At 43.1% G+C, this 576,716-nt stretch overlaps 4 protein-coding genes, 3 long non-coding RNA genes and 1 other non-coding gene across 15 annotated transcripts; 3 read left to right on the top strand and 5 right to left on the bottom strand.

Annotated features, from left to right (window-relative positions):
• Window positions 1–20,537: 20,537 nt before the first annotated feature.
• On the bottom strand, window positions 20,538–33,466 carry SPARC (secreted protein acidic and cysteine rich). The gene is made up of 10 exons (XM_026118615.2): window positions 33,308–33,466; window positions 26,060–26,129; window positions 25,715–25,765; window positions 25,221–25,305; window positions 24,664–24,785; window positions 24,278–24,398; window positions 23,458–23,591; window positions 22,961–23,109; window positions 22,092–22,240; window positions 20,538–21,855 (listed from the first exon to the last, which is right to left on the bottom strand). Exons 2-10 carry the CDS (start codon window positions 26,114–26,116, stop codon window positions 21,827–21,829), a joined length of 897 nt encoding a protein of 298 aa, XP_025974400.1. The 5' UTR covers window positions 26,117–26,129; window positions 33,308–33,466; the 3' UTR covers window positions 20,538–21,826.
• Window positions 33,467–45,543: 12,077 nt separating this feature from the next.
• On the bottom strand, window positions 45,544–54,003 carry LOC112994374 (uncharacterized). The gene is made up of 3 exons (XR_010391733.1): window positions 53,988–54,003; window positions 50,577–52,144; window positions 45,544–46,048 (listed from the first exon to the last, which is right to left on the bottom strand). It is a non-coding gene; the product is annotated as an uncharacterized LOC112994374 (transcript).
• A 6,825-nt stretch (window positions 54,004–60,828) lies between these two features.
• G3BP1 (G3BP stress granule assembly factor 1) lies at window positions 60,829–87,379 on the top strand. 4 transcript variants are annotated; one of them, XM_026118622.2, is made up of 12 exons: window positions 60,829–60,979; window positions 77,128–77,241; window positions 78,540–78,621; window positions 78,970–79,143; window positions 80,927–81,017; window positions 81,559–81,652; window positions 82,036–82,243; window positions 83,058–83,159; window positions 83,811–83,922; window positions 84,269–84,394; window positions 84,484–84,614; window positions 86,307–87,379. In XM_026118622.2, the coding sequence occupies exons 2-12, from the start codon at window positions 77,147–77,149 to the stop codon at window positions 86,511–86,513; spliced, it is 1,422 nt and encodes a 473-aa protein (XP_025974407.1). In that variant the 5' UTR covers window positions 60,829–60,979; window positions 77,128–77,146; the 3' UTR covers window positions 86,514–87,379. The 4 variants fall into 4 exon arrangements, with proteins under 4 accessions (XP_025974407.1, XP_025974409.1, XP_025974408.1 ...); XM_026118624.2 differs by having other exon boundaries at window positions 84,505–84,614; XM_026118623.2 differs by having other exon boundaries at window positions 82,039–82,243.
• Window positions 87,380–92,621: 5,242 nt separating this feature from the next.
• On the bottom strand, window positions 92,622–153,213 carry GLRA1 (glycine receptor alpha 1). 5 transcript variants are annotated; one of them, XM_064520898.1, is made up of 11 exons: window positions 152,333–153,212; window positions 132,500–132,630; window positions 127,170–127,237; window positions 116,101–116,324; window positions 112,130–112,212; window positions 111,026–111,163; window positions 110,202–110,416; window positions 109,372–109,518; window positions 103,806–104,092; window positions 103,060–103,193; window positions 92,622–94,234 (listed from the first exon to the last, which is right to left on the bottom strand). In XM_064520898.1, the coding sequence occupies exons 1-11, from the start codon at window positions 152,386–152,388 to the stop codon at window positions 94,179–94,181; spliced, it is 1,539 nt and encodes a 512-aa protein (XP_064376968.1). In that variant the 5' UTR covers window positions 152,389–153,212; the 3' UTR covers window positions 92,622–94,178. The 5 variants fall into 5 exon arrangements, with proteins under 5 accessions (XP_064376968.1, XP_025974329.1, XP_025974328.1 ...); XM_026118544.2 differs by lacking the exon at window positions 92,622–94,234 and adding an exon at window positions 98,852–100,358; XM_026118543.2 differs by lacking the exon at window positions 92,622–94,234 and adding an exon at window positions 100,274–101,438 and having other exon boundaries at window positions 152,333–153,213.
• A 341-nt stretch (window positions 153,214–153,554) lies between these two features.
• Window positions 153,555–305,006, top strand: LOC112994303 (uncharacterized). The gene is made up of 4 exons (XR_003261921.2): window positions 153,555–153,660; window positions 278,776–278,853; window positions 304,387–304,620; window positions 304,887–305,006. It is a non-coding gene; the product is annotated as an uncharacterized LOC112994303 (long non-coding RNA).
• LOC112994304 (uncharacterized) lies at window positions 226,939–252,326 on the bottom strand. Its single transcript, XR_003261922.1, has 3 exons — window positions 252,171–252,326; window positions 250,106–250,187; window positions 226,939–227,058 (listed from the first exon to the last, which is right to left on the bottom strand). It is a non-coding gene; the product is annotated as an uncharacterized LOC112994304 (long non-coding RNA).
• Window positions 305,007–323,716: 18,710 nt separating the features above from the next.
• LOC112994293 (uncharacterized) lies at window positions 323,717–345,102 on the top strand. Its single transcript, XR_003261918.2, has 5 exons — window positions 323,717–323,984; window positions 325,999–326,111; window positions 326,305–326,367; window positions 326,977–327,159; window positions 345,068–345,102. It is a non-coding gene; the product is annotated as an uncharacterized LOC112994293 (long non-coding RNA).
• On the bottom strand, window positions 331,096–342,631 carry NMUR2 (neuromedin U receptor 2). The gene is made up of 4 exons (XM_026118556.2): window positions 341,915–342,631; window positions 336,589–336,673; window positions 334,958–335,083; window positions 331,096–333,537 (listed from the first exon to the last, which is right to left on the bottom strand). Exons 1-4 carry the CDS (start codon window positions 342,629–342,631, stop codon window positions 333,278–333,280), a joined length of 1,188 nt encoding a protein of 395 aa, XP_025974341.1. The 3' UTR covers window positions 331,096–333,277.
• Window positions 345,103–576,716: the final 231,614 nt, after the last annotated feature.

Consider the following 576,716-nt stretch of genomic DNA (forward strand, 5'->3'; position numbering starts at 1 on the left):
ATAGCCAGGTAGGAAGAAGGGACAGACAACAAAACTTGTCTGAGTCAGTCTCGGTCCTGTAGAGCTGGGACCAAGGCAGAGCCCCCGGCCTCCACTGTGCTGCAGCAGCTGGGTCCAAGCAGCCGCATGCCCGGGACATAGCTAGTGCTGGCAGAACAGGTACCCTCACTGGCAGATTAAACACAAAGGCTGTTTGAAGAGTCTCAGAGTCTGAATAGTCCTGTTTCCTCCACAAGGAAGAAGAGACAATATGATAATGCTTTCTGGGGCTGTTTGCACTGCTGCTGCTCGGATTACGAGGGGGTTGCGCAGAGATTTAATTTCAGGAGTTGTCAGCCAATCTTGTTCACTGAGGAGTGTTTCTTTTTTTCTTTTTTTTTTCCCTCCTCCAAGAAAAGATTGTGCTGTTTTGGATGCAATATTCATTGTTTGAAATGCTCTCCTGGAGTTTTTCCCCTACCAACTTTATCTGTCTCTGCCATCATAAATATCATCTCATTTTCTCCCTTTCAAATAGATCCTGGAATGAATGCTGTAGGCTGTATCGTACCCCAGCCTGGGGAATTTAGATTTTACTTGCAGCATGCCAGGGAATTTTATTTTCCAGTAATAACTTGTGCAGTAATTGTGAACTTCCTCTTACAACAACGATCTATCTCCCTGCTTCCCTGGTGAATATTGGCCTTGGGAATGGAGGTGGGGGGGGGTAGGTTTTTTCAGTGGGTCTTCTAAAGACCCCCGAAATGCCCAGACTTTTAGCAGGGATGCAAGAGATTCAGACTCCTTTTGCTGGACAACGTGTGGAGGGGAGACCTAGGAAAGGCCATAGCAGCTGAGCCTGTCCTGCAGGGAGGATGGAGCTAGAGTCCCCTCTTACCCCTGCCATCCATTCCCTTTCTTCCCCCAGCTGGGCACCTCACTCCTGTTTTTCTTTCCCTTTCCCTCCTCTCATCAAGCTCTGCCCCACAGCCTAGCCCAGGGCCACCTCCTCTGAATTAGGGATCAAAGCCAACCTCACACCTATAGCTGCTGGAGAGGAGGAGGGCCGGCGGCCCACTCCCTCCTGTCGCCTGCCCTGCACGCTGCCTGCTTAACTCGTGCCTGCCAGTGTTGTCTGATGGCTGCAATTAGGGCAGGAGAGAAGAGTTTACTTAGCCTGTTCCTGCCAGAGCCCAGGGTGATGAAAGTTGGTTTTTAAAGGCAATGAGATAGGGCTGGGGAGGGGATCAAAGGCATCTTGCCTGCCTTCCAAAGCAGTTGGTGCTATAAAACGCAGGGCTGTGTTCTCCAGCTCTACGCTCAGCCCGCAAAGTAGGGCGTGCCTGGCCTTCCCTCCCCTGTTTGCGGTTATCCCCGAACCACAGAGCCGTCTCCAAAGCTGCTTTTCCCAGCTCCTGTGCCTCTGTGGGGGCAGCTCTGGGCTGTGCAGAGCAAAGGCCTCCCTTCACAGCAAGCCCCTTCTCCTGCGCCAGGGCCTGCGGGGGAGTTGCTGCGTCCCCGGGCACTGCTGTCCCTTCTGCCCCTCCAGGGGAGCATGCAGCACCCTCATTCACTGCTTCCATGGGCAGAGCTGCAGAAAGCGTATTACTGTGCAAATGCAGCTTGCACTGCCTGGCAAGCATGGAACAGCCTCTGTTCCCACGGACTCATTTACCTGCTTGGAAGTGGAAAGTGTTCAGTACCTGGCGGGCTCTGCTGAGCTAATTAATTTATTTAATAACAATGCTTAGCTGCTCTCCAGGCCTGACTGCTTTGCATCCCAAAGGGTGATGAATTTTAGAAATTCCCAGTGGAGATGCGCCTGGTTTATTTTTTTTGTTCTCCATTTTGCACAGCCTCTTGCACAATAAGGGCTCTGGCTCCGTACCCTGGCTCTGATGTGCTGCTGCCATACAAATGAGCACTCCCACTGGTCAGGGGAGATTCCTGCTTGACTGCTCTGCAAGCATGACAGGCTCTGTCCTCTGTTAGAACAGGGCCTAGAGCTCCAGGAACTTGGGGAGTCACAACTTGAGCTAATGAAGCAGCCCAATAACCTGAAAGCAGTAAGGAGACTCCTGGGGTTGCAGTCGCTAGAGGGAGACAGGAGAGCCCTTGCTGTTAGCCTGGGTGTGAATCATTAATGGGCACCCTGTTTCCCTTCCTCTACAGTCCCTGGGAAGAAATCCAGCTGGCTCAGAAGGGAGTGGGAGGAAGCCCTGCCAGCTTTCCTCATGACTGTTGTCATCTCAGCATCAGTGCTTCCAGCTGAAACCTTCCCCTCAGCTGCAGCCAGCTGGAAGCTGGGACCAGGCAGTGCCCTGGACTAGGGACACAGGATGCAGTTTGCAGTAGGGCTCAGGAAAGCCCTGGTAGCTTATGGGGAACCTCTGCCCATTTTCCCCTGCCTCTTCTGGCAAAGCTGTTGGGACAGTTGACTTCAGGGAGATTGTATCTTGTTGCAACACAAAATGGAAATGCTGTTCAAGGCTGCCTTGCCTTCAGGGACAAGCGAAAAGAACATGGGTGTGAGAAAAAGCCTGTTATCCTGTGGGGTAGATGCAGTGCAGGAGCCTGGCATTACCCAAAGCAGTGCCCACGGAGGCACCTGGGCATGGGGGATGCTCAGTCCCTCCTGGGCACGGGTGCAGCTCCTGCCGCAGCAGCTGTGGAGGGGAAAGGGCAGGAAGGTGCAGGCAACCTGTTTGCCTGCAGCCCCACTAGCACTGCCGATTGCTGTCACCACCATGGCCCCATTTGGCGTGGGCGCACCTCTCTGCCACAGTCTGGCTCTGTGGCACCAGGTGGGTTTAGCAAGAGGCACCCTGGCATTACCAGCCACAGCCTTAGGTGAACATCCTGTTTGCATGGGGATTTATGTGGGTAGATCCCATTCTGAAAGAGAAGCAGAAAATTCCCCACATGCTCCTGGCACTCTGATGGGAGGAGGATCTTTTCCAGTTGAACTCAGCAGGGACTGCAACACACGCCCTCATGGTGCACCAGCTTCGTCTGTGTGACGAGTATCTCAGGGCACGTCATTCCCGGGGCAGGCTCGCTTTCTGAATGCCATTCCCCAAGCTTTCTCATTGCTCTGCAGAAGTTTCCTTTCCCCTTCACCTAGGTGATCTAGGTGTTTCCATGACTTGCACCCCCAGTCCATGCCCTGGCAGGTTGCTCTCCTCCTTGCATTCCCGATTCCTACCCAAAATTGCATTTTTCTCTGCTGGCGAGTCACACGTTATACTGTTGCAACAGTCACCTTACCACGACCTCTGTTGGAGCTGTGTCCGTACTTGCAGGAGCTCATTCAGGGTGCAGTGATTCAGCTCGGATCACAGGCCTTATGCCTCTTTCCTGTGCCCAGCTGTGTGTATCCAAGAAAGCATTTCTACCTAGTGGGGAATGAATCACCCAGGAGTGGCTTACCCAGCCCTGCCAACTGAGAGCAGGAAGGGGAACAGGAGTGGAGGAGAGGGGGAATGCCACCTGGGAATTTGTACTAACAGTGAAAACTTCCTCCAGCACTTGGCCTCTGGGCTATGTTGCAATGCAATGGTCAGGACTCAGGGTGCAGAGAAAGAAGAGCCAAACGGAGATTTAGCATTTGGCTGCTGCTATGTAGGCTTGCAGGCCACACCAGGCCTCCTGGCGTATGGTGTAGAAGGCAGCCAGCACCTTCCCGCATCTGACTGCCTGGGTTACTAGCTTGTCTCCAGCCTGGTGGCATGTGCTCTGGTAATGCTTCAGTGGGCTGGGACAGGGCCACCTCAGAGGGGACATCTGTTCTGCTCTTTGTTGAGCTGATGCTGAGCTCTCTACTGATTCCCACAGCTGATCTCTGGAGCTAGAGGCAAGAGATTTTCCAGGCAGGGAGAGTGGTATGGGGCCTTTCTGCCTGCCCAGTTGTCATCTCTGGGAGGTGTGTGGGTGGCTTGGCTTCCATTACAATTTTGAGTGGAGGGAGCAAGCTTTCATTGTATTCTCTCTCAGCTGTATTCTCTAATTTGCTATGGTTTTAATCCATTGTAAGCTGACTGAGAGTGGTTAAGAGTACCTAATTTCAGAACTCTCAGAATAAGAATAAGTTGTTGCAGTGATATCAGTTTTGAAAGAAAGCCACTTGGTGAGTCTCCCGCTTTGACCTCTCTGTTTTGCTGCACTCTGTACCACAGGGAGCATTACTCACGTGCAGAAAAATTGCTTTTGCGCTACTGGGCCCTGGCAGAAGGGGTCTGAAAGCTGAGAGTAAGGCTGCTTTGGACTACCCATAGAAGTTGGTTGGATGGCCAAGTCCAGTGAATATGTGTTCAGCTGGGAGTTGGAAGGTAGAGGCTGAGAAAAGATTCTGCACTTGGCAGTTTGCAGCTAAGGACATAAAGATGTCCTTGTCAGGTCAGAGTAGCCTTATGGCCAGTCACCAAATAAGGTAAACAAATGGTGAATGAATTGGGCAAGCAAATATTGATTTTTTCCCATTAGTGTCACGTGGATCAGTATAGTCCCTTCTTGAATCCCACAGACTTCAGGCATCCTTGGTGTCCTGTGGCAAGGCACTCCCCAGCATAACTGTCATGTGGGGACTGTACCTCCCCCTGAACCAGCCACGTGGTAATTTTATTCCACATCCCACTGCTTCCCTGGGCTCCTCTTTGATGTGGTCAAGATTTTGTGGCCTCTCGTTATTTCCCTGCTCAGTGTCACTTTTCCAGACATCTTCCTTCCATTTAGCAGATCCTGTGAAGTGCAGGGCACAAACACTTTCTCCTCCTCTCCACCCAGGCAAGGCTTTTCCAGGGCTGTTCATTGTGTGCATCGCTGTTTCCTGCCATGGGAAGCAGTCATGGGCACCTGGGAGCACTCAGAGAAAGGGCAGCACTAGCAGCTATGTATGTGGCCATGCACCAGAGGTAACCAGCCCACTCTCACTTGGCATGGGCAATGTGTTACCCCACCCAGACCCACACTCTGAGGTGCCACCCAGGCTCTGGGTTTGGCTGAGTGTGACTTGTTTTTTGCAGTGGGAATATTTGCCAGGATTGCTTGGCCTCACTGCTGGCTCGACTATGGTTGCCCAAGGAGTGAACTGAACAACAACAGCAAAGCTGCATCTGATTTAGAAACAGATCTTCAAAGTACAGCATTGATACGGTCACCTTTCTGTCCTCTGTTATGTGTCACATCAGACACAGCTCATTACCTTCACTGCCAAGGGCCATCATGGCCTATCTCATCCATCCTTTATTCAATACCGAGCAGTAGGCTGTTGCCTCTTGGAGCCAGGAAGAGAGCCCATAATCTCCACTCATGCTGTGTCACATCCTCCTTCAAGCACCTTCTTACTGCTTTTACCCCTCTGTCACATGCATGTAGGTACATGCATGCAATAGGTACTAAGGCATCCTCACCCAGGACAAGGGCATGATGAATAATAACAGAGGATGAATCTCAGATACTCATCTCTGGAGAAAGGCAATGGATTCACACTTCATGTATTTCCAGCACAAGAATCAAGCGTCCTAATAAAAGCACAGCTGCCAAACCCCCTTAAAGTTAAGCGACCAATTTGACATTTATAGATGTGGGTAGGGAATTTCCTGCAAACTGTTGACTATAAAGACTGCCATTAATCGTATTTTGAGGAGGATCTTGTTTGTGATTTACGAGACCTGTGTGCGACAGGCCCCTAGAAGACATACGGAATAAATCAGATGAAACCCTGAAAAGCCCTTGAGTTGGGCTTGACCTTTGCTGCCTAAGTGAGGGGCAGCAGGAGCATACCAGCCCACAGGAAGGCTCTTCATGGGCACACTGCAGTGCTGACCTGGATGGGGTCTGCGCTCTGCAGATAGGATCTGGCCTTAAGACTGGATGTGAGCAAGGAGATGGAGGCAAGTCACATGAGGTGGAGGCTGCAGTGGGTGCCAGCTCCTTCCCTCTGCCACTGACCACATCCCTGTTGGAATTGTGCGTGAAGAGCTGGCACACAGCGTGCTCAGCCCTCCCGGGGACCTGAAACAACCAAGGTGCACGCTGCAGGGGCACCACTCACCGGGCCGTGGTGGTGTACAGCCTCGTGTGCTGCATTGCTGACAGAGGATGGGGAGTAGGAGGGAGGCATGTTGCTACAGTTCTGCCGTTACCACATCCAAAATTACCGTTCGCATAAACAAGACGAGCAGAACAAACCTCAGGACAAACCGGGACTCGTCTGGGGGAAGCGGGAGAAGGCAGGAGCCATGAGGTGAGGGGGGAGCGCAGTTGTTTGGGGGACTGCTCCTTCAGGCTCCCAATATTGGCACTGAAATTTAACCCCTCTGATCCCTCTGTATGCTGAGGCTGTTGGATGCTCTTGCATCAGTTATAAGATGTGTTCGACTCAGTGCAGCTTGGAGAAGGGAGAGGAGAATTTGAAGGAGCCTGGGGTACCTCTGCAGTGCTGATGTAGGCATGTCTCCTTAGCCCCAGGCAATTAATCCAGCAGCAATTATCTCCTGTGGATGCCACCCAGAGCGAAGCTCTCGCTAGGTCTTATTTCTCAGACATCTAAAGACTTGTCTGAAGAAAGCTCCATGGTAAAGCCTGCATCACCCCGCTCTGTGTGTTAGTACAAAGGTTTGCATCTGGCTGACTTGCACTTGGACACATACCAGCAAATGGACTTTGCAGAGGGCACCGAACCAGCAAAGGGGCTGTCTGCCTGGGCTCTGGATTGTCCCAGGTTGGAGGCAGAGGTTTAAGGGAGCATGTGTGGCCTGTACGTTGCCATAAATTGTCTTCTTATTCAACAACCTGGGGCTCTTCATGGCTTCCTCACCTCCTCCAGCCTCTGGTGGGCTTTTTTCATCCATGTTTGGACAGGGAAGGGCTAGCTCCATGGGGCCCCATGATGCGCTACAAAAAATGAATGTCATGCCCCATCTCTGCTCCAGTCCATCTGAGCGTGGAGATCTGCAATTGAGATTTAGGACAGGTCATCATGTAGTAGGCAGCTTTGTCACAGGGAGTTAACCTAAGAGCTTCATGCTAATGGATGGCCAAGTTGGCAACTGAGGTCAGTCTGCTTCTGAAGGGATCCCCCTGGTGCCTAGGGACTTCAACTGCATTTTCTTTCCTTTTTTTTTTTTTTTTTTTTTTTTTTTAATGCATCATAAGTTAATTCTGGGAAGACACTGAATTCAGAATAGTTTCTGAGAACAGGAAAGTAGGACAAAAGCTGGGGTTTGTTCTCTTGATACATCAGGTACCGTATTGGGTTACATTCATCCTCAAAGCATGAGATTATTCCTCACCAAATGTCTGAACCTGTCTTGTCTTTGGTAAGCAGGTAGATGACATCTCCCTCATTAAAATTGTGTCTGTGCTGCAGGCAAACAGTTCAAACATCCTGAATATTGAATCAGAAAGGTAAAGTCCTTGAAATGAGGACTCCAAGCACCGCTAGAGCAGGAATCAAGAAATAACCAATTCATTGACCAATCATGGGAAATCCTTCAGTCTGGTTAGCTTTGACACAAACCATGCAGGCATGTAGGCAGGCAGAAAGGTGTTTGTGATCTTCTAACATATATTGGCCAATAACAAGACAGAGATTCAGCATGTATGAATATAACACGACAGTGAATATCCTAAATATAATTGTTGGTCAATAGTTTGCTGTTATGCAAATCACAGACACAAGCAATGTGCAGGGAGCTGCACAACCAGGAAAGGGTAATTCTTCAGGTGTCCCAATGCCTTGCCCATGGCTCTGCTCAGCTGAGAGAGGCCCTGTTGAGTGCAATCCAGTGGGAGCATATGGCAGGGCACATGATGCTTCTTAATGCCATTTCTTGCTCTAGGTCTGGAGGACAGGTCCTGAACCCTATCTCCTTCGCACTGCTATGGCAGACAGAAGAGAAAGGTGTTCCTGGCAATCGCTTGGGGAAACATTGCTGGTGGAGCTGCTTGTCCCTTTGTCCCTCAGCCAGCCACCCCTTGTCCCTGCATTTGGCATCTGTCAGAGCTGGGCAAGGGTGCAGGAGCCGTGACTGTCACACTCAGACACCAGGAACAGACACAGGACTGCTCTCAGTTAAGCTTGGGGCCAGGTTTTGCAGCCAGGTATAAGTTAGAAGAACCTCACGCTGCAGCCCCAGGTTGCAGGAAGCACAGCCTGGCTGCATCTGAGAAGACATCCCATGGTGTCAATCCACGTTCTCTCTGCTGCTCTGTGCCACTAGGTAATCTGGCTACATGATGTGTTCAGATGTGGATCAGTGCTGACTGATCCTTAAACAGGCCTTTGCACAGTGCCCGGATTGCTATTATTGTCCTCTTAATACTCCCTAAGCTGGTTATGGAGGAAATTTTATTTTAGACACTACTGTATGCTCCCTGCCAGTCCTTAGCACATCTCATTGAAGTACCGATTTCAGCAATGTGAAGGATTCCCAAAGAATAGAAAATGATGCAGCACCATTTGAAATGATGTTAAAGGGAGACATTATAAAGGGATTAGAAGTGAATGCAGCTTCATGGCAGAAATGACATCAGAGAGGTATGTGTGAATATAGTGGGAGTTGGACTCAGTGTGTGTCCGGCATGCCTGGACATAGCGTGGGCACATGGATGCAGGCGATCAAGCACACAAACCCCCCAGTGCAGAGGGGAATGTTTGTTTCTCAGTCACAACGCTGAGGATTTGAAATTATTCTTCTCTTTTGTTTGTTGGCAGAACAGGAGACTATGTAGATCCTGAGGAGCTCTGATATCTCTGATTTATCTCCTTCCTCTAAATACCTGAGATCATTAAGGACAGGGAAAATAAAGCCTCTTATCTGACTGCCAGCAGCACTGAAAGGGCCCTCTATATTACACTGTGGTTTGTAATTTCCAAGGTATTTTTCTCCAAATTTATCAGAGGACAGAATGGCTGTAGGGAACATGGAAACAACAACAGCATGAACACAGCTTGCTCTTCTATATGGGAACAGACCAACATTTGCAAGACAATTAGATTATGGGTTTTCAGGGAACACATGAGCACCAGATGGATAAATATCCTGTAAACTCTTAATATGGATGTATCCCCCAAGTCTGCTTCTCCCATGAGTTTATGCATGTATCGACCACATAAACATAGTGTAAGGGCAAAGTGGTAGCAGGTGGTGGTGTTACACAGAAGTGACTACTTTTTTCGAGTGCGCAAACAAGTTTTTAATCTTAGGGAAATATGCTATACAGCTAGCGTGAACCTGTGTGAAGGTCAGGATATAGTAAACTTTGAAGGTGGGGGAAAGTCTGCTTTCTTCCAGTGGCTTTGACGAAACTCAATTATGAAGGCAGAGTTAATTCCAATGACTAGAACATTTATGTTTGGGTGGTTTCAGGATCACAGGATTGCTTTCAAAGCTGGTTGGGCATCTTATGTTAACCTGGGGTAGGTGGTGTAAATAAAAGAAGTAGCCTTGAGAACATACAGGATTTCACATCACTGTTTGTTCTTCTGCTAGGTAGCCAGCATAGAGAGACTCTGAGTTCTGCTATCTGTTGGCAGAGGAACAGTACTGATTTTAGTATATGACACCAATGATAAAAAAGCAGCACTGGAGCTGTGCATATAAAGAAATGAGTGGTTTTAGATACATACAATAAATGCACATACACATATATATGTCAAAACATCTTTTTAAGGTGCTCAAGCAGAAGTGCATGCAGTACATATTTCTGTGGAACTGTATGTGGAGTTAGTAAACACCAGTTTATGCTGTTTTCCATATATGTGCACAGATGCCTTTTATAACACAGGATGAACATGGCTAAGGGTAAGTATTCCTGCTAATTGAGATGAGTTAAGAGAGAGATGACATGTTCTTGTAAAGCCTTCAAAGATGAACTCATGCACTGGTATACAAATCTACAGGGGGGAAGAGGGTACCTGAACACACCAACAGGGAATTCTACCCTTGGAGAGATCAGCAGTCACCATCTCTTTTTGGATGGACATTTAATGCCTTTACAATGATAGTTAAAGCCCCGTTTGGGTAACACTTCTTGCGATTTGCTACAGTCTTACAAATCTTTTAATGATTCAAAATCTGCAGTGAGCAAACTTGCAAAGGGTTGCAGCAGAAACAGAGAGAACAAGCTGCATGACATTCAATAGAGGGTGGATTGAGCTCTTTGGAGAGAGTGGATGATAGGCAGGGAAAGTGGGAGGTCCCAGAGGACTTTCCAGCCCAGGAGCCAAAAAGCCATTGCCTTTGGACCCCAATTCCTCCCACCTAAGGGAGACACTCATCTTAAGTACCTCACCCATCCAGCTGGCTTTTGCAGTCACAGGAAGGGGATCTTGGGCAGGCTGATCTTTCTCTGAAGGGGCAGACCTTTTTTGGTGGCTCCATGCCTCTCTGCAGTGTCTGAGTGCTTGAAGATAGGAGGGATGAGCATTGGCCTTGAAAGCCACCTTTGAGGTAGGCAGTGTTTTCAGAAGCTGTGGGTGGAGCTGAGAGTACAGATGAGAGCAGACAGAAGGGAGTTGGGGCTATTTCTTTCAGTGGAAATGGAAATAGAAATGGAGCCAGAGGAGAGAGATAGCTGTGAGTGAGAAAGAACTGGAGCAAAAAGGATGAGATTGGACATATGAAATGTGTGGCTGTGGCAAAAGGCAGTGGAATAGGGAAGAGAAAGAGAATGTGGACAATCTAGAAGAAAGGGCCAGAGGTCCAGAGCACTAAATGGAGACACAGAGAGAAGGGGAAAAAAAAGATGAAAATGTCATAAGGAGGCAGAAGAATGAAACAGAAATGTGTGGATGAGTAAGTATGTGAGAGAGGAGCAAGAAAGGTTGTATGGAGGGATAAAGGGAACAAGCCGAAACAGAGGCACTGCAAGTCAGCCAGGTGGGCCAGAGCCAGGAACGCTCTACTCCACTCTGGAGCGTCCCTGCTGCAGGATGCATCCAGGTGGCTGATCCGGGAGGGACCCTGAGGAGCGATCTCTTCCCAACTAGTCTCACCCTCTGACCTGCTGGCAGTGAGAGCATTGCAACAGGTGTTTTCAGGCCTGTACAAAACCGCATCTCTTCCCTACCCTCTCCTTGACCCAGACACTCTGCTCACTGCTTTCAGCACAGTCCTTTGACAAGGTCAGGAGGCTGTGTCAGCAAGCGAAACATTAAGGGATCAGTCTAAGGCAGAATGGAAGTTGCTGTATGACGGAGGCTGAGTAACCATCATAAGACCTTGGTGGCTCCTAAGTTTCAAAGAACAGAATTAAAGCTACTCTTTGGAAAACACAGCTGTGAGGCAGAGCCATGGGCTTGAGGGCAGGATGGGACTCTGGTGAGAAATTAGAACAGTGCATGGTGAGCAGGGAAGATCAGTCATAGCATTTTTGGCCTCCTGCCAAAGGGCTGAGAAAGGGCATCTTGAGGACAGTCGACATCACAAGAGAGATGCCAGTGATACACTATAGGCTGAGCAGGCAACAGGAAAGCCTATTCGCAGTCCCACTGCTAAGGAAAGAAGGGGTGACCGGCACAAAGCTTGGGGTGCAGATCAGCACCCTGCTTTATGGGTGATGGCCAGGCCACCTCCCACCGTAAGGGAAGAAGTGTGGGGAAGGGACAGCATGGAGTGGGGACCCTTGGAGAAAGATGTGTCCTGCCTCTAACCCAGTAGTAGCTATCACATCACACGAGCCAATCCAGCCCTTGTCAGTCAGATTGCTTGTGCCGCCACTTTTGAAAAAGTAGGTTTGTTTTGAGTTTGTTTCATTACCTTAACACTGAACTGGTTTTCTTTTACTTCTCAGGCCAGGTTGCCTGATGTCCAGTCCATGTCTGGTGGTGCAGTGGGTCTGATAATAGCTTAGCAAAGCACACTGGTAACGGCAGTCCTGACTGCTCCTGCCAAGAAATGGAGGGTGGAAAATGTGGAGGTGGAGGTGCTGGTGGGACTGAGGTGTGGAGAGGGACCACAGGCCATCTGCAGAGGGCAAGGGGCCATCCTTGCAGTCGGTAGCACTGTGAACTCCACAATCTGCCCGGTAGAGATGGTGATTTCTGGCGTCCTTTCTAGGATGAGATCATTTGTTGGATTCCCACCAAGAAATCAGCACTCCCTCCTGCAAACAGTTCAACCCTGCTGAGGGCATCTGTGCTGATTATCTCTGTAGATGAGCCTCCAAGAACGCCTAGGGGCTGATCCTTCAGAGAATTGGAGCCTGACCACTTGTGGGTGGATAAGAACGTAAATAACAGACCCATAAATAACAGGTCAATTAGCCCCTCCCTGTGCTGGAATGGTTCTCCTCTTCACCAGGGTCGGGAGCAATGGGAGACACTGGAAATGAGCAACGTGAGCAAAACTGGAAGTGAGTAAAAGTCAGTGGGAGGTTTTGAATTTTTTTCTTTGCAAATGATCACCTGTTTGGTCAATATTTTGCCACTTCCTGATCAGTGTATGACTTGATTCTGGGTTCTGCAAGAAAAAAAAAGTTTTGCTCCTAGAGTATTTCTGATCCTATAAATATTCTACAAGAAATCCACCCATCTTTTCTTGTGAAGCAACTCAAGATCAAACTTAAAGTGCTTGGATGAAAGCTCTGAGCCCACAGCTAATCCTATCCTTGGGGTGCCTGCATGTAAATTAACTCAGGCAGGTAGCTGACAGCCTTCAATCTGTGTTCAGTGCTTCATACCCTTGCTCCTCCCCAGGTCTTTAGAGAGGGGCAGAGAGAGATCACAGCCAGGCGCCTGGTAGCAGAAAGCCCACCGAGATATCAGAGCCTGCTCCTTCACAGCACTTATGACTTAGAGGGGAAGGACAGATTGATAGACCCAGCCTGTGGGTGAGTAAAGGGCTTGCCAAAGAGGTGGGAAGCAGAGCCTCCTGTTTACCTCTGGGGGAAGGTTGACTTTGCTCCAGAGAGATGGTGTTAGAGCTGTTGTTCTGTGGTGGCTACTAGCCATGACATCTCTGGTGATTTAGATCTGGAGATATAGGGGAGGCTGTTCTGGCTCCCAGAAACCCCAACAGAGAAGGGCAGAAAATCCCTTCCAACATTTCTTGGGAAGCCTCGTGGGCTCCAGAGCAGACAGGTTGGGAAATGGGCAGCAGAGATAGGTGTCCACCTCCCCAAAGCCCTAGGCACTCCAAGGAGGTCTCCAGCCCTGTGCAGACAGCAGACCTGGGCCCTCTGTCCAGTGCAGCTCCCTCCTCAAGTTCCTTGCTCTGGAGAGAGCCAACATCAGGCTTAGCTGGGAAAAGAGACTGAAGGCAGACAGACAAGCGAGGAGGTGGAGGGAAGGTCAGGTATGCAGAAATGGGCATCAGTTTTGGCTGGCAGCAGGATTTGAACAGATGACTTCCAGGCAGAGGCACAACATGGTTATGGCTTGGGTTAACAAGCCAGGCTCATGTTTTCTGTGGGTCTGGCAGGGATGGAAGGGCACACGGGCTGCCATGAGGCTGGCATGGGAGCCAGGCAGATTTGCTGCCGCCTGAACCCAGCTTTACTCTGGTGTAACAGTGCAGGGGATGATAAGGGCTGAGCCACGGATGCACTGAGCCCAGAGAGAAGCAAGAGAGGGAGTAGGACAAGGAAAGAGAAGAGAGAAGACTTGTCAGATAATCTGGGAAACTTTGTGCATGTATGTGTGTGTGTGCGTGCCCGTTCAGCACTGCTCTGCAGGGCAGGCTCTGTTCTGTCTGACTGAAAAGGGAAGATCTTTGCTCTCCCACTTAGGAGGAAGGAGTAGATGTTTTAAAAAGCAGCAGCTCAAGCGACACTGGGGGTTTCATTCACTCTTTTGCAGATGCTTTGGCACCCTCTTAGAAGGAGCCTTTTGCAGCAGGGAGCCTTGCTTCAATACCACCTCATTCCCTCTGCCCTGTGCCTGCCTGGCAGAGCGGATCCCTTCCCTCTCTGGCTCCTCCCTAGCTCCTCTTACAGACCTCCCCAAAAGGAGCCAGATTGGGGCGCCAAGCCTCTCCCAGTTTTGGCAGCCTAAGGCTGGCCTTTCCCCAGCAATTCAACCATTCCTCCTCTCCTGAACGGAACATGCCCCAACATCTTTGCCTTGAACCGAATTGCATTCAAGAGCCTGAGTTTGCCCACACATGTTAAAGTGACGGCTAGAGGCGAAAAGCAGGGGAAGCCAGCCGCAGCTCTAATGGGGAGGAAAAAGAGCCATTAGCACAGCCCAGAGCTCAGAGCCTGCACCCAGTGATGCCTATGGAAGATGGCCTGGCTGCCAGCAGACCTGGAGCAGCAAGAGGAACCCCTGCTCTCAGTCCGACCCGGCTCCTTTCTGCAGGAGTTCCTCCTCATCCAAACTTGGCTTTTCAGGCCAGAACCAAGCAACTTTGAGGTGAAGCATCCAGAGGATGAGGGCTTGATCTGCCAGGGGTTCATTGCCATGGCACAGCAGCTGCTCAGGCTGGTGCTGATGGGCATCCAGAGACAGGGGGTGGAGGAAGCTGAGCACAGAGGCCGTGGGAGCAGAGAGCTGAGCCCAGCAGCTCTGGGGGCTGCAGAGGCTGCTTGGCACTCATCAGCATGTGCTTCCCCAGAGGGCTTGCTTGTGTGGGCAGCAGGGAGGGCAGGGGTTTGCAGGTGTGAGCAATGTGCAGAGCATTTCCATCCATGCCAGATTTTAGGCAAATAGGCAGTCAAGGAGAGGAATATGGGCTTCTCCTCCCCTTCTCATTTGCTCTTTGCACATGGAGGGGGAATATGAACTTCATGCTCCTTCTAGCCTGTCCTCTGTGTGCCAGAATCTCCAGGGGAAGTTAGCTTCCACAGCAGGAGGCTGAAGTTTGCTAGCACTGGCTTGAGGACATCTGTGATGTGCAGGCCTTGTATTATGGTTAATGTGCTAGGGATGTGGGCATCTTTGCCTCTGAGGAGGAGCTGAACCAGAGCACTCTGGATTTACTCTCTGATTATTACAGCAAATTTCTTCCTGCCACAGGTAGTTTGACGGGTGCCATCTGCTGGGATAAGGAGGGGGGATGCAAACAAGACATAAGTTAAATACTCCAACATCCAGCATGTGCTGGATGGAAAAGAAAATTGTTCCCACAGAGCAGGGTGAAAGCTCACCATACAGACTGCATGTGGGCAGTGCCCAGAACAGGGGAACAGCTCTTTGAAGGTCTTTAAAGGGAAAGTTGGCGCTGGAGCTAATACCTGAAGCTGGGTCCCAAGTGATGGGGGAATCATCTGATAGATAAGATGAGGATTTCATTAGGAACAGCATGACCGTGAAAAGCAACAGGAATCCTGCAGGATGCATCCCACTAGTCAAGCCCAGGCATACATTGCATGATTGCAGATTCAATTAGTACAGGAGAGCAGCAGGACTGGGTCAGACCAAAGGTCTGTCTTGACCTGTATCCTGCCTCTAGTAGCATCCAACAGCAGATGATTCAGGATGAGGTAGCATACCAAACATGCAGTGATACTTGCCCCAGACATTATCCTGGTTTTCAACCAGTGTCCAGCTCAGGCTTTTCCAAGTGGCCGTGCAGACAATGACCATTGTGCTGCAGTCAGGCTTTGTCTTTGTGCATAGGGAATTTCAGTCCTGTACTTGATGGCAGCAAAGCCTCCAGGATCCAGGCAATAAAAGCAATCGGTAAGGAGTTTGGACAAGAAATAACAAGAGACCTGGATAGTCACTTGGATCTGACTGAAGCAGCGATCAAAAAGAATATGAAATTAAGAAAAATGTAGGGAATTCACATAAAAATGTGACCTGAGGCAAGTTATTTCCCAAGATTCAGAGAAACTGATACACAGCACTGAGGCTCAGAGGAACTGGGGTTAATCTGGGGAGTGGCCATAGGTTCTGTGGTGTCCCATGAAATAGAGAAGTAATGTAACATTTCTGTCGCCATTGCAGAAACTGGATAGTGCCGTACACAATTATCTACCAGCCAATTACCTTGGAACCAGAGCATCCGGGACGCAGGCCTGGCCCAGGTGCTATTAGACCACAGCGTCACTGAACAGTGGGGACATTTTTCCATGTAGGGGAGTCCACTCTATTCTGTCTGTATGAACGCTACTTGGATAATGCAGTGTCTTTGAGATGTTATGTCCCATTGAGTCAAGTTGAAACTAGCCAGTAGGTTCAAAAATTGAAGGAGATGGGGTGAGACAGACAGACTGATAAACAAAACACAAAGCATATGATCATATAAGTCATGTTTCCTTTAGATTATAAGGCTAAAATGTGGTCCTTGCTCCAGAAAGGCTGGGAGGGCTAGGGCTTCCTTGGGTGGGCCTGGAAGGTCCTGGCATGGCAGGGACATACGTGCTGCATGGAGACCTGAAATGGAAAAGGGCTGCATTATGTGGAGGCCACGTCTTGCCAGCTCTCCCAGGTAGTGCTACAGGGGTGCCACCAGCTATTCGTCCCAGAAAGATAACACGGAAAGGTAAACCTCTCTGAGAGACTCAGGTATGAGGGGCAAGGCCCCAAGATTAGAGAGGTGCCCAAGGGAGCAGGGCCATCCATTTGCCCTGGCTTTGGACAGCAGCTAGAGATCCTGCCCAGGAATGTGATTTCTGTCTGGGTTATCATCTGTCTACGTGAAAGTGAGATGTCCCAAGGCTGCCCATACCTCATTCCCCCCTTGACGCCATACTGCGGCCAGATACCTGCTCCATGCACTGTGCGGCCCAGAGCATCTCCCCTTGCCTCGGTGCCGCTTCCCTCCTTTCCTTGGCCTGTCGCTCCCCCCGCTGGACGGTCTCCACCATTGCCTTAATGCAACCTGCAGGGTTGACACTACTTCAGGAGAGAGAAGTCGGCAAGGAAAGGGGAGAGGAGGTTGATCTTGCAACCTGGGAATCCCTCTGAGGGCAGAAGATGGTCTTAAGTCTCTGTCCCCTTTCTGGCCTCCCTCCAGCCCAGCGGTCCTAGGAGATAATTCATCCCCCCCAGGGCTCTCTTATTTTCATTGAGTTTATCTCTTTTTGATATAAAGCCTGATTTAAACCAAAAGAAGACTCCACAAGTTCCTTCTGTATGCATGTAACAAAATCAATTTAAAAGCGCTCCTTAAGGGCCCTGACTCCAAAGCCAGGACAACCGATCGTGGGACAGTCGCCATGGTCCCTCCTGCCCTTCGCTCAGCGCTTCCTGTCCCTGCTGCAGGGAGAGCTGGGCTGTTGGGAACCATCCCAACCCAGAAGCTGGCATGTTCAACAGCAGCGATGCCCGTGGATACAGACAGCTCAGAGGCTGCCCGAGCATGGCAAAAGGATGGAGGCCATCCGAGCAGGTTCCCCAATCAGCACCATGGGACATCTCCGTGCTGGACCCAGCAGACTACAGGAGACCCCCCCATCAGCAGCAAGTCTGGATCTGCATTTGAACTGCTACTAGAGATACCAAACCGCTGGAAACAATAACTCCAACAAACGGCTGGGAGCAATAACTCCATCAACCCTACAATCACGGGCTAGAGAGTCTGAACGAGAGTCAAAGCCCTTGGTTATACTGGCCTGACCTTCCTATGCAGAACTGATTTTAGATAATGAGGAGTGAGCCTGATTTAAACACCAGCCTCCACACACCCTGCAGAGTGGCTTTGAACTAGCAGATTTCCAGCAGCACCGTTAGCTAAAGCAGATGCATCTCCAGGTGTAGCTAAACTTTGCAAACCGTGAGCCTTTGTAGTCAGTGCAGGGGTACCAAACCGGGGAAGCCACGCTGATCCTGGCTTGTTACCTTTTTGTATCACCTGCATTTTGAATATTTAAACCACAAAGCTTAATGCAGCATTTGTGCCACAATTGGCTTCTTTTATAAAAATGAGGATCAGGAAAACAGACAGGGAAACACTAATCTCTACACAACCCTGTCAGCCTCCTCTTTTCCCTGCTGAGTGCAGGTAGGAAAATGTTCAGTGAACTACTCTGGGTGGAATTGCCTGGAGTAATTAGCAGTAAAATTAACCAACTCTGCTAATTGTGAGCCCTGCAAGTATAATACAGCACTCAGGTCAGATTGTGCTTGTATCGGGCTGGTTTTGGACCCAAATCTCTCCATTATTTTACTATCTTCTTTTTTCAAGTTTGCAATCCGTGTCCTCAGTCAGCATTAACCACAGGGAGACTTTCCACTTGGAACATACAGTCAAGTTCCTTTTACTTCTGTGCATGCACTGTAAGGCTCACTTTTGGCTGTAACAGGGAAACAGCTGTTCTGTTCCACCCTTGCTGACGGTATAGGTCTGAATGCTTAAAAAGGGCAGCTTATTCCTCAAGTCCTGATGTAACCCCCTGTATGGCATTTGCCCCAAGGCAGTGAAATTCCAGCAACTTGATCGCTTAGGCTGTGAGGTTTTCAGGGTTAAGAGAAGCCCAGATGCAATTTACTGAGATTGCTTTGATGCTCTGTTAAAGCCAGGGCAGCTGCACTTGTGCTAACACTGAGTTGGGTCCTTTGGGCTCTGCGAGACTGCCAGGGATTAAATATCGTCCCCTCCTATGGGCCATGCTCCAGAGTAGATCCCTTTGCCTGCCTGAGCAGTGCTAATTGCCTCTCCTGGTGGAGCCTGCCGCCTTTGCTGAGCTTGCTGTAATTTCAAGCTGATTCCTGCACGGGAGGGGAAGGGAGTGGGGAGGAGGGCTTGAAAGCCTTCCCTTGCAGGCTGCGAGGTTTGTCCCGCAGGCGCTGCTTGCTGGCTGGGAGGGCTGGAGCATGCAGTGCTCAGCTGGAAGGAATGCGGCTGCGTCCTGGCGGAGGAGCCCACGCCGGCGTTTCTGGCTGAGAGGGAGCAACTGGAAAGCAGGTTTGTGCAGAGCGGCCGATCTGCTCTGATCTCCACGTGTCTTCCTGTCCTCCCTCCTGCCAAACCCCCCTCTCATGCGCAGAACTCTCCTGGCAGCAGTGAGCAAGGGTCCTGCAGGGAGGCAGAAGGCTGGTATGGCGGTTGACCCTTCACTGCAGCCAGCTGGGTCTCACAGATATGGGCAGAGCCCTTCCCCAGTGGGAATAGTGAGCCAGCAGTACTCACTTGCTGTGCCAGGCCTGGCAAGTCGCAAAGGCAGCCACCAAGGCAGAGGAGGCATTTGCCATGTCACCATAGAGAAACCCTCCTCTGGAGAGCCCTGGACGGGGATTTCAGGCAGGACCACTGCTGTCTCCACCTGGCAAGTAACCTCCACCTGGCCCCTCTGGGCCTCAGCTTTCCCATCGGAGTACAATCACCTCTGTAAAGCACCTGCAAAGTGATTGCCTGTTGGATGGGTGGGTCCTGCCACACCAGATGATGACAACCCCCCCCCCCCCCCCCCAAGATGTTGCTCGGTGGCCAGGCCTGGCCACGGGCTCCTTGCCCACATTAGAAATAGCTGATGGTGCACAAAGATGGGCCAAGCCCGCTGCAGGCCCTGGGGATGGGACACACTGCCCTGGCTAGGACATGGGTTGTGCAGGCCTGGTGGGGCATTAGGCACCAGTTATTTGGAGCCATGGGCTCTGAAGCCAGGAACAGCCCTGCCTGCATGATCCATCCCTGCAACATCAGTCTGGGGCACTGCACATCCAGCAAGAGGCTGCTGCACAGGGGAACATCACAGCTTAACCAGAGCTCTTGCAATGTGGATATTTTTGGCCTGGCAAATGGCTGTGTTTATTTTTTTTACTCTTGTGCCTATTCATCCTTCCCAGGGATTTTATTGCTCATGAAAGCAAGGGCCTTAGAGCCACAAAGAGCATCCATGCTGGCTGCCACAAAGGCCCCATCTGCCCAGGGCGTTCTCCGGCCAATGTTCCCCAGCAAGCTTGTCTGTGATGCAGTGACCATCAGAAATGCCTCAGCTTGCCTTGGGCAGGATCCTCCCCTGGGGCCAGCAGGCCTGTGTCCACCTTGAACACACATACAGTGGTTGGCAGTACAGGCACTTAGACACCTGCCTGTACCGATGTCCACGTTGCCATGAGCAAGGTAGAAAGTATATATACTCTGCAAGGATGTATAGGGGGATGGACTATTTATTTCCAGCAGGATCTTCTACCTTAGTTTCCCCATCATTATATATATTGCTAGAAGGTCTGTAAAACATATTCTAACCTAAGCTGTTCAGCAGTGTCCTCACTTATCATCTCTTAATTTCTTCTACTGCTGCTATACTCAGCAAAGCTGCTTCTCTGATGGGGCAACCAGGCAAGAGAACACAGTATGGCCATGCAGCTCCTGGGGTCCTACACAGTGGCACCGGACCAAGGCGCCAGGTTGCCCAGGGTTCCCAGCCTCTCGCCTCTCCACACACCCGTGCTCGGCCTCCGGTGCAAAACACCTCACTGAACTCATCTTCCCTCTTGACCTGCATTTTTCATACTAATGCCCTTGTGGCAATGATTGGATTGGATGAACTCAGCATCCTTCACAGGTGTGGATAATCCTGATGAAGACCCTCAATGTTTGGTGACTGTAGGGTCATGGAGGTCAGACTTGAGATTCGAGTCTAATGTGCGGAGCGTTGTCTCTGTGGGGCTCGTTTGCTATCCCCCTCATTGGGATGGGAAGAAACAGAGGAACATTGGAAGCTCATTTAGTGTCAGTGTTTCAAATCAGTATTTTTTATTACAGAGACTCATCAGGTTGCTCACACTGTGGCAGGAATTTAATAATATAAGGCACAGGGAACATTCAGAGGTAAAAACAAACAAACAAAAAAAGAGTTCTCAGCCTGTGAGACGTAACCATCCCTTCGCTCCTGTCAGGACCTTCTCTACAAAGGAAAATCCAAATACCCTCTCCCTTCCCTCCCTCTCATCCCTTAAACCCCCAAATCCACAACAGGAAAAAATATTACAGGGCATGTGTTGCAAGCATGCCTCTTTCTGAGCAGAAATGTCCCTTCCAAACCTAACACAGCTTCACTGGGAGAACAGGGCTGGAATTTAAGAACGACTAAGGGAGAAGTGGAAGTGCTCAAGGGCAACACGATTTCAGGAAGCCAAGAGCTTTATCTCAGCTACAGCAGAATCGCAATAGCAAGGCCAGCCACGAACACCCAGGAGGAACATGTGTCAACACTGAATCTCCCTTTACAGCACAGAAAACACAACAGCAGTACAATCATGGAGTAATGGTAAAGCACATAGCATTTTCAAACCTTTATTTTTAGAGGGGCTTTTACAGGATGATATGTGTTTCATTTTATTTATCTGATTTTTTTGTGCGTTCTCCTGTTCATCTGTTTGGTTAGACAGGTTTTTTTTGTGCCCAATGATTGTTAAATTCAAGCCCTGGGAATTAAAAAAAATAAGTAACCCAAAATCCTGCCACTGGCTCTCCTCTACCTGTCTCACCCCCTCTCCATCCCCCCTACCACACGCTGAAATCCAGCACTCCACAATGTCACCGGCAGCCGCTCTGCTCGAAAAGCCCAATCTTCCAACATCCTCGAGGCCTGCCTTCCCTCGCCTGCATTCTGTAACTCAGGGCGGTAAATCAGCTGCGATGTCTTTGTGCCTACGCTGAAGTGTCCGAAGAACATGCTGTTAGTAAGAAGTTAGCAGAAGTCTATCCAAGAGTGGATACGGAGACGGAGCGGATATTTAGGACAGGAATAGGGTCAGTCAATTGTAAAGATGTTGGAGAGAGAGAGCAGATAAGAGCATGTGGAAACAGCCGAGTGAGTAATCTAGTGGTAACAGATTAGGCTATTAAGGAGGACTGTTATTTCTCTTAGTACCGTTACTATATATGTTTAGATCTATATTAGCACCTTGTTCCCAGGGTAAAACAAAATGAAACAAAAGAGGTTTAAAAACCGTAGGAAGTGGGAAGGTTAAAACAAGACAAAGTTGGCAGCAGGGAGGGAAGCTGAGGCTTTAGATCACAAGATCCTTGTCTATATCCTCTGTGGAAGGAAGAGAGAGATGAAGTTAGGAGCCAGATTTGGCCTGGGAGCCAGACACAAGTGCGGGATCTGTCTCCTCTGGGATCCCACAGCTCCCACAGTCCCCCCCGGTCTCCCCTGCTCTTCCCTCCCCAGGAGCAGCTGTAACACACCGTTTCAGCCCAGTCAGGAGCTTCAGGGTGTTCTGGGGTGTCTCCTCCATCCCCGTTCCCTCCCTGGGGCTGGCAGGTACTTACGCTCCTTGATGCCGAAGCAGCTGGCCCACTCCTCCAGGGCAATGTACTTGTCGTTGTCCAGGTCGCAGGCCTCAAAGAAGCGGGTGGTGCAGTGCTCCATGGGGATGAGGGGGGCACGGAGAGGGGCCAGCTCGGTGTGGGACAGGTACCTGCCACAGCAACCAGCACCGTCAGTGCACGCTCCACAACCACCTCCCCATGGGGGGAGATGCTCTGCTGGCCTCAGGAGCCAGCACAGGGCAAGCTGTGTGCCCCAGCCCCACGCCAGGGTGCCTACGCTCTCCCTCCCTTCAACGTGAGCTGCTCTCCCAGTGCCCTCCCAGTGTCCACCACTGGATGCAATGAAGGCTGGAGACTGATGTTTCCTTTTGCATCTGTCCACGTGGCAATGGAGCCAGCAGCCAAGGGTCCTCACTGCTGCCTCCACTCTGCTGGCCAGTGTGTGGTCACTCAGGCACCCACATCCACCACATGGCTAGGCCAACAGCTGCTATTTCAGCTGTCAAAGTCATCCTGGTGCCTTTGGAGTAAGATATTTTAGGGAACTATCATGCGACAGTAAATCTGAGAAGACAGGAACTCCACTCAAGGGTGATGGAAGCAGCTGGGGCCAGCAGGGTCCCCTCTTTCTGCAGAAGAACTTTTGCCAGAAGTCAAAACTGCCCCCACCCCACGCAGGTTCACCCTGGCCCCAGCCAGCTGCGTGCAGGTGTTATCCCTCAATGGGGCTTTGCCTGCACCTCTGCCATCAGCCACCACCTCTGTCTTATCTCTGGCCTGCCTTGACATCTTCCATGACTGAATCATCCTTGTCCTCAGGTAGGAAGGGGTCCCACCAGCTGCCCCTGTCCTGCTCTGCAGACACTCACCCATCAATGGGGTGCTGGTCCAGTTGGCCAAACTGCCAGTGCACAGGGAAGATGTACATGTTGTAGTTCTTCTCAAAGTCACGGGCCAGCAGCTCCACAGTGTGGTCACCAGCTTCCAAGCGCTTCTCGTTCTCATGGATCTTTTTCACCTGTCGTAGGAGATGCCGAGGAGACTTTGTCAGCTGGGGTTAGGTGGGTCATGGGGGAACCCAGGAAGGGCTTTACGTGGGGTACCCAGGGGTGGTTCTGGATGGATGTGAGGGAGAGCTTTCTGGGAGGATGGAGGGAGCCTGTAGGAATGGGGCTGGTTTGGCTTTTGTGGGCAACATTGGATTCTCTCTGCAAGAGCTGCACAAGTGCGCGTGGACATGGGCTCCCCAGGAGGTTTGGACTAGGTGATCTCCAGAGGGCCCTTCCAACCTCAACCATTCTGTGATTCTGTGTGCTGGGGTCTGTTGGGGTGAGTTCCCAGGCTCTCTCCCACCCCGGCCCCTCACCTTGAGCTTCTGCTTCTCAGTCAGAAGGTTGTTGTCCTCATCACGTTCATACAGGGTGATCAGCACGTTCTTGAGCCAGTCCCGCATGCGCAGGGGGAACTCAGTCAGCTCTGTGTCCAGGCAGGCAGGGATGACTGAAGCCAGCACACAGCGGTCAGCACAGCACCCGGACACACAGACCCAGCGCCCTCCCACCTCAGCCCTGAACCTGCCTGAACCTTTACTATCTCTTTATCTTTAGCTACTTGTTTCTCACTCTCAAGTTAAATCCTCTCTGTTCCCCAAAACACAAGCACTTGGAAATGAGTTTGTGTCTCAGCTGACTTGGAGCATCATCAAGGACATTGGCTGCAAGCTGGGTGCTCAAATACAAGATAAGAAGAGGTCTCTGTGACTCATCTAAAACCTGCTGGCCTCCTTCCCTGGTGCGAAGTCAGATGGTTGAGTCCTTGAGGCTGGCCCCATGGCCTGGGGGGGAGGGCTGCGGTGCCTCCAGAAGCTGCTTATGGGGCAGGCATGGACAGTGGGAACCAGAGCAAACAGCCAGCTCTGGGACCATGCTTCACCCTTCTTCAAAGCCTGTTCCCTGGGAACAAGTGATCCCTGTGGCCTTTCTGTGACTTTGGGTCTGAGTCTCAGTTGTGTTCCTGAGCCTTCCCTGAGGATTCACTTAGTTGCAATGCGGGCATGGGGCCAGCCTGGAAAACCTGGCTGAGGCTTAGGGTATCGCTCAGCCCATGGGCAAGGTCCAGGCCATGGCTCTGAAAGCGGATGTGCTTGGGTTAGGGGCACCCTTGTCTAAGGGAGTATCTGCACTTACATTTGCAAGGCCCAATGTAGTCCAGGTGCAGTTTGTGTCCCTTCTTGGTTCCCTCCAAGGTGCACTTGGTGGCAAAGAAATGGCAGGAGGAGTCGTAGGTCTTATTGTCTGTACCACAAACCTGCACAGGATGGGGGGACACAGCATGAGAGGGAGCAAAGCCCAGCCCTGCTTGGGGGTCAGTGGGGAGAGCTTCCAAACAGGACAGCTACCTCAGCTCCTGAGGGTCACCAAGTGGACAACAGCTCTTTGGGCATCACTGGCAGAGACTAGATGGGGACCTGCCACCCCAACCCAAACCATTTCCCCTGCCTTGTCTGGAGCTAGCAGTGCCTTGCATGGGGGTCCCTGCCTGCTCCTGTCCATCATGTGGCCTCTCCCCTCACCTTCTCAAACATGCCGGCGGTGGCTGGGCAGCTGGAGGGGTCCTGGCACACGCACATGGGCGAGTTGTTGTCGTCCACCTCGCACACCTTGCCATGCTTGCAGTGGTGGTTCTGGCAGGGATCTAGAAGAGGGCAGGAAGCGCAGTCAGAGCCTGCCCTGTCCTCACCTCCCGCCAGCTGGCCTGACCCCACAGGGACAGAAAATATTCAGCAGGGACTACCCCAAGAGCCTCTTCCTGCACTGGGAAGATGTGAAGGTTTCTGAAGCCCCCCAGTAGCCCCTGGGCTATTCCTGGTCTCCTTTCTGTAGCCACAAAAAGTAATGGCTTTTCAGTTGCAAAAAAGTGTTTTGGAGAATCTAGTGCAGGAAGAGGTCATGCGCCTTCCTGTCTTTTAAACATACTTGTAGTTTGGCATCATCCTTGTGCTGCAGCCCTTCTTGAGGGAGTCCCTCATGGTTTGGGGTGGCTAAAGGCCCCCAGCTGGGAGTGGGGGACAGTGTCTCTGCCTCTCAGAGGGGTGAAAGCTGGGGGTGCAGGGGGAGGGAAATGACTCACTCTCTGCGATGATCTCCTCTACATCCTCCGTGGGTTCCTCAAACTCTCCCACCTCCACCTGAACAGGGTTCACCCCCACGGGCTCCTGTAGGAGAAGACAGAGTGTCCAGCAGGGCACGTGGGAGGCTCAGCCCCAGCAGCCCCCTTCCCTGGGGCAGCGCAGCCCAATGCTTCCTCTCCTCCCCGGCACTTCAGGGCTGCTTTGGGAGAGTGGTCGGGAAGCATGTGTGGGGGTTCCCAGCAGGCACCAATGCTTGGAGAAAGATACTCATGAAATAATGCAGTTTGTCCCCATGGGGACTTTCTGTAGCACAGCGGTGAGCAACCAAATGAGAGGCTTCCAAGCCCTTCAGGTTTATTTAATCAGTTTGCACACAGGGCAGCCTCATGGCCCATCTGGGGATGGAGGGACTGCTCAGGTGGGGATGTGGGGAGACCCGCTGGGGCCCCGTTCTTCCAGCCAGGGACGGGCAGTGAGGAACAGAGCTGCCTACCTCTGTGGTGGGATCTTCGATGACCTCCGTCTCATCAGGCAGAGCCTCCTGCTGCAGGGAAAAAGGGCTGTGAGCTCGGCTTGCGGGGAGCATGGTCCCGAGGCGGACAATGCGTCAGCACAGGAGAGGTGGCAGGACACCCTCGAGTTTCCTCTCCCCCTCCGCGCCCTGTTCCTAACAGCGCTTGGGGTCGCGGCAGCTGTTTTGTCCTTGGGGAGCCTGCAAGACGGTGAAACCCTCCCACGAGGGCTCCCAGTTTTACTCGTTGCAAAAGAAAATCCCCACCAGAAATGGCCAATGGGCAACCTGACAGCAGAGAGCCATCCCGTTAACTCCCACACTTACCGGCGCTGCCAGGGCTTTGCCTCCCAGGCAGAGCAGGAAGAAAATCCAGGACCTCATCTTTCAGCAAACCCTGAATAAAGGAGAGGAAAAGGAGAGATGAGGAATGAGGTCTTTGGACTGCCATATGCTGCTCGGCTCCAGGCTGAGTTCACAGCTGGCAATGAGACGCATAGAAAAGGGTGTTTTCTTCATTTCCTGCCTTGTCCGTTTGATATTACAGCCTCACATGCTGACTTTTCTAATCAAAACATTAAGCCAAATATTGCTTTCAGTACAAATTCATTTGTTTTCTGCAAAATGGGAATGTGGGGGCTTAAATTCCTTGATGTACTGGAAAAATTACAGTCAAAAAGGCAATTCACCTTTCCTGCATGTATGTTTGGACAAAAAAGTACTTTGCACTTTAAAAACCTCTGATACCAGTGCTGGGTACAGGAAATAAAGCTCTCTATTTTATTTGTCAATCAGAAGAAAAAGTAAAGTGTGGGAAGGAAAGGGAGAGAACACAGAGACTGGGAGCACTTCAGAATTATTTCCTTTAATAAGTGCCCAGAAAAACCCATCCCACACGGACACACGCAGAACCATCACTAGAGGTGGCAGGGCCCAGTCACCCATCCCCAGCACCCCCAAATATTGAGATCTCTACTGTAATTTTTCCCTTTCCTGCTTGCGCCTAAGGGCCCCCAAACTGGCATCAAGGGAGTCAGGATGCCTCTGGTTTGTCTTGCCGGGAGGTACTGCGCAGAAGATGGGCCCCAGGAGGGACTTTGCACCCTCCAGACCTGCAGCTGTTTCAGGAGCGAAAATGCTCCCTAGGATGAGTAAGAGAGGCAGCGTGGGGAGCCCAGCTAACACCGGCTGCGATTTGAGCCGGAAGCAGAGTCCCAGCTGGTGAAATAACCCTGCCCTTGTTCCACTCAGTTCCTGTTTGGCAGGATTGAGCCCCTCTGTGTGAGGGGAGAGAAGAGCTCAGCTGGCCGCTTAATATGCCAGTGGCATCCCATGCCTGACAGCAAAAGGAGGGCTCCTTCTGTTCTCTTCCGCCCGCAAAACCTCCCTGGCTGTCTCATGCCTCCAAGGGCATCTCTTTGCCTGCCAAGGCTTTTGCTACCCTGCCCTTTCCGCTCACCCTCCTCCCATCCACCTGCCTCAGCTCCTCGAGCAGGAGTGAGGAGATGGAAGGGGCATCAGAGCCCGCTTGGTCCCTCCTAGCTGGGCTGCAAGGGGAAATGGGCAGACAGACAGACAGATGGATGGATAGCTTCACTGGGACAGAAAAAATTTCTTATGTCTTCCCTGACCAGAATTAGAGAATGTGCCTTGTTCTTCCAGCAAACACAGGTGAATATCTCCTTTGCTAGTGCCTCTTTTCTCTTCCTCCCTGTGCAAGGCTGCTGTTTCTGCACATAAAGCTGTGACAAGGCTGTCCTGCCAGGGCATGAACCAGGCTGACCTGGCTCCAGCTTCATGCTAATTTAGCATGGTCGGGCCACATGGAGGCTGAAATCCTCCTGCAAATCTCAGCGCTTCACTCGGAGCCCAGCTCACCATGTAAGCAGCGGGGTGCCCTCCTCTCCACCCGGCAGAGCCCGTACAAAATAGGCACACAGGTGTGGAGGGCAGCTTCCCAAGGCCATTGGAGAGCAGGGACCATGGGGATGGAGGCAACAGCTGCTTTGCTGGGATAGAGGCCCCGTGCTCAGAGGGGCCCACGGGTGGGGGCGGAGAAGCCCATTTCCTCTGGCCAGCCGCAGCTGTCCGCTCCCAGTTGGTACACACCGTCCCTTCTCCTCTCCTTTATTTGCTCTGGAGGCTGCCGAGAGCGCTCCTTGCATTTGCCAGGACCTGAAACTGAGGTCACTAGCTCTTCCCTTCTGGAGGGACGTTTTCGGGGGGGAGAGGGTGGAAAAGTACTGGTGAATCTGTCCATTTCCTCCCTTGCTGCCATCCCTGGCTTTTCCTGGGCTTCTCCCAAGGGTCTTGTTTGCCTTGGAAGATGCTCTGATGTTCAGTGATATTCAGTGTGCAGAAACACAGCAGAGTCCAGCCCAGGGGAGAGGGCAGTGAGTGTACACATGGAAGACGGCATTAAGAAGAACCCAATGCCTTATCAAGGCCTTCTAAGATCATGCCCCCAAGCCGAGAAAACCCTGAGTTTCAAAGCCTGGGCATGCAGTGAGCTGGGGTCAGGGAATTACATGCTTGCTAGGAGCCAGCAGACACTCTGAGCTGCCAGTGTTGTGTTTGGAGGAAGAGGGAGCATGAAAGAGCATGAGCAAACAAGCTTTGCAGAGCTGTCTCGCACCGGAGAGGGGAAAACAAGTTTATTTGAAAAACAACATCCTCCTCGAGGCAGAGGCTGTGCACAGAGGACATTGCAGTGTCTGTAAGACCCTGGCTGCTTTGCGAGGGCTTGGTCTTTCCTGAATGCCTGGTGTCCAAAGGTCCTGATGGCTCAGGCGTTCTGCACTCAGTGCTGCTCAGGCAGAATAAGCAAGCTTGGCCCACAGCGTGAGTCACTGGGGACAAACTCCCTCCCTGTGGACCTGCCGTGGTCCTGCTGACCAAGAGGATGCTCTTTGGAGCTGGAAGCTGGGACATGGCATGAGCTCAGCATCCACCCTCCTGCCAGAGGGGCTCAGGTGGGGATCCCTGTGTGGGACCCTGCCCCAGCCATGCCTAGCACCACTTTGCAGGTGCCCCATGGCATGCATAGGGCAGCATGAGGAGCAGACCAGCACCATACAGCAGAGGGTCATTTTGGACAGAGGAAAACAAGATTGGGGAAGACATCTGAGCAAGCAGGGGCTTATATACCCTGCCATACCCTAGAGGAATCAACCGAAGCCAATGCTTTAACAAGACACACCAGAAACCAGTACATCTTGGGCTCAGAGAGGGCTGTTGAACATACCAGGCTCTCAGTACTGCCAGTGATGCCCAATGGCTAACACAGGTGTGGTGTTTACACAGGGCTAAGCTGCTCCCTGGTAGCCACAACCACGACAAACTCAAAGCTGTTTGTAGGGCTATGGAGCAGCATTCCTCCTGCACTGGTCAAATTCCTGGGTAGAACTCTGGGAAATCTAGGTGTGCACACGCCAAACTCCAAGCCAAAAATGAGAGAAGCCTCCATGGCTGGTTGCCACCACCCCTCCTCAGACCTGCCCTACCAACTGCTGACAATACAGAAGAGGGTCCTGGCACCTCCACTGAGCAGAGCTCAACTTCTGGTGCTCACAGGAGTGCAGCTCAGTGCTGCACAGATGGCTTACAGATGTTGGCCTTCAGCTGTCCTCCGGGCTGCAAGACCTACGGGATGGTCGGTTTCCTAAGGCCTCCATGCACCAGAAAAAAGGGACAGGAGGTTTAGGTGGGGGAACCTAGCCTGCCCCACCGATGGTGAAGATTTACAATTTGCTGCAGCTTGTCCTCTGCCTGTCTGCACTGCGGAGTACTGGTGCCATTGGGTCTGGCGTGGCAATCTGCCATCTTCCCAGCACCCGGTGGTATCTCCAATGACAGCCTCAGTTTCAGCCTTCCTCTGACACTGCTGCTTCTCTCTGCACTTCTCAGAAGCTTTTCTCCATGCACCTGGACATCTCTGACTACATCCAAACAATGCCATGTTCCCTGTGGCCCCTGGCCACCCCCACTGTTCTGGGAGACATCCCATGTGTTGCTGAAGCCGAGGGTGCTGGGACCTGCTGGTCAGAGCAGGGGGAGCACCGACAGCACTGCGTCTCCTCAGCCAAGCCCTGCTGCACTGTGGTGTCAGCCATGGGAGCTCACACACTGCCTCCGCTCACCCTGGGGATCGCTTCCCTCCTGAAACTGCCCCAGTTGCCAGTGGGCAAAGTGCCCTGCATGGTCCTCTGTACAGCAGTCTTGGGGCATGCATGGGGAGGGAGCCGGCCCCGCAGCCCAGGCAACACTTGACCCCACTTGTGTCCTAAGTGGGGACTTTGGCTCCCAGTTGCTGTGTAAACACATTCTCGTGGCTCCCATAAATCCCTCTCAGCAGTTTGTCTTCTAGCACAGCCACCAAGGCTGACCTGCCACTTGCTGCATTTTACAGACATTGGCCTAATAAGAGAGCTGTGGGGCGCAGAGAGATTTGAGCCTCAACCCCAGCTCCTCCGTAAATTCGAAGCAGACCACGCTGGCAAGCTCTTTACCACCTTCCCCCCATCCTGCAGCACTATTATAAGCTTCTCCTGCTGGTCAAAATGCCCTGCAACGATGCACAGAGGAGTGTTTGTGCCACTTGGGTCCGTTCGGTCTCTGTGCCTCCCCCTCCAGACTGCGTGCTTCTGTGGGCCATGGGGAGGAAGCCCAGATGACACAGGAGGAGGCTCCGTGGATGGCCAGAGCATGGTCCATGTGGCACTGGCCCTGGCCAGCGTTGCATAAGCCCTATGGGATGCCACGTTAGCGCAGGGAGGAGTCTCTGCCTGGCCCGTTTGACAGCTCCTCCCAGAGGCCGCAACCAAATACAGGATAACCCCCAGCTGCCTTCATCGCTAACCAGGGCGAGAGGCCTCGCTATCCCGGACTGCGATCTCCTGTCTCCTGGAAGCCAAGGAGCAGGAGGGGGTAATCGTGGGGCAAACACCCTCCTCACGTCTCGGCTCCCCACCTGCACCACGGCCGTCGCAGTACCCCACCACGGCCACGCAGGATGCAGCCAGCAGCAGTTGCGCGTATTCACCAGCAATTTGCTCGTTCCTGCTGCAAGGCTCTGCAGAGCCTGAAATATATCCCAGCACCTCAGACTGAATGAAAAGGCAGGACAGGCCCAGAAAAGACTGTTGCCCACTGTAGGCCACGGTTTTCAAGGTGCAGACAGGTGAAGAAACTGGCCATTACAGAAACCCAGTGCAACCCACTGGCTGGCCCCAACATAGCTATGTAAACAAGACCCCGTTGAGCTGTATTTAGCCAATCACTCCCAGTCTAAAATTCAGTTTGAAGACAAAGCTGTTTGTGTGAGCCCCCATAGAGCTCCCGGCTGAACAGGTCCCTGCTTGTCCAGTTGTGTTCCTGGGGATGTCAGCACGCCCCGCCGCCCTGCAGCTGTGCAGCCACTTCATTGCGCCAGGTCTCAAGAGAGCAGGGCAGGAAATGAGGATTGGGCAGACGCCAGCCTGGCTCCTGCCACCTGTGCAGTCCTCTAAAGCTCATACATGGCTTAGAGGCTTGCATATCCAAGAGAGATTTAGATGGCAGTGAAATGAATTTCCCTTTCACGCATGCACACACACCCGTTAAAACACAGGAAAACAAATCTATCCACTGCATCTTTCCTTTCAGAGTTGCTAACTACACATCTACACACCACTGTGCTGTATTAACCCATTCCACTTCCAGGGAGATGGTAGAGCAGCCGTGATTGCACTTACGAGTGTGCCAGGTCTTTGCAGGACTCAGACAGGACAGGGTAAATGCCCATTTACCAGTACAGTTATGTGCTAGCTTGGAGCTATCGCAATTTAACTATCTAGGTTGTACATTGCATCCGTAAAGGGAAACAATTAAGTCAATACCAAGAAAAGTGCATGGATGAGACCTGAGCTGCAAACAGCAGAGAGCAGCTGAGCCTTTCACAGACCCCAGTCAGAAGGGGAATTGATACAGCATTATGCTGTCCTGCCTGAGGTTTGGTTTTGGGTTTGGGGGGTTTCGTTTTTGTTTTTTTCTTGAACTGGACATGGAGCCATGCCAAAAGCAGCCCTGCTTTCTGTGAAGTGCTGTAAGTAAGGATCTTGCTGTGCCAGGTGCAAGTGGGTCCCTCTGGCTCCTGGAGGAATTAGAAAGCTGATCTCTCACTGATGCACAGCCCCGCAAAAAAACAGAGAGAAAGAGCCAGCTGTTAAATATCCTGCACAAATGCGAACCATCTTCAAAGCATTCCCTGGACTCGCCCTGCCATGGCAGCTCCAGCGATAACAGCCCCAACATCCTCGACCAGAGGACCCAGAAGGGGTTTCCATGGAAGCCGACATTCCTCCGCGGCTGAGTCACGGCAGAGAAGAGGATTGGGGAAGGAGGGGCTTGAAAAAAGTTTGAAAAGTTTATTTCTCCTCACCCCCCTCCCAGCACCGCCCACATCCCTGCTCCTGCCTATGTGGCAGACAATAGCTCGGGTTTAGCCGCTTCTCACAGCGCCGCAGACTTTGATTCCGCTTAAAACTCGGCTGGTGCAGCCCACCCAGCCGCTGCGAGCTACTCTGTCCTTTTGGTGGGGGCTGAGGTTGGGGGCTGTTTCACGTCTGTGGTAACCAAGTGCTCGGAGTGCAGGCGACCTTCCCGGTGCCCCCGATCTCACTCCAGCTTGCAACTGTCGCCGGTCAGTTTGGATGGGAATTAAGCCACCATCCTGCTAAGTTTCCTTTTTCCTGGCTGTACGCAACACAGCGGAGCTTTTTTAGAAGAAGGATCCAAAGAGCAGAATTAGGCTGCTATGCACGTCTAGGCAGGGAAAAGACAGCTACTGCCTTTAAAGGAAACAAGCCGCTGGACCTAAAATTGTGTCTGGCTGATCCTTATTTTTAGTATCTTTAAACACACAAAAGAAGAGCTCGATTCTTCAGTTTTTCTCCTGCAACCTCTGTCTCTCTCTCGAACAGCTGATCAGCTGGATTTATGCAAAATAGGGCAGGAGGACCTGAAATGATTTCAAAGTCTGCTTGGAACAAAAAGCCAAGAGTCTTTCTTTGCAGGAGAAATAAGAGCAGGGGGGAAAAAAGGACTCTAAGAGATAAAGTCGACAATGCTTTTGTTCTTCCTGTAGATATTCTGGTGAGTAAAACATCAAATGCCCAAACACTTCAGACTGTGCATAATGCGCGCTGTTTTATAACTAAATCTGATTTGCCGTGCAGGGTGGTTTGATGTGCCCAGACATCGATCTAGCACCTCTCCCCAGGACAATATCCCACAATTTAAAACCCAGAGAGGAAAAAGGGAGAAGAGAGAAAAATTAGGTCAGGTTAAAGCTTTAAAGTCAGCTGTCACCAAAATGCTAGCACCAGTAATGCGGCAGTGAAATGCAGTAACAGACTCAGTTGAGGAGCTGCAAAGAGGAGAAAGAGAAGAAGTTGGGCAAGCTGCTTGGGTGTGTGGTGGGGTGGCGAGGCGCAGAGCCAGGCACCCATGTTGGGGGGCCTGCGTGAGTGGGCTGGGGAGCCACCAGGCCAGGAGAAAGAGCACCGGGAAGGAAAAGAAGAAGGTTTCGGGCCATACCTGACAGTGCCGGCAGCAGGGCTGAGGAAACTTCAGGCTCTTGGAAGGGCTGGGGGAATCTGCAGGTTTTAGGAGGAGGCAGCAGGAAGCCAAACTGTGGGCTGGGTTTCCTGCTGCCTCTCCTCCTCCTCCTCGTTATCTTTCCAAATCTGTCTCTTCCCCTGTCTCGCTCCCCAGTGGGCTGTCCCACCCCCTCTCACCGCCCTGCTCCCGAAATACAGTCCATGGCACAGCTTCCGTTCAGATGATAGACTAGAGAAATCAAGAGGTGCTGGAGACTGGCAGGGTCTCTCGCAGGGACAAATCAGTTCCCAGTGCACTTTTGTAACCGAGGCTTTGTCACAGTAGCTGCTTGTACTCCTGCAACAAGTTTGTAGATTCTCGATCTCTCTTGGACTAACAGTATCAGAGGAGTGGGGAGGAATACCATGTCCATGCTTTCTTTGTACAGCTCCTACCACCTTCACCTACCACAATAAAAACTTTAAATACTGTCATTTCACAAAAGACCAGTTCAGTCCCCGGGCTGGTGTTTTCCATCTTTAGGGCATGCAGAGGGAGCTAGGAGAAGAGTCTGCACTCATCCGTCCTTTCTCCTGACACATTTGCCATATGAAACTGCCTTGCGGGGAGGGAGGGGAAAGAATGATCCCCTTTTTCCAGACTGTGGAGAGTTATTACATGTCTGAAATATGCTCTCAAGAGCCAGAGAAATGCTCAGCTGGGAGAAGTAACCCCCGGCATGCTGGTCTCTCTGCTGTGGTTATCATCCAACAGATCCAGTCAGCTGGTTCTGACTGAGCAAAACTGGTGGCCTGGAAATTGCCAGTCTGTTGAATCTGAGGATCTCTTAAGGTATGGCCCAGTATTTTGACCTTATAGATTTTAACCCAGCTGAAGCAGCTCACCAGCCGGAGGCAGCCAAACAGCAAAGCCATTTGGGGTTGACTTTTCCCATCTGTTCCTCTCTGTGCTAAGGAGGAAAACCCAGCTTCCAGCTCCTTGCATTTCACCATGGCAGAGGAGACTCAAAGTTCACCTGGCCTCTGGCAGAACCACACAACACATCCTTATGCCCCAGTGTGGCTATGGTGCCACATTATAAGGGAAAAGCAGCAGCCAAGTAGCGAGGTTGTTAAATTGCTGGAATTAGGGTGTCCCTGAGGGACCTGACTCTATAACCTGTAGGGCTTTCCTGAGCGCTGTAGGCAGTCCAGCTCATTAGCAGCTTTTTGCAGCTCATTGTGTGCCTATGGCACCATCCATCCCTCACTAAGCCTGGGTGGCTCAGGCAGGGTCACTCAGCCAGGGCAATGCGAGGTTGCTCTCCCAGGGGCTGCTGGAGGGACAGTGGCTCATATTGCAGGCAGGGCTGAGGACAAGTCGTCTGGGCACTAGGACTGTGATCCTGGATGCTGGGTGAAGAGGACACAAGACTCATAATAAAATCTAACACCATGTGTTTGTCTTGTCTGCCTGGGGTCATTCCTCTGAGTGATTACATGCTACCTTCAAGAGGCAAGTGGGCACTTAACCCTTCCCACTGCAGTTTCTGGGGATTTAAATGTCAACATAGGAACAGACCTGTCAGGATTTGCCAAGCTCTGACGACTCTTTGCTCTGCTGGAGGCCTGTTACTTTGTGATTTAGGATTTCTCATCAGCACACGTCTTGTCCTGCCTCGCAGCACTTCTGCTGCACGTGAAAGAGACAGATGTAAGAATAAACATCAATAGGGCCAAAAAGAAACAAAAAATAAACAAAACCAAAATAGAAAGGGGATAGGAAAGAAAAAGATAGTGGAGGGAGCCATGAAGAACCCATCATCACTTCCTAATGGGACTGTGGATCTCTGTGATCAGGCAGGCCAGGATTCTGGGGTTGAAGAGCAAGAGAAGAAAAGTCTTGACAGGTCACTGGTTTAAATCCTGTGTCCTGAAGGATTTGTTTTAGGCAAAAGGCAGTAGCGAACATACCAGAAGGTGGGACCCTGTGGTGCTGTATCCTCCCACTCTGCACTCTGTGGGTTGCTCTTGATGTGGCACCTGGGATTTGGTTTGCAATGGAGGTGGTTATGCTGGAGGCACAGAGGAGCAGAGAGATTTCTCTGTTTGCTTTGAGAGCTGGGGTTGAGAAGCTGAGATTCACATTGTCAAAAGGCTTGGGAGCCTCAGGTTGCCTGGAGATGCCCAAGAGGATTTTGCTATCCAAGAGGGTCTTGCTCCTGCTGAAAAGCTACCAGGAACCTGGCTGTTTCTTTACACACCATTCAAAAGCTATCCCTGAGTTATAATACGTGGATGTTGATATCACCCACACAGGCATCCAAAAAAGACCCCATGCTACCATCTAGGGTCTGTGTGGAGGTCAGCTTTGTGATGGTTGCTAAAAACATGTCTGTCCTTCTAACTCAGCTGGTCACCTGTGGCATGTGGGTGTCTTCTCTTTCTGCCATGGGTGTCCACAGCTCCCATGTGTAGCCCACACATATGTACTGCTCAGCTCCAGAGGTCACACACTCCCTAGGTCTGAGTTCATTTGCTTGATTCACACGCCAAGGAGTTGAATGCTTTCTGCACTGGATTAGTCATGGCTCACATTGAAATCATACAGCTGCTGGTACTTCTCCTAAGAGAAAAAAAAAAGACATCTGGAAAAAATTTTAAGGGGGAAAAAAAGAAAAAAGAAACCACATCTTTTCTAACTGACAACGTGGCAATTGCTCAGTGCTCTTTAGTCTAGCCTGAAGCTAAGCCCTCTTCTAAGGAGAAGTAAATGACAGTGCCAGGAAGATAATTATAACAGGGATTTCTTTATATACGTGGCGGCTTAAACCCTGGTCTTGAGTGAAAGCAAAAAGCAGCCTGCTGCAGTAGTGCAGTCATGTCTAGAGATGGCTCCTGAACTCTCAGCTATAAGTCTCAGGCATGTGTAGAGTGAGGGGTCCTCCCAGCCCTCCTGCCTGTGGGGGGTTAACCCAAACAGGAAAGGGGCCTTAAGCTGCTGCACACATTGCGGGGGAGAGACCAGCTCCTGCTGCTCCCTGTGCGATGGGCACGTTGCCAGGCTTGGGTTCATGTTGCCAGCTGCAGGGTGAAGGGGGATTGCATGGAGAGGGAAGCAAGAGCCTGGAGCAACTGGCAGCCTCTTTAATTTCTGCAGCTTTAAGAAGCCTCCGAAATGACTGAGAGCTTGAGAAAAACTGGAAATTCCTCTCCACGCTTATAAGGCTTAGACATCAAAGAAGAGACTTTGATGTCAGGCTGCCAGGAGAAAAACTGGACCTTGCACATGCTAGAGGTTCCTCTTATGGCATCAAAAGCTCAGGGATCTGGACAGGCAAAAGATGGCCCAAGAGGGCCTTATCAGCCCTGGGACCCTACACAACAGGGGCTGTGCTTTGCCATGCAAACTTGCCTCACAGGTCCAGATTGGGGTCTCTATAAGCAGTGCCAATATGAGTTTCACACACAGCTCCTGAGCCCCAAGTCCCCTTTCTCTTGCTCCCAGCTCAAGTGACCTCACAAACTCAGATGGAAAAAGGAAATAGGACCAGACCCTTGAGACTTCAACTGAATTTACAGCAAAGCCAAAATGTTTCAAAGGCTGAGCGCTTTGAACTCAAGCTAACCTCAATTCAAAATCCGAATTCCTTCATCCCATTTTAAGCCCAGTTTGGAGATCTGGGCTGGCACAGTTAAGAAAACCCTGGTACTCTCCAAGATGGGAGAAATTCTGCTGTAAGAGAAGGACAGAAATGCAAGTGAGAAGTTTGATGGAAGTGATACAAGTGGGGATTAATAATGCTGCTGTATCCTACTCACAGATCCTTCAGTCTAAGCAGCCCTTCCTCCTTTATGCGCTGGGAAGGATTTTTCTAATGAGTTTTTCTGGAGAGGATGATGTTCCCGCATTAATCGCTGGTGGATGTTACAGCAAAACAATGAACCCAAAGTGCATATAGATAAATAGGATGCCCTGGAACCACTGTAGGAATGTCATTTAATAAGTCTTCATTGATTAGGGTGTGGCTGAAGGCTGTGCTCCTCACAGACACAGGCTGCTGTGTGAGCAGGATCCCTTTAGTGCAGTGTGGGAAAGGCAACAACTGTCAGTAAGGCAGCCCGGCACCCGGCTCGGGAAAAGGTAATTGAAATGAGTAAAAGTGCAGAACAGCCAGGCATCATGCTTATCCTAGGAATGTTCCAGCTTTCCAGCTATCTCCAAAACCCAGGAGTATGTCATCAGGTATCAGAGGAGGATTTCTTGGTTTTTTCCATTTCAGAAGGAGATCAGAGGACTGGGCAAAAGACCATGGCCTCTGGATTTGCATTAAAGTAGATGCATGGCCACCATTCAGGACTGGAAGTGCCATCTGCACAGGGCAGGATGAAGCTAAACTATGCCAGGAACTTGCTCTGGGCTGGCTGTCTGGGTCTTACATGGGGCAGGAACTTCTCCCTGGTGGGATGGGACTGTATCTTCAGGCTTGGTGGTAGGGTGGATTGCCCATACAGATGCAGCAGACTAACACACCACCACTTCCAGAGGCCTCTGCCCCTGCAGGGTCACTTTGAGTGCTTAGCCCAGGAAAGCCTGAGTGAATGTCTCATGGCATGGGGAATGGGGCATTGGAATGGACCTGGGGCAACCTGGTTCAAGGGGGTGATGCAGGCAAATGAGGTTCTGGCTGTCTCAGAAGCAGATGGAGAAAGAGGAGGGGATGACATTGTGAATTTTCAGCTGCAAGCCAGAGGCCTGCAGGACAGGAGGGAGGAAGCCAGCTGTGCATGGCTCTGCTGTGAGTCACGATCTGGGAGCAGGCTTCGCTCTGGAGCCCAGAGGCAGGACATGCACTGTGGTGGGATGGCTCGCTGTTTCCGTGGTGTGTGCAGGATCTCAGAGCTGTCCCCTGAGATATCCAGTGGAAGACACTTCCCAAACCTTATGGGGAGGGCTGTCTCCCCCACCTCCTTCAAACTACCCCTGCAACGTGCACTCGCTTGCTTGGACATCTGTGGGGTAGCAAGCTGGGAGGGCATATCAAGCCTGGCTGAACCTCACTGTACTTGGACCCGTCCAATATCCCAAAGGCCTTGTTGATGTTGCTGAAAGGACTTCTTCCTTGCAGCAGGGGACTGTTCTATATTTCCTTCAGCTCATGGGGCATGTTATGTGCCTGAATTACAGACATGAGGCAGCTCTGTCAAATCCAGCACTAGGGACTGAAAGTACCCAGGCGTGGGGCTTAGCATCTCAGCCCAACTTCTCCTTTGCTCAGAACCTTGTGATGGAGGTATGCCTATGCCTTGCAGAACATGCAATAAAGCTCCCAAGGGAGAAACGCAGCAAACACTGCTAACTGGGCAGTCCCCTCGTGCTTCCGCTGTTTACCTAAGACGCACTTTCAAGTCCTCTCCGGTCTGATAGAGGCGGCTTGGCAGCTTTTGAAGACTATGAATAGAACTGCCTAAGGAAATAAACAGGAATCCACCTTCTAGCCCCTGGGACATGTAAGGAGAGGGAAGTACTCTGGTTGCACAGGGCTGCAGTGGCAGCTCTTTTGCATGGATAAACACAGCCTGGCTCTCCTAAAAGGCAGCCTTGATAGAAGGACCTGGGTGAGGCTATCTCCTCTAGGACGTCGAACACTGGCCTCCTCTGGAAAGAGCAGCAGCAACCACGGACAAGAAAGGGACAGCATGGGCCCAGATCTGAGGGATGTGGCATTTTCAAGGGGCTGAGCCCACCCTGACACTGATGGGGGCGAGGCTCCTCGAAGAACCAATGCACAAGTGTCCTGGCCTCCTGCTGCCTCCTCACAGGCATCCAGATGGTTGTCAGCACAAGGATGAAAATTAGCAGCTGATGGAAGCTGTGCTTTTTGGAGGACAGCAACCTTAAGGTAAGGTTGCCACCTTGCCCTGAGAAAGCCAGAAAGGCCTCCACATCCATTTAGCAGGACCAAATTTCCTTCAATTCATTGCAGCATCCCTGGGCTCTTCACTTCCAGAAAGGCAATGGCCTCAGGGGGGGATCTCTGGGGCCAGCTGACTCTGCTTTTTTGGGTCCTGACTGTGAGATCCTTTGAGAAAAGTCTGATTCTCAAGTGAGCTGACTACTTACTCCACAACTGCTAATAATCAGACCTGCTTTAGTTTAGCTAGATCCACCCCACACCGCTACATCTGTGGAGTCAGAACAGCAGTTTTGCTTGGCCTCATCTTCCCTGTCACTTTTCCTGGGAATCCTTCAGTAATTTACTGGACTTTCAAATGGCTCCCCAACATACATGGAAAGAACCTTATGTGAACCCTATGTGTGCAGGGATCTCTGCCCGTGTGAGACGGGCAACAGAAAAATTAAGATCTGTCTGAATTAAGTCTGATCAGAAAGGTCTGTGTCTGAAAGCACCATGGGAAACACTGGAGCCATGTTTCAGGAATGGCCTGTACTGATAACCAGGGACACAATGCCACAGGCCAGCAGAGAAATGCACAGTGGTGCCAAACAGGGATGGGGCAGTGCTGGCATGGATCAGGATCGCAGCTGAGGCAAAGCAGGCAGCAGGGCTACATTTTGTCACCTGGCGTAATTCACCAGCCCCAGGAGCCCAGCAGCAGCAAACGGGCTTTAAATGACAGCCTTTTTCACAGCAGGCTTGCACACTGCCAGAGGCAAAGAAGAGCAGGGAAAGACGATCTAGGGGCGGGCAAGACATGCTGGTGACAGGGAGGCTGCACCATTCATTAAATGAAAGGGAAGCCTGGAAAGTTTAGCAGTTCCCCATGGAGGCTGAAGAACAGGACTTTATTGTCCTCCTACTAACCATCAGAGCTGGCAAAACCCTATCAAAATATTCCCCGCCGCCCCTGTCCTGGGCAGCCCTGTCCCACAGTGATTCAGTCTGTACATGGTTCTGTGCCCTGAGCGTCACTGCTGGCTCCTGCCAGCTGTGCAGTGACCACTGTCCTGCCACTGTAGCACAGCCAGGAGCCCCGGCGGGGCTGCCAGGCCATTGCATAAGTCAGGAAACGTAGCTTTGCTCCAAGCAGAGGGATCCCAAGAGGACAGATCTCCGCTAGCACCACTCATGGACGAGCGAGAGCGGGCTGCACCGGAGTGGCAGCTGCAGCCACTCTGCAGCACTGCTGCCACGGTCAGGGTAGCAGCAAAGGGGTGCCAGAGTGCATGGTGTGGGCAGGTTATCCTCAGGCTGTGCGTGTAGGTAACCCTGTAGAGGGCTCCAAGAAATCTGCATTTTTCAAACTATCGTTCCGACATTTTCTGCTCGAGTTGAAGTTGCTCAGAACAAGCCCTGGCTTGAGATGTACCAGACAAATGAGCCAGGCTGCCCGATGCAGCAGGCTCCATAAACAGGGTGTCCCCTAAAGGAGAAGACAAAATGAGACTGATTTTGGCAAAACATACCTGGGAGGATCCCATACAGAAAAAAAAGCCAGTAATAGGCCCAGAAGTAGGCAAAGAAGATACAGAGGAGGCAGTACGAAATGCTTTCTAACAGCAAAGCTTTGGTCCGGGGAGGCTGAGAAGTCTCTGCTGTGAAACAGTGAGACAAATGGCTGCTGGGACAGTGTAGAGGCAGAGCTGACAATCTCTTGAGGTCTTTAGCTTCCAGTGGCTCTGCGACCTACAAACACAGTCCTGGGAATGGCTAAGCCAGATTAAGCGTATGTGGAAAGCCAGCAAATGCCTGGCTTGGAGTAGTTTTCTCCAAAGGAGAAAGCAGTAGGATGGGTGCAGCCAGCTCTGCGCTTTCACTGCTGCTATTGAGCAGAGGATTTGCAGCAGCTCTCAGGAGCAGGCCAAAACCAACAGCGAAAGTGCCAACCTCTCTGTCATGTCTATTCGCCGGCTCCCTCCAAATTGTCTCCAATGCACTGCTCAGCCACGATAAACTTCCCTGTCCAGACTGGATTTTATTCTGGGGAGTTCAAATCCCTTAAAATCTTCCTACCTTGAGCAAGATCTTCATAATATTCAGGTCTTTGTAAATATTCTGTTCCTTGCAAGGACCCATCAGTAGAGAAATCATTTGCTTCATCTGTCTGTATTTGATTTAACAAGCTTTCACTGATAGAAGGATTAAGGAAACCAGAGAGGACACAACCCCCTCAAATCTCAGCTGGATAAAAATGCAGCATCTTGCCGTCATAAGATGGCACATGCAGAAAAGGCCTCAGCAGTGACTGCTTCAGTGTGATGAGTTCTGAGATCTCAATTTAGGCCCTGAAACTTGTTTACTGCCCTTCAAAAACCACTGTCCTTTATGGCCAGGGTTTGGCAGGAGCTGACGTTGCAGGCAGCGGAGGCTCAAGGCAGGAATAGCTGGGCTGCGGGAGGGCCTGAGGTCTGGGCCGTACCGTGTTTGTGTGCTTGAGGCAAGGTGGGATGTAGCCAGCTCCAAAATAGCAAGGTCGTGCAGGGCCCTGAGTGAGTGCTGTGACTTTCCACCCTGTGCCTGGCCCAGAACTAGGTCCTTCTCTTGGGACCTCCTCCTAAAATTAGCAGTGTTTCCCCATGCCCTAAGCCCTGTGTCTATCTGTATCTGCAGCTGTTTAAGGAGAAGGGGAGACCAGGAACAATTTAAAAACCACCAGATTTGCAGAACACCCTTTTAAGTTTCTCTTTTATGGGAAAAACGTATGAAAAAAAAAAAATCCTTTTCTGCAATGGGAGCAATGGACTCTTTCCTGTGTAATGCTATGGCTGTCAATGAACATTAACTGCATCAGGTAACTGCAGAGAGTAATCAGAAATTTAGGGAGCGGAGATGAGAGCGTCAGCGATGTCACCCCACGTCTGGCCCCTTAATTTCAGATTTGCCCAAAGGTACCTGCCACCTCCTCTCTTCTGCATTAACCTGCCTGCCCACACTACCCGGGGGAGAGAGCTCGGCCAGGATTTATTGATGGGAAGAATGGAGAAGATTCTCCATGGAATGAAATTCCCAAATAACTCTGATGTTCAGTCACTTGGGGGGAAAAGGTGGGAACTGGGAAATGAGGGAAATAGCAGCATTTTTGCCAAGTGGGATGGTGCAGGGGATCGTCTGGGCCTGTCCAGAGGTACACAGCGGCACACCAGGCAGGAGCCCACACCATACTGTGCGTGCTGGCGGCCGCCCCGCCGCAGCCAGGCAGCTTAAGCCCGTATCCACTGCGGGGATGTCACCTCTTCCCTTCCCTAATGCATGCGCAGAAGCAGCTGCAGCCACAGCGGGTGAGGAAGTCCCTGCAGCAGGCAAGGGTGGCTGCGCGCCCCGGCTCCCACACGCACCCCAGCGCTCTTGCCATGCTCCTCTTCCCCAAGTCAACGCCAAAGAGCGAAGGTCCTCGCTCCCTGGCGTGTGTCTGGATTGACACTGATGTACTCTCACTCAAGGTTTTGCCACTTGTGCTTTTCTTCTTCCAAGGAATTAAAAATAGAGAGTGTTACTAAGGGAATCTTGTGGCTTCTGGATGGAAAGCATGTGTAAGAGGAGGCTGGATGGGAAGGGACATCTCTTTCTCTGTCCCCTCCCTAAATCCCTCCTTGTTCAAAGTATTTCAGTGGCATTAGAAAGCACATCCCTCCCCCTCACTTTGCTGTAGCTCTGGGTGGAAGAAAGGCAGGGAGGGACTAACTGGGAGAGAGATTTCCTCTCCCAGCCCCCTTCCCCGGCCAGATACACTTACTGATAAACCGCGTCTGCAGCACGATCCCAGACTGACGTGTCAGGGAGATGGCTCCCAGACGCTCGCCCCTCCAGCCCGGGGAGCAAGCTCTGCTCTGCAAGTTTTTGAGGGTGTGTATCACTGGAAACTTTCCCTGCCTGGCTCCTGCCCCCGTGCTGCGGCACTGAGCTGAGGCCCAGCTGGACGCCAGCGAGACAATGCCAGGCCTGGGGAGGAACTTCTGGCTTTCATTTTTACGTATACCCACAAACAAATGTCCTTCTTTGCCAGAAACTGGCAACTCCTCTGTTGGGATCGTCAGTCTGGAAAGAACAGCTGGAGGTTTTCTGTGTTATCTCCAACTAGGGATAGATTTGAAAACCCTGCTGGATTGGGATGGGTTGGGTTGGGTTGGGTTGCCATTGTTTTCCACAGCAGAGAACAGTGCTGGTTTGTGCCCATTTCCCTTTGTCTGAAAGCCACTCTTCCAACATCTGTCCTGATTGCAGTTCCTGCTGTTTGCTCTCTCTCTCAGCAACTCGCAAAGAAGGTTTGCTGGCTTCTTGCTAATGCAGCCTCTCTGCTGAGCTGCCTCGCTTGCACTTGGACTGAGCATCCACCCCTCAGTTGGCACTTGGAGCATCTGCTTAGAGGAGTCTTGGCCAGACCCACTCTGCCAGCGAGGAGGGAATCAAGCAGACACAGGAGGGCTTTGGAGACACTCCACTGGGATGGGGGTCGTGGGGCAATGGTGGGGTTTGCCACCTATCTGGTTTTCCTCTGGACACACCAGGAACTGCAGGTCCAGCTGTGCCCAGCAAGTTCATGGTGCAGGTGTCCCAGCAATAGTGGTGGCAAAGGGTGGCAGTCCTTACCTTGGGACACATGTCCCTGTCTTCAGCACATGGACCCTCGGGGAGGGGCGAGCCAAAGGCTCAATGTAGAGTCTTTGAAGGGTCAGAGCTGGCCTCTTGGCTTCCTGAGGTCTTATTTTGACCACACTTTGACACATTTTGAACTCAGGGCCAGCCAAGCTTAAAGGGCTGCTCTTGAGACTGTAAAGCTAAGAATCCCCTGGCAGTAGTAGGGCCCACAGGGAGGACCCTGGATGTGTCACATATCTGCTCTTTTGGCTTCTCATCTGGCAAAAGGCAAGCTGAATTAAGAAAGCAAATGCAGAGGAAACTGTGGAGAAATAACAGTGGCACTGTGTGTCGAAGACAGCTCTGGACTAAGTCATGTCCCGGTTGCCCTGGAAATTGGATTATTCCCACCGAGCTGCCTGCTTTGTCAGCCTCTGGCTGCTCTTGGGAGGGCACAGGCATTTAGCACCGGTCATAGCCAGGGGAAGAGGGAGAGGAAAAAATAAAGGAAATATGAATGCAAATTTCAGTATCAGGCTTTTCTCCATCAAAGGGAAACCCCAAGCTCTTTGTCCTATGCCTTTACAGAGACAATACGAAGAACTAATCCCCTGCCAGCTCAGCAAAGCACACAAAGGCGAGGAGTGAGCCAGAGGACCTCAGGCTCTCTCTGGAGGTTGGCAGCACCGCACAAGCCCACAGCATGGCTCGTCTGCCAAGCCCAGGACAGCCAGCCCCAGGGACACCACAGGGTGCTACCTCTGCTGTTTTGCCACAGACAAAGCCCGATTGAGACATAGCGTGATGAAAACTAGATAGAGCACTAACGACTACAGCTGTAAAGGGAAGGGCTGGGAAAGGCTCTGGGCTGGTCCACTGTTAGCACTATCAGAAAAGTCACCCCAAAAGGGCTAAAAGCCTAAAAGCCCTAGAAGGCTGTCAAAAGCACAGTTTCAGGGTCAGTGGCTGCTACAAGACTGGGGTAGTCCTGCTGCAAACCTAGAAGAGAAAGAAGCAGAACAGATGCCACAGCATCCCTGGGATCAATCATCTGGGACAATGGTTCAACACAGCCTTGCCTGGCATCCAGGCAGGACAATGGCCCCAGCAATCTGCACCCAAAAAGCTGCCTCAGTCCTCCCTGATGGAAGCAAAGGGCTGGGAGCACAGGGCACTCCCCACTCAGCATGGCATGGAGAGAGGCCAGGCCTGACGTGTGCATGTCCTGGGTTCCCAAGGGGGTCAGGAGGACCACAAATGCTTCTACACTTCCTTAACAAAGACCTAGTTTTCCTTGCAAGGTGGACACTGACAAGAGGCTGGTGTTTTTCAGAGCTCCTGGATGCTCTCTACAACACTGTCTGGAGCATCATGCACGCCAGGCGCCCATCCTCTGAGCACTGCCTGCCCTCGAGGCAACATCGCGTCCCATGCACATTTCTGATGCAGTCAGTGGGATCATTCCGACAATAGCTGTGTGGGGGGGAGGTTAAAGCTGTGCGTGCCAGATTAAGCCAGCAACCCCTGTTATGATTGCTGGGCATTGTGCACCGTGCTGACACTGGGCTCTGTGGGCCAAGCTCTGCCCTTGGACGCCTGCGCAAGCCTAAGCGGGAGCTTCTGGGGAGGGATTTGACTCAGCTCAGACAGGGCAGGAGCATATTTGGACACAACAAATTGCTGCTGCATTCAAGCATCTCCTTATGCTCACAGGGGAATGAGCATTTGTTGTTTCAACTTTTTCTCATCTATCTATCTGTTGAAAATTCGTGAGCAGGCCTCAGACAGGCTCAGAGAGATGGTCCTGCCTTGGGAGTTTCACAGCAGCTGGGAAGTGGATACTGTGGGAAAGTGAAATGCTGCAGCAACTCTCTTCTGGCTGTGCTGTGCCCCAGTGACACCACAGCAATCCCACTGGCTCATACTGGTGGAAAAAAGCCCTGAACATAGCTCTGTAGCGCTCAGCAGCGTTTTGGGAGGTTCTCCAGGAACAGGCGTGATGTGTGGCGGGACAATAACAGGAAGGGCCAGGCTGAAGGCTCTTGCCTACGTAGACCAGTTTCCCTTGTCCTCTCCAGGTTGCCTGGGACAGGTCCATGTAGTAGAACAGTCACAGAGATCTGCTGTCCCCAGAGCAGCCAGGGACCTTGCATCATGCTCGATGTGTCCCACACCACCTCAGAGGGAGCTGAAATTCCTTCCTGCAAACGAGAAAGGGTCAGGCTGTTGGCAAAGCATCTCGGCAGTGCCACTCACACTGACTGCTCATGAGAGGTGGCTCCCATCCCATTCCCCATCACTGCCCCAAAATGCCACTGCCTTCAGCAGCTGTGGGGCTGTGAAAGCCTAGCTCTCCAGAGTCAGATAAATCACACCCTCGTCCAGAGAGCAACGGCACATAGGGCTTGGGCTGACTTTTGCAAACACATGCAACACAAAAGCTGCCTTTCTGCCTCTTACTTGACTTTGTTTTCTCTCCCTGCCCATCTGCTTTTAGACAAATGGCTGAATAGCTTCAGTATATACTGTGGGAGCCTAAAGCCAAAGGCTGGAGCACCAGAGAAAGATGCTGCACAACAGCAGTGCCCTGTGGCTGCTCTGCCTTCCGGAGGGGCTGGGAAATGCTTGCCACTCTCTCTTTTTAATCCAGCCTAGACTACTTTGCTGAACCCTTTTAGAAGGCAGCTCTGAAAGAAAATATTTGCACTCTGACCAGCGCATGTGCACATTTCCTGCTTTTGAAGTCCTTAATTAAGCCTGTTTTTTCATTTGTTTGGTTTTTTTTTCTATTTATGCTGCCAGTCTTGGGGGGGGGGGGGGTCTGTCAGGTGCCTGTGTGTTTTTCTATTCTGGAAATTGCAGCATGAAAAGCTGCCCACAGTGGTCACACAAAGCGTCTATGTGCATCACTGGGGAGTGGGAACCAGCAAGGGCCTTTAGGGTTGGTCTGCACCTCAGTGCAGAAAACATGGGAACAGATCAGTGCATCACCCATCGCAGCGTGGACTCAGCCTGGCTGTGTCCTCATGAGGGTCCTTGTGGACTTTGTAGAAAAAACCAATCTTCTAAGACCAGCACATTTAGTTCAGAGAGGCTCCCAAGCTTTTTCCAGCCTGTTTGTGAACCTGAGCTCCTCAGAGGGGCTGTGACATCTGCCCGTCTCATCACGCTTGGCCTCCACTGGACGGAGAAGTACAACCACTTCAGCAGATGTTCATAACTGCGGGCACCCAGCCCCATGCGGGGGCCTCCAGGCCTGGCTGGCTGGCTCTGGATCAGAGAGCAGCTGGTCAGGGCAGCATCGCGCATGGGAGCCTTGAAACCGAGTGCGTGGGGGCACGAGCCCGCCTGCAAGCAGGACATCAGGCACGGGGCTTTTCCAGCCCACAGTTCTGCTATGGCAGCGCCTGCACTGCGAGTGGGGAGGTGAGGAAGCCTCAGGCAGATTTTTCTTCTCACATTTAAAAGCAGAATTGAGCAACCAAAGACTAGAAACATCCCTTCTTTGAGTAATGAGTCCCCTGCTGTAAAAGTTTTCACACCCTAGACACACCATACCTGTGGAAATCCTGCAACTGTTGCCAGTCAAACCCTTTTCTCCCACCTTGAAATTTCATGGCAATTTCTTTCTCCAAGTCATCAGGGATCACCATCTGAGAGCACCGAGGGGGATCACCCATCCCACGTCTGCTTTCTGCAGCCTGTGGTGCTATTTTGGAAATTCTCTCATTTACTGGGCAGTTCAGCTGAATGCAAGTGCTTCTTTGGCTAAAATCATACCCTGCCCGTCATCTGGTAATTAGAAAGTGCTGAAAAGCCAGTGGTGCTTAAGGCAGCTCTGGCATAACCAATGCAGCTTTTTCTTTTGTATCTAAAGGACTGAGCTTTGGAGGCTGTAGACATTTCCACTGAAATCACTTTTTGGTTTAAAAAGTGGGGGGAAGGTAGCACTGGGTGAAAAATGACTCCCCGGAGCACAGCAGCACCGCAAGAACAGGAACACTGGAAACCCAGCGTTTCAGATGGGCAAGAAAAGCAAATGCTTTCTGTTGGAAACACCAGAGTGCAGGGGGAGGAAGGGGGCGCAGAGAGGAAAGACAATTTTGAGGCAGGAAAAAAACAGAACTTTTAAAGCCTGTCCCTCTGGGGTTGCCCAGTTCTTACTAGTGCCTTAGCTGGAGACAGGTTGTGGATGACCCTCCCGCAGCCCTGCCATGGCCCTGCCTGGAGTGACTTACTTCTGCTGGGTGCAGAAATAGGGCTTGCAACAGGAGCTGGTGCTGAGGACCTTTAAAGGAAACCTGGACTGAACTGCTCCATCTTTTGTGGAGGGGAAGGCACTAATTTGCACCTCACTGACCACTCCGCCTGCAGCCAGCGGGGCTGACACGTCACTTTTCTAGCAGGCCACCCGCAAGGTCCTGCAGAGTCAGGGTGTCTATGGTACAGGAAGGAAAGCTCCTCTTCCAAGTGCCACCCCTACCTGTTTGCATTGCATACAGAGCATTTCCTTGTCTGAAAATGGCCTCACAGCCTCCCCACCTGGCATACTGAGCCCTGTTTCCTGAGAAAATTATTGCAATCACATTTTCTGGGCATGCCTGTTGGGTTCATTCTGTTCATGATGTTTCAGACCAATCTGGTGAATAAAGATTTCAAAGATCTTGAAGATGGACAAGAACAGATCAGAGAGACTTTGCTTAGGTACTCTCTTGTCCTTTTAGACTCTGTAAAGGAGCTAGTTTTCTTCTAAAGTTTTTCCATAAGCATCGCGGGGAGCCGGCTCAGAGTCTGCTGTTCTGTTCATACTTAGCCATCCTTCCTTAACTTGCTTAGCCCAGCTGCAGCCAGCCCACACACCAAAGCAAGGACAGTCACAGGGTATCATTACTCAGCCCTGTGTGGTCCTTTTGGGGCGCATGCTGGGCCACTGCAGAGCCACTGCTTTAGGAGCACTGATGTATAACCTGCTGAACGCGGCGTGTCCTGGGGCAGGATGCCAGCAGGTCAGCTTCCCACAAACACCTTATCTTATCCCAAAGAAAGGAAGGAAGGCAGGGAGAAAGAGAGTGTTCTGCAGATTGCATGGCTTGGTTGAAACACCCTGTTCCCTTGATAAGCCTGCAAGGTTGATCCAAGGAGCAGGCGTGATGCTGTCCTGCTGGGCTTTTGGTGAGAAAAGAAGCAGCATCTTGGACTTCATCCACCAGCCCTGGTCTAACATGAATCCTCCTGACGCCTTGATATTTTCACTAATGTGCCTGGAGTGTTGGGATTAACAGCCATCACAGCCCTTCCTGCTTCACAGCTGGAGAAGAAACCCTAGCAGCTCCCTTCCCTTTCCCACAGGGTCAGGAGAAAGTAACAGGGACATGAGGGGAGGGTCAGAGCACTGGGGGCCACTGAGGGACGGGGGGAGCAGGGCTCATGGGAGCCCCTGGTGCTTTCCCAACTATTCACCCTCATCAGCGTGCTCAGGGCGCAGCACTGCAGAGAGGTGGCATATGCAGACTTACCACCCATCTGTCCCCTCCACTCTAGGACACTGCCTGAGTGGAAGTGAGGAGCAGGCCAGCCAGGCCCAATGCAGCAGGGACAATCAGCACCATGAGCCATCAGCTATGAAAGCCCACAAACCGTGCACATATTCAGTCTTCACAACAAAGTTGGTAGGGACACCACAGGCAAGCGGCTGTGGCTGGACCCTGCCATGCTGAGCGTACAGGGAAATTACAGAGGCCATAAATGACAGGAGTTTGTTGTCATTAGGAGCTAATGGCAGGGAAAGAGCACAGCAGCCTAGTATAATGTGCCTGCTGTTAGGGACAGTTAGAGGCATTTATCAAACCCCAAGGCAGAGGGTGGGAGGGGAAGAGCCTCAGGCCTGGCCATCACTCTGCTCTGGCGGATGGAGACCAATTCCAGGCAGGCTTTGGAAAGAGTCAGCGCTCTCCCCTCCAGGGCACTCCGGGCAGCACGTATTCCCACTGCCGCTCTGCAGCCAGCTCGTGGGACCATTGCTCTCCTCGGTGGCTGATTTCCACCCACAGCTGCAACATTCTATTTGCAGCAGGCAAGAGCTTAAAGTAGTGTCTGCCCCCTCCATCTGCGCTGAAGGCAAATGGCTGAGGGAAGGTCTGGATGAGAGCAACCCTGTGGATGGGTGCTGAAACTTTAGGCATCTGTACGACCCTCCTGGGCTGGTTGTGGGTAGACACTGCTGCTTGTCTGCTCAGAGATAAGCATGCTTTAACCAAAACAGCCAGTTCAGCAGAGTGGGGAGAGGGGAACAAAAGAGACGGGGAAATGTGGACAACACAAGCTGCAACCCAGACATCAAGGACGAGTAGCCTGATTTACAGCAAGCCAGACTGGGAGTTATTCCTGCGCAGGCGCAGCATTGCCACTCTCGCCTGATGGTTTGGCAGAAAGCAAGCCCCACAAGGACTGCTGGCTCCACTTAGTTGCCACTGAGGCAGAGCCAGCCAACTGTGCCACAGCATGTCATTCACCTCCATGCCAAACTGACAGCATACTTCTCCCCCAAGACCCACTGCCACAAGGAAAACAGAGTCACTGGGCAATTGGCTGCCAGTGGATGCACTGGCTATGCTTGGGAGGAAGCCGAAAGCAATAAATAATAATTAACAGTGGTGGACATCAGCTCAAACCAGCAATGGAGAGGATCAAGGGTGAAGGATTCATGCAGGGGCAGTTTCACTCACTCACCCGGGAGTCTGGAGATGTCATGCCCTGCATCTGACTGCACAGGCACAAAGCAGAAGTGGGTCAAGATTCTAGGCCTTGGTTCAGGAAACTGCCTGCCACTGGGAGATCTTAATGCAAGAAAGTAATGCACTAACATTAGGCTTTTATCATTTGGCTCCCCTTAAATTAAAAAAGTAAGAGAAAGGAAAATGTCTACAATATGTTCCTTGAAGTGCCTCCAGCCCCTGCAAGTGTATCCACAGCAGCTCACTCTGCTTTAGATCAGGAGTGAAAAGGGACTTTGGACTGCTAAACCTCTCTAGAAAGGAGTAAGTTACAACTATGTCAAAAGTGATCTCAACGCACAAGTGTGAAAAATTCCCTAAATTTAAGTAACCATTTCTTTCAAACTTTAGTTGATTTTTCTTCCTGGAGAGAACATACAGAACAAGTCACATGCAACTGGTGGACATGGCAGATACATCCCCGAGGTGAAATGAGAGACAACGTGCTGAGACAGACACACACATGGCCCTTATGCTGGTCTGAGAAACCTGAATTAAATGGATGGGACTGAACTAAGCAATAGTATAATCCTCCGGAGTGAATGCTGGGCTGAGAATTAAGAGACCTTGGAGAGATTCCCACAGCCCTCTGCTTCCTCCATTCCTTCTGTGTTTCTTACCAGCACAGTTCTCCTACTGTGTTGTGTGTGTACACAGCACTTGGGGATCCCTCCTGGGATCACAGCCCCATGATGCTATTACCTGTTTAGCCGAAATTTTATAAGTGGGCTGGGAAGGGAGCAAGAGGAACACTTGCTAGGGGAAGGGACTGATCCAGATGTCTTGAGCTGGGGCCAGAATCTGGAATGATACCTCACATGCATATGGTTATGCAGTGCCCTAAAAAGCACTGCACTAAACCTAAGCTGAGTCTGCGTTTCCTGCTCCTACCTGCAATTTGGTTAGGCTGTCAGCTGAACCACGTTGCTGGAGACCAGAGAATTCTGCTTTGATGGACTCATCTGGCCCCAAAGAACATTTGGCTGTCCCTGACCTACAGCACCCTCTCTGCAGAAGTCCCTCCTTCCCAGGATTTGCAACCCAAATGGCAAGTTTGTCTGTTCTGTGATGAAAACAAGCATCTGCTGAGACACTGATTCCCTCAATCTAAGCAACATTCAAACTCAGTTCTCCTGAGACAAGTCTCTCAGGCAGATGCTGCAGCCAGCTTCTAAAGATAGGTGCAATTTCCTTTGAGACTTGTCTTGTGTGTAATGGGTAGTATCCCATCCCTAAGAGCCATCTCTTCTACAGAAAGCCATCTTAAAGCAGTACAAAGACACACAAGACACACGGACATGCATTGAAATATAGAAGCAGCGCCTTGATTTACTGAGGGACCAGAAACAGTATATAACCTTCTTCTCTAGATTTCTCCACTTCTAAAGACAGGATGCAGCTGTCTCTTCCTGGCAGCCCTCTGCTTTCTGACATCTGGCAGGGTAGCAGAGGTCTAATGACGGAGCAAGCTGGGAGATATGTTAACAGTTAAGCCGTCTTTTTGATGAAGTCATATCTGAGTTCCTATGAAAAAGATTAAATAAATAAAGGGAAGAAAAAACAAGGAACAGAGGCAATAAAGTTATACAAAGATGCCCTCTGCCGGTCACAGCTCAAAGGAAAGCCACTGACCTGAGCTCTGTGTCAGTGATTTGCCACTCCCCCACCTCCTCCCCTTACAGGTGAACCCCTAAAAATATTCCCTGTGGAAGCAAACATGCTGTAAAACTTAAAATTGAGTGACTTTTCACATGACAGCTACAGTAATCTAACAGTAAACTACTAGAAGGGGCAACCCAGCCTCCCCTCTCCTTTGTTATGGATTCAGAAATCCTTGGGTAAGTCAACTCCAATTAAAATCCAATGGGAAAAAAAGCATTTAGAGAAGTATTAGTTTTCTTCTAGGCCATCCAGCTGAACTGGCTCTCCTAGCTGCCTTAATCTAATATAAGGGAAGTGATGAGAAGACAGGGTTAGTGACATAGGAATGGGAAAAAGGGATACCTCAACATTACTCAAGACTGGCTTAGCAGCTGTAATGGGAAACTTGATTAACTTTTGCAGACCTTTGAGACATAGTCCACAGTCTCTGGAAGTTGAAAACAGCTCTTGTAGTCAATACGGACTAGGAGCTGAAAATCATTCAGGCCCTATTCAATCTAGAGTATGTTTCTCTCTCTATTTTAAATACCAATTATATTTGATTAGAAAATTAGGATTGTAAACAACTTCTCCGAAGTACTGTGAACTTGTTCACATGAAACAAATTGCACAGATTTTAAATCTGTTAAGTCAGGCTTGCATAGGCACACTGGTATCAGTTCGAGCCTTTCTTGTATCAGCTTAATTCCTGCTGGTGTAAATTACCAGTTTAAACTACAGTTATCGACTGGAAATTAAATCAGCATGAAATGGTTTCAGTGCATCCATGCTGGGCATTTGTAGTGTTCAAATTAGATCATTTTAAAAGTGTTGCTAGGTTGGAAAGCTACACTGACAGAAAGAGGCTTTCCAGAGTTGCAGTATAATAATCTTGGACAAAAAGGACAATACATGCAATGCATGGGCAACCCTCTCCTCCCACTTCATCCTTTTCAAGTGAAACTGAACCCTGTCTGCAAAAACATTTCACAGTTAGGTGAGAGTTCGGTATATGTCAGCTTAGTGCTGGGGCTCTAGGGAAATCCACAGGCTGCAACAATCAGGTTGTCAGTGGGACAGATGTCTGGCTGGCTGGGGGCTGAAGGCACTGGAAACTAATCTGAAAGCCATCATTTTATGTCCGTGAGGGCGGCTCCTTTCCATTTCATGTTTAGTGGAGGATGTAACAGCAACAGCAACAAAAGCTTTGCTAATGAACAACCCCCTGCATGCCCATCCACATGGGGCCTTCTGCCCCACCACCCTCCCTGATTATGTTGGAGGCCACTACTCCTTCTGTGCAGCTGGTGAAGGTCTTTGGGATTTGTTTTCATGGGTGATGTGCTCTAGCAAAACTCTAGGTTCCCCTGGGAATGGCACATAGCATGTATTCTTCTACTTCTCTACTCAATCACACCAGCTAATAAAAAACATCAGTCAAAACCTCTCAGACTATCAGATTCGAGCCTCCTTTGGCTGCAGACACTACAACCATGGTCACATAGGCTTTGCAGAATAACTAAGGCATGTGAAACAGAAAGGGAGCTGCCTGCATGTGGTCCAGGCACTTCTCCAACATGAGGGGCTTGCTGAAGGTGGGCTGGCAAGTCTTTCCTCCTTTGTGCCTCCCAAGAAGCAGCCTGGTTTACTGGGAGAGCCGGAACAAGCTCAGATCTCTTTCTTCAGCGTTTCATATGCCCAGTATATATACCGAACCTCATCATACCAGGGAAGTCTACTGCGCAGACTTCTCCCCCAGGTAAGACGCATTCTTTCCGGTCTTCTTCAGGGTTTCCAAGAGCGTGTCAACGCTGTGCTCTGAGTCGACGCACACCTTCTTGTTGGGCAGGTCAATATCAAACTGGACACCTATGAGGAGAGGAAAAGCATGCTCCACAGCTGAGAGTGGCCAAATGGTCTGGAAGCGAAGGAAAGCTCACCTTACACTAATCTGAGCTCTCAAGGCTGTCAGTCAAATGCACATGTGCCTCCTCCCAGCAAACCCTGATACTGCCACCAGCCAGCAAAACCAAACCAGTGTCCTACCAGCACTGGTGCAAAGGAAGACAGGCTTCCTACAGATCTGTATCTGGCACCAAAGTTTCTTGACTGCTTCAGTCCGCTTGCTCTCCCTCATACCAGCACAATCATTCATGCAATAACTAGAATGAGCTGAGTTTAAACCAGCCATCATAATCTCCAGCCAGCTCAGTCTGTGCTGTGGTTCAGCGTGTGATGGGCACTAAGGAGTGACTAGCATAGGGATTGGGACAGGGTCAGGACAGGTTCTTTCAGGGGCAGTGCCAGCTAGCAGGTGCGAGTAGGAGGAAGCACAAGGCACTTTCCCATGTAGATCTCCCAGTGACTAATAAGGGTCAGCCACTTTCAACCCAGTGAGAGGAACTGGACATGAGGTCTGTATCCAGCCACCTATTTTCACAAAACTTGTAGGAGTGTACCAGCTTTGAGAGCTCTGTCACTTTATCACACTTGGCAGGAACTGGTCAGCATGTTCAAGAGGGGAGGAAGGAAGTGCTGACAAACACACACAGAGAAAGTGGAAATGCTACTGTCAGGTAATGGGGTCCTAGAGAAATCCCAGAGCCTTTGGCTTGGTGACTGAAAGCCATTCTCCCTTGGTGGAGAAAGGGAGCAGGATGACAGATCCTCATGACTGATGAGTGTAGACTTGCTCCTCTCTTAGTAATCTCAGCACAAAGGAGGCACAGGTTATAATTTTCCCAGTGGTAAAAAAGCAGGCTGTGGAGAGAATCCCTGAGCTCTCTGCTCAGCAACTTTTCAGAGTGACTACTCTGTGCTTGGAAGCTGGTGACACATCTAGGGAACCACTTCAGATATCTTGGGCCTCCTTGAGGACAATGCCTGGCAGGGCATCCACCTCCCTTCCTTCTGACCAGACAGTCTGAGCAGGGCTCTACCACTGTGACTCCCAGAAGGTCCAGGATATGGCCTTGGTGATTCACAGAGTCACCTGGTGACTGGAGCCTCCTGCAGCCACAGGGCAGCTCCTCCCTCCTTCACCATTTCTCCAGGGATCACAAGAGTCCTGCTAATAATCAGTGATTCGTTACTGACTAACCAGCACGCTCAGAGCAGAACTGTGAGAAGAGGTTTCCAACCAGCTGCTTTCAGCTTTTACCCACAGCGCTAACCTTGCAAAACAGAGGACCCCAGGGGAGTGACATCCAGCCCCAGAGCTGGCTGCCACACACTCAGCACTGGTAGCTCAACTCACCTCCCAGTCTGTGCAGGACACGGGTGACTGCATTGGAGCAGCCTTCGCAGGTCATGTCCACAAAGAACTCGTGTTTCTGAAAAGAGGCAGACAAGCAATAAGGGATTGCGCAGCCAGCAGCGCACCGGCAGTTTTGTGAGCGCTCGTTCCCCACACTTGCCTCTTAGCCCCCAAAATGTGGGTTCATACCCTCCCCAATGAAAAGGTCAACACATGCCACAAAGAGATCCTCAGCAAAACCTAAAGCTCTCGGTACCCCTCTGCATGATGTCCTTGTGGTGTCCCTCACAGAATACCTGTGAGGGCCCTCGAGGCTATCTGATACAACCCCCTCCTCAAAGCATGGCCAACTTCAAGGTTAGGTCCGGTTTCTCAGGGCTTTGTCAAGTCTTCAGTTAAAATCCTCACAGACGATTCAAAATGGAAAGGGATTAAGGGACAGCAGTTCCTATTAGCATTTTCAAGTGCAATTAGCATTTTATTGATTTCTTTATAATTGAACACTTTGGGGGAGGGTGTGCAGGAAGGAGAGGACCTTCCCAGAGCCAAACAGAGAATGCTAGAGGAAGGAGGTGTTTTCAGGGTGCAAATGACTGTCAAACCCAAGTGGGATGAGAGCCCTGTAGCCGGGTGGCCCCGCATCCTGCAACATGGCCATGGGGCAGCAGGGCTCCCAGTGCAGGACCCTGGACTGCAGCCGTCTCACAGCCGGAGGATCAGCGGATGCGGCCAAATTCCTGGCGCTCCGGTGTGACCCCCACCAACCAGCGCTGTGGGGTGACTCCCACCAACCCCAACCAGCGCTATGGGGTGACTCCCACCAACCGGCTTTTCCGCTGTCAGGGCTGGCAGTGCCTTCCCGTCCCCGGCATCCCTGCTGGGGCAGGGCCCAGACGGCACAAAGACCTCGGCCCCACACAGCCCCCAGCCCACACGGATCCCCCCTCCCCCCACACACCCCCCAGCCCGCATGGATCCCAGCCCACACGGATCCCCCCTCGCCCCACACACCCCAGCCCACACGGATCCCCCCCGGGCCCCACCCCCCCGCCTCGCCTCCAGCCCCGATGCCGATCCGGGCCAGGCCCAGGTCCGGGCCCGCCGCGGGCTCGGCAGGCGGCCCCCCCGGGGAGGCCCGGCCCGGCCCGGCACCCACCGGCATGGCCGAGCGCGGCAGCGGCAGCGGCGGCTCCGGGGCGGTGCGGCTCGAGAGGAGGAAGGGGCGGGGCGGGTCCGGCCCGGCCCTGCTCGCCGGCCCCCCGGGGCCTTCCGCGGCCTCCCCCGGGCCTGCATCGCCCTCCCCGGCCCCACACGGGCCTCCCGCAGCCCCGCACGGGCCCGCAGGGCCCTCCGGCCCCACGCAGACCTCCCCCAGCCCCACACGACGGCAGCCCCGAACGGCCCCACACAGACCTCAGCCCCACATAGGCCCCCCCAGCCCTCTCCCTCCGTACAGGCCTCCCCCAGCCCCCTAAAGACCCCTTGCTCCATACGGGCCTCCCAGCCTTACACAGACCCCTCACATCCTATAGGGATATATATAGCAGAGTGATATATACACTGATATACATAATATATATAATATATAAAATATATATTTCATATATTTATATATTTTGTATATATATGTATATAAATATATAAAATATAAAATATATATATCCCAGCCCCCCCGCCCCAGCCTGCCTGCATCTCTCCCAGGCAGCAGGCAGGCTGGGAGCCAGGTTTGCCTCTGTTACACAGAAGCAGAGCAGTTATTAGGGACCCGATGGGCTCTGGGTTGATGTGTGGAGCAGCACCGGCGACATCCCCAAGCAAGGATGAGCCAGGCCTTGCCGTAGCTCGACTTAACGTTAACATTGCACCGGCAAAATCATACCCACTGTATTAATCTCTAGTTAGTTGCCTCCCAGTGTCTGGCATAGCTCCACAGAAAGAGTGGCTTTCAAAAGATTTTGCAAAGTCATCCATGGGCCAGTAACTGGGGTTAAGTAAACAGAAATACAGGGACAGCAGCGTGATTGAAGAGAGAGACAGTTGCTACCGCACAGAGAAAAGGCTACAGGAAAGCAGGAGTAGCAGAGCTAATGCCTTTTTTTGCGCTGGTATGAACTGTTTCAGGCCAAACTGCCCTGTCTGTAGCAAGCCTTACACAAACTGCACTTGATCCAGGTGTTCATATACCATTTGGCCTGTTCTCATACTGACCACAAACTGCTTTTAGTAGCATTTTAGGGACAGCTATTTAATTCTTAGCACAATTGTTTTTCTCTGACAGCACTGCAGCTTAACTACAGCCCTGCTCCTTCGGTTATGTTTTTCTTTCTGTTTTTCTTATACTAAAATATCTTCACTCCTTGTTAGGAGATGCAGTGGAGCTGATGTTGGATGAACTCTGCTTGGGGTCATGATGCAGCAGAATTTCTCTCAGCTGAACAAACTTGCTCAGTTTGCCTGAGGTGGGAGTAAAACTGAGGCAATCTGAAGGCATGAGGTGCTAGAAAGGGTTAAAGAGAAAGCAGTTGAGAAAGTTTGTAGTCAATAGGGATCCATAACAGCTGCTGGGGAATTTCAACACTCTTAGCATAGCGGGATGCCTGTTTGTGATTAAAAGCTAATGATCAGCACAGAGACAAAGTGGCTGCAGGAGGGAGATGGGCAGTCATAAAGATGGGGCAGTAGGGGTGAGCTTGGCTGCTTCACAAAGCTCTGTCTGAGGTTTGAGATGTACTGGAATAGAAGAGCTCTGATAGACTGGATTATTGAATAAAATTAGAGGTTTGGGGGGGGGGGTCTCTACTTTAAAGTAGGTAGAGTGAAAGGATACTGTTCCCTGGGGGTATCTGTTTGTCTGCTTCATCTTTTCCTGGCTGTTTGGCCCTTTGAAAGGAGAATGGGTTTTTTTCTTAAAAATCTGAGTCAAGGTGTAGAAGGGTGGGACTGAAGCAAGTGAGGTGAAGCCTATGGTGGGGAACAGGGGCTGGGATCAGGGTTATTGCAGTTAAGGTGCATTGGCAGGGTGTGGGTTACCAAGAAAGGAGACCGTGCAACAGGTCAGAGCTGAGAAAAGGTGGTACCTGGGGGGTGGGGGGGGTGACACTTGCTAACTGTGTGCTGTGCTTCAGTATCTCCCTATTAAGAGGCCTAACTTGTAGCTGAAAAAAATAACTGGGGTAGGGAGTGTATCTGGTTATCTATTAAGACACCAACTGTAGCTGCATTTTGGGACTTCATTTGGCCCTGGCTAACTTTTCTCCTTGCAATGAATTTATAGTGGATATGCTGTGCCTCTGCCAGGAAGACTGGGTGCAAGGTGATACAAATGTCTTCCTTGCAAACTTTAGCTGAATGAGAGGAAAGAGGACACTCATTTCTAATGTGTGTAGGACTCTGCTGTTGCATCAACCTTCTTAGAAGAGAAATGGAATTGTCTGAGAGCCTGTTCCTCAGTTGTGTTGCTGCTGTTTCCAGAGGGATGTCTGGGCTCTGACCGGCAGAGAGGTTTTATTTTGGATGGCTGTTGTGCTGGGTCATTGGTCTCATGTTAAGCTTTCCAAAAATTTCTGCTACTGATTTATGAACTCGCAGATTGCAACGTGGCTTAGTCTATAAATAGCAGGGGTGTGTGTGTTGGGGGCGGGGGGGGGGGGAGGATATTAATGCTGAGCATGGCCCAGTGCCAGCCTGCTGATTGTATCTCTGCAAGGCATGCAAGGAAGGGTTTAGGCAATGTTCAGGGATATGGGGGGGGGGGGAAGGGGAGTTACGATTATAGGGTCAAATACATCTGACTGTTTCATGTCAGAGGTATAGTGAGGATAGGAGATGATATAAACAATGGGGAAAAATTTGGCCTTCTGTGAGTTGGCTTGTTCAGGCTGAGTGTCTGCTCCCTTTCCACCCTTCTCTCCTCAGGCTCCCTGGACCAGCATCTGCTACTCCCCAAGCATATCCTGGGAGTGACAAAGCAGCTGTGAACTTTGAGAGCTTGCTGCTCCTTTGCAGGATTGCTTGGGCCTTGCATAGCTTGACTTGTCATTCTTCTGGGACAGATGAGTCATCTGCTTTGGTCAAAGCTTTTGAAGGAGGAGCAGCTGAATGAATCTCTCTGCTCTATCTGGGGTCTCTTGGGTGGGCAGGGAAAGTCAGCCCATGTTTTTCTATCTCGGAGGTGGTGACTGCTATCTTCAGCTTTGTTATGTGAGTGGATGTGCTGGTTGGGAACCTGTTTCTGCTGGCCTTGGTTGTATTCCTGTGCGGAAAGCTGAAGAAAAGCTCCTTTTACCTGAACCCCGGTGGTTTCTAAGTGGGTTAGTGCTGCAGGGACTGTTGGTGGGGGCTACTCTCAGAGCTGGTAAGCCTGTATAGCGCTGATGAGGCTGTTGTCATGCCACAGTGACATGTAACAGCACCCTAGACAGGAGCAGTAACCTGGGGAGCCCGTAGCCTGCCCAGGACAGGGCAAGGCACAGCTGCAGGTCGGTGCCAACCCCGAGCCAGCATGGAGCAGGTGGCCCCAAAGTGGAGGAGCAGCTCACTGCCACAGGAGCAGCCCTGGGAGATGGAGAGGGCGACAGGGGGAGAAATGGGCGCTGTGAGTCTATGGTGCTGAGTGCGGGGATGGGGATGGAGGCAGGTGGCACAGCATGGCGTGTGCAGGCCGTGGGGTGGCCCTGACGGCTGGCTGCACTGGGGGGCCTCGGGACTGCCCGGGGTGATGGGGCTGCTGGTGCGACGGGTGCAGAGCCAAGGGGCTGGCAGGGGGAGGCAGAGGAGGTCTGGGCGCCTTTGGGCCTGCCCCTCTCCGCCGCCGCCATGTTGGGTGCCGGCCCCGTCCCTCCAGCAGGGGGTAGTGCTGGGTGCGGAACGCCGCCCTCGCGGCGGGCTGCCTGCCCCTTTAAGAACGTCCGGGAGCCGGCCTGTCCGTCAGGGCCCGCCGCGCTCTCCCATTGGCCGCCGCGCTCCGTGCCGCATGGGATGCCGCCCCTATCTATAACGGGGTTTACCAGCACTTTCTCAAGGGCGCTGCCGTGCGGCTCAACCACACTACCGCGTCAGGCCAGTGCCGCCCCTCGCGCCTAGCAGTCGGGGAGCGTCGTTCTATTGGCTACCTTGGAAATCCATCAGGCCTCGCCCCACCCTAGCAGCGGGCCCTCCACTTCCCATTGGCTCAGTTAGGTGTCGGTCACTCTTACCGCTCTGCGGAGCTAAGCCGCGTGGTTTGCGGAGCGGGCTGCCGCTCAATTTCTCGCCCTCCTTCTTTCCCCAGGGTGGGCCAACCAGCATCCGAGTGAGGGCGCCTGCCGCTCTCTGATTGGCTGCACCGCCTGCCGCCGAGCTAGGCTGCGCGCCGGATATATGTAGCCGGCGGCTGAGCACGCCGTTGCGTGAGGTGCTTCTTGTCCGCCGGGCCGGCCTGTGGTGAAGCGACGCCTCCCGCTCCCGTCCCGCTCCGCTTGCAGGTGAGGGGAAGGCCGAGGGCTTGCGGCCGTCCCGGGGAACGGCCGGCGGAGGGGTTGAGTCCTTCCGGGGACGGTTGCGGGCGGCGCGCGTCGGGCCTGGCTCGAGCCGCCCCCTCGGCGGTAGGCCGCGCGCTGTGGGGGGAGGGGAGCGGAGGGGGTTCCCCCCCGCCCCCGCGGGCCCCGGCCCCGCGCGCAGAGGCCGCCCCAGCCCGGTGGAGCTGTGCGGCGGGCGCCTTTTCCACCTGCCCCGCGGACGGGCTTCGGCAGCGCCTTTGGGGCCTCAGCGAGCCCCCCTGCCCTCGGCGGCAGCGCCAGGCAGGGTCCTGGCGGCAGCGGGGTACAGTGGTGCGCCCGCTCGGAAAGGAAATACTTAAAGAGGAGCGTTATTTGGGGGAGGGCTCCCCGAGGAGGCACACAGCCGAGGGAGGGCGGCCTCGTTGTGCGAGTGGAGATGCGGAGCCGCGAGCTTTGTCCGCGGTTTGCAGAGTCTGCTCTTCCCCCCCCTCCCCCCCCCCGCTGGATTGGGGGGGACCCCTCAGGCCCGGCGTTTAGCTGGGGTAGGCCCTTTCCACGGTAGGTTAGCTGTAGGTTGAGGAGTAATACTCGGTATTTACACGAGTGTGTCAGTATATTAGATTGTAGGTATGTATTTCCCTTGTTCCAACTTTATAGATGGAGAAGGGGGTCATAATTCAAGTAGAAAGTGAGTGTATATCTTATTCCTGATACACTGCATGACCTTGGCTGGATCTGGGATTAAGCCAAGACTTAAATGCAAAGTAGTGTGTTTATGAAGACTTTCCAGTCACTCGTAAGGCCCTAGATGTATTTGTCTGGAGAAGGCCAGAAATGAGGTTTCCAAGCATCTCTTTCATGTCCATTTAGTCTTGGTCTGTATGATATAATGTGTTATTAATTCTTAATGGGCTTACCTGGTGACCTTTTATGTTATGGGTTGCATGTAGTGAGTGTGCCTTACAAAGAAACTCACAATTCCTTACAAAGAATTTTCACAATTGGTTGAAAGCAGCATTTGCAGCAAGCCACCATGTTTCCAGTGTATGCTATTTTTGTCTAGCCTGTGCTCTCACAAGCAGAAGTGACAGCTTTAGGAAATGTGGACACTGCTATCAAGCTCTGAAAGCTAACACTTCCAGGTGCTGTAAATCAAACTTGATGTGCATGTTGGATTGTTTTCAACTACCAAGACTTTTTAGAATGGCATCCCAAAGAAAAGTGAGTGCAGAGGTTGACATGAAAACTGCATTTCAGTTCTTTTCTGAAATCTTTCTTTTGACCAAGTTTTCTATTTTCTTAATTCTTCTCTGTAAAGAATAAACCTAATAAATTTCCTAGTGAGGTAGTTCCATAATACTTGGTGATAAAATGGTCGCATCTTGTGAACCGAACTCACCTTTTCCAGAGATGTTTTGATTGGTATGCTTAATGTAGTGGAACTATTCTTGCTAAAGGACACTTTAGCAGAATGTACAGCTTAGAACATACTAAAAAGTCCAATTGTACAAAATTGCTTAGAAAAAGAACCATACCAACCTGGGGACCTCTGCAAATCTGCATCTTATTTTTAAGTGTAAATTTTTCTTAAAAAGAGTCCTGTATATGTCAAATCTAATTAATCAGTTTGCCAGTTCTTGGCTTTTGGGAAATGGGCAACTGCCTTTTTTTATGCCTTGGTTATATTCTTTTACGTGTGAGTTAATCACTTGAAGGCTAGAAATCATAAGCAAACTAAGGAAGACATGGCAGACAAGTCTTCATGCATATGAGCCAAGTGTAAGTTCCAGGCTCTTCTGTTGGAATTCTGTGGTGGTGGTGGGGATTTGACTGGGGACTGGGCTTGCTTTTTCCCTTTGGTGGCTTTGCAGCCTCAGAAACAGCAATGTACAATAAGTAGGTAGTGGGAAAACTTTTTTTTCCTCACTGTGACTATAAAATCTTGTTCTCTTGCTCTTCTGTCCATTTGTTACTGCCACAATAGCATCAATTTGAGTTCATCATGCAACTGATAATGCTTCAAATTTGAAGCTCTTGATTTTAAATATGAAATCTTTAGGCACTTGACCAAACAGCAAGCTCTTCCTTGCAGTTTTAATTTTTGTGTACTTACATGCGATCTTCTTGGAATATACTCCAAAGATTTGTAGATTTGCTATTGCAATTCACACTTTAAAAAGTTACTCTTGTAAGAGCCAAAGTGTATTTACATTTTTGAAAAGATGCATCTTGGTTTTGATATACCACTCATGTTCTGAAGTGTCTAAGGACGTATCTATTGGGAGATTGGTTCAGAAAAATCAAGCTTTTCTTTCTCCTTGGAAATAGTTACAATTGCGTACAGAGCAATACTTTTTAATGAAAGTACATTAAAGAAAATAAAGATGGTGTTACTGTATGTACACACTGATATTTTTGCTCATAACAGTAGATACTTCTGGGACAGCATTCACAAAGTTAACAGAAATGGCCTTTTGGATGAGTTAGAATATACTTGACTATTGCAGTTTTTAATATTAGAACCTGAACATTTTTGTCTGACTTTAAGTAACATAACGGATGGAAAATGAAAGAGAGGAAATCAAAGTAGAGCATGTCTCAGAGTGGTGCTAGCTGTTAAGCTGGCTTTAGTCTGTTGTGCTTGAACTAAACCAAAGGTGAAAGTGATAGCTTTTTCTAGAAGACTGATACTTGTTACAGCTGACTACCTGAAGTCTCTGGAGTTGGTTTGAAGTAATTGATAACTTCTGCTTGCAAGAACTGCTAGTAGACTTGATAGTCTTCAGCTACTTCATTGGGGTAACAAAATCTGATCTTAAGCTATTCTTAAAGAATGCCTAATAATTTTTGTAGGCAATGAATGTTACACTTCTTGGAGGTCCTAGTTTTGCTATATAAAGTCTTGGCCTATTCCAGAAAGGCATAGCTGGTGGAGTGCAGCGTTGATAGCTAGAAGTTTGTAAGCTGTCAGTTACATACAAATAATCTGTTAGGAGCCTCATTCCTTACTGAGGCAAGTCTGAAATATTGAATTCTAAAGTCTTTTTGTGCTGATAGCCATCTTGTCTTTTCTTCTCTTTTGCCCTGTACTGTTTTCAATTTAACTTACGACTAGTATTATGCTGACTTTTTTTTTTAACCTGTAAGAATGTCATGACGGATCAGTCTGAACTGTTAAGATCTATGTATCTGAGGGTAAAGAATTTTCTGTGCTAAAGTCATGCCTCTGTGAATGTGAGGAGAGAGGTGAAATAACTGACTCTTTAGAAATATCTGTTGCTTGGCATGCAGAAAATATTTTGTAAAATCTTAGTCCTCGTGATTTTAACCCAAGTGGGAGCAAACTTGAATTTCACTATAACATCTGTGTAGCTAGGTGTTCTAGCTCATGATTGCTTATGGGTAACTTTTTTTGCTTTTTAACTTCAAGAAGCAGCAGTGGAGCCAAATGGAAAAATTGTAGGCCCAAGATAAGATAACTGGACCTGCTGCCAGCTTTGAGTTTTTAGAGCAGCTCTTGGATGTCAAAACAAAATCTGTTCTAGTGGTGGAGTCATAGGGTCTAAGTAACTATTCTTCTTTTGAGTTAAGTGGTTTGGAGAGTAGTATAGGCATAAAGCTAAGTTTGTGAGTCTTTTAAAGCAAAAAAAAAATCAGTAAACAAACTTCATTCAGACTGATACTACCCTGTGAGATGAAATTTGCAGGCTTAAAATGCAACTTTACAGAGAAACAGTATTTCTAATCGCAGGGTAAGTTAGGTTGGAATAAGTCCAGTTAGAGATACTGAAGTTCTTCTCCCTAGTATAGGAGAAACCATCTTTGGGAGGATCTGATTTAGGATTTTTATAAAACAAATGTAGGAATATTTCTGTGAATTCCAAAGGCTTTGAGTTTTATCCTCTCTGAAACTTGGGAGAACTCAAATTTTCAAGTGTGAAGTTGGCTTTGGCTTTCTGTCAAATCAGAAGCATCAGTTGTTTTTTCTGTAATGATCAGTGCAACGTACCTGTCTTCCTTGCTCTGATGGTTGAAATGTACTGGTCAAGCTAGAATGAGCTGCTCTGAGTACATCTTACAGCAGGTCCCTCTACAACAACCTCACTTAACTTTCTTTTTTTTTTCCTCAGTGACAAAATGATTGCCAGCTTTTCTCTATCAAACCTGAGCTAAGGATACAAGCAGCCACCAGAACTATTTTAGTACAAAACAGAGAGAGGGAAGGAAGGATATTCCTTTTGTTTTAGAGCTGTTTGTCTAACATGCCCAGTCCCATCTTTTCAGCAGTTGAGGGCTATACTTCTGGAAGTGCAGAAAGGAACTCAAATTATCACAGGAATCAGTGCATATGCAGGCTATTCTGACTGTTTTGGGGGCAGCTGTTTTCAGAGGATTACAAAAAAGCCTTTGTGTTCTTTTAAAAATAAAAGTAGTGGCTGACCCTGCGTGGTGAGACCCATGGCAGGTTACAAGTGGCTTACAAAGTTTTGTCATGAAAATCCCCAAATGCTGATTGAGCTTCAGTTTGCACTTCTGAGCCTGTGAGAAAGTCAGTTTTCAATGGCAGAGTGCTTCAACAGGAGGAAGTCGGCAAAGTAGCCATCAGGTCAGGCCTCTCTTCTTTTTTTTTCTTTCTTTCTTTCTTTTATCCCTCCTGCTGCCCCAGGCATCTCAAAAGACCATAAATTAAGATATGTGTTCTCATCTGGTACTTCAGTATTTATTAGGCAATAAAGCTTAAGTAATATGAACTTTAAATTGGTGTTTTCTACAGCTTCCTCCTCTCTATTCCATATCTCTTTTGTGTAATGAGTGGGACACAACTTGTGATGACTTAAGAGATGCAAAGCTAGGCTGAGAAAGCTGAGAACAGAGGAGAAACATTTCTCATTCCTGTATTATACATCTGTATCATACATTATTTAAACAAAAATAAATAATATGCTGCCTGTGAAACTCAGTGTTTTGATCTGTTTGTAATGTAAGAAATAACTTAGGTATGTTCCTTCTAAGTCTGTGGTATTTGTCTCATGTGACACAGAACAGTAAAACTTTACAAAAAGTAATGTTAAATACCCTAGCTGCGGTCTGAAGGGGAGCAACTGAGGATATTTGGCTGCTGAAAGGTGACCCTTGCCAGGTCACAGGCATAGAGCAGCTGTTACAAGTGTGACCTATAATAAAACCTGTTCCTTGGTGCTAATTCTAAGAACTCAAATGCTTATGCTACTCTTGCAGAGATATTATCATCTCTCTCTCCTTGCGTCCCTGGTTTCTCAGCATTGCTGAATAGAAGTGGTGATCAGACCAAAAAATAGAAAACCAGAAGCCAGCTGAGATAGCTTTAAAAAAAGCAAAGTAGGCCCTGCACTCAGAGAAGGCAAGGTGTGGAGGGGAGAATCTGAGGAAAGTAACTTGGTGAGAGACCCTTGTAATATCACACTCCTGTGATACCAAAACTCTTAGGTTCTTCTGAGCTATGCATTTTGGGTGTTTTTTGTCTTTCTTTTGCTTTTAAGCAGAACTTAACTTGCTGTTTATCTTTGGACAGTAATTGGGCCTTTATGCTCCTTCCCACAGGAAGTGTCTCTTTTTGCTTCCCCCAATCACCACTCCTTGGTGTACAAGTATATATGCTGGTCTCAACGCAGCTGAACTCATGCTTTAGGTTAGTCCTCTCTGTGTTCTTTCTATACTTTTGAACATAGTGCTTTTGAAGTTACTCCTCTTAAATGGTCACTGTTCATTTAGATGCTGACTAATAGCAGTAAAAAAATCTTCAGTTTGTTTCTTATCATTCAGCTCTGCCAAGCAGCAAAAGAGGCACTGAATTTTGTCTACAAACTGATAGACTCCATTGCATCCATTTACTTGTGGTTCACACTTAGGTTTGTTAGCAAAAACACAGGCTGACTTCTAGAATGATAGCTCTTCTGCAGCAATGCATGGTTTGTTTATTTGTATTCTTACAGTGTTTAAAGGGTTGTGCCTTGCTGCTGGGTAAGGCTTCCCATCTGCTGTTGGGAAGCAGAGGGTTTTTTCAGTATGAGCATGGGCACTGTTGAATGTAATTCTGAACTTTTTTTATCTTGTAATAAAAAAAATTAATTACACTTAAAATTAGATGCTTTCTTATCTTGATCATTTTGATACTTTAATTAGAAAGTGGTTAAGCTTCTAATTCAATTTTCTTCTCTTTGTCCATCTGTCTCCTAACTGGTATGGTGCCTAGCTTTTCTACTGTGCCCCTCATCAGTATACCTAAATGAGCTTTTAAAAAAATTCAAGTATGGGCTCTGCCCTTCTGCAGGATCAGGATAATAAGGCACAGAGAAAGTCATTTGCCCAAAGGTACAGCATTCCAGTCACTGACTGATTTATAGGATCTAGGTCTTCGGAATGTCTCTAGTGCTCTGTGAACTGCCTCCCTCTGTAAGTTGCATGGTTGGCTTACAGCAGGCACTAGTTGCTGTAGTGAGTGAAGAAATGACTGTTTTAAGTTTGAGGATCCAGATCCATGTTTTATTAGGTGTTGGTTTTAAAGAAGATTACTAATAAAGCCTACTCTGTCTGCATGTTGTGTTTCGCACTTGACAGTGCTCTGGTCTTGGTTGAGGAGCTCCTGCTTCTATAAGTTCCTAGCAAATAGTGAAGTCTTATGGACTACATCAATGTTTCCAGGAGATGCTAGTAAAAGTTAAGTGCTGGTAACCTCCCAGCTTATGGCAAATTAGATCTTTAAATGTTTCATTATTGATTGGATGAGTTATCCTATTGCTTAGCTTTCAGCCTCTGGCTTCCAAAGAGATTAGATGTAATGAACTAGTGTGTGCAATTTCAGTCTCTTGCCTCTGTTGTAAAATAATGCTACCTTTAAGATCACTTCCCTCCGGCAGAACTCTTTCCTTCTGAATCTGTCAAAATACAAAAAAGTAGAACCAGTTGCAGGCAGGTAACTGTCTGTAATGGCTTTTGCTTTATGTTCATCTTTTAGTTTGGAGTCTTTGCTTTTTTTCTGTATCAGGATTTAATGTATACTGTATTGCTGTGGTGCTGTTCCTTGTGACATTGGCTAGTTCTTCCCCATTGTGTGAGAGACCAGTAATGAGACTATGATTTTAAAAGCAGTGAGCATTTTGGGACTTCTGTTGCTCACCTACTTTGGTTGCTTTTTCAGCACTTCATAATTCAGGCTCGAGGTCAACAGCTAGGGTTCTCCCCGCCAACGCTCACTTGCTCACTCTTGAGGCTGTATTAAAATAAGGGCATCTCACATCTCAATGCATCTGGTATCTTGTGGTGTTTTAAATATACATTTCCTTGAAAAGGTTTATATTACTCTTCCTACTTCAGAACAAGCTGGTGTAATGATATAAATCCCCAGTTGAGACAGGAGCTCTGGAATTTGCCTAGTGATACAAGTTTACCTTGCTTGTATTTCATTGTTTGCTCTGTAATGGTTTTGTTTCATGGCTTACACAGGTATCAACTTCCTCTTTTTTGCTTAGTCAGCAGCAGTAGCAGACAGTAGCCATAAAAATATATATGGAGAGTGGGAATTAATTGGAATTGTTTCACTTTTGTTGTTGATTAACTTATATATCGTATATCATGCCACTTGGGAGGAGTATTAGGGAATCTTCTTTGTGATTTTTATTTGTGCTGACTTTTTTTCTTGTCCAAAGCAACAGCAGTAACTGCTTTTAATGCTGGCTACTCCATATGGATAAATGGTTTGTGGCTAAGCAACCTGAAGAAATCCCAAATGACACTTCATGTATGCAATCCTATTAACTATTGACCAGATGTTTAACTTTCAGTGAAACTGCAGATTTGACAGCTGTGTAATGTGCTTACATATAGATACCCCTATTCTGTGTGAGCTTCTCCGGGTGTTTCTTTATTTTCAAAAAACTCTTTATATTAAGGAATTACTTGGTATCAAAATGAGGGTGTAGAGTTGCATGAGAAGTTTGACCTTCAGGTTTAGAGGGGAAAAAGATCTTCATTTAGGGAGCATATAAATTGTACAGTTGCCTATGAATAGTTGCCTTTGTATAATTAAAGTAAGGTTGTAGAAATGAAAGATCTGAACTGTAATTTATAGAAGTTGATTTGGATGTTGGAAGTAGTGTAACAGCTCTGTGAGAATATATGAGTGAGTTAAACCTGTAGTTAAAAAGGAGAGGCAAAAACTGTTTCAGTACTAAAACTGCACCAGTTTGTGGAGATCAGGCAGGAATGTAATATCAAATGAGTCAGCTTACAGCATACTAACAGCCAAAAGAAAGTGTGGACTGCTGTGTAATATTCCTGTCAAAAAGAACTGTAATGCATTGCAGTAACTTTATTTTTTGATTTACTTGCATTTCAGGACAAAAAATAGTCTAAGGAGTATGGAAGTGAAGAAGATGGTGAATGATGGTACAAGGATGGTATTAAACCATGGCATACTTAATAAATGCTTGTACTTAAATTTTCATTTGTCTTTCTGCTGGCACTGTCACTTTTGCTCACCTTTTTCGAAGGTTTTTAAAATAGCCACGCTCTTTAAGAAATGAAGTTTGGAATTTTCTGACTTCAAATTTTATTTCAATAGAGTCTGTCCTTTGGATCACTATACTGGAGTGTGTTCTGCAATGACTGAGAGCTTTAACGCTGTATATAATGTACATGAGAGATTTTTTTTGTTATACATAGGAAGTCCAGTAGAAACAAGATTCAAACTTCACTGAGATTTTAAAATAATGAGACAGCTAATGGTTAGTTCACTTTCATTATATAGCACTTTTGATCCTCAAAAAATGCTAATCAGTACTAGCTGTTAGGTGTTCTTAGAGCCTATTCTTTGTCTGAATACTAATATGCTAATAGGTTTTGTGAACCTAAATACAAATTTGCTAATACAGAATTTACATCAGCGGTTAGTGACTAGCACTGATTTTCTGCTAACTAGGAGCATTGTAACAGGTGGTTGAATTTGTCACTAGCCAGGTGACAACCAATATAAAGGAGGTATGTCTTTCATTAAGTCTCTTGCCTTAAGAAAAGGGCTGGGTTTTGCTGCAGAAATGTTGTAATGTCTATGTTAGCTACAACTTGAGTTACTCCGTTTGTCTTACATATGTGGCGTGATATGGATATATGTTTCTGAATGAATCTTAAATCATGTGGTCTTCAGCTTTTCCTGTCAACTCTTCCCCTTTCATTGCTATCTCAACTGACAGAAAAATGTGTGGATAAACTGCTCAAAGGATTAAAGAGGTGATAGTTCAATCACTTTGTACTATTCTGCTCTGTGTAGCAGAAATATGGTCTGAAATGTTTGCAGTTATTCCTAGGTCAAGGAACAGGGGAGTAGTAACAAATTGCTCACGAGTGGTAGGGAGCAAGTATTTGCTCTGGAAATGTGTGGCTCATATCATTCAGGTTGTGCTGGCTAGAGAACAAGAACAGATGGTAACTGGCAGAATAGCAGCAGGTGCAGCAAGGTTAAAAACAGATTGTTGTCCTCTGATTTGGTCACATAAAGGTTTTTCCCATTTCTTCTCAGATCTACTTAATGAGAACTGGGCACTATGGTATTCCTCTTCCATGCTAAGTATGAGTTCTGACAGATTTTTTTCACCCTAACAGTAGGGAGGACTCTTTTTTTATCATGTAAATATGTCTAGTTCAATCAGCACAAGGCAAGTTACCTTCAGCATGTCTTCAGTACAATATTAGGATGATATAGTAGAACAGCGTGGAAGATGACATGACTGCTGTTTGGCTAGTATGGTGAGGACTCCTTCACCTGAGAGAGAAAATTTGAAAGGTGTAGTAAGCTGTTGAGATCCGAGAGCTACAGGTAATGGTTTATCAATATGCATGAAGGTCAAGCTTAATATGTTTTGTTCTGGAAGCAGTTGAAAATAATTCTCAGCCTGATTCAGCACTTGACAGAATTGAGTAGAAAATCTGCCTACTGGCATCATTAAACATGAGCCTGGATTTCAGAGGAAGCTAGTTTTTCTAAAGAAAAGAAGTAGAAGTGTTTTTCTAATTGTGAGCATACAGCACAGAGGCAGGATTTTTAACTTTTGTGGAGCAGTTAGGCTTGTATTGTCTCTTAAGCCAACTGGATGGAAGAGTGAAGGTTTTCACGTCTGTCTGCCATTCTTACTCCCACTGCTTTAGTGTCATACTGCCTTCTTTGTAAAGATGGTGTTTCACAAGGGCTTTACAGGAAATAGAATGTCAAATAAGGAAATTGGCAGTGGCACCCACAGTTTATCCGTGTTTTCCCTGTGGTGTTACTTTCCTTACTGCCTGATTATTTTGTGGGGAGTCTGATGTAACATGCCGCAGAAGGTAACACAGGGTTCATAACTGGGTTCTTGCCACTTCAGACTGTGTTCAGTCTTGGACATCTGTATATTTGATGCATTGCACTTCTTCAAAACCACAGATACTAGCAACTTCCTACAGTGAAAGTGGTCTGCAGAATTGGAATGTTTTCTGCAGGCCAGACCCAACCATGGTGTATCATTTTTCTTTCTGTGTAGTTAGCTCTTAAAATATTATGAAATAACTGAAAGCTTCTTAATATAGCGAAGCCTTTTTCCGTGCCAGTTCACTTTTGGTCTTATATTTTCTGCACTCTATCAAGTAAGTAGTATTTCCTGTATGGAGTTGGTACATGGACCTTGTACATGTGCTCCTGCTCTCCCAGTATATGTTCCTCTGGAGCCTGTCAGATCTTTTTCCCATGTATTTTATCTTAGAATTAAAAAAAATGACATTTCTGAGATAAAATAAGTGGAGTTTGAAATTGTTTATTTGTTTTTAAATTTATGAACTGAAAAAAGTGATGTGAATAACCCTGTAGTCATTTGTTGTGTTAAAAGCAGAGCAAAGCCCATCAATGTGTGTAAAACTGGACCAATTTTTGTCATATTAATAGCATTCTAGTTGTATCTTGTTTTCAACCTTAAACTGTGTACTTCCAAGGTAGAAATTTGTGTCCTGTATGTCCAGTTAAATTGGATGCTGTGCATACTGACCATTGCTAGGAGCTTGGGTGTGAACTCATCCTCAAATATGTTATCTGTAATCTATGCCAAGAGGGTTAAACATTAGTTCTTCTTTTGCTTACAGTGTGTGGGGCACTAGACTACAGTTGTCTGAGATGGAAGGAATTTGGCAGGTTGATTTGGGCTTAGCATTCTGTGTATGCAAAATGTGAACTTTCATGTCTTTTTTTTTTTTAATGTTCTTCTCTTTGGAGTTTGGAACTTCTGTTTTGCATTCCTGGTACGAGCTGCAGTGTGGTTATAACTTCCTTTGCAGGCCTACATGAGATGTGCATTTGAAACCACCAGTGTAATATACTAAGCCAGTATGCCATCTTTGTTTTGAAGCTAGTCTGTCATGCATTCTCAGCTTTACAGGACTTCTGAAATGTTACCAAATGTAAGGAAAGCATAAAACAAGATCCTTGAGTGAGCTAGAACAGAGCTTAGAGTATGTATACAAGAGAGTCTGTGTGTGTGTGTTTTATCCCCCCCCTGCCCCTTGCTTTCATAGAATAGTTGGGGTTGGCAGGGACCTCTGGAGATATCTGGCCCAACCTCCCAGCTCGAGCAAGGTGAGCTGGAACAGGTTGCCTCTGACCATGTCCAGTGAATGTCTCCAAGGATGGATGCTCCATGTCATCTGTGGACAACTTCTTCCAATGTTCAACCATCCTCACAGTAAAGAAGTGTTTTCTTATGTTCAGATGGCATTTCATGTGTTCCAGTTTATGCCCATTGCCTCTTGTCCTGTCACTGGGCACTACTTAAGAGTCTGGCTCTGTCCTCTTTACACCCACCCTTCAGATATTTATACATTGATAATGTTCACCTCCCTATCCTCCCACCTTCCCCCCCCCCCCTCCGCCCCCCTGGTGCCTTCTCTTCTCTAGGCTGAACATTTCCAACTCTCTCAGCCTTTCCTTGTATGAGATGCTCCAGTCCTTGAATCATCTTTGTGGCCCTTTGCTGGACTCGCTCCAGTAGCCCCATGTCATTCTTGTACAGGGGAGCCCAGACCTGGATGCAGCACCCCAGATGTGGCCTCATTGGTGCTGAGGAGAGGGTAAGGATCACTTCCCTTGACCTGCAGGCAACACTCTGCCTAATGCAGCCCAGGATACCATTGGCCTTCTTTGCCACAAAGGCACAGTGCTAGCCCACATCCACCTTGTTGTCCATCAGGACTCCCAGGTCCTTTTCTGCAGAGCTGCTTTCCGGCAGGTCATCCCCCAGCTTATAGTGGTGCCTGGGGTGGTTCCTCCCCAGGTGCAGGACTCTGCACTTCCCTCTGTTGAACTTTGAGGTTCCCCTCTGCCCATCTCTCCAGCCTGTTGAGGTCCCTCTGAATGGCAGCATGGCACTCTGGTGTATGAGCTGCTACTCCGTTTTGTCTCACCAGTGAATTTGCCGAGTGCTTTCAGTCCTATCATCCAGGTCATTAATTAAGTATTAAACAGTATGGGCCCCAAGATCAACCCCTGGGGGATACCACTAGTGACTGGCCTCCAGCTGCATTTTGTGCTACTGATCACAACCCTCTAAGCCTGGCAGCCCAGCCAGTTATCAATCCACCTTACTGTCTACTACCTAGCCTGTACTTTCTCAGCTTGTCTATGAGGATGTTATGGGAGATGGTGTCAAAAACATTACTAAAGTCAAGGTAGACAACATTCACTGCTCTCCCCTCATCTCCAAAGCCAGTCATCTTATCACAGAAGCTATGAGGTGATTAAGCACAATTTCCCCATTGCAAATCCATGCTGACTACTCCCCATCTCCTTCCTGTCCTTCACATGTCTGGAAATGATAGCCAAGATTATTTGCTCCATGACCTTTCCAGGGATTATGATGATGCTGACCTACCTGTAGTTCTCTAGATCATCGTTCTTTCCCTTCTTAAGACAGGAATGGTATTTGACTTCTTCCAGTTGTCAGGACCCTCTCCCAATCACCATGACCTTTCAAAGGTAATTCAGTGGCCTAACAATGACATCAGCCAGTTCCCTCAGCACTCAATGGGTGCATTCCATCAGGGCCCATGGACTTGTGTATGTCCAACTTGTTTAAGTGTTCCCTAACCTGATGCTCCTCCACCAAGGGAAAGTTTTCATTGCTCCAGACTTCCCCTTTGGTCTTACGGGCATGGGATTCCCGAGGGCAAGCCCTACCAGTAAAGACCAAGGGAAAGAAGGCATTTGGCACTTTTGCCTTTTGTGTCCTTTGCCACCAGGGCCTCTGGCCTATTTATAGCAGGGCCATGGTTTCCTTTGCCTTTCCTTTGCTGCTTACCCACTTGTAGAAGCCTTTCTTGTTGCCCTCTATGTTCCTTGCCAGTTTCAACTCCCACTGGGCATTAGCTCTCCTAACCCCATCCCTGCATGCTTGGACAGTGTCTCTGTTATTCTTCTTGGGTCACCTGTCCCTGTTTCCACATCTTGGATTATCCCTTTTTATATTTGAGTTTAGTCAGGAGCTCTTTGTTCATCCATGCAGGCCTCCCGCTGCCTTTGCTTCATTTCCTTGGTATGGTATGATCAATTGTTGAGCTTGGAGGTGATCCCTGAATATCAACCAGCTTTCTTGGACCCTTCTTTCCTCCAGGGCCATATCCCATGGGATTCTTCTAAGCAGGTCCCTGAACAGGCTCTCCTGAAGTCTGGGACTCATTCTGCTTTTTGTCTTGCTCCCTGTGACAGAATGCCACACTCTCTCCTTGGAGAGTCCTAAACTCCATCTCATGGTTGCTATAGCTGAGACTGTCACCAACTCGTACATCTCTGACCAGTTCTTTCTTTTTGTAAGTATGAGGTCCAGGAGAGCTCCCCTCCTCCTCAGCTCCTCGATCCCGTATTAGGAAACTATCAAAGCACTCCAGAAACCTGGATTGCTTGTATCCTGCTTTATTGTGCCTCCAGCAGATACCAGCATGGTTGAAGTGCCCCCATGAGGACCAAGGCCTGTGAACATGAGGCTTCTTCCAATTATCCGAAGGAGGCTTAATCTATTTCTTCTTCCTGATTAGTCTATAGCAGACACCCACTGCAGTGTCACCCATGTTGGTCTGCCCACTAACCCTGACCCATAAGCACTCAGCTGGCCCCTCACCTGTCACCAGGCAGAGCTTTATGTATTCCAGATACTCTCTCACATGAAGGGCAGCTTCCTTTCTTCATCTTCCTGGACTGTCCATCACAGGAAGCCTGTATCCATGCATCGTGGCACTCCAGTCCTGTGAGCTATCCTACCATGTCTCCATGATACCAATGAGGTTGTAGCCCTGTAAATGTATACAGATTTCTAATTCATTTCATTTATTTCCTGTGCTGTGTGTGTCAGTGTACAGGTGCTTCAGAGAGGGACTTCGGTGTGCTGACTTCCCAGAAGGGGGGATGAGAGCTTTCACCATGATGTGGTCCCATAGATACTTCCTTATTTACATGCATACAGTTGGGGCAATTCTACTTTGGCCCATTTTTGTTGATTAAGAGGTCCGTTCTGTTTATATCACCTCAGACCCTTTGGTTGCCAACCCCATCCACCACTTTCTTACCTGATTATTGATCATTCTCTTTGTCTATAGGTTAGTTGTGTGCAAGCCTCTTTACCCAGGATGTAAAATGCTGTTCTGTGCAGTGACAAGAGAAAGCTCATCCCGGCATAACTGTCAAGGCATGCACTTTGCAGTCTCCCTCTGGATTAGTCTGCACTAAAGAATGACTTAGTTTGATTTCCATTGTTTTTTTTTTTTCTGCTGACGCTGCCACTTCTTGGAGCTGTTTCTTGTTGCACGGTCTTAAATAAAAACAGACAGATGGATGATGACTCCTGAGTTGCTTTTTAGAGGGCTCAAGTTAGGAGTGTGTTGGTTTCGACTTGTGAGACATACCTAAAGTTTGTGCATATTGAATTTTCATACTATGTATTTGGGAAAGCATTGTGTAGGAGAAGGGGGTTAGAATGTCAGTAATATGAAGAAAGTTCTTTTTCACGTTTTACACCTGGTCTTTTAACTCCCTTTTGGATAACGTCTGCTTGACTTACTGCAGATATCTTTACTAGCTTTTCTTTATTTTCAGCACTACAGGCCAGAAAAATCAGCTAATGTATAGTCTGTAGCACGTCAGCAGCAAAACTGCCAGCTAAGCTCCCATTCTGCTACCTGCCAGTATAATTGGCAATGGCATATGAAGCCAGAAAAACTACTTTTGTTTCTATATTGGGCAACAAGAATATGATCTGGTATTGATATTTTTCTCCTAGTCTGAACTTCTTTTTGAGTGTTTGAAAGGAAGGAAACACATGAATGTGCTTGAACGACCTGCACTGAAGATATACGTATTCTGTAATCCAGCTGTAAAGACTTTTTTTGTAATTTACAGATCCATTGAAATTAGGCACATGATAAATAGATTGATGTGTCCCTGGCCTTAGGTATGGTACTGTTAATTTGACTGATCTGTTGAATTTAAGTGATATGACTTGCTGAGTTTGGGGAAGTAAGAGAAGAGCAGTATTCATTTATGTCCATAGCATAGTTATTTTAATATAATCCGATATTCCTTTTTAATATGACTGATAAACACTGTAGGAATGCTGTGCTTTTGTCAAAAATAGATTGGACTTGGTTTGACCTTTTTAAAATGCTCTTAATACAGTAGTACAGGCTTTGCTTTAGAACATCTGACTTCTAATTCTGATTGTGAAGTCAAGTGAGGTAAGTAGAACTTGGATCGACTGTACATGACTTAGCCACTTAGGAAATCCTCTTGAAGAACCATACTTGCTTGCCACCTGCTTTTTACTAGGGTACATAGGATAATTAAATGCTTGCATGTTGAATTAAACTCCCTCACCCACGCAGCCTCTCCCACCACTGATTCTCTACCCAGCAGTCCTCTCCTTTTCCTCAGCACCAGCAATTGATGACTTTGAAAGCAGATCAGTTGAACTAATTACTATGGTGAAACTGCTAACAGGTTTTGTGTGCTTTACACTGTGATTATGTGGCTTATGTTATCAGTATGTGTACAGCAATGTGAAATATCAGTGTTTTATGGAGCTTTTTATTTTTCTTAGTTTTCAGTTGACCAAAGAAATGGTGATGGAGAAGCCAAGTCCCCTGCTGGTCGGGCGGGAATTCGTGAGGCAGTACTATACTCTACTGAACCAAGCACCTGACTATTTACACAGGTAAAGCTCTGCTTTACTTCATGATTTGTTTTTTGGGGAGAGGAATGTTAAAAGCGGTGAATAAAATCATTCTCCTTGGCTACCTGGATTTAAGGTTTGGGCATTTAAAAGTCTGATTTATCCAAGACAAACTCAAGAGTGTAACTTCCTCCCAGTTTTGATCAACTGGATTAAAGTATGGATAATAAAGTTTACAAGAGCTAGAAAAATGATAGGAACATTGGAAAATACTGTTTTTTATCTTACTAAAAATTTACTCTAGTTGCTGTTGAAATGCTGTTATATGTGCTTTATAAGCTTAGAAAAAATAACTTTGTAAGCCAGAAGTGTCACTTTCATTTATACTGACTGCATCTAGACGTGTTAAGTTGGGTAAACGCTATGTTTAGTTAAACAGTTTTGTGGCCCATCTTGATATAATACCTCCTGACTAGGGGAAAAATGTTGAAAACTGTATTCTTGTATGTTTCTCTGTGTCAGTAGTCATATCAGTAGCTGTTTCTTAAAGGAAAATTACTGAAACTATGATTATACAATAAACTACAATCTCTTGTCTAAATAAACTGTTCTTGTTCAACTTAATTGTTAATCCTGCATTGCTAGAGTTAACCTAGACTTTTGAAGATATGCTTTATTTTGCTGTGCTTTGAGTTGCTAGATAAGTGATTCCTGAAATCCTCCTTCCAGTTTTTGGAACATTTAGAGACTTTTCAAAGTTATGCTCTACTTTGAACAGCTAACCTTCTCTGTCCGGGTTGCAGGAAAGTTTAGGCACGCCATGGATTTCAGTTCTAGCCTTGTATCTGCCGTCAGTCTGGAGTACCATGATGCTTATGACATCTTACTTTCTAATTCCTCTGCGTTTATAAAGGAAGGTTTACTTGCAGTGCTTTCATTACTCTAGATGAACAAAACTTGCTTGTTGCTCAAACTTTAAACCAGAGCTTGAGAGAAGCCTTCAGCATCCTGCATGTTCAGAATACTATGTTGATTTAGAGCTCTCATATAGAGAGAATGAGGCTAAATTATCTAGGTCACATATGAGGCTTTACTCTTGGTTGTTAGTGCTTGGGCGTCTGATATATCAGAATGCTATAGCTTATACAGAAGAACTGTGTGTGTGGTTTGTGGTGTTTTTTGTTTGTTTGTTTGAAACATGCAAAAGAGGATTATGGAACTGTAAGGATGTATTGCAATAATTCAGACGGAAAACTTGATGAAAGTATTTGTAGTGCACTCTTAGAGGCTCTGTGTTCTCAGCAAAGCATAATGTTGTTTAAAATATTTCCTTTCAACAGGTTTTATGGAAAGAACTCTTCCTATGTCCATGGCGGCTTGGATTCCAATGGAAAACCAGCTGATGCTGTCTACGGGCAATCTGTAAGTACTTGAAAAACTTACTGTCCTTGTTTTTTGTCTCCCTTGTGGTTGAGATGCATACCCACATGTGATTCATCACCTTTGCCTAAATGCCTCCTGTTGGAAAATCAGGAGAAACAACTGCCTAATAGTAAACAGCAATAGTTAGTCAGGATACGTCTCCTTTCTAGAAGTTCATAATGTGAAAATGCTTGTGAAGCAAATTTAAAAGCTTGGCGGTATGCTCTTTCTCTCGAGGGTTTTGGAATGCAGTCTAAAACTGAATGTTTTATGTTCTTTTCTTTGGAAACCACTAACTTAGCAGAAGTAGCTCTTGCAGTGTAACCTATATTCCCTTCTTTTTTCTAGGATATCCACAAGAAAGTGCTGTCATTAAACTTCAAGGATTGCCACACAAAGATCCGTCATGTGGATGCTCATGCTACTCTCAACGATGGTGTTGTAGTCCAGGTGATGGGAGAGCTCTCCAATAACATGCAGCCAGTGCGCAGATTCATGCAAACATTTGTACTTGCACCTGAGGTATGCTATATAGAATGTTAATATTACTATAAGCCTGCTTTCATGTCAGGATTAATATAGGGCCTGTTTGGTTCAGTGTTGGAATCTGGAGGATTAGACCAGGAAGATAGTTTACCACGAAGTTCGGTGGTAATACCCTTCAGATTCCTTAGGAAACTGCATTATTTCCATATGTTAATATATTAACCATGGGTATCATCATTACAGTTGTAAATATCCTGACTTGTGTCTACTAAGTATCTGTAATGCTTGTGTGTTCTAAAGTTGTTTTTATCTTTAATTTGCCCTCTTAAAAACTGGTATGAGAAAGGGCTAGTGAAAGAGAAGAATACTTTCTGCCATTCTAAGATGTGGAATCCAAACTTTCTGATTCCATAAAGCTTTGACTTGGAGTTTGAGGTTGCTTTCAACATACAGTTCACATAACTGTAAATGATAGTGATAAGTTGGAAGATCGTTTCATTTTTCAGTTTGACTCTTTCTCCTTTGGAGCTAAGAATTGATACCTCAGACCCCAGAAGCTCTGGCTTCCACTCTTTTGTTGTTATAAACTAGCAGAATTAAAAGCACTATATGAATTTCTTTCAATTGATCCATCTTTTTGTTGTGCGCATTTACAGTTTTGAGCATGACTGCAGCGCATTCTTGACTTGCTGGTATAATGCTGTCTTGCCCCCCCCCCCCCCCCCCCCCCCCCCCGAATAGCTCAGATTTTCTTGAAAGAGGCAAGTTTGGGTTTACCTCTTAAGATGTGGGAAGGACAACTTGCTCAAGCTGTCCTTGTTTCCTTATTACTTAAATATTAACATAATGAATTGTAACTGCAGCAAACTGTTATAAAGTAACTCCGCGCTAGTTAGTCTGCTTCCAGTTGTGTCTTTGTACCAAGCTGTTAGTAATCAAGATAGCCTACAGAAGACTAAAGTTTTTGCTCAGCTTTAGCTGTCAATCTTCTAGGATTTAACTAGGTCTTACTGAGCCTGTCAGTCATAAGGAAGTGACTTAGCTCCTTTCTGTGCTGGACTGAGCAGAATTTCTGCTGAGAGCTCTCTTTCTCACAGTGGTCATTGTACAGACTTTTTATCTTCTCTGCAGTCTTAAAGATTATCCCAGTCTTTCCATCCCAAATGCTCTGTTGCTTTTATGGTGGGTTGGTAACTTGTTGTAACAGCACTTTTATCTTGGCAGAGAACTTGTATCCTTTTATTTTAACAAAACAGTGTTTTGCTTTTTACCACATCTGTGAGGGTGTTATTGATAAATCAGTCATTGAGCACTTTGTGGATTTTCTCCTCAATCAGACTGTGAGATTTGTCTGTACTTCTTGGTCCAGTGCATGGAACAGAGGCATAAATGGCTCAAAGCAGGCTGTTCTGCTTTCTCAGCCTTAATTTGCTGCCAGTCAGAATTTTGCCTGAGTGATCAGTGACTGGAGTTGCTCTAAATAATATTAATTACCTTGATGTCAAGGGATATCATCTGAACTGTGATTATAGTATAGCACTCTTCCCTAACTTTTGTGGAGTGAGAAATACTTCCTGTGTTTGGCAACAGGCTGCAGAGGCAGTTAAACTCACTTAGGTTGGCTGTCTTCCCACTTGGGGATCCTTTGTAGGAATCACTGACTGTCCTGTTTGTATTCCTTTGTACTGTCAAAGTGTCATGGGAGACAGACCAGTGCCAGCCTTTGCCACTGATTGTAAACTTTGTAATGTTGGGGATGGGGGAGGGATTTGCAACTGCTGTAATTGAATCAGTTCCTCCCTTTGTTTTTTTTTTCAAGGGTTCTGTTGCAAACAAGTTTTATGTCCATAATGACATCTTCCGCTACCAGGATGAGGTTTTTGGTGATTCTGATACGGAGCCTCCAGAGGGTGAGTACCAGGAATTTTTGGATAGTTCTGCTAATATTTGTTCCTTGGTCTATATCAATGCTCCATTCCCAGAGCAGAGGAAATCCCTTTGTTTTGAGAAGGCAGATCAGCACTAAGCTTGGTGATCTCTTGGGTTTTTTCCTGGCGTGTAGTCCTACCTTTCTTTCACTATGCTGTCTGCACTTCAGCAAAGAGTTGTGCCAGAGAGACAGCAGTCACCTGAATGTCATAGCCCTCTTCTAACAACGTTACTAAAAAAAGCTGTAAGACTTTTTTTGAGTAGTAGCAATCTACAGTGTAGGCTACAAATCTGCTTTTTTGAAGTAATTTGAAAAATGCCGTTTTACTTTGGTCAAAACTGAGTAACCGAAGTGACAGCAGAAATATAAGGAAGTTTCTATTTTTTGTCATGTCTTAATAGTGCTTCCTATGTGTGCTTTCCAGCAGAGACTTCATCTGCATGTTGTGGAAGATGCCTTAGGTTAGCACTGAGTACTAAAGATGTCTATGGTGTATTTTTTCCTTTTCTGACTTCATTTAGAATCGGAAGAAGAGGGGGAGGAACCCGAGGAAAGACAGCAGACACCTGAGGCTGTTCCTGATGATAGTGGTGCTTATTATGAGCAGACTGTCAGGTAATAATATCTCATTAGGTGAAGTCAGATGTTGTCTAATACAGTTTGTTTGTAGAACAGATCTGTGGTCAAATGAATTTAGTGCTAGTCATGATTTTCTTCTTTGACAATCCAAGATTTCTGTTAGTAGGGCAGCTGAAACCTGTGGCTGTTAAGCTGAACGCAGATTTTTCAATTGACGTAATGCTTTTGCCATTCTGTAGTATAACAGTGTGGAACTTGCATCCCTGTGCAGTGTAGCCTTATTCAGACAAATTACCTGTTTCGCTATCTTGAATATGATGTGATTAACTTCCGAATTTAAAAACCAGCATTCCTTACCACCTGCTAATGGAATGAAATACAGTATCACCTTTTTGCTTGCTTTTTGTGGTGCTCTCTAGTAGCAATGACTTGGAAGAACATGTGGAAGAGCCAGCTGTAGATGCAGAGCCTGAACCAGAGCCAGAACCTGAACAGGAACCTGAACCAGAGGTGCAAGAAGAAAAATCTGAGCCAGCATTGGAGGAGTCAGTTCCAGAAGAGGCTGCGGAGAAGAGTCCTTCTCCAGTTCCTGCTGATCCAGCCCCTGCAGTGCAGGAGGACTCCAGGGTAATGAAAATCAGTAGCTCTTTTCTATGATGTGATGGTTTCATCAGTATGTTTGACTCTTCCGTTGTTTGAGTGTGATTTCCCCCCCCACACACACACACACACTAGCAAGAGGAGAGGAGATATCTGGGATCAGAAGTGTTTACATGCTTTAACTTTTTCCCCTGCCCAAATTACTCTTTTCATGACCAGTTGGTTCCTTCCCAGTGGCTGCTCTCCAATAAGTAGTTGAAATTGTCTAGTAACTGCTTGGTCAAAATATGAAGACCTAAACGCTGCATATATTTGGTAATGTGGGAACTGTGACAATAGTTAGGTTTAAATACTTAATTAAAAAAAAATCAGGCATTTATTTGTAAAGAGAGCTTCTGAAACTTTGAACAGACCACAATGACATACTGAATGAAGAAAATGGATGAAATGTGACTTTATTCCTAGCTGGGGATACTTGTCACTTGTTAATGTTAAGGAAGGTGAAAGACAAATGGGGAGTCAGTCAGGAAGGCAGTACTTTGGTTAGCCTTGATCTGATGCTTGGTTTTAGGCTACTGCTGTGGCATGTCAACTCTACACAGGATATAGAAATTGGATGGAAGTGTGACTGCATTATTACTGTACTAACTCTTTTGAATTGGAATGATTCTAAGAAAGTTGTGAGGAAACTGCTAGTGGCTGGATCCAAAATTTCAAAGTCTCAAAAACAGCTTAAAACTTTGTTACTGTTATTCTGTGTCTATTAGCTTACACCATCAAGAATGTATTTCAGAAGGATAAAGTCATCTCAAGTTATGAGTAACAATCTTTATTTCTTCAGACATTTTCATGGGCATCGGTAACCAGTAAGAACCTTCCTCCTAGTGGAGCTGTTCCAGTATCAGGAATACCACCTCATGTCGTGAAAGTACCCGTCTCACAGGTAGGAATCCTGCACCAAGAGCCATTTACTGGCAAACTGGCTGACAGTAAGCTGAGGTGGGGGGAATATGGTGAAACCTACTTGCTTATGATCTGAATTTTCAGAGAGGCTGCATAGGCTTTCAAACACTTTCAAAAAGTGTTATTCCTTTGCTTTTTGGTTGAGAAGGAATCTTACTCCTTACAGAGGAAAAAAGGAATATTCATGTGAATACAGACTGTATCTGCTATCTAAAATGAATGCACCCTTTTTTAAAGGAGAGGCAGTTTCTGTAGCTTTTTTCCCTGGGCCTGTTTGAGTGTGGTTTTGTCCTGTAAGTTTGTTGTAATAAATTTTATCTGCTTAATTGCCACGGTACTTTGGGCAGAGGTACTTTATTGTACGTAATTGTGAATGAGGCGACTTGGAAATTTTAACTTTGCATAGTGGAGTGTCGTGTTTGCTTTGAGCATACAAGCCACAAGCAATGCAAGCTTACGTGACCTAATGACCTAATTTTATAGCCACTGGTGAAAAAGAACTGTGAATTTAGACTTTTTCCCCTGTAATTTCCAGTTTTTTTTATTAATAAAACTTGTTAGTGGTTTGATTCAGCTTTTCAGAGCTTACTAGATCTGATTCTTGCCTGTTAACTTCTGTGAATCTATGCAGCCTCGCCCTGAGACAAAGCCTGAATCTCAAACTCCACCACAGAGACCTCAGAGAGATCAGAGAGTGAGGGAGCAGCGAACAAGCATCCCACCACAGAGGGGTCCTAGACCAAGTAAGAAAAGCTAGGAAGAATAAACTGTTTTGTGCCTATTTAATGGTTTCAGGAAACAATGTCATGGCTGATTAAGGTTTGGAAGTGTCACCAACTGTGCTAATAATTGAAAAATTTGTAGAAAAAGATATTTTAGTTGATCTCGCCCTGAATATCTACTCCATTTTAGAGCTGAATTTCACTAGTGTTCTGTGAAATACCTAGGTGTCTCTATGTAAAAATAGTTTGAAATCTGGATCTTTGGCAATGTGCCAATTCTGACTATGACTGACTTTTTTTTATTTATATTTATTGCGGAGACTTGCTTTTCTCAAACAAATTCTATGGTTTTTTATTATTATTTAAGTTCGTGATGGTGATCAAGGTGATGTGGAAACTAGACGGATTGTGAGATACCCAGACAGTCACCAGCTGTTTGTTGGGAACCTTCCCCATGATGTGGATAAAAGTGAACTAAAAGACTTTTTCCAAAGTAAGTTACTTGCTTTGTTGTACTTCTCATGGGGTTGGGGGTTGCAGCCATAAGCGTGGTCAGCAGAACATTCTAATGTATGACCCAAGAACTTGGCTCTTCTCTTGCAGGCTATGGAAATGTTGTTGAACTCCGCATCAACAGCGGTGGAAAACTTCCCAATTTTGGGTTTGTGGTTTTTGATGATCCTGAACCAGTTCAGAAGATCCTTAGCAGCAGGGTAAATAAACTTTTAGTCAGTAGGTTTGTTGGTTTGTTACTAATAGGTAATGTTTTCTTGTATCCCTCTAACGAGAAAAGATATTCCAGCCAATCCCCTCCTAATTCCATATGCATCTTAAAGTAAGGATATTTCTTTCCCTTCTATCCTAAGGCTTGTAGAGCATTTCTGCAGGCCGAGAGTCTTTTGCTGTTAGAGTTGCTTATAGCAACTTAAGCAAACGTGAACTTATTTGTTACAGACTGATTTCAGTATCTTTTGAGCCATTTCCAATGGGAAATTGCTGAGCTGTGCAGAAACAGGTAAACAGCTTCCAGGGAGACAAGATGGAGAGAGTCTGAGCCTACGAACAAGTAGGATCTTGTGAAAGTAGAAGAGGTTGAAAAGGAGAAACTATACTAGTGTTTAGATTGAAAAAAAAAAAATTCTCCTAATAAAGGCAGGAGGCACCTGCTCAGCTTGTCAGGCATGATTGCTAATGAAAAATTTTCGTCCTGTGACTGTATGGAGTGGTAGTAGGCAGTGAATCCAGACGCAGCATAACAGCTCTGCAGTGTGCTCCCTTACAGCCTAGCTTTTCACCAGACAGGGACTTCCTTTCTTGCTTACCTCCTTACTGTACTGCATTAATGCCACTGCATTTCTGGCCTTACATTAAAGGGGGGGGGGGATACAGTGTGGATTTACTGCTTTGCAGATAGGCCCAGTGTTTTGTGCAAACATATGTCCTTAAACAGTAGGACTTCTTTGAGGGTAAGCTTTGCTATAAATGAGTTTTAAAGGCTTTGGTAGACTGTTAGCCAAAGAAATTCAACCTGTTGGCTTATATGGAATGTGGAAGTTTGCACTGGAGTCAATAATGAGGCTGTAATGAGGTGCTTTCACCTTTCTGTCCAGCACAGCTGATGGCTAGAGAAGGGCAATACTGCTTCATCCTTGGACCTGTGCTACTTCCGTAATCAGTTCAGCAGAAATAAATGACTAGCCTTTCCATTTGATGAAAAAACATTCTCCTTGTGGCAATGATGAGATCACATTTTTATATTCTTGTGCGTTACGCAAGCGTTGAAATTTATTTGAAATGAGTGAGTCTTTATTCTTGAAATTCTTTAGATTTTTTGCAAACTTCAGCTCTTTGTTTGTAATGAGGTTTATGCTGAATGTTGCAGTTCCGCTCTTCTCTGCTCTCAGTTCAGTGAGGTGTCTTAATCAAATCACCAGTTATCACTGCAATTCTAAATGTTGAGCTTGACATAAGTGGAAGGCTTCATTGGCCTGTTTACCACGGTGGCATATGGAATCTGGTATCTTTCATGCCAAAAGAAAAATCAACTGGGACTCTGCCTGGTGGTGAACTGTGAATTGCCACATACTGATGAAAGTGGCGTACTGTTAATAGCTTAATTCCTTTTAGAAGAGGTGTCAAAATGTTTAGTGTTATGCCTGAGATCACTTTTGAAAAGTCTCAGACTTCTTCACATGTGGGTGTTTTAATATATGTATCTTCTCCAGGAAAGCGTGAGACTGGATGCATAGTTTGACTCTAGCCATTCTGTGTCTATTAGCCATTCATAAAATGTTTTAATTTGGATTGGAGAGACTGATACGCAACAGGGCTGCAGAAGTCAGCTTGAGATTGGAGAGTTACAGATGAATCATTAATGAAAGTATCTGTTCTGCTTTCTTTTGCAGCCCATCATGTTCAGGGGAGAGGTGCGCTTGAATGTGGAGGAGAAGAAAACACGAGCTGCCAGGGAGGGTGACCGCAGAGATAACAGACCACGTGGACCTGGAGGCACTCGTGGGGGGCTGGGAGGTGGGATTCGAGGGCCTCCACGTGGAGGAATGTCCCAGAAACCAGGATTTGGAGCTGGAAGGGGGATCGGGCAACGCCAGTGAATGCATCATGGATGTTGACGTGGTGGCGCAACCCCTTTTTCCTGCAGATTTATGAATTTCAGCCTTGGGTATCTTGGAATGTGGCCCTAGCCTGTTATAGACTGCTACGTTTGATACTATTTTGGCCCCTTTTTGTTTGTGTTATGGTTTTGTGATTTTTTTTTTCTAGTCCTTGTCCCAGATTCCAGCTTTGTGGAACAACGTTTTAGGAAAAGTGGATTTTAAAAAACTGAATTTCTTTGCTCACTTCAAGCTTATGGACTGGATTTTTTTGGTACCAGTGGTCTTTCCTAAAGGAATGTTTTCTTTTTTTTTTTTTTTTTTTTTTTCCATCCCCCCCCTCTACTGAATTTGGGTGCATTTCAGTCAGTGGAATAATATTTCACGTGCGTGTGTTCGAGAGCCTGTAGGAAAACATAGTACTTGGCAAGTATTTCAAGGGCAGGAAAAAACTATCGATTTATCCCTTGAGGGTCATACAAACATCCTCTGGTCCGGAGATATTGCCACTTGAAAAATTGACATTCATCTTTCTCTTTGTGGCGCTGTAAAAGTGGAATAATGGGTATCCGTAGAATCTTTTTTTTTTTCTTTTGATACATGATCACGGAAAGGAATTCTAACTACTGTTTTACCACTTTGAAATTTTGGATTGTGGGATAGGTTTTAAATGTCTAGAACTTGACTCTTAAAACACTTTTCCTGAACTTGTGAAATTTTTTATTGAAATAGGGAGTTTTTTCATGTTTAGTTTGTATTTGTATAAAAAAAAGCAAAATTGTTGTGCCTTCTATTTATCTCTCATTCCAGTCTTGGCAAATTGTTAAAAAAATAAAAATAAAAAAGGTCTAGATTTGCTTTATCAAGTCAAGAGTATGTTGGAGTTCTTCCAAGGGGAGGAGGTTCCCCCATCTGTCACCAGCTTCAGTAAGTAGAGGTGGTGTAGGTGAAGATTTTAATACCTTCTGTTCATCAGTTTGGTTGCATTTAAGTAACCATTTCTTCTGAAAATAAGTACTTTTTGGGTGCAGAATTTCATAACAACTTTGATTTGAGGCTGGATAGGTTCCATTATAAATGTTCAATAGAAGTACTTTTTTTGCATTCTTTTGCTTCTCTCTGCTGTATGTGATAAGGAGTTACTTTTGCAGTTTAGGCATCAATTTAATCCCCTGCTTCTGCCAGACCTGAAATAGATGGCATTTTTTGTTGGAGGTGCAGCAGGTGCTCATCTGTTCAATAACTTAATCAATTCCAGGACACTCTCCACCTCTGAAAGAAGATTAAACTGAAAATACAAAACTGTAATTTCACTTGAAGAGATCTTGTAAGATTGTACTGCACAGAACAGCATTATTATTTCTTATTTTTGTAATGTGTGGCATTCAAAACATCTGAATGAAAATGTCAGACCTGAGCTTCTGGTAATAGTTGAAAGCTGCTTACTAAGGTTGTTTTGGTTGTTTTTTTTTTTTTTTTTTTTTTTTTTTTTTTTTTTTTTTTTTTGTTTAACCTGTGTCAGGGTTCAGCATTTCCATGGTTTTTAACATATAATCTCTGTGCAGATGCAGTATATATCTCTTGACCTTTGCTTGTTCTAAAGCTAGAGCAGAATTGCCCTGCCCCACAGGGCAGATATGTGTTACCTGTACCAGAACAATAACTTGTTGCCATTTACTTGCCAAAGTTAGTGATTGAGTGTGGTCTGACTACATGTCAGTAGAGTTTTGCGTTTTTGTTGTGTTTTAACTACATCTTCATTGTTGTATTGTGTTACAATATTTGTCCCTTCCCTGCTTATGAACGTTTCTCAGTTTAACTTGTTTACAGTCTGTTCCTGAAAACTTAAAACAAGTCTCTTGGTAAATTGGAGGAGAGCTAAATGTGACAGCAATAGCTGTGGAGTGCTGTCTCACAGTCAGCACACTGGAAATACTGCTTCCCCTTGTGGTCGTAACTGGTATTGTCTTTTTAAAAAGCTTGCTGCATTTTTACATCAGGATTACACGATGATCATCATGTGAGGCTGTACAACAGAAGTCTTTCACTAAAGTCTGTCCTTGTTGCTTGCAATTTCTCCTTGTTTGTTGCATTTCCAGTGCTTTTGATGTTAAATCCAAAACAACAGTAACAGATTACACTTTGGACTATCAAAGTGCTATTAATGGAAGCTTCTATAGCTCTTAACCAAATTGGTGAAAACATCCATAAACCTGAAACAACATTTCTGTAATGGGAGTTCTGGGTTATTGTTATCTGGGTTGACAAAAGCAGAGGAATGTCAGTGAAGAATTAAAACCCGTAAGGTAAAGTGTATGCTTGTTTTCATATGAACCATAATATATGTTAATAAAAGACCCAGAAAGTGATGTTCTTACTTGTCCAAAATGATGACAGGCAAAATAAAATATTTACATAAGTTTTTTTTTTTTTGTAATGTCTTGTAAGAAGAAACACTTCTAAAAAGCAAATTATGGTGACAGCATCTTAAAATGAAGTGATGTGCTCATCTGCATTTTGGTTGATCTGTGACTAGGTAGTAACAAACTATACTGAAAAGGTCTGTTGTAAAATGTGATCATGTTGGCTTTTTTGTTTAAGCTTTAATAGCCTCAAGTCCTGCTGATTTATGCATTAACTGTGCTGTTAGAACGTCAATCTTTTGTCTCAAAGTCTTCAATACTTTACATGTTTTAATGATGAAGATACATGATTTGATTTGCCTCAGCTGGCTGCAGTGAGCTAGAGTAGTTATGGGAAAGCTAGCCTCTAGTAACAAAAAAAAAAAAAAAAAAAAAAAAAAAAAAAAAAAAACTGATAAATCTTTTTGGAAAGAAAATGCTATGGGGAAGTCTTTAGTGAACTTAAAGACCATGTCTCCCTGCAAGCCCCTCCAATTAAATTGAAGCAGTGAGGGCTTGTTCTTGGCTGAAGTATTCACAGTATCCCAGTGCTCTACAGAGTAGGAAGTTGAGAGAAGTTGGTCAGGCCTGTTTTAGACTGCTTTCCCACCCACACAAGTCCCATGTACAGTGTAAGGACCATCAATGCATAGTCTGCCTTTCTGAGAGCATGGTGGGTTATGTTTATGGTTAGTGTGATCTGGCAGCTTCTGCTGATATTAATCATGTAAGGCAAATAGGAGGAAGGGGTTTTTTTTTTTATGTAAAGCCGTATTTGATACTCCCCAAAACAGAACTGGAAGGCATGCTGCCACTGATGCATTTTCATTAGTTAATTGTGCAAGGCTCCTACCAGGTTGAGTTTGAATCCCCTTTACTGTTGCAGGGAGAAACTCCTGAAGCACTTTTAAGCAGCAGATGACTTGCATGGGGCCACTGTGCGAAGCTGAAAGAAACTGATGTCCCTCCTTGTCTGGAACTGTGGGCATTGGTTCTGGAGTGAGGAGTCAGGCAAGGATCACTTGGTTGTTGGTCTGCCTGGCCCGCTTCAGTGTGTGTGGTGTGTGTTTTGGGTGGGAGGGTTGTTGAGAGTTTGCTCGGAGCTGATGTTCTAGGGATCCTTTCTGGGTAGAGTAAGCAGTGCCATATGGAAGGGCTGTCCTGCAGACCTGGGAGTTCCCTTTCCGTGGTCGAAAGGATGGTTCTCATGCAAATATGAAGATTTTGAGCTGGTCTTTGCAGCTACTGATTCTGCACCTCTCATACAGAATCAAGACAGATCTATTTTTATTAAGAAGTTTTTTAGTTGTTTGTTGTTCTTTATGTGCTGCTGCTTGGGGCTAAGGGCAAATGGCCTGTGGTGGTTTCCCTGATTACTTTCTGCTAAAGCATGCACAACTTGCATTATTTCATTTCTCAGCAGTACCATTCTTAGCCTGGCTGATAACTTGAAAAGCTGCTCTCCTGAGTTCTTACGAGAAGCTTGTTGGCATATTGTGTGGAAGATGGCAGTTTTATAGATTATCTTTTTAAGACATGAAACAACTTAGTTAAATGCTTTCAAGCTCCACTGTTCCTTAAAGATAGTGGATTCTAGAGCAATGGTATGTTCTACAAATAAGTTTAAAGGACAGGATGTTGCCCCTTTTTTTTCCTGTCACAAAGTTCCACTTGCCAAGCCAAAATGGGATCTACTGCTCAAATGATATTCCAGACTTGGACAAGACAAAATAATTTTTTCTTAAGTAGTCAGGTGCTTTGTCATCTCCAGGACTCCACTTAGGTGGCAGTCCTTTGAATAAACTCGGAAATTTCCTTTTTGGTGTCTGCACTGAGGTTTGTCTTTCTTCCTAAGAATCTTAATGCTCTACACAAATAATACCATGCCCTTGTATGCAAAAAAGTAAGTGAAGAACTGTGTGTGGTGTGTGTTTGGGGGGGGGGGGGGGGGTTGTTGTTAGGTTTTTTGTTGTTTTTGGTTTTGTTTTTTCTGGAATGGACCATAGGTCCAAACAGCTAACCTTGCCAATAGAGCATGTTTCACTTGTGTAAGATTTCAAGGCATAGCTTGGCTCTGCAGGAAATACTAGTGTTCTTATCAGACTGCTTCTAAAACTAGTTTTAAAATCCAGGATATTCTAAAGATGACAAAACCAGAACTTTCTATTTGGCCACCTGTTAGTGCTGTTTGAAAAATCGGAGCTACTTTGATGCTTTCTACTAACTGGGGATGTGATACACTCTTCTTGATCATAACTGGTGAAAGACCTGCTTCTGCTGCCCAGATTTCATCTTGAATGCTGGGAAAGGAAAGCTAACTGTGTGTGTGAACTCTGCAGCTTTGCAAGAGTCTGAAACAATAAAAAGTTCAGGAGCATGAATGGTTTGGCTTTTTCCATGCTGCAGTGCAGCGGCTGCTGCTTTTGTTGGAATTCCTATGTGAGGTGGAGCTCGGAAGGTCACAGATGGGAGAGATTAGTCTTGAAAATATAAGGTCTAACAGTAAAACTGTTGTTTTGCTCTATTTCCGTGAAACACTACACCAGCACAAATGCACCAGTGGTTAGCATGGTCTGTAAAATGGCATCTCTGGCACTAAAAGTCCATGGAGAGAATTTCAGAAAAATCTTTATTTTTTTTTAATTGGAGTCAGCATGAATGTATGACTCAAATGTATACACTTAACAGCAAAAACTTTACATTCCATCTTCAAACTTCTGAAATAGACCTTCTGTTTTAAAATTTTTTTACTAGCCAAAAAAAGCTTCTGTGTGGTCATGCAAATTGTGTAAGTTACAGGTTTATTTCATCATGATATAAAAATGTTGCTTTTAAGGAAGCAGTTGCCTTGCGCTCTGTGACCAATATAGCAAAAACATACCCTTAAATGGAGTGTAAGGCCATACCAATTGTGTGTGTGTATATATATATAGCGTATATTTAACAAATTTACATAGAAAAGACAGGGACATCCCTTTTTAAAGTGGGTAGGGAGATGACATGCAAGCACTTCATGATTAAGCTAGCTTATTTTATTCTTTTTGGAATTTAAGTCCTAAGATTTAAGTATTAGTACCACGCTTTTTCTGTATTTCTGTAATGCTGCCTCAGTTCTTGAGGATAGAAGCATGAAAATTAATAGGCTTTGACTTTCTCCATTATTTTCTTTCAGATTTGTTTTGAGTCAGTTATGCTAGAGCTGAGATGAGCTGTGCAATTGCTGTCCTACTTCAGTAGAACCTGTAACAGCAAAACTTCTGTTAATGGTCCAGCACAGGTACTTAGAGAGCACCTGAGAATTGCCCAGTTCTCTCTTCCTGCTTACCTACACTCCAGGGTGATTAGTTCTTCCTCTGTACATTTGTCTGAAAATCCTCTGTGACAATATTTTAGTACCCACCTCACAAAGAAGCAAACTAAAACAGGAACAGGTGAATTTGAAGTATTTCCACACCTGTTTTGTAGAAGCTTAGTTGAACTTAAAGGGAGATGAGTTTTATCCCCTGAAGAGCCAGCTTCCTCTTTTTCTTCTGCTTAAAAGAGTTGGTTAAAGTATGGTGGTTTTAATGTCACTGCTGCCTTCTGAGGTTTCAATAAGATTGAAAAATGGAAAATTATGTGGCCTTGTTGCCAATCCTATCTTGCTTATGAGCAAGCTAGAGGAAATACCTGCATCCTGATTTTTAAATGTGTGGGTTTTTTTAAAAAAAAAAAGAGAGGGCAGGGGGGAGAAGTAGTTCAAATGAGGATTTAGTATTTAGGAATTCTGTTTAGGTCATTGGGGTCTGGATGAGAGGGTGCAGTTCTTAGCTGTCTGGTCTGCCCCACAGCTGCCGTAGGTCCCTCTCTTGGTCTGTGTTGGTAGCCCCCTGTTTACCTTGAGCAGCCACTTTAGCAGACTTTGATTCCACTACAAAGTGAAAGGTGAATGAGAGAGTTGCCCCCACTGCCCTCTCTGGGGCACAGTGACTCTGGGCAAAGGGATGGGGCAGCCAGTAACATCTTACACTGTGGCTGCTAAATCCAGCCCAGCTCATCTGTCAGAGCCCTTTGCTGTCCCTGGTATAAACAGTATCAAGGCTCTGTTGTATTTTGGAACAAATAAGCTTTAGTAAGTCAAGCTGTTGAAACAAAGATTTTCTTCATAGAAATGGCTTACAGATGGGAGAGATACAGAAAATAGGGCAAAACAATGCCACTATTTAATAGGGTTTTTTTAAGTTTTGGGGAGGTATCCTTTTTAAATACCAGAGTCGTTGGGGTTTGAGTAGTGAGGTGGATGCTTCTGGGAAACTCTGAAATGCTGTTTCTCAAGGATACAATGAAAACCTGCTTTCTATGTGCTGAACTGTTCCCACTTCTATCTATTTAATGTGCTTTCAATTATAAAGTATTCCTGCTGTGTGTTTGTATCTCTCCCCCCGCCCCACAAGTAAAATCAAGTGTGCAATAGTTGTCTTGAACATAAATATCTTAATTTTTAAGTATTTTTATTTTTCTTCTAAAGATAAATTCATTTACAAAATCATGTAAATGGGAGGTGTGCGTCTGTAGTTGGAAGGGAGAAATTCCTGGGTCCTCCCCTCCTTTTTTTGTATCACTTTTGTGTTACTTCTCATCTCAATTTTAATACAATAACCATGATATGCTGCACATTGTGGTTGAATGTGAGTAGACAACACAGTCCATAAAATGCCACTGTCCACAATAATGTTATGCCTGCTTTTGGCTGCTGTTTGATCTCAGGTTGATGGTTACAAACAGCTGCTTAGGACAGGGTTTGTGCATCTTCAGGATTCAAAGGCTGCTTCCATAATAGTGTTCACCAATGCTGCAGGGATGGTAGACTGCAATGAAATACACTGTGACCTTTGCATATCAGGCCATTTTCGAGTGAAGTCCTTAGTCTGTTGCTTCATCTTAAGATCTCTTTATAGATCTCGATTCACTGAAGTTTGACTGCATCTCAAACACGTGTGATAATGGCTTGTAGCAGTTGCCTTCTGTTTCAGTTCTATTGAAACATAGTCACTCTTTTTCCTGCAATTCTGAAGTCCATGAAAAGCGGTGAGCTCTGGCTGTGACTGACACTGTCCATAACATCATAGCCAGGCTCAGGAACCACACAAACTTATCTTTTGCATATGAATTCCATTTCTCATTAGGATTGAGATGCTCCAGGTGGTGCGTTTCAGGGTAACTTATTCCATGTGCATGTGGTGAGTTAAGACATTTGGCCTCTGTGCCTCAATGTCCATGTCTGTCACTTCATAAACTTCTCTGGACTTGCCTGTCTTTCCTGACTTACGGTGCCAACTGCTGGGAGTGCAACATTGATTGTACAGCGAGACACAGTTGCAGTGAGCAGCAGGATGGAGCTTAAAGGTGTAGTGTTCAAGCACAACAGATCATTCTTCCCACTAAGGGGAAGGTAGATTATGTACCCACCATTCAAATTCTCACAGAGCATCACTGTTCGGACCTTGGTATTTTTACTTCTAAAAAATTCTAGTTTGGACACATCCAAAGCTGATAGGTCCCCAAATTAACCTGCTGTCTTAAACTGATTTAAGGGAGGGAGTTATCAATCAAGGAGTTGACATGCATGTGTTTTTCAATGGCCCTGTCAAGTCTGACCTTGATCAGTGCTGGAGGACTCTAAGGGAAGTAGCAACCTGGGGAGAGAGGTGCTGTTTTAAATTTCTCCCCTTGAAGTAAGCTAATTTAGGGATTTGTCAGATTGGACTGTGATGCTTTTGAACTTGCTTATCCTGCCTATTCCTGACCTAACCCTGCTATTGTTCTGGATTGAAACATAGGTGGATTTGGGAAGAGCAGGACAGAAAGGAAACAAAAGTTCAGTGCAGGCAGAGAGCAGTGTTTCAAAGCCCTTGTTTGGGCAAACACAAGGTAAAGGAAACTGCTCCCTTCTGCTAAGGCTGTGTTGGGCCAGCCTGTAGCAAAGAATTTCCCCTAGAGCTAAGCTTTACTACTCAGGTTGTGGCTATGGCCAAAGTTACTTTTACTAAGATGACAGATAAGCGAGCATAGTTGTAGTCTAATTCACTGGAATTTTTTTCTTTTTCCTGGTGAAAAGTGGGACTGATGGCAAGTAGAGGCATGCTTCTGAGCAAGAACTTCCCAGGAGAGTTCATTATACTCCTGCCTGTGAAGGGTGTGCCAGTGTCCCTCGCCTTAGTGTGCAGTTGTTCAGCGAGATGCACTTCCAGCACCACTCTTGTATTATGGCAATTGCCCCTTCTCCTTCACCTCCTTTCTCTTTTTGCTGGTTTCTTGAGGTTTGGTATCAGAGGTGTCACTATTTGTGGTCTCGGTCTCTGCTCATCCCTCTTTTGGGAATCCATATGTTGTACCTCACTCCTTCCCCCACAGGGCAAGTCAAGCCTCTTGAGTTCTCCCACCAGCCCACCAAGGAGCAAGCAGTGGCATTTCAATGCCCTGGCCCCCAGATGGGGACTATGCGGGATGAGATTTCAAGCATGGCTGTGCTTACTACAGCGAGGAGGAGGATACAAGCTCCTGTCCCTTGCATCAATTCTTATGTTCTTCCTTGTTTCCCTGTGATTCTTGGGTAGGGAACTGAGCTTAGAACTCCTGCTTCTAATACTGCAGCCTCGCAAAAACAAAGCTGGCCTAGAAGCAGTGGTCACAACACAGCTATGTCTTAGTGGCACATCCCAAACCCCAGAGCTGGCCCTGCTCCTTTGGGGTTGTGTTGATTCTTTACCCCATTAGAAGTAAATTCTGATGAGGATTTTAAAATACAAGTGCATATCCAGGAGAGGTGGCTAAGGCACCACCCTTGACACAATCTGTTTAATATTGCATAGTTTTAGTTCAATAAAGGTCACCTGTTGGGATACCTGTAGGTATCAAGCAAGAAACCCTGAAGCCCAAGCCCTGATTCTCCTCTTGTGAGAAGTCATGGCTTGTCGATCTCAGCAGGGCTATGATAGAGCAGTGCTGATTTGAGCAAGACCGCTAGCAGGCCTCAATATAACTGTGCCTGTGAGGATGTCTTCACTGCAAAATAAATTCAGGCTCTTACCTGCTGTGTATCTGGAGCTGTAATCTAGTACCCAAATTCTGTGATATGTTCAACCTGGGCTATCTGGCTCAGCTGGTCTGCAGACTAAAACTTGATTTATGCTTCTGTCAGACAGGTAACCCAGTGAGGTGAGGGTGCAAGCTAAACCACTAGAGAACAAACAGGCCTCTAGTATCTCCCTGTGCCTAAATAAGGTGTCTAAATAAGCCAGACATCTCTTCTCACAGACCCACTGGAGAAGATAATTTCAGCCTGCTACAGTGCTACCAATCTTGGGACTAGCTCCACAGAAGGCCTACCACAAAAAAAAAAGACAGCTCTAGCTGTCCCTGCTTGTGCCAAGCTTGACTCACCTGGACTGGCAATGATATGCTTGCTTGCAGCTCTGAGGCAGAGCCTGTAGTTAATTACTATGCCTCATGCCCTAGCCAGGCTCAGCCAAGTTCCCTCTGTAAGTGAAGAGGGAATCCCTGTTTGGCTTAAGGTACTTAATTCAAGTGGCAAATCTATAAGTAAAAGCTAGTTTTAAACTGGACTTATGTTTTTTCATGGTGGTATCATATTCTGTAAAAAAAAAAAAAAAAAAAAAAAAAAAAAAGAAAAAAACCCGATTATTTTACATGGGAGGTACTAATGTATTCCAACCTGAAGCTGCTAACTGGTGATAAGATTTTGCATCCTCTCTGCCCTCTGAGAGCTTCCACTATTGGGAAGTTGTTGAGGTCTCTATGCATTGTGCTTTTTGTGACTGGCTTCTTACTGTTGATAGGAGCAGTGACAGCACTAAGCATAGCCTGCAAGCCCCAGTAGCAATGCTTTGTGTGCTGATGAGATCATCAAGCCAGTGTGAAGCCATCCCTGCCTGCCTCCTCTGAAAATAGCAACACCCCCTTGTGCTAAATCTGTTCCCAAACCATGCGCTTTCCATGTGCTTGTTCTGGGTCAAACCCTGGCTTCCCTGTCTCCAGCACTGCTAGGAGCTGCCCCTGTCCTGTGACTGGCTTTGCTGCCCTGTCTACAAGAGACCTGGAGAGCAGGAATAAGACAAAAATATAACAGCATGGCAGTTTCTACATGGAAGCCTGCCAATGAAGTGCATGAGGACTACCACCCAGGTTTGCTAGACAGTCATTATGATTTAAAGCAGTCTGGTTATTCCTACTGACAGCTTTGACCCTTAGGCTGTACCTGTTGGCACTTGGTTCTTCTGTCTGCCTTGAATGCTAGGAAAAGACAGAATAATGTGGCATGCAAACACATCTCTCCTTTGGGTTTTCTCTTCTGACAGGATCCTTGCTTGACAACTAAAGCAGCAGTTTACTAGATGCTGAAATCCTCCCTCTCTTTGTAGCCTGCTATGTGGGTCATAACTTCTGCTCAGCCTACATTAAGGTACCTAGAGCTTTGGTTTGGACTGGAGGACCTTCACTAGTGGCACGACAATGGGATATGATAAATTAAGGTAGAGGTGAACTGAGAAAATGGCAGGCCCTGCAAGTCAGGAGGCCAACCTTCCTGTGCAAGGGAAGTCTGCTGGAAATGAGATCAGAGGTGGTGATTTCTCACCTGGCTCAGCCTGAGCTTTGCATTACCAAGCTAACTCCAGTATCTGTAGTCCAGGCTGTGCACTTCACAGTGTAGATGTCTTCTTAGTGTGGGATTGCCTGACAGCATAACCTGAGGGCTGTTCATCCCTGTACTCCTCAGAGGCAACTGCCTCACCTAATGGAAGCACCAGCATCTCCCCATCAGCTGCGGGTCATGTACAATGTGCAATATGTACAACAGTTCTTACATGTTGCCTGGTTCATGGCTGCCTCTTTCTTCCGGGTCCCTCTGCTGCCCACCATAGTGGAGGAAGAGCAAGAATATGAGAGCCTGATTTCCAATAAGCAGCTGCCCTGTAGCTGGATCACTGAAAAAAGTGGAGCCATACAGGGATAGCAGCTAAAAATGTTTGTCTTCTCTCTAACTTCTATGCTGCTTTGTGTTCACGCAGAATGTGGTTATAAATGACCTCACTGGCCCATCCTCACGTTTCCTGTGTGTCCTTTCTGTGCATGCTTTGCTATGGGAGTGCTTCCCTGGTAACTCCGTAACACTGTCTACTTTGGAGGAATGGTCAATGTATTTTTTCCTTTATTTCCCAAGGTACCTAACCATACCAGGCCCATCAAAGGTTGCAGCGCTGATGAACTTTTCCCCATAGAAATGAAAGTTCAGATGGAGGGAGAAGGGAGATAAACACAGAAAAATGCAATATCCTTAAATAAGGTAGCAGACTCATGGTATAGATTCATTTCTGCAAAAGAGATGTGCAACTGCCATAAGGAAATAATTATTAAAGAGAGGGAGAGAGGGGCTGAGAAGACTTAAAGGACCTGAAGAAATTTTGACAATGCTAGAATTAATGAACATTGATTTCTACTTTGGTGCTCATCCAGCATACTGAAGAACAATTAAGTATCTCGATTTTTTTACTTAAATACTGTCTCCATACAAATGATGGAAACCAATTGAGAAGCCTGAGCAGTGTAAGATACCCTTTATCTCTCCCTTAGAGAAGATGACAGGAATGTTCTGGGGGCTTTCTAGTAGAGAAGGGATCAAATCCTTCTTTCACTGAACTCAGCTTTGTGTGGTACCGCAGCAGGGCAGGATCAGGCCTGTTGCTTGCAGTCAGCCAGACAGAGGAGATGCGTGATGTCCAGCCAGCAGGGAGTGACGTAGCCCTGCAGCCATGCTGGTAGGATTGTGTTTTGGGCAACGAGGACTTCATACTGTGTTATTCATTGCTGCCTATAGCAAGGTTTTAGAGTAGGAATGGGGTATTGAAAGAGATTAACCTCTCTTTTTTGGCACAGGGATAAGAACTATATTTTATTAAAGAATGGTAGTACAGTACAAAAATATGATTGTATAAAATCTGTGAAATATGACACCATTTAAAATAGCCTTTTCTCCTTTCAAATGTTTCTCTCTTTTTTAAAAATATATATCATAAATGCTTATAATCCTTTTCTGATAGCACTAGGAAACCAATCAAGGTTCTCAAATTACAGCCAAGATAAAGGACAACCAATAATGTAATTTGAATTGACTTGGCTTTGCCTTAAATTAAGGATCTTCAGAAGTAGCAGAATCAAAAAAACAAAAAACAAAAACACTCCAGAAAAGTCTGGAAAAAGAAGTAGTTTCTATTCAGAGGACATGAGAATTTCCAGCATTTGAAACTGTTTAATGCTTCCAGGAACAAAGTGACCCAGTCCTGATCCAGGAAAGGTTTCTAGGACAGGAGGAATGGGGGTGCTATGAGACCTACAAATGAATGGCCCTGCCCATGTATTTAAAGGTAAGCTGGTCCTTTCCTAGGGTGAAGACAAAGCCTTGCAGTCTACAGGAGACCACACACCTACTGCTCTATCCTGGACCCTCCACAGGCCTGGCAGAAGTGTGGTTCCAGCTCTCTTGTCACAGGGAGGCAGCTGAGATGAAAGTAGTGGAGCTGGGGACACCGGCTGTCCAAGTTCAGAGCATCCCACACTGGAAATGGGATGTGGACTCATCTCTAGGGCAGGAAGGTGTAACATCTGCACCACTCACAGATTTCTCTGTTACTGGGATGCCAACAGGAAAGCCACTTTAATCAGAAGTTAAAGTGTGAAAATCCTATCTACCTGGCCAAAAAATAGTAAGTTTATCCTACCTTTGTTTTCTTTTCCACCAGTTAAATTTACACATAAGGAAAAATAATTCCTGCTCATGAAGCAATACATTTTTAGTAACATCTGGAAATAATACTGTTTGCAAAAGGTTATGTTTTTCCAAAGAGCCCAAGTGAATTAGGACCCTATTGAATTAGGACCCTATTTTCTCTCTTTACTGCCACACCATTGCTTATTTTGTTCAGAAGTTTTTCCTTCTGAGACTGGTTTTTATAGCAGACTAACTAACTAACTATTGAGTTAAATTCTATATGTCAATATTTCTGGAAGCTACCCTGCAATATCAAATCTTGTACATTTTTACTAATAAATATAATTGCTGGTACTATTAAAGCAGCCTATTTTGAAAAAGAGATAGATTATCAAAGCAATTTCTGTTGTAATACAGAAACTAAACACGTCAAAGTACAGATGGAGAAAAATAGTTTATTGTGAATACTCCACAGATTTGCCATGGGCTCTTAGTTCAGTCTAAAGTCTTGTATATGTGGTAAAACTGTCTGACAGAATATCTGTGGGACAGATACCTCAATACCGTTAGGCCTTTGCCAAAACCACGAGACATTTCATGTTAGGATATGAATGCTGTTCATCGTGACTGTGCAGGCAGCCTTTGGGCTGAAAGATGGCCTGAACGGAAAATGGATGCCTAAAGGAGAAGAAATAACACTGCTTATAGTGAGCATCAAATTCATCCAGAGGTTGGCAGAATTGAACTGGATGCACAGGCAGAGCTGTGCTCCCAGAGGCAGGTAAGTATGTAATTTTTATTTCAGTCCCTAAACTCTCATGGGCTTAAATATGAGCAGGAAGTGCAAGTATCTTTCTGATGATTTCTATTCCCTAAATTGCCTTCCTTTGGCCTTCTCCAGTATCAAGAAGTGACACTGGAACTTCTGTGAAGTAGTAACTATTATTATATCTGCATCTTCAAGTAGCAGGTCTGGGGCTAGCATGGGATTCCCCTTTGGTCTTAAGGCCCTTTTCTAAGCCAGAGCAGAAAGAAATGGCGCAGGAATGTATTCCTTTTCCTTGCTCCGGTCTTGCCCTTGGGATGCTTCAATGTAGGATCAAAACTTGATTGGTTGGGAGGACAGTGCATGGGATTTGTTAACTATTTACTGCTAACTTTTTAGAGCAGCTCCAGTTAGACAGCAGGATGGGGTAAAGAAACTTGCTGGGGCAAACTCTCCCTAAAAGACAATACAGAGCCCTGAAGCTGGCAGTGGCCTAGCTCAGCTGAACATCTCATGAGCCATCTCAGTGAAGCTGGGGAGACTGAGAAGTTGCATGAAGCACTGCTGAATTTTCTGACTCTGAGGTGCTAGGCCTGATCATAAAAAGAGGACCTCTTTGGCCCAAGCGAAAGTGGTTTGCAGTGGCTCCCCTGGGTGGGCAAGGAGCCCCAGTGCATTGGCTGTGATGCCTCTGTCCTGCTGGGCAGGTAGGGGAATTCCCTGGTTTTGCGTGTTAGGCTGCAGCAAAGACAAGTCATTTAAAGCGATTACACAAACCGCAGTTGGCACGACCAGCCCTCGTGGATGCAGGGAGAGTTCAACAATTCAGCAAGCAAAACCAGAGCCAGCAGCAGATTTGGTCTCAAGCCAAGGCTCAGAAGGTTGTCCTAGCAGCACATAATGGCTCTGCTCAACAGCTTGCATTCTGCCACCTTGGGAAAGCACTGTTTGCCAGGGCCAGGGAAAGAGATCCTCAACCCACAGGTTTGCTGCTGCCGGAATAGAAAAAAGAGGGAAAGGGTGTAACATACTGGTTCACACTGATGTCTCATGATCTTTCCCTGTCTTGGCAGTACCAAGGGAGTCAGAAAGCTAGGTAGCCTCTGCCAAAGCATTAGGAAATACTGCCATTTGCCCTAGTCCATGCAGTGAATATCACATTTTTTTCTTTTTTAGTTCTTTTCCCTTGTTGTTCTTATATATATATTTATATATATATTTATATATATATTTAAATAAAGTGTATTTAGTGCTGGTGAAAGGTGCTGAATTAGCGGCCTTGGAGATGGGTGTCCTTTTGCCCACCCTAGGGAGCCCTGGTGGGAGGTAATGCACTTTCTCTGGTCCTCTTTCTCTCCCTGCTGTTGACATGGATCCCGTGTTAAGGCAGCTTGCAAGTCCCTGCACTCCACCTCCTTCTTCAATAGCTGCCCATAGCTGTGCTGGTTGAGACACTGGCAGCTGAGAATAAATTCCCACCTCCTGTCAGGCTTAGATGCAGCTGACCAGAGCCAGACCTGCCCTGACTGTTCCAGAGGGACTGGCTCCATCCCACTGCTGGGATGTCACATCTATGGTGTGAAACTTGGCTCTGAGCTGCCTCCAGCTGCAAGAGGGGATGCAGTTTCTGAAATCAGGAGCCTGTCTGCTCCTTGGAAAAGTGTCAGATCTGCATCTCTAGTCAGCAGCTGTCCAGTCCTGAGTGCAAGGTGGCGGTGGGTGTAGAAAACAGAGAGTAGAAGCATCAGTGGGTGCTGCTCCTCTCACTGCCTTCATTTAGTGTCATTTAATGCCTAATCCAGACCTGACCCCAAGTGCTTCAGTGCAGACTGATTGTCTCTTCCTTCCCACTTGCTTCTACCCCACTCACTAAAGTGCAAATGAACAAGACTGAATTAACACAGGTGCTGCAGCCTGGGTCACATACAAGGTCCCACAGAGAAAAATCGGGTATCAAGCCCTTGACTTGCCCAGGCCAGCCCTGAGTCATGCTTTCAAATAACACCACAGAGATATTTGGCGCAGCTAGCCACCACTCAGCTGAAGGGAGAGCCCCTCGCTCACTCCTCTGAAAGCACCCGCCTTCCCCCATCCCTCACACCCTCCCACCCTTCCCCACCTGCAGGAAGCTGTGCTAGCCTACCCTGGGGCTCTGCCAGATGGCAGAGAAGGGCAAAGCAGCCTGCTTCATCTCCCCATCCATGTTAAAGCTAAATGCAGCACCAAAATAGTTACAAAAATAGAATTTTGGGTCCATTGGCCCAGCTTTGCTATTAATATTACTGCTATGAAATGTCTGAAAATAACAGCTGCTCTCTCTGTACACTGGCCGCCTTACCCCCACCCCACCCCTGACTGAGAATATAGCCGTTTGCCCATTCCTGTCACAATGAGGCATGAATATGCCTGGATTCTCTATTTTTTTTAAATATAGTTTATGCTTTAACTAAATTCACCCTGTACTCCCATCCCCTCATTGTAAACAAACATGGCAGAAGAGGTTGGAAAAAGAGGGCTGTTTTTAAAATCCTTCATCATTTCTAGTTATCTGAATAGTATTTCTGACTCCTGGGACTCTAATTCTATAGGGTCATTTACAAGGACAGAAGGTACCTGCAATTTCCGATGGAGGCCCTGATGTCCTTTTCAGGTTTCTCATTGGATGCTCTCTGATGGGGATGAGAGAGACAATACATTTGCGTTCCTCTATCCAAAAGTCACAAAGTGTTTGATCAGCACAACCGAGACTAAAAAAAGCAAACATATAAAATAAACAACAACCTACAGCTTCTTTCTTAAGTTTCCCCATCTATTCAGTTTTCAAAGTGCAAAATCTAGAGAAGCATAGAATGATTTTCTTGCTTTTTTTCTTTTTTTAGGGTTTTTCTCCCCCCCCCCCCCGCCACGTGCTTGACTAGTATGGCCTTTCTATAGCAAAAGTCAGATAAAGTGTAATTGCAGTCGTTTCTGCATATGGAATTATGAATCATTCCAGTGACTCTAGAATCTAAGCTGTTAATAGGCTAAAAAAGGGGTTTTTGGTTTTTTTTGTTTGCTTTTTCTTTGCATTATAATTAAGCATGAATATATATTAATATATTACACTGTTTGGATTGCAGCTGGAGCAATCCAAACCTTCCTATGCTGTAAAACTAACCCCCACCCTGCAATCCCCAAATCAAGAGCTTCTTTTCTCCTCCCTGCTCCAGTTATCCTCAGTTCATATGATTAAAAGTCCCTCCCATCCCCCCCCCTTTTTAGTAGATATTGCCACATTCTTAAATTCATGCATTGCTGCATTGCTATTGCACATATATAAAGGATTGCTCTCTCCCTCCCGCTTGCTCCCCTTCCCTCACTGGTTGTGCACATCCTCTCTGCGAACGATCTTGTAGATGATCCAGTAGAAAATGTTGAAGATGAGGAATGCCATTGGGAAGCCGATGCGTGAGATCTTGTCAATCTTCTTGGCTCGCTGGATGAAGAGCTTTCGCATCTCTTCAGGGGAGCGGGAAGGCGGGGGGACGGGGTTGGCTGTGTTGTTGTTGTTGGCACCCTTGACAGAGATGCCGTCCTTGGCTTGTAGGCAAGCCGGCCCCATCCCGTAGGCAGTGAAGTTGAACCTGCCTTCACCAGCTTCATCCTCCTGAAACAGATTCAGCATGGGACTCTACTTAAAATGAGATATGGGCAATGCACCCTTGCTATAAGGCTCTCCACTGACAGCTTCCTGTTCTGCAGGGAGAAGACACCTCACTCATGCCCCAGCCTTTGCTCTATCAAACAAACCCTCTGCTCTTAGGAGATCAGCCTTATAGAGGGGTGCTAGCTGTGTGATGAACAGATGCAAATCAGGGGATCCAGGCACCCATGGAGAACAGCACTGACTTCCACCCTGTTGGTGTCTTTGACATACTTGAATGGTTTATGGTATTGCATTTATTTTTCTAAAAGCATCCCCTGTTTTGCTTCTGCCTCTCCCTCCCCCCAGCTCCTATCATCACCTTCTTTGCTTTGCCTGTATTGTATTTAGCTTGCCCAGAAGGAGTGGGCTCCATGTAACTCATGTAGTTGAAGCTGCAGCATGAGACTCCCTACAGAGTTACATGGATGCGCAGGCATCAAGACCTATCCAGCAAAAGACCTCTGCAGGCAGCATGCAGCCAGCCATCAGCTCACCTTGCCTGGCCTCACCTGCCCATGGGAACTCTCCTGACCCTGACAGCCTCTTTCCCATAAGCCATCCTCCTATGTAAGGAACAGAACTGGCCCTTCTGTGTGTCAATGGTAAGACACAGGTATTTGTGCTAATCCCAGTTACTGAGCATGAGAAATCCTTTATTTGCCTCTCTAAAGGCAAATGCTATTGCTGTATTTTGGTGGAGGCCCTGCAGGCTTCTCAGAGTAATTTAGCCTTATTTTATTGAACATGGGGATGTAATCACAGGAAAAAAAGAGGTTTGGCCCAGATAATATGACCAGTCAGTTGCAGAGTCAGGATTAGAAAACTGTCTTGTGACTACAGGCTGCTTAGGCTAATTGTTAGAGCAATGGCACTAATTAATTGTCAGAGGGGCTGATCCCCTCTGTGTTCCCTGACACTGATCTAACAGCATCCACCTGCATGCCCAACCTGCCCTGTTGCCCCTTTTAATCTTCTTTGCAGAGTGTCTTTTCTGGATGGCCCCTACACTGAGCAGGTAGCTGCATGGGATGAATGTACTGTGCCCTGGGGTCTGGGGCAGTGAAGCAGAGGGAAGAGCATGCTGGCATATTGAAGCAAAACAAAACAACCCAAACAAAATCAAGTCATCTTTTTTTTTCTTTTTTTTTGGCAGCGTGGCAAGCTGGTGAGTTGTACAGCTTACCAGCAAATCTATTTGTTTCAAGGTCCTGGCTGAGACAATTTCTGAAGGCCCTTGGGTAGTTCTTCCCTGCTCTTGTTGTGTCTGCTTAGTGTATCTCTGGCCCACACCATCTGAGACCTGACAACACTTACTGTCTTTGCCTCCTGACAATATCTCTGCAAGAGGGGAGTGAAATGGTCAGGGAAATGGAGGCATCAGAACTTAGGACCCAGCTTCACAAGTGAATTTAGATGCTAAACTCCCCAGATGAGACCTAAATAACTCAAAACAAGGTTATCCAGGAAATCTGTCGCCTGGATGGGAACTGGACTTGGCAGACCCAAAGTCCAGTAAGGGGCTTTAAGCACAGGGTCAGCTTTTCTCAGCAGTCAGACCTGGCACCACCTCTCTGTAGTAACACTGCCTGTTATCTCTCCAGGGCCAGCCCAAGTCCTTAGCAGCAACTTTCATCTCCCCAGCCCTTCTCTATCATCTTGAAAGGCATTTCTGTAGTGATACCAGCTTGCTCTTGAGGAGTGCAATATCTTGTACTGAAAGGACCTGAGATACATAGCCCCTACTAGGTAGAAGCAATTGAGGACAAAAGCAAGGAAATGTCATGGCTTCTGGGCTCACACTCCAGAAACTCACCCTGTATTCAAGTACCTGCTGCCAACAGTGAAATCCTGGCAGGTGGGTGATGCTGTCAACTCAGGGCCCAGGAACATACGGTTTTAGCTGCATGTTACTAGGGCAAACCCTTTGCTCTCTGATGAGAGATTTCTTGTCAAAATCAAGCTGGGAGCAGGGTCTTGATTGTGATCTGGCCTGCTGTTTTTATGCCAATAGCACTTAGAGGGTCCAGCTACACCCAGGACTGAGTGATGCTAGTTGTTCAATATCTATTAAGAAATCATCTTGTTAGCTGGGAGACAAGGTTCACAGAAACTCTTCTTTTGGCTCTCTTGGAGATATTTTTGAGCGAAGAGGCCAATTTTCTGATGACAGGAGATGCAGACTTTGTGCTTATCATGTGGCTATAACCTGCACCATGGACAAGACACTAGGAATAAAAGTGGATTGGGACCTGGAGGAGCTGGGGTAAAAATAGCAGGGGCCACTTCTGACCTTCATACTGCCATGAGGGCTTGGAGAGGCCTCCAGCCAGTGCTGCACAGTTTATTTCAGCCCCTGAGGTTTCTGTGCTTGCCAGCAGGTGGCACAGAATGGACGCGAGAGGCCCAGTGCTGCGATTCCGACTCTCTGCCATGCAGATGGGCTGAGATTGGAGGACTGTGGGGACCAGCATCATTCAGTTCTGGGACATCAGGGAGAATTTTGCACAGGCCTTTCTCATCCCTGACCCAACCCCCTTTCCTTTACTGGAGACCTTCATGCAGCTAATAAAGTGTGCACCAGCTGCAAAGGGCTGACTTTCTGAGATGGTGAGAGCCTATAGACCTTCTCTTAATAATCACATATATATTACGAGGATTTATGTAAGACTTGACCCAGCTGTTCCCTGGTTGCACAGACACACGAGCGCTGAGATGCAAATGATTTAGCCTGAGTCACTTAATTCTCTAATTCACTCAATTCCCTTTCTCTTCTCTGTGCTGAGGCACCACTTGCTGTTTTCTGTGGCTGATTTGTTATGTGTGAGTGACATACCCAGGATAGAGAAGCTAACGGTGCCTTATTAATGATGAGATATCAAAGGAGAATGGCAAAATGTACAAATCAATAGCCAGGCCAGGCTTATGTGCTTGGGCTGGGTCTCCAAACAAATTCCAAGTGGGTCTGATGATGGTGTCATACTAACCAGAACCACTCATACCTCAAAGGGACAGTAACTATTCCTAGCCATCACAGTTCCTACAGCTTCCCATGCTAGGAGCTGTATCTGCCGCAGTAAATATGAGTAGAATAACGGGTTCAGACAGTGCTTTCTAGTCAAGTATTTCTAGTCTAGTCTTTCCCATCCTTCCAGAGGGAAGGAGGTAAGAGGTGGCTGAGAAACAGGAAGGGCCAATTGGAATGTGGCTATTTAGTTATTTGATTTTTATTTTTTAGAGAGAAGAAAGACTTTTTATGACAAGAATGACCTAGTAACCCTAACTCTGAGGAAAGTGAGAAACTGATGTGTCCGGATTCACTTGTGTTAATGCCAGACTGTGGCACATTGTCCTGGGGATTGGGCTGTGAAGAATAGCTAGGAGATTTTGATTTGGGCACACCTAATAAATGTGGGCCTGGTCTTCTCCCCAGCTGCCTCCATCAGCATGGATCACTGCAACATCTCACTTGTTTTTAGCCTGGCATGTCATGCCTGAGCCAGGCAGAGCAACCGAGACATGTCAGGACATCGGGACAGAGCAATTGCCTTCTCCAGCAGCTGTGCTAGTCTGTTTGCATACTTGCAGTCAGCCCCCTAGTTTTCTGATGAGCCTGCAAACCTTGTTCATTTTGCTTTTGCATGTATTTTTGTTTATGCTTTGTTCCAATTAAAACTGCTGTGAGATTAGGCAGGGATTGTCATAACAGCCTTGTGTTCAATGGAACATCTCTGGCATATATATGTCAAACTCATCTCTAAACTAGTGTTTTTTCTCTCCTTATTATTTTATCAACAGTAGTCCAGAGTGATCTGCATACAATGGCATGACTCCAGAAAGGATGCTTCAATCTGGATTAAGAGATAAAAGTGCTATGAAGCACCCATGCTAGGTGTTTTTAGCTTTGGCTTTATTAAGCATCTTCTGAACCAGAATGCCCTCAGTTGATTTTTGAAGTGGCAGGGTCTTGCCCTGGACTGACAAAATTAATGGTTGCTAATCATCCCATCTGTTACTTCTTTTCCCTTACATTTGTGAAACACACTTCATCCTGAGCCCTGGATGGGCTGGGACAAATGTACAATTATGTCCTATTTTGCAGATGGGATAGCTGAAGCAGGGAGAGGCAATGAGCTATGTTAAAAGAGGCAGGGACTCAGGCCTCCTGATACCCTGTCCCTAAGACCATGCTGCCTCCTGGAATGATGGCACGCATTGTGAATTACTGTATGACAGGTTAGATGCAGGGAAAGACTCTTTTAATGGCTAGGATAGTGAAGCACTGTAACAGATGGTGTCTGGACAGGATGAATCACTGGGGACTTTCTAAAACCTAGGGTAGACAAATATCTATGAGGAATATTTTAGGCAAAGCAGATCCAGCCTTGGTAGTCTCCTAATGGCTCTCCTGAGATGCATTTTTCTTGAAGAAAGCCACTGTTTTTTGATGCTGCTTGAGGACGGTGCCTCAGGCCTGGTGTTGAAAATTTGATACTGCCTGCCTGATTCTACTAGTTAGCTGAGGACAATTTTTAAGTGCCTTTAGTCCTTATGATCACAGTCACCTTTCTATTTCTCTCTAGTACATCCTGTGAGGTGATATCTTTGCTGTCCATACCTTGGCCTAAAAACTAGTAGATTCCAAGCTGCAGGGGATGTGTATCTATGTAATGCGTGCATGCTCGGGTTGGTGTCAGTCATGGCAAATGAGCATGGAGCAAGGCTAAGGCTGTGAAAAATGCTCTTTTCATTCCAAGAGGAAATTCGCAGCTGGTCTGAGCAGCAGATGCTTTTCAACACAGAGGTGACAGAAACAAAAGAGGTGTCACTTACCTCCAGGCTAATGTAAGCTGACTTGTTGGGAGATGCCACTTGCTGATAGTTGTCCCTCACACCTCCCTGCCTGCCTCCCACCCAGCCCTCATTGTGTCTACTGAAGAGGAGAACTTAAACCAGAACATTTCTCTGTATGAAAACTGTTCTGATGAAAACAATCCTTTTGTTTTAGATAGCTTAGCCTAATGAAAAACTGGCTCACTAGATCCCTGGAATGAGCTGACTATTAGAAGAGAAGCCACAATCCATTGAGTTAGCCCTGTGTTTTGATACATGGCCCTCCTTACTATCTGACCATATGCCAAGGACTTCCCTGGGAGCTAGTGGCTTGGTCCAGCTGACCATGCAGTGATGTTCTGGCCTGCTGGGGCAGATTCCTCTCGTCTCCTTTCTGCCTTGTGTATTACCTTATGATGCCTCCTCTTCCTTCTGAACCTGAGCAGCTCTTTGTGCTGTCGGGACACAAAGTTGACAGCAGCATACTCTAGAAGTGCAGAGAACACAAACAGCAAGCACACAGCCATCCAGATGTCTATGGCCTTCACGTAGGACACCTGGGAGTGAGAGTGAGAGACTGGGATGGGATTATTCACCCAAATGCCTTTTTGCTTGCTATTTTTCATGTTATTCTCAAGCTCTCTGGAAGGAGCTGGTCAAGCCATGATACGGCTGACAGCTGTTCTTGGATACCCAAATCTAGTTCATTTAACATGAATGTATTATCAGGCCACTGAAACGACTCCTGGGATCTTTAGTAGCAGTAATTCCACAGTTTTAAGTTTATCCAGGTCCTATTTGTGATGGTTTGTATGGAAGGAAAACAGTAGTCTAAACTAACCAAACCAGAAGCCTTTTGTAACAGGGACATTCAGTATTCTTATGAAAGTATGGTGACTAAGTGAGTAAATGCTAGAATGTAGAGTGCATATGCATATATGCTTGTTGCAGATGCTTGTGAGGTGCAGAGCTTCTGCCTGCTGGGAGCTGTGCTGGATCTTGGGGTGAATGCTAGGTCTTAGGGGAAGTTTTACTGCTAGTCAGAGAAGCTCTGCTAAAATTTTTGCAGGGTGGGACTAGAATTTGTTCTGCTTGCCCTTAAACTGGAACAGGGCAATGGTAGCAGAATGCCTCTTGTGTTGAGCTGGTTGCCTGGAGGATCTCTATGGTGCGTTACACATGTGCAGTTCCTAAAAAGTGCACAATTTGCCCTGTTTGTGAAGACAAGTGTGTTTTATACCTTGGGCAGTGATGCTCGGGAACCAGAGCTCTGCGTGGTCATAGTGAGCACTGTGGTGATCCCCAGGCCAACACGAGCAGGTGCAGCATCCATGTTGATCCAGAAGGAGATCCAGGACAGAATGACAATGAGGAGACTGGGGATGTACATCTGGATCAAGTAATAGCCCATCTGCCGCTCCAGGTGGAAACGAGCTTCTATGCAGGTGAACTTGCCTGAGGATGATGGGGGATACATGGAAGGTTACTGGTAAGACATGATGAACCTCCTGGTTTCAACTACGGTTGTCTGGGGACTTTCCTTTTACTGCCCAGAACCAGAGTCATGTTAGGCAGAGGACAAAATAAGCAATAAGCAGCTGTCACCCAGTTCTGAAATATGTATGCAGGGCATCAACATAGCAAAGAAAGCTCTCAGCAGCATGTCCTTTGCACTTAAAATTCACCTGCTCCCTTGCATCAAAGACAAAAAAGTATGTTGGGAAAGAAGGTCCAAACCAAAACACCCTTGAACTAATGCAGATATTACTGAGGACAAGAGGTTTCCACACATTTGTGTCTATTAGCTCTTTCCTGACTATATATATTTACTGGCAGCATATGTATGTATATATATGTGTGTGTGTATATATATATGTATGTATATGTGTACACACACACACATATATGTATATATGTATATTTAGATATATGTTGTCCCTAGGTATCTAGGACAAGGCTTGTAACACCAGAGTGCCATCATATATACTAAAAGATCTCTGGCAACTGCATGATCCTGAATTCCTGCTCTGATGACCCCAGGTGCTAAGGGTTAACAGCACTGACCTGTGTTGTAGTGCTTCGTGCAGTATCTCAAGTCCTTTTCTTCTTTGAGGATAAACTGAGGCAATGTCAGTCCATCAGCAACTTGCACGGCTCCTTTTTCTTGCCACTCAAATATGAGATCATTCATTGTGTAACCAACTGTTGATAGGAGGGAACAAATGGCATGTGAAATGCATATTAAATATGGATTGGAAAGGGTCAGTCTAGTAGAAGAGAGCTATGCTTGGAGGCAGTGGCTTAACCTGGCTTTTCTTGAAAATGCCGTCGTGAGTGGGATTTGGGGTTTAGGCAGAACTGCTTATGCACATGGTAAAAGCTAGGTTAATGACCTGCACTGGAACTGTGATGGTGTGCAAAGAACTGTCTGTAATAAACCACATTTTTCTTGAATTTTGTTCATTGAGCTGGTTGTTATTTTTTCAAATGTGACCTCTTTCTCTGTATAAAGTTACATATTGGTTTTCACTCCTTTGGGATAAGCAACATGTACAAGGGGGCAAATGTTCATATAGAGAGAAAAAACGCCATTTGCAGCTAAAAGAACTTTCACCTTTCTCCTTCAAAGCAAAAGGCTAGTGTAAATACAAGCAAGTCAGGGCTCCTCTCATGGGACCTGCTGAGGTTTGGCTTCTCTAGGAAATGTCATATGCGGTAAATGAACGGAAAACCCTTAGCAAGTGCTTCTGGGATGTGAGGGAGAGCAAAGAACCCCTCAGAGGGAGCTCTGATAACACTCACTTGAGGCAGCTTGCAGGTTGTGTTCTTGCTTTGGTGGCTTCTGAACTTAATTTACCCTCATCCTTTCCAAGAGTTTTCCGTCTCCAGTAAGAAACCTTATTGCCCCATTGGCATCTGATGTAGATGCAGATGATAGTGGGGGGGTTGTGAAGGAGATGCTAGCAGGGAAGAATGAAAGATGAAAGGCTGTGAGAGAGCAGCCCCAGGCACACACAATAGAGCAAGTCTCTCCTGGCTGTTCATCCACCTTTCTCTTCTGTAATGGGACAGTCCAGTGAAGGCTGAACCAGGATGGAAATGGCAGGGGAGACAGACAGGGAAAACACACTGTCTCCTTTCCAAAAGGGAGACGTGCACAGGACTCACAGCTTTCTAACTGCATGATACACGTCTGTACATCCATGGGGAAGTTCTTCAAGTCCATAGGGCAGGCCAGAGTCAGCGTGATCCTGAGGAGAGAAGACAGCACGGGGAAATGTCAAATATTTTTGGGTACTGTTGAGGAAGTGAATCCTCTCAGAAAACCAGTACCTCGCCATGGCACACTAGTCTGCTGGGGAATGACTGATTATTCACCTCTTCCCTGACTGCACTTTCACATACAGTATTGAAAAGCATCAGAAATGCTGAGCAGTTGAGTCCTGTGATAAAATTCCCAGTAGAGTCAGCTGCTGCAGGTTGTGTTTCATTGTGATGTTGTTTGGGACTGTGTAGAACAGAGAACTCCTGCACCAAGCACTTCTGCTGCTTCTATCTTCTTTTCTTGCCTCAGGCTCGCAATGGTCTGGATTAGTGGCAAGCCCAAACTCGTCTCATGGACACCTCAGATACAGTTCTAGACACTGGGGCTGTTTGGAAATCTTTGAACAGAACATTTCTGTGTCAAAAAAATCCAAAACCAAAAACCAAAAACCAAAAAACAAGAGGTTTAGTCAAAATCATAAATTGCTGGGGAGGAAAAGAGAGACTTTGGTGAGATTTTCTGCAGGGAAAATGCCCTGTGTTAGATCAGTATGAATCTGTATCATCTGGAATTCCTAGTGTGCCTCTTGAGCCTTTAGTTTTGTCTCTCAAGCTCTATTTTTCACTAGAGGTGGTGCTGGCTGTATAACCCATGATGTGTCGCTGTGCTGCCCTATATCATGATCTATGCTCAAAATGTTCGTTTGGTTCAACAAGCTGATACTAACTGATTTGATTCAGATAACTAGACTTGTGTTGTTTGATTTGATAATGCTGAAAATGCTGCTTCCCAAAGTGTTCAGATTTTTCAGCTTTTTGCCTTAATGTAGAAATAGCAGAATTTCCTGGGGGACAGGCATTGCATTTTTCTATGAAGCTTACAAGAGACTTATCAGAGGAGAAAGCAATTTTAAACCAAATCCTTATGTTAGAAGAAATTCTCTGCTTGTGTTTACAAGCATTTTGTGACAGAAGATGTTGTCATAGAAGAAGGAAGAAGTGACCTGTTGAAGTTCACATTTTATGAAAATAAATGCATTTTCTGTATCAAAATAAACATCTGAGTAGAGCTAGTGTTTGCCCACTTTCTTTCTCTCATTGCCTCTCTGGCAGGGGACTCCATCTCTGACCAGCAGAGAGATAAGCCTTCAGTTACATCTTCAGCCAAGTCCCTTGGGTAGAATTCACTGCAAATATCTCCCAGATGTGGAACAGGGGTGACTGTGGCTCCAATGAGATCATGAGGTCATGAGATACTGAGCACACATTGGACAAGTGTGTGCTGAGAAGGGCATGGGGAATGAAATCCTCAGCAGTGATTTTGGGGGAACCCACTGCCAAGCATGCTGAGCTTTTTTGGTTCCTTGGGACAAAGTCCACCTTCCTGTGACAGCTTTGACTACAGTCTGACTATTGCAAATGCTAGCAGTAAAGAGCCAGTTAGAAAATGGCAAGGTACTTTAAATGGAAACTTTTTTTAAAAAGTAAAAAAGTATTTCTCTTTTTGGAAACTCTTTGCATTTACATTATGGTCCTCCATCACCTTCTTTCCTCTCCATCCTCTTCTTTCTTTTTGGTTGCTATAGAAAACTGTATTTGAAAAGGAACCAAAAATTTAATTTGGAGAGGACAGAGGTAGAAAGGTTCTTTTTTGTAAATAGCAAAGGTTTTTGCCTTGGAAACAGCAATCAGCTCAATTGTATTGCTCTGTGTCCCCTGTCATTCCACTGTTTTGCAGAGTAACCTCAGAACTAGCATGACTCAGTATTTCCCCTCTGTGCTCCTTAAAACCCACCTGGAACAGGACTTCATGCCATGCTAACTGCCAGGTCACTGGAGAGACATACTTGGTAGCAGTTTTATTATCTTCCATCATTGTTAAAAATGAAGAAGTGTGAGCTTTCCACCTACAGCCCACATGCTTGGCAATTCTTCTATTACTTTGGCTGTCAGGGAGCTGCTCTTTGGACTGGAACCACCCTGGTGTTTGATGGAGGATGTCTACATTGTAGCAGTGGGCTGTTTATTTTCCATTTTACAGCTCCATGCTGCTTTTTCTTCTCCATGGCTGACACTCAAAATTGTAGTGGGCAGTGGGGTGCACATACCTTCGGTGAATTTACAATATACATACGGTGAAAAAGTCTTCAAGATATAGTTTAACTTTCTTTCCCCCTTTATGCTCGTGAGGTATGTTTTTAATTTCATTGCTTCAAAATAAAGGGTGAATGGGATTGAAAGTGAACTCAAGGTGGGGGATTGGATGGTTTTTGGGGGGAAAGTTAGTGCAATTAGTTTCGCTTCACTGATGGATTCTCAGATCTAGTCATAAATGGATAAGTGGCATGAATTATGCGGAGACAAAGCCATGGAGCTCTGCTTTGCAGTTCCCTTAATTTTTTGTCAGGAAATGCTGTAGTTTTCAGACCACAGGTTTTCATGGGCTTCTACCAGTTTTGATGCAGTACAGCTGGTTAAACCTTTCAGGCTTATGTTAGTATACTTTCTCCAGTAATTGTACATTAGGGATATTAAGGAATCTATTAGTGATGAGCAGAAGTCCTTGGACTGAGAAAGGTAGAGAGGAGCTAGATTCCTTCCCAGACCACCGCTCTGTCTCTAAATGCTTTGGCTAATGCTGTCTTTTCTCTCTATTGTAGAAATAGCAGTAAGTGGTGATCATCTGGCCAAAGTACCTACATCCTCCTGTTCCAACATGGATTCAGTTACTGAGGTAAGGAGGCATTTCCCATACTCTTTTTACATTGTTGTTTTTCCCCTCCCTTCTCCAAATAAAACTGAAATGAAAATAAATGAAAATAAAAATTCTCAGAAACAGCTGCATCTTTGCAAGTCTTGAGGACAGAGCAGTCTGGGGATGTGGGAGTAACCCAGCAATACAGTGCCCTTCGCTACCACAGAGGAAGCCCAGTTCATGGTATATGGTCTCCATTCCTTTCAAAAGCAGCATCCTTCTCAGGGATCTGGAAGGAGGCATGAGGCACAGAAAAATTTATCCCTGTCTGAAGCTGTTGTTCACTGGTGTGGGGAAGAAGTCTAATGTGTATGGTAGAGTACTGCCTGGCTGCCCAATCCTTTTGGATTGGTGCCTTTTTATTTAATCATGAAGAAAAACAATGGTGTTTCTTATGTTTTCTTTCAAACAGAAGCTACTAATGCAATTGAGACTTGAAGCTCAGGCAGCTGACGGCACTTTCCCAGATTGTTTCCACCCTTTTGCCAAACTCTTCTGTTTTGAGTGGCTGTAGAGAAATCTCTTCCCTTATATCACATTACTGTGCTCCCACAAAGACTTGTTTAGACATGTAAATGGGGACCAGTACACCCCACTGCTCCTAGGCACAGGTTAATACAGGATATAAAGGTACAGGATATAAAGATGAGGAGCTGGTTAATGATCTTTCCTTTCTTTTTCCTTGTATAGACGTAATTAATTAAAAATTCTAAAACAACATCGATCAAGAAAATGAGAATATGTTTCATTTCTCAGTGATTCTCCTGTGAAGGAATCTGCCCCAGAAGCATAATGCAACACTGGCACATGCCACAAAGGTTGTGGGATATCCATCCATGGGAGGGTTCAAGACTTGACCAGACAAAGCTGCAGCCAACCTGATCTAGTGTTGGCAATAGTCATGTTCTGAGCAAGAGGTTGGATGGGAGACTTCCAAAGGTCCCTTCCCACCACATTTCTATGACTGTGAATTGGATGCCCTCCCACTTAAAAAATAATCAATTCCTTTTATCCAAAGGTAAGCTTGATGTGTCCAGTTTCTCACTTTAGGCTTGAACAGTGGGTATTTAGCTCTGCCCTCCCCCACCTCAGTGGGGCTCTCCCCATTCAGTCACCTCACCTGATGCTGTAGAGGACATTGCCATTTCTGGAGATCCTGAGGAGCTTGTTGTCTGTGGTGATCTCATGGAAATGGGCCCCTTTCTCATTAGCAAAGAACAAATCGGGCTTCCAGATGGAGTCTAGCATGGAGGGGTCCAGATCCAGGGAGTCATCTGGGTATTCATTGTATGCCAGCCGTGGGTCGTTCCATTGCTGTCGCAAAAAGATGTTCACCCTGTAATCCTGCATAGTGTGAGGGAAGAGTGGAGAAATGCAGTCAGAGAGTGCTCAGAGCAAGCCAAAAGTATTGAGAACTGGACAGTGTATGCTGAAATGTCTCTCAGAAGTGAACCGTGTCTAGGCTTATACTCCTAATCTATGGCAAGCCTTCTTGGCATTATTTCTCAAGGAGCTGCTGTTATTTTTAGCTCTGTAGCTTAGAGCTATCTCACAGGGTGAACAGCTATCTGTCCTTACATCCCTCCTTCATAGCAATTGTCAGCTGTGTGTGAAGTGCCAAGACCTCTGGTCCAAACTCTGGGGCTGGAGAAGCACTGTTCAGTTGCAGAGGTCAAAGAGGGCTGGTATCTGCAAGTTGACTGTTGCAGAGGATTAAGGGGGAAAAGGCACCAAAGTCAACTTCCCCGTATTGTGACTATCTATGGGTCCTTTTGGCACTTGTAAAAGGAGAAGGCTTGATGAGACATGCAGCCCATGGAAGGGAGATGTCTTGCAGGTACACTAATATATAGTGCACCTCAGCTGAACTGACAGCAGCAGCTGCCCTTGATGAGAGTATGTGAACACAGGAGGGATGTGCATGGAATCTCTTCTCCTGTTCCTAAGCTGGTGTTCTTGGTTCTTCTTTCTAACATCCAAACACTATAAGCACTACAGATTTTATAGGTTGGCCATCTTCTTTAATTGAAGCTAGTCCCCCAGCACTACAGAAATGATATCTGCCTCATAACTTTGTGTCTTACAGCTCTCCTGAGCTCCCTAGGCCAAGGCTAGCTGCTGAGGTCTAGCTCAGACATCCCAGCTGCTCTCGTGGACAATTAAAGGCAGTTTCTCTTCTCCTTGCCTGACCAATAGCTTCCCAGGGCCATCTGCCTGTCCCTTTTCTGCTGAATTTTACAGAAGAAAGTAAGCTAACAAACTGAAATGGGGAGAGGATGAGCCAGCTATCAGGAGAGGGGTAAAAAAGCTCCATGTCCATAAATTAATTGACATTTTCTAAGTACAGAGGCAGACTGCATCTGAACAGCAACATATCATACGCCAATTTCACTGCCCTAGCCCAAACTAATAGTTGTTATCATGTTTAGTGATTTGATGCCTTTCTAATTCTGATGCACCTTGAAGCCCCTTAGTAAGAGACAGGCAATAGAGGGACTCTGATGTGCTTCCCAGTATCTAATACTTGCTGCAGGCACTAGGACCTTCCCTTCAGTGGGAGACTATCTGGCAGATCTGAGGGGCTACCTCTGATGCTCCACCAGATCTGTTCTTTCCATCTGGAGAACATAAGGCTCTGAAGTTGAAGGATACATTTGGAGGAGAGTCTGACATTGGTGCCTCAAGTGGCTCACCTGACTGTGAACCTACAGCCTCTTGTCCTGGAGGTAAGAACATTACCAAATGAACCAAACTTGCTGAGCTGATATGCTCCTATTTCCACAATGATGAGGCCTTAGAGAGTCCAGTCACATTGGAGGGCTGGGAGAGAACTGTCTCTTGGACATTTTGTGGTTTTGGAGGGGGCAGTTCATAGTCAAACCCATGTTCTAGAAATGCATTTCAGGCCACTTTGTGACCATCTGCATCCTTGGAGCTAATGACCTTAATAATTGTGACAATAGCAAATGGACCAAAGACTTGATGCTGAAAGGAGTAGACTTCTGAACATCAAAAAAAAGTCACAACACTCTCTCCTGCTGATATCTCAAATGTCACCTCCACAAGTCCTAGTGGGTCCCTCCGACTTAATTATCCATATCTGTCTCCCCCAGATAATGTGTCTTGAGAAAATGTGAATAACTGTGGAGAGCTAGCAGCAAGGATCTTAGCGTAGGACTAGCCAATCATGCAAATCTGAAAGAGAAAAATAACCCTGAATCTCCACTTTCCACGGCGCACAGCAGCTCCCTGAACAAGCCCTATACTTCGAATTCTCCCTTTTCCATGTATAAAGATCTGCAACCATCGTAGTCAGGGGAAATCAGTGTCACCAACCTAACAGGTAGCAAGTAAAAGGTTGTTTTGCTTATTCAGCTGCAAATAAGCTGGATACCAGCAGGTCAGTTTCAGCTGGAGGTTTATTTCATGTACAACACAAATTAAACTCATATTTGGAATAAACTTCAGTGGTAGCTGCCCAGAAGTGTTCTTAGCCTGATGGATTGCTGGAAGGGGGAGGGGGATAATATGAAGCCAATCCTTCCACAAGGGTCTGTGTTACTGCGGATAAGCTTTGAAGCTTTGTTACTGGAGTAAATTCACTGCTTTAGCTGCAAAATTTTCCAATAGGAAAGGAAGTGGTGAGAAGAGTGGCATAGTGTGGCTCACGTTGGTACCACAGCAGACATAAGAGACTATTAAGAGAATGACTGCCATAGTCGTAATGACCATGATGATGGACATTAACCACATGCCTGTGAGCCAAATGAAAATGAACTTCTCATAGTAGATGGCTGTGGGAAGGCCCCTCCTAACTCATCTCCAGAGAACAAGTGCCTTGTACTCATATTCTACATGGGAACAGTCCAGAGGCATGCTGTGAATAACTAGTGTATGTGACTGCATTCCCTCCTTCCAGAGTACGTTCAGCAGCGTGGTAAGTAACTCTGGTATACGTTATTCTTTGTCCTCCTCCTTTGGAGACAAGTGTATGCAGTGGATATTTGGTTTTCAAGTATAGATACCTGAACATTTATGTTATGATACAGAAAAGGCAAGGCCAAAGAAATGTAATACATGCGCTGGATTCAGTTTGCTGGCTTTACCGTTTAATAGCATTAGTATTGTAGGTAATTCTGTCTGTGTGTTTGTTTGTGTGTGTGTGTGTGTGTGTGTGTGCGTGTTTATGAAGATCTTCATTCTCAGTGTGTTCATTCTACAGTTCTGGGCTGACCACTAGAAATAGTTGTCTCCACCCAGATGATTTTTCCCTTATGATAGACAGCTGCATTGCACTATAATAGTGATGGTGTTATGCAGCCTTTCAGATTTCTTGTGTCCAGGGTTATTTGAACACATATATGAAAATAAGCACTGTGACTGCAAACTGGACATGAATGCCTGAGAAGCCAGCATAAGGCATGGAGAGCAAGTATGGTATGTCTGCAGCTGTGACATAGCCAAAGATATGGGTTGCAGTATTCGGTACCAACTGAAGAATTGTGTGTTGAAAGCTTTGTGCCTAGGCATTGCAGTCAAGCTGAGAGATGACAAGCTGAATAACATTCATTCTTTAGCTAACTGGAGGTGTACAGTGTTTCTCCTGGATGCTGTTGTGTGATCTTAATTGACATCACCAAGAAGTCCACAGTTACTACTAAACAATGGACTGAGTGGATCAATTTCTGATGTGAACTTTCAAGCACAAAAATATTTTACGGGGGCTGCAAACTCCACAAAAAACTTCTCTCTTTCTTTCTGCATCAACTTTGTATCAATTGCACTCACATCTGTGTGCTGATCACATCTAGGCATAGATTATCTTGAGTAGCCTGCTCCCCTGTCTGGCTTGGGAGTGGAGAATCACAGAATCACAGAATAGTTGAGGTTGGAAGGGACCTCTGGAGATCATCTAGTCCAAGCTCCCTGCTCAGGCAGGGTCACCTAGAGCACGTTGCCCAGGATTGTGTCCAGACAGCTTTGGAATATCTCCAAGAAAGGAGACTCCACAATCTCTCTGGGCAACCTGTTCCAGTACTCAGTCACCCCCACAGTAAAGAAGTTTTTCGTCACATTGAGAATGGTAAGTCTGTGTTGTGAAGGCATTCACAAACCGTTTTGTGGTTTGGCACAAAGGCCTTTTGTTCTCCAAGGGGAATGACACAAGGCAAGAAGGAAAATAATCAAAGTGATTGAAGTAGTTCAATTTGACAATGCTGAAATGAAATTTGCTTAGTGGCTTTGTAAAGATCCAAGGAAATGGAAGATCATTTGAGATCATTCCTTCTTAAGGTACTAGGGTCTTGACATCTGATGATGAGTGAGCTGATGAACAAAGTGGCAGGCTGGCTTGGAGCTGTGAAGAAAGGGGGTGGAGGCTGTCAGAAAACTGAGTAGGTTTCAGTCCCACTCTCTTTGGTTCTGTCAGACCAGCCTCTACATAGAACAGCTCTGGTGAAAGACTCCACTTTGACAAATTTACATTTTGCTGATGGGAAAAAAAAGGGAGAGACTGAATTCCCCCAGGAGGAGATTCTGTTATCCTACCTGAATGGCATAATATGAGCAACTTTACTTGCGCTGAGTTCATTCTGTGGAAAGGGATGAACAAGTATTTAATTAGCTACTTACTCTTCACAAGAGCACTACAACAGGCTGATTACATAAACCCACCAGAAACAGATCTGAAGGTGTTAATAAGGGACCTCATTACCTCCCCCAGCTGTAGCCAAGCAGTCAGTTTGAAACATACTGTGAAAGGCTGCACCTGGGCCAAGTGGTGGTAATGGTGGATAACAGTTGTATGGAGGTACTGGCAATGAGAGAGTCTGCTGATCCAGGGAGGCAGGTACATGGTGAGGGATGGGAGCGGTGCTCTGGTGCTTAACAGGTATTCTTTGTGCTGGAGCTCTAAGGATAAACTTTTCCTGGGCCTCCCTACAAAAGAAGGGGGAAAATCAGATCTCTTTGGCCTAAGAATGGAGCATCAGGTCAGGGAGCGATCTGTGCTTGGGTGTATAGCCCTCTGCTCTTCTGGGGAGCTGAAGATGGGAGGTGAGCTATTGCTCTAGACTGGTGAAAGGAGCAAGGGTTTATGACAAAGCTATTGTGATAAAGATGATGGAAAAACAGTGAGAGATCTGGCCCTCAAGAGATGGCTGCAATTGCTGAGAAAATTCTTTCACATCTTCTGGTTATGAACCTGCTAAATGCTGCTTTATAGTAAAGCTCTGCTTGGGAAGGGAGTGTTTAATGTTCTTAAATAACTGTAGGATCTGAAGGTGAGAGGTAATGCTTACTATAAGTAGACTGGCTTTTTACCTTGGGGAGCTCAAAAGGAGCTGGCAAGTACTACCTGAAGCTATATGGATGATACTGCCACACAGCCATTTCTTGAAGTACCTGTGCTAGTGTTACTTTCTGCCACTAATGATGTGAAATTCTGGGAACAGCAGCAATAGATTCAGTATGAGAAACTAAAGCACTGCAGACTGAACCAATGCAAAGATGTATGAGCATCTAGGCCTGTACTAAATGCTCTTTCTGAGTCCTGCCCCAGTTGTAAATGGATAAGTTGCAGAGAAGCTAGGGCTGAACTGGTCTGTCTTGTCTGGAGCTGCAAAGAAGGAAGCCTTAAAGTCACTTTTTTGCCTGCCATTTGCAGGGAACATACTAGGCCTGTGTATTGGCTGTCCTGCTTCTAAGGTGTTTGATTCTCCTGGGAATGGCACTTGCAATGAACTAGCTGAAAGCATCTGTTTCAATTTCCCTGCAAACTGAGCACTGCTGTAATCCACTTGGGTTGTTTGATCCCAAATGCTGTCCTGTGAATTCCTCCAGGCGTTTTCCCTGTCCAAAAATACCTGCTTTTCACCCTGGCACTGCTTTTCATTAGTCAGTTTGCAGTGTTACTCTCATAATCTTGGCTGCTAGTACAGCCTCTGCTTCTAGGGCACGTGTATGTACGTGCTATGTCTCAGCCTATATAAGAGTTGGTATACAGAGAATGGAGAACCCTTGGGCTGCCCTCCATGATTTATCTCATGGGGTTTTTTTTTTTTTTTTTTTTTTTTTACGTGTTTAGCTTTCATCTTCTGTTTCCCACATTTGTAACAACAACCTCTTATGCATTTGCAGCACAGTACTGCAGAATTCACTAGGTCAAGTTGTAGCTGATGGATTCATGTTATGCCTCAAATAGGCACTCTGCAGCCTGCTTCTTGAGTAAAAGAACATTGGAAGAAAGAGCAATGGCTGGAAAGCCACAGAAAGGTCTTGTGATCATTTCAAAGGCTAGGGAAGTTGTGGGTGAGTGGGTTGTGTCCCCCCCACGCACACACTCCTTTCTTCTCAAGTTGCTCTGCCTATAAGCTGAGACTGCCTGTGGTTAGCCCTGTAAAGCTTTCCTGTCACTTGCAACAGACTCATCCTAAGTTCTACGTGTTTGTTAATAAGTCATCTTTACTAGAAGAAATCCCAGCTGCATACCATAATGATATTTCCCTGTAAAAGAACCATAAATAAAGAGCTGGGGAAACTGCCTACTATGAAAAACTAGCTGAAATTCCAGGATGTAAAACATAGAAGTTTATTGGAAAAAGATATGGAAATGCCCACTGAACTCCCCCATCTCAGCTGTGCATATCATACCTGTGGAATTTGCAGAGCCTTTGGCATTTTGAGAGGTTTGCAGTGCATTGAGATTTTCAAGAACTAAGCTAGTATTTGGGTGCCTGTGGGAAAACCTTTGTGATTTGTGTGTGTGGGTTTTTTTGGTTTTTTTTTTGTTTTTTTTGTTTTGTTTTTTTGGCGCCATCATCTCCCAAACAAAAATGATACTACTTTCCAAATTAAAACCCCTTTCCTTGATGCACTGGCTGCCATTCTGAATTTCAAATCTAAGACATTTATTATGAAGTCTTGCTCCTCACCTTTTTTTCTGTTCCTGTATTTGAAGCCATTTTGTGGCTATTTTTTTTTCACTCTCCTTTCTCTGTCCACTGCAAAGACTAACTCCAACCAAAGAGATTGCCAAAACACTGCAGGCCTAATCCTGAAACTGCAGCAGGCTGTAAAATCCTGTGAAAATCTTTCTATTTTACATTGCCTGACTTGTTACTTGCCCATCATCTCTGTGGAGCTGATGGTTGGTTTCAAGAACAACTGATTGCAAAAAATTAAGGTCAAAACTAAGCATTTTCTACAGGTTTTGTGTGATGATACTTATGCTTCCTGCTGACCTTGGGGTGAGTGGATCCAGTATTAAATGCATGACCTGTACACTTTATCAATCACATTTGCTGTGCTGGAGACTGTGAGACTGGAGTGAGTTGCTCAGTCCAGTCTGCAGAAATGGTTCATTATCTGGCTGGAAAGCTCATGTACAGATGTCTCCAAACAAGTATTTTACAGTTGGACAATTGCAACCTTCAGTTTATTCTGTCTTTGTTAGATGTTCAGAGAGCAAATATGGTCATGTTGTTGCTGGCTAGAAGATTACATCAGGTTTGCCCTTTTCAGATGGAATGACTATGGCATGAAATCAGCAAAAAGATGATAGATTTGCATATACAAACTGTGCCTGAGACCCTGTACTGGTTGTCTTATGCATTTTCTTTCTTCCAGATTGTTGTCTGTGGCATGGTGGCCCTTAAAAATAGGATTGGGAAGGGTCATCTTGGGCACTGAGTCCAGCTCCTGACAATTCTAGGTGATCAGATCCAAAAATACTTTGTTCTCTGTATGCCTCTATTGTACACAAAACACTCCCAGCTGCTTAAGCCACCTAGAGATCCATAAACAAAACAGCAGCTTCCACAGAAAGAGAGATCAAGGGCATGACTTCACTCTAAGTTTGCTATTATAGCTCTTATAGCAGGAAATTTATCAGATGAAGTGCTTAGATAATCTTAGCAGTTGTCTTGCACTACAAAGAAAAGCCAAAGCTAGTATAGTTCATTCACTTTGAAATAAGACCCTCTTCCCTAGGTGCTTGATTTCTGTTTTATCTTGAATGAGAAATCTGTAGCTTTGCTTTAGGTTCCCTACCCTGGTAAGGCTAGGGAGAAATGTTTTTGTTGCTGTTATAAAGATAGGACAAGCTGTTAATAAAAATAAGCTGGTAGAATGACTGCATCTTGTATTCGTTGTCTGGAATCCCCTGCTGTTGGATGCATTATTGTAGTAATGCTTTGGGACAGAAGGAGGCTGTCTAGACCCATCCACCCATCTGTCTGGCTTTTGTAGTTGGTAATGTCTTTCTCTTTGAAGCGCTTGCTGGATTTGAAGGAATATGTTCCCTTGCTGTCCTTAGAGCTGATCACAGGCAAGGTTGATGGATATATGTTATGAGCCACAATCTAGCATAAATGGCCCATCAATTATGGGCCCCACCAGAGGCTTTTATATTGGTCTCTAGCTCTGCAAGATGCTGAAAGGGGTTTAATTCCCTCCCTTTAATTGGACTATGCCCTGGGGAATTCACTGTGGTGGATGAACTTCTATTTCTGATTTTTCTTATCATTACTTAGGGTTTTCAGGACTGTTCTCTGCCTTGTTCTTTTTGAACCTTTGTGGGGCAGATATCAGCTTTCTGTCTGTTCTGGAAGTCCTTCTTTCACCTTTCTTCTGAGGTATGCAGATCTCAATTCCCAAGTGACTGCACTGAACCCCTGTTTTGTTCTCTTTTCCTGTCTCCTTCCCCCCTCCCGCTTTCTTCCTCTGCCTTTCACGGTCCCTCAAACTGAGAGCAAGCCTTCACTTCCAATCTCTCTAATCCTCTGCATGGTGACCTCATGATTTATGCTGTCTGTGAGATTTGGCCAGTGTAAGCTTAAATGCCAACAGTACTGTTTTCTGCAGGAACTAACAGTCCCACTACAGGTATATTTTAAAGGTTCCTCTAATTACATGTGTGATATCTATAAATGAAAAATCTGTGATTCTTTTCCTGCAAGTACCAGTGAAATAGCTACTGGTTACAGCATAATGTAGTATTCCAGGATCTGGAGCTGAACCTAGCCATGCTTAGGGAGCCTAAAGATTGATATATATATATATATATATATATATCAATTTTTTTTTCTCTTAACCACCACATTTTCTTTTCTCTTGTGGCTAGTGAAGCAGCTGGTAGGCTGTTACTATAACTAGCTGTGCTGGGGCCAGTGATGGACTGTGGCCTTCTTTATGGTGAGAAGGTTGAATTGTTTCTCTTTTACCATTTCATATATAACTTGATCACTTGTTGTGATTCAAAGTAGTCATATCTTAGTCTCAAAAACCCTCCGTGAAAGACCTTCTGCCCTTCCCATGAGCTGTGGTGGGGAGCTGGTGCTGTCTGTTGTAATATGCCACATCCTCAAACAGTGGGGAAAGACTGCCTGGCTTCTCTGCAAGGGTAAATCCAAAGTCAGAAAATCCCAAAGACTGCTCTCATTTCCTGGGCGCTCTTTTCTTTTTTATTTTTCTTTTTTTTGATGCTTCAGTACCTGTGTCACGTGTGTTCTTTGGGGACAGTGATTCTGCTTGTAAATGCTGACAAGCAGTGCAGTATATTAGGTTGTGTGTAATGCTGTGTCAGCCTGGCATCTGGACTAGCTTGTCAGAGCTGGCTTTGGTATTTCTAGACAAAGCAATATGCCAAGAGGGTGTTCTTAAGTTCCCAGGAGAGTCTTTTTTTCCACAGAAAATAGAATACAAAATGGTGGGCATCTGGGGAGGATAGTCCCTGCGGCATGTCTCTGAAGTGAACTGTACCTCCCTCTCTCATGCACTACTACAGTAGTTCTATGGAATATCCTGCTTACTGAGATCCTGTGGCTTTTTGTATGACTGCTCCAATGTATCTCATAATGTAGATAATGAAAAACATGCAATTATATAATCTGCTCTGTATATTGCACAAAGATCTCTTGTGGCCCTGCCCATTTCCTTCACAATCTGTGGATCTTCTCTGCTGAACCATGTAGGAATAGAATAATTATCACCTGTAACTCTGAGGGAGGTATCCAATAAAATGTACATTGGGAACAAATCCACATTTCAATTCCAGTTCTTTCTCTTTTGCTTTATATACAAACGAATCCATGAATACACTTTTCTTCTATAAACTCTGACAAATTCTGCAGTCCAACTATGTCGAATGACAATTTTCTTTCTTCTGTTGAAAAAGAATGTTTTTCTCCCTCCCCCCAACCTTGGAAGAAGAATGGTATGAATAGTGGTGTTAGAAGAAACTTACAACCCTAGGTATCTAGAAGTTGTTCTCCACTGACAATGCGTGTGTTACAAGTAACTCACTTTGGTCAAAGGATGACCAAATATGTATGAAACATCCTGTAACATCCTGTCTAAATGCACAAAACGAATGGACCTGGAGTTTTATATACTTCATTCAACAACATTCTAGAAAAAGAACTACCAAAGAGTTACGTAAACATCATATTTCTGGATTATCTTTAACTGGTGCGGGGGGAAGGCACTGCATCTCCAGAGCTTTGGTTGTGACATAATCAGTGAACAGCAAATCAATCTTTAATTGTTCCATCTGAAAATTATCATCTCCTGTTCTCATGAACAGTGCCTTGTAAATTGGATCCAGTCTTTAGCCATGTTCACTAATTTCACCTGAAGCTGGCCTGGACTTGCAAATACTGATTTGGGGTTTTCTTAAATTAAGAAAATTGTTTAACAGAAATACGGCTCCAAGAAAATCCATATCTGATGATTCTCTTAATATTTGGGATATATGAAATCTAGTGCAGACTGGATTTGAATTTGGCTGCTGTCACTTCACTTCAAAGTGTTGAATTAAACCTCTGGAATTAAATGCCCTTAAACACAGAGCACCTGCAACTGTGTCTCTGAGCTTTGAGCCTTGCTCAAGTCAAGTTAACCAGAACACATTTTACTTGTTTCTTTTTCTGACCCACATACTTTGTCTGTACAGTATCTTCCTAGAGATGCAGATGGATAGAGACTACATGTGGTCTTAGTCATTGTACAGTGTGAGTGACTGTTAATTTACTCAAACCTGAGGTAAAGTAAGGAACATACAGGCACCACTTTCCCCTGGCCACATTAAAGTGGAGCATCTTGCTGCATTCATGGTAAAGGAAATGAGACTGAACTAGTAACTGAACAGCTGTGCTGTGATTTCTTTTTTTTCTTTTTTTTTTTTAAACTTACCATAGTTGTTTCTGCAATTGAACCAAAGCTGTTGATGAAAATGTTGCAGCTGACATTCACTGGTGGGCCTGCATGACAAATACAGATTGGATCAGTAGTTCAGCCTGTGTTTATGAGACCAAGTATTCCCACCCTGCAATATTAAATCTTGCTGTGAGAACAGCGTGACTGAGGGGAAGTACTGGCATAAGGTCTGGACCCGAGGCTTAGTCTAGTCTTAGCTCTAATGCCAGTTTGATGTACTGTACTCACCATTGTCTGACTTCTGCTTTCACCTTCGTTTCCCCGTTTGGGAGAGTGTTTGCATACTTTTTTTTTTTTTTTTTTTTTTTTTTATGAAAAGAGAGAGATCAGAGCTAGGCAGGACAGGTCAGCTTCCTAGACATCTCAACATTGCTGTATGGATGCTAAGTTCACCTTGAACCCAATAGCACCAGGAAAGAGCCAAGGGGCTATTGAAAAGGCTCTCAGGGTTTAGAGTTCTGTAACTTTTCAAATACTGTATATTTTTTTTTTCCTAAGCATCTAACAGGTGTGTCTGAATTGGGGCCCTACGCTCCATAGGGAGCCTGTGCAAGGCTATTTAGAGTGTACTGTAGGGATCAGGCTGGGTAATGGAGCGAATACCCCATGTGATAACAATTGTTTGCTGTGACTTGCACCTGTACAGGAGACTTCAGGGCTCTGCTAGTAGAAATTCTTCGCTGTTGTGTTTTGGGAGAACTTATTCCTAGATTTGGGGCCATACTTCTCTTCTTGGGCTCTGTTTGTTTGTGGACTGAAGCTTTGCTTAGTGTGCTCTTATTAGAAAAGACAAGGGGCCACCAAAGGAGGAGAAAAAGGGATTAAAGGAAGAATGTGGTTAGATGGGGCGTTTGAGGTTCAGTCTGTTCATGGGGTACTAGTTCTCAGTCATATTGGTAGAACTGATTGTGAACCACAATATTGACTGGTAAATTTGAGGTGGTGCAAATGCTGCATTTGGAACTAGGAAGATACTGGAAGCTGCAGATCACAACACAAAAAGCTGGAGAACAGTTTGGAACCAGAGGTATATCTCTTCTTCTGTGCCTGGAAAAAAAGAGTTGCTTGTCTACTTTTAACAAAAGGATTTCTCTAGAACTTTAGCAAGAGAAGCAGAGAAGCAAAAGGGACTCTTGCTCTGGAGCTGTTAGAGCTGCCCAGTGTGTGGTGGGGAAGGGGAGTCCTGGCAGAGAAAATGGGTCTATGGGAGGAGAGAGCAGATGCCTCTGCACAGAGGATACTGCCCTAGGAACCAAGGTCCCCTTTAACATTGGGGAATTAGTCTTGTAAAACCCCTGTGACAGATGTGTTTTGGAAGAAATAGATCTGTGGAAATGGAAACTTCTAGATTATTCCTTCATCCTTTATGGGGACTAGGATGATGTATCTGCATTTTAAGCACTGTCTGATGGCTCAGCCTCACTCAGGGGAGGTGATGGTTGCCTGTTGAGGCCACATGTGCAGTCTGGCAGCTGCTGTGAGATGAAATGCTTATTTGGGGGCCAATGGCTTTAACGAGAGACTTGTCTGCAATCAGTGCAAATTTCCTCCTGTGTGGAAATTAATAGAATTTCCTGATTACAAAGTAACACTTGGAGCCTGCTTTGTTCCTCTTGGATTTGCTTCCATTCTCTCTCACTTTAGTCTCTTTTGAAACTTTGTACCTGTCCACTGTGGGAATAAGATCACAGCCACATAACAGCTGTGTAATGGCCTGGGATTTTATTGGTACAAGTCCTAGGCAATCCAAGCAGATTTTTGTCTAACCAGCTTCCAGACAGCCCTCTGCCAACTTAGCAGCAGTTCAGACTGTCCAATCTGCACAGCTCCCTCTTCAGACTATTAGATGCAGACACGAGCTAAAATATCGGATATAAAGTGGTGTATACTCAATCCCTCCACCTTCACCTACTCTTCTTATCCAACAGGCTTATGGCTGGTAGGCCTTGTTTTAATCAGCCTACATAATACAGATCCAGAGTTAATCAACCTCTCAGCTGCTGGGTAAACTTGCAGCATGAAGCAGGCTTTAGCACTTGCTTTACCCCTTCTGTAATATTCCTGTTGAGCTGATGAGGAAGAAGTTGCTTCTCTGGCAACAGAAGACCACGTGCATGCAATCTCTCCTCTCAAAGGGCACAGCATAAGGAATGCTGAACTAACATCCTAAATGACCACACATGCTCATGCCTCTGACATAAGTGTAAGATTTTTGGCCCTGCGCTGCCTGATCCTGTGTTGATGTGCACTAGTGAAGCTGACTATGGGATGGGCTTGGCCCAGTGCATACAAGGAAAGCTCTCTCCTCAGTGCTGCCTGGCTTTTGTACAGGTGCTGTGATTTTCCTGTAATTGTCTTAAGAGAAGCTGTGAGAACTCTATAGCTTTTAAAAGCTCTTTTAAGAGCTTGTGTGAGGCTCTAGAAACTTCCTTGCCTACTGCTGAGTTGTGCCCCCTCTGCAGTGGGATGAACATGTGAAAGAATGTAGTTTTCCAGCAGCAGGGGTTAAGAGCACAGCCAGGGTGCAGAGGCCGCTTGTCCCACACCTACTGGGTCCAGCCAGCTCCATCTCTGCCTGAGTTACTAACTTCATCCTCCAATTTAAGCCAAAGCTTAGATGCCCCTTCCTGGTTCTCAAAATGTGAATCCACAGCTAAGTCCAACCTTGACAGCATTTATGGAAGACCTGCAGTCCTCTCTTTGTTAATCTTTTCCTACCCAAAAATCAATCTGGTACAGAACTTTGGTATTATTTTCATTTAGATCTAAGTCATTAAAATGCCTTTATGAGTTACTGCCAGTTAATTTAAATGATGTGCTCTGAGGGCTACAACCCCAAGCTCTGTAAAACATCTCCTATGCCTCCCATATAAATTGAAGCCTGATTTATGTGTGGGAGGCTAAGCCAGCAAAACTGCCCTGTGGGGAAGGTGCAGTTCATTGAAATAAAACTGAAATTAAATTATCTTGAATAGAATTGCAATACAGCTGCCTTCAGCAGGAAGATAATGTATACATTTCATTAAATATTAAAGTTTAATTTCTTTTCTGTGTGTGCATAACTTAGTGGTAGGAAGGTCTATGGGGCATTTCTTTAACCATTTTGTGTTTTGGATAAAATAGCAGAGTTTGCTGTTATCTAGCTGATTACTAGGAGATAAGCTTCCCAGCTGTCTTTGGGTGTAAAACCCCAGGACAGAGTTTAGTACTTGCCATTCAGCTTCAAGAAGCATCACCATGATTAATGAGTTCTGAGAGCCCTACGTTACCATTGCCCTGTGATTCCTGGAGGGAGGGGGAACTAGTGGTAGGAAAAAAAGTAGTAAATGAAATTAGTATCTAAGAGGGACAATACAGCTGGACAGTGGCTGAGAGGAGGACAAGTCCCGCTGTCACTGGGTGCCAGTCAAGGGCAAATCACTCTGGGAAGGGGAGCTCATAAGTGTGTGGGGTTTTTTTGTTTGTTTTTTGTTTGTTTGTTTTTATAGCCCTTGCTAGAAGAGTTTTCTAAGAGCACAAAAAACAGTTCCAGATAGAACTGTTCAAGATGGAATACAGCTGCCCTGGCATCTGCTCTGGTTCCTCTGGAGCTAATGGCAGAGACTCCTGTTGGCTTTAGTGAGTGTAAGGAGGGAGTGTCACCTGCTAATTTGCAAGTGGTTCAGCTTCCTACTGGTCACTGCTTGGTCTGGCAGGATCCCCTTGATCCCTCTCATTGGTGGTGGTATGTAAATGTTTAGCTAGATGTAAAGGTTCTAACAAGGTTGTTTCCATTCTGAGTGGAAATCGGATATCTTTACAGATCTTGTTAGAGGGATTTGGTAAGATGATTTTCTGTGTGCTGAGCTTCCATAGGGAGCGTGGTGCTCTACGGATAAAAGCACGTTAATCCAGTTGAACAGAAAGGGAAGCATTAGCTGTCCAGGATGTACAGTGAGGTCTCCAGGGCTCAGGCCCTTTGGAAGAAGCGAAGAATCTGACCACACACCAGGCAGTGAAAAGGAGATAACGGAGCAGGTTGCAATTTGGGCCGTACAGGATGCAAGTAAGTGATTTAAGCTCTGGGTGATGCCGCTCCCTCGAAACCTTGTGGAACGAAGTGACGTGAGTGAATCAGTTGCTGCAGCATAGTGAGAGTCCAGCTGTCAGGGGAGCAAAGCAAATTGCTAAGTCTGATCACTTCAAACTGCTCCAAGGGCTGAGGTGTTTTTGCCCATATGCATACACATGCATGTGCTGTCCCTCGGCATATACTGCACATGGACATCATATGGTGCTCCTGGGATGACACTTGGTACTTTAAATTGTGCAAGTATCAAGATCTCTCTTTTTTTACTCTCACTTCACTGTCTTGCTCTTCCTCTGTCTGTTAATCCAACAGGGACTTTTGCTCCCCTAGCAACTTCAAATAGATTCAAAAATCACTACAGACCTGTTAGATGCTTCCCTACTCTTTTGCCAAAGAAACTGAGCCCTCTTTCATAGGGAGGATAGCCTGGCTCTGGTACTGGCTTCTTGTTAGTGTTGAGGTTGGTTGGTTTGTTTGTTTAAAGAAATTTGGCACCCTGCTTTGTCTTGAAGAAAGATTCTTCAGCTTTACAAGAGGAGGGATAAGAAATATAATCTATGTGTTCACTGGCTACCCTCTGTAGAGGGTTCCTAAAATTTCTATAGCATGTGGCCTATACACTGTTGATGATGATATACAGACTTTCTAATCAAAACTCATTTGGGATGAATGGTTTACTTCATACAACTTTGGAATAATGTGGTTATTTCCTACTTATGCATCCTACATTCCAAAGGTATCCAAGTGCCTTAGTTCACATTTAGTCATTTTCATTCACCTAGCTGAGTTAGAGCCAGGTCTCTCTCTACCACATAACAGTAGAGCTGATCTCAAGCCTTAATCTAGGTTGATCACAGACTTTCTTCCCAAATCTTGTCTGTAGCTTTGACAGAGGGAAGTACCATCCTATTGGTGCCTGTTGCTCCAGGCTGCTCTATTAAGAAGCCGACATAGCCAGTTCCTCTGCATGCAGAGCAGTAGGAATGGAAATTGTGAAAGCCAAAATGTTTGAGATCTGTATATGTGTATGGGCGTTAAACTAACAGTCAACCCAGACTTCACAATAATATCATCTCTGTAAGGCACCTATGTGCCAAGTCTCTAATGATCATGTATGTTTCATATAAATGTAAATATTTTTCATATTTCATATACAACTAGGGGAGGAATTAATTAGGATTGCATGCAGTCTCTGTCCCAAAATAAAGTCAAAAAAGCTGCATTTTTTTTACAATACCTTTAAAATTTGGTCTGATCCTGGCATCATATCCTGAAGTTCGCCCCATCAACTTATCCAGGAAATCAGAAGGAGACATGGGTTTGGGGGCAGATCGTGCTGCTGCTTCAGCTTCTTTGGAGGCTGCCAAGCTGTGTGAGTGAAGAAGAAGAAAGAAAGAAAGGGAGGGGGGGAAAGGTTTTAATGCACTTCCCATACTGGGGAGAGCTTGGGCTCCAGAAAAGGAGCAGTCAGCATCTCATTCCCACTATGAGGCAGTATGGGTACCCATGTGGATTCTTAATGAGGTTGGTTTGTGCTAATTTGTTTGCCCAGCCCAAACATCTCTGAATATAGAATGCCAGCTGCCACCGAAGTAGAAGAGAGATGATGAGTGGAGAAAATCCTTTTGTGAATTTAGGTAGAGCTTCCTGGCATGCCACTAAATCACAAGTGTGAACTCTGGCACTGAGCTCCAGAGGAAAAATACACTCGGAGATTAGCCTTGGGCAGAAATTACTGCTTAATTACATGGCAAATAGCAGGGAGCATATCCTGTACTCTGTCAGTTTAATTTTCCAAAAGGTGGGTAGAATCAGATCAGTCTGCAATGTGAGGCTTAAATGGGCATAAGTGATTGTACAGCTCTTGCAGAGCCTTTGGGACTATAATGTGATAGACATACGTTTGCTTCCTGCAACCAGTCAGTGCAGTGTTTCCTATTGGTACCTGCAATGCAGGGTTCTGAGTTCAATACAGCAATGCAGTCTCTGGACTGGAAGGTGTCTGGAGTGTAATCCTGAAATGATGCTTGTGTTGGAATGGGGAATGAAGGGAAATAAAATATGCTGGGGACATGTATCGCCCCTGGGACGGAAAGAGTGAAATTACTGATTTATCTGTACAAGATGGAAACTCTCCCCTGCAGAAGCCTGACTAAGGCTGACGAAGTCTCTTCTGACTCAGTGGCAGTCCATGAGATCTGCAGGATGATGACTTTGGCTTAGTAAGTCTCTGTTGTTGCCATCTGCACAGAAACAAGTGACTCTTGGTACTAAGTGCTCATTCTCAATTTTACAGAAAAGGTCAATTTCTAAAATGACGGCTTACTACACAGTTCCTGCCACATGCTTCTACTCAAGGACAAGTCTGTTCTCTTGCTGAAACTGTGGTGTAAAGTAGTCTAGATAAGCAAAAAGGCATAGGTGACTTGCAAGGTGATTAGGGCAAGAGCTGTCTCTGCCTGTCGGTTCAGATGCCTGATGCTGGCTGAAGCCTACAGACAATATTGTAATGCAAACATATAATAAAGCTGTTCAGGAAGAAGTGAGATTCATGGCTTCACCCTTTGCAAAGCTTCTGATTTATAAGCACAGCAGCTGTGTGTGAACTGGGAGGAGCCACTGGTCTCAAAAAAAAAAATTATGCCCCTGTTGTCCATGTACCATGGAGCTGAGAGGTTCTTTACAATAGGTGCAAGGTATTTAGCTATGTATGCTCTCACAAATGACACTATAGAGTCCTCTTACGGCATGAAGACCTCATCTGGGGAAATTTCTCATTTTTTTCCTTCACTAAAGAGACTCTTTAGAAGTCAACCCCCCATCTTTCAGAAGTGTAGAGCTAAGTACTGACACAAAATCTATCAGGAGGAATTTAGGGTTAGTTACCACATACGGCATTAATGTGATCCAACACTCAAAGGCCTATTGTTCATACAGTATTAGTCCAAGCTAAGACTCCAGTGGCACAAATGTTGCATCGACAAGGCCTTGACGAGGGCATTTTGAACCACCAAACTCCTAAGGACTTTAGAAATGGATGGGGTTCAAAAGGACTTACAAGCCCACTTCTAATGGGTACCATAACTTCAAAGTCAGGAGTCAGTGGGGACATGCACATTATATTGATTCATGTCTCTACTGCTAGCAGATGATGATGTGCAAATCCTTGGTTTCCATTCCTGCAACCTCACAAATGCAGCCTGGCTTTTTCTCCAAGCTGCATCTGTATTAGCGATGACTGATTGCTAGCTTTTTCATTGTTCAAAATTTGTTTAATTTCTGCAATAAAGGTGGGAGATAAATTCCAGATCATTTATAATAAGATAATCTAAAACTAGGATTTAATTCATCCTTTCTGCCTTTGCAGTCCATTCTCAGGCTAAACTTTATCTGAACTAGTTGATGCCCAGAGCTGATCTGACAAAGCGTGGATCTGGCTTTTACTGTTGCCAAATCCCCTGTCTTGACTTGTCCCCATCTCTGCTTTAGGAAACTATGCAAAGCTAAACCAGTGTGTTTCACAGGTAACTGGAGTTGTGGAGTGGGTGATTTTTAAAAAAGGAAAACAACATGGTGCAATTAACTCACAAACTTGGAGGAAGAAGGCTGGGAGGGGGAGGACAATCAATACTGGGCTGTAATACTGCATTCCAATAGAGTGTCTGCATGGCAATGAGTCTAGAGAAAAGATTTCAATTAAACAGCAAATGACTTGGTAACCAAAGACTCCTGCCACTTCAGCAGTGAGATGCCAAATAGTGCAATACACTGATTTCTTCTCATTAACTATAGACTGGAGGTAGATATGGAACTGGAAAAATGTGGGGGGAGAGATATAGGAAGAAGCAATACAAATCTCATAACCTTTAAGTGCAAAAAGATAATTAAAAACTGCAAATCCCCTGGAAATCTTTTTTTTTTTTTTTTTAATAAGGTGAAAGAGCACAGAAGTTGGTGTTCAGCTTTACTGTAAATTCAGTTCAAGAGCCCATCTGAGTATGCAGTCACACTATCGCAAATGAGCAAGTCTGCTAGTGTTTCTTGGGGACTGTTTTCTGATTCTTTCTGCTTCTAAGTTGCAAGTGGAATGAATTTCATGGTCTCAGTTCCTACAAGGAAGTAAATATTTAAGAAAATGATGGCTTGTGTTCTCAGTAATCTACTTCTATATGCAAAATCTAACAAGCATTTGTTTAACTGTCCAAAAATACCCAGCAAGGACTTAGGCAGGGGTCATATTTCCCCCAGTGCTTTCATACAAAATGCTTTACAAATATTTCTCAGCTCTTGCAGAGACTGGCAGAGCGGGTTGGGCAAGAAGGAACATGTTAGAGTTGGGATTCCCTAAAGGGAAGGGAATTAAACACATGCTATAGAATGTTTCAATGGCAGCCAGGCATTTTGTTCTACTGGGCTTCTCTCAAAATCTGCAAACAGCTCAGGTAGAAGGAAAGCCAACCAGTGAGTCGAGGATACTCCACATCTACCTATCCATCCACTAATCTAGCTATTGTAAGATCTATTTTCCAGATCTTCTTAACTGGGCAATTTGCACAGGACTTAGCATGCACTGTGGCCTGAGAAGTTTCACATCCATGTGAAAAGCGGGTGATCTGCTGGAATCCTGAGCTGAGCAGAGAGGAGGGAAAGAGCAAGGGGGAAAAGACTATTGCCTTCATTGTCACTGTAAAGAGCCATAGTGAAGTGGGACAGTGGGATGAGAGCCTAGGCCTGTGCCTCCAGAGGAGAGGATAAACGCTGCTTGGCAGACATGCCTGTGTGACTTGGTGTACTCTTGGGGAAGACAGATACTAACAAACCAGAGGCTTTCTGTTGGTTCAAATGTGTAAACTTGTATACACAACTTTCTCTGTGGTGCTGGAAATGCAAAGGGTCAGATGTCTGGAAACACAGAGGGGCTGACACGCATTGGCACAGCATCACCAGCTTCCTTGGCATTCCTAGCTCTCTGCCCTTATGCTTGCTATACTGGAACACAGCTGATGAGCACCTGGGAGAGAGAACACCCTCTCACAGCCTTGCTGCTTTTTGGCATTTCATACCCATCCCTATGAACAGTTTCTGTAAGTACTTTTAGGGATGTGTCAACACTACCAGACATGGATGGCTTCAGGCCTCCTGATGGGTGTTCTAGGAGTTCTATTTGACTGCTGCGTGTTGTATCCAAGTGATTTACGAATGCTAACTTCTGAGTTTATGCCCGTTTGCCTTTGGTTACTAAATGTTCCCCTAAAACTAGTGGCTTGCAACAATTTCCTTGTGGACTTGCACAGGGCCAGAAAACGGGATGAGGGAACAGCAAAGCCTTTCCAACAGTAGGCTATCTGGGCACCAGGCAGATGTACCTACCTTCTAGCTCAGAGGTAATAATAGAAAACAGCAGTGGAAGTTACACAGAGAGGCTGGCCTAACCATACCATGCTTTGAAGGGACAGACTGTACCTGACACAACCCTGAAATGTTTGTGCTGGGTGTGACAAGCAAGCTTTGCTATAGCCATTCGCTCAGATAGCACACCAAAAGCCATCAGCTTGAGCTCTGTTCCAAGTCTCTCTTGGCTAGTGCCAAATGTGCTGCCTCGGGATCTTTCTCGGACTTTCTCCATTCATTAGTTCCTACAGAAGAATCCTTGGAAGACCTTTAGGACTGCTCCTCCACTGGCCCAGCACAGACAAGGAGGGAGAAATCAGTAAGCAATCTGAATGTTATTTAAGACTAAAGCAATTGGAACTTCAGAGTGGGTTATTATGTCGATCATAGAGAAAATCCATTCTCTAAATAAACAAGAGGCAAAAGGTGTAAACTACAAACTGTTTTTTCTAGATTAGCCCAAGAGGGATGTCGAGCAGAAAGCCTCTTGGTGCATTTTAATAGCAGCCAGAGAATGGCTTATCTTATTTAAACTGGTGCAATCCCTAGTGAATCTGCCTGAAAATGTACATCAGGCAATCATTGTGGCGTCAATGGAAAGGATTGCTTCAAATGGTCAACAAACTAGCATAATCATTTGATATGAATGCTGGTGTATAAGCACTGAGCTCCTAGAATGTCCAGCTTGCCAGTAGGCATGTAAAGGCAAAAGTCAGTGCAGAAGAATAGTCAAGGTGCTTGGGGCACCTAAGAACCATATTCCTTACAATGGAACAGTTTAACTTTGCAGGACACCTCCTACTGGCTTCTCCCCAGCCTATATAGACACTGCCTCCTCTGTCTCTGCATTAGTTTTGAATAAATGGGTGAAATACTCTTATTAAAAAGGTGGATTAGAAAGTGGCTTTCTCCAATGGTGTAGACATGTCCGCTTGCTTTATTCCCAGCTTCCCAACTGGCTTTCCTGTTCTTCCATTTTGTATGGCCTGGGTGCTGTGTTTCATGATTGTTTGCGCCTTTTTCTGCGGCTTCATATCTAATTAAGTCTGACATTGCAAACTGCCCAGTTCTGGTGCAGTGCTGATACTGAGAACTATCAATTCTCTTCTACACAAAGAGGAGAGGCCTAGGAACTTAATTAGCACTGAGCCTCTATTGTCTTGTCAAATAATTTAATTGTTAATCTTTAATTCTGAGAGGAAAAATAATGGCTGGCAGCAGAAGCACAAACTGTTGCAAAACAAGTGTTTGCAGAGGAATGTATCTCTGCAAGGGGTGGAAGCATTAGGTCCCTGTGAAAGTAAACTGGTGCAACATCAGTAGTTCAAGAGAATGGCACTGAATTTATCCCCACAGTTGAGCTCTGTGCAGTTTGGGTGAAATAGAAGATACCTGATCAGTTACTCACTCTGAATATATGTGAGGTTCAGTGCCACTCAGCAATGGTTTCCCAAATGGTCCCCCCGCCCCCCCCCCAAAAAAAAAAAAAAAAAGCAAGAAGCAGGCTACTGAACTTGGCAGGGATGTGTGGGGAGTTGTGTTCAGGTGAGGTGGTTCACACCTTTGTCCTTCAAATGTCATGTTTTCTGTAGGTAGGTGTCACAAAGGAGAAGAATATTGGACGTAGTCTTTAGGGCAGGCTGAGGTGTCCAGCATAAATGTTTGCGCCATCATCTTCAAAGCTGGGCCTCACCAGAGCAGTGCGTGATCTTGGGGACGCAAGAAGGGGAACTCCAGTTTGTTTCTTGCACCCTGCACTTGCCCCTATTTCTAGGACCTGCAGAGGACCACACAACTGTCTCATTAGGGATTCTTCTTGACTCCAGTCACTGCAACTAGATTTTGGGTCTAGATGCCACTGAAATAGTGTTCTGCAGCGAAGCTGACCTAGAATACTTGCTCAATAATGCAAGTTTTATGGCAAATCTCATTCCCATAGATGGACAGGTTTGGGAGGCAGCAGATGGAAATGGCTCCCTGCGCATGTGTTATTTCATGCACAATAGCACCAGTGATACAGCTGTGTAGCTTTGGGACTGGAGCTAGCCCTTGCCTCATGAGCTTGGGCATGCAAGGAGATTGCAGCTGTTTTGGCCTGCAGTATTGACATCCCCACTAACCCCTCTTCAGGCAGGGGACTGTGAGTATCTGTTTGTCCCTGGAGAGATTATCCGATTTGAGATCCTGTGGTTTGATGTTAAACACAGCTCTGCTAGGGTGCATAGACCAAGCCTCAAGGAATAGCCTGCTCTCACTGTCAGCATGTCTGAAATGCATATTTCTTACTCAAATTTCTGCTTTCAAGTAGCATCTACAACTTTTCTGCAACTACTGTCTTCTCTGAAGAGTGGTGTGACCGATTTCTGGTCTTGGCTACCTTTGTGTGATTCCCAGGCAGCAATGCTGCTGCCTGCTCTAAAGTCAGCCAGGGCAGTAATGGTGGCAGGGCCTGACAGAAATGGGGGGACATTCCATGGCACTGCTTTTATGCTGCTCCCAATGCGATGCTCTTCACGCCCTCCCCCGTGCTTCTGGTACGAGGGGAAAGGAATGCGCTATGGATAGCTCGGGGGGAGCCCGTGGTAATTGGGGATGGTTACAAGAACCAGAGTGGTCAATCCAGGGTGAACGACCTCTCTGGCAGTGCGGGAGCGCTGGAGAACCTTCCAGAAAGGCAGGTGGGGAGTGCCACGGCGTGACAGCCAATGGCTGGGCGCCGCGGAAACCTGAATGAGCCAATCGGAACCGGCTAGTCCCTATCCACACCTATAAGAGTTGGTGCGGGGTGAGACGCGCGGGCTGGCTGCGGGCTAACGGCCGCTGGCGGGCGCTAACGGCTGCGCCGGGCTGTGTGTGGGGGTGTCCGCTGCGCGGAGGCGGCCACAGCGCCGACCCGCCCGGCTTTTCCGGGATGTGTCGTGCCCCTGCGGCTCGGGGACGCGGTGTGAGGAAATCGCAGCACCGACCCGCCCGACTTCGCTCCTGCACCGCCACGTCTCTCCGGCCGAAGGGGGAGGTCGTGTCACTCTTTAACACTACGCACATCTCTGACTAAAAGTGTTCTGGTTGGTCCCCACGCTGGCAGCTCGGTCCCAAACCGCGACCGTTAACTCCGGTGTCGGACGGGGGATACCGTTGCACGAATGGCAGATACCGGCGGCGGGGGCGGGCGGGCGCTAGGACCCAGCGTGGAGTGCTCGGCGGGGCCGCATGCCGGCGGGGCGGCGCGGTCGGTGCCCCCGGGCCCCGCCGTGCCTGCCGTTGTGGTCTGCTAAGTCTGAAAGCCCAAAGCGTGAGTGTCATGTATGGCTGTGTTTGAACGAGGCTCGGTCAAACGTTTGAGCAAGGAAAAATGAGGGAAAGCAGGGAAATAAGAACGCCTGATCCCTGGATGGGAGGGCAAATAGGACCCTCTTAGTGTGATGTTTGACCCAAGTGTGTGCCCTGGTTGCCTAGGCTTATGGGAAAGTTTTAGGGGACCAACTTCAGAGAGGGTTCAACAGGGGAAGAGGTGCGGTCTTAATGAGGTGTTGGGAGGAAGAAGTGCCTCTTAGTGTGGAGTTGTGCCTTTGCATACTGGGTTTTGGTGGAAATAGTAAGAAAGTATAGTATGAATGAAGGGAGGATGATTTGGAAAACAAAACTGAGTGTGTCAGAAGATGGAACTTCTCTTAACAACCCGTGACTAAGAACAATTGTTATACAGTTGTCTAAAATCAACACTACAGTGTTGGTGGCCAGTACCCTATTGCCTGCTGTACCAGGTTTCTCTGCTCAGGCCACCCTCGAAATAAGTATCACTGTTACTTGAGTAGGGTGTCAGATTGCTCAGAGAAACAATGCTTTGGTGTAGCAGAGGATATAGTTAAATCCCATCCCATAGCACCAGCCTCATGAGAGCTAATGTTTTGGAATGGTGGGTAGGAGGGAGTTGCTTGGGATTTTCCCAGATCTTCCCCTTGTTTCTGCAGAGCAGGTGTCTCACGTCACCATACTGCTTGCTGGAGTCTGGAGCAGTATCCTCTGGGGCAAAACTTTGGGACAGTTTTCCATGATGGTCTTTGGTTTGCTGCTTCCTGAAACCCTTGGACCTTTTGTCCTGAGGAACAAACCCCAGGTTCTCTCTGAGGCTGCTTGGATCACGGCACTGGACAAGCAGGGAGAGCACAAGGTCTTTTGCACTGGTCAAGGACCTCTCTGAGAGGCTTCAGGGGGAAAAGCAAGCTGTACTCTGCTACTTCAGGGAGGAAATGTGGAGGGGAAGAAGTGTGTTGATGACTTATTTTGGAGGCATTTAGCCTTTAAAAGAAAACTTAGCCCTGTGACCATCTGATGACAATTGAAAATACTAGACGCTAGGACCTGGTGTTGCAGAGGTGCTGACAACTTCTGTATCAGCAACCCGGGCCTGGAATTCAACAGCATAATTTCATCGACTCTAGCAGATTCTGATAAGAGGCATAGTTACAAAGAGAGCATGAGACAGTTGGGCACAGAAATGCATCGTGTTGTCCATGATTAACTAGCGAGAGCTGCGTTACCCATGGCAACTCTCCCCGTGGGAAGGGTCTGTGTGGAAACACAGCAAGGCCAGATGCAAGCCTGGCCACTGGTGCTTCTGATCCCACTCCCTTTTTTCACCATAGCTTCTTGAGCCGTCTCCTTGGACCCTGAGATGGTGCCTGTCAGGCACTGAGGCCTCTGAGCAGAGACTTGAGCTCAACAGCGCTCAGCCTGTCTTCAGTCCTGTGCTTACTCTGAGGCTGCCGTCTCCATCTTGTTCTCGGTAGAGGGAGGGAGGGGAGGACAAGAGCTGTCTCAGTGAGGAGGAAATGGGGCAGCCCTAAACCCTGCACCCAGACCATTTCCATAGAACATGCTATCTTGAGGGATATGCTGCCAGATGCTGGCCTGGGAATGCTTGGCAGAGATTGCAAGCAGAGATTTTTTTTTTTTTTATGATTAGATTTACTATCAAAATGAATAGCACAATCAATATTGATAAACAATTCAATTAAAATGAATGAAATTCATTTTCTACATGTTTTTCTCTGCCACATTGTCTCAGAATTTCTGGCCTATAGCTTAGAGATGGATGGGATAAAAGGAGTGGAGGTATGGGGAGAGAAGGGAACCATGGTACTAATTTTTGGTCTGGTATGGTGCAGAGTAAAAGGAGCTGTGAGTGTTACAGATGTGCTGGTCACATAGTGCTGATTGCAATCCATGTGGCTGCACTCAATAGGTGAAGGTTTCAATGCATCCAGTATGGATGTAGGGTGTGCTACAGGGGTAAATTTACAAAGCTGATTTTCATGATGGGGGAGGGGAAGAATTGGGAGTTGGTTATTTTCTTGGTTTATCTGATAGCATATGCAATAGAGGCAGGGAGCAGACCTGGATCTTGGACAGGATAGGAAAGCAGTCATGTACAGCAAGACTGATGAAATACGGGATTCAGGACACTGAGAAAGGAGGTTTTGTCCTAAGAAACAGGCAATAAGTTATGGAGGGATCCACTTTTTTTTTTTTTTTAATTCCTTCCTTGTTCAGAGGGAAAAAAAGAAAAGGTAGGTTTGTGAAATATTTCTCTCTGTCCTATACTGTTGTGCTTTGTGGCTGTGAGCTGTTTAAACCAATTCTGGCTTTTGCACTAGAAGTAGCTGCATTGCAGTAGCCGCAGGGTGTGTTCAGTTAAAGTTTCGAGACCATTTTGGGATCCTTTGGGTGAAAGGTCCTCCACAATACGTTACCACTGGTCCCTGTGCCTGCACAGGAGGGCAGGAGCTGGGAGATGCTATTCCAGAGCCCTTGGGAATTAACCCTCTCTGAACAGTTCTAGCCAGGGAAAGCAGCAAAGATTTTACTGAATTGAAAAAAATCTCTTTTTTCAGACTGCAGCATTTAGATGGCTCAGTGCTTCGCTGCCGTATTTCTGCAGCCCATGGCTCCTACCCCATATGGCAAAACACCCTGTCTAGAGCTATAAAACATCCCAGTTACATTGATTAACTCTATGGAAAGCCACCAGGCTTGGAGCAATCACTGACTCTGCCTGGACAGAACACTAAGAAAATAATAAATGACTAGAATACCAGTGGGGGGCATGGGAGAGTTTAAAAGAAGTCTGCATATTATATATAATTGAGATAGAAATAGTGCAATGAGACCAACAAACTGCATGAAAACAGTGCTCTGTCACACCCAAGATCCCTGCTCTTAAAAGCACCGATGTTCAAACCCTCTTTCATACATTGCATGGTTACTCTTGCCTTTCAAAGTGTCTTCGGCCAGTGAACATGCACCCTGACACTGCTAGCACTATGCACCCTCTCACTGTTGGCTTCCAAACATGCCATAACAAACCAGGAGGGAGTGCTTATTCCAGCCTTTGATTTCTTTTCATTTGCTACAGATAAAGCTTTCAGTGGCTGGTATTTCAAATGGAGGCAAGTTGTTTCTATACGCTACCTCATGGAGTTACGTTTTCTTCCCCCCACATGAGTGTATTAAATTCACAGTTAGGAAGCCACAGATGATCTCCCTGTTCACATTCCTGTCTACGCCCTCCTCCAGAAGGGAGTACAGCTCTTGGAGCATGAGTGACTTTCTCAGGACATATGATCCTAAGCCACTTAGTTTCAAAAGCATATAAAGAAAATATGAGAAATCACATTAAGAAAACTATTAAGAAAAACAATGGAGAATTGCAAGTCAAAGCTGAAATCTTAACCATTTGTGAAGTAAATCCAGTGAACACCAGCATAGAATCTTATATGTGCATATAGTCAAGGTTTTTTTTTTTTTAAAAAAAGTGTATAATTGCATTCTTTTAGAGAAACAAAAGAAAAAAACCCTGCAAAGACAAAAGCATGTGTCTAGCTTCACATGCACTGAATATTCCCTTTAAAGTCAAGGGGACTAGTCAGATGTTTAAAGCTATGCATAAACTACCTTCCTGAATACAGTAAATAAAGGGAAAAATGTCTTTATAAGATGAGGCTTCACATTCTAGATAAGAATATTCTGTTCAGTGATGTGTTCTTGATTTAGTACTTGGATGGAGAGCTGCGGTGGGAACCTCTATTGACGTCAGGTTTTAGATCACAGACCCGCGATTTCTTGTAATTCTCTGACACTTGTCTGATGTTCTTCTGTCTATAGCTCTGCAGTCGCACTATCAGTTGCAATTTCAACAGTTCAAATAGTTTGTTACAGCTGTTTTTTAAAAATTACTTTAGTTTAAAGGTTTCTGCTGCTTGTAAAGACTGGATAAGAATATTGCAACTGCTTTTTTCTTTTTTGATAAATCAGAAATAGTATGAATAGAATTGCTTTAAAAATAATATATCATCGAGTGCACAGTGGTGGTGTTTTTTATCTTCTGAAACTTTTCCACAAATCCTCTGAGAAGGCTTCCTGAGGTAACACATACAATCTACCTACAAAATTGTAGGTCCCACAGTAAAACTGGGGCTCTCTTTGTCAGTTGTATTTTATACTCTGTAAAATGAGTTGACCAATAGAGAACTTAATTCAATCAGAAAATGTTAAAATAATCCTAGTCATTGCAATGCTGTTGGACACATGCAAAGTGCAGTCAAATTGGCATAGGTTTGGGGAAATGTACATAAAGCAAATACCCTGCTTTGTAAAGGCAGCTGGAGGTGAATGTTCCCCTGTGATGTCTGTGATTGCTTGTGTAATTTATCAGTTTATTCATGAACTATAATGAAATACAACTTTTGGAATGAATGGCTAAGCTCTGCCTAGGAGGGCTTTTCTCCCCACTGTGGCTGCCCTCTGACTTCATTCTCTTCAGGTCCCTGACAAAAAAAAAAAAAAATGTCTTCAATTCTGGCAGCACTGCAGGGCCCGTATTGGTGCAGGAGAGCAAGCCATACTTGATGGGGCTTGTACTTTGTCAGCCATGCTGTTGGTAGATGATTCCTAAGCGCACAGCTCTGTGTTGGGGCACAATGAACAGGACTGGAAGTTGGGGATGCTTGTGATTCTCAGGCACACAGGGGTGGCAGGAGGGATGGGATGCACATATTTTGATTTGTAAGCCAGATCTTGCGAGCTCTGTTGCAGGGGAAAAACATCTGTGTATATGTCAAGAACCATTGCCCAGCTCCCAGCGGTATTTCTGGAGGGTAAAAGCAGTGGGAGTGAACAGAGAGAAGAGATTGTAATGACACCACATGAAAAGTCACTTTCTTGTCCACAATCTGTCTTTGCAGTACTTACAACATGAGAAAAGGCTGTCTCGCCCAGGAATCTGGAGTATCTTGCTTCCCTGCCCCCAACTGCAATCATACATGATCCTACAGATCCTGCTGTAATTGTGGGCTTTATCCATTTTACGCAGGGGTTCTTGGCACCGACAAAGCCACTTGGAGTTAATTACCCTTTAAAGGATGCTGACAGCAGCTGACCCTTGTATGCTTTCAGGTTTTATACCTTGCCTATGAGAGGTGGAAGAAGGAGGAGCCTGTGCTCCTTGGGGCTTTGTCTGAAGCATCTTTTTACTTGCATTTTTCTAAAAAGAAAGAATTAAAAAAAAAAAAGGAAATCCAGCAAAGGTGAGAAGCAATGAATTTTGCTGGACTTTCTGCACAATTCTTGACTCAGCTGTGTTTTGCTGCTGAAACAGATGCATGTGATAGTGATTCAGTCCACCATTGATCACATTTTTGGTTGCTATTTATTGATTTGTGTGTTTGCTCCAGCCTTGCATGGGCTGGGGTTGGGGGACAGAATCTGCATCCTGGGCAAGCAATCATAGGGGCAGAAATTGCTCATAGATCAGGAGCGTGGGGGGAGCTGCTTTCAGCAGCTTTCATCTGAAGGCAATGCATGCAATGATTGATTGCACTGCAAGCCCTGTTGTTCTATACATGCGACACTCCTTGTCTTGGCAACCTCTTGGCAGTTTTTCCTTTCTTTACTCACCCCACAATGAGGCACTGATAAAAACAATGGAGTTCCCTGGAGGCTGTCTGCTGAGGCATTTGGGTTTTGATCGTCTTTTTCTCCAGACGGCTGTAAGCCACAGTGGAAGGGTGAAGAGGGAGGAAATGAAAGGAAAGCAGATGCAAGTGTGTGGTGGTGGTGTCGTTCCCCCCCTCCCCTTTCCCTCCCCAATCCAGATTTTGTGGAGCTTGGTAAATTAAGATTTCTCCTGCTTTTCTCAGCTGGCACTTAGATCCAGCAGAGATGTATTTACAGGATGCCAACTGTGTCTATATACCAGCTAGATGTGGTGCAGTCCCCAAATCAGCAGCTTACTGTGGTGCATTATATGGATGGAATAATTGTCTGTATAATAGGGTGTGCTCAGTGCGTGTACATGACAGGTGCATCTGTCTCCATCTATTTTTGTTCTCTGCAAGCCCTGTCTGTGCTTTGGCCTTTCTGAGGGGTACAGAGATCAGGTCTATGTTTCTTCAGTCTCTGAGCATCTGTACCCTGAAGTATGAGCAGAGATTTAGCAGCAGCTTGGAAATGTTGTACTTAATCTATAGCATCACTGGGATCAAAGCATGCAGACCTCCAGGACCAGATGAGCTGGAGTAAATCAGCAGGTTCCCAAGAGTTTAAGGGGGCTATGTTATTTTGCACCAGCTAAGTATCATGGCTAAGAAATACCAATGTAAGCCTCCTTCCTGCGTGGGAGATGGTCTCTGTTGTCTGTCTCTATAAAAGCAAATATAAATTGTTTGGATCTCTTGGGGGAGAGGGAGAGGGAAAGAGAGAAGATGTGAACTTGCTTTGTTTCTTTAAGGGAAAATAACCTGCTGAATCAGCAATATCTTATTAATGTCAAGTACGATGCAAAAGTTGCTTTTTCTGGGGCTCTACAAGCAGGTCTAGCAGGCAGCAGCCAGCTAGTGAGGTATCTGGTCATGGCTGCTAACAATCCTTTCAGTGCAACGCACTGGAGCCGCAGGAAGAATTCCTGCTTTTCTCACCTCTTCATTTTTCCTCCATTCATCCTGAAACCCTGGTGTTAGCAGCTCTTTTTCTAAACTAAAATTATCAAAAGCACTTGGGATGAATTATTTGTCAAAACTGGTGAATCAAACCATGGTGGGGAGGGTATGCTGGATTTATTTATTTATTTACTTATTTTTATATTATGTGACAGAATTTGATGAGCCCTTTTTCTTGGAAAATGTGGAGTGCATGACTGTAACTGTACTACGTAAGAATAGAAATTATTCTGCTGTTGCCAGTAGACAAAGTCCAATAGAAAGTATGCAAAGTAATAATAGCAAATCAAAAGGGTAATTTTCTGGAAACAGTGAAACCCTAATTTAATGTGCCACAACAGCAAGAGCTGATACAGACAAATAAAATGGATAGAAATCAAAATGCATTATCAACCTATCTGTTGTCTTAATATTAGTCACTTTGAGATTCTCAGAAAAGCTGAAGGGTTTCAGAAAATGAGCAAGTGAAACTCAGTGAACAGATTTAGATGATTAGACATACTTAGGTGCGGTTTTGATATAGCTAAAGAAAGCATGATTTATTTTTCTAAAAACCTTATCTTTCATAAGTGCCTAAATAACAATTATATTTCAAAGGTGGTCTGACATTTTTCTCTTAATGCTGAAATTTTGAGAGCCTTTAGCCTGCATACTAGGATGAAATGAGAGCAGGCTTCTCTGCTGGTTTTCTGTCACCAGTGAGTGATCATTGGTCAGTGTTGGAATAATAAAGTAATTTAATTCTAGACATTGATTCAAATCCTAGTTTGGGATCCCTCTCTGTCCAAGTCAACTCACCAAGTCTGGTGAGATAAATTCCATAAGCTAACATCGAAAGTGTTTGCTGAAGAGCAGTGCAATTGTAGCATGCTGCTGTTTGCTTTTAACTGCTTTCCTTTTTGACTTGAGTCACTCAGTGGTAGTGGAATGAGGTTCTTAGCCTTTAGACTGTGCTGTTAAATCCAGGACTTAAAACACTGAGTCAGAAGGCACTTTGCTGCTAATTTGCTTCATACATAAGGCTCTCTAGTACCTCTTTCATAGGAAAACAGGAATGAGGAGGGACCAGACTGCCATGCCTAAATTCTTGTTCTTGAAGAAAATCTTCATTGGCGATTCATATGATGTAACACTCTCATATGAAAGGGCAAGATCCTCCCATATAATTAATCTGATTTCTTTCCAGAAACAGCTCACTTTCAGTGTCTCAGCAGTAAATGTATGTTTTGCCAGTGGGACTTGCTACAGAATAAGATAACACTTAGTGGGAATAGAGGTGGACAGCCAGTCTGTATTATGCAAAATCTGTGCAGCACCAGTGCCTCAGAAACAAAGGATATTTTGTTAGTGCGTGTGAGATACAGCAGTATTTTTGGCAATGTTTTTGTCAATCATCTTGCGCATATACTGTTCTCTTGCCCTTTGCATTTACTATAAGGAAGGAGATGGAAATGGTTTCTGTCCAGATGTCTCTGGAGCCTTTCTTTTGCTCTGATCTATCCAGAGAGCAGGTCTGGAGTTGTTGTGAGGCAGCTGATCAGAGAGGAAGGTTAAGATTAGACTGTGTATTAGGAAATGTTCTTTGTACTCTATGTTAATTTGTTTTAAATGCCTAAAATGTGAGTGAAATGTTATAATTTGTGCGGATGGAAGTGTGTATAAAGTCTGTGCAGCAAGCAGGGTCCCAAACATTTTGCCCTCCTAATGGTAAGAAAACAAATTAATCTCTTTATGGAATGATTCATAAGGGCTTCTTGGTAGAATTGTCTACCTTATCACATTTTCAAACCTTGCATATGTAACCCTTTTAGCCGGATTTCTAATTGAGCTATTATAGGTTGCAGACCACAGAAACTAAAGAGCAACTTTAGCAAAGCCTTAGACTTTATGGCTCCAAATCATTTTTTCTTTCATGGAGGAGCTGACAGTCTTGGAGCAGAGGTACAGCTAGTCATGAGGCACAACTTCTGGTAGATTTTTAGTTAGCATGAGGAAAACACTCTTTACTACAGGAAATATCTGCTACATTGCTCAGCTTGTGGCTCTGGAAGTCTTTGGTTAATGCTTTGTTCACAGTTATCTCTGCAAGGCTATCTAGCACTGCAGAGGTACAGCAGAAGGTTTGGAGATGCATACGTTCTTACTCCCCTTTTCCTTCTTCAGCCTTCCCTTTTACTGTATTTTCAAGGGGTTGGAATCAGCAGCTCTCCAATCATCTGTTTTAGTTAAGTCTATTTTAGAAAAGAATATGTTTTGCTTTCCACAAATTTAATAGAGGCATCACATTCAAGATGGCATCTTTTTATTGCTTTAACAGCTGGATTTGGAAAGGAGGTCTATTATTGAGGGGCGGGAATAGGAAAATGCTAATTAGAGCAATCCAGCAGGATCTGAGGCTGGCAGCAACTTTCAGCCTGGGAATCTCTCAGAGCAGTAGCATTGAACCACTCCTGCTAGCTGACAGATCGCTATTCAAAGGGGGCCCACTCTGATCTCCATTCAGTGGACTTTGTGATGCTGATACATTATTTACAGAAGTGCAGATAGGATAAGAAACAGGCCCAGATCACTTCAAAGACTCACAGGACATTGTCTGCTCAGTTAAACTGCCGATTCTAGGTTATCATTATTTCCTAACCCATACAAGGGGCATTCCCACCCTTGGTCTTCTGCTGCGTATTTCTGCATTGCTACAGTTAATAAAATGCTACAGTGTAACACGAAGTCCAGGCAAGGTTATGACAAGGCAGATGTAGGTTTTTGCTCTACTTCAGGGAATTAACAACTGAACTGGGATATGAATATACTGTGTACGTACTTTGGGAGAACATCATGTATGTCTCCACAGATATAAGCAGGGCATCTGGAAGTCCCTTCCCAAGTAATGTCCAGTCCATCATTATTCTCAAGAAATAGTGTTTCTTCTTGTGGAGATCTGTTGATTAAGTGGCCTGTCTGTCAGAATAACCATTTCATCTCCCACTCCCAACCCTCTTCCCATCTCTGCGTCTAGCCAGATTTTTGGTAAATGTCTTAGTCACAGATAAGTGACTGCAGTCTGGGAAGGCAGGTAACAAAATAGGAAACACTTTTCCATAAAGAAAGGCAAGTCAGAATAAGTTGCTCATGGCAAATTCCTTCTAAAATACCCCAACTGTCACAGAAACAAATACTATATTGGCAATATCGTAATGTTTGCATTCACACACCAGCTGTTATTCTTCCCCACAGGGTCTTGTTTTTAAAGGCTGGCAAAGGACGTTCTGGTTAAATAACAGATCTAGTTTTGTTTCCTATATTGGCTGTATCTATTTTTTCCTCTTGGACCTTGGCTTTTTCTTTATTATTATTTTGCAGTGTATATGCTAGCACAACATGGATACCCTTTCCAGAATATTTTTGACAGGCTGACAGTAAAGTATGGTACATCTTGTAATTTAAAGCAGTGCATACTTATATTATGGATTATTTGATTATCTTTTTTTTTACCATTATGTATGACTGAGTGCCTGAGTAATTGGCACACTAAATTTATGAATGGCTGTTAATGAATAAACTTCCTCTTACTGAAACAGCAAAGCTATTCCTGGACTAGAAAGGCTGATAGACTTTTGGCATCTAATAAATTGAACATAAAACAACACACAGAAGGAGGGGAAAAAAAACATCGCTTGGAGTCAGTTCTGGGTAGGAATTATTGAATTGTTCCTTGTTTGAGAAATGATTGCAGCTCATAGAACAGTTTGGTTTTGACATCTCCCAATAATTCAATTAAGTTTTAAGAAAATTTGAAAATGCCTTATGTATTCAAGGAAACTCAGACTTCCAGAAGTACTTTTGTATCCAGTATGGCCTATATGTATAATATATATATGTACACATGCACATAAATAACATATATGTCATGTATAATGGTATAAACATTAGAACCTGAGGGGTATGATTTATCAAGGTTTTGAATACTCAGGATTCTGATGTGCCTGGAATCTGTAGGTCCTCACATGTGTTGTGTGATACATAACAGGGTGCGTTTTAGAACAGGATGGGCAAGATAAGTATATATCAACTTCAGTTGTTCAGGCAGTTTAGAAGAAAGCCTGTCAGACTCTTAAATGCCAGGGCCATAGGAAACTCAAGTTTGGAGATGCTTCTTTTCTTTTTCTTGCCATCTGTATTTCTGGACAGCACTCCAGAGTGTTTATGATGTTATGAAGGGATGCACCATGTCTCATTTACTATTGACTTTTATCTCTTTGCTTGCTAAATTAAAGGGTTTATTGTGCATACATATGCTTCCTTTTAGTCCACCGCACTATACCATGGAGTGCTGCTATATGCTTGCGGCTGAATAAGGCTTGAAAGGATGGTTCTGAGGTACTGCATGTTCATTGTTCTTTGAATTTTGGTGATTTTTAGTTAGTTCCAGAACTACTCTTAGTTTTCCTAACAAATACTGTGTGTTTGTGTTCAGTTAAGTGTGTTCAGTTCATCCTGCAATCTTGCTTTCTTTGTTTTTCTATGGAATTACAGAAGGAGGAAGTGGAGATGCCCCAATTCTTATGCTTGGGAAGACAAGTGTTCATAGGGAAAAAGATCACTAGCTAGAAAAGTCTTGATAGTGTCAGCAAGTATGCTACTGTGATTTATAAAGTACTCTGGTAATGTATGCTGTATATGTAAATAATTTCTTTCTTTTCACGTTAAACTGTAAGATGAGGCTTTGTGAGATGCAGGGAAATCCATGCAACTGAAATGAGGTCTAAGACTGAGCACTTCAAGTCATGAAAGAAGGTTTTTTTCTTTCTTTCTTTCTTTTCTTTTTTCCCCCTCAATTGCATGTATCTGATATCTGTCACTACTGCAAACTTCATTATTCATGTAGATACAGAAGATCTTCTACCTTCCACCTTTTGATATTTTCCTTTGTCTGTCTAATAAAAGCATTACAAGGAGACATGGACAAGAAACACTTCTTTTAGATTAAAAAAACCCTGTGCCTTCTCTTTCCTTAGCCCTTAATGGAAGCTGAATGCATCTAAAGAGTCAAAATCCAGCTACTCAATAATGGATATAATCACAAGAATGGTCCTGCCATCCCCTTTGGTTTTTGTTTAGGTTTAGCAAGGGAAGAGTTTTGAAAACTGCAGGAAAGAGAAACAAAGTTGGGAAGGAAGGTGACTCTTTCTGTGCTTTCAGTGTTTGTAGACATAGCAGGCTGGCGAGATGGGGTGAGCTCTCCTTAAAAAGGAAGCCCACGATTTTTCGGGATAACAAAATCGAGCAGCGAAAGCATCCCACAGAGCTCACCTTAACCTGCAATCTGAGGATGGGGAGGCGGTGAGGAGGGGATATTTACCCGGGCAAATTCAAGTGCAGCGTTCCCAGCCGCCACTAGTTGTCACTTTGCAACCAGCCGGGGTCGGTGTTTTCAGCACTGCGGTTAGCAAGATTGCAGTGCTAATTAAACAGAGTAACTCCTAAAGCTGCGGAAAGTCCCGAGCCTGAGGCTCTGTAATAGTCAGTCTTGGGCAACCAAGAAGAGATGAAAAGGCAGCTCAGGAAAGGCGGAATGCCGCCGCGCTAACGCTGAAGCCATACCTGCGGGCTGTACCCTGAGTGGCCAGGGCGGTTCAGCCAGGCAGTGCCCGGTGCGCACACACTTCTCCCGCAAATTCGAGCCTTACCTGAAGAAAACGATCGTCTCCCACACATAGACTCCGAGCGCGTTGATGTTGCACATTTTTCCAGCTCTCTTCTCTTTTTGTACTCCGCAAGGGGTGGGCCGGTGGGGCTGGCCAATAAAGTAAATGGCACTTGGGGAGAAATGGTAGGGGAAGTGAGCCACCCTTCTCAAGGCAGGCTGGGGCGGTGGGCAGCGCCGAGGCAGGCGGCTCCGGCCAGCACCCTGGGCAGCGCCGAGGCAGGCGGCTCCGGTCAGCACCCTGGGCAGCGGAGCGGCTGGCGGCTCCGCTCCGGCGCTGTCTTGACTCGTCCCTCCTCTCTGTCTGTGCCACCACCACTGCAGTAGTGCTCGGGGCAGGAGGATCAGGCTTCTCGCACCGAAATCTCCTTTCAGCAGGATCCTGCTCCGGACATCAGGCTGGCGACCGGGGGAGATGCAGGGAGTGTAGGTTTGCCATCAGTGTGGCGGGAGTAGGTGGTGTAGGGGGCCCCTCAGCAACCCAGGACTGCTGCTAGCCGGGGTGTCTTCCTAATTACATCCACAGGAATTTGTCAATGTGGAGCTGTGCTGCAGTCCCGGTTGTGTTGCTTTTCTGCCCGCTGTTTGGCTGCTGTTGATTCCTGCTTCCTGGGCTATTTTCCTTCTGAATAAGTTATTGCTGCTGTAGGGAAGGTGTCCCATTGCTCAGGGCTAAAGCAGAGGGGAATGAAGGGGAAGTTTCTTGGGAAGCACTCCCATTGCGCTCAAAAAGAAAGTGTCTCTGTGTCCTCCTAATGCATTTCATTTCCCCACTGCCCTCTCTCCCCTGTCAGGGCTCGCCAGATCTTGGGAGTTTCTTGCTGCATTAATTTACTAAACTAAAAAAAAAAAAAACAACCCTAAAAAAAAAGGTGGGGGGGAGGGGAAAGTCGAAGAGAGGGAAGGAGAGGGGAGGGGGGTAGCCTAGTCTCTCCGGCATCCCAAGGCCCTCCTCTTAGCTGTGCTCATTGGTCTTAGGGCTGAAAAAAGTACTCGAGAACGTGGTTGGATAAAGGCATGTTGTTCAGCAGAGGCTGTTAACCTTTAAAGTGCTGATACATTTTTGGCTTATTTTAGGTTTTTTAACCCAAGTCACTGTCTTTTTAAGAAGTCTCCGAAATTGTCTCCCTTGACATGGCAAGCCTAACATGCCTTAAGTCTCCATCTCTTGGAAGATTTGCTTGGCTAGCAGTTGCTGTGTGCTGCTGTTGGTTTATAAGGATTTCTTTTTTAATTCATTTTATTTTACTTTTTTAAATTTGTTTTTGCAAAGAGATTTGGCAAACACCAGAGCTTCCAAGGCTGGAGCAGGTAAGGAGCATTTAGCAGTTTCCTATTGCAGCCCCAGCACCTCACAGGGTGCTGAGTGTGGAGGGCTCCGGGGAAGGAATGTGCTCTATAGCCACAGTGTTGGTTAGCAGGGCTCTTTCACTCTGCTTGGCTTCTGATTGATTTCTGAAAATTGAAATAAAAATTTAACTTTCCTAAATCATCTAGGGTTTCTTTCTTCTCTCTTGTCCCAATGTAATGGGATTTTTCTTCCTTAAGTTGTATATTGTTTACTTGTCACCTGCTCTGTAAATCTGCCCCAGGGCAAAGAAAAAGTCTTTTAACCCCTTTTTAGCTGTTTTCCCATGTTTGAGGGAAGGGACTGCTTGCTGCACCGCTGCAATAGCACTCCAGACTAGCAATTAGCCAAGCTTTTCTTTTCAGTTTGAGCTGTATCTCAGAAGACCTTACTGTGGTGCCAAAATTGACCTGATGCTTTTGATTCTGTATGCATTCATTTTAAAGCAGTATGTTTGTTTAGCATAGTAATGGGACAGAACTATTGTTTGGATTGTATCATTCAAAAGAAAGGGGTAAGAAAGACCTGCTTGGCTTCTAGCCATTTTTAGAGAAGGAGACTAATCTGACTTGCTGCAGGTACTGAGTGTCAGTGTCCAGGTAGATTAATAATAGGCTCTGATTTGAACTCGTGGTGACTCTTGGGGATGTGGCTCCATGCAGGGTGTACTGCGTGCTGGCTCCTCACTGTACTTTCTGTCCTCATATTTATCCCCACATGGATGAGCTGCTGTCACTGTATCCACCCCCCACCCCCGGTGCTGACAGCCCCGAGGAAGAGCTCCAGATGGGGAATGCTAGCAGGATCTGCACAGCAGGAGGGAAATGGTATTTCCCTGCATTTGTACCAAGAAAAGAGACCAAGGGCAGGAGGTAGAATCATCTCTTGGCATCTGTAGGTTAAATCTAGATGCTAGTTAACCCACTGGCTCGCTTAGAAATGAGCTTTGTGAGAGATCTGTCTCATGCAGTTTCTGCCTTGGTTTCTGATGTTCTTCATATCAAAAGAATTTGGACTTGTTTCCTTTTCTCCCCATGTGGTCTCTTTGTATTGCCTTGTGTTTAGGGGAGGGTGGTGACTGTGTGTATGATCAAGGAAGCAGGTGGCTCTCTGTGTAGCACAATGATGCTTCACAGTCATTCCCACTGAAGGATCTCAAAACTGCTTTTCTCAGGGGAGGAATTTACCTGCTTTGCTGTTTTCTCTGCTGTTGATGACAATGCCACAGCTAGTGATTTGTATGGGCTTGGGAACTTTTGTCTGCTGGTCTTTGAATGCTTACTGTTACTGGAGAGAAATAAGAGCATTATTGGTTTTGTTTGGCATGTAGGGAAGCTGAGGCAAAGACGGCTTGCAGCACTTGTTCAGACCAGGTCTAGGCATCAAAGACAATTAACATCCGGGAGTAAAACCAAAACAGATGTGAATTTAAAGGATGCAAGTTTTGCATGTCTAATCAGGAAAGCCATAAAAGTACCTGCACCTTCTGTGTTTTGCTGTGTCTGGGAGAGGAACATGTTCTGGATAAAAGCTTTCTGTGTCTGTTTCCCTGTTCTGACTGGGTTCATTTGCCTCTGGACCATACACTCTTGTATCTCCACCTGGTGACAGGGTAGTTGTTGCCTGCTCATCTTGGTATAGTGCCATGTATGTGCTTCTTGAATGTGTGGGACCTTGGTTAGCGGTGGCTCTGGATCCCTGGAGTTCCCATCCTCTGATTAAACCAGGTGATTCAAGAAACAGCCAGCCAGCCAAGCAACTAGTACTGAAACCCATCTACAGGGAGGTCCATGGTGCAATTACACAAACTGGCTCTGGGCAATGCCTGGTTTTGTTCTTTTCTGCCCTCCCAGAAGGTAAGGGCAGATAGATTGGAAACCTGGTCTGGAGAAGATCTAATAACGGCTAGAATTCAGTTTTCTCAACACTAGTGTAAGTAACCTTTGTCATCAGGAACTGGTTGGCAGCACTTTTCTCTCTTGATCTGTTCTTCCTTACTCTTAGGTTCAGTTTTAGCACTTTGGTTTTGCTGCAGTGTTTTGTGATTTTGGGAGTGTTTACTTGCCACATCTCTTATTTTTCTGGCAGACTCCAAATGGTTTTAAAAGGCATTTATAAAACATCTTTCCCTGGTGGCACTTGTGCAAATAGCAGAATTCAAGATAATTCATCATAATGTCAAATGAAGCTCTAATAGTTAGAATTATCTGCTGCGTGTTCACTTTTGTTGCTGTTTTTGTTAGCTTGATTCAAGGTGGACAAGTGTTGTAAACTCAATGTGGGCAAAGTTGTCTGCGAAGCTTCTGTGTCGTTATTTTCTTTCCTGGCTGTGACTCGTGGGTTCTTTTCATTAGTCTTCAGAGGATGTATAAGATACCACAGAGACAGTCATTTTGGGGTACCTAGGATAGGATAAAATGCCTTCTGGTGGCTCATTTAAGAGGACAGTGTTTACATCTACACTTTCCGGAGCCAGTCAACATTTTAAATGTTTCAGTCAACAGTGACATCTCACTCGCACAATAGTCAATAGATGTGACCAAATTCTGTGTAGTTGTAGGCTTACCTCAATGTAATGAATGTCTCTGGGGCTGCAGGATTTGGACTGAGGATGTTTGTTGTATGAGAAGGAGTAGATCTTGACTTTGTCTTACTGTAATAATCTCATGACTGTCTTCTCTGCAGGTGATTTTTTTTTTTTTTTTTTTTTTGTCCTTCTTTATGGTCATGAGAACTTTTCAGTTAGTACTGCTGATCTGAGACTCCATAATTACTCAGTGCACTTGGTAGGGTTTTTGTTTCTCTCCGCTTGTTCTTTAGTGTTTTAGATGGATGGACAACTGGCTTCCTGTTGTTTCAGAGATAGCTGGCTTCTGTTGCGTGTTTCCTATCTGTAATCTTCCATGATATTCTGTAATGTTCTGTGATATTGTGGATGGCTGTTCTGCATATGGGGATTGTCAGAAATAGGATATGACTGCAATCAAAAATGGGCCATTTGGTGGCTGGCGGGATGAGTTGCAGCTGTGGAGGGAGATGAGGACAGGGACACAATAAGGAATTTGTGGAATACCCCTTTTTGCCATGGGTTTTTTGGGCATGAGAACTAACAGAGTTAGAAATGTAACTTACCAGAGTAGTACTGGTTATGACCTTGAAGGTACCTGCAAGCTACCACTATGGCCCTTCAAGGAGAAGGAACTGCTGACATGTGTTGCTGGCTGGGGGGTCAGGGAGGTCATGGTACGCCCAAGACTGGAGTGTGGAACTGCCACAAGGTCCTCTAAAGGCTAAAGGCGCATAGAGTTAATAAAAGGATGAGATAAAATCATGGTGATTAGATCTAGTTCAACACCATGCCAACTGCTGGCTCAGGAAGCCCCATAGTTTTTGATTTGTGGAGACTGGAACAGTATAAGATGGGAAAGGATTGGTCTGTAGCCATTCTGTCATCTGATACTTCTACCTGAATACCTATTATTGTTGACCTCCAAGGACCTTCAGTCTGCTTTATATTTGCAGTGGCAAGGATACTTGCTACTTAAGGTCTTCTGATGCCTTATATCTACAGTGCTGTACAAGAGATCATCTGCCAGCCTATCTTCTTTCCCAACAGCCTAGTTTCCACCCCTGTGGCTTTCACAGAATTTCATCCTTGATAGAGGAGTAGGTGATGAATAAACAACACTAGATTCTTATTTGCTATTATTTAAATACCAGTGAAAGGCTGTGTCTGACCCAAAAGGAGTTACTAAAATGTGCCCAGGAGTCATGAATCTCTATTTTTTTCTCTCTCTTCTCTTGATTCCTTGTATTTGCTCAGACTGCACTAAGAAAAGGTAGGTCTTTTCTGGTAGGAAGGATCAGATTGGGGCCTTTTCAAGGTATGCAGCATGAGCCATGGGAAGCATGCAGAGTGCTTCCAGCTTCTATTTCTCACTTAGCTAAAATTTGGGAACACTTTATGAAAAAGGTGTGCATGCGGAGTCACGTATATTCAGGTGATACATCTGTCAGTGGAAGTCTAAGTTCTTTGTGGCTGAAAAAGCCCACTTTCTAACTATATTCTTTTCTTTCTTCATTTTTCTAGCTATAACAGGGAATATGTTTTCCCAGTCCTGTTCAGAGTTTTATTCTTCCTTCATGAAGTTCCTGCCTGATCCCTTCCCCTCAGAGTATACAAGTGAATTTCTTGTCCTCTCTGTGAAAAAAATGAATCTTTAGATATTTCTTGTGGTCTGCACATTCATTTTATTTTTGATAGCTGATCTTAAGTATCTCCTGAAGACATGAGGAACTTGGAAGGCCTTTGGGTCACTTTGTGGCTGAATGAATATGCCCCTCTTGAGATTTCACCTAAAGCTTTATTCACAATTGCAGGCTGATTCCATTCTTGATCTGTTTTTCACCTCTGGATTTTATAGCTGGTAGGACCATTTTCAGTTTTTTTGCTTGCTTTTTTAAAACAAAAATTCTGATAATAAATATATATATGTAGTGAACAGTCCCCCAAGCTGAAAATAAAACATGCACACACACTACCTTCTTTTCCCAAATAAATTACAGGATTTTCAGAGAACATGTGGCTAGCACAGCAGTGAAGTGGACTTAGCATGTCTTGGGAATACTAAATCCATTATTGTCAGTTTGTTCTTTGGAGAATGGCTAATGAGGAAATAGTGCCCCGAGAACTTGAATTGTGCTTCCCACGATAGAGATTCAAACTGCTATAGCATCTGCTTACCTTTTTGATACTGAACAAAAGAAATCCAGATTTGAAATTAAAGTTGCACTGGGAATTTTAGAAAAGGGTTCAGTAAAGTAAATTCCTATTCAGTTAACTTCTATCCGTAATAAACTATTTTTGGGTAAGATAGTTCAACTAAATACAATTTTTCTAGCAACTCAAGAGCCTGGGACATAATTTTTCTCATATTATTGGTAAAATAACACTGGAAAATGTTCCTGCAATACTTTCTAAAGTAAATGTTTGGTTAAGAATTCTGTAAAGACATACGCGGGAAAGAGAATTCATTGGCTGTAATCTAAAGGTTCATGATATTCTTCTTTTCAAAATATATATTTAAAACTGAATGCTGGTGAAATGTTTGATAAATGCTGTTTCTATATGTGGCAGATCCATAGAAAACAACCAGTGGAGATCTTTGCATAAGAAGTTCAGCAGAACTTGCAGAGTAAGGTTAGAAGGCCACCAGGAGTGGAGGTGAGGGATTTGTGTTGTGGGTAATTGATGATTTTGGCTTAAGGTCAGACCAGATATTGGTGTTGACACAGTCTTTTGCCCCATTTGTTTAGAAGCAGAGCTTAGCTTAAGAAAAGTAAAAAAGCTGAACAAGTCCTTAATTCAGTCAATACACTGGAGCTTATTGGTTATGAAGTAGTACATTTTGCATGGTGTATTCCTGTGAAATTATCTCTGGTTTCATGTGTACTCTATGTTAAGAGCTGCACCCAGGATGAAAAGGCTGAGAAGCCCCAAAACTCTGAGGTATGTTACTGGCAATCTGAGCTCTTAAAGTGGTCACCCAAATCTGAAGACAGACAGAGCAGATGAAAAATAGTTTGTAGGAACTAGGGGCCAGACAACTGAAAACTACTTTTTGTTTGTTTGTTTGTTAAGCTGGAGGAAAATGACAATGTCATGCTGTCACATAACCTTCCTTGAGACGCTAATGAGCCAGGGAATATTTTTACAGCCATGCATGCATGCATACACACAAGATGTTATTGCTATATATAATGCGTGCTCTCATAAAGTGTGTGTAATGGTCAGATAGAAGCATCCTGTACAGAAATGCCTACGCTTCCATGTCCTCCTCCTCCACAGAACGTGCAAGTGGCCATCTGAAGTGTCCGTATGGTGCATCTACATCTACTGTCCTGTTCCTACCAGTGTTCTCTCCTGTAAGGGCATATATATATACTGTATGCTGAATATGTTAAATCTGAAGATTCCTATCTGATATCATTCTCTGAAAAAAGAGCAGTTATATAGGTTGTTCTTGATCTTCACACTCCTGGGCAATAGATTTCTTTGTGAGTAGATTAGGGGCTGTATTGATTTCTCAGAGGTGGAAACACAGCACCCCTAAGTATAGTGATAACCAATCTGTGATGGTAGACTCTTTGGCAAGTAGTGTTAAGCCCTCTGCTAGAATGAGTTCATGACAAACTACATGTTAGCAGAAGGTCGGGTGAAGAGTTTACTGAGAGCAGCATTCAGGTCTTCCGGTGAGTGCCTTTGTTCCTTGTGTCAGGTGCATGAATCAGGTCAAGGTAGTCCATGAATGGATGGTCATTTTTCCCCATAGCAGTGCTGATTTATTAATATTTTTCAATGTCTCATATTTCGTGTAATGACACTTGACTTGAGCTGTGAGTAGTCTTGCTGCATATCATGTACTTGTCACTGTTTTAATTTATGTAGTGTTGGGAGGGTAACTAGTAAGAAAGCAGGCACACACCATGTAGCTCTAGAGAAAATACACTGCTATTTCCATTAGAAGCTTCAGCTGCAGGTCACAGGTTAATTATTTTCTGACCTGTACAGCATAATTACCAGGCAACCCCAAAGAACCCAGAAGTACTGTTTCTTTCCAAGGTCTTGGCCAATAAAACCTTCACAGCCACTATCATGCAAATGAAAAATAAGCTGAAGTTGCCCTTACAGCCAGTCTTGCTGGGACTTTTTGGGTGCTGAAGATCAAGTATGTGTTGGGGAAACAGTGTCTTAGCTTTTGGCTGTGTGAAGCCCATAGCTCCTGCCTCAGCAAGACTCGCATGCTGCAGGGAACTGAGCTCTTCTAAAATGTGCCTTGCTGCTTTAAAACAAAAAAACCCAAAGCCTTCTATTTATTTTGGGGTGATCAGGCACCAAATTAAGAGACACACAGAGACAGAAGCATACAGGGCAAACCAAGAGGAATTCACATTTCCCTCCACATTTCTGTTGCTTTTTTTTAAGGGCCGGGAGGGAGGGAGGCATACCTCCCTTACTTCATTCTTCTGGAAGATTCAGTAGAGTGTGTGTGGAAGACACCAAGAAGTGGAACCCTTTTAGAGGAAAATTCTGACCGCAAGCAGCAGATTCATGAAGCAAATCAGATAACAGGCAGTGATGTTGAAGTGACCTCTCAGTGTGCAGGTATTCAGATGCTGAAACATCCTCTCACATGGCCCAGTTCACTCATACGATCAAGTAGCATAATTTATCTTCTGGAGTGAAAGAAACAACTACAGGTTTTTTTGTTTGTTTGTTTTTTGTTTTTTTTTAGGCTTTTGGCAATGGAAATATTTGCATTTCAGACATCTGAAGGATAAAAAGAAGCCCTTTAGGATCCCTGTCCTTTTAGCAAATCTAAAAGGTCTGGTCGTCCATCCTCTTTAACATGTTTTTTTGACTCTGAAGGGATCTGTGGAGCTGCCCTTGCTAACGGTCTCAGTTTCCAGTGCACCAAAAAGTGCTGCTTAATAGAGTGAGTTTTCACATTGCATTAGCAGAAGCTACAGTCTTTTCCCCATCTGAGGTACAGCCAAGTTTGATGGCACCGCTGAGATGCAATGTATCGGTAGGGGCCTCTCTCTGGTTGAGTGCTTCAGTATTGCTGTTCCCTTGACTTGTTCAATTTAGTGGATGCACTTCAAGGTTATTGCATTTGTAGGGTGGCAGATCTGGCTGCTGCATTGTCAGCCAAAGTAACCATTCCCCAGCGGGGCCAGCAAGGAATCTGAGATGTAGTTAACCAAAATATTTATTATGCAGCCATATTTTATTGTACTGCTTGAAACTGTGGTCTTATGAACTTGCAGAGATTCACTTGATCATTCATTGACTTAAGCTACTTGTCTGACCTTATAAAAACATCTTGCTTTTATCCCTCTGTTTCAGGGGGAGAGCTGATGCAGGACTGGGTTACTAATGGCATTTCTGTAATCTGTTTTACGTTTTTTTTTTTTGTGTGTGTGTGATATTGATTCAACAGTTGGAGGAAGGGTAATAGACAGTGTGGACTGTTCATTGGATTCAACAAAGGGAATTTGGCATAGTCATCTTTGCCCATTTGTCCATTGCTAAATCTGCACAAAGGGAACGTTCGTCTTTTGACACAAGCCTGTACACACGCAACTTGATCATAGCACTTGGTAAGACTTCCTAGTGATAACCAAATGACTCCCATCTTTAATGAATGGAATCACTTGACACTCGTAATACAGTAGTGATTAGTATCAATCATTTTGCATGAGGAGTGTTCCTAAAGGCATACGTTGGAGAAGGACACCAGTTGTCCTATATCACAGTCTTTTTTGCCTTAACTGCAAGATTACTTTTACTATCAGAATCAAAATTCTCTTTCCTCTTTAAAGCATCCAAATATTAGTTGGGTTCTAATGCCTCTCAAGGCATATAGCTTCTGCATCCGCAGTTAGCCAAGACAAAGGCACTAAAGTGCTATTGGTTACAAGTTTTGCAGTGTTTTTCCATTGCTGCCTTTACCTGTTGCATGCCTTGAAAAGAGCTAAAATTGCAAAGCCTGTGTAAATTTGTACCAAGTGTCAGTAGCTTGTAGTTATTGAAAAGAATGGAAGCCTAAAAAACATCAGCAGCAGTGGGTTTGGAAAAACTAGGCTAGCGCTGATTTTTTTAAGCGTCAATATAGTTCTTCATGGTAAAAACTGGAATGTTAACATGCATTTCCTTTGGACAAGTCAAGAAAAGAAATTGCAGCCCATTCATGATATCGCACAGTTTGAGCGTTTTTCTTCTATATAGCTTTCCCTCCCCCATGAAAATAGTTCATTACCAAGGCAATTGATTTAGACAAAGTGATTTATAAAGGCTGTGCTGTAAGGAAAGGCTTTGTTAAGTTACAGCGAAGACTTGGAACACTGAGGGTGAGAAACAGCTTGGCTGAGACACAGAGCATCACAGTCCTCTCATTAAATCTCCATGCGTATGACCAGACATGGCTTCACTTTGCATTTGCTGCTTGACTACAGAATCTTTGAAGCTGTTGTCTGGAAATAAAAGGCAGTAAATCAAATCAATGGGTAGCTCTTCAATGGGAACCAAAGAAACTTGTGATGCTATACCTCTTTTGGCTCATTGTCTGAATGTAACAGATGCGGAAATGTATCTATGCACACTGCTGCTTGCACATGGAAGTGCAAATAGAACTCAGCTTCTTAGCTCTTCATGTAATGTCATGGGCTAGGAGAGACATGAAAATAATCTCCCCCTCTCCTCCCAGATAACTTATCCACAGGAAAATAACCCCTTGAGTGCTGGGGAGTTTTATTTGAAAGCATCCTTGACTAAGCTGTCTTGGGCTGCGATGAGGAGAGTAAAGCAGGGGATATTGCTCTTTGGAAGCAGTCTGATTCACTGTTGGGTAAAAACATCAAGAGATGTTTCTGATGATGATAAAGATCAGGAGATGCTCCTGATGTCCCACTTTTTGCATTCATATTGTCTGAAGTGGAAGAACTCTGCCAAAGGGTCAGAGCTTAGGTACTGAATTCAGTTTTTAAGAGAGCTCTATGTTGTGGACACAGGCTGTTCCAATACGCTTTTCTTGGTATCTGGGAGGTGGTTAAATTGTCTATGAAGGAATAACCAAAGTATTATAACAGCTGCATGGGCTTTCATATACTGAACTATGCAGTTTCAGTTCATCTTAAGGCTCTTCCAAAATGACACAGGTACCTGAAGAAATGCACTATTTTCTGGTCTGAGTGGGTCCATCAGAGGTGCTACACTGGTGTGACTAAAGTGGTTTAAATTTACATTTCCATTTATACAACACTAGGCCAGAGCATATTATGTTAATTTGCTGTACTCTACAATGTTACAGTTGCCACTGGAAAGTATGTATTAATCTTCATTGCTAAAAGAAGTTACAAAAATCTTTTTAAGTGTTGTCTGCTGTCTCACAAGGGCAAGTGGTGCTGTCGTTTACACCTCTGCAGAATCAACCTAAGGCATGCTACATCAGAATTTACGCCTCTTTCACTCGGCAGTTTTTTTTCCCCATTCATGTTTCACAAGTGTAAATGATGGCACCGGGCAGAGAGAAAGCAGGAACCGGGTGTAAATCATTCTCTCATTCTCTTTGTATTTTCTGTTATGCAAAGATGGATGCCTTTTGCCCCAAATGGAACTGGGAACTCCTTAGGGTATCTTCTTTTGTTTCAGCAAAGTAACTCCTGACTTACTAGCCTAACCGAAGCCTCCCCAAGATTCCTTGCCTTCCTCTCTGCTTCTCTACAAATATTAATTCCCAGAGATATTCAAGAATTTCAAAGTGGCTTTTAACAGAAAAGGGCCAGCGTATGGAGCCCTAGACAAGCCCCGTTTGTAACTAGTGTTCTGGAGGGCAACATTTAACATCCTTTGATCTTGTCTGTGCCAATCCAGATAGCAGAGAGCAATATACAGATATTTGATGAAAACTCTATGACATGTTGGATAAGAATACAATCTCCAAAGTGAGCATTGAAGCATAGTCAGTGTTACACCCGGCATTTTGTATTGTTCATGGTGGCTCTGGCTGATTTTTCCCTGAGGCTTGAGACTTGTGAAGTAGTGGTCATTTCAGTCTTTAGCACTTGCCTGTGTTTGAGCTGTTCCTGTCAGGAATGGGTCATTAGAGGTTCAGGTTTGCTACACAGTAGGAATGGAAGTGGGCTTGAGTCTGTTACCTGATCAGTGAACTCCTGAGGGCCGGCTGCAATTGTAACAGAGTAGGTTTGTGTGACCCTCAGCCCTGCTCCCATTGCATCAGCTGGAGCATGTACTATCCTGGGCAGAGCTAATCGAGAGAGACATGGCCGTTCCCAAGTCTTTCTCCTCCGTTTAGGTCCCTCCCATCTCCTCAGAAGACCTTCACTGCTTCTGTTTTTTCCAGCTAGAAAACAGTCCTATTGTAAAGTCTGTGTCTGCTGCTAGATTGCACCTGTCCTAGTTGTTGAACTCCTCTGGGCATCTATTGGGATGATGAGTCAGGCATTCCCAAACCATTTCATGGGTTCCTAAGGTGAGCTGTCAAAGTATTTTATCTTCATTCCATGTGCAGATAGTCTTCAGCTTCTGGAGATGGGCTGCTTCTCAGTTAAGAGAGTTTCTTGGCTAATCAGGAAATGCTGGAAAAGTCTCTTGCAAGTCTCAGCATTTAAGGAAGCCCAAGAAGTCTTGGATATGTGAACTTCAAGAGCCTGCAGGACTAACCCCTTCTGGGTGCATCTCCACTGCCTTAAGAAATGGTGTGGGAACATCTGTTTGTGTCCAAGCAGCAGTCCAATTCCAGTTAGGCAGATGTTTGTGAGAACTATGAGCCTATAGGAACTGAGATTTTCCAGAGCATTATAACTTAGCTGAGGTTAGACAGGTCTCCCTGGGAAGTGCAAGAGGCACCACTGAATCCAAATTCTCAGTCTGAATTACTGAAAACAGATTAGCACCTATATAAATTATATAGAGGGATGCTTTTTTAGCATCAGTGGAACAAGCTATTTTCCTCTAAACTTCTGCACTGTTTTGGTGGAAAGTTGAGGAGAAACCTAGCATGGAAAATGCTGGCAAAAACAGCAGGAGGTGGAGGAAGTAATAGATGAATGAAACAATGTCTTACAGTGGACTTAAAGCAGTCTGAAGGATAGGCTGTGCTCCTGGCACTGTGTAATATGATGTATTGTCTTGTTAATCCCAGTTAACATTACATCAGCTATTGATAGAGGGTATCTCTATGTCTTGTGTAAAAAAATTTGAGGCCTCCGGGACCTTGTCTGTTAAACAGTTTGTTGGCCCAATAAAATAACTCATGTGGCAGAGGTGTGTGTTAGAAATCAATCCAAGTCCACTTCCCTTGCCCTAGAAGAAGGGGAAGCTCCAGGGACTGATTCATTTCTCTTTGCTGAAAAAAAGCTGCTACATCCTGACACATTTTAAAAAAATACAGTGCAATGCGATGTGTCTGCATTTAATTCAAATTGTATAAGGGGCTTGTTGTATGCTAAATAAAGTTATCTTGATTATAAATAGCTAAATCACTTTAAACATGCATCCTATTTCATAGATGTTAGATCTTGTGATAGTCAATTGGTTTTTAATTAGTATGATGAACTGCTATAGTGAATTCTCGTTGGCCAGATTTTCTTGGTGATGTTAGGAGTGTCTAAACCCATAATTATCCATTTACCATCACAGCCCCAGAAACAGTAATTTACTTACAGAATATTCTTACAAACCAGTTAGTGTACATAGTCCTTTTCACTTGGCTCAGCAGACTCAAAATTATTTTACATTCTAGCGAAAGCCCTCAACAGTACCAGGTGGTCAGAGTCTCCCCTGGGGTTGATGTTTTAGGAAGGAGGATCTTGGTTTTCTCCCAGTTGTCTCTGGGAAAGTGCAAGTGATGCAGCTATGGGGTATATTTCACAGATTACCAAATTTGTAGGTGTCCAAAGGTTTCGGTGGTGACTGGGGGTTTGTAACAGGGTCCAAGACTACTTGCTCTTTCAGACTAGTGGTACCTTTGGACTCTACTGTCAACAGCGAATGTGTTACAGCAAGTACTATGAGAAGTTTGTAAGCTATGGTGGTGCACAGGTTTTTGCATAGCTGTGTGCTTGCTGATGGTGGAAGTATGGGTACCGTCTGTGGATGAGCCAACCTTTGTGACACTGAATGCAGGTGGCACATACCTGATGAGTCACATCTGTACCTAAATATTTCTTAAGAATTCAGGCCTAGAATATCACTAAGGACATAGCTGGGAAGAGAACTAGAGCCTCAGGGCCAATATGTGTTTTTCTTTTGTGTTAGAGGAGCCAAACTGGAAGGATCATGAGAAGGGGAATGCATGTGCACCCACACACATGCCTATACACTTAATTATTTTATGTGCATGTATTTCTCACTGAGCAAAAAATTCCAAAGGAAATGAGGAGAGAGAGAAAGAGTCTGTTGATTAAAGATGCTCAGTAAATTGCTTAAGTGAAACTTTGTGCACACGATTTGTGTGATTTCCAATTACCATTCATATGGGAGGAGGAGAAAGGAGAAGAAAAGGAGAACCTGCCTTTTTGGTAAGAGGGGAGTTAATCATCAGTTTAATTCACAATCTCTGGCTCTTCAAAGGAGTTGCTAATAAGTGTTTGTCTTTTTCCCTCCCACTCCTTTTCCCTAGGAGCTAGTGAGAGACACAGACAGCACTGATCACAGAAGCAAAACTGTAAAGGAGAGGAGAAATCCCCAGTGGAAACTCTTTAATCTGCCTCTGGAAAGGGCAATTTGTGTTAATAGGACAAAACTGTAACATTTAATATTAATTATAGGGATTTGGGGAGGAGCATGTGAAGGATGGAGGCAGAGAATAGACTGGAGGGAAGGAGAGATCTGACTGCAACTCTCTTATTGCAGTAGGAAGTAGAGGAGTCAGATAAGCTCCTTTTTTGCTGGCTGAAGAGGCAGGGCTCATCAGGACCTCATACCGGTTGAATTCTGGCAACAGAGAAGCTTCATATGTTGCAGACAAACCCAGTTCCTGTGTATTTTCTTGATGGGGATGTCAGAGATTGCTGATTTTAGTTAGCAAAGCACAGTGCGCATAAAAATGAGGAAAACCATTTGGATTGGATTTCATAGCATGGAAGACCCTGTGTGCTTGGGATGTAATAGCTCAACATGTACAACCTTAGTACATTGGAAGGATTGTAATAGGTCAGACCAGAAGTCCATAAAGCCTAATTTTATGTCTGAAGCAGGTACCAGTAGTGGATGCCTAGGCAGGAATGTATGAAGAGGGCAAGCAATTAGCACTGCTTGGTTTGCCCTCCCAGCTTCCAGTGGTGTGTGACTCAGGACTCCTGGGGAACACAGAATGTGATAAGCCAAAGAGTGAAAGGCAAAAATTCCTGTGCTTGGAGGGCACTGCTGCTTTTCATTTACATGAGAGTGCTTTGAATTGGAAGGCATCAAATCGCAGCTACTATTCCTTTTCTTTGTGATCATATTTATGGTTTGCCTGTTGAGCAGATGCCTGAATGCTTCCAAAAATCCTAAGTACATTTAGGTGCAATTCCCACACAAACACACCGAAGTAGATTTAATTGCTATTAGCCATTCAAACCTTTGCATGACAGTTGAGGATTTTCTTGGATTATATTCAACAGGTAGTGTTCAATTACTATGCACTGGGGTGAGATGAGCACACAGGAACCTGACTGGCTTTTAGATGAAGGAAAGAAAGAAATTAATTCCCTGATGGAATAAAGGGGCTCAGCTGGCTTATTGTCCAGATGGCCAAACACCCAGCAGCATCTGGGAATCTAGCATTGCACACTGGCTGCCTCCAGATCTTCAGGGAACTCTAAATGGTAGGAGCAAAGCCAGGTTCAACAACACATGTAGAATTCAGGATACCTAGACATGGCTGCATTGCCATCCTTCTGAGTGGAGGTAGTTTCCTGTAGCACATAACTCCCTCAAGGCTGCAATAGGCTATTTGATAACGACAGAGGTGGCAGTCTTCCAAAAGCCATGTCTTTCAGTTCTGATCTGAAAATGGGATGCTTTTGGGCAAACACTTTGGTCCAGTTTATTCAGTACCCTTGAGTTTCTTTGAATTTAGATCCCATGGTGGCATCAGATCATATGCTGTGCTTTGATATAGCTTACTTATCCCATTGTGAAAAGGGAGAAGTACTACATTACCAAATGAAAAAAAAAAATACATGTAGGCAAAGTTTTAGCACTGGTTTAGTGTAAAAAGGCTTGATATTTGATTCCAAGGCCAAGATTCCAGCTATGTGGGCTTGTGGGCCCAATGGCAAACAAAGGGATGGAGCAGGCAGCTGGACTGGGATAGCAATGAGTGTCAGAAGCGCAGAGCGAAGGGGGAGGAGTGTGGCTGAGTGTAGCAGGAACTTGTTTCATGATAGTCTCTTACGTGCTTGAATTAAAGCAATCCTATCAGTTTAAGTTCTTACTTCAGTTGCTTGTGTGAACATTGCATTTGGTTCCCATTTCTCTCCAATGTGTGATAAAGAGATGATAGGAGATTTAATTTCCAGAAAGGGACACTCGGGCAGGCAGCAGGATACCAACTGCTGGGTAGATAAATGCAGGAAGGTTTCCCATCAGACATTCAGTATCTCTGTTGCAGCTAAGCAATTTTTCTTAAAAATATGTATAAATGCTCCTTTGCCGATGAAGCGTCTTGGTAATGTTCCATTATAAAGCAGGATGAATATGAGCTGGATTTCATCTGACCTTTAAATTACCTCCATCTTATCAGTCCCATTTTATCAGTAGCTCTTTAGAGAATGAGCCTTTACTTGGAATTAATAGATTCCTTCTTTGCAGGAATCTGGCATAGCCGTGTGAATAGCCCTGCTAGAGCGTGCGTTTACAGCAAAGATCACAAGCAGAGGGAAAGAGTACACTGGCATTTATGAATTTATGAAGTTAGTGGGGTTTTTTTGGCCCCTATCCTGCCTGCATTCCTTACAGAACAAAGTTTGTCACAGGCGAACAGGTCACAGTGGGGTAGAAGCCCAGTTCTTCCTGCTGTCTGTGCTGCGGACTTGTGAGGATAGGAAATGGATTATCTGCTTAGCATCCAAGAATGAACGAAAATCACTTCCTAAGCTCTGGAGATAGAAATCAAATAACTAGGTGTGTGAAGAGATTATTGGTTCTGGGGGCTGTTGGGAAATGATACTGGATTTATTTATTTTTACTGTGCTGCCCAGTGCTGCATTATTTTGTTATGCCTTACCAAGGCTGACTGTAGCAGTAAAGGTGGTTGGATGTGGGAGTAAGTGAGAGCAGCTCAGCATAGTCCTTGCAGTCATACTGTTTCCTGGAGGAGGAGCATGAGGTGCACATGGCCTTTCTGCCTCTCAGGCTTTGATCTTGCCACCAATTCTGCAGCTAGGCATAAACAGGCCCCAGGAAAGGCTGAGGCTTTGTCACTGCCCTCACAGACCCAAGCCATTGTGGTAAATGCAATCTCCATTTTACAAATGGAGAGAATGTGGCCAGAGAATGAAAGTATGCAGAAAAGCTCACAAGCAGCAAACCTACTTTCCTAGCTACGGTAGAGTCAAGGATGCATTCTGTACTCATGCTGGTGTTAACTTTAAGTGCATTCATAAGGGACAGCTCTTGGGACCTGCATGATGCAAAGAGGATATGAGAGGCTGACGCGGGTTTCCAGCAGAAAGCTGCTTTGTGTTTAGTTGGATGCTTTTCCTGGTCAAACTTTTATTTTGTGATTAACCACTAGCATATGTGTGGAGTCGTGGTTTTTATTACCTAGACTGTGCATTGTCATGTCAGTTCCTGGTAGCCTCATCTATATATGTTATACGTGTTTTTTTACTGTGCCGTTAGAAGACTGAAGAGTGCACCACAGCCAATAATGCCATATGTTTTCTTTTGCAGTCATTTTTTAGATTGATCCATATATTTGTATAGCAGGACGTCACCTCTCCAGTTGTCCCTCCCACCTTGGCTCATCTTAGAACTGCTTTAAACAATGCTACTTCTGCATTTGGTGGGGAATATGGAGTTTTATAATGGAGAAATATTCTGTTGATAGTATTTAATCTCCTATTTAGAAAAAAAAAAGACCCATTTCATCATCTAATTTAATGATAAATTGCAGTCATTCATCAGGGAAGGAAGGTTTATTAATAGAGAGGATAACAAATGGGCTGCAGACAGATATGAGAAAATAGTGCCATCAAATAAGGGGCTTAGGGGAAGGAAAAACTGCAGATCATGAAGGTAGAACTGAAATCTCCAGAATCATTGGTATCTCTCTGTACCTCACACATCAGCACAATGACCTTCTTGCCTTGTTTCAGACTTACTACTTTAGATTTACACTCTAAATGATCCAAGAAGAGAAATAGCTAGGGATACAGTGTATGCTCTTCAGGTCAGTAGACGTGTCTCCATACCCAGAACAGGCATGAGAATATTCTGAATGAAGAGAACTAAAACTATCTGTAAATTTGGTTTGAATTTGTGGAATTGTTTTTCACAAAATATGAAACAATTAAAAAATACCAAGTGCTTCATTTTTCATCTGAAATGTTTGATGGTGTTTCAAAACGGAGTTTTCATTAAGAAACAACATCAGGAGGAAAAAAAAGTGATAAAATATTAGAAAGTAAGTACAAAAATCAAAAAAGGGTGAGAAGGGTGTATATAACCTAGAAAATGAAAGTCATCAGAATTTTTTTGGTTAAAGGGAATGTTTTACTTAGAATTACAAAGACTTTTGTAAGGTCAGCTGCAGGTAGGTTGATTTGAATTTTTTTTCCCCGTTTTTTTTGCCTTGGCCACTGAACCAAAAAATATATACTTTTAACATATCGTGATTGTGTTTGCATTGAACAAATGGTTCGTGATCTTGATCCCTGAGGAAACCCTAGGGAAACAATCCCAAATCTGACCTCATTTCTTCATCCAAGCAGATTCATTGGAGTTGTACATCTGCTCATATTTCTACTCCTACTAGAGAATGGGGCAGGAGTTTGTTCTTACTGGCTCCAGCCCAGAGATGGGGAAAAAAAAATCCTGATGGATAGTACCAGTCTACTCAGTTTTGCTTTTCATGCTAATGTTAGCTTAGAATGGCTTCATCAGTAATTTTTGCATCTCTGGAGGTTATTCTGGATTTACGCTGTTGTAACCCAAATCAGAATCTGGCCCAAGAAACTCAGCCTGATCAGAGAAACACTTCAGAGTTTCAGCACCAAAATATACTGACATGAGGTACATTGTCCTACTTGTTCTCATCTGCAAGCCCATCTTGGTCTGTGTTTTTCCCCTACACTTGCACTGATCACATGTGGAATTCCAAGGTCTGTCGTCTACTTTGTAGAGATAATGCAGGCAAGGTCACCCATCCAGGGATTATCCTCTAGTGCCTCAAAGCAGGGTTCTTCTTAGAGATGGTTGAAAAGTAAATTGACTAAAAAATGCAATTTTAGTAAAGTTTATTGTTTGGCTTTGGAAATACTGGTTAAATTTGCTGGGGACAGAAACTGGGAAGTGAGATTTTTCACAAAACCTCTGACAAAGGCCTTATTGTTAGGAAATTTTCCTTAGTGGTGAAGATACGGTTCTTATTTCTTCATATGGAGGGGGGAAATGAACCCATATCTTCCCTTTTCTGGGAGTGCTTTTATTGAATAAGGTTAGGAGGGAGTTAAGCTCTCCATGGGAGTGTTCATCTTGAGTATATCTACCCTTTCAATTCCTTTGCTTCTCTCAGGAGTGACTGACTAGAACATTTTCCCTCTAGGCTACCTGAAATATTTCATTTGACAGATAAATGGGGTGCTCTAGAGTTTTATTTTGGTGAATGCAAAACTGTGTTTTGAGATGAACTACGTACTGTATTTTTCTGTTTAGGCTAGAGTGCTCTGAACTGTTTTCCAAACTCTAATGCTGGTTCTGACCTGGCAGGCATTTCAGTCTGCCACATTTGTGAACTGATGATTGATCCTCCTCATGCTAGTTACCAAACAGTTATTAATCATGCTTGCATGATTAATCTTGGAAGCATCTCCACTGACAGAAGGAAAAGGTTAAGAGGTGTGTTACTATGCCCCTCTCTCTGTCAGAGGAGGAGAGAAGATGGGGCAGAGAGGGGCATCACCTGCTGTGGTGTAGGAAAGCTACCCACGTGTTTAATGCTGTTTAAAGAAACATGGATTTCGATGGAGGAGGGAGAAGGAAAATCCTTCTATTAATGAACTCATTAGTGCTGTGAGAAAAGTCAGACCAAATTGCTGTCTGGAAAAGCAGTTTCTGTCTGGATTTATCTTTCTCTTTAATTAGGGATGGAGTGATACAAGTAGGGCTTGAGAGAGAGAATGTGGTCTATTCACAGCCGAGTTACTTAAGTAGAGAAGTGACATTTGCACCAAAGAGAGAGTAGCATCTTGACACCACTGCCTCACCTGTTGAGCCTGTGCTTTCCTTGCAAGCTCTTGATCAGAAACACTGGGATGTGGGGGAGAGGGCGGAAGTTCAAAGGGATTTGAGCAGGACAGACATGAGTTAGGATGCCTGGATGCATTTGTCCACTGACACTTAGACTGCATCTGGACCCAAGCTGGTGAGGTCCATATAAACCTGCGCTGTGTCATATGGACCTGGCAGCAACATTCACTCTGGGAGCCATTTACAGGCTGGGAGAGGTCAGAGTTAGACATCTTCACCCCAAAAAGGGAGCCTTGTGTGGAAGTGCTCTCAAGCCTCAGCTGCAGCTGCTGTTGGGTATCACATTGCTTTCCAGGAAGGCCCTTCTCTGCAGGACTTAAATCCTCCTCAAGTGCTCAGTGCCCTATGGGCACTGCCCTGGTATGGAGCAGCATGGAGAGTAGCAAAGCCTCCTACGGTGGGGGGCATGCATTTGGGCTTCATTTGCCCAAGTGAAGGTCCTGGCTCGGCTGCCAACAAAGCTGCCTTTTGTAGTAAGTGGTACAAAAGGGAGAGGAAATGCGTTCCCCAGGGAAAATTGCCATTCAGTCGTATGCTCAGGAGAATCTACAAAGACTACACTAGTTGCAAGAGCTTTTGTCTGTGTCTCTTCAAATACAGCTGCCTAGAGGGTTTTCTTTGAAAGAGGCTTTTTGGTGTGTTTCTTTCAAGTGGCAGGAATTGTGTGTTCCAGCTGCAGGTGGCCAGTTTGGAGTCTGAGTCTGTCTGTAGGGGCCAGGGGATTTGAGGCCCAGTGAGTAGGGAGGAAACATCAGAAACATTTAAGGCTTATCTGTGCCAGGATGTGGCCCAGACTTTGAAACTACAGTGCAAATTTAAACAGTTCGTGTCAAAGGAGTACAAGCCTCTCTGTGGAGGTTCACAGTTGGCTTTAAAAGTGACTTTTTTTTTTTTTTTTTTTTTTTTTTTATTGATCACAGTATAATCGGCTTAGTTTAGTTTAGTTTAAGTCTTCTTGAGTTTAGTGGTGTCTGTTTAAAATGGATTTAAAGTAAATGAGGGAATAAAAACTTAAGCTGGTATTACTCCTTTTCTGCTACCCCTCCCATCAGTATGCAATTGCACCCTGCACTTTGGAAATCTACCTCACAACATCCTTCCATGGAAATTTCTAACCAGTCTTTCATTGTTTGCAAGGGACAAAGCCTGTCTCTCTGTCATCCATGGGGAAGGGTTACACAGGGAGTCAAAACAGCCTGCTTTGACCCTTCATCAGCCCTTTCTTCATCACTGAGACCACACACCACCTTCTCCACAGAGCCTCAACCCAATGGCCAGCTAGGGTTACCATGGTTTGAAAGCTCTGCAACCTCTCCTGACTTGTTTGAATGTCAGTAGCTGCCCTGAGATTAGTTTGAAATCTCCTGTGGAGCACTAGTAAGTTCTGTTCTGCTGCTGATCCTACAGAAGCTGTTCTGAGCCAGAGAAAGGTCCAGCTGTGAAATGGCAGTCTCCAGCAATATCACAAATGCATGCCTGTGAGGCAGTTGGAAGAAAAGGGCAAGGATTTCCAGCAGTTCGCTGCTCAGCAGCTGCTTGAGCCAGACATACTGGTTTTGTCTTGATGACATTTTTCTTCCTTGAACTCCTCCAGCCACTTTGTGAATCCTTCTAAAAAGTTGGCATCCAAACTCCTGTGGCAAGGAGTGCTGTTTGAAGCTTTTCCTTTGGTTTCTTTTGAACCTTCCACTTGCTAGTCTGTTTGGTGCCACTTCATTTGTGCACTGGGAGCAAAAGTAAATAATTTTCCTCTTTGTGTTACTCATAACATTATAGACCTTTCCTACATCCCTGCTCAGCTGTCTCTTTTCCACTCTGAAGAATGCTAGGCTACTTAGCTATTTCTTGTGCAGAGGCTTGTGCTAGCCACTGCCAGTGGACATGATGCTGTACATGGTGGCTGGCAATTTATTTTACATTCCCTTCCCTTCCTGGGCCCCCTCACCAAGAGACAGCTGCTGTTTCAGCCACAGAGGGCCTGTGTGGCAGTAACAGGCCTTGATGGAGTAGTCAGAAGAGATAGGCATAATTTTTGTCCAGATGTCACATTGATCTGCATGGAGGGGAGGGAAGAGAATGTCCCCTTACAGCAAGATGAACTGAGTTCCTAACTTATTAAAGCTCAGTTTCCCATAAAGTGGCAGACACACATACACACTTATTCAATCACTTGCTTTTGTTAGATGTCTGGAAAGGGGCAAAGTCCTCATGCTGCTCTCTCTGGCACTGTGACCTGATCTGACGCTGTTGCTAAGGCTTGTGGGCCTTTATGGATAGCAAATAACCCTAAAGCTACTCGGTTAGCTCTTCTGCTTCTGCAGATCCCATTGCTGTGATAGCTGGATGTCTTTCACAGTATCTCACAGCAGCATCTGACACAGCCCCCTGCTTTATCCACATCTTTCAGAGGAGGCCCAGGGGGGCTTGGAGCCTGTGGCTAACAGAGTGGCTGGTACTGCTAGAGGTATGGCAGAGTTCAGCAGAGGTAGTCTTCTTTGTGCAGTGTTTTTCCAGGGGTGGGGAATACGTCTGTGGTATAGAAGATGCATTGTCTTCTGGCTCACTACTTTTTTGGAGCATCAAGCCTCCCAAACCTTGGCTTGGTAACTGGAGGACGCTTTGGACTCCTCTGCACGATGGAGGTGCTGTGCCGTGCTGTTTGTATAGGCAAAGAACATCATGGTGGCTAGTGTCAACAGCAACAGAGATGTTGGTATGCAGCTGGGCGCTCTCAGGGCTATTGAAATGCCCAGATTTCCTCAGGCGACAAATGTCAGTCAGATTCTGCTGAAGAGGGGGGCATTGCTTCAAACTGATTGACAAAAACCCTTTTTAACCAGGCAATACATGTAACAGGGGAATAAGGAATTCATGAGCCTTCTTCTCTTTTTGCTAAAGTTAGCTTCCTGGTGTCACTGAACGTGACTGAGTGAAGCAGCTTGTTCTTGCATGTACTGTACAAGGAAATGCTAGCTTTTGCCCTGTCCTGTCTCCATGGAAGTCAAATTTGGAGGAAGTTGCTTTGGCAGTTAAACTTGAATGTGAATTGAATTTGCTGTAGATATGGCCTCTCAGCAGAACTGTAAAGAAGTGAATGTATATGTAGATTTCTCATATATACCTCACCTGTTGTCCTGAGCTGTGACTGTGGTGGGTTTCAGAAAGCAATAGAGGTTTAGTGTTATTTCCTACAGTAACCTTGCTGAACTCCCATGTTCAAGAGCATGCTTTTTCCACTGTGCTTAACAGCGTGTATGTTCATGGCATCTGGGCAGCTAGACCTTTATAGAGGATTTGGGACACCTAGTCTACTCTTTTTCCCCTTTTTCCTGCCATGGATAAATCTGGAATGGTGAGAAGGACATGCAGTCCCACGCTTTGCTGCCCTCCTTTCACACTGTGTGTGAATTACATTTTTGAGGCTCAGTGCTGCGCAGAAATGGGGAAGCCGTTTCACCCTAGCCCACTGTTCTGCTACGTAGTGTGACCAGTGTATGCATTTCCCTGTGGTATTGCTTCTGGGGAAATGTCTGTGCTGCAGTGTAGACAGCTTTAAACTAATTTGCCTGAGTCTTGGTAGCTGTTACATGTTTTGCAGAAGTTTGGCACTGCTGTCTGTGCTTCTGCCTTAACAGGACTACTGAACCTCAACTTGGAAGTTTTGCCTTTCTAAGTGCCTCTGCCCTATGGCAGACTATGGGACTGTAGCACAGATTCACTGGCTGCCAGAGGAGAGTCTTGATGTGGGACTGCACAAAACTATGCAGACATTACCTAAGTTCTTGTGGGTCAACCTGGCCAACATGGGTAACCATACCAATGAAGACTGCACAGGCAGCATGAATAGATAGACCAGAGTCCTTTGAGAGTCCCTTGCTGGGTACTAGCACATGCTCCAAACTATTCCTTCATTGTCTCCAGATGAGTCTAACCCTCTGGTGCCTCGGACAGAGAGAAGGTTGTACCAGCAGCTTGGATGCTTCCTGGTGAAGTATTGCACACTCAAGGATACAATTCTGTGGAGCAGTCTGTATGCTAACAGTGTGGCAGATGGTGCTAAGATGGTTACAGTCTCTCATTTTGCACATCCATGGTATTTTTAGGCCTGAGAGTTGGGTGCCCTTTCCTGGTGTATTGGTTAATCCTATTGTTAGTCTGGCATCTTGGACCTGCTGTTCAGTCCTTTTCTTTCTCTGGATATCTTGCACCTCAGGGCAGGTGTAAGCAAGGAAATGCTTTCTGTCTCTAACTTTCAGCCCTTTAACATTGGGAGGACTTGGTGAGATCTAGTGTGCATGGGAGTGAACATGCCTTTCCATTTGTAGATGTGCCTGTGCATCAGGGAACTGCTGGGGAGGAAGCTTGGCAGGGTGGATTACTGCATTATGGAACTCACTTGGTGCTTTGCAGAGGCACCGGCTGCAGGGGTTGGGTGCAGCACTAATGCTGATTTCCCCCTGCCTGGTCGCAGAAGAATTCTGCAACTGCCTCTAGCCTCTCCCTGCCCCTCCTCACCAGCCTTAAATTAACACAAAAAATCCTTCTACATCTAATCAATTCGTTCTCTGAAATCAGGTCTCTCTGCAGCACTGAGCTGTTTCCAGAGATGCTCTGAGTCCAGTGAGGGGGAAGGGAGACAAGTTTCTTATTCAAAATAGCTGTTTTTAATTCTAAATATCCCAAACTCTGTGGATGCGTCCATGGTGACGGAAGGATGGTTTTTGTTGGTCCAGTTCCTCTGCAACACCTGGAAAGTGACAGGAGAGTAAAGCAACAAATACCTTCCTTCTCTAGGAACAGAGTATGACTCAGTGCTTTCTTATGTTTCTGTCAGAGGGAAGGGGTTTAAGAGCTGATTTACGTAAGGAGAAAGGAGGAGGAAGAAGAAAAGACAAGACCAATGCAACACAAACAAGGCTAAAGTCCTCAAGTTATGAAACAGTTGTACAAATTAGTGGGGCTGAGGACAACAGAAATAAGGTACTGACTTTCTATAGAGCTGAATGTCTGTAAGGCATCTGCAGTTTTTGATCTTGCCCTCTACTGAGCCAGACATCCGAAGAAAGCACATCACAGTAGTCAAGGCGGGCTGGTTCATCCTTCAGAAAGCATAGTGCTTGCAGCTCAAGGCAGCAAATGAGATATGAGAGAGAGTGCACCAACATCTGGAGACCTGCAGTAATAAAGGCTACGTTTTGCATGGTGGCTCCATGGCAGGCACTGTAAGGGTCGGGGGGAAAAGGGAAGGGTAGGAGATTTATAGCAATGATGAGATACTGTAGAGAGGGAGAAGTGGGTTAAGATCTCAACATTTTGGTTTTCAGTGGGACTTTATATATCTCATCTGCTTTGGCTGTCAGACAGGATCTTGAGTTAGGAAATTCTGTTGAATGTAATGTGACAACTACTATTTTCTAATCCAGTTCCTATTGCAACCAGTCAGAGATTAATAAGAACAAATTTCTTTGGTCTCCATGCATATATGGGCCCTTTTCTTCTATTTCTGTAAATTCAATAGCTAGCTAAGTGCTTCTTGTGGGAAGAGAACACTTGCGCATAATCAAAGTAGGAAGAAAATGGGTACGTAGAGGTAAATCATGGAACATCCTAGCTGTTACAACCTGAAGAATTAATTTAGTTCTCTTTCAAGTTTTTAGAGATAAGCACTTTTTTTACTTTAGTGCATGTATAAAATTATTATGATATGCCCTGAAGTTAGACACAGATCCCCAGATTGTTTGCAAACTGCTCTCTTTCTCTAGGTCTTCTGCTCTCCATTATTCTTGGAGTTTGAGGGGCCTTTTAAAGTCCATGGCATCATTAGTGAGTCTGAACTGGAATATATCAAGACACAATAATGCCTGGACTATTATGAAAATGGGGAGAGAAAATAGGGGTTTCAGGTAATTGCACAAGCATTCTTAGTGTGAAGCCATCTTTCCGTTTGCGCATTTGTGAGATCCTTGCTGACTGTGACTGTGAACAAGATAGCAATCCTGTGCGCATTTGTGGATGCTGTTGAATAGTACAATACTTTTAGACAAGTCCCTGCTTTCATTCTTGTTTGAATTTTTTTTTTGGCTTGAACTTTTAATTTCAAGGGTTGCTTGCTGCACATGTGCTAAAAGCTTCTTCCCCACTCCCTCACAGTGGAAACAGACTCATTAATGGACTCATTAATAATCTCCAGCTGGATGCTATCCAGAGAGATCTATGTGTTCTAAGTTAACATGTCTGTGGCTACCTCTGCCAAGTGGAGATCTATTGTTTTCTCACCTCAGCCACAGAAATGGCTCCCCTGATGGAGGCACTTTGCTGTACCACAATACCCAGAGATTGCTGAATATTCATTATATCTGACTCCTGAAAGTGCCTAGCTAGCATATGGTCATGGAGCCAAGATGTTTTACTACCTCTTGCCTTTTGCTTTCTTCAGAGAAAGTGATGTGGCTTATATCGTCAGTTCAGTTAACTTGCTTGTCTGAGCACCTTCTTGTTATGCTTTATTTTGAGAAGGGGAATAGAGGGAAATATTCTGATTTAGCCTTACTGCTTCAGTTCCATGCGAGTGTGATTTACTGCTTCATGAGTCTGTTGGAAGATTAATTAAAGAAGACAAGCCTCTGAACTTTGTTTCAAACATGAGTTTGTTGTAATAAATATAAAGCAGAGGATTACATTTCCCAGTGTGAGGGAGTGAAGAACTCTGTTTATCTTTCTGTTACAGGGGAAAAATGGGACATGTAGGTGGTCTATATTTAAATCATAGGAGCTATGGATCTTCCTTGTACTTCTTAAAATTACATATGGCCATTTTATGTTGTTTATTGAGATTTAGAAATGGCCCACATTGCATTGTGTGCTTCTAACCTGTTTAAAGGTGAGTGGCAGAAATGACTGCATGACTGTGTTGAAACATCTTGGGTTATGAACACCATCTTCCAGGTGAAGTGAATGTTAATTCTCTGGTGTTTCCCATGCTAGCATGCTTGCTGCTTATTCAAGAATATCGAAATGTCTATATAGAGATAGACTGAAGATCCATCCACACAGGGTATTGTCTGTGACAGTGGTCAATAGCAGACAATTAAAAAAAAAGTATATGAAATTGGATATATGGATATATACACACACACATACACGCATGCATATAGAAAGAGCTTTTTTCCATTATGTCCTCTCAGCTCCTAGTGATGGGTGACTTAAGGACTTTCTGAACTGACTGTTGTATCCAGACTGTTCTGTTTAATATGCTGTCCTTTGTGGATTTGTCTAATCCCCTTTTAAATCCATTTATAACTCTGGCCTTCTGAACCTCCTGTGGCAGGGAGCTCCACAATTTGTTTGCGTTTTACATTAAGCATGTCTACAGTGAATGTCATACATCTCAGGGAAGATCACAAACCTGCTTTTGCATCATGTGCTCTATAGGTTTTCATTGGTGTATGCAGGTATATTGGTTTATTTGAAGTGGCTGTATGTATGCCAAGTAGAAAGGATGGGGAAAGAAATTTGGAAGAGTAGGAGTACCAGTATGAAACCTTCATCCATCCAGTTCTGTACACCATTTAATGCCACCTTCAGAAGCACATCAGGTCCAAGCTGTATGTCTGTATGGAGGGGAATCTGCTCGCAAGAGTTAGTAGCTAAGTAGCAGCCCTTCCTTCAGACAGAGCTGTGCCCCTCTTTACCAGGGGCAAGTAAGTGCTATTACATTTGTGGCCAGATAGCTGTGTGCTCTGATAAGGCTTATGCAAATCTACAAAATCCTTTTGTACTTGCTATTGTAGTTTAAAAGAAAAAAAAAAAATTGTTGGAAATGCATTTTTGATCACTACATAATTATTTGGGAGTCTACCTTACTGGTTTTGGGAGATATTTTTAAACTGGATTTACAAATCTGGAAGTGGTATCATCTGTCTGTTCCTTAGATTTCCCTTGCCCATTGTTTGAGAGGTTTGTGTTCAATCCTTTCCTGTGACTGTGTGAGTTTGAGCCTACTTTTATTGTTTCATGGGAGGCTTCCTTAACAGTGAAGTTGTAGACGGGGTATGTTTGTGTATGAACGAGAGCAAGAACTCCTGCTTCAGTTTGTGTACTTCATATGCAATACTTGAATATTCAGCAAGAGGGTAAGGGGAAAGTATGGCTCTCTACTCTGTGTGAGGGTATTGCTCCATGTTCTGAGAAGCTTGGGTGCCAGGTTTGGTGAACAAGAGTATTTTCCCTGGGGTATTTGAGGACTGCTTTGTTGGTTTGATCATATTCTTGAGAAACGTGGATTCAAGTACCATTAGGTAGAAGAGGGAACTAAATCCCAGTTCTTTGTTTGCAGTCTACAGTATGAAAGGAAACAACGTTATTGTCTTGTTGTATGATGTATGCAGTCTTTAATGCCTGCCTAAAGCGTATGGCTAGAATCACTATTAACCTGACTGTTTGTGTCCGCTGTTGTGTTAATTCTTATGTATTCCGTGCATTCTTTCTAAATTCAAAGGCACACCCAATGAGTTTAATATTTACATTTGCTGAGATGCTGAAAAGTCTCTAACTTTGTGCATTTGTAAAGGCTCCACTGCATTGATCAAAGCATTTTTCACTGATTGCATAGTGAGATTTGACATTCTGCTTTCCCTGGTTCTTCAATTAATACTTTCCCTTCTCAAAAATCAATTTAGAGAAACAAGGAACACAGGAATATGGTGACAAATATGTCTTATTCCTTAGCTACTCTGCAGAGATCTTGTCATACAAGATTTCATATGCAAGCAACACTGGCAAGAAGACGTACAGAGAAAATAATGCCAGTGGTAGTAATTGATGGAGTTGTATAGTACTTGGAGAATTTCTGTGCAAAACCTCTGCTGGTGCAGATCAGTGTATTCTTATGAAAATCAAATGTCACCTGTGGAACTATTCCTGTTTTATACTAACTTGGTTTGGGGCTCTCTATTCAAACTGTCTTGGCATTACCTTTGTGAGAAGTTACTTCAGAACAGTTATGCTGTATTTTACTCTCTGTAGACCAAGACCAGCTATATCCCATAGTTTTCAGCTCTGCCGGTTTGCCTTCACAATTGGAAACAAAAGCTATCAGCATTTTAAAAATGTATTTTAGACACGCTACAAGCTGCCCGCCAGGTTGTTTATGGAAAATTTGTTCCAGTTGCTAGAAGCACAACAGAATACATTATCTGCATGTTTGGCTACAGGCACCAGAACTAGCAGTTAAAAAACTGACTTTTCTAGTTACTTATTTAATGTTTGTTGTGAATATATTTAGCCATGCTTTGCAAAAGAGTAGGTTCGTGTATTCTCTTTACCAACAATAATGATATTTCAATAATAAATATAGATACTGGTTTTATAGATAGGTTGTTCACTGTCTAAAATAGTCTTCCTTATTCATTTCAGTATTAATTCTTCGTAAGGAGGTAATTATTATCCTTAGCTTTGTGGTGCTGTGCAGAGTGCACGTATTTTGGCTTCGTTCAGACTGAATCTCAGCTGGTCTGTGGAGGGGTTTTATGTTTCTGCTTTTTTATCATAGACACATCATGATCACTCCTTGGTTTACAAGCAAACTAGGAACTAGAGACATGTCAGGTGGACAACGTGATGCTTAAGTTCACCTAAAATTAGATGGAGGGATTATAAGTGGAATCTATAACGCACAAATCTTTGCATAACATGCTCTTCAGAGTAAGTCTGGTGTTTTTGCACTCCTGATGACTAAAAAATATACCGAGATTTCTCTCCTCACCTCTAGTTTATCTGGATATTTTGCTTTCTGTGCAAACCTGTGATGTGTGGATGTGCTGAGTAGTTATTTTAAAGGCTTACACTTCTGATAGCATCAATCTTTCCCGGAAGTTTCCAAAGCTGTCTTTTAAAACAGTTGAATATATGTGCTAAATCCTATAGATGTGCATAAAGCAGGGCTGTGAATGGGCTATCTCAGGGCATTGCAAGACCATGCCATTTTCCTTGGTTCCTGTGAAGCATCAGTCATAGCATTCTGCTCATTTTAACCTTGCTTTCTGTTCTGCCAACCATTGAGTTTCTGTGCCAACTTGTTGGTGCTCCCCTTCCCTCCCAAGGAACTCAGCTTGATCATGATGTTTTTGATGCCTTCTCCACCTCAGGTCTCAGTGTGTTATTCAGGTATGTCTAATTCAGCACCTACAATGCAGATTCAAGAAACTGTGTGAATGCTCAAAATGGTGCAGCAGTCTTGAATAGTAGTGGAGCTCATGAAACAAAGGAGAGTCCTGCCCCTTATTGAAGCATGGGGACAAGATTACTCTGTTAAGTTAGATGTAGCGTATCCAGATGGAGCTCTTTTCTGTCAGTCGTTAGTGGCAGTGTGGAAAGTAGAGCTTGCAGAGCAGCCAGAGGCATCTGTGAATTTGGTAGGTAGTTGGTTGCACTTGTACATCAGGAGATGGATGCTGTGGATTTGCATTTACTGCCCCTTCCACAGTGTACTGGGAGAGTTTACCATGTTAATTTTTTTTAATGAAAAAACCTCCATTTCCTTTGATGCAAGAAGCCACTGGTGAAGAGTACTCTGTAAATTAAAAGGTTCTTTCTGTTTCCCTGACCATCCTGCCTCTGTTCCTATTGCAATGCACATCAGTAAAGGACAGGACATAGGTCTGGTGTAAGGAGAAGCGAAGCACCTGCTGTCCCAGATTCTTGCAGGCATGGCTACTGGCACCACTAAATAGGTCTCCCATGTGAACCAAGATGCAAGGAAACAGAGCAATGTTGCGTGAAGGCAGAAATATGTTCTTCATTACTGGACCAGAGTGAGCATGGAATGGGCATGTGTGATAGAGGCAGGTAAGCCATGCTGTCAGAAAGAAGGAATGTGTCTGGACTGGCTGTGGTCAGGTGTTAGGAAATATAGTTGTATTTCAAGTTTCCATTTCAGACACTTTCTGGCCATTGGAAATATACTGCCATTATCTGACTCTTCAATTCCAAAATCAACAATCAGTTAGTGGGGCGTTTTGGTTACCACTGTACCAGCCTCCTCGGCTTTGGCACAACACTACTGATACCAATGCTGGTACCAGGCTTTGGACCTACCTATTGAAAAAGGAGGACCTTCAAGCTTGCAAATCTCTTTGGTATGGAGCTCTGAAAGGGGCTCTTGCATGGCAGAGTCTAACTTTTGGGCCAGCTCTATAGCTGTGCGATTGGCACATCACTAATAGAAGATTATGACTTCAAAATGAGAATAAGCAGTGGGAGCAGATCAGCATTTAAATAACAAAGAGCCTCTTTTTGTGCAAACATCCCAAGCAATAAAGAACAAAGAGAGAGGATCTCGTTCCTCTTCCACCCTCTTGTGAGTCTGAGAAGTGTAAGCAAATTGCTCCTGCACAGAAGGAGGAGGGTTTTTTTCTTTTCCCCAGCAGTCATTGTCCGCTCTGCAAGAAAAGCAGAGGCGGGATGGTTTTCCCTGGGATCTAGTTTGGAGGGAGAAGTAGAGAGGTAGGCAAGGTTGGGTTGGGCAGTCTGGTTCTTTCCACATGAGCCCTCTCTCTATTGCCCTCCTCACTCATCTTTCTTCTTAGCAGTGCTTTATTTATTCACCTGCTGTTCCTGGAGAAGGCTTTCTTGCCTTCAGTATCAGAGGACTGTGTAACTGCAGCAAGAAGCTGCCGAAATGCATAACAATATTGAAAGAATAGCAAACAAAAATTGGATTAAGAGCTGTCTTCTGTTGTGGGAGAGCTCTTTTCCTCTCCAGTGAAATGAAATGATAGTACAAAAGGAGAGCGAAGGCATATGAGCATCAGAATCCAGCACAAAACTCCATCAGCCTTTGTGTCTTTGACAAAGACTTTCCTGAATAGTGAGATTGGCTTGAGCCCATATTCAGGGCACAGGGTTAATTACACCTGATATAGCATTCAGGGCATCTTGAGTGTGAGGGTCTGTGATGGAAGAGAAACAAAAGCTGTCTGCAATCAAATTGGTTTATAAACCCAGAGCCCTTTTTCATTCTCTGAATGAAATTCTCTGCACTGCCTTCATCATTTGTTTTACAGCTGGTAGGAAATGAGTCTCTGAGCTAGCTAAAGGCTGGGTCATTGTGGGAGACCTGAGCCAGGATCCACCTGTGTGAAAAGGGAACTGGAATCATCTCCTCACTTGGAAATGTGCTGCTGACCCCGCTCTCCTCCTCAACATCCCTTCCAGCTGGGTTTCTGCAGCATCAGTAGTACCCATCACTGCTGTGATTCACTCTGCACCTCCAGCAAGAGGAATTCACTTCTGAAAGTCTTGACTGTACTCTGTCTACAGCCTCTGGGTTTGGGGGAAGAGGGCGGAAGGCAGCCAACAAGGCTTTCTCCACCTGACCTGTGGCCTTCACTAGTTTCATCCTGTGTTTTCTCAAGCATACTTCTATTACAGCAAAGCATGGTGCTGCGTGTTACCTCCCATCCCACACTGCTGCTCTTCATCAGAAAACTCTCTGTCTCCACCTGGTAGAAAAGCTTATCTGACTTGCCAACAGTTGATTTATTTACTGGCTACAAAACTAACATCAACAGTTCTATTGGTGGGGGAGGATAAGATTCTGCACAAGGAAAGTGATAACCTGGAAAGGTGTTTTTTCTGCATTGGGAGTTTCAATTGATTGCAATCCGATTTTGGAAAGGAGAAGAAAAGTTATTTTCATGGCTGCAGAGCAAGATCCTGTGAAAATGGGCTTTTAGAAATAGGCATGACTCTTTAATTGCTCCCAAACTGCAAATTTTCTGTACTGTGGTGAAAAAAATGTTTTTAGGTGTATATCAGAACTGAAATAACACTCTTTGGAGTAGACACTCTTATTTACTGTCTGCTTGCAAAGCCACAATGCACAATTGCATTGTGCAAAAGCACAATGGGATTCTCTGCCTAGCCAACATGCAGATCTTATCCATGTAAATATTCTTGCTGTTCTGCATGTGTGCGCTTGAAATGTTGCCAGTGGAAAAAAATAAATCAATCAGATGTTCAGTAAAATCCATAGGCGGAGAGCTTCAGTACTGCCAGTTCCCATGGGCATCCAAAGCCCTTAGGCATTTTTGATAATCTCAGCCTTAATTATTATCAATAAACATTTTGCTGTTGGGAGCAGGTGAGCATGGCTAGAGGGAACTGGCAGGTATCCAGTGAATTTATATGCCATCTTATTATCATAATAACTATGTATCACAGAATAGAGTGTGTGTTTATTTACTACATTTCACAACTTTGATGACTGAGACATAGAAAGGCCAATAGTCTAGCCAGAAATCTCTAGCCAGCTGGGAGTTTGAAATATCCCAAATTCCAGGCTAGTACCCTAACAAACATCTTTCCTCTCTGATTGTTGCCATGCCTGATGATTTCAGTGGGTCTTTTTTCATGGGGAATATTGACATTTTGCCATTGTTCTCTCCAAACTCATGTGAAACAATTTCTAAAATATTTACTTGTAGAAAATCAGGCATTTTGGAGTTTCGTTCTTATTATCAGGGTTTTTTTGCTCTTTTTATGTTAGCCTGTAGTATTTCCAGATGTGAAGTTGCTTGATGATAATTTTTTATTTACAGCAAAACAATGATGTTTTGTTTCAACCTCACAATTTGTCTCAAATGACTATCTTTAATTAAACATCAGTTTTATTTGTTGCTTGATTTCATGATATGTCAGTGTGAAAATGAGAAAGTGGAAGTAGTATAAATACAAAATGTCAATGTTCCAAAATAAAACAAAGGAATCCCAAACCACAAGTACAAAAAAGAGATTTTTCAAAAATGGGATTCTTTTTCAATCACATTGATATAATATCACTGAAATATAGAAGTTGTTTTTGTACAAATAGCTTTTCCAAAGAGAATTTATTGAGATGAAGAGGTTGTGGACCATTCTGTCTGAGACCAGTTAAAACTAAACTCCCGCCACGCAGATCTAAACAATGTATCAGTAATGTTTTTATAGAAATAACTAGAAATTCTCATACAAAGCTGTAAGTATGCACTAGTTTTGAAATAGCAAGGATAAATTTAAACAACAAAACTCTTGTACTAGTATGTTTCTTTACCTTGTTCTGCCATCCTTTCATCTTTAATCATGTAAAGCACTTTCATTGAAACCTCATCCCTTCTACTTTTGCAGCAGTGAACCTGGTAGGAAAACAGAGTGAAAATTAATTTTCACTCTAACACTGGTAATTCTGGTGTGTCTCATCTCAATTCCTCTACTGTTCTCAGCATTGCAGTGTCTGACTGCCTTCCAGGTGTGCACTGAACAGTGCAACTGACATCTGGCACGTGTTTGTTCTTTTGTTCACTCCCTGGAGGAGAATCATTTGCAGTTGAGTGATTTGTTCAGAATTTTTTAAAAAACATGCACATATACACTCATGATGCTAAATATTTGTTAGAAAAAAAGGCCAGGCCAAATGAATTCATCCTAGCAGGGAGGATGATGAAGTTTGTGAGGATTACTGCATCTCATGAGAGTTGATAATGTGCTGTGTAGATAATCCTGTGGAAAGTTGTTTCCTCCACACGAGAGAATTAGGATTGCTGACCACAGCTGCAGTGATTGCTTCAGTAGATTGTCATGTACCATGGGTCCACTTCATTGATCATGAAGGTAAGGACTAAGGCTAAGGGGATTGACCTGGTGCCACCACAGCTGCAGTGATTGCTTCAGTAGATTGTCAGGTACCATGGGTCCACTTCATTGGTCATGAAGGTAAGGACTAAGGCTAAGGGGACTGACCTGGTGCCACCCGAGAGAGAATTTTGATATGCTTGTGGTGACCCAGCACTGCTGAAGGGAATTGCTGTAGCCGGCTGTACCGATTGGACCTATTCATGCCTGTGCGTATCCATGTTGCTCAGAATCAGCTGCGTAACTGTGGCCAAAGTGTCATTCCCCAAAATGGGTTGCATTCCTCAGCATATCTCTGAAAGGCTAGTGGTTAATACAATAGAAATCCAATCTACCTTGCCCTGTGTGTAAAGGCTTGGTCTGCATTTTATGGTTTGATATGATGACCAGTTTCTTGAGTGCTTTTCTGTGGAAGAAAATTTACATGGAGCACAGGCTACAAGTCTCTCCATAACCAGTGCATTTCCCTCAGTGAGCATGCTCTGGTTTACCATGGTATTCTGATAGAACCAGCTGACAAGTTAACCCCCCTGACGGTCTTGACAAACTTGAGGTCACTCTTAATGCTTGCGTTCTTCTGATCTCTTCCTCTTTGTTGAGTATCTTGACAGAAGAGTATGCTGCTAAGTCTGGGTCTGCATCCCCTGCATCCTTGTATTGATGTGCAGGTCCTGGTAATCATGCATATCATACCAGAGCCTCTGTTGTTCTTGGCTGTGCTATGGCTGCTGTATTGACTCATGCTCAGTGAGATGCTTCATTTGGGATTGCAACCGAGGCCAATCCACCTGGCCTGCTGCTGTCCTTGCTCTTTAAGCCTCATCCAGCTTTGCTCAAGTCCTGGTGTTCCCTGTGCCCTGTCTCACTGCATCATTACTTCTCAGCAGCATCTTGCTGGCAGGGAGAATGGCTTAGAGCAAGCAATTAGCAACTTTTATGTTAAAAGCCTTTTGTTCAGCATCTGTAGTTTGAGCTACTCCAGTGTTTGAGTCTTTTGTGAATCATTTCTACAGTGGGCCAAGCAAATGCACTGCCAGCAGATACAGGTGTTTTTTAGGGTAATCCAAATGCCAGAATGAATGAGGTGCAGATGTTAGAACTTACTCATTGGTTTAAACTCCACTTACCTCTATTAGCCTAGTGGTGCCTCTTGAATGGCTCTAGTTACTGAAACTGTGTTTAGCCAGTAGGAAACACTGGGCTTGAGGACTTGGAGGAAAATTAGGCTGGTTTTAAATGGTTTTAGTAAGATTCATGTTATAACAAAACAATCCTGTAACCAGATCAGGTGAATTACAGTTGTCCTATAATTATTCAATGTTCTTTTGTAATGTCAAACAGGCCTGATTCTCACTGAACTAAGTTCATCCATTTGCGAAGAGCTTTATACCTGTTCAAAAAAAAAAAAAAAAAGTTCCATCCTGAGATTTTGATGATAAGTTTCCAAAAACTGGATGAAAAAATAATAAAATATTTTTTAATATAAAGGATGTTTTAATGTAATGTGTGTAAATGCAAATGTTTGCCCCCATGCTTAACATAAATGGAGAAACTTTGAAGTGGTGCCTTGTCTAGGAGGCAAATTTCACCAGATGATTCTAGCAGTGGGGTCAGGTTCCAGATAATTATGTCCGCAAACTGTTCCCAAGATAGCTGGCAGCCCAAAGCTGAGATGTGAAGTGGAAACAGAAGTCCTTCTATTCCTCCTGGAACACTGTATCTCAAGCGTGTTCCACAGTAATGATCAGGGTGTGTTTATTGCCCTGTGCAGATTTTTTCTTGTGTTACCATATGTAGAGCTTTGTTCCTGGCAGCTGTTGCCAACTGTCTCCCTTTCAGGCTGCAGGAGAAGTCCTCTGCTCTCCTGTGGGACTTCTTGTTGTGTTTAGTGCATAATCTCTCTGCCTCACTTAATCTGTGTTTATCCAGAGGCACAGCCTGACTGGGAAGAGTTTTGCTGTCTCCTTTACGTTCTTAGGTAGAGAGGAAGGAAGGAAGCGGGGAGACACATGTGTGCACGGGGAGGCATACAGATGTCAGACGTGATCGTGAGTTTTTCACTGCTCTGTGCCTCAGTATCCCTAGCTGTAAAATGAGAATGTCTCTGCACTTGGTGGGGTTAAATTTGTGACTGGTCACAAAGACAGAAGTTGCTGTAGAAATGGAATTTTTTTTGTATTCAGTTAATTCTTCACTTTAAGAACTATTGCTCTGGACTGAGCTCTGCTCCACACCCAGTTTTTTGTTCCTTATTCATAAGATGATTCCCCATCAGCAAAGCATTTCCAGACAGCATAAGCACTGGTTCCTTACCCTGTCTACCCTTGTCTTGAGGGTAGAAATTGAGAGGGTTATTTCTGGCAAAATAAATACTTTGATCTATTATAAGAAATATGGGTTGATTTAGTTAAACATTCACATGAGAGATTTTTGTTGCTTGGATAATGTGGTCATCATTGCTTATTTGGGTTAAAAAGATTGGGGTGATAATTTTTATTGGGATCTAAATAAATTAATATATAGTTGATCCTTCTGGCAGTGCAGGGTCTTCTCTGGGAAGCTTGTAGCTGGACAGTGCATTCTTCTGTAATACAACACACGTAAATAGATTCAGCAACTATGGATGTAAAAATATGAACAAAATGAAGAAAGTGAGCTCTTTCATATGAATCTCTCTTGCCTTGCTTTATTTACCATCTGTTAGCTGCTGTCGTACTGAGTGTCTGTTTGGCTCTTTGTACCATCCTACCTCTGGGGCAGAGAGTTGCCCTCAGTTCCCATGAGGGCTGTTGACTCTGAAGCATTACTTGAAACTGCTGTGCTCGTCGAGTTGCCGTTTGTTTATTGCACTGCTAAAATGAGGCTTCCTTGGAGGCGAATGAAAGGTCACAGGGAAGAGATGAGTGGCGTGAAAGGGTAGTACCGCTCTCCTTGATGGGTTTCATGAAATGTTGGATACTTGACTTAAAACTGATCTTGATGACTTCTGGGGCTAGCCCTGAAATAGGCTTTATTCCCAGCAGAGATACTAGGTGGACAAATCATGGTAAAATGCAGTATTCTGGCAAGGGTTGTTTCTTTGTAAAGCTGAGTGGTTTCCATGTCCTGGAGAAAATGTTAGTCCCTTTCTCTTGCTCTGCGGCTTCCATGCATTCACGCAGACACCTCTGTTTGTTATGAAGTTTTCCCAACTATTGGAAATAGGATAGAGGGGAAACCAAAATCAGGAGCTTAACCTCAAATACCCTGTTGATGTGACACTTTTGATTAAAAACTCTTGTAGAATTTAGGAAAAATGATCCATCTTTCTTCAGGCTATTGACTTTCCTATAAGGAGCAATGCAGAGCAGTGTCTTTCATTTAGAAATCTCAGAGGCAGTTTAAACATTACCCCCTGGGAGGACTTGTTCTCATCCAAGTGTGATGGTTTTCTGACTAATTTAAATTTACCCTTATTCATCTTTATTGCTGTCAGTGCTGTTACTCAAAATAGAACTTTTCCATAGGTGAAAGTCTAAATGCTGAACTGGCAAGGGGAAGACTCATGCCAGATTTTTAAAAATTATGACTCTATTTAAAATTCCACTTTAAAAAACAATATAAGTTAATTTCAAGATGATATTTCTGTATGAGGTGCCTTTTAGGCGAGCAGTTTCTTTTCTCCTTATGACTCTTCCCCCTCCTTCTGGATCACCCAGTGCAGACACACTCCTAAATTCAGTGCGTCTGGATAATACACAGTGATTAGCACTACTTTGAGGTTCATGGATGTGTCCATTGCTGAGGTCATGGTACCTCTCTGTAAGGGTTCTAAAAGTCATTTATGATAGTTTAATGTGATTCATTTTCTGCTGTTAGCTATTTTTAAAGGCTGATTTCACAATTCTCTGATTTTTTTTCTCCGTAGAGATTTCTAGGTTTTTCTTCCTTTTGTCCTCCATGAAGTCTATGACTTGCTATGTTAGAAAATGTGGTGTTTTGCAGAGGCTGATTCAGTTAGATCCTAAAGGTTTTTCTGCTTTTATTAACTTTCGTAAAAGATGGAACAAAAAGTTTTGGGGTGTTAGAAGAAGAAAGATTACTTTCCTTACACAACAAAGTTGTGCACATCTTGAGTGAATTCTGGCATCCACTGTGAGCCCTCTTTGAGGCCACAGCCCTGTGGCTTTCCTAGCCGTGTTGCTGTCCTTATGGTTTGCTACCACTTTCCAGCTATTGCTCAGCTTGTCACACTGGTGACATCATATCCAGTTGCTGGGGAGCTGAGCATGAAATCAAGGGAAAAAGAGTATGACTTGAGTAAGTTGTGTGAACAGGTTAAGCTGTCCCCAGACAGCAAAGCTCTTGTTTTCCTCCCTGTTAAAAAGAAGGGAGATGGAATACAAGAAGAAGCAATGATGGCTGCAAAGCAGAGTGGTTCTGCAAAGGTTCCTGTGAGAGACAGCTGCTCGGAGTAAAGAAAGCAGAAGGCCAGAAGAACCTTGAGATCACTTTGGAGTAAAATTGACATAGTTTTGAGCACTACCATGCATACAAAATTGCATTCTCAGTGTGCTTGTCTAGTAATGCACCATGTCTGTCTAGCCTTCGTTAGCTTTGGTTTTTTTTGCATTATTCTTCCTTTGTTATGTAAATGATCGATGTCATTCATAATATTTTCCTGAAATAAACTGGGGATTAGCTTAGCTCAGGGAAGGCAAAGGAGCATCTGGACCAGTGCTGATGTGCACTCTGGAGTGAATATTTCTGTGAAAATAGGAGCTGACTGAAGCTTGTCCTGCAGGCGGTGTGGGTTCAGCTCTTTTGTTGTAGATTCTGTAGTGTCTAATGAGGATGTAAGTCATACTATATTCATTCTCTCAGTGCGAGCATTAATAAAGTCTCCCTCCTCTCCCTGGCATCCACTCGAGATGAGATAGGTCAGATTTTGGTATCTTTGAGATTTTTTTTCCCCCTGTCAAATATGGCTTAAAATTACTCCAAGGAGTTCAGGAGGAATTACTAACATATGTGTGCCCAGCCACTGGCTTCCTTAGGAAGCTGGGCTAAAATGTTATAAAGGTGCCAGTTTACCTGCTCAGCTGAGACCTAGGCTTGTGCTTGTGAATACTCTGTGGTTCTTCAAATGAAAATGTCCCATTCTTGCTTTCTAGTCTGTCCATCACTGGACTCTTGCTGATGCTGTTGACCTGGGCTCCTAGCGTGTTCCTCTCTGTTCTGCCGAAGTGCTATATTTAACTTCTTTATTGTCTCTGATCATAGACCTCTGACCCTTTTTCCCATGCATTGGATTCTCCCTCTGGTACTGTCTGGTAAGTGTCCTTCCTTGCAGATTCAAATCCTTCTTAGAAACTCATTTTATCTATGAAAAATAGATAAGGACTTCCTAGGGAAATCTGCTTTGGAAGTGGTAAAACAAATTGATTTTCACTTCTTCAACATTTTCTTCATTGAATTGAAGGAAAAAAAATAAAGAGTAAAAGAATTTTTAGTTTCTTGTGTATAAAACTAGAAACAAGCTGAGATTCATTTTTAATGTGGGCACATGCAGAACAAAAGATGGTCCATATTACCTAACATTTTTCCAAATGTTCACATTGGTGTGTTCAACTGATTTAGGATGAGTAAGGGCTCCATGTAGATTTTAGCATCATTTTTAAAACGCAACCAGCAATGGGAAACACTACCATTTACAGAACCTTTATTTTTTTACATTTTTGAACACATGCCAAAGATACTGCAATGGCATTTCAATGAGGCAAATGGATTTGTGTAAGACCTGCCAAGCCATGTTCCCTTTGTGAATAGGATCTTTTGCATGAATACTGACCTTGTACAGTCTTAACATGAACTTCATCCTTCTCTCCGTTTGGATCTCAAGCTTTGCTATCAGAGTTTTCTGGAACTAATGAAGATTTTTAGTCTCCTGTGTACTGTGGGTGGGTAGGTGGGGGAATCAGCTTAAGCTAGGGATGTTTTTGGTGTTCAGAGTCCAAAAGTCAAGGAAAGAGGAAGTCAACATTTATTATATGCAGTATGTCATTATTTTGAAGGTTTGGGATTTCTGTAAACAAAAGGCTTCTAGACAGTATACAGAAAGATTTCCTTGGAGGTGAAGGAATTTGGATGGTGGGAGCTATCTTGCCTGTATCTTTTAGCATCCCTAATGTGGTGAATCATGTGATTAGTGGCTATCTTCCCCTGTTAAATAAAATAGCTTGATTAAAATCCAATGACATGACTGAGTTTATATGGAAGATCAAAGTTAACACATGGATTGCTTGCCAATTGACTGGTTCCTCTGATGTCTTGGCAAAGCAGCAGTGAGCACTGTCCTGGTGGAACTTCTGGTAGAGTCCTGGATGGTCAGGGCTGATTGAAATGTTGTTTCCTTCCCTGCTGTACATTTTACATGGGGGCCATCTGAGATAGTTAACCAAAGAACACACAGGCTTTTGAATAGGAACAATTTCCTCTCCATGTTAGAAGTACAAATACTGACTTTCTAAAGAGAAATTTACATGGCTGTTGCCTGAAGTCAGTGTTTGGTTTCGGCACATTTTGTATATGTATGATACTCTGAGCTGTAGAAGAGCTATTAATAAGAATTGTCTGAACAGTTGTTTGTCTGAGCTCGTATAGTTATCATAAATTCACTGAAACTTCCATCAAATCTGTGAAGACATCATCATTGAAGAACCCTCTGGGCCACCTCTCAGGGGGTCTAGCATTTTCTTTTGGTTTGGGGGGGTATCTGAAAGGCTACTTGCTTTGCCCTGCTAATTTCTAAAGATGAGAGTTTTGTTAAAAATTCTCAGCAACATATGGAACTCTCTTATGGACGAAGTGGGAAAGTTATTAACTTTGAACAGATTTTGCTTTTTTAAAAAATGGATCAAAGGGACATGTTTTGATACATTAAAAAAAAAAGCATGTCATAGAATCATTGTTTCTGTGCCTGCTGAATCCAAGAACTCTTCAGGCGTGGGAAAGAGCAAAGAGAAGAAACAGTAAGAAGTTATGCAAGCCTAAAGGAAATACTAGGAGATGAAAGACAGCCACCTGGGATGCTCATGAAATAACTGTTTTTAATCCCCTGCTGGTCCTACATGTTTCTTTAGAAAGGGAATTTATAGATAAAGAAGAGATGTGTGGATAATATGCTTGGTCACTCTTTGTAACCCTCAGCTTGGGGCCAAAGGCTCTCCTTACAGGCAAAAGACAGTGCTTTCATGCAGATAGCTGGAATTCTCCTAGTTCATACATTCCCTCTGCAGATGCTTCAGTGAAGAGTTCTACAGAAAGGAGGCAGCAGCATTCAGAGGCAAACATGCACAAGGAGGTAGTGCAATGAATTTAGGAACTGCTTAGTTTTTGGAAAATGTTATAGCTGAGAGAGCTTTATAACCGATTGAAAAGACTAGCAGGAGTTTGGAAATGCTATCATCAGCTTCGTACTGCTGAGATAAAGACAAGTTTGCAGTACAGGGGGCTTATGAAAAGCTTCAGGATTACAGCATTTGTCCTTGTGCATCAGCATAGGAGTTTTGGATGGTGGCCCGAATGCCATCTGCAAGTGTCTAGCAAAAGACCCAAACACTTCGCAGAACAAAAATTGTGCCTCCACACACCCCTCCCCCACCCTTCCCATGCCAAGCAACAGTTCCAGCCAAGCTGGCATGCAGGAATTTTACAAGATTAGCAGGGAATGGACTACAAGGAGAGAGCTAACCTTGTCTGGCTTCAAAGCCAGGGATATGATCTCTAAATTAAAATTACCTGATTTATGACATCTAGGAGGATTGGCGAAAAACAGAAAAACCTAGGGGAGAAGGAAGGCAAGATAGCCATTGGACTGGAGGATTTTTTTTCTCATCACAGTGGTAAAATGCGTAGCTCAGACCACTGAAATGGGATTAATACTGGGTCCCAAATCAAATCATTCTGAAATACAGAGGGGGGTTAATATATTACAATCAAAATGCAATATCTCAAGACAGCAACTCATCTGTTATCACAGAGGAATCAGATGGAAAGTGCATTAGAAGTTGGAATTTGTCCCCACTGGGAGAACTGCACTGAGTCATGGTGATGTATGGGATCTGTGCAAAGGGAAAAGAGAACACGTTCTGCCTTTGATTTATCTGTTGCATAATCTCCACCATTTTCCATAGCGTTTGTATTTTTCAGGCAGACAAAGAGAGGTTCCCCTGAGCTCCTTTGCGGTCTGGTTATGCTAGGATGTCAGTGTGGAGGGGCTGTGTTAGGAAGATGGAAGTACATCTGAAAAGCAAGGAGGTGCTTTTAGCGCATCCCAAAAAAGACCTTGTGCAAATGTAAGTCCATGCAGAACTAACAGGCAAGTTGAACTGTGCAAGAATAGATTCTAATCAGAATAGCACAGGTCTAAGCCCAACGTCAGTCCATGAGTCACGGGGATTTAATGCCACATTTATGTCTGTACAGCTGAGATCAGAGCTGGACCCAGTAGATTTGAGTAAATCTGGTCTGCTGCAATAACAAATTCATAGGATAGGGGAAAGTCTGAAAATCCTGCACCCTTTGTTCCTAGCATGGTGCTGTGTAGTGGGAAAGTAAAGAGAGTTTCTCCTCGCTGACTCTGGACCCTGATGCATGATGGTGCTTTTACCTTCTGCAGCTACCGTGTTTTTGGTGTTCACAATGACAGCTCACCTTGTCTGTCTTTCTGTGATCTCCTACACCATCACTTTTCACTGGTATGCGGACACAGAGGCAGCTTGCCTTTGACAAGTTATATGCCTGTGACTTTTTTTTGCCAATTCTTCAATAACTTCTAGCTCTAAGACAGGAATAAAACCATATCCTCCAAACTAGCATCATGCACTTTGAAAAGAGGCTGATTAAAACTTTCTTCTTATTCCAAGAAATCTGTGAACCTTCTAAGAAAGAGCTATGAAATGGTTTCCCCGCTGTTAATTGCCAGGATCCTTCATTTTTAGTGTCCGTTATTAGAATAAACCAGGTGGCTTATTGAACCACACTTGTCAAAAATGTAGCATTATTCTTTTATCAGGACTAAATGAAATTTATCTTATAATCCAATCACTCTTTCTGAAATGATTATAGATCCAAGCAAAGAGGAATCAAAGATAATGTATTTTCTGCAGTTATTGCATTAGCATTCATCATCTTTCCTTGTTTTTTCCATCTTTTTTTAATAAAAAACCCCACAGAGATTTAAAGGCTGGTAAAGACCATCTTGTTTTTTGTTTTGTTTTTCCTGAGAATTTTGTTGATTACCTGAAGTTGGCATGTGACCAGCTTTACATCCATGTAATTTCTCTTGCTGCTTGCTTTTGGGGTGCCATGCCAAGGAGATACCTCATTAAATTCACACTGGCAGACATTTGCCACCTTCTCAGGAGCTCTGTGGTGATTAAGGGTGGGATTTTCCTCACCTAACTTCAGCTCTCTGAGCACATTTAAGCTGGTTCCTGGATTCATTCTAACAGGAGCTTTCACATTTATCCAGTTCACAGATAGCCAGGATTAATTACCCTCTAATGTGCCTTTCTCTCTTTCCACCCGCTATTGAGGGAGACTGGATGACAAGCCTAGGTTACGTACTTCATTTTAAGATGCTTAAAATGAGATGAATTCTGTCTTCCAATTCCTTCAAAACTGTTTACTTGATTTTCTTCCCTGGCCACGTCTGACAAGAAATTGTTTCGGAGATCAGCTCTCCTCTGTACAAAGAGATTCTTACTCAACTCCTCCAAGGCTTGACCTTTCCTGAGCTTTCTCATTTATGCCACCTGCTCCCACACTTGGCACAGCCCTAAATAGTTTTGTAGCACCTTATGAATTCTCTGTAGAGTTGTGTTTTACCTCAGGCACCTCCTAGTCTCCTCTTTCCAAGCAAATACAGGTCGTGTTTCTCTGGCAGTTGCATGTGAAGTGCCAAGTTACTGAATCAGTCTGGTGGTGTCTAAGCTCTGTCCTCGCAGTAACATCTCTAGAGCCAAATTATCACTTGTCCAGCGAGTGAGAGAGAGGGAGGACACAGGAAAACTCTTTTTGCCTGGCTGGGGCAGTAATACTGGAAAAGCCTTAGCGTAGCTGAATGTTTCCAGAGATGGAAGGAGGTTGCTGGTTTCTGATGGCAATATTGTAGCTCCCTGAAGGGAGTTCATGCCAATATTTATACATTGAGAAGTTTTGGGAAAATGGAATGGATTTTTTGTCTTTTGATTTTTCTCCACAGTAAACTTCTTTAGTTGGGAATCTCAGGCACACCAGAATGAAACTTGGAGGACTGGAGAGCGGCCTGGTGACATTACGCGTATTTCCCTCTTCCTTACTTCTGTTTCTACCTGCTTAGCCTGAGATTCACTTCCCTCTTGTCAAGGTTGCTTCCTTGATTTGGAAATCAGAATGCTATGGAGGGAACGGGCATAGAGGCAGAGCGTGGTTCAACATTATCCAAATAGGGCTGATCTTCATATTCATTTACCAAACACTATAGATTTACATAGAGCAGAGCACCTTGATCACGTTCCCAGGTTACTGCATGCTTAAATGCAATCCTTTACATGCTCTTAAGAGCTTGCAGCTAATGTACAAACTGAGCCTTGGGACAACAGCGTATAGAAAGTTGATATGAAAGAGGTAAGGAGACTTCTTGCAGGAAAGGAGTTGAAGAAGCTGACTGGGAAAAGGAGTAGTTGGTTAAAGTTCTGGGCTTGCTCAGATGCAGAGAGATTGGCCTTGCCTCTGGTATGAGGAATGGGGCAGGCCCATCCTGTCCCACACCCAGCTTGTGCCCATCTCCTTTCCCCATTTTAGCCTGCTTCTTGAGGCCACCCGGATGAGATCTGTGGTGCAGCCACCTCAGTCACTCTGTCTCTGTTGTGTATCTGCTACTGATGGAATCATAGAATGTCTCTGCCAGAGCTGGGTGATCTTGCACTGAGAGGGGAAAAAACCCACAGTAAACATCATCCAGAACATCACTGATCTGGAAGAACAACTTCCAGGAAGCAGATGAACAAATAATTTATCACAAGGCAGTTTTGAGCCTTCCCAGGGTCCTACTAAAAGCCTGTTTCATTGTGGCTGACTGTGCGTAGCATTAAGAGACTGGTCATAAGCCATTGATATACACTTTCACTTCTCATTCCCTATTACCTGAGCCATGCTAAGATAGTTTCAATCTCTGAAAATATGTTAGGGAAAGCCTGAGAGGAAAGAAAAAAAACACAGCCACAAAGCAGGGCTTGTCAGAGATTTAGCAGGTGTTAAATCCTGTGCTCTGCTGGCATAATGTGGGATAGATTGTGACAACTAACAGAATCTTTTTATTTGGACTCTTTGTTTTATTTACTTATGGAGCTGATGCAACTGTGGAGAGGCTGCTGGGGTCTACCCTGCTGGTCCCTCATCAGCAAGGGTCCTGTACACAGGCAAGTGCCAGTTAGTTCCATAGACAGAGGTACAGCACAATGTTTTTTTCTAATGGAGGAGTCATTAGCTGCTGCTCCCCAGGGGAAGGAGAGGTTCTCTATCCTTTGGAAACTTTACATGAAAAACTGATGTCTCTCACCTCAGGCTCAGCCCACCAGGCTTGCAACTGGTCTCTGCAGGGTCTGTGTTAGCCTCTGAACAACCTTTCAGTCTAGATAGTGTGAAAGACACTTCCACAGGGTTACACTTCAGTGAAGTAAATCATGCTTTGGGGATGTCTGTCTCCCCTTGTGAGAGCTCAGGGTGACTAGTTACTAATTTCTAATTTAAGCATCTCAGTCAAGTGCCTACAGTCTTGCAGGGTGAAGCTATGTCTGGGAGCAGTTATATTGCTAGTGTTTTAATGAAGCATGTGGTCTTTCAAGCCTTTACTACCATGAATGAGAAAAGGGAGCCTTATAATTTCCACCTCTGTAGGAGTCTTCCTCTCAAGAGGAAAGTGTCCTTGCCCTGTGTTATCAGAGTGACAGTACGGTTTGTACTGTGAGAGTTGCAACTTCATGGTGGGCAAAGTAAGAGAGTACTAGATTTTGTCTGAAGGAAAGCTTTGAATCTGCTAAATATTTGTGAGGCAGAAAGACTTGCAAAGGCCATGGAATGGGACTGATTTACAACTGCTTTGTGGCCAAAATTTTCTGTGCTTGCTGGTCCTAAGCTTTATTTGCTTAGGGAGAATAGTGCTCAGCATGTTTATGTGTGACATTTACAGTCTTCCTTATGCAAATTGATCCAGCAGCAGCCCAGGGACAACAGACTGTGAGCTTATAAGGGTTGGCAGGGAGGGTGTGCAGTGAAGTCAATATGGGGGTGCCATTTCTCCTCCCTGTGAGGAAGGAATGGTATCAGTTGCTGTGGAAGGATGCTCTGTAGAGCAGTTTGCAGAATTATTTTCTTTTTGCTTCAGTTGCCCCTCTTCTTCGGCAAAATCAAACTAATATTTTAGGGACATGCTGCCCAGTTTCAAGCCTCTAGGCATTTTTTTCACTGAATGATGCTATTTAGTTTATCATTTATTTGTCTATTTTTAAGAAAAGCTGAGAGAATATATATAGTTCCTCCCTGCCTCCTCCCCAACCCCTTTCACAAATTTCAAAATCAACTGATAGAATTTTGTTAAAAATAACGGAGAAAAAAATCACTTTTTTAAAGCACATTGTGGTTTACCTTTGTCTGTGGAACTAAAATCTGAATGTCAGTCTAGAAACAAAATATTGTGGAAGGCATGAAAATGAGGTTCTATAACAGGAATTGATTTTTAATGTTCATTACAGAGGGTGCTCTCAGGTCCCTGTGGTAGTGTGGGAAAAGAAGATATAAAATAGGAAAGCTGATACAATGATATCAGGCACTGCAGAGCCTGTCATGTGGCTGTGGTGGGATTATAAGCAGCCACCACCTTGCAGCTGCACAGTGCAACAGAAGGTGAAATACTGCAATGGTCCAAAGAAACAGAGATGCTGGTTCTGCTAATATCTCAGAGTAAGGTGAAATATTCAGCAAGAGACGGCACAGCTTTTGTATTTGGCTAAATATGGCACTGATGAATATCAGGAAGGAGTTTCAGGCAGTGGGGCACTGTAGGGAGACAGTTGCTTCTGATTTACTCATTGTGCCAAAGTTGCTTTGAGTCTTATTTTTAAAAACCCTATGTTGTCTCTTTTTCCTCCCTCCCTATCCTGCACTGAGCAGAGCTAAATGCTGTTTGCCACTGAGGATATTTAAACTAATTTTTCAAAAGCGCTGATGAAGCAGGACGCACTTTTACTGCTGTCGTAATATCTCTCAAGCTTCCTTCCTTGATTGCATTTGTAAAACACTGACCTTAATAAGTTCAAACCCCAAGGAACGGATGGTGCAGACAGTAGACCCCGAATGACAGCCCATCTGCTTGCGTGCCTTGCAGGCCAAAATGACTTCATTACAAGGCAGTATTAAGCTGAGTGCAGAGGCTGGCAGGAGAGCTCAGCTTTGCTGTATCTACTGCTATGCTTTTGCCCCATTTGATCCCACGGTGTATGCCAAGATAATTGGCACACAGGTTGTTTCTCCTGCTGGGAGACTCTTTCATTACGCAGCATGTTTCCAGCAAGTAGGGAAACACGCACTTTGCATATCAGCATATTTATATGCTGGTAGGACAGAGCTGGCTGGCTGCCTCCTGATGAAGGGTGCACAGAGTTAGCTAAAAATTTTTAGATGGCAAGGGGAGGAGAAGGTTAGGGCATGTGAATTGACTGCTGTAATGCAAGTAAAGTGCTATTCTTAAACACAAGTGATTGACTGGCTTAGGAGATTTTTTAAAAAGACTTTTTAACTAGATACTGTCAAAGCTGTGATAGGCTAAAGCAGGAAGTTTGGGGCAACCTGCGTGGGACCCAGTGATCATACATCATGAATCTGGAAGATTCCAGATACATCTAGATCAACAACTCCATGTTACCAGCAGTGAATGTGCAACAGGTCCTGGTATCTAGCAGTCCAGGCTGCCAGTTGCTTGGAAAAACCTGCTGATCCCCACCCAAAGCAATCCAAATCAGAAGAATTGGCAAATCTGTCTCTTCCGAAGAGGAGACAATTTCACTGTCAGGCCTAAAACTACTATAGTATTTAGTCTATTGTCACAGGTAAGGGAGATTCCCCTTCTCTTAGCTGAAAAGGGTTTTAGCCAAGTTCTCAGTTTACTTTTTGTCTCTGTTTAAGTCTGCCACTGTTCCTTCAGCTCCAGCGTGCAGCTCCTCCTGCTAGTCTAAGCCAGCTTGCAGCTCAGTTACTGTCTTCTGGGTTTGACCTGCAGTGTACAGCACTTTTGACATCTTTGGCTCAGCTGGAATTCTACCAATCTGTTCATCCCCAAATTCGTCTCTCCCTTTCTCTTTTTCTGTCCTGGATGCTTGTTATTTCCAAGTGCTGCCATTGTACCTAACTACCAGTCAAAAATCTTCCCTGGAACCAGATACCTCTTTGACTGGGCTGTTCTAATGCTTCATCTCAGTTCTTAGCAGCAGCAATCTCTCTGCACATTTACTAAGGCATCATTCTAACCACAGCCAGAGGCCCTACTATTTCAGTCCTGGCCCTGGGAAGGCTATGGCAGCAGATTATGTAGTGATTCTGTAATAACAATGAGAGGTTGGGTTTGAATGGAGCTGTGTATGCTTACAAAGCTGACTTAACAATAACTAATTAATTAATTCTCTCAATATTATGATTCACGGGGGCAACAATTTCTCCATCTGTGGCTAAAACCTGCCCCCAAGCCTTGCCCTGTCAAAACCAGAAACAGAGGATGATACCAGGCACATGTTCTCATCCTGTGCCTACACCCTCTAATCATTGCTGCCTGTACCTCTGTACATTTTTTTGGTCCAAATACCAAAGCTAGCTCTGAAAGAAAAGAATCAACCCCAACTGAGATTTTTTGATGGGGAGTGTTTGCTAGCTCATGTGCTGCTTATCTCTCTCACCTCTTCTTGTTTAGTATGTTCTACTTGCATCGTGTCTCAGCAAGATATCAGACTGAGTGCTGGGTCCTGTTAGAGAGTCAGCAGCTGGGGGCAGTGATTGAAATTTTTGGCAATTTGCTTTCAAGTGACCTACACAACAAGGGTAATTTAGACCTAATGAAATAGATGTAGAGGCAAAAGGAGGTCATTTTATGGCTGGAAAAGGCAGCTTATGTTATTTACTCAACACTGGCATTAGGACAGTGGCCCAGAGTGGAAGGTCCTGTGGGTTTCTTCTCCATTCTGGCACTGGCTTGGAAAACATGGGCTGCTGGAGGTGTTGTTACTTATCTGAGTTCTGAGATGAGTGGGACTTTGCTCAGGCTGAAGAAGTGAGGATAAAAAGCTAATGGTGCAGCATGTCGTCCTTTGCCATTGATAATGCAGTATGGCAGTAAAACCATGTGTTTGCTTGCAGAGTCACTGTGTTACCTGCATGTGACTCATGGCTGTGTAAAGTGCTTTGAGACACATCTAGATGTTGTCAAAGATCTGGCTCTTTCCTCGAGTGACTCACTTTCCCCTTTTTTTGTGCCACACACACTAAGGTGCCAAACATCTATACCTGGCATTAATACATGTCAATGTGACAGCATATGTGTGAGCCATACTTAGCCTTTGTTACGAGGAAGGAGAGTGGGTGGATTGCCTGGCTGAAGTTTCTCTGTCCTCTCCAGAGCCCAACTGGTACATCGTTTCCAGTCATGTCTGGCCAAGAGAGCACAGTGCTGATGTTTTTGACTTGTCAATACTCTTGTCCAACTCCATTTTTATACTGTTCACTCTTATTGCTCTCTCCAGTGTGCCTGTTTTATGTTTGCTGCTCTTGATTTCCACCTCTGTTCCTCTGTGGCTCAACCTTTCCAGATCTTTAAGTTCATGGCCCTTGGTTTGTGTGTTTGATACAGTTTTAAGTAGCTTTGTAGTTTCTTTTCCCTCCTCAGTCCCTCCAGAATTGATATCATTCAGTCAGGTCATAACTTTTCTTCTTCCTGTGGATTCCAGCTCCACCTCTGTAGCCTGGTGTTATAACTAAGGTCTCTCAGTCCCAGAACTACCTCACTGCATCCCTGTCACATCATCTCTGTGTCTTTGTAGTGATCCTTTGTTGGACTGCTATCAACAGTTGAATGCATTTTCAAATAAGCCTGAGCATGTTTCTCCCTCTCTGTCTGCTGTTGTTGAAGCTTTGCTGGCGAATTAAATCTCCTGTCTTTGACCTGTCCTCAAGAACAGGGACTTCCTTATCCCTCTCTCTGATACCAGAGAATTAGCAGATGGGGAATGAAGGTGCAAATGAGGCATTGATTTCTCCAGTGTCAACACCATGAACATGAGATAGTCTCCATTGCTGCATGGGATATTGGTTTAATAAATCTTTTGGAGGGAGGCAAGAACCACCACAGATACTCACTGTCATGTTGGCAGCATATATGGATTGAATAATGATACAAGAATGCAAAGAATAATGTCCTGATTCTGATCTTATTTATACTAGTCAGTGTGACTCTGAAGTGAATCCTAATACAGACTGTAGCAAATAAGAATCTTTTTTCATTGTTTTATTACAATCCTGTCTCAAAGAGCATGGGGGAGAGTTGGAGAACTGCTTTGCTAGATGTTGTGCAACTCCAGAGTAGATGCATCTCTAAGCTACGAAACTTAATTCTATAGGGCTCGGTCAGTTCTTTAATAGAAGATTTTCTTTGAAAGTTCTGATATTTTGACTGTGTTTTTCTCTCAAACCTGAACAGAAGTCCCCAAATACCTGCATCTTTCAAATGAGAAGGCTCAGAAAAAATTCAAGCCTTGGACTGTGCTGTTTTAGCTTCTTTTAAAATTGACCCATGTCTGCTAGAGCTGCTCCTTGTAGGAGTATTGGTTCCGAAGCCTCCTGATGTCTGCATCGTCCTCTGTGGGGGAGTATCCCCAGGCAGACTGTGATGCACTGAAGTAGTAATTCAACCAGAGGAAATGTCATGGTGTCATGGGAGATGTAGTCTAGCCAGGGAATCTAAATTCTTTTGCAGCATCAGGGCTACAGCTTTCAGGAGATTCTTTGGCAGCTGGAATAGACCTTTATTTACGTAAACAAATTTGAATTCAATTTATATTTGCTTTTACAACTCAGGACCTGATGGAAGATACATAGCTCTGTGCAATAAGGTAATATTTTTTTAACAAAATTATTATTTAGCATAGTTATTTTTAACAACACCATTAGGAGAAGCCTTACAAAAGAAAATTTCTGAATTGTAAATATACAGAAACGAGCAATTTTTAAAAGTTTGGGGCATTTCCATGATAGCTATATGAACAGAGGGAGAAATACCATCCAAGAAATCGTATTTCAGGAGGGGAGGTATGTAGAATCATGGAATCAAAGAATGCCTGAGGTTGGAAGGCACCTCTGGAGATCGCTAGCCCAATGCCTCTGCTCAGAGCAGAGTTAACCAGAGTGGGTGGCTCAGGGCTGTGTCCAGTCGGGTTTTGAATATTCCCAAGAACAGATGCTCCAGAGCCTCTCTGGGCACCTGTTCCAGTGTTCAATAACCCTTGCAATATAAAAGATTTTTCTTATGTTTAAGTGGCATTTCCTGTATTTCAATTCATGTCCATTGCTTCTTGTTCTGTCACTGGGCACCACTGAGAAGAGTCTGGCCCTGTCGTCTTTACTCCCCCCGTCAGGTTTTTATACACATTGATAAGATACCCTGAGTTGTCTTTTCTCCAGGCTAAACAATCTCAGCCATCTTGGCCTTTCTTTTTGTGTCAGATGCTCCAGTCCCTTAATCATCTCTGTGGCCCTTCTCTGGATTCACTCCAGTATGTGCATGTCTCTCTTGTGTTGGGGAGCCCAGACCTGGACCCAGCACTCCAGGTGTGGCCTCACCAGTACTGAGTAGAGGGGAAGGGTCATCTCCCTTGACCTGCTGGCAGCACTCTGTCTAATGCAGCCCAGGATACCATTGGCCATCTTGACCACAAAGGCACATTGCTGGCTCATGTTCAGCTTCTTGTACACCAGGACAGTGATGCGTGCTCTGTGTTTCAGTGTCTTTACGTTTAATTTCTGTCATTAGTATTTCATCTGGCTGGTAGAATAACTGTGGAGCCATTTCTGTTTGTATTAGAGAGATGCAGTTCATGCGTTGAGTATTATCAGATTGCATTTTGATAGGAAATGAACAAAAGCTGATTGAAGGGCTAAGGCAATTCTCTCCATCATCATCTTCTAGAACAAGCATTGCTGTTGTAAGCTCCAGAAACACCTGTGAATGAAGGAATGTTCTTGGATGACTTCCAGCATCTATCTTTGGGGAGGATAATCTTTCAGTGAAGAAGGGATGGAAACCTGGGAGTGTACAAGGTTGATGTTAAACTGAGCTACTTTTCCATTCATATTTGTTAGTCTATTGCAAATGTTTCAGCAGCTTAAAGACCCTGAGTGAATTTCTTCTCAGGAAAAGGAGCCTTTTACAGAATGATTTTCTGATCCCTAGAGATGAGCAAATCTTCCTCAAATATTTTGAATCATTGATGGATATTTGTTTCCAGCTTTAATCATTCCTATCATATCAGCCTCATTTTACCCAGGTGCCAGCTCTTGGGCTTTTCTGGGAGCAACTTAGATGCTCTGTGCTGTGACAGGATCATAAGACAGTCTGCCTCTGAAGTAACGAAAAGGGTTTTCCAAGCTCCTTCAGAGACCTGTCTGTTCATTCAGCTTATTTCCACACTGAATGTGGCTATGGATAGTTTCCCCAAGGAAAATTTCAGAGAATCACAGCCTCTTCCAGCAATCCCTTTTCTGTCCTGTCATCATCGTTAACAGGTTGTTTGGCAGATGTGGAAACAACTGCCCAACCTCTCTTCTGCCTGTGACAGTCTTCAGGCATTCCCATATCCCCGTCTCCCAACATCATCAGAAAAAGCCTGTGTTGTTCTCAAATGAAAAAACCCATCCAGCAACATAAGAATTTCTTTGCTGTAGAGGGTCAGCAGTAGGTGGTTTACACCCTGAAAATCCCTTGGCAGTTCTTAGGAATTAGGATTTAGATCTTTGTATAAACACAACTTTTATTAAGCAAAATGCTATCCAGTTGGCTCCCTGGAGTGCTGAGGTAGATGAATTTAGGAAGCTTTTAGTCGGGAAATTAGAGGGACATGGTTATCTGTCACAGGCTTAAAAACCCTGCTAGTGTCCCTAGGTATGATGCTTTGATAGAGGTGTGGGAAAAAAAATCCAAAGCAGTGAGGGGAGAAGAGTAACTAGTGGGTGATATTTTTACATTTAAAATCTGAGGGAAAATCCCCAACTTAATGTGAAAACAGTCTCTTGGATGGTCCACGAAGAGAACTTGAGGCCTTGATGCCTTTAAACAGTACAGTTTGCTGTGTTCACCTGTATGATGGTTTTGTATCCAGATACAAAATTTGCTTTCAAAAATGTTGGCATTGACATACTACTGGTAGGTTTAAGAACAGAGTGAGCAATGTCCGTGCTTCTGGGGGCTATACTGAAGAAAAGTTTAGCCAATACTTGTGTGAATTATGTGTGTGTCTATGTGTGCATGTACGTATGTATTGCATATTATTTAAAAAAAAAAAAGTCTGTCTGCTTAGGAAGATGATGTGAGCATGGCCTTTGAACTTAGTCTGGACTGACAGTATTCCCCAGGGTAATACAAAAAGCCTGAAGGTTATTGCCTTTTCTGTCAGCTGCCAATATTTTCAGTAGTCCATTTAGAGACCTGATATCTCTGGGGTATGGCACACTTGACTCCTTTCATGTGATCGTGTTTGCCTCTGTTGGCTACATGAATTATGGCATTAGAGCTGCTGCATTGGTATAATTCTAATCAGAGATCAGATTTATGGTTGTGTTTCTCTCATGAGACTGGGAGCTGCTTGCAAAGCAGCATGGTAGTAATCTGGCTAATCTGGCACTAGAGAGCTTAAATGTCATAGGTAAAGTCAGAAGAGAACTGAGACTTTTCTAGAACTGGAGCCCAAATCCAGACAAAAATCATCTGAAAATCAGGGACGTGTTGTAGTTTCAGGAATAAGATTGGCCCTTGTTCCTGACTAAACTTGATTTCCGATCATCTGATACTTGACCCTGCCTGGCCCTGTCTTCAGCTGAGGGAAGGGCACTGTGGAAAGACAGACCGCTGATGTGAACAATTCTGTGGCACTGTATGGCATGTGGGGCTGGTGAGGACTACTGACCAAGAATGAGGCCACAACAACATCACAGTCACCTCCCTTCTGTGTAATGGGAGCAGACAGGGAGCAAATGTGTCATAAATGTGCTGCTAAGCAGTAGGGGAGGTGTGCGCTGTGCTGTGCCCTGAGAGGCTTATCCTCTGATCCTCTAGACAGGGACCTCCTGTTGGACCTCTGACATGGAGTCGAGAAATGGCTTAGGCAGAACTTGGTTCTGGCTGCTGAAAATGCCCTTGGGTCTCACAGCTTAAACATGGCCAGTGACACCCTTGTCTCTTCTCACACCAGCACAGAGACAAGGCTCCGCAAAACTGTACCGGGTGCAGCTTTTGCTGCTTTCTGTCTGCTTGCTGTGTGCAGCAGCAGGAATCTTCTACTGTTGGGGCAGGCCCCCACTGTGCAGCCCCCACAGGCTATTAGTGCTTGCAAGCAATAATTGCACATTAGCACCTCCCTGCAGAGGCTCAGTGAGGCTGGATGTTGCCCTTAGTGTACAGAGAAGATGGGTAGCAGGTGATATTTGAGTTAATGAGACCTTTTGGAAATGAGCTCTCTTAGCAAAAATAATACCCACCCCCCTTCCTTTCCCCTCCTCTTCTCCCAGTGCTCCCTTACTCCTGTTTCAGGTGCTTCTGCTTCTGGAAAGACATTTATCATTTCTCCACCTTTGATGGTAGCTTTTTTTTTTCCTCTCTTGCTTTCTCATTTTATCTTGCCCAAGGGGTCTGTGCTACCTTTTATTAGCTGACACTTCACTTCTGCAGATGGAAATGACACTAATGGAACGTGGCTGAGGCTTTATTACAGAAATGCTGTTCGCCCTGCACAAGCAAACTCCCAAATAATTGCGCAAGAGGGAAATAAACCTTGGAGGCAGGTGTGAGAGCTGCCAATGAAAAAGAAGACAGGAGGGTCAGAGAGAGCGATGTGGAAGGAAAGAGGGAGGAACTGACAGGTTAAGGAAGCAGAAAGAAATAGGGAAACAGAGAGGGAAAAACTAGGCTAGGACATGTTCCTCCATGTCCAGAAAGAAAGCCAAAGTAGTTTAGTTGAGAATCAGCTGCATTCTATGACCAGCTTCACTGAGTTTTCTTTTTTCACTGGGATATCAGTTAGGATCATATCCATAGAAATGAGAGAAGAATTAGGTCCTATTAAAATTCAGTCCCCCACTTGTAATGTTCTCCAGGCCCTGTGTTCATGGTGTCATAGCACATAAAGGAAGGGTTAAACTGGGGTTTTCTGGGCTGGGCTGCGAAAAGTGGTCAAGCCCTCTATTACCCAGCCTAGAAATGGACAAACTCCACTTATTAGCACTCTCCCTCCGCTGTGATGTGGCTTTTGTGTATGGGCCTTTGCTCCAAAACAAGCCTTGGAATGAAAAAGCTTGACTGGGATCCAGTGCTCGGCTCTTGCTTGGTCTTATTGCATAATAGGATGGTTCCTGAGGCCTGCTCCCCACTGTGGCAGGAAGATCTACAGTCCATTACACATTTGACAGTAAATCTACCAGGGTCTGAGAATTTTCTGCATTCCTCCAAGGAAAGTAGGGGTGTTGGTCTCAGCAAACCTGTTACAGAGAGGGAGGCAATCAAGAGCACCATGGAGGCCTATGCCTGGCTGCTATTCCTTCTTGCCTAAAAGCTGTGCCAGTAAATCAACTGTTAAGGAACATTGATGCTGTTCTGGAAGCTTTCAAGCTGAGAGGATATCTCCTTGAACCTGGCTGCGCTAACCCAAGCAGACAGGACTGGGATTTTTTACTTTTCCTGAGCATGAAAACCCAGCCATGATATACTGAGGTAAACATGGAGATTGCTTATGACCTTGTCACTGTGTCCCTGGGCTCTGGCCCCTTCTCTTCTTAACTTTAGTGAGGCCGGAGTATCCCTCTGCACTGCAAGAAGGAGATGTTAGCCCTTCAAAGATTCAAAGAACCTTTGAAGAGCAGTTCCACTCTTGAATCTTGCCCCTTTGTGGCTGTCAGTTCTGGGCCCCAGAATGTTATAATAACCAAATGGTTGCAGAGATAAAGTGCTAGAAGAGAGTCAGAAAAAAAGCATCTGGGAAGGGAGGAGAACAGCTGGATGGGAAGACTCAGAGGTTATGAGGGAAGCGACAATTCACTTAACAGCAACTTCGTGGCTGTTTCTCTGTGTTATTGATGCTTGCTTTTCCCTCCCTCTTATTTTTGTGGTGTGTCTGTCTGTAAAGCTGTAGTTCCCCCTTCTCTAGTCTTTTCTATGCTTCTTTTTTATAATAGCTATTTTGGCTTTGTTTTGTTTTGTTTTCTTTCCATGTCATCTCCCCCCTCCTGGCTCCCTTCATTCATAGAGTAGCTCAAAAGAGAAGAATTTCAGAAATTGGAAACTTTCTTTGCTCTCTCCCCTGCTCCTCCCACCTCTTAAAGCAATTGATGCTATTGGAAAAAAAAGCAATTATATGTTAAAAAGAATGATGCTTGGTCACGGAATGATCCTAGCAGGAACAGCTTGCGTGTTGACTAGTTTGAATGGGTAGAAACTCCAGATGATAGACAAAAGCTAGTTAACCCAATAGACTTAGGTCTCAAGATCTCACAGAAAGAGAAACTTTTATGCCAATCTATGGCAGAAAACATGGACAGAGCATTTGAAGCTGGTGCTCCCTGCTCACTTCTTGGCTCTCAGCCTGGCTGGCTTTTGGACTGATCAGAAAGAAGTTTTGTGGGAAGACTTTTTGGGCTGGCTTATCAAGGGAACCATAAGATCAAATGGATATGGTAGAGACTATCAGACACCCAGCAAGGCTATGTTGCCATTCCAGCAAGTCTTTAAGATGATTTTAAACAAGCATCTTTCATGGTATTGGATCTTGTCTTGAGACAGTGGAGTGGGTGTTACATTGCCTTCTATGGTCTTTCTGGCTTTAGTCTACAGGACTCAATGTAGATTTTATATGAGGGATAACCTCAATAAGAAACTTACACTGCTAAGTACCATCACCTTTGCAGTGATCTCAGTACTTTCTAATGCAACTACCACCTGATGGAGGAATTACCTGTACATGTGTGTACTCACCCACACACATTCTTCATTTATGTGCCTCTGATTGTAGATGAGAATTTTATTTATAGTACAACCTTCCTCTCTTCCTTCAGCAAAGCACTTAAGGGTGTTGTACATTGTCATAATAAAACACATTACAATAAAATACTACCTCTAAAATTTTTGAAAATGAAAATCAAGCAGGAGAAGTCCAGAAAAGGTGAAAAAGCAAAAGGCAAAAGGAGTGAATGGGCAGTGCATGCATCTGAGGAGCCAGAAGGGCCAAATTACAGCTAGAGCCTGAATACTTGTAAAGGCCTTGAAAGTCTTTGCAGGAATGAGATGAGACAGAAGCAGATGAAGTTTTGATGAAAATAGAGGGGAGAGCAGGGACTGAGTAGCCCTATTAATGCACCCCATGGCTGGGATCAGTTTAGAGGAACTGCTGGTGCTCATAGAGAGACTGCACCACTTCCTCCACCCTCCTTCCCTCCATCATCCAGTAAAATCTTCCTTGTGTGGTGGGCTGAAGTGGATTTTCAGGAGGGAATTTGCATCCCTTTCATGCCTGGCACAATAGAACTAACTGCAAATCTGGGTTGTGATAGTGGGATATATGAACAAATGGAGACTAGACCTGGCCAAAAATCATCATTTTCATTCTTCCCACTCTTTTTTCTTTCTCTCCACTTCTCCCTTTTTCTTGAAATCTTTTGTGGATGAAAAAGGTTTTTGGCTTTCTGTCCTTGGAGCCATTCCTTGGTGTAGTTAAGGCTTTTTGGCACATCTTCCTAGAGCAACATGTCTTTGTGCTTCTTCTTTAGGCTCAAAGCCAGACAGCCGGCTCAGTTTCCCATGTCCTCTTCTCCCATCCTATCCAGAAATGTTTCTCCCCAAAGCCAGCATTGTCCTGTTGAGTATTTTGAGTAACCAAAGAATGACTGTTTCGTGAAAGGGCTATCTATGATTTGACTTTACTCACAGTGCTAGGTAGTGCTTGTTCATTATGCAGTCATGAACAGATGTCAGGGAATATGCTGACCTTGTTATAATTAATGGATAGTGGATAATGGTTCTGTGTGACTCAGTAGATACAGAAAAGGGATCCAGCACTTCTACATTTAGGGTAATTGAAATTCTGAGACATTTATTATTTTGGGCACACTACAGTAATGTGGGTCTTTTAACCTTAAATTAATTATTTTAGACATTTATAGGAAGAAAACGAGGTTGGAGAATAAAGGAGATTGAAGCAGTCTATTTACTGGTTAAGTCAAGGAAGAGTCTTGCTATTATATGCTATTCCCTATCTGAAAGGGAGAGAGAGACCCAGGAATATAGTACCAAATCAGTGAACTATGAACCTTTCTTAAGCATTGAGGTGAGCTGCCCAAAGGCTGCTCAGATTGTAAAATGCTCTGCAGGACAATGTCTGAGGAGAAGCTGCATCAAAAAATGCATGGGCTGAGAGACCAACCGTTGTTTCTTGCCAAATCGCAAAGCCATGACTCAGGTAATTGCTTGAAAGTCTCTTGACTGTTCACAGGTAGCTGAGAGCAGACTGAGTGGGCCAAGTGGTCAGAGGCCATGTGGTGTAGTGGTGAAGGCACTGGGCTAGAACTGAGAGTTTCCCAGGCTTTGAGCTTGATACTGCGACCTGGGGTGAATCACTTCCCCTCTGTGTCCCCCCCACCCCCACACGCCCAGCCACTCTTTGCCAGCCTTCTGCAGAAGATTAGTGGCTCTTTTGGGATAGGACTGTCCCTCACTGCAGATGGTACTGCTCCCAGCAATGTTTTGGCTGTCTCTGTCGCGATGCCAATAAGGATCCCTGACGCATCTGCTGCATCCCCACTGGTGGAGGACTGAGTACAAAGCCCTGCTAATGCTTCTCCCAAAGAGTCTCGGGAGCCTCACAGGGTTTACTCAGGTGAGCAGAGACAATTTTCTGTGAGAATAGCTTTGCCAGTTGGGTGCCCTGGATTGTAACAACCTGTCATTATGGGCTTCACCTGTTATTTGTCTATATAGCAGTTTGCACAATTAAGTGGATAGATATACAGTAACCAGCCAGCTAAGTAAAGGGATCATAAATTGGCTAATAAAATCCATTTCCCTCAGCTGTTCTGTTATACTGGTGACCCAGCCTGAGCTTTTGCTTCACAAACAAGGAACCACAGTAATTTTCACTCTGTTATTTTAAAACAGACAGACAAATAACCACTTGCTTCTGCATCCTCCTCCCACTCACATGCGAGCATGAGGTGGTGGCACAGAATGATGCAACAGAAAACAAAAGGGTGCAGGAAAAATAAGACAAAGCCAGAGGAAATACAGAAAAGAGCTAAAAAACTAAAAGGTCTCTGAAACATATTTCAATGTTCTGCTTCATTCTCTTCTCTAGGCTTTAAGGGGCCTTTCTGTAATGGATATCAGTATTATAACAGCTTTCCAAAGTGTATGGCCACTGCTTATTTTTGATAACTTTTATGTCCCCATATGCAAGAGATCCACAGGCTTGAATGGCAGGTGAGTTCTTTTCTGTTGAACTGTGTAGCCCACTTGTAGTTGATGATAAGAAATGTATTGTTTCCTGAGGCTCTTCAGGTTGGTTTCGGTAATGCTATGGAAGAGAAAGTTTTTGTTGCAGTTTTGGAGGCACTCCCCAACTTCTGGGTCCCAAGGGTCACAGGACTGGGTTGGTTGCAGGATTGACCTGCTGATTTCTGCTGGTTGCATCTCTTGTATTCCTTGGGGATGGCCCATAACAGCTTAAGGAAAGGGGGAAGGGACAAAGGGGAGAGAACAAATGTAAGGGCTGTAGAAGAGTGTGTGTAGTGATATTCTCCCCTGACTTTCCTGTATTGTGCTGGGTTCAGGAAGCTTCTTCTAGTGAGAGTGAGCATGACTTTTCTTTGATGGGAGAGGAGGAAAAGTTGCCTGGTTGCCCAGAGGGGAGAAAAAGGTGAGAACAGGGAGAATTCACATGCCTAGCTTTAGGGACTAAAACCATATGCCAAAGCCAGAAGCTTCCAGCATAATTGTGCTGATCTTGAGAGAGATATCTTTCTCTGTTAGCTCTAAAGGGAGGCAGAGGTTTTTATTTATAACCCCTGAGTGCACAGAGGAGACCACAAAGTTTACTGTTCTCCCCTCCCCCCTCCCTCGAATCCTTAAAAGTATAATTGAGGGACTGTTTGATTCTCCCCTGGGCATGTTTCATTTCTAATTAGAGAGTCTTCTGCTTTTAGCTGCCACAGACCAGATTAAAAATCTCAGGCTTGAAATGAAAGTGATCGTGATGGGGGTTGTGCGCTGCCAGACACTTGTGCTCACAGCCGTTCAGGCTGAGTGGAAAAGTCAGAGGGAAAACAAATATAAGTAGCAGCTTTGTTCTGTCCTTGACTGGCCATGCAGGACATTGGCACAATGTGATGACAAGAGCAAGCCTTTATCTTTCAGTTCCTTCCCACTTCATTTACATCTTCCAAGTGAAACTCTCAAATATTTCCTAAAGCCAAGACGCTCTGGTATTTCATGGTCAGTTTTGCCTTGAAGCAAGACTGACAGTCATTTTTAGTCTTCTACTATAATGCCAGCCTCTATTAAATTGCTATTATCATTCCTAAGGGCCAATCCTGCTTTCTGTGCTCTGATAAAATCAGTGCATGCATATGATATTTCCCAAAAATGTATTAAGCAGCTTCTCTCAATAATATTTACAGATTTATAAAATGCAGCAAAAAGTACTATTTCCTTTTAGTCATACTCTGCCTCCCCTGAAGCATACGATAAGAAGTTGTGACAAATACACAGATAGTCTGAAGTCTGGCTCAATCAGTGCATCTGTACTAAGTGTTCTCATGCCTGCCCAGGAATGACAGGCCAATTTCATGCATCTAAAGCCCAACACCTCCCACTGGTGCTACATAAGTTGTTGTTTCTTTCCTTTTGATTTCTCTTTGGAAATCCCAGTTCATTTCATGGTCAAATAACCCCCCACTCAGTCCTCTTTGTTTATCAGAAGCCTGGAACAAGATGAAAGGACCATATAGATAATTTATGGGAAATCAGTAATTGAATCTTGGCTGCTCTCATAAATCATGTCACTCAGTTATCAAACAGCTGTGGTAGTGTAACATAGTCCAAAACCCATATAATTGATGACTCCTTTGCAATAGTCCAGCACACATGACTGGTGATTTCACTTAGGCTTTTTCCTTCCTCACAACAATGTTTTGAAGCTTCCAATGAGGAAAGCTCAGCTGTCTGGTATCTGAGTGGACCTGCAAACTGAATGGCCAAAGTCGTTAAGGGAAACATGTTGATAAAAGGAGAACCTAATCGAAATAAAAGGAGAACCTAATCGAAATTGATGGGAACACTGAAGAATCCTTCATGTGCTTTTTTTTTTTTTTTTTAATAGGAATTGGGAATGATAAAAGCACCTGAGGAGGGAAGTGTTATCTCTGAATCTGATTTATGGGTTGTGTTTACTGAATAGAGAAGCACTTATGAAAATTGGACTGTTTTAGCAAAGCTAGTTACACCAACTGCAGACAGCAAATACACCACAATGTGGATCAGTTGCCTCAAGGCTCCTGTTGAAACCATCCCCTTAGCAAATCCTGAAAACAGATCCTCACCAGTTGTGGGCTGAGGTCAAATACCAATTAAGTTCTTTAAATTTTTTTCATTGAGGTTGTGATGGAGATTTGAACTCTGGTGGCTGCAGAGACAGCTCATGTGCTTTTGCTTCATGCTGCTTCTCTTTCCATCCCACCACTGCAGGAGCTAGTCCACCCAACAACTAGGTTTATTTCAATGAGTTAAATTATATCAGTACCTTCTGTTTTATCTAATACATCTTGATCTTTATTTTGGCTGCATGTACTGTGGGAAGAATGTTTCCTCCTTCTCTTGCACAAGTTATATTAATGTGACTGCTAGGAAGAGAGTTACTGTGTTTCCTAGGTTTCCTGCCTTGCAGATATACTATTTACGCTTCTTGCAAAACACTGGGGCTTTGAAAAGATCTTTCTGCACAAACCGTAAATATCAGGTCTGGAGATAGGTTAAAATTGCAGACTGTGCTCGGTTTGAGATGCTCTTCCAACCTTTCCTATCCTGGGGTGCTGTGCCTGGACACCGGCTGTGTGGAGGCTCGGCAGCAGGAGCCAGGGAATGGCATCTTTGCAATCGTTGTAAGCATTTTAGCTGCAGAAACATGTTTTTTCTCTGTACGGTTATATCAGTATGGAATGGAAATGAATCTGGGATTCACAGAAAGCTTTGCAACTTGTACCACAGTGGACCTGTATAGGAAGCTAGCACTTTTGCTGGCTGTAGTGAGCTAAAGAGGCCAGGAATATTCAGAAAACCAGGCCCAAATGGTCTGTGCTGGGCAGACATAAACTTGGGCCTTTTAATAGCACCCCCATAGCTTTGATCCTTTTAAAACTTGCAGCTGACTTTACCTGCCCTGGCTTTCACAGCTCACCCTGAAGCACGGGTTTGAGGCCTAGATGGTACCCCTGGTGACCCTACACCATCAGGTAGGTAAGCTATTACAGGGTGAGCTTTTCTGCTCTTTGCTTGCATGGGAGAAAAGAGCTCTTGTATCCTAGGTAGTTCAGGGCTGTGTTTTATGGCTGAGCCTGTAACAGTGTCTGCAGCTATCATAAAAACCTGCAGGCTGTCTTGTGCACTAGAGCTGCTGTAGAAAATGATGCTCCGCTCTGACAGAAAAGGGGTCCTGCAAGCCAGAACCAAGGCACATCAGTGATGTGCAGCTTTCTCCATCCATTTAACAAAGGTGTTTACTGAGGCCCATTGGAAATGGGCAGATTTGTAAATATATAATGGCAGATTTGGAAATGGCAGATTTATAAGATCCAAGAGTTCAGTGTATGCTGCCTCTGATAACTGTTTGTTTGCTTAAGTCTGCAGTAGTGCTGCTTAGACACAGAGACGCCCGCATAAATTGCCTTATTCTTCCTGAGGGGAAAAATGATTCTGCATTTTGTTCATCCCAGTTTGGAGTCTACAGGCCCTTGAGTGGAAGAGACCTGAGGCCAACTCATCTTGAAACAGTACTTTCAGAGTGAGCCTACATTAATTTTTTAGTTTGGTCTAGGGAGCATGCACTGAAGTGACTCTCTTGGTTGTCCCCTTTTAGTGTGCTTTGGTTTGCTTTGAAGAAAGGTGTGCAAGGGGTGGGGGAAGTAATGGCATCCGAGAAAGAGGAATTAAGAAGCTTTATCCCAGTGAAATGAGGCATTCTCCCAGTGGAGTCTGCATGTAAATGCAACATGGTGCACCATGGAACTGAACTGCAGCATAAAGTTACCATTGTCAGCTAAGTTAGAAATGAGAACTTTTTAAGATCAGTTTTAAAAAAATGGTTACTGTTTTTATGAAGCACTTACCAAAAGTCAGCTCCCAGTCCCAAGAGATTGACTATTGTCTATACCCAACCATGATTCAGCCCATAGGCTTACAAGGTTACAGTATGCTGTGGACTCTTGTACTGGGATACAGCTGAAGCATCTCTACTCTGTGGCTCTACCTCTGCCATGAAATGGGACACTTCTTGCTCAGGAGATGTGTCCTTTTACCTAGCATTTTGCCATTCTTCCCTCATGTGGGATCCCCTGTTTGCTGGCGCAGTCCTCACAGAAGAGAAAGGGAAAATCAGAAATGTGCTCTGAGGTTTGGGATTGTGTCCCAAGATATTTTAAACTGAAATGATTTTGTTAATTTTTTTGCCTACTTCTAAAATGAAGGGAGTAAGACTTATAACATTCTACCACTACTGAAAAACTTACATGATCTGAATTTTAAGTTCTGGGTTTAGCACTCGTTCTAGGTGCAGTGAAACCCTACATAGATTTTCTGTTCCTTCTGGTCATCAGAAAGCCCTGGCTTCATCTTCCCTTGCAAGTAGTGCTGCAGAGCTGTGCTCTGTCGTGACTCTGTATTTCAAGAGAAAGTTTCATAAATTCACTCCTATCTTCTGTGCTTTCTGCTGCTTTCCCCAGGGAGGAACCCTGTGACCTGTCTTAACCTCTTCTCTCAGCAGTGCACAAATGTGGGATGCCAACCTTAGCAAAGAGATCACAAAACTTCATAAAACAAGGTGACTCAACAGAAACAAATCAAGTGGAAAACTCTAAGTGACATGCTATGGGCAACTTCCACATGTCAGAGGCAGTTTCAGTAGTTTTAATGTCAACCTTTACTGCTTTTCTGAGGATAGGTGGGGAGGGTTTGAACTGCAGCCATCAAAAATAACAAGGGGGAACACCACATTCACAGAGAGCACCTCAAGAGAAGAGGGTAACCAGAGGTACCCACTGTCTTAACACACTACTGCAAAGTTTAGAGCTGTCTCAGTAAGAATATGTTCCTTGCTGGAAATGATATATAAGTTGCGACTGCTTGCTGGGATATCCTTAAGACATGTAGAAAGCACATCGGAGGGCTGGCTGGATCTCCCTTGTCTAGTGGTTGTCTGTGTGGTACAGCATAGTGAAGCCTTGTGTGGACTTACCAGCTTGGGTCTGGAAGCAGAGCAGTGCTGAGACCAAGGTAAGCAGCCAAGCCTGCATGCCTTCTCTGCTTTGCTGTCATCCCAGTGTGGTTGGTGCTTTACTGCATCCTGGGGTTGATCGTGAAGATTCAGCATCTGACCTATTTGCATCAACAGGCCCTGGTAATCTTAACTCTGCCCTGCATGACTCTGTTCCACTATTATAAATAGGGCAGTTAGGGTTTGAGGTCCCAGATAAGCCTAAACTCATATTTCAAGACACAAGATCTTTTTTTCCTACCCTTAGGATAGCAGTGGAGAGTTATAATTGCTTGGGAAGCCTTAACCATGCCTGTCCATGCCTTGTGTTCTTTCAAGTTGAGCCTTAACTCAGAATCTGGTGTGCTACTGCCTGACACTTCGAAGAGAAGGATTTCTGTCTTTGAATTTCCACGTTTCTTTGTAGTAAAGGTTCTCCTTTTCTTCCCACCTCCTGCTGCTTCCCTGCTGAATGGCACGGAGCAGTGCTGTGAGATGTTCCCTACAGCCCACAGCCAGTCATAGCTTAAATCATCCACGAATGAAAGCTGCAGCCTGCTCTCTTATTTTGCCAAAGAGCTGTGAATAGAGAAATCACAGGGAGACTGGGATGGAGGGAAAGTGGCAATGGGCTGAGCTACCTTTAAGATCACAGACCCTCACAGAAAATTTAACTTGAGTCTCATGCTGACTTACCTAATTATTATATTAGGCATAAAATAATAATCTGTCTTAATTTCAACCTATTTTGTTCAATTGCAGTCTAATGCAAAAGATTTCAATTGAAGTTCATTATATGGAAAATCAGTGGAGTCTGTTATTTCACTCTTAAGATTATCCAGAACAAAGAAGACACACAGATGTTAAGTTTATTAAAGGGCCCTATTTTTAATTAATTTCAGCTTTTGAAACAATTAATGAATTTACTTGTAACATACAAGGAAATTCATGCTTGTCTCTAGAGAGCCAGTACTGTGAGCTCAGGGGAGATAGGCTGTATTTCTCAAGTGTAATTAGGAACCAAATTCTTGTTTCCAATGCACTGTGGAGCTTAGCTTGAACTGAGGAATTGTGGCCTGGTGGCTTTGCCAGAAAAGGATGAAAATTCCCCCAGGGTACAAGAGGCTCTACTATAAGCAGCTATTTCTTCAAAATGCTGAGAGCTTCTGATCCTGCTGGATTCGGCAGGAGGGAAGGTGCTCAGTTTCATGCAGATCTAGTTGTGATGCCTGGCCACTGTGCCACCTCTGCAAAGCTACGTCTGTTCTCCATGACAGAACAGTGAGCGGCTCAGCTCTACGGACAAATCCAGCACTCAAAATGGAGAAACCATTTGCTCCCTTCAGCTTGCCACAGAATTCAGCAATTAAAGCATGATACTTGCTAATTAACTCTCCAGAAAGGAGACCTTCCCTCATCTTGACCGGAGTTTTCCCCACCCTCTTTTCCCCACCCTCTTTCCTTGTTGAGCAGGGGTCTGCTTGCAGCTCTCTTGCAGCGAAGTGGGACAGGTCGCTTTCCAGGAGGCAGACAGAGGGTCATCTCAGTCCTCACAGCACTCAGCAGAGCTGAGTTTTCTGCTGCACCACAGATATTGTGTGATGTCTCGGACAAATTTTCTAATTTCTCTTTATTTCTTCTCCCTTTCAGTGAAAATAATTCTTCTTAGCAATATGTGGAGACAGCTTCAAGATAGCAAAGTCTTACTGATTATTTGCCTCTCAGTCCTGCTTCAGGCTGTCATGCTAGGTGCTGTACAGATACAGGTACAAAGAGGGAGGCAAAATCATTTGCCTCATGTAATGAGGAAGGACTGATGTTTGACTTACTCTAAGGGAAAGTTTGTTTTACAGTGTTTCCTGCATCACTCACAGCAGACTGTTGTAAGGAACTGGATCTATAACCTGATATTTTTTCCCCTTTTCCAGTTGCTGAGTAAATTTAGCTACAGTCTAAGGCTTGAGACTAGTGGTTTTTCTTCTGCCACTGATAATACCCTTAACAGATAAAATCTGTGGGTTGAGGGACAAGGGGGAAGGATTTCATTACATGTTTCAAAACATTTTAACATTTCAGTTGATCTGTATCATGGCTTGCTGGATACTACAGGGATGCCTGTATTTTGTTGTTTGGAACACAATGCTTTGCAATGACTTCTTCCCATGTCAGATGATTTTGTAAGAGCCGGGTTTGTGCATTTTCTGTTGTGTGCTGTGGAGCAAAATGCAGTAGTTCATGGCTGTTTGCTTGATCTTGCACTGAATTAGAGGAGGAGGTAAAGGGTTGCTGTAATTCCTCCAAGGGAAGGAAGAAATTTAGCCTGACGTGCTCAAATTGAGAACCGAATCAGCATTCTCAACAAAGATGTGTAAGATTTGCATGTGTTAGAGGGTGATTGTTCTGGACCCAAACTGGGTTCAGTGAACAGTCCTGAGACAAGATCTAAGGCTGGACTTAAGGCTTTGATAGAAATCTTGAGAATGCTGCTCTGATGTGTGTCAGTTCAAAAGTCAGGTGATGCTTTGTGGTGGCAATTAGGATCTGCTTGTAGCCTAGGAGATCATTGGAAATTGTGCACCAAAGAGCATGTAAATCCCAGGCATGTAAATCCCAGAGGAATATAAAGCCAAGTGCCTGGGAAAAGCTCTAGCAACCTTGCAAAAACAGCATTTGCTGAATTTTCTGCAGCAGTAGCTGCCTCCAGGCTTGTTTTGACTTGTATTAACAGCATGCTGCAGGTAGTGCAGGCAGTGCATGGGAAGGCTGGCTTGTGGATGTGCTTTAGGAGAGTGGCCTGCACTATGACAGCTGTATGCTGAATAACTCCACAAGGTTTTTGGATCTGCTACAGTGCAGCAATCATGCTCCAGGGTATGGTCACGAAAGGGAGCATGTTGGGACGGTGGCTGGGCTGACTGGCCATAGCGTTTTGCAGCATGTTGCTGGGTACAGAGCAAAACATCTGAAGCGCAACAGTGTGCGCTTTGGCAGCTGCTCTGGAGCCCTGTGTCTTCCACAAGCAAATGTGAGCACCCCATTTCTCCTAAAGTTGGAAAGAATCCTTGAGCAAAGCTTCAGCTGTCTGGGGTGAAAGATGAGCTTAAGCCCTCCCCAAGCATCAGTAAAGTCAGCTACTGTAATCTTATAAAGTCAGCCAAAGAGCAGATTCTTCCCCTCTGTAGCCTATTCCTCCCTTCTCACATTTATCCTGTGTAGTGATCCTCCTTTCAACCTGCAAGAAACCTCATCCATCCCCAGCAGTCTCCTTGGTTATGCTGCCATATGGCATGACATCCATATGGTATGTTCTTCAGGGGTTCTAGCTTAATGTTCAGCCCCAACTTGCCTGATTTACCACAGCACCTAAATGCTGGTTTGAACTCTAGCTTTAGACTGGCCAAGGGTCCTGACTTTTCAGCCTTGCAGGGACTGCCTCACACTAAGCTTCTGCTATACAGGTCTTGGTGACACAAGCCACTCACTTCAAGCCCAGCTACCAAAGACCTAATAAATACAGCTCTCTGGTCTCTGAGCTGTTCTCTAGCCTTCTGTTCTCCTCCTCTTCCTATTTCATAGCTTCATTTGCACCTTTCCTGGCTCTGCTAGGTTTCCTACCCTTCTCCCTCTTACCCACCTGTCTCCCAGAATAGGTCCTAGCCAGTCTACTCCAGTCTCTTCAGTTCCCTGCTGCAGCCTCTTGCAGAGATTCTCTGTACACCCATAACAATCCCCCACTGAGAGGTCTTCCAGCTACTGTTTACTTCCTTTTACTCTCCCCTGCACATTCTTCTCTTCAAAAACAAAAGGGAGAGAAATTAAAAGCATTGAGAAAGTCTTCAGATGTAGGCTGACATTTTCCAAAGCACTGCTAGCAATGAGACAGCCACCTCTTGTGGGTTCACTAAAGGATTTGCTCCCCTAGTTCTCCCTTTTACCTCTGAAAAAGGGTTACATGTTTAAATTCCTGACATCAGCTGCTCCCAAGCAGAAACATTTCAGCCAGTTGCCTTTTCAGGGTACACAGTAATGCTTGGGCAAAGAGTAAGCTGACTCCAAGCAAAAACAAGGAGCCTAGACGTTGCTTTTAATAGCATATCAGGGTTACTTTGTCACTGGTCTTTTCCCATCCCATTACAGTGTGACTGTCCATAGCTACCTCACAGTGCACGTAGTATCTCATGTTCATCTCTGTTTTCATTTCTCTACTCCCCTTCCAAATGATGCAGGATTTAACTGTAATTGGAGGGCAGATCTGCTGCTAAAATGGTTGGAATAAATGTTGGTGAGAGGGTGACTCTAGCTGGGCCCTCCCCACTGAGGGCATCTGTCTTTGAAAGCCTCAGGGAAAGCTGCAGGTGATGGACAAGATGTGAGTTGGCAGAGGATAAGCTCCTCTTTGTCACTTGCTTCAGCTCCCCTACTTCATTCACTTACTAAAGGCATCAATCCACACCCAGGCCTGGTGGCAAATGTGCCCCATGTGATTTTAACTTGATTTTCATCCCCTATAAATATCTTACCTATAGATAAACTGGGGGGCATTTATGACTTAAATTAAATGGCAGCAAGTTGCTTGGAGATATGTGACTAGAAAATTCTGTTGGGGCTTGCTGGCTATGGTGTCCAAGAAGCATTGTGGTGGCCTGGGAAGTATGGCGATGCCCCAGGAGAATAACAAAAAAATACAGACTCTTTGACACAAATTTGGGGGACAGCAAATGCCAGGGATGAAAGCAACATTTTCTGGAGATAGACAAAAGTCCACCATTTGAGGAGTTGTAGTATAACTGTATGCAGACAAAGTTAATATTAGTTTATAGTTCATTTCCTCTAGTTACTTCCTATCGATATTACACCCATTCTGAATATTAGGATATTGGTTATAGAATATCAAGGCAGATTCTCTATTATTGCTGCCTCATATTTGCCCAGTCTTAATAGCAACTCTTTGTCCCGGACTCCTGTGTATGCTTGGTTTGGGCCTTTTTTGTACCAGCTCCACGTTATTGTAGCCACAATGACATCAGTAATATTCTTCCTTATTTATCTCAACGTACTGTAAGAATGGGACCTCAGCTTTATATCTAGTGATACATATTTATGTTCTGCAAAAATGTCTTGCCGTAGGATACCCAATCCAAGATGAATTGTGAGTCTCTTCTTCCCTACACAGGAAATTACCATCTACAAGGGCACCCTGTCAGAAGGAGGGAGAGAGTTTGCACTGATATGCAAGTTACATTTAAGAAGAACTGAAAATCTCAGCCAGCATAAGGCAAACTCTAGAACAAGCTGTCAGAACAGTGCAACCTTTAATATTCATATATCTATTCAGGATGCATCACTGCCTAATGCGTATTGCAGTAATCAGAAGCACATGTTTAGCACCTAGAAACAGTAAAATAACTTGTTAAAGCTAAAACGTAAATTATGAGACAGATTTACCTGTGCATTTCTAGTTGCTTTATGCCAGACTGGTGATATAAAGGCGGCCTAAACTTCATATAACTGGCTGACTAAATTAGATTAATGCTTTGTTCTGCTTTTTGGAAGGGTCTAAAGCAGACAAAATGTACCCTGCACCTGTACATCTTTTTCTGGTACGTCTGGTGCAGCCTTTCCCCGTGGCTGTACTGCTTTAAAAAAAAATACACATTTTATTACTAGTTTATTTCTTTTCACTGAAAGAACACCGTCAGAAGTTTTCTGCTGTGAGAAGCCCACCCTCAATACACACCACACATGCTGTAGTCAAGCCAGCTTTTACTGTCTGTGGGTGAATCCTCTGCTTAGGCTCCTGGCCATGTGGGAATACAATGTTATATGGATTCCTTTTCTCCGTTGTTAAATGGACATTCCTTTTCTCCTTCTGCTGTTGCATAAATGGCTGTAAGAGTACAGGTCTCCCAAGAGGATCAGGGTGTGCTGCTCTGGCAACACCATTCCCTGCTTCCTCCTCTGAAAAAGCAACAGAGCATGTGAAACAATTTTGGCAGCCAAATACGGCCTGAGGTCCTGTAGTTGGGCAATGGTGTTATATGCTGAAGTAGAGTTTCCATGATAAATACGTTTTATGCTGATTCTCTGCATAGAACTGAGTTTCACTCCATATGGAAAAATACACATCCCCTTGTGCATTTTCATCTCTAAGCACTCTTTCTGAGCAGAAAAAGATGGACTCTGTGCAATTTACTATGATTGCATTTAGCTGCTCTTCATTATAAATGCATTCAATGGTTTCTTTGATTTTTCTTTTTCTCACAGTACCGAAGCACTCATTCTGAGAAAAAATTTCCTCAAGTTTCAGAGCCATTGCTAAGGGAAAATTGTTCAGGCCATTTCCTGGTCTCCTCAGGGTGATGTTGTCTTTATAAAGCCTCAGTATGTGTTTGATGAGTGTTCCTAGTTCATTCAGATATTACCTGAAACTCACATTGGCAGACATATATCACCAGGGAATGGGTAAATTTCCTGCATATTAGTGTCTGTGGATGCAGACAAGGAACCAGGATATTGAGGGCTGAAGGTGAATCCATATGAAGGAGAGCCTGCCCTCTATTGAACTATGTTGAATGTGTGTCATAGGTTACACTGTTAGCAGGGAATAAAGCTGGGAGTGAAGTGTGCCCAGCTGTGGGTGCTCCCATCCCTGGTTCCAGTCAGCCAATCAATCCCTTCGTCTCCATGTTTTCCATCCCATTCGTTCCCTCATACAACCAGTGGCTGCTGGTACCAAATACTAAGCAGGCTTTTTTTTTTCTTTCTTTCTCTCTCTCTCTCTCTCTCCATTTTTTTTTCTTTTACACCACTGTATCTTTTCAAACTGTGGCCCATGCACCCAAAATCTATTTAGAAAAGCATCAGGCATCTGCTTTAGCAGTTCTCTTGAGTTGTGGTGGAAACATCTCTGGGTTGGATCCTACTATGCAGTTAGTGAGCAGATGGGAGCACGAACTTCCAAGAACATTTATAGCTGATGGGTCTCTTCTCATGGCAGCAGTTGTGCCCTGAAGCATTTGTTAAATTTAAGGGACTGGAGGAGCTGAACAGGTGCATTGTGAGAGGGAAAGCTGAGAAGAAAAGCAATGTCATGAGCATGCTCCTCTCTTCCCACTCCAATACAGTCCTTTCTGTTAGAGGTACAGGGACCCTTTTTGGCTGACAGGTTAAGAAGAAAGAGATGAACTAAAATAGGATGATTATATTAAGTAAGACATTCATGCCTTTTAGGGCTCAGCATAAGTCTGAGATGATTCTGGCTGTCATCATTGTGCCAATTCACGCAGTATTTATTAAAGTAACTCCACTGAAGTGCCTCATCAATGGGAGAAGGCATCAGCTGCTACAAAAGGAAGGAGGTGGGTTGTTAGATTCCATGATTCTGTTCTGTGATTACTCACTGCAGTTACAGGGAGCATAAAGGATGCCGTGGTCTCATTTTCCTGGGAGTCATTTAAGAGATCTGACCTTACCTCTGTCCCTTCTGCAGCATCCTGGGAAAATTAACAAGGCATAAAAATCCCATAATACTCTCATTTTAGCTGCAATCATGAATCTAGAATGCCCTCATCTTCACAATAGTGCTATCTTCTTTATTATAATTGCATCAAGGGCTTATTTCTGGTTGGACACCTACTGAACAGACCAAGAGCTTGCTGAAGGCAGTCATTTCCCACTGCTGGGTGACAGTCATGTTTTATGAAGAGTCTGCCCTTGGCAGGGAAGCTGGGTAAGAGTCCTTTCAAAGGGGCTGCAGCCCCACTGGGCAGTGTTTTAAGTAGCCTAATTTAATTACATTTTAATAAGCAATCAGAATTTGTGCAAAGCATTGCCTTTTTAGCAACATATTAGTATCTTTATGCTAGGATTTCCTTTTTGAAAGCATTTAATGTAAGGATTATACAATTTTGGTCGAATTGTCCACATTTATATCAGCCTGAGCTTTGGCCCAGGAGGTTCAGGAAGATTACAGGAGCACTCAGATGTGTGCCTGTCTGTCTGAACCAAACATTTAATCTTACCATGTCTTGGCCATGTTTAGACATACCCAAGAGAACAAACAAGGCACGCCGGCATATCTAGCTTATGACTGAAACCAAAGGCAAAATCCTCTCCCCAATTAACTTCATTTCAAAATTCCCAGCGACTTAACAGAGCCAGTGTTTCATTCAAAAAAATCATTGCATTTTGTGTGTCTCTTTCCAAACCTTTTCATCTGCTGCACCTGAGAGAAAGCCAATACATAAAAGCCAATACAGACAAATAGGCTCAAGCATGCCTTTCTTAGGTCATTTCATTTCTTGGCCTCCTCAGCTTTCTGTGGCCCTGAGGCTAAATAGAAGTTCACTTATCACTAGAAATAATATCAACATGCTTCAGCTAGTCATGGCTACTCGCTAGTAATGTTGGCTTTTCAGACAGCAGTCTTTCAAGTACTTCTGAATGACACTTTCATTTGATATGTGGTATTCCTGCCAGTACTTGGGTATGTTAGATGGTCTGTCTTCACTATAAATTGAATGGAGCAGGATGCTCAGAGTGGAGTGACAGGCTTTCCAACAGCAAAGATCTTTAGAGAAATCAGTTGTTATTATACAAACAGCCTCAAGAAGGCACCTATTAGGGTTACATGAGGAATGGGTAAGTCATTCAAAAGGTTCAATGTAAAGAGAAAAGGTTAAAGAGAGGATTTGGGTGTGAAGTCTGTTCATTATTTATAAATCTTCCAGACATGCAGGACCTTTCTTCAGTTAATTCACTTACAGTTTTCCAAACCTCTTGCCAAAAACTCACCTACTACAGAACGGCCATCCATTTGCCTAAAAAAAAAAAAAAAAAAAAAAAGGAAAAAGCCATCAGAGGTAGAAAGTTGGACAGATTTGCTCCCATGCTTGCTAGAAAGCTTTGTCATTAGTTTGCCTAAAAGCTGCTAATAGCTACCAAATACCCCACAGAGAGGTTTAGCGACCTAATGGCCATGGTTTAAAGTAATTTGCTGACCAGCAGAGTTCTGCAAACCACATGAGATTTGCAGTGGATTTGGCAGATGAAGGTTTAATGTTCAGTGAAGAAAGGTTCTAAAACACTTCCTGATACTCTGAGAATTAGAAACAAGTTTGTGAAGATTGTTCTGCTGTAAGCTGCTTGCCAAAGGGAGGTTTTGTTTTCCTCAGTCTTTTTCAATAATTTTTTCCCCTCTTCCTGTTTCTGCATCTATTTCTTTTTTCTGGTGGTTGTCCCTCAGGGAAATTGTCCTTCCAAGCGAGAACAAAAGACTGGTTGGATTACAAATTTCGGTTATTAGGACCGTAAAGGCTTTTTCTCTTAAAATTTCACTTTCTTCCCTCTCATTTCTATCTTTGCTTCCCTGCATGAACATTCATTGGTGAGAACCACAACTTTACATCTTTTCCTCCTTTCGTTCAATGCAAAATCCTATCTAGAGTTATTCAGTGCCCACCTGGAGCTGAAGGAACAAGGGATGAGTGTGAGGAAACACTTTCATCTCCCAGTGAAAATCCTTCAATTGGATTTTTACTCATGGTTGGCATCCCCAGGGATTATGGTACAATAAAGTGATGGTAGTGATTTTGTCCCGGGGATTATGGTACAATAAAGTGATGGTAGTGATTTTGTTTGAGAAGGCAGCACTGCAGATTTGCCAGGTAGTTTTGATGTCTGAATAAAGCTGATACCAGAACTGCTGGAGTATTTCCTCATCCATCCACCAGTAACAGGATGGGATTCAAAACAGAAATAAACCTGACACTCAGTCTTCAGGGTCCTGCAAAGTGCTGGTACTCTGGTCCTGGTTCGGTAAAGCACACTCAAGTAGGTAATCCGAGTTGATCATTTGAAATGTTAAAAAATAACTGTGCTTATGTGAATTGATGGATGTTGAGGTCAAAGAAATGTTTTCCTCACAGGGTTCAGCACTTCCAGTTTAGATAATATTGCAGCACTTAAGTTACTTTGGTTGGCAGAACAAGGATGCTCAGGAGTGGAAAAACTTGTTTCTGTGATATCAGTGAGACTTTCTTACTAGTATTTTACAAGAGCCTGGATCTGTGTTTTCCTGAAGGTAAAAGCTTTCAGTCACTACTTATCCATGAACAACCATGTCAGCCTTGTGTTTGTCCTTGACGTGACTCACAAGCTATTTACTGTGAGTAGTTCCTGGCTTAGTTTGTTTCAGCATATACTTAATGCTGAAACCATTAGGCTGCACTCCTGGTCACTCAGCTCACACAGCACTGCTTCTCTTCCCTGACTGAATGCGTACAACTCTTGAAATAAAAATTCTACTGCAAATACCTTTACTGACAAGTTCAGAAAGTGCTCTTTGTGAGCACCCTTTGCTATTGTTCTAAAAACGTATTGGTCCTAAAGGCATTCCTGCCTGTAAGCTTCTTGACTAGAATACCCTTAAATACGACAGGAGACAAAGAGGAATTAAATGAATTTGTTAAAACAACAACAACAAGAACAAAATTTTCTGCTGTGTTTTTGATGGTTTAGTGGTAGAAGCTGGAGGCAGTTTGATGTTGCTGTTTCTCTTCATGCCATACAGATGCTCTCCGTCTATATTAGGGTTGGGTTTTGGTGTCTCGAGCAATGTGCCAAGAATCTTTTAGCATTCTTAACCCACCTTAAAAAAGGCAGGGGGCTTTCTAATATAGGCTTGTTACTTGCCATTAATGCCTAGCTTTTCAGGTTGTCCCGCTAATTCTGGTATGGTTTCTGAAAGAATGCAGTCTTACGTAGCACAGCTAAGGAAAATAAAAACTGATGACTGGTGCTTCAGTGACTCTGGCAGGTTTATATTGGCTTCATATAACAAGCAATGCTTAACCAGGTGCTTATTGTGTGTTACCTGTATGAGTTACTCCCTGCTGCCCAAAGAAATGAGGTGCTTTGTTCTGCTATGTATTGTACTTTTCTAGTTCAGAGCAATTTGCTTCTGAAGATTTACAGTGGGGTCACTATTTCTAGGTGTGTGGTGGCTCAGTGGAGTCAAGATAAGTTAAAGTGCAAAAGCTTTATATCTGGAATTCAAAGTTTAAGGAAGAGACAAGGTGCAGGGATTGGGCAGCATACTGGAAAGGGAAATCATTTTGTCAGATTCCAGATTCAGTCATAGGAGGAGGGAAAGGAAACATCTATTCCTTTATCAAAGTAGGAGGCCTCTACTTCTGTTTATCAACCTTTGAAACACATCTCAAACTGTAATTTCTAGCATGACAAATGAAAAGCCTACCAATCACTCGCTCTGTTGCTATTTGTGCTGTTAATAATAAAATTTATTAAACTTAAAGGCTCCAACAGAAATACATAATAGGGAAGATATAAAAACTGTTTCCTGAAAAGATACATAGGGCAAATATTAGCTATTAATAAAGGAGCTGATTCACAGAAGTGCAGACACCAAAGGCCAGACTTCCTTAACTGGCTGCCTCAGGTGAGCCTTGCAGAATTTCTGCGTGCAAGCTTTGCATGCTCAAAAGTGCACTCCTACTTTGGGGGCTATTAACTGAATATCTCAGAAGTCCCCTATGAGAGAGACATGTAACAGATGCCCTCCACAGCTTTGCAGTTCTCTCCTCCTGGTACCCTTAATTGTCGTCTTTCCTGCAGCCTTGTGATTTTGCCCAGTTCCATCCTACTGAATAAAATGTGGATGATTTGCAGATTGAACATCCCTGTAGCACTGTTGAGCTTTGCCTGTATAATGTTGTCAAATCCAAAAAGCTCACAAAATGACACTGGTTTATTTGTATGCAACAAAAAGGACTTTGAAATGTTTAGAGCTGTATGATTCTTTATATTTCTTGAGGCAAAACTAGGCATCATCGTGGCATCATCTCTTCCCATGTCTTCACTTTTGGTTGCTAAGTATGAGGCTCAGTTATAGTGACAGGCTCATTTTATGCTTGTGGAGACTTTGGAACATTTGTCCCTCAACATATTTCCCAATTATTTATCATGGCTGCTAACATCTGCTTTTGTATCCTTTGTGTTTATTTAAAATACATTCTTCAGTCACTAGAATAGCTTTGTTTAGACCTCTTATAAGGTGTAGTGCATGGTAAACCAAGGAAAAAGTGCTGGCATATGAACTATGATGCAGTCTGTGATTTTTTTTTTCTTTGAGCTCTAAAGCAGTCGGCACTGGGAGAGTCAAAGGAGAGTTAAATTTTGCAGACTTAAAGATCTCTCTGCATAGACACTTACTGGAATAAAACCAGTATTTTGTGTGTCCTGTGGTTCATCTTTTGCCAGTAATTCATTCTATAATGAATTAACTGACCTAAGTCTATCCTGTTTTGCAAGTGACAATCCTTTTACGCCTTTACTTCCCTATAGTGTGTCAAGGAACTTTACTTGTTCTTACTGGATTTTTATTTTCTCTTGTTTAGAAACTGAATGTTTAAGGGCTAGTTTTCACAGCAGCAGAGCATATGCAGCAATAAACATCTTCTCTAGTTGATTAAGCACCATAGCTGAGTTGTTCAGCATCCATGTAAGTTGTTTATTGCAAGTATCTTCCAACTCTGAGGACATCATTTTAATTATATTGCATGAGAAGGAGCAAAAACAATAAACCAAAACATCGGAAAAAATTAAAAGATATAATTTTCCTTCCCTCAGAGGAACTTTTCAGTGAAGGTCAGAGTGGATTGTAGGTGTCTGTGTAGCTGGGAAGTGTTCTCAAAAGCCCATTTCCTAGGATGTATTTCTATCCTGAGACTGCAGAAGACATTAAGAATAGGAAAGGCCATTTCAACTGATCTTCTGAGGCCAGACTGTGAAGCTATTGTGAATTGTGCAGGTGATTTCAGAGAAACATATTGCATGAGCTCACTATTTGTCAGTGTGAATGAGAAGTTCACATGTTGACCAGTAGATTCTAGCCTTGACAGGGTGAAGGCAGTGTTGGCAACTTGCTTAGATTTCCTTGTTATCTGCTCTGAATGATGTGAAAACTTTAATCTCCAGTATTGCCATTCTGAGCCTTTTCACTAGCTTCAGATATCAGCCTGGATATTTGTCTTTCCTACCATTTTTTTGAGAAAGGCTGTGAATAACTGCAAACAAATGCTGTATGGGACAAACATGGGATGACAATGTCAAAATGAGGCTTCTCAAGCACATAAACCTCTTATTTCAGCACTGACACATGCCTTGCATTTCTAAGCTGCCTGGTAATCCTCAGCACTGCTAACAGCTGTAGGATTCTTGATTGAATAAGGACATTAGTGTTTTGCCCAGTATCTTCATTTGACTGGCTGTGGGAGACTGTGTCTTGTCTCACAGGGTAACTTTCTTCTTTTCCTGATTCTTATAATTACCTTCCCGTTTGCACTGTTAAACACTGGCTCGTCTTCTAATAAACTGTCACAGCAAGGGCAATGGAAGTATCTGCAGTGGAAGTCTAACCTAAGGGCAAACTTGTCAGGTTATTTGTGTGAAGCTTGTTGAAAGGTTTGTGAACTTTCCAGCAAACCCAGTTTTGAATAAATCTGGACCATGTTAGAGATTCATGCTGCAGCCAGGTAAAACGTTGGCTTCACGCATTGCTATTCCTGTTTCCCTCCCCTTCCTCCCCCTGACACGCTCTGAACCAAATGAGCCCTGACAAATTGCATGAGCTTTTCGAAGGTGACACTGATGCGGCATTCCTGCAGGGGTGTCAAGGGGGCAGGCATGGATGAGGTGAGAGGACAGCTCCAGTTTGTGTGAGCTTCCTTTGAACAGGAATTTTACCCAGCTCTGATAAGGATGACTGAGAGGAAAACAAGACAGGCAGTGGGGCAGGACGCTAGCTGATGTGTCAACAAGGATAAGTGTCAGCCAGCAGAGCCTCTGCTCTCATGACCAGACCATAAGAACTGCATTCCTTTGTCCTCCCCCACCTGCCCCCCACACCTCCTCAATGCATTTTAAATCAGTATCTTCCTTATCTGCCTTTATACAAAAGAGTTCCCTGGAAACATACCAATCTACCACATTACTATTTTTTCAGCCCCCTTTAAAAATTTCCTTTATCACAAAACATGGTCTGGTGCAAAGCTGGTGGGGACCTGTGAGTTTGATTCCCTGAGAATTTGCCTCTCTCAGTAAGATCTTTTGGGTTGGGATCATCTCTTTTCTTATATGTTGGTATAGACCTCCCAGAGAAGGAGCATGCTCTGTAATTATACAGCAATACAAATAAAAAACAGCATGCAGTCACATTACTTAATGCTAGTAATTTTTGCCACTTCTATAAATCTGTTGTCTTCTACCAGCAGTTAAATGACAGTGATGTTAACAGCATTATTTACTGCTTGATGATCGAAGAGTTGTTCTTTCTTTAGCCACTGGTGCAAGCATTTTGAGAACTGAATGTTGACTCAGAGACAAGTAGAAAAAGTAATTCTGTCTCTCTTCAGTTAGTGCACAGTCCAGTCACAGCCTATTTCAAAGGTGTGAAGATCTTGCAGGATATAGGTTGCTCTTCAGGTTCCCAGCCCAAATATTGCAGGCTTGTCTGCAGGAACTGCAGGAAATGGAAGGTAATCAGGTTTTCTAAGCTTGTCACCAAATGCACTGAGTAAGAACATGTTGAATAAAACTGGTTGTAGCACTGATCCTTTGGGGATCCTCTGCTCACTCTTCTCCACTGGAGCGGGCTTCTCTGCTATGGCTCTATCATCCCTGAGTGCCTCTTTTGCACCTATGTCACCAAGTTGTCCCTCTGATTCTATAGAGCTGACTACCAGGTTTTGATATGCCTAAAGAACATAAATAATACTGGGATATTCCTATATGCAAAATAGTTATGGAAAATGCCCTGTAGTATTCCTGACTATTTTCCTCCACTGGGGAGAAGAGTGGGAAAGCAGCAGCTCATCTATGCAGAGAATCCCCAGAACAGCAGGCAATAAACAGGAGGAAACTGGAATGCAGTGACTTTTAGGAGACCACTGTCTTCTCACTGATGGTTTTCAGCTCTAACCAGCCTAGAAAACAGAAGACAGCAATACGTATAATGCAGAGAGTCTGTCTCGGAATCACAGATTTTAAGGCTAGAAGGTGATCACAAGTCATTTCATCTTTCCTCCTTCATCTTGCCAGCTTTCAGAGAGTACAGAATTGTACTCCATTACATCTGCACAAAACCCATAACCTTTGGCTGATCATCCAACTATGATATAAAGACTTTGAGTGATAGAGATCTCCACAGGGCTGTAGATAAGTTGTTTTAGTGGGTAATTACTCTTATTGTTAAAAGCAATTCTGACATTTGTTGTATGTACTATTTCAGCTTCTTCTTTGGTCTTTGAATCTTTATAGCGCTGGGGAGATTGCTCCCTTTCAAAAAAATTTTTTTTAACTTCTTTTGCATTTGGAATATATGAAGTAGTCCTGACAACTAACATTTTATTTAAAATTTTATTTTAAACAAAAAAAATAGCATTTTGTAGTTAAAACAAATGTACTATAATGAAATTTTTCTAGCTAGTTCTGCCTTTTCTTAATATAAATAAGTCCCTGTTACATGCCTACTGTAGAGCCAGGACACTTGTGTGCTTCTTCAGTGTTTTCTGTTGAAAACTGGCAACAGAGCACCTGACTAGATTGATTTTTGGCCTGACCTAGCATGGCCTTTCTTAGTTCTGTGGTAGGAATTTTAGTTGATAGTTACTTTTTTTTAGTTTCTCCCTTCCCTGACAATTTTATCTCTTGTTTAAAAAATTTTTTTTCCATCTGTCACTAAAGCCGGTGGTGCTCTGAAGACATGTAAGGACTGTGGAATCCCCATCCTCAAGTGTTTGAATGCGTTTTCAGGCTGAATGAATTTTTCTGAAATTTTCAACAGTTGTATTATTGTCAAATTTTAATGCAAAAGTTTTGGTTTTTAATGTTTACACAGTGAAACACCTTTTTACTACTCTTTATTGCAATTTAATGATGTTATCCAAAGTCTCATTTAAATGATGTAGAGAATCTGCAGAAAACATTGTTGTATTTTCTGTACTGCTTCCTCATTCCTGTTTGCAAGAAGTTCAATGAAAATTTACTTATGATCCTCATTTTATCATAGCTACATTGTTTTCAGTATGCTACTGCCAAGAACAATGCTATAGCACTTAACAGCAGAATTTTGTCATTATCTTTATCTCTGAAAACTATTCCTGTTTATCATTTTAATAGCAAATGGAGTGTTTTGCACAGTTGCCTGATTAAAAAAAAAAAATCTCTTAAGTCTCTCTTTGTCTTCTCTCTGTCTCTTTCTCTTTTCTTTCAGCCATAGCTTTCAGGAGTAATTACTCCCCCCCCCCCCCCCCCTGCATCTTTTTAAGCCTGAGGTCAAGCCTAATGAAAGATGCTCTGGGGCATCTCATGTGTCAGCCATACAACATGCTGCTGTGAGACAAAGCAATAAAGCAGTGCACAATGGCACCACAGCAAGATGACAATGTAATGGTGATGAAGAAACAAAAGATGATAAACTCTAATGGAAGAGTCCACTGCAAGGGTGCATTGCAGTTCAGGCTCTAGCCAGGTGGCAGGGAAATGGAGAGGAGCCACAGGTTGCTCCTGTTTTATTTTTACTATCCTTATTTATTATTTTCATAGCACAGAGGCTGAATGGGGTCTGATTTCTCTCTCAACTTTGCCCAGACTGGTTTCAAAAATCAACCAAACCCTCATGTGAATGAATACTCAGAGAAGCAGACCAGCAGTTGTGAGTAAATAACCGCATCTCATGAATATGACTGGTGCCTAACATCTTGAATGCCCACCTGTCCTGTGTTGTAGAGGACATCTTTTATTTGGTACTTGATGTCCCTTATACAATAGCGACCTTCTAGAAAGACTTTTGATGTGATGAACAATATAGTTTCAATCTGAAATGGGAGAAGAGCAATGTAAGAGTTTGAAATGAGACATTGTGAAGTGAGGCCTGGCAAGTAAGCTTTGCTCTTCTGCTCCTAGGGAGGAAATACTCGAGATTGCCCCTGAAATGAGGATGTTGGCTGTGCTGATGAATGCTAACTTGCCATTGAAGAAGTGAAATAGGAGCTGATTGACGGGCAAAAGGGAAATGACATTTTTTGAGAAAAGGGCTGCAGGAATATAGGCATATGTATATAGGAATTTATGGGTAGTGTAGTACATTACTTGGAAGCTTATCATTTAGAGACTGTCATAATAGCTATTGGGACATGAGGAAACTTATCCTGGTTTTAGCCATAGCTAAGAAGGCATAGATTTTTTGAGCTGAGATTTGCTTTGGCTTAGGACCTTTCCTTGTTTCAAATTCAAGATACGGGAATTCACGTAAGTAGGAACAGGAAAGGATCCCCAGACTGTGCAAACTTGGACAATGTTAACCTCCATCATAGCTTTGTGCAGGTCTCGGGTCAGGCACGACCATCAACCCTCAGCCTGCAGCCTGCTCTTAGTGACTTGCAGAGTGCAGTGTGCCAGGAACCATGTCTTAGAAGCATGGGTTCAACCTTGTCAGTGGGAGCCTCACCTCCAGAATGTGAGACACAGCTGAGACTCTCAGTTGTTTCCCACAATCTGATACAGAATGAAAAAGTGAGGAAGACACTGCTACCTTAGGATGCATAAAATATAGTGGAATTTTAGTAAAGATTGGATGGGCTAAGTGTTGCTAGCAACAAAATCTATCCAGATGAAAACACTGCTGTTTATTTTTTCAGGTTTTGCAAGCTGTGTGTTTTCAGATGAGTCTGAAATGCTTCTAATTAATGTTATCAAAAGCGTGACATTTAATTAACTCAATAACACATTGAGCCTAATGATAACACATTTCAATTCACCACAGGCAGCAATGAGCTCTCCTGAGCAACTCTGAAGAGTGGGAAGGATGGGGGAAGGAGGAGTCCTGTAGCTCACATGAACACACCTTTCCTCAAAGAAAGGCAGAGTGGCAGGAGAGCTGATTATGTTGTCAATCCCCAGCTCACATCAGAGACACATTTATGGGTCCAGAAGATTTGCTATCAGGTATTTATAGCAAAGAACTGTTTTTCCAATCTTAATTTTTATATCATTCATTTGCCACTGAAAGGAATAACAAAAGAATGCATTAGTTTCATCCTCTTGAGTCAGAATAGATAAATGAAATGATGCCTTTTTTGACATTGAAATATACACATTTTCTAAAACTGAATCAGCAAATGAATTCTTCTTTAATTTGAAATGGAAATTTCTGCTGTGTCATTGAACCGGTCGATGAGAAGTTATCCAGAAGAAGTAATACAAACAGAAGGGAGAGAGAATCAACTCAGCTGTGCTGCTCTTGCTGGTTTTGCTAGCGTGTAACTTTGATTAGTCAGGTAGAAGCATGAAATTTTCTTCTTCACAATATTTATGTAAATTTAAATGCTTTTCAGAGACATCTTATTTAGTTAAAAAAATGAACTAAAATGATCAGGGAGTATGGTTAAGTGTCCTGAAGATATTAGAACACACAGGATATTTCTACATCTCAGAAATACAAATAAAATAGGCTGTTGGACCTTTAACCCTTGTAGGACTGGATTTCACTGACTTTTCCGTTCTGGAAATAGCACAGGAGTTCTTAAGATCATCTCAGAAATAAGAAAGGTGATTTGTTTTGCATGCACACCTGCCCAGTTGAATGAGTTAGAGCAGCTCACAAGTGTAAGGGGAGATTTATGAAGGTGTTTTTAATGAGTCACCCTTCATCACAGGAAGGCTGTGGGCAGGAATGCAGGTTGCAGTTCAGGTATATTGCAGGTAGGAAATGGGAGATGAGACATGGGCCCAAGCGACCTTGGGACAGATTGGAGAGAGGTGGCAGTTGGGAGAAAAGACCAGTAGGGGTAAGGCAAGCAGCAGGTTTGTAGATGTGGCGATGAGGTGCAGTTGGTGGCAATCAGTTAATTTACGCTCTTTGAGATTAAAGCCTGGCAATACTTCCCTGACCAAAAGTCAAACTCCATGGGTCTCTTTTGCTTTCAACTAGAAGTTGCTTCAGATTTAAGGTGGGATTTTAAGCTGTCAGTCAGGCCAGTGTTGCTCCCACCCCATGAAGGATACTGGGGCTCAAGGATTTGAGGGTGAACGGAGTGTGGAGGAAATGGCTGGGCTCCCACTCTAGGATCTGACCCTAGCAGCTGATCCCAGCTCTAGGTTCTATAAGGTGAAGCAGAAGATGACTTACTGCTCTGTCCAGGAACTTCATTTGCATAGTAATAGGTGGAGGAGAGGACAGAAGTGTTCCTCCAGCACATGGCCATCATTACAGTGTACTGCTGTTGTTACATTTCTGTAACAAAAACATGCATATGAAAAAGGGCATGTGTGTTTGGGGACAGGGGAGGGATGGACACATTCTGGCATTTGTGAAATGAGCTGAAGGATGAGAAACAATGGAGCCAAAGTCCCTCCTCCAAAGATGTACGAGGGGGCGTTTGACGCCTGGAGTCTCATTGTCGGGGGGGGGGGGTGGGGTGGGGTGGGGTGTTCCTTTCTTTCCCTTTTTTCCTTGTGTGCAAGCGAGAGAGGGGGCGGGGAGGGGAGGGAGGTAGTCGCTCTGTTGCTGTGCTGGGTGCCAGGCTCACTACTGCAGTATTGTACTCAATATTCTGATCACCTTGCAAGTCAAGGAGCCTTGTGGAGCCTGCAGTGGTGTCAGAGTGAAAAACGAGCAACGCCATCACGCTTGGCCAGGCGGTGGCTGCCTGCCCAGACTGAGTGTTAGTCTGCAGTGTCTTCGTTTGATAGAAACCCACTTTGTGCTGGCTGGTGGGCAGATGGCTTGGTTTTTGTTGTGTATGTGTGTATATATTAGATTTTTTTCAATTTACATTTAAACAAGAGGTTTCACTGCAATGGCCCACATGGTGAATGCCTTGAACCCCTTGTCTTGGGGTTTTGGGTTCCTCCCGTGATTTGTCAATCATTTACAAAGATACAGGAAGGAGCGAGCTCGGTTGGACATGTTTTTGGACATGTTTTCTTCTCCTTTTCTTGCTCTTTCTTTTATGTTGCGAGTGAGGTGGAGGAGGCAGTTTCCCACAGTGAAAGGCGAGAGGAATGCATTAGCGCTTGCGTGTGTGTGTGCGCGTGTGCGCACCTGCATATGCATATCCAGGAGGAGCAGGCTTTTTGGTCGGGAAGTATTGCAGTGGCAGGTGGAATACAGACTCCTGGATACTGCTAACCCAAACCTGCTGTCTTTTATTTTATTTATTGTGCATGGTAAAGGCATTACCTAGGCAACCATGATGCTTCTCCATTCTTGTCCAGCGATTTTTGTGTCATTTGGGTGGGACATAACAAAGCAGCAGAAGGAGCAAGACAAATGCTGTTCGGCTCAAGAGGCTCAGAGACTGATAGAGGCAATCAGATGTCTGGAAAATGCCGCATGGGGTTTTTCCCACGCTGTTCTGTCAAGATGCCCAAAAGAGGTCTGCAGCACCCTCTTGTTGTTTTAGGGCCATTCTTCCACTCATTGCTCAGTGAAGAGACTTTGGTTGCAGCCTGTTGTTTTGTCTGGCGTTTTCATCATGACATGTAATCTCTGCACTGTTAATGCCCATTACTCTTTGCTTGCAGCAGCCTGTACTCTGCCAAGATGGGTTTGTACAATCTCTAGGGAGAGATACAGGCAACCCAGTCCTATTAGTGTATGTGTTCCCTTACTAAAGCCTTTGCCCTCAGTGCAGACGCAGCCCAGATTTGTTAGGATGAAAATCATTCTTCTTCTCATAGCTGGAGAAGCACCTAGTTATCAAGGCTTGTGATGGCAACTTCAGGCTTGACCCGCAAATAAAACAGTCCAGTCACTCAGCCACTTCCAGACAGCAAGCAAAATAACACTCTCTTAGACCTGCATGAACATCAGCATATCTGTTATGCACGGAGACTCTCCATTATGTCTGTGAACTGAGTTCAAGATAAGCTTGTGGTGCATTCTCTGGGAGGGAGGAACTCCTCAACCAAATTAATTTCCATCTGTGACTAGATCAATGCAGGAGTGTCTGTTTGCACCAGGCACAGACACAATAATGTCCCAGATGGCAAATACTGTGGCCGTCTACCAGCTCCTGGTGAGGCCTGTTTTAAACTGCCATATTGCAAGGGGGAAAGTAACATCCGAGTCGTCAGGGTGGGTATCTATCTAACTTCTATGTATGTAGGGAGAAAGAGAGAGAAAGAAAAGAAGGAAGAAAAGGAGAAACTTCGTATTAGTTTCTTTTTAACTGTGAGCGTCTTGGAATCGGTTGTGGTCATTCTGCAGATGAGTAGATTTCAACTGGGTCAGACTAATGGAACTGCAACGATGTGTAGTCATGAGGCCAGGAATTATTTTATTAAAGATACTGGAAGATACAGTTAAATGAAACTTGTTGGCCATTCATGGCTTGGGATAAAACACACGGTGAAAGCTGGCATAAAAGTTTTATTGTTCTTTGTACAGGTCACATGCAGATCAGGTTTTTTTTGTCAGGTTTCTGGCAAAAGAACATGAAATGTTTCACCGAGCAGAATTGTTCTCATGGGGAAGTTCAGAATATCTCTGTTCAGGTGCATCTCTTCCTGGGAAATCTCTTTGGGCACAGAAGTATAGCTGAAATGTTTTGAATTTTTAAAGCCTTTGCAGAACTTTTTCCTGGGGGGGGGGAAATCTGTATTTTGGGTTTTTTTTGTTTTGTTTTCATTTAATGTTCGCTATTCTTCCATGGGCCTATGGTGGTATCAGCTCAGAAAGAGTTCTTCAGGCTTGTCTCTCCATCAGCATTTAAAAGTTTTTCTTGTCCTCTGTTAGCTACCAACTATTCCCTGCCTCTTCAAAGTCAGCATTATTTTCTTTTCCCACATTACTTTCATATAAAAAAAAATATCCAATGAGAACTAGTTAAAAAGGACAGATTTTTGGTTTTGTCTGAGAAGAATCAGGAAAAAGCCTGCACTGATAGGTAAACAGAATTTTTTGGAGGAGCGTGAAACCCCTTCCTACATACTCAGTTTGGCCTATCTGGAACATTTGATTTCACCTAAAATGAAAGACTAGGTTTTTCAGGTCATTTAAACCTTTTCAGAAATACTTTTTTTCCTCTCTTAAAAGGTAGAACAATTTAATGTTTAATGCTCCCATCCTCCTATTCCAAAATAAAAATGCAGCTTTATATAATGTTGAACTGAAAAATACCACAAATTCTTAAACAAGAGTGTGTTGGTAGTAAATTTTGAACTAAAATGTTTCAGCAGTGGAGAGAAAAACCCTTTTTTTAATTTGAGGAAAATCATTTCCTGAGTTTGGAAACATCACAAATAATGCACTCCCATCTCCTGAGAAGCTGGTTTTACAAACTAGTTTAGTAGCAGTTGTCTTTTTTTCACCCCATCTGCTTTCAAGAAAGTAGAGTTTGTATTGTTGTTTCCATGGTTAATTGAAATGTTTGTGCACCTGGGGAGGATGGGAGTGAGAGAGAAGCAGGGACTCCTACATCTAAGCCTGCGTCAGCAGCAGCTTAGCCCTGACCCAGAGCATTGCCTGGGAAGGTTGGTGCTGGGCATGCAGCACTCAAACTGTTCTTGTCACAACAGGCTGCTCAAATGTATCATGGTGAGAATTTTGTGGAGGAGACAGTAAACCCTCAGAGGGCACAAGAGTATGAGTGTAAGAGAGCCAGGTAGGTACCTTCATACACAGATGACCACTGCTGCTGGCCATTTTCTGACCCTAATTGTAGCCCTGATCCTGGCTTTAAGGCCAAAGGGAATCCTCTTCGGTATTAGAAAAAAGCGTGATCTCCTCTCCATGCCCCTGTTTGTGCAAAGTGGAGGGCCAGTTGGAAGAGAATAGGTGACCTTTTTTTGGTTTCAGGGGAGATGTTCAGTCAGAGGATGTTCTGCTCTTGCTTGAGCTCTGTCCAGCACCAAGCAAAAAATCATTCCTTTTTGGTCTTGTTTTTCTTCTTTTTTTTTCTCGCCTCATGACAAATGAGTGAAGTGAACTGGAGAGTCAAACCCAAATTAGTAACAGGCTGGAAGCCCACCCATGGGCAGCAAACGGCTGACGGGATGGAAGGGGGAATGTCAGTCAGTGGACACATAAGCCTGGTTCCCAAAGTGAAGTTGCCCTCCTGAGTGCAGGCAGGTTGTGCTTGAGATCAAAACTTCCTCCTTGTTCTGAAACTTCAGCCTTTCTCTGATTCCCCTTTTCATCCTCTGGCTTCACTAGGTTGTAGTGCTGATGGGAGGGGAATGAAGCTAATAAGGGAATTTTAGTGTGAGGTGGTTTTTGCTAAGGAGACCAGGGCTCCAATATTTCCAAGTTTATCCTAGTTTCCTTTGGCTCTGTAATTCTCCGGACACTTGCTCATTTAATTGCTCCTCTCTGGCATGTACAGGGACCCCCTGTAGAGACAAATGCTTTACTGACTCATACTACTTGTATTTAAACATGTAAGGTCAGATCCTAGCCTCAGCTTTATCCCCTTGGCATTACTCCAGAGATGCAAAGAGAAGACACGACTGATTTAAAGAGTTAAGTAGATATCTTTTTGCATAGATGAGCTGAGAGATGTAAGGGAATGTCCAGGCCAGCATGCAACCTGGTAAATATGAATTTGAAAATCACAAAGAGCTGTTTTTGCTCAGCACAAATCACAGCAGACTGATAGCTGCTTTGCCAGCATGCCCAGGACAATGGGGAGAGGGATGGAAAGGGAGCATAAAGGTGACACAGGTGTCACTGAGCAACACTTCCCATGCAAGATTTTTTTAAAAAAATTCTTTTTGTATCAGAAGCTTCACCTCTGGTTGCTTCCCTGCTTCAGTCCTGACTCTTCAGAGCTAGGGAGAGCTCCTAGCTCTTGTGCAATTTTACTTATGGGGAAATCCTACAGAGCGTCCTGTTTACTTTTGAACCATTCCACAGCAGTACATTGATCATTAGATAAGAAAGATGGCTCCAGAGGACTTTGGGAAAGGTTATAGATGTGCCTTCTTGACAAAAACAAGAAGAGACACATTCCAGAAGCCAGTCAGCCCTGTTCATGTGGTGACTGTAGCATAAACCTAGGAGTCAGGACATTCTCACCCTGCCATTCACTCAAAAACTTCTTGAGGGTAAGAGTTTTTCAAGGACCTCATCAGGCTTGGGAGCTGAAATCTCATTTCCAGGGCTGGCCTGAGGGCATATGTATCATATGTAACAGAGCTGGTGAAGAGATGCCCAGGGTACAGAGGCAGTGCTTGTGTGGGGATGGAAAGCGATGCAGTTGTGTTGAGATGCCAAACTGTCTTTGGGGCCACCAGTTATTAACAAGATGTAGATAATTAATGGCACCTTCCTGCCTCCTGCTAGTGTTTCTGCACTGCGCTGACTACTGCAGCATAGGATCACCTAAATACTCTGGTTCCTAAACCTCGTGGGAAGTTGGTAGCACCAAGGACTGAGTCCTGGAATCCCACTGCGGCTGTGGTCCAGACATGACCTAAGGATATGTGCCCAAATCACTGGTCAGAATAGCAGCTCTTAAGTCTTACATCATTTAAATCCTTTCAAAAATTGTTACTGTTAGACTCTCATTCTACCTATCACTCTTGCTCTCTCTCTGTTTCCCTCTGAGTAATACTGGGTCTGTCATGGTTGTTTAAAGCAGTCTGAAGTATTCCACAGGATAGACATAGTTTTCTTGTAAAAAGGGGTTCATCTCAAACCTCTGGTCAGAGACTGTGCTGGGTTTGAAAATGTCTATGAAAGGGGCAGGATGTTCTAATTTTGGCTTGTTCATCACTGTATGCAGTGGTCAGGGAAGGAAATGCACAGAAGAAAGTAGCCTGTGGAGCATGCCATGGACAGCTTTAGATAGGAAAACCAGCAACAACATTTGGTCACATTGTTCCCCCTGTTAGGAGCTGGCAGTAGGAGATGAGCATTATTCATGCTATGTTATTGTGAAGCCCATGTCTGAGCTATGGTATTGCTTTATTCTGTTTTTCTCTTGAAAGACAAGGCAAGCAACAGGCTGCCACCAGACTGCCACGGGCTGGAGTGATGTATCTCCAATGTGTCCATGTGGCTGCCTGCAGGGAGCCGTGCTTCCAAATCTCCTACCCATAAAGCTGCTGTGGCTGCTGCCACCATGACCGACAGCACACTGGCTCCAAGCTGAGGAGGGTTCTGGGACAGACACTGCCCTGATTCAAGTGATTCATGCCTGAATAATGTCCTTTCACTTCCAGGGAAAGCCTGGGTGACAGACGCGTGCTCTATTTGTTGTGACAGGGAAATTCTGCATCAGCTGTGCAAGGGAATTTGAGCAAATCGGGGGCGCCAGTTTCATTCCAAATGTGACAGGGCTGTGTAAATACATAATTCCAATCTACATAATTATCTCTTTTTCTGGAACTCGTCTCGTAAGTCAGGCTGATATCAAGGGTTGCTTCCTGGGGAATTTGCACATCCAAGGCTAGTTCTTCCTAGCCTTTTTGCCTGTGTGGTTTGAGAAGGGATATGATTTTGGCATTCTTGAACATCTTTTTTTTTTTTTTTCCTAGGGAAGATCAAATGCTTGTATCATATTCACCAGGAAAATGCCAGCAATGGCAGACTTCCAGTGGTCATCAAAAGTGTGAATTCTTATGCAAACTGATTCTTTTGCAGACAGTCATCAGGGAACCAGGCCTTTGATTTTCATTTATTATTCTCCCTTGCAGCATATTCAGGCAGTATGCAGATTTCCTTCTTCATTCAATTTTCAGTGGATAGGAAGACTACAATTAGTTATATTATCATCAGTGTGAATAAAAGAGAAACACTGAACTGGATCTGTATGAGCCTGCAGTTGCAGTGCGAAGACATGGATTCATTTCACATTAGTAGGATATGAAAAAAAGCTTCAGGCCAGCTAAATTCAGGTCCTTGTCATTCTTCTCCTTTGAGGAACTTTTTGTCTTTTGCTGTTATTCTAGACCTTCTCCCTGCGTCAGCCTACTACACAGGGAAATCACTGGATAGGACAGGGCTGCACCTTGAAGAACTGACAAGGACATACAAATTAACACAGAGGAAAGCTTGCTGGAGAGGTAGCCAAAAGGCATACTGAGAAGAGCCTACTGCAAGTTAGGCTTAAGTGTGGTTTTAAAGATGCCACCCATCTGAGTGTGGCTGGTGTGGGATCTACATGCAGAAAGACATCTAAGAAGCTGGTTATGCTGCAAGAGTTGAGATAAGCACAAGAGGCAAGACGATACTCCTCTGTTTCGCTAGGAGGATAAATGTATTTATTGAACTAGTAGGATTTTCAGGGGTGGGATGAGGGACCAGGTTTTCCTTTCCCAGGGATATGGTTTGCAAGGTTTAAATAAACGTAATAAGAGGAAGGTTCAGATTGGTGACTTCTGTCTTTCTGCTCTCTTGCACAAGACTTCTCTTAGAGCTGTTATCAAAGGTAATTTACACGTTAAACATACTGGCTTTGTTCTGAAGCTGTTGGGATCTCCTGGCTCACATTTATATGTTGGGGCTGGTTCTGACACCTCTCTCAGAAGAAATGTGATTTCCTTCTGATTTATAAGAACAACAGGGATTTGGGAATTGACCCGAGTGTTGGGCCATGCTTATGTTTCCATGCAGTTAATAAATCAGGAAAAAAAAAGAAATTAAAAAATGACATTTCCTTGTTGTCCTTGTGCTGGAACATTATTAATTCACCAGAAAAAACTTACTTGGGAGAATCTAGTAATTTCTTAAATTTCATATGTTGACACTTCCATGGCTGATTAAGTCCTCTGTTAGCAGAATAGCTACACTACTCATATACTTGGGGATTCCTAAGTGCAGATTAGTTGGGTCTCTTGCCCCCCTCATGAGGCCACAGGGATGCAGAATAACTTCACATAAATCATAGTAAAGAAAAGATGTTCTACAAGCAGCCAGGTGCAGGAGTCCAGCATCTGTCTTGTGTGGCTTCTCTGAAGGCTCATTAGGAGTAGCTTAGGGCTGCATCCTCAGTAACCCCACTGTAACCCAAATGCTCTGAGAACAACCTCATTCTCCTATTTTTGTAAAACACGTAGGATCCCAGCATCTTTGTGGCTGTGCCACTGTGTAGAACTCAGTTGAAATGGGCAGGGGCATGCAGACACACATGCACAAAGCATAACAGCGTAAGTGTCATTTCCTTAGGAAACAAGGCTAGACAAGAAAGCTTACTTCCAGTAGCAAAGTCCTGCAATTAGCCATATGCTCTTTCACTTCCAGCCATCCTTGTTACATGGAGGATGCTTTTGTTATGAGGATGCTCTTTTAGGCTACCTTTTGTTTTTCCTCTTCTACTTTTCAACCTCTATTCCTGTTTCTTGGTACAATATTATTACATCAAAGAATTCAGGTAGTCACATGGCTGGTGGCAGGCACAAACCCTCATGTCATCATACTGCTACCATACTCCAGGCCAGTATCCTGGCTGTCATGACTGACAGTCTGCCTGGCAGTGACGATTCACCTGATTTTGGCTCTGTAGTGAGTTTTTGCTATTGTAAGTTGGGAGTTCTTCACTATCCTTGGTGAATTCTGTAAGATTTGGGCTGCTGTCTCATTAAAGTGTAGTTTTTAATCACTGGCATCTTTATCCTTCCCTTTTGCCTTGGCTGGTAATATTGTAAGCTATTTAAACAGTGCATTTGCAGAGCTATTTGTTGAAACTCTAGGTGTTCCAATTAATTAATATGAATAGAAATTGTATTAACTAATCACATGCAATCCAATGTTAGGGTATGTGAATGTATCAGGAGACCATCCATGGTATATTTTTATTTTAGTTTCATATTTGTATGTGTAACAAGCCCCAGGCTGAGCCTCTGAAGATGGGTTCTAGAGAAGCCTGCATGTCCAGGTGCATGCCACATCTAACCTGCTCTTCCTGCCTAGGGAGGAGAACTGAGTTGGTGCTTCTCAGCTGACGACTGGGAACCTGCATTTGCTTTTGCCATTTGCTCACAGTTTCTCAAATTTGATCATTTGTACCTTCTGTTACTTTGGCCCTGGGGTACCAAATAATTGTCCCAAGAGTGTGTTTTGTGAGTATTGGGTTGAAAGTCAGTAAGATGGGGCATTTTTTCCAACAGATTCTTCTGACCAGGCCATGCCAAATCTCATGATATAATGGTGTGAGCACTCCCTCCCTTTCATTACTGACTTCTGCCAACAGCTTCTCATCAGCACTGCTCTGTGGTGTCATGACTCTTTCATCTATGCTTGTAGTTTTCTCTTTGTCCTGAGATAAGGTGCTCCAGAGGTACTTGTGATTGGGGAATATTTTGCTGGGAGAAACTTTTTCTATGACAGACTGTCTGAACACTGGCCAACAATCAGACCTCTCATGTAGATAAGTATTAATACCTTTTATTTTCAGAGACCAGAGTCACAAAGGGAATAGCAGAAACACCACAGCCATTTAGCAATCCAATGGCTAAAAGAAACTACAACCTCAGGATCCTCTGGCATCAGACCACTTAGGCATGTATTCACATGCATGTGTGTCTTGTCATCTCATGCTCCCAGTCCCTGGCCTGCCTGCTTTCCTCCTCCTCAACCTCTCTTCCACATATCCCATCTTCAAGTCTCTTCCCTGCTGCCAGTCAACTGTCCTTAAGTTCATCAGAGCTGTTGCAGCAGCAGGGTGCCATGTGCCAGGAAACATTATTCTTGACTGGTTGCCAAGTCTCTTGCTCTTTGGCATGCAGCTAAAATGTTAATAGGGCCAAAAGCATTCAACACAAAGGGTGAAACAGTGCGTTCCAAGCACAGAGCCTTTTGCCATCCATATAGCAGAGGCACGGGCAGGATCCTTCCAGTCTCTTTTTGCTTGCTAAAGAAGAACTGACCAGGGATTTTCAGGTTTGACAGAACCTTGAGAGGATTATAACCACCTTGTGGCAGGTAGCCTTTGTGCTTCTTTCTGATGGGTACGAAATGATGATTGTTCTTTTCTATGGATGAGCATAGAAGTATTCCTTTTTTCCGGGAGTGGGAGTGGAAAGATCTGAGTAAGAGCATCATGATAGATTAAAAGGTGGTTCATGTTCAGGTCTGATCTTGCTGTGAATGATGAGGCTTTCCAGCAGGATGAATGTTGGCTGAGGTCAGCCCAAGTGCGGGAGGAGGTGCCAGTATTCACTGTTCCTCACAGTGCAGTTTGGGGCAAGAATAGCTATTGCACAGGTTCGGCCAGTCAGGTCTCTCCAAGTCTTGCCAAAAAAGAAGGTTAGACTTTACTACATATAATGTGACCAAGCAAGAGGAGATTGTACTTACTTAGGCTCTTGTGAGGCAGTATCTGTTTCTGTATCTCTAATGATAGGATTGGTTGCTTTATTTTTGCCTTTTCCAGCCTGGAATTCCCCTTAACTCTCCTGGGTGAAAAATGGTTCCTTTATAAAATCTCTACTGGAGAACTTCCTCTGTAAATTCCAGATGTGGGTTATATCCTGCCTCTGGCAATTTCCTTTATTTAGTTGGGAATGCGCTCACTCAAACCACAGAAGCAGATACATATACAGAGAGGATATAAACACAAGATGCTGCCTTTAGAGCAAGGAAGATCAAGGAAGGCTGAACTGATCTGATTCTCTACTTACCCTGGTAGCTTGACAGTGGTATAATAGCATGGTTGTCCATGCAGAGTGTTGGCTCACACCAGTGTAAATGAGGGAGGAATCAAGCCCCAAGGTGTAGGGCTAATAGCATCTGGACAGAAATATGTTTTGACATATCTACCTGGAGCTGTGTCTTACAGGCATGGTGAAACCAGATGAACTGAGCTGTGATCAGCTGCAGCAATACAAGCCCAATAACAAGTTTCGTCTGGAGAGGGACAGACAATTTTGCTTCATAGAAACACACACTTGACTAGTTCTCTGTGATAATTATTATGCTCTTAAGGGAAGTACGTGTTTTTTCAGACAGTATGCAGAATTTCTTTCTTCCATCCCTTCCTCTCCACAATATGCAATAAACCCATCCTAAGCTTTATTAATAAACTCCTATGGCAATATCCACATACACTGGGTCCAGCCTCTAAAGTAATGTTCAGCTAAATAAAGCACTCAGGGAAATTGCCATTGATTTCAGTGAGCTGTGGGTAAGGCCTGTGCTTAACTAGGGAAAAAGAATAGCTCTGATGGTACCATGGGCTGGGATTCGAGCACTGTTCCAGCCTGGGGATGGGGTGGGGAGAAGCTTGGAGGCTTTATGTATTATTTGTATTGTGGTCTCCCAGAGGATTCTCTGTCCTGGATCAGGCACAGTGCAGACAAAAAACAAAAACTCCAAAGAGCTATGATCTTTCTTTAGAGCAGGCAGATATGTGATGAATGTGAAGTGGCTTATAATAACTGGAGCGGGTAGGGATCTTCCATGGGAATACAGTAATTGAAATATTTCTCACTTGGTTCAGGCAAGAAAGAGGCAATATTTAACATGTTAACCTATTAGCATCCACTTAAGCGTTGTTAAGGGACAATGCCAAAACTCAGAGCTCTTAAAATCCTGCCCAGGTTGCCTCTGAGCTTTCAGGACTGGTCTGACAACGTTGGCAGAAGTGAATCTTTAACACTTGCTGCAATTAAAAAGGGGCGTCTTTCTGGGATGCAGGGAGAATTAGAATGATATATATGATCAGAAATAAGTTTCAGGAAGTGATGGGGAAGGCAAGCAGCAGTTGTAGATGGCAGAGCTCTTTGTTGTTTTAAAAATTCCTCCCCTCCCCACCATGATTTATTCAGCAGTCCTAGCCAAATACCACATTTGAAGAAACTACTTGCTAAACATGTACTAGCAATACGATTTCGTTACTTCAGTCCTGTGAGGATGATAAGCAGCACTGTTACAAGCATGAATGCTTTGACCCCTCTTGGGTTCCTGTGTTAAAGGGGTTCATCTGTGCTTGCTATGATGGTGTCTGAGTCCGTAGCAGGTAAGCAATGCCATTGGTCACCCTGGGGAGCATGCTATAGGCTTGTCCACATGAGGCAAATTAGTCTGATTTTGGAGCAGTAAAGCTGCACTCATGGGGCTTTACAGCTTTTGGAGTGGAGCTGCAATGTGCCCATGGTGGTGGACCTGCCAGCATGAGTCAGTGCTGGTCTGTCACTCTTTGCACTGCTCCTTAGTCTCCAAAGCGAACAGTTACTGTCTCGCTCCGCTGCTTCTGTGGATCCACCACATGACCTCTTTTTAAAGTCTTCTTACTCCTCACTGTGCTTTTTGCCCCGATGACTTTGGGCTCTCTTTGACATTAAACAATCTCTTGGCTTTAGAGGTAGGTGAATCAATGGAGAAAGGGCATGTTCCTTTCTCCCAGCTGTACTTCTCTGGAGTTCTCCAGACCTGTTTTTTATATAAGGAGGGGGGAGGTATATATAGGGAAGCCAATTCCCCCTAGAATGTATACAGGATTATTGCCACTTTATCACTCAGAGTGCATAGGTGTCATGGTGGTTACTTCAAAGTGTAATCACTGAGTAATCGACAGGTGATATAATTACTACCTGGATGCAGCATATGTAACTACTGTGTTATGTAGTGACAGGGTATTTACCAAGCATATCTTTCTTAGTTACCAAGTAATTTAAGAGAACTTACATGGTATTTTTGTCTGAGAGATGGGAAAAAATCACCCAGCTGGGATCTCTGCAGAGGACTATAAACTTTCCACTAGCAGGAGCTGAAGGCTTTTCCAAGATAAGATACACTGGAGGAATTTATTCCCTGCCTTTCTTTTTCTTTACATTATACAAGTTCTTTGTCTGCACAGCATTACCAGAGGAGGCGTAATCATTGCCGTTTAATTAACCACTTACTTGGGATCCTTGGGAGGTGAAAAGTTTTCCTTTATTTCCTGGCCATGTGGGACATGTATAGCAGCCATGAAAGTAGATCCATCTGGAAATAAGATAACTTAAGAGAGAACGAGTCATTTACTGAGAAAAACAAAGACAAAATAGTTTCCAATCTTTGAAATGTCAGAGCAAACTGCCACTATCTCCATCAGAATCTGGCAGGGCCCAGCACTTAGGTGCTGAAGGTCTCACCGTGGCTGAGCACTTAGGACCTCAGGCAGCAGGAATGGAGGTCATGACTCCAGCCCATGTGTTACCAAGCACAAAAAAGGCAAGCAAGGCTTCAGAGGCCCCCTACTTCATCAAAAGGACACCTTTTGTTCAGAAAGTTGCGAGCTCACTTAAAGGCCAATTTCAGCAGGGTTTCTGCTTTAAAAATAAGAGCCATACTGCAGTGGCAGCAGTGAGGAACACAAAATTTATGGTTCTACCTAATGCTAATGACCTGCAGTAACAAAGCAGTCATCTGTTTCATGCAGACTGGTAAAGCACAGCAGCATCTTCCCCCCTTTCCCTTGGCAGGAGAGCGAATGGTGTTTACTGAGTGTCCTTCTTTTCTTCTCTTCTGCTTTTGAAAATACACTGCTATGCTAAATCATAGAAGGCAGCCCATTAGAGCTGTGTCCTCATTTACACAGAGATCAGAAGGGTTTGGGAGGGGTAGTATCAGACAACATACATCATTGAGGTAGCTGTTTTGATCGCGGCACTTGGCCTTAATTACATTATATTGACCTCCCAAGAGAAATCTCTGACACTTTGGGCTTTCGCAAAGTAATATTTTATCCTCTTTTTCATTAAAAAATAACTACTCATTAGGCAATTTAACATTCTGCTTTTCCTTCATCTTGTAGGAAGTTGTGCTCCTGTATATTCCAAGTATAAATAGACCAAGATTTTGGTATTTGAGCTATTGAGAATTTGAAGGCTCCACTGAAAAAAAACCCCAACCAACCAACCAGGGGGAAAAAAAAAAAAAAAAAAAAAAAAGACCTCTCATCTACTTTCTCCTTCACAGAGTAAAAACGTAAAGCTTTTGTTATGCAGAATTCACTTTCGGGTGAGCTGCAGCCAATGCTGAAAAGGAAAACCACAACCACCACATTTTCTGCAAAATGAACTCAGCTAATTCTTTGCATTCAAACCAGTCCTCACCTCTCAACTGATACATACAGTTTGTGTGCTAGTACCAGTGAATGCAAATACTATTTGCAGAAATAGTGCTATCCTGGCTACTTCTCATTTCAGCTATTATCTTTTTTTATTGCCAGGGATCTTGGGACTGTTTAGTAGCTACCAAGTCAATAATGCTGTGACATTCATACATTTCTCATTGCCACTATGCATGGTACAGCATGAAAGCATATGTTTTGCAGGGGCTCTACCTGATACTAATACTTTTGTATGCATATAGTTCTTTTCATCTACAGTTCGCAGATCTTAATTAAGATTTACAGCGCTACTGTGAAGTGGATCTTTATATCTCAGCAAACTGAGATGGCCAGATGTTAGAAGGAAGAATTTCAGAAACGCTCAGGCTTTTTTTCAAAAGCATTCAGCTCCCAAAGCAGAGATCTCCTTGGCAGCCAGACTGTTTCACAGTGAAAAGCTGCCTGTCTCTGAAGTCAGTGCTGGAGCAAGGGAATGCAATCCAGGAGTTGTACCTGGGTTAGGTGACATTCCCTTCCCTTGTTATGCCATTTTGGGGGTATTTCCTACAAATACTGTATTTTAGAGAATCTGTTGATCAGGACTGTAACTTCCTTCCTCCTCTCATCTCTGAGGAGATTTCCCTTACAGACTTTAAAAATAACTAAATAAATAGTTATTAACTTAAAAAAAAGATTCACTCCAACTTCTGGAAACACTATGCTGGAGACAAGGAGGCTTTCAATTTCCTACATGAGTCACCATGTTCTTGGATTCAACCTATCAAACTATATCAGCAAATCATGTTATATAATGTAATTTAACAAGACACAACTGCCTGTGTTTAACCTAGAAAAGATTAAAAAACATGACCTACCATGGTCATTGGGCTGTCCTGGCAAAATTGTCATTCTGCCTTCCATCCTGCTGTCCTTCACACCCTTGTATGCTGGAAGAAAATGTGTCAGTTTTAGGAACAAAGATTTGAGCAGTTCTGGTGATGGGGAAGCAAGTCCTACTTGTGCCACTTCTCTGTTTTGCTCTAAGGTGATGTCCGGGGTTTTATGCTTTATGACTATGCATAACTAATTTCCCCAGATTGAAAGCTGATGCACTGTGGCATGGGTGGGAGGGCTTTTGGATCCTGAGTGCCTTCTTGTTCTCAGTTCAGTAAAACATATGTGAAGTAGGGAAAAAAAAGGAGGCGAGGAGGTGAGAAGCAATTCCCATCTTTTTCACTTTTTTCTTCAGCTGCACAGAATGAGGGGACTGGTGAATCTTTTGGCTCTGTTGGCTCCATTCGCCCTGGTATAATCATAACCCAGGAGCAGCCAAGAGAATTGCTGGGAGGGGTTAAACTAGGACATACTACAAAGTATACCCCTTCTTAGCTTTGGCCTTTGGAAGAGGCAAGAGAGACTCCATGCAGTGCTACAGAAAGCCCTGGAGTGACGTGTGAGAAGAGGTGTGTGTGTGTAAACTCTTACTGAATGCAGCCTCCTTGAGTGTGGAGATGTCTGGTCTGCCTGGGACCATATCCCAGCTGGCCTCGGTCCTGGGATGAGACCTCTGTTAATATTCATTATTTCCCTTGTAGCCTTGTACCTGCATGCTGCTGCTCAAAAGCTCTGCCACAAAAGGATTGCCTGCTTGCTTGAGCAGTTCAGTTGTGGGCTTTTTTATTGATTGCTGGCTGGTGCAAAAAGGGAGCCATTTGTTGTATTTTTGAGGGAGGAAATGCTGCAAATAAGGTGCAGCTCACAGGCCCTGGCTGCTTCCTTTTGCTATCTCAGGCCTAGCTGCAGGGGCTGTGTGTGTTTAGGTGGTGTGTAAGGAAGGGAGGACAGTGAGAGGACCATATGTCAGTGTATGAGCTTTCTCCTTATCCTTCAAGACATCCCTGTTTGCTCTCCCAGGACTCTGGTAAGCTGGAGAGCAGCAGCAGCCCAGAAGCAACTTCAGTTTAGCAGCCAGTGGACCTTTCATGTCTTAGGCATTGACCTTGACAGTGAAAAATACTGCATTTTTTTGAGGAGCAGAGACTGAGAAGAAGGAATAGAAGAGAAGCTAGGGTGATTGGGAAAACTGTGTCTCAGGAATCACAGTCCAAAGGACAAATGTTGCAGAACAGCAAGGGAATTACTGAAATGTGTGGACTGGCAGGGACAGAAGGGAATCAGTGGAAGGAGCCTGTGTAGGCCCCCTTTCAGTGAGCATTACAATAATGCACCTCTCCTCAAAGCCATTATGGAGAAGTGTCTCAGGGGAGGAGATTTTAATGTGTTTCAGCATGAGGTAAATGATTCCATGCTGACGGAGGCTATCGCCCTCTCTGTGCCAGTATCCTCATAAGCAGCCAGTCCCTGAGCAAAGCCATAGCTAGTCTTTCATGAATCGCTGCATGGAAGCTGGCATTAATAGTGCTTTGCTACTAGTTACGTTAAAAAAAAAAAGAGGCAGCCAAAACTACCAAAGCAAGCCCCAAGAACAACAGCAGCAGCAGCAAGCTGTGCTGGAACAGAAAGTAATTAAGAAATATTTCATATCTCTAAGCGGCCCTGAAATTTTTATTCCTGTGCATGAAGCTCTATAGGCTCCTTGCGGGCTGCTGCTGCTGCTGCGTTTCAGTGCAATAAATCCTGTTGCCTTTGGAGCCTGACAGTCAGTCCAGGATGTGATCAGAAAACCAACGGGTACTCTCTTTAAGGTTTAGTCCTTGCCTGTATCACGTCTCCTCATATCAGTCAAGCTAGGGTGTGCTGCACAAGTAAACTAGTATGGCAAAACGCTGACCTTGCTTGGGAAGATAAACATCAGAAAAGGGGGGGGAGTGGGCTGAAGAGTTGGGATGGGAGGATGAGAATTCAGACAAACAGGCTCACAATCGCAATATTCCCACCCAAAACCCAAGAGACCCAATCTGCCCAAATCCAGCCCTGCCAGTATTTATGACCCTGTCAAGGTTGACAGGTCCAGAGTTGAATTTATTTGGAAATAAATAACAGTATGTTTTAATCTCGCTACCAGCAAACTATCCCCCTGTGCTGGGCCTCCCCCAGCACAGTGCAGAGCTGGCAGGATGCAGTTCTGTGCTGTGCCTGGGCTGCAGGAGCCAAGGCTCTGGCTTAGTGTCCCTGAGCATATCTGAAAGGTAGCAAGGAGTGGCCGTAAGCCCACCTTTGGAAGCTTGGATGGTATCAAATATCCTGCACAGTGAGCAGCTGGTGTGGTAGAGAGAAGTGATGAGTCTCTTCTCTTCTTTCTCCTTTCTGCTAATCATAAAAGGAAGTATTTCTAACACTTTTGTTAGGCTCAAATTGTTTCTAAGGCCATTAACATTAACCAAAAGAAAACCTCTTGTTTTATGTTTGAATTTAATTTGTCCTCTACAGGCTTAATTCTTCCAGGTCTCAATCCTGGGGAACCCAGGCCATATCTCTCTCTTCCCCCATCAGTCTTACTCTCCATGAAATTCAGAGAACCACTGGACTCATGCTATATAATCTTAAAGAAGCGCAACAAAGCAATGTATCCTGATAGCAGCCAGAGCAATAACAGTTATTATCAGCTAAACCTGTGGTAGCACATGCACAGAGCAGGGACAAGACTTCTGTGGTTCCCCATTCTGCAGGTGACAGTGATACAGTCTTCTCACTTTTCTGAGCTAGAGAAGCAGCACCAAGTTCTTGGTCATGACTCAGCTTGCAGGTTCTTCTTGGGGGTTTTTTTTGTCCTTTTTTTTTTCTTGTTTTCCTTCTATTTGCCGTCAGGTGAAGCAGATAGTATATTTTAATGGCAGGACAACTCCGTCCATTTTTTTTGTATTTCAGAAGCAAACTGATCATTCCACATTTCTTTTGGATAATGGTCAACAAAACGTCATTATTTTTCAACAGAGGCTTCATTTTGACTGCAGCTTTAGACTATATTATTTTTCAGCTTTCAGTTTTGTAGCCTTGTATAAATGCAATTTTCAAAAGGAAAAGTCATTTTAAAGTGAAAAGGTCAACTTAATTTAGAAGAAACCAACTGGGTTATATAACTTCATAATGATACTTCTTTTAATGTGAAAACTTTGTCAAAACTGGAGGCTTCCCTGTGAAGAGTTCTCTGCGTCTCAAAGACTTTTTTTTCCTTGAAGATCTTTAATTGGAGGATGCCCAGGTATCTCCACTCTCTAGCTGATCTTGTTCCTCTTCAGGTGTCTATGGTGTAAATGAAACAGCTTGTTGGATTTTGAAAAGTCTCTTGTGAGGGTTTGGCTTGAAGAACATGCAGGAAAGTAAAAGCCAAAAAGCCTTGTGGGAGGCACAGACTAAAGGGTGCTTCTGCTCCTGTGTATGTGGAAACCTCAGCTTCTCACTGTCATTCCAGCAGCATTGCCTAGACTGCAGCAGCTGCTGACCAGCTGGGGCGGTCAGGGCTCCCTGGTAAATGCAGGAAGGCAGATGGCATGCCTAAGGTCTTCCCCCTTCTATCCCTCTAAGCACTGATTCAAGGAAACCAATTAAGCCCATCTCTTTGCTGCTATTTCCTTTTCCCCACTTCTGTTTTCTTCCTCCCTCCTCTTTTCTCTTTATGTTTTTTTCCCCTCTTCCTCCCATGCATGAACTAATTGACGTCTGATCTATTCAGAGGCTTGGCCCTAAAAAGTAACCTTCAGTTAACTGCTCACATAACTTGCCTGTCACTTTTGATAACAGTCAGGGCATCATTTTTGCAAGTGTTCTACAATAACATTACCCGCTTTGCTCTTGTCAAGCAAATGAGCCCTGAGGCTTGTTTGAGAACCATTAATGATCATGCCACGGTGGGATTGGTGCACTGGGCAGCATGCAGAAGCACCACTTCTCAATTCTCTGTGCCTCTGCCGAGCAGTTTAGGTTTAATTAACCTGCATTAATGCCTGCTGGGATAGCATTTTTTGTGCCTCCTTTTTCAGGAGGTCAAGTGCAGCTGGAGACAGTTGCTGGTGTCTCAGGTGCCCTCTGTACGTGGCTGGGATCCTGGAAATGTTTGTCTGTGGTGTGGAAATAAACTCTGCTTATTAAGCTCATAAAAAAAAAACCCAGTGGGTATAGCCTTGTGCATTACCAGCCTTGCTGAACTGCTGGAGACAATAGACTATAAAAATGTTACAGCACATGGTCCTAGGGTACACGACCATGGTCTGTGAATGTGTGTTTGTAGGGATAGCAGTCTGCAAAGAGTGTGTGGGTGTTTCAGTTCTCCATGAATATCTATGCAGTAAACCAAGTTTACTTTCTAATGGCAAAGAATCCTGAGAATGTGGTTTGTCTTGCTGAGTCAACACTCAGCTGATGCCAAGAAAAATGCAAACATCTACCAAAACAGTACTAGTATCTAAGGTTAAGAGGTTGCTATTATTGCTATGTTACATATGTGCAACAGACAGATGCCAAATCTGCCACCTAAGTTCGAAAGGGCTAGGCAATATATAAAAATGGGGCTCATATTCACAGATATTGAGAGTGCCTCATGAGGGCACTGTGGCTTTGGATGGGACCTGGGGCCTGGCAGTCCTGGAAAGCAGGTGAGCAGATTGTTTGTGGCTCACTTGACTGTACATTGCAGAGTAGATACCCAAGTTCCTCTTATGCCCCACGTGTGGTGATCTCAGCACAGCTGGCAATGCTTCCTCATAGGTGTATCCAGGGGGAAGCTACCAAGGTAAAAATGGAAAGCAGGGATCAGGCACTGCACTGGTCAGTGAGCTTGTTTTTTATCCTGATTGGTTTTAACGCACTGGCAATGTTTTCTGGCAAAAGAAGTTTTAATGCAGCTCTTTACTTACCATCCTTTTTGCCACCTTTTTAATGATACTACTGTGCTGTCACGCATTCCTAGCCTTTCCAACCATTCCCCTTTGAGGCAGGCATTTCCCAAGCTCAGCTGATACCTGAGGAGTTGAGGAAGAAAATCTTTTCAGCTGCAGCCCTGCTCCTCTGACAGAGCTGTGCCTATGCTGATGGGGACCTGGAGCTTGGCATCCAACACTTAGATGTCATGCATACTGGGAGGAAATCCAGTTTTGATCTTGCAGAAGATTTTGAAATATGGCTATCTGTGAGACTGGAATAACACTGAGAGAATCCAGTCCCTTTCACAGAGCCTAGGCCAGCAGCAGATAAAAGAAAGCTGAAGTGACAGCAGGCTTAAGGCTACCTAACCCTGAGCTGCTTTCTACTTGGGGCTGTATGTGTCCTTAGAGTAGGCTGGCAAAAGTTACAGGAAAGTCCTGGAACAGCCCGTATGATACAAAACTCTGTCTCTTCCATGGAGTTATGCTCTGGGTAAATAGTTGTGTGGTAAAAATAGCCTTAGTTCAAAATCAAACAGTGTGATAAGCAGTGGGAACAGCTTGGGTTTCAGACAGATTTGGCCTTAAGCTTCATGATTAGCACCAAAGAAAGCTTTTCCTATGGTTTGGCTTTGTATAAATATTAAATAAATGGAGGGTTTGTTTATTTTATTAACTTGGCCATTTTTGTGAAGTGTGTGGTATTTTGGAGACTCTTTTTCTCAGTAAAACCAACTTTGAATTGGCGATTGTGTTCTAGTTATTAGGGGCAAAAGAGGAAAAGATGTGTGTGTTTACATGCAAAGAGCGTTATCACATAAACCCTATTTCCTTAAGAAATTAAGCTTCATTTGGCCTCTGCTTTATCCAGTCCTGTTCCTCTGTTGCAGAAGGAATGCAGTACTTAAGTCTTTTCATGTTGGGTCTCCATTTGCCTATCCTGGAAGGAAAATAGGCCCAAGAATGACACTGTCAGCCAGACCTCCCTGCGTATGAAGTTCAGAAGGTCTGTGGGCTTTGCAAAAAACACTTGTCCCTGGGTGTTTGCATTTAAATCTCTGATTCTACTTTAAGAGCTCAGCGATGAGTGTTTGTCTTGCTAAATAAGAAGATACCACTGCATCTTCTTAACCCACTGTGAAGTAGGAAGGAGAGAAAGGTGCTGCCTATTATTCATGCCCTTATGGCTCTGCTGCAGTCTATGTAGGGCCTGGGCAGGGTACAATAGCTCCTACAGAGAGCAAGTTGATGTGGTGCTTTCTAAGCAATTGTAGGACAGTCCCAGGAGGGAGCCGGAGTGGTGCAGTCAGATAAAGCTCCTTTGGCAGTGGCTGTGACTGTGGAAGGGGCTTGGGAGACGATGCAGAAGAGAAGACGGGATGGGTGTGTGCTGCTCAGTAGTTGGCACTTAGTTTTCAAGCTCAGACATACTAACGTAAAAGTGGATGAGTTCTTGGAAGCTGTGTAGTCCTTTTCAAAACCAGAGGGGAGACCTCAGAGCAATCCCAAGTTCTCCGGGCCTACCAGATGGAGTACACTGGGTGAATTCAGGCCCACAGGATTCAAATGAGGTGAAAACTTAGTTTGGCCACATTGGCACATCTGAACTGTTAGGACTGAAAAAGAGGGAGGAGGGTTTATTTCCTGTGTTGTGTGCTTGCTCAAAACCTTGCAGATAGAAACAATTCTTCTACTCTAAACCACATATGAGGGACATGAATCTCAGGACAAGGGGCTAATGCATCTGAGCATAACTAAAATGCTTTATTGTTGCATGACTAAAATCTGATCCACTTTTTTCAAAGACTCAGAGCAAGTCAGTTTGTGTCCTGGGATGCCTGGATGTCAGGATACATAGTTCCTATTCTCTGTGGGAGCAGAGGCAGCAAGATATCCACAATGTGATAGAGATGAAGTGAAGGCAAGTCACCATGACTTCCTGTTTCTGGGATCACTAGCTGGTAGTGCCTCTGGGCTGCCTCATAGGCACCCTTGCTGCTGCCTTCTTCCTCATGTGCTGTCTGCTCATGCTTACTTGGAAAAGTGTAGGAAGGAGAATAGGCTTGTTTGCAAAAGAACTTGCCTGTCCTCATTTCAACATTGCAGTGCACTGGTGGATCAGGGGTAGCAACTGACCTCAGCCTCACCACTGTGAAGATTAACAGATGAGAGCAAAAAGATGGCTAACAGCAACAGGGGCTGAAATGGCCATCAGAAGTTCTTCACAGTGTTGTAGCATCAGCAAGTACCTGAGATCACCTTTCAAAACCTGTCCACAGAGACACATAGGGCTCCAGCTTCCAGCCTGGAGGGGCTTATTCACCAAAGATGTACTCTTTTTAACAGTGTTTGTTTGTGGCTCCATGTGGCTTGATGAGTGAAGGAAGTGAATTACTAGGGAAGTGGTCATTAGCATGTATTTACATAGGTTAATTGCATGGAGTAATGAAGGATCAACTTGGTTTTCAACAGGGCTGCTGATAGAGACATCTTCCTGACAGTGCTTCATGCCAGCTTTCCTTGACGCTGAATTATATTTTTCAGGCCTCAGCAGGCTGGAACTAAAGGATTTAGCAAGGTCTCCTGCTCATGTCAAACTCTGCATTTGTAGTTCTGGGCATTGGTTTTGGGTGCACCTTGCGCACTGGGTGCATTTATTGAGTTTATCATTATAGTCCAGTGAGGAGGTTTCTAAGGAGGGAAACTGCCGTCATTTACACATAAAACCATCATTCTAGGACCCTGGTCAATCGCCATTGTAAATTTTTCCAATGAAGTTGAAGAATAGATGTTTTTAGGGCATCCGAGTTTCAACACTTGAAGCCTACTTATACTAGCCATAATTTCATTATTGCTTGCAGAGGTTCATGGTCATCCTATTGCCTGAACCAACTACGAATGACAGTAATTTATCTTGCTTTTCCTGGGCTAAGGCCCATGCTACTCCTGATAAACCACTACTGCTACCCAAGTAAACTAACTTAGAGCCTGTTCTGTCATGTCTATGTTACGTTGCCATCTGCCATTTACACCAAACTTCCCCTTGGCTACAATCCAGGGCTCTTGCCGGCTTTGCAGATGCTCAAGCACCCCGGTGGCTGCAGGATGGGAGTTTAAATAAAACAGAGCATTGATGTGGAGATGAAATTAATTAATGTCTCCGCTATTAAATTACTGTCACTAAGGGAAGACTTTTATTTTCCCTCTAAGATGACAATGTTTCATTAGAACAAAAAGATTTGCAGGGCTCAAGCTTTGAAACACTTTATCAGGTTTATTTATGATAAGTAACAGCTACATCACTTTTCTTGTGATGTTAGCAGAATATAGAGCTTTGGTTCTCTAATTTTTGATAAGAGAATTGCTATGAAAAGTCTGCTCTTGTGAACTCATAAGTTGCAACAGAGTCATACCCATTTTTAAAGCCTCGATTCCTAGCTGCGTCCACAAATCAGTAGCTGAACACCTCTGTAGTGCAGCCATTCTTTTATGTATTCATTTATTTCCAGCGATGGGCAAAGTTACGCATGCTTTTCAGAGCACATATCAGTTGTGGGCTGATGATGAGCAACTCTACTGGCAGATAAACAGCTGTCTGGGGAGAGGAAAAGACACTTTCCTGTTTTCTAGCCTTGCCCTGTTTCTGATGAGAAGCAACTTGCTTTGGTTTCACCCAGCAGCATGGGATAATAGTAAAAATGAATCCTATGGACTATTCTTGTTATCAGAGGTTTGCATGTTCCCTATTTATGGATATACTGAATTATTTCAAAAACCTGAATATGGAATATGACCACTGGAATATGACTTAGAAACCTAAGGAGCAACTTGATTTTAAAAAGAGTTGCAGCCATTTGCACACAGTGAGAAATGACTCTACAGTTTTTGCTGTGGCCCTGCTACCTGCTGACCATCATGCTGACAATGGTAAACTTCTTTAGCTTAGTGTTACTGAACTAAATTGAACAACAGCCTTTTGTAAGAGTGGAGAGGTCAGGGCAGAGGTGCTAGGGTGAGCAAGTTTGTACAGCAGCTGCCCGTATGACTCCTAACTGCAGCCAGAGCTGTCATTTCCTCACTGTCAGAAACATTAAATTAAAATAAATAAATAATCTCCCCTGCCCCCACAGTAGACACCTCTGTTTTTGTTATATGAACTAGGAGAAGAAATGTATCTGGAGGGTACACATAATTTATTTAGGAAAAATATGAATAGCAAATATCTGCAGATGATGAAAAAATTCCCCAGTCCTTGGGGTTATTTGATCTGCTAATTATCCATACTTCAGAAACCATTATTCACACTTTCCTGCTCTCCTCCAAGAAGTCTATTTGACAGCAATCTATATATATTTTTTGTATTTTTCTGTGAGATCAGCAGGAGGAAAAAGAGAAAAAAAATTGAGTTGTGACCTATTAAAATGCAAACACACAACAGCCTTCTTTTTAAGCAGATCCAGATGGACATTTCTGCTATGTAGATGGCTTGGATCACTGAAAAAGGTAAGTTTTGCAAGTTGCCTTTGCACAGTAAACAACCAAGGGCAAGCTCTGGCTTCATTTGGAAGCATGTTTGGCACACACAGCAATGGTGACTCATGTATATTAACAGCAGCAGGGTTTTGGATCCCCTGCACCTTGTTACTATAACGCCAACCTATTCATCAGCACAAACACCATCTTGCACATTCTCCTCTGGACAAAAAGCCAAACTAGGGAGGCTGCAGGAGCCCTAATGTACTCCGGGCTTGATCCAAACCTCGCTGAAAAGTTTTCATTTGACTGAAACGTGCTGTAGAACTATATAAAATGGTTTAGTGCAGGTAAGAATCAGGCCCTGATTTATGTAGTACACTTTACACCTTGAATATTTCACAGCTTCATGGAGAAGGTCACCCTTGTGATGCAAAACTGCAGGTGAAACAACACTGCTACTTTCTGAGAGGGGGCTCATAGTCATGGAGCAGGTTTACAAGGAGGGAGGATTGCTGTGCAGGAGAGAAGGGATTTATGTATGTGTCTCTTTCTTTTTTGCTACATTGTTAGACAGATTTCTTGTTTTCATTGCTGAATTCATGCAGAGATGGCTCTGCCCCTCCTTCTCCACTGTTGTGGATCTGCAGTCACCCTCGGACTGCAGGAGTAGGAATTAGCAGAGGAATGGGCAGATTTACCTTATTTGGTGCCCACTCAGTGCCTAGAGCAGAGGTGCCACTCATCTTGTCCTGATCATTGTCGTCTTGTAAGGAATGTGTTAAAAAATGCAGCAAAGACAATACGTTCTTGGAAAACAAGGATCTTCTTTCAGGATAAACATTTCCCACAGCACATGGCTTTTGTGACAGGTACAGGCCTAAGAGGGATTTAAATGTTATACACAGAACTAGAATTGACCTTCACCAGACTGGATTTCACTCTCAGAGCTGGAGAACAGTTTGTTAAGACGGAATTTCTTTTGCTTCTTTCTATACACTGGCAAATACGTACTGCCTGCTTGGATCTATATTTTCTGAGTCCTGCAAAAGTCTCTATTTTAAACTCTGAACTGTGGAGGCTGATGAGCACAGTAGTCTGATGGTATTTGCAAAGAGTACGTCATATCCCATAGCTGGCAAGAGGAGTAATAGAGCTTTAGCTGGCTCTGGGTAGAAAGCTGGGTGACATTTACAGAGTCCATCTCTGCCTTCAGTCCTCGTGCATTTTATGTCATGTCTTCTGCAGGACAGAAGATCGGTTAGATGTGATTTGCAGAAGTATTGAGTGAGGACAAAAGAGAGATGCATTTAATTTTGGGAGGTGTGGAAGAAAATACTCCATGGCTAGAGGTGCTGGTCTGTAGTCATGAATGCATGTGTATGTACTGGATCATGCTCAAAGATCACAGTCCAAGGGGGTGCAGTCTGAACTGTAGAATTTTCTTGCTTTTTCTTTTTAATATGTTTTATCTGAATGTTATCAGAAATGTATATATATGATGGTATGTACATTTCTATGGGGCAGGTCTGTCATCTCCCAAGGTAGCAAATCTGCCAAGGCTCAGCCTAATGACTCCGATGGCAGTCTGTCACACCACCAGCAGATATTTTTGTCAGCTGTGTAGGAGATGGGGTGAATCTGTTTGGGTTGTGTACCTAAGACATAAGCTGCAGCCAAGAAGTGCACCAGCCTGGGGAGAGTGAGGCATTTGAACACTGAAGGCGGGGAAGTACATGCCTGAATTGTCTTAAGTTGCAAATGTTACTTCTCATGTGTCAGTGATCTGAGTGCATCCCCACTGTGGTCTGGTTACTTCGAGAATGGAATAAACAGCCAAAGCATATCAGTCTCTCCGGATTTTCCAAGACTACCTGCAGTTCACGTAGGATGAAACAGGAGACAAAGGAAATGTGTTGGCTCTGGGTGATCCTGAATGATAGTGATATTTTCGTGTTCTTTTATTGTAGGTCAGAAAATCACATTAGAGCTGTGATGGGGAATAGCACTTTGCACAGGGTCATGATGTAGACCAGAGAACAACTGATCCAAAGCAGTTTGCCTCCATTCATGCCAGCTGACCAGGGCATGTCAGCCTAGCTGCAGCTCAGCTCACATCCTCATAAAACAGTGGGTGAACTCCTCCACCAGTATAAACTGACCTTTCTATAAACCCACTGTGCTGCTTTATATCGGTTGAGCCTCTGGTCCAATCATTTTAAAATGCCACTGTTTGCCAACCTTGCATTGTTCCTGCAAACCAACTGAGTGTGTTAAGAGAGGATAATTAGGGAGAACACAGTAATTAATACTGCTGATAATAACCCAGAGGTGTAATTTAGCTGCCTGACTTGCACTGAATTCCCTGGGCTGGAGCAGGAGTGGAAAAGGAAAAGCACCTGCTAAAGTCTTTCGTAACCAGCTTTAGTTCTCTGCAGGAGGCAATCATACACAACCGAGCAAACAGGAGCTCCCGAGGCCTCTCCTGAGCTGCTAATGATTGCCTTGCAGACAATGATGGCATGTCAGTATTGATTATTTTCCTATTATGAACTGCTTCCTCTTGTCCCTTTTCACCATGATCTGTTGGGTAAACACAGGAAATAAGTAGGTGCAGCTGAGTTTTGTGGTTATGAAACATCTGGAGGCAGAGGGGAAGCAATGATTCAAATGGCAGTTAGTTCTGGTCCTAAGAAAGTGACTACAGCTAAAAGAACATCCAATGGAATATCGTGACTTATAGGTAATAAAAAAAAAAAAAAAAAAAAAAAAGAATTATTCAGGCCAATGAGGGCTGTCCCGATCCAATATCGGGAGGGTATCGTTACGATCCCAAGGACGAGATTAAGACGCTAGAACCGGTCAAATATCGTACAACCTTTTAACTTTATTTTCCACGAAGTGGGGAGAAAAGGTGGGGAAAGGCGAAGGGGAGGCGAAAGGGAGAGGGGAACATGGGTAAGGGGAAAAGAGAGAGAAAGTTGGAAAAGGAGAGAGAAAGAGAGAGAGAAAGAGATATCACCACCCGTGGATCCAGCGGCATCCCGTTGGTACTCTTCACCCTGGGTGTAAATTTTAGCAATGCGCGTGCAGTAATTACAACTCCAGCAGGGTCCGACCCTAGGTTCCCACTGAAAAGTTCGGAGCCAAATCAAGGCAAATTAAATAAATAAATTGTAATGACATGTGTGCAGTAGTTGCAGCTTGAGTTGGGTGCCTCCGAAGAGGGACCCCGAACAAAGAAATCCCTGGGCAATTATAGCTTTTCAAATTAAGTTTCCCACCCCTCACGCGGTAGTTCAGACCAATAGTAAATTTTAGGTCTGGGGTCTCCTGCTCCTTATTGGGTCTCATCGTTGTTCCTGGGCAGGCTGTTTTTTTTTCTCCCTTATCTTTACTGTTGTGGTTTCTGCTGACAGATGTGTTTCGATTCCTCGGGTTCTGTCCTTCTCTCTCAAGGCCCTGACAAACAGGTGTTGTTCCAGCAATTAGCACTGCCCCAGCAGTCACAGTAGGTGTTATCTCCCAAGGTCCTGATGAAGAGGATATAATGCAGACTCCCCCTAATTAACACTGTTTCAGCAGTGAGGGGAGGCCCTGCTCCCCAGGGTCCCGGCGCCCAAGCAAGCCTCACTTCAAAGCCTTGACATCCTCCTTCCTGGAGTGTGAAGCACAGGAATGCAGACTGCTGGTAACCCCCTTATCTTTCCAGTCTGCACCAGCTCTGGGGCCCTTTCTCACTGAACTAGGGAGTGCGGCCTAAGGCTTCAGCAAATTTAGCTACTCATGCTAAGCAAGTTTTATAAAAGTTGTGCTAAGTTACAGTCCAGGTCACAAAGTCTCTGCCCGATCGTGCCCTGGTTCGGCGCAGGCTCGGTGTGTCCTGGGTGGTCGCAGGGAGACCGTTTCGGGGGTCGCAGCAGCTCAGTCCTGTTTCCGCCGGGAACAGATGGCTTGTTCAGGGTTATGGTTTGCTTGCACCTTATGGACCAAGAAATGTTTAAGGCAAAAGTTCACTCATCTGTCTGCCACAGGGCCTTTCTACATAGAAAATGTAAGGGGTGTTTTTAATACTGGCTGCTCTCCTCAGCACACCTGCAAATGGCAATCTGTGTGCAAGTCTACAGTCAGGGCTATTTGTTTTTCATAACGTGGTTGCAGCAAATGTTTATTCATGATCTTCTGCTTTGTAGGGGTCCTTGGAAGGACCCTAGACCCTCCAGGAAGTTTGCCTGGGAGCTCCCATGGGTGATGTGGTGTCCTGTTTGCTGTAGCGGCATTGAGCATCAGAGAGGTGAACCTTGTACTCACCTTCTGGTCACAGCTGGCTTCACGCGTGGAAGTCCCGTGTAGTGGGACACTCCCAGATTGGTGTCCAGCTGCGATGTGCAGTATTTTCTCTGTGATATGACCCTATGCCTAGGGTTTTCATTAATGTAACTAGCTATTGAAAATCAATGGGATTGCATTTTCCTATTACAGATACTCTCAGAGGCTTGTGGGAAAAGGCATGCTTCTGCACACACAGGTGTAATTGTGGTTAAACACATGCTAATGTAAGGTCATGCTTTTTCCTCTGATTTTTCTGCATGTGGCATTTGGGCTCTCTTTTCTTAAATCTTATTCCTTGCATGATAAATGAATATGTTTTATTCAGGATATTGGAGTGCACTTGGGAGACTTAAGCAGTTCTACTGACCTTCTTTGTGACCTTGGACAAGCGTTTTCACTCTCTGAGTCTGTTCCTTCCCAGAGGTATTAAAACAAAATAATTGTCACTGATGTCTATTACCAGTTGTTAAGCTTTGGAACTTCTCTTTCCTTGTGTCATGACATTAGCGGTGTGCACACCTCACCCTGTAGCCGTCTAGGAGTTGGACATCTCATCTATATTAACTGTCTAATCTCCAGAGAATGATTTAGTCCATCCCAAAATAGCTGTCTAAAGAAGGTATGGTGAGTCATTCTCCTGACTTGCCCTTTGTTTCTTCACTGGGTATAGTAGAAGTCAAGGTGGCTAGTGAGACTAGATACCTAATTTTTGAAAGATTTAATTTTAGGTAAGAGGAAGTCCACCCATGAAGTGACAAAATGCAGATGTGAGGGTTTTTTTTCTTTTTCAGCAATGCCCCCTTCCTTTTCTCTTTACTGTGGTTTTGTGTGTGTGTGTATGTGTGTGTCTTTCCTTATGATGTGTGTCTTCATTCAGATGCAATTAATAGAGCTACACAGCTTTCTTGATGCAAAGACATGAGGCTCCGTAATTTGACATGACAGAGAAGAGAAATAGAGGAAGTTTGCAACAAGGGCTAGGAGAAAGTCAATAACAAAACAACACAATGAACCTGATGTAGTTATGTTATAAAGTCCTCACAGTGTTTAGTAGGGAAATAAGACAGCTGAATTTCTGTGCCCTGCTAGGATAAGCAATCTTGTTTCTGTCTGATCAATGCTATTTTTTTTCCGGAGGAAGGTAGTTCATGCTTGATTTGTCAGTAAGTGTATTATACCAACTCTTGTTGTCCTCTGTGATGCTTAGAAAGGGTTGAATTTTTTTTTCTCTTTCTTTTTCTTTTTTTTTTTCCCTTCCCCTTCTGGTTGTCAGAGTGAATTTGTATCTTCTGGCAATGCTGGGGAGGTGGGAAAGATGTCAAAAAGAGGATGTAATATTCATTTTAAAGTGAGCTGTTAGGAATTGGTTTGACATTTCTGACAAAGGGAAAGGTTACTGCACACAGCTTTTCAGCTCCTATCTTATTAGTCCTTTTCTTCTCAATCACAACCAGAATGAGAGGAATTTCTCGTCATGACTGGCTTGTCCCATACACACACCTATATGGCACAAAGGCAGGTAGGCTCTAAACAAACCTTGATCTGACGTGCAGACACTAACCACGCTCTCCAGGCTGTGTCTGGCATTTGGGTATTTCTTCATTGCCTGTCCCCTGAGCTCTGGTAAGGAAGCTAGCCTGTTCAGAGGTAGCCTTAGTCGCTCTCCCCACTGTCTTCTCCATTCTCTTTTGTGTGGTGAGAAATACCCACCCTTCAAATTTGTATCTTGCAAGGCGACCTAAATCCTCTACTCAACTATCAAATGACTTTACAGAATGGTTGAGATTGGAAGGGACTTCTGGAGACCATCTAGTCTAACCCTTGTGCTTGAGCAGGGTCACCTAAAGCACATTACCCAGGAGTCTGTCCAGAGAGCCTTTGATTGTCTTCAAGGATGGAGACTCCACAACCTCTCTTGGCAACCTGTTCCAGTGCTCTGTCACCCTCGCTGTAAAAAATTTTTCCTTGTGTTCAAATAGAACTTCCTGTGTTTCAGTTTGTGCCTGTTGCCTCTCATCCTATCACTGGGCACCACTGAAGAGTGTGGCCTTATCCTCTTTACACCCTCTCTTCTGATATTTAATCACATTGATAAGATCCCCCTCAGTCTCCTCTTCTCCAGGCTGAACAGTGCCAGCTCTCTTAGCCTTTCCTTATATAAGAGGTGCTCCAGACCCCTAATCATCTTAGTAGCCCTTCGCTGGACTTGCTCCGGTAGCTCTGTGTCTCTCTTATACTGGGGAGCCCAGAACTGGACACACTACTCCAGATGTGGCCTCACCAGGGCTGAGCAGAAGGGAAGGATCACCTCCCTCGACCTGCTGGCAATGCTCCTCCTAATGCAGCCCAGGATACCATTGGCCTTCTTGGCCACAGGGACACCTTGCTGGCTCATGGTTAACTTGTTGTCCACCAGGACTCCAGGTCCTTCTCCACAGATCTGCTTTCCAGCAGGTCAGCCCCCAGCCTGTACTGGTGCTTGGGATTATTCCTCCCTAGGTGCAGGACTCTGCACTTCGCTTTGTTGAACTTCATGAGGTTCCCCTCTGCCCATCTCTCCAGCCTGTCGAGGTCCCTGTGAATGACAGCACAGCTACCTGGTATATCAGCTACTCCTCCTGGTTTTGTGTCATCAGCAAACATTCATTGATGAATAAGTTGAACAATACTGGACCCAGGATTGACCCCTGGGGGCACCACTAGCTACAGGCTTCCAACTAGACTTTGTGCCACTGAGCACAATCCTTTGAGCTCTACCATTCAGCTGGTTTTCATTTCACCTCAGAGTCTGCTCATCTAGTCTGTATTTCTTCAGATTGCCTATGAGGATGTTTTGGGAGACAGTGTCAAAAGCCTTGCTGAAGTCAAGCTAGACAACATCCACTGCTCTCCTTTCATCTACCCAGCCAGTCATTCCATCATAGAAGACTTGTTCCACAAACTTATGCTTACATCTTGAGGAGTCATTGCATAATCTAATGAACCTTTGCTATTAATCTATGATGACAGACCAATGACAGTGACACCATATTTGTCACAGACAGACATTTGGCCTGGGTCACTTTCTGGTCACCTGTTTGAGGGGGAAGGAAAGAGAAATTTAGACTCAAAGTGTAAAGGTAGCCTACAAATGGACGTGCCAGAACAAAAGGGAAGTTTGTTCAGGAAGGAGCTTTACTAGTAAAAAAAGAAATGTAGCTGAAGTGAGTGAAAAATGCTTTACTGTCAAAGCTTTAAATTGCCTTTAAACTGATCTTGAGACATGGGAAATCAACACATGTGAACATGTACTTTAACTAGTAGGTACTTACATTGTGGTTGATTCCTGGATAACTCAGGAACAGGAAAAATATAAGAATGTTTGCCAGTGCAGTTCATTACTAAGAGCAATAATTGTTTCTCGATAGCCTTTTATTTCTTCCCAAATGTGGCCTAAGGGCTTGGCTTCAGGACTGGCTTAATAGCTTCAGTTTTCTAGTTTGTAATATTAAAGAGTCAAGCACTTTCAATATTTTGGTAAAAATAGCCAACCTTGATTGTTTTTCCAAAAGCAGCTGAAAACATAAATGCATTTGAGGAAATGGTCAAGTGTCTGTTCTTTAGCTCTGTTAGCATTTTTTGATGCAACTGCAGCAAACAATTTACCTGTTAATTCTTTTTCTTCTAGCAGATGTTTAGTGGTTACATGGTTTTCACATAGGTGGGAGAAGAGTAGGTCTTCTTTGAGTTTTCGTGACTTCTCCTGATTTGCAGCTCTCGGGTTTTGCTTTTTGTCTTCCTGGACTGAAACCAAAGGTAACTTTTCCAGAGGCTTTGAGAAGCTTCCAGGGTCACAGCTTTTCTTGGCAGACAGCAAAGCATGATTGCAAAGCAGAATGGCTGTGCCCTTATTTAGCAAGTCATTGCCACTCTCCAAGTTGATGAAACAGTTGGCTAGAGAGGATGCTCTGTTGCTGTTCTGCTCTTCTAATAGCACCACCATGCTCCTTTGCTGGGCTCTTTGTAGCTATGATAAACCAGGTGAAACCCACACGTCTCTCCTTGGACATTGCCCCTGTACTGGTCCTGGGTTACATCAGACTCTCTGAGCCTTGCAGAAGGAATGTTTAGTTGGCAAAGAGGACCATCCTCCTCCTAAAGGAGGAAACTAGACTACCAACAAGAACACTCTGCCTGTTAAAGCATGGAAGTAAAAACCGGAACAAAAACCCTTCTAAAAGGGCTCCAGCAGCCAGAAAGAATATAATGCAGCAAATATTAGCCTTATTACCCCCCACGCTGCTACAAGCTGTCCAGTTAGGAGAGTGTGGTATGTTGTCTAGTGAGCATAGGATCGAAAGCTGTCCTCATCCACACAAGAGTGACAGTTCTCCATACCCTTGACAGCAGCTATTAATTCATACGCAGAGAATGATGAAAAGCACCTCTGAAAAGTGGTGTTTCCACAGATCAGACCAGTTCAAGCAGCTGTTGGGTTAGAGCTATGTCTTTTATTTACTTCCTGGTGACTCTTTTCCACTACTTTTTCTGGAAGCAAATAGTGTTGTTCTGATTCTGCCAGGCTGCAAGCTGAGCTTGATGCTAAATCTGCTGGAAATGCTGAGTAGAGATGCTTCTTTGCCTTCCATGCAGCTGCATATGGATTGGTTCCTGCAAGAGTTTCCAATAAACATTTTGATGGGCCTGTTTCATCAGCCACATAGGAAGGCAATTGTAAAAAGAAAAGAAAAGCTAACAGGGAAAAGAGGAAAGGGAATTAAAACTAACGATGATCTCAATTCCCTATGCTTCAGTCAACCAACCTCATTAATCCTGGCTGCAATTCATGTACTACGTCTGTGCTCCCCTCTCTGACAGGTCCCCAAATCACATTCACTGCCATTCATTATGTGCAATGGAATAAAACATTTATTCAAACTCATGTTTTATTTCTGGGAAAATATCTATTTCTGCCAGCTCCAGACATCTCTTTAATTGTAAGCACTTCTCACCCTGGCCCTGGGCCCCATGCTCAGAAGATGAGTCCTGCTGATCTTGATGGGAAGGAGCCACCATGAAGTGGGGCCTCAGTGGGACAGACATGGGTTTCACCATGTCTCATGGTTGCAGATAACACAGCTCGATTTGGAAAATGTAGCTGTTCTGGAGCATTCTTGGCTTCTCTCATAACCCCCCCTCCATTTCATCGTGTCAGAGACTTTACCAGCCAGTGCAGGGAGGGATATATTATGTTTAGCTGAAGTCCATAGGAGTTTTCTTTTTGAATTTAGTGAGCTTTAGGTCAGCACTTGAATTCTGATTTAGAAATAGCAATAATGAAAATGCATCCTGTCTTTTTTGAAATACCCTCTGTATTCCTGTGACCAGAGCATGCTGTGACTGACCTTGTTTTCTAGGTGAGGAAACTGTGGCCCAGAGGTGCATATGATTAGCTGAGGCTTATTCAATGGGCAACAGGAGGCAGGACTTTATGACTTTAGCTCTTCCCTCCTTGCTTGACCAAGCTGCTTTTTAACTCCTGAGAACTGAAGTCAGCCATTAAGTGTGTAGTCTGTCAAAATGAGTGTTTCAAGTTTACCCCATGCAGATAAAGCAGTGGGGCTCATTTCTAGCAGTGTTTTGCCACTGAAAGCTATTATGGGAAATGAGACTTGCCGGCCACCGTAACAGGGTCCGACCCTAGGTTCCCGCTGAGAAGTTCGGTGCCAAATCAGAGCAAAATTAAATAAATAAATTTTAATGATGCACATGCAGTAATTAGAGCTCGAGCTGGGTGCCTCCAAAGAGGGACCCCAAACAAAGAAATCGCTGGGCAATTATACCCTTACAATCTAAGTTCCCCACCCCTCACGTGATGGTTCAGACCAATAGTAATATTCAGGTCTCGGGTCTTCCCGCTCCTTGTTGGGTCCCGTTGTCGTATCTGACGAGGAGCAGATAACTCCAGACCACAATAGTTAACACTGCCCCAGCAGTGAGAGGAGGCTTTGTTTCCCAAGGTCCTGACGCCCTTCATGGGCCTTATTTCAAAGTCTTGACATCCTCCCTTTCGGAGTGTGTGACACAGGAATGCAGACTGCTTGTAACTTCCTTATCTTTCCATCTTGAACCAGCTCTGGGGCCCATATTTGCTTAACTAGGTAAAAAGTTCAACATATTATCTGAGTGTGGCCTAAAGCTTCAGCCAGTTTAGCTATTAATGCTAATCAAGTTTTATATAAGTAGTGTTAACTCATGTTTACATCAGCTCATGCTTGCATAACTAAAAGTGTTCATCTCTAATATACATTTACAGCCTGATGCTAAGTGATTAACTCTAGATGGTTTCAGTTCAATATTCTTTAACAAAAGCCAACCAAAACCTGAATCACTTTAGGATGAAACTTTGAGTGCTGAAGGCAGACAGCTGTCCAAACACAGGAAATCCAAGTTTTGGACTTTGCAGCTGGTCCCCAGCCCACTTCAGTTATTGACACATTCAATAAGTCAGTTCAGTAAAGGTGCAGACCGAGGAAGATTCACTGGAGCTCAGTGACAGATTTGCTGTTCAGAGCCTACATATCACCCAGGAAGTCTTGTTACCAGCCTATAGGTGCCATTCAGTGCTTTGCAGTTGCGGTGTCTCTTGCCTTACCTGCCTAATGCAATGAAGATCTGCTTCAACTCTCTGCTTGCCTGTCCCTCTGTTAGAGAATGACATTTTGTTCCTGCAGTAATGTCTGTACGTAAAGGGAATGTCATAGAAGCCATAGCTCTAACACAGCTATTTAAAAACATGATATTCCACAAGCAGTAGCCCCGATGAAGACCACATTTCTATGTTTTCCCATTGTAACCTAGGACCTAACCCCAAGTAGCCCAGCTATCCTCTGCTCTCTTCACATGTCCTGTGATGTGCCCACCGCTGTAGCCACAGCTACGCACAATGCTGAACCAACAGCCTGCTGCCAAAATAGGCAACAGTGGTGTTTGGCTCTGGCTTCTCACAAAATGCGTGAGAATGTCATAAACTTTGAGTCTCTGAGCCCTGCATCAAATCTGGCTGAAAATGGCCAATGCGTTTAGGTGTTATTAGGAGGGACAGTCTGTATGCTCTCTTAAGCCTTGTTTCCTGAGGAATCCTGGCTAAAATATTGCTCAAACCTCTTAAGACAGTTACACCCAAGTGCACACACTACTTTAAAGCAGGGAGCATGAAAGCAAATTAAGGCTTTAAATCACCATAGGTCAATTACGAAGTGGCTGCTGCAACCTGTTATCTCTGCTGAGCTACTATGCAAGCATGAACATCTAAATCAGTGCTTTTTAACCCAGAGCTCTCAAAACCAGGCCTTATTCAATGCTACTGAATCTCACAGCTCTGCAATCATCTTGTTTTCAAATTGCTGTAGGAATGATAAAAGAAGTCTCTCTGTGTGAGAAGGGTTTAGGTGTTCTTGTACTTCTCAGTGGTCATCAGTCACCCAAGAAGTTGACCCAAACTGACTTGACTTTAAGTATTCAATATGCTGCTTCAATTCTTAGGATACCCTGTGTATTTTAACTCTTCTGGCATTTGTAATTCATATCTTTAGAATATCTTCACCGCCTTTCATCCCTGCTGCCTTCTTAATAGGAATTACTTGCTCCTTTCTTGAAAACTAGCTGTGGCTGGGCTGAAGCTGGATATTAGCTTAATTGTGCTTAGGGTCCTATCTAGACTAGCGTTACAATGAAGTCAGAGTAAAAGTGTGATTACCTATCATCTGATTATGAAGCAATTGATTTTCATATGGCAGATGGAACCTTAAATTTCTGTCGTCATAAACCCAGATAGGAAAGGCTTTGGGCTTTTCTGATCTACAGCACAACATTGTTCTTAGAACTAGAAATTGCTCAGTTTTGTTCCTAAAGGGAAGAATCCATCCAAAATGAATTTAGTCAGCTGTGAAACAGCTAACTTTTGGGAAGGAGATGGCATACGCTACAAAAAACTCGACCCCACAAACACAGTCTTCCCCTATAGACTGATAATGGCTCATTTCAATGTCGAAAATGTAATTGAATTGCTCCTTGCAGCAATTAGGAGAGTCTGTCGCTGTGCAACTACTTAATTGTGTTTTGATACTGCGGATTCTCTGTGCCAGGCTGAAAGCACCATTTTGAGTGGGAAATTAGTTGGTCTTTGCTGCTTATTTCTTCCCACACTCCATCCTGGACCAGAATTCCCAGAGATGAAGTGGGGACTTCAGAGGCTATGGATCTGGGTCCTCTCTCTCAGCTGGCTGAAAGGATCACTGCATCTGTGGCTTGTTCAGCCTTTAGCAGCTCATCCAGCTGAGCTGTGATTGCCCCCTTCCACTCCATTCAAGTTGAGGATGGTTAGCAGAGACCTACAGGTTAAACTGCTCAAGCTAATCCATTTGTTTTGTCTGAAGGAAATTAGGGAGTGATCAGATATGCAGCTCTTCAGGTAGTATAGAGGAGTGGTAACTGAGATGTGTCTGGGCAGGAGGTACCATCTAAAGATGACCTGGGCTCACTCCCTGGGTCAAAGCAAATAGGATGGCTAGAAAAGAGATAGAAATGTTACCTCCTATCCATCCCTAGTGGCCAAATTGGGTAAGAACCTTTACTAACTCACTGTGGAGGCTGGGGCATGTCTTTAGCTTGGATGGCTTAAGCAAAGGCACAGATCCTGACAGGACCTGATGTTTAAAATAGCAAGGACAGAATTCAGCTTATCAGAGTGGCTTGGACTTGATTCTCCAGTCCAGGCAAATTTCTGTTTAACAGTGTTTTCTTAGGTGCTCATCCCAAGTGGGAAAGGAAGAAAAAAAGTTGTTTGTTTCTCTGCTAAGGGGAATCTCAGAGATAATCAGAGCATCTGCTGGATGGTGTGAGGTACCTGGGGAACGGCAGCTGTGCCCAGGAACATCAGGATTCCTTGTTAAGGGACTGTGTAGGGAAAAGCCAGCACGTCTCTTTGCTGATTTGGCTACCTGCCACATTTCGAAGTATGAGCCAGCTTTGTCTGGGCAGCTGGATCTGCCCGAGGACTCTGCCAATGACAAGGCAGCCAACTTGCAAGCATAAAAGATGGTCAAACTGTCCCTCGCTCTGAGCTGTGAAAAAGGGGATACAGGTGCGGAGCCAGCTCCTTCACTCTGGCGAAGACCAGCACCCTGGGAGAAAAGAGGTATCTCCACCTGCACATCAGCCTTTGAGATTTGATGCAGGGAAGTGGATGCAGAGCTTTGATCTTAGAATGTGGTGTTTTGGGGATGCTGCCCTTTTTTTTTTCCTTTGATCTAACATGCCTTCTCTTTAGAGCTGCAAAATTACATTTTTATCTGGAGTCCTGTTGTTAGCCAGCTGCAGTAGTCACAGGCAGTAGTTATGTTAGCACAGCCACCCTATGGTGTCCCAGTTGAGTGCATTACAAAACCATTAAATGGTTTGATTCAGCAGCTGAAACATTCTGGAGCATGAGCTGCGTTCTCCAAACCAGCAGATTTGGAGCTGGATCACAGTGCTTTCAAAGCCCAAGGGAAGTTCAGACCCAGGGCTTCTGTCAGGCCTGAATGATTCACAGCAAGATATAGGATGCTTCTCTGAAACTTCTGCCATGAACAGAATGAACCTGGTCATTTTTGTAGCTAATATCTTGTCTGAGTCATGAGATTAGCATGTCCTGTTGATAAGATACTGAATTTCACACATGATGAAACACTGACATTTTTGCAAGAATTGTTTTGCTGTTGTTATTGTCAAAAACGAAAAATGTCGTTCTAATTAAAATGGGAAGACTAGTCTGGTTTTAGCTGATTAACACTGATAAGTGGATTTGGAGAAATGACGGAAGTTAGGAATTTCTACTGGCTGGCAGCTTAATATTCATAATGAAAGTCTAGCAGGAGTTTCAGTCATGCTGCTCTGCACTTGGAAACTGTTTGCTCAATTCAAGACAGTGTGGAAACAGTCACGAGTGCCAGAAAATGTCTGTGATGCCCCCAGTGAGAAACTGTTTTCAGGGGTGGTAATAAGTGATAGGAGGCCGATGAGCCCATAAAATAGCTGAGAAGAACTTAAAGTAGATATCCCTCTCCCTTATAACAGGTAAAAAGAGAAGGAAGAAAGTCAAGGCGGGACATAACACAAGACAAGTGGGAACATTTGAAGGATGTTTTTGGAGAATTTAAAAGGTGTCAGCTGCTTCTTTAAAGCAGCAGGAGTTGCTGTCCCCCGGTGGCAGTACTGTTAGTCACTATTGCAGCAGAGGACTGGCATACTGGAGGGATCTGGGTTCGCTGGGGTGTTTTAAATGTCAGAGAGCATGTCAGACACTCCCTCATGCATGCACTGATTGACTGGCACACTGCCCACGGGAATTTTTGTATTACATGTCATTGTGTGTGTCACAATTCAGCCTGGGCTGTCACGGCCCATTGGGAGGTGTCACCAGCTGTGTTTCTCTGCTGGCTGCATAAATCTGATTTCTGAATGAGTCGCTATCAAAGGTGGTTCATCACAACCAAAGGGACCAATAAACTCCTCAGCTTTTTGGAAAAATTAGAAAAAAATGTGTAATTGAAGAGAATAGCTATTTTCCTTAGAAGTGTTTTGTTTTCCTTACCATACCGTAGGGATCGATAATGCACAGTGTCTGAGTGTGGCAAGATAGTGAGTACTCTTTCTCCTTACTGATCAAAATAAACAAAAATGAAGCAAAAATTTCAAGGAGATCCCAGACAGATTTGTGATTTTCTTGTTGAAATGAATCCTCCTCTTCCACTTCTCTTCTGGTTCATTTCTCTCTCCTCACCATTCCCCAAAACAAGGCATGTAAAAATTAATCTTCCCTTCAACCTGAAGTTTTGTTTCCCTTTTTCACTCACGTAAAGAAAAAAGAAAAAAAAAAAGAAAAAAAAGAAATCCACCACCAAACTACTTAATTTTGGCAATTTACTAATTCACCATTTAGGAATGAAAAAACTGAAATGGTTTGGTACTAAAATGGTAAAACTAGTCCAGCGGGCATATAGTGAATTTTCTTCAGCTGAAATCATTCCTGTCAAATTCATAAAGAGTCTCTGGTCGTGCACCAATGGAAGCTGGGAGAAGAGTTTAAACTATTTACCTGCATAAAAATGACCCCTGCTCTTTAGATGTGTTTCTGCGGATAGAGAACGAGTGGATCTTTCCCCTGACACCCAGACTTCTTGCTCTTGATGTGATGATACATTCCCCAAATACCAGCAATGTTTTCCTGCTTTCTCACCTCAGTCCTCCCTGCTTACTGTCCAGTTTCAGGCTGTAGAAGCCTGAATTCAAAACCTAATCCCTTTGCTCTGTGGCTGTGTCCCACCACTGGGTGCATGCTGCTCCATCAGCCCATGGTTCCCAGCACCTGGGCTCTGATGGTTTGCTGGCCTTTCTCATGAGTGGCATTATATGACATTTTATGCTACTTCCAATTTCACCTTTGCTGGAGAGAGAAATTCTCTTTCTAAGACCTCAAATCAAAGAAGAAATCCCATAATGTTATCCAATATGTTGGGTCTGGATTCACCTAACCTGTCTTCAGCTCTCGCTTAGATCAGGTATCTGTGGTAAGAATATAGTTGTCCTAAGCTTTCTCGTTAGTTCAGGCCATGTAGGCTGATTAACTCTAGAGTTAGACAAGATGAATTTGTGCCTTTGTATCTTTTTGCCTCTATTTCTTATGGTAAATACACTATGGTTGGAACTGGACAAAAAAGGGGGGGAAGGGGTTGTTTCTATGGCTACCCAGAGTGTTTTGCAAATTCTTCCCTGTTTCAGCACAAAGAAGAAAAAAAAATATAGAAGATTTGGTTACCCAGCTCAAGGTAGCTTTGTGTTTCAAAATGTCCTCCTCCTGCATTTAAAGAAACCAAATTTGTTTAAAGCAAAGATCTGAGATAAAATACCATGCTTTGCCCCAGGAAACTGTGTTGATTGATGGTTGGTTTTCAAGCTGTCTCTGAAACACATACTGGGATGTTGACAAAATACTAAGAGTTACTCATTTTTACAGATGGGGAAATTGAGGCACAGATGTGGCAGAGCTGGCAATGGAATCTAGTTCTCTTCCATATAGCACCCTGTCTCCTGGGCCCTACAGCCTCCCAATTACCATGGAGACCAAGTATCAGCTTTTATATGTGCTGTCAAGGCAAGACAGAGGTTAGCAGCTGGGGAGTGAGCACAGGGTCCCAAATATTTGGACACAGCTCTGAAACTGGCATTCAACCTGGTGGAAAAAAAAAGAAACAAGAAGGTGTGTTCCTGGAGAGGCAGGAAGGGTGGCTGAGTGAGGGTTCAGCAGGCCCAACCTGTGCCTCTGCATCCTGTCCGTAGTGCCCTGGCCCTCATCCAGATGTGGGTTTTCACAGGAGAACCCTGTTAGAGGAGTGAGATGCTGAATCCTTTCGTATTGCCGAGTCCCCAATGGCACGGGTTAATTGAATGGACATATTTCATTAAACAAAGCCTTCGTCTTCTGTTCCATCCCAATTGCGAATGAGAAAAAGAATGCATTTCTCAATAACAGCGGGGCGGGAGGGGGGAAGGTATCAGTGGTTTTAAATGCCTGTAAAAAGTCTTTCTGTGAGGCAGCCTTACAGCTAGGAACTCCAGTTCACTTCTTGGGCCCAGTCTCCCAGGCCACTTATTTCTCTCCCTTGCATAGCACCTTGGCCTGGCTATGAGACAGGGACTTCTGCAGAGATGTGTCCCATGGGGTTGTCATGCAGCGCGAGAGGGGGGCAGGATGGCTGTTGGCTCTGCTCGAGCCTGGGACCAAGACAACAGGGCAAGAGCCTTCTATGATCTGTTGTGTTGTTCTTGCTTCCAGGTGACAGAAATCCCATGTTTACGCAATGCTGGATCCCTCTCTTTTTCTGAAGGAAAGCATCTTTCAAGCTGAACTAAGGTACTGAGTAAAAGATCTCATCATTTATTTACTGCAGATAAAGGCAGATATTATACAGATGGGCAAAAATTGCCCTATGAAATTAGAGAGCCTGTGGTATAAATCACTGTTTCTGGTCACGTTCTGCATCTCTGGCTAAGAGCGCGTTTAGTTACCACTTCATCTATTTGTCTGGCTTGGGAATCAGTGCCTATCAGCTGGGAGAGGCAAGAGGTGGATGCAGATGCAAATGCCCGATGTTGTTGTAGGAGATGATTTCCAAGTTAGGAGGCAGTTTGCTCTGACCTTTAGGAGGCAGAGCTGATTTGTTTTGCTGCTGTGCTGTGTTTTTTCTTTGTGTTCCCATTAATCATTTTCGTTCAAATGAAACCTGCAAGTGCGCAATGTGCAGAACTCATTTCATTAAGCGTGTGTGTGTGTGTGTCTTTAAAAAAAATACTGCAGCCAATTCTGTTAAATTATTAGTCCTGTATTTCTCAAATTTACTGTCACCCTCAGGTAAAATTGCTGCTGCAACTAAATAAAACTTCTGGAAATGAATTCTAGCTCCTGACAGCCCTTAAGCCCTTGAGGCATTTAAATTCTGGATTTAGCGGCAGGATTATTACTTCAATGCAGCAGTTAACCACATATTTAAGCAGAGTTGCCTGTAATAGTCGGTCCTGATTCCACAGCACTTCTACAATGAGGACAGGGAAATAGCCCCTTTTGTTACACACTTTTAATGCAAGTCGTGGGATCAATCATCCTGCACTGGTTGAAAGGAATACTTTAACGTTGCAGCCTGAATTACTTTGCATCTGGCTCCTGCCGCATTGTGTATGTATCTCATTTCCTGACTAGGGCCTTCTTGGCAAAGATTTCAAGGCACTTTTCTGTTTGTTTGCTGGTATCATTGCTTTCCTAATGGCAGTAGCACAGCAGGGGGCTTCATTTTGGTCTTGACATTTTTTAATAGTTTCAAACATTATTGCTGAAGCCAGCTTGTCCCTCTGCACCGGTTCAGGAGATGATAATGGTGCCTTGCATGACTCAGCTAACATGGCTGTGGCTACAGCAACAGAGCCAACGGTGTGCTGGGGAAGGCATGAGTACAGGGGAGCTGGTGAATCAGGTACTGCTCCTAGTTGCCTCCTGGTTGTGGCCAGCAAACTGAGAGATGCTGCAACGAGAGAAGAGAGTGAAACAAGCCAAGGAAGTTAAAGTACTGTAGAGTATCAGCAAGGATACAGTGCTTTTTCTTTGTTCATGTGAAGGCTGTAGTAAAAAGCCAGGTTGTATCTACTGCCTCTTTACAGATTTGCATCTTGGACTGCTGTCCTTCTGCAAATGCAGTGTCAGGGAATTTCAGCTGATGTTGAACCAGAGACAGAGAGAGCATGCCCTGGATTACAGTGCCTGAGGCATGGTGTTGTGCCTGGGGAAGGAGATACAGAGCTTGGGGAGCAAGGAAGAGTACAGCTAGCCAGAAGGTACTGTGCCGATTTACTACTGGAGATAATTACATTGGGGGAACAAATGGTGGAAAGGCTATTGCTAATATCTGAGGACTTGGACAGGTTTCAGAGAAAGCGTTTCTTCTATATAGGCAGAAAAGAAACTTCACCATGCTCTTCATCTTGTAGCTTCTTTGAAGAAGATCTTAGCTCTGCATTAGCGTTAGTCCTAATGAAATTCCCCATGTGAATACTGACAAAAAAAATGAGCAGCTGAACTTGAGTTTGAGAGAATTTCTGGCCAACCTCTGCTGATTCCAGCACAGACAAAGTTAGTCATGATATCTGAGCAGCTGGAGGAGTTAAAAGGTCAGGATCCTCCCTCTCTCCCTCCTAGCCCCATCCCAGCTTTCACAGATTTGAAGACACCATCAGCCTTTGTAAGGAGAAACAAAGCTAGCTGTGCCCAGATCCAGTTACATCAGCAGAGAGCCCAAACAGATTTCTTCTGCTTGTTATTTGTGCCCCTCTCCTGATCAGTGCAGCTTCAAGACATTTATAAACAGATCTAAAATACATCTGTGCTAATTGCTGACAACTTTACTTGAGGATTGAAGTGAAGTAGATGAAGGTGCTGATGGTCCCCAAGCCTCTTAGAAGATGCCTGTTCACAGGCATCGTAAGCGGTCTTCACCAAGTCTCTGATGGGGGAGCCTCAAAAGCATTTAGATATTTACCAGTGAGAAACTGAATTACTAAATCCACTGGGACTTTTGCTGGATCCCAGCTTCTTGTGCCCCATCAGGTTCCCAGAGCAGAAGGCAGCAGTATAGGGGGACTGTTACACAGTGTGATGGAGTCAAGACCTGGTTCAGCTGGGTTTATGAGCTTGGGCTTAGCACTAGCCCCACTGACATTTCCAGTTCAGCTGACAGCCACAGCATCAGGCATGTCTGGGACAGAGGCAGCAGCAGCCCTCGGACCAGCAGTGGAGCAGAAACAATGGCACTGACAGGGGCAAGCAACACCATAGGTGAGCAGGAGATTGCAACTGTCTCTGTTCCGTACACCTTTGCACTCTTCAATGGTTTATGGGCTACAAGAGTCAGCCGGGGTTCAGCGTGGTGTCCAAACTAATTAAGCCTGGTCATCCTGTGCTGAGTAACACTGCAGCACTGAGTCCATGCACACAGATGTGTCTACCCCTCACTCCACTGAGCTGAGTAATGGAGTGCTGACTGCTTGTGACAATTTAGGGCAGTGCTCTGGCTGGAAGGCCAGTGTAAATTGGATGGCATGATGAGAATAGCAAGGACATAATTGATGGACTTAGCATTTTCTAGCTAGGAATAAACAAATGCCTAAGCATCATGATTTAAAATGAGCAAAAAGCATTCAGCCTTCATCTCAACATGCTTTTGTATCCACTGATAGGCACTAACATGATATTAGAGGCCAGCCAAATAGCTTTTACAAGCTTTATGCACAGGTAAGTGCTTAGACACTCTTCTCTGTTTTCAGGCATGTCTTGGGTCTAGGACAAAATGTGTGTGTACCTTAGGAAAAGGTACATCCCGCTGTGGAATGCGTACAGACTGCTTGCTTCAGCTGGGAGACAAAAGGGTAGGGTCCTGTTTATGTCCAGTGGTCTCACAAAGCCAAATTATGCCACTTTTAGTGCCTAGCATTGAGCCATGTCTCTTTCACAAAGTACAGCATGGCCACCATGATTGCAGCTTCTGACAGTGTAGTCTGTCTTGTAGACTGTGGTCTGCTTAAGACCATCCCTCTCTTGTACAGCGTCTAGCACATCTGCATGCCAGTTCTCATGAAAGTCTCTGGGTCTCACTGTCAAAACAAACTTGTTTCCTGGGACTCAGGTTCTAGACAAGGGCATCTGATTAGCTTCCCTGGAGACCTCATTCTCTGCAATAGGCCCACAGGCAACATCCCAGCTATCCAAACCCTTGGAGTCCCTTTAGGATTGCTCAGTGAGATGCCTACAATCATGAATAGTAGAGCAGAGAAATGGTGAACACGTAGCAGGATGTAAAGTGTATCTGTCAAAGTGTATCTGCAGCCATGCTGCCCAGGAGGAGGAGGGAGGGAAACTCTAGGCACGCAGGACCTTCATGCTTGTTGGACAAAAGCTGGGCACAACTGGCATTGTGCTTGGGGATGGGTTCAGAGGGAGTTGCTGCAGAATTGCATTGTAGAGCCGAGAGTAATGGCTAATTAATCTGCTGAATGATGGAGACAGGGAGCAAACCCACCCTTCCTGGGCCCAGTTCCAGCCACAAGCACTACAAGGCCCTGCTCTTTACAAGTGCAAAATTGTATAAATGCTGCCACTGAATCTCTGCTTAGGACTGAAAAGCTGTGAGCAGCTTACTCCTCCTGGTGAAGTTAAACTGAGAAAAGCCATTGCTTCCCCTCCCACCTTCCTTCCCCCTTTCCAAGTTTAAAATCCAGATAGCTGCTACAGAATCAGTGAAATAAATCGTTCTTCTGGTTGTATTCTTTTCCAGAAAAGTAAATTGTATATGTGTGTGTATGTGTGCACATGCACACACACACAAATGATGCATTTTAATTATCCTCATAAATGATGACGAATGTGCATCTAGGCATGACTGCGAGCCAGGAACAATGCATTCATTTGCTCACTGTTGCTTTATCCATTTTGACCTTGATTTGAATCCCTCTAAGCTGGGTGGGTGCATCTGTCAAGGCTGTACCTAAGCTGATGGGACCAAAAGCCCGATTCAAGGAAACTTCCATGTTATCCATCTCTGTCAGAGGCCTGGCACTACCTGATGTTCTCCCACTCCCTCTCTCATTGCCCCTCACCTTCTTGTGCTTCATGCATTCCATCTGCATTTGCCTTGATTGCTGAGAGCAGAGAGGCTGAGAGCATGTAACACTGTCCCTGCTTCCTGACCATGCAGCAGCGCCACAATTCTCATCTGCTAGGGGAAGGACTGGCTGATGGGGCCAATGTGGCATGCAGCAAAGTTGTACAGCAAAATGTAAAGCGTCCCATTAATTTCACTACCATCATTTCGCTGGCATGCAGTTTGGCTGATGAGCTGGTCATTCATCAGATGACAGCAAGACAGAAGGTCAGTTATTTCTGACAATGGCCAAGGAGCTTGATCTGACTACCATGACTGGGCTATTGTAGAAGAGCTCTGACTTAGTTTGTGCCTTTGCATAACTTTCCTGTGAAAATTCTCCATCCTGGAACCCGTCTCCTGCCGTTCTTCCCATGCTAATCTGCACAGTGATTCCCCCCCACCCCCAGTGAGTGTCATTTCGAAAGCATTTAGTCACAGTCTGCTCTGCAGGGTGCTTTTCTTTAGGTGGAAAAAAGAGATGGAAGTGATTATGGTAGGGGGGATGCTGTCTGCAAGGTGTGAATGGAGACCTCGTTCCTGAGCCCTCTTTCTGAGGGGTGTCTGCACAGGCTTTTTTAACAAACAGCTTCAAACAAGCGCTCCTCGCACTCTAAAGTAACTTGGGACTGTGGAACTATATTAGTGTGGCTGTGAGCCTGATTTTACAGAGGCTTGATATGATGGGGAGGCAATCATGATGATGCCCCAGCAGTATCACCATACCATACACTTGTGATATTGGCATTACTAACTGTGAAGTTAGCCTTAGACTCTGCTCTGTGTTTACTCTTCATGGCCTGGCCTACCTTTCTTCAGCATTGCCTGAGCTCACTGCTTCTCTGTGTCTGCTCTTACCTTGCCTCCCTCCTTCCTCACTCTCCTGTCCCTCTCTCCAGAGCAGGGCTATTGTTAATGTCTCCTTGCTTGGTGGTGGGGAGGGAGAGGAGCTGGATGCAGTGTCCCAGCTTTAGTGCTGTCCTCTAACCCTCCCCATCCTGCAGAGCTGCTCTTCACGCAGGGCTCCCACTGACGGGAAGCAGAAGGGCCCAAACTGGAGCACAGTTCCCAGCTGATGTCCACAATCCTGAGGTTTACTGCCGTCCTCCCTAAGGACAGATTCTCCAGAGAGTTCCATTAAGGTTTTAAAGTGGCAAGAGAGGCCATGGTTTATGCCTTCCAGAGTCTAGAATGACGTATGGGGTGCTGGCGTGGGTATGGTATCACACAGCCTCCTCACTCCTTCCTAGTAATGCTCACCGCAAAGAGCCGGCAGGATGGCTTTCTCAGGCCAGACAGGCTCTGTCAGTTTCCTGGCTCTTTCCAAGCAGCGCGTCAGCCCCGACCTTGCCAGGCTGCATCAGAACAAAAAAATGGCAGCCCTTCTTGCTCGCTTGTTTGTTTATTTCAAGGCAAGTGGCAGGGAGCCTGGCAGTATTCGGCTTCCTTCTCGGGAGGCAGGGTTAGCAGAAGGTCTGCTCAGATGATGCATTGGGCAGATGGCTCAAGGTAACCCCCAGGGCAATGCTGACTAAAGAGCGCAAACTGCACTGGGAAGTGGCCAAGTGGAGGTCTGCATAGAAAAGGAGAGAGAAACATCGAAACAGGCAGCGCAGGGCCCATGCACGGTCATACCCCAGTGGAATTGTGCCTTGCAAGCTGCGTGGTCCATAGCGGCGTTGGGCGGGGGGGACACATGCACCATCTGGCTGGCACTGCTGCCCTCCTTGGCAGGAGGAGTGTCTAGGAGCAATGGCTCATGTTGCTGGTAGCCTGCGAGCTGCTGCTGTTTAGCATGCGCTGGCTGACTTGGTGTACGAGCTGAGCTGGAAAAGCCATGAATGTCTTAATGCTGGGAAGTGAGTGAGTCATAACAGGGATGAAAATCTGTGGTGGTCTTTCCCTCTGGAAAGTGAAGGACTGAAGGTGGCTGCATCATTGCAAACACTGTCTGGTAATTGAGGTATTTTTTTTTTTTTAGCTTATGTGTGATTAATACAGCTGCTTTTATGAAGCTAAAACTCCTCAGTTTGAGCTATACCTTGCTGAATCCAGATGCTGGAGAACAGTTTTGACTATAGTCCAACAAATGTTATCCTTATCCACTTTGTCTTTTATATTAATGTTCCTAGGGAACCAGAGTTTCATGCTTTGCATGTGAAAAACACAATTCCAGCAAAAATAGATACAACAGGTTATTGTGCATTTAAACACAATAACTGATTGCTCAGTATCCCAGTCTCTGCTAAGGCTGGGTCTGTTTGAAGTAAATTTTTCAGGGAAGAGATGGCTTTGTGTGATACATAAAAAGTCCTATTTCCATCAGTATACCTGACCAACAAGGACCAAGCTGGAATTTGAATTGTGAGAGAGCTCACTTGCTTTCACCACTAGTTTGTTCATTCTAAGCTAATCTTTTTTGCTTAAAAGGGCCTGTGACAGTCTTTTTGGAAAAGGTATGTTGTATAGACTGGAGAAAAAACAGTGGTTGAAACTAATTGAGCTATAGGAACATGTAATGTATGAAAGGAAAAACACTATTCTAGTCAGTGTATTAACTCATGACTTGACTTTTTAATGGAAATGTTGTAGGTTAATTAGTACGTGTGCTGTTGTTATGCCTACCAAAGTTATTCACAAGGGATCATGGATCATGGTCTCATTAAGTAGGCCTCCCATAAAGACAGTCTTTCTATAAGTAGTTTAATGTCTGTATGAGTGCATGGAAAATTTTTTGCCCTTATCAGCAGAAAAAGTCAGACTCTGAAGGGAAAAGAAATGGAAATACTCCTGAGTAACACAAAACCCACACACTATGGAAATACTAATTGGGTGCTCAAAGTGGAATTATTTTCTGTTGTATCTTCCTACACATTGTCTTTCTCAGCCTGTTTTAGAAGTGACTGAATTCAGGCCCTGTAACCTTGCTAGCACTCCCAGTTCTTCTGCATTAGAGGTAACAGTCAGAATGGCAATGATCTACCTATCTTTGAATGGCGCTGAGTGGTGCGCTGTGCAGTGGTAAAGCTAGTTTAATGTTCCGTGGGCCTTTCAGTCTACACTGGTTGAACACAGTAAATATCAAAGGTAATGCAGTGTTTTTCCTTCATATAGAAGAAAAAAAACTGCAGAATGACCTTTTATCTGTGAAAGTGAATGGAAACAGGAGTGTGTATATCTGGAATCTAAGAGGCAGAGAGGTCTTACTGAAATGCTATCCCTGGCTGAATCTCCTGGTGTAAATCAGAAGGGAAGGTTGAGAAATGCCCTGATCTTTGGGCCCCATTTGCTGTGCATGTATCACAAACCTTTGATACACACATATATCCTCTCTTTCTTTTTTCCTTTGTTTCCCTATAGCTCAGAACTACCCTGTTCTCTGGCAGTAACAGGGTGGCTGGGATATTACAGCAGAAAATCTGGGTTGTTCCTGGAGTTTCCAGAGTGATGGTGGTCCCCACCAAGCTGGCTTGGGGACCTCTCTGCCCCATTGCCCAGGAGGTCTGGTTCTCAGAGAGCTTCTCAGCTTGAACTCAACACCCACAGAAACTGGGATTGGCACTGAGATGGACTTGGAAGCAGTATAGTCCCCACTGGGGAGGGCTGAACTTGAGCTCCTGCTCTTGCACCTCCAAATTGGCCTGCTGAATGGTAGTGGCATCCACAGCAGGATTTCCCTTTCATCAGCACAATCTGTCCATGCATAATGGGGAGTCAGTTTTACTGGGGCTTTCTTTTCCCTTTCTCTTCCTTCTAAAACATTCTCACCAAAGCTAGAAGACTGAAATGTTCTGCCTTGGCTGCAGTATGGCATATACCACTGTCTAAGCATAGTATGTCTTTTGTCCAGCTCCTCTTCCCAGCATGCACATCCCCAGACATCCCCAGACATGAAGAAGTGGGAATTCCCACCTTTGATTACATATCTTTGAGAGAATTTGTAGCAACTCACATGGATAATGAAGGTGATTGTGCCTGAAAGTTATTATGACCAGTTTTAGAGGCATGAGTGAACACAATCCAGAGGATGGCTGTGCATCCTCCACCTACTGGGTATCCAGAGAAGCCAGGGGTGGGTGAGTCTGGATAATCACCCTGCCTCTGATCCCCTAGGTATCATCTCTTCTAGGCAGGGATGAAGTTTACCGTTAGATATGTTTTTGCCCCCACCCCACCCCCCCACCCCCCACCCCCCGTCATGCATGCTTTCTGCCTTTGCTAGGAACCAGGACACACCACCTGGCTAAATGTGACCACATGATTTCTGGACTAGAGTTAGCTCAATTTTGGCCAGTCTCTGCAGGTGGAGTGAATGTGTAATGACTTCGCAGACAGATGGTAAAGAAAATCATGGTAATGGTCTACTGTTGATACTGCTAGACTCAGGCTGGGGGTAAAAAGTATAAATCTCAAAGCTATTCGTCAATTATCTTTCCCTGGAACAGTGTACACATTTCTGAAAGGGAAAAAATCATGGGGAAGTTCATTTAATTTTTTGACTATTGCAGTCTGCGCTAAAGATCTCACAGGACAAAGAATCCATGAGGTATATGAAAAACCCTATCAAAATCTGCTTTTTACTGTGCTTTGCTAGGAAGGAATACTTCTCCGGTTGACAGAGACCATGCCTATATCTTCTTGATGTGAATCTTAAAAAGCGGATAGCAAGCAAAACTAAAGGCAATAATGACCGCTTCGTTCCTGGAGAGAAGCACAATTTCTTCATTAAAGAAGAGGTGTCACATGCTTGTTCCTTAAATCCTGCTAAATACCTGCTTAGCAGCATTATTGACAGGCTTTTCTCATGAACATTGAGCTGTTAAGCTGCTCCTAGTTTACAGCAAGAGGTTAAAGGATTTCTCAAAGCTCCCAATGGAAGCCTTACTAACTGGATTAACTGCTAACATGGATTTAGGCTTTCAGTCAGATTAACCCCAGTTGCTCCAAGTAGGTTCTCTTGTTCATCTCCTCTTCCCTTTTTCTTCTCTTTTTACCCTCAGCTTTTCCCTTTTTGTTTGTCGGGAATAATGGAACAAAATCAGTGCTTCATTTGAACAGTGGGACACCATATGCTCACGAGCCTGGGAAGAAGCAGACTGCTGCTCTGGTGATGTGAACTGCATGTGAAACAGCAGTGGAGACTCAGCCCACTATGCTTGGCCTGTCCACATATGACTATTCCTGTGGGGCCTTTAGAAAGTGTGGGGAGCTATAACTAAGGGCAAATGTAGATTGGACTGCAGTTTTGGATTCTGTTTGCTTTTCCTGTTCTCTTCCTCAGTTTCTCTTGGCAGCCAAGGATTGTGAACTCCTTTATAAAGTAATTAGACTATTTGCATACCTAGCTGAGCAGATAGCAGAGAAGGTAGCTTAAAGATCTTCCAGTGCAGAGGATCAAATAGGATAAACCATGGTCTTTGTAGCACCAGAGACCTGAAGTTAATCTAATTTAGGCTGTAGTTACACGTGTATTTCTTCAGCATCTTAGGAAGAATTAAGCATCATCTGCTCTCCTACTTTTGGCTGATTGTTTCTGCCCTTGCACTGCTATCTGAGCCAGTGTGTGCATTTGTAAGCAGGATGACAGCCAAACTATCCACTGCTTAATTTTGAGGCATTTTGCTCTCTCCTCTGTGTATTATAGTGCCCATGCACAAGAAGTCTAGATCCATGATGGAGGGGTGGATTCTGCAGCCTCTGTCACTACTGTGTGAAGGCTATGATCCTGGAACTAGTCTCTCAAAGTGAGGATCTGCTCTGGCTCATTTCACAATAACTGCAGTGCAAAAATCTGTTTTAGCAAATGCTAAAGGATGGCAGGGAAAAGCAAACAGACGTGGGCCGGAAGGAGCAGGGGCATGCAATGTGGCTGCTCTTGCCTGACCAAACTTGCAAATGAGTTGATTCCTAGCCCACGAGATCAAGGAATTGAGCCAGCACTTTTGCTGTTTCTCTGTAATCTGCTCACAGCACAATTCTGACCTCTCAATTATCTTTTTTCCCTATGCATGGTGAGCCGTGCAATGGCCATGTGATGTTTAGCACACCAGGGTCACTGCACTGTGACACAATGTCTGGCACATGCAAGAAGTTACAGCACTTGGCCACCCCTGGGGAGTGAGTCTTCTACCATGACTGTGCGGAGCCCACCCTCTGGACAGTGATGTGTCCCCAGGGAGAAAGCTGTCTCTTTCATTTAGCTCTCCCTTTCTGCTGTGCTGGCTCTGATCTGAAGTCCAGCTGGCCCAGGATCATGTTGCTAAATAGAGACTGTAACATAAGAAACATGGTATTCTTCTGGTTCCTAAGCAGTATGTGCACCCTGTTTAATAGCTGCTGATGGACCCATGAATGCATCCAGTACCTTTGGAGCCCTGGGTACAGCTTGGTCTTCAGAGTATCACTGAGTTCCTGTGCTGTGCAAAAAGGTCTGTTTCTAAGCTTGCTGTCTGATGGTCCCAGTGGGTACTCAGGAGATCCATCAGTCCCCCTGCCCTTCTCTAGGACCTGTGGAGTTTTATACACGTCTCTTGTTCTGCTTTGTGGCTATCCTCCTCTCGAACTGTTCAGTCTCTGCACATCTGAAAGCCATCAGCAGGATCCAGGAGACCCTGCTACCTCATTTCCCTTGAACAGCTCTCTCTTTCCCCGATCAGATCTTCTGTGCATTTTTGGTCCTGTGTAGTTCTTAATCTCACATTCTTTGACTCCCTCCCAGCTGCCTTTATCCCACTCTAATCCATTTTTATCTGAATCATTGGCCTTCATTTCTGGTTTCCCCTCCACTCCTCTTTCTTGACCACCACATATCTCTTTAATCTCCTGGCCCACCATCTCCCCTTCACCCCGGAGAGCAGCTCCTCCTCCTCTTTCCTCCAGCACATCAGTCTTTTCTCCTTTCTCCCTGGTCTGCACCAAGTCTCTCCCAGATGCCCAGCATCAACCTGTTCTTGCCTCATCACTGCCAGGTGATTCTCTCACAGCTCTCCTTTACCAGTTTTCTTCCCAGGCCTCATTATACATCCCTAAGGGAACCCATGTCACTCATTTTGTGCTTTGCCTCAGCAAATACTGATTTCTTCAAGGCAACCACTCTAGGTTTGTGACACATATAACGCTATCACCCAGAGGCACTGGTTCTCTGCAAGACCTCTCATAAAGGTTTCAGATTGCACTATTGCTTGTCTTCCCTCTGGCAGGGCTCTCTCTCAACACACACAAGGGCCTCCACTGGAAACTTCACAAGCTTCAACAGAGCCATGCTGAGCAGGAGCACATTTCTCTCTCTGCAGTGATGGTGAAGTTAGAAATGCACTTGGGAGCCATCCATATTATGGCTTTCCCTTTTGGACATCTGAATTGTTATTTGTGGAATTCCTTATGGTTTGACACTTGGCATTTTACAGCACAGGCCTGTCATATCCCTTTTATGTCAGATGGTAAAAATAATGTCTCCTAGCCCTATGGCCTGCAGTGAGACTGACCAAAGAAAAGGGAGAGGGGGAAAAATAAAATGAAAATCTAATGAATCAAAGGGCTGGAATGAGGGGAGGCAGTTCTGGGGGTGAGGAAGGTTACTCTGTATGACAGAAAGGGTTATGGGTGGAAGATGATCAGGAGTGTGGTGAGATACTGCTATAGCTCTTAACTTAGAACTTTCCTCTCTCTGACTCGTTTGGATGTAGAAATTCACCAGCCCTATGACAGGCATGAGAAGACAGAAGTAGTAACCTGGATCTTCCTTTCATTCTTGCAGATACTCCAGTATTCTTCTGAGCTTTCTGGAAGTTGAAGCAACCTTAAGTTTCTCCAGCTTATGCTCTGTGCGCCTTTAATTTCCCTTGAGCCAGGGGAAGCAAACCTTTGATGCATTGACAGGACTTTGCTTCCCACTGCCTGACATTCAAATGCCCCTTTATTGAAAACGTATGGGCTCCCCCTGAGGAAGCGCCCTAACTTCAATTGCACAGCAGTCAGGAGGCCCCCTGCCCTCCTGAACTTCTTAAGGGTCTGTCTTTGAAGCCATTCCACATAGCAACTGTGGCATAAAAGCACTTGAGTGTGACCAAGTATTGGCCTTGACAGGTTTCCTAGGTCTTATCCCAGGCTCATTATCCTGTTTTTGGCATTACAAGAAGAAGAAAGATGAGTTTTAATAGGAAATCAGAGACTTCCTGATTCTCTCTCTGAGGGAGACACCAGCAGAGCTACCAACTGTGAGGTCTGCAATGGGCTGCAGCCATCTCTCTGTCTTTGCAGACAGCACAGAATTGTGAGTTTACCTTACACACTTAGTTGTGTAAGCAGACATTGCATTTGAGGTCTCTACCTGTTGAGCCCGATCTCTCTCTGTTTAATGTTCCACTGGGCTTGGTCATTTTGGTACTGTTAATAACAGGGGTAGCTTCTACTGAAGATGAATTTTCTCCCACCAGCCAGATAAAAACACGGGTGAGGTGGCATGTCAAGGTTTTTGGGACCTTTCCATGCCACCTTCTGCAGCTGGGAGATGCTCCATACTGCCAGGACTCTATTGCGCCCGTAGGACGCAGCCTAATAATTTCATCCTTGGAACAGTTCTGACTGGCTTAAGGGACAAATCTCCTTGTATTCTGTTCCCCCAGCACTGATTTATATTAGGTTTTATATTAGTAACTCCCTGCCTTGTGTGATATTTCATATTTAAGAAACCTCTGCCAGATGTTACCATTTTTTTTCCTGCACCTAATGGGCAGAGTAGCAAGCACTAATACATGGTTCTGTCTGACCGTTTTTAGCAGTCACCTTGCCTACTTCTCGCTGACACAGTTCTTACAGTAATTAATGAGCTGGCACATTAGTAGGAACCTTGTCAATGAATTAATCTCTGCACAGAGGGAACAGCTGAACACAGGCTTCTCTTGTTGTCTTTGGCTTTTGGGGAGCAGGAGAGCCTGGAAATAGGGAGGGGTCTGTGTAAGAGTTGCTGCTCCAGGGGTGGCCCAAGTTGTGTACGGCTTATATTTGGTATATTTCTGTTTCCATCCTCTGAGTTTTGATACCACTAATTGGAGTTTCTGGGGTGGTTATTTTGCCTGGTGAGGGAGTACAGCTCATTATTGACTTGATGCTAAGAGAGCACAGGATAGGTTCAGCTCCATCAGTCACATGAAAGAATCAGATATGGAAGCATTTTGCTGAAGCAAGCAAAGAAAGGTGAGCTCTAGAGGGATGGTCAGCCCAAGGGCTAGTTCTTGATAAATTGTAATTCATGTTTGGTCACATGCCATGGCAGAGGCTGGAATTGAAACAATAAAGGAAAGCAGTGGTTCTCTGTAGGACTCCAAACATATGTTTTATTCCCACCAGAGAAAAGATATTCATGAAGACAAGGAAGGAACATGCTCTTCTTCCTTCCAAGGAGGGAACTTCCAAGGCTTTCATAGGGGAATCATGAATGAATGAAGGATGGGTCTCTGAAGTTCACTCTGGTGTGAGCAAAGCAGAAGATAAAAGAGTGAAGAGGCTGTGGCTAGAAACAGAGAGCTCTGCCTTGCGACTGTACTGAGGTCTGAGCCTCCATTGCCTTCCTTCAGTCCTCTCCTGGCAAGTGAGTAATTATAAGTCCAGTAAAATGTTCACAGATAAGTGTCTCTTCCTCCAGTCTGAAGTTTTGCACTTCCGCGTTAGCGGTGAAAATGAGTCAAGAGCAAGGGTGGAGGGAGCGAGCCTAGGATTTGATATTACTTCTCTGTGGTCAGTACTTTCAATCTGTTACTCCAAAAGCTGACCAGGGAGGGAGAGGAACAGGTTCTGAGAGGAACCCAGCTCTGTATTAAAGTGCATTTTGGTCTTATATGGCTAAACAAGAGCCAGTGGATTCAAATCCTAATGGTTCTTGTTTATTCTTTTCAAAGTTCAGAGTAACTCTGAAACATCCAGCACTGCCTCTGTGGTTGGAAATCACATTTTCCATGGTTGGAAGTCATATTTAACCTACCTGAAGATGACTTTTCAGTTTAGGAGCTTTTCCTTGGTTTAGACGGAGTACTTCAGCTAATAATCTGGTTATACAGTGAATGTTTTATTAGAAATCCCAGGGCTGCTGGTATTAATCTCAGTATTGGTCTAAAGTACTTCATGCCACTGTTTGGAAAGAAAATGGTATATTTGCTTGAAGGACAAGGCAGCCAGTGAGAGCTAAGAAACAGATGTTTCCTTAGAGTGGCTGGGAGTGAGACGTGGAATTTATCATCTGGTTTAGTATTTACTTTTTCTTTTCCATCTACTTGCTAGCCTCAGCCAGCCATGGGACAAATCTTACACCCAAAGCATGTCTCTGCTGACTATCCAAGAAATTGGAAAATGCTGCAAGGTCAAGTCTATTCACAGGTAATGAGGGGCTCAGCAAGGATAGGATGAAAAACAACCACAGTTCTGCACTGAAGCCACTGCCAAAGTTGTCAGGAGACAAGTCTGATTATTGCCTGCCTGTGGGATACTGGCTTTCCCCGGGACTGTGCATGTTTCTCTTTCATTGACACTAAAGACATCTCATCTCGGTGATGAAAAGCAGCATGACCAGTTTTCATAAAAATGTATTTCCATTTTAGATTGAAAAGGGAACCTCTCCCTCCCCCCCCCCCCCCAGCCTTTCCCTTTCTAAAATCATCCAGGTGCATCAGAGCATTTCCAAGTCAAGTTGTCATCATTTCAAAGACTGATTGCCTGTAATAACAGAGAGGACAGTGCAATTGGGTGCTAAAGCTTTCATGCATAGATCTGTTTTGCCTAGTTCCAACCCACAGTACCAGAAGGCTTTTTACAGTGTTCCTCCAGCTTCAGAGGCTAAGACTGAGCTGGATTCTGCACTGATTTTACAGTTGTACTTTGGTGAATGTAGAATTACACGAAAATGTCAGCTGGGAGAACACATGAATCCCACACTTATACCTAAGGACATTATCATGGTCAGTGATGCAGCTAACACACACATGTCCAGCATGGATACAGTGACTATGTTGCTCTGTCGAACTGCTAAACTATTTTTGGCTCACAGAAGTGCTTAGAAACTGCAATGATAAACAGACTAGAAATGTCAACAGGGATGAAATATTTACCCTACCTCTGCCTTGGTATTTATTACAGGATCCTGAGAGTTTTAAGGTAAACTCTGTTCTCATTTGTGATCTCCCCAAGAAAGCCATAGATACAGCCCAATTTAATGTTTGAATGGAGTTTCTCTAATGTGTTCCCTTCTCTCAGGGCTAGCTAATTTATTTGGTGATGCTGGTTAATGACAAGAGAGAGTCTCCCTCTGTAGTCCTGAGTGCAAGAGTGGTGCTTCTAGAAGAAAACTCAAGAGCTGGGAGGTGGCTCAGCTCTTTCAGATGAAGCTTCCCAAAAAGGTCTGTTGTATGGCTGCAGGTTAGCAAATAAAACTTCATCTTGTGGTGGGAAGAAGGGAACTTGCCAAAAAAATGATGCAAGTCAATAAAATAATAATGTTCAGGAATCCTTAATGCTAGAAATCGTGTTTCACGCCACTTGTATTAAGTATCTTATTCTTTTTTAGGTTAGAGAAGGCTAGCTGGTTGCTTCTGTTACATCATGTAGCAGAGAGTTCCAGTGGTAATTTATGTTTAATAAAAAAGTATTTTCTTTATAGGTCATTTAAGCAAGTTTTGTTTTAATTGCACTGATTGTCCCAAACTGTTTTCTCAAATGGCAGTGAAAAAGCAGGACTGCACAAAATAATATTTCATGTCCTGTTCATGACCGTGTCATCTCATTCATCTTTCTCATTTCTGTTCAATAGTCATAATTTTTGTGGCCTTTCTCCATGAAGAAACCTCTCTATTATTTTTACAATAGTCATTTTTTGAAATTGTGTTCTTTTTTTTACCATTTCCTTCTAGATTTATCATACTGAGATATGATCACATTACCCACCAAGAGACTAACTCTTGGTTTCTCTAGTTCACAGCATGTTGGCATTTTCTTTCTTGAGAAGATGTTTAAATACTTTAGAAGTTTTGAGCAGAAGTCTCACTGATCTCACTGAACTGATTGAAGTGATCTTCATGTTCTCAAGCCTGCTGCCCCATAACAAATGTCACAAAGAGTTTGGATCCTTTCAGGCAGATTTCAAACCTTGCCACTGTCTCTAATGAACATTGTCTGAGGCTGTGCTGAGCCCCACATTTGGAGGTCTTTCTGAATTGTCTCATGAGATCTTTCAAGTCTTGCTTATTGCTCTATTTCCCTGTAGATTTTTCCATCCCATTCTTCATTCTCTTGTTTCCAGAAGCTAATAGATATATTCTGGTCTTGCACTAACTATAAGGCTTATACAGTTCTGTTTCCTCTACCTTGAAGGTTGACCATTTGAAATCCTGGCAAATTCAGTGTGGCTCTTTGTCTCCCTCAAGTGACTAGCACAAATATGAACCTCTATGCAATTATAACTTCCTTGTATGAATTAAACACTGAGGCATGCTGTTCCCCTTGAAGAAGCTTGCCTGCATTTCTTCTGTTCTTTCTTTGGAAATACAAACAAATCTGCCACTTTTTTAAGAGCTGTGTATCTTTATTGCAAAGATCTTCCATGCTTGGAAAAGTTAGGATGAGAGGAAGATGATCTCAGACCCTCTTTTCTCATTGCTGCTTGGATGGAGAGAAGATGAGATGGCTGCTGCAAACCCAACATTCTCCAATGCATTGCTTCCAACCCATCTTACTTCCCAGCAATCTCAAAAATGCCACACTTAAACTTAATGCCTCCATTTATCTGATTAACTGAAATAATGAGAACAGAGCTCTGCTGATGTAGGCTCAGCAGTGAGTGAAGGTGGCTTTGTTGCTTCCAACCTATAGTGCTGTGTCCTCATTGTTCTGTGTGGTCTCATTGGCCTGGGAATCTCTGGGCTGCACTCTTTACATGTACTTAAAGGAGGGCACTGACCAAGCTGTGCTGAGGAGATGGGAGCCAAAGTTGCTGCTAGATACCTTAACTCAAGCTCAGGACATAGGAGAATTTTCCTTTGGTTCCTTTGTCAAATATACTCATTTTTTGCACTGCACCCTTTAAATTTGTTTACACAAAGAGAGTTCTTCCAAAGTCACTAGAAACAGCTCGTGTCAGGGCAGGGACATGAATATGAGCAGCATGGGGAACATTTGAGAAGATGGATTCCCAATTGGCTGTCTCCAATCTCTGCAGCAATGATTAGCCCAACTCTGGATGACAGTGTATTAAAATGGAGATGACTCTGCCCTTGAAACACAGTAAGTGGAAAGTCTAGTGGGAAATCTGTGAAAAACTTTCCTGCTTTTAGATTGGATAAGTGAGGACAACTCTTATCTGTCTTTCTTACTTTTCCCTCAGTTGCAGCAGCAGCCTAGAACTGAGCCTTTGGTGTCCTACTCTTCTCTTTCCTACCTCCCAGGATGAAAAAATAATGTGGCTTTTCTAGTGTCCTAACCCCATTCTGTCATTCCTGCTGCACTCCTGCGAAATGCACGTTAGACTACAATAAAGCTGGTGTGCAGCCAGCATGGAAATGGTATTGGCAAAGCTGTAATGGAGGCAGAAATTTATGACTGCAGCCAGGTGGAGTTCTGAGGGATTGCACCTGAGCTAATATTACCTTGCTGCCAGCCACTGAATTCAGCTATATCATTTTGGGCAGGTAAATCTACTGGTGCTATTCAAGTGTGGCTATCACAGTGTCTGCCCTTTTCTTTGAAAGAATTCTTTGCTTTTAATTGGAATAAATTATAGTCACTTGTTCCACCTTCAAAAAGAGACAGAGGGAGGGCAGATATTAAGGAAAATAAATGGCTGAAAATTGAAAATATTTTCCTTATATTTCATTCTTAAATATACATATGTCTAGGTCATAAGCACCTGGAATTAGGTCAAGTGGAGCTGACCAGTCAAGGAGACACTTTATGGCTAGATGAGACAGGGTGACATGTAGCCCACCAGTCACAAATTATTCCTCTGTTTTCACACCCTAATGCTTCGTCTGTTGTGACCAGGGTCCACAGGAGCTGCCCTGCTTGTTCAATGTATGTAGAAGTCCCACAGTCTCTCCAGAGAAGACTGTCCATTTTGTTTTTATTTATCTCTGGTGGGAGCTTGTGATGCTCAACAGTGGTGAAAGTGGACTGCTAGGACCACTGACTACAGCAGGCAAACCACGTGGCAAAGTAGACGCAGCTTGAATCCTAAGTCTGTTGGGATATGATGGCAGAGTGGTTGAGGGTGGTGCCTTGGGCAGCCACTGACTGCTTTCAGACTCTAGTTTTCTCTTCTTCCCCCATCTGCTGTCCTTTTGGAAGTGGGTGCATTGCTCCGTCCCCAGTAATGACACCACTCAATGCAGGGCTGGCCCAGGCACAGCTAGGTTTGGGACCCATCTTGGGATTAGGCTCAGTGGGGTTCTTAACCTTGTCTTGACCTTCATGATCCCTGATACCCCTTTCCTTTCTTCCTTTTCTCTACCTTTGCCATCTTTTCTGAGGCTGGATAAAACAGAAAGGTAAGGAAATCCCTGGATCTAGTTGGCTGGAAACAATCCCTCTGTTGCAGCCAATCCAGTGCAGTCTGGATCGTGCTCCCAGAAACAGGCTAAGCTTTAGCTCTCTCCAGTTTCCCATTTCTGCTTTGTTAGCACCATGGATCATTATCATACTCCAAATTTCACCTGGGATGGGAATTCACTCAACAGTTCTTGCTGCAGAATTTTGCTAGAAAGGAACTTTAGAGAAGAACAAGCAGCTAAAGAAAAGAGATACTTATTTCAGCAGGGTCTTCTCTTAGTTATAGATAAGGAATTGTGTAATAGCTGAAATCTGAATGAAGAAAAAATGTCCTTTCCCATCTACTCCCGCCTCCTCCTCCTGTTCAGAGCAGCATGGGTAGAAAGTTGATGCACCCTTTGCGATGTTAGTATCTTTATGCAAATAGTTTTATCATCCCTCTTAGCCAATGTATCCATCAGCTGCTAAAGACATCATTTTCTATTTATCTTCTTATAAGCGGCTCCTTCAGCAGAGCTGCAAAATTAACATTGTGCTGAGCAAAATGGTCTACGTAAAACAAGGGCAATCTGTATAGAAATATGCATAATCCTTTACATTAGAATTTGGCTGTTAAAATTCTGATACCTCTCAGAGGTCACTCTAGCCTAGTTAAGTTCTCTTCAATAAAAGCTGCTATTGTGGCTCAGACCCTTTTTTCCTGTAATATCCTCTCCTTTGGCTTGTGCTCTTCAGGACTCACCTCTATCTCCCCTACCATGCTGGCTGCCTCTCCTGAATTAAATTGCATCACATTCTGCCATTCATTATTTAAGGCAAGGCTTAACTACCCAGACACCATGAAAAGCTCTCAATAGTGGGGTTAAAGTTCCTTCAGTATTTCCTTTTCTTGTTTCTTCTTTTCCTTTTTTGGGATTTTGACTACAAATGAGGCATGTTGAGGGAGGCTGCTTGTAGAAAATGTGCCAAGTTGGAACAGAACAGATGTGAATTCAGTTCCCTGCTGTGACACAGGTTTCCTGAGTATCCTTGGATATATCATTTAATCTCTCTCTTTCTCTCTCTCTCTCTTTCTCATTCTGATGCCACTTTGCTCACAATATTTGCTTCTAGCATCTAGCTTATTTCAATGTGTTTTTTCTCCCAGAGCAAAATCTGTATTAGCCAATGTGTACACAGTACTGTGGAGAGTAGGATTTCAGTGTTTGCACCTCACATTCTGTAATACCACACAAAAAAATGCATTAAATAAATGAATGCCTCACCTCCCAGCTCACACAGCATCACTATACACTGATTGAAACAGAGTGATGCTAAGGTTAAACCTGATCTCCCTTGCCTGAGGCTTGTAATGAAGTAAAAAGAGGAGGTTTAATTCCAGTATTAGTGTAGTAACTCTATGACCTTAAATGGAGTTCTTTTAAATTTATCTGGGGGATGAGTATGCATCTGTGTAAATACTTAGAGCCCCTGGCTTCCTGGTACTTTGCTGTGTAATCTCCCATTTCATGTATTGGACAGTGAAACCTGGATCATAAGTTGTCCTGGTTCCATGACAGTGGAACCTCATGAGCACAGCAGGGTGAGTGACAGGTCTCAGCTTCTTTCAGGACAATTTACAAGGAAACACTTCTGGAAAAAAATGGTACATTGCACTCTAAGACAGTGGAAAATTCCTGTAGCAGGCATGGGAAAAGCCCAGAAGATTGGGTTCCCATCCAATAACACACTTCCATTGTGAAGAAATATAATCGGGTGTTTCTGGAACCATGACATGTCTACAGCGTTGACTTTCAGGTCCTAAGTGCCATTGCAAAGTACAAAAATGTTTGTGCCTGTGGTTAGTGGCTGGTCAACGAAACCTCAGGGGACTACTCTATAGGGACCTCCTGTCTTCTGGCAAGCACCTAAAGCAAGCCTTGTTTCTAATTTGTAGGTGGCAAGATGAATTTGCAAGTTCATTCTCAAGATGTGTTTGACACAACTCAGAGTCCACATTCCTCATAATATAGATAAAAGTGACTAAAGTAAGGCTGCAAACAAGAGCCTTGAATGAAAAGAACTCTCTTCCCCATGCAGAAAGGAAAGTAATTACATTCAGAGGACCCCAGAGAGTTCCTATCTCTATCACTGATATGAAGAAACAGACTGAGAAAGATCAGTCTGACAAACAATTATATGCTTATACTGCATTAATCAAAGGGGCACAGGCACTGGACCTGGGGAATGTTGCCTTTCTTGTTTGGGACCCTTATCTGATAATGGCAGAACTGTTCTTTTGTGTTAGATTATGAGGCCACTCTAGGATATAGAAGTTTCTATACTGCAAAGTTTTGTATTGGCAGAGGAGCCTATTTCAGTGGACAGGGACAAGATGCTGTAGTTAGATCCTGATTCAGCAAAGACTCATTTAACCTTCACCATGCAGATAGTTTTGGAGGTATCAGTGAAACTAACAGTATTATTTGAAGCTAGTCCATTGCTTAAACTTCCTGCTAAATTAAGGGGCAGAGATTCACTCGCCCTCTTGGTATAAAACACTATAGATTATTCTAGACAGGCCTCTAGCTTGTTGAAAAGTTTTTAATGACTAATCCCACTGCAGGAGGCTTTGTTGTAGCTGTCTTTGGCCATGTACTTGGGATTTTGGGAAGGCTGGGATCTCTTCAGTAGCCTTAGAGAATCAGAGAAGAAACAAGAGAAAAGACTTTAAGAGGTTTGTTCTTTATTTATTTTCCACCCCTTCAGCAAGGATCAGCTCTATATATGTCATTTCTGACAGATGTTTATTCTTTAAAGGCCTCCAACAGTGAGACTCTACAGCACCCTTAGGCAATCCACTCCAGTGCTCTACTCTGCTCACTGTTAAGCTTTTCCTAATGTCTAACCCTGATCTCTCTTGCTGCCATGTAAGCCCATTATTTCTTGCCTAGCCATCCTGGTCATGGCAAACAGGTTATTTTCTTTCTCTTTGCAACAGCCTTTATGCAATTGAAGACTCCAGCTCATTTTCTCTTCTCTGCCTGGAACAACTCCAACTTTCTCATTGCTCCCTCATACATCATATTCTTTGACTGTTCACATTGCTCTCCTCTGGACTTTCTCCAGTTGTTCCACTTCTTTTTTGAGGTCCAGTGCTCAAAATGGGATGGAACAGAAGCTTTACTGATTCAGGCTGAGGGTGAGAAATCAGCTACCTTTGATTACAATGCATGACATGTTCCCATCCTGATCATATACTGGCACAAAGACAATTTTAACTAAGACAGAAAATGGTAGAAAATTAATTTCTTCTTGTGGCAGTTTAGACTTATCTGGTACCTCTCAGATGATGTTATTAAGTATTACTACAACTCAGGTTCTTTCTTCAAATCATTAAATCTCTAGGACAACTAGTGCTGATAAAGTGACTGTTCTTGCATTAGTCTTTGCTCTGGCTGTTGACATTTGAGTGGGTGCTGATAGCTGTTCCCAGGGAATCCACATTGACAGTCAAGCCACTATGATTAGCTAGTCTCACAGGCCCTGCCATTTAAAATTAGAGGGCCTAGAGGTAGGTTTGCAGTATTTCTGTCCCCTAAGAGACAAAGTCACTGAGATCAGACATGTGTTTCATATCAAGAAAATAGGAGCCAGCTGACCACTTCTCTCACCGTTTCCTATTGTAATTTCCTCTTGGAGGCTCTTTCATGTGCTTTCAAGGAAAACCAGGCTAGCAGACTCACCTCTGCACTGATGCAGCACAGGGGCAACTTCCTCCTACTACCGATAACAGAGAATTGCTCAAATAGAGAAGGTGAAAGATGAAAAGGCAATGGGACTTCACCTGCCTGAAGGACAGAGTTTGCCCATTACTGTCAAAGAAGTGAGGAAACAGACTGGTTTTTTGTATTTTCAGGACTTTACAGCCAACTCTAACAGATGTCATGTTCCAAGCTCCAAAGGGAGCATGTCTTCGATAAAATCAAAATTTAATCAGCTGAGATCCAGGTTTCTCTCCCATATTGTCATTTATTAGCTACAAAGGCTGCCTCTCATTGCAGTGTGGGAATCCTGTTACTGAAAAGGACCCCCTGATAACGATACTCCTTAAAGAAGGTCATTGATTGTGTTACAGTGCACTGGGAATTAATAGTGAAGCTAACTTCAGATTGCCTCACTCAGATTCTTCCCCTAAGAACCATAAATTGCTTTAAAGAAATCAGAAAAGGGACAATGTTCGTGGGAAGTAAACTATGTGAATGGGGACGCTGTGGACAGGACAGCATGACCTCTGAGGTCTTTCAGTCCCGCATTTAGTCAGATTCTCTTGGTTTGATGCAGTTTTCTTGATACAACAGAAGTCCCATGTCATGGGATTCACCTCACCCAACATTAGGCATCACAAAGACAGATCTTGATGAGTCATGTAGGGAGAGATTCAGGTACCTGAACCATATACCTGAACCCTGATGTCTGAGATATCTACACAGGACTTTCTGGAGATCCTGTCTGGACAGGTGGGACTCCTGGTTATATGAAGTGGCACCATACACCTATGCTTAGGAACCAGAATGCCTCCTGTAGACTCTGGAGAGATCTAGAACTTCCCAGGACAATTCAGCCCATCCAAAAGTGTCTTTAGAAAGTAGATATGTATGAAGAATTTGGAAGGAAACTCCAAACTTGTGTGACATTATTCTTGGAGTTGTCTATTATTGCAAGTTCCCAACTCACTTTCCACAGAGGGTGGACCCAGTACCTTCCAACCTCAGGCCCTGAGCTTGCAAGTGAACTGGTGGAAATAGGAGAGACAGAGCAAAACAGAGATCATAACAGTGTCACGCTAAGTAGAAAAGCTGGGACACTTCAAAAATCATTGTAAAAGAAAATGGGAAGAAACATAGAATTCACTTTTAAGTGCATAAATGTGGTCACACAGTAAAATAAATAAAGTGGGAAGATTTTTAACTTCCCCAATTTTCAGGACTCATTTTCTCCCTGACATGCTATGGTTCAGATTTGCCATGAAACTACAGGCTGCAATAGAAAATAATCTGTTTAGTTTTGCTTTTCTCCCAAATTTCCTTGCTCATAGCTATAAACACTTGGAAATCCCAGCAGCATCAGCAAAGCATAATGCTATTCTCATGCTCAGGAGAACATAAAGGTAGGTTGTGTTGACTGGACCCCAGCAGCTCCAGCACATGCACCTTCAAGACATGGTCAAACACTTTGTCAGCTCCCTTGCATATTGTGAATTGTAATATGTACTAGCTGGCATTTGGGCTTCTTGAAAGCATGCTACATGGAAGTAACTGTCTCTGCCTTGTGTAGCCAGACATTATGGTCACACTAATTAGTCCATGGTCAATCCTCCCACTCTCCCCAACCCCATCGATTTGTTGTTGTTTCATAACCTGCCATTCAGAGGTGTGATAAAGTGCAGTAAAGGCAGATACTTGCCTTATCTCATTGAATTCCCTTGCTTTGTGGTTACATTTCAATTCCAAATTTGATGTGGATTCAGCCTTGGGAAGGGGGGAGGTTTCATTAGATCTGGGGAAAGAATGGAACACTACAAAATGTAGAAAGAGGCAGGCAGGAGATCAGCTTTACAGTCATATTTGACCTACTTAAAGGGCAGAACCAATATATTCTTGGTGGTTCAGGTTTTGGATATTATAGAGTTCTCACACAGGACAGGCTTTTTGGCTCTTTTTCTCAGTGCACACGATGAATATATATATTTATTTTAGAAAAACACTTAGCCAGAAGGAAGACAACATGTAGTGAAAGATAAATTATGCAGATAATGTTTTATTATGCGCACAGAATAAAAAGTACAAGGGACATGATTTTCCCCAGGGAGACACCTCAGAAAGAGGGGAGGCTGGGACAAAACACAAAACAAAATGAGAAAAGGAAGAAAAATCAAACTGGAAAGTAGTAAGTTCTGGCAGATTTTGCTTGAAGGAGGAACAAGACTGAATGAGCAAAATATTGTACTGGGGGGAATTCCTTCCAATGAAAGGACTGTGTAATAGCTGTGCCATTTATCAAGGTCACTACTCCAACTCAGGAGGACAGAGTTTTGACCCTGCAGGTATTTATGAGGCTTGGAGTAGGTGACTGGAGAGCGTGAAAAGAATCAATGTGGAAAACAACTGGCAGCATCTCTTCCCTCCAGTCTTCCACTTTGCTGGATGGGGGGGACACACTGGCTTTTTTAGATGTGCCTGTGCTATATGACCCACTGAGGTCTGACAGTATCCATTCCTGTGGGTTGTGTGTCAATGCAATCACATACACCAGGCCAACCAGCCCGTGGATCTTATCAGAGATAGATATGAAAACACTGAAGAGGGTGGAAGAATAATTGTACTTGAACTACAGAACATGGAGAGAGTCTGAATGGGCAGTATCCTTTCATTTCATCAGGAATAACAAGAAGATGGCAAGAAGATGCTTCTAAAGTCTCTCTCGTTTCACCCCCAGAGCTGTACCTGGCAATGGTAGGCCCTCAAAGATGGTGTTTTGGATCAGTCCTGTTACTGCTTGCACTAATGCTCAGGTGCACTGCAGCAGTCTTTCTGACATGTTTGTGCTTCTCTTTCATAATGTGCAGTAAGCTGAATTGTGTCTGTGTGGACAGATTAGGGAAATAAAATAGATTGTTTTTTTTTTTTTTTTTCCAGCCCCTGAGATGGTTCCATAAGGTGGAAGTCTCCTCCTGTGACTCAATGCATGCAAGTTTTCCTCAGTGTGTAGTCTCAGATTCTCTGACCTGGCTTTCGGCACTTCTGAGATGAGATACTGAAAGGATGTGATATTTTACGGTGCATGCTGGAACCATTGGCAGAAATGTAATTGACTCTTCCCATGTGGCTGCCATCACAAGCTCCTTTACAGATGAAAGACAAGAAACAAATGTAAGTGCTTGAACCCCTTTGGCTCTATGTTCACATGTATGTTTGAGATGACCATTGTACTTTGTACTGGTGTCCTGCAATCAGTCACTGTAAGAATCACTCGCATTCCACATGCTCACCATGCTTACAGCTCCACATTAAGAAAACCAGTTTATCAGTCTTTTGGGTTTCTGATGATTCCTGCAGGGTTAAGACTTTTCTTTTTTTTCCTGTTCTCCTCAGCGTGTAATTGGCCAGACTACATTCCCGTCTTCTCTCCCTTACAGCTTTCCATCCACAAAACTGGAGACAGGACTAATTTGCTGATGTTGTACAAAGAATTCTCTCTCTGGATATCTGGCTGATGGGATCAGAAGAACTCAAAGATGGTATTGGATCAAAGGTCCATTTAGGCAAGTAGTTCTCCATTTATTATTGCTCAGGTCGTTCCTGCTTCCCTTTGGTTATTGAGTGTTCCACCTCCCTTGCTATTTACATCTTTCTCCCTCTGTTCTTTAGATTCCTGAGTCCTTCGGCACTCCTGGAGCACTATTATGCCCTTCACAACATCAGTATGACAGATTTGAGGGATATGTGAGAAAAGGGTCCATCATGTTCCTTGTAGCTAATACACTGTCATGATTTGTTTTCCTTTTCTGCTACCTCCTTGCCACAACAGCTGTATCTTGGAGGCCAAGCAAAGAAACAAGTCCAAGTGGCTTTCTTTCTGCTGAACCCTCCCTGTCTCTGACAGCAGGTTAGAGATATCTAGAGTGGTTGCATGTAGATTGTTTTTCATAGCCACTGATGGTTCTATCCTTGGTGAATTTGTCTAATCTGAGTAGAATGTATTGGCCTTGATTTAAAGTTATTCCCTATCCCCTTTGTAGCAGCTACTGGCAAAACTGCTATTCTGATGGATTTTGCTGGGTCTAGTCTGTTAGCTCGCTTATGACAGGCCAGCAGTCAATATCTGAACTAGTCCGTTAAAACAATATCATCTCTACGTTTTATCTTTCTCTCTACCCCCCCCATCTCTCATTTAATCTAAATATTAACCATTGTTCATAGTGCTGCAAAAGCAGTTACTGTTTGCAGTATTAAGAGGAAAAAAATCATAGGACGTAGCAGATAGAAAAGCTAAGTACTCAACATCAGCATCTTCAGTTGCTGTATCTAACAAGGGATAAAATACCTACTGTCTCCTACCCTCCTACTGGAAAAGAGCTCTCCCTTCTTGGTAAAGCAGCTTATTATGATGCCAAATGTCTCTCCATCATTAGTATCCTATCCGTTGACTCACAAATTTGCTGCATTTGAGCTGTTATTTACCCTTCAATTAAAATGTCTCCAGGTTTTATTCTTGGCCTTTCCTTGTACTGCCTGTAAGTGTATCTTCTTGTGCTGTCCTTTAGCAGTACTTTAAAAAACAGCAGGTGCCCCCTTTAAACAACATCCTACTCTGATAAAATTCTGGTTTGTCAGCAAACGATGCTGTGCATATTTCTTTCATTGTTTTGTAATTTGTAATTACAAAATGCTTTTGCATTTTAACAGGATTTCTATGACTTAAGAGATAGTAAGAATTATGTTAGAGAGGACACAGTAACTCCACACTCTAGCCTACCCTAAATAGCTGGACTTGTTTCACTTGAGCAAATTACATATTTCTAATGAACCATTCTGTCCTGATACCTCTTCTTTGAAGGGCTAAACAGAAGTGATGTACCACCAAGTTTATGTGCTTTAAAAATACAATTCTAGACAACACTGTCCGAACCAGGCAACAATATTTAATCAATACCATATAGACCCTTCTTGTTTGGCAGTTTTTCCATGGTCTCAGCTCAAATCAAAGCTTAGACTGGAGAGATTAATTTTGCACCAGCATTTGAAAGTCAAAAACCTTTCTTAAGGTCCTATGGAACTGATGGTCATGAGGTGCCTCGCTTACTGAAAACACCAGGATATACTTGAGGATTTCAGCTCAAGTTCCTTCTTAAAGCACCTTTCCTAGGCCTTTCCTATCTTTATTTACCAGTGTGCAGCTAACAGGAGCTACATGAGAACCATACCTCATTCTCATTTAGGTAGTCTTTATGCTATAGGGACCATCTGGTGGTCTCCTAAGTGCCCAGGAGATGAACCAAATAGGAGATTTTGAAAATAAAAATAGCTCCTTGTGTTACAGCCAGAGGATAAGGCAGATGCAGTGCATGAAGACTGCTGTGTTGTGTTATCCCCAGCTCTTTCCACTGAGTAAGAGACCAGCTTAGATTCTGCACTAGGCTGGAAGTGGAGGCTGACAGATAAATACCCTGTGATTGTTCACCCTGGATGGGAGCATGCTGTCATGAAAAAAGTAGGTCCAGTGCAACCCATATCATCCCTATAGGTGTTGAAGATATACAGGGTTGTAGAAACTGTGTGTTGTACATTACTAAACAAAGAATTTTAATTTCCATGAAGGCTTATTCAGATCCTTTCACGACCATTGAGCTAAAATGAGCTAGGAGACAAAATATTTCTAAGTCAGAGATGCCGCTCAGTGTTTTCCAAGAATAATGCCTGGCAATACGCTCCGGGATAGTGCAGCAACTGTAGACATAATTGAGTTTGTACTGACAGTTTTAGAAAGAGATAAATAATATGTGCTGAAGTGATCAGGCATTAGTGTGTGTGACAGCATGTCTGCATGCTAAATATCTTGTGATCTTGCAGTTAGTATATGGGGAAACATCCATTCAGTGGAACTTTTGTCTGAAGAAGGTACACACCACACATGCAATGGCACATGTTTCTTTATATGTCTGTACAGTCAGACTTCAGGGTTGGAGCTCTGGCAGTGGGCCCATTGGCCAAAGCCATTGCCTTTTTGAATCTTTTTGCCTGGCTACTTTGTACTTCCGGAAAGCAAAGAGAGGTCTGTCATTTTCCTAGTGCTATCTTTCCATGATCAAATATGCAATCAGATCCCAGTGTTGCTAGATTTCCTTTGATAACTAGAAGAGCAGTGTGATGCAATTTTTTACCTTTCCATCTCATTCCCTTTTAACAGACTTTAATGCATCATCATATGTCAGGAGCATCTCGCGTTAGGATAAAAATAAGTGGGTCCTTGTGTCTGCTTAGGATATGTGTATGGCATTTGCAGAATCTCGGCTTTTCTCTCTGTGAAATTATGCTCATAAAAAGCTGGTCACAGATGAAGATAGTTTGTCCTTTTTACCCTTGTTAAATCCATGGTGCAGGGAGGATATTGTTGTATTGCTTCCTGTCTTGCTGCCACTGAGGTCGCTGTTCTGGCAAAGAGCGAGACATGAACAGCTGCAAGAATCCAGTGATGGCCCTGTTACTGCTTTCTGCAGGGATGAACGTGGAAGTAAATGTCAGGGAAAGGAAACTGCTAGCCACATGTTCACGGTCCAGGCCACTCAATTGTGGGAAAGAGTTGGCAGGTGGCCCCTATTTCTTCTATGGAGAATGGGGGGGGGCTCTTTTTCTTCCATCTGCTAAGCCTCTGCTCAGATAAAACTGCCATAAAATACTTTCATTGCTGATTCTTTACCTCATCCCCAATTCAGGTTTGGCCTTCATCCCACTCTACAGCCCTGTGAAGGCTGCTAATTTTGAGCACTTTCTCTACAAGCCGCACCCAGAACCTATTTCTGCTCCCTTTTCCAGGGGGTGAAGGCCATGCTTCACAAACTGGGACAGTAAGGCGTAACCATCCTACCTGACAGCAATCATAAATGTCCCTGACAGTGCCCTTTGTCCATCGTGCAGCCAAACACATTTGCTAACATTCATATAATATGTGGGAAATATGAATATAAGGCGTAGAGACAGTTCATGGCCTGACAAACATTATATACATGTGTGAGTGAATTTGTTTGTTATTGTATGGACTCTCTGTGGGGGGCACTAACTCTCTGGTAAAACTCTGCTGGCAAAATGGTCGTCAAAGAGCAGTTAAAAGCTAGCATGTTATGATAGGCATCATGGAGAGAATGAGAGTGACTGCCCATCATCAGCCTTTTTGAGTAGAAATCTAACACGGTGAAAAGCTGGGGCCAGCATGGAAGGCACTTTTACGGTGCATATTGTCCACTGGAAAGTCTGCCTTTTCAAAGCTGTTTCTTCACACCTTTACAATCGAAGTAAAGTGGAGAAATAAATCACTCTGCACAGTTGTCATCCTACTCGCAGTACTACCAGCAAAAGAGTTTAAATATAGCTAAACCACTGTATTTCATGAGAATAAACTCTCAAATACTCAAAATAAATTGCTTGGTCTCTGTATCACAGGAATGATTTATAAAGCAATTATATTGGGAATTTTATTCTCCTTTGTTGCTCTTGTAGATTATGGGTCAATTAGGTATTTTACTCCTGTAGGAGCACATCGTCATTCTGCTATAAAATGTCAGAACTTGGCAAGCGGCAGTTGGTTCTGTCCCTCTTGCAAAACACCTCCAATTTGTGGCAAAACTTTTAGCAACATTCTGCCAAGGTCCAGGTCTATATTTTTTATGCTGTTCTGTTTCTGTTTGTTTATTCCCAAGGATGTCAGCATGAATGCAGAGAGTTCCTTTCTGTTAAATCATGTTTCCTCATCCGATCTTCTCCTCTCCTGTCTGTCATCTCATCAAACTTGGGATCTGCAGATAATGTTCATGGTGCAGCTGAGTATGTACATAATCAGCCATTGAGGAATGGATATCTTTTAAGCCTTCAGCATAGCTCTACAGCATCAGTCATGGGGCTGAGGGGCAGCAGCTGTGGATTGACCATAAAGGAGTAAATCCATAAATATTCAGTGGATTTAAATCATAGGAATGTAAGATTAGCAATACTGGTTCAGATTGTCTGGGGTAGTACTCTGTCTTCAACAGAGGCCATAAGCAAACACCTGGCAAAGAATAAGAATAGGGCAAGTGTGTATGATCTTCCTCTCTATACTTTCCAGTCTCTGAGTTTTTTCGGCTCAGGATTTCCCAAGAGTGATGTGATTCTCAGTAACCCACACTGCATCCCTCTTGCAGCTGCTTGCCCAGGGTGTGTCCTTGAATATCAGCAATCCTGCCATCGTTCTGCGCCGGCTACATTAGCTTTTAGAGTGAAACCTATTATCCTCTACACTGGTGCAAAACCATAGTTACGCTAGAGCCTTGAGCTGAGTCATTTTTATTGGTGAAATCTGACCAAAGAAGAGAATTTGAGCAGGACAGTTAATGAATATAAAAAAAAGGAAATTCACGGGAACTAGTTTTATGATTATGCTCTTTTAACTCTTTTAAGCCTTGCCGCACTTCAGCAATGCAAATTGATTATTATATTTTAATTCTGTGGTTAATATGGGCTTTTTCCGCTCCTGTATGTTACTTATGTCAATCTAAACCAGAAAGGGAATCCAGCCTAAGGGTCTTGTATCATCCTTAAATTCCTCCTCCTCTTTTTTTTGCAAATTGGAATAACAATGTCACAGTCTTGAATAACATTGTATTTTTCTGCTCATAAAAGCTATAGTCATCTTCCCTAGCCATAGGGAGATTGAAGCTGAAGGAGAAACAAAATCCAACCCTTGTCATATTTCTGCAACAGTGATGTAAGACCTCAGATAGATCATTTTGGTATTCTGATGCCCAGCTTTTTTCCTGTCCTGGATGTGACTCTTAACACCCCAGCGTAGTTGCAGAAAGTGTCATATGTTGAGCCAGACTTCTCAAAATGCCTGACTCTTCTTCTCACCTCTCTTCCCACATTTCAGTTCAGTTAATGTATGAATACAACAAACTGCAATAATTAGGGCATCACACTGTATTCACAAATTATTACAGAGCAATTCCAATTTCAGCATTGGTAGAATGGGTAAGTAGTCAGAAAGAATAAAGTAAACGACCCTGCTAGTGTGAGCTGAAGCTCACTGGAGTCAATATACTCACATAACAGATAAATACTAAATAAGATAAAGCCTGTGTAGGAACTGGACTTAGGGAGCTTTTTTAGCTTTTCTGTCACTCTGGATGAGATAGCACCATAGGTTAGAAGGGTGAATTGAAACCATTGAAAAGATGGATACCCTCCATGGCATGTTTCTCTGAAGATATTCTTTATTCTGTTCCCCCCAGTTGGGAGAGAAGATCTCTAATATTTGTCTGCCTACTATTGTATTGCCATTTACTAGTCATAATGAGTATTTACAGTTTTCAGTTATTTGCTTCCTCATTCACTGGAGCCATTTAGGGCTTCTTTGTCAATCCACTAAATAACATAAGGAACCAGAGGGCATGTCTGAACTCTGAAATTTTGCTGGCCTCGCTGTCAGCTGGGAATGTGAGCAAATCATACCCACTAGCCAGCACAGCCATGATGACAAAAGCTCTGGGGCACATACAAAAATGCAGATAGCCAAACGTTCTCAGGTTGTGTCTCTGGAGAAGTATTACAGCTGGGCTTAGAGAAGACCCCTTCTGCTGATGTAAATTGCATGTCCTTTCTGGGTCATTGCCTATCTACTTACAGTGACAAGAATTTTAGTGTAGACAAGGCCATTTGATATTTTGTTCTTGATAATACACTTCCAGCTGAAGTACTCCAGCCATTTGGATGAAAATTGTCTCTCAAACTAAGTAGATGACAACATTTCTTTCCCTAAACACTTTTAGTGGTGTGAAAGAGACATGATGGGGGGCACAGATGGAAGAAGAAGTTACATAGGGAAGGTTAGTGGGTGATCTCTCAGAATGTCAACTTCTCTACAGTAAGCCCCAGGACACCCTCTTCTTTGTTTCCACAGAGCAGATGCAAAGTAACCAACCCCTTTTTTTCCTGAGGATAAATCACTTCCATGTACATCTGGTTGAGTGTGAGGGATGAGAATATGCATACAGGCAATTATGATGAAGCAGAGGCCTTGTAAATTTATACCCAAACTTCCCCCCTGGTAACTCATTCATCTGCCCCTGTCTTGACAGGAGGCATGTGAAATAGCAGGACAATAAAAGCTGTTGTTATGCTGAAAGATGTTAATAGCTGGCCTCAGGGTGAGCTGAGTTTCCAAGACAATCTGTGATGACACAAATAACAAGGTGGAAGCATTAGGCTCAGAAGAATGAACAATCAAGCCTTTATTTTGTAAAGATACATAGGCTATCTCAGAGTGGGGGTTGTCTAGAGGTGTAGGTTTTACAGGATCTTATTTTTATGGAAAGGACTTTGTAAGGCAGTGGATTATCTAAAGTACTGGTTACACTTAAGGAAATACATGGCAAACATAGTTATACAAGACTATACCTTACTGGGAGAAGGTTTAAAGGCACACTCAAGGGCACAGAGTGTAGCGCCTTCTGTACGTTACACAGTGCAGTGATCAGCCTGTCTGCCACACTGCAGCATCACGCTGGGAACAAAAGGAGACAACTGTCAAAGAAATATCACATTTAACTACTTTGGCATCCTTCGGGTAGTTAGAGATGTTTCAATAAAACTCCTCTCATAAAATTCAGTCTTTCAGAAAGGGAGGCCATAATATAGATCTGCCCTCTCTAAGGAACTGATACACAGTGAAGCTCCTTTTCCATCTCCTGTCGCCTTTTGCCTGTTCTGTTTACACAACCCCCGTCTCACAGAGGAGACATTTTCCTAACCACAGGACTAGCTGGGAGGGTGTGGTTATAGGGCTGCTGATGTTTTCTGATAGTTCTTAGTCTAAATCTGGATCAAGTTGTTTTTGTCTGAAAATGCTGTCTTTTCCAAGGTGATGCTTTTGTGAAAGGACTTAGGAACAATCAACTAGAAGGGATCTATCTACTCCCACGTAAGTAGGCAAACATACAAAAACCTTCTGAATTTTGAGTGTTCTAGTTTAAATTTAGATGTTTAAAAGTTAGTCTCTAATCTAAACAGCTGTGTAGGTTCACTCTACAGATAGTAAGGAAAGAATGATCACTTTCAGTGATCGATCTCATTTTTCTTGGAAGGCTATATTAGGATAAGCAAATGGTCCTTGGGAAGTGTTTCTCTCTCCATTGCCTATAATAGAAACCAAGACATCTTGCTGGGTTATATGCCTAAGCTCAGTTGAGAAGAATACCATCCAGAGTTCAGCAGAGTTGATAGGAGTTTTACTCCATGAGCCCCTGTATACCTTCCCAGCATCTATACCACAGTTGTGAAGGACAATAACCACAACTACACTGTGCCACAGAAAGAAAGCAAGGATATCCCAAGGGAAAAATGCACAGATAATCCTAGGAAGTGCTTACTTGCATCTCAGTTTGGACATGTGACCAGTAGCAAGATGATGAGTAAGTAAGCAGGAAACCTGAGCTTTCTAAGGTAGTGCTAGTTGTCATAACTGAAACCTACTGCTATGACTCAGTAGGCAAACTGGTAGCATATCAGAACCTTTGAAGGCATAAACACACTCCAGAAATGCCAATTCCAAAAGTTGCAGAAGTGACTAACAGATGTGGAATAACACTTATTTTGATCATAGCATCCATAATGTAGGTAAAGCCATTTATTTATTTTAGCTTTCATGTTCTTCTTCCCATGCTGTCCTCAAAACAGATAGCTTAGATCAAGCTACTTAATTCCATGGTGAAACAAAAATGTAACTTTTGTGATTAATACCTGTGAAAACTCAGAGTGACATGGTAATAAAACTATAAAGGTTTGGGTTCCTTCAGGGAAATCTAGTTGCACTCACTTTGTTGTCAGAATAATGAGGCCTCTATTGTGTGCGGTCATGGAGTTAATGCATTTGATGCAGGTAGAATGATTATCAAGTTGTAGTGACCTCTTTGGAAGGAGACTAGAAGGAAAACTTTTCAAAGATGGGTGGTCTTACGTACCTGGAGGACACATCCTTGTGGATTAGATGTCCAGAAAATGATGATATTCTGTAATTTCACACTGTCTGGGAGATACCCCACCACTCTGTGGCAAGGCCCTGAGCCTGTTCCCTTGTAATTACCCCTGACGGTGCATGTATTTTTTTTTAACATAGATTAAGGCAAAATTCAATGCATACATTCCTTGGATTGTTAATCCTACTGGGGTTAATGGTTACATAATTAGTGACGTCTGACTCAAATGATCAGGTTCTATGTATTTGGTGATTTTGCCTTCAGCTTTCTTTACATCTGATGAATATGGACAGATGCAGCTGCTATTTTTAATAAAATATTAGATGTTCTGGCTGATTTAGGGATCCAAGAAAGCCCTTCTACTCTCCTTGTCATTTTACCTTTTGTCTTTACTGAGGATGTTACCTCACAGGTTTAAGTATTACATCACCATGCTAGATACATATTATTGGCTGGTTTCTGATGGTGAGTTCCTGAGACTGGCCATTGCCTCTTTGGAAGAGAATGCACATATATTTCTAGCCAAAGCAGTGGTAAGGACAGAGAAACACAAATGTATTGAGGGTTGAGGTTTCAGATCAGGTGAAGGATTTGGACTTCATCACATTCACTCAATATTCCTTGTGCTTCAATTCACCCAGAGAGGAAAGTAGCAATCACACTGGGGAACAGATGCCAGCTTTTGGAACAGGACAAGCAAAGGACAACAAATACAAAGTAAGTAGAGATAGAGAGTATCCAATGGGTGCCGGACAATTGCTTCCAAAATGGTTGAGTGTCCAGTGTTTCTAAGGTAGTACTTAGTCACAAGTGGTCTCTTCCCATTACTGAGCAAAGTGATCATTGGTGCTTCCATGTTCTGCTGTCCAAGCAAGAAGGAATACATAGCATTTGCCCATCTGTTAAACAACAAACATGAGATCTTGCAAAATCAGTGAGTTCAACTCAGATCGATGAACATTCAGCAACTTAATACTGTACAGGGAAGCGCAAACAAAGAAACCAAGCTAAAGGGAGGTAAGTCCCAATGCCAAAACTGAGGGCACTTTAATTCATTCTCATGAATGACCCTCACTGACCCACACTTCCTCCTTTCCTAAGTGCTTACTGTTGGCTCTGAAGTAATTATGGGAGGACTTTTCACTGATGGTAGGAGAGGGATACGTTTCACTACAGGCATCTATGAAAACAAGGTAGGAACTACAGAGGAAGGAAGAGGGGCTTAGATATGTGAAGCCCACTGAGGAGAGATTGAAGCATGTGAAGAGACTGCAGAATTTAAAATTAGACTGAAAACACCAGTGATGAGATTCATGTCACCTTACTGTAGATGTCTGCTACAGAGATGTCTCTGGCTGTGCTAGGTAGCTAAACTTCCTTCAAAGTCATCAAATACAATTTGTCTGGACTAATTCAGATTTCTACATTAGGATAAGATGAATCACAGTCTAGAAACTGCTCTTTCTCTCCACTCGCCTTTGTCAGTGTCTAGCACAAATGAAGACATCTGCATTGAAACTATGTCTGAGAAGCTGAATCTGGCCTCATATGAGCAAGAGCAAATTTTCCTGTGCAAATCCTAATCTGAGCTTTGGGGTACTGCTTCCTCTTTCAGCGCAACCTGCCTGTATAGCCATTTCTACACTCCCAGCAGACTAATTATAACAAAAATTCTCTGTCATTGCTTTGCAACGGTCCATAGCTTAACTAATTTAAAAATGCAAATGAATGCTAAATTGCAGTTGAATCTGAAGCATCTCCTTTTTCCTCTCTCTCCATTTTCTGTGCTGGGAAAGGAAAGATACAGCAGACATTAAATGCTGATGGTGGAAATCAATCTTTTAGATTTGAAGTAATTTTGAATTAAGTCCCAGTGCCAGGGATAGTGACATCATCAGAGCTGTTCAATTGATCCATGAAGAGGAATGGTTTGGACTTGATCCTCCCTTTGTCCTTAAACAGAGAAACAAATGCTGCAGTCTTCAGTTCTTTTCACTGGGATACTTTCATACCCAAATGATCTCAAATGTTAGGAAGAGGCAGTTCAGGAAGATCATGAGCAAATGCATGAGCTAAAACACATCCCTTCATACTGCCACTGTTCTGATGTTTCAAGCTGGAGTTCTGTTTTACACTTGCATGTAGGCGACAAATGCTCAAGTGGCTACCAGGACTCAGCTGATGGGATGTTATTTCTTAAGCATCTGTAACAACTAGCTAGTTAACGCTAGTTAAGCTGTTGGTACCTTCAGACTCTTTGTAGTACCAGCCAAGATTGCCTCATTATCATCTCATGGTCCCCCACCTGTCTTTACCCACTGATGTTAATTTCTCTGAGATAGTAACTCCTTTAGGGAAGAGGCTGTGCCATAGCTACGTATTTGAGGAGGACATAAACATCTAGTACCATGATTTGTGGTCTTTAGCTGGCAAGATCACATAGATAATAGTAATAACCATTCATGGATAGCGTTGTTGCTTTCCTAATGCCAACACTGTACTGTAACACCAGCACTGTGATTGAGTGCTTGCATGGTGCTCCTCAGTGTAATCAAAAGGCCAGTGATAGGTCCTAGGTTAGATATGGGGACTACTTCTCTCCACTGTTGGTATATGGCTTAAGGGTCTCGTGATCCAAACCACTTAGCCCTCTCTTAAACATAGATCTCCCTGTAGTATAACTGAGTTGTATCCAGAGAAGACAACTTGAAAAAGGAGCCCTTTGCACTTCAGGGTTATGGGTAATAGACATTCTTAAGGATTCACCCTCAGCTCATATATTGGTGTTAGCCTTCATGATAACTGACATCTTGCTGGGAGAAATGTAGCAAATAACAAGAATCACCCCAGAGGGCATCTGTTGGCAGCTCTGTACACAGGGCTACATTGGTGTTCACACAGCTTTTTTCCTATTTTGCAAGCTGATGCAGAGATGAAATTTCAGGACTGTTTGTTGATACTTCCAAACAGCAGACAGATTTCTAAATGGGCTCTGCAAAGGCTATTAAAATTCCAACTCCAGTCCCCGCTGCATCCATCGGTCTTGTACAATCTCATGACATTTACTGGGCCAGTGTGTGACAGGAGGTAAACATTGTTCTTTGGAGCTATGAGCCCCCCAGTCCCCTCAGATCAGATGCTCACAGACCCACACATCTCCTCTCCTGGATCCCAAACCAGAAAAAATGTGTTTTCCCTTCGCAGCCCTCGGGGCTCCACGAGGGAGTGGGGCTAGACTCCTGGATTTCAATTAAGATTCAAACATCACAATGATAGAGTTCTCCTAATCCTTCTACAAAGGTGCCTGTGGTTAATCAAACTGCAGTGCCTCAGGCTCCAGGCTGCTTTGTTTAACATCAGCTTAGTGCCAAGTCTCCCAGGGACGTGTTCACCTATTCAGAATGTACAGTGCGTTTCCAGCCCTCGCAGAGTGGGACGGCTGTTCTTGACTGTAAGGCAAATGCAGTTGTTGCGTTGCCTAATGTGGGCTTTTAATAGCTACTTGGAGGAAGGGGAGACCTTGGCCTTCTCTCTGTGCAGAATAGCTTTAGGCATATTGTTCTGGGTGCAAACGCAATTGTGAGAAAGCACAGATAATTTTCCATGTGGACCAACTGGATTCAAAGAGGGAAGGAGGGGATAAAGGGCAATGAGAGGATTTTTTTCTTTCCTGCGTCTGCCCTGAATTACCCCAGGGGATTGTAGCTAGATGCTAGCTCCACTAACCCAAGGTTTTCTGGCTCTCCATTTCCTGAGAGCGGGACAGCCTACATTTCCAAAGATGTTGTCTAATTGGGTTATGTTTTATTGGTGCTCTATTTTCCCATGTTCCTGAGGGAAAGGGGAGGTCATTTTTGAAAAAAAATCTGAATCTGTCTAGCAAAAGACTGGCTGTTGCTGTAAACAAAGCAGTTTTGAGGTTCTTCTGTGCATGCCTTTTGAAGCTCTCAGGAGTATCATGACGACAGAGATCACCAGCACATAGCAAAGACAAGGCTTTAATATTTTTCCCAGACGCTCCTCTGGCCTCATGCCCAGATGGAGGGTGACAGAGGAGTTGTTCCCCAGGCTCGAGAAGTCCTCCACAGCCAGTTTTGTCTATTTTACTAGAGATTTGCACTATCAGAGATGCTTTTCTAGGAGCCTTTGTAGCCACATAGGGCACTCTTAAATCTGGATACATATTCAAGGCTAAATCCTGCTCTTGGTGACAACAGTGTAAATCTGAAATTTATTGTCTGAAGTGATTATATTAACTTCAAAGTAAGCTCTAGCCTATAGTAATGAGAACAAAATGTGACCTAAGATTCACTTCTGGAGGAAAGGAGAAAATTTACACTTTGCAGTAGAAGGGTATGAGAAGGAATAATTTGCAGTCCCTCAGTGTATGGCCCAAAATGCTGCAGGTCTGCCTGTGTCCTCTCTGCACATCTGTGCGTGCATACAAGTATAAGAGACTGTCTTCATGAGTACAGTGACTCCCCAGCACATGCACAACTCTGCCTTCTCAGTGCAGGTAGATATCTATGTCTTTAGCTGTGTTTGTGTGTGTAGATCATGACGACCTGTCAACATACATTCAGTCTATCACTTGAGCATGTGTGCTTATGTCACTTTTGCCTTAGAGTATGCTTAGGCATGTTTGGGAGAGAAGGCATGAAACTGAATCTCCTCTGTGTGTGTGTGTGCATATACATGTATGTATGCGTGTATTTGTGTGTGCCCATCTCGCCTCAGGGTGTTTTTATGTGCTTATGTGTTAGCAGGCAGCAAAAACAATATTGAAGATTAATTCCATTTAATTTTGGCAATAAAGAACATCACAGTCACAAGAGATTTGCCACCAATGTTGGAGGACATTAAGTATTTGGGTTTTTTTAGTTGCAAGATGATAATGTTCTAGTGTAAATGTTTTATAATTATCTCATGAATTATTCACAGCTAACTTGATAACCCGACATTTTATAGGATTATGGTCTCCAGAGTGCAAGGGGGGAGGGAAAATTTAAAAATAAATAAATGTGAAGACAGGACCCAGCTGCAACAGTGAGAAAGCACTGAGGCCCCTGATTTCTTTTCCGTCTTCACTGAAGGAAGGTTTCCTTGTTTTATTTGTATTTTTGTGGTGATGAGCTGTAGAATGTGAGTAAGTAGATGTGGTTATTTTCTATATATATAAGGAAAAGAAAGACTGAGAAAGAAATCAAACTCCTTTCACTGCCCTTTTAATCTGAAGAAAGTGCTTGAATTATTTCACCTATTGTTCCAGAGCTGAGAGGTTCTACTATTGTTGATACCATTTGCATGTGATGAAGCATTCATGAAAAACAGGGTGGATTTTTCTTGCATATTTCTGTGCCTTCTCCCTTCCCTTCCCTTCCCTTCCCCTCCCCTCCCTTCCCTTCCCCTCCCCTCCCCTCCCCTACCCCTCCCCTCCCCTCCCCTCCCCCTTATCCTCTCCTCTTCTTTCATCCTTATTCTCATTCTCTTACTTTATTTGTTCTCCTTTTCTCCTTTGCTGTTTTGTCCCTATTTCTGTCCTTCTGGGCTTGTCTTTTTCTTCCACTTCTCTCTGATTCTTTCACTTCTTCTCATCTTCTAGTGTTTCCTTCTCTCTGTAATTCCCTCTTTGTTTTCTATACTGCTAACAGGATCTCAGTGATAAGTGCCTAAGTCCATGAGCATTAACTAAAATCAACTGAAGAAAGAATCAGACCAAAAGAAGAGTTCCTGTGATTTAATGAAACATGGTGAGAGCCTCTAGAAGAATTTTGAAACTCATACCTGGACCTACAAATCTGAATGTCTATCAGGTCTTGATAACCAAAATGCTTTGGAAGGAGTGAATTCATTGCCATACCCCAGAGATCAATGGCATAGAAAGCCATTGGAGAAGTCTCCCAGCTTGCGGACTACCAGTGGATTCTAATGGAGAAAATGGAAAACAGTGCTTAATCCCTTGGTGAACAAAGAGTGCCCAAGTCCCTGGGTAAAGAAATGATAGCTAAGACAGGGCTGAGATCTCAAGGGAGATGACCAGGAGCAATGTCTCCACTATGGAGGACAAAAGCTTGGTACAAACTTCAAGGTCTTCCTTGAGCTCTGGGAAGGGAACAGTGTTATGTTTGGGGTGCCTGGACAGAAAGTCATCTGAGCTAGCTGGCACCCAGATGCTTAGTTGTGTTGAGATTTATTGCACTGGAGTTTCTGTAAAGAGTTTTCATCAATCAGGAATATATGTATTTTTTTGAAGTATCTCTGGGGGTCTTCAGAGCCTGATGGATATGCCTATATATTTCAAAATGGCAATTTAGAGGGCACTTTGGAGGGTGGCTGGCAAAACATAGGTAATTGTAGAAAGATGAATGCACAGGCAGGACTTTTTGGAGAAGGAATTTGAGAATGAGAGTGATTCCACCAACCCAGTTCATGCATTTATTTAAATTTATGCTATAAAATGAAGAGCAGAGGAAAACCAAAAATTGCACTGATGATTTTTCTTCTCCTCCTGCCTTTATTTATTAAACTGCTCTGGATGCACCTTGCAGAGGACTTTTTTTTGGCTCAGTGTTTATTATATCTTCATCAGCCTTGAAATGGGAACTGCAGGCAACTTGATAAATGAATCAAACAGCTGCTTCTGCCAGAATCAAAGAAGAAAAAAACAGTATCCATAAAACTTTTTCTTTTAGCATTTCTGTCAACAAACACTGTTTTCCTCAGACCTTCATTAGAGTGGAGCACCAGTATGCCTTAGTGTTGCAGCAAAGGGCTTCATCCAGTTGTGCTCAGAGCAGAAGTTCGTCACTGAGTCACCACTAGAACTCAGCCTGCAGTGAGGAGAGCAGTGGCAGTAAATTCAGCTAGAGACAGTCCTAGGAAGGCTGAGCGCATCTTGACTACAAAATGTGCTGGGCAGATCAATGGAGTGGATGCGCTCATGCATATGAAGTTGGGACCTGCTCACAGACAAATTAGCAGCTGTCCTGCTTCCGTATACCTATTTTTTTCCCCTAGACCCTTCCTGAGTTCTCTCTTTCCTTCCAGAGCTTCTTTAAATATCCAGGGCTATATTTATCCCTGGTTCAAACCTCTTGTCTTCAGCATGCTTTCACCAAGTTCCAGGGCTGGCCTAGCCTGGAAGTAAACCAGGGCTCCCTTTTGTGAAAGTACATGTGAAATTAATACCTCATAAGAAAGTGGTAATGGGCCATCAATTGCATAGGCCTGAAACAGCCAGGTGAAGGGATAGACATGTTGCATTTCCCTCTATAGTATTAGCACAGATGTTGAAGCAAAGGAGGGGGCAAAAACAGTGGAAAAAAACCAATATGGAGGATAGTGTCTGATTTGTCAGAAGGAGGGCTAGACCTCTGGTGAAGGGTCCTGAGGGCAGAATGACAGAGGCTTGCACCCCTTTCGTCACTAACCCCATTTCATCTCTACATGCAAAGCTGGTTAATAAGCAAATAGAAGGATTTGGAGGTCACCTTGCCCTAAGCTTACTGGTGTGTAATTTGCCCGTATGTATCATACTGACAGCAGTTTATCCTACTCTGCTAATGCAATTTCTGGTATGCTGCAATATGGCAGCACCTAAGAGCTGCTGCAAAGATGCTAGTGAGAAAAAATCAGCTCTGTCAAAGGCAACAAGCTTCTTGTCTCTGTTCCTACCCATTGTTTCGCTGGTTTCTGACTGTGTCCCCTCACTGGGTCCTGCTGACAAGGTCCCAGGCTGGTTAGGGTCACTCCTTCCAAGCAGTGAGTCCAATGCCACAGCAGTGCTGTGGACTTGTTACAAATTATGCAGAACCAATTTTACCCAGTTACTGCAGTGGCCCCACTCTCAATCATGTCTGTGTGGCCTGGCTTGGCTGTTTTATTCTATCTGTTCCAGTCTCTCTTAAGAGGTGTCTGACTTCAGAAAAACGTTGCTGTTCTGAGGTGGGAGGTGAGTTTGGGCAGAGAGGGATGGAGAGACAGAGACTGCTTTCTTTTTGCTGAGAAGATGTGGTGTACACAAGGACATGCAGACAGGAATACCAATGGAAATGAGAGGTAGGAGGTCAAAAGGTGCCTCGACCCTTGTGATTCTCCTGTTGTTTAGAATGCATAATTGCAGTATCTTTAACACCAAAGGAGAACTGATTGTTTGCAGAGGAGGAAGTCAGTGGTGGCAGATCAATATTTCTATTGCTGTGCTAGAAGAAAAACTGAAAAGAAAGAGCTCTTTATCTGTTACAGCAAAGCAGAACAAACGTGTGTTTAAGGCATCTTGGTGACTGTCCTCTCCAGGGCCCAAAGAGGGGTCATTCAATGATGGTTGCCATTTCAGTCTGGAGCCAGTGTGAATGTGTGTGGATTATGTACATCATTCACTTCACATGTGGCCTGGTTGGAGGCAAGGCAGAGGACAGCTCTTCTGTCCTTGATATAGAGAAAAAAATGAAGTTACTATGAGATAAAATAAGGACTGATGTGTGGAATAGTAACCAGATGAGATCACAGCTGAGCACTTCAATCTGTATTTTCTATGTAAGTCATATAGATGCATATTTTTTACATAGACCCATGAGTTACTAAGAGCTGACCTCACCTGGCAGAACCAGAGCTGAGTTTGCAGTGGTATCTGTGCGATCCTGCAGTAAAAGCATATATGATTTTAGGAGGGGGAGAAATATGTTTTTTCAGTGTGTTTCACTGAAGGGTTTTGTTTCCCATGAAATATTTATTGGAATACTCTTGGAGAATCTCATAGAAAGAGTGGGAGAGGGTGACTCTGTCAAGTTAGGACCATGGAGTCCAGTGTAAAAAACTTGGATTCCTGGTAAGGAACATGGCTCTGAATTAGGTATCTCTGGACTTATACTTGTATTGGTCCTGGATTAATATCAATACAGTTATGATGCCACTCTCTTGTGAAACACAACCAAAGAGCAAAATACTGAGAACTGCACTGAAACAGAATATTTTTCAGGTCAGCTTGGATGAACAGGCCCTGGAACGAGAGGAATGTAACTGCCACACCTGCCTGTGTGTGGTGTCTGTATGGTGCACATACCAGGTGTAGGGTGCCACTGCACACATTGGCTTTGACTTGAAGAGCACTCTGGGCTCCTCCTTTGAGCCCGCACTGTGCTGATCAGTCGAACAGTACATGCGTCCCATCTGCCAAGTTTATCCATCAACAGACCACTAGATACTTTTGAGTAGAGAGAAAAAGAAGAAAGGAAAACCTGAAGTATGCTTAAATTGAAAATCAGCACCGAGGCATCCAGAACAATTTCTCTCTTGGGATGTCGTGTGCGCCACACAGACAATCCAAGGCTGTTTGGAATCACAGGGCACCCCATCACCTTGCTACCCCACTCTGGTTTTCACAGCACAAGACTGACCCCCAGTGGTCAATGACTGGTGGTGTTGGCTTGTAAACCTGGGGAAGGTGTGTACAAATGCTCTTTAGAGGCACCACCAGCTGATTTCAGAGCAGGTTTCTGTTCCTGGCCTTCTGCAAGCCCGTCTGGACTAAAGACAGCCCTCAGAACAGTGTCCCATTGAGCTCGTAAATGCAACTGTAGTTACACTAAGGAAGAGAATTCTGAAAATGCATTAGTGAAGCAGGGAGGAAATGCCCTACTTGTATCTTGCGTTACAGAGCAGAAAGGAACACAGTGAAGTTATGAGTAAGTAAAGGGCAGCAAAGAAAGAAAAGAGCCTGAAGTTTTAGCGGTAGAAAGAGCTTCATTCTGAATGAGTATCTAACCCTTAGAAGTCCAGGACCAAGGGCAAGAACATGTCTGCCGTTTTTGCAGGCATATTTCCACTTGTGTAGTTTGTGTACCAGTATCATTCCCACTAACTTCGTGGTTTGGCCATCAGAAACCCAGGAAGGCTTGTCCTCTAGCTGCACTGCTACCAGCCTTCAAGCTTGTAAAGTCATGTATGTGTGCAGGATTTGCAACTCTACCTTTGCAGGGTAGTGAGAACACATCCCAGTTTGACCTGTGGTTCCACTTTCCAGGACAGCAAAGAGCTGGGCAGAAGCTGGGCTGCTTGTCTGAAGAGGAGCTGCATGTGTAAAGAATCATCCAGGCTTTCCTTCCCTTTGCAGCAATCAAAGGTGTCGTCTTCTAATGGTGAAAACAACAGCTTCCCAACTCCTCCCATGACCACTGCAAAACTCTCCCTGCCTTTTGTGACCCTGGTGTGAGTTTAGTCCCCCTCCTCTCTGTCTTCACAGATCACTTCATAGTACTCATATGCCCTCAACATGAGGCAGAAGTCTGTGGGTTGCTGCTATCTACCAGTTCTGTCCTGCCTGTGTGAATGAAGATTTCTCCCCATTCTTCTCAGAGCAGCATCTGGCTTCTACCAGTGAGGAATCATCGACACTTGTGACAAAACTCGATGGACTAGGGAGCTGGTCTCTTGGCTGAGTGATATCTACTCAACCTACAGCAGAAGGAAGAAGATACTTGCTCTGCTGGTTTATGTGGAGAACTTTCGTGAATGGTAAGCCACAGTAATTCAGCCCTACTTGCTGGGAGGTGGGAAATCCATTGAGTGGTAAAGAGAAATCCTGTTCCTCATTTCCTAAGGAAACCTGTTAACACTGGCTAAGGAGAAGATGAGGTATGAGGGCCTGCCCTGGATCTAGTCCAGTTAGTGTGTTGTTATCTCACTGGGGTTTTTCAAGGAGAGAGCTATCATCAGTGTATGACTCTTTTGGGCAACCAGGTCTGTATTAAACAAGAGAGGTCTTTGACCCACTGAATGTGCAAGTAATAGGATGTCGTCCAGGATTGAGTGCATCTAGTATTCAGACTCAAAATGACTCAGGTCTAGCTCAGATTTGACCTCAGGGCTGATTCCAATAGGTGCAGACATCAAAATTAGGCACTTTGAATATGTGAATATATGAGTTTGCCTATTTGAGTATGGCAAGAGGAGGTGGAAAGATTGCAGTGTCCTCAGCATCTGGATGAGAGAAATATTTGCCAGGCAGTTCTTAAAGATGACTGTTGTGGAGATTAATGGTTTTGATGAACTTTGGCAAGCTACAGAAGGAATAGAGTTCATCTATAGATGAAATGCCTGACTTCCAAGCAGCTCAGAAGAAAGGCAGGAGCTGTAAGCAATCAGGAGAGGTCTCCAGAGGGAGCAGAACAGGCACAGTTGAACTGCCTTTCCCAGAGCCTACTTAGCATAGGCCAAGGCCCTCATTTCCTGTTTACTGGAGGAATGTTTTACAAGCGCCCCTTCTGGTTTTGAGAGATATGAAATCTGTCTGTAATTAAGTTAATTTGAAGTTGAACATGGGCAAAGATAATGAGCTGAAAATAACAAAGGAAGAAGAAGAAAGAGGGGGAGGGGTTGCTAAGAAATGGGTCCATTTTACTAAATCCAAAAGAATCAAATAAACCATTTTTAGGAACTAAATAGCTGAGTGACAGGGCAGACAGCATAGACGTAGAAAAGATATCAAGAGATCAGAAGAATGAAGGAGAAAAGGGGAGAATCATGACTTGGGGAATTGAGAAAGAAAGGCAAAAAGGAAAGTGATTTCTTTTGCAGGTGACAGCTGTGGACAGTAGAGTTTAGTGGGTAGAGCAGTGCCCTTGGGATAAGCAGAGCGGATTTCTGCTTCTGCCTTGCCTCTGGGTCTGAGGGAGTCCAACTGACGCCCTGAGCCTGAGAAGTGCTGTGGGACCTGTAAATAAGGACTGAATACTGCCATGTCTTTTTTACTGAAGAGCAACAAATAGTTGCTCTTGAAGCATAAGACTTTCACCTTCTCCAGTATTTGACCCTGTTGAGAGTTCCCATTGGAGTCAAGGGCCCGGGTGAAGATTTGAGAAGATAGTTTTTCCTTGACTTTTAGAAATGGTGTGAAAAGTAGCACATTCAAGCCAAAAGGAGGATGGAAAAGAGGACTGGAGAAGGGACCAGAATACTTAACAGTCAGCAAAGCATAAGTAAATAGACAAGTTATGATCAATGAGTTTGTTTGAATTTGACAGAGCTTTCCTGCAAACATGGGGGAGGGAAGGGAGGTGAAACATCCCCTGCCAGTGTGAGCTGTAATAAGGGACCTGCTGTTTTCTGATTCTCACTCTCTGTGAAAATTGAAAAGGTTAGCCAGGTAATTGAAATCGGGACTGGAATACAAATATGGTGTGAAAACTCTACAGCTGGCAAATAAAATTGCAGGGAAAAGCCTAATCCTCAGTGGAATTCCTTAGTGGCTGAAAAGAGGGGGGTGGGTGGGGAGGATTCTTCAATATACTTGTTCCCTGTGGGAGGGGAGAGAGCGGGGGTAATGATACCTGAAGAGACCAGGGTGGGGTAACACATAGATGAGTGCTCCTTGTTACTAATGCAGCAGACACTGAAAAAAAAGTGAAGTGAGCTAAGACTGAGTTGTGTATCACAGATATTGCTGGCTTTTGGAGTGATATTGTCGTTTTACTGGGAATGGGTAGGCTGCTGTGCCAGAGGCAACCTTAGGGACAATTTCTTGTTGTAGGCAGAGAGACAGAGAGCACCACACCACCCAGCTCTTCATCCTGGGGCTGAGACACGAGAAAACTATGTGACTGGATTGATGTCACCTGCCTTTTCAACTTTGCTGTATGCAAGGTAATGCAGATTGATTTGTGTTGCTTCAGGCTAAGGGCACGTAGGTAGGCAGTTACTGCGCAGCAGCTGATGAATGGTAGCTTGTTACCCCCTGTGTGTTGTATGTGTTGGGCCTCCTGTTGGAGGGTTCTGTCAGTGCTACTGTAATACAAATTTACAAGTGTTGCTATTTCTTTCGTCTGTTTTTCTGAAGGTGAAAGTAGAAGTTAACAGGATCTGTGAGGAGCCAGTGGTGCAGGGCTTTGGGGAAGCTGAGGTATGTGGTACTAGTTAAGTTTATTCATATTTTAAAAAATCTCTTGGCCTCTAATATTTCCCCAGAACCAGACAAACTACAGAAACCCTAGTCTGTACATGATTAAATAAACAGTGACTACATCTCCATGTTCCTGTGCTGGTGTTTTATTTCCTTCCTCACTGAAAGGCTGGGAGCACTTCTATTTCCCAAAACCATGAAGCCCTTCTGAGATTTTTGCTACAGTTGCTCAGCGCTGCCCAACTCACCTGCACTGCAGTCAACAGCAGCTTGAGAAGACTTCCCTTGGAACTTTTCCATTGCGTTGAGTTGGATATTTAGCACATTCTGTGTCAGACCAAGTATCTTACCTGCCCTCACCAGCTCGTATAGAAATAAACGAAAGACAAGCCCAAGCTTGGAAGTGGTTTTTTCTGGAACATTGGTCTACCCTGGGAGACATCTCAGTTGTGCTGCTGCCCCGTCCACAAGTCACAGTACCCCTGCACTGTCTTTGTCAGGGTATCTGTAGATCACAGCCTAAGAGAGGCTTAAGACAAAATAAGAATGCTGCAACCTGACAAGTGATAGAGCTTAATTTGATTTTTTTTCTGTTTGGGTTTCCTCCAGGTTTCCAGCATCATCTGTGTAATTTCTCTCCTGCCTGAGACATTGTTGAATTTCTTGGCTATACATCAGCTGTCTGATTATAGGCTTTGGAAAGACTGGGTTTCTAGGACTGGTATTTCCCAGGACCATGCTGCAGGCTGCATTAAGGAGGGCCTCTTACCAAGAGTGAGGCAGCTGCCTAAAGTAAGTCAGCCCTCATGAGAAATCTCATGCTATGAGATGGAAAGGGATTACCCCAATTTCTGGGAATATCTGCTGACACTTAAAAATCCTGTGCTGATACAGGCAAAACAGAACTAAGCTTGCAAACAGGAATCTCTCCACTTCAGAGAGGATGCACTTGGCAAATGGCAGAGCCAGGTCTTTGGAAATTCCCAGCTGCAGAAATGTGAGAGTGTGGTTGGGGTGTCCCAGAGACACTAGCCCTGGTTTGATGAACAAAATGTTAGGTGAGCCCCTGGGGATGCTGTTCTCTTCTAGCCCAGTGTTTTGCAGTGAGTTATTTATTAGTCACTTGTTTTTCTTGTTCAGAGCATGACTTTCCTAGTGAGTTATTTCTGAGGGGATCTCAGGTCCTAAAGGAATGAAAAAATTAAAAGGGCCTGACAAATACACCTGCTCTGCAACCTCTGAAGCAAAGAAAACACAGCATTTTAGGGTGACTTGTACGTAGCTGCCTGGCTGTTTTGCAAGTACAGAAAATAATGCATAAAAACTACCTGCAAAACACCTAAGGTAGATGACTGAAATAGGTCAGATAAATTGATTTTAGCACTGCCTATTTTCCTGCCTCGACTATAAAGGCAATCCAGAGGACACCCTCTGGTGGAGCTCTTCATGTTGTAGGCATCTGAGACTAAGGATTTTCTGGAAACCCCATTTCTAGCCAAAAAGCAAATGAAAGTCTGTTCATTTGGTAAGGAATTTTTCTGCATCTTGCAGCATGATATAATCTGAGAATGCAAGAAAATAAGTTATTTGGGCTTTTACAATATAGACCTCAAGATCTCATTCATGAATTAGTTATCCCAGTGGGAAGCAAATTATTTCAACAGCTCTTATACTCCTAAAATGAAAGCAATCTTTAAAAATTAAGTGGCTTTGGGAGAATTTGCCTTAAAAAAACAGCTGCAACTTTTCAGTGTTTCACAAAGTCTAGACAGTAACAGTCTTCCAGGTCTGGTGGCAAATGACCTGAGCTGTCTGCCTCAGTGTCTGGGATGTGACTAAAACAGGCTGTTGACTAGCCAAAATGTTAAATGGAAAGAAATGTGGAAGAAAATCAGCAACTCTTGAGTCTGCAAGTGACTTTTTACATTAGGGTCCATACTTATTTTATGCATAGCAAATTGCTTTTTTCCATTTCAAGGAAACTAGTCCTTAATTATGCATAAGATGATCACTCTCTTTTAGTGCGTGAGCCATAACAGTGTGTGCTCTACCCTAAAAACCCAGAAGGTGTTTATTTTTTTGGACAGTGAAACCTCCAAAGCCCAAATTCTCTGCAGGATTTCTTGTCCTCTTTTATCTTCCAACGCCCTCTGAAGGACATTTGCCATCATTACATCAGCCTCAACCAACTTTAACTCTTCACAAGAGTCTCTGTTTTTTTTGGTTTCTTTTTCCTTTCCCCTTATTTCTCATCAGTTTATTACAGAAAGATAAAGCCCAGATTATTGTTCTATTTTTATCACCATGTTTTACCTTACTTCTATTTCCATTTCATATGGAAATGCTGCAGCCCAGCAATTTACTGTAGATTTGCCAGTTTGTAGAACAGGAAGCCTCAATGGGGAAAAAGCCTAACAAGTGTCATACTGAAGGGCAAATTAAATGAAGCAAATGATCTTGGAAGAACAGGGAGGGAGAGCAAACCTGGCTGTTGCACAGCCAGAAAGCAACCCGCGAAGAACAGTGTTTGCAGAGTGGTAAGCCTTTTGGGTTTGGGGCCTTCTCCTGGCTACAACTACTTTTCTGTCTATTTTTCTAATAATCTACCCCTCCTCCCTCCCCCACTGCCCACCCAGAAGAAACAGTCTTACAGAGCAATTGGATATAACAAACTAAACTGGGATTAGTGCTGTATTTTCATGCATATAAAGTACAGCTGCCATGATCTGCATCTTTTTTAAAGTACTGGGATTGGTAGTAAGCCCTCAGGTATCCTGCACTTGGTGCTAGCTGAACCTCCAGGTAATCTCTGTCTTCAGCTACTCATGTGAAATAAGAGGGAGACACAGCGGAGAGACCAGAGGCAGAAGGATTGCTGGAGGATAGACCAGCTATAGGGAGTGGGGCCCTAATGTATTTATCTTCATGTTATACAGATGCATAAAACCAGCTCTGCTGCTGAAGTGTACCTTTAGCTTTACAGATAAGCCATGGCTTAAACACATGAAAACACAGTAGTTTCCAAAAGTCTCTTCAGATAAGCTTAACAGAATTGTCTGCTTGATGTCATGATGTTTTTTTCCATACCAAACCTGGCATTAGATCTGAGCATCATTCATCGGCAATGCAAGCAGTTCTTCCTTCCTTTAAGTGTTCCCTTGCAGTACATTTCAAACTATGTTTTGTTCACAGTGCTGGAGCATTGCCCCTGCACTCCATGCTTTCTGCTCACACACTTGCATGTTCCCCAGAGGGAAAGAGAGGCAGGGAAATAAATCAATAGACAATTCTGCCTAGGAAGTCATGGTTGATTTCAAATAAATACATTTTCATCACACCAAACCTCTTTGGGGGAAAAAGTGAGTAGCTCTGTCCTTGCAACTGGAGATTCTCTTGGCCAGTTGCCAATGTTTTTCAGCACTTGTCTATGAAAGCTGCTGAATATATAAGTACAAGAATTTTGTGGGCTTTCCTGACATACCTATCCATCTTTCCAATATATCATGTTTGCAGCCAGCTCCCAAAAACCAGCCAGGTAAATACCAAAGCAGAGTGAAAAATAACACACTAAAGCACTGACCTTGGGAGGAGAAACTTCATGTATATTAAGTATTTCTTGCGGATAAATATTCTGCAGACTTACTTTCCACATCTGCACTGGATTGTAGAAAGCATCTGTGTAATCCTGCAAATGCATGACTTGAAAAGCTGCTTTACAGAGGCAGGTGAGGGGAGTCAGGACCAAGGGGGCTACTGAGTTGTGTCATCTCAGGGAGCTGAATTCAATGTACTGCACCTCAAACCAGCCCACATTTTTTCATTTCATTTATTTTATTTATAACAGAATAGTGTTTTGACACCCCCCCCAACAATATTTTCATAGAAAGCTTGATGTGGTGCGAGAGTAAGTATTTTCAATTTTGCTTTTGGTGTTTGGCCAAAAAAACTCAGCAATTTTTGGTTACAGTTATGATTTCTTTTAACTGATTCCAAATTAATGTGCTAAAAAAAGGCTTTTAAAATAAAAAAAAAAGTTTTCCATGTTATTTTGTTCAAAACTGGGGGTGAATTCCTGGCCATTTGCCCCTCACTGCTTCCCCTCCCTCACAAAGCCCCTTGTCTTCCCTGGGAACAAAAGTTGGGCCATTTTCTTTATGATCACACAAAATCTTCACCCTACAGCTTCACATTCAAACCTTGACTGCAATTCTCTGTGCTCATCTGCAAATCAGAGGTGCATCTAAAACCCCCAAGCTCTGTGGCCAACGTTGCAATTCTTCCATGAAGGGAGGAAGGAGAATAGGGCTGCAGCACTCATCGACGTCTCTCTCTCTCTCTCTCTGTGCACCAGCGCATGCCCGTGTCTGGTCTTAAATGCTAACATGCATTCTAAGAGCCGTGAAACCTTGTATAGGAATATCTCTATGATATGAGGTATGAATGAGTATGTCAGACTATGCCATTTCCTTTCTGCTTTGACCAGGTATCTAAGATAGCAGAGGAGACAACTTGCTTTTAGTGGTGCACAGGTAGGATAAGGAAGACAATTCCCCTGAGATCAGTTTGGCGGTCTTGCAAGTGAGGGACAGGATGAGCAAGGAAAACCTAATCAATGCCTGCCTAAGGCTGTCCTGAGCTCGATGGTCACAGCACAGAGCTTGGTCCCTTGCGATGGCTGGCAGAGCAGGGACCACAACAGCTTGCAGGTAGCGAGGCATGACAGGCACATGAAGTCCAGAGGAAAAATGCACTTTAATGACTACTAGAGAGAAAATGATAATACAAAACTGAGTACAGATGTAAACACCACTGAACTCACTCAAGTGTCCACTTGGGGGTGGCAAAGTATTTCAGCTGTGTCTTCAGGGAGCAGGGATTGCCTTTTCTCTTCAAGGCCTAGTGCACGTTTGTTACCCTTTCCATGGCTTGTTTCTCAAGATTGCAGCTCGTAAAATGGGTCTGACAGAAAACATAGGCTAAAGTTCACCTTGAGCTGCAGGAAAAGAGGAGTCACCAGCTGGGATGAGACCCCAGGTCTCACTTTGTCCAGGAATCTGCATCAGACAGAGGCCAAAACAAGAGACTTTTGGAAAACAAGGTAAGAGCCCATTAGAGCAAGAATATAACCCATTCCTCCTACGATGATAAATGTCATCTGGATCCCCAGTTCTACGGACTGGAGTAAGCCTTTATGCATACAGTTTCTCATCTTTCAGAAACTAACATCCTTCAGAAACTATTGTCCTTATTCACTGTGATAACTCTGTGTACTCTGACTATGTAGGTTCCAGCCCTTGACAACACACATCAGATGATTTTCTGTGGAAGTGCGTGCCAAGCCTGAGCCCAGCATGGTGGCTTAGCCCAGCCTGCTATAGTGATGCACAAGGGATGCATCTCTCTGAAATGCAGCAAATGTGCTTTGAGACTTAAGACACAGAAGTTTACAAAAATTCGCTGTCATGTAAAGGATTAACCTTGGTCTCCCTTTACAAAACTCTGCAGGGTCCTGACCCTGCAGTCAGTGGAGCTCAAGATGTGAGTGTGGATTGAAGTGTGCTGTCTTCAGGATCTGTGTGCATAACTGGGGCCCAGGAGAGTTTCCCAGATCTTACATTGTGCTTAGAGGCAAAACCTGAACTCATTAGAGGCAAAAATCATTGCAAAACTCTCAATTTTTATTGCCTTTGTATCAGCTTCTCTGATCCTGCAGGCATTTGTGTTTTGTGTGTGTTGTGAATGCTTTCCAAGCTGTTTCCTGGTGGTTGCTAGCCCCATGTAAATCTCTGACCTCTAATCCACCTGGTGTGAGCAGGTGTGAATTTTGCTGAAGCATAACCACAAGGATTCACCAGCAGAGGCAATACATGAGAAACTGAAGCTCAAGCACTGATAGGAACCTGTTGGAAATTGCAGGACGTGGGGCCTAGCAGGGACCTACCGCAGCCCATTTGTGTATGGTCAGATTCAGCTCAGACGTACGGACACTGATACAACTGTCCAACGCACAGGACAAAGTAGCAGTGTGGGAAATGAGCTGATTGCAAGGAGGCAATGATTCACACGGATGGAAATGCCTTGTGTCTTCAGACCTGTGTTCTCCCAGGAGGTACAGACCTTTCCCCTGTGGAAAAAACCTTATCCCATCTGGGTATCTGCCCTCAGCAGATATCCCACTCTAGCTCCTTTTCAGGCAAATGAGTCACACTAGGGACATACTCAGTCCCCAATAATGGTTGTTTCTGAGGTAATGTAGATGAGTTTGTGGTATGCACGTGCCGTTTCAGCACTGCGTGGATATTGTCAGCATAGTATGAGGACATGTGGTAGTGACTTTCAGACTTCTAAAAAATAACTCACCAGTGGGTTGGTATTAGCTATTGCTGGTGCTGGTGTCAGATGTTTTCAGCCCAGCTCAGAGCTCATCTCATTCATGTCTGCTTGCTCATATTGCCAAAGGGGCCTTGCAATAGCCATGGGAGAGAGAAGCGGCGCTAGCTTGCATAAAGCCAGAGGTGGGCATTCAGGGCTTGTGCAGAAAGCTGCCCCGTGTCAAGCTGAGTAAAATCTGATGTTTAGGCTGGTGCATAAAAAGTTATTCAGTAAGACTGGATAAGCAGTGTCTCTCTTGTGTGCTGGTAACATTGGGAGTATTTCTGCCATTTGCGTAAAGAAGCTCTTCACTGGAAGAGATTACAGTCAGCAAACTGAGATTTCCAGCCCTCCTATTAGCTTGAGAGTAATACAATGACTGTCAATCACCTGCTAATTACAGTCTTGTCATTCATTCAACCAGACAAGATGCAGTTTGTGAGCTCTTCTTGCTGAAATCGATCTTTTAAGAGTGTCTCTTTGTTTCGTAAAGTTATTTTCCTTCACTTCTCTGCCACCTGGATGGCAACATGGAAGGTCACAGGCCAGTGGAGAGCTGAGAACTGCTGACAGAGGTCCTGTAGGTGCCAGGGAGGCTTGTGTCTTCAGCAGAGTCTGCCAGATTGTGGTCCTCAGCCATGAAGATACTCTGCTGGGTGGGAATCTTGCTAGCGGGATGTTTAGGGGTCCAGTGCTTGCACCGAGGAGAGATCACACTGAGGAAAGCCATCCTGAAGCGCTGGGACAACAGATTGTAAATGATGGGGTTCACAGCAGAGCTCAGGTAGAAGAAAACACCTAGGAGAGCAAGAGTGGGGCAGGGAGAGGGAGGGAGAGAGACCTCATTTGTGCGTGGAATGATCTCAGAGACGAAAATTCTCTTCATTGTCAGTACTGCTTCACCATGTTTGGGTGCAAGGATGGAGGCAGAGACCACTGCATCTCTGCCTGCAACTGTGCAGGTAGAGGTAGAGGGATCTCTTGCCAATACAAGACACTGCAGCACCCAGGGAAAGGAGAGTGATAGAGAGTATTAAATGGAGCCATCATTACCAGCTGTTCAGAAACTAGCTGTCTGCTGAGCTCTACTGACCAGCCTCCAGCCAAACCCTGGTCCCCACAGGACTGATTTGAAAGGCTGGTGCGCTTCACGTCAGAGCTGTTAGATTATAACTTCCAGCCAAGGAGTGCTAATTTGTTACAACACACCAGCACAAATGCACAAGATTATTTGGCTCTGTCAGAGCTGCATTTAGTGTTTTCCCATGGCAACCTAAAAATAAGATTCCTCCTTGAGAAAGCCTTCATTTTATGGTTGGCAATAGCATAAACATTTGGTTGTATAATTCAGTTCTGGGCAATATATAAGGCTTGCTATTTTGGTAAGGTTCCCTGTTTGTCTGAGAAACCCACTAGAAGACAACACCTGCTGCTGCGTATTCATTAAAAGCACTTGAATGGCAGCAGCATTCATTTGTGAAGCAGCTGGTAATGATGTGTGATATCCCTTTTTTTTCATTCTTGTGACTATCCAAACAACTATATTGGACAACATACCCAGAGTGAAAATTGCAGGAACTTGAATGTAATTTTTATTTAAGGCACAGTTCTTGTCACTGGCTACCAAACCGTAAGAAGCTTTTCCAGGCATGCCCCAGGAACATACTCCAGTGCTAGTGGATGCTGCAAGTAATGTAATGTCTGTTTTTCTCCAGCTACTTCCACTGAGCAGTCTCCTAGAGAGCAGGTCTTTCACCTCTTGCATTTTTCCATGTGGCTAATAGATGCTACCTGAATGGATGGTGCAACTAGTGTTTTCCAGCTCCACTCTATTTGCTTTTTTAACAATATACATAGCAACACTGGGCAGGAAGCCCAGTAGGATGGATGGTAACTGGGGGACTGTGTGGCACACAGCTCAAGGGATGTTATCCATTGCTATCTGTTGACATTTTGTGTCAATCACATTGGAGAAAAGACATTCCCACAGCTGGGATTCTTTGAACTCTATAAACAACCTGTTGTGTATTTTGGAAAAAAAAAATTAAATGATGGCTAGTGGAAAATTCTAAGGAATATAATCATGAAACAGTGCTTGGCCTTCAATTTATCTATATAATCTGTGGTCAGCTAAAATTAAAATGACTAAATATTCAGGTAAGCAGCTCACAAATACTGTTTTTCCAGCCCCCAAGGAAGTGGAAGAAGAAAGTTTTACCTGATACCACATGGATTAAGTTGAATATATTAGCCAGAGGCTCAGTCCATTCCACAACAAAGCTGAAGAAGAGTCGATCTATATGGAACGGAGCCCAGCAAATAGCAAAAACCATCACGAGGACAACTAGCATGGAGAAAGGGGAGAAGAAAAACAGTCAGTTATGGAATGATATGGCTCGTTAGCTTGCACTGAGCAGAGATGGCTCAGAAAGACAGATGAAAGACTAGAGATACAATTTTATTCACTGTTTCAAAACCTGTGCCATCCCTTCTGCATCTCTGCAGTGCTAATTGAAAAACATATTTCCGGCTAAAATTTCCACTGATCTCTGTATTTGATAAATCAATACATGGGCACACTATGAGCTTTGGATGGAGCAGGCAACAGCCAGGTAATGTAGCTTGTACAGAACCTAGTAAACTGCCAGTGAAACATGAGGATTTATTCACGGTGTCTGGTACACAGTGACCACTTGGACTGTGAGTCTGTCATGCAGAGAAAGCAAAGTTTGTGCCATAGGATTTATGTCATCTGCACACTGTTTGTACATCACATGGCACAGGATCAGCCCGTGGGAGCCATCCTCAGATGCTGAGTCTGGCTGGATGCACTACTCAGCATGAAAAAGTTTGCCTCCATGCACAATGTGGCCTGTGACGACTCTGGTGAAGGCTCTTGCAAACCCATTTCAGAGCTGCGTCCTGTTAACATCTGTGGTCACATTCACTGGGGACAGAAATTCATCCTGACTTTGGAGTGCAGGTTCCCAGTTCAGGAGGTGACTTAAGCTGCCTAAAAGAAGAATGCTGTTGCATGAAGTATTGAGGGTGATTTATGTTTCCTGCATAAACACCATCCCAGTAGCAAGGTGATCTTTGCCTTAAAGGCAGCCCTAAATTATGAAGCAATGTGAGTGCTTTCAGGGTGGTTGAAGCACAAATTCTCCAGGGTGTTGTATATTGTGCAAATCTGCCTATGTCTCTACCTTTTCTTGAGAAGGTCTGGGCAGTGAAGTCAGCGGCAGGTGATGAACACTGCTTGGCAGGACCTGTATGAGACATGATCGCAGCCTGCGGTGGGACACGTTACAGGCCTATGAAATGTATGCTCTCTGCAGTTGGGACAGAGCCATAGACATCTCATTAATTATTTGTTTAATGAGAAAACAGATGTACATCCTTCTGTAAGAAATGTGCAAGACAGAGTGTTCATACTCCGAGATAGAAGGCTTCACCCTACAGGGCTGCAAAAGCCAGGTGTGGACTGAGGGACATAACAGAGAGTTGCCATCCAAGCACCTGCCACTTAGGTTTGCCCAGGCTCTACACTGGAGGGGTAAAATGGCCCTTTTGATTCTTAGCCTCCGTGTTTTGCTCCCCTGGTCTGTAAGACTCCAGCTAAAACAGCAATAAGCTCGCCCCCCACACACACACGCCCCCCGAAAGGAAGCTATCCATGACTCCCGGATCCCTTAGAGTTGCTTGGTAGCCTTCAGGACCCGTTCACCGAGTGCTTCAAATTTAGGAATTAACTCCAAACAGATTTTACATACTTTCCTCTCTTGTCTGAGATGTACATGCAGCTTCTTGTCCATGGTCAATAAAATACAGAAGGCCCCCACTACTTACATAACATTTTGGTGACTGATTTTCTGGATGGTCTCTGAACATTCACAGCCATTTCCTCCACTTCCAAAGATTTGTCCCCTTTCAACTGGCAGAAGGAGGGAAACAGGAGAGCTTAGACAGGAGATGACCTCCCCACTACACATATGGCCTAACAGGCAGCGATAAAACCACTGCAAAAAAGATCATTTGCACTGGGCTAATGGTCAGCCAGACATTTTGTCCCTGAGCATTATGTCTGGCTTGTGTTTTGTTAATAAAGATTTCAAACCAAGAATATTTAGGATATGAAGGCCACTTCTCTGAACTAGAGATGGTATTGAATTACAACGTGGTGAAAGGATTTAGTTTCCTCCTACCGATGTTGAGAATAGGCTTTGCGAATTATGATAGCTGTAGTTTAAGTTTGAGAAGTCAAAATTTGGGGAAACTCAGAATTCATTGAAAAAAATGTTTACCTAAATTTCAGTTCTAGTCCAGAGAAACAGTGAAGCTCTAGGTTGGAAACAAGCTGCTGATTTTATGCACCTTAGACTGCATGTTAACAACAAATTTATATTTCAATTCCCTATTCCTTCCTTCTCAATGAGTCAATATTTGGCCTGCAGTTTGTGTTTAGTTTCAACACTATTTTGTCTTCTAGCAAAATATTGTTTGTTTGTTTATTTTCCTAAAAGGCTTCCCCACAATTAAGCACAAACCAATGATCCAAAAATACCCAGATAGGCCTCCCTGAAAGGCAGCTGTAATCACTGGAAAAATTCCTATAGATTTGAAGGGAGCTTGTTTCATGCCCTAAGTGTTTGGTCTAATTGATATTTGATTCATCTGATAAACCAAACCTAAATATTCCATTCTGCAGAGAACCAGCATGCACGATACTCACAGATTCAGCCACGTACAGATCAAGTACAACATTTTTTTTCCCCCAGCAGTTTTTTCTAGATTTCTAGGAATGGACCTAAATAATAAAAATCTGATCCTTCCTGAAATGTTTCCCCAATTTGCTTAAGGCAAGAGTTCTGGTGCTTTGGTGACATTTGGATAATCAGGGCAAAAAACACTTTTTTTGCTTTGATTATAACAGGAATCATCTATGGAGGGTGTGTAATTGGATGCAGCTTCTTGAAGTGGGAAATGCTGATTAGCCAAGAACTCTGGAGTGATGCTTTTTTCAACAGCGAGAAACTAGAAACATAACTTTTAATTGCAGGGGAAAAGATATTGGCTGAAGGGGAAGATAAAAAACAGTCTAAACTAGTAAGAAACTTATGAAATCATGCTATTTGTGCCATTTTCTTTCTCTTTTTACACTGTGGTTTTGTTTCATGATTTTTGACTAACTACTTTTTTCTTCAAGGATGTTATTACTTCGATCAAAGAGACTTCTTTCAGTGCCTTATTTATACATGAAACCCATAAAGGGGAAGTATATTTAAATTGAATTATATTCAATTATAGGACAATTTAGCTTCCCATTTCATTCATTCTGTCATTATTCCCTTTGTCATTTTTAGTCATAACTACATTGCTTAAGGAACAGGCTCAGCTGATTTGTAGAGCATCTAGTGATAAATGTCTGTTCAGATTAACTAAAAGCCCTAGTTTTCCTTCAGTGGTTTTCAGTCTCAACATTTATCCCAGGAATACTCCAAAGCCACAGAGAATACAGTGCTCTGATACTATAATAAACCGGAGAGACATGTAGCTTTATTTTTCACCTTCCCCCTGTTGTTTTGATGATGCTATAAGGCTCCTCTTTAGGCTCAAGTGATAATACATGGAGGGATAACTATTAAGAATAACTTGGCAATTGCAATTTAATAAAATAATGACTTATGAGAAAGCAGGGGGGGAAAAGAAGAAATGAGACCATGGCAAAGGTTGTAGCTTGAGTTCATATCAATGGCTTGACAGAGGGAGACCTCTAGCCAGGCTGATGGTTACTTTAACATCACTGTGGATATGCTGGGCTGTTTGTGAGATTATGTAGAGCTGCCTGGAGAGGAATGTTACCCATTCCCTGCAGGAGAATTAAAAGTATCTGGAGCAAGAAGCTGAAAATTGGACTTTTTGCCCTGCATCTTTATTAACTGCAGTATTTTATCCTAGAAATCAAAAGGCAGAGTGAAATTAGGGCCTCACCTACCCCAGGCAAACCTAGAGAGGTCACTCAGCAGGAGTGAAAAAAAGCAAGAGAGATGTTTCTCTTAAGCTCCCTGGCCTGTCTGACACAAGTAGTGATCAAACATTCATGCCAGCTGATGAAGAATTGGGTGTTTAAAAGCCACATGGCTTGTGCCAGGGCATGTGATCCTGCATATTTGTGATTTGGCTGAATGAGCTGCCACCAGGCTGCTGAACACCAGTGATCACCTGGGTGTACTCTTGCTCACCCCTGTTGCAAAGGAAAATGTATTAGTGGGAATAAAGTTTGCAGAACAACCGCAGCGAAAAGGAGACAGAACCCCTCCAGAAGTACACTGGGCTCTGTGGAAATTATCCAAAAGCAGTCATTGTCCACAAATGAGTCTGTTTGAGCAGCTGGGCATTTTGGGGGCAAAACAAATTGTGATGAGAAGATCTGCACCAGCTATTCATTGGCAAATAGAAGTCAGCTTAACTCAAAGACAATTGAAATCAAAAATTACCAGTGTGTCCAGTGTGTTACTGCAGGGAGCTGACACTAAAATAAATGTTGGTCTCTTAAGAGGTCTCTTGAATAAGCTCACGTAGGTGTGGTCAGTCTAGTCACACTGGATCATCTAGATATCCTTCACAGATGTCCTAAGTAGGTGGGCTAAATAACACTCTCTCCATTGGTGGTCAAAAATCCTAGATAACTAGAATAACTTTCAGCCAGTCAGTGGCAGCCACCTATCCTTGTGTCCTTCTAGAGATCAGTTTGAGAGATGGGACAGGGACCCTGCACGGAATCCTGCTGCAGCACAGACTTCTCTTCCCAAGTAATGCCACTCCACCTCTATCAGTGCTGTAGGGTTTAGCTTCCACAAGCAGCCATTTCCCTATGTTCTCACTTTTGCCCCTGCCTCTTCCTCCTCAACTTTTTGGCTACAGCTTGCGACCAGTAGCTTTGTGGCTGAACTGGGTTTGTAAGAAGAGAGAGCACCTCTGACTAATTTAGGGATCGGTCCTGAAGGTTCCTGTGATGAGGTCCCCTGGAAAGAGTCAGAAGCTTCAAAGATCAAATCTAATGAGTCTGCGGTGTAATCATCAGTATCCTGATACTAATGTTGGAACTATCTGTTCCCCATAGCTTTGTAGTATTAAAATATCAGGCCTTAAAATTAAACCCAAGTAGATGATGAGGTAACTGATGATGAGATAATCGGCTTCAAGGCTCAGCTGGCCAGGAATTTCCCAGTGAAGAAGACAAATACCTTTTTTTTTCTTCTTACAAGAAATACAATTAAAAATGAAGTCAGCAACTATATGATCCATATTTGCTGACTTCTCATAGTGGCTTAACATGTCACACATATTCCCTTTTGTATTGCATCCTGAGGCTCTCCTGTCCACTGGGCAAAGCTTAAGGGAGAAACTACAGTCAGAAAGTGCCATTTGTCCAAAGCTTGGATTACTGGAATGGAAAGATTGTGTCTCTGCTGAATTTGAGCTGTTGTATTATCTTCAGATCAATTCTGCACTTTTCCACTACAACCCAGGAGCCATATATGGCATTTAGGAGACTCTAGGTAGCTAAAGCTTCAGAGATTTCATCAGCTTTGATTAGATAAAATGTGTCTTCTTGGAATGGTATATACACACCATTCACCTATCATTTCAATTGAAAAATGAAACTATCATCTTGCCTAGTGCAACTTGGAGCACAAAGGAGATATATACCAAGGACAGGTGTAGTTTAAAATTTGGAAGTCTGAGATGGACAGAAAGAAAAGCAGATGCATAAACAAAGATACATTTCAGCCCTTAGGATAGAAGACTTGAACAAATCTGTGACTATATAGAAAACTGTAAGGAGCAGCCGTCAGTTGGGACCCGATTTCTCTTTGAGAATGGGGATTAGGAATATCTGTTGCCACAAACAGAAGCTGTTGCAGTCTTCAACGCTTCTCTTTACTAGTTTTGGGCTTTCTTTTTGTTTTTTAACACCAACTATTTTCAGCACTTTCCCCTCCCTTCTGGTCTTATTTTTCAAAATTTTCAGTGAAACTATGCAAAAACCCACAACTGCCACTGAACTATAGCTTCACAAGAATTTAACCCATTCATTCTTCAAAGCTCTGTCTGTGCTAAGATTTCTGGCAATTAATCCTCGTGGCTTTTCCTGGGTATGGAAAAATTGCTTCTGTATAGCTTCAGATAACACTAAATACCAGCCAGTACCACAAAATAATATACACACTAGCACAGGTTTGGTAAATTTATCTGTCTCTGAAGGTATATTGCATCCCTTCCTTGCTACATGATCAGACACAGCTTTCTAAATGCAAAGTTATATTTAGAATAGTGAGCTTAGGATTTATGTTTTCCAAATATATGTAAGAAAAGGAACAAATCAGCAACTCACTATGATTAGCAGAGCATTTCAGTGTCATGCTGCATAGCTTTATAATACTATTATAGTGTTTGTTTTATCCCTGTATTTAAATGATGACACTTTGTGAAACTAGTCCACTTTCTGAAGAGAGCATGCACAGGAACTCCACGGTATCCCTAATCTATGTTGAAATTGTGCCATACTTATACAAAAGAAATGATTGCTGAAATCGCTAGCTGCAGCAATAAGGCAGGATTTCAGTTTGTGACAGCTTTGTGAGTTTTAACAGCTGAATATTATCACACTCTTCAGGGAAGGAGGCAAATGAATGAAATGGAAATTCTACAGTCACAAGAAGAGTGAGAACAAATAATACACAAGATTCAATCACTACCTTACTCCTTTTCATTCTTTTCACATTTTCCTTTTGGTCTATTTCCTTCTAGTCGCTACTGAGAAGGTACAAATCTCTGTGAGGCTGTAATCAATACATAGACTTGGATGTTAAAGTAACATTGAAATGTCAGCAGCAGTGATGGCAATTAAAAAAAGCATTGAGTAAAGAACTCCCCAACATAGCTACATTCATTTTAGAATGGGATTACACCAATGAATGAGTTTAATCCACTACTTTCAGAGGTTTGATTTGAATTTGTTTTTTGGGAAGACAGGTGAGCAAGAAAAAGATTAAATCAGTTAAAAGACATATGGACACATACACGCATGTGCACGCACATACACACACACACACACAAACACACAAGAATGAGCTAGGGAAACACTGAGCACGGTTTGAGTAGGACTTACTCTTAGCCCCATCAGATAGTACAGCACACTTATGACCCCCATAGGCAGCACGTAGAAGAGAAAAGAAGTAAACTGGACAATACAATTGTAGATCCACATGGGCCTGACTACAGTGCAGGTAGCAGAGCCAGGGACCAGGGTGCCATTTGGGAAATACTGCAACATGATGCCATGAGTGCTTGTGTTGGGAAGGGCAAAGAGGACAGAGAGGACCCAGAGCACAATGATGGTCCTTAGTGCACGCTTACGAGTGCTCTCTAGCTTGGCACGGAAAGGATGGAGGATGGCAACGTATCTCTCCACGCTGACCGTGGTCACGCTGAGGATGGAGGCAAAGCACACCGTCTCAAAGAGCGCCGTCTTGAAATAGCAGCCTATGGGCCCAAACAGAAAGGGATAGTTGCTCCACATCTCGTAGACTTCCAGTGGCATCCCAAAAAGCAACACAAGCAAGTCTGAGACAGCGAGGCTGAAGAGGTAGTAGTTGGTAGGGGTCTTCATGTTCCGGTGCTTGATGATTACCAGGCAAACTAGGAAGTTTCCTACCACGCCAACAACAAAGATCAGAGTGTACACCAAAGCCATGGGCAAGAACAGATGGCTCCGTTTGGGCCCACACAGGAAGGCTAAGTAATCCTCAGTACTGTTTAAATATCTCCTAAAATGTTCTTGTAGAGCAAGGTGATTAAACCAGGAGGTATTGCTGATCCAGGCCATTACTGGTTCTGTTGAAATGTTTCACAACTGAGATCCTGTCTTCTCTAAGTTTCTCTGTGCTAATTTGCTCACTTTTAGCAGAGAGACAGGGAGAGCTGTCTTGCCAGTCCTAAATACACAAAGCCACTGAGAGATGTGTGTGTTTGCCTGGCTTCGGTGAAGGTTTCGCCGTTGTAACAGCTGCTCCCCAGCGAGGAGTCCCTTAGCCAGAAAGCCCCTCCTTTCACACATATTCATTGGCTAGCTAAGTGCATTAGATTATAGGGTAGGAAAAGAGGTTCTAGCTACTTGTATCAATTCCCATAGCAGATGTATTTACTGAATCAGAAATGTGGGATTTAGAGAGCTGGGAATCCAAAATATAGGATGTGAGACTAGCTGCAAGGCACTTGTATTTGTCAGAGGGTGGGAAGCCAGACAAAAAAAAAAAAAACAAAAAAAAAAACAAAAAAAAAACCTCAGTCCAAAAGCTTTTACAAAATTATATTGATGTTACATCTAGTTATAAACCACAGGCAAAAAAAAAAAAAAAAAAAAAAAAAAAAAAAAAAAAGAAAGAAAAAGATTTTTTTTCACATCTATGCTGATTTTTACTTTCTGTTTTCTCTGGCAGCAAGTACTTTGAAACGGAATTTGACCAGGAGAAAGCCAACCTATTTTTGAAGTTCAGCATGTGGAATTAGACAACTATAGGCTTTTTTAAACAATGTTTTTTTTTTTTCTCCTGAAATCCAGCATAGAATTTTAATTGCACTTACTATTGGTAGCAAGATATTTTTTCCCTCCCTTATTTTGAGAGGGAGGATTATGTCAAAGTGTACATGAAATTTTCATTGAGGGTTAGCAAATTGGGTTGATCAGAGATTTGAGAACTCTGAAATCTGATCCCATATTCTTAGATAGTTTTGTTTTGAGAATCTTTTTGAAGACCATACTATTCCAGAGAGTTATTTAGTACCTGCAGGATTCATTTCAGACACTTTAAAAAAAAAATCCATTGATTCTTATAAACTTATTTCTTCCTGATTGACAACCATTCTGCAAACACACTTTCTGATCCAAAAAAGTGTATCCTGCAAAGACAACTGCTTTGTCACAGTAGATCAGTTAGCTCTTTATGAATGCTTAATTCCTTACTGAATTTTGCTAAAATAAAAAGGCTTCAAAGTACATGAATGTCATCTTTGGCAACTGAGAAAGTTTAGCTGTCTGGAATCGTAGAAGTGCAAAAGCTGAGTGACTGCTCAGGGGATTTTTGTCAGCCTGATGTAGCTTGGCTACTCAGTAACTCACTCACTCTCTCTTTTGAGTACCTGCCCGATTCCCCCTTGAGTCCATGTAAACTTTTTACATCCCCAGCATCCTTTGGCAAGGAATGCCATGGATCTACTATCAATGCATGAAGAACCTCCTCCTTCTGTCTGTTTGACTCTTTAGCCTGAGTCTCCCTGGCTTCTAACCAAAGACTGCATGTTTTTACCATCACAAAAGAAGAGGCTTCTTGGCTGAGCATCTCCTCCAAAATCCTAACAGAAGCAAGTACCAAGTATTTCCAAGGAAGGTGCAAGCCACTCCATTATAGACAGCTAGACAGTAACCTGGTCTCACAGAAGACCTCTTTTTAGCCTTCAGGATTAAAGCTGTCTTAGATCTTGCTTCTTTTACTCCTTCCCTCTCTAATCTCCTCTGTTTTAGTTGCAGTCTAATAACCTTTTAAGGAACGACACTGTTGTAATAGGCACAGACTGCCTCCAGGAATAGCAGCAATAGGTAAAGAACCAAGGTCTGGTCCCACAGAGCCCAAGCGCTTTGAATTGAGGCATATCAGACATGTGGAGCTCTGAGGATTTCTTGTTTTACTAATGTGCATTCATTTAAAATGTTAGAGGTATGGAACATACCACAAGAACTATAGGAAAAGATAGAAGCATGTCTCTTGTGATAACTTTCAGATCTGCTGAAATTATCTATACCTCACATGTAAACCTTGTCCATCAGAAAGACTTTACTGATTTATTTTAGCATTGCACAGAGGTATCTTGTTGAGCCAAGTAAAAGGTTATTGGACTGGTGAGCTACAAGTGTGCTCCTTTGACCTATTTCTCCCTTCATTAAGGATGTGAATTTCTCCCTTCATTAAGAATCCCTTCATCTGAAAGAGATTCACTGCATTTTAACAATGTCAAAAGAGTGTGAATTTGATTGCAAACTACTGTTGGCATTACAGGTAGGAACAGGAGAGTCATCAGTGGGGTGCCTTGTGGGGACCAGGATTAACTGTTTCAGAGCACAGTAGGATGCAAACACTTGTGAAGAATTTGTGCAGGACCAAACACTTTCTCTAACTCTCCTTAGTGTTCACGGTGGGGTTTTTTTTTTGCCCTTAATACCTCATTAATATTTCATTTCTTTCAATTTCTCCTTTTTTTTCCCTAGCAAGTTCCACCATTCTCTACAGCATCATGAGTGAGGTGAGTAAACACTTCAAAAATAATGACCAAATTGTACTTCACTTTTGTTCTTATATATTAACTCCTGTAAAGACATTGAAAAGGAAACCTGAAGTCTGCTCAGCTTAGATGCAATCCTACTGATAAAAAAAAATAAAAATGGATTAAGTCATTTACTAAAAAAGCCAACAAGGCAGCCAAGCTGGTCGTGATCTCTGTGAGAGGAAAGCAATGGGCTGTCGAAACACATCAGGTAACTTCAATGTGTGGTTGTGCAAAGCTCACCAGCATCCACTTGCACTTGTTCTCTCTTGTCAATTCTTTCTAATCCTACTGTGCTCCAGTGCTGATGAGCTTTGAGTGGGACTACAGGAGGAAAACAGATTTATTTGTCTAACAGAGCACTCCTGGAATTGTGTCACTATGACCATGATTAAGTGACAGACAGAAGGGACAAGAAAGGCCAGGACAGTGGAAAATATAATTCAGTTTATTTCTTTGAATTTTCTTCAGTGTTCTCTATACTAACTGTCCCAATAAGGATAGGATGGCACATCCAGCAACCAAAGGCTAACTCTGGCATGCCCGTAATTGGAAGCAATTTATTTTTACAAGTGAGATGGAAAATAGAAACATATTTTGCTTTTGAAAGTATTCCTAAAACACTTGGTATTTTCCATTATAAAGCACACCATCAGTGCTTTCTGTTTTTCACTGGAAGGAAGACGGTGTGCTGCATGCCAGCCTTAGAGGTGTGCAGTTTAATGCTGAATAATACACTCGGCAGCATTAACCTAGATGAAATGTTTCTGCACTGTAAGTCCCCCTACTAGTCACAATGTGGCATTTTCTTCTTCAGCGCTAAATGTGCCCTTGAGATGCTTGTGCTATTTCTCTTGCCACATTTACATTGTGGAGTCTCTTCCTTAGCTGACGTAACAGCGCTACAGCACATTGCTCTGGTCCATAAAGGGCAGCAGAATGCACATTTAAGAAGAGGTAAATTCAAGTGCCTGCATGTTTCCCAAAGCCCTTGTGGGAGCACCCATTACCGACTATTAGGTTAGTAAACGGTGAGCAATTTTACATCTTAGGGAAAATTGGACACATTCATCAAAAGAGCCAGAGAACAGTGGAGGTAACCCAGAGTATAGCAAATGGATAAATCCTCTGTAGGTCATGCTTACAGAGGGAAGAAGTTTTAAGAAATATGGGCCATTATAATGGTCTAATCTGAATGCTTGCTCATCTCAGACTGTAGAATTTCATCCAAGGAAAACAATTTTTTTTTGATATTTATATGGAGAGACAAAGAAATTTATCATCTAGCTTCATATGCTCCAGCTATGGAAGTGGAAGCAGTACAGCTGTGTTAATGCCATGCTGTGCCAGTCTAATTAATTCGGCTGATTAGCTGATACACAGTGCTGCACTGACATGTCTGTTTGGCATCCAGGACCTCTGCTGACATCCCTGGGCAGCCCTGCATAGGCTAAAGATCAGGGTTTGCCAGAAAGATGCTATATTGCCCACTGTACATGCTCCATTAGAAAGACATTCTACTTCAGTGGAAGGGCTTCAAGAGGTACAGGGTTTACCATAACCTTTGGCAAACAGCTCCATTAATTATTTATTTTCAGCAATTACAAAGCTAGCACTTAATTTCCACTTGCAACCATCAGATTCTGTTATTTCAGTAGTTTCACCCCTTTTCCAATTTGTGGGTGCCCAAGGCAGGTGCAAAAGCTTTTAGAAATGCTGTCAGTGGGGTCTGCTATCCTGCCTGTTGGAACTCGCTTTCCTGAGCACCCCATGGACCTCTTAGGAGCTGCCTGTGGAGTCCCACAGCTCTCTGAAATGCTAGTTCAAACCCACTGTTCTGTACCTTTAAGAAGTTTGCAGTACCAAGTATCTCTGGCCCATAGGGATGCAAAGAAGAGACTGCAGAACTGGTAAGCAGAAGTGTTAAGTCATCCTGCACTGAATATGTTAACACAAGTGCTAGGAAAAAATTACTACCCTCGCCTAGAAATTACTGAGTTTTAATTATAGACCATTGATTTGGCTCGTCTTTCTCCTTATGTAGGTTTAGTTGCTTCACCGCTGTAGCTAGCATGTGAGTCCTTCTTGTCTTTCTAAGCATTCAGTATAACGTTCAACGCACCATCAAATGCATAGATATATTTTGTATATTTTTACTCCCTCCAGGCTGGAGGAGTGAGCCGAGCTATAATAATAGCTGGATCTGCAGTAGTCTTTCAGTGCCTTATTGTAAGTCATTTTGCAATTATCTGGGCTCTTCACAGGCAGTTTTTCCATGGCTGTGCATGATATCTGAAGTCCCCAGGATATCAATCAACATACATAAGAAGTGGCTTCCATGAGTACAGTACAAAATACCAAGGAGCACACCTCTGTGTCTACAGTGCAGACACAGGGCACTTCAGGAGTGGAACCAATTTACCTAACTTTGGCCATTAAAAAACAGCAACTGAGCCTATGCTGACTTTTCAGGCTCCCTATTTGGTCAGTGATAGAAAGAAGGCCTTCGAGAAAGTGATTTGTCCTAAACTATAGCACAAGATAGGAAGTTTGAACCTGAAGAGCCTACTTTTCCCTATTGTCTGCAGAGGGAAGGTTAATAATAAGGTTTAACAACAAGATTATTAAACAGCTGAGATGAATTTAGGCCCCAGTTTTGCACAGCCTCTTCCATACTCCCATTAGGACCAGTCTTTAGAGTGTACTATTTCCAGACTGTGTCTTGGAGAAGCTAGTTGGAACAGCCAAAAATGGTACCAGAGGGCAAGCCAGAAGGTAAACAGCAAGGACAGTGAGAGATCCAGAGCTAAAAATCGCTCCCTGGTCCCCTCTTGTCTGGCAGAGTGGGTGTATGGTACTGGGCAATGTGCTTTAGGTGACTCTGCTTGAGCAGGGGGTTGCACCAGATGATCTCCAGAGGCCCCTTCCAGCCCCACTATTCCGTGACTATGATTCTGCACCGACTGAGACAGCATTCGGTGATGAGTGTTTTTTTGTCAGTGTTGATTCTGGTAATAAGTGGGAATGATGTCCTTCCTTTTTCCTAAGTGGGGTGTGTGTGCATTGCATGTGCATGTGTGTGTGTGTGTGTGTGTGTGTGTGTGTGTGTGTGTGTGTGTGTGTGTGTGTGTGTGTGTGTATGAGTGTGTGTGTGTGTTTATGCGGGGAGAAGGTAGTGGGCAAGAGGTATGGCTGTAGCGCAGGTTCAGTGGGCAGGTGAGGGGCAAAAAGAGCTGGAAAAGAAGGCTGATGCAGAAACTCTTGTCATCCTAAATGTGTCCAGCATGATGAAGTGGCTCTGATTTACATGGGGGAAGATGAAAGGATGGTCACGGCAGAAAATGTATTGACATTGCAAGCACAGTACAGAATGACTCAGACTGCCTGAGTCAGGAGGGAACGCAAAACTCTTTGGTACTACAGGGCTTTGACTTACGCAGGAAGAATCAGATTATTCAGTGTCCCTCTATGGCTTTCTGCATGTTATTACAATATTGATACTCCACTACAGTTTCTTCTTTTCCTTGCAGTATACGTGTTTCTCTGGAGAGCTCATCTCACTTGCTTGTCTGACCCACAAGAGACTTAACTAGTTTCATCTTTTTTACCCTGACATGACTCATCAGTATTATTTTTCAGCTTGCATCCATTTGGCTTCCATTCCTCACCTAGAGATCTGAGAAAGGATTTTTCTCTATTGGAAAAACATGCATATCCTAGAGTCTGCATAGCACCTGTAAAAGATGTATGCACTGATGAGATGATAGAAGAGATCACAGTGATGGGTCTTAATGCATTCAGAGAAATGCAGTGATGCATTGTATTATTGGAGATGGTAGAGAGTTTGCAACTTGTTATAGGAAAGTATAATCTGTCAATAAAAATGATAAATGGGACACACAGAATTTATATAGCATATATATAAAATAAAGATTAAATTTATATAAAAGAAATGTTAAGAGAATACCTTAACTAAACATTCTTTCATTTAAGGTTGTTGTCGAGATATACTTGCCTGTAAAGATAATGAAGTTTATCTGAAAAGTTTTATTCTTATTGGAAAACTATATTTCCCACTGAAATGGAGTGATATGTTAGTTTATACTAAAAAAGGAATATTTAATTTAGAACTGTTTACATAATAATAATTCACCTTATTGAAACTGACAGTGAAATAGCATTTTTTTCATGCTTCTACTTTCCAAAAGGGCATCTTTAAATTATCTATGCATGTTTCAATTTTCTTGGCTGTAGTAGAAGTATTACCCTACTGCTTATTAGAATGACTTTTTGGCAAAAACACTTGTCAAGAGTTTCCATTCTCTTCTTTTCTCTGCTTCTGTTCAGCTTTCTTTACAAGACGGATTACAGTGATTGCCTGTCTTCAGGTCACAATGAGAATCAATACTATTTGACTTGGAACTAACGAAACTGTCTTTATCAAGTAAGATGTGCATAAATTGGAACATTAATATGCTGTCAGATTATGTTCTCTTTCTGCTTTTTTTCCCATTAGACTATCCCTACAAGCTGTATTTTGGCTTAGTTAAATGCAGCCAGGGAGTTTACTGTTCTTTTGAATGTCTCCTGCTATGAGGTTAGAGAGAGAAAGAAAGCTCCAGACACAGCAGTGCTAAAAAAAAATATATGGCAGAGAGATAATTTATCATAGCTTTCAAATACCCTAATGAACCCTAGACATGCAAAGCAAACTGTGGATCGACTTCTTAAAAAGCATTTCAGATTGCAGTACACACCTCAAAAAGACCTATGTGGTTTGCAACCAAGTCAGCAGAGAGCTGATCCCAGGCAGAACTGCAAAATACTGTATAATAACCCATCCATGTCCTATGAGAGCTGAGGGGCAGGGGAACAAGGAATGGTCCACATGCAGTCAGCACGATGAGTCCCCTGCGCAGGACCAGGGTAGGGCTTAGCTGGCCTGGCCCCTGTATGACCTGGTGATTTGGAATTCAGCAGCTTTGCTAGTTCGGTTCCTCCCCAGCCAGGATTCAGATCACTTTGCCAGTCGGGAGCCTTATTCCCATTGCTGAAAGTGAAGATGAACTCCTGAAGCTGAGGAGCTTTCGCACACAGACACCTGCAAATAGGCAAAGGAGTGAAGGCTGTGCCCTCCTCATTTCAGATTGTAGGAAAATGCTCTTTGGATGTTTCCCTATACCATTGCCCACATGTCAAGGTTGAGGCCATAGCTGCCGCAGTGCAGCTCTCTTTATGCTTCCCCAGCATTAACTGCACTGTGGCTGTGTACATTTGGCTTAGTCCACCTCTCTTTACTGGGCAGATTGGTTTAGCATCCTCTGTCCAGTATTTTGCCTGGCCAAGACAGCTTCATCACCTGTGCTCACTTGCAAACACACACAATCAGATCTGAGCTGGCCCAGAACTCTATTGATTTCCTCTGATTGTACTAAATGCTAAATATATCTCTTATTGATGAACATCTGAGCATGTTCTAAAATGCTTTTAATAAAATGAATTGCTGCTGCAGAGAGAAATGACTCAAATCTGAGTCAAGTTATTGTTCTCCCAATACAGCAAGCTGTATTTAAACTAGCAATAATATTAAATCTGAAACAGCATCAGAAATCGATTAAGTAAGGCACAGAACTAAAAAGCCTGATGTCTTATTTTTCAACTTTATTTTTCAGGTTTAAGATCAATGTTGCTTGAAACAAGAAAAACCCAGTGATGGCTGAAAGGTGGAAGGACGGGAATAAAAGGGAGGAGGAGAAAACTTAACAACCTTGAAACAATAAATGTGTTAGAACACTTAACAAAGAAACACTGGGGATGGATGAAAAAGGAAGGGCAAAATGATGTTTAGATAGGGAAATGAACAGAACACACTGAATAAAGAATGTGTGTTAAGACAAAGAAAGAGACAGAGAAGAGGGAAGACAGAAAGAAATGAAACAACAAGAAGCCTGGAGAGAAAGAGGATCACAGATTAAAGTAGCCTGAAAGGGACATCTGGAGGTTTCTAGTCCAACATTCTGCTCAGTGCAGGGTCAGCTATGGGGTCAGCAGAAGTTGCTCAGGGCATTACCCAGCTGAGTCTTTATACCCCACAAGAATGGGGACTGCACAACCTATTTGGGCAACCTGCTCCACAGCTTGACTATCCTCATGAAGAAAAAGCTTCTCCTTTAATCCAGTCTCATCTTCTCTTGTTTCAACTTATGCCCATTGCCTCATGTCCTCCCACCACACACTTCTTTGAAGAGCCTGGTTTCATCTTCTTGGTGACCTCCCCAAGGTATTGGGGGGCTGCTAATAAGGTCCCCCAAAGCCTTCTCTTCTCCAAGCTGAACGAGCCCAGTTCCCTCAGTGTCTCTTCACAGGGCAAGTCCTCCAGCCACAAACATCTTGGTGGCCTCTGCTGAACTCACTCCAGTTTATCAATGTTTCTCCTTTACTGGAGGACCCAGGATCAGGTGCAGTATTCTAGATGTGGTCTAATGAGTGCTGAGTCTTGGGGGATAATCACCTCCCTCAGTCTATTGGCTATGCTCCTGTTAATACAGCTTGGGATGCTGCTGCTGCCAGGCACACTGCTGCCTCCTGTTCAGATTGTTATCTACAAAGACCTCCAGGTCCTCTTCAGCAGAGCTGCTCCCCAACCAGTTTTACTGTAATATGCACTAGTCTGCCTTTCCCAGCATTACCCAGCATGGAATCTGTTACTACTAGCATTTGAAGAATGGCTCTTTACCATTGCTATTTCCAAGATAACACTGTATAAACCAGATTAGTCCTACATTATTATTCATTATTCTCTATTCTGCTGTTTGAAATGATTCAGTCATCGCAGAGGAGAAAGGAAGCAGTATCCACAGCACAGATTTATGAGGCATCTAGGAGCCTAAGTCTCTCTGATACTCATGAGATTCAGAATCTTAAAGACTGTTCAGAGCCTTGGTTCCTAGTCTTATGTTACCAATAACAGAAGAGAAATTCTATACCACAATTTTTCACAGCACTGAGAACTTCCTACTTAAATCTATCTTGCCATTTCCTCGGAGGATACTATGCATAGTGAGCTGGTATTGGAGAGTCTGCTAGCACTAATAAATCTCTAGAAATCATTCAGGACTTGTGCTTGAGGCATAAAAATGAGGACTTGCTAAAAGTTCCATGACTAAAGCTGAAAGTTTGCAGGCTACTAGCTGCAAACCTTGGAGATTGCTTTTGCATTGCTAAGGTATCAGTCGGTAAGTCTCCTAGACCTTTGGGGAGTCCCACAGCTCTCAAACCCTCCAAATCATCTTAATGACCCTTCATTTCACTGGAAATGCTACCTTTTCTTTCTTCTGGCTGAAAATCACCATATTTTGAAATGCTTGATCTTACATGAAACCCTTTAGAACTGAAGTCTCAGAGCTAACATGCAAGCGATTTAATACAAAACAGAAGAACTGAAAGGGAAGGTGTACAGATAGTACTTTGCATGTTTCTCATATTTACTAATAGTTTTATTGGGTCCCTGGAACTGTAAGGATGAGTGGTCAGGCTGACAGCATTGTATGTGCCTTCAAACTAATGGAAACCCAGAGAATAAGCTCATATTTGTGAAGGTACAAGGTTTACAAGACACCTAATGGTCAGGTAGTGAAGAGGAAGAAGAAGATCCATTCTCACTGGTTATTTGGAGAAAGATTCAAACTGGAATTCAGGGCCATAATCTGAACATCTCTGCTTCTTTTGAGAAAGCTCCAGTCACAGACATGAGAATTCCCATGGTGAGTGAACGGTTCACACTCTGGCTCTGTGCTAAGTAGCTACTTTTCAAATGAAACGTACAGGCCCTGATTTTATCTTCAAGATGTGAGAATCAAGGCCCATGCATTTTGCCTGTGGTTCTTTCAAAAGCGTTCTACAGTGCAGTATAGATGATCTTTCATAGTGTTAAAAAGACTGTTCTCAGTGGGGAAAAAGCTCATCTTCCCAAGCACATCTTCTCTTGCATCACTATAAAGTTTCCCATGAGATTTTCAAGTGCTTTATCAATATGAATGGTCTAGTCCTGCAAAGCAAGATTATCCCTCTCTCCCAGAGTTCTGTTATCCTTGTTTATAGGAAAAGATGCAGAGAAAGTAAAAAGTTCTACAAAAATCATAGTGATTCAAACTTTTTGGCATTTGGCCCTGTGCAGTAACAGCTGGAGCAAGCCCATGGAAGGAAGGTCATGGGGCTCTTTTGTCTTTTTCCAGAAAAAATACTATCTTTGCTTCAGTCCTTCCAAGACAGGTATGTAGATTCAGCTTTGTGAGACACCGTATCTTTCTCTGATGACAATTGCAATAATGTTAAGAGCCCTGGAGTACTTTAAGGCCCATCTGAATCTGCTGTATGACATTCTGAACATTTTTAGATTGCCATTACATTTTGTACACTGAGAACATTAATTTGAAGATTCTTTCTTCAGAGATTATTCATACTTATATTGAAGTAGGCTTTTTTAAAGTGCTCTTGACATTTTTAAAATACAGGCCATGAAAGGTTTCCTCTTACTGCATCTACATATGAAAGGAAGGTGTGAAAATAGGCAAATATCTAGAGTTTCCATGTCAACAGGTATAATAGACCTGACGTAGTAAAAAAGAAGTTGATGTGTGTTTTTATTGCAGCTAGACTTCTGAGATCTGAGGTTAACTATAAAAAGTGGTGAAAACTGGGCTCTAAAGACAAGGAAAATTAAATATGCTTCTATGCTCTTTGTCCTCCTCTGCTGCTTCTTGCCAAACCTTCCTGCGAGCTTGCAGACTCACTCTGTTCCTGATCCTCTCCCTGGATAATTCCTGCTAAATAGTTGGTCCTGCCCGTTGTGAATCCCTCTTCAGCTCACAAAGGGATGTAGAACAGTTAAAATAATGAAATTCTTGGTAGAAGTCAGTTTTAGTTAGAAATTTGTGGTTAAAACAGACATCTACTGGGAAATTACGTTTCAATGAAAGCCAGCAGTTTTTGTGCCTCATTCGGGTCTGTTGATTTTGATGAAATTCTCCCCCACCCCTGAAAACTTGCCAAAGTAAAATGTAGGCTGTTTTGGAAATGTCAAAATAAGTGTTTTAATATCAAAATATTCTTGTGCCTTTTCATTTATATTAGTTTGAATATTTCTATATTATTTTGAGGTCTGTCATAAATACCGCATGATAGGCTTTGTAAGAACATGTCAAGTGACACTGTGAAATACTGCCTGACATAACATGACATTTATATATTCCATTACCTTTCAGAATACTTTTTAAGTACAGTTGCTACTGAGTAGAGATTGAACTAGAAAAGTAATATAAAGTCTTTCAAAGTGATTCTCATTTGATCAAGACAAGAGAAGCACTGAAAGTATCATCCAGGGAACAGGTGTTTTCAATATCCTAGTGCTAGCTTGGAATAATTTTCCTAACATATAAAAGAGTATATTCTTTAATAAAAAATGATAGAATTTTTAGACATTTCTCACTCAGCAGAAGATTTCAAAATTTCAGTTCTTCTTCCCAATTCAGAAAGAAAACAAGTCTCCCATTATTAGTGTTTCCAGGGAACCCAAAATTCTGACAAAACCTAATAACCATCATTTTTCTTTTACTCAGATAGATGATGTGGGTACCTGGCACCTGAAAACTTCTGCAGTCACCTTTGCAAATAGGACCCAGAGACTTTAGGTAGGCAAGATCACATTTACATAGAGAGCAGACAAGCTTTTAAGGAGCACAGCATCAGACACTCATTTTCATGCAAAACAGACAAGCTGGGAGGCAAGGCCTTAATTATACACAGAGCAGAGGGTAGAAAAGGCAGGGCTTGATTTAAAGAGAACCTGTTAGACTAGATAAACTGCAAACAAGATAAAATTAGGGACCTACTGGGTTTGTATATGTGCGCACTTACATGTGTGTATATAGAACCTGTAAGTAAAGGGTAGCTATGAAACTGTATTTATGGAGACTTTTTCCTTTTGTGTGATTTATCTTTGTCCTAAACATAAACTGAATCTTTAAATAAATAAATAAATAAGTAACTTGCATACTATTGCAAGCAATAGCATGTAGTCTATATTTAGAAAGAAAAAACTACATCTTATGTTTCTGTCACTTGTTTTTAAAGCTTCTATATTACTCTAAAAAGGTCACAGTGTCGGTGTTGTTTGAAAGCAAATCAATGCCTCTTATTTACTGTCTGCATTTCCACTGCATTTTGAAGTGCATGAGAAGATGACACATCTGAAGTTTTCTGGGGATTTATCTGCCCAGCTTTCATTGAATAAAACTAATCAATGTGGAGGGCTTTAAGAATAGCATTTTAAGCACAGTTCTTGAGGAGCTCACAATATCTACCACTTGAGATTGCATTCTTAAACCCTATTCAGTGCAGGAAAGAAAAGCAGTACTCCCTTATGCTGCTTGACAGCAGGTAAATATGAACATTTTCCTCCTTATTGTAATTTTCCAGCTCAGTGGGATCCTGGCTGAAGCTTTTGAAATAATTTTGCAGTTCAGTATAGGTAATAACTGGGGGTGTTATAGCACAGACTCCCAAAGAAGGGAAGGGAAGGGAAGGGAAGGGAGAATGCATTAGACTTAATCTTTTTTTTTCAATAGAGAAGAAAATGTCAAATCCTTGAACTCAAAACCTTTCATAGGAATATACTCATTTAGATTAAACACTTACTAGGCAAAGATTTCTCAGTTTCAGGGTGGTTTTCTGAGGGGAACATAAGAGCACTCTGTCCCCCTCCAAGAACAGTCAACCACCCCAGTGCTCTGGGTCTTACCCTAGCATGTATGAGATCAGGCTCAAATCCCTATTCCTATATTATTTCAATTATTCCTACAAAGCAGATTAGCTCTATCAAGAGAGTTTTTGACATTAATTCCACAGTAACCAATGTCTAGCACTTAAAGTATTTCTGTGGCGAACAGACTTGGACATCTGGGCTGGAGCTGTCGGAGCAGAGGTTTGAACTTGCCCTGGATTTCCCATCACGCTGAGTGAGCACCTACCCATAGGCCAGTATTCACTCACATATGTGCTGGGTTTTCTCAGGGAAACATTAAAATAGTCTTTGTTTTAAGTGAAAACTGACCCTAAAATATTAATGTGGTAGCGGAGCCATTTCTTATCAAGATCTGAAATTTATTTCAGAGGCTAGCTAAAATTCAGTGAAAAATCTGGTGAAGATACATGCCCACCAAGTATGGGCAAACACAGAAAACAGAGATAGCTTCGAATAATTTCCAAAGAGCATGTAAAAACAATTTTTCTCCTTTCTGCTCCCTTATATGACAAAGAAAGACCATTAATAATGACAAATGAAATGTAAAAACTTCTGTGACTTGCCTAGGGCTTGAAAATGGGTCAGTAATTCAGCTACTATAAGAATGCAATGCTTATGGTTCCCAGCTGCCTCTTTGCCTCCCTAGATTGTGTAATTTGTTTCCCTTGTATGCTGAAAATGCCCTAAAGTATAAAGAGGAACTTTTAAGAACCGCATGTGATTACATAATGACAAAAATGGGATTGTTTGGCATAATTTTGAAATGACTAACTGAGCTATAGATAAGAATTATCTCCTAATTTTGTTGATAGAGCGTGATAGTTCAGAAACATACCTTCAGTAATGTAACTGCTGCAACTTAAAAAGGGAAAAAGTCAACATTCCTGCAAAGATAAAATCTGACTGTTTAAAACAATTTAAAAAGCAATGACATCTAATTTACACCTGATTTATACACAAGCCAAAATGAAGTCTTATATGTCTTAAAATGTTGTTATATACTTGGAAAAATATATCCCAGTAATTTTGTTTGGAAATGTAACTCAAGAAATGAAATATTGAATTAATACTATTAATTGTATTAATGCAATTAATGTTGTATTAATACATATAGCTATAATACCTATAATATCCATAATACCTACATAGTTTTCAGCCCAGCTGTTACCATTTTGAAAACAGTAATCATCATCACAGCTTGAATGTAGTAGGGAAATAGAAGCCCAATTCAGGAATATATATTTGCATGTTTCAAGATGCTTGCTCACATTAATGTCAGGCTCATGTTTAAGACCCTTTCTGGATCATACCTTTTCTATGCATTGTGCAGGATCTGTGTTTCTAGGAGGAGAAAGAGAAGCCCATAGAATGCCTTGCAGCGAAATGAAAGTGATAAAAAACTGAACTTTTGCAGACCTGGCTCTGACTTCTTTTTGCTTCTGTCTATACCCAGGATCTGGTTACTCTGTTTTTTCACTGAACTCAATGACAACTGCTTTTTTGTTTGAATGATTATACTTACCTCCTTCTTATAGCAATGACAACAAAACCAAGCAGGACTGCATTTATGCATAATCCCAAATAATTTAACTGTGTTCTCAAAATGTTAGCTACAGGACTGAACATACAAAATGGACAGGAAGAGTCATCAGAATCAAGAGTGCTGCACAGACTATTAATAAATGTCCTAGCATGGAGATGCACTCAAAACCAATAAACATGTAAGTATGAGAAAATGAACGATGGAAGAAAACAAGGATAATCATTTGAAAACTGGTCCTGTCTAAAGTACCTAAGGTATCAGAAAACAAAAATCTTCTGATAGAAGAGGAGGTGGGAATCACTTAGGAGAAAAGATTAAAATCCCGATTTTACAATATCTGATGTAAGCAAACTTGAGCTGCTTTGAAGGCTAGTTGCATCAAATTATTGTGGGATAGTGGCATTAAGGCAAAAGGCACCCTTGGTTTTGTAGGGAGTGCTGAAGAGGAAGGGAGCTGTCTTTTTCACTAGCCACACATGACCAGAAATGTTCCAGGAGACTGTCCTTCTCGTGCAGTCATACACTTGTGAAAAGAACGTCATTACATCTTCCTTCCACATTTATGTGCATACCCTATACATCTCTGTCATCGTTTGGCTCCCTAAATGCACCTACTACCTCTCCTTTCATTGGTCCTGCCTTAATTTCCCTTTTCTTTTATTTTCACATTTTCTGACCAAAGTAGAAAGATCCTACCAACAGAACTTGAGTCCACACTGTCCTGTCTCAATACAGGATTTCCAGAATCTGGGCAGGATAGGGAGTAAATGTAGGGCATGCTCATCCCACACTGTGGGGGTATGAGGATCCCTTGGTTTTGCCTGCATCCTGTGTCTCTGCAACCCTTCGCCAGCATTCCCATTGCTGAAATTGGAAGTACTGAAGTGTCCAACTGCTCTGGAGTCATCCATTCCTGTTCAACTTTTTCCTGGGTGTGTGCCTGAAGTTTGCACTGCTTCTCTCTTTCAGGTGTTGCTAGGAACCAAATAACCCCTGCCATACAAAGTGCATTAAATACATTCACATAGACCTATACCAAAATCAATATCCACCCCCCATCAGCCTTGCCTGGCATACTTGTGTGTGTGTGTATGTATGTGTGTGTATAAATCATGCTATAAACCTGAGGAGATTAGAACTATCAATTTATTTCTCCTGACACCACAAAAAGTGGAGCTCAAGGACCAAAGATGCTGATCCATCATTGCTAAAAATTAGTATTCCAAACACTTCTTCCCTCAGAGCTGACTTTCTCCTCACCTTCTGAATATATCTCTGTCTTACTTATTTTTGTGCAGATTTCTTCTGTGATTTAATAACTTTGACAGAAGAATGTATGTAACATTTATTATCAGCATGTCTTGGAAGTGCAGATCAGCATGCTGAGAGCAGAAGTAGTTTGTTTACTGCTTAATGGCAAAGTGGTTGAATTCTAAAAAGGGCACTGAGGTTACTATTTAAAAACAAGCAGAAAGTGGGCATCAAGGAGAAAACAACCTGTTAGACATTCAGCCCTATCTACAGTATAGCAACAATCTTCCGTCATGGTAGAGAAACAGAATTAATTAATGCCTTTAAGCTCAGTTAGAAACAGCAACCAGTTCTTTTCCTTCCTCCCACTGTTTAATAGCATCAGGCACTATCTGAATGGGGAGAACAGCAAGCCCTGGGCCAGTTTGCCAGGAAAGGGGCTGGAATTTTCATGCTGGAGATCTGAAGAGGCAAAACAAATGTCTGTGTTTGGTAGCACAAAGTCAATCTGCCTGGGACTGAATCAGCTAATTTAGTGGCTCCTCAGCTTTTTTTAAAAAATAAAGGCCCTCTTGAATTTTCTGGAAAAAAACGAACAACATTTGTGGAGCACATACAGAGATTATAATTTGTTACCCTTCGCACGCTTCCCATGCCTTCCTCCCTAGGGGCAGTTCAGGCCACTGACAGAAACAGGGTCACAGCCTAGAGGAACCATGATTTTGCCTCCATTGGTAGATGCTGTCGGCCTGACAAATAAATGCCCTATGCAAACAAAAAGCCTACAAGGAAATGAAATGTGAGAGCTTTTGGGAACTTATACCTTTGCATGCACTTTACCTCAAAATCTACTAGTTTCTTACTGCAGCAAATACACTGAGGAACAGTGCCTCAAACTCACATAATCCTAGAAATAAGGACTATTACTGCTCAGTGAATTTCTCCCTCTGGTGGAGACAGAGCGATAAACAGAAGATAATCTTCCTATAATAATAAAATTAAGGCATGGGAAATCCCATTGCTCAAACATCAATTTCTCTGAATAAGCTACCCAGCGTGAGGCTGTACACTTCATAAACTTGGGGGACAGAAAGTTCTGCATGCTCTGTGTGAGCAAATACTGTAAATATCCTTTGCTATACAGTCTCCAAGACTGTAGGTATGGCTTTCCAATCCAACTGATGCCAAAAAAGAGAATGTCCTTCTACTTAGAAAAAAAGGAACAAGGCAATGGTTTCACTTTCATCAAGTTTTTGGGGATTTTTGTCTGGAACACAGTGGTATTTCTTTCCTGTTCTGACAAGAAAACTTAGTTCTTGGGGCACAACTTCAATTCTACCACCTTGTGACCACTTAAACTGTAAGGAGGAGCAATCGTGGACAAGATACAGGCTCCAGAAGGACTCTGTCTGATAGTCTGAAAAGAGTAGCATGAAGAGGACCATGATGAGGTTAGCACTAGGAACTGGCTGCTCCTTCAGGCCCATGTTATTTTACCCAAAGAGCAGTGCCTGCTTTGCTGCCACTTGTGGGATGTGTTTCAAAGTTTTCAATTGCTTGGCAGGAGACATAGCTGCTATTTGGGCCATTTAGCAGACAGCTCATCATCCAGTATTTCAAAATGGGGCCATTTTGTGGGAGGCATTTGTGAAATAGCACATTTGTGCAATCAGAAGGAAATGGGGCTCATTTCAAACGTCCCCATAATTCTCAGTAGAGCTGTCATCAGCATAGTATCGGAGTGACTTGCAATCTCTGAGGCCACTAGACAAGCATGTAGATTTTTCTAGTGAGATACACTAGCGGATGTGGTGCAGCATCTCAAATGCCTTCGGCTAGCTACATTGATGTGCACGTGCCCAGAGTGGCTGTCTCCCAGGAATGGAGGTTTTACTGCACATGTGCAGATCAAGCAATCTCACAGCACATGCTGCTGGTTGAGGACTTGCTTTGCTGCTGCTGAATCTCTTCCACCAAACAAGGAACACAGTTTGACATTCTGGATATTGGTGCCTTCTTCAATATGTTCCTAAGTGACATGCCCAGTGCACATCCCTATAAATGTCAGCACTTTTGAAGTAATTTCTTGGCCAACAATATAAAGTGGCTTTTTATATAAAACCTTCAAAACTATATTCAAGGATACCATTTTTCATTGCAAATATTATTTAACATAACCCCCCACCTCCAAAATTTCACTTAATTATATAGACAAGGAAGTAGAAAAAGAAGAAAAAAATAAAGGTTGCAGTCTGGAAAGAAGAGTATTCTAACTTTTTTAGAAGTGGCAGCAGAAAAGGCAGAGAATAAGGAGGTTAACTGCACACTGGCCTTCTCTGGATTTTCTATATAAGTGAGTCTATGGAATCAATTCTCACAATGTTCATAAGATCTCTGGGAATGCATTTCAGCATTATGATTTCAGACTGTGAGAAAAGCATCATAAACAAGCTTCCAGAATAATGATTTGTTTCCACAAAGGGCCAGACCATGGGGAAATGTCATAAAATGAGATGAAGACACAGTCCGAACTCTAACAGCCAGATAATTTTCTCAAATTGGCACGCTGGGCCATCAAACAATATCTTCAGATGCTGTTTAAATATGACAGTATTGATCTGGCCAGTGCTAATCCCCCAAATCCCTTCTTCAATTGAGTATTGCCTGACAGCTTAGTGGCTCCCAGTCATTTCTCAGCAAGGGAGACTCAGCAAATGACTGTTTCGTTGCAGCAAGGTAAAAGATACTGAATTATTCATGGCTTTGTTTATATGAAGTCACCACAGCTGTGGACAGTCACAGAGTGCCTGGGAAGTGGTCCTGCCATCCATGTCTTCCCTTCCACCCGGCTGTCTCCTCCCAGTTGCCAGATGAAAAGCCCCGTTCCTACAGTGGCACCTTAAGGGGAACATTTTCATAGGTTACCAGTAAGATTTACAAGTGGAGCAAGGCATCTAAAGTGGGAATTACTCAGCTTGCCACTTGGATCAGAACTATGCTGGGGACAGTAGGGTTTGCTCACCTAAGATGGCCCCTGAAAGTAAGTCTGCATGCAAAAGGACAGAACGGTGGCATGCTACTACCTCCAAGGTTCACCCACTCCTTCCTCAGCTGGGAGGGCACAGGGAGACTGCCAGCTTTAGAGGAGCTACACTCATTGCCACATGCAGAGCAAAGAGAGAATTGGGAGAGGATTGTGATAAGGAGCTGACACTTTTTTTTTTTTTTTTTTTTTTTTTTAAAGTTTCACATGCAGCAAAGGGAGCAACACAGGCTCAGGTTGAGAAAAAAAACCACATCCTCCCTCCTTGATGGAATGGCTCTCGGATATGCAGATTTGGACCCTGCTTATTCCAGAGCATTTGTCCTGAGGGTTGGTACCCAGATGTGGCTTTATTTGCAAACCTTTCCATTGCCTGATATGTAAGTGTATGCAAAACCTTGTTGCATTTTGATTTCCTAGAAAGCAAAGGTTAAGATACTCATTTAGAAACATACTTTCTCAGACTGCCTAGAATTTTGTTGAGACAGATGCATACATTGATTCCTTTTCTTTCTTCAATGCTCACCTTTAGGATGCCGAGGTTTGCAAGGAACATAAATTTCTTTCAGCTGTGACAGATGAAAGAGCAGATAGGTGCTGCTTAGGCAGGAGGGATTGCGGTGTGACTACCTGCTGCTGTGTGTCCCAGCCTGCCGGCACAGAGGAGCATGCAGGGAGAGACATCACAGACTGAGCCCAGTGGGATCATACCAGGCAACCATCCTGAGGGCATGTTCATTTTTACTGCCATTGGAGGGCCAGGGAGGGAAATTGAGTCAAGCATCAGTACTCCAGTATTTGAAAGTCATTAACAGATACAATAATAATACAGTTGCAAGTTTTAGCCTGGTTTCCTCAAGCAAATGCAACTTATTTGCTCACATTGATGATCTGTTGCCACTCCAATAAATTTGAATTAGTTGACTTCAACCACATTTCGAAGTCTGGAAAGACAATCAAGTTCTCTCACATTTAAGAGAATTAGAAGCTGAACAGAAGAGAGTCAAGTTGTTAGTCCCACTAAAGGAAAAAGCAGACAGCTTTTGTCGTCCATTTTGAGAGGCAACAGCCAACAGGCCAGTCGGCATGTTGCCTGCAGACCAATGGGCTCAGACAAAGCTCCCATATGCAGGTGGCCTGCCAGAGGTTATTCATGGCAGGATTCATGGGGAGAGCTGGGGTTACTATCACATGATTTGGAAATCAGGGGGCAAAGGACGCAGATCTGTTGGAATCCAGCTTTCAGTAGTTGTGCTTTTCCTAGAGATATCCCTTTTGAATGTAATACCACAGTTTTCCAGGATTATTAGTTTTATGAGGGAAAAATCATTCTTTTGCATGCTCCTGAAGAGCCATTAGTGAGATGATCAAGCTACATTACCCAAATTCATTGAAGATAGTGTTTCAATTCATTGGTCAAAGATGAATCATCTTCATTTATCATCCAAGTTGTTGTAATAAATAAAAATCTATTTTGGTCTTGTATTTTAATTCAAGGTGGGTCATCCGCAGTTCTTCTATATTTCATAAAAACTTTTCATAAGGATCCTATTAGCATGCACGACAAATTCAAATGTAACATCCAATAATTACTAGAGAAAAGGAGATTTTTAAAAGGGAAAAGGAGATTTTTAAAAAGGGGTTTTAGAAATTGTTCTTTTATTCTTGCTTCAACACACACATGATTTCATATTCACTTAACAGAGGATGGTTGCTTCGAAGTGATTGCGCAATCAAATTACCTTAACTTGACAACTATGCTCTTCCCATGAATTTCCATCCCATATGCCATAGGAGATCAAGGCTTTCCTAAAAATTTTTGAACTCCATTTCACTTGCATTGTTTAGATGCATTTCAATGGCCTTTCACTCCACTTAGACTCATTCTCTTATCAGTGTGTTAAGCTCTCCTCAAATACAGCAATTAACCTCTTTGGGGTTGGTTTTAATTGTTCCATTTGAAGAAACATTGACCTTCTTCTGCAGTGACCACTGTACTGGGAACTGCTAAAACTCAGGTTATTGGTTTTTTTCGTAAAAGCTAGATTGGATAAACTAGAGTTTAGGTTACACAGGGATCATATTGTATAATAATTCAAATACAACCAGCCACTTAAACAGTATGGTGTGGAGGATTATCTGGAGGAAAATGGACATGTGAGCAATCCAGCCCTAATGCTAATAGCAAGAGTGTGAAAGTGGGTTTTGTGGCCTACCGGTAAGGTTACTAGAGGGCATGCAGTGTGGTGAGAAACTGTCCTTGGAATGAGAAAAAACAACTCCCAGATGCTCAGTAAGGAACTTATGGGCTTAGGGGAGTTTCTTTGCCTCCTCGGAGACAGTACATGCTATCCAATCACATACTGTTCAGATGTGCGTGCTAAATGAACATGTACCAATCACTGTATAGTTTGATTCACATGATCATGGTTAAAGCATATAAAAGATGCTATTTGGGCTTAATAAAGTGTCAGCATTTAATCATATTGATTGGTGTGCTGTCCGTTAATCTCCCGCAGTATGGGCTGCAATATGCCCGTTAGTTCTGATGCTTTTATTCCACATGCTAATATACAATATTTAAATGTAGGTAGACCAAATAGTAACCTCTGAATTAGAGGTGACTGGGAAAGAGGTAGCCCATCTCACAAACAGGCAAAATTTGCCTAATATTTGACTCTCAGATATTTCAGATCTTGGACTTGCTCTTATTCTACAGGGAGATAAATGCAAAGCCTCTAAAAAGGGAGGGGGGGGGGAAGTGACTTCTACAGTCAAAGTGCCCACCTTATTTTTGGAAAATTCAAGTTTAGTTCCTTCTTTGTTATTTCTGCAAGTGCCAGAAATGTAACATATGCACTCTCTTCTGATGTGAGATATGATACAGCTGAAAAAATCCCTACTTTGTACTTCCATCCTTCCTCCTCTGGGGTTTCTACCCACATCAGTTAAACTTAATATCATGTATTTTATTTGTTTTGCTGTGTCAAGAGGGCACTGAGACCACTGAAAGAGATAATCCAAAGGCAAGTCCTTCCTGCTCCAAGAATGATGAAATGTTAGCCAGTTACTGTTTAACAGCCTTGGGGGAATCAGACTGGGGAAAAATTTGACCCTGGTGCTCTTTGTGCTCCAAAAGACACTGTAGCTGCTGGGCTTGTCTAGCGTGTGTTACTCAAGGAAATCCTATCCTGATCCTGAGGTGTCTTCGATTCCTACAGTCTGCTCAGGTTCCCTCGGTGATCCCTGGTTTCAGCTGTCAATATGCTGCCCTTCCTGTTTATAATTCAGCACTACTTTAGGTTTTTATGAACATCTTCATTGCATAACGCTAGTGACATTTCTAGGACCGGATGGTGAGCTTCAACAATCCAAAGGCTGAGTAATGTAATCTGGCAAGTACCACGTGTGCATCCAAAATTGGGAGGTAGGGAAGGTGCCTGCATCATTGCTGCTTGAAGTGATCCAGGCTTGTGCAACTTGCCATGAAGTGGGAACTGGCTGTCAAGCTTCAAGTGCCTCATTTGGCTGAAATTAGAAGCAAAAAATCTGGGCATCCTTAGTGGACTGGAGAGCATAGAGCATCACAAGCCTTAGCTGTGACCATGGTCAGACAATAGGCCATGTGAGTTGGAAGGCTGTATTTGGGTCCACAGTCATTATTTAACTAATATGGAAAAAGTAGAAGCAAGACAATAATGTAAGCTGACAACATAATTCAGCTGCCCCTAGAAGGCAAGTTCTCCATGGCTTTTCATTGTGTTAGCAAAAGAAAAATGTTTAGATGGGTGGAGGGGGAGCCACTGTAAATGAAGCCACATCCAAAGCTCTATTTCTATGGAAGGTATAAAGGAACTGGCTGTTCATGTGAGGGATTCTGCACAACTACAGTTCCTGCAATCTTTGCTCTGTGCCTAAATGGAAAAGATCAGAAAGGAGGGTCATCAGTTTGGTATCTTCCAGCAAAGCTAATTTCCTAGAAAAATGTTGATCTTGTTGCCTTGGTGAATTGCCTAGTGTATTAAATTTCATAAATCCTTTATTATTTCAAATCTTTGCAATTTGCTACTTGCTTAGCCACCTACCAGAGAGATTTATCTTCTCTGAATGTTTTTCAAAAGCTGTGCTTCAGCTGTGGGCTCTATTTTGCACTCAAACACAATTACACATTGTCGCAAGTTCTCTGCAGGTTCATCTGAATTGCCCATGCCCTTGTTACACCACAGTTTCTCTTCCTCTCGGAGCCCCATGTTACTAGATCTCAAGACAGGAATTTGTGTGAGCACTTGAAGGCAGTGTAGACATATTAAGCCAAAAGCAAATAAAGGTATTTCCTTACCACATCCATGTGGACAGTGTTGTATACAGAGATTTATAGAGATGTAGCTGTTCGAAAGGAAAAGAAACAAAGAATTTACCTAGCACTTAGGCTGACATTTTTACTCACTGAATGATTCAGCTGTTAGATTGGCAAACCTTTCACGGGCTTCCTTGAACAGGACTCCAGACCTCATGCATCCCTTACTGAAGGCTTGTTTTCACAGAAGGTAACCCTGCTTTGCAAGACTCCTTTCTCTTCTGAAGTGGGTACCCCTCTGAGATATATTTAGATTCCAGTCACTGTGAATCCTTAAATCAGTTTGTAAGGAGTCTAAATATCTCTCAGTTTGGGATGCTTAATGCCTTTTGGGCTTCAAGGGCCAGAAGTTCTTATTTCTACAGAGAGTAAAGAAAGGCCATTAGCAAATATTTCCACACTCTGTCAGACAGCCTCAATGTCAGTTAGCAATTCAGGAACAAAAGAGTTGATCTCATTGTACTGAAATGACAATTTTTCCAAGCAGCTGTTTTGTCATGACATTTCTAGACTGATGGAAAGTCTGAAAAATATTGACTTCTGAAAGAAAAAGAAAGAAAAATAGAAAAGAAAGAAAGAAAAATTCTGTTTATTAATCTGATCTAGTTACAACTGTGCATAAGCACGAGGCTTAAGGGTTCTCTGTTAACTTAAGGTTGACCTTTATTTGGTAGGATAGCATACAAGGCAACTCAAATCCAAGTGATTTGAAAACAAACACACAAACAAATATGATCACAGGTCCCTGGGCTACTATTGTTATTTTTCTCTGATTTTAACTTGGATGGCTTCATTCAGCTCATTCAAACAACACTTTTGAAAGTCCTGAGGAGAAAAGGACTGGGTCTGCAGTCCTAAGACCTGGCCAAACAGAATGAGAAGGCCCACAGGGAAGAGGTAAAGAGCTAAAGGCTTTTCTGAATAGTTTATTACAAGAGAAAACCCAGGAAGAAAGATCCTTTTGTGATGGCGGTGACTAAGGTATAGGATTTGTCGGGAAACTGTCACTTGCCCAGTAAGTACATAGACAGCACTGTCCACTTTCGCAGTCTACTCAGAAAACAGGGGATGGAAGTGGCATGGAGGGTGTTTACCTTCCCATCCATCCATTCACTGGGCAGAAAGAGGACAGAGGAGTGTGTGGCTGTTTCCCCATTTCCATTTGTGATGCAAATGAACAAAGAGTTTAATTCAATCTGTGCATCCAGAAAACATCTAGGCAAGACACTTTTCCTTGAGCCATACTGCTTCAGCCTTTGGTGGTACACTACTGACCTTTCCCACCATTAAGCTCCCCTGGAAATGTGAAGTTCTCCAGGAGGAACAGCAGAGAAAAGTATACGAGTGTTCCCTGACCATCTTCAGATGAGATTAAAAACATGTCTCAAGCTGCAGCTAAATTCATTCTTTTTAAAACCACACTGTAACTTGACACCAGCAAAAATTCAAGAAGCAGAAAATTTGGTCAATGTCTTAGTCCTAATGAGAGGGGCTGGGGAGTGAGCTTCCCAGGGGGAGTTGCGGACCAGCGCATTAATATGCTGTCAACTATAGAGCAGGCAGCAGTGGCAGAGCTGGGGAGTAACTGCATTGCTGCTGCTGGAATTACACCAGAGCAGGCCTTGGGCAAGCAGAGGAGGAATTAAGTGTTAATGAGCAGACTGCCCTGAATCACTGCAAGTTCAAACAGACTGTAAATCTGGCCAGCTGAGGCCTTCCAGGCCCACACAGCTATTGCACGCAGCAGAGCGAGAAAGAGCAAGGCAGGGATACATGTGGCGCAGAGAAGAATACCGAAAGGACTGTATCAGCTTTTGGTACCCTGTCCATCCTGGGAGGCATTGTGTGAATTTAAAAGTCACTACACCAATTTTAAGGAAGGCAATTGTATTTAAAAAAAAAAAAAAAAAAAGTGAAATTTTCGAGACAGAGTTATTTGGGGATATATCTGTTAATTGTGTAACTGCTGGGAGATGGGTGTTTCCAGATGAGACAGTGCCCTGCAGCCACTGCAGTGATTCAGTTTATAGTGCAATAGCGTTCCGGAAATGTTAGCTGGGCTGCCACTGTGAGGTTCAGACTTCTCTATTGGCAAACCTTTTTCTCCCAGTAGTTTGCTGTTGTGCCAAATTTCTGGGCTGAATCTGAAGAAAGCTCTTCTGAGCTTTCTGATTTCTTCTGATACTACACGTATGAATTGAAAATTGAAGGCTTCCAGCCTCAGTAATTTCTTGATCAATTCGTGGTACTTCTGGCAGAACGAAGAGAGGATACTATAAAGCCATGGTGATTCAGAATTGGTATATAATGAGCACAATCTCTTTTGCAAGTACAACACCACCAGACTTAACCATGCAACACAGCACAGACTATTGCCTTGATAGCTAATAAACATTGCCCTGTCACAGAGATGAAGATGTCCCATTAGTGCTAAATCATACAGTGTGTCTCATTGAAAGAGTAAATCCATTAATCTGGCTACTCTTCTCACCATTACTGGACATGCAAACTGACAGACTAACAAGTATCCAGGGACCACTGCTTTAAAAAAATGGAACAAATATGATTTTGTTTGATTCAAAGAGAAATATATGCATTTTTCTCACTAGAACAACAAAAAAGAGAGTTTTTTATATTTTCTCATTTTAGAGATTTAGAAAACAAACAGTGGGAACTAAAGGCTAGACATCAGCTCCACTTCAAAGCCAATGGGAGCAGCTCCTCTTTCCTTCAAATTAAAATAACTCAACATGTAGGACATTTTTCCTACCCCAGTTCAATTCCCATGTCTTCCTGAGACTATCAAACACAATACCTCCTGCTTCCACAGCCTCTGAGATACTCTGTAATGAGGATTTTCCAATTTAACCTGCTGAGAGTCTCCCACTTTGCATACAGTATTGCAGCACCAATTATAGCAGGAACAGGTGCTCTCACTAATGTCTCTCGATTGAGCAAATATCTTCTTTATATGACTGCATAGGCAAAAGCACTCTTAAAAAAGAGAAAGAAAGATTTTTCTCTTTAAAATAGTAAGTTAGAGAACAATCCATGTTTTGGCAGTTTTTAAAAAATGGATAGAAGAACTTCAGTTTTTCACAGAATAAAACAAAAAAATTCATGTATTGTTTTCCTTTCCAGAAAGAAGAAAATCAAATAGTAGAGATGGCTTTCTTGACAGATACAGCTCATGGCCAGGGATCCGGTAACAATGGACCCACTCCTGAGTAGCTAAAGCCACATGTCTCCTTCCCTTTGCTCACTTATTCCCATACCCATACAGAAAGACCATTTTTCTTTTTTTTTTCCCCAAAGCCTTCACTCAGGCCACTGTTTCATTCTGGCCTTCCAAAATTCAGAGCATAGAGGTGCTGTCTCACAGACAATTAAATCCTGCACTCAGTTGAATTCTTTCCCTGTTCAGGAACCTTCCAGTCCTTTTTACATTATTCGTTTGGTAACAACTACACATGTGGCCTTAAAACTAGTTTTTCCTAGCTGATTCTTTTACAGGTCCTTCTTAGCTAGGCAATATCAGCTCACAGTGACAACTATATTACCAGTGAAGTACACTCTGTAGTTTTTACTGAAACATCTTCTTTTTCAAGTTTTCCTTAAAGCCTCGGAAGCTCCTGGTAGAGAAATATTTGAAGCATTTTGGCTTTGAAAAATTGAAATTGTTCACTGTCTTCACAAGTCACAAGCCCATGACTGCAACAGGATTTTTCACAACTTCTCAGCAAACCTCCTACCTGTTTCTTAGGATTGTGGATTGATTTCAAATTGCTGCTGAGTATGAGAACAAGGCTTGAAAGAGTGATGCTGAAAGGGCTACAGGCTGGTTCCCAGCTTTTCTGCTGGCAAAGGTTGAGTTCAGGTATTGTATTCACAGAGCAGCTGAAACAAACCTCCATTTTCCACAAAACCCTATTTAGCTGATTGCAGAGTGTGAATGATCACACCGGGCAGCCCAGCTGCTCTTGCTTGGCTCAAGATAAGCATAGAAAAGTGTAAATACATTCAGCCCACAGAGAACAAAATGACTGCCTGAACTAGTTGGGGCTACTTCTGTCTTTTCTTTCTCCTGCAGTAGTCTAGTGTGTTATCTGTTTGTTGGTTGTTTCTCACAATTCCTGCTAAAACCTGAAACTCCTACTCATTTCTTACTGGACATCATTTAAAAAGTAGTGGAATTACTTTTTTTAATTGTATTTCAAGCAACTGACTTTCTGCAAGGCTGAGAACAGCGAGGCTATTTGTACAATGACAATACTAGGAAGCTGATGATGACATTGATGCTAAGGGCTGAAGCTAGAGTATCTGTGGAGATGAACTATTTTATATATATATATATGTATATATAAACACTACATATATGATTTGCTACCCTTTGACTTCTACAACCCCTTTTCCTGTAGCTTCCTGAGTCTTTTTGCCATTCTTATAAAAATTGAAGTTATATTTTCCCATGTTTGTCACTCATGTATCTGTGTGCAGCTGGCTAGTGAAAGAAAACCAAGTACAGCACAACGTATTTCACTAGCACTGACATAAACAGTGCACAAGTGCCTAGGGCTCTGATTTAGGAAGGGGTCTGATTTAAGTCACATCTGCCCTGGCACATGGTCAGAAATTGCTACCCTGATACAAGGTGCAGCAGAAGTGAGCATGTGCTAATCCCTCTCCTGCCACAACCCTCCCCAGAGGGAGGTTGGAGCTCGTACTCTCATCTGTTGAGCCAGATGTGTGGAGGTGGCACACATCTGGCCCTGCCACCTCTCCTGGAAAGCCATAACCTCTGGCAGAGGATAGGTGGACTGCTGGAGGTGGTAAGGCTGCTCTAAAATGCCAGAGCTCAGCTGTCAGAGCCCTAGTCCTGCTCTCAATTTCGTTGCACTTCAGGAAGTGAAGCACCAGACATGAGAAACTACCTGCAGGACAAGTGAAGCTAGACAAGCACCAGGTTTTCCAATTAATTTGGTTTCAAGTCATATATTCCCTTCAAGGGGAGAGAAGGATGGGCAAGTTCAATAAAACCAACTCCTCCTTAAGAAAAATGAAAGCACAATTTAATCGAATTTGACATCAACTAAAATGTTTTCACTGGACTGGAGACAAAACATTTCATTTCAAGTTGCTTAACCTTTTAATTTAAGTATGTCAGATTTGAATGGAGAATGCTGCTTTGGAACAAAATAACAGCAAAAAAAAAAAAAAAAAAAAAAGCACAGCAAAACAAAATTCAAAGATTTTGATGTTGAAACAAAACACTGGCACTTGCCAGGGAAATATCATAGTGCTCTGCTCTCTCACCATCAGATGACCAAGAGACCTGGGTTACAGCATTTGACTGATGATGGTGCAAGATGTTCACACATGTTTAGTAGGTGTTTTAAGATGTTCATCCATGAAAGAATTGAATTGAAATCTTGATATCTCAGTGGCAAGAAACAACTGCAAGTAAACAAGACCTAACACAGAAGTTAAGAGTATATAGATTATAAGGATCTTGCTGATACTGAGCAATGAACCCACAGTGCATCCTGAGTGGCCAGTGTTTTCAGCAGAGATCACAGATGTATTTTCAGTGCCAGTAATGAGAAGAAACAGTAGGTTAAAGAGTACAAACAGATTAAGAAATTTCCTTTGATGTGTGAGTCAACAGGGCATAAAGTATTAACCATGTACGATCCTCATGGGCTGACTCTAGGCTTCATTTCTTGAGGGGAGAAATAAGAGAGCACATAATTGCTGGTCCCAGCAGGGAAGCAGGAAAAAAAAGAGCTGTAGCAGCAGCAGAGCTTTAGGGGTCCCAAATGTATGAGCTACTGTGCATATACCTTCTCTGGGGGGAGCCTGAACAATTCTAGAGCGTAAACAGCAACAGCCATTTGTATCTTCATCCTGCTCCAGCTCAGGGGGATGTCTTTTGTATTCCCAGGAGATATGTTGAGGAACATCTATCCTATTTTTTCCAGAAGTTTCTATGGTTTTAATAGGCCACAGGGAAATTCTGTTTAGGCTGTTATAAAAACACATATTTAGATTTTGACAAAAGCAGCCACAGTTTTTGTAAAATTTTGAAGAAAAGAAAACCCATTTCGTAGAAAACAGGAGCCAGCACTCCCGGCTTTTTTTTACAGCCATCATTGCTTCCAACCGTTCAGCAAAAGCCCAGAATGGGCATCTACAGGGACCTAATGGGATGATATCACAGTGAAGAATTTAGTTTGGAGTCAAATTAAAACAGCATACAGTTTTTATCATTAGTAATGCTGGATTTGAATATTTGAGTCTGAGACAGGAATCCTGCCCTCGTTCTATGCAGCTGGATCCTGACTTCACAACTAAGACCATTATTGACCAAATTTTGCAGTTCTCTCTGATATTTCCCAAGCTATAAGGGAATATAAGAACGAATGCAGCATCTGGCATTGATAGCTGCCAGTGCCTAATTCTTATTTTCCCCACATTAGTTTAAAATGAGTCAAAGACCATGGAGTTCACTCATGTTATTCCCTCCATACTCAGCCACCAAGAGCTCACAGTCCCACTGCCTGTTCTGTGCAATTTTAAAACATCATGTCTTACTGCTGCCTGCAATGCTTTCCCCTCTTCTTAGGCAACATTGTCCCGGCATATTGTTAAACAGGATGGCAATTACCCTGTGAAGTCTGTCCAGTAAGAATAGCTCTGGAACGGTAAAACTCATGAAAAAGGAGTGTTGAGTTGCCTGCAGGTTTCTAAACAGAAACTTGGCAGTGAGCTTCTGAAAAGAGATGTATGGCTTGAGTTCCACCTGGTGGCCAGGATATTGCTTGTGATAGTCACAGGGTCCAAACTGTCCATCTTGATGGCCACAAGGACTTTTGTACAAACATTCAAAGACCACAGGTCATGCATGTTGATCTAAGACCCATGTCTGCCCTGCGGCCATGTCTTGGACTAGACCCTGTGCTGGGCATTGCTGCCTCCTGAGCTGGTACTCTCCAGGAGAAGGGAACAGGCTGCACAGTCTTTTCCAGTCAGGGGATGGCGTCCAGCCCCAGGAAAGAGGTAACCCAGGGCTTGATAGTGGTCATTTGTGGCTTCTCTGTCTTTCTAGGGCTTTCTCAAGTGGTTGTCTGGGGGAGAGAATCAGTTTTTGGAGGGCTCTGCTTCTGCCACCATTGCTTGGCTTAGAGCCATCCATGAGTCCCAACAACCACAAGTGGAGAACCAGGACTTGCTCTCTGCAAGGCACTAGGCAACCAAGGGCTGTGATGCTCAGTGGCTGCAGCAGAGAGACCTGCACCCAGTTCTGAGCACGCTCGTAAGTCCTGCTGCCAAACAGGTACCTGGATGCTCCAGTCTCTGACAAATCTCAGCATATTCTTGGGCCAAACAGTGACTGGTCTACAGAATAAACTACTCTCCAGATGCAGTGGTGGCCTCTCTATTCTGCATACTTGTCTATCAAATAATTTTCAGCAAGATAATTGTCCACAGTGACTGACCCTAAGGAGTGACTGCATGCTGCATATTAGCTGTAAAAGATGCTCAAATTTGTCAATATATTTTCACTATTATATAATTATTAATTATTAATTATAATTATATATAATATATTTCACATTACACTTTCCCCAGAAAATAGAACCCCAGAGAATTCCTGCAGAAGGACGATTCACCCTGGGGCAATGATTGCCTAAGGAGATACTTCTCTAAGAATTTGCTGCCAAAGAAAAGCAACCACCAGGTGTCATTGTAGGATAAATTGTTTTAGAAAAAAGGTATTCAGAAGCAATTTCAGATTATTTGACTGGTTCTCTAGCAACCCATGAGGGGCACCATTGGGACCATCTATCCTGTTTTCTTTCGCTCATAATCGAAGGAAGTAGGGAATTTGGATCAAAGTTCTGGGCTAGATTTCATAGCAAGTTAAACTCCGTCACAAACTGTACTTTGTCTGAACTGTGCTGCTTCTGCTTCAGGTATGAAAAGCTTTTTTCCTCCCTTTTTTCCAATTTTATCGGTTGATCTAATAAAATGTTACCCCTGTGTATAGACATTTTGTTTCATATCTTAACACTGTCATGTTTTCAACACTACCTTGACTCTCAGAAAAATGTATATTGGTGCAAGACAACAAATGATGTGTGACATCAGTCATATTTTCAAAAATGAAATCTTGGACAAAGATTTTCTTCTTCCCCACTCCTTTCAAGAACTATCAGTGATGCAAAATTTTTGCCACTGTCACAGCCATTGCTCTATGCTGGAAATAATTATAAAAGTTTACCTACTGACAATCACCCCTTCAACATCATCTAAATAGTCACACTAAACGCAGTCATAAGTTTGACTGTATGAATGAATGAATTTTATTCACAAAGTCTGTATGACAAATTAAAGTATTCTACAATGGGCTATTGCCCCAGAGTCTGAAACAAGTTGCTGAAATCACCAGAGTTGTTCTTTTTTACACTTCACATGCTAGCGACAGGGCAATGATCCCTCCTTGTCACCTAAACACATTTCTTCATATCTCATCCTCCCTTCCTGTGCACGAAGCATGAAATAATAGTCTCTGTGTGCAACACAGATCTTGAAGCCTATAAAGAAGGAAATACAGGTTTCAGCCATTGCCAGGGCTGCTCTGGCAGTAATATGGGGATGAAGTCCAGTGGGCAGAAAGCTCTAGCCAGCCCCTGAAGACTTGTGTGAGTCACGATGGCCTTCACAGCTGTCTCACAAAGGACAGCAGTGCTAGGGTCTCTCAGTGCTCTCTGCAAAGCTCCCTTTCTTCCTCTGTCTTGGAGTTTGAGAGGGGAACCCCAAAAGGGACCTCATGCTTATCCTGTACAATGCCTACCTGGAGGAAATATCTCACCAGTCCCAGCAGAGCTTCCAGGGACCCCTTGCACCTATTCGACTGGCATAAAATGAGCAGACCATGCAAAAGGCGTCCAGTTGTAACTCTTCCTTCACCTCTGACATGGTGTTCTGATGCACGTGCCTGCCCAAACAGCTCTAGCTATTTGTTACTACCCTTCATAAACATCCCACAGAATCAGAGAGGAGGCACACATGCTGGGATGTCCACCCCTCACACCCATGTTGTGGTACACCAACAAAAAGCTGCCCTGAGCAGTTGATGGAGCCCAACCCGTTTGGCTCACAGCTGGCACCTGAGCTTATGTTCCTTCCTGCTAGCTCTGCTGGGTGGGCAGCACTACCTGAAAAAACAAGTGGACGGCTGGGCTGAAACAATATCAGCCTTCTGCATATGGTACACCACTGCTCACATTGCAGAACACCTCCGCTAAGACCTGTGCTGCTGCACAAGCTGTTTCTAGGATATGGTTTCCCCAGTAACTCAGAAAGCTGTTTTATTGTATGGAGTGAATGAGCGCACATGATTCTAAAATACAAGTGGGGAGCTTCTCTGCTTTGTAAGACTTTTTTTGGCTTTGCTGGTGATCTTGTTCCAAACGGGAGGTTGGATTAGTGACCACCAGAGGTCCTTTCCAGCCAACATTTCTCTAGTTCTACTATACTTCCATCAGTTGTTTCTTTCTTTCTGCATGGGAAGGAGCTGAGAAGCTGGAAATATTTTTTTTGTCAAAGAATGAGGACTTCAGGATTTTAGGCATGGTGTTTGGGGTCCTTCTGAAGGTTGAAACTTGTTAACAAGCAGAGTGTCTGAGATAACAGTTGTCATTATTTATACCCAGTTATGTAAATGAACTGGAAAATGTTACTGAAGAGGTGTCTGGCTACAATCTCCCACAATTGCTTTTGTATGGGATGGTGGGGGGAGAGGAAGTAAGAGGACCTTAGTAATGGCAATGCAGCCACATGAGGGAAACAATGGAACAGGAAATGGTTTGGTTTCTTATTGAAAAAAGTATTGTCTTTGGTCTTTGAGCTATTCTTTTAAATAAGTTTTGAGGTTAGGCCAAGTGCATGGCCTCCAAGAGGAATTGTGTCACATGTCATTCAAACAGACGACACTTAGGCTGCATGTGACAGACTCAATTTGATTTTGATCCCCAAGACAACATGCAGCACAGGGTTGTTATCTCTAGCCAACCTAGTCTTTCCCAAAGAATAAAAATGTCTTCTTTTTGAACGTTACAGGATACATCATTTTTTCTCCCAGAATATCTCCCACAATGTTTGGAACAAGTCTGTGGTTCTTTCTGAATCACATTCTCACTTAGTATATAAAGAATTAAATGGAGCATTGCTGATACGAGCAGAGCATCTGTCTCTTGAACTCCAAATCTAGACCTAATAGTGACAAGTTGTATATGTGTTTATTTTTATTGGTTCCTTTTATCAGGAGGCAATATGTTATATACAAATCCTTCTTGCTGACAGTTCCCTTGCAACTCATCACGTCTACAAAGATGAGGGAATGTACCTCCTCAGAAATTTCACAGATGGTAACATATCATGATATTCAAAGAATAAAAATATGTCCTCCTTATTTCAGTTGCCTTGGATCTGACCTGATCTTATAACAGTCATATTGGCATGCCGAAAGTGGAACTAGCTTAGAAGTAAACATTGTGATAGATTAATAATACAGCCAAGATACAATTACTCACACATTCAAAGAAAATTAGGGTTTCAAAATTAGACACTACAAGGTTAGGAAAGGTGGCCCTAATTCACCTTTTCTGGTTCATACTGAATATGCATCATCTTTAACTGCATGATCACATACTGTTTCTTCCACTGTCTCAGAAGCTAACAGGATGGATGATGTTCATTTAGTAAGCAGCTGTTCCATATTTTGTTTTCTCTCCATTTTTCTATATATTGTCCTGTGTATTATTTATTGCAGTGTATTCCTACTTTGTTATGAGATCAGGATTATTCCTTTTTGCCCTGGGATCTTACACAAGAAAATGACACATAGAAATCAAACAACCTTCCCCTTCTTCGCTACCTCCCCCCTAAAAGTGATCAACCTGACAACTTAATTACCATGCTGTGAGACTGCACTCTGTCTTATCTCCCAGTATTGTTTCATTATTTCTTCATCTGCATGTATCAGTACCTATGTCTTGTCTCTTGGTTCAAACTGTAAATGGCTTGGGATAAAGCATCATTATGCTTTGAGCTTGCCCAGACTAAGCAGTTCTACAGCAACATTTGGTGCTTGTAGTTTTCTCCACCAACAAGTATTTTGTCTTCCTACTTCCAGAACAACATTAAGGCTTTGTGCACTGAGGTGCACCAGCCATGGGGCTAGCCCATATCTTCATGGCGTCAAACTGAATTTCTCAAAGGATCATCACAGACCTCAGAATCCACAGCCTTAAAGACTGAAGCTGTTCCCATCGTTTTCTGTCTTTAATTCCTATAGTCATTTTCTTTACCCAAACGAATTGACCAAACTGGGGGGGGGAAAAAAACAAAAAAAACCCCAAAACAAAACGACTTATCCTCTTGGGAATAAGGAAGGTTGGGGAACAGAGATAATAAGCAGCTAGACTATCCTGTAGCTCTCTTCTGTAGGGATACATTCATATAAAGTTGCTGTTGCAAACTAATTGTCTTTGCTGACTCATTCACAGAATCACGCAGGCCACAGACTGTAATTATCGTGTCATAATTATCACTTCAATAGCACAAAGAGTGCACTCTTATCTGATATGATAAAATAGTTCAATTAATTTTAAACAGAGGGAAACACTAGTACATCCTCACAGTCTGGCCACAGAGACAAAGAAAGCTGTCAGGATTAGATTATTGATTTCACGTTCTCTCCTGGCTTTATTAATTTTCGTTCATGCATTACAGTCACCATTTTTCATGCACTTAGGAGATTTTAATTCAGCATAATACAGAAGAAAAAGAGTAAGATTAGATATAAATTCACTAGAGAGATAGAGATAACAGAAAGGGAGGTAAACTATGGGTAATATTTACAGTGGAGGTACTGGTGACTTAAGCAAGCAGGAATCTGTTCCCACTGGGAGCAAAAGGTTGCAAGATGAAAAGGGGAGAGGAATTGCTTATTGTTGTCTGTGGCAGGGCTTCTGTTTCTTTTTACAAATCAAAACAGATTGCTGCAAAATTAAGGCTTATATCTGAAGCAAGGGAATTCTACAACAGAATAGAACAAAAGTACCCTATAATGACAATACTTCCAAATTTTCCAGCTCGATAGTTTTCATAAGTAGTTTCCTTTGGGCTTGTCCCTACTGTGTACTCCAGGGGCAAATGCTGTGTAGCATGTCAGAGTGATTCTTTGCAATGTTACCTGATCAGTCAATGAGTTTTGTGCTTTCAAACAACATAGTGAGCCCAGGAATCTCATAGGAAACCTAAGGTACAAGGTTGCAGTAAACTAATTCTTTTAGCATCAGAAAACTTTCCAATGAGTGCATTGCGTTACCATGGTTGCAAGACAATTCACTATTCCAGAACTATCGCCTGTCAGCACTGCTCAAAAAATAATAGATAAGTCTGAAATAAATAGCTCAGAAAGAAATTGGGGTTAAAGAGTTAAGATTAGGGTTAAATTTAGGGCCAGTGATTCTCCTGTTTTCTAATGAGAAAGACAGAAAAAGCTTTGTAAGAGCAAAGCTGTATTTAAGAACCGCAGCAACCAGAAGATCCCAGGATGTGTCTGCAGTGCAGAGCCTGCCCGTTGCAGGAGGTAACAGCCATGCGGCTGCATAATGATCAGCTAATGCCCATGCAGCTGCACGGACACTGGGGCTGCAGATGCCTTGGTTGGGCTCCAGGGTATCTGGGAGCACAGAAAGGGGAAACATGGGAAGGTGGTGGAGGACTGCCTCCTCTCCAGTCCCAAATGCTGTAATCAAGGCTACATACACCTTGCATCCACACTGCCAAGCAGCCTGTATTACAGCAAAACCCAAGCTCTAGGCTGTACTCCTCTGCTGGGCTCAAAGGTGTAGAAAGGCTTATATGTGGGATTCATATGAGATTTTAGAATCATGCCCCAAGTAACAGCCCAGGATACTTCTGCAGTGACTACACCCTCCAGAGGACTTTCAACTGATCACAGCGGAATTATATGATGAGCAAGGGAAAAAAAATTAAAGGAGTGAATTTGTTTGGTTACAAACTCAAAAGTTAGTCCTTGTCATGAGTTTGCAGTTGCCTTTCTTAGGTTTAGCCAAAATCATGTCAAAGCCTGAGGTGGCCTCTGCTAATAAGGGTCTCAGCCATGCTTAGCACAATGAACCACAGGAACTCAGCAAGCACAGATTTCCAGCATTTCCTTCAGAGCAGAATGACAGCTTTGCTGTGACTTGTCTTCACTCAACACCCTCACTCTCCACCCCAGTGCCTCACAATCTTTACTGCAATTATCTTCATAGCTTACTTTAGGTGGGCTGAACCTTGTTTGTAAGGGCTTCTTTCTCCTCACAGGTTGCCAAGAAAGCAAACTCGTTCTACTCACAGAAAAAGGCTTTCTATATACTCTAGTTAAGCATCTAAAGTTTCTTTGGACAGGGCTGGTTCTGAATGACCTAATCAAGCATATCTGAACACCTGTGATACACGGATTTAAATAGAATTTCCCAATGTTCTAGTAGCATATTGTCGTCTCTGTCCTAGAGATGTACCTAGAGATCTGCGGCTGTTCAAGAACACATGGATACAGTGTTCAAAATATGCACTTCCCTTCAAAATCAGAACTACATTTGGGGATGAGACAGCCAATGAAATAAAGAAGGAGACTTATCTAAGATACCAGTCCCAGTTCTTTCTGCTGATGGAGAATCATGTCCTGCATTATTATATACATTGGCAGTAATTCTTCATCGGTCTTCCCTTGACAGGGAAGCTGACAAAGAGTAAGGCCAAGAACTGCCTAAACTAGAACAGAAGCATGTGGTTTGAGGCTGCCATGCGTGCCTGCCAGACATATTGCCAATGGTACTGAAATTAATTGCAGTGGATTTTCAGATAATAAGAATTCTGTGTTGCCAGAAGGGTAAAATCCCCCAGTGCTTTTTGGTTTATACTGGGACTTCTCCAAGTTTAGTCAATAAGGCAATATCTAGTAAGATTCATGAAAAAAATGTCTCCAAAAGCAGGTGAGGGGTTCTGCCCTGCAGCAATCTCAGCAACCAGGCTTCGCATCAAGTAGCTGGCTTCATGTGCAAACTCTTTCCTTGTAATACAGCTCTGAGAGACTGAACTCTGCTCTCTCAGTTGACATCTTTTATAGAGCATATACTACAGTAGAGGCAAAGAACAGAGATTATGTGAGGTTACATAGCATCATAGGACTGAATGCAGCACTTGAAGGTAAACAGAGCTAGTAGTGTTTGCAATCATCCAGGAAGATGTCAAACAGTTTCCCCCCACCCAAATCCTATTTTTTGGGGAAAATCCTAAGCTTTTGTACACAGCATGAAAATGGGACTTGCAAATTGTGTCCTTTGACCAGCTAGAGAATTAAGTAGGTGCTACAAAAAAAGGGAGAGGGGGAAGGAATACAGACACCAGGGCACTAGAGTTGTCAGTCAATCAGACCACAGAGCAATTTGCCCCAGCAAAGCTTCCAGCCAGTCAGGGAAGACCTAGCTGGACCCCAGCCCTTCCTAATGGTCTCCAAAGTAGTGACAAGCTGCTCCCAGATCTGTTTCCCAAGGTGCAACATCTCTGGGACTCAGTGAGTCTCCACTCTGGTAGTGGTCAGGCAACCAGCAGTGAATTTTGCAGGAACCAGACTATTCTAGTTACAGTTCTTATTGGATCCCAGTTATGGGGACCCATGATGCAGGATGTTCAATGCTGCACAATACTTTATCCCAGTTTTCTTCCTGTGACATCTACTTGCTCCAAGGTTAAAAGAAAGGGCAGCCTTCATGGAGCTGCTCCTTTCCCACCATCGTCAAAGCACCTGCCTAGGGACTTGGTTCGACAAAACAATCAGTACAATCAGTATGTTCTTTAATTGCTGAGTCAGGGCTCAGTATCATGGGCAGTTGGCTCATAGCGGCTTAAGCTAATACATGTGACCACCCATGTGGGGTAAGCTAAGGGTGACCCCCATGCCCACGAGGTTATGGCATGAAGCTCACATTCAGTAAATCATTGAGTGTATGTAACTCAACAGCTTCAACTGAGTGTCTATATTCAGATGAAGCCTTTCAGCCACTCAGGAGAGAAAGCAATACTGACTTCCACTCTTCTTTTCCTCCTTCTGATCCGTGCAACACTGAATATAGAACACATTTTCTCCACATAGATCTCACCCGCCACTCAGTACCCAATTGTCTCATACCCTGCAAAGTGGGCAACTCTTGCTGCAAATTTTGTTTACTGAGATTCTTAAAAGAATGATTCTTAAAGATGACATCAAAATTTAGCAGAAAAATCTAAATCAGTCTGCCAATTTGATCTAGCTCATCAGACCTGGGCAAAATGTTGTAGCTAAAAGCAGTAGAGGTAAACGTTGTTTTTGCCTAGATGTAAGACAGTTGTCCACCAAACAATTACTGCTTGGTACATCACTGTTTAAGAAGTGAGCTTCACTTTAATTAATATAGTAAGTGCAGTTACAAGGGAATTCTTATATTCATAGAAAAATGACTTTTTTTTGAGAGTAGGGATGTAAAACACATTAATGTATTTATGCATGCCTCACTTACATAACAAGGGCTTAGCGTACTAGTAGTTGATGTTAATAGCAAAGCTTCCACTGACTACATGACGCATAAATTCCTGACATATATGCACGATTCAGGTAGTGTATTTGCATACTAAGCAGGGAGTTCGAGTTCTAGCTTTCTGGGGCAGAAACTGCTTTCAACTCTGTGTGATGCATAGCACAGGGAGCTTGACAGTGCTAATCAAAAGTTAACAAACAGGAAGGATTTGTTCTTTGAAAGATGAAATTTCCAAGTAATACTTCACATCTAATCCAGCTTGAGCTAAGGGATGGGAGACGAATTTGAACTGGACTTTTGCAACCTTTTCAAAAGATTGTCAGTGAAGTTTCTGCTCTCTTAGTGAGACAGCCATAGCTCCGGCCTGGCCAGGGAAATAAACAAAGGAAAAAAATATTGCACAAACCTAAACAACTAGGAAAAAAGTTTCACTGCGTTTCCCTAAGTTGACATTTTTTGTTGGGTGACTGCCAGACACATGCCAATGCCTCTCTGCATATTGTTTGAGATTTGCTGGTTTCAGCACTAAAGCAAAGAGCAATGAAAGCTTTCAATGTATTTGAAGATTAATTTCACATAATCGCAACAAAGCTTAAGTCAACAAGCTGAATTTAATTACTACTCTGACAGCTGGGAAGCAATTAATGCCCGTAAACTTTCAAGCACTCTCTCTTGTATTTTTCCCCTTGTCTCATTCCTACTAATTAGAAACATGCTTCAAGGTAAAGCTGACCATGGTGTTAAATTACCACCTTGTCATGAGAACCACAGAATCCTCCCAGCTAAACATCAACTCTTCCACCAGAACAGGAATCAAGGCCATCTCTGAATGGCACAAACTGCAGAGCACTGCTAACACATGTCTCTGTCTTATGGTGTCAAGTCCCAATATATTCATCCTCTGGAGTGTGTAATTAAACGAATATTCCAGGTTGACTATGGCAGGAATTGTTTATCACCTTATAACCTTTCCAATTCCTGTATTGAATAATTAAGTGTGAGACAGGCTTTGCGAAAGGACATTAGCGTGCCAGCAATTGCGTTACAAACTTTAAGAACATCTCCTATGAAGCTTAGTATATCCTGTCTTGCATCTGACTGGAGTAGGGTTGCACATCTTCAGGAAAATAAGCATAAAAAAGTTTCCAGTCATAATGACATAATTAAGAACTAGCTCTACAGCACGTACTGCATCAGGACCATTAAGTTTTACTCCAAAACTAGAACAAATCTGCTAATTCAGAAGGGTGCAATTTGGAATTTCATCCCCAGAAAAAATTCCAATGCTTAGGTTCATGTTGGATGAAGGAAAAAATAAATTTCTCACAAGATCAGAGACTTTTTGTGGATGTTTTGGCATTTTCAGTATTTCAAAACTGACATGTTTTATTTTGTTTTGTTGAAATGACGTAAATATCTTTTGTTTCCAACAACATCAAAGTACATTTCCCTGTTCCAGCAGCTTCCCCCATAAACTTTAAGTTGTATACCTGCTGTCCCAGATACTGCCCCTGGGATGAGTACATTTCTTCTGATGCACCATGTCACTGGCAATAGAGAAGTGCAAAACATACAGTTATAGGCAGGTGGTACAGTCCATTGGAGAGACCAAAGAAGACTCAGAAACAAATTCATGTACAAAATACACCCCCCATGACACAATAGAACAACAGAAGTTTATCACTGAAGAGATTAAGAATATCACAAGTAGGTCACTTCAGCCAAATGAAATACTTCTGTTTGAATTCCCCCCCATGGAAAGATGATATTTTCCCAAAAAGTTACATTTGTGAAATCTTTGGATAATGCAGAAACTGCATTTTTAAGGGTTCAGATCAGAATATTTATTCTTTTTAATTGTCGTTTTACCAAGAGGTCCAGGTCAAACAGTACATACCTTAATTGCAGTGGAGTACTGCTAGGACTGGAAGCCTTTGTGGCTTTCTTCTCAGTTGGCTTCAGCGGGGAACTGAGCCTTTCTACCGGCAAATCACCGCTATTTCTGAGTATGCGCAGACTGACTGCTGTCAGCAGAACAGAATCAGGAAAAGAAATTCTGCCCAGTGGTTTTTCTTTATGTCTACATTTCAGCGAGTACCAACAATTAATGATCTGTTCGTAAATTAACACTGCACATGGCAATTGACTGCAGTAATGAAGTTAGAGAGTCTTCTTTATGGTTTATTAGTACAATAATAAACCACACTCAGCATGCAATAATGGCACACAGTTAAATTAAAAACTTGCTGATGCCTTATAAAACATTCTGAGAAACATTCTTGTAACAATTGGTAATAGTCTTCCCTGAGAGCACAGGCAAGCTTTGCTCTGTATTCTGTGGATACAGTTCTGTCAATATATTTTTTCTATTACTCTTGCATTACTAGCAAAGCAGGTCAGATAGTGGAAAAACAAATTGACTGGAACATTTACTTCAGGTTGAACTAATTTTTAAGCACTTTGGGTGAAAAATAAGTCTTAGCTCCTTCAGATTGTGTCTATTTCTTCTGCTATTATCAAATATAACACGAGAGCTGTTCATCACTTTCCTCTCAGACGCAACCACCAGCTGAATTTCACGGTGTTTCGCGACACTTGGCAACTTGAATTGACTATACAATTTTTTTAAAGTGAATAAAGGCTAATTCTACCCTCCTAAGTCAGCCAGGTGAAATGTACTGTTGGGACCCAAGTTTTACAATGAACTTCCCTCAAACTTCCCACCTCATACATGTGACCAAGATCCTTCTTGCTTAGAGATCAGGTCTTGTTTCTGACTATCTTCCGATTCACTTTTTCATCCTAAAAGTAGAGAGGCGTTCACACTAGGCCAGAGCTCCATGTCTGTGCACCTACTGAGCTTAAAACCATCCAGAGAAGCCTGGCACCAAAGTATTTTCAGATCTGTCTTACAGCCCTTACTGTAATATAGGAGCGTCATTTCTCTACTTCTTCTTCTACAGAAATGGCAAGTACTTTGCTTATTCAGTGTTGCAATATAGGATTCATGCTGTGAGTGATCAGGCTCTTAGAGGGGCCTGTAATGGCATCTGTATGCTGAATTTAACAACAGATAAAAATATCTGAAACTCTTCTGACTTTTCTCTGTAGAAAGCCAATGCAATGCTCAGGAAAACTATTTTCTGCCTCTCTCCAGAAAAGCTGCCTTTCTTTCCTCCAGCTCCCAATAAACAGCACTGGCCGCTAGAGGACATCGCAGACCTCTCCAGCTGCTGGCCCATTCATAAAAGCCACACTGACACCAACATCTGAGCCTCCCTCAACCCAGTATGGGGTCAACTAGGATTTTCTTTTTTCTGTCTGCTGGAAAGAATCTGTGAATATACAAAGAAAAGCAGGCTGGAAAGAATCTGTGAATATACAAAGAAAAGCAGTCTTTTTCCTGCCCTTTATCTGTCCTGTCTGCTTGAATTGAACACTCATTAGGCAAGAGTTAAGTCTGGTGTGAGGTTTGACTGCAGAAACAGGTATTAGCTATGGGTCTGATTCTAGATTTTCTCTTAAACAAAATACTGAGATGATGCTGTAGTCAGTGTATGTAATGCACTTCCCCAACAGGACCAAAGAATCTATTACAGAGAAGACCTCTTAAGTCAGCTGCTGAGATGTTTTCTTGAAGTTCAAGAGATTGCCAGGTCATGTCCCTGAACTGAACAAAATGATCCTCATAATGCTGATATGGGCACGTTCACAGGGGCCCCATAGGCAATTCTGCATCTTCCCACCTATATTCACGAAAGTGGGGACTCCGAGAGGAGAGGTGAAGGGAAGGAAACCTGAAACCTTTTAATTTCCTTTTTATAAAAGCTAGACAGCACACAAGAACAAGGTGACTGTTGCCATCTTTTAGGAGTCACCTGAGGAGGTGGCAAACCCATAAGAATATGACATGAAATGGGGATGTGCACAAAGCCTCACTCTAGTCAGTGCAAGGAGGTTTGGTAGGTGCTCCAGGGCGATCTCAGAATTTCTCTACATCAACTACAGCGGGAGACTAGTCTTCCTAAACCAAGGCTGAGGATACCTCACTCTCCTTCCAGCCCCGAACAGTGTTTCATGCATCTTTTTGCCTACATGGAACTACCTGGATCTAAAACTTCCTTTGTGACAGGCATCAGTACATCCTACATTACCTCCTGCTTCCCTACAATTGCAGATTCCCCACCAGGACATAGTGGCTTGAAGTAGGCCCATTCTATTGCCAACTCTCCCTTTATTTTGTGACTCCTCAGAAAAGCTGACTCAACATTATATAAGTTCCTTGCAGCAGAAAGGTTTTCTCCTTTTGAACACTTCTATAATATCAGCCACTCTAAGACTGCTGCCATTAAGGAGCTTAAGATCTTTCTGAGGTCTCCAGGCTAGCACAGTCTTAAGGCTGACAGCATTTTCTAGGCACCTCTGACACTGCCATTTCCTGGAATTGTGTGTCTCTCTCTCACACATTCTCCCTCTCACATATTCTTAAAGGCACTGCAAGGAGTTCCTCAAGCAATTTAAACAGTACCTGACAGATTTCGCTGAAGCTGAATATCCTCACTGGGGAATAGAGAAGTCAGCAGGGAAATGAAGAGCATACATCTGTACCGCAGTCTGGTTTAATTTTCACTCAGCTGCTCCTAGTTGGTCACTTCCACGCCCAGCTTCAAAATGCTAATCCAGAGTTTCTCATTAATTAATGAGCTCTGCCCAGTGGGAGTCTGCTTACTGGGGGGCATCTGTGTCTGGGATGAACAGCTTCTCTAGAAGTCTAATATTCCCAGCAGGAAGTGCTCAGTAAACTAAAATACATGCACATGCACCAATTAATATGTAATAAATACACCTAGTAATGCCAGGGTTTAAAGACTGGCTCATAAATGCTGACTGGACTCAAGAAGCTGTAATGACTCTTAATGAGCAATTATGAGCTATGACTTCCTTTTTCTTTAGTGCTTTGGAAAATGCCTACGTAGTGACAATGTGGAATAAAGACTTGCAAGAACAAAAACAGAGCAGCTCAGGCTCTGGCTTCCCTCCATCAGCTACCCTGTAAAGGGAGTGATTTCCACTGTAGCAGCTTCACTAGCGCTTTTTGTGGCCTGTCCTTGCTCTGGCCCCACCGTCTCTAACAGGACAATATTTCACAGGCTGGTTAGTCACCACTAGATAGCAACATCCTTCCTTCTTTGGCAGTATAGGGAAAATTTCAGCTGTGTTATGTTATGGTTCAAATCATACTCTCATGTCCTGAGAGGTACAGCTTTTTCCACTCTTTCACTGTATTTCTGAGGAAACCTCTCTCTCCCTCTGTCTGACCTTTATAATAACAAGAGGCTACTGATACTATTCTCTCCATGGTTCCTTTCAGAAGAATGCAAACATTGATACTAAAATAGTATTTAAAGAATCTGTTCCCCCTTACTCTTAGAGCAGAGCCCTTGAGGTGTTCAGGGACGTCAAGTGACGAGCTTTGAAACAACTGCTCAAAGGAACAAACACAGTGAACAATGGACCGTCTAGATACACTGTTTTAGGGCCACCGATGGGAAGAGCAGGCCAGAAATGTGGAACTCCGTATTTTGCTAAAACACGGGAATAAGCTGAAATGACACAACTGGTAGGAGACAGACAAGCATCGGCCAGGAAAAGTATGGCTGGTTCTGTGCCAGGGCAGGAGGATGGATTAGAAGATCTCTTGAGATCCTTTTAAGTAACAATTCCCATGGTTCTATAGGGCCATGGCCAGAGTGGATCTGAGTGTTCAGAGGGTGCAAATTTAGAGGGTGTTTGGACTCAGGAATGCAGATTGCTTATATTTGTAACAAGCTGCTCTGGAGATTATCTGTAAGGATTGAGTCTGGGACTTTGGGATTTCAAAGTGCAGCTCTTTTGTTAGAGGAAAACAGAAATTTGTAACTTCCATTTTTGTCTGAAGGAAGAAGGCAATCAGCCTCACTCTTATAGCACAAGTCATGCAGTGGACTGGAGACAGCTGAAATCTGGTTTCAAAAATTGCCTTAAGTTTTAGGCGAAGTTATCTTAGAAGCCATTAAGGGTTTCTGATTATTGATTGCCATGCTTAAAATACACTGACGGGAGCTCAGTGCTGAGACCGAGCCCTACTAATGAGATGGAATGAAAAATCTCAAATCTCAAACTACCTATCACTTTATAAAATCTTGGTCTGAAGCAAGCTGGATAATAAGTTAAAACAAGCTGGCTTATTTTCACTGATGACATGCCAGTAAAGACCCCTCCTGTTATCTGTGGATAATTTCATCTCTATCTCAATTTTTTTTCTGTCTCTTTCAAACTGCTCAGACAACTTTATTGTAGGAAAAGAGAGAACATATGATATAGTGTGTTTGCAGGTTGCCTGTGAGTTCAGACAAATTTGCGATCTTGTCACACAGTTTCTGAAAGAACAACATACAACCGTATTTTGCTAGTGTTTTTGCAGACTGCTATAATTTTCCAGAAAAGATTATTTAACTAGATGAGAGTCTGCCTGAAATTTTAGTACTGAGCCTGCTGTGGATTTATGACTCCCTCTACCAATCAAAATGTTTGCTCTGAGTACTCTGGCTGCCAAATGAAACCTCGTCAGCACTTAATATTTTATTTTATTCCTTAGCACCACTGGAATGTGTTTTTCCACTCTTCTGAAAACAGTTCAAGCAAATGACCATAAACAATATATCCTTAACAGTGTTAGGTTCTAGTGCTCTGCCTAACAAAGCAGTTATTCACTGCCTCACCCAGAAAGCTAGACTTTATAAAGGTTATTACCTCCAGTGCAGAAAAGACCCAAACTGAGGTGCTGCAGAAGAAATTAGTGTAGGAACAGGGATCTTTCTGGGAGCATCAGAGGAATCAGCCAGGTTCAGGAGAAAGATATTTCAGGAACTTTAATCTTGGATTATGCTCTTGTAGTTTTAGAAACAAGGGTCAAAACCTAACATCAGGATGAATTTTGATATTCCTTGGATCTCTCTGTCAAGAGAAGTGCTCCATGAAGTTGCTGGCCAGGGGCAATGCTGTAGATGAAAAGTGCTCTTCCCTAGTGCTAACACTTACTGTCCAAGAAAGACTTCCTGTTGGTGGAAGAGCAGCTGTAGGCATCACGCTCCAGCCGAATCCGGGAAGCCGTACTGGCTCCTCATGATCCCTCAGGTTTTCATTACCATCAAGCTCTTCTGAGCCCTGTTGCAGAAGAGAATGAAACCATGTTTTCTTCTGCCCAGCTTAACTGACTGTAGCAGCTCCTGTTTAATTGGGTACAAACGAATGAACTGTATGCTATGATCAAAAGACCAAATACCATTCCTGCTGGCTATGAAGGAAATATGTGGAAAGACTCTGAATTCATCTAGCATTAGCTTTTTTATTTCCCTAAAGTACAGTTGTTTTGTATGACCCTAGTAGAAACAGAGAATGTGTATATGCAATATGAAAGATTGGGCTTCAAACTTCAGCTGCCTCTCCATATAGCAGTCTGTCATCCACCACGTGAGCACATCACAGATGAGTGACCAGAGCTGTCCGAGGAGCCCAGCAATCAGTCCAGACACTGGGATATTTAGACTTTGGGTAATCATGTAAATGGATTTTTTTCTTCCAGGAAGATATTTTGCCAGTTCTTGTTAGCAGCCAGGAGTCATTGGCTGGGTCAACTATTTGCAATCTGACAGTAAACCCTCATAGCCAGGGGCTCTCATAAAATTTCATCTCAGAAGCCTTATCTAGGTTTATTCTGCAGTAAGCAAAGATTGAGGTATGTACCAGTGAGGTGGTAGGGGTATGTACCTAACGAACTTTTAAAGGAGAAAGAGTGAATGAACAGTTTGGAAGTCACTTTTCGTCTCCAAGCAACTGAGACTCCAGTAACGGCAGCTAGGCTCAGCTAAGACTGTAAATCCACTCTTGATTACCATATCCAGTGGGAGCGTTACTACTTGGGTTACTGATGGTGATAAAGTAAGTTGTTAACAACGAGCCAGGAAAAAGCAAGCAATTTTAATAGTTGAAATGTTATGCTCTCTAAAGAAGTCATAATCATAGTGCAATATTACTGGGCCTTTCTAGTCCGAGGGCATCTATCCGCCTAAAACTGATAGGGCAGAGTGCATTTGAATTTCTTCTGCAGGAAAGAAATGATAACGGTTTATCACTGCTTTCTTTTTTCCCTTCTTTGCTGCCTGAACATGCCCATAACTGTTTTTTGCCCCTTTCTTCTTATGTAGTTTTTTTAAAAAACTTGCTACATGTGGGGACTCACATTGCTACACAGGACAGTCCCGACCCATTACTAGGGAATGACTGGCTAAGCAGATACAAACGGAGGCGGACCATGACTTCACACACACATATTCTTCTGATATCAGAACTAATGAAAGAAGTACTCTTAGCAAAGGCAAATCTTTTTATTCCTGCATTCTGCTTCCTATACATTTGCTCCTGAGAAATGCACACCAGAAAGTTCTACTCCCAAAGTGAACAAAGGTGTTAAGTGTCCTGGCTGACAACCACATTAATGTGCCCACCCCTGAAAAAAGTACCAGAAACACCTTCTTCCCTTTTCAGAGGTGCAGAAGACATGCTGCTTCCACAGACTTCAGTAGGATCCTTGAATGTTCAGCACTTCAGAAACAATACAGGAAACACTGGCAAATATTACCTATGCATATGGTTTACCTATTAAGTGTGCTTGAGTTAGCACAGTAGGTTTTCATAACTCTAGGACCTGAAATGACACTGCAGATTTGATAACCCATGCTCTGAATCGCAGTAGCACTGATACTAAAACATTACTTACATCCACATAGGGTTTGGATGACTCAGGAGAGTGAATATGTCCAATTTCTAGATCTTCGTGCTCAAATCCCAATGACTCCTGAATCTGGTAGCAATACAAAATGTAGCTCTAAATGTTCTATACATGTTGTTTTAGAAGAGATGAGTTGCCTATCAAGCTTTACTTCTACCTAATGTATATTTATTGGCACTTTTTAAATAAGGTATCTTCTATTACCTTGTAGCCACAGACCTGCAGTATTAGAAACATGATTGAACTATTCATGTGAAAACATGATTAAAATGCTGATTTGAGGTGTGCCTAGGAAGATGTTGCTTGGATTTTTACAAAAGAAAGGGCTAGTTAATGGTAATGTATGCAAGAACTTATCCAGCCATCTAATTTGATCTGCTTTGGAACTTAACACAGCCTCCATCATCAGACTTTCTGAGTGGCTTTTGTTTAATCAGCTCCTACCACTTAATGAGCAGGGTGATTAGCATACAAGCAGAGGATTTGATGTGCAGTATGTTGGGTGTTAGTGGAGGACAAGATCTAATTGGATATCTCCTCCCTACTCTTCTTCCTCTCCCAAAATGAAGACTCCTAAACCCCAAATCAATTAGCTTGGCATCAGTAAGTTGTTATGGAATTGCTCCACGTACTAGCATGTGGGAGCAGACCAACCCTAGAAAAAAGACCACATTTGATTACAAGATGTATTTATTCTGCCCTCTTCTGTGATACCATGCCTATCCCGGACAGATGCCTCTGAATACCAGTATCTGAACCAATTCACATATCTCTTGTGCAGGCTGAACAACTGCAACACAGGAGTGTGCTGGTAAGTAAGGCATCAGCATGTTTGAAAGAGTAACTGTACACTGCCAGCTGCACACAGTTGTTAGATAATTATGTGTATAATTATGATTATGTGCCGTGGGCAACAAAGAATGACTCTTCCAAGCCATCAGTGAGTGTGTACTCAGGATAGGGATGGGTAGATATGTAGATGATACTGAAAAAAAAAAAAAAAAAAAAAAGAAATGATAAGCAGCTGTGTGTCCAGTCTTCTTTTCTTTGAATTCTCAGTATTACGGAGTAGCCGAATGAGTCCCACCAGCTACAGAGAGAGAGCAAAAGCAGCAGCTGGGCAAACAAGCTCTCAGCTCAGGAACCTATCATCTAATCGTGGTCTTTAAAGATGGTACTTGATGTAACCTTCTGAAATAGTCTTGGTCTTGGAAGATCAAATCCAGAGAAGTACTAAATACTATAAACTGCCCCTCAGGTCAGCAGAAGTTGCAAGTGCTCAGCAGGTGTTAGCACATCTCAGTCTTATGTCTAATCTTACTATAAATTCAACTATTGACAACTTTATTTTCCAAAGAAATGTCAATACTGCCGTTTATTCAGGTGCTCTAAATGTCAATCAGAGTTGGACTTGTGTCAATTAATAGCTGAGGTACTTCTTACAAGAGTCCACATTCTGTGAGCCAAACCAAACTTTTCAAAAGCTTCTGTGTCTTAATGTGAAAAAAAATTGCCTGGTGATTTCCTAAGAATTTAATCTTATTGGGAAGTTCTCCCTATGTCCTGCTCCAACAATGCCCAGAACTTTGCCACAGTAACTCACTTCACATTTCTGACTAGGACATTAAGAGAAAAGTGAAAGAGAGACGAGAATGACAGAGTCTAGAGCTGCCCTCAGCCCTGGAAGTTCAGGCATCTCACATGATCGTCACCAGACCTGTCCCTTGTCAAAACAATGCAAGAGGCAGTGATACATGGATTTGTGACTTTGGGTAATGATGCAGAAGTCAGAGCTGTCTTCGAAAGCCAAATAGGCCCAAGATCTATAGGCTTGCTGGGATTTTGGTATGTGACTGAAATGCAATTAAAAGGAGACTTCCAGACCTTGGTTTTGGAGATGGGTATACTGATGCTGTTATGCCTATGGATGACAGGGTACTTCATTGATGCTCTGTAATGCCATGAGTTCAGTATCTGCCAAAAGCAGGTGAGATGTAGTGGTACAAAGAACAGAGATTTGCCCTGATAGGAAACCTGAAAATTAGAGTGCTGTTTCTTCTCCACTCATGAAGACTCAAGATGTTTCATGTTTCATAACAGTGATCCAGAAACTATGTAACCCAGAATCTTTGACATCTGTCTCAAATTGACCATTTTTGTTATGGATATCCTGGATTATTGTTCAGTTTTGTATGCACCAGTAATGCCACATTCTTCATCATTGCAAGTGGGCTTCTTGTGATCTCTGTGAATCCCAATATGTCCTAGGACAGCTTTGAGTTAATTGCTGGGCTTAGTTTACACAAATACTTTTAAACAAAGGCTCTTTAAAACTCTCCTTCCATCAGGTAATGTCCAAATAACATGTGTTTCCAAAGCTTGGAGGCAGCTGTTTGCATCTGAAGAAATGCTCTCAAAATCAGTTTGACAGCTGCACTTCTTGTGGAAGAAGTCATTCATGCAAGTTATTCCTGCTCATGGATGCTTATCTTTCAGGACTGAGGCAGAACTGACTTTGGACTGAGCTCACCTTTCCTGCCAAACTTGTGTCCATGTCTCCTCTCTCCCACAAGCGAGCCTTTCTGGAATTGCTCTTAGACGCCTGTAACTGAAGAGCGTATTTTAAAGCTGTTATTGTTACTCTTCATTTCCCCCTCCTACACAGCATGAAATCCTAACAAGCAATCAAGCAGCTAACCCCAGGACCACTCTGTTTAATGCTCTCCTAATGGCTATCATTAGGAAGCATAAATGCCAGAGAGTTATCTGGGTGCCTTATAAAATAAGTATAACCATCTTTGGGGGCAAATTATACCAGCTCTCCAAAAGTATAAGAGGCTGCACAGCAGGGACACATGAAGGGAAACTTTGGCCAAGAACAGTAAAATGTTCTGCGCTACCTGAAGTGCCCATGCAGAACAGACCTTTTATTCTAAAGCAGCACTGAAAAACCTCCCATGCAGTGAACTGCTCAATACTCCATTTATCTATTGCATCTTGCAAGGGTACAGGACTGAGTTAACTCTGCCAAGATTTTCAATACAGGAGGTTAATATAAACCCAACACATTTCTTCCGAGCCCTATTGTACTAGAAATAACAGCTTGTCTGCTTCCTGTACAGTAGAAGCAAAGAAACAGTAGTGCCTTTAGAAGGAGAATCTGAATGCAAGCCAATCATCTTCCTTCTGGCTCCTGCTGGCTCTTTTCTCCAATTACAAAGGAATAATTCACTATCCAAGCTATTTCTACAGCATTTCAAAGTGGGCACTGAAGTATCAAAAGTTACTGTTAGCCTGCCATGCTCCTGAGAAGGGAAATAAGGAGGAGATAATAGAAAGAAAGAAATGACCCAGATCAGCGAGGTGTTCTTCATGATTTATCACAAGGGAGTTTCCTGAGAGACCTTCATGTTATGCCCCATGCACACACACGTGCACACACACACACACACAACCCAGAAAGATACTGAGAGAGGGAAAACTGCAGTTTGCATCGGTACCAGTGCTGGTTTCTTTCAGGACATTTTTCCCTTAAATATGTATTCCCACCCCTTTATATCTCAACATGCATGGCCATACTTTCTCCTCTAGATGACACTGTGTCTGCTTGGAATCTGGTGCTGGAATACCGGGAGCCCTTCAGCAGTAGCAAAGTCATGTGAAAAAAAATTGCACCAGCACCTGCACACACTATTCTTGTCTCCAGTGATCTCTGTACAATTCAGAGTTGCTTCCTTAAAGACTCAAAGCCACTGAATCTCAATATCTCAGCAGTGGCTAATATTACATATGTGCAATTCAAGGTGTGAGCGAAGCTGCAGAAGTGATTTGTGCATCTCTCTCTCTCTCTCTCTCTCTCTTCATATATATATATATGTATATGGTGGTTTCTTTTTTTTTTGGTTACCTCTTGCTTTATCTGTCTCTGTTTACAGATATCATGGGACTAAAGGCTGCAAAGCAATCTGCAGCCCCAGGCAAATCTATTTACTGACAGGTAAAATTCAGTGCAGGAATGGGCTAATTGCACTGACAAGCTAGAAGAGTAAAATAGACTGGATCTGGATCCTGCAATGAGTCTGGCACTGAGATTTTAAGCTGACTGCATGCACTCACTGGATCCCTCTGGGGGAGTGAGATTTCCCTAGAGGGAAAGGCTTTGAAAGTTAGGCCTGCATCTGAACCCTGCTGGAATGCCTCTGATTTCCCCAAAGTTACTCTCAATTTATTGTGAAGTAATTGGGATCAGATTCAGACTTGTGACAGTTCAAATGTATAAATAGTACAAACAGATTAATTAGCAACAAAGCAGGAAACTAATACAGACAGCCATAGGGGAATTAACAGAAGTGTTGCTCCTTTTAGCTTGTGCATCAAAAGTTGACAGCAGGACTCAGAAGCTAATAATTCTTTCCAGACAATATAAAGACTAAATTTGTCTCATGTTTTACCAGTTGCAGGGTAAAATTTTATCCACTGCTCTGGCAAGGATGGCTCCAAAGGATCAGGTTAAAATCTGGATGACAGGCACCTAAGCCAAAGACATCAAGGTTTGGGGGTGTTTTCCTGCTGGCATCAGTGTGCCATTAGTCTCACCCTGATTAGGAACATCTTGCAAACAAACAAGACTACAAGGCTAGCACAGAGGAGGGAGGGGGTTGATACACAGGTCTGAGCTTCAAGTTGGGGAAGAATTACTGGTCTTTAAAAATATGGAAAAAGACTCCACAAGAAGTGGGGTGAAGAAAGTGAACACTGAAGAAAGTTCCTTGATGACTCATCACCAGAGAAAAAGAAAGAGACACCTTAAAATTGATCCCTCCCTTCTTCTTTGTTTGGTTTGAAGATGGAAGACTGAGATTTCTTAGCTTGTTCTGAACGTGGGCTGCCAGTTTCGCATTGCAGTGTCAAAAGGCCAATATCAGCCCAGGTGTCTACAAATTGACTCACAATTTCACTCTGTGTAATGAATAAACACACCTTTCTCTCTAAGATTGAATTAATTTGGATTTATTTGCCTAGATACAGACATTGCAGATGTTTTAATTCAGGCAGTTTGCACTGTCAAAGTGGCTTGGCTGGTTTAGCCTCCAATTTCTGTCCATGCAGGCAGAATTCAGAGTGCCTATTGCAGGTTTTTTGACCATGGGAAGGACAAATCCAACTGAATATCATCAGTGGAAAAAAAGTTAAGTGAAGTTTTGCTAAAGTACATGGAGTGGTTGCCATAGCAAAAGTGATGGAAGCCTCTTTGCTTTAGCCATTAAGAGCAGGGCTGACAAATGAATGTGATACTATACTCTCAGAAACACTCCCCCAGCTAAGATGAATGTCTCCTGTAATTTTCACTTTTTTGGTCAAAAAATGAATTGTGAGAGAAATGAGGAATTGAGGTAGAACACATCCCCTTAGTAGTAGGAACACTAACCTTACAGACTTCAGAAGAAGGCTTGGTGAAAGGGAAGAGGCTGTGGATTCAAGAGGGAGAAGTTAGAAGATGTCTTCCTCCAACTGACAACCACAAACTGAGTGCAGTGATCCAGAGAAATACCCTTTATCAGAATCCTTAGAATCCAATTGCTTGTTAAAGGATATGTTGATCCAACGCTCTGCAGGCCTGTCCTTATTTTCTTGCCCCAGTAAGCGGTGATCCCAGGAGCAAACACTGTTGATAGTTTACAATTCTCAGCTGAATGCTGAGTTTGGCCCCTCAGGTCTAGTTCAGCTCTGATGTGTTCCTTCCAGTGTTAACTGATAACTCCTAAAAGGGCTTTGGTCCCTCATTTGTTTCTGTTTCAAGGGAGGAAAGGTAAAAAGCACAGACAACAGCAAAGAAAAAATGTTTACTTCCTTTGATTTTGATACTCTTTCATTTCCTCAAAGATTTTTTTTTTCCTCCGATCACATTCCTTCAAATGCTCTAGTTTGTCGGTGAGTAATAGCTTGTTCTCTGTCCTCTTGTCATCCACCCCCACTAATACTCCTGACTGGATCCCAGTGCCATACCATCCTCATGTCTGTGGGTGGGCATGTTAGAGCTTCTACAGATCAACAGTAACTGGAAAAATCAAACTTTTCATCTTGCCTGGGTCAGTCCCTGCCAGGGGAGTGCTAGGAGTGTGGGGCTAGCATGCCACAGATGATGCAGAGGAACAAAGAAGGGACTCCTACGTCATGGAGTACCAGCTACAGGTAGCTGTGTCACACAATATTTTGCAAATCATTTAAGCTTAATCTTACAAATAAATATTCATCTTTTTTTTCCTTCTGTTCCTAGTAAATATTGCAAAGTGTTGCTGGCCTGGGAGAGCTTTCCAGTAAACACACAGACTATTTTCCTCTTCCATTGCTAAAACTGGTTTTCAAAGATAGCACGTTCTGGGCTCCCAGTGCCACTCCCCTCAGGGCATCTCCACTAAATAATGTATGTGGGAAGAAAACAAATTGTGGGATTGTTTGGAGCCACAGTCTTTTGCCAACCCCTCACCTTTCAGGTCACACATCTAGCTTTCATCAGTCCTTGTCTCTTAGCAACATATCATTCACTGTACAATCAACTCTAGCCTCCTAAATTTGCATCTGAGTTCTGAAATTCCCATTCTATTTTAGCCCATTGCTACAAAAGCTAGAAACTACGAGGTGGGCTTGAGTTTCCATCTTTCAAAGTTTTTCCTCACCTCCACTTATTTCTCTTTTGCCATTTTAATTCTGTTACTACAGCAACCTTGTAGTTCTTGCTTTGGCAAAGTTGACATGTTAGCATGGGGACACACACAAGGCCTCTCTAATCAGCACTTATGTGGTCTAAAACATTTAGCTCATCTGCTCAGAAGACTTATTAAAATGTTCGACCCATCTGCTGTGGGAGGCTCAAGTAAAACTGGAGCCAATATTTTCCCACTCGGTTTCCTGTCATGTGGCCTGACCAAAGCCTCTCATTTCAGCAACACACAGCAATGGTGTGTCTCTACCATAAGGCAGAACACTTGCTTGTATGTGGTCTTTGGATACACTTAAAAGGATGTTAGCTCAGTCTTCTGCAGTGACTGTTGGATAAAATGCTCTGCTGCCATTTGCCTTTCAGACTGCTAAATGCTAGAAAAATCATTTGACTATTACGCAAGAAATTCAGAGCACCATCTTTCAGGTGCTTCCTTTGCCCTCAGGTACTTGGAGGCAGACATTTGTGACAGCAGGTTTCCAGACAGCTGATGCAATGGAAGGGACCAGCCCCATGGGGGTCCTTCAAAGGAATCACTTAACCTGGATGGAAAGCCGGCACCTCCTGTTCTTCTTTTTCAGCATCCAAGTGTCTAGAGAGCAGTGCATTTTGCTCCGTTCAGCTCTGATCTACTCTGTTGCTCTTGTTGCCCCCAGAAGAGCCATCACAATTTCCTTTAATTCCTTCCTCCAGCCTCTGATACTGTTCAGTCTGCCTATAGCCGGATCTGTGTTATGTTGTCTAACTCTCGATCTTTCCTGAGGGAGTTGGACACAGTGGTGATTTTGGAAGATGTATAGCTACCATCATCTGATTAGTAAGTCATATCTATATCTGTAAGGGTTCATTCCCAAGAGCATGCCTCTCCAGCTTGTTATGAGTGTTGGACTAATAAAGAAATGGGAAGTTGTACATTATCTTTCCTCAGCAATTCTGCATTCTTCTGAGCCACAGCCATGCACTACGTTTAGGAAGCAGAAGGTAGTTCCATAGCTATTTATCTTATGACTCCTCTGCAACAGGGATGCCACTTGAAGGGAATGGTAGCAAGTCTGAAACAGCATACAGGATTTGGACAGAGGCTGAGAACGTAGTGAAAATGTGACCAGTGGAATTGTACATTCACAAAGGTGCAATGCAGAGATGAACAGCAAAAAGAAATACTCTCAGCCCCAAAGAGGGCGATCATTGTCAATTGACTCAGGCATCTTTCAGAGAGAAGGTTTAATCACGCAAAGCTCTGCTTGCTCATCTCAGCTAATGTTGCTGATTGGTGTTTGTAGTCAAATCTCCTTTCTTCACAATGATACTGTTTAGAAACCAAGTTACAAGGAGGGAAACCTGTTAAACAGTCAGCTCATCTCCTCATTACTGTTGGAATTTATTTTTGTAAGTAGCTTGGTAGATTACTGAAGTATTAAGGAAACTGTTGTGACATTGAATTGTGTTTCCTCTGCAAGAGGATGCTGGTGTGTAGTTGTCCTCTGTGGAGATCATGACAAGGAGTCTGGTTTTTGTGAAGGCTTTTTTGTATGTGCAATGCTGCTGTTTTGCTTTAGTTTTTTAATGAGGGGGAAAAGAAACCTGGTGCCATGGTCTACATTAGGAACTTTAAAAGTGATTAAAAGAACTAAGAACCCCTTTTAAATGCAGACTTCATAGTAGAGATAAAGCATCTACTCAGAGAGGAGATGCTTTGATGCCTTAGATGCATTTGTTTGTTTATTTTAGAGGGGAAAAAAGAATGGTATGTTTTACTGATACAGCTATTAACCATCAAGATTGCCCAAAGGCATCAGCAGGTTCATTTAAAATGCAAACCAGCTTTTCCAGCATTCAGTTGTTTAGATTCTACAGGCTGCTATTATATGAAATTGGATAGGGCCTTCACATGGCACAGCTGAACAGTTAGGCTGGCCTCCCTGTTCCACCCGATTATGACCAATGTGAATGGCCATTCCTGTGGGCCTGGGAGCTTCTCTCCAGATTAGAAGAGTTGCTTTATTGTAGAAGACAGGGGCAATTAACTGAGACCCTGTGCTGCTACAGAATCATCTCCTTGGGAAATACCAGTTAGCAGTATAAACAGCAAGTGGGCATTTATTCATGGTCTTCCTACAACCTTTTGGGAAGGACCATTCTCTTGAATTAACACTGAGAGACTACTAGCTAAAAATGAGTATAAACCACAAAATGCAATTGGACCAAGGAAGGCTTATTCTTTCTAATACTTAAGCACGGTTTGTATTGAGCTTAAATGGAATTGCATTCAGCAGTGAGATCCATTCTGAAACAGCATCCTGGTGCATCACTTGGAATAACAGCTGAAGCAATACATTTGCTTTGGAGTGATGCTGCTTCAGGGACAAGATTTGTATTGCTGTCACTTGCTAAAGTTCTTTGATATTTTTGAACCATAGTATGCTTGGGAGGCACACTGCTTGCTTAATGGGCAAGTTGTGCTACAGATAAGAATCTCAACTATGCAAAGTCCTTATCCCAATCTCCCAGAAAGGCTGGTTGAAAAACAAAAATGCTGTTGTGCAAAAGATGTCAAGGTTTTGCCTTTCAGGTTTTTTCTAACATGGAACAAAACATGAGACCTTCTGAAAATGTTCAAAGAACAACAGGGCCTTTCCAGTACCACCTGGGGTTCCTTCTCCTTTCCTAGAGAAGAGATGTGTGATGGAAACTAAAGTCGCAGTGTGGCACCTGGCAATTATACCTGCTGCAAAATGACTGAAATAGTCATTATTCCTCTGCACAGTCTCCAATGGGTAAATGGGACTTGCCTGTCTTCCAGACAGAGCTGGTTGTCCATTTATCAGTTTTAATAACAATAATTTCCTTGTCAGAAACTGGCCTCTGAAATGAACAGAGCTGGACATAACAGGCTTTTAGAGTACCCTCCTTGTATCTGAGACCCCAGGGTATACAGAAATCAGCTAGTAGCTCTTCCTTTAAAACTGTCAGCTGAGTTATGGAGCATATGGAGCCTCCAAGTGTGGCTCCCCAAGACCTGGAGTTAAATTTTTGTGAGTGGAAAATGACTGTGGATGCTTCAGGCTGTTCCAGGAGAGCTCATCCAAACAGGCAGTCTTGGCTACAGCTGCAGTTGGAGATGAAAGAGATTTCCATTTTCCTCAAGGTTTGCTTCAAAGAAAGGCAAAAGCCTTCATGCTTCTCTCTGAATTCAAACTGCCTTAAAGTACAGGGTGGCTCCAAAATTAGGGATTCAGTCTTCACAGTAATTATTAATGAAGGCACTGTACATTTCAGGGACCTCTGTAGCACCATGACACTGGAGCCACACTGTCAAGAACAGGCTGTGTGAGAAACTAATTCAGTGACTTGCTCCAAGACCTTTGTATGCCACTTGAGCCTAGGTTCTCCCACAGCCCTAAGCACCCACACAGTTCAAGCTCCATCTGTGGCTGAAGATCCCTCCTGGTGGCAATACTGATCCTGGACAGGCTAGACACTACCAGAGGTGCCTCTCTCCTCCTCCAGTGACTACAGATGAACACCAGCACAGCAAGGGTCCTTACTTTCTGCACTTCATTTCACATCCACCCAGAGGTATGTGTATATTCCTGCATGAGCTGAGGTGCCCAAATATGACAGAGAGGGGGGCCAGCACAAGAGAGTTGAGACAGTTAGCAAATTTGAACACATGATTGCTCAGTACCAGGCAAAGTCAGTAGTTGATGGGAGTCCTAGGAGGAGGAGGAGGATGTTGGTACATTTCTGATGCCTGTGCAGGCTGAGAGCTCCTAGGGAGGAGTCCTGCTTGCCACACTACCATCACTGCTGATTTTGAGCTGAACCATGCAAGCGATACTCCAGCTGCAGCACCCAAAGGCCCAGGGTGGCAAAAGTGGTTCGTGACACAGAAGCATCAGGGAGTTCAAAAAAAGGCAGGAGCAGCAGTGCCGGCAGTGTGAACTAACAAGCTACTCTGTGCAGGAGAGTGTGTAAACCGAAAGGAGAATGGTGGTAAAACGGAGGAGTGAGTTAGGAATAGTTACTGGTCGAAAGGAGAATGGTGGTAAAACGGAGGAGTGAATTAGGAATAGTTACTGGTAGTCAGAAAGAGCTAGTCTGGTATATTTACCAAAACTCAGGAGCAAGAAGGAGAAAAAGATTGACTGTCATCAGAGGGCAGTACACAGAGCTTTGTAACCAAAATATACTCTCTTTCCACTGTGAAATGGGTGCCTAGAGACAAAAGCAGCCAGAGACATGACCAGGAAGAGAAAGAAATGCTTATGCTAATGGCCTTTGCCATGGGATCCTGTCCCATATAGTCTGTCTGGCCTCAAAAATCCCCCTTGCTTACCAAACCAGGGTGAGTTAGAAACAACAATGTCATTTTCATGATGATGATCACCATCATGGAAATGTAGTTTTGCAAATGTCCCTAGATTGGAGAGTGTTCATTAGAGTTTCATAGAGCTTAACTGGGCTTGAGCATGCATTGCATGTGCACAACTAGGATCTACAAGCTAAACTCATGGATGTTCTTAGGGGAAAAACATTAATTGCCAATTGAACAACTTTTTTCCAGTGTTAAATAACCCTAAACTTGTCCACATCCAGTGAGAGTGAGAGACTGCATTTTTCAAAATGTTGAAACTGCTTAAGTTGAATTGTCCTGCTCAATCAAACAGGGGCTTCTTATCTCGAAACAACTATCCTAACTGCACTGCATTTCATATAAGTAGGGTTAAATAAATCAAACAAAAGCAGAAACACTAAAGATCCTAATTTCTGCTTCTATAGCAGTCCTTCCATTACTTCTGCATATTATAGGTTGCATTCCAGCCTCCAGATAGGACTTGCATGCCCCTATTAAATATAATCAAGCACTTAGGGACTTATTTCCCTGTATCTAAAAGGGAACCATGATTTGCATGTAATTAAACTAAGGGAAAAAGAACTCACATGAATCTTTTCGATTGGTGTTGAACATGCTGCATCCAAAAGGAACTCACCATGCTTTTGAAAAACAACACCAATTATCTTATACTATAAAATATTAAAACTTTCATTTAAAAAATGCTAATTAAAAAAAATAAATAAAATCTATTGGAACACAGCCAGATGTTGAGAAGATTAAGAAAATGACATGATGGGTAAGAAAAATTAATTTCTCTTATAGTGAAAGACTTTGAAGGAGGCAGAGAAGGGCATTTGTTTTTGTGATTTACAAGGATCTTGATCTAAGCTAGGTGCTTTGCCATTTGCAAGCTCTACTGCTTACAGTATAGGAAGCTAGCTGGGATGAAGTCATTTTGTCTGGTTGATAGCATGCTGTAAAAGGTTACTGGAGCTCTACTACCACCCATGAAATGATATAATGATTTATTGTTGTCAAAGGCTTCTAAACAAGAGATAGAATAATCCAAGGTTCAGTATCCTATACAGACATCGCATTTATCTTAAAAAAACAAAAAAAAAACAACAACAAAAAAAAAGCAAATGTGATGTTGGGACTGCCTGAAGCAGGTGATCTTATCTTGCAACATTGGCCTTGAGATTGCAAGAGCATCCCTGGCAACGCTCTATTTCTCTGCTTTGCCAAATTGTTTAGTGAAACAAAGGAAAAGAAAACTTGTAGGAGAGAGAGAAGCTTATGGCAAAAGAAACAGGGAGAATGCAAGTTACACACTTGCACAAAAAAAAAAAAAAAAAGTCTGCCATGGCAGGGCAAAATGGGCTGAATTACACTTGAAATCCACGCAGAACTTCTGCTACTCCATGTTTCTATTACAAGCCCAGTTTTCCTTGAATTTCTTACCCTGCATTTCTTACTAGTCCTAGGTAGGCGTCTAGACAGTAACATGTCTTTATGCTGATGGGCTTATTGATAATTGCCTTCCTCTAGCCTGCTTTTCTATGATAAAGTTAGCAAGAAAATGGTATAGGGCATCCTGGAACACGCTCACAAGATGCCCCAGCTCCTTGAATCCTGCTGGTAGCCTTGTTAGCCTTGCTTTGGTGTGGAGATGCCAAACAGCCTGTTGGATGAAGATTTCCTCTTTGCAAGGAACTGAAAGGGAAACCAATGTGCCGACATCACCTTCCATCTCTTCCACTGTAGCAAGTTATGTTGGTCCAGGAAGGAAGAACCCATTTGAAGAGGCAATGAAGTGACCATTGGTTGGCATATATTTGCTTGACTTTAGACAAGCACTGATATTCATGGAGGAGGCCAAAGTCTCCAGATACAATGCACCATATTGATATAACACCCAGTGGCAAGTTTTGTGCATCCTTGGCTTTTGCATAACCTCCTGGATTTCAGAAAGCTTGCAAAGGATGTAAAGCAGCCTCCTCTATCCTGCCACTGCTGCTTTTGCCTCTTTGCCTTACCTGCATAGCTAGAGAATTTCTAACCTGCAGTTGAGGGAATTCTCTACACAGAGCAGAGCACAGGGAGGCCAGGAGGTACTGCCCTCTCTCCTGGTGCTCCTATAATATGAGAAGTACAATACAGCTGGATGACTTATAGCAGGATCTCTTTCAATACATTCTCCTCACGGCAAGCTTGACATTTTGATTTTATTAACAAAACAGAGAAACTAGTGCAGAATTAACAGAGGGAGAAAGATTAGATTACTAGAGCAAACATGCTTTTGCATTAAGAGCACAAGTCCAGAAAACTGAGAGCTGGGCTCTGCTTTACTGTATGGCCTGGAATGAATTATTCCTCTCCTTAACTGCTGTTTCCTAGTTTATACTGACAGAGTTTAAACACCCCCTCAGAGAAAGATGTGCTGATATTTGTATATCAGCATCAGGAAAAGGCAGTGCAATCTTCAGATAAGCATGGCAGAGATGGCACTAATGACACTTACGAGTGGAATTTAGTTCTATTTCTGCCTAGTAAGTGGGTTCCTATAAAGGTTGAATTATCACTCAGTATTTTATGCTTGCATAAACTTCGGGGGGAGCTCTTAAAGATGATGTTTTAGATAAACTACCGGCTTGCTTTTTCCTTTGGCTGGGGAGCATTAGCCTTTGCTGGGAAATCACCAGATGGCGCTATTAGAAAAAGTGTTAAAATGTTCTTTTTTTAGCCAATTAAAGCTGAGAAAAGGGTTTATTTGTGAGATTGTGACTCAGTTCCTTCAGTAAAAAGTATTTGCATCAGCCAAAATTTGTTCAGTGGCTGAATAGGATAATTTCTTTAATTCAGGGCTAGTATTCAGGGCCTACATGCACACCATCCAAAGGAAAAAAAACATTGTGTTGTGCAGTAAGTCACTTGCATTAGGCATTCAGCTTTCATTGTTCCTGTTAGCTTCATTTCAGTTTTAATAAATATTTGTTAGGATTTGTTAGACTTATGGACAAATCCTGCAGCCTGTACTCAATTCCTATCAAAGAACAATGGTTGTTAAAGAGAATGAGAAGTTTGCCTGAATGGAAACGCGTAATAAACTGAAGACTTCTGAATTTATCACACTTCTCCACTGTTCTACAAACAGATTGACTTCCCCTTGCAGCTCTTCTTGCAGCAAAGAAGTTTGCTCATATTGGAAGCTGGAGAAGTTCATTTTCAAGTAGGTTAAGCCAAAAGGTGACAAAAAATGCATTTTTCTCCTAGTCTATTATTGTATCTTACAGTGTAAGTAAGTAGCTTCACCAAGGAATTGATTTCTTGCGAAAGAAATTGAAGCCATGGCTGGAAGATTATTATATATATATATATATTTAAAAAAAAAAAAAAAAAAAAAGCATATGCAGCCCTTCAGCAGGGATCCTCAGCTTCTTTCACTGCTGGATAGAAGCAGGTCTCAAGTTCAGTTCTTCTATTTAAATATTTAATTGAGGGCATGCATGTTTCCTAATCGGCCTCTTCAGCTCCAACTTTCAATTTCTAGCTTCTCTAAAAATCTATCCTTTTAATTGACCTCTTCTGCTGTTTTGTATTTCACCTGAATATCACCTCCCAGAGGCACACAGCAATACTGCAAACCCTGATACATGATCTGAAGGCCATTTCAGACCCCAGCATTCAAGCTGAGCTAGCCAGTGTTAGAACTCCATTGAAGAAAAAAAAAAAAAAAAAAAAAAGAATCCCCAACAAGCTCCTCTTCCTGATGTTTAGTTACAGCAGAGATCATCTTACATTTCCCTAAGATTTGAAGGCATTCATACAGGATACTTTCAAGTATGTGACAAACATTTGGAGATACCTGATTTCCATTCAACTGCTGCACTCTCATATCTAGCTATATATCATATAGATGCAAGGGGAAATCTCAGCTCAGATCTTTCTTGCAAGTTATCTTGCAGGCTGGATGAACTGTATGGATACTCTGCTGATTTGATTTGATGACCCACCTGAAAATTCAGGAGAAAAATATTTTGATTCAAGACATAGTGAATTATTTGGTTTATGGTTTGTTTCCAGTAAAGTGAAAAGACTTTCATCCTTCAAGCCACTCTGAACTGAAAGGGAAGCCAAAATGAAACATAAGCCAAAAAGAATACCCCAGCAATCTGCTATGCTGCACTCCTCTTTAAAAGAGCCCGTGAAAAACAAACATACACAAAGGTCTAGTCAGAATTGAGACAAATACTGAAATCTCCCTTTTTCTCCCCCCCCCCAAAAAACAAAACAAAACAAAAACAAAAACAACTTTTCCCCCAATCTCCATTTCTTAGAGATTTGGGACCTTTATTTTTTTTGAAGGAGTGGAAAGAATTTCCCCCCCCACACACACACACTCCCTACTTTAAATGCTAGATTGTGATTTTGCTGTAGGCATGAGTTACGTTTCATGGATGGGCCAGGGGACATTTGTTGCTACTGCATCGACCTCCCTCCTATTAATTCATATCTGAAGAGAGCAGAAAAGCACATTGCATGCTCTAGTCATTAGAATTCCATTGTACCAGTGACATCGTATTGGGCCATTCTTTGCCCTGAGAGGGCTCTTTCTTCAGCGTCTGTCATGCCTCATTATGCTGAACAGCGCACCTTATGCTACCAACATGACAAACAGAAGAAACGCGAACTGGCACTGGTGCTGCAAGGATCCTACCTGTATCAAAAGGTACTCTTCAAAATTACACAAATGCACCATGGGAAATAATGAGTTTCTTTCAGCATTGCTAAACCATGCTCATTTTTATTGATATTTACCTGGGTACTTTAGTCACGTTACCCACTATCTTTTTGTTTGAAATAATGAAGGAGAAAGGTCCAGGTGATGATTAGAGTGAGCCTCAGTTGTACATGCCCTAGAACAGAATCTCTGCTAGACAGTCCACCACACAGCTGAGTTTGAATAGGCAGCCTACAGGTTTGGGACTTCTGCATCAGGAAAAAGCATCTGGTTTCCCTCTTGGATTTTTACTCAAAGGGTTTAATTTGGAAAAAATAAAGCTGAACCATAAAAAAATTAAATTGAAAATCCTACATTAGATGCACTGGCCATGGCCCCAGGCCACTAGTTTATGAGACAAGAAATCCTTTTCCTCATATAATTTAACTTGAATGCCAATATGAGCAAACCCATGAAAGATAGCTACTTCCCAGACTTATACATAGACAAAAATGCCTTCACATCGTAATTCTCCACCCAAGGTAGCAAAGGAGGTGTGAGCATGACAGCAGTGAAGAGTGCTTCAGGACTCCTGCAATATTCAGTCAACTCTCCTCAGTACAACCAGGTAGTGTAGTCTCACAGAGATGTGATATTGCAGTCAAGCACATCCTGGAAGGAAAAGCCAAAGCTCTCCTCCTAAACTTGCACAGCCAGAGAAAAGCATTACACAAGCTGGCTTAATACAAACCCAGAGGGAAGCCAGTTCTTTTGTTTGGTCCTGGTTAAAAATTGACTTACAAATGGAAAGCCATCAGCAAATCCACATCTGTTGGTCAGCGTATTCCTGCAAACTCTCAGTAACCTAGAAACAGTAAATGTTCATTGCTCATTTATGGACTTTTCTCTCTGCTCAACACACAAACATACATGTGATCATTGCAAGACAGGTAGCAGGAAAAAGAAAAGGAAAAAAGCAGTTTCTCCCCTCCCTCCCATTTGGTCTTGGTCCAACTTAGAGCAAAGCTGGTGAAATGAACATCTTTGTCAGCATCATAAGAACTATTAGCCAGGGAGGGTGATATTCAGGGAGCATCTGCAAGGTCTTGGGAGCATCTGTTCACCTCATTGTTTGATCACCAGCATTTCCAGAGCTACTGGCTCCATTCCAGGACAATTCTTGCATGAGATGTGGCTGAACACTGGGGTCACTTATAGGCAGTAGACTGTCCAGACATCTGCAAGAATCCAGGAGGAATGTGGTGAAAGCTTGCTGCCTGAAACCCAGACTGGCCTTTTAATTTTTTGGATGAAACTGTTTTCCTGGGAAGTCTTGGAGCACATTTACCTTGCCCCATGCTGTACCTGGCAGCTACCTCCCTCCTTTCTATAAGGTGGTTGCCTTTGTTTTCAGGTTCTGCACCTTTCTTCCTTAAAAGCCAGTTACTTGGGAATTGTCAAGCAACAGAAGTCAGACCTGTCTTTCTCTCTTCCCCCCCCAGTCAATAATCACATTAGCACATCTGCATGGCAGAAATAATAGCTTTTGTCTATCAAAGCTGCAGAGTCCTGTTGCCAGGCAACACAGTCCTGAGGCAACTAAACAGGGAGGAATGGGTGTGTGGGAGTACTGAGCCCCAGTGCAAGAGCTGCTGCTTGTGCTGCTCGTGCCTATAATTGGGGGAAGCTTGAATATACTGTTTCCACCAGAGACTTGGGCTAACAGAGCCTGTCAGGCTCAGAAACTTTCAATTAGGCAGCTATGGACTGTGGCTGGTTCCTGTGGTTTTGTTCTGCTGTTACAGAAAGACTTTTAGAATGCTGCAGAGAACTGAGCTGTGGATTGGGGTGGCTTTTACCAGAGATGCTAAACCCACCAAAAGAGATGGGTAAACATGGTCACCCTTTCCAAATGCATGGCAGACCACAGCCTAGACATGCTTTGGTGGTCTGTCATCCTCAGGGGCTGGACTCTACTCCCTCTCCATCATCAGGGATTGCAGCAGCTCAGATGGCCTGGCATTATTTGTGCACCACTTTGCTCTGGGGTGCACATCACAGCCTGACAGACCCTGCATCATCTGGTTAGACAATAACCTCCGGCTTGATATCCAAGCCCTGATTTCTCAAACGTAGCCCCATTCACCCAGAGGGAGAGGAGTGGAGTTCCCAGAATAATAAAAAGGCTGTTGATGTAGACAGGATGGGAATCTCACTTTTCTCTTCCCAGTCAGAAGAGGGAGGCTGAAACATGAAAAACCTTGGAGGAGGAAGTTCTCTTGGATAGAAAGGGATTGCATCCTTAGAGACGTCAAAGAAGACCCAACAATACCCATCCAGAGAAAAATAAGGTAGAACTACATTTAATTCAAGGACTGAGCCTCAATCCTCTGTTTCCCAAAATGGACTGGCCATCCAAGGCCTTGCCAGATAGCCCTATGCGATGCAGTTGGAATGGACATTACAAAGAAATTAAAAATAAAACATGCCCCCAAAATACTAAAAAGGTAAAAAAAAAAACAAACTAATTTTTCACAGGGAAAAATGAAGCTGGAAGCTAACCCTAATAGGTTGCCATTAGAGAATACCCTGAGGAGGAGGAAGAGGGTTGGAAACTCCAGACTTCAGTTTTGGTGATCTCTTACTTACACTACTTTCCACTTTCCTTTCTGTCCTCCTTTAGATCCTAGTAGATCTAGATGTGGGCAAGAATTAAGCCAGGCATATATATAACTGGTGCAATCACTTAGGCCTCCTGCCAGCTGCCCATATTTACTTTGGATTCAGTGCATGAAGCTCAACTGCAGCCTGCTGAGAGCTTCTCTCACCTGTGCAGTACTAACAAGCCAGTGGTTTTCCCCTACAAACACATGCACATACATCATATCAAGGTGCTGTATTAGCTCTTCCAGGAAGAATAGTATTTTCCACAGCTAGGATACTGCCCAGAGCAGTGACTTCATCACCACCAGTATGTTTCCACTGGTACATCTTAAATCTCAATTCAACCATTGATATATACTAATATGTATATATTGTGTGTATGGGGTACAATTTTCAAAAATGTTTCTTTAGTCTCAACTTCACTCCCACTGAAGCCAGGGGAAGTTCTCCACTGACCTAAAAGACCTGAAATCAATAGCAATCAAGTTCCAAAATGCCATCTTTGGATCATTGCTGCATCATGACAGCCAGAGAAGTCCCTGTGTGTACACAGACATTCATCAAATAACAGCTACAGGGAGAAAAAAAGTTGAGAGGTTCCTCAAATTATTTAGCAATTGTTATTCAACCCTCTCTACTTACATGCAAGTCAGTGCATCCAACTGGTAAAGAACCATCTTCATAACTTGCCTTGTACCATAAGGCATCTTTGATACTTCCCAGAGACATTTGTAGTGCATTTGGGATGGCAGACATATGCAACCCAGCATCAGAAAGCTTTTACATCCACATGCACATTTGTTTCGCCGCTGCTCTGTGGTTGAATCGTTGAATGATGTACCATGCTCTTGATCTTGGATTTCTTACAAGCTGTCTCCTCCTGCTCTACAGCAGCATTTCAGGTTGTTTCTGTTTCTAACCCCACATGTTAACAGACAGGTAATTCTGCTGGGCTCAGCTGTAGCCTGAAAAAACTAAGCTCATGTGAACAGTGCCACATCAGATTCATGTCTTGCATAGCACAGTTGCACCCAGCCATAAATCTGTGATTAGTTTCCTTTTGGCTTTCCTGTAGACTTTGCTTTGTAGTCAGAAACATAGCTAAGCAAGCAGGCCCTTGGTCCTTTAAAGACAACACTTCTGAGGGTAAAGAATTATTAAGCCTCTTGTAAAGAGACAGATTGTGCCTAAGCCTCAGAAGAGTTGAAAGACAGGCTTTTCCATTGAGAAATGAGAGTTAAAGACTACAGCTGATGGCACAGGTCACCTAGATTTTGCAGCCCATTTGCAAGAGGCAGAAAAGGCATCAGGAAGCATAGCAAAAACTGGGGAGCGTGTCAGGAAGCACAGAGAGATAGCACTTCTTGGGCACAGAACTTTGGAGGTGGACAGACAGGATCTTGCCTCTGGGAAGCTACTTCATGCCATTGGTTTAAGGGAACGGGGGTTTGAGCTATATTGACTCAGACTGGACTGGTAGACAGTTAATGGAAGCAGCCTGGAGAGATCTGAACAACCAACACCACAGGCCAAGGAGGCCATGCAGAGTGAACAGCAGCAACTGGAGCGGCCCAGAATCAACTCTGACAGCAGTGGCGGCAAGTCATACATGCTCTGCAGGGATGCAGTGAATAGGGAAAGGCTCTGTACTTCAAAACCCTGCTTCTCACATCTCTCCTGGTTTCCTGGAGGGAGATGGCACATGCTGGGCTTGGTGTTAGACAGCAGGTAGACCGAGGGTGGCTGAGACTTTGATAAGCATCTATCTTTTGAGCAGGACAATGGCAAATCTCTAGTAGCTCTGCTGTGCATACGTTCAGGACTTCAGTCCACTGAGGAAAGAGACAGACATCACAAGACATCAACACCTATGCAGACCTCCTTAACTTCTCAGTGCTTCAAAAGGAGGAGCTGGCAAGGAAACCAAAGCTATGGGTCACAGTAACTACTCTGAAGAGAATCTTTGAAACACTAGAAAATCTTTCAAAATATTTAACAGAACTCTGTTCCATACCAACTATTATGTGCTCTTTCATCAGCCTGGAGGAAAAAAAAATACATGCACACAGAGAAGAAATGTGCAGTCAGTTGAAATCACATACCTCTAGGTCTTGTTAGACTAGTGCTGTAGCTATTTGTTAGCATGGGAGTACCTCTCCACTGTAATGGGGGGGGGGCTTTACTGCAGTACCTACTTTCATCTTTCAATGAATATATTTCCTTGAAAACAGTATATTTTGTTTGACAGTTCTTAAACACTTGGATGCATCTAAACATCGAAGAACTGGAGTACACACATTTTCTCTGCAGATTCATTTAGCAATTCAGGCTAACAGTCAGATTATTAATAACGAGCTAAAGATACTTTTCCAAGGATCGATGGGCATTTGAAATCTGAAAAAGAAAATAAGATATTTGCTATTCAACTTCCATCTGGGATGGCATTTGAGAAGGACTGAGATATCCCTTAGGAAAGGATATTTTTTTTCATGGTTATGCTCACATTGAGGAAAGGAGAGAAACTAATTGCAAGAGAGAAATATGAAAAGCGATGCCACTAACTTTCATAACGTATGTTTTGCTAAGGCATACAGCTATTGTTACTCCACAATTTTGGCTGATAAAACGGCAAGGCTTCCCAGCCTCTTGGCTGCATTCCCTTAAAAACAACAGCAGCTCTGTGATATCTTGCAGATGTAGCAATTGGCCACCAGCTCATCCAGATGTACCTAAATTAGCTTTACAGATTAGCTTTATAGCTCAGCCACTAGTGACAGCCTGGCTGTAGAAGCAAATCTCTCTTTATGAAAAAAGAATATATTGTTGTCTTATGGCTCAACTTTTCCTGTCGGCAAAAGTTATTATTGGTCTCTTTCCCTTCCCAGTAGCTCATAGGAGCTCTGCTGTGAATCGAGACCTATAGTACTAGACCTCAGATATAGAAAAACACAGTCCCTTTTCCAGAACATTTGTATTCTGGAGAGAGAGAGAGGAAAAAAAAAAAAAAAAAAACCAAAAAAAACCCAGTGCTCACTGCATACCATTGCATCAGTTAACATAGGTGGAAAGTAACAGACAAGATGCTGAGTTCACACACCCTCCTTCAGGAGGAAAGCACACTTCCATACCCAGAAAGGGTAGGCACAATTGCTCTGAGCATAACTCAGTTGTGTCACTTGCTTGCAGAATCTGAACAAAGAGGATAGCAGGATATATGCAGCAGGGGCAGCATGAGGGTCTAGGGGATGCACACGGACAGATAGCACCCATGGAATACAGAGAGGTGACAACAGGAGTTAGACAATGAAGTTTAAAATACTGTCTCACACAAATAGTATTTTTAATGAGTTTACAATTATTAATATCTAGAGAGCTGTGAATCTTGGAAGATGAAAAAAGAAAAACAGCCAATAAATACAGCAGTTTTCCAGATCTGCTGTTGGTCCAAAGAGCCAGGTACAGCCAGTCTGCCAGGCAGAGAGCAGAGCACTTGCCCAGACCTGGCATGCCTGCATGGCAATACCACTAGTGCCCGAGTTCCCTGGGCATTCTTTTTTCCCCTTTCCACCTAGATATTCTCTTCAGTCAAAATCAGAGGACATTTTACAACTGTGCAATAGCTCAGACATGAAAAAGGGACACCAGAAATTCCTGGCAAGGCTCACTGCATGTGCTGTGGGAAATGGGCAGCAAGTCTGAAACCTCCTGGTCTCATGGGGTTAATGGCATGTGCACAGATCAGCTGTATTTAGTGCTTTCCAGTAGCCTCAAATCCTCTGCACATGAGGACACAAACCTAGAAAACTCATCTCTGTTCATACTAAACCCTTAGCACTATTTAAGGCCCAGTTAGTCACAATATGAAAGTTTCCCCCTGCAGCTGCCAATACATACAGATTCAGAGCTCCCTTTGCCTCTGTCTCTCCCACGCTAGTACTATTTCACACCCACGTTCATGCCAACAAGGGGAGGGCACAGTTTACATGCAGCGTTCTCCAAAGTGCATCCTTTGTTAACTAGCAAGGTTTTTCTTTTCTCCCTTTTATTTGGTAGCCTTATCAAGAGAAAGTTTGTCCTCTCACACCCTACTGCTCTCTATTTTTGCTGAAGATTCTCCTATTCAATACAGGACACGAAGAACAGAGGGTTTCATTCAGTATTGGCTGGGGGAGAAAGAAAAAAAAAACTGTCTAAAACAAAGCTACTAGCAAAGCAGAGAGCAAGAGAGAGTGAGGGAAAGAAAGATAGCATGCCTGCAGGGAAAGTAACTTAAGGAGAAGTGTAGGAGGAATACTGATTCTAGACTTGCAGCAGCCCTATTTTTCATAAAGATAACAATAAAGAGTAATATGGTGCAATTTGGGCACAAAATCACATGAAATTGCTGAGTGCTTGTCTGCAGCTTTCACTAAGAGGGAAAGAAACAAGGGGACTGAATGGCTTCTCGTGAGTTTAGCACCGAGACACTTTTCCCCAAATTCACCTAAAGGATGTCATTGTTGAAAGTTAAATTTGTATGGGAATTTCAGGACCACTTTTGTTTTCATTATAAATTCCCCCAAGCCGGGTCTGAGAAGGCTGGCACATGTATACCAACTAGCACAACACAGCATGCTTACCTGGGTCCTGAAAACCATGGGTGTACCCTCCATGCTTCCAGAGCTAGCCTGAACATTGGAAACTGGCGTCTCTGCAGCATGCCCTCATGGCAAAATATTTTCCTGTCTGCTACACTCACACCTGGGGTGCGGAGCCCCTTTGTCTTTCCATTGGTATGGGGTCCACTTCCCACATCCTTCCAGAAACACAAGGAAAGTGCTATAAATGCCTCTGCCAGCCAGCATTACACAAGAACAAATTCCCATGTTTAAAGAGAGCAGGGTCCAGCTCATCCACTGTTCTTACACTGAGACGAGAAAGGAACATCTCCTGATTAAGAGCATTTGGCACTGGTTTGAGTAGCTTTCCTGAGAACCATACAATACAGATGTGTTCTGATCTCCTTCAGGTACTGCACAAACAGTTGTCACCAAATTGGATTTATTCCTCACTATTTAGTATCTTCTGTCAGAAGTTACTTTTGCTTTAATTTTCTACATGGTTTTCTTAAATAACAACATCAGTCTCCCTGAAAGAAAATCTTTGATTCGAAATTCACAGTGTTGATTTCTAACACGTGTAACTATAGTTCTGCTTAGTAAGAAGTGGCTGCTTTCAGAATCCTTTAACTCTTTCTGCATCAAAAAAGGACACTTTTCCCATAGTCCAAGGAACTGCATGGCTGGAGACATTGCTGGGTCACGCTACCACCACCTTCCCTGGGGATGTGGCTCTAAACCCCATTCTGCTACAAGTGGAGAGATTCTAGAGTCACTTCAAGTCTTCTCATCACAAAGTCACTGCAAAGTCCTCATAACTGAGAGTCTCTACTCAAGAGAGGACCAGAGCTGGAGCAGCATTACTACAGCAGCAAATTCTGCAGACTGGGATGCAGGCATGGTCCAGCAGCATAAACTTTCAAACTAAGCTTGACACATATTGAAAGGAATGATACTGCCATGATCAGAGGTCATCTGAGCAAAGAGTCCTTGTTTTAAATGGAAGTGAGGCGAGATGTCATTGTGAGATCTTCCCCCCTCTGGTCTGTCCTCACTGGTCCAGCTGCACTGGCATTTGCAGATCTGAACCACATTTCAGTGTAATCCCTTTTCCCTGGCTTCACCCTGAAGGAAACAGGTGGCATGCTGCCCCACTCAGACACGTTCCTCTTATCTGGGGAGAGGGCTTTGTCTGGAAGGAGTTATCAGCTCCCTGGGAGGTTCTAGCATTCTTAGCTGTAGTCCTGCTTTACATCAACAGGCCAGAAGTAAATTAGGATTTAGTATTCTAATGATCTATTTGCCCTGAAATCACCCCACTGGCAGGCCAGTTTAGAAAATGCAAGTTAGTAGGTCCAGAGATAAATGAGTAGACATACAGGAAAGATTAGTTTAAGAGATCTTCCTCGTTCTGTGTCATCCAGTCAACCATTTGTCAGGATGCTTTTGCTACCTTGCAGCTGGGATGCAGTTTGCAAACAAAAACTTCACCTTGAATATAGCTTCGCCTGGGGAGGATGCAGTTTTGTGGCTACCCCTATTGTTATACAGCCGAACTCTCCAAGGTGAGTTATTATTCACTGTTAAGCATTCTTCCCAAGGGCTTCTTGTGAGTCATTTAATCAGGGGTCATATTTTAACTCTGCCCCCACAGGACTGCTAACTACATCTGTCTACTTAATAACAGTGATGTTCTTTGAACATGACTAGGTGGACTTATCTCCTATCCAGGACATACTGATGACTGTTTCAATACTTAACTGTAGGCAAACATTAACCCACTGTAAAGCAGATGCTCTTTTCCAGCTGGAGGAGCAATATTCAAACCTCAGTGCATTACTTTTTCCTAGACAAAAAACTATAATTTATATAAGATAATAATGTTTCTTTTTAAGAAAGTGCAGGAAGGGGAATAATGTATGCTGTTCATTACTAGGTTTTGATTGTTATGAGACAACAATAGCTTTCCAAATATGGGAAGGTATATTTGGGACAAGAGATGCTCTAACCAGGCCTTTGAGAGACAGTGAGATGGAACTTCACTTCGTATTTTCTATAGTTTAAAAAGCTGAACAGTTGCTTAGAACTTCATCTGGTTATTAGTAAAATAATCTTACAAATAAAATATGACATTTATACAAAGACGCAAGTGAAAACTAATGGAATATTTGTTTGCAACAATTGACTATCTTAGCTTGCATTCATATTTCCACAAACCCCCACAAAAGTACCAGATGAAAAAAAGGTATGAAAAGTTTCTGGTTTAAATGAGTTATTTGTTAATGAACTCTTGTACCAACCAGTTGGTTGCTGTAATTAAATTATGTGATCTATGTCTTGAGACAGTTTCAGACTTGACCCTTCTCCGTACTCCTGGAATCTGCAAGTCCAAGCTCTTACTGTATATCTCCATGTATTCACATCTTTAAGAGTTGCATGATTATTGATTGCACAGTTTAAGAGTTTCAGGATGTCCCCTCTGAGCCTTGTATCTCTCATTCTGTATGGATGCAAGAAACCCTGCCCAGGGACATTTACAGAAAACGATCTTCCATTCTCATTTTATAGATGAGGAATGAAGGAAGAGCGAGATTAAGTGCCTGCTAGTAAGACCACATCTTTTGCAGAGCCAGCATTGAACTCACATATTTGATTCCCATTTCAGTACCTGAGCCATGAGTTCAATCTGCTTCCATACAGACATTAATGAAAGAAAGCATAAATGGGACCATAGCACAACTGCAAAGTCTTCATGCTTTGAAGATCACCTGGAGGTGAATGCAATAGCCTCACTTTAGTATCCCCTCTTTCTTGTCCATTTCAGCAAGGGCATAAGTATTAATCAATTAATCATTTCTGAAGTTTAATCAAGTGCTGGAGTTGTAATCAATTGGCAACCCAATGGAACACAAAGATGTTTGCCTGGCTGCCTGCCTGCCCCTCCAAGCTTAATTAGCAATTATCTCTGCTGGGTGACCCCTTGATCCTCTACAGTTTAGCTGAAGGATAAATATATCTGAGAGGTAATTTCACCTTTTGCCATCTTCATTTGGCATTATTCTAACTGTTTATTAAATTCCCAGCCTCCCTGGAGCTTGCAAAATGGGAGAGTCTTTAGGTAAACCTGCAATTACTGTAATGAGAAGATTTAATGAAGTTATCATTAAAGATGATGATATGAAGAAATCTTTCTTCATATTTTCCCTCCCCCCTTATAACATTCTCTCTGTCTCTCCCCTCAAACTGCAGAGTCCTGGCATTTCTAGTAGAAGCTATTAAGAAGATTCTTCAGTAAAACTGATTGCAGAAAGAACCATGAGAAGGAATCTTGTGTCAGATTATTGGGACCAGATGCTTCTTGGAGCAATCTAATTTCTCATAGTTTTGGGACAGCGAAATTCTCACTGCTGTGTTACCAAATTATCCTAATCCCAGTAGAAGGCAGGAACAAATAACTAAAGTGTTGACCTAGCATATTTAAGAATTGCATATTTATTTCATTAAAATCCTGTTTTCCCAGCTGTCTCTGAAACAAGTAATTTCTGCAGAGAAAAAAAAAAGAAGAGAGACTATCAAAAGCTAGAAGTGAGTCACTGAGTCTTAGTTTGAGACAGATTGTCTAGAAACAGCCAGAAAGCAAACATTTTCTAAGATATGGAGGCCACATGACATTAGGTGAGGCCTCTTATGTTCATGTATTTAGTCAAAGGGTAACCTAAACATAGCAAAAGGAACAAAACAGGGTTCTTCAAACATTGGTAGATGCTGGAGAGCTCTTTACAGTAGATCCCATTCTTAGTGATGCTGAACCAAGTGACATCAGTTAAAAGGGTTTAGCAACTGCTACACCTGTATCACCAAACTCAGACTACTCCTAAGATGAAAAAAAATACAGCTTTAACAGAGACTTGAATAAATAGTGAATTAAAACCGAAGGGCTTGCCAGAGGAACTTAATCTCGGCAAGATTTTAGCCTGTCCAGGACCTAGATCACTCTTCTGCAGCTCAACCAGCTCTGCAGAAAACACACATATGTATATAAGGTAGCAAAGATATCTTCCAAAGCATCTCACTGTTATTTCAAAAAGTTGGTTGCAAAGCCAGTCTCCTCAGGGTTACAGAAGCAACCTTCCTCCCCTCTCCATTCTAAGGAATGGAAGTTGAGGCCACGATTGCTTATGCATTTAGGGCAACATGAGGACACAGCCTCGTCAGAGGGGTTTGAAGATAAATAGCAGCAATACCACAGCTGTATAAAACTGTCATAAGCAATATTCCCATTGGACAAGTGGATAAAATACTGACTTTACATAGTGCAATATTCCAGGGAGAAGGCCCTAAATTATTCCTTGGGGTAGCTTTCTGTTACAGAGGCATGATGGATGTCCATGCATTAAGGATGCCATCTCAAGCCATCGGAAGCATTGGCGCAGATGAAGCATTTTGATGAAGTGCTCCAGTTCAGCTTTATATATTAAAAACCACACAGGCTGGAGAGGCAGAGGCTCTCAACGGAACTCTCACCCTTGCTCCATCTTTATTTGTATTCTCACAACATTGCCAAAATAGAACAAAACTGGAAAGACAAAATGGATCTCAACACTGTCAGCTCACATTTCAAGCTCACTGGAGACAGAGCCCTCTTTTGGTGGCTGCAGATCTCTGAGCTTCAGGGGGTTTGCATCAGTTTAAATAACTATCTGCTGATGTACTCTTCAGGTCTAGATTACTCCACCCTTAATAGATGGTATATCTATGCAGCACCTAGCACAGCAGGTGCTGGTCCATGTGAATAGATATCTTAGCATGAGGTTCCCACTGAACAGAAAATGGTTCCTCTACTCTTTTTCCTATCCTTATTACATGATATCTCAGGCAGAAGGTGTCCAAGCTTGCTAATTAGGAATGGCTGTTGCTGATCCCTCATTTGCTTCAGAAATTACTGAAGCTCTAATGAAGAGCTTGTGAGCAACTGTTGATCTGCACAGCTTAGGGAACTGAACCACAGAATATTACACAGGTCGAAGCACTGGTATTTGCTAATATCTTGTCTTTGACAGGGTTGTGGTGCCAGGCTTATAGAGGGCATTTGCTGCTAATAATGATTTAACAAGAACAGAGGAAATGTCCCAACACAGCACAAATTAATAACTAGGGCAATAGTTGTAATGAGGCTATAAAACTAAACTCAAAACCCTCAAGCAGGGCTGTATTTTCTGGCTTCCCACTTTCGGGGATCAGATTGCACTGTTTGATAGCACTGGAACTGAGGGATATGAGCAAAAATTGGGGCTACAAGCATTTTGCAAATAGATTTTCTGCACCATCTTTACCTGGATAAAGACTAGAATATGTACACTGGAAAGTACTATATAATGGTCTTGCCTTTTAAGGAAAATAACCTATTATAGGCATATAATATCAATATATAGTACAGAAATTAAATAAAGGGAAACAAAAAGGATTGAAGATTTATTCCATAATATTATAATTACAAATCTCCATTTCAGTGAGCATATGAAAGTGAAAGTCACTGAATGTGTTTCAGTAAAAATCCCAAAGAACTAGTCTTTCCTCACCCAGCGGGCTAGATGTTGGATTGAAGTTTAGCACCTGAGTACCACTGTCAACTGACTGGTTCATCTGATAAGCCATGAGAGCCAAGCCTGACTCCAGGTCCCTGTCTGTAATGGATATGAACAGAAAAAAGGACTAACCAAAAACAGTGCACCTGTTGTGGAGTGAGGAGAAGATTTTAATGGCTTGCGGGTATTTTGGAGCTCTCGTATAAAGAAGTGGAAGGCAACTTTGGAAGGAGGATGGAAAGGTAAAACCAAGCAGAAAAAGACACCAGCCTCTCTCAGCAATTCTGAGGACTGAGAAAGCTCTGCGTTGTGTCATGTTTGAGACTGCCAATCCACGTTCCTGGTCCCCCAACATGCTGCCTTTGCTCCTGACCATTTCCATACAACTACTCATCCACCATAAGCTGCAATGACAGCTACTTGGTAGCAGAAGTCACGAGCTACTCATCTCCTGGATTCCTGCCTGTGGTACCTGACATCAGTCCCATCTCACTCCAAGGCTATCACAGGTGAAAGCAGCTGTCACTTCTCTCCCTTGAATTCTGCCTTTTGAGTGGTTATGCCAAAGCAAAAGCATTAATGGTAACAGTGGAAGCTACCTTACTATCTATATCTCTAATGAAATGGCTTGTGTCCCCCTAGAGGCAAGAAGGATAGGTGGATCTTTCAATTATTTTTCCAGTCTATTAAATTGTCTAAATTCCAGCTTCTCAGAAATATATAAAGCAAAAAACTGACAGAATAAATTAAAATTGAGGCCCCAGCTCATCTCCTCCAGCATCATGGTTTATCAACCCCAGGAGATGTCTTTAGAAGCATGGCTTTACAACCATGAGAGAAAATAATGATGCACTGAAAAAACTTGCAAATGCAGAGCCCTGTTGCACAGAAAATGGATCTCCAAACTGATTTATCATAACCATTTGCTAAATAAATAGGGAGATGAGAAAGGGAAGGAATGACTCTAATCTGGTGCCTTGACACAGCAAGGATAAGCTGCCACTGAGGGTGAAGAGAAAGGATAAAGTCAGGGGTGGGAGAGAGGAAACAACAGTTTAGTCTCCTCACAAAAGATGTAATACATCTGAGGACTGCTCTTGTTTGACTAACCAATTGAAAGAAAGTGTTCTCCTGATTATAATGATGTAAACATATATTAAGTAGAAGTTTAGAAATACCAGCCTGAATTGTCTTTAGCTTGCTGCCTGTGTTTTGAAAAATGCCCCATCCATGTCTGAGGCTCTGAAAAGAGACAGGATGGCACACTATTATATACAGCCTTTTTCAAACACTGCGTATCATATTATTTACATACTTGCCTTTTGGAACATATGTACTACAAGAGTGCCAACTAATAGCAAGATTCATTTTCACAGCTCTGGTTCTCACTAACTTTTTAGAGAGAGAGAGCCAAAGTGGCAAGGTGCAGTTAACCCTAGCTGTTGTAGACAGCAAGAGTTTTCACCTGCATTCATCCCACCACATTTTAGACATCCAACTCAAGTACCTATGTAACTTGTAGTACCTCAATAGTCAGTGAAGGTCCTCTGCTTCACCATAGATTTGTCACCTTTTGGAGATTCCCAGCTGCCTCTACTGACTTTAGAGACTAGGCTTAGATAGGGTCAAATAAGTGCACAGAAATGAGGTTAGGTCTGGGACACAAGCCTCTGGACACCTGTGCTCTGTGTACAGAGGATGCCCAGAAGAGTAGAATAGCAGCTGCCAAGGCAGCCCTATGGAGACCCAGCTGGGTGGGTTGCCTTAGCTGCGTTCCTGGCTCACCACTGATTGACATGCATTATATGGCTATTCACCTCATCTCCTTAGACTCTGTCCTTACAGCCCCCACCATTTTTAAAAAACGGGCTGGCTTAACTGTATTTATAGCCTTTCTCAATACTGAAGTATATACATGAAAAATGCTACAGAGCTCCCACCAGAAACACTGCTGCTTTGTTACCTTCCTCAGCAGAGGCCACAGAATTACAAAAGAAAAAAAAATAGGTTGAAGAGGACCTCCAAAAGCCACCCAGCCCAATCCCCACTCAAAGGGCCAACTTTAAAGTTAGATCTGGCTTCGAAGTTACAACAGGTTAAATTAGGTCAAGGTTGGGTTAGGTCCCAAACCTTCTGGCCCTGCAGTGAAAGAAGAGGAAAGCAATTGTAAAAGAGGTGGAAAGAGAGACCTGGAAATTCAGAAGCAGGACAGTTGTACTATCATTTACTCTCTCATCTTTGTAACAGGGCACTGGCATATGCTAGCACTCCAGGCTTCAGAGCACACAGTCCACAATAAAGCAGGGTCCCACTGGTGATAGTACTGTCTACAAGCACAATATAAAATCTACACCTCTTTCAGAACAGGACTAACAAGGGACTTACCTGGTCAGGGCTCAGGGCAGAAATTGTGGGTTAGCCACTTCCATCCTACCCTGCATTCACTCACTAGTATACAAGGATATGACCAGGACATCTCTGCTCCTTCACAATGAATAAGCAGAGGAAAGGGTTTGTATCAGGGCTGAGGTAAGAATACTGCTGATCTCTTCTTCCTCTACTTTCAAGTGTATGCTAAGCTGGGAAGATGACTCATTAAATAAGGAGCAGAAAGCAGCAATTTGCTGTTCTGAAATTGTCCCCACCTTCTTGACAAACACCTGTGCAAATCACATCTTGCACCATCTCACACAGACGGCTTGCAGGCCAGCTCCCTTGTCTGCACAGTGCCAGGTTGACAACTCCATCACATACTGGAATAAGATGTCTGGAAAACCACATTTTGAGCTACTCTGTCCCAAGGGGTTGGAGAATCAGATTATATTTTCATAGCTTTGAAATAAAATACTGCATGCAGCTTGCAAAGAAAAAAATGCTGAAATAATCAGGCACTTTTTAATCAATCACTTCACTGAGGGGAACTGTGGTTTAGCTTAGAAATGCAGAAAAGGGCTGTAGTATGAGTAAATACATGCATAGACACAGTTTATTCATTTTGGTTTTCCATTCCCCCCCAACTTGTTGTTGCTGTGTATGTGCCACACAATTTAAGAGGAGTCAGGGGAATCGGAAAGGGTCATATGCCCATTTGCCTTTCATAGCAATCATTGAATGGGTTGCACCTTGGGAAATAACACTGCTTTTTGGGGACAGGTGGGGGAGCTTCCAATCTGGTTGTCTAAAGGAGCTCTCATTTTTCCTCTGCAGACCACCTGCTGCTCAGCTCTGCCCCAACAATATCCTAGGTAAACAGGATATTCTCACCCTGTCTCTCACAGTGATTAGTGACTGCTTAGGAGTAAGAGTACACTTTCCCTGGGTAGACCTGCCTAGCTCCTTGCAGTGCAATCTGTGATTTAGGAACTTCTAGAGCTTGAAGATGGATCCAGATCATGGTCTAAATGTCACCAACACAGTCTAATGTTCACCAGGAACAGCCAGTTCTCCAGCCTGGCTGATTTCCCTCCCCAAGACCTGCACTCCAGCAGGGCAGGCTTAAGGAAAGATGCATTAGGTGTGCGTGCATATTTGGGAGGGGAAATGAGAGCAGATCCATCCCTGTAGTGAACGAGAGTGTATCAGCATACAGGACGAGCCTTGCTCTTTGTTAGAGCAGCCGTGCTCTGAATTTTTGACTCAGTGAGTCCCCCTTGGTCTTGCAGGTGAAAACGCAGCAGATGACTCACCAGTCACCACCCTGATCAGTCTGTCTGGGTCAGGTGCTAAGTTCAAATGCCCATACCTTTAACTGGATCTCATGAAGAGAGAACATTGAATGCCTGCGCTATATTGCTGCCCTTCAAAGTATCCTATGAAATCCATAAAGCTGAGACTTGAAGGCTGCTGCCTCTTTCTGAGCAGCAGCAGCAGAAGGGGGAGGTGAGCCTGCTCCAAAGTGATTCAAGTGGAAAAGAAGTGAGTGGGGAGGAACTCTTTCCTGGAAGTGAATTGTCACCCACACAAGCAGAATCAGACCCTGGCCTGAACTCTTTGGGCCAGTCTGCACAGTGAAATCTGCACTTGAGGCACCAATCCCTCATATGCAGATATGCCAGCTTTGTCTCCCCATATGCAAAAGCCTGATAAGTGACTGAAAGGAGGTTTTTGTCTCTGCTTATTAATGAGAGTGATGTGGTTTTGAAAAATGAATCCCTGGAAGTGTAATCATGTATACTAAGAGACTTAATATTGTAAAAAATCAGTATCTCAGGATGCCATGCCATACCACTATTCTGCAAATACATCTTCAGGTCTTACAGCATTAATATTGCCACAGTTAATATGAGGATGGTTCCTCTTTAGGACTTAATAAGTGAATCCTCAGCCTGAGTTCAAGAAGGCTGAAGTATTTAGTCTCTTGTCTAGAGAGCTGGTCCAAAATCAGAGGGGAGAAAGGAGGTGGGGAGGAAGACTTTGTCAATAAATTGTTGGAATGATGACACTAATCCTGCTAATCTGTCTGAGAGTCAGACAGTTTCTAACAGTCTCAACTTCTTAGCAGCTTCAAATAGCTGTAAAAAGAGACAAGTGAAGACTACTTGTAAAAATGTTTCTCTTTTCTAACTAACCCAGACATTACCCTACAACAGAACAGGTAGCTTCCAGTCCTCAACAGTAACGGGTTTAAAATCCTATCCCGTGTTCTTTATCTGAGTCACAAATGAGGGCTATAAATAACACTAGTGTCTTGGGACAGATTCCTCCAAAATCCAAGACCCTTTTCAGTACTGCAAATCCAGGCTCCCTAAACTGGGAGGCAGAGGATGTGAGACCAGTTTCGTTCTGGAACACTGTCCATGAGAAGTTGTGTGGAGACGTTCTTATAAGCTGCTAAAACAGAACAAGAACAGCACATATCTGTGCAGGAAAGATGCTCACAGAGACCAGAAGGTCTCAGTGAGGGCAGTTAAGCCCTGGGAGAGGGGCCCAGAGAGCTTGGGGCATTTGCTTCCTTGGAGATATTGGCTGGTCATGGCCCTGAGTAGCATGAGCTAACTTTGAAGCTGGACCTAAGCTTGAGGTGTGCCCTGCTTTAAGCGAGGGCTTGTCCAGATGACCTGCAAATGTCCTTTTCAACCTAAATGATCCCAAGAAGAAAAGGTCAGCATCAAAGCTACTTTCTATTTCTATACCCCCTTCTTCTATCTCCTTCCCTGGCATTAGTCTAGCTGGTCTGTTTTGCTTGGTACAGGACGTCTCTCACTGTACACCTCTATCACATCCACCACAATGAAGACCTTGACCAGAACTTCAAGGTACTGTAACAGCAGTTATATCCCTACGAGAACCAAAGGATTTCCTTAGTTCATGCACAGTTGGTGTCATAAATCCAAACTGATTTGATCAAAACAATGAAACTCCATATTACAGGCGTATGCTCAGCTTCTTCCCTTCTTTTGTTGTTGAAAAATATCCAGTAATCTACACTTAACGAAAGAATGAAAAATGCATTGGCTCTGCGAACAGCATGGTGGTACCCTACAGGAGCATGTCAGATATGAAAAAGGATGCACAGCGTGAAGAGACAACTCAGTTTCAGAAACTGCAGCTCTGTTGAGGTTTCTTGAAGCAGGTTTGGCACATTTTGCTAAATCAGTCACTGCTGCAGCACTCTCACGAGTGTGCATCTGTCACATTCCTCCCATGCCAGTAATACTTTTACACTGGGTGTTGATTGCACCTGCATGTTTTCCTGCAACAAGAAGAACTGTACATTTTAAGTGGCTTTTTACATTCCTGGCATTTAACAGAACACAGGGATGGAATAATAATATTTAAAAAAAAGAGCTCAGACCTAGGTTGGCAAACATAATCACAAGGTATATTAAAAAGTTAAACATAGCTCAGTGCTTTGAAAATCAAGCACCATGGGAAGCTGAGGATGTGTTGTCCCTTGGCTTTATGTCACTTCTTAAAAGGAACGCTGTAATTGAGTAATCAGCTTGCTGGTTGCCATGGCAATCTCTCCCGGCTGCTGCAGGGAACCGGCCTCCGCGCTTTGTCTCTGCCTGCCGAGGGCAGCCACCCACCGCAACTCTTCCCCTGGGAACACTGCTGCTCACACGTTGCGGAGCCAAAGTTCTCGCTGCTGTCGCAGCCGGGCCCCAGCACTTGGCAGCAGGCGGCAAGGGAGATAAATATAGCACGGGAGGACCGCAGCCTAGAGGAGGGTTTTATTGGGAATCAGATGGCACCTTCCTCCGGCGGTCTGCAACTCCGGGTGCGTTGTTAGTCATTTGGCAGATGGCAGCTCTAGCGCAGTTTGGATCTCACACTAGTGTGGGGCCCCGGGGGTTAATTCCAGATTTAAATGTAGTGCAGAAAGAGCAAAATACGTACAAGATGCATACTGGGGAAGTTGTTTGCCAGTGGCCTTTACCTGGTGATTAAAATCAACTCATGCTGATCAACATTTAACTTTTAACCAAAGGGCGGACCTTCTAGCAACAGGAAGTGTGCACATGGAGGAAAGAAGGAAAACAGGTTAAGCTGAAGTTTCTAAAATGCACAAAGGGAAATGCCTTCTTTTATCCACTGCAGGAACATCACCTGCTGTTCCATTTCTCCCAGGGAATCATCTCATTGGGAGTTTGAGAGAAGGTTTTTGAAGAGGGAAATGACTGCTTTTCTAGATAGAAAGGCACAAAAGACTAAATCACACAATAAATGACAGATCTGTTAAAGAAAGAATAACTCAAAATCTTCCATTTTGTTGGCTCTACTCATTCTAGCTGATATATTTGTATTTCTACATCATATTGACCCGTAGCTATTACACCTCCAGTTTACTCTCAAAAATCTCTGCACCGTGCTGCACCATACAGTGTGGAAACATCCTAACTTCCCATACAATGTATGGGAAAGAGGGTTTAATTCTTCTTACTGACTGCACTCGCAAATGGCAAGCTGCACAAGTCATCTAGAAATGAAGTACTGTATTGGCGAGTGTTACAATACTAGCATCTTTTGCCTCCTACTATGTTATCTCTGGCACAAGCGTTTCCACAATTGCTGCCCTGAACATATCTAGGAGCTCTCTTAAGGCTGATAATTTGACCCAAGAGACCAGCTGAAGATTAGACTTTTCTAAGTATTACATCTACACTAGTTGGAAGAGCAGCCTCTAGAACAGATGCATTCCTCTTCCCATTCTCTTTCCAACATAATTGCTGTGATGTGGACAGTCCGTATTAGTATGCTAATATATCAAGTGCTACATTAGCTCTGACATGCAGAGTCACATGCTGAAAAACCCTCTTTGGTCACAAAGTGGCACCTTCAAATTTACAGTATGGAGTTCACCTCAAGGGCTGCTCAAGGACCATCCTTAAAAGACTGTGTGCTGGCACAGGATCAGGAGCCAGCAAACTTGGATCACTTGTGACTACAGGGGAGAATCTGAGTGAGCTGGAGCAGCACAGAGCCGTTTGAGGCATAATTCAGGCAATATTCCCAGTGAGGGGTTCCCTGATCTAAGCGCACCTCCTAACCACACCATTAGGACAATAGTCTAGCTTCAGTTCTCCATGGAAGCATCTGTTCAGGTCTTGGCCTTAGATCGCTAGGTGCAAACAGAACAGTTCCTTGATAGGAAAACAGTTAATGCATTTGGATAGTAAAATAGATAATACATTAGATTTATCCTGCTTTAGCCACTGGGATATTGTGGCTATGACATATACAGAGAGAGTCAAGTCAAAAAACAAAAGTCCTTTAAGCACAGATTAGCCAAGACAAGATGGCAATTACAATATTGCCACTCCACAACAACATTCAAAAAAGAAAGAAAAGAAAAAAACAGCCTGGAGTTTGCAATAAAAAGAACCAAGCTCTAATTACCTGTCCTTCTAAATGACCAAGGAAACAAACTAGGATAAACCAACATGTGCTTCCTCAAATTTAGGCTCTTTTAAAGATTGAAATTAAGATTTTTTAAATTAATCAATTAATTAATTTTTTAAATTAAGATTTAATTTGTTCAGTACTGCAACTTCTTGAAGTTTGATAAATAAGGTCTAAAACAAATGACAAATGAAATGATTGATGTGTCTCTAACACACTGCAAGTTTTCTCTGATATGTTTGATGGCATCTCTTCATTTGTTTGCTGCCTTTCTGTATACCCAAGCCATGTCAATATAATTCTGGAAATTAGTTCTCATTACTTAGCTGCTTCTACAAGAGCCAGCAGAGACAGTATCATGTACTGTTGCTTTGTAGACTCTACACAAATATTACCTTCACCCCTTCTCTGTTTTTAAGACTAAAATGGTGAAAAGTCATCTGAACCCAACAAACGTCTGTCAGCACTTCATAAGAGAGTGGCTATCAAGGCTAATCAAATTTAAGTACACCATAATTCCTGGCAATGTCTTTTTAAAATTGGTCTCCACATATTGAAAAAATGTTCACCCAACTGTAAGAATCATTTCTCCCTTTGCTTCTCTAAGTTTAGCACATTTTGTTTTACACGCCTTAACATCCTTAGCAGAATATGCCATGCTTGAGTCTATCCAGCAAGTTGGAACAGAGATAGCAATTTTAATTAATCATCCTAAGGTTCTATTTTGCATGAAGAAGGCTCAGCCTCTTTGACCCACTAGTTAAACTGTGGAATTGACAGTTCCTTGAAAATGTTGAAGAAGCAAAAGATTAGACAGATCTGAGCTGTATTTGAAATGGAAATTCAGACACATTGGACTGTGGATAGAGAAGAGAGAACCGACATGTTAGAAAAATGCTTTTAGTTCAGCTGCCATCTGCTAAGCCAAAGCCAATAGAAAGCATGAATTTCCTGTGGCAAAAATAATTCAACAGCAAGAGGCAATGGGTTAGATCTTTTGTTCGGGTAAAATGGCCAGGTTCCCTTAATCCCAGTACAGACACCAACTTCCACAACAAGAATTTGGTTCCCACATTTCTATGATTGAAACAATCTAACTTATTTCTCTTTGTTAAGGAATTAAATCTTGAGGTGTTTGGGCAATGCCCTGGAGAAGAGAAAGTTAGAGCAAAGCATTTGGCTCCCTCTGGCCCCATCTGAGCTCCTAACTCACAGCATGTCTTCAGGCGAGTCACTCGAACGTCTTGTGCTTCAAATGAAACTGAAGAAGTGGGTGTAAGCATCAAATTCTTATTGTAATTCAAAATCACTCTCAGTGCTGAAGCAGCAAAGTAAATATTTTATTGAAAAAGTAGTTGCTTATAATGTTAAATTCATCGATAAGGAGGTTCAGATTCCTTTAAATTCTTTCTGTTGGTTTCTAGCACAGGATTCAGTTTAGTGAAACCAGCAAGTATTTCTTCTGGGAAATTCTTGTAGTGTATAGTAGAAAATTGTATATATTTTTCTATTCTATCCTGTAAAATTGAATTCATTAATATGGGGACCTGCTGAGCATTCCACTCAGAAAAATGACTGGTACTTTGACTTAGCTAAAGCACATTAGCAATAGGCATACATTTTAAAAATCACTATTACTTGCTTACATTCTCAAAGCATTAGACATGTCAATAATAAATGCATCACAGACATGGAATTAAAGATGCTTCCTGTCTTGAAAACTTATAGCGTTGACATCTCTGTGCTCCAAGAAAATGCCTGAGGTCAGAGTCCAGCTCACACATTTGGGCTCAGGTGATCCTGGGCTTCTCGCTTATGCCTGGCTACCAGATGGATTGGAAGGAAGCATCAAGGAGTTCTGAGGCATCAGGGAGAGGGATATACACAAGGGCTGCAAAGCACATGACTCCGATAGTGTGAATTTGGCTTTCTATTGATCTCCCGCATCTTAAGGGCTTGTACCAATAAAAATACGCTTGATTAAGTATAGCTGTAAGTTAATGACATTTTTCATCTGGTTAAGTTTTGGACTTCTTTTTTCCAGAAGAGGCTGGGAGAGATGGTTACCCAAACTACAGCTCAGAAACTTCATATCAACAAAAGTAATTTCTTCACAAAGTTTAAATCATTATCAGTATTTAATATTCACCTACTTGCTTTTCATCTCCTCAGACTGTCTAGGCTTTTTGAATTTATTTCTGTCTCAACCACAGATATGCACCTTCCTACTCCATTCCTAGTATCCTCTATTCCCATCCTGTATGCAAAACAACTGTACGGAGGCACACACGTAGCTCATTTGGACCAGCACCCAGGCAGATTAGATACACAAATATTCATCTTTGTACCATTTGGAGGTTCAAATTGAATATACATTGGTAAGATCACTCTGGAAACTTGATTTGGTATACGGACTAAAAAGGATTACAGAGTGAAATTCTACTCAGTTTGACCAGATATTTGTTTTCCTAAAACCTTCCCTAAATAAGGTGATAGTCTTCTCCCCCAGAGAGTGATGTTTCTAGTATTTCTTCAGCCAGTCATTAGGTCTAGGACAAGTCTTTGGCCTCCTTACCCTTGGCATGACATTATTAACAATTTCTGCAAAAACATTTATCCACATCTTAAGCCTTCTTGGCATTATTAAATCATCTACCATCCCACATATACAAGCTGGCTGATGGATATATGCAAATGCCTAGTGCTAGGGAAAGACTTTTTAATATACAGCTCCAGTAAATTACTGAGATTATTACAAGAACAGAGAAGGCATGATAAGTTGTTCTGTTGTTGACTACATATTCCGAGGATACAATGGTGATAGACAGGCAGGCAGGCAGATAGCTAGCTGTTTGGGATATCTATCTATCTGAGAATCTCAAATATAAATAATGTTCTGTGTTACCCGATTATTTGCTTTATAGCTTCTCAAGCTGAGTAAAAGATGAGCACTGCCTTGTTTCTACGTCTTACAGGTTTCTAACTGAAGCAAATAAAGAAGTAAATCTTTCCATTTCTACTTGCTTCCTGTGACTAGCTCCCAGCACTGAGTGTGAGCAGTGTGCCCAGTATTTAGTACCTGCGCATGGCCCTTTGCTGCCCGGGGTACTGCTGGGACTGGGCAGTCACATTGCACTGTGCCTCCATCAGGAAAAACCTTTGCATCCACGGGTCAGCGCGGTGCCGACAACTGAAGCACAGCAGTTGCCTTGCCGAATGCAGAGCTCAGCTGCGGGGGCCACCGACATGCCTCTGCCCAGGTCCCCAGAGGAAGAAGTGTTTCGCACCTACGCGCACTCAACGCTGCCGTCACTGGGCAATTGACTTGGGTTACAAATTGTCACGCCACTCGGCCCCATTCAGCTTAGGGCTGGTTCAGCCCCACAAAATGGGCCGAGAGCATCAAGTTCATTCCCCCTTTCACCTGGAGAAGCCAGTGCTGCCCAGTCAGAGCGAGCTGTGCCGCATCCAGACCTGCCACCTCCAGCCCCCCGGGAATTTCGCTCCTGGCTCCCCGGGAACCCCGCTCTCCCTGGGTTCCCCTCCAAGGCAAAGCTGGCTTTAATTGCAAGTGGCAGCAGATGGCGCTCGGAAACACACAGAATAGGTCTGGGCTTCCCAGGTCGAAAATTCAGAGCATCCTGAGGCTGACGCTGTGACCAGCACACCTGTAAGATGCGGCTTCACTGAAGGCAGGCGGGAGGCAGAAAGCCAGCCTCACCTCTCTAATTGCTCTCGAGCTATGAGTCCTATTAAAACGAAAGGGAGAGAAAGTCAGGAGGTGGACTAGAAATCTCAAATCCCATTTTGAAGTGCAGTTTCAGCTTTAGCTCTGGCATGGTAATAAACTGGAAAAAATTTCCTACAGAACAGATATAATTTTGTAGTAGATTCTAGTGGCTTTTAGAAAATGATCTATTTAATTTTTATAGAATCCTATTGATTTTTCTATTTGGAAATCTTTAGGACCTCTCTATAGAGGAAGTACCTGCATGATGGATCTGAAAAGTATATTCCCAGAAGCAGAACTGACAGGGGCAGAAGTATTAATTTTCGATATCTTTATTTTGTTCAGATTAGTTTTCTTATTATTTTGCATTCAGTAGAGAATTTTTTTCAAACCACTCAAGATGCTCTTCTGCTGTTATTTTTATTTCACTGCTTACTTTCTGAACTAATATCAAACCATTTATGGGAGAAGATTTATGGATCTGGAAGCAAAATGTCTGCTGTCAGTTGGGCTTGCTTTGCAAGCAGACAATTGTGTCTGAGCAGGTCAGCAGAATGGATTGCATCAAAGTAAGAAAAATGCATTAGTTTTAAAAAGAAAAAAGAAAGTGAGATGGAGGGGGGGAGATTGCATGCATCTGTTATTTATTTCTACAATTAGCAACCGACTGTGCTCTGCACTTCAAGTATATTAAGGTCTTCCTTCTCCTTCTTTAAAAAAAAAGTCTGTTTTGTGGCGGTATTAGATATTATACTAGTACTTTGCTTTTTTATTACTCTTTTGTCACCAAAGATCCAAGTGTGCTTTATAAAGCAGAATGAAATCTCTCAAGCGACTATCAGAACTTGGCCTCATATGCACAACAATAATAAAAATGCTTAGCATTTATGGAGCTTTTGACATGTCAAAGCTCTCTGCAAACCTTAACTACACAGCCACAAGAGAGATTTCCGCAGTACATATGCAAAGATCATTACTCCCTCCCATTTCAGAGCTAGCAGGCAGCATTTTCAGAGCATCCCTGTCCCAGCAGGCTGGGGCAGAGGCGGTGCTGGGAGAGGGGCTGCTCAATGGAGCAGGGCACGGCTGCTGGCCCACACCACAGCAGCACAGATGGCATGGCTGGCTGCCGTCCCGTGGTTTGGCTACGGAAACCTGTGCTGCTGGGTTCCAGGAGTTATCTAAATCCTCCCACACTTGTGTTTTCGACAAATCTTCTTTTACCCCTGCACCGCCCAATAGCGGGGCAGTCCTGAGCACTCCAGTGTGCTTGGTGTCAGTTCCTGCCAAGGAGCAAAACTGAAATAGAGCTCGAGATTGCAGCTGGAGCCCAGACCACCTACCTGCAAGGTGGCCTCCATGTGGTGCATCAGCTGTGGGCTCTACCTGTGGCCCTGACAAGCAATATTTCAGGAAGCTCTTTGTGTTGAGACAACTTTGACCAAGACCAGGCTATTGAGTGGAAAAAGAGCAAGTGGCAAAGTAGTTCTGTGTCTAGTAAGGAGACATCATTGCTAAGTAGTCCTTGGTTTGGGGGACAGCTCTTTGAATTTTAAGTATAATTCCCCCAAAAGGTCCATAAGGGACCTTTTACTGGGAAAAGCCTTTAGGCCCTTTTCTTAAATGCATCATTCTAAATGTTGGGCTCAACACAACAGGTTTCAGCTTCTGCACTTATTGCTTCAAAGGGGGATTTGAAGCATCAGTTACAAGCCCTGTTGCTCACACTCAGGAGAGCCTTAGCAAAGGCTCTCCCAGAGCACCTCCAAAATAGTGTCCTGGAGGCAATATGCTCCACAGAAGCTTTTTCAAATCTTGCTCTGCTCTCTGTGGAGCAGGGCTGGCTTTATATAATGTCAGACTGGAATAGGCTGGAGGTCCATTACTACTCTGTAAAAATCAATTAGCAACTTAGCACTCAGCACAAAAAAAAAAAGCTGCTTATATACTTATCATGATGTGTTAAACTATTTTTCAACTACTGGCTTTAATGCTGAGGTGACCTGCCATCCTGGAAGGAAAAGAGAATCCAAGATAAGAAACGTGCTTAAGATTTCTGTTGTCAGTATTAATAAGATCAGGCATAGAGCACTATCTGTGAAAGTGCAAGAAAAAAACAATATAGCTGCAGAGCTGCTCACCCCCAATTTGGGGTAAAAGGCTTTTCCCTTGTGACCAGAAGACTTTGCATTTCTTATTCAATGTCAATGTTTTCTGCAGTTACCTGGCTCTAGGGTACGCTCCCCCTAGTTGACCATTACCATCTTCAGCGATGTTATTTTGTTTAAGGAGGTGGGTCATCAGAAAGCTAAAGTCACAGTGAATCAGGCTCTGTCTTTTTTGCTTCCTCTCAGTGATCAAATAGGTGTGTTTGAAGCCCTTTTTTCAGCTGTGATAGACACTAGTGTTTCTTTCGCACGGGGCTGTGTGCACATACATGTACATTTCTATTAGAGGCTGTTCTGTGTGAGTTCTTGGGAGCTGAAAGAAAACCTATTATTTATTTCTGTTTGCTTGCTAACCCTTTAAATCAGAAGAGATGGCTTAATGACAGCATGAGGCTTGAAAGCACTACTCATTCTGCACCCACCAGTTTGACTCATGGCCAGCCTGACTCAAACCTTTCAGGAAGACAGGAGTTCCCTAGGGTGTACCAGTCTCAAGCTTTTTTTGATGAAACCTTTAAAAGAAACAAAACAGAACAAGGTCTCTTGGTGCTTTCAGTTTGTCTCGACCTGTGCTTTGGTGAATGGCACCTTATTCATGGGTTGTCTGAGCACGGTTTCTTCTAGAGGAGGCTACATGCATTATTTTCAGAAGTATTTAAATGAGTGAAAAGCTTAACAGTGAAGGTCAGTGAGTGCTGAAGAGTGACGTCTGTGTAGTGCAGAAATAGCCATGCAAGCCTCAAACTAACAAGTTTGGGTACCCGTGGCTGTTTGAGTGCAGCAGCACAGAGATGAGAGCAGACTGTCGAAGTCACCGGAGAGGCAGGGGAAACGGGCTGCATTCTGGCTTTCATGCTGCTGTAGCATGACTGACTCTGCTCCTGGAGCGAAGCATCATACTTTCACACATATCATTAGTGCCTCTGACAACCAGCCTCCCTTAAAAGTGCCATGACACTAAAATACTTGGATAACGCACAGAAAAAATGGAAGGAGAAACTCCTGAGTGGTGTAGAGCAGGGCTTGAATTTGTTCTAGGCTGCAGCAAATCAGAAGCAGGAAGCTAGTATGTAAATATTGTATATAAGTAAGAAAGTATGTAAACCTGCCCTTGTCCTAAATACTCACGCATAAAACTCACAGCATATACTTGTGAAAATATAGGCAGTCCAGAGTTAGCTAGTGCATATCTACTGTATACTGCAATCAGTTCCATTCTATTGCATAGTCAGCACTCCCGGTAATATTTTCAAAAGAACTTCTGTCTTTGTGGTTCTTCAAGAAATTTTTGCAGACACTCAGTTTACAAAACATACCAGGATGAAATACATTCATGTAAGGTGTTGCTCTTTCCTTCAATGTCATTTAATTTCCTTTACCTCGTCTTTCCCCATTTTTTTCTATTCATGTGCTTCAGGTCCAATTTCTACTACCTTTTCATTTCCTGTGAATTTAACTACAAAGTCATCTGTCTTGGAAATTTCTCCATAGACTGAAACTTTATATTCTCCTCTAGGTCCTCTATTATTTAAGTAAAAACAATTAGTAGGTGAAAAAACAACCATCCTTGATACTGAAACCTCTATTCAATCAAACATGTGATATGTGCATAAGCTGTTAGGAACCATTCCCTTCCTATAGCTTTCCATAGGTTCTAATAGAAGAAGGTTTTCTATTAATCCATCTTTGGAATTCTCTTTCTTTTCTTCCCCTCAGAGGGGACAGTCACATGAATAAAATTACTAGTATGCAGAAGGATCAGTTTACTTTTCCATTATTTTCCACTTGTGTTGTTAGACTTCCAAAAGCAAAAAGCATATTAATGGCTGGGTGCCATTAATTTTAAAATATGAGCCTATGTCTTTTTCATCTCAATTTTATTGCCAGGTTTCATTTTAGGAATTTTTCAGATAGTGGTCCATTTTGTTGTCTTTACACATCATTCCTTATCTTTTGGGGGGTTATTCTTTAGGCCTCATGCTGTATTTGCCTGCATAAAAGCCATAAAACATGTTAAAAGGCTATACCTTCATCTACCAACACACTAACTTTATTTCTATCCACATTTAAAAAGAGCACATCAATTTTCAGGCAGAAAATATCTATGGTGCATTTTTTTAAACTGTGGTAATATGCTTCAACTTTTGGTAGAACTGTTAAAAAAAAATCACACACCCTTCTGAGGCATTAATTTTAACCCTTGATGCACGGAATAGTCCGAATTTTCAAATTTTTAGAATGATGAAAACTGGACCAGGGAAGGGAACAAGAGAGAAGAGCAACATTTTCAAGGTTACCCAAATGGAAAACTCTTCTTCGAGTTTTTTGGAAGGTGGTTTGCACAGAAAGGAAACATGCTGGCCTTACTAATACTGTCCTGAAGCAAGAATCATCTTCCTCGGGAGCAGGTTTCCAGCTCCGACACACTGGGATTGTTTCAAAGACCCCTCTCCCCTGAGGTTTTGGCACTAATGTGCTCTCCTCCTGCCTGAGCCATAGGGCTCAGTGCATTAGACAGCAACAGGAAGATAAAAGAGGAATCTCGCGTTTTATGCCTGCTGCTGAAGAGTAACTAGAAGGCACCTGGCCCAGTGCAGCTTTGTTTCTTTTCCCCAGTCCCTGCAGACATTGGGCGTCTCCCTAGAGCCTTTGCAGCAGGAGATGAATCGCTGAGGTCATGTGCTGGGCCTAAGGATGTTAAGTAGAAGGAATTCGGTCTGTCTGTCTCTCTCTCTTTTTTTTTTTTTTTCCCCCACAGTAACAGAAAAATCCTCTGCCAAGCTGGAAGGGCACGCAGTTTTTGGTGCGGTCGAGAGGACAGGCTCCCTGCTCCAGCCCCTTCTGCAGAGCAAGCTGCTGTGCCAGCCCTTCGCCAGCACCCGCGGCCAGAGCGGTCCCTGCAGCTTCCCGGCACCGCTCAGAGCCCATCTCCTCATGACCTGGGCACGGATTTTTCTGGGACCCTCCTGAGGATCCCACTGAGAAGGTGAAATGGCAGCAGCCACGTTAGTAACTCCAACAAGATGGGAAAGGGCCACCACGGCACAAAGCTAGGGCACATCTGTAGCCTCTGAACTTTGCCCTTTCTGAGTTTTCAAAAAGGCTGCTGCAATATTAAGAGCATCTCAACAAAACAGTAACACAAACGGTTCGTCAGCTTAAATATAAATGTTGATTCCTTCTCTCCTGTAATTCCCCACCACCACCACAAATTCTTCTTGTATTTCACTTTTATTTGTACTTTCTGAAGAGTAATGCATATCCAAGAAAAAGATTAAATCTCTCAAAGTGAGGTAATAAAACTGAAGCTGTAATGAAACTCAGTGGATATACAGGGAGATATTTCATTTAGGCATTGGAATAAAAATCTAGTTGCATTCCTGATCAGAATAATTCATGACCAAAATGCCTCATCCTACTTTTAATTGTCCTTGTTTTTCAAATAAGTTATAGATGGTTTGGATAAATCATTGCCTGCCAAACTTGAGTTGTGAATGGCTCCGTGAATCTCAAGGGGCGCTTTCAATTTTTAGGCCGATTCATTTATTTATTTGGCTAAAATAATAAAGCAAATATGCAGAGATTTACATTCTTATTCTACTACTTAAAATGTATGAACCATACAGAAGTGACAGCAAGGAACAACAAGAAAGAGCTTGTAAGCAAGCTATGAACAATAGCCTATTTTTCCTACCACCATTTGGAAAAGAAAAAAAATCCCTAAAATTCTAGGAAAGAATATAATAGTTACATAATTGAGATTTATTCCTGCTTTTCAAAAACTATCTGAAGTGCTTGATTAAACCAAGAATCAAAGCATCATGACACCTTTAATCTGATTTGCTAATAATGGTTACTGTAAATACACCATATTTAGTGACCTGGCACAATATACTTGTTTGTACACTGAAATAAGGAAAAGATACAGCTTGCTCATTTCAGAGAAACATTAAAATACAATAGGAGAGACACAAAATAGAGTGCAGTGGGAAGGCTATTGTGGCTTATAATGTACTTTTCAAACCAGCAAAGAGAAATTCATTCTGCAAAACATTCTCCTCTTAAACCAGAAAGGTTTGCACTAGAAAGGCATGTTATTAGCTTGTTACTAAAACCAAAGGTTTATTTTTCTCCCTCCATCTATGCAGAAAAAGACACCTTTCCGTCAGAAACATTAATAGAAGATTATATAGATCCTTTTTCTTTCGCCCACCTGCAGAAAAATTTAACATGTAATATCCTAGCAGCCTTAAGTAAAATCACTGCATTTTCCCGTTCCTAAGCCATTATACCTCTGTGGCTGCCAAATGAGCATACATCTCTCAAATTTGCTCTGAGCGTGACTCTTTTTCCATTGCTAGTATGGCACACAGCAAAACAACTGAGATTAGGCCAACTTGCTTTGCAGTTGCTCCTTCCACAGCAGGGTGCATTTTCTCGAGTCTTTACTGCAGGCACCACCCTTTCTGCTTCACTTTTCAGGAATAGCTCTTTACCTGTCTATGACCGAATACAGAATCCTCCACAACATCTCTGTCACCATCCCTTATTCCCAGCTCTCCTCACCCATCCCTACCAATAGCCTCAGTTCAAGACCATATTCCCCACTAAGATAATTAGCTCAATGAAAAATAAGTTCAATTACTGATTAGGGAATTAGTTCAATACATATTGAGACAAGCCATCCAGCAACGCAGGTCTAAACAAATTCAAGTCATCATTTCTTCTCATACACATAATCAGTTCTTTAGATGTCAGATCATGCACTTTCCTATTGATTATTCTATCACTTATCTATGATATGTTTCTGAACTGGTTAATCATCTATGTCAGGCATGCACTTAAGACCCAGTCATTACTACACTATTTTATTAGATATCTTCTGGTCTGCATGTTCTCATTTCGGTTGGTTTCTTTTCTTAGTCCTTTGATAAACTGAAGAGACCCTGCTCCTTAGTCTGTTTTCTAACTTATCCATCACACTTTTAAGCAGTCCCTGCTGCATAATTAGAATAATGAGGTTTTGAGGCCTGCATGACACTGATTTAGCCTACAAACATAATCAGCATGGTCTTTCTCTGGCCCTAAATACTAAGGGGGTGTGTGCGCAAGTGTCACCTTTCATAAATTACAGGTCTACTTCAGCATACGGGGCATCATGCAAAGCCCAGTCAAGAAAAGAAAGCTTATGATACAACTCAGGCATCTTTGAACCAGGAGCATTGTTCACCCTGCAAACATACGTGACTGAAATCCTACATATATCTGCTACGGAGATAAAATAAAAAATGCTGTGTTCTTGGTATTTGATGTGCCAGAGACCAATGCTTACCTGCAAAAAGGTAATGATTCTTGTGTAGCTACAACAGGGAGAAAAATGTACCACTGACCTTGGCACGTGGACTATATTCATTTATCTGGCTAAATCTGAAAAAGCGAAAAAGGCCATCAAAAAGACGCTGCTGATGAATGAAAGCTTTCTATTTCTGCTCTTCCATGAGATATATCTTTTGCAGCTGGACTTCAGCGGAAGACTTGTCATAAAATTTGAGAGCAGTTTTTGTGTAGTTGCGGTGATGAGAGTACATTTGCTCTTCATTACCCAATACATCTTAAATTGCTTCCTGCTCTTGGTAGCTCTGATGGGCCATTGTTCACGAAGCTATTGTTGAGGATAAACTGTCGGCTTGAGTAGTGAGAAACTCACAATGGGACACTGAAGTTGTTCTCTCCAAAACACAATTAAAACAAAAAAGAACCAACATGCCATGTAGTATAAAGTAGGAGCAAGTATCTGAGCAGACTAATCATTTCAGATGCTAAACATCTTGGCAAACATCTGTTTATCTCTGACTGTGAATGAAAGCAGGGGGAGGTTTGAATGAGGAATGGCTATACCACTGAGCAAGGAAAGACAACACACCACTGCAAAGCAAATGCAAACCTGCTGTTGCTTGCCAAACCAAATCAACCCCGTGTAATCTTATTTCTCAGCTTCTCTGAAGACAAGTTTGTCAGATGGACCAAAGCAATGACTTAAAGGCAGAGGAATAATATCTGGTGAACATAAGGATGTATCCAAAATTAGTATGGTTTGGGATGAGAACTCAGCAGAGCCAAAGAAAAGTTATATTCCAATTTAATACTCTCTGTAACAGTGTGACAAAGAAAAGAATGCCCTTTTCAAGTAATTCCAAATATAAAAATATGAAAAGCAGGAAAAATCACTGAACAGCTATCTGCTTTCCAGCAATCAGTGACTCCAAATGTTGAAATGTCTTTCACTGAGTAAGGACTGCAAAAAAAAATGTTTTTAATGCAGTGAAATGGTTGATTTTGATTGCAGGTTCACATGCCAACAACAAAAGAATCTACAGCTTCCTACCTTTCACAAGTTATACAAATGACAAGATTTAAACCGGATTTAGTTTATTAATTTAGACATACTTTCACTCCTTAAGAACAGGTTTTAACAGAGGGGAAAAAAATAATAATTCCTTAAAAATGGTGGTGCTCAAAAAATTGTGAAATGGAAAGAGAAGTACAATATTATCTCCAAGATAAAGGCAGTGAGAATACTTAAGACCATATAAGAAAATGGAAATTCATGAAGAGGCTTACAGAGCTATCTCCAGCTCTGTTATCAGTGGTGAATGATCAGTCCGATGTACTCTGCGGCATTTGTCATCCCAAATGGATTCAAGTGAGTTTTAAAAAAAATACAGTCCGTCTGAGTAACCAGCCAGTGCCTTAGCTAACCCTAGCCTAGTTGCATTGTCTGGGGCAATAAAGCCGAATTTAACTCTCAAGGTTTAAGCTGAGGCTCACCAGCATTTCCACTCCTGACCATGGAGATGGATGAGCTCCTTTGCTGTGTATGTTTGGGAGGTGGCCAGACTTCAACATTGAGTTTGTACAGTTGCTGCAGCCTCACCTCACTGCCAATCCTACCAAGGTTTCAAACGTTCCCATGACGTCCGGGCAATTCAGCTTGGACTGCACACAGACTGTGGTGGGCCAGAAAATCCTGCTCTGTCCCCAGGGAGCATTTGACTTTTCATTCTGGATACACAGAATCATATAACCTAAAAATGCTTTGGGTACTGCCTCAGCAGATACTGCTTTCTTGTTATCACTGCAAGTCTCCAAAAAAAAGTCTAAATTTTCAATGAAAGGCAAGCTACTTTTAGGGGAAATGTCACTTACTGGTAGTAAAAATCAACAAAGTGGTGAAGAGGCTGGAGGGCAGTGAGGAAAGCCCACGGAGAGGTGAAACAGAAGGCAGGCTGCAGCCTGTGCCCTCCGTGGCCCCATCAGTCCCCCCCTGCCAGCACCCTGGGGATGCTGAGGGCTCCAGCGTCTGCTGAGGGCTCCAGCATCCGCTGCTGGCCCCAGACCAGGACTGGAAACCTCGATGCAAAGCAGGAGCTGAAGCTGGGGCCATGCAGCCTTGGTGTGCAGGGCATGGGTCCCAGGCAGCGCAGGGGCTCTGTTTCTGCAGTGATGCCCAGGGCGGCTGCAGGCCCTGCCAGACCGCGGCTGCCCTGGGAGCTTCTCAGGGATGCCAGGGTGCTGCCCTGCACAAGTGGCCCTGGGGATGGCACGTCCCCTCCAGTGTCCTCAGGACCCATCCAGCCCATGCAACATTTGCTGGTGAGACCTCTCCAACCTGCATTATCCAGTGATTCTGTGATAACTTTTTTTCTTCCTCAGCCCTACTTATACAAAAATCATCATGGAAATGCTCTAAAAATGAAATCATAGCAATGTTAGCAATGCACAGCAGCACTGCAAGTATTTCAGCTTGGAAGGATTATCTCATGGCCACATGCGATAGCTCTGAACAAAAGCTTTGTTGACATCTTTGTCATCTCCACAGGCATCAAAGCTTAAGAGATTAAGAAAATTTAGACCAAGTTTTCTAGATTTTAGACTCTGAACTTTAAAAACTTAGAGATTTAGGCAGTCATTGGAAAGCTTACATGGTCCCCTGGAAATGATCAAAACTGAAGACAGGATCAGGAGTTCCCACAATGCTTATGCTGCTTATTTTTGTAAGTGTTGATACTTACAAAATGCTGTGGATTTTTACCTACAGTCTGGTGACCCTTTGAAATCCCTGCACTACTGCTGAGGGTATGCAAGCAGTAAATCAGCAGAACCATATTTATTGTAAAGCAGGCCTAAAGTCACAATACAGCAGTTTGAACATTTTGGGGGGAAGCTTTTAGTGTTCTGTAAGTCAAATTAGAAAAACTTGAGGCTCACTAATTTCAAACATCTGACAAATTTATGAGATGCAATTTCATTGAGCATAGCTGCATCTCGAGAAATGGCAGCATCTTCGTTCCCAATTTGGATAGGTTAGTAAAACACAGAGTTGGCAGAGCCAGGCCTGCTTGGCGAGCAGCGCTACCCCACCACGCCAGCTCCAGGCCCTTTCTTTGTCTCTATATCCACTATCCATTCTTACAATTGATTCTGGATTTTAAATTCTGTTCAAACAAGTCAGATAATCATGATATACTTCTGTTTAACTGAGAAATGTAGATGAGATGAGGTCGTTAGCCAGCAGAATGGAGAAAGGAAAGGAGGAAAGAAAGAAAACATGCTCTTAATAAATGATGTTTCATTTTCTTACAGCATCCAAGGAAGTTTCAATGTGGAGCAGAGAAGGTGATTTAGTTTCTTGGAAAAACTTCTAAATGCCTGAAAGTGACTCCATAACTCTTCCTGCCATAGTTAACTCCGAGCTATGAGTAGGTAGGAAGCAAGATAAATTCCAAGCAGGTGTTAATTGTACACACCCAGCTATATTTCTGTATCTATTCTATAGAAAATTTATTATTTGCATTGCACTTACCCAGGGCAAGGTGCTGTGCAGACAGGACATTATGTTCTGCCCACCTCCCATGCTTTGATGAATTAGGAAGAAGACAGAAGGAAAGGACAACTTGTCCGTATTATTGCTAATTTATCTCACAGAAAAGGAATACTGCTGTTTACCACGCTCTCTCGTACTGGCTATGCATGGTGAGCTTTATCACCTGCATATTCCCCTGCTCTCAGAAGGATTATAATACATAGCAGTGGCTATTCTTCTTTCTCTAAACTTGCTTTTCACTGTTCAATTTTCGAAAAAGCCTTTCCTTCATCCACCAGTTCAGGCTGGAAACTTCATAAGGTAAAGAGATGAGCACAGCACCACAAAAATTAGGTAGAAAAGAAGAAATAAAAACAAGGCCCAACTGGCTGGGCCGTGCTCCATAAAAACCCAGCTGGAAAATAAACACAAGCTCCTGAAAAACCACCTGTGTGCCCTGAGGGCTGGGTGCTGGCAGGGAGGTAATGGAGGAGAAAGCAGCAACCTGGGCTGCACCAGTGGAAACCTCCCTGCACAGCAGCGCCGTCAGCAGCGCTAAACAGCCTGCGCAATACCTGGGCAGCACTGCTCAATCTGTGCAACAGGCAGCCGGATTCCCAGTGCCAAGAAATTAAAAACCAATCAGCTTTATGGGCCTGTCGGTGCCAGGGCAATTAGCATTCATTTCTGACAGCATATGCCCGTGCACGGCGCTGGCTCACGTGAGCATGTTGCTCCCAAGCTGGGCTGTTGCTCAGCTCGCTGCAGACGCGGCGGCGCACGCGGATGCTGCCTGCTACAGCCGGGAGTCCCTCTCTCATCCCCTGTTCCTTCAAAGCCATAGGAGCAAGGAGTTTAAGAGAAGCAGCATCCTCCACCCTCGTGGAGGAAGAGTAAACCACCCTGATTGTTGGTTCCCTTTGGGTCAGTATAACCAGCAGCACTGATGTTTACTTTCTGAGGCTAAAAAAGGGCTTTCAAAGGCAGGAAGGGGCATTTGGGGGAAAAAAAACCACAGAGGATCCCAGTTTGCAGGCTACAAAAAGGTTTCCCTGGTGCTTTAATTAAGTGTGTATGTTTGGAAGCACTTAATAAATTAAAGCCTAGATAGTAGTTCTTTAGGAGGATCTGTGTTTTTATATCTGAGTTAAGCATTTATAATTGAATAAATCACACCAAAACAACATGCATTTAATCAGACTATACTTCTAAATTTACCCAGCTTCTACATACAAAAGCTCCCAGCAGGTACCTTGTTAAACAGTAAGGAACATAAGAGGTAGATTGCTGTTATGAAGCCTTGGCTGAAAACTAACTAACTCTAATTTTGTGGTTGCATTTCTTTATCATTTACAATAGCAAATCTCTCTATGGTACAAAAAGAGACTTTTGCACTGCAAGCTAAAAGGCTAAGTAGTGTGATTTCAAGATATCATCTGCCTTAGTATTTAGGGCCTAAAAAGCTCAGAGGTATTAACATTTGATTTTGTGAGTGTCAGAGGATCTTAGAGAACATTAAGCCTAGTCCCAAAGACTTCAAATGTCTTTTTTTTTCCTTTCACAGAGCAAATTCAGATGAAAAGAAACTAGTCACAGTTCAGATTGAAATCCCCACCTTCACTTTCCAGAAAAAGGGCACAATAGATACATTGGACATAACCTAAACTGTGCTGGAATATTAAAACAAACAAGCTACTTCCACATGTTTTACCGACAAAATAATATTCTGATCTTAATTAAAACCCTTTCTGTTTAGCTTCAGTTTTAGTCCTCCTTTCACTAAAGCATTTGATAAACCCGCTAAGAGTTTTCAAATGCAGGTGCTAACTACATTTACAAGTATACTCAGACAAATACATGAGCCTCCGAACCCTTGGCTAGCCCAGACTATAATTTGGGTCAGCAGCCTGAAATAAAAGAGGTGCCAGCCCTGGTTTGTAAAAGTCTATAGGTTTTTCTTGCTGGAATATAAGCTCTATTTTCTCACTCCATCATACCCTAGCGTAGCTATGATGTTTCACTACAAGTCTAGCCTTATACTACAAAAGGCTAAGCAGGCAAAAATGTTAAAGTCTTACTAACATAAAGACTCAACTTAAAATCAGCTTTCTTCAAGCAAGAATAAATGTTAAATAGGCTAAGTAACCACCTATAAGGAAAAGCAGAATACTAAAGAAGATTATAGGCCCTAAAAAAGCAACTTTGTAAAAACTTTGTAAAAACTACACTTTTACTCATCTAAGTAGTTATAGCAATCTCTAAAATGACATCACCCCCCTCCTGAACCATTCTCTAAGGCTGCCCCAAAGCCCCTGACAGCAGGAAAGCAGGTGGGAAATTTGATCTGAGGTCTGTGGCCTCTTGAGAAATGTAGTTTAGTAACTGGGGACCATCTTGTTCCAGGCTTTGTTCTCTTTGCTGCACAAATTAAAGGACATCTTTTTACTAGGAGTTTGCTTTTATTTATTTTTTTTTAATCTGGCATGGCAGAGCTTTAAGCGGTCTCTTTTTAGCTATGACTTGACCAAGCCCTTTTCTAATGGAAAAGAAAATTTGAATTCCTGGGAGGGGATTATGGGTAATCTGCTACTTTAAAAAGGAATGAGTGAGCACTTTTCAGATTTAGCTTAATAGGGATTGCACGGGGAGCCCTCAGGGGATAGATAGGAATGCTGCTGCTAGTATTTGGGTTAGAAAAATTGATATTCCTTTTCATCAGATCAGAGTTTATACATAGGACCTTTTATTAGGGCCTTTTTTTGAGCTGGACAGTCTGCAGGAGCAAGAAATACAGATATGAACAGTTTTTGGTCTAACTAGATAGAATAGCACAAAGGCTAGCAAAGAAGGAACAGATAGTGCTCTAAATAAGATTGTGGGTTATTTTCTATTTAAGTGGGTGCCTTTTTACTTTTCAAACCAGTCAAAAATGCTCTGTAGCTCTCTTCTGAAAGGCTCCTAAGCTTTAGACTTTGCTGCAAATATTTTCTCTGGAATGATGCAAATCCCTTAGAGAATATCGAAATTGCTAGAGTGTAGTTGGCATTCCTCAGGTAGGCTGCTGCCTTTGCTCAGACCGTTGCTTTCTCACAGCAAAAATTCATTCAGCAACCCTTGATGCTGAAAGCATGGGGAGTCACCATGTTCTTGCCTCACCTGGAAACATTTGGGTGCTTCTGATGTTGATAAAGCCTCATTAATTTCTCAGGCAACCTGGGTTATCTGTAGATGCAGAAGATTAGCACCCTTGGAAGCAATGTGTAGGAGTGTTTTCTTTACTTGGGAATATGACTGTACTGACTATGCTGAAGCGCAGTTAAGTATGAGAAATCTTGCTTTGTCAACTTCTACTTTGAGCATGTCTGAAGAGCTTTGAACTCTGACTGTAATAAATGACAGGCAGCTTAACTGGTTCCCCTTCATCTCAATTAAGATTTAACTGTAGTCTATGTACAGCCTTGAGTAGGTGCGATAGAAAAAGAGCAACTCCTTTCTCGGCCTCTTTTCTTCTCAAAGGGGTCTGTTGCCCCTTGTTCTTCCTCTGTAATAGCATATATGTGAAACTACAGAGTTGAGAGTAAAAAGTAGCATCCTCTAGGCACCATTTGCTGCTGACCGTGCCTGGGTAAGGGATGCTGGGGGACTCACTGCTGTCTCAGAAGTTCAGTCCCATTTTTGAGCAGGAATGTCTTGGAGCGCTAAGCATCTCAATGAATTTCCCCCAGGCTTCTTCAGCTTTTGGTCCTTGCTGAGTGGGGGATAAGAGTGGTGGTATGAGACACTTAAATCAAATGTTTGTCCCAGTTCCACCCTCCTCCCCTGCAGCATCATCTGGGCCGCAGAACTAACAAATCTCTTCTACAGCACCACCCAGTAGTTTAACTTATTAGAAGACACAAATGAGTGTGTTCAATCAAAAGTGAAGATCTTATTGTGTGCAGGTCAGCTTCATTTGACTACAGCCTAATGAGACTAAGGGAACTGGTTTACCTCAAGATATAAATTCATTTTATTGAAAGCAAAAGCAGTTTAAAAATACAACAAAACATTTTTTCTGTGGGTGTCTTGTTAAGAAGATAAACTCGCAACTAGTGGCTGGGAGGGAGAGAGGAGAGTAAAAAGATAACCACTTGATTGAAAAAGAGGGAAGAGCATTATCACAAGTTTTAACAACTTATTATAATAGCCAGTGATATCATCTTGATTTTACAGTGAAACTCAATTTCGTGTGTCAGCAAAGCAATCTTAAACTGCTGAGCAGATGTCAGCTGTGTATCTGCCATGTCAGGGATCAGGAAAGATGTTTTCCATCATCAGTGGCAGAGTCATTGCAAGGACTGTTATTTTTTCATATATTTTCCAATGAATGCGGAGGGTTGCAAGGCTTTAGAAAAACTAATTCTTGATCTCTGCAAGTCATGGTTTCTGTCTGTGTGGTTTTATATAGAATGTTTTCTGCAGCTATTAGCAGACAAGTGAAAAGCATAGAGGAAGCTATCGGATAAGGGGCTTTTGGAGAACACTTTAGGCAAAGCTGGTATTTCAGTTCATTACTTTCCAACTAACTTCTCCTGCTGCAAATCTTTATAGTCTTTGTAGAGTCTGGGTAAATTCATAAAGCTATTCCCTAAAACACTTGCTCAGCCTTTTCAAAATTAATTCAATTCTGCACCTGAGCATCCCTCTTCAGCTTCCTCTTGGCTGGTACTCCTGTGACTTGAGTTTTTACTGACACACACAGTTCTTGAAAGCACAGCTTAAATTCATATGCATGAGTAACAATACTAGCAAGGATTTTCACCCACTTCTCAGTATTACTAGTGGTATATTGTTGCTGGAAGCCAGTTAAGACTATGAAGCATCTAGAATAAGATGAGAGAGTGGCACATTATGAAAGAGACTGTATCCATTGCTAATAAGAACCCAGAGGAAAAAAAATCTGAGCATTAATATAGGGAATATCGGGTGCTAATCAGACAAGCTGCCTAGCCACCATATGATTGAATCTCAATAGACTGTACACAAACTGTGGATTACATACAACCCTGCTTTTTCAGTCGCGATTTCCAGGTTTGTAGTATTTGATTAGCTGTATCTTCTCTATCCCTCTTTTTCCATGAAGTAGGAGACTTGTTAAGTAACCTCACATCCCACTTGTAGCCATTTTTTTTCAAACAGTTCAGGATTGGACTTTCAATTGCACTTCTTTCACTAGGGTCAGATATTTTGAAGAGCTAAAAATCGATTAGTCCCCAAGGGTGCATAGATGAGACTAGTTGTCAGCTGTCATCTCTGTTATGATGTACCTAGGTTCAACCCTTGATTGCCACCAACTTCTAAGTCCCTTAACTTTGCTATAATTCTGCTCTCTAGGGATTAAATTGGGTAATGCTTTCCTACATCAGAGGTTTAAATGAATGTTGATGTGATAAATTGGACAATGGGATCCCAGTAAACATGGACTAATGCAGACTAGAATTTGCAAAGTCCTTCAGGATGCCACATGCACCCAGTTTTCAGAAAATCTGTTCCCTTATCTGAAGTAGCTATAAGGGTTTTTCTGGTGGGGGAGGGTGCAATTCTGCCCTTTGTTAATAAATGTTCATAAGGTTGTTCAGGGGATATTGAAAGTACAGTTTTTTACTTCAGGTTATGCAACAGTTTGCAAAGTACAGCAGAGTTTGCATCCCCGAGACACTGAAGCAGAAGACCGTTCTGAGCTGTGCTTTGCCAGTGTCCAATGTCTCTTTAGAATCAGCAATTTAACTCCCAGCAGTGCAAAAGATTTTCCAATATTTTAAGCATAGGTGAAATTACTCCCATTTTTAGATTTTGACTAGTGATTCTTTCATTTTTCAAATTCAAGTTTTCACCCAAGAGAATACAAACTAAAAGGAAGAACGCTGATCTTCACTTCCAGTGCAATAAATGAAGAGCGATAGCTAGAGCAGTGCCAAGTCGGGCAGGACAGCATGCACAATGAGGGGAAGAAAGAAGTCTCTGATATCTCATTAGCTATAAATAATGCTTCTTGGATGGGAAGAGATGAAAATACATGATTTATTCCGCATTTTTGCGATGGGGTGGATTTATAGTGACTGCTGTGAAAGGAGCTGTAAATGGCTGGGCATGTCAAATGGAGGCAATGATGGATAGCCGAGAAGTGCAGTCACCTGTGGTGTTACTTTCTGGCCATGAACAAATGAGGAGGTAGAATGTTTATTTGGGCCTCCTGAAACTTGCCTTCATGTCCAAGTTGAAAGCAATATTTCACACAGAAGCCAGCTATCCTTCACAGTGGTCATGAGCAATAGCATCCTTATTGCTCTGATCTCTTTGGACAGAAGATGCAAGTTTTGCACATGGACTGGATGCCAGTTTCAACATGTTCACCATAGCGAAGTGGGCTTTGAGCAGGGCTTAATGAAGTGAGAGTAGCTACTTCTTATTCATTAGCCAGATTTTTGGCCAGAGGAATGAACAGGAGCTGTAAATTCAAGCTCAGTTCCTGAAATACAACTCTCTGGAGATGCCTACCCAGACCTAGTAGCGGAGGAAATCCAAGGCAGAAGTTCTCCAGCCTTGTCTAGCACTTGCCACAGTCTCTAAACACTTCTTTCAGTGTATGGGGAAGCACTCTTCCAATTTATTAATCTCTCTCTTGTTATTTACTAAATCCTGGTGGCCATAGATTTCATAGCAGTGCATTGTATAACATCAGGTAACTTTCTGTAATGTTCACTGCTTCTAGAAACTGCTTCCCCAGTAAGAATGAATCCTGTATGAAGCCTTGGTTAAAATTATCTTCATTTTTCTCACAGCTCCTTGTCTAGTTTTGAATTTGTTTTGCATTTGCAGAATCGTGAAGTGGTAAAGTGGTTTCCTTTGCCAAAGGAAAGCAGAGTCCAATTCTGTCTGCTCACGTAAAAGCTAGAAGTGCCAAGGCATGAGTGAGCTGCTCTGTTATGCTTAGGAGCTGAAATCACTCCTCTGCCTGCCTCTTGCTAAAGTTGGACCATTGTAAAGGGATTAGCAAGAATTAACTTCTCTCTGTTCAATATTTTATAGGTGATTTGCATCTCTAAGAGGTATATGGCATTGTTTCTAACTCATGGCTTCAGTTCCTTGACTACAAGTAAACGTAGTTCTTACTTTTTGTTATCAGACTAGTTTTTGTGCCTTCAGTACCTCTCTTCCCCCACACCACCACTGTGTTTTCTCCAGATACCAATTTATTTTATTTCACAGCTCTCTCGGCTCTCTGCTTCTAAACAAACTTTTACCCTTTGATGAGTCCTTTAGAATAAAATGCTAGTATTACTGCTGGGCTTTTTGCAAGCTTTTCTCACCCCGTAGATGGAAATAAGATGGGCTCCCTGAACAAGACATTAGAATGGATCACCCAAATAAGGTGCTAGCACTGATCTTACTCCAGTTTCCCAAATGTAGTAGATTTTGAGGTGAGCAAGCATGCTGTTCTGAACTTCTGCATGCTGCTTGTCCACTACCATTACTGGGAGTCCTGCAGCTCTCTCTGCTCATTTAATAACAGAGAGGAGGGCTGGAAGGGATCTCAGGAAGGTAATACAATCCCATCCTCCAGCCTCAAGTCAGAAGGAGCTCTTCCTAAGCAATTGCTGCTGGATGTTGGTCAATCAGTCTTTATAAGTCTCTGCAAAGGGGATTTCTATGAAATTCCTGTGCAGCCTATGCCAACAGATTTACTTTAGCCATTAAATAATTAGTGCCCTTGCTTTAATTTGAATGAATCAGGCTTTATCTTTCATCCAGTGCTTCTTACTGTGCCTCTATGACACATTAAATAATCATTTTGGTATCTTCTCATCCTGAATATGTTTATGTGTTATAACTGAGTCAATTCTGGGTTACCTAAACAGATTTTGATAAGCTAATTAGTCTTTATGCTGACTCTGATCCTACAGATTAGATTTGAAGTATAATGGTATCACTCTAATCATCAGCCCATGAGGAAATAACAAAAATCTGTTTTCATAGACAGCATCAAATGTAGTATTGAACATCTAATCCTTTCTATGTCATCAGATATCGTAGGGACAGAACTTTTATCTGGTCTTTTCATAGCTGCCTTTAAAAAATAAAACAAAACTCTGCTTCCTGTGGTTTGACCTGAGGTTTATAGAATTGTTTTCAGTTGACCCTGACAGCATGTTCCACCCAGTCAACCTGATGGCTGCATCGTGGCAGATACATTGTTTTCATTCTTAAATGTACCTGTAAAAGAATATGTCATTAAGGACACTTTTTCTCAGTCAGATTTCTGTGTGCGTATACATAGCATAGGTCCCTGTCTTCCAGTCACATTAGAAAGTTGGTCAGCTCATGGCATCGTTACTGAATTAGTACATAACTTAGAGAGCTTCTCAAGATCTTCCATGTGAAATGCCTGAAATTTGATTTAGCTGCTTACACTGTTGCATTGCAGCTCTGGCTGCAAAGGTAATCTGTTGTGAAGCATGTGTACTCGCCTGTGAAATCTGTGTATAATCAAAGGAATACTTGTGTTTTTCTTAAAAGGAAAAGATGTATGTTTTTAAGAATCTATTTTAGTGTTCTTTTACTGATCACTCTCATCTGAGTTTGGGGAGGGGAAGGGGAGAATTATAGTTCTTCCAAGTTTAAATTTTCATTTTACATTTTGAATAGCTATCAGTTGACTATATTATAAGAAACACAACTCATCTGTGATGTTTCCAACACAGAAATCCACCCTGAATATTTTATGAAGAAATGGTGTCCCAAACTGGAAAGGAAATTACTTGCATGAGGTGATACGATTCAATAGTTATAAATAATTGCAGTTAGTAAGAGTACTGCTGTTGATTGCTGCAATGGCTGAGCATTTACGCTGCAATAACACTGAAAAAGGAAGTTTCAGTTATAAGTCCAATCTACTGCCCACTTCAAATAATTGAAATATTTCCTTTTCCTGGAGTGGACTTTGCTCTGAAAACAAGCTACCTCCTAATCATCTAGAAGCTATCACTGCTGAACTCTGCAGGGGGGCATGAAGTAGTTTTGTTTTGCATCTGTTTTTGTGATGCAGCTTTTGTTAAATGCAAAGCCTTGGCTCTCCCAAAATGCAGGTCACAGTAGGGTATAGAGTACCAAAGACTTGGGACACCGAAGCAGCCAGCATACTTGTTTCTCCTGGTCACATAACATCTCATACGTTCTTCAGCTGGCGATTTGTGTAGTAGCTCTTCATTCCAGTGGTAGTGACAGCATATTACTGAGAAAGAGATGAGTTGGAAGAAATGGCAGTAGAGATCATTAAAATTTCCATGAAAAAAAAAAAGAAAAGGAGACATATTTGGCAATGTTAGAATTGCTGAACACTTTAGGGGAATTGTATAGATTGTATAAAAAAAATATGCTAGCATGAATTCCCAGATAAATTACCAACTAAGTTCTATGGTTAGAAACATAAGCTCTGCAGTGATGATGGGGCTTATCATAGCCTCAAACATCATGTGTCGTTCTTTAGTCTTCCAGTTAATGGAAAAGTCTGTTTCATAGACTTGATGGGGTGTATGTAACTTCAGCTGAAGGCTGGGAAAGTGCAGGAAATCAATAGTGTTCCATTTTGCATAAAATTAACAGTGTGGAATTTAAGTGACTGCCTTCTGTACACAACTTAATTATTGGAAGCATGACCCCCTTTGAAACAGAGCCCAGGAAACTCGTTTCTCTGTAAATGAATGAGCATTCTATTATAGTGCAATGCACTGGAAAAGACTCCAATAAAATCAACCCTCTTACCCTAATTTCTTGTTTCTTAGAGTAGTTCCTGTAAGTGAGGAGCACTGGAAATGCTCTTCCAGTAAACTTTGGATGGAGTATTGAATGCAATGCCCTCGGGATATTTTCTTCTTCCCTACTTTACCCTCCTTTCCTAATCAGTCAAAGGAACTGGCAGTTTTGCTTTGCTTTGCAGGAAGTTTTTGCTCTTTATAGAAATAAAAAGAAAAGAAAAGAATGAAATGTACCTGTGGTTAGGAGAAAATGTCATTAACTGTAATATTGTTTCAGTTTATTTCCATTATTCCATTAGAGAAATTAATGTTCCATTTAAAGCAAATTTTCAGATTCAAACAAGGAATCATGATTTAGTTAAAATAACCTACAGAATGGGACTATTCTTTGCCTGTGTCTTTTACCTTCGCTTTTCAAGGACTCCACAGGGGCTTGGAGGACTCCATAGTTTTCTTTCACTTTATCTTTTCGGAAAGCGCTATAATTCTTTCTTCAGTACTTTCTTTTAAGAATTAATAACTTTGAGTTCACATTTTTCCCATTCTTCTTTTTGCATACTGCATCTGTCATTATATACAATCTATGTGTATACATTTGAGTTATCTATGAAATTGAAAATTCAGTGAAGAAATTGCTCAGGCATTTGATGAATAATTTCAAAAAAAATAAAGTTCCAGTATAGAGTATAATTCATCTTGATAGTTTTTATTGCGCTGAAGACACACACTTCACGAGTTGCTTTTGAGCATTCCCATTAGTGGTGATGGAGCCTCTGCCTCCCTTGAGCCTTTAAGTCCATTAATACAACCCCAGATGTTGTTTACACCTTTCTATTATACTTTTCTGTCATAATGTAGGAAGTAAAATAATCATATGGAGATTAACAGTTATCCTAACCTGAAATCATGGTGACTAGGATAGTGTGTTGTGTTCACTCCAGGACCCAAAAGCACATGAATCTTTTAGGTGATGAAACACGTCCACATTAGAGACTTCATCGCAAAAAGCTTTTGTCCAAGTGAAAGATGGAGAGGATATTCTTATGATCCAGTGACTCACAATGCAGAGAATGTCTTCTATTAGTGATATGATTAAAGCTCAAAATATTCCAGAGATTTGCAAATGAAGAACACCAAAAACAAATGACTACCCATTTTAACTGAATTGTTAAATTCCCTCGGGTTCGCAGAAGCAGAATACAAATTTCTGAAATAAGTTCCTCTTCCATTAGCTTTTTTGCTTTTTCCATTCTCTCCAAATACAGGAGGCGGAGGCATCTGACAGCTTCTAGAATGTATGTTTAGAATACATCTTTCAGAGCATTTTAGCTGAAGCCTGGACAGGAATGCGTTTTTTCTGAAGGACTGAAATTGTGAGTTAAGTGAAAGAATTTGGATCAGTATGAGATGAATGTTTGTTTCAGGCTTTCTTTTGCTTTGTTTTGTTTTTCTAATAGGAATAAATCAGAGTTCATAGAATGACTGACTGGTACAGAAGAAGAAATAAGCTTAGGATTCAAGGGACTGTCTTCAGTTCCCCGCTGGGATTTTACCCTTTTGAAAAAGCTAACTGTCAGCATATGTGGGCTTTGGTTTTTCATTTGCCAAGTGGCAATAGCAATTTCCAGGGTGTGGTGAGGATATATACAATGTGGGCTCTGGCACGTTTAGCTACAATGGACACTGGAGGTAAGGAAAGCTACAGACGCTCAGTCACTTCAGTGCTACGTTTCTGCAGTCTTTCTCCTTAGCACATCCTTCATTAACTGTCTTGCATTCTCCCGTGTGTTAGTGCCCCTCTATTTTATTTCCTCTCTGTGCAACAAGCAGATATGCTCATGAAAAGCATTGCTGTTTTTTATATGAGGCTGTAGCTGCCATGCTAATAGAGCTGTTTTAAAAGCGTTATCTGCTTAGGAAGGGCAGGAGTGCTTTCCAGTGAGACTTCAAAGAGCATCATGAACTGTTTGTTTCCCACAACAGGAGCCCTTCTACCTTCTGAAAGTTGCTGCTAAGCATTTTCTGCATTTGTATTTCTAGATCTCCTACTTGGGGGAAAGGAAGAGCGGGAATGGTTTGTTGTTTAAAACCTTTTAAAGTAAACTTTTCAATTTTCTTGCAAACGCATGGGCTAGCTACCTCCAAAAACAAGAAGCCTTTGTGCTTTGTCCTCTCTCCCCTTCTCCAGTAAAGAGAAGGAAAAAGGAAGTATAAAACCCTGATTTTCTTTCTGGAATTTACTGGGCCTGCCAGTATTGCCAGAGGTGTCTCTAAATGCCTGAGCCTTTTGATTTTCAAAACCCAGCACCCAAAACCAGAAAAACAAGGAAAGAATTTTTAACATTAACAGTGAATAAAATAAAAGTACTCAAGATATTAAAAAAAAAAAACCCAAAAAACAGTGTTAGGCAGGATTATAAACTACCAGGCTTCTAGACACAGACCCCTCCATAGCTTTGAGGGCTCGGTGGAAACCTCTGGAGGAAGAGTACAGAAAAGCTCATGGCTGAATTATTGCATCTTCCTCCGAGGTAGATGCTTCTTGCTGCTGCTAGAAATGAGATGCTAGATTAGAGCCTAGCACTGTGCTGGGATGCTAATTCCTTTAGACTTGTGATTCAGAAGTGAAAATGAAATAATTAAAGGTAATATACTGAGAAAATAGGGGATAAAGCTTTGCTGATTAATGTAATATCACTTAATGCCAGAAAGTAACTCTTCCTTATTGGGAATTGTGAACAAACCTGCATCATTCATCTGCATTTTGTAGTATATCAGCAATGACTTTTTATTTAGATAGAGCAAACAAACCCCTCTGAACTGGGATTGGGTCCTGGAAAAAGGAAACTGTTTTCTCTTTCAAAGCATCTTTGCTTCCAGCTGCCGCAAGTAGGTTCTTATCCTGTGATCCAAATCAGACCTGCCAGAGCAATGACGCCAGGTCCCAGCCTGCTCCGGGCTCCCCTCTGTCCTCTCAGCCAGAGGCAGGCAGAGGTCTGGAAGTTGGACAAGTTGCTTGGTGGACGGCCCTGTGCTCTCCTTAGGCACTTTGGGGGCCTATTTTTCTTACACTACGGGGTACCTGTTCCTGCCAAAAGACTGACAATCGCACAGTCAGTGTGTGTCTGCTCATGGGACTGAAGTGTCCTGTGAGATGGGAGAAACACGGGGACGTGTCCACCTGCATTTCAGTTGCATGAGAACATTATTTCCTGAGAGCGTAGAACTATTCATTAACCAGCACTACAGCCTGCTTATATCAGAGTTTTGGGCACTGTTGGCTTGACAATTTCAAATTGGTCTGTATATGAATTTTGGAGATTTAATTCTTGTGTGAAGCTATGATTAGGGAGAGCATTTTAGAATATAAGATGCATAGGAAAAATATTGTTTTGGAGGCACACAGAACTGCTCCATTTCCAAACCTGGTGTGATATAGGATAACAGTATAATAAAAGCACTTCTTTGTATGATTTCGTTGTGAGCTCTCAAACAACACATTTCATTTCCCAAACCTCTCAAAAGCGCTGCAAGACCTGCTGCTGGAGAATAGGCCAGTTCAGACTTGCTGCCGTTATCCCAGCCTCAGAGGGCACTTAGCAGGCGACAGAATATGCTGTCTATCTCCTCTCCACCTGATAGCAGCTTTGCTTGGTTAATTATTTTTGGTACTGCTGCCCCAGAGAATGCTTTAACTATGAGGTTTGTATCCAGTTGTGACAGGATAACAAACAGCAAAATAAATTAAAGTCAAAAATAGTAAATCTGAAGGAGCTGATTTTTGAAAGCATTTTTCTAGCTTTGCACCCACCGTTGATGGGGCGACATTTCACAATGTTGTCTCAGTTTTGTGCTTATGTGTGTGTCCTGGTGGCTGTGGAAAGACTTGATTCACATTTTCAGCAAAGGTCCCTTATGATGCCTATGGCACCTCATCCTCCCTTGGCCCTTATGGCTTGTAGAGAGCAGCTTCTACCAAAAATGCTCTGGGCTTCTAGAAAGACTTGCAAAACTGGAAGCCTTGTTATAGTCATTGCAGAGAGCTGGGCAGTCCTCTACAGCTGACTCAGGCTGATAAACACAGACTAAATTTCTTGAAAACCCCGGCTCTTGAAAGAGCAACTTTTACAGCCTCGCCTGTCCTCTCCCCACCCTGGCTGTGCAACTGCAACATCAAGCCCTGCCCAGCACTGCCTCCCCTCAAAACAGCAACCCTTGAGTGGGAAAATAGCAGTGCTTCAGATGCCACTAGGTTTAATCAGACTTAATGAGCTTCAGAGGAGTTGTGCTAAGGCTAAATATTTATTTCCTCTGTTCTAGTCAGACTTGGGCTGAATTAACTGTCACAGGACATGAGAGTTACAACTGTCCACTTCATTGTTGAGTTTGACTCTGATAGAGTCAAAAGAAAAAAAGTGCTAGGAAAAAAGCCACTTCCTATATACAACTAAAGCGGATGGATTAGGGACGATATCCCTCTTCAGCAGATACCTCCTGAGGTGTGAAATCAGGTTAAACTCAGTTTAGCCTCTGAGATGCATTCGCAGATGGCAGAATCCATAAGGATGCCACATAGCCAATATATTAGCTGCTATGAGAATAGTAGCTCCCAACATTTGTGGTTGTTTGCCAGTTAACACTGGTAAATATCTTTTAGATATCTGCACCTGGAAATGGGTGCATTGGTGGGTACGAACTGAGAGGTCTGCAGACTTTAGCCATTATTTTGAAAAATAATGCAATTGAAAATAAGGTTTTGGTAAGACGTAAGACCTTGCTAAACTCTTAGGCTCAGATTACAGTGAAAGAGAAGGGATGGAAAATGCACCACTGAGTAGAAAGCTGGAAGCTTTTGCTTGTTTTTCTTGTTTTTTTTATTCCTTGATAAAATGAGGGGGGAAAAAAGTAAACCTCTACCAGGAATTACCAAGGGATTGACATTGGCTCTTGTTTTTTCCTAAAAATGCATTGATCCTCTGTTCATTACAGGTATTAGTTGGTATATTCAACAACCTGTGTTTAACCTGTACTGTACCTTTTGGGCACAGTCCAGCACAGTTGATCCCAGTCAGGGAGGGGGTATCCTAGAGGATAGCTGTTTCAGCACTGTGCATCTAAAAGGTGAAATCAAAAGGAAGAAGAAAAGAAGTTTCTTGTAAAAATTTACTAGCCCTTATTTTCCATAGCACACAGAATACAAAGTCTTCCTTGGTGTGGAGGAAAATATCCCAGAATTAGGAAGCACAGTGATCTGCTTGTTTATTTATTACTTGGTATTTTTGGGGGGGAATCTAGCCCCAAACCAGGAAAACTGCTCACCTGTATAATGCAGGCACTTGAACTACCAGACACTGAGGATAGACCCCCAATTTTCTTGAGTCTCCAAATGAGAAAGATTCTCCTGCTCACCGAAATAAAGGAGTTTGACTCTCTGACAATGTTCTGCATTATCCGGGCCTGTGATATGGGGTTTCTAAAATTGTTTCAGGAGATCAGTGATTGCATGGAAGGAAAGAGGCCCAAGAGGTCCCATGAGAAGGCAGGAGCTAAATGCAGAAGGTAAATGCAAGGCCACATGGCTAATTGGCTTGAGCTAATTGATCTCAAGATACATTTCAGCTTGTGGAAGGATTTATGCAAGAGGAAGCACTACAAAAGGTGACTTAAGATATGGCCTAGAAACAGATGGAGAAATGGAGAGAAAAGTGGAATGGGAAGGAGGAGGTGGCACATTACACTGACATCAGTTCAAACTCTCTATCCCTAGGAGAGAGGGTGTGTGCGTGTAATCCAGTGATCCATGTGCCTTGCTTGTATGTCTCCATGAATAATGCCCTAAAAATAGGAATTTGCAATAGCCTTCAGTTTCAGAGCTGAGTTTTATTTCCTATGTAAAGGTTCATGTGTTCACTTTTGGTGACGGCTAGTTCAGTTACAGTTGCCAAGCAAAATGCCAACCACTTCATGTCAGCAGCCTCTGAGAGAAGAGAGACTCTTAGGATTTGGAAAAATTCTTTCACTTTCCTTTCTCCCATTTTCCCCTAAGAGATTTAATTATTTTTATCTGAATGAAAATATTACTTGAAATATTTTACGTTAACTTTAGTTTACATATTAGTACAGACTTATGCCTTTATTTCATCTGAGATTGCAGGTGTCAAAAGATGCTTCTGTGCTCATTTTATAGTAACTCTATCATCAAGGTGACATTTTGCTATCAAAAATCCAGACTTATCACCCAGACGCGTGATAATTCCCTGTGGATGTAACCCCAATTCCAAATTGCCATGTAGCAGTAGAAAGCAACAACTCTTTTTCAGCTGTATTCTGAATCCATTCACCCCCCCCAATCATTACTTACTTGAGAGCATGATATTCCACTGTCATCTCAAATAGAGATGAGTTAGTCTCTCAATCTTCAGTCTAAAGGAGCTGATATGAACTCCCCTGACAAGACAATGTCTTCTCTCTTCATTTCTCCTGCATTTTAAAGGACACCTGAAATAAACTGATAAATGGAATTTCAGATTATGGGAAAATCCAGTCAGCAAAGCCTGTTATGCCAGGCTCCCTGAATCTCAGAGGCTGCAAAGATGCTGACTCCTGGCAAAGTTTTGCAGACCTTGGATGACTCAAAAAGCTTCATTAAATGGAATTTGACTAATTGCTCATATTGCTCATTTAAAGAAACAAATGGAAACATAGAATAACTCAGACCCAAACTAGTCAAATGCTCTGCAAGTGATATAATGAAACTTGCCTGAAAGCCAAATGGCTGCTCTGGGGCATATATGTGTGACTCTTTTTTTATTTGTCACTGTTTCTTTCTTGCTACCATATTTTTGTGACTACTGAAGGCTGGCGTATTGGCCAGAATTTTTGCAGCTATTCCTTTGTTATCCAATAATTACACACTTTTTACCACTTTTTTGTTCTTGTATTTAGACCATTTGGGTAAAAAGGGATGCAGCAGAAAATCTCGTAGCTCATCTGAACAGCACTTACTCCTTACTGCAGTCTGCAAAAAAAAAAAAAAACGGGAGTAAAAATTGGATAGTCAGTATAATCTAGTTGCACCCTGACTTTCTGTTCATCTCTGGTCCTCAAACACTCAAACACTACCATAAGTCATTCCTCATAAGTCCTTTCCTCACCCCCCAGTTTTACCTTCTCTAATTTGCTCCTAGCCATTACTATTAGGCTAGCAATTTCCAGAAGACCTGAATTCTACATTTGATTCAGTCGCTGACTCAATCAAAAGTATTGCTCTTCCTGTAGTTCCCTTCCTGACATATTTTTTTTTTCTTGTCAATTTAGTTTATAGGTCTCGTGGGGCTGGGATTTGTTAGCATACTTTCTGCACAGTTTTCACAAAGTCCTTTGATTGCAGAGGCCCTAGTTCCACCCACAGCCTCAAAGTACTACAGTAATACACCTCACAAAAATTTTCATGTGGGTTACTTACTGAATGAGAATTGGCAAATTCACAGAAGTTGCATTCAGCACATGAACAACTGATGCACAAAAAAAAAGGGAGACTAAATTCATCTGGTAATTTATTCACGATGAGTAATTTGACATTGTCTCACACACCAGCTTGACTGTCAGGAGTGCTCAGATGGTTTTCTAATGAACTTGTTGAAAGGTGCTTTATTTAAAGAAAGGCACTTCTTCATGGGCAAGTGTCATTTCTCGATGGGAAAATAAACATAGCATTTAACATCATTAGTATCTTATCATTCCTGTTCCTCTGGGCAGGAGAAGGCATCCCAGTTTGATCTTTGTCCCTGTACCCTGCATGACCAAAAGCCTGGTTTCACTTCTCTTTAGATATAGGGGAATGACTTCAGCTGAAAAACTGCTCCTTTTTGGCTTTAGTTTCCCACTAACGTAGGAGAAATATTATGTTTTTGTCACCACCTATATAGGCTGAAATGAATACTCATGGGACCCTTTATGCCACCCTGGATGCCAAAGCCCTGGACATGGTGCCTTGGGTGGCACTGGGAGTCCCAAGAGCCACCCCGAGGTGGCTTTGGGTGTCTCTGAGAGCCCTCGCCTTACTGTCAGTAAGTGACCAATCCACTTAGAGGCACAAATGCAGCTTTGAATATGAGAGACTGGGCCTTTCTCATAAGGATAAATGTAAATTTTTGCAGTGCCACATGTGGTTCTTGGCACTGAGTCTGAAAGGTAAGTTCACCCTTCAGATAAAATTAAGCAAATAGTCTTCTCTGAGGTAGGAAACCTTCTGAAAATCTTCTGAAGATTGAGATGTACAAATATTTAGTAATTGCCACTGGGAGTGCAAGTATCCGACTAAAAGAAGACATCTATGTTTAGGCTACATGTGTTTCCAAAAGTAGGAACTTGCATTTAATCAGTGTTCATGTGCTCCATGGCATATATCCAATTTTAATAGGAGAAACTACTAAGATCCAGGCCTGCTGTGAGGGCAATTTGGGATGTCTTTTAGGAAGTCCACAAACTGGCCTTCTCTGTGTGCCTCTCCACTTGCTCACCACGTTGACATAATTCACTAACCCTGGCAAACAGGTCTGCAGAACAACCTTGAGAGGGAGCATCCATCGCTGACTGAGGCCTCTGCAACACAAAATCCAGAAAACCGGCGTGACGCTCAGCACAGGCAGTGGCACAGCTTTCTATCTTGGGAGACAGCAACTTTGATTATACAGCACCTGCCTGACTCATGCAAAAATAACTGCTCGGCAGTTCTCTGCTCAGGACCCTGGTGGAGATAGTCTGACCCTGTCTCTGAGCCAAAAAAAGGAAAAAAGGAAGAGGGAAAAAGTTTTCACTGAGCTGTGCTGTCGGTGTGTCAGGGCACAGCTAGTCACCTTGTCCGTTCCTTCGTTTCATGTTACCCTTCTCATGATTGTAAAAAGCTGTAATTATAATGTGGAAAAAGCAATAATTTCCCATGTTCCCTTTTAGTACTTAGCACTTTGATTGTTCATCTGCACTAGGCTGACTGGGGTAAGCAGTAAAAGTTCCCTGGCAGAAAAAAAATCAGATTTTTCTGTCTCACAATACTGGCAACTGGGGGGCTGCTGATGGCTGGCAGATTTCTGCTGGTGTTAGGAAGTGGAACATTGCTATGTTTCCGGCATATAGAGGATCCTTATCAAGGAGCGTTCTCCATGGTCCTTTGTAGCCAGGGCCTGTTGTTTTGGTCCAAGTTCATTTGCCAACAATAACTCCCCAACACAACGGCACCCTGAATCCCAGTTCCTGTAATATCCAGGTGTGACTTTGATATGCCTAATAGCTGCTAATGGAGAGGGTTGTTTCTTTTCTAATATCAGTTTCTAGGCTTCTTGCGATGGTGTCACAACTTTCCTGAGGATGGGTATACAAGTAATCTGTGTTTGGCATTGTCCTCGGGTGGGTGGTTTGGTGGGGCACTGCCATCCTGGCTTGGGGACCCGCTTGCATAGCTCCTGAAGCATAATATTGTTAAGCCCTCTGATGAGTCTCATTTATAAGAGCAAGCCTAGTTCCAGTTAACAGCAAGCATTTTTTCTAAGCTATTTGCTTCTGGAAACATTTTAAGCATCTGTTGATTTTATGGAGTATTTTCTGCTTCCAAAAGCACAAGGTAAGGAAACACTTTGAGGTGAAGTTTGGTAATCTGATTTCAGTGGGAATTAAGCCTCTATATACCTTTTCAGGATCTGAGAATTGGTTTTTAAGCAATACATATCAATAGTAAAATTTTTAATTTTTGTTTTAAGCTGGGAAATGAAGTTGTTGCTTTGCCAGTTCAAGACATAATCTCCTTTTAAACATCCCCATGGGCTTGTGTGAGATCACAGACGCAAATCATTTCACATACTTTGGCAATTCCTTTATTTTAAGAGGCAATGCTTATAATGTGAATTGGTAGTATTTTCATTGAATTTATTATTTTTTAAACTAGTGCTAAACCTGAATCTTCTTCATGATTCTGAATGTTCCTTTCCAGTTTCTGTTATGTTGACAACAAAACTAAGTTGTTACTCTGCCTTGTTACAGAGGCCTTTAATGCTGCTGTGCACCTGTCTGTCTGTATGCTTTTATGTTCTCCTCCTCATAATGAAGTCCAAAAGCTGACAAACCAGTGGGAGAAGGACGATGTTTGACACCAACATGTTGAACCATTTGTTCAAAACTGCATCTCCTTTAATTGTGCGTGCTGCATCTTAATAGCAAGCCTTGTTGAAGTTAATTATTTCTGTTGGCATACCCCAGCATGCAAGATGTTCCAGAGTGAATCATGATGGTACCTCTCCTAGACTTTATATAATTTATTAAAAGCTACATTCATTTGAAGGTGAAACGTTAGCAACAACCTTTAATTTAAATCCTGAGGGTTTTGTCAGTTCTATACACTGTGTAGCAGTAAAAATTATCCTTGGCTGGGGGAAGGGAGGAAGGAAATAACTTGTCATTGTCATACAAAACAGACACATCAGTGGGAATAGGGAGAAGTAGCCGTTCTAGGCTGGTGTGAGAATCTATGCTGCTACTTACCTCCATATTAGCTACCTTAAGAAGAAGATATATTCTGATAACTCAGAATTACCTAATGTGGTCCCAAATTCATACAGAGCTATAGAACACTTTAGCAAAACTAGATTCCTGAGCAGCACAATAGCAACTGAAAATGAAGTTAGGTGAATGCAAGGCAATTCATATTGGAAAGGACAATTTATTAAATAAAGAGGAAACAGCAGGCAATTGAACAAATCAATGGTGTATTTAAAAAGTATATTTTATTGGGTCCTGTTACTCAGAGAAAGTTGCAAAATGGTACAGAGGATGAAAGGCAGGAAGAGAAAGGAAAGATATTTAGTGAAATTGTTCTAAAGTTATTTTAGCTTGGGTGTAACAATATATTTTTCCTGGTTTAAACTTCAGAAAGGGGTGAACAGCCAAAGCTGAAACTTCATATAAAAACTGAACCTTAGTAGAGAATTTCTGTCCCAAAGGTTGTTTGAATGAAGTTTTATCATGAAAAATGTCAGTCAGCCTTATCTTTATGGAGCATTAGCAGATTTCTCTATGTTAAAGATAGTTGTAGTTGGGTTTAATTCTCCAATAACGAAAGTGCAAAGGGTTGCATGAGGAAATAAGGAGGCTACAAATTTAGAAAAGACCAAGGAAATACAGATTTACACAGATCAAAATTAATGCCTCACACAATAGATCACAAGCTAAGTAAATATTGTGAGACCCTCAAGGTATTAATGGGGAGGAGAGGCTGAAGCAGTATATTGGTAGGATACAGTCTCAAACCAATATAGAGGATGTTCAGTCCGTATTTTCAAGGGCTCAGTCTTAAAGTCATTCCCTTGGAATAAGAACCTATTGTTTAGCCATCTGTTAGCTGTGGCAAGGAATTTTTGTTTTGTTTTAATTTCCAGTTGCAGAGCGGTCCTGAACACCACATGCGCCATGACGGCGTGCTCAGCCAGCCATGGTTAGACTTGTAATGCAGAATGGGAAAGGGCATGATTTCCAGAGCCTGCCCAGCAATATGTAAACCACTAGTTAGATACTGCTCACTTTAAAGTCAGTGCAAGAGTTGAGCGGAACTCTGAGAATACAGAAACACTGGGTATTACTGCCAGTCCCTACCGTGGGGGATGCCCACAGAGTTTAAAAGCATTTATCTTCTGCAAGGTCCAAGGGGTTCCTATGCCTCCATGGCCTTTTGGGATAACACAACTAGAGCACACTTTTTCTTCTTTTTTTTTTTAACCCCAGTGGTGCAGAAGGAGCAATGTGGTCCCTTTGACTCCATAACCTGAATGACTTGAGCTCACTCATATCACTGGACTAATAACAAGATGTTTTGCCACTTCCCCCTTAGCTGTGTCCCAGCTGGCTTGAAGCTAGTCATGTTCCTCCTGAAGAAATGATCCAAGATGACAGTATTACTGGAATGTCATCTTCCCCTCCTCCAAATAAAAACAATCAATTATTAATGAAGACAAATGGAGAAGGGGCAAAGTGCCAGAAAAGGAAGGGATTTGGTTTCATTTTGCTTTCTTGTTCCCATAAGACATATCAAATGACATTCACACCATAACATAAACCCCTAATAATAGCAATAATAACAACAGTACATATTATTATATACCATGTCTATATGCAGATGACATTCTTGGAGCTTCACAGTGAAATACAATGATTTAAAAGGCTATGGTTCCTGCAAGCTTAAAATCAAGGGGCAATTAAAACTAATTAAAAGCACAAAATCAGTGGGCCATTAAATGAATCTTAGGAAAAATATCATGCAAACTAATAACAATGATACATTAATATTTATTTTTGTAGCCTGTTGCAGATTTGCCCCCCCCAGTTTCAGAGGTGACTGGGGAAAAAAGGTGCATGTCAGCGCTAGTCCTGTTTTCCACCTAAATATGCAAACAGATGGAAGGGAGTTCCTACTGTTGTGATGTAGATGTCAAGGAGGTGAATGTTAATGTTAAGAAGTGTGATGCCATTTAAAACTCGAGGTCTCCATTATTTTCCCCAGCTGGTAAGTCATGCTCCAAGGCAATGGGAAGGGTCAGAGCAGGATCCAACATGCAGTTACAGCCAACTGCTGCCAGCAGGGACCTGGGACTACCCAAGTAAGAGAAATCCAACGGCCACAGAGAGGCAAAACAGCACCAAAACACAAGTTAGTCTCCACATAAGCAGCAGCCTCTTTCGGATAGATCCCGCACTCTCATGGTTTGTTTCAAAGAGATGCCGCCGCCCTGGACCCTTGCTGACTTCCGTGGATCTGTTTCGATATATCGTTCTAAAAGCAAGAAATCTGGAGATTTTTTTAAACCCAGAGTGAGGTAGGGTAATCACTATTACAGCATTGTAAGGCTCAACAATTAGTCTTATGGCATTAATAAGGAACACAAAGCTCTTAGCTTTTTAGCTTTCAGGCGAATAATTACCTTCCTTGTGCTGGAAGTTGATGATAACTGCGGGCATGCTTTAGAATTATTTTTCTTTTTTCTTTTTTTTTTTTTTTTGAAGGAAGAGGGTTTTTTTAAGGATTTTAATCACTTAGATCATAAAAATTAGCTTTCTCTCAGATAGACAGGAACTATTTTCAGATTGCTTGTTTGCAATAAGTGCAAATACTCATTGCCTATGTTTAACTGTATTTTAAGAGCATCACGTTAGCAATTGACTCTGGCATTTTTCTGGACTCTTCCCACTAATTCCTAGGCTTTTATTAAAAAAAAAAAGCTCAAAAACTTGGCTTTTAACTCAGAACTCAAAAAATGATTGCAAAGTAGCAGCGCAGGAATATAAGCTTGAGAAGTCGGTATCTACATAGTATTTATTTGTAGCCCTCTGCATATTTAAAAAAAAAAAAACCAAAAACCAAACCAAACCAAAAAGTCCCTCTGGGCATTGGTTGGTCTCTGTGGGTTAGCAATCTGAGTGTTTCCTTAGGTTTTATCTGCTCATTTTTCTGCAAGATCCCATGGCAAGTAACAGAGATCATGCTCTGAGTGCAGTTTGTGTGTGCTGCCTTTATGCTCACGGATCTGGTTTGGGAGAGTTGTAGCGTGCCTCACAGCTGTGCAGCTGCAGCACAGAGGTGCTAAACTTTAGCCAGTCTGAATCAAGCATTTCTTCTAAGCTTTAGGATCAAATCCCACAGTTTGTATTCAGGCAAAACTACCATTCAGTTCAGCAAGTGTCCTCTTCTTGAAGAGAGAGGAGTAAAGACCTGGCTCCCTGAAATCACCAAAAGGGAGACTTGCTTACACTTCTTTTCTTTTTTCCTTTCTGCAAAAGACAAGAATTGCTTTGAATTTTTCTTGATTCCAGCCACCAAGGCCAAACCCAGTGCAGAGAAGTGACACCAAGCACAATTCTTGAGAAGTGCTAGCAGATAGAAAACTTGGAAAAGTCAATAGCAGCCGAAGTTTTCTCACACTTTCTAACTTGCTCTCCTTAATTACTAGGAACTTTTATTGTTGCACTCCATCCCCTGGTGTCCCAAAAAATGCTTCATCCAACTGTGCTATTTATTCCCAACCAAAAGTCAGTGAACCTCACTGTGGACATCAGTTCTCTTCGCCTCCCCATTCATGTAATGTCCCCATATCTTTCTGTCCTGTTGCACTGTCAAAATAAGTCTCTAGGTAAAGAAAGTCCATTCAGATTTGGGAAATACTAGTGCCTCCTCCCTTATTTCTTTTCTTTATGGATGATATCTTCCCTGTGGAAATTATATCAGTTCTTAACTATTGCATGGTAAGAGCAGCATGCAGATAAGTACCGAGTTTAGTAGGCCTCCAAAAATAGATGGCCCCATATTCTAACGTATGTACAATCTGCCAGTAAATGTAAATCATGCTCTTAGGATGCTGTGAAATTTGGGAGATTGTGGATACACTAAAGTAGATATAAACCCAGCCAATTTCATTATTAATAGCAATATGGTAAGGGCAGAGCACAGTGCAGGCTAAATACCTAAGTTTTAATGCAGATTTTGGGACATGTTTTGCAGCCTGCTCTGAGAGCTGATTTCTCTGAGTACTTTCCTGTATTTTTTCACTCTGTTGTATCTAAGAGAGCTGCAAGTTGCTGTCCACATAACAGAATAGACATACTTTTATTCTCTATATGCCATGCTATATATTAAATGATTTAGCTATTCCATTTAAACTTAATGAGATGGGTACAGTGCATCTATCTGATGCCAATTGATTGCAGAAAGAACATTCAGTCGAAGTTTAATTAGCATGTAACTGATAAGTCCAATTACTCTATAATGATTTGGAAATTACATGAGCTACATATTTTGTGATTGTGGCCTTACATAAAACACAAAACTTGTGAGGAAATTTTAGCTATTTAATGAATACTTAAAAAAAACTATGCTGGGTTTAATCAGATATCAATTAGTTGGAAAAGGGAAATCTTAAATTAAGTGTTAATTGGCAGCAGCCTTCCCATTGAGTGAGCTGCAGTGTGGAAGCCCTTTCCACTGTGGTGTGTAATGTGGCACAGAGTGTGCAGTCCATACAATGCCTCTTATTCTGCTGAAATTTTGTAAGAAATTCAATTATTCCCTTATACTGGGGGTGGATCTGATACATAATTAATTTTTGGCTTTTTTAAAAAGATGCCTGCATAATTAGCCATGCATGGAATACATTATCTCTGGTATATTTTTAAAACCTTAGTAGTTACCCTTTGAAACTAGCCTTTGCTCTTTAATTAACAGATAACGTCTTGCAATATTAAATTTGAGATGTTGCCATTTTGGCAGCATTTGAAGTGATGCTATTCATTATGGTTGCCATGGAGCATGCCTCTTTTTTAATTTATGATCATGTGTCCTTATTGATAGAAGAATATCTTGGGGACAGCACCCACAGCATTACTTCACAAATGCTGGTTTATATTTAAATACATGCTCTGAAAATCAGAGTACTGTGGGCAGTGGGAGTATTTTTACTGCCTGACTCCGGTGTTGCATGATTATTTCCCAGTGAACTGTAGAAGAACTTTTAAATCATTCTGGTAACAGAAGGGGAACTTTGGGGAAGGCATTGGAGGACCAGCAGCCTAATCTTCAAATATAGTAGTTAGCAGAGAGAGAAACTTGTCTGAGAGAATTAAAGACACCAAGGTTAGGTCTGTTCTCAGAATTGTCAGCTGAAGGAGTGTGTCTTTTTCCCCATTGAACTTTACAGGTATCCTACCTAGACTGGTCAATTAAGTTAAATGTTAAATTGCCTAAAGTTAGAAGGTGTTAAGATTCACCAGAGCACTTAGGAATCCAAATTGGGTCCAAATATAAGTATAACCTGGAATGAAGACAGCCTATCATGCCTTTATTTAAATAAAGTCAAAAGGAAATTCAGAAACAAGCAGAAAAAAAAAATTGTTGTGTTTCCTTATTGAAGTAAAAACAGAAATTGTGCTAGAGAGGCTTTCACTCCCTCCTGCTAGATTTCTATTAACCTTTTAAGATGATGTATGACTCCTAATGTTTCTGGTTCATTGATATACTATTAAAAACAACAACAACAAAAGACTCTGCATTTATCCATGGCAGGAGGAGGGAAAGGTTACAGACCTACTGCTTCTTTCTTTCCTCACAGCCAGATAGCTTTTATTCTCTGGATATGTTTGGGTACCAGATGGCAGATTGATATCAAAGTTGCCCAGCAGAGCAACTGAAGTTAAGTTCCTAAATCCATCTGGGGGCCTGGTCTTCCTGCTTAGCAAAGACACCAATGATCTCACTCAAAGTGGGACGTTTGGCACCTAAGAAAATAAAACTAGCTTGTAAGTCTTGATGCTAACTCAGTTTTAAGGTCTTCATTCTGAAATGACTCACCTGAAACAAAGGAGGTGGCAATAGGATGTAACCTCCACTGAAATATTTTTCTTGGTTGTTTTCTGTGACAAAGATTTTGATCTGAATTCCAGGAATACCAAGTCTCTCTTTCTTTGCCTTCTCCTCTTTGAGCTTTCTAGAGAAGAAGCTTGCTCTTGTTATGTGAACCCAATCTAAGCCATGGCCTCTAGGCGTGGTGGGAATATAAATAACAAATCATGGAAGTATGGGAAGGATGAAATAATTTGTACACTCTAATTGGAGAAGTACAAAAGACAAATGCCTTCTACCCATTAACCCCACTGCAATTAGCACTGTTGATCTTGCCCAAAATTCATTTGTGATCACAGCTGTCGAACAGTGTTGAATGCTTGAAGCAGCCTGAGGTACTGGGCTTGTATGATATCACTGTGGTATTAGAAGTGCCTAGAAAGCAAGGTAATTCCAGTTAGCTTTTTGACTGCCTTTAGTGGTCAGCTGGTGATGCTAATAGTGTTCAGATGCTTTGCCATCCTGCTGTCTAACCCTGATCTTAATGGATCAAGACTGCATGATAAGAAAATGCTGCCTAATGGTTGTAACCATTTGTTGTGATTTTTGTATCACTTTTGCTGGCAATGTTTTATAGCTATGCACAGAACTGGCATTAAAGAGGCTGTAGGGGGACACTAGGTCTACACAGCAAGTCCTCTCATTGTTTTATGTGTTGATTTGATATTCCATGGAAGAAGAGATACTACTATTTCACGGTGTTGATTTGGGTTATTTTTTTCTCTCTAGTAAAATTTCCCAAGATGGTGAAACAGAATAGAAACAAATGCGAAGGATTCAGGCAAAAATAATTTTGTCAACATGGAAGTGTAGATATATTAAGCATTGCTGATTTCAGCATGGACCCTTCAATCAAAAAGACTGTTGGATTTGTCTTATAAGGATGTTCTGTGGAGTGCATGGATGTGTGAATGTGTGTGGTTTTTTTGCTAGCTCCAAACTCACTGGGCCTGGTTCATCTGCTAGAGAATTCTTTGGAGAAGGGTAGGGCATCAGGATCCATGATCAACTCTACCAAACCATTCTTGGCAGATACTTGTCCAATCTCTTCTTCAAATCACCAGTGAGAAAGGCTGTAGGCAAATTCAGCCAGCCCTCTCTCATCCTTACCATTGAGAATTTTTCACAATGTCTGTCTTAGGTATCTCCTAACCCATTTCACTCCCACTAATCCTCATGCCATCCACTGTGGAGGTGGAGAATAAATTACTTCCTTTTTGTAGCAGCTTTTCTCACCTTTGTAATTGTGTTTCCTTTTAGTTTTTCTTCAAACTATCCCATTCTTCTGACTTTTCCATAGCAGTCATGATTTTTCTAGATCCAATTATTATTCTCAATTCTCACTTTCTGCAGCTGATTCTCAAAATGTAAATCGCAGTTGAGTTCTTTGCCGACAAGTGCTCCATGTGGCATACTGCTCTTGAAGCAGGGTTGTTGAGCAAAGGTAAATCAATAAACAGTGGGGAGGTTTAGCTTTGTGGTCCTACTCTTCCCGGCAGTATTTATACTTTCCATGTTTAGATGAAATGACAGGGGCTAACCAATACAATGGCATTTTGAAATATTTATGCCTTTTGCTCTAAACAAGTTCCTTTCCCTAAGCTTTAAATCAATGTGACTGAGAAGTTTAGTAAGAGACCTTCCTTCACTTGCCTTGTTGGGATTTGATCTGTGTTATTAAAAGCCCAATCTATAGTCCTGCAGGGCTGGCGTTACTCTGACAAGGCCATCCTGCCTCAAGGCAATTCTGAAGGTACTGCAGAAGCCCAGAGAAAGCATCATTTCCCCCCTTTTCATTACTAAAAACAAGGAGAAGTGGTGAAAGATCTGTGAGTGTGGCTTTAATGAGCTGCAAACATGGCACAATGATTCAATGTGAGCCAGAAATTAGTCAGGCTGAGTAGCAAAATGATACTTTCTTTGAAAAATACCACAAAAGCATACTGTAATTTTGTATAATTACTGATCAATTGCCATTGATTTGTGCCTTTTATGCATCATCAAAGAATCAACTAGAGTTTAGTTTGGGCACCAAACAGCAACTGGATGCCTTTTTAATGGGATGAATTAAATAATTATGTAAGATGCACCTGGATTTCAGGATCATAGAGACTTTTGTCATAGGAAATTGTAAAGTGAGAGCATGAGATTTTTTTTTTTAATTTATTTCTCAGGAAGAAAGAAATGTTTTCTTCCTGGAAGTGAATCTTGTCACTTGCTAACACATTGACTCACATTCACTGTGTTGCAAGGACAAGGGCCTGGATTAGTCCCACATAGTTTCAGCACCTAACTGAAGCATCTCAGTAAGACCCCGCTTGTTGTAGGCTCCCTCTCTAGCTAGGAACAGGGGAGAGGCTGCCACTGGTAGCCTAATGTGTTAAGCCATTAGATCCACTAGTTCCTGACTGCCATCACAGGCACTGACTTTTTCAGTCAAATATTTTTCTGCTTTTATATGAGATTAATAACTTTTGCTTATGACTGATGCTCAGTGCAACACCTAACTAGACTGTACCTCATATAGGCATACATTAAATTTAATAGCTTGTCAGAAGCTCCCTATATCTGTGTAGCTCTAGCAGTGCACTGGATCAACATTACAATCTGTTGTGTGGCATGCACACAGACATCCAAAATCAGGAGGATTTTCTGAAAGCTTTAACTGTGTCAGTGACCCAGAAAAGGAGAACACAACCACATTTATGATTGGGCTTGTTCTGCATGAAAACATCTGTGGAGGCCACAGGTATTTCACGGTCATCAGGGATGCAAGGATGCATCCCTGCAAGGATGAGGATGGGGCACCCACCCAACCCAGAGTGAGTGCTGGCTCCTGTCAGCCCCCAGCCTGGTGCCTGAGCCTGTGTCCTCCGTTGCTGAGCTGCTGCTGAAAACTGCAACTGTGGCAGGACTGAGAGTCCGTGCAGGGACAACATCCATTCCCTGGCCAAAATAAGAGAGATCTCAAAGTGTTTTGGCCGAACTTCACTGCTGATGAGAAGATGAGTGATATGTTCAGAGACTTAGTAGTCTCGTGTAATAATTTAAATCAATATTTCTATATGACAAATTATAATTTCTGTCATCTAACATAATGTTGCAGGGGGAAAAACTGCCTCTCTTTGAGGAGCATAAAATGACAAATAGAGCAAAAGCTTAGTTTTCCTTTCCTCTTGCTCACTTGACAGTAAATGGAGACTCAAGAGAGATGACAGTGAATTTAGACACACCACACTTATTCTGAAGTGCCATCAGGGTGTGTATGTGTGTTTGGATGTGTACAGGCACAGGAGGTCTGTGCGCACTGCTGCCCTCAAACGGCATGTGAACAAATTGCTCACATGCACTTTTTCTCCCTACCAGCTGAGCTAGTGGAGTTTTTAGTTGACTGTTGTGAGGATACAATTTAAATAACATTGAAAAGCTAGCAGTCACACAGTAAATGCTATTGATCTATGATTTTCTTTTCAAGAAGAAAGTGGCAGGTTACTGGGCAGAGAAGTACCATGAGAGAAGGAGGTGAAATGATAAAAGAGACTTAAAGAGAGAGGAGAGAAAGAAGGCTAAAAAGAGTACCTATAGGAGAGGAAGTGACACTACAGAGACTGGTGTTTGCAGGCAAAGGACATCTCCAGGAATGCTCAGAAAAAATGTGTAGGGTAGCAAAAAAAAAAAAAAAAAAAAAAAAAAAAAAAAGGAGACATCGATCTAGGGAAAGGGTAGACAAGTCAGCTAAAAAGAGATGGGCCAAAGGAAGAGATTGAAAACAGAAGCTGAACCACTTTTTCTCAGCAGTGAAACCTGTGCTTTAATCCCTCTCTGCTCTCCTTGGCTGCTTGCTGTACGGGGCTGGCATTCTGCAACACTGCGCGTGGGGGCTGCTCTCAGTTTGGCAGCAGTTGGTGCACTGGGCTACTGAGCTAGACTGATCATGGTTCCTGCCAGTTTTGCTGATGTATGTCCCTGATAGATCTTTTGAAAGGCTTGGGAAGTTAAACGGCTGAAGAATAGGGAGATAAAAGAAACATACAGAGAATAGCCAGGAACACTGCATGGCAAATGTATGGTAACCGCCAGTTACAGCATAGGTCATATAAACTAGTTATGAAAATATCTGGAAAGATAAAAGCAACAGCCTATGATCTAAATTTAGACCCATGGTGCAGGGCCTTGCTTCTGGAGAAACAGCACTTGTGGGATATTTTTGTTAAAAGATGAAGGAGGGTCAGAGTTAAGTCAAATGAACTTTCATTCAAGGCGTATCGGAAGTTAGAGAGGCGGGTAACTGGGAAGGGTGATTCATCATTGGATTCTCAGAATAGACTTGCTAAATTTATAAATTCCATGTTCATTCTGATTCTCTTCTCCAGCCTTGACTGGCAACAGCTGTTTACTTTGTTCTTCTACTCCTTAGCATCATAATTTTTTTCCATCAAAACTTGCCTGTTTGTGAAAGCATGTTGTGAGATCCTTAGCTGGCTTGGAAGATGATGGCAGGATTGCTGGCCGATACAGTGGTCAAAGAAGGCAAGAGCATATTTTCTGTTTTGTTTCATTTTCCACTGACCATTTGCTGTAATTACTCTAGCAAAGACTGTTTGCAGGCAAATTTCTAGGAAGAGCAAAGTTTTCATGATACATTGCAGGATACATGAGCAGTGCAAACTTGCATTCCTTTGAGGAACTGACTCTCTTGCCCTCTTTGAGACACAAGGCAGCAATGTACTGTGAACTCACTGGTCATTCAAACAAAACAAATTGAATTTGAAGTAAATAACACTTGCCACAATGTGCTCGGGAATATGGTAACAACCAAGAACTATTTGCAGAGAATTAGCCAGTTCACTTAATTGAACAAAGATGAAACTAATCAGATAAATTAGTCTTTTTGTTGAGGTCCAATAATAAATATCAGTGACAAGTTTCTTTGGCTGTTGCACTGCTGGTGCCTTCATCGATGAGTCTTGCCTTACCTACCAGCACTGGGTCTAGAAATGGTGTCCAGTGCATTGAAATTGGAGAAGTATTAGCTATGCAATGGTGGCCCCAAAGGTCAGCAGAGAGGATGGGAAGGGAAAGCTACACCTATGATTTGGGGGTCTGTGGGGGAATCAAGGTCTGTAAATTCAGACAGTTTTTCCTGGATCAGGACATCAGAGACTTCACTGGAACAATTGCACAGCTATGATCATTTTTTGTATGAGAAGCAATGTTATATATATTATGTGGAGACAGGAGAAGGTTTAATGATGTTATGTAAGTGAGAGTCCCCATTGTCATCACAGGAAGACAACAGCTTCAGGCACAATTTACCTTTTGTACCTAAACCAAAGACCTTTGTCACTCTTGAACTAAGCATTTCTTTGAGTAAGCAAATGGACACATAGAATGTAGCATTCTCCCAATGTTTTTATTCTGGTTTGACTTGGAAGTTGTTCCAGATGGAGTACCATTTCCAGTCTTGAACTGCTACTGTTTTAAAGAGAATGAGAACTAAATAGGTTCTAGTGACCAGAGATCTAGAAAACACACAGGAGTCAGAATGACTGGGAGAACTGGGGTTGCCCAACCTCTAGAAAAGAGTGGATGCACACAGATTATGGAGAGGGAAAAAAAAGGGAGGTGGAATGAAGTGTTTTGTATATTTGCTTGGGCTAGAACAAGTTACCATGGAATTAATAATACTGAGAAAAGTTTGAATATTAGGAAAAATATCCTAACTGCCAGGTTACTTAAGCCTGGAGGAGCCCATCTATGGTCTCCCTCCTTGCAGGTTTCTAAGTATAGCCTAGGGATGGCCTTAAATCTAATCTACTCCATTTTAAGACACAGAGGATGGATAAGATGTCCTTTGTCAGTACTAGTCCAATGTCTGTGATTCAGATACAAATTGTGTGGAGAGGTAAAATTTAAATGGTCACAATGTTCCTTTTCACCTGTAATGTCTAAGGATTGGAACCCAGCTCAGCATCACCAGTTTAAAACTGGTGTATGCCAACCAGGGGTGTTTGGGTTTTGGCAGGAAGGAGGAGGTAGTTGCATTGTTTTGTATTCACATTTGAAAAGAGCTTTCCTCATTTTGACAGGGATACATATTTTCTATCCATAAACCAAGCTTAGCTGTCTCAAAATGCTCCTGTGTTAATGCATCTCATCCACAATGATAGAGAGGCCAGCGAGGATGTTCATTCCTGTATCATGAACTGCAATATATCCATAAAAATATGAGAGTGATTGGATCTGCTGTGATTTCCTCGCTATGGGTTGTAGGTTACTTTATATGTGGCTTTGACAGTCTCTGGTCTCTGCCCATCATGCCATGGATCACCTCCATGAATCAAATGCTTCTGATTACCATACTAATCTCAAGTGAATTTTCCCTTCTGATCGTCCCTACCCTTATTTGGCAATGTCCACCTTGACCATTTTTGCTATCTGAGGAACTACTCCCTTAACTGGGAGCCTCTTTTGTTATGGATAAATATTTTTCAGGGATGTCTTCATGGTGTTTCAGGGTTTCTCAGGAACTGCTGTTGCTTATGCAACAAGGTGTTGATGCAAAGCTGAACAGTACCATAATGTATCCAAGACAAGTTTTTGAGATACCATATTATCACAACCAGAACTAACTCCAGAGAGTATTATATGTATTTATTATACAGTATGAAAGTATGAAAGACTCAATTAAAGTTTATTTGATATAAAATTAACACTCCTTTCTTTCTCTTCACTGTGCTGATTATGTTAAAACAGAACAATGAAGCAGCTGCAGTGGAACAGTATCAGAGAAATTTCTGTCAGCATTTACTATAGGCAAAATTATAAGGCTAGGTTTTCTCAGCCAGTTCAGTGAGCCAACTGGCTGCACATGTTGCAAATGCTTTTTTATGCTATCATGAACTGCAAAAAGAATACATTGAAATTTTCCTCCCTTTTGAAAAGTAAAAGAATGGTGAAAACACAGGAAAAATTACCATACTCAGCTCTTGCATTGTGCTTCTCCTCTACAGCTTTCCGGGGCTCTGATCCAGTGAAGCCCTTCAGTGCTTGTACAACTTTAAGTACCTACTCGGTCCCATTGAAGTCACTGTGACTTTCTTTTAAAGACTTCTGTTAAACACATGCCTCACTTGAACTTTAGTTTGATTCGAATGTTGGAATTTTCCAAAGGAAAATACTGCATTTTACAATGAATTCATGTGATTTTAGTAGTTAAGGAAAACAGAATGGGAATGATCACCTTTGAAAAGCAGTCAATGAAAATCAATTGCAGAGACTTTTTTTTTTTCACTTACTCTATAGTAGAATAAATCTTCTGTAGACTGGATTACTTCTTCAGCGTCCTTTAGTGACATTTCTCTAGAAGCTTTTTGGATCTACTCCTATTAAATTTTATAGACTTCTATTCCATCAGAGTAAAAAATAGTATTTCAAATGACAAGTCTATTGAAACCTTCATTTTATTATCATAAGCATTTTTAAAATCATTCTATTTTTTTCCCCTATGATGGAGTTGGAATAAGAACAGTTATTTGGCAATGTAAATTTGCATACAGATATGCTGCCTAAAAATCCATTTATTAAACCAGTTATAACTCAAGAAGATTTAAAATGGCCCAAACGTAAAGCAGAGTTGATGGCAGAATAGAAATCCACAGGTAACTTTCTATGGGTTTAAATTTGTTGGCTTTGTGATTATTTTTGTTTAATGTGTCTCCAGATGAACATTAACTTTTTTTATTCCATGTTTACTTCTGGCTCACTTGTATTGAAATAGGAGAAGCAGGTATTCTGATTAACGTTTGGTTTAATTTAACTGCAGCCTTTCTATCCCTTGCTGAAATACAATTTTATAGGTTTTTTTAAGGATGATTTGTTTTTCTTCTATTTTCCAATGACTCACAAGGGAGATTCCTACACCGAAAACAATCACATATTGTAGGTAGCTACTATAATTTTTCTTCCTTTGCAACAGTGGACGTGCACTACTTGCCTTATGTTGAGGTTCATTGGACATGATGTCAAAAGAACAGAGTTCTATTCCCACTTCTGTTTTTTTCTATTTGCCACCCATATTGCTTTCCTGGTTTACAACTGACAAATGTAATTCACTTTGAATTTTATTCAAGGTATGTAAAAAGGAAGGGGATTTAAAGTTTGATAAGAAAGAGCAGCAAAATGTACTTCTGCCTAAGCTCACAGAGCATGCTCCTACCCTGCCAGACTACACTGAAAACTATGTGTGCTCTTGACAGGCTGGCTGAGCTCATGCTTTCTAGGCAAAGATGACTTTTTCAGGAAGGGAAACAGAGGTCTTTAGAAAAATAAATAAATAAAAATAAAGCTATTTGTTTCTCTTATGATGTGATCAAAATTTGAGGTACATTTCTAAACACTTAAGCCAATTTAATGTTGATTCTGTGCATCTTGTAAATTCCAGTCAAGTCAGAAATTGCATGTCTTCAACAAAGCCTTGTTATTATCCTCACTTTTCTAAACAGCCACCAGAGTATAAAATCTAACTTTGAAGCTGAAAATGAAGCTGAAATGTTGTGTGACATCACAGGGGTTAATTGGGCAATAACTATTTTTCGGTCTCTTACTTTCTGTTAATGACAAATGAAAAGCAAAAAGAAGCCAAAATGGCTTATGTTTCTATATTGCAGACAATAATGACCATCACGTGGGCTGTTATAATCATCGTAGACTTGCAGCATTTTTCAGTTGAAATAGTTTAATGTTATTTTTTATTACTGACTAGTGTGGTTTGTGGCTTTGGAAATTAGCTCTGTAATTTTAAATATTTTTTTTCCCCTATGTATTATGGCCATATAAATAAGAGTGATATTTTTTCCCCCATTGCTTTTGTTTAGTTTTCCAACTCCTTCCATATTGATTTGTCTCGGCACTCTGTGAAATTGATTACATTTGTTTCTTTAGAAATGAGACTTCTGGAATTCTGTATTATATTTACCACTCAAGAAAAAAATGACAACAAAAAAATGGGTTTCTTTTAGAAATGAAACAGAAGTCTCATTTGGATGAGAGTTAATTTAATGAAGGTATTTAATCATCCCCTCCTCCCTATCCTGAAGCAAGAAGTTATGGCACTTGTTTATTTTAAGATCTCCTTGCCATGTTTATTCTGAGTCATTCTCAGTTTACTGACAGAAATGAATTTTTATTCTGCTAGGCCTGCTGAGATTACCCTGCTCTGTGACAAGGAGCTGTAGCCCTTCTTCTGGTTTGAGCATCCTCAACAGACTGAACTAAAGGATTCATTATAGTATATGCACTTAAATTTAGTAGTACTTGTCACACGCATTCCTGTTACTTTCCGTGTGACCAGAAGAAATAGAGAGGAAAATGACGACTGTTTTCATAGTGAATTCACAGTCTGTTGGATTTGATCCAGAGGATTTCACTCGTGCCTGGACAACCTAACCTGAACTGCCAAAGGGGTTGAGAGCCCCTCCCCAGTACCCAGCCCACAGAAGGTGTTAATATAACGTGACTGTCGGCAAACAAAGCCCCTTCCAGCTGCATAACGAAACGTGGCTCCATGGATCGCACTCAGCAGAACTGTTGGTTGGTAGTGCTCTTTATTTTGATGGCAATTCACCCGTTGAAAAGCTTAACTCTAAGGAGGGTTGGGGCCCTCGGGCTGGCATCCTGCCCTGCTCTGTGCTCAGATCAAGGCAGAGGAAGAGCAAAAGAACTTGGCTCCAGGCACTCTGTTGGCAGTGGGAGACTTTCTGAATCGGAAAAGCCTCTGCTGTTTTCAGAGGACAAAGATAAACCTGGTTTTAGACAGCTTGTCTAATGTCAGCCTAGTGCCTTTTGTGGATACAAGCAGACCCATCCTCAATTCACACGTGAGCTGTAGCATATTGCAGATGAGCAGGTGCCTAATTCTAGCAACAAGAGGCACGACAGCTGCAGCTCAGCTGCGTGGATCTTTCATTAGTTGTAGGGCCTGTGACATGGGTATTTTTTGTCCTACGGCCTCGTACCTGGGTTGGAAAAGTCTCCTTGTGGCTTTTTGGCTTATGTTCTGTGTTTGCAGCAGCAGCAAAGGCAGAGGATCTTACAGAAATACCATGCTTTGTGTGGATGTTGCTCTTACATCCCAAAAAGCCAGTTACCATCTAAATGTGCACTCTTATAATGTACACAGCTTCCCAAACTTGCAACAGCTTCTTTTTGTTCCAAATCCTCATCCTTATGTATGTTTGGTAATGAGCATTAAATCTGACCTCAGGTTCTGGAAATCCATGAGAACTGGGCACATTTATTTTCCTGCTGTTGATCTTCCCACGTTAGGGCAACCATGGAGACCTTCCAGCAAACTGTTTCCAGTCTAGCACTCCCCAACCCATACCCAACGAGGCTAGTGGCTGCATGCTGTTGATGAATGTGGAATACGATGAATAGTTTTAAAAAGAAAAACAGTTCTCTAGCTATGCATTACAGCTCAATTTAACTTCTGATTTGACTTTGATGCTGTGGAAAAATATCAGGTAAAATATGTTTCATGGAAAGGTTCTGCAGCTTCATATCATATGCTTTGATTTTTTTCCAGTGTTACTGTATTAGGCTCTTTAAATACTGTGAGAGGAAGTGGGGAGAGATGGGAGCGAGTGAGAGAAGAAAAAAAATGCTTGTTCCCTATGTTAGCTGCAAGCTTAGAGAACTGAAGCTTGGAAAGGAAACTAAATCACTCCTGAATGTAAAATGTATCTTTTAGTGGAATTAAGAAATTCCACCAAAGAAAAATGACCAGAAGTCAGGCTATTCTTTTTCTTTCTCCCACTTCCTGCCATGTTCTTCAGCTATAATTGAACAAAGTCTGTGTCATGACAGATTAATCTCTTAAATGATGCTCTCTAGAGAATACAAAAGCCTAGGGCCCCATGGGAGCGCGATCAGCAAGGTGTTACGAACACCTCCTCAAGCATGTCAGTGCAGCCACCAGGGCAGGCTCAGCAACAAGGGTTGAGCAGCTTCAGAAGTGCTTTGTCTGAGTAGAGGGCACCTTTCCAGGGGACCACTGAGAGAAGCAAGAGGCTTGAGATGAAAGACAGCTTCTGTACTGCATGGTTAGAGTTAGTGGGCTCAGCCACCCATTTACACAGGAATGGACCTCAGGGAGCAAAGGAAGAGGAGATACAAAGAGCATTTTTGTAGTGAAAAGGCATGGCACATCTTGAGACCTCAGTTAAGACAGATGAGAAGGTAGTAGCTACTATGCAGACCATCATAACTCGCAATGGCAAGAGGATGGAGACAGATGGAAACATCTTGTTAAATGATCTGCTTATGTCAGAGTCTGATAATACTCGATCGATCAGGCAGAGGTTATTAGTCATTTTTTGTTGAACTTCCATCTGTTGGATCACATTTCAACTAGGGATGGGATCTAGAAGTACTCTTAAACACCTTGAAATATCTTAACCCTTTCTCTTTACTTCATTACCCACAGAAACTGAGACTCCAGTTACAGACCAGGGTGTTGCTGGGAGAACTACAGCCCTCATCAGCTAGTCACAGCTACCAAATACTGCATGTTATTAACAGCTGGCTAACACTCACTTTGCAGTGCTTGTGACTCCCACCATGGCCTGTTTCACACAATAAATGTGAGTCCAATTCTATGGAGTACATGGGAGCACCTGGTTTAAGGAAATATGAATCTGGCTGTAGGGAGAGTTTTTGTAGTCCCTTGTCCTTCTGAGCAAATTCCACCCTTTAGAGCATTCCAAAACTGGAGACAATCTCTTGATGCCAAATGATGGTTTTGGCCAGTGTTTCAGGATCTTTTAAAATGTGCATTAATAAATACAAAGAAGTCATCAGGGAATTTTTTCAGTGCAATGTTACTGACAGGAGAGTCCAGAATGCATGTCCTCTCAAACAATTACTATCTCAAGATGTAAATCCTTAATGATACCATATATGTCAAGCCTGTATATTATTTAGACAGCTATAATAGTTCTGATGTTCCAATGAAAACATGTTCTGAACAGAAGTCACTGCACTCTTCGCTGCATATTTAATCAGATTTTCAGTCAATGTATTGTGAACAAGATTTTAAAACCATGAAGACTGCAGTTTATAGCAAATTATAACGTTTGACAAGGTGAAAACACACTCCTCTTCAAGTCACTGTCTTCAGATGAACTACACCTTCAGAATATCCATATGAAGCAGGGAAAACTGGTAAATGCTGTTTTGTAGATGAGAAAATGTGGTTGCAGATAGTGTAAATGACTTTCTCAAGGTCACAGCAGATTTCCTCCCATTTGCTCCTCTCCCTGGATCTAGATCATAGTAACACAATCATATTACACCACCTTTCCCCTGCTGTGACTTGAAGGTCTTCAAATTGGAACCAGAACTAGGCTTAGCCTCAGACTCCTCTTTTGTACCTCTTAAAAGAGGGAGAGGATCATTGGAATAATCTCAGAGTGAATCAGTCCAATTCAGCTTTCATAAAACCAGAGTCTTTCTAATGGAGGAAAGAGAGCGTTAAGACTTTGCAGCACAAGTGCTCTCTGGGTGTGCCTCTGCTGCAGCTCCATTCTGTGCTGTGATGGGAGCCACTGGGTCCAGCCAGGTTCGTGGCCCTGCTGCTGAGCGGCAAAGTGCTGGGGGTGTGCTCTGCAATAAACTGGCAGTGTGCTGGATAGTGGCTGATTCAAGCCCTCACTTGTCCACCAGCATGGGCCTCCTTAGCTTGCAATACATTTGCAGTTTGCCTGCCTCACTTGCTTGATCTTATGGCACCAGTGCGTTTCGTACCACTATGTAAAGTTGATGTTCCAGACAGTGTTGCTCGAAGGCTGCTTATCTCTCTTGGCTGTTCACAAAAGTACTTACTTGAACAGGTCCCTCAGCACCATGTGAGGGACTTCAATACTTTCATTGGGGAGGCAGAAATTGCAAATGCAGATAACTGAACTTTATTTTCCTAGTCCTTATGTAGCTTTACTGAGGGAGAGTGAAAGGGGATGTGCATCCTTCTCATTTCCCTTCCCCCTCCAAAATACACTTTAGTTACATTTAGCCTGGTCCTTCTGGCTCATCTTCCCTCTCACCCCACATGCACTGAAATTTCTCTCTTCTAGAAACACTGTCTCCTGCATCCCTCCATCTGATTTCCTCTTGGAAATCAGCCAGTCTCAAATTAATCTTCTGGATAGAAAGCTGACCCTTTCAGACTGGCATGATGGGTGACTCATGTCTTTGCTTCTGTCTCCATCCCAAATACGGCACCCTGAGTCACTGTCCTTCCTCACATCCCTCACTCCATCTCCCTTCCCTCCCCCCGTCAGAAATTCTCAGCCAATGTGTACATGAAATGCCTGAACTGCTAGACAGCCCCAGTGCACTGATGTGACCCGCAGACTCCCTGCCACCCTGGTGTATTGCCTTCCGTCTCTGTTGCATGCTGCTGCATTCAGGGACAAACTGTCTCTTTCCACATCTTCTGGGAAAAGGCTAGTGCACTGATGGGAGTTACAAAGTAAGTCCTGCCTCAGAGTTTGGTTCTTCAGTCACTTCTGGACATTAGCATCAGAGCTAATCATCTGGTTAATTAAACTGTCTCAAATATATGACAATACTGGGCCTTGGCCTAGAACTTTTATTTATGTTTCGGACCAGCCCCCATTCTTCCTTTGGCAATGTATCAAAATGTACAGATGGATCAAAATAGTTCATCATTTCCCAGTCAAATATGATTCTTTGCAAATAGTAATCCAGACTGTCACAGCTGGTATTCACAGGACTTGAATTATACATATGCAAGCTCGAAATGCTTTGAATACGCAGCCAGCCAGAAAAGACACAATGCCACGTAGAATGCCTCCCCACTTGCATCTAACCTGCAGGCCTAAAAAAGTCCCCTTTGGAAGTGGATGGGAAGACTCCTGTCCTTCAATCAAGCTATGTCAGTGTCACACAGAGCTCAGACAGTGAAACCTGTTGCTGTCAGAAAACTGCTCACCACCAACTAACTCATAGGTACCATACACTCAGAGAACTTGTCTGACATTTTCAAATACATGTATTCCAGGAAAGTTGGTCTTCAGTGAGCATAAAACATCTAATTTAGTCAGATAAATTATTCATTGTAAATTATTTTTTCAACTCCAATACCCAGCAACAAAAGGGTTTATTCTTCCTTCCTTCCATGCATGCAGAGTTCTTCCGTTAGCAATAATGGGGGATACCCATAACAAATACATTAATATTTTCCTCTGGTTCTTCTACAGCCTTTTGCTTACCTGTATGTTCTCTAAAATGGGTATAATGTAAAAGCATAGATATATCAGTGTTAGATTCCAGTCTAGGGACCTATACTGAGAAACCTCTACTGGGCACATACAGTGGTACACATTCCAATCAGTATGTATTTTGCAGCTCAGTAAGTATTAGAAATGACATTTCTTGGTTATAGCATTTTCATATAAGGAACAACTTTAGCTGTATCATGAACTCCCTTCTCTGTTTCCCCTATTTAAGAACATAACATAGTATAAGAACTGGGTGAGACTGGTGATCCGTCTACTCAAATAGTCCAATGGTAAGGGATGCCTGCTCAGAAAAGTGTGTAAGAGAAAGGCAAACATACAGCAATGTTTCTCCCAGCTTCCAGGAATTTATAGCTTAGGGTCTTCATGAGCCAGGAAGATGTCTTTTTGCTTAGCAATCTCATTTCTTCCATGAGTGAATCTATTTTTTTGTCTTTTTGAACTCATCTAGAGTTTTGGCTAACTTTTCCCCTTCTTGTTCTTTAGGTTTACAAATGTCTTCTACTCTTACCAAAAACAATATTGGTATCCTTTGTTCCTCCACTTTAACACGTTACCACTGGTTCAAATCTTTCAATCTTTCAAAGTGCTTGCAGAATTTCTCAGAAAAGAAATGTATAGTTCCATCCTGTCCTGACTCCACCAGAGCATTTGAAAGAAAACTGTGATTTATGGGAGATTATGTAGCAAATTCTGACACCCAACAACTTACCTTTATTGGTTTTATTCCTGTCAGTGTCTGTTTACCTCAGTACCCATTCTGTGTCTCCAGGTAGAAAAGTATTTTGTCTTGTAAATTAATAATTAAACATCTGCTTGAAATGTTTGCTTTGCATATTCCTCTGCTCTCATTACCTTCTCCTTTTCCCTGTTCTCTCTCTTATTTTTGTCATCTCAGTGTTACTGCTCTTCTGGCAGCCCCATCCCAAAGGTAGGGTAAAATGACTTCAGAAGAGATGATGATAAATAATACCAGATATGGGCTGTGTAAACAGTGTTGATCTTTGGTCTGTTCTTTCCTCTTTGCAGCCTTGTAACTAAGCAAGCAGAGAAGAAAAAACTGTACGCTCAGTCACCTCAGGCTATCCCTTCCCTACCAAAAGCTTTTCTCCAAAGGTTACTCAGGAGAGAGATGCAAAACTTCATTTGTAAATAAACACCAGGAAAAATAAGAGAAGCATCAGAGGATGCTCATCAAGGGTGAATAGCAGAATAGATATCAAGAGAGATGGATAATGTCTTATGCACCAAAAAAATTCCCATGATGCCTTATAAATAATTTGTCTGTGGCAAAAAAGAATAATGAATGAATACTGGGGATTCAACTGAAAAAGACTCCTGTGCTGACTCATTCTTGGAAAGCCTCACTTCTCCTTTAAACCCAGGGATGTTCCTGTTTCACTGAAAGAGCTGACAGCAATGTTTTACAGGATTTAATGTGGCCAAATGTTCTGTCACTGAGCCTTCCCCTCAGTTTGGGAGTCTCAACAAACTAGAAACAGTACATTTACCATCCTACATCACCCACATAATGAAGCTGATGATATAAATTGGTGTTAGATAGCCCTGTTTGGTGATGTGGATAAGGAAGACACAGTGATTCTTGACTGCTAGGGCTGGATGCACAAATAGTGGATCAAGAGGTATAGTTAGTGGTTAGTGGCCTCTAGTTGAACCAGGTAGGTTCATGGGCAAAGAAATTCAAGGACTGATGGTTTTGGGTGGTGTTCTGCTGAGCTGTGGTTGTACTTAATTCTCTGGGGCCAAAAGCTACACCCCTAGTTCAGCTGAGATATGGATCCTCAGAGCAGGCTTCAGCCGGGTCCTCTGATTCTTCATTGCTATCACTTTCTTATTGGTTTGCCCCCTCCCACTCACTTGGAGCTGGGTTAAAAGTTTTCCAAACACTTTAAACTGCAAGGAAACATAATATTTACTGAAATCAACATTTCTGCAAAGAATTTCACATTCCCTGTGTGCTCAGTGATGTCACCTCCTGTAATAACTGCCTTGCTTGGGTCAGTTTTGTTTTATTTTCAGTAAAGCAAGTGACATTTATGGTTCTTGTCCCTCCATTTTCTGAGTTTATTTTACAGTGTGACTGATATTATTGCAAACAAAATTTTTGCCCACATTTCCTGTTTAATTTTTTATTCTATATTTAAGGAAAATAGAGGAAATGGGCTAGTTTGGAAGCAGTGATTTGAATCTTTGCCCCAAAGGATTGAATAAAAAATGGTTATGAGAAAGGAAGTCAAAAGGGCAAGCAGTATGAGCTTGACTTTACAGACAGCAAATGGAAAGCAATGGATGTGTGGTTTTTTAAGTCTTTCCTGAGAAAAAATGATGTCAACTACGCATCAATGTAACTGCATCTCTATCACCAGCGAGAAAGAGGGAAGGATGAGGATATTAGATTCAGTAAGGGTGTAACCAAAAAGCCACTGAAATAAAGAGGAGCCTTTGGATCAACTCAGCAGAAGCTGGTCCATCTTCTAGTGTTTTAGTTAGTGAGTGGGGCTGAGGATTTTAACCTGCCACAGGCTTTTGTCTCATATTGATAAGCTGATTTCCTTTTTGCCTTCCAATATTCTTCAACTTGGTGCACAGAAGAGCTTTGTTTCCTTATGAATCCCTGCAACTCCCAGTGCATGGAATGTCTCAGGTGCTATTGCAATACCAGTGTTGAATGATAATAATAAATGACATGTTCAAATTCAGATAGTTGATCTGAAGAGTATCTTGAAGCAGAATTTATGCCTGTCTGGTGGCTCAGTCCTTTTCATCCCAGATTTTCCCCAGCTGGCTACTTGCAGCATTTTGCAATGCAGACATCTTCCTTGGAGTTGTCACTGCCCTTTGCCTTTGGAGTAGGCCATTTTGTGTGTGCGAGTGACAGGGGTGCATCACATCTGATTTTCCCTTCCTCATGTTGCTTTTACAACTTTGTGCTCAAATGCTGTCCCTCCATGTTAGAATCCATCAGACATTTTCTTTTTCATCACTCATAAGCAGGATCTGTGAATATGGACATATGGGTCTTGTCAGAATAAAAGCAAATGCCAAGCACAGAAATCTGTTATTCTTTCTCCCTTCTTTTTTCTTTCCTTTCCTTTTTCTCCCCCCCCCCCCCCTTTTTTTTTTCCAATGTGACTGCAGGTATTGGTCTCAAGGAGTGGTCATGTGGGCGGCTCAGAAGTGACCATACATTTAAAACCTTTCTTTAAAAGAGCTGGAATCCATTAAAAGCCCCCATTTGTATTCAGGACTTTTCAGCACTGAGCATCATGAAAGGAAGAGATCAATAATCGCATTGTAAGACCCAAGTTCTCACTGTGACAGGCTAATGTAAACCAGCTCAACTCTAATACTGAATTCACTCCTCCCTAATTTGTCCTTCAGATGTAGTATCCCACCTTCTTTCCTTTCACCTAGCCATCCTTTAGGGCTGTATTTGGGCCCACAGCTATTTCTCTATTCAGCTATGATAACCTCATTTTACTTTTTTGCAATTTATTCATGTATTTGTCCTCCTCCTCCTTGATTTATCATTCAGGAATTGCAGCTGGGAGGCCTCATGTTCATATGGTTATCTTTGTATATCCTTTATTTTAATGACCAAATGCCACTTTCAGTCATCACTGGCACTACAAACTTACTCCACTACTTCAGTAGCAGGTTTATATCATCAGGAGGGAAAGCACCTTTAACCCAGCTAATGTACATCACTGGGGAAAAGATGGTAGAAGATCTTTGGACATGTCTCATGAGCTGACAGTATGACAAAATAAGCTATCACTTCCTAAGAAAAAACTATAAAGATGCCAGCCAGGAGGGGCTCATAATTTTCTTTGGTCTTCTATGATATCACAGGTGCCTCTCCTATCCTGCTCTGCCATTCACCTATCTCCAGACTTTAGCATCACTTCCAGGTCTCTAGGGCTGTCTAAAAATAATTGAAGCGCATTTCATTTTTGTTGTCATTGTTCTTATTCTAAAAGCTACTTAACTTCCTCCAAAATTAGTTCTTGGCATTACTGGGGCCTCTTCCAGGAACAAAGCAAATGCCAACAGTATCTCCTATTATTAATGCTCCAAGCTGGGAGAACTGGAAGAGGCAGGCTCTTAGCCAAAAACCAGAGTGGCCTGCGCACAAAGAGGACATGCTCTGGGAAGATGGAGGGAAAGAGAAGGACTGAATGTGGAATCAATGCCAAAAAATAATGAATGCAGCAAAAGGTCTAACTGGCCAAAGCAAGATGCCCTTCTGTGTGACCATGTGCCAAGTCAGGGAGAAGGAACGCAAAGATGTGTTGATGTTTGATTCACTGCTGGTTTTGTGTCATGCTGAATCTGGCAGCCACACAGTTTCTGCTGTATGTCACAAAACTCCTGTGGTGAGAAACCGCATGAAAAAAATTCTGGAGGGGAACAACCTTGGCACAAGAATTTCAGGCTGTCAGTCCCTGAAATGAAAGCTTGCTTTAGATATAGTATCAAATTCTTCTAGTCTACCCCTATTTTCACCTTGTTTGTTACTAGGCCTCATTTTCCACTGCTTCCACTCTTTCATTGTTATTGTGCAGACATAAAATAAGCTTTGAATACTGCCCTATGGATAAAAAAGTTCTAGTTTTGCAGCACGTCTTTCTTAAATGGCTCTCACTTTATGTTTGTGCAAATTAATAAGTAAAGCTAAAATACTCTATGTTTGTTAAAACCTGGAGCATGGTGGAAGCAGTCAACAGACTCAGGCCAGGGGTGATGCACTGAATGGCAACATTCTCAAAAAAATAACCATCAGATTCTGCAGATTTTATAATCTTTTCCTGAAAGCAGGCTAGCTAGGAGATGCAGGGAATAGCTGGGGCACAGTTTGAGAATTTGTAAGACTGTCAGAGGCAAAACTGTCACCCCTTTCTCTGTAACAAAGACCATCCATAATTTTCAGCACAGACCAAATCCTGCAGAAGTTAGCAAAGATCTGAATAATTTTTCTTCCTTTGTTTGTTTTCTCCATTTCACTTGTGCAGTTTTGGGTTGGCTTAAAGTGTAGGAACCAAAATCCTGGTATGGGAGAAGAGTTGTTGTAATGCTGTTTGAACACTAAGGTGTCACTAAGGAACACATCAAGGTGTCTTTGAAACAGCACGAGAGGGGGAAAATTTGTTCTCTTGAGATTTTTGAACTAGATTTTTTCTATCAGCACAAAAGTAAGTGGAATCCATATCTAGACTTCCCTTGGCCTGTTCTCCAACTGAGCACTGATCCTTTCAGGTTTTATTTATGTCTTATTTTCCAGCAATCTTCAAATTTGACATTGAATCATAATCCATAAAAGGCAGAAAACCTGGATGCTTCAGATACTTTCAAGACTGATAGTAATATCAGGAGGTAGCCAGAGTTTCATACTGTTCTTATCACCTTCTTGAACATCCAAAGACAGAGAATTGAATTTTGCAAGTAATTACCAGAGTGTTCTAGGGTGAAATTTCCGTCAGTTAAAATAAGGCTTTTTTTTTTTTTTTTTTCAGTGAAATGGGAAATTCTCTTGCTCAGAGCAAACTGAACATATGTTTATCCCATGTGAAAATCTGCCATTAGCGCCCACAAGCTTCTAGTTTACACAACATCTATTTTCTTTTGCAGTGGGTAATGAAAGAAGTGTCACAGCTACCTGGGCTCTTTTATAATCTAACAGACTGTTATTTCACGTCCTTGGGGCAAGGGCCACAGCATCCATTCCTTTTGACAGATTCCTGATGTTGTGCACAAAAATTAAGCTGAATTATATATTTTTTTAAATCTCCTTCAAATACCCTTCAAAAAGTCAAAAATAGTGCAGAGGGGGAGAGATTTCTTAATGTTTTTTGTTCCACACTGTTTATTCAGTGATGTGTGATAGGAAGAGGAAAATCTTTTGGGGATTTTGTAGCAATGTTTAGGTCAATATTGTGAGTTGTTTTCTTTGTTTTTAATGGCACAAACTGCCTTGAATTGAAGTTAAACCTCTTGTAAGCCATGCAAGTGAAAATTAACTTCTTGTCCTTCTTTTTTTGCAAAGCTGTCAGAAACGTGTCAGTTCTCTCCCTCACTTTTATTTTTTTTCCTTAAAACATTGTACAAATCCCTGCTCAGCGTCCTTCTCATTTCAGAGCTAGAAGGATGCACAGCTGATTCACAGCTCCACTTGCCTGTGCCAATGCAAGGAGAGAGGACTTTCCTCAGCATTCAAAGCAGTAAGTGTGCTCTCAAAGTTCACACACCAGGAAGAAGATCCTTTGTCATTCTGACACAGGGGACAGCAGCTGGGTATTTGATCAAGTGATCAGGAAACTGGTAGCAGTGCAGCGGGCTGATGCCACTGTAGTGCAGCCTGTGAAGTCTTCTAATATACTAGCATTTGTTTTTGTAAAGCTCCTTCCTACATAGTAGCACAAAATCCTTCAGGTTTTTCACTCAACAGTCAACTGTAGGCCAACGAAAAGAAAGAATAACTGGAAGCTCTATGGCAGAGGTGCTGAGAGTCTTATAGGCTGGGCTATAAGATGCAGCTATTCAGATAGCTGCAAGGTGGGTTAAATACAGTACCACTTACAGGAAGACGTCCGTAAAGTGACCAGACTGGCATCACTGAACAGCCTGTGAAATCCAAGAAAGCACTGCTAAAATCCTCCCTTTCTTGTTATGTGTGATACTTGGGAGGTGATGAGCCAACTCTCTTCTCATACTGACTTTTTTGTGCAGGGCAAAAGATGCTCTAAGAAATCAGAGACTTTTCTACCACGTGTTTCCAGTGTTGAATCCTGTGATTTTATCACAGTTGATGCTTTAAATGCATCATTTGGAGAACCATAACCATAAGATTTTGTGAGACATTCAGATTTAACATAAAACAGATGGAGAGCATTTCTAGCCCTCATGAATGTGAAAGACTGAAAACCCAGGAATCCAATCTAAAAATCCAAAAATTATATGGGAGCAGGTTCTGAGGGCAATTTGAGGATGCTCTTCTGAAAACAAGCTAAAGCTGAATAGAACAAAGGTCTGGGGGAAAATCAGAGAAAACTAACCAAAATTCTCCAGAACTGAGGAAGAATAGTTGGGATTGAAATTTGGCTACAATTTCAAGTTTGTTGTGTATGCTGTTCCATGTGACTCAGCAGCATTTCTAGCATAAAGATTTTAGACTTGACAGAAATATGTAACTGGAAGGAGGGGATGTGAAAAAAAGTTGTTTTTTCTTTCTTTTTTTTTTCCCCCCATCAAGTTACTTATTTTGATCTTGAAAACTTTGCTATTCTTTTTAGAGATGCATGTTCAGAGGGGAAGAGCAATCCCTCTCCTGCTTGTATTTTGCATTGTTCCTACCTGCTAATTATGTGAAGGGATCTTTGGACAGAGCCTGAGAGACACATCTACAATACCTACTGGATAGGATTTCAATAGAACTTTCTCCCCCTCCTCTTTACACAAACACCTCTCTCTCACAATGGCTCCACAATGTATTTGCAGCCACATATCAAAGATGTCTGTTAGAAAGGAGATGGAGAAGGAAGGCATTGCAGACTCCATGTTGCCACCCTCCTGCTGAGTAGTTTCAGGCGGTTTGGAGCTTCCTCCTGGTTTCTGTCTGTCTCTCTCCCCCCCCACCCCCCGCTCCTTTCCCAGCAGCACATTCTGTCTCCTTCAGAAGTCACGCCAGCTTCTCAAAACCTAAATAGTACATTATGTTAGATTAATTGGCTAAGAAAACATCCACAGAATGAGGGGAGGGGGGAAGAGGAAGGCTTGCTTGTCAGAAATGTCATCTTATCATACTGAAAATCATAGAAAAGGGGAAAAGAAGGATCCATGTTGTAAATGAAAACAAAATGCTGCCTGGAACTGATTGACAGTAACTTAGAGGAGGGAAGAGAAGAGAAGCCGGGGAAAGGAGGGAAGAGAAAGACACAAAGGCCCAGTGTGATGGCTGTCAGCAATGCAAGCAGGGCTCCGAGGCGAGATCCTCAGTTGTCTCTGCTCTGTGCCAGTGGAGCATGTAGTCCTCCTCTGTCACTCCCATGGGAGGGAGTGCACTGAAAAGCAGGAACAAAGATCCACTGGCGGTTCAAGAGTCCAAGAGCTGGTCCTCGATTCCAGCCCTAGTGCCCATCTTTTGCTGAACTGGTCCCTTGGGAAATTATCAGTACAAGCTGAGCACTGCATTACTTGTTGTAGGAGTGGTCATATCCTGGTAGTGTCACCTGTTACTTCTCATGGTTGCCATAGTAGGACCCATGTGAAAGTCACTCCTTGCCTTTGGTCTTCTCTTATGAAAACTGCCAGAGGAGTTCTGCTCTCTCTGAAGTTGACTTGCAGACTTCTAATTCCTGCCTCTCAACATCTGCTCTCAGTCACTAGAATTATTTAATGGGCTCCTTGCTGACTCCAGTCTCCAGCAAAGTTGGGTTCAGTTTCCTGCTTCTCACTAGAGGTTTCACAACCCAATATGTTCCTTCTGTTCTGGAGTCTGCATGTTTTTTCTCTGTTAAACCCTGTCCGTCACTGGAATCTCTGTGGACTGGGACCTCCCCTGTGTTGCCAGCTTGGTGGTTCCTTGTTCCTCCTTCATTTTTCCCCCATTTTGTTTTCTTTTTAGTGTCCACAAGCAGTCTATAGTGCTACTGATTTAATTTCTTATGTACCTTATATATGCAGAATGAATTTGGTATAACCCACTGCAAGGACTATTTTGGTTACTGGTTTTCAAGAGGGAATCAAACACCCATGATAACAAAAAACTCAGATTCTCTACATGGGAATTTTGGGCTCTTTTTGCTGCTTTCAGTGCCAAAACGCTACAGAAAGATGTTTCATTCAGTCTGACTGACCCTGGCAGACATGAAGCTGCTGTGTAATAACTAAGAATATTTTTATATGTAAGCTAATTTTTCAAGTAGCCTACAGAGCCCACATTCAGCATGCCAAAAAAATCTTTATTTCATGCCAAATATTTCACGCTGAAATTCAACAGATGATGCAAAATCACTTCCTTCACTCAGCTTTGCTGCTGATTTTGCTTCCTATGTAAGGGCAAGGTGCTGGCTTCATAGGTAATAACATCTGATAACAAGGAACAGGAGCTAGATATTACAAAAAAAAGCATTCCAGTGGAACGGGTAGTGAAGATACATCGATTGCTTAGACAGGGTGCCGAATATGCATTTCTGGAGGTTCTCAAGATCAGGTTAAACAAATATCTTATCACTTTAGTTTCACTAGCCCTCTGTCTGTGGGATAGAAGGAGAAAGAAGTTACTGGCCTGGTGAGGTTCCTCCCATTCCTGCTTTCTACAGCTCCAAGATAAATGGAGTACTAAACCAGAAGAAGGAGATTCGCATTAACTAGCTTCTACCTTGGGTGTGAGACAAAGGTTCAATTTCCTCTCCCACCTGAGGGGATGTGGCTTTCCTTAGCAGAGCTGTAGGCAGGAGGATTCCTTCTGCCATTCATAGAATACAACCCTTGCTCTCATCTTCTACACTGAGACATTGGCATTGAGACATACTATCTACACCTCTCATCATGTGGCTTGTCTTGGTGTGATGCAGAATCACCTCCTTCACTGAGCTTTGCCAGTGATATTGCTTGCCAAGTTGCAGGATGCCTCTTTGTTCTGTCACATCACTGTACCATCTCACAAGGAGATTTGTTTTCTCAAAAAATGAGAAATAAGCAAGCAGTGTTTGCAAGCCCAGACGGCATTTTAAAGCATCTTTGGAATGGATTTCTCCCTGTGCTGTTTGTTGACCATTTGTTTCCTTCATTTGGAGCATGAAAGGATCAAGCACGCCACTTCCCTATGCTAAGTCCACCTGCCAAGCAAATAAAGATAATCTATCAGTCACTTTTCCTGTGAGACTGTAAGCTTTCAGAAAGAAATGCTGGCACACACCCACACTACTTCTCTTACTGCATTCCTTTCTCATCTAGACTGCAGTGTGACTAGGAGCAGGAACAACACAGAAAATCCATCTATCTCAATAGCACTTCAAATCTAAAACTTAATCTACAGATAAGTGACTTACCCTCAGCACCTCCACAGTAATTGGGCTCAATTTTAGATCACTTTCAGTAGTAATACCTGAAGGAAAGGGCAGTAGCTATATATAGATGAAGTTAGAAAAATATTATTAGAAAAACAAAGGTAGATTAAGTAGAGAAGAGGAAAAAATACCAGCCCAGCCACTCCAACATAAACAAAATAAAGTAAAATTAGAGCTGGCTGTAGGCAGGACTTTGAATGACTGAAGAGTGCATTGCTGCCTGCTGAGCAAGGGCAATTCTGCCCCCACACTGACGCACAGATTTTGATTCATTTCAGTCCAAACAGGTACTACAGCTGCAGTTTGGGGCTGGTGGCTTGGTAGGAAGGCAAAACAGAGAACTAATCCAGACTGGAGTACACTACACCCGCTGGGTAACGTAGATATAACTGCTAGAAAAGGTACAGCCAAATGTGCCTTTTAAGCGACACACAGCTTCTGAACAGTTAAACCACAGCTTCCATGACAGAGAGGCATGATGTGAAGTGAGAAGCAAGGCAGTCATCAGTTTTCCATGTCTTTGAGATTGGATGGGAAGTGATAGGGGTGTTGGGAGTTGGGGAGGCTCCAGCACTGGAAACCTTTAAGGAATGGTTGGACAAATGTCTGTTGAGGTGACTTAGGTAGGGTCTGTCCTCCCTCAGTCATTGCCAAGGTGACCTTTTCAAAGTCCCTTTTGAATTTGTTTTTATGAAGAGCTGCGCTGAGGCAGATGTTGCCAGACACCTTGAATCCTTCCCTGCAGAAGGAAGATAGGCAGCATGGCCTGTGGAGGTTGCCATTAGCCTACAAGACCCTAAGGTAGATACAGGTGAGCATGACTTCACCATCAAACCCCTAGAGGTTGCTGCCATCTCCTGTGTAGATACTGCTCTTGGAGCCTCCCATCACCGCAGCTCCTTGAGGTACACAGCATGTGTCATCCAGCTCATGCCCAAGCAGTATCAGCAGGTGTGTTTATTGAGACCAATACATCTTCTTCAATTTTTATTGGCTTGTTTTGTTCATGATTAAAGTACAACCTCAAATCCGTTCAGAGAATCACTTTCTTTGTTCTTATAAAGACGCACAGAGAAAGTCCATTGTTCAATAGATGTATTTCATTTTCAGACTTGTGGAAATAGAAACCCTAATGGTCAATGCCACTGACTGCAGTTCTTTTTTCCATTAAAAATAAAGATTTCTTCAACATGTATTTTTGAGATACCAGAAGATTTCCTCTGTGAAGAATAGAGAAATGGGAATAAATCTTAAAATGTAGAGAAAATGTGTATGGAGGGAGGAAGAAAGGAAACGGCATTTCTCTGACTTCAAGGTTGTCCTCCTACTAGGAAAGGAGAAGAACAGTGTTGCCCAGTGCTTTGAAAATGTTGCCTATCAATTAAAGTGAAACATTTTGAACAAAGAAAAAATTATTCTTTTTGCTTTAAAGCATCTTGCCACAAAAATACATTTTGGGCAGCAGCTTGTACCATATGGGTCAGTTGCTAAAAATATATATCTTAAAGGTGAACTTTCCTTTCCATTTTATGCACTGGCTCAACCCATCACAGCAAATGTTAATCATAAAGTACCACGTAACCCAGACAACTCAGTGCTCTGTGAAGCAAAAGGAATAAAATTCTTCAAATTCATTGGTAAAAAAACTTTTAATTTTAACCTTCCTCAGTTGTTTTTCTTAGGACATGAGTATTGTTCCACATCTTCCTGACCTTTAAAAAACTCTAGGGAGTACAAAGGAAGGAGGAGAGATGGCTGACATTGTGAACTGTGTTTCCTACTCCATCACGTCTTTGCTTTGCTTATTTATGTCTCTGTCATAAATAGTGTTGCAAGGCACTCATGAAAAACTGTTTTATTAATAGGTTCCTAAGTATTTTATCAATCTGCATTGATGAGGGCTCTGCTCGTGTCTGTGGTATGCAGGCACCTTCAAGAGACTTGAGGGCAGTGTGATCAAAAGCACCCTTAATTATGACAATGGCTTCTTCTGTATCAGTGGCACTCAGACAGGTAGTTTACCTCACAACAAAAGAGGTGTCAGCTTTAGGAACGTATATTTATTCATGTATAAAGTTGATCTTTCTGTTAACTTGGTCTGAGTTTCTGACTATAAAGACACTTTGCTTTACATCTTACTTTTTTTTTGCTTTCTGATAAGCAGTATCTTCCAAAGACTGTCCCCACTAACAACATTTTCATTAGTTGGCCCAATTATTTGTAGCATAGTTCATAGTTTTCCAAACAGAAGTTGGGAAAGCCAACATGAATAGGGTGAAAATCCAGATTCAGGGAAATACAGCAGATGAGTTGTTGCCCTTCAGGCATTTGGGAGGTTGTATCTAGCACTTACTCCCTAGGATGGGTCTTCTGTACATGGTAATAGCTGTGTTTGAAACTGCAAGACTTGTTATAAACCTGTGCTCTTAGGCACCTCTTGGACACAGCCTTCACGTCAGTGTAGATGTGCCTGCAACCAAGCCAGCGTTTTTTTAATCTGGCACAAATCCAACTGGTTGAAGAAGTCTGTTGCAGTTCTACACTGAAAGAAGAGCAGACAGAATCAGGCTCCAAATGACTCTGGGTCACAAGCCAATAACTCCTAAGAAAACTGTTGTTGTGCTGATAAAAAAACATTATACATGATCATCCAGAGAAGCAGTTTTACTGTTCTTTGGATTTACCTGCAGATGCAGTCTTTGTCAGGAATATCTAAGTGCTCTAAGTACATTGGCTAAGAAACGCACATAGAGTCTCTTGGATGTTGGACACAATAGCTCTTTCTCATTTAATCTCTCATTTTAGTCACTTCTATTGATCTCGCATTTATTCTCAAAGCTCCTACAGTCTCTCATGTATACTGAGAGAGAAAGAAGGGTAAAAAGGTTCATACAACATTTCCATCTAGAGAAGTATTCCTGTTAACCTATACATGAACTTATTTATCTAAGTTAAGTATATATACATCTATATATTCTTCAGGCAGGAGAGAACAGAGCATAAAGACATCTAGACAGCTGACTTCAAGAATGAACTACCTATGGTCCTTTTTAAACTACTGGGAAGAAAACACCTACAAATAAGAAATTCATATCTTTTGACTATAAAGGTGGTCTAGCAATGTGGGAAGTAACTGGAGATGATGAACTCAGCCATGCTTAGCGAACAGTTTGGAATTTGTGTGGAGTCATGTAATTATGATATTTTAGAACTAAAATCAGCATATGGACATTTTGACTTTGAAAGCATAGTCTTACAGACTTAGGCATGATATTCATTCTGAGAGGATTAAGCTTATTCTATTAGCATTATTGGCAGTAATTGGAGTTGTGTGGTGAAATGCTCACAAACTGCTATGCGGGTTTAACATTTGAGATGCCTACAGTGTTTATGAGGACAAATGAGGAGGGGGAGGTACGTCATGACAGTTCTTGCTACTGTATATAGATGGCAAGTTGAGGAGTGATTCTGCCAGGTGTTATGCCTAACTTTTTGCTCATAACAACTGTACCAGTAGACCCAGCTGATGACTCTATTTCTCTAGATTTAAACTCTAGTCACCACATGGCATTACACTGTTTTCCAGTTGTAACAGTGCAAGGATGGATTGACCTCTAAGGATAGGTTTCATTGGTTTGACTTCAGCCATAAGAGTTAGGGCTGCAGTCTATGTGAAATGAATCCTACCTACCTGAAGTTTACAAAGGGACAAGAGAAACTTTGTGATTTTGCTGCCTGGATGCTGAGGATGACAATGTTCTCAATAACACCTCTGTCTATGTTGTTGAGCTCCAGTGAATCCAGGGAAGCTGTTTTGTAATTTCTATGAACTTGAACATGATCTGGAATCTATAATTATTCCCATTACCAAAACTATGGTGACTCAATTAATTGGTGAACATTTCTGCAAATATGATATATTGCAGAGTGTCACTCTGGGTTCCTTTCATGCAAAAGCTCTGTATGTTTTGAGCTGCTTAATTTGGGCACTTTCATAATTCATAATTTTTTTGAATTTTTCAATTTCATAAAAGCTGAAATGTTTCTGGGCCATCTCATCTGAAAACTAGATTGGCCGAGAGAAGCTTTTTGGCCTTGCTGGTAGATGTTAGTATTGGGAATTCTGTGACCTTGAGCACCAGTACTTGTGATAGGGTAAAAGCATTTTAAAAGTTGTGCTTTTTTGTTTGTTTGTTTCGTTGGAAGGTCTAAACATTACAGTCACGCTATGCTCCTCTGAGACTCTGGCTAGCTGCAAAGAACAGTTGAGGTCAGCCTTTTGTTCCATCCCATCCTGCTATGTAGGGAAAGGTAAACTAACTGTATTTAGAAATAGCTCTGAAGGGAGCACTGGAAAGTGTTCAAAAGTGCCAGAGGGAAAAGCACAGCTTGCCTGGTGAAGAGCACCAAGCACAGTTGCTGGGAGAAGTGCTGTTTGCTGAACTCACTTTGATACAATTCCAAACGCTTATGTCAAGGGAAATAAACACATAGACCACGTGCACTTCACTTCCTACCATGTGTTACATGCTTGTGTCACCCATCTTTTGAATTTATACAAGGTTTACTGATGTCCTTGAGCTCCATGCACACCGCCCTTCCTCCGTCTGAACTGCATTGTACCCTTCCATGCTAAACATGCTCTTTACATAGTCTGTCCATACCAAAGCAGAAAATCCCATCATAAATTCCCATCACACTATGAAAGAAGTTTTCTGATCTGACTTAAATTACAGGATCACTCCTTCTTTTGAAATAAAACTGGAGAGGAGATTGTTCTAGAGGTGGATTGGACTGGTTCAGCCCATTTGAGATCTGGTTACTCAAACCCACTTCCAGCAGCTCCACTTGACTACAAAGTACTGTTGGCCCAAGTTTCAGCCTCAGAGGAAGTTCTTTCTCTCTGCCCCACTTAGGCTTGGAATGAAAATGCTAATGACCCCAGTCCCTGTCCCAGACCTGAGTTCTGCTTAGCATTGTAGTAGGCATATCTACACTGTGCAATAAAGAAGTATGAATTAAGAATTGGACAATGGATGGAAAATTTGGCCCTGAGGTGCTCTCATAGTTAGTCACAGACAGTATGCAAGATGCTAGATTCAGTTCAGGAGAAAACAGGATACTAAATGACTAGACAAAAATGTTACACCTACTCCCTGTCAAGACAGTAAATCTAGTCCAGAAAATTGGCATGAAAATCTACCAGTCCAGGCTCAAAATCCAGGCAGTCATTCTTCCAACAGAGTAATGATGAGCATCTTTTCTTAAATATAATGCATCAAGAAATATGGCCTGTGCTGGTAGGTAGAATACTGAAGACTGGAATAAAAATCTGGAATCTACCTGAGCCGTCTTAGAGGATATGGGCCAATGGACAAGTTGTTTTGTGTTTATCCATGGGTAAGAACTGATACGAACTATTACCACAGAGCAATGTAGCTGGCATGCTCCAAGTTCACTTAATTTACTTCATGGCAAATTATTCACTGACACAAAATATGGGATCTCTAGTGCTGTCTTCATCATTGCCAGGATGTAGCAAAATCCAAGCAAGGACACAATAGTGCAGAACTCCTTGGTTTTGGTTTATCTCTACCAGACTCATAGCTGAAGCTTAAACTGCTATTCCAATCCAATCTTCAACTGCACTTGAAGGACACAGGTCATAATATCAGGGGGACAGTTCCTTTTTTGCAAAGTCTTGGTTGTTCTCTCTCCAGTTGTTTGTCAATAGCCCCACATAGCATCCCTGTAAATTCAACAGGGGGCTTTTATTAATGTTTTTCTCATTTAGTTTAAATTACCACAACTGTGTCTTCATCAGAGATCAACATCATAATGAAAAAGTGGTTAGAACTTCAACTGGGAGAGGAAGGCTCCCTTGACTGGCAAAAAAGGGGAGGAATATTCCGTTGAATATTGCGGATTTTATCTTTTCCATGACAGAGAAGTGTTCAACTCCAGTTGCTGGGGAACATTCAGTCCTGAGTGTTTTATCACTCTTTCATCCTTCGATTCCTAAGGGAGAGTGGTCCCTTTCCGCCTCAGAGCAAAAGAATTCACCTTCCAGATTCAGTCTTTATAATCATCTTCAGACTCCAGGCATGATCAAGGAGAAGTGGATGGAGAGGGGAGCAGCATCTTCTTCATTAGGGCTTGGAAATAGCTTCAGGTCAGGTCACATCACTCATATAGGTGACATGAGGCTGGAAAGCGGTTCAAGAAGTGAGGATGTAGCTGGAAGTGGGGTCACAGTGTCAAAGGCAAAAGAGTTGCTCACTGATGCAACTTTGTATATGTCCACCCTATATTGCTCTCTTGGGAAATAAAAGATGAACGCTATAACATAACAGAAGAGGAGGGAGCATCTTCCACCCAGCTGTTTTACAGAAGGCTAGAAGACAATGCGGCAGCAAGGACTGAAGGGATATGAGAGCTAAACAGCTCCAGATTATCCTATAGAGACCAGATGTGTAACCATATGCTATTCACACTACCTTGTATGAATGTTTAGTGTCCCGGGCACCAGCTCAGTGCAACTCTGCTGACCCATTGTGGTCAAGCCACAAGCAAGGGCTATGTGAAAGATCTCAGAAAAGTTTCTTGGTATCTCTGATGGATGTGTTGCAAAGCCATGACCCACTTTCAGTCACTGGTCTGTATTCTGTAACGATGAAGCCTGACAGAGTAGTGAGGGAAAAGAAATGAGGTTGCCTGAGCTGAAAGAAATAGCTGTGTGAGCCATTGTGAGCTTTTATACCTTGATTGCTTCTCTCTGGAAAACTCTGCCAAGTCCAAAATAATCTCCAGAATAGCGTGCATTGCTGATATAAAACAGACAGAAAATGCACTGTTTCTTTTCAGCTTGCCCCCACAAACACAGCAAACTCCTTTCAGGATATAACTAGAAACTATCAGTGAAGAAAAGTGTCCATCTCAGATTCTTCCTATCAATATGGGAAGCAGAGATAAGTTTTCTAATGAACCATTGAGTACAAGCACTTTGAAACTACTCGTTAGCTGGCAGATTTCACCTGCAACAGACCTAGGTAAATTCTCAGCTAGGTTTTTTTTCTTTTCTTTTTTGCCTGTTCTAAATGGATTTTAGTGGAGTCTCTTGACTCTTGTTGACAGAAACTGAGACATTTACCATCTGTTCAAACACACATTGGCCATGGTAAACAATTCACACTATTCCCCAAGCAATGGGCATGGGGAGGCAACCAGTAATAGACACTGCCTCCTCACATTGCTCAGGTGCAGGCAGCGGACAACACATTCAGGTGGTAGTTGGCACCAAAGTGAATTCATGAACAGAGCAGTTCTCCAGGGTGCTTACAGCAGAAATGAATTTAGGAAAATATTAATGATCAAATCAGAAGATATTTTGCTTTGGCTTAAGCAATAGTACTTTATTTGGTTTTGTACATATGAAGCACATCTTTCTGGGGATGCATAGCACAGAGAAAGTAAGGGAGATAGTTGTGTGCAAACCAGCCTCAGTTCAGAAACTTCAGGGTCAATTTAGAGCAGCATGTGCTGAGTTTCATACACTTTGCCCAGAGACAGGTGCAAGGAAATACATGAACTCTTGCAGGTAGCTAAACCCACCCCATGGCAATTATCATAGTCTTCCTGCTATAGATGTTGTTTATGGAGGGCAGCTGTGGTTTGGTTACACACCCAGCAACTGATTTCTGGACAAACCTGTCACAGCTGGTGGATCTGAATAAGGATTTGCTTGTAAAGATACCCATGCTGTTAGGAATTGTATTTGCAAGTAAGTGAAACTGGAGAATTTAGAAGGTTGCTGCTGGGAGGAGTAAGTGTCTCTCAGTGGTGTCTCTCCTTCAGAAATAACAACTGCAGCCTGCATCTTTTGTGTAGCAGCATCTGAGAGTAAGTCTCTCTGTCACTTACTGCATATTTGCTTTCTATTTTGCAGAACTTTCCAGCTGGAGACACATGGGAGGTTTGTTCCCCATAGCATGAAAGCATGACATCTTACTGCTTTTCCCTGGAGTGCAGTAACACATTCATTTTTAATTGTTGACCACCATATCAGAAGTCCTATTTCCTAGAGTTTAATTGTTTTACATGATGTTTAATTCATGGCTTCCCTACAGAAATCAGCTGTTAACCTTTTTTAAAAAATAATGTATTATTTAGTGTTTATTTATTATTTAGCAATAACAGTTTTTAATTGTACCGGATGATATAATTTATTTATATTTTTCTCTATAAAATTCTGTGTCCCAGTGTTCCTTCTCCCTAACCTCCCTTTCTTTGCCTTGCAATTATGAAGGTGAAAACAGCTGTACAAATGTTACCATAAAGATTTCAAGAAATCATATCGTATTTTGAAATACGATGGTTCCTATTCAGGACAAGGTTGTAGACATGTTTAAGTCCTCCTGAAAGCTCTAAGCCAATGCTTAAATGATTTTTGAAATCAGGGCCTAGAGGCATATACTTTTCTTTCATCCTTTTTGAATTCGCTTTCCTCCATATTCTTGCAATGAGCTTGCCTGTAGGAAAGTTCACTGGAATGGCAAATCTCAATCCAGTGTTGCAGAGGATTTGTTAGAAAAAAGAATTCAGAGTTCAGAATTTCTGCCAGAGACCTGACGTGAAGAGTGATGTTCATCCAGTCAGGAGACTGTGTTATCCAGAATGTGTCTAGCTGAATTTCACACACAGCAAAGTGCTCTTGGAAAAGTTCCAGGACAATAATTATTGGATACCAGGGAGCTGCAAATAAGTGTTAAGGGATGAGGAAGCACATCTCTTGCACAGGCAACATCCCCCCTTCTGGCTGTTCAAAATTCCCTGTCCACTTTGACTGCCATGACAAAATCTCCATATTCTCTTTCCAGCTACTAAACAAGGCAGATCAAGATGAAAGGATTGGCTGCTGGGAGATATTCTGTAGGATGCACCACATGCTAATGCTCCTGGAAACTAGGCAAAGTATTTAAGAGTCCCCAATCACCTCTCAGCATAGTAGTTTTCCCCTAACATCCATTGCTGCACCCTGAATTCAGCTGTGCCCAGGGCGATGCTGCTCATGAGGGACAGGGTCCAGCAGCACAGTCAGTGATGCTTAAGACAGAAATCAGCACTGTGGGGTTACTGTCGCAGGACAACCAACTATCTTTACAGTCCCGGACCATGTGGGTTTCGTGTGGCGTGAGGGAGGGGAGGAAAGGGAGATTTGCTGCATGACTCCACAACTTCTTTTAAAGATCTAAATTTACCACACAAGTTACAATGGTACAAAGCAACAATTCTTATCAACAGAAACTTAGTTCAACTAGAATACTTACTTTCCCATTCTAATTGATCTTACCCAGGCATTGCCTGAGCATATATACCTCAATCCCAGGGAAGTAACTGCAGGAGGGCGTCCCCATCCTGAGGGGATCTGCAAGTTGGCAGACCCACTGTCACCCACAAACAGTCAAAGGCAGCCTCCAGGGCCAACCTATTTATACCCCTTAGGGGAAGGTGGAGGTGGAGTCACTAGGCCAGTTGCAGTTCTCTGCATGCAGTTGCAGTCCCTAGCTCTTGGCTGCTGCAGGGTTCAATTTTCCTCTGTCGTTGTTATGCCAATCACACCCACTTTCACGGGGTGAGGGTGGGGGTGGCCAAACACACCCCAACAGCAGGCTGGCTGCCTTGAGCACTCTTCAGCACTGAAGAAAGGAGTTTGAGTGACCGTAAATGACTGCTTTACTTTTGCAGTGGTGGTCCAGTCCACAGTGGTGAGAGGAGGCTCTTGTTTCTCAATGTCCTGGTGCTCAAACAGGCCTTATCTCAAAGTCTTGACGTCCTCCCTTTTGGAGCTTTAGTCCATATGCAGGGCTTGCCATAAAACACAGAAATGCAGACCGCTTATGACTGGCACCAAATGTGGGGGCCAGGGGGAAAGCTGGGAGCATCCCGCCACAGTTATGTTCAAGCTCTCCTTTAACAGCATATTTCTTACTACGTGTGGACTTGGAGACATTGATATGTATGGAAATATGCAACTTTCCTTGTCTGTTTGGTGGGGAAAATGTAGCTGAGTAAATGGTGAAATAAGCATAGAAAGTTGAAAACAAGTCATGATAGGGCTGTGAGGCCAGTGTTACTGTTTGGGACAGTGTCGGTCCAGAAAAGCACCAGAGCAGAGATTAACATTTTTCCGGTGTGTGAGAAGCCCGGATGAATTCAGTGCTGCAAAATGTCACTGCACCTGGGCCTGCTCCACAGCTCCATTTCATCTGATAGAAACCCAAACCCTAAAGCAAATATCTCTGTTTTCCTCCTTTTCTGGTGCAAGTGGTAGAACCAAGAAAGAATGCTAGGATGGGAATTTCCTTGTAACTACTGCACTTCTGTGACTGATCTCTTGCCTGTCAATCTCTTGCATTAAAAACTACCTCTCTGCTATCATCACCCATGCAGGAACATGTTACTGTTTCACTGCTTCAATCAAATGCTCTAATGTCAGTGCATCATCACAGGCGGAAGTGCTACTATGTTTGGGTAAAAATCAGTTCACAGTGAAGGAATCACAAAGCTTTTAGTGATGGACCTAGAAAACAATCTCAAGCTTTTCACCAAGTATATTTGGTTCAAAAAGAGAATTTCCATCAAATCCTGAGGGAGCTTAGCAGTACTTCTTCCCCTAAATTTTAATATAAACCTTGGCAGTGTTGAAGACTGGATGGCTAAAGCAATTACAGGAGAATTCCAATTCAGCAGGAGACGAGAAAAAAACCACTTGGTCATGTCTAACAGATAGGTTATCTGATACAGCTGGTGCTCTTTCAAGAACTACTATAAAGCATTTTTTCACTACTTTTCTCTGGAAAATATTTCAGTCAGAATATATATTAAAAAATCCTTTCTTCCCTCATGCCCTCTTTTCCCTCTTTCTCTCCCTTCCTTCCTTCTTTTTTCCTTCTACTACAGTGTAAGTTCTACTGCAAAGGAAAGAAAAAAACTTTATAGCACAAATGAGTCTCACTTCAACCAAATATTGCCATAAGTAATTATGCCTCTCTCTGTTCTTATTTCAGACACACTGATGTTACAAATGAATTAACCAAGGAACATAATGCCTCACTGCCAACTGAGAGCTAATCCTTGAAGTTTAGTGCTATTACACTTCACATATTTCAGTTGGATCTCAAACCAAGACACAGAGAATTGATACTACTGAAGGAGCTGGATTTCTTGTCCAGAAAGAGTCTCATGATTCCTTTGCTCCAGGGAAATTTAAATGAAGAAACATTCAGTTTGGAGATTTGCCTATTCTACTTGGAAAAAGTTAAAAAATAGGTTGAGGAAAGCAGGCAGAGCCTGAAAATATTATAAAGAAAAATTTATCTTCTTTAAGTGAAAATTCAAGCTTGGAAATTTTTCTGTGGTACTTTTTGACAATTGCCCACTCATCCACTTTGGGACATTTTTTCTGGACAGTAAACCCTGTTGATGGGGGGTTTGACTGCCCATACAGATGCGGCAGTTAAAATGAGTTGAAATTTCTCAGATTTTGATTTTGAAATTTGGGTGATTTTTGGTTTTTTTCTCATTGGATGAGACTATCTGTCTCACAGTGCCTTTTCCACTCAGTCATCTTTTTTAAAAAGTCATGGAGTTGCCTCATCCAAATTAGGCTGGGGCAAGATCCGAAGTACTGAATTTGCCATAAGCATAATTCAGATGCTGCTATTTTCAAAGGCCAGGGCCACCTCTGAGATCAGCTGAAGCTGCATGTTTTCCTGGCTCTGCGAGGAAGTAATCTGGAAAGAGTTCCTTTGACTCAAGCATTGTAGCCAAACCTAAATCCTTGAACGAGATTTCCACACTAGCATAAACGGAAGCAAAGCCAAACATCTGCTGCTCAGTATGTCTGAGAGTTATCTCTTCACCCCCAGATTCCTTGGTGCCATATATAGATCTGTAGTTTATTCTCTGGATTTCTTTTCTTTTCCCCTCTGCCATACCCTTCTGATTATCTTCTAATGGAGCTGAAGCTCTGTCAAATCTGTCTCTCAGGCACAGCAGGAAACAATGAATTTGTCTTGCTTGAATGGCCTACATCAGCTTGTAGTTTCAGCAGTGTCCCTTGGTGATTAGGGGCACCTGGTTTCTGGTGCTGGTGTGTATACAGGGCAGTGACCCTCTCTTAGGCTTCAGCTCAGTAAGGTGCTGAACACTGACATGACACATTGATTTTGGGTGAACCATGCTAACTGGACTGTGCCATCACTCCCAGCTCCCTAGGGCAGGTCTATGCTACCTGACTTCAAGCATTTACCAAGTGAGACCCCTAAGTAAGGAGCCCAGTTCCCCTAGGGTACCTTTTATAGCCACTGAGGTGAGCGGGGTATCACTAGAGCAGGATCCTGAAGTGCCCTGTAGAGATCTTAGCTGCCTCTGTTGACTTGCCTTCTGATTTAGATGCCTCATTTAGATACAGAGAGGCACCTGCAAGGGATGTAGACAGCTAAGGCAGAAGGGAGAGACAGCAGCAAAGTAGAGAGCTTCTGCCAAGTTGTTCTTGTCCAGAGAGGGAATGCAGAAAGAAGTGAGACCAGTACTACAGCCTCAGTGCAGCAGCTCAATTCAGGGGCTCTTGGGATTGAACACATGGTCACTTTGCAGACCCAAAGATGATGTTTGTTTTGCTTTAAAAATGGGGGGAATAGTTTCCTGTAGCAAAGAAAGTTGCAAAAAGAATCAATATTCATTCGACAAGAATTCAGTCATAGAAAAGGCTAATGTTTGCTGCATAAGCTGCCTGTGGTTGCAGCTCTGTCTCCATCTTCAACCTATTCTGGGTAACATACAAGCCAGGATATATCTTCAATACCCACAGACTGAATGAGTTGTCCATATAGTTATTCACTTATTAAATGATTGTGTGCATTTGTACTCAGACTATTATAAATCCATTACTTCCCTGAGGCCAGAGCAAATGGTTTTAAAATGTGAGGCTTTTCTACAGGGAATTGAGAGACAGCAATACTGAAGCAATGTACTTGGCTTGCACAGATCAATGTAGTGCAATAACTAGGATGATAAACCAAGCTTAAAACCCTACAAACACGATTGGATGAAAGCTTAACATGACACTGAGTAATTATCACTACGAAAGTCTCCCAAACCACCTTAAGAAAAAAATAAAGCCAACAGCCTCGCAGTAAATCATAAAAGAGGAATGATGGTGTTTGCATTTGGAACCAAATTCTGGATAATATAATTGCACAGTAGTGAGTGAAACTGCAAATCTGACTCGCTCTTTTTCACTAATGGGGTTGGTGTAGGCAAAAGTCTTGAGATGGGAGGTGTTGCAAGGTTTTATTCAATGGGGACAAAGGCTTTTCCATGAAAACTTTAAAGAAAACTTTTTTATTCATTAGTAACTTTGTTTCTCTGTCAGGGCCACAAAGTATTCCAAAACTGACAATCTCTATTTGGGAAAGAAACAATAGAGAAAAAAGGGAAAAAAAAGCAATCTTTTAATGAACCATTGAAATTCAAAAATAATGATTAAAGTTCCTACCAGTTCTACATGGTAGTGCTGGACTGAACCAAGTATAAGGCACAAACATTATCTAGAAAGCAATGAGATTTACAGGGCAATGAGTTAACACTTTATCCCAACACAGGCAAGCATGCTCTACAGATTAGTGAGTCTTTCTAGTTTTTCCATGAATTCATGTTAAAACAAAAATAACTACTAATGAAGATAAATGTTTCCTTTTCTGAAGCACTGAGCCATTTATAGGAATAATTTTTTTGGGGGGGGGGAGGAGTAGGAAGGGAGTTTATATCTCAGACTTCTGTCATTATCTAGTTTGAACAGATGGAAGCTCAGCCACTTGTGATTAAATCAATAGAATTAAGATGGACATCACGGAAATGGTGGTCAGTCATTTGCTCAATTCTAAGTGAAGGAAATTAGCAGTGATTAGCAACAGACGTGGATTTCCAAAAAGGAGAAAGATCAACCTTTCCCAATAACTTCAGTCACTGCAAGATGTATTCCCACATCATGTGCATTCATGGCCATGCAGCTGTGATTCTTCATTTCCATTTCCATTTGGGATGCATACAGGAGTCATGCAGCATCCACACATATTTGAACTCCCTTGTCACCTAAATTGTCACCAGAGGTTATGCATGCACAAAGTGCTTTTTAAATTCTACAGCTATCTAACCCAGAGCTCTACAGAGTGAGGGCTTTCAAACAGAGGTACCCTACTTAGCCCTAACATGTAGGACCTTCAGCAATGGGACCTGAACACATTTGTACGCTCAACATAGATGGCATGTTCCTGTTGTTAGAATAGGCTAGTAGCTGCATAGATCCACTTGAAGTGTAAAAGTACTGGTTCAAATCCTTGTCTTAGATTGGGATTTGAAACTCAGTCTGAGAAGTATCCGGTTCTCTTGGCTATTAACTAACATCAGTTAGTTCAGGTCCTCTCTGAGGAAGTGGACTACACCTTTGCTGTCCCAGGCTGTTGAAGAATGCAGCTACTTTGAAAAGCACAAAAACACATTTAAAAAAATTAAATCAGCCAAATCAATAAGATATCATCCACTCATCAGATCTTCAATCAGCTTCTCAGCACTCCATTTCTAATTAATTGCTATCTGGTGCAGCCCCTTCTCTCCCAAAACAACAGGAGATATTCTTGCTGGAGCAGGCACACAGCAGTACTACTCGTATGCTAACCATTTCTGACTGGCAATCCTAGGGAGCCTGATTGTTTGAGGCAAATCACCTCCCCAGGGATTGCATGATTTATTCCCTGCATTTGGGTTGCAAGATTTTTTGTAGGAAAAAAAATGCTTCCATGTCATTTATAATGGATCTCACTCCAATAAACTGCCATCTTCTTGCATAATATGACTGCAGCTTATCAAATAATAAAACCCTGTCATTCTAGATTGCTGAGAATGGGACCAATCCAGCCAACATTGATTCCTATGTCCACTTTGTCATGCCATGAATTTTTCACTGTTTTGTATGCATGTAGAAGGCACAGCTGTCAGCAGGGAAGAGCCTTACCATGCCACAGGAGAGCTTCAGAGATGAGTGGGTGTGGTTTCTAAGATTCTGATCCTTAATATGTTATCCAATTTTAAGTTCTGCCTAATGTTCATTAGGGACATTTCAGAATGCCATATGGCCTAACAAACATAATATGTAGTTCAGCATGTTGGCAGAATGACTCCCTGTTCATCCTGTCTCCTATTCCACCCTCTGCCTGGTGGAGAGGATAGTGAGGAGGCTGGTTTTACCACATTGAAGAGATGACAGACTTGATAACTTTAGTATGGAGCATTTGCAGAGCTTAACAATGAATGGCATAAGCTTTCTAAGGGGATAAAAAATAGGCACAGATTTTCAAACACATCAGCAGGTTGCAAAAATGTGCTGATTAGCCGTTTGTATATTTGACTCAGGGCAGTTGGGACTTGGGAGATCTTGGTTTAATTTCTATCCCTGCAACATTTTCCCTGTATGACCTTGGGCAAGTCATTTAACCTCTCTGTGCCTTGGTTTCCCACACTTTCTCCCTGGGATTGGAAGTGGGTCTTGGCACATGTATGTTTATACAGAGAGGACCTGAGCATGCACAAAGCCTCTGAGATTATCTGATGGTAGTGTGAAATCCTGGGCTTTTTATGGTTACTGATATCTCCTTATTTGAGACCTTGTTACTTTTTGTTTATCTTTTCCTTGTCTTTGACAACTACTGTGTTAAGGAAGGCCTGTGTTAGAAGTGTGGAAACATTCAGATAATGTTTTAAGAAAGCATTCTAAAATCTGGAAATTTCCTCTGACTCCAGACTTAATGAGAGCAGATAATCTAACCCTTCAGAGGGACACCAGCACCACCAGTGGTGCTGGGCTTGTCTGTCCTGGGGACTGGCTGCAACCCACGGCAAGATTTGCCCAGCAGCCCTCCTGCTGCCCATCACAAAGCTTTCTGGGTGCAAACTGCACTTGAGTAGTGGAGAAGCCACATGAAGGTGAACCTCTGTCCTTGGCAATGAGTGTCTTTCTGCAACCCAAGGTGAGGTAGCACCAATAAATTTTTTTTCTATGATATTTTGGAAAATTCAACTTTCAGATTCACTGGTAAATTTGAGGAATTTTTTTCTTCTCCATTTAATTCTTTCTGCCATCCTTTTCAGCATAGTCCAGGAACAGCTGCAGAGAATTTGGGGTGATTCTCACTCTGCTGGAAACAGTGTGTTCATCTCTATTATCAAGCACACGGTTTAAATGTGTGCTCTCCACAGCCGCCAAGTGCCAGCAGGAGTACACCTCTTACACTGCTGCATTTCCTCAGCAGATGAGTAAATCTGAGCAAACAGCTTATTTGAAACAGAGCCCACAGAAAAGAATAAAAATGACATCAGCAACAGTAAACTACTGTTGCAAATAACAGCAACATAGTCTTAAAGCAAAGGTTGGCTGTGTCTATATAGAGGCAATACTAAGTGTCTGTGTGATATACAAGGCAGCTTATCTCTTTGAGAGCAGGAGACTATAAAAATACAATTGCCAGAACGAAAGAAAATTGAAGCTGATTGCCATAGCAACAAAAGAATTACATTGATGAAACAGAAGCACATAAAATCCTTGTATGCTACATTAAGGACAAAGCAATCAAAAGTAAACAAGAGAGGATTGGAATTTGCTTGGCTACAGCTGGAAATGGCAAAAGTATCCAGCTGAGGGAAGAAGAAATGAGCCCACAGGAACTGAAGGGGCGGCCTAGCAGAGCCAGAGACTTAGTCCCCATTTACTCTGAGAGCAGGACCCAAGGGACCTGGGACTGTGAGTGCAGGAACTTCCTCGTCTTCGGAGGTGGGTGGTGGAAGGAGGTTCCAGGTCAGATGGTTGGTGACACTGAGTACCTTTAATCCATGCTTTTTGTACAGGTCACCACGGCTTTTTCCCTGAGTCTGCCTGGATTTCCCCCTTGAAACTGGGCCAAACAAGCTGCAACTGTAAGAATTTTGAACAGACACCTTGCTCAGACAGGGAGCTACTTGGCCATGAAACAGCATATCCCTTCCTCTTTGGCAGTGCACCTTTCAGGTTTGTGTGGCAAGATGAGTTTGCAACAGAGCCAACAGCCTTCCAGAAAGCATGGATGAAACCACAGCTTCAAATCTACACAGCCATCCAGGCAGTTTTCTGATGTGAAGGGCTTGCAGGGGGAGATATGATCCAGACATCAGCACCTCACACAGCAGCAAAACTTCAGTGGCAGATGAAGCATAGTGTTGTGCTTCCTTGTCCAGCTCCATGCCCCTGTTTGGGCATGGATTATTACACATCTACAGGCTACTTTCACCCTGCTTAATCATTCCCACAGATAGTTGGTTGGATGGATTTTGCCTAGGGCATATACAATATAAAACTCAGTTACTGCTGTAGTGTTATCCCAGAAAAGGAACGTACTCCTATGTGTACCTCTGTGTAGATGACATCAAAAGCAGCTATTCTGGTCCTTTGAAGCAAGGGCACATGTTATCCATGTCACATCCTTCTGAAATGAGTATCTATTCTCCATGGCCCAGTCAGGAAGAGTAAAAAAATAGCATGTGTGAAATAAAAGATCTTTCTTTTTAATTAAAGCTGAATGCAGCTTTAATTAAAACCTTAGTATTTCTCATCACAACAAAGCCTTGAAATCAGTCCAAACGTTGTAGTTAAGCACAATGGAAGTATTCCAAGTGATGGACTGACATGTCCTTAAGATATAGGAACATTTAATCTATTAGATCTTAGACTGCAATAATGACCAGACCTTTACAAAGCTACCAAAAAAAATTCTTAAGACCAAAATAAAGTTGACAGTTCCTTTAATTAAACTCATCTTCCTTTCAAAGGAAGTGACAAAAAGAGTTAAGGAAGATTAATTAAGACTTAAATACACTAAAATGACTTGAGGCATATTTAAGTAAGACTTGAATTAGTCTTTCATTTGTACATGGGAGATTCCATTAACAATAATGAAACTGAGATAGCTAGGTCTTAAAGCCTTTGCTCTAAGCTCTGCTCAGAGGCTGCTTCCCAAGTCCTACCCATCTCCCAAACATTAGGACAATCCTTTGTTTGTTTTTTTAATATTTTTGTCATCCCTTTTTCATAATTATCTTTTTTGGTTTCTGTTGTACTTTAACAAAACTCTTAGTCCCATTTGGGCCTACAGGATTCTTTATATGAGGACATATTCTCTTTTGCAGGACTGTAAACACAAGAATATTTTCATCCTCTGGATCCAGCGCTATTTTGGCTTTTATGGAACACTGGTTCAAACTGAGATCTTGCTCTCCATCTGGTTAACAAAAGATATCCATGCAGATCCTGGCTCTCCAGTGCTCCCTATAAAGCTGGAGCTTAATAGATAACTGCATTGTGCAGCAGCTCCAGCTACAGCATAGGGATGGTCCTAAATTATGAGGAGAAAAATGCAGATAACAATTCTCCTGGTTTGCACTAAAGTAAAGGTTTGTAACATCTTGCCATGCACAGATGGGCATGAATGTCATCCTGGTCACCATGGTAATAGGATAATCAAAAAACAACCCTTGAATTTTTAATTCTGGGTGATGAATGGCAGGGACAGAATGTGTCTGGGCACAGGGAGAGAAAGAAAAATAAAGTTGCCTATGAAGGAAAGTGAAGCTGTATGTGCTGAGCACAGGAAGGCTCTCAATACCTCTTTCCCATGAGGAGACAAGAAATGGATCATTTCAGTAAGAGATTCCTAGCAAAGCAGTGTTTGAGGATGATGTTAGGTGCTTGTCCCTGCCTGACATGGGATCACTCCTGCACCTGGCAGATGTCTGAACTTGCGCCTAGCGTGGCCGCAGTGCAGGCTCCTTGCTTTCTCCAGAGTGTGCCCTCCAGATGGTCTCCAGGTTTCTGTCATTGCTGTCCTCACCACTGCAATTCCTTTTCCCCTAATCTCTGTCTTAAATCTGCCTTGCTACAGTGTAAAGCCATCATTTCTAGTGCTATCTAGTGTGGATATGGCAAGGGGATTGTTCACTGCCTTCTTAAAGGACAAAGACTGTTTTGACGTGCCTCTCTGTCTTCTCTTCTTAAGGCTAAAAAAAGGCTCACTCAGTCTTTCTTCAGGGTCATACTGCTCAGACCTTTCATCGTTCTTGTCATTCTTGTTTCTTTTCCTTTACTCACAAAAGATGTATCCTCCTTTCCAGGATTACCCTTGCAATAAAAGGGCTTTTCTGGTATTTGCCTTCTATATGTTGTATCTACTGGCTCAAATTGATTTTTTTCCCTATCTATCTTCACCAAATCAGATTGTAAAGAAAAGGGAGTGTAAACTGGATCCATCCATTTCTCTAAGCAGGAAAACAAACAAAATGCCAATACTCTGGGGAGCACACATAGCAAAACTATGCAACAAGAAAATTTGTAAACCTAGTTTCTCTCTGTGGGTGGCTAAATGGCTGTTTAAAGCCATTTAGCATCACACACTGTTGAAGGAATAGAATAATGTAAAAAAGCAAGCTGCATCTTTCTATTAAAGAAGCCCTTTGTTTTATTCAAATTTACTGGATTTCAGATTTCAGATTGCAGAGCTGAGCCTATTTATGAAGAGGAAAAGAGGTTCATTGGGACTTGTAATTGCATTAATATGCATTTGTAAATACACACTCAAGGCAATGCCACTTGTCTGTTGAATTGCCACTCCTGTTGGCCAGAGTCCAAAAATACTTTGGGTACTGTGGAGAAGGAGACGAATGGGTGCCATTTTCATGTTTAATGATCACAGGCATTAGCAGGCATGGCAGCGGGGATGGGGAGGGAAATATGATGGAAAACTTGTTCATGAAATAAAGTCCACTGCCCTCCTTTGTGCACAGCAAGCTGGAGGGATGTTGCATTTATCCCTGCTGCTTCTGTTCAGGTACTGGAGCTCTTTTTACTCTAGACATTCCTACATTTAAGTAATAGATGTACTGCTGGCATCTGCAGAGGTCTGGAGGAGTCCTGGGGGTTGCTAGGTTTTCAGTACCTTGGGTAAGGGTAACATCAGATCACAGCAGTATAGAGGTATCATTTACTCTGCTAAACTCCATCCTTCCTTAATTACTCTCTCATATTAAATCCCAGACCAGTTATTTGAAAAATGACTTGGATATCTCTGCAGTAAGTTGCGATGACAGCAGCATGCATGTTTATCTTGCAATACTCAGAGCCAGGAGACCTGCCCACATGCTTTGGTGGGTCTTGCAGATCCTGCAAGAAGGTCTAAGCAGAGATGGAGCTGGGCTTTGCATTTTGGACAGTTTACAGATGACTGTCCTGCAACAGCCCCAGGACAGAGGTTACAGTCCACTACGCAACTGAATAAACCAAGGCACAGAGCATCTATTTCTTTTTGCTTCATTGATGCCCTGTCCGATTATGATGAGCTGGAAGTTCTCACAGTTTCTTGACCCCAAGCACTTTTCAATCGTATCTTCTCTCTCCACTCCCTCCTTCTTCCTTCCAGTGTTGTTTAGGAGTTACTATAGTTCTCAGCTTGTGAATGAGGAAGGGCAGGCTGATGCCTGGGAGAATAAGTGAAGGACAGAGCACAGAGCACAGGTTTTGCCTAAACCATGATAGATGCTTCTTTGGGGATTTAAGTCCAGTTCAGACAGAAAGAAAAAAAAATGGATAAAAGCCTCCAAACACTGCAGTCTTCATGTATAACCTAGTAAAAAATACACTGCTTCTTTTAGAAATGTCTGGCTTCCAGCACACAGCCACAGGCACACTCTGCTTTTAAGCATGGCACACAGTAGCCCCCAGCTGCATTTATGGCCCTGCTGGTAGTACCTTCCTGGAGCTACAGTTGAATGTTGGCCTGCAATTAACTTCCAGAGGGAAAGACTCATACTAAGAGGACCTGTCTTGGAGAGGATTGTAGAATTGCTCTTCTGTGCATCAGTGTCCATAGAAGGTGAAGAGGAGGGGTTTTCAGGGTGGTTCAGGCTCCAGTCTGTGATTACAGAAGTTGTGGTTGCTAGTTTAGAGCTATCTGGATTGATACATCCTTTATTCAGATGGGGTAGCCAGCACATGTCCTACAGATGGAATATACCCCCACTGCCTTCATTCAATTTGGCTTTTATGTTCGATTCTAGAGCTAAAAAAACCCACCTGAGCTGCCATGAAATAAAATCATTGTCCTCCAGCCAACTTGATATGCCCCATCCTACACCTCTGGGCTTTTTTATACATCTTCTTTTCAAGCATCTCAGGAATTCCCTTTTGGAGTGTGAAATAGAAATCAAATCCCCCCACAATATTGGCAGACTGCCATTTGAAAAAAAAAATAACGTTTAAGGGTTTTTGTTTGAATTGGTTAAGAGGAGGGAATCAGAGAGGATGCTGTGTTTGGATTGGAAATAAGAGTAATGTGACTATTTGTTGACAACCTTGTGTGCCTAGCAGCATCACTGCAGAAACTGGCAACACAGAGGGTGTTTAAACACTGCAGATCAAGTTTTACACCTGCACACAAGGTGTAAAAGCAATGAGCCCACCAACCTAAAATTAATCTGTGTGGGACTGAGAGATATTTTAGGTGTGCTGGGTAATGGATTCCAGCTCTTCAGTGCAGCAGACTAGAAAAGGCAGGGGGTGCCCTCAATTCATTTCTAACCTTCCCCTGTCTTAGCTCCCTTATGATGTTTCAGAAAAGCAGCAATTCAGTTTTACATAAATTAAGGGGACAAACACACCTTCCGTGCTGTTCCTACCCTGCCACTGATCTCAGCATTGTGGTGGGGATTGAAAAACTGAGGAAGCTAAGCTGACAGAGGAGCTAATTAGGGGGGAGGAGATGAGTGATGGGTCCATGGAAGTCTTCTGCTGCCTCAGGAAATCCTAGGATTTCTAGATGCTTCTCAGACCTCCAAACCTTTGAAATGAGTCACTTGGAGGCATACTGCAATGTTGTAGTAGAGTTGAATACATGGGCTGGTTTTCTGAGGCACTAATGATTGATGCATTTCAGTTTCAGACTTTAGATGTAACTGAAAGCAGTGGCAATCACCTTCACTTCCTTGTTCCCTCCCTCCTCCTTCTCTGCCTCTTCTTGCTGCTCCAGGATGGCTCCGGCTCCCTGGCTTGGGATCATGGCCACCATCACTGCTACTTCTGCTGGCAGGACCTTGCAGGAGTGCACACCAATAAACTCAGAGGTCCCTGGCTGATTTCTTCCCTAGCCCTGCAGGGAGTCAGCAGAGATTATCACGGCCTCTGCTCCATGCGTGGTCATGTTGCAGACATGTCCAAGTAGCTGTGAACAGGGCTCTGCAGGAGATGCACCCACAAACATCTGGGCTTAACCTTTCCACTGAACACAACTCCTTAGAGCACAAGAAGTTCTGCAGACCCTTATTCTTTAGTTTGTTTAGATTTTAGTTACTAAGGGGATACAGAAACCTGCTTTCTAGTAGTGCCTATGTACAACTTCCTTCTGTTCATGAAGGAAATATTGTGGAGTTTTGCTTTTCTGCACACTTGGCAGTGTTGTGTTTGACCATATGTCACCAAGATAGTGGATCATCCTTGGAGAAGCTGAGGGGTAATTGCCTCAGACTATGGGGAGAGCAAGAAGCGTGTACAAATGCCTAATCTCATAGAGAGGGAGGGAGGGCAACTTGCATATGGCTCTTGTTTTCAGAGCAAAGCCTGCAGCCATCCCTCTCCAGGGAAGAGAATTTACACTCTGCGGGAAGTAAATTGCCACGGTGTGGATGATGACACAAACTTGATGTATCATTAGGCACAGCTCAAAGGAGAAATGCAGGACTGTTGCAGCATCTGGTTTTCAGAAAAGTCCTCTCTGTGGCAGTATCCTAGATAGATTGCTTCAGTCAGAGGGGCCAAAAGATTTGCATGTGATCACAGACAGGTAAGCCATGAATTGCTTGAACCTAATAAAGACAGTGTCATATGTATCCCATCCTGCCCAGGCCCGGCACAGCACCATTTGAATGTACTTGTTCCAGCACTGGAAAATGAGGGCTGTGTTTATGTGCTACAAAATAGAGGCATGGGCTCTTTGTCAGGGCTGTGGCATGGCCCCTGCACCAAACACACACCAAGTTTAGTCCTCACTCCTTTCTATCTGCCTTTCATTTTCACAAGAGGTTTGACAAGCAATTTATTAACTCCACAAGCCTTCACACAGTCAAGACTAAATTTAGAATTATTATTCACGGAGATGAATGCTAACAGAGTATCTCCATTACCTCTTGAAATGAGGGGTCCATTATGGATCAGTGAGGTAACCGCTTCCTTGGGTGCAGTCTGCTCATAAAACACATATAATCTTTCAGTTCCAATTATCCTCAGAGATCTCATTTGTTTCTAAAAACCATGAGTTGATTCAAACATAAAAATGTGAGACTCATTCCTTCAAGAGGCCTCTCCAGTAACTCTTTGGATCATATTCACTGTGGAAAATGCGATTTCTTTATTCAGTGCATTTGTCTTTTGCGGCTTGAACTTTCCCCTGAGAGACCCCAGGCCTGGATAGTGGCTGGTGGAAAACTAGGCTAAATCTAGCCCTTAATGTCTAAATAGTATGAGTTATTGATAAAATGAATAATGGCTACACTATTTATTTATGGAGTTGCTATGCCACTGCTACCTGTTCCTAACTTACTACTTCGTAAAGCTCTTTGGGATACCTGGAATATGAAAGGTGGTATATTAAACCGAATTCTATTATATTTTCTATTGCTGTCAGCAACTTCCTTTTTTAGCCTGGTTTAAAGCACCTATGTGTGCTTCATGAAATGCATTCCTACCTCTATGCTGCAGGCTGTAGGGTGTCTATTTTAGGTAGTAAAAACTGAATATTAGTAGGTACTACAACTAACATCCTTTCCAAGTACCAGTCTTTATCCTTGTCAAACATACCAAGTAAGGAATGTGAAATGAAAGGGCAGAGGCTGGAGCAATGCATTCCTCATTCATCACATCACTGCTTGGATAAAATAACATTAAGCCCAGTAAAATAATCAGTCTTCATACCCTGAAGAAAGGCTCAGAATTTGTTTTCCCATTTCCCAGAAACTAATTCTTTCCTACCAGCTACAAGTTCTGATATTATCTTCTCCTAAGAAATCCACAAATCCAGGTTTTCCTTTTTTAACACCAGCATAATAATTTGGAATGGTTACTGTTCCACACCCCATCAAAAATTTGTAACGACAACTATTGACTGGTAACATGATAAACAAATGGCTTAAGTGGTGACAGCTAGGCATCTGAGGTGAGATCAAACGCTGTTGAAGTAAACCATTTCAATGCGCAGAATGTGAGTTTCTTAGAAATAGATGTATATTTCTGCTCTAAATGAGGAAGAGTGTGCCAATGTATTGATGATGCATTGAAACAATGAAAAGTCAGAACACGCCTGAGTCACAGGATCTCTGTAATGAGCTTGGGTTAGAACCCAGATTTACTAAAATGTGGATTAGCTACTGAACCAAACTTTTGCTACACACACGTTGTGGTTTAAAGCATTACAGAAGTCCCTAGAACAATTAGTACTACTGTAGAAGTGAGTTTGTCCTTGCTAGTAACTGAAAGATTGGTTTTCCCTCCTTCTGTCATATTTGGAAAGCAAACAGTATATTTCACAAAGATTTCTTTTATGCCTTTTGTTTTGGGGGATTATCTTCTTAACAGTCTAGGCACTGAGATCAAAGTGTCTCATTTCTGAGGGATTTGATGGTTGTAGCTGCTGTTTTGTGTTTGGTTTTCAAATCATTCCTGATGCATCTTGCAGTAAGAAAAAGAAAGTCTCCAAGAGTAGGTAAGCTGAACCTAAACTTCTAATCCCAGATGGAAGATGCTGCAGTCTGATGCATACCATCAGTTCCAACACAGTGATGAATCCAGCTGAGCTACATGTAATAGCATCTAAGAAAACAAAAGAGCAGTTGAATCAAAATTTTCAAAATAATACGTTTCCACGGGGAGGCTGCATAATTCTTTTTACAGATGGACATCTCTGGAGACTTGAGAACATTTCACTATTATTAGAAGGAAGAAAATGGGATGAGAATATTTTAATGTTCAAGACTTTGCATTTTCCTGACTAGGCTGATCCTAGAATTATAGCTCTGGGACTTAATGTTTTTTAAAAATGAAGATTTAAAATGTTTATGAACACTTTTTTAATTAAAAATATGCATTTGCCATCCCCTCTTCTTTGAAACCTCCATTTTTCTTAAGTTGCCGGGATTCAACAGGAACACTGAAGGGCTAGAGAGGAACAAGGAAGTGGGTGGATGGGGGTGCTGCTATTAAGTCAGAGATATTAAAAATCAAAGGCAGCTAAGACATAGATTTAGCCTACTCAATCCTGGACAGTAAAGCCTGTGCTCTGACAGTAGGCATTTGGGCTGCCACTTTCAAAAAGCTATTAAGATCAAAGATGAATGAAATGTTTCCAATTAGACATGGTTAATACTAGAGATTGCTGAATCTGGCGAATTCTGTACGTTCTCCCATTTATTCACATACACACCTGCACATACACATGCTTCTGCACTGTTTGAACTCTCCAAAATTTTTGACAATGAACATGGGGTTGTTCTAAATTCTGGCTTTGGAGAAAAACAACAGAAATTTGAAGGGTAATTAAGTCAGAGAGAACTGGAAAGGGTTCATTGTATTCATCCTTAATTCATCCCTGCCTCCTGCAATCAGGATGTTCCCAGGTACACTGCTGAGACTGATTTATATACATTAAATTAGCAGTGAGTAAATAAAGACCTCAAATTATTTACAAAATTAATCTACATTTTAAAATAAATTCACTTTGGCTTCATTTTCTGTTAATCTTTGCTTTTGCAAATAATAAAATAATGAATTTAACTGGTTGGCATGTTCTGCTCTGCCACAACATGTAGGCTTATTGAAGAATAGTTGTAGGAACACGTGCTGAGGCCCTGACTCTCACCTTGTGCACTAATATATTCAGAGTGATGACTCCTGCCCTGCAGAGCATAACCAGCCCCTGCATTTAACAGCCCTGCGCTATATGCCAGCTCCTCCAGTCTTGCACTAAAGTCTTCCACTTGAAGAGCAGAAATCTGTGCAATAAAGGAGATGATGTGTCTGGTCCGAGGGAGTTTAGTTTCGGACAGGGCATGTTGCAGCAGACTGCTTGCTGTGAACCCAGCACGATCTGCAGAGACCCTGTAGGCGGCTGCTCCTCTGGACTGACACAGTAGCAAAGTCTCCAAGGCCGCCGGGGGAAGGACGGGAAGACAAGCCTCATGGAGCCCCAGTGGCTCCAGTTCCTATTCCTCTGAGCCGGCATATTCAAAGTTTCACCTCTGCAGGTCTGGACTCAAATTTAGGTATTTATCTGGGTATCACTAAAACACCTGCAGCCTTTCAGAGCCCAAGGCCTGGGTGAGAAGCTGATGCTGTTGCTCTCTGTCACAGATGCTTTGTACTCACAGCAGATTGCCACATAACCTGGCTTGTAGTGCGTCTGAGCTGGGTCATCTGAAATAAGTAGAGTATCTCTAAGTAGCGTTGTGCAGTCTCAGCAGGCCTTTGGTGCGAAGCAGGCTGCTGCCTCAGAATTACTAGTAGAAATATTCCTTACCCACCATCAAAAACTCAGGAAAAGATTGAAGCCTCCAGCTAGGAAGGATTACATGATATTGTGTGTAAGGAGCAAGGGGCCACATGGGCCACATGCTGGGTGAATCTGAGGGGAAAGAAAACTTAGAAATTTCCCTGCAATCAAGAAAAAATATTGCTGTGGTGCTTTCAAAATATTCTATTGCCATAAAAATTAAACTGTCATTTGTTTTTCAATTTAAATTCAGTGTTATAGTTATCTCTTGATTGATAATATACAATATATTTGTAGAATGAAATGCCATTTCAAACTGAAAAAATCAAAATGATCAGAAAAATCTAAATGGAATATTTGACACTGTCAAAATGCTTCAGTTCCTAATTTTTCCTCAGGAAAATGTTGTCAAAATCAGCACAATTGCACATAAACTTCCTATTTCAATAAAAGAGCATTTTCTAACAGAAGTATATTCTGCCATAAAATAAAAAAATATTTAAGCAGCTTTAACATTGAGTATCTGGGTAAAAAGATTACCCTAATTATTGATTTACTGATTTATTTACTAAACAAGTTATTTAGTTGGATACTGCTGTTCTTTTTATTCAATAGCAGTGTTTAAATTCCTTATATACGAGCATGGGAACGGCAGTGGTGGAAGAGAGAAGAGGTTCCTCTAGCTGTGTAGCCCATCTCCCACAGTAGCCAGCAGGAAATGCCTACAAAAAGAATATAAGAAAAGGAGATACGGAGATCCTTCACTTTGCATGTCATGCTGCTCCTCGCAATTTAAAGGCCAGGAACATTCTGATGCTGGCACTCAGACTATTGTGTTTAGCAGATATTTCTGTATTCACTTTTCATGAGTTTGTGTAATCCCTTGCAGCCTATTAAAATCTTATTAAGTTCTGTCACATTTTTTGCCCTGCAGTATATTAAGGAATATCTCTTTTACTTGTATTTCTCTCCTGCTTTCATTTGGGTTCCTTGATCATTTTTTAAAATGAAGCAATGGGAACATCAAACTCAACAGTTAAGTTTGTGTTGGTCCCACAGCTCAGGCATCACACTGAGTGCCTCCTGAGTGGAAAGGGAGTGCAACCATTGACTTTCATTTCTCTGTTCCTCTTCACAGTTAACCAGAATGACAGATCATATCATGCTTACTAAATATGAATTTTGGGGGATTTGGGGGGATTTGCACTGCCACAGTGTGAGCATCATCAGAACTAGAAACTTTCACAAATTTCCATCTTCAATCTCTCTTGCAAATAAATATTAAAAATCTATTTAATTCAATGTATTAGTGTTCTCCCCCACCCTCTTTTAGGTCTGTTACAGTAGCTTTAACTGTCACAGTAACTTTAACTGTTAAAGTTACTTATTTTAAGAAGTGTATGACACAGACTTCTATATGCTATCACAATCCTTTACTAACATGGGACCTCATTAGTTATGGCTGGACAGATAAGTCACATTCCTGTGGATTTTCCCATTTCTTCATTTGGATGAACATGCAAGTATTTCCATGATAGATATATGTGTAAGCACACTTAAAACTGGATATTTGCAAACATACATTCCACTTTGAAATCAGCTCTACGCAAACATTCCTGCCAGTAAAACTTAATTGTTAGAGTGTTTGCAGAGAGCTAACAGATGAGAGGATGTGAATATAGCTGGACTGAATTCATTTAAATATTCAAGCAAATAGACACTGAAATGTTCTGCTATTCACCCAGCTTGGTTTTAAAAACCTTTTTGAAAGGTACATATTTATCACCTTCTTAAACTGCTGAGGACAGATAGCAGGATAACGGGAATCTCTAAGGACATCTTCATCTTTACCGTGCATGTTTCCTTGAGGTGTTTTAGAAGATGATGCTGTCAGAAGACAGAGTCTAAAATGTCACTAAGTTGATGGCACTTGTGCTCCTAAGCCCCTGGAGTACATCAAAACCCTATCCTTATCCATTAGGTCTCCTCTTTCACTCATAACTCATAGAAGGTCCTGCTACACATGGTTAAATACTTAGGAGCTAACAGTGCATATCTTCTGCATCAAGCTGAAAGTCTGCCTATGCTGACAAAGCTATATATGACCATTTACCACAATATTTTTGAGTCTTCTGATACAGCTAACATGGCATCAGCAAAACATACACTGTATCTAGGGTAATGGAAAAACTTCCAGGGGCACCCAGCGGCAACTTCCTGATTTTTATGCACTACAATAAAACAGAGGTCTGATTTGGGTAAATGTCTCCATACATGCTTTGTCTCCATTCTGGATGATACAGGAATACAGGGGGACTAACTTTGCAACCTAGGGTTGAGTCTTCTGTTGTCTCCAGTGCAGGGCTGCTCCACAGTCCAGCAGAGCTGGAGTGTTCCCACATCTGCAATGGCCAGAAGTGTTGGAGATCTGGATGGAAATACATCCCCAAGACTCAAGTCAGAGCCCTAGAGTGGAATAACTGGGGCTTCTGCTGCTCACAACCATGGTGTGTTAGTGGAACAACAAGCAGGAATCTGCACAACACCTGTTTTCAACTATACCTTGTGCCAAGGCATTGACCTTTCCCATACAGTACATAAGCACTAGAATAAACGCAGTTCATCCAAAAAACACACTATTTCCAAATAAATATATCTGATCCAGTGAATAATTTCTGTGGATGCTTTGTTACACTCAGATATTTCCAATTATCTTTGGACAGGTCACTCCTTTCACTGTCTGCTGCTTAACATAGCTTTTGCCTCTCTATTTTCTTCTCCATTCTCCTTAGCCTTGTTCCAATAACCAAAGTGAAGAAGCACCATGAAATCATTTGGATGCGTCATACTTCAGCTTTAGCTTCGAAGCAGTGGCATTGAAATAGGAATAAATGAATGCTTCAAAATAAATTAATTAATTAAATTCAGATGAATATCTTCACAGCTAAGAACATGAATTGGCTTTGATTTCCAGATCACATAATTTTAAAACTAATTAGTAGCAATGCTTCTTAATATATCATCCAGACTGATTACAGAAGGCAGAAAAGGTGCCTTGAATAAGAGCATCTTCACAGGAGTTTAATGCAGTTTAACTAATGTGCTTTCGCTTCAGACCTTCAGGTAATCCATCTTAACTTGCTTAGGTGTCCTTGTGCACAGATTTTGGCTTGGTTACTCTTAGCTGTTAGAAGACAAGATTTCTCACCCATCTCTAGCCGACTGTACATGTCTGTGGCACTGGGATGAACAGAGGGAATCTGCCAGGAAAATGATATAACTCTGCACTGGATTTATGGTTACATCAGATGCTCTGTTTTGGTGTTGCCTGCAGTGATCAGATAGGAATTACGTTCTTTGGTGTATAATTTGTCTTTTAGCAGTCTTTTGCCTTGTTGCATGGAGAGGAGAGGAGGGTTGGGTTGTCTGCCTCTTCTTCCCTGTGTCGCATTAGCCAGTGTGATACCAAATGGGGCTGGGAGTGCAGATGGTGCAGAGTCTTCTCACACAGGCTGGATCTCATGAATCCCTAGGTTCAGGATACAGAAAGGAATTTCTCTCCAGTCTGACCAGTTGGTGCCTTGGCTTTTTTTTTTTTTTTTTTTTTTCCTTACTCTTTTTTTCCTGCTGGGATTGTATTTTCCTAACTCTCCTAGAAGATAAATTAACAAAGGGGAGCCCTAAACGCTCTGAAACTGCTTCAGTAGATCATTGCCTAGACTACCAGAGTAAATGCCCAGAGTGAGAACAGGGGAAAAAACCTGTACCTTATTTTTACCCTCCAAGTATCATTTGCAAAAGTGATCATGTCTTGCATTTGTCCTGATAGTAATGAGAATGTGTAGTAATGAAAATGAGGAGGGAAGGACAAATTCCTTTCAGATAACCACAAACCAACTCAAGCATCCTTGAGTGGAAAGTTTTCTTGTGTTCATTATAGAGTTTGCACATTGCTTGGTGTGCATGAAGGGAGGGGGGAATGGAGAGGAGAAGGAAAAATGAAGAAAAAAGAGTGGAAAAATCCAAGGAGAATGTATCGGCAAGACTTAATATAGAGAGGAAAAGAAAAAAAAAAGTCTATATTTTACAGAGAAAGCACCTTTTAGTATCAGCCTACAAGCCTCCTTGTAGCTAGGATAACATGCTTCTTCAATGACAGAAGGAAAAATTAAATCTTCTTTGGAAAAAAAATCTTAGTTTAAATTACAGGGAAAGGTGTATGAATTCAATCTCATTTTTTGAACCCAAAATAAATAATTTGAGCCATTATCAAATATATCCAAGTTCCCCTGGGTTTGCCCAATCCTAGTCCTCCTCTGGCTGCTCCTATAGTTCTGTTTGCTTCTAAAAAACATCAAAGATACATCTGAGATAAAAACACATCAAACAGTAGCAACCTCTGGAACCAGAGAAAATGTAAGTGAGGAACGCAGAGAACAGCATGATAATCATGTTGAGTACAGAAGGATGAGACTTCTAAGGAGCAATGCCCAGTGGACCTCTTGATTTACCATAACGATGACACTGTCTATGCATTTGCTTTGCATTTTCTCCCTAGAAATGACTATATTTTATTTCTGTGAATCTCAGCTGAAGCTGGTGGAAGTCACTGATGTCCCATCTCTCTTTAGCTCAGGTCAGGAAATCTGCTTCTCCGAGACAGAGCACATTAAGCAGGTAGTCAGGAGAAGGATGGAGCAGTTAGGTTACCCCAGTGGTTTGCATTGCCAGAGGCTGTTTGGAAGCAGCAAATGGCTTGCTGATTTCTCCTGGTGCATCTTGCTAATCCGTGCCTGCTGCTGTTGGAGGTGGAGGGACAGTTCAGACTGTAGGTATTGATCACATTAATTTTTGCCTCCCGTTTAATTCAGGTTTCCCAAAATAAAAATACCACATCAAGAATGTTTCTCAGAAGCCAGAGGGGGAGGAGAGAGAGTAGCAACTTGGTACCGTGTATAAAAGACAGAAGTTGAGGATGGCAGCCACACTGCTACAGATCAAATGAACGCGGAATGTGTGCAAGAATTCACTGTGAAATATCCAGCTTGGAGGGCACCCAATGAGCCACGTGGTTTTCTTTGTGGCCCTTTAACATTCACATACTGTTTTGATGTCTGGCCAAAGGAAGAACAGGACAAAAATAGTAAGACAAAGCATAAACACTTCATTTTTGAGCCATCTATTTGACCTATCTCCTTAGGACACTGGTGAGACACTATGTGTTTATACGATATGTGTGTGTGTGTGTCTGTGTGTGTGTGTGTGTGCACGCACGCATGTGTGAGTGTGTGTACATGCACATGTATGTGTGTGTGTGTGTGTATATGTGTATATATATATATATATATATATATGTATATATATATACACACACACGTTGTATCACCAAGTCATGAAGTTGTGACTATTATGTGGCTTGTAAGGTACATGTGTAACAGGAACAGTCCCAGCTCCTGCCAATCTGCAGGCTGGTGCATGGAGGCCAGTTTTATCCTGAAACCTCAGTGTTTTCCAGCATTTCTGCTGGAAATGGTCTGATAGACCATGCCGGCCATATTTGGCAGTTTCAGCTTGCTGGGAGGAGGAGGACTAAATCAGAACAACAGTAACTATAAAACAGACTAAAAGACATGTAGCTTGTGTATGCCTATGGAGATCTAGTCACAGAACAAAAAGGGACACAGTGCTGAGGTTGATATCAGGGGAGGCAATTTGTAAAGAACTGTTGTCTTTTGTCCCCCTTTACCTCTAAATCCAAATCTTGTGGAACAGCAAGACATTCACTGTGTTCATATTCACAGAACGAACATTATCACTGCTTATGTTGCATTTAATTTGCTGGGTGGGAGAAGAAGAGATATGGTGTTCTCATCACTGTACTCTTCCAACCAGCTCTTCATCACCAACTCTTCCATTCCCTGACTCAAAACTCTGAGTTAAGGATCATAATTGCCATTAGCAGACACCCAAGTTCTGTCAAACTAAATTAAAAGATTCGGATATCATGGGCGAGGCAAACATCGGAAAAAAATAACGTCATATTTTGTTTCATTATCTTAGGCACCACAGTTTTAACTGGAAATGTGCTGAAATCATTTAAAGAAAAGATTTCTGGTATTACCACATCTAATCCCTTTCCCCAATTTCCATGCCACTATCTCTTTTTACATAGTTATTTTGTCCCAAGCTGGAACAAAATACAATGCCAACTGCAAGATTTCTTTCTCTTTCCAAGACAGAAATGCTTTCTTCCAGTCACCTTCAACAGTAAGTGATACCAGGATAGTGCAGCTGTTTTGCAGCTGCCAGCTCATGCAAAGGAGCCATCCTTTACCCAAGGTTCTTTGGTGTTCCTTTCCCAGTTCACCCCTCCTCAAATTGGCAATACTGTTTCTTGACAACACAGTAAGATACTTGTGCAGCACAGGTTGAAAAAAGATGTGGTTTCAAAGGTAGGTCAGTCAAATAGCAGTATTTTAAATGTGACGGATGTGCTAGAATCAAGCATTTAGCAAAAAGTAAGAAATAGCCATAAATAATTCTTTTGAGGTCTCTTGAAAATGTGTATTACTGTCAGGTGTGCAGATCTTGTATCCCTCTTAGGCTCTAGCGAGAGGCATAGAAGGGTAATTTGGTGACAAGTGCTGGAGCAGTGTTTAAACAGTATTCACTGGCTAAAAGAGCAGCATTTTATTCTGCTTTCATAGATTCAAAATTCTGTAGAATCTTGATTCTGACAGCAAGAAATGTTAAGATCCAACTTAAGGCAACAATGGGTTTGGAGTTTATTCATCGATTTTTTATTTCTTTACTTTTAATAAGCTTTTAATTAATCTTACAAAAGGTAGGAAATGCCATGATGGCTCTTATCTAACATGCTGTTCCTTTTCTCCTTTATAAAGCACTTCTTTATCCCAAATTTGAGTAAGTTTACTCTGAAAGGAGTGCAGAAATATGCATCTATTCTCCAGACTTCAGTGCTCTAGGAGATGGTTTGCTGTCATCAATATACTTTCTTGGAGAAGTTTCAGACTTCCATAGACTTTGTTAAGTACGGAAGGTCATGAAGGAATCTGCTAAGTGGATGACAATACCCTGGGTGGCTGAATGGAAATAAACTAAAAAACAACAGTTGCTTTCCACAGCTGCAAAAGATCCACTCCTTTTCTTTCTCCTCATGCTCTGAGCTTTTAACGGCTATTCGAAGAGCGATTTTGGGGCTACGCACAGATTTGATCTCTCTGCAGAAACAGTTTGACTGGCTATGTGTCAGCAGAAACATGGATCCACTGAGCTTTTCCACACATGTTCTCCATTTCCTATAATGTGAACACTAAACTTGTTCTGGGTGTCCAAACAGAAAAGCCAGGAAAGAGTGGGAAATGAAGGGCATAGCAAGAGGAAGCAGTTGGCCCTTTTTTGCAGGAAAGCTGCTGAAGTAGGAACAGATCTGATCCCTTAGCAGATCCCTCTACAAAGATCATCTTCTGGACCTTAGAGCCCAGAAAGAGCTCCCAGTTCCAGCTCAAAGGGTTACACCAGATCCTCAGCCCATACATACATCTTGTTGAAGCTAATTAGTCTGTTTAGTTTAAGAGCAAGCTCTTTCCCCAGTCTGCAAGCAGGATCCTTCTTGCAGATGAAGCAAGTTCCTTTCTGTTGTCAGTGAAGAAGCTGTGCGTTGTGAAGCTCATTATAAAAAAGGTCTTCTGCTGACCAGAAAGAACAATAGCAGCTATACCATACTGCTAATTAATTTTCCATGGCCAGATAAGCTTCCAACCCCTATCTGAATCCATTTGTCCCTTAGGCTGTGACGGCTCTGCACACTCAGGAATTTTCAGCCTGAAAAGCTGTGATAAATAGAGGTAGGTAATGGCAATGCAGATAGGCTGCATTACTGGAAGTCTGCTCTCTATTAACTGCAGGATGACTCTTGGTGAACCCTAGGATATAATGGAAAATATCTTTTTTCAGCAGCTGTTTCCCCAGACAACTCAAGTACATGCATCCTGAACTGAATTGCTGGTTTTGTCCTGCCTGTGAATAAGCCTTTGAATTACATTTGAAAATGAATTAACTATCATGGGCTTAGACTGCTGCTGGTGAGGACCAATCTCTGAAAAAGTTAAACACTGACCATATTTCTGATACTAGCTAAAATGGGAGCCATAGCCAAAGGCTTCAGACAACTTTCAGTATTTGTAAACAGCTCCAAAGCTTTAGGAATCAGGGAAGCTTTAAATCTGCAGATGAACCTGAATTTTAATTTAGTAATTATAGCTGGAGTTAGTACCCCAGCTCTGAGCAGCTCAATACTTCCTATTACAAGATCTGCTTTCAGCTCTTTATAACTCGGATAAGTTTTGAGAATTTGAATTGCAGGCTTTTTGTATGCTGAAAGTTGATGTGTCCTGACAAGCATCTGTAAAACTGGTGTAAAGCTCCTTCTGAGAATGAGATAAAACAAAAAGTGCACTGTTAAAAAAACCCTCTTTTGTTTCTAAGTTCTAAAGCAGGGACTTAACAGGTACCAGGGAGAAGGAAAAGGGAGGAGTTGTCTCTGTGCCATCATTCTTTAAAAAATGTAGAAAAATAAAAAAATGTGAACCTCAGGGGAAAAAAATCCATTAACAGACAGGGATGTCCCTGCCCCAGCATGGGTCACCTGTGGGCTGTGGTCCCTTCGGGGTGCACCCTCAGGCCAGGAGCACCTCCTTGCATGAGTGTGTCTCCAGCCAAGTCTCCTCAGCTGTCTCCCCCTTCATATCTCTTCCAGCATCTCCCATGTGTATCCTCACACCTGTCTTCACGTGTCCCCTTCTCTTGCAGCTGCCACACTTTCTTAAATCTATCTGAGCTAGGGTGCTGTGGGGGTCCTCTGACAGGCTGGCCTTTTGGGGCACGATGGGGCATTTCCATCACTTTCAGAGCTCGCTGGAAGCAGCTATGATGAGCGCACGGCAGTTCATGGCCTCCTGCCATCCAGGCACCACTGCAGCCCCGCCTGCCTAGACCTGCCGTGTATGCCCAACACAGCACTTGTGTATGAACTGACTCGGCACCAATTGTCATATAAATTAATTGGTTACTCACACATAAGCTAGTTGAGCTTTCAAGTGTAAATTAATTGGGCAGTTACATGTAAGCTAACTAGGTGCTCATGCATGAATGAATTGTTCACGCATGCGTGAACAAATTGGGTGCTCCTGCATAAATTGGGCACTCATGTAAACGGCTTGGGCACTCATGCACGAATTGATTGGGAACCCATGCGTGAAATAATTGGACATTCATGCATGAACGGATTGGGCGTTCCTGGGCAAACTAACTGGGCGCTGATGCATGAGCGCAGTAAACCCTGCAGTGCCCAATGCGCAGAGAACTAAGGAAGTGCCTAAACACGTATGTGACCTGCTGAAGAACCACAAGCTCTTCTGTGAGTTGGTGTCTGTGCAGCTGGAGCTACCACTGATGCCAAACACCACTGCCCCGCGCAGCCGACCAGAGGCAAAGGAGTGGACTCCCTGCATCATTTGTCACCACTGCTAGTGGTCAATGGCTGCTCCAAAAGGGGCTGAGAACTGGAAGTGCTCGATTTAACAGGCTAAATACCATTGCTGAACGGGTGAGGAGGGTCCCCAGTCTCCAGCACAGGATGCTGAGGGGATGAATAGCGTTTTCCTTTGCAGTTGCATTGTGGCCTGGATGCAGGGAACAGAGGCAAAGCACTCCGACCTCCAGAGCTTGCAGTGCAAAAGCTGCAGTCTCCGTATTTCCATGCTGTCAGTAGAAAAGTAGGAAATCTGGTAAGCTATGTGTCATCACCCTACTGTGCTGGCCTACACGGAGGATGACAGCCTACTACTGGTATTGCTTACTCTGTCATCTTGTCTGTTAACAGAGCAGACAAAAAGTTTATGAGGCTTGTGGGAATCACTTATGCTGCATGATGGATTTTCAGGAGGTGAAGGGAAAGAGACAGTGTTAGTCTTTTATTTCCTTTTCATAACTTACACGCAACAAACACGTGTTGGATCTTTATGTGATTTCAAAGGTGAGACCCACTTCTATCTCCTCTTTAAACAGGCTGCTGTATACTTTCATTTTTGTCTCCAAACAGCCAAAATTCCTGATGCAGAGCAGACACAGAAGCAGTCATGCACACTTTCTTTCCCACCTGCGCAGTCTCAAAGCAGAAGTGGAGGTGGCGAGACAAAGCAGGAAGAAATGGAGACTTTCTTTCCTGGAACTGGGAAGGGTGGATACATCAGGAGAAACAAGCTACCACCATGAGTCCCATTTTAAAAGCAATGAATATTACTGAAAGGTCCTAGCAGTGCTGGTTTGCATCGCAGCTCAAATCCTGACAGCACCAAGTATTTGGGAGAATCCTACCAAATACAGTGCATGCGCAATGGGACGTGGCAGGCTATAGGCCTGGGGGAGAGTCCCTCAGGGATTGTTATAAGATTCAACACGGTGTTCTTTTAACTGCCTGAGAGGGACAATAATCATTCTGCAGTGCCTGGTGTAGAGTGTCTTCCTGCCACTATAAAATGTAATTTACAAACTAAAACACAGGAGAAGGGATTTTGGATGCTCCAGGCACTGTCCAGAGCCAATTAGAGAGCACCACTCATTTTGAGCCCCAGCTGTGAAGGCAACTGACAATAATTCACCCTGTGTTATTAACAAGAAGTAACTCTACGCATTTGCCTGTTATAGGCACATACTGTAGGCCTGTAGAAAATGTATTTAAGCAGCATTCCTGCCTGTTGTTTTTTTCTTACACAAGACCTTTCTCTCTCAGTGTTGTTGTTACTTCATCAAGAAGCAGGCACTAAATATAATCTTAGAACTAGAGCTTGTCTTTGTGAAAGGCCATGCAATCTGCAAAACTTCCTGCTTTTGTCTTGCTTCATTCTGTAGCTGAACACGTCCCTTCTCACTACAGCCTTCTCCCACCCCAGTTTCTGGTGAAGCGGTTGCTGTGAGTCAGGATTGAACAAAACTCCAGTATCATAAAAAGAGGGTGGAGGAGGGTGGGCATGGAGTAGCTCCTGGGATTTGGTAATGGCATGCAAAGCCTTTCATCTCCAGGTTTCTAGGCCAAATCAGTTGTAGTGACCCAATGTCCTTTGAAATAAAGCAGGTCTCTTTTTTATTTTAATTTGTAATAAATAAGAAGACAATATGACCTGATTTTTTCAAAGGGGTGAGTGTGTGTATCCCCTGCTGGGAGTTCCTCTGAAAATCAACAGCTTGCCTGTAAATAAGGGAGGAGCAGCTCTGCTTCCCAGCTGCCTTTGAAGCTTCCCAGTGCAGCTCCATCCGTAGCCAGACAGGCACCCCTTGAAAAGCACCAGGAGCCTTGCTCTCTGTGGCCCCACCAAGCCCACCTCTGGCCATCCTCCATCCCATCTCCTCCACTGTCCTGCCTAGTTATTCCAAGAAGATTTCTGTAAGGGAGATACCTTTAAACGTTGTCTTGCTTCAACAGTATGTTTACAGAAGAGATATTTGTAGTATCTTGTCATCTAAACAGGCTTGTCAAGGGTCACATGGTGAATGTGAACAGAAGGCTTTCTCCTTCCTCAAACAAGTCTGGCAGTCACTTTGAAGTATATCATTCAAATAGCTATTCCCTGACAGCAATATCTTGGTTTTACTCAGTTGTAAAAAAGCATCATTCAGTTATGTCTGTTTATAACAACATAAGACAGTCCTGACTTATGAAGTGCATGTGGTATTTCGAGCCTTTCACCTCTTCACTGATTTTCCCTTTCAGTGTCAACATCTTTTCTACTTCCTGTGGGCTCTTGTCTTGGGACACGTTCTCCCTCCAGGTTAGGGAAAAATTTGACTTGGTCTCTGGCTATATTAAACTTCTAGAATTATGGAACTTTGGGACAAGTTGTTAAAAAATAGTTCTGTATTTTTTTCCCACTGGCAGATTGGCAGGATTTCCTTTCCACCTGCCCTAGAGCAAGGAAGACTCCTTATCTCAACAGTTTCGTTGTTGATAATCAACAGGAAATATTGCCACAATTTTACTGGAGCCTAACGATATTAGGACATCTGCTATTAACAGAAGCTGTTAACCATATTCAAAACCTAACTATAGCATGACAGCATGAAACATATCTAACAGTACATGTTGCTTTGGGTTGTGATTATAGTATACACTTACACAGTCCTGGCACACATGCATGCATGCGTAGTTTCTTAGACTTAGACTTGTTCTACAGCAGTCTCCACATTGGTTGGCCCCAAACTATTCATTTCTTCCACCCCTTGCTCCATGCTGCCCAGTGTTGTGCCTGCATCCCAGCCCTGGAAAAGTGGCCCTGCTGCTTCTCTCCTGTTTTTGGATACAGCACATCAAAAACATAATCTCCCCCAATCCCACCAAATCAATAGGGGTTGCTACGCTATGTATGCTGCAGCACAGGAGCAGGCTGCGGAAGGCATGTCTCCCGTGAGCAGTCCAGCAATGCTCTGTCATAAATGTGACAGCAGATTTTTAATCACATGAGTGACCACATCTGTTGGCTGTGGACAGCAGCGGTATCTGTGTCCATAGGTTGCTTGTGATTCAGTGATGCAACAGCACAGGACAACTCAGTGAATAAAAACAGTTTTGGGTAAACTGTGCACAACTGATGGAATATGTACTAACTGTGTGTACCAGGGAGTACTTTAAATTCTAGGGATCTTGAGTTGTCTGTGTATTTATAAAACCAGAATAATTCTTTACTATTTCTACTACTAATGCTTTTACACCAAAATTGGAATGTGCTGCGAATGCTTTGGGAGTATAAACTATTAGTATTAAAAGGACCAACGGGGCCAAATTCTCTTCTTGGCTATATTGCTGCGGTGTAAATGATTTCTATAATTAAAGGGATAGTTTGAACCTATGTCTCTCAAGCATTTAGGTACAAATTCTCTTCACCTCACTCACACAATTAGTTCTACTTAACACTGTAAGGACAGAGAGGGAAATGGGTGACGTTAGAAATGAAGATAACCGCACTAGAAATGAAGAGGCATAGAGAAGGAGACCTCAGATCCCATTATCTGAACCCATTTTATTAAGGGCATATTTGTACTGTATTTGTAATTCCCTTAGAATCACCCACCCCTTGCCAAGGAATGTCTGCAGAGTAATTATGTTATAGCAGATGCTAATATGACCGTGGGGATGGAGGGAACCAGAAATTGTACGGTTGTGAAGAGAAAATCTCAGATTATAATGATGATGGTTAATGAACGCAGAAGCTTGGCACAGCACCTTTACACTTCTACCTTTCTCATCATGGAAGCTGGTTGCATATGGAGCTGGCAAATCAATGGGGCTATACATTTGCCTGCTGGTGAGCTATAATGTTGCAGCTGTTAACAAATGAGTTATTCTCTACCTAGTTAAATTAGGCCTAATCCTTCTTTGCCCTGTCTGTGCCGGGTCTTTTTTTGCTGAATCTCAGTTGAGGCTGAGACAAAGGAGCCTTGAGATACTTATGTATTTTTCTGTCCCAAGGCTCTGAAAATTAAAAATGAGTTGTCACTGGCCCAAGCCCCATGAAAGCTGAGAATTTCAATCAATATTTCTGCCCCATTTCACTGCAGAGAGTGGGATGTAATTATTACAAATGTCATGGTAACAAACTTGGTAGTTTTCGCAGTGACAGTTGCCACTGCAGAAATAGCACAACACAGAACAAAAATTACCTGTCAAGCATCTCATTATGTTCATCCAAATCCCGCTTGTTCAATTCACCATTGGGCTGCACCTGACACAACACTTCTAAATGCTCTTAACAGCTTAGCCCGTGTCTATCTGCCTGGGGCCTTAGACAGCTTCCCACCGCCAGACCTGAGCAGCTGACACCAAAGTCTCTAAGGTCTAAAGGGGTTTCAGTGCCTCAACTAAAAGTGTCGCACTCCTAGCATGAGCCCATATTATTGATATAAGGTCAGGAGAGACTAGGGATCTTCAAGAGCTAGTAGGGCTGAGCAGGGCATCGTGTGAAGGTGGCAGACAGGAAACACATTGAATCCTGATGTTCTCTGGAGCTGAAGTGCCCTGAGTTGCAATCAGCTCTTTGTAGCATAGGAAATGTGGTTATTCTGCTGAAACAGCTACCCAAGGCTCGCTATATTCATTCAGGAACCAGGAATTATGGTTAAATTGCCAATTTCCTTTGGCCTCAAGCCTTCCAGCACCCCAGAAAGTACCCCACGCTTGTTTCAGGCTCTTGAGGGAACAGAAAAGCAGGCCAGTATGCAAGCAGGCAAACAGACACTCCATATTTCTCCTGGTGAAGTTTTCCTGCTGTGCAAAAGAGAATTCAGGATTCATTGGACCAGACAGTATAAGACGATTTAACACATTTGAGGATTTAAGATCACAGTGAGATGACTCTGGAATATGGTGTCTCACAGGGATGGTTAAGCATGTACTGTTTTGAACTAAAATGGAATTGAGGTGCCTTAAGCCACTGCAGATAATGTGGTATTGATCCTGCCTGTAAGAAATATGACTGGCACATGGTGCCACCTGAAAGCCCCCGTGCTAGCCATGGCAGAAGGGGTGCACAGCAGCTGCCTTGCTGTGCCTGCTGTGCAGGCTGGACAACAGAGCCAGCCTGGAAGGAGGAAAGGTCTCCCAGGGCTAACCTCATTTTCTCTTCTTTGTGGTTTTTGTCCTAATGCAGAAATGGCATTTCTCCGCCTTTTAGATTTTAAGCTCATGAGATGATTCATTCTGTTCTTTTTATTTCAGAATCATTTAGTACATTATTAAATAGGCCTTCTTTCAGATAATGCATAGGATTTTGATTAGATCACAAAATACAAACAAAACATTGAGAGCATCCTTTGGTGCTTCTCCCGAAGGCAAAGTTCGGAGGTAACCAAATGCTTGGCTATTAAGCAATCTCTTTTCCAGACCATAATTCACAAGGGGGAGTCATATGTCTGCTCTTCCGTTCTTAAACAGCAAGATGCCTAATACTCTGAGCTGCAGCTTTTACAGCAAAGCTTTTCTGCATAATATTTGCTATCATTTGCAACCCACAAATTCTGGACGGTGGAGGAAGCAACAAAGTTAGCTAAGGTAACAGTTGCAAATTCAGGGATTCTCAGTGATAATTTTCATTGAAAAGATTTAAATATGATGGCTTTCTTCATTTCTCTCAAGAAAACAGCCCTCTGAGGAAGAGAGTTTCAAATGGGTCCAATGTTTGGGTCTGAGCCAAACCATCACTGATTTTTTTTCTCAGAGACAAGAAAACCACTCCAAATAAAATAAGACCTCTCACCACACCAAAAATACCAGTCCCTGCCATCTCCCATTTTCATTTGACAGACAGATTAGGCAAATTCAGCCATGAGGATGTCCCATTTCATCCACTAGTGAGAAAGTCCCTGCTGCTTTCCAGAATGACATGCAAACTTCAGGTCAATTGCTCCTATATGCAACAGACCAAATATGTCCAGTATACTCCAGTATAAATTTATACCATATGAGAACCTCGCTCAAAATACGATTCAAATAGTTAAGAATGAACAACATAACCTACAAAGCAGTAACTGATTTCCCAAAGGAGTGATTGCAATAGGAAATCAGTTGGCAGCATGCAAAATTAGGCTCTTAATTGCTTCTGAAACCAACCAAGGTGGAATTATACTTTCACGATGCTGTTGACTATTGGAGGAATACTGGGATAGGTATCCATAAATTGATGCAGCAGATTCTTTTTGGCTGGAGTTACCAAGGGACTGCCCACACCTCAAGAAGGAGAATTTAAGAACCAGATGTATTTCATTTCTACTTTTTGCTTGCTGATTTAATATTTTGCCAAACCAGAACCTGAAAAGAGCAAAACTCCACCCACTCTCAAAAAAACCCACAAAAACCAGCTTGGGGTTTTTGTTTCTGTTGTTGTTTAGCAGGTTTAAAAAAAGGAAAGTGCTTTCATTTGCCTAACACTTTTATTAGTGCTTTTATTGACATCTGGAGGTGTGAGAGTCTCCTTGTTTTCCACCTTCTGTCTCCATCCCCTCCTTTTTTTCACTTGATTAAATAAGAGGGGCTGAAAGGAGGAAATACCAAAATCAGACTTTTTAGCTTGCTGTTTTGATCCTTCCATCTCCTCAAAATAAAATTTTGTAATATAATAAAAGAAATCACTTTTTTGGAAAAAGCTTATTTTTCTTAAATTACAAGTCTTCTTGGCTCTGTTTTGCCTGTCAGACTAAAACCACTGCAGCTCAAGACTGCGTGCTGGTTTTGGGTAAGGCGCTGGGCAGATGAAAAATAATTTTAATAAATAGAAGAAACTATTGGTAGAGGAAAACAATCTTGATACTTTTAACCTGCTGCAAAACAATTTTCAGCCTTTGACCTTTCAGATCAGAAATCTCCGAGAGGCAGTCAAAAACAGTTTGTTTTCAGCTTTCTCCCTCATTTACACCCAATCTCTTATCCACCCACAAGCTCACCCACTCTATTGCTAATAAAAACAGAACTCAATATCTTTGTCTCTTAGCCACATCTCTGCGCAGCCGATAGGCTCCCAGTTCCCCTGAAGCTGGAATGCTTCCTCGTATCCACAGAGATGGGCCAAGTGAATTATTATTCAGTGTTGAATTTCTAAAGCAGGGAAAGAGAACACACTGCCTGAGCTCAGACAGAATGAAAAGGTGGAGATTAATGAATCTGAGGGGGTTGTAGTCATCCCCATGTGTGCTACCAGTATGTGGCATGTACTCCTGGTAATGGGAGATGGTAGCAATCAGGGGGCTCTGTGTTCTTGGTCCTACATCCCCTAAAAACTCTGATTTTTCTGTAAATATGAAATACAAATTGTGATAGTTGAAGTTGTCCTTCGACTGGGTAAACATGAGAAGAAGGTGGAGAAGGTTAAGGCATGGGAGCTGGATGGGTTCTTTGAAGCTGAAGAAGGCAAATTCACTTTTTTGAATGGCTAATCTAAGGTCTTGTCTCCAAACTGTCCTTGGAGCCCTGTATTGCCTCATGTCACCCTTGGCTGCAGTGCTTTTTCCTCTGAACTCTTCATGGGGTTTCAGTGGCACAGCAGAAATAAAAGGGTAAGAACAAAGCAAGGAACCAATATTTTTGGGAGTCCTTGGGATTTGACCTCAGAGAGCAGAATATCCAGAGTTGCAATTCAACTGGCAGATCTGCGCTCCTCCCCCGTCCTGAAGTCTGTTCTGGGACATTTAGGCCACTTGCACACTGTGATGAGAGTCAGAGATAGTTTTATAAGGCTTCAAAAGCCTCCCAGGAGGAAACTCCTTTCTCTTTCACAGGTATGAAGGCCCTGTGGTGTCCCTCTGACTGCTTTCCAGGAGAGCCAGCTTCCAAAGCCTTTGCTCTGAGCAGGGAGAGGCATTTCTTTCACCTGACTGTCCTCTTGTGTCTGGAGGAAGCTTTGAAAAGAAGCCATTTGTAGAGCATGTTTGGTAATAGGATGCTCCTCTGCTGCTTTGTGGTATGTGCTCTAAAAATGGCTTTGCTATGGCATTTAATCAATTGTTTCAGCTGTTCATTACAATGCAATGGAGATAGTTGCTTAAGTCACCTTTATTGAATCTGAAACAAATACACAGGATCCACTTAAAGTCCTCTTGGAAGGATATGTTTTGAATGCACTGAACCAAAAGAGACAGTGAAACTCTTTGCCCAACAAAAGGAGGAATCTGTGTACAAAATTAAGCAACAAGCTCTGTGCTCTGAATAATTTGTACCCCTGTCTTTGAATTCACTGTGAGTTGCATGAGCATATCTTATCACAGAAAGTCTTTATCTTTGCTGTTCCTTCTAAAATGGCTCCTGTAAAAAACAGTTACCAAAGTAAATGCTGGGAGTCTGTTTTTATTCTACCAGGCTTGACTACAAGAAGCAAACAAAAATGGATGTCCCAGAGCTCTTGGAAATAGTTGGAGAAGTCCCAGCAGCAAGGAACAATGAACTCCAGCATCAGTAACATCACAGGAGCAGGAGCATGCACGAATCTGGAAGGCTACACATTTCCCTGGCTCCTCTGATTTATCCTCAATTTTTCTTGATCATTTTTCAAAGGCACATTTGTGGTCTGTGGCCAATTAGCAATGAGTTGGAGATGTCACCACACACCTCAACATGGGAAGGGACTGGAAAAAGCAAAAGGCACAGGGCACTGTGGATGTGAAAATTGCTGAGAGCTCAGTTTGCCTTCTAAGTAGCCTTGTCTGGTTGTCTGCCCTCGTGGGGTAGAAACAGCCACTTGGAGAGGCTTTTTTCCCCAGAGAGGACCAAATTCACTAGAGGCCACAGATCCTGGCATTCTTGTGAGACTGGTTCCAGCTTTAACCAATATCTGATCCCTCACAGGCAAATACACAAAACTGAGAGCTGACAATACTTCAGATAGAAAGCTGGCATCAGATTGTGGGGACACAGGAGCCAAGCAGTGTATCCAGTTCTTGCTCAAGCTTCACTGGAGCTATACATTAAGGGTGTACTAGATCTCCTGCCTTCAAATCTGTATTTTCAGCTAGGGCCAGAATGGTTGCTTTCTGCAGGCTCAGTTGTCCAGGTTTATTATCCCCAGCAGTTTTTTATTCTCACTGCTCAGGCAGAACCTCTGCCACAGCTGTGCGCTGGTACAGTGTTGCTGGGCACAGTGCCCCAACCTTGTGCTAAATGCATTTCTGCACTCTGAGCTAAGAAGAATGGATGCAAGGTGTGGATGGTTACTGAGAGCGACTTCAGCTAGGGTACACTTGAAAAGGGGTGCCTTCTTGCCCAATAAAGATCTGGCAGTGTTACACAGGCAAATGAGTCCTTCTGGGGTCGCTGGAGTGGCGCAGGACCTGGTGCCCTGACACTTCAGTTCTCTGAGCAAAACCAACTCTAAAATCAGGCAACTGGGATGTTCCCACTCTGTCTCAGGGAGCCAGACCCTGGTCCCCTTGCATGGGAATCACTCACAGGGTTCCCAGGGTGCTGCATGGGATGCTCCTACATGCTGAATATCATCCCTGTGATTTTAGGTTCACAGCAGTAGCTATGTCGGCAAAGTGCTTGCCAGGAGAATTTTTGTGAGTTAATCTGCCCCAGGCAGTGAGCAGAAGACATGGGCTGTTCTCCCCTGCTGTTCGCAAAGCCTCTGAATGCAGCGCAGCAGGCCGAGCGGTTCTGCTGCCGACCATGCAGCCTCTCCCCAACAACTCTGCAGAGAACTGCTGTCATACTTAGTGGAGCATCTAACGTTTCCCAGCCAGCCAGCACAGCACTGGAGACAGAAGTTCTGAGATGCCTCAAACTCTAGGGAACACTAGTCAGCAAGCTGCTGTCCAAGAAGCAGCAGTAATCTGAAATAAATCACACAAGCCTGGCTTTTTCCAACAGAAGCTTGTTATTCAAAAGGAAGGACATATCCAGGAAATGAGGCATGGTGTTGCTAAATGGTTGGCTCAACATGGGTGTGAGTAAATACAGTAAAAAAAAAAGTCCTGTCTTCCCCTAGAGTGAAGATTCAGCCAAGATCTTAAGAGGTGAGAGCACAGGCCCTGTGGGCAGAGGCAGGCGAATTGATTTTCTTTTCACTGCTTAAATTAGAGAAGATGGCCTCTGCCTGACCCACTCTCACACCATTTGATTCCTGGTCTTAAATGGCAGCTAGGTACCATTCTGACTCAAAATTCTACTAGACCCACTTATTTCCCTGGAAAGAGAGCTTCTCCTTCAATACCCGTTTTGGTTTAAAACTCAGGTCGTGGAAGGCACAGCCCTGCATGGACCCTTCTCTGGGGGTGTTCAGCAAGGTACCATACCTCCTTCAGGCCCCTGCTATGAAGGAGCATGGCTGAAGCAAGATACTCTGAAAGGTTTTTAGCACACAACATCCCCAGATGAAATAATGGCACAATCCTGGTCTTGCATCTCCCCCCTCCTATGAAAACACTGTCACACAGTCCTTCCAGGAAAGGAGACAGTCGGAAGAGAAAAGCAGATTCCTGAATTTCCCTACCTCGCTTCCTTAAGAGGCATTTGTCAGGCTGAGGGTTGTAGTCAGCCATCTTTGGCATATCCTTAATCAGTCACTACAGTACCGATTCACAGACAACAGGGCACCAGGGCATTAGCTGGATTTTAATTTTTTATATTTATAATGTTCATAGCTCTCCATGGCAGCAGGCTGATTTCTTTCTGTTCATAAAAGACAATTGGGAAAATTAGTTAGTTTCAGTTTAACGAGGTAATGATCCAATTTAGCTGAGATCAAAGCAAGCAATGTGGCAAATGCTGAATGGTAAAATTAAGTTACTTTATTAATGCACAATGCACTTTTCCATCTTGCAGCAGAATGATTGACTATCCATTAGGTCTACCAAGCTGCAATTAGCAATTATCAGCAATTGCCTTCTCTGCGTAGGCAAGTAAAGGTTTGGACCACGTCCTCACTTCCAGAGAACAGCCGTTCCCACCTTGTAAAATCAGCTGCAATGGCTGAGTACAAAGTAGTGGCTTATTATAGGAAGATCTTCTTCTTTACCCGTGCCATCTTTTTCCGATGGAAGCACTTTAATGCAATGAAAAAATATGCATGTGCTCATGATCATGAGCCCTATACTGGTGGAAAATCTGATGCCTGTTAGTACTCTTAAATTTAGAGAAAATCAGAAAAAAAACAGATTTCTCTTATTCACTCTGTGATTTGGCTATCAGTCAATAACCTGTCATCATAAGACTTTACTACCAAAAGCAAAGATAGACATTCTGCTAAACAAAATGAGCAACAGAGGAGGTAGAGTCTTTTGCAAACTTTAACTGATCTCTGATGGAGTGGGAATGATTTAGATTCTGATTAGTGTCTTATCAGTGTACATTTTCTTGTTACTTTCCCAGACAATTCTATGATCATTTAATTCTTTGATGACAATTATGTCACTTGATTCATTTTTCCTTCCTTTGATCTTCATAAATGTATGAAAATAGGATCTTTATTTATGTAGTACTCATCTGTTCCTGTTCCTTATTCCTCATTCAGACTGGTAAACCTAGTCATCTGAAACATGCCAAAGTGCTTTTGTTTCAGCAGAGGCTCCATGAATGTTACCCTGTGTAGTGGTTTGTGTACGTATGTGTATGTCCGTTCTTCACTTTGCTAGTCCTGCCTTAATGACTTTTGAACTTGCTGTCCAACTTAAAACCAGATTTGACAGCCTGGAAAATTCTTAAATATATCAAGTTCTTACAAGTCTTTTGAAAGTAGGTTGTCAGAGACAGAAAAGAGATGCTATTAACAGAGAGAAGCTGCCGCTTCAACTCCTACCAGACATCAAACAATCTACAAGAAACAATGATGTAAGAAAAAGTTTAATTTGGCATTTACATCTTCTTAGACATCAGAGAACCTACCAAACACATGTCCATAATAAACCAGGCCTTCTGGATTCCTTTACTTAGGTTATCAAGCCCCTATAATCTAGCTTTGAATAAAGAAGCACTGCCTTTACTGACTGAGGATGATCTGATAGAGAATTGTGAACAAACCTTGCTTAAAATGGAAGGTCACAAGGGGCACAAAGAAAGAAAACAGATCAGTTCTAGGAGCTTCATGCAGCCATCGGTGCCTGCTGCATGGACTGCGAGCAAGGGCAATGGCTACTGACTCTTTCTGTGTAAATCCTGAGTGCTTGGAGCTGCAGCTGTTGCTGTCATTGTCACTGTCTCTGTCCTGGGTGCAAAAGGAGCAGGTCAAATGGTATTAGTTCTTCCTACCTGTAGTTGTTTTTTCCAGATTTTTTGTAACAAAATTTAACAGCCCTATTGAATGTCTCATTAGGAAATAGAGTGTGTATTCAAGTTGCTTATTTCTGTCACTTTAAATGCCTTTAGGTAGACTGTCTTGAGGTATTCTTAAACAATGCCTTAAATATTTGACTTACTTGCCACCTGTACTCCTGCAGGTAGCTGGGCCCATCTAAGATTCATCCTTCCTTACTCTCTCTGTATTTTACCTACATATACTATGCACCTACTCACACTAAAAGCAGGTTGATTAAATGGGGAAGGGTGTATTCTGGTTTGATTTTGCCATTCTGTTTTCTCCAGGATTCTGTTCCATACAAAAGACAGCCTAAGACAGTTCCTCTGAGGAAAAGCACTGTAAGTTGCACCTCTGCAAACATGCAGACATGCATGTAAATTCACATCTATGTCCTTCTACAGACATAAGCACACTCCCTCTGTATGGAATTACGAGTGTTACATGCATGCATGTATATATGTACGTAATTTGCCAGTACACAATTTGCACAGTCTTTCAGGCAAAAATTAAACATCTTAGTTCTGCTACTAAATATTGAGCTACAAGAAAACAGCTTGCCAAGTAGAGTCTTGCAATTCGTTGAACTTGATTTTACATGCTTGATGACCATATTGTTTAGTATTTAGCGAGCTGAATTTGACATCAGAAATGCTATCTATCTTACATTCAGTTTGAAAGTTACTAAATTGGCCTTGTGTCTCAAAAATGTGCATAGCTTTTCCCCACATTCACCTTTCCAGCTTAGTGAATCTGTTATCAGAGCAATTATTGCATTTATCTGCACTGAGGAGCTGTCACAAGCAAAGTCCTGGTATACAGTCTATTTAGTCTGCCAAATAAAATGACTGATGTCGCTATACGTGGAGACCTCGTATTTCCTCTGGGCAGTGCAATTTGGGAAAGATTTTGATTCTGTCTTTATACTAGAGTTTCTTCTCCTGTCCTGATTCATTGTTTTCTTGCCAGAGTCACTGGGGAAGATCTCTGCACCACCTTCTTTCAGAACTCGTCCATCCTGATCAGCATGACATGAGTCATATATAGGACACTGATGACAGCAGTGAAACTAAAATAAATACCTATTCAGGCAGTGGGATTTGACTCAGAACATAAAAGTATATCTCACAGATAACGGAAAGTATTGTAGGATTTCCATTTGCAGACATACACGTGATACCCTAACTGCATACATCAGTAACTCTGTAAATACATTTACATTTACAGTAAATACATTTCATGTATAACAGGTATTCACTGAATGTTTGAAAGATGGAAGTATGTCTTGTCCTGGAAGTTGTCATAAAAACTCAAGTGACTGCTTTGCCCTCTCAAAGCAGACAACCTGCAAGGCGGAGTGGAAGGGAACACTGCAGAATTGATTATGTTTACATATAACAAACTCAGTCCTAAAAGATGTTTGATAAAATTAACTTCATAATAGATGATGACAGAAGAAAGAGACTGAGGAGACTATTGCTTGCTCTTATAGTTGCCATCAAGTAAGTGAGATAAACAGCAGTCAATTCTCCTCTAGGAGATACCACAAGATAGATGACATTCTTGCCACTGAGACCATGACTGAATGTCTCTCCTGAAGGGCTCCTTCTCTCACAGCTGGTAAAAACACAGATCTTGTATAGCCATCAACAAGCTAATCTCTGATGTCAGGGCTGGGGTGACAGGTGGTAGTTCAGGCATGTCCTAACAGAACAGGACATTGCTTTTGCCGTGCTTATGAGAACACTTGTAGTTGGCTCTCAATTAACTTCTCACCTACTATGTCATAATTTTTTCATATTCAAGGACAGCTATAAGGGATTCACTTATCTCGCTGAGTGTTCTCTAATATGCCATGCAAGAGAGTTAAAAGAGCCATCATGCTTTCCTGAACCATGTTCGATTAAATGCATTATCATCTTTTGAAAAGACAACAGTCCTCCTCTCTGGAGAGATGACATTTCAGCTACAGGTGAGGCAATTACAGAGCTGATTGCAGGGGATGGAAAAAGCTGTATCAACTCTCTGATTAAGAACTTGATTTGTATTTATTTATATTTGATATGTGTTTTATTTAGCTTTTCCATAACTAAATGGAATTGGCACTCCTTTGGGAGGTTTCACATGAACAAACCTTCTCCCATTGTTGTATTGGATAGATGCCATTAACAGGAAATATTAGAGCCTTTCATTATTTGATTGGGAACTGGAGTGTGATTTCTAGTGCTGCCTCATATAACAATCATTGCATTCATTCTCAAGCACAAAAAGATTTTGGATCCAGGCAATATATGTGTTTAAGGGAACACATAGGATGCTTTCCAGCACTTCTGAAATCTTTGGTATTTTTCCATTCATAATGTTGTACCACTGTTACATCCATCTATTACTCATTCCTTGCGTAGTCCTTGCAATTGTTTTGCTAGCTAAGCTTCTTCCCTATTAACTGAAAAGATCATGAGGCTGAGTTAAAATGTATCTTCCTTACTGCCTGCCCCTTTAATCTGCAAAACAGTAACACTAAGTAAATGGTGAACTGGCAATATAGTTTTTGTGTCACAGATCCATTCAAGCTATTCCTGTCTGAACAAGTGTCTGATTTCTGAGTTGGGTTCCTGTGCCTTGAATCTGTGCATTTTAAGGTTCCTTCACCCTCAGTTGGTCACAGCAAGGCTCCTGTGCATTTGCTTCTTCGTGGCCTTCTGTGGGAGGGGCACCCAAGGTGGCACCTCCTTTACTTTGCCCTTGTTACATTTCCAGATATGTCCTAGATGCCATACCGGTCAGGTTAGAAACACTAGTAGCTCCACAGATTTCACAGTAACAACTTCACAATACTAATTAAAACGCATAAGATGTCTGTCAGTTCCCCAAATCTTCATATTCTGTAGGGAAAAGGGAGTAGCTGAGGGCACCCTATGAAGATGCAGCACAGGGGAAGGCTTGGCAAGTCAGGAGCGGTGCAATGCCATGGACAGCACATGGAGGAAACCGCTCCAGATTAAGAAACCACAGGGGCAATGCTGCATTGCAGGCCTGACAGTGATGTCTCATAAGGACCCCCCACCCTAATCAAAACTAACAGAGAGGAAAGCACATCCACTGTGCAGCATATACGTGGCTCACACTGCTGAATAGACTGATTTGACTAGAATAATGATAGGAACAGAGACTGTCAGGGCGTCCATTGGCTGCTTCCACGGATGTAGCCGCAAGTGATTGAGTGGATTAATTAGCCTTTCTTTTCCCTCAGCTATTGGGATTTTAAGTCTCTTCACTTAAAGAAAAGCTAGTTGCCGGGTCCTTTGGTTGTCCATCAATATCTCTGGTGCGCTGTGCGCTCACTACAGTGTAAGGACTGAAGCAGTCCCTAAAGAATTTCACAAACATCTGAGTCAAAAGTAACTCATCATTTTTACTGAGCAGCGTAAAGCTGGAAGTGTCCCAATCCACCCCAAAATTAGTAATGCCAGTGGGATGCTGGGCTGGCCCTGACTGACCATTAAGCAGCAAATACAACAGACAGACTTAGCTATTCATCCAAGGCTGAGAGAGCTGCAAAATGTGCTTAAAAAGATGATGGTGGCAATGACATTTTGTAGGAAAAATGTGCATAATAGAGATTACTTACATTTTTCATAACCATAGATACCTCAACTTCTTTAGCCCCCAAGAACTGTACTGTTTTGAAGCCCTCTCTTCTTGCTCTCACTGCTCATTCTCCATCAGTGTGTCCATTCCGTTGTCAGTGCTTTGGGACATTTTTCCCCTCAGTATTTTCATCTCCATTAATTCAAACTGTGCCTATTTTTGTCCTTCATCCCTTTTTCCGACTTCTACAGATCTTTTGCAATATTTGTCATTTCTAAAGTTTGACTGGCTTCCAAGGCAGCACCATCTGCCTATTTAACTAATATGCTGCTCATGCCTACTTCCTAATCACTAAAGGTGATGTTAAATAAGAACAATCTGAAGACGGATTCCTCTGCTATCTTTTTTAGCGGCATCTGACAACTTGATGCTTCAAAAATCTATCGTTACCCATTGTTTACCATCAGTCAGCCAATTTTTTAGCCAGATATGGTGCTCATATCCAGTTCTGTCAAAATTATTTTTTTCAGGGCAATTTATATTCAGTATAGAAGAAAATTAATCCTGTGCTAGGATAGGTGTGATAAATTGCTCTCTGCTGGTGCTTATCCTCTCCACTGATAATGGAACAAGTTCTACATTCCACCTTAACTCCGTAAAAATTTTGTCAGATTAATATAAATGTCTATTTCCCTCTTACTTGCCTAAGATACTCTGTGGCCATATTCTTTCTGATTTGCTTTCAGAATTCAGTAGTGCAAAATGACATCACTACCAATACCAGGCACTCTCAACTGAAAGAATTCTCACCATATTTTATATTAGTAATGAATTATTTGCACATAGTTGATAGAGAATTAATAAACAGTATTATGTATCACAAGTGTATATAATATTTGTTGCAGATTTTTTATATCAGCAGCAGACATTACCAAAGTTTGAAAGAAATTTATTGACCTGGATAATAATCTGTATTTTTAATTGAAACCTTTATTATTCACTTAGTAATCTTTTATGAACTATTAAGAAAATACATGGACTATGAAGTGTGACAGCAACTTTTCCAATAAGGCTTACAGTAACACAAAGAAAAGGAAAAAAAAGCTCTAGTCTAATCTTTGCCTTAGGTTGTACATAAAGTCAGCCACTGGAACAACACCAATTTATTACCATCCTTACTCTCCACAAAGCATGTGAATGTAGCACGTGAGTGGTTTACATGCCTACCTAGCACAAGAGACTGATGTTATCTCAGTAAGCCCTGGGGCTGGAAGGCTCCAGTGAAGGCGCTATACTCACAATCTTGTGAAATGGAAACAAAAAGAGGGAGAACCCCCCTCTCCCAAACTTCTATTACTTCCTTCTTTACTTTTCAGTCTAACTTATTTCAGCTAGAATCATCCTCAAGGTCACATCTAACAGAAGAAGATCCAAGTATTTTTCCAGTAAAAACATGATTTCAGGTAGCCCTTGCCTTTTTCATGTTAGCCGCCAGTAGGAATCACATTGAACCCTTCACTCCAACAGAAGATGGAAGAGAAGCGATGCACAAGGCACTTTGTGTTGAATATATTACGGTCATTGCATTGTCAGCACTCTTCTAAGCATGCTATCCTCTGCTCAGTTGAGTGTTTTCTCTTTGTGCTCTCCATGGCTTTAGTCATTTTACTAGTATTCGCTTTATATTTTCTCCAGTTTTGCAAAGTGCCACATGCAAAGGCAAGAAATCTGATAGCGTAAGTCAAGAAGTTCTCTCTTAAAAACATACTGTGGGATCAAATAGCAGCGATTTTGTTCTTCATAACATAATATTAAGTCTACTCCTCAAAATCAATAAAGGACAACAAATGTAGGCTGAAGAGTTAGAGTAATATGTTTTTAAACCAACATATCTGACTTGTTTGCTCCTGACTGTCATGTGTCTACAAGACAAAATCTGTAGTGCTGTTACTGGCAAGAACCGATTGTCATTGTGGGTGGGAACACCCAAAAAATGTGACCTACAAATGTATACGGATTTGAAATAATCTCACACTGTAAACCATTCATGACTGCTTAATAGCTAATAAGGATAACCATCCATCTTTCTTGCCCAGCTGTCTTCCGGGAAGAGGACTCCAGCATCCAGTGCTGCCATTTTAGTATTTTTCATCCATATGTAGAAATGTCAGAGAGACATAGCTTCTTGAAAATCATCTGAGCTTGATTAGTTGCCAGCTCCTGGCATGGCGACTCCGTATGTGCCCGTTCCTTGGTGCTTTCTGGAGCGAAGCGTTCACAGCAGCAAGAAGGCAACACATTTCGAATCGTTCTCCAGGAGCGATGAGAGGATGAAACGTTGCTGGCACGGGGCCGAAGGAGTGAAATCCACTCCCTCTAGGAAGATGGCTTCTAAGTCAGCAAAGCCAGCCTACTGCTGTAGGAGATAATCATCTAATCTTAATCCTTCATAAAGAGATCAAACTCCATTTTAAAATTGCTTCTCACTCATTTGATACTTAAAAGACTTCAGTTAATTTCCAGGTTAAATCTATTCATGAGCAATTTATACTCCTTTGCTCCTGCAACAGTGGCATCATTAGCTTACTGAGTTCTTTTCCTCAGTGCATTTGTAAACAGAAATCAGGTTTTCTGCTTGAAATGCTTCTTGTGGACAAATTTGCCAGTTCATAGGTTATCTGACCTGCACAGCTACAACTTGAATGAATCTTCCTTGAACATGGGTGAGCAGAGGTACACCTAGCAATCCAGTACCTCACACAATAATACTAATACTTGTTTATTTCTGGTGGATATACATGATCTGTTATCTCCAAAGATTTTGCTTTTTTTATAGCTGCATAACATGGGTGGCTGAAGTCCATCTACAATTTAATTAATGTATCAGGTATTTCTTTTCCTTTGATGAATTCTCACGCTCCAGCAGGAACTCTTGCTATATAGTCTTAAATGTGCCTAACACATTTAAGATGTTAACACATTGCAAAGAATAGAATGACTTTGCAGTTTACACTGTTACATTTATTTTCATTTCCATTATTCTAGTGCCCAAAGTCATCTTGTTCTTAATCTGTAATATGCTAAGCCTCTTCTGCAATGAAGATGTTTCCCAACTTTGTGCTATTAGCAAATTAAATTTGCACACTGAAACTTTTCTTGTTTGCAGATATTAGTGAAAATATTAAATAAGATTAGCCCTACAGATGATCTTGAGTTTTGCTGATAATATAAAATTATTCAGAGTAGTAAAAACCAAAACTGATCTTAAGGTTCTGAGGGAGCAATAAACTGGCAGATTAAATTCAGTGTTGATAAATGCAAAGTAATGCACATGGGGAAAACAGCTCTAAATACACATATACAATAATAAGCTCTAAATTAGCTATTGTCATTCTGCAAAGAGATCACAGAGTTGCTGCAGACTGCTCGACAAAAACATCTGTTCATTGCCCCATGGCCGTTTGAAAAGGTAAAGAGCAGGTAAGGTATTAAAGGAACCAAGAGCAGCAGGGAAAGCAGCACTGTGCCACTCAATAAGCCTATGATTTGCCCACATCTTGAATACTGCATGCATTGCAGGTCACCATGTCTCAAAATGAAGTAGAAAAACTAGCAAAGACACAAAGAAGGGCAACAAAGACAATCAAAGACATGGGATGGTTTCTGTACTAGGAGAGATTAAATAGACTAGAAGTCTTCAACTCTGAAAAGAGGTGACTGGAAGTAGATGTGATAGAGCTATATAAAATACTGGCTGGCAGGAGAAGGTGAATAAGGAATGATTATTCTCTCTTCCTCTATGAGAGGAACTTAGGAGTACCAAATGAAATCACAAGGCAGAATTTCTGAGACAGACAAGGACAAAGTAAGCATTCCCTGCTGAAATAGGAGTGCTGCCTTACATGAATTGCCAATATGTGCATACACATAAAGCAGGCACCATGACAGCATTTCCCAGTTTTCTTTAGATAAACAGAATTCATTAGATGAATAAAGGCTATGTTTTGTAAGTATAACTTCCTTGGACACCATTAATATTACTGTTATCTCAATTAATTACAGAAAGTTTTGCTTTTTCTGTTTAAAGGATGAACATTTCATACAGCTTATATAGGTACCACTTTGAATTTTGTTGGGGTATGTTCTTTCCTGCTAATTCTATCTTTTATATTTGGAATATTTCCAGCAAACTCCCAGTAAGTTGCTGTCAATCTGCTCTGTGACTTTGGTACAGTACCCACAGAATTAGCAGGACACAAATTTGTATTAGCAGAACATTTCCTGATCACCAAGAGATCAGTTGTCACTTTCAATGACTCTTGCTGCCACCCCAATCCTTATAATTGCCCTTCCAAAAAGGAAAAAAATAAAAAGTCTGGCAAGGTCAGCCCAAGCAGAGTATTAGTATGGGATACTTGGTTTCGGAAACAAATTTTTTTGCCAATTGTCAGAAGCAACCTATCTTTTCAGAATCCCTCAGGGAGGTCTTAAGTCAGATTAATGCACCATTTATATTACAGAGTATGTGGGCAATGGGGATTAGACTGCTTTGTGTGGGTCCCAGTGTGCAGGTGCTGATCTCTGGAGACTGGTTAATTATGTGCTGTGTCAAAAAGCATAAAGTCTGCACAGCTGCCAAGAGGCCTCTGGCAATTCCAGAGGAGAAATACAAAAGATTTCCCAGTCTGTCTGTGACAAAGAGCTACATGGGGGAATGTGTCCGTGCCCTGGACTCTGAGGGAAGATTGTAGAAATCAAGAGTCAAAATGCTACCTAAATACTGCTGGTTTTGAGCAGAGGTCAGTATTCATAGGGAATAAAAAGCACTGCCTGTTGATTCCCAACACTGCTGAAGCCAAAGAGGATTATTTTGGAGAAAGAGTTATGAAAGTTTTAGTAAAACTTCATTAGTTTGTTGGAAATTTTGGCATGGCAGCTATGTAGTTTGCTGGAAAGGTCAATGAAATCTCATGAATAAAACCTAACACTATAATAAAAACACAGTATTTAAAAATTCCCTGGCTCTCCTTGCTCAAGACTGATTAAGAACAGAACTGCTGCTATCTTGTAAAATGCTTGTGAGTGAGTCATCTTTTCATTGCCAAAGCCCCTAAAGTTCAGATGCAATTGCCTAAGAAAGAACATTTTCAAAACTATGGCATAGCAGTTGGAAGACCATGTCACAGGAGGGCCCTGCTAAAAAAAAGCTTGGACTACTTCTCTGTCAAAGTTTCCCTGGCTGATTGATTCAGAGTCAAAACAGAAAATAAAAAGGTCACATTTTCTCAGGTATCGCTGAGAACTCACTATCTCAGCAATTACATGAGATAAGGAAATAAAACATTAAAGCACTGTGAGATCAAATCTAGTCTTCTTTTTTTGCTTTTTTTTTTTAGAGTAAACATTGCTAAGGAGAGTATGTGCCGTTTGGGTTTTTTTAATGACATTTGCATTTTAGGAACAACCTATATAGTTTATATGCTCATGAATCTCTTAGATACTTCTAAAGGAAAACATGAAGGTCAGTTTTACTCTCTACAGAAGCCAATCAGAAAACTTGAAAATGATATACTTTACTCCAGATAATAACCAAAAAAGGGTTGAGGATTTTGATCCACGTTTAGCAAAATCTCACTTTTACTATTATAAGGTGATGTGTTTAGTTGCTCCCAGACATAGCATTTGAGAATTGGATTAGTGCTTTATTATAACAAACAGTAGATTTGAAGGACAAAGAGGTAGCTCCTAAGGCAAAACCTTTTGAAACAGCTCAGGTGTTAGGAGAAGGTGCATGTGCTCCCTCCTCTCAGCTTCTTCTCCCTGTTCGTGCCATTCTTGGGAGGAATCAGAGGGTTTTGGTTTTCCTTTCTCAGAGGTTGACAATGGACTAGATGTGTCAGGGGAGGCAGTAAGGAGTTGCTGTAGGCGTATTCTGGATATGAGAAGCTTGGATTCTTAAAAAGCCAAGCACATGGTTGAGGTCAAAGGGACCTGGGGTCATCTGGAAGAGCTGCCAACTACTGGGCTGACAGAGCCACGATTTGTGGTCCCTCTCCTGATAGCCATTTTTTTGCTGTGCTGTGGTATCCAAGCAAGGTGGGAATCTGGAGCGACTGATTTACTGGGAGACCCCCAGGTGAAAAGTTCACCTGATATGCAGCGGCACTGAACAGAGCATTACCCTGAGGTGCAGAGGCAAGCTGCAGAGGAGGCATGGACTACCCTCGGGAAACATCTCCCAGCTCAGGGGGAATTACAAGCCTGGCATGGGAGCAAGTGTCCAGACTTTGTGCTACCTGCACTGCAGCATTAGGCACATTTTAGGAAAGGCAGGAAAAGGGTCACAAACAGGTAAGCACAAGAAAAGGGAATTCTGGGAAGCGAAGAGAAAAGCAATTCTCTATAAAGAAATAAAAAGAACCTTAGGAAATCTTCAGAAAGAAATGAGCAGGATTGTCCAGGGGTTTGTCACTCCATAATGTGGCATATTATACATTTCACATCCTCATCTGAGCAATCCAAATTTTTAAGTAAAGCTGTTCTTATTCCAAGTCTATTTGAGCCCATTACATGCCAAGAAACCCTTCTCATCTTATTACGACAGTTTGGGACTGATGTCCAGGCGTGAAGATAATAACAAACCTTTGCACCATCATAACTCTGCTGGTGGCCATGTGACAGAGCACCAGCAGGAGAACCACAGTACAGAATATTCCACAGTTCTTTCATATGAATTATATAAATGCTGTTGTGAATGGGGGTGGCCAGGATAGTGAGGATGGAATAATTTGGAGTTTGTCTGTCTTACCAGAATGAAAGATTTTCAGAGGAAGAAAAAGGATGCACCCTTCTTATTTTGACAAGTTTTTTTTTTTACTAACACATTTCTTTAAAAAAGCAAGCAAGCAAGCAAACAAACAAAAATGAAAATATCCTACCAGGCTGCTCTGCCTTCATTAGAGTACTGAGATAGCACTTGCTGAATCAGAATACAGATCTAAGAACTTTTTCTAAACATCATCACAGCTACCTGCCACCATTTCAATACCTCAGGAGCTGTTTCCTCCCTCTTTGGGAAGTGCTATCTTAAGGCTGCAGCATGCATTTCACAGCAGGAGAACTTCTCCTGAGACATTCACTCTGGGATACCCTGGGCTCCACTAGAACTGAGGGAAAGCAGAGTTTCAAAGACAGTTTGTTTCTGTGTTTGGCTTTTTTTAGGCCTGTGTTTTTTTCTCTCTGGTTTGGAAAAGGTGATCAACCAGTTTAAATTAATCAAGCAGTTTACCTGGAGGTGGAGAGTAAGCCCTTCACAAACGGAAGTCCAGTTGCTTCTAAAGAGGTGAATGCTTTCTTGTCCTTGCACACAGAGATGCCAGATGAGTGGAAAACAGAGACACAAGAAAGGTGTGGGGCAAAAACTGCCCTGGGCAGAGGGTCAGAGCCTGGCAGCACCACCTCCTCCCCAGCTGCTGGGGTGGGAAGAACAGGAAGGGTGGGAAGGACAGGAAGGACAAGAAGGATGGGAAGGATGGGAAGGATGGCTCTGTGGAGGACTGAGAGCAGAACTGGAAAACTCTTGCTGACTGCCTGGATATCCCTAGAAAGCTCAGGATGTCACCAGTAGTACTCACATAACATGAGTAACTGATACTTGTGTTACTTGGGCCTGTCTTAAGGGAAGCCCTGTCTGGACATCTGCTGCCACCATTGCCACCCAAACTAGAGCAGGACTAGGAAATTTGGCCCCATCTGCCTGGACTAGAGGAAAAGAAGGAAAAAGACACAGCAACAAGGGGGCAGCCCCCATGTGTCAGGAAAGCAAGGTACAACATTGCCTGCTTAAGCACTTCCAGATTCTCCACTAACAAGAAAGAGATGTCTACAAAGCATTATCGAGCTTTTTCGTTTCATTTAGTATAGTTCAGATACCAACAAATCCTGCAGTGGTTTTGGTCCTCCTTGTAATACAAAGTGATTAGGATCTTCTCTATCAGAGCGCTCAGTTTTTCCTTTATGCTACAGTTTTTATTCTCCATCTGGTAACGTGGTAGCATGTTATAGCACCACTCAACTTGTCAGGAATATTATTTTATTTCTGTTTTATGAAAGAATTCCTATCTTCTAAACACTTGCTCTAATCCTTCTGGAGCACTCTCTGTTTCAATTATTAAAAGTAACCTCTTAGACTCATGCAATTAAAAATGAAATGTGTTGAAATGCTAGATTGCTGGTTGGAGTAGGCTTTATTTTTGTGACTGCTTTCACTGCTTGAACAGTGTCACTGAAATTCAGATTGCAAATGGCATGGTACAAAACTATTCCTGTAATCCATGTCTGTAAACCCCAGTAGAAAGGCAAATATAGTGAGCTGTGTTCATAATTAAACAGCCATTATAAGTAATATTGTTGTTATGTTTTTCATGAAAAATCTTGCTGTATTTACTGACTTTATTTTTGTTTTTATTTTTCTATAAGCCTCATCTTCCAAAGTCCTGTTGTTAGGTGAGAATCTCAGCTTTCACATTTCTTTCATTTTACTTTATTTAATCTCTAAGTTTTGTAATTACATAGAAATGCTTGTTAAGACAAACTGTAAAGGTTTGCAAAGCAAAAAAACAGAAAACATTTTTTATAAATATTAAATGTGGCCATAACTATTAGAGAAATCTTCTCATTTCAGGAGTAATTTCATGTGGAAGTTTGTGGCTGTGAGGGTTACCTTCCTTTCCTCACCTTGCTGTCTCCCATGACTGAGTGACTCTCTCTGTAACAAACACGATGGGGTCATGAGCATGGGGAAAATTTGAGCCCAACATGAACGACGACAGCTGAGGACTCTGCTGTGGTCAAAATGGCAAGATGGTAGGAACATCAAGAGCAAAAAGCAAAATAGAAAACATCACTCTGTGGCTTTATAAATGCTACCTCTTGAATATCAAATATAGGTAATAGTCACAGCATTTCCAAAAGGATGACATAAACCCAACAATTATGGAAAGATGATGAGGAAGATGAGAGTAGGAGACAGGTTCTGTAGGAGGACAGTCTGGGAGCCCTGGACTTGGGAAAGAGGCAGCTGTGCAAATGCCTGATACAGGCCTAAAACATCATGCCTGGTATAGTAAGAGTGGATGAGGGATAATTAATCATTGTGTTTCATAATACCAGAGCAGAGGGGACCCAATGAAACTCATGCAGCAAGCTTAAAATCAATTATTCCCAGGTCCTGTGTTGAGAGGCAGCTTGCTTCTGTCTTCACCAGCCCTCCCCTGCACTCCTCCCCAGGGCAGGCTCTCCTGCAGCGCTGCCCTCTGCAGAAGCAGCGACAGCTCATCAAATGTCCAAGTTTGGCTCCTCTGATTGAGTGCAAATTGCTTCCCACCTTGTCATGAACGAGGATGTTGGTGAAAACAGCATCACTGTTTACAAGAATGTAACAGGTAAAATCAATTATGTTTGCTTTTTTTTCTCTTTAAACAGGATGGCGTTGCTGCCTCAACTCTCTGACTTTGAACACGTGTGGAGGAAGGGCTGTGCGGAGCGCTGCAGGCTGGAAGGCTCTGCTAGGCAGATGTGCTACTTCGCACTGAGCAAGGAGTAGGCAGTCTGCCGAGCAGTTTGTGCCACTTGTGTTCTCCACCTCTGTGCCCTAAAATTCCGTGCAGGACAAAAGTTCTCAGTTTGAATAAACTCCACAGGCATGGCTAGAAACTCCCTTTCGAGCAATGTACTTCTTTATATTACCATGCAGCTGTGCCCAAAGCCCACAACTAGAATGCATGAAAGAGGTGGGTCTTTATCCCCCAACTTGTCCATAGTCTAAAAGTCAAGACGGTACTCAGAAGTAAGAAATCAGCCAGGTAGGTGAAAGGGAGAGGATAAAGGATAATCCATACAGAGAAGTAGTGTACCTACAAAATATTCATGATAGATGTCAGCTTTCGTAGAAGTATTTCTGTATCTGTCTGTCTACCTACCTATCGATATTTGCACAGGTGTGTATATGCTACTGTGAAGTATTAAAGAAAACTCTTATTATGAAAGTATTATGAAAAGTAAAAATCTTTTGGAATCTGTTTCTTTGTACAGGATGATTTTTATATAATTTCCATTAATTTAATGTAATTGACTTTCTTTATCTATCGACCAATTGATTTCTTGAGATGACTGGATAAAACAAGTTAAACTTCCTCCTTGTCCTGATAAAACATCCAAATACAGAAATCTCTACTTTCTGAGGGCAGACACAGACAGCTGGTCAGTTTGTTAGATAATTAGGCTATTAATAAATTGGACACACTTCCTTCTCAGCTATTAATAACAATAACAACCTCCCACACAACATTTCTTTTTGTTTTTCTGTTCATTCCACTGTATTCAAGCTCATTTGCTGCCTTTCTCCTTGTTACATTTGGCTCTCCCTGAAGCTGGATGCTTCTCCTTATACAGCCAGTCTGGCAAACCCGAGAGCGACAGACCTAGGCACAGGAATCTGGTTCGTTTTCCATTCAGGGCCTCGACGCTCAGCCCCTGCGCTGCTTGGCTATGTGATCTGCAGAAAGGACCTCAGGGCTTAGGTGGTCAGCAGGATCCAGTGGTCCCGAACAAAGCTGAAACAGTTCCCTCCCCACTCCAAATACGCTTCGTATTCTCCAAAACCATCTGCAGTCTAGGGATAACTGGAGCTGTTAGCGACTTTGGATCAAAATTTGCAAATAACTTCACTTGAAAAATTTGGAAAAAGAAAGTGTTGAATTTTGCTGTTTTTCAAGAACAACCTAAATTTTCATTTCTAAGCAATGTTTCAGGATGAAGTGTCATTTTGCATTTTCTAAAAGGAGGGTTATCAATATCTGAAAATGACATGTTTCATTTTACATCAAACCAACAAGAAGCCCCATGGTTTTTTCCTGCTTTATTTATTTCTCTAGCAAAAATAGATTTACAAAAAGTGCAAATTGACTCTTTTTTTTTCTTTGTTTGGGTTTTGTTTTTTCCTCCAGCCTGCAAAGCACAAAAATTAAATATTTGTAGAGCTCTTAAGACAAGTGTCCCCAAATTCAGTTTTGCCAGCCTCAGGGTTTTATGGTGATTCCCATCCCATTTACTAAACTCCTTAAAACTTGACTTTCAAGACACACACGGTTGGATGAGAATCTCAGCTAGTTTCTTTAAAAGTCTTTTTCAAACTCTCCCAGTCCCACCAGAAAGACTGGGAGCATGACTTAAGTGCATGCCACTGGCTTAAAATCTAAAGGCAAACTAAAAGACTTCTGACGGATTATACTTTTAACAGCAGCTTTGAAAGAGGATTTGGACCAGAGGGCCTCTAGAGGTCCCTTCCAACTTATTTTTTCCTCTGATTCTCTGATATCCTCACTCTAGAGCCAGTCTCAGGTTATATTAATAACTTGTTATTACTGCAGCTCCCACAGATTTCAGCAGAAGCTGGGGATGCTTGGACCCAATTCTTTGTGCCAAATCTCCATCTGCAAAGCAGTGCTTCTCCTCCTCGCAGGGCCTCTGGAAGACCTGGTCATTGACGGTAAGGAGCTGCCTGTGTAACATACCTCATGCAAAGCTTGGAAAGAGCATAATTTAAAAAATAGCAGGGAATCTTTATTAGCTGAGAGAATGGGTCTGCTGTTCAAGGTGTATTCTGGCCGTGGACATCCTGATGTCTTTGTTTTCATAGAGAACATCCTAAAATCCTCTTAAACACTAAGAGGACTGAAAGCCAACAAGGTGAAGCTTTTGTAAATGTCTGGTGAACCCTGGGGCATGAGCAGTAGTTAGTTTCTTTTGTCTTCATCAACGCTGGACTTGAGCAATCTATTGACATTAGTGAAGCAAGGGCAAAAATAGGAAAGAAATACACCTTTTTTTTAAAAAAGGTAGGTCAAGAGTTAAGGACACCAAATCAAATCAGATTTAAGAAACATATCAAAGAGAAAAAAGGCTAAGGTTAAAGAACAAGCTAAAATGGATTAATCAGGCAGGAGGTTAAAAATAAATAAATATGACTGTTTGCAAGTCCTCCGAAATACAAATCCTAGCATATATCCTTGGTATGGAGCCCCTCGCTCACTGACGAGGTGAAGACCTTTGAATCTCTACTTTTCGATGCAGGTGCCTGAAATAGAATTGATGTGTGCTCATGACTGCTTTGACCACGTGACTGACACCTACTTCTAATATGGGCAACAGGGAGTTTATGCCTGTTGTGCAGCCCAGTCTGCCATACCATGTGAATTCACTTGCTTTTTAATTTGTCTCCACTCCACTGGCCTGCATGGTACCCAGCTCATTTCAGGCGATCTTTATTTTTGATTTAGGAATAAACAAAGAGGGAACCTGGCAAAGAACTGAACCAACAGGATGTGGTCCATGGTGCCTGACAACCTGCTTCCAGCCTCTCCCTCCTCCAAACACGAGGACTGCTGTGCAGCTTCTGGTAGCCTATCTCTAAAACCCTACCCAGGCACTTTAAGAGAGAGCACGTACAGAATGATGCTTTCCACCATATGCTCAATCTGCCAGTTAGGGACTTTCTGAACCAAGAGTTGACTTATTATTATCATATTTAATAGTTCACTGTGGAATCTGCCTAATTGCTTTTCTTTTTACCCATTTGATATCAAGATATGTAAAAGAGTGGAAAATGTAAAAGCCATTTCCAAGGCAGCAGATGAAAGAAAGTGACCACTAGGACAGGAAATGCTTCCTTCTGACAAGAAATAGAAAAGGAATAGTAGCAGCTGGCATTGCTAGGCTCACACAGCTACTGGCTTCTGTAAGTAGCTGGCTAAATGTTGGTGTTGGTGCGTGAACTAATGACCAACTGCCTTGTTTCCCCAGTATTAACTGAAGTAAAGGATTTGCAAGGTTTTATGCTGATAGTATGCACATCTCAATATAGCTACATGCATATTCATGAGTGATAACTGCTCTACTTCTTAATAGCAGTTTATAGCCAAATGCCAAAAACCCTACCCAGAAAAATCTCTCATTTAGCTTGAGATATCTGCCCGAACCAAGGCATTCAGGAGCTGATTTTACATGCATGCCACTGAAAGAAGTTCCCTGACCCTCTTTGCCACCAGCAATAGATTAGCACTTAGAAATAGCAAAATTTGACAGTGGCAACTGCATTTTTAATACCTCAGGGAGGTGCAAATAATCTGGCCCAGAAAAATAAAAGCTCTTCCTCCAGCAAAGGCCTCTGCTGTACCACACAGCTTCTCCAGTGCCTTGATACCTGACAGCCATACAATACCCAGGGCTTTCTGTCTGTTTTTACAGCCACCACCCGAGACAGAGCCCGGAGCGGGTGGTTGGTGAAAAGATGCACAGGACCTCCAGAGAATGCAGGTTCCCTGAGTCTCAGCTTGATAGTTTGCAAAGCACTTGGTGATACTTTGGGATCTAAGGGGCATGGGAAACGCAAGTCATCAGGATTTAGCAGCAGTTCCTAAGCAAGCAGCCTATTCTCAGCTCGCTGCTTTTCTCTGTCAGGCAGGGAGAAGCCAAGCCCTTCTTAATCACCCCGAAGTCAACTAAGCACACTAAGGGCACTGCCACCCTGTCACTTGATGATTAATTACTGCATCTGCAGACAGCACTGCCAACAAATAAGTGGGCATCATCCATGACGCATATGCAGCCATGTATTTAAAGGGAAATCTGCACAGCCACGCAGCCCAACCACCCCAGCTAGCACTGCCTTGGAAGGGGAAACGGGAGGCCTTAGCCTTGCCCCAGTAAATCCACATCTGCCACCCAGCAGCTGCAACACCAGCAAAGCTCCATCAGAAGAAAACAGGAGAAAACCATGATGCCACTGGAGGAAAGAGTGTACTGAGTTATTATGCACCTGCTCCCCGGGGTGAGTGTCATTTCATCTCTTCCCACCCAAATATGCCCGAATCATGAAACTGGGCACTCCAGGGCCTTGAAATTGGCTTCTAAATCCCCAGATGAAACAAATTAATTTTGGTTTCTTTTCGGTTGCTTCCTGGGGACAAAGTCTTGTTTTCTAGTTTGACCTTTAAAGTTACTAGCACTAGAAATTCATGAGGGAAAAGCAATGGGAATCTTACTGATTCACTGGACTCCAGAAGATGGGGAATTAAGGAAACACTTAAGTATGATAACAACTGCAAATACTGTTCGTATGCAGTTATGCTTCATTTTCCTGAACTGGCAGAACTGGGGGGTCATAAGTTGTGATGATACAGCATGTGTATGTCCTGACAAACACGTACACCCCTCCCCTGGAGAGATGCATGGGAGAGTCACTAGCAAATAGTATGGGTCAAGAATATATTTCCTTTTTCTTAGCTGCAGCAGAACTGCTTGTGCTTAAAACAAAAAGGAAAAAGATTTGTCTTTAAACAAAGGATGTTTTGAAGCCTTACTTTCTTATGACTATATCCTCTCCCAGACTGGCACGCACTGGAGGGTGACGTTCCAGTTACAGCCGCTCCTCTGGGCCTGTCCCTTCATTTATTGCACATAAGACACAAGTGGGTGGTGTTCAGTTCTCACTGCTCGCTTGTCCCAAAGCTGGAGGCATCGTTTTGTTTTAACTGAACGTTGCGTTCCTTGTCAAGGCAGAGCTAGTGCCCTGAGCACTAGCTTCTATTCACATAGTTGCAGTGGATTAAAGATTTGATTTTTCTTTTTAACAAATCAGTGTAGCAGATGGTATTGGGAAAAGAAAACACATGTACTACAGGGATGCAGCAGAGCTTCCCAGATCCCTGCTGTACAGGGAATAGCACTAAAGGGCAGATATGTGCAGGCTAAGAAATTATTAATATTGTATCTCATTTTTTATTTCCCCTTTCAGAGTACAGAGACCCTGTGTGCCCCTCAGCTGACAGTGCTCTCTATAGCATCAGAGACAAGTTCAGTGACGTTCTAGCTTTAATGCCTGATGCTTCCTATCTCTGTTACTCTCTGCCATATCCAAAAATGCAATTCACCACATTTGTTAGGGTGTAATGGCTGCATTTCTTCTGCCCAGAGAAATAGCATCATACACTGACAGTATTTTCTCTTCCTGACCCTTGCTGTCCACTCACTATCATGGACTATTTAATAACTAAAGGGAAGGGGAGATGCTGCAGTTTCCTCTGCAACAGCCACATCTCCTCTTTATCCTGCCCAGCCTTAGACTGGTTCCTTATAGCTGAGTAGCATCAAGAGGGCACTAGCAGCAGCAGACCTCCTATCAGGCAAAGCCACAAACCCATCCAAAAGACACCGCATAGGCTGTTTCTTTTCACCAAACAAAATATATCTCACTGCAGTTCTTTTTATTAATGCATTTTTAGGCCTTTCTGTGCAGTACACTTGACAGTCAAGTGTCCTTTGCTCTGACTACTGCTGTAAGTTACTTCTTCGGAACAAACATTGTCTCTTCCAGAGAAATAACCGGAAAAGGGAGACTGAGGGTGACCTTGACACTGCAAATTTCCCCGGATTCTGTGCAACAGGATGGGGGATGTCACTTAGCGGGTAGGACTGGGGGCAAGGTCCTTCTCTTCATTCAGAGCAGTATGTAAGGGACAGCTGAAAATTAAATTTTATCTGTGAAATTTTGCAAGGTAAAATGAAGAGGTCCATTCCCCCCAAAACAGCACTGAACCTGGGGTGCTGTGGTACTGCTCCCTGGGGTGGTGGGCCACCACGGAGTTTACTCCAAGCAAGAGGCAATGCATAACTCCGCATCGTTATTCAGTTCCTGCTTTCTCCCTAGTGGAAGCGAGCTGCTGCCAGCCCTCTTCCCGGAGCACAGCCCTTCTGCCTACGCACAGGCTTTGTGCAGTGGTAGATGGGTAGGTGGGGGCTCTGCTCCTTGCCCACTCCATTGCCTTGCTTTCTCCTTCCCTATCTAACCTGGTGGCATGGGAGAAGCAGTTCACCAGCAGACCTCCCTTCCTGTGGCCTTGTGAAACAACTGACCCATTGCAAAGGGAGGGAGGCTGCTTTGTACTCTTTTATTCCACTGTCAGACCAGTCAGGAGGACATGTTACACCCTAAATTTTGTACAGACAGAAGGAGAAAAATTCATAGCAGCATTTGCAGCCTTTGCGTCTCACTACCGCCTCTGCCTTTTTCTATTACTTTTCTGCTGGAGACCGAATTTTGTTCCAGACAAGTAACCTATGGCAGTAGACTCAGCAAAGAGGGCACTCGGCTGGAGTGTAATGCACAGACAATGAGAGAGCGGAGGAGAGAGAGATGTGCAGGAAATTACAGCAACAAGCAAAAGCGACCTCCAGAAATACAATCTAAATATTTCAGCTCTGTTTCAGTGGCTGTCTCAGAAGACTGTGTTAAAGCAAGAATTTTTGCACTGAGGTCATATGCACCTTGTTACCTGAAAAATAAATAGAGGAGAAGAACTGGAAGCGAAGTACTCAGAACTGGTTTATCAGAATGAGACAGCAACCTTTTTATGGATACAGATTTTCAGATTAACATGGAGCTGCTTCTGACATACCCTAGGAGTGGCTCCAGGGACTTTCTGGACATGCAGATTTTCAGATCTGTGTATATTTAAGCACAGTCCTAACAGGTTGTACAATGAAAGATGCACTTCATATCAGCCAGAGCTGAAGAAAGGCGGGGGGCGGGGGGATTTCTGTACTTGTTTTACGCTTTGGTCTGTCCTTGTCTCTAGTTCTCTGGAGCTGGATTGAAAGGGCTTATTCAAAATGATGTAACAACTGTGATGGATGGCCATTTCCAGTATTTGCACAAGTGCTTTCTTAACTCATTATATCTAACGGGTAATGCTGGGGAAAATAACCATGACAGGTCTTAATGCAACAAGCACTTAAGTACGTGCGTAAACACTTTGTTGATTTATGCTGAGAAACAAGCCTCTTTTGGGAGTGTGTCTTGTCAACAAGAACTGCAATCCTTTGAGCTTTAGCTTTCTTTGCCTGCTGGTAGCTTTTTATATTGCCAAAATCAGACCACAGGATGGTCTCCTTAATTTCAAACTGGAAGAGAATAAGATTGATGTAGTATCTTGTGGCTGCAAATCTCAGACTGAGTTTCCCAAGCAGTTCTCCTTTGCTTTCATTTTTGAGTATTAAAGGGAAAACAGAGAACCATTTTCACCCAGTGAAAATACATATATTGGTGGCATTGCATGAAAATGTCATTTTTTCCTGTCAGCTCTTTTCTGGTGGGAAGCAATGAAGTACACATCAGAGATGACAAGACTACCACTCCTCATCCTCTTTCTGTAAATAGTCTCCAATTATCAGTATCTCACACCTTCAAGCCAGCTCTCTAATGAAGGGGTTTTTCTTTAGAAAATTCAGGGTGGCCTTGGAAGAGCATTTATTCTGAAGAGATTCAGGAGAGGAGAAAGGATTCAGCAAAGGACTTGTTTGAGTGAGAACTGCTTTATGCAAGTCCCACGCCAGCTGCAGTGAGTTTAACGTATAACCAATGCAAATATCACACTCTCGCAGACTCTGTAAAGGCCTCCGCTCCGTGAGGACTAGAGTTATTGGCGAGGGGTATGCAGCTGCAGCTCTCTTGGTCCTTCTGCCCCGGGGGAAGTGCAGCTGTCTTCAAGGAGATGAAGACAGTGGCTAGTGCTTTCACACAGAAAGGCATCTGCTAATCGGAAAAGGGAAGGCAGCTCAGAGGACGAGATAATTGCAGTCCATCACTAATGCAGATAACAACCTTTCTCAGTCATCTCCCTGACAGTGTATCTTTTTCTGCCTCATTGGAGGCTGGGGCAGGGAATTGGGATTGTTATTCATATATCCAACCTGGGTTCCTTTTTCGAACAGGATTCCAGATGGCCAACAATTTTGATTCAGGTGAACAGCTCATTTAGCAGTATAGGGCTGACGATTCAGTGATTTGAAGAGCAAACGGGAACTCAGAGGCAAAAGAAAGCAAGGAGGGGTGTCATAAAATATTGAAATTGTGATGGATGTGCACCTGAGTCCTGTCTCAGAGAAAGGCTCATGAATTTTAAGGGTCTTCGGACCTATCCAGAGTAAACTTTAACTTGCCATACAACTGCATATATATATGAATTCAAAAAGAACTGGAACAGGTTTTCTAGCATATTTTAATACAACACAATGTATTTTTTATAATGCATCCTTCATGCAAAATGTCAAATAGAGTTTGCAGAGAAAATCAAGCAGAAACCAAAGAGGAAAAGGAGGTCTGAAGGTGAAGGAGCAAGCATCACTGAGGAGTGACAGAATGTCAGAGAGCAGGCCCCCTGGTTGCTTGTTTATTTTTATAGGTGGTAACTGTATATTGCAGGAGTGATTTATTTATATATTTATTTTTTTTAAACTTAGATTTACAGGGTAAATAAACCAGGCTGAAGTTGTTTATTAGAAACTTCCCTCACTCTAGAGTTGGAAATTTCGCTACTTAGATTGTGTGCTTGGTGGAGAGACTGGGACGTAACCATCTCCTGGGCCTCTTTGGTGCATTACTGTTCCTGAACATCAGGATTTGCAGGTTCAGGGTCTTCATTTGTTTCTTGGGGCTCAGGACTCAAAAGTTCTCATCTGGCTTTGTTATTCAGCAGATAATTTAGGCAGATCGAGTTTGGCAATAGGAGCGGGATTTACTGAGGACATCTGTCCAGACACCTGGGTTCCACTCCACCAGGCTTCGCTAGATGCAAGGAGAAAACCCAATGCTGTAGAGCACCAGAGACCTAGTGAGTCTTCTCCTGGTTTCCTGCAGCTCTCTAGTTAATCACTGAATAGCTACACTGGGGCTCAAGATATCCCCCCACTATAGTTTTGCCAGTAAATACGTATATTTTTCTCTCTAATGTTGCTACTCTTAATTAAATCCTATGGGGGAGCAGAATCTAACCTAGTATGATCATTTCCAGGAAGGGCAAATATTAGCTAAGCTCCTAACTCTTGGATGAACTCTTCTTTTTGCATCATTGTGCTATGAAAGAGGGTCTCTGAAATGGTTTATTAGCCTAAATTTAGACCCAGCTCGTTTCATAGTAATGAGTCCCTCTTCACATCAGCTGTCCTCTCAGAGGGCGAGGGCAATTAGAAAGCAATGGGAAAGAAATGCTGCTGTATCTACATGCTTAATTCTGTTGGCCTGATGCCCTGACTTCTTATGAAATCTGCTTTGAGGATGGCCTTAAAAATGCATGGGTGACTGGCAAAAGAGTAAAGAGTCTCCCACCTTCGGGTCATGGCTCTGCCCTCACACCTGCGTGAAGGCAATGAAGAGTCCTCGCCTGCCAGCAGTGCGGGGTCTCAGTGTGGCAGCTGTAGCATTGCCATTAACAGTAAAATTTCCCTCTGGGCCCCTGTGTGAAGCACAGCACTGGATTAGTGTGGGGAAGCCTGAGCTGTCCCAGGGATTCGGCAGTTCAGCACAAATCCTAGAGCCAGTTAAATGGAGAAACTACTATAAAGTAGTATACTATAAAGTATAAACTCCTGACCAAAAAGTAAGTACTTTTTATGTAGTGTAAGTCCATCTATCCTCTCACTGACTGTGAAAGAAGGCAAAGAAAACCTTGGGTCAGTGGGTTCATGGATTAGTTTAAGAGCTTGGTTTTATAGTGTCAGATAGTTCAGTATGGATCCTGGTTGCAGCATGGCTTTTCACTGTTTTTCCCCCCAGGTATTTCCAGCGCAAATAATGCTTCGAGCTTGGGAGTGGCATTTATTTAGTAGAACAATCAATCATTTCCATAGGATGAAGGTAGAACATATCTGAAAAGAAATAAGATAGCAATATATCTGTAAAGAATAGTAATCCCATAATTAAACAGAACAAATTAATCTTGAGGACAAAGAAATATTCAAAGGTCAACCTGTTGTCCTTTGTGCTAAGAAATGTCCTCCCTTCTTGTGATAAAGATAAAAGAACGTAGCCTTGTAGATATTTGCTATTTTTCAGAGAAAAAAGAAAATCTCATGTTTTTTTCTCTTTTCCTTTCACCATTTTGATTTTGCATAAATATAAAACATAAAGCATCAAAAATTACCACAAATGCAAGCAATCTTAAAAGATCAATAAACAATTCAGCGGACCTAAGAGAGCATTCTCACAGCCTTCCAAAATGGCATCCTAATGTTCTATATTAATTAAATACGAATTTTCGAAAAACAGTTAGCAGAGCAAGTACAACTCAGGCAGGTTGGGAATGTTGATTTCTCTTCCTTAATTGTGTTGTGAAACCACCTCCGCAGAAAATAGAATAACAAATTAGCATGGAGGACAAAAGAACATAGAAATGACACAAATGAGTAACAAAAACTGAGATAGGGAATAAGAAAGTGAAGGAGACTGAAGAACAAGCCATCTTTGCTACACCTCCCCTCCCTCATTCACATGCACAGACCTGGCCTAAAAAGCTGACTTCTGGCCACAGCAGTCGGCAGACGCCTGGAGCTCTCCAAGCTCCTGGAGGCCATCAGCAGCTGCTCACCCCATGCCACTGCACCGTCCCTGCAACCACGGTGCCCACAGATGTCTTTATGGAGCTATTGTTTGTTGTAAAGCAATTCACCTACTCCTTGTCTTCCCACCATTTGCCACTTTCCACCAGCAAAGACGGGGAGCACACTTTTGCAGAGCAACTTGGCTTAAATTTAATTTTTGAGGCAATCGGCTTCAGCAGAGCTGCTGATTGCAGCCCTCCTGTAAATGGGGATTAGCTCCTAGGTGAACAGCTAAAATAGCAATTCTCCACCTTCACAGTACTAGTCCACACATGCTGCATACATTGTGGCCATTGTTGGGGGAAAAATGCACTGCCATCCTTTGATTTTAGGGAACATCTCAACATATGGGCATTTTCAAGCTTTTTTCTCCACAATCAAACTTTGAATTTTACCTAAAAGTTCCAATAAAAAGCAACATTCAAAAAGTGTCAAGGAGCTTTTCTTAATCATCAGTCAAGCAGTAAGATGGCAACAGGATGCACAGTGTCATGTTTGTGTCATTATAATGCAAGGTGTCAAGTATGTGTTAAGACTGTCTAAAATTTTGCAGATTCATTTCAGATAAGCACGCTTATAAAGAAAATCTCACTGTTCAGCTAAAATGTTCCTAGTTGGACATACTTCAAGAATAGCCTTTGCCACAGGATTTACATTTCAGATATACTGAAAGCACTTTGAGGAATGGTAGTTTCACAGCTTTCTTCTTGGGCCACTTGAAATCAGAAAGGCATAAAAATGAAAAGTTGTGGGAGAAGAATCAAACTCTTTTAGCACTTATCACAGTTCATATCGTTCCCAGGTACGGTAGAATTTTGAGGAGATTTGTTATTTTAATAGAAAAAATTTAATCCTCTCTGACATTGAAAATAGGTAGTGATTGCTCTGGGGTTTGTGAAATAAAATAGTCCAAAACACTAAACCCAGGGAGAAGTTAAAAACCTGTGTCCAAAGTTCTTTAAGATGTATTTTGAGTAGACCTGAAAATTGCAGGCCTGTCTTCACTCTGATACTCTAGATTAATTCTCATATAACATCAATTTTTCTCCAGGCTTTGGTCAAAGGTGAAACTGAACATCTGTTCAGCTTCTATGATGTCCAAGTTGCAGTTGAAAGGCAGAAATATGTGAAGGAAAACAAAAGTGGAACAACATCTATATAAGGAACTAAATATACTCTTGCCATTCAGTTTGGAGAAGAGGCCTAGAAAAGTCTGGCCAGTTGTAAGGATTCATTTGTTCTTACAGAAGGTGTCCTAAGAGATACAGTCAGAGACTTTACTGAGTCATTTAACCCCTGCATAGTTTTATGCATGCTTTTCTCTTACATATTCTAAATCATATACTCCAGCCACGATATTAAAGCTTTGTCTATAAGACTGTCTGTCTTTCACAGTCAGACAAGAGCTTGCTCTGGACCCTCTGAGCCACCTGGAAGCTGGATATTCACATTAGCCCAGACACTGATCCCAAACCTGCTGTGATGAGGCCTCTTAGCTGAGGCTCAGTTCTGTGCTATGTGTAAACCTATGGCTTGTGGCCAGCCTGGAGCACATGCAGAGCAGACCCCTATCAGTCCGCAAACTGGGATGCAAACACCACCTCACTGGGGACACCGGCGTGCCACAGCTCTCCCATCTGGTCATGCCCCTTTCTCTTTCCTTGGCTGCCTTTTTAGCCCCTCCCTGTGGCTTGTGTTGTCTTTTTCTCGCACACTGAGCTTGTCTGTGGTGCCAGTCTGGTGTGCAGCTGCAGCCTGTCCCGCTAGGCCTGTGCAAGGCAGCTGGCAAATGCATTCAAGCTGGTCGGCTGCAACATTCAATTCCACCTGCCCTTCTGCCTTCTCCAGCCACCTGGTTTGGGTTTTGTTTTGTTTTGTTTTGTTTTATCTTTGGCTGGAAATCCACCTATCCGAAGCAGCACTGCGCAAACCTGACTTTCCAATGACTCTGCAACTGTGTTACAGCTCATAAGGAGGGGAATGTACCTGTCAGGTATGCTGGAGACGTAATTTCTCTGAGACTCACAGACTATGCCTCCAGCTATTAAGACAAGGGATGGAGGGAACAAGGGTTGTTGGTTGGTTAGACAGGGCACTCACTTCATTATTGTGCTGGCAATGCCCTCCCCCCTTCAAAACACTGCACGAGAACATCCATTCAATTCATATTTAAGCAGCAAATCAAGAAGATAAATGAGCAAAGGGAAGAATATATGCAAATATAGTTTCTCACTCCTACAGCAATATCCTAGCGCACCAAGGTCTCAGCAATTACTGGCCAGTACTTTTCTCTCTCCTTTCCCCTAAACCTGTGGGGCAGGTAAAAGGAAAGGCCTCTTTGAAAGGGCTTCTCAGAAATGTTGGGCATTTTGAAACACCCTAGTAATGAGTCCAGGATTTTGATCTAATGCCACTAGATCAGACACAAGCAATAATGACTGTGTTAAGGTGTGCTGTGCAAGAGGTTAGTGAGGACATTGTAGCCCCCTTCCCTGGGCAATTAAAACATCATCCTTGAAAAGCTACCATCTGGCAATGCCTGATGTAAGTCAGCCAGGACAAATTGGACTGTGCCAGTAGGGAACCCAGTGGGAAGACTTCAAAGGCTGGCAGACTGCCAGGGAGGTGCAGACTTTTGTTGCTGAGGGTCTGTGAGCTATTCCCATGCCTGTGTGGTCCTTATCCTCTAAGGCTCTTTGTTAGCACCTCTCCATTCCCAAGAAAAGGAGAATGTTTTCATGTACAGGACATAGCACTGGTGTGTTAGTTTGTGTAAGTACAACATCTCAAATACTCTGGAGAATTCAAAGACGAGTCTTGCTAGACACTTTTCTGGCACTTTTCCATACTGACCTCTGAGCAGCAATGAAAAATATGAATGCCCTTTTTAATTCTATAACTATGGGAAGAGAAATAACAGAAGTGCAAATCTGGTGACTTTTACCTTGAATGAAGCCTTTGCATGAGTACAGCTCCATTTCCTTTCTGCCCCTCTCCTTGCTAAAACAGCAGTACTCAGTGGGGAGCACACGTCAGCTGAAAGCTCACCCTTCCCTTAGCCCCTGCAGCCAAGTTAAATGAACATCCAACAATGGATGAAAGTAACTGAGTCTGAGCAGATCTTGGATGCAAAGCCACCAGCCTCAGTTCATGTTTATAATCAAGGTACTAAGCAATGAACTGGCATAATACTTCCAGGCTTGGAATCTCCTCCCGGCCAACCATCCTGAAGAGCTGGTTGCTGGACTCTCCACCACAACACATGAGATGAAAGAGAGGGGTCCTGAGAGACCTTTTGTGCAAAGCTCATATGGGTAGAACAGAATGAAAATAAAACTTCCTCAAAGTAAACACATCCATAATTTCCTCCCAAATGCCTCCTCCAGAACCAAGGAATAAAAATTGCTCAATCAACACAGGCAGCTATTTTCCCCAAGGCGATACACAGGAGCTGACCAAGCAAAAGCTTGTCTTTGTTTCTCTGCTGTGGATTTTTTGTTTTGCTTTGTTTTTGTTTTGTTTCTAATGGCACCAATCTAGCTGTCCAAACTGTCTCTGTTCCTGCAGAATAGTAATCAACTTCCTAGTTCAACAGCTCTATGTTGTGAATATTAAAAAGAATATCTGAAGACATAGCTCACCACCATTGATTCTTATCCATTTTAACCTCATGAAAGAATTTAGAAAAGTCACCGAAATGCCATCAAAAGAGAGGAATGGTGGGGAGAGGCAGGAGAAAGTATTTGAAGCTACACAAACATATTAGTAATGGGAATATTCATTTAAAAATATTAATAGCCTTCCCTGGGAGATGGACTCATTTCTTAACTTCTCCTGGAATCATACACACACTCTCTACAACAAACTTATAGCTCTATTACATCTCTTTCTTACCTGTTATCTTATCATTGGTGTATCAAGAACCTTTTACCTTCTCATTCTGTACAATTTTAGTAAAAGTCTGAAATTAGCATCTGTCTAGCTAACAGAAAGATACTTAACACCTTCCAGGTGTGATTTCTACATTTAGGGCATATTGTATGTTCAAATTCATGCAGAACCCTTCACATTGTGAAGACAAGGAAAGATACTTTACTGGAGGGTGAAGCAGCTGCCATGACTGACAGCGGACCACCCAAAGCCTGCACATTAGAAATTGTTTAATTAGCAGTGGGCGTGTGAGCCAGGACAGCCTGGGACAGCTTCTCGTCCTTCTCCAAAGGACAGCAGAATTCATGCATTGCACATGGGCTAGAGAAGTCTTCTCCTAAACATTTTTTTGCAAACCAAAACATTATTCAAACCTTCTTCATGGGTAGGTCATGCTGTGTTATACCACCAGGTTAGCTGCCAGCTTAGCTTCCCTGAGACGGTGCGGCCTAATTGGCATTTAGCAAGTGTCAAGAGAATAGCGACAAAGGTAACAGGGTTTGATCCGAACTTAGGCAGCACTCAGATTGAGGGGATGATGCCATAGGATCTGAAATACTATTTCTCCAGAGCTGAGGCAAGCTAAGTTTACAGGACACGTGCTGTGTAATGCCTCTGGCAGCGAAGAGGAGCAGTCCCTCACCCACTGCGCTCCCACAGAGCAGGCCAGCCCTCTGCAGCTGGCTCTCAGTCCCCCACTGCTGGGGGCTCAGCCCTTCTCTTACTCCTTTCCCAAGGAGCCCTCCTGCCCTCGCAGGCCCTGCACCTCCCCGGGCACCAGCGTCCGCCCGGCCCGGCTCGTGGCCCCTCGCCTGGCGGCCAGCAGCCGGGGCGAGGCAAGCCAGGGTGCTCATCCGCCCTGACAACCGCAGCTCTGTCAGGAAAACGTGCAGGCAAAAAGCACAGCAGAGGAGCTGCCATATGCAAGGGGTAAGCCTCAGCAAAAGCCCCCCCTTCCCACCGTCTGACTCGCATCTCTCTCCAGCGAGAAGCCTACCTGCTTGGCACCTCTTCGCTCCTCTGCCTGAGCTCTCGTGCTGCTGTTTTTGCTGCCACCAAGAGGAAGGGACGACACTGGGAGCGGAGCTGCTGACGTCTCCGCACGAATGCCAATGTGCAGAGCCGGCTACGCGGCCGCGTTTAACACGATGGAGAGCCGCGCCAAGGTGAAACGCTCCCTCATTCACCACTCGCTGCTGGCGTCCTGCACAGAGACCCAAAATGGTCGCTGGGCGAAAGGTAACATCCCGCTGGCATTTCACATGCCCTCCAGGGCCAGCGCGGAGGGAGACTCCGGTTAACAGCTGCCACCTCGCTGCGCGCCGAGCTCTGCCCTGGAAAGACATCGGCGGAGCTGAGGTACCAGGAGTGACCCGCGGCCTCACTGTCCTCTGCCGCCCCAGCAGCAAGCGGGTGTCAGGTCTGCTGGCGCTGGTGGCCCGCGCAGCTCGCAGGGCCAGCGCCTGCTTGTCCTGCTGGGCCAACAGAGAAATCCGGAGACGTGCCCAAGGTGGCGGGCACAACCATGAGACACGCTGGCCCTCACCAGTAAAGCCGCCGTGTACCCCCTGTGCCCGCGGCGCGCAGGGCTGAGCTGGCTGTGTGGCTGGTGGGCGCGTGGCAAAGAGCTGCCCGGGGCACTCGGGCCAGGACACGAGGGGTTAAGTGCAGGCCATGCTTCGGCCTCAGCCCCACGGGGAGGCCAAAGGGAGACCGATGGGGAGGATGGTGCTGCTTGAAAAGGCTGTGGGAGGCCCCAGCTGAGTCTCATCTTGGTGGATGTGGAGCCATTATGGATCCCTGCTGTTTGGAGAAGAGCCAGGAGTGGTTCCCTGGAGAGGTGTGAGCTGCTCCTTCAGTGCAGGAGGGCTGAGATCGGGTGTGTTTGCAGTCCCAAGGTAAGAGCTGAAGGTGTTATTACTACATCTGAGTCCTGCTGGAGCCTGTTCTTCTGGGGTGTTTGTGAGCTAAAGTGTGTCCTCTCTGCTCGTCAGTTCTCTGTGGATAACTAAATTGCAGTATTTGTGAGGTGCCTCTGTGGGTCACCTGGAGAGGCCTGGGCAGCCAGGCCCTTCCCGGGGCGGAGGCGGAGGTGTGGCTGTGGCAGGAGCAGCTGGGCTCTCCTGGTGCCTGGGGTTAAGGAGAGGTGGCGGTGGTGGCCGTGGCCTGAGGAAATAGAGGGGAAGTGCAGGTGGGAGCAGCTGGGGAGCGGTGTTGATGTGGTGCAGGGTGGCATCTGTGTGGGGGGCTGTGTGGGGTGCTGTGGGGCGTTAGTGTGGGGCACTGGGGGAGGGGTTAGTGCAGCCTCCCCAGTGTGGGGCAGGGGGCACCTCGCCCCTCGTGGCGGGAGGAAGAGCCTTCAGAGGTGCTCGGCCTTGGGGCGCTGGTGTACGTGATAATTGCAGAGTAGCCAGACAAAGATATTTTGGTGGAATAGCTTTGTTTTACCTCATAAACATCTGCTTTGTCAAAATCAGTGTCAGGTTTGATCTAAGAGTGGTATGGGGGATTCCTAAGGTGTCTGTCTGGTGTCGTGTTCCCCCCGGCACTGGCTTGTCTCTGTGCTAGTTTTTATCCTTCCATGTTGTTTAGTCTCCAGCAGTAACATGGCATGAGCCATCCTGTTTTTTCCAGCACTGCTGAAGAGAATCACTTTGTCTCTTGTATCAAGCCAGCCTGGAATTTCTGTTGCCTAAAATCTCACCTCCTCCCCCTGTAAGCAGCTCCCTCAGTAGTTACCAGGCGAGCTGCAAGCGGCTTGCTTTGGCTCGCTCACTGCAGCTCCCTGGGGAGAAGCTGGCTAAAAGGCCGGTTTTCCTTAGACAGGGCTCTGCTTAGTCTGCGCCTCCCTTCCCAGAGGTGGCCTGCAGGCTGTGACTAGCTCAGAGCTAAAGAGGGGAAATAACTCTGCTGTTTTTTTTCCTCACAAGGAGGCTGTGATTTTGTGGCGTGCTGGCAGCAGTGCTAGCTTAAGAGGTTCTTGCTCTCCACAGCTCCCAGCTCAGCTGCCCATTCCTGTCCCTGCAATTGCTGTTTGCTCCGCAGCTGGGCTGTGCTACTGCAATGGGTGCTGGGGGTGGCTTATGGGATGTAAATGAGCATTGGGGTTAAAAGGGAGGAATGCTTTTTAAGTCAGTATTGCTACTTTGGACAGCACATCACAAACTTAGACTGTACCTGTGCAAGATCCCCCTCTGATCCTTCCTACCGCTTGACCGAAAGGCAAAATGCTCTGGAAAGACTGCTGCTGGGGAGTGCATGCATTTGGTTGTGCTGTTGCAGAGACTAGGAAGTTACTGCTCTCATGTTACAAGGCAACCCTGAGAAGCTCAGAAAGAATGTTTGAAGTAGGTAGATTTGGATAATTTCTATCTTAGATAGAATTTGCTTAGCATGAGTAGCCGCACACTTGCTTAGCATAAGTAGCTAAATTTGCTGAAGCCTTAGGCTGCGCTCCTAGTTCGTTAAGAAAAGGCCTCAGAGCTGGTGCAGGCTGGAAAGATAAGGGAGTTACAAGCAGTCTGCATTCCTGTGCCCCACTCTCCAGAAGGGAGGATGCCAAGGCTGAGAAATAAGGCCTGTTTGGGTGCCAGGACCTTGGGAAGCAAAGCCTCCTCTCACTGTTGAAACAGTGTTAATTAAGGGGTCTGGATTATGTCCTCTTCGTCAGGACCTTGGGAGATAACGTCTACTGACCTAGCTGGGGCAGTGTTAATTGATCAGGACCTTGAGAAGCAGGGGTGGGACCCAGGGAATGAAGAAATCACTAACCAATCAGTGTACAAGGGAAAGTCGCAAATCTGGCAATTTGTTTGTATAAATGCTACCTGAAAAGTTGGGGGGGTGTGCTCGATTTGTGGGAGACCACCGAGCACCCAGGCTTGCGCAACTCTGAAATAAATAAATAAATGTCTCTCCTGAGTGTGTAATTATTGGCTCATTGCACACCGGGCAACGAATCCGCTTTTCGGACAACACTCATATTAACTTGACACTGGCAGGTCTTTGTCTCCCAAGCGCTGTTTATGTTCCTCTCAAATCTAGAGAAGCCAATAATTTAGTGCGAGTTGGCAATAACTGTAGAGCAATGTAATGCGTCTCAAACTATAATGTAACTAGTCAGTTAATAGCTGCTGAAATCCCTTTCTATGCAATGCTGTTGGTGCCTTGGAGAGATGAAATAGATATTCTTTGTTCTTTAATAATGTTTTACGGTAAGAGCTTTGTTCCTTGGCTCAAAGCTTTTTTTGTGTCATTCTGGGGAAAATTTTTCAAAGCTGAAACCAAGTTTTTAAAGCTGCTTTGGTATCTGAAAAAGCACCCTTATTCAATCTAGCTTGCAGCCTCTTGTTTCCCTGTGTTGGTGAACAGGAGAGACCGGCAGCCTGGGAGGGCTTCATTTATGTAAGCATGCTTCTGGCAACTCCTCCAGGGACGTGGGGAAACCAGCCCCTCTTGGGTCCTCTTTCCCCTTGAAAGCTTTGGTGTCATACTGTGTTACTACACTGTAAAGTCTGCTGTAGCCTGGCAGCCTGCACAAGCTTCTTCTTCCTGTGTGCTGATCTGGAAGCCATGTTATTGTATTAGTGATGCTGAGCTTGCTAAGCACCAGCTGGATGCCATGGTCATGTAGCCACATGGTTTTGATTAGGGACAGTTTATGCCATGCCCATTGCAGAGCTCACAGGGAGCTCAGGCCTGCCTGCAGTCCATCTGTGTTTGTCATGGGGATACAGCTTAGAGCAGCAGCTACTGTTTTATTCCTATTCATTAATTAAAATAAGAAGTCAAGCCAGCAAAGTGCATTTCTGCCACAAAAGCTGCATCCACTCTGGGATCTTGCTGTCATGGCTGTCCTCATCACAGAGCTCACCTCCTCATAACTTGTCAAGCTGACACAAGCTATGCTGGCAAAAACCAGCAGCAAAGATCCAGCTGAAAAGTTATTTCATTAGTGGAATCAAGCTGGAAAATGAGAAGGTGCAGAAGAGCCTCTAACTTGGAGTAAATCTTGCCTCAGAGCTCTGGGTGGGCTCTTTCCACAGAGGTTTCTGTAATGCTGGGGTGTTTTGCTGGATGATGCCACAGAGTGGCTTCCTTGGCAGACAACAATGAATTGACAGCTTAAAAGGTCCCTTTGCAGAAAAAGTGACACCTAGGAGTGTTCTCTGACTAATGGAGATGAAGTCACTGAACTAGAGAAACTGCCCTGTGACTGTGCCTGAACTGAGGGGGAGGGTTGAAAGATAAGATGGAAATATTCATCTGGTGAATGGGTGTTCAGAAGGGTTACTGGGGAGGCTTGTGTTTGCATTTGATGTTGTGTTGTCACAGGCTGACACTTAAGTTTCTTCTTAAGCTCTCCTCATTTTGGATCTTGATTCCCCACTTTGAAAGATGAGGTGTGTTACTTATTCAGGGTGCTCCAGAAAATAATTCAGCGTTTTCTGGGGTCTTCTACCAGAAGCCATCGGTATGACATCATTTTTAGACAACCTTTAGCTATCTGAACTTGGACCCTACAACTGTTGACAGTAATTGGTAAGAGGGTTTTAATCTACAGCTCTAATCTGTTCTTTGTCACTAGAGCATTAGCAACTTGAGAGGGTTTCTCAGTTCCTGCTTTGCATAAATGCTTTCTCGGAACCCCTGGAAGCATTTTTACCACCTCCCAGTATTATTATTTAGGCAAAGTGTCTTTGCACATTCTTCTGTGGAGATAAGAGTGTTGATCTCTGCTAGGCTTCACAGAGGCTGCAGTGGTAGCTAAACGCTATAAAAGCTCTAGAGCATCCTAAAGGAAGCTTTTGCTGCTGCCTGATGGATAACAAATAGAAGGAATCCATTCAAAGTGAAAGCTCTTTTCAGTTGAGAACTGCTTATGACTTTGATTTTGGCTTACTAAGATTTCTTGGGGGTTTTGGTTGCAAACTCTTCACTCCTTCCTGTGACCTTGACACCTCCCTTCCCTCCCCCCCCCCCCCCCCCCCCCGGCCAAAAAGGCAATTGCTTAAGAGGATTTCCCAGTCCTCCAGAAACTGTAAGCACAGGCTGCCTCAAAAAAGAGAAGCCAGAGCACACCAGCATTTTGCCTTAAGTTGCCATAAGACATTCCCCTGAAACGGAGTAACTTAAGCCCATACAAAAGGAGAAGAAAATTGCCTCTTTCTGGAAGAAGCGGGAACTAAAGCCCTTCCATATGCAGTTCTGCAATGCAGCTATCCCTGGACAGCATGCAGGAGTGGTATAAGGTTCACTAGAAGTGGTTTCACAATTTAGGATATTATTTGTTACTCACAGTTGTATAGCTTATTCTGGAACATTTATCTGAAACTGTCAGGACTTCTGTGCTACACCTAGAGTATCTCTTCTATCTTTGTGCTATGCTTGAACAGCAATAAAATAAGCAAAGCAGATGGAATCACAGAAATATCTTTGGTTTATTCAGATGAGCCTGGAAGAATGAATATTCTGGTGATTGGATGATATGTTATTAATCATATAGGCTAGTCACCACTGATTGTTTTGTCTGCTCAACAGAGTATATAAACATTTAAATGTAGACTGTTTTGTTGCAGCTATCTATGATTAAAGTGTCCTGATAATCAATGCTGCCAAACACTTTTAAATAGGACTGAAATCGATAGCATATGGTCATCAACGATCTTTAAAAGAAGCTGTAATTAATAAAATAACATCAAAGAAATCCCTGTTATTCTATCTTCCTCAGTTATTCTTTGTAGAGTATTTAATTCCATTTGTACTTTACATCCAGACTATGATGGAGCAGAGTGTTACCTTTTGCAACTTTAAAATGTATGTCTACATTAGTTGGATGTCATCTACCAGTACATTTTTTTTTTGAACAACAAGGTTTTGAAATGTGAATTTTCATTTTAAAAAAACAAACAAAAGCCCCCAAAATTGCAGTTGGTGATAGAAAGCTAGTGTTCTAGAGCCAAGGATTTCTAGCAAAAGTTGTGTGTGAATAGCTGCTTATGTGGTGTCTATAAACTTTATTTTTCTGTAACAGGTGACCTGCTCAGATCAGAGTAATTCTAAACTTTTGGAAGTGACCTTTCACTAAGGCATGTGTGTGACCCCTCTGTGGTGGGAGGGGGTTTTGTAGATGAAACAAAGTAGAATGAAGGTCAATTAAGGATAGGATTTGGGGGTGGGGGTGGGGTTTTTCCTCTTGTTTAGATTGCCCCATCTGCTCTCCATGTGTACAATATAATCCCCATATGTAACAAGCATGAAACCCAACCATGGTAGGCACTGATCACCTGCGAGGATTAAAGACAGTATTAGTCTGTGGTTTCACTGGTCAAAGCATATAAGGCAATACCAACTTATGTCATTCCCTATTACCATATTATTGCTCAGCTGGGAATTACTTCCATGCACTCAGGTGTGTTAACACAAATGCTTGTGCAGCAGCTTTGTGAACCAGCAAATCTGACTTATTAAGGAAAAATGTGTTTGGGGGCTTATTCCAGTTTCATTGCCTAGCGAGGATCACCGCACGCTAACTCCTCCAGTACTACTGTCTCAACTGCAGTGGCCGGCATGCTGGACATGTGGTCAGGCAAGAGCAACTGGAGGCAAGGCAGCGGGACTGCTTTAAGCCAGTGTTTGTTACAATGTGAGGTTTTAAACCTGAGAGTGGAACCTACAAACTTGAATGGCCTTCAAAAAACAAGTTGTGTGCAAAATTTGGATGTTAATTTC

This window comes from Dromaius novaehollandiae, chromosome 15, assembly GCF_036370855.1.
Source record: "Dromaius novaehollandiae isolate bDroNov1 chromosome 15, bDroNov1.hap1, whole genome shotgun sequence".
In the NCBI taxonomy this organism is placed as follows: domain Eukaryota; kingdom Metazoa; phylum Chordata; class Aves; order Casuariiformes; family Dromaiidae; genus Dromaius; species Dromaius novaehollandiae.

What these genes read in the sequence shown, in the direction of transcription:
- G3BP1 (XM_026118622.2), top strand. Translation starts at nt 77,147, where the DNA reads ATGGTGATGGAGAAGCCAAGTCCCCTGCTGGTCGGGCGGGAATTCGTG. An exon ending in TGAAAGTACCCGTCTCACAG is followed by an intron (nt 83,160 to 83,810) that starts GTAGGAATCCTG and finishes GAATCTATGCAG; the next exon opens with CCTCGCCCTGAGACAAAGCC. An exon ending in ACAGAGGGGTCCTAGACCAA is followed by an intron (nt 83,923 to 84,268) that starts GTAAGAAAAGCT and finishes TTATTATTTAAG; the next exon opens with TTCGTGATGGTGATCAAGGT.
- GLRA1 (XM_026118543.2), bottom strand. Translation starts at nt 152,388, where the DNA reads ATGTGCAACATCAACGCGCTCGGAGTCTATGTGTGGGAGACGATCGTT. An exon ending in AATGTCCTCTACAGCATCAG is followed by an intron (nt 112,213 to 116,100) that starts GTGAGGTGACTG and finishes TTCTCTCCTCAG; the next exon opens with GATCACGCTGACTCTGGCCT. An exon ending in TATCATGCAGTTAGAAAGCT is followed by an intron (nt 111,164 to 112,129) that starts GTGAGTCCTGTG and finishes TCCTATCAACAG; the next exon opens with TTGGTTACACAATGAATGAT.
- SPARC (XM_026118615.2), bottom strand. Translation starts at nt 26,116, where the DNA reads ATGAGGTCCTGGATTTTCTTCCTGCTCTGCCTGGGAGGCAAAGCCCTG. An exon ending in GCAAAGCCCTGGCAGCGCCG is followed by an intron (nt 25,766 to 26,059) that starts GTAAGTGTGGGA and finishes TTTTCCCTGCAG; the next exon opens with CAGGAGGCTCTGCCTGATGA. An exon ending in CTGCTTCGGCATCAAGGAGC is followed by an intron (nt 21,856 to 22,091) that starts GTAAGTACCTGC and finishes TTCCTTCCACAG; the next exon opens with AGGATATAGACAAGGATCTT.
- NMUR2 (XM_026118556.2), bottom strand. Translation starts at nt 342,631, where the DNA reads ATGGCCTGGATCAGCAATACCTCCTGGTTTAATCACCTTGCTCTACAA. An exon ending in ACTATCTGATGGGGCTAAGA is followed by an intron (nt 336,674 to 341,914) that starts GTAAGTCCTACT and finishes TCCTTCTGCCAG; the next exon opens with TTGAAAGGGGACAAATCTTT. An exon ending in ATCAGTCACCAAAATGTTAT is followed by an intron (nt 335,084 to 336,588) that starts GTAAGTAGTGGG and finishes TCTCCATGCTAG; the next exon opens with TTGTCCTCGTGATGGTTTTT.